Source organism: Bombus flavifrons, chromosome 11 (genome assembly GCF_040668555.2).
Source record: "Bombus flavifrons isolate JBK064 chromosome 11, iyBomFlav1_principal, whole genome shotgun sequence".
NCBI classification, from domain to species: Eukaryota; Metazoa; Arthropoda; class Insecta; order Hymenoptera; family Apidae; genus Bombus; species Bombus flavifrons.
The window spans coordinates 5,411,777-5,937,814 of NC_138452.1; the positions used below are offsets into that span (position 1 = coordinate 5,411,777).

The 526,038-nt window shown below is 37.3% G+C and overlaps 15 protein-coding genes, 1 long non-coding RNA gene and 2 other non-coding genes across 33 annotated transcripts; 9 read left to right on the forward strand and 9 right to left on the reverse strand.

Annotated features, from left to right (window-relative positions):
- Positions 1-231: 231 nt before the first annotated feature.
- Positions 232-99,024, reverse strand: LOC138185086 (von Hippel-Lindau disease tumor suppressor). Of its 3 annotated transcripts, none has more exons than XM_069123732.1 (4): positions 98,789-99,024; positions 79,161-79,248; positions 2,405-2,752; positions 232-1,590 (listed from the first exon to the last, which is right to left on the reverse strand). In XM_069123732.1, exons 3-4 carry the CDS (start codon positions 2,629-2,631, stop codon positions 1,293-1,295), a joined length of 525 nt encoding a protein of 174 aa, XP_068979833.1. In that variant the 5' UTR covers positions 2,632-2,752; positions 79,161-79,248; positions 98,789-99,024; the 3' UTR covers positions 232-1,292. The 3 variants fall into 3 exon arrangements, 2 of the variants coding, with proteins under 2 accessions (XP_068979833.1, XP_068979832.1); XR_011174522.1 differs by lacking the exons at positions 232-1,590; positions 98,789-99,024 and adding exons at positions 79,310-80,806; positions 80,855-81,647 and having other exon boundaries at positions 2,633-2,752; XM_069123731.1 differs by lacking the exon at positions 79,161-79,248 and having other exon boundaries at positions 98,789-99,023.
- On the reverse strand, positions 98,041-98,132 carry TRNAY-GUA (transfer RNA tyrosine (anticodon GUA)). Its single transcript is given in 2 exon segments — positions 98,041-98,076; positions 98,096-98,132. It is a non-coding gene; the product is annotated as a tRNA-Tyr (tRNA).
- Positions 99,025-99,801: 777 nt separating the features above from the next.
- On the forward strand, positions 99,802-109,207 carry LOC138185099 (uncharacterized). Of its 4 annotated transcripts, none has more exons than XR_011174529.1 (5): positions 99,802-100,341; positions 100,438-100,855; positions 100,932-101,015; positions 108,430-108,583; positions 108,627-109,207. It is a non-coding gene; the product is annotated as an uncharacterized LOC138185099 (long non-coding RNA). The 4 variants fall into 4 exon arrangements; XR_011174528.1 differs by having other exon boundaries at positions 100,438-100,569; positions 100,648-101,015; XR_011174527.1 differs by having other exon boundaries at positions 99,803-100,091; positions 100,179-100,341; positions 100,438-101,015.
- On the reverse strand, positions 101,701-103,041 carry LOC138185096 (pyrroline-5-carboxylate reductase 2-like). Its single transcript, XM_069123747.1, has 4 exons — positions 103,020-103,041; positions 102,658-102,870; positions 102,401-102,566; positions 101,701-102,300 (listed from the first exon to the last, which is right to left on the reverse strand). Exons 2-4 carry the CDS (start codon positions 102,835-102,837, stop codon positions 102,188-102,190), a joined length of 459 nt encoding a protein of 152 aa, XP_068979848.1. The 5' UTR covers positions 102,838-102,870; positions 103,020-103,041; the 3' UTR covers positions 101,701-102,187.
- Positions 109,208-109,422: 215 nt separating the features above from the next.
- On the reverse strand, positions 109,423-111,482 carry LOC138185087 (pyrroline-5-carboxylate reductase 2-like). The gene is made up of 6 exons (XM_069123733.1): positions 111,346-111,482; positions 111,156-111,226; positions 110,487-110,657; positions 110,125-110,337; positions 109,868-110,033; positions 109,423-109,767 (listed from the first exon to the last, which is right to left on the reverse strand). Exons 1-6 carry the CDS (start codon positions 111,413-111,415, stop codon positions 109,655-109,657), a joined length of 804 nt encoding a protein of 267 aa, XP_068979834.1. The 5' UTR covers positions 111,416-111,482; the 3' UTR covers positions 109,423-109,654.
- Positions 111,483-113,792: 2,310 nt separating this feature from the next.
- On the forward strand, positions 113,793-136,027 carry LOC138185082 (transmembrane protein 135-like). Its single transcript, XM_069123726.1, has 9 exons — positions 113,793-114,119; positions 114,391-114,517; positions 114,651-114,805; positions 114,879-115,146; positions 115,239-115,406; positions 115,484-115,624; positions 115,707-115,873; positions 115,957-116,242; positions 135,227-136,027. Exons 1-8 carry the CDS (start codon positions 114,001-114,003, stop codon positions 116,069-116,071), a joined length of 1,260 nt encoding a protein of 419 aa, XP_068979827.1. The 5' UTR covers positions 113,793-114,000; the 3' UTR covers positions 116,072-116,242; positions 135,227-136,027.
- Positions 124,318-130,029, reverse strand: LOC138185084 (pyrroline-5-carboxylate reductase 2-like). 3 transcript variants are annotated; one of them, XM_069123728.1, is made up of 8 exons: positions 129,889-130,029; positions 128,884-129,053; positions 126,821-126,958; positions 126,631-126,701; positions 125,752-125,922; positions 125,390-125,602; positions 125,133-125,298; positions 124,318-125,032 (listed from the first exon to the last, which is right to left on the reverse strand). In XM_069123728.1, the coding sequence occupies exons 2-8, from the start codon at positions 128,957-128,959 to the stop codon at positions 124,911-124,913; spliced, it is 957 nt and encodes a 318-aa protein (XP_068979829.1). In that variant the 5' UTR covers positions 128,960-129,053; positions 129,889-130,029; the 3' UTR covers positions 124,318-124,910. The 3 variants fall into 3 exon arrangements, with proteins under 3 accessions (XP_068979829.1, XP_068979830.1, XP_068979831.1); XM_069123729.1 differs by lacking the exons at positions 128,884-129,053; positions 129,889-130,029 and adding an exon at positions 127,227-127,309; XM_069123730.1 differs by lacking the exons at positions 128,884-129,053; positions 129,889-130,029 and adding an exon at positions 127,247-127,269.
- Positions 130,073-136,027, forward strand: LOC138185081 (transmembrane protein 135-like). Of its 4 annotated transcripts, XM_069123723.1 has the most exons (10): positions 132,413-132,550; positions 132,632-132,674; positions 132,973-133,103; positions 133,375-133,501; positions 133,635-133,789; positions 133,863-134,130; positions 134,223-134,390; positions 134,468-134,608; positions 134,691-134,857; positions 134,941-136,027. In XM_069123723.1, exons 3-10 carry the CDS (start codon positions 132,985-132,987, stop codon positions 135,053-135,055), a joined length of 1,260 nt encoding a protein of 419 aa, XP_068979824.1. In that variant the 5' UTR covers positions 132,413-132,550; positions 132,632-132,674; positions 132,973-132,984; the 3' UTR covers positions 135,056-136,027. The 4 variants fall into 4 exon arrangements, with proteins under 4 accessions (XP_068979826.1, XP_068979823.1, XP_068979824.1 ...); XM_069123725.1 differs by lacking the exons at positions 132,413-132,550; positions 132,632-132,674 and adding an exon at positions 130,073-130,200; XM_069123722.1 differs by lacking the exon at positions 132,632-132,674 and having other exon boundaries at positions 131,612-132,550.
- A 54-nt stretch (positions 136,028-136,081) lies between these two features.
- Positions 136,082-138,952, reverse strand: LOC138185075 (uncharacterized). 2 transcript variants are annotated; one of them, XR_011174521.1, is made up of 7 exons: positions 138,814-138,952; positions 138,649-138,741; positions 138,249-138,582; positions 137,993-138,180; positions 136,929-137,920; positions 136,492-136,855; positions 136,082-136,388 (listed from the first exon to the last, which is right to left on the reverse strand). XR_011174521.1 is itself a non-coding variant. In XM_069123705.1 (6 exons), the coding sequence occupies exons 1-6, from the start codon at positions 138,864-138,866 to the stop codon at positions 136,572-136,574; spliced, it is 1,944 nt and encodes a 647-aa protein (XP_068979806.1). In that variant the 5' UTR covers positions 138,867-138,952; the 3' UTR covers positions 136,082-136,571. The 2 variants fall into 2 exon arrangements, 1 of the variants encoding a protein (XP_068979806.1); XM_069123705.1 differs by having other exon boundaries at positions 136,082-136,855.
- Positions 138,953-138,961: 9 nt separating this feature from the next.
- On the forward strand, positions 138,962-140,457 carry LOC138185088 (haloacid dehalogenase-like hydrolase domain-containing protein 2). Its single transcript, XM_069123734.1, has 4 exons — positions 138,962-139,102; positions 139,358-139,657; positions 139,747-139,957; positions 140,028-140,457. The coding sequence occupies exons 1-4, from the start codon at positions 139,008-139,010 to the stop codon at positions 140,193-140,195; spliced, it is 774 nt and encodes a 257-aa protein (XP_068979835.1). The 5' UTR covers positions 138,962-139,007; the 3' UTR covers positions 140,196-140,457.
- Positions 140,458-142,252: 1,795 nt separating this feature from the next.
- LOC138185074 (WD repeat-containing protein 48) lies at positions 142,253-147,091 on the reverse strand. The gene is made up of 12 exons (XM_069123704.1): positions 146,475-147,091; positions 145,810-146,026; positions 145,489-145,701; positions 145,124-145,419; positions 144,846-145,034; positions 144,460-144,774; positions 144,275-144,377; positions 144,030-144,195; positions 143,746-143,937; positions 143,421-143,667; positions 143,216-143,340; positions 142,253-143,149 (listed from the first exon to the last, which is right to left on the reverse strand). Exons 1-11 carry the CDS (start codon positions 146,520-146,522, stop codon positions 143,278-143,280), a joined length of 2,049 nt encoding a protein of 682 aa, XP_068979805.1. The 5' UTR covers positions 146,523-147,091; the 3' UTR covers positions 142,253-143,149; positions 143,216-143,277.
- A 511-nt stretch (positions 147,092-147,602) lies between these two features.
- SF1 (splicing factor 1) lies at positions 147,603-154,446 on the forward strand. The gene is made up of 9 exons (XM_069123707.1): positions 147,603-147,981; positions 148,750-148,902; positions 149,507-149,582; positions 151,467-151,619; positions 151,702-151,808; positions 151,894-152,060; positions 152,133-152,291; positions 152,358-152,635; positions 152,730-154,446. The coding sequence occupies exons 1-9, from the start codon at positions 147,783-147,785 to the stop codon at positions 153,283-153,285; spliced, it is 1,848 nt and encodes a 615-aa protein (XP_068979808.1). The 5' UTR covers positions 147,603-147,782; the 3' UTR covers positions 153,286-154,446.
- A 267-nt stretch (positions 154,447-154,713) lies between these two features.
- Positions 154,714-158,000, forward strand: LOC138185083 (uncharacterized). The gene is made up of 6 exons (XM_069123727.1): positions 154,714-155,154; positions 155,323-155,615; positions 155,765-155,908; positions 155,974-156,085; positions 156,165-156,342; positions 156,406-158,000. Exons 1-6 carry the CDS (start codon positions 154,942-154,944, stop codon positions 156,579-156,581), a joined length of 1,116 nt encoding a protein of 371 aa, XP_068979828.1. The 5' UTR covers positions 154,714-154,941; the 3' UTR covers positions 156,582-158,000.
- A 1,193-nt stretch (positions 158,001-159,193) lies between these two features.
- Positions 159,194-260,620, reverse strand: nAChRa3 (nicotinic acetylcholine receptor alpha3 subunit). Of its 5 annotated transcripts, none has more exons than XM_069123717.1 (14): positions 260,266-260,620; positions 237,368-237,420; positions 184,533-184,650; positions 177,594-177,733; positions 176,996-177,040; positions 172,683-172,792; positions 171,822-172,002; positions 168,446-168,561; positions 167,986-168,154; positions 164,655-164,791; positions 164,241-164,360; positions 163,007-163,189; positions 162,540-162,753; positions 159,194-162,182 (listed from the first exon to the last, which is right to left on the reverse strand). In XM_069123717.1, the coding sequence occupies exons 3-14, from the start codon at positions 184,582-184,584 to the stop codon at positions 161,985-161,987; spliced, it is 1,665 nt and encodes a 554-aa protein (XP_068979818.1). In that variant the 5' UTR covers positions 184,585-184,650; positions 237,368-237,420; positions 260,266-260,620; the 3' UTR covers positions 159,194-161,984. The 5 variants fall into 5 exon arrangements, with proteins under 5 accessions (XP_068979818.1, XP_068979816.1, XP_068979819.1 ...); XM_069123715.1 differs by having other exon boundaries at positions 164,202-164,360; XM_069123718.1 differs by lacking the exon at positions 176,996-177,040 and having other exon boundaries at positions 164,202-164,360.
- Positions 215,300-215,373, forward strand: TRNAN-GUU (transfer RNA asparagine (anticodon GUU)). The gene has a single exon. It is a non-coding gene; the product is annotated as a tRNA-Asn (tRNA).
- A 2,831-nt stretch (positions 260,621-263,451) lies between the features above and the next one.
- Positions 263,452-265,968, forward strand: LOC138185285 (dynein regulatory complex protein 9). The gene is made up of 6 exons (XM_069124125.1): positions 263,452-263,666; positions 263,796-263,882; positions 264,195-264,435; positions 264,501-264,707; positions 264,905-265,036; positions 265,768-265,968. The coding sequence occupies exons 1-6, from the start codon at positions 263,494-263,496 to the stop codon at positions 265,966-265,968; spliced, it is 1,041 nt and encodes a 346-aa protein (XP_068980226.1). The 5' UTR covers positions 263,452-263,493.
- Positions 265,969-280,450: 14,482 nt separating this feature from the next.
- Positions 280,451-523,900, forward strand: LOC138184902 (alkaline phosphatase). The gene is made up of 9 exons (XM_069123343.1): positions 280,451-282,072; positions 309,071-309,321; positions 438,308-438,482; positions 447,652-447,830; positions 452,392-452,599; positions 453,372-453,512; positions 460,861-461,055; positions 512,806-512,927; positions 518,417-523,900. The coding sequence occupies exons 1-9, from the start codon at positions 281,982-281,984 to the stop codon at positions 518,807-518,809; spliced, it is 1,755 nt and encodes a 584-aa protein (XP_068979444.1). The 5' UTR covers positions 280,451-281,981; the 3' UTR covers positions 518,810-523,900.
- LOC138184906 (caspase) lies at positions 401,517-437,076 on the reverse strand. The gene is made up of 5 exons (XM_069123350.1): positions 436,927-437,076; positions 431,992-432,236; positions 417,042-417,217; positions 410,420-410,543; positions 401,517-402,778 (listed from the first exon to the last, which is right to left on the reverse strand). Exons 1-5 carry the CDS (start codon positions 437,028-437,030, stop codon positions 402,507-402,509), a joined length of 921 nt encoding a protein of 306 aa, XP_068979451.1. The 5' UTR covers positions 437,031-437,076; the 3' UTR covers positions 401,517-402,506.
- Positions 523,901-526,038: the final 2,138 nt, after the last annotated feature.

A 526,038-nucleotide genomic window follows, 5' to 3' on the forward strand; every position in this document is an offset into this window, starting at 1 on the left:
AAGCGTACAAAATACACAAAGAGTATATTCGCCGCAGTTCTTAACAGACGAAACAGATATCTGCCTAGGTCCTATACTTTGAATTATTTTCATAAAGTAAGAAATTTTGTCACGAAAATCCATAATCTATTTGAATGTTACAATTTTTTTTCCAAATATTAAGAGCTTTTTTGTTTGTCGAAACAAGAAACAAATAGATTCGGGAACCAGCCTGGTTAAAAATTGTTGAAACTGGTGGTTTTTTCGCGGAAGGCAGACAGGCTCTGGAGGAATTCGGCGCGCGCCGATAAGCTCAAAACGTTCAAGCGATAAAATACACACATATATTACACGTATGTACACATTGTACACGTATCGCGGTTTCGAGAGGGAAGCGACGTAACTCAGCAGACTATCGTGGCTTTTCGGTGAATCGAGGCAAACACGTGCCGATCGAGCCAAACGTTTGTTCCGCGAATTTGCGATATAGTTTTGTTGTAATCCAAACTTCCTCCTGGGGAACTTTCTTCCACGAATTTTTATGATTTTATACTAATAACATTTCTACAGATTTTTGTGTTCTTTTACTTCTGTTAAGTGTACTTGCATTACAATTTTAATATCTGCTCTTTTGGTCTTCCATGTAAAATCGAACTGCCACGTTTTCATCGTTCTCAAATCTTAACAATGTATCAAGATACTAGTATCTCGCTACAACGAATTCTAACGAAATTCTGAAACGTTTTGTATAACTCGCGTAATGTATCTATAAAAGATTCCCACATTATGGCGTTGAAATACTTAAGTTACCATACGACGCTTTCGGGTTTGTTATATCAACTCGCGTGTTCGTTACAGCACTAACGAAACTCCGAAATGTATAATTCCTATATGCTAAGTTTTCAAATACTTTCATGAGTCAGAATACGGCGCTATAAAGCGATCAACAGATATGTAGTCGCTCGCGCGGTTTCTAACATCGTTCGAAAATCCCTAGCTCGTTGCGTGCTGCCTAAAAACCAGCGGAGCCGCCAACGGATCCTCCAAAAACCGTCCTGAAATATCCCACCTTCCATTGAGAAGCCTCCAAGTCCAATTTCCTGAAGCTATGCCGCAGCAACCCCGAAAATCCAAAGTAAGTTCCTCTTCAAAGCCAATAGACCGGAAAACGCTTTCCCCGCGAAACCATCGGCAAACCAACCGCTATACTGGCAGAATCTTCCGATCGGAGTTACCTGAATATCACGATGGCGGAGATCCAGGGATCAGAAGAGACACCGGGCTGACACTCGCTAAGCCGTACGAATCGATCGCTACAAGTTTTGACCGTTATTTATTTCCTCGTTTTTCAGCAGCATGATCGCGAGCTCGTACTGAAGGCTCCTCGGAATGTCGAGCTGAAACGCCTGTTCATCGTGCGTCAAACAATGCTTGATGGCCCTCAGACACAGCTCGCGCAGGGTATAAACCGGTAGCGTGATGAAGACGTTGGTCCTTTCGTGTCTTTGACGGGGATACAAAGCTACCCAGATGGGATAGCGACGTTCCGGTCTCATTAAAAACAACGGACTCGGCTCCGGGAAGAACACCTCCTTCTGGTTCACTGTGTACCTAAAAACCCCCATCGTGCAGCCAGCTGCCCTCCACTCGCCTGATAATTATGGTCTAATCGTTGTTCATGAAGGAAATTCGGAGTTGCGTTGAACGAAGAAAGAGTTGCAGCGTTTTGAAGCTTTTCCTGAATGGGGAGGTGGTCTTTGAAGTGGTTTGTATCGGTTTTTGGAAGATGGAGGGAGAAGCGGTGATGTAGTTTAATTTTGGTAACGAGAAGACCGATGTTGGCTTCGATTGATGAAGTTGAATCTTGCATAGTTGTAGTGGCTATCGCGTTTCAAGTTCCAGTAGAGACATGTACAAGTACTTTCTTGTGTGGCGAACATGCAGTAACACGTTTCTTATTCGATCGTTATATCTGTCATATCCTGAATTCTGGAATTCTAGAATTTAAGAATTGTTGTAATACGTTTCTTCTTCACCGCGTTTCCTATTAGTTAAAAATCTAAACACGTAAAATCCTTGCTTAGATCTAAATGTACGTTTTTAAACCAACTCTTTCTTCGTTCAGCGTCCGGACAAAACGCACAGATCCCCACAGAACAAACTCTAACCGCATTAATGAAGATAGCATCGTCTGTTTCGATCGTTCGAAAGTTCCTTTACCATTCGACTACGCGAAACAGGAAAACGCGAAGGGAAGAAGCAACAGACCCTATGGTTCCTTTCAAATACGATCGACATAACAAAAGGAGAGAGAAAGTTAAGGTTCAAAAGTGCCTTTGGAAATTCAACGGACTTCGAGAGGATCCAATTTTTCGATTTCGAAGAATCTTCGAAGAATTTTTTAGGAATCTTCGAGGAATCCTACCTGTCTCTGGTTTCTTGGTCGACGAAGATCCACGGATGCGTAACGAACGTGTCGATGTCGAGGTAATCGCCAGGCGGCAATACACCGTAGCTGATAGCCCGACCTTGATAATCGATCCAGTAGAGAACGACGTTGCGCATCGTCTTGTTGATGAACCTAACGAGGGACACGTACTCGTTGTTGATCGAACGAAGCAGGGGCTGCTGTTGTTCCTGGCTCTCTCCCATTCTTCCGGCACCTTTCTTAGCTCACCCTTTGACCAACTGCGAAACTTCGCTGCGCTCAAAATATCGCTCTTTTTTCCGCCTTGCCACCTTCTCCTCCCCTCGAGTTACGATTTCGCGACGACTGAAAGCAGAAAATCAAACCGACCTGGATTAATCGAGGGCTGTCTGATTCACGTGCATCGAAGAAGATTTTGGTAAAGAAAAGCTTCACAGCATCTTCTTTCTGATGTTTGTGATTTTATTTAATATCAGCATACCTCATCGATTTTACTGTGAATAATTTCACTTGTACGTGTAACATCGCCTGTTTTGTCGACCGTTCGCGGAGAGACGCGACCTCAAGAAGCGCGTCAACGGGAGTCGTAAATTCCCGTTACGATATACAATCGACGCTACGAAACTGATCGGTCCCCTATTTCATTTAAGATAATAGAGGTAGTTGAAGTAATTATAACGCTGAGGTAACAGGTTATAATATGTTATGTATTTCCAACAACTTGTAGACAAGATGATTACGCATGTTGCGTATATATATATATATATATATATGTCGGAGATGAAAGAAAAGCCGAAGCCGTTCCTTGGAAATTCTGGGAACATCCTCTAGTACTCTAGCCTGGATTTTATCATAGCTGTAATTGTTCGAGATTTGTGATAGCGAGATTGGGTTCGAGGTGACAATTGGTCGCCGAACGTAGCCACGGTCACGGGATGGACGTTTTGCCTAACGGAGGTCTGGTGTGGTTGTATGGGTTTTCCGAGAAATGTGGTTGTGGCGGCATGCGGCCTCGGGAGCGGGCCTAGCCACGTGTGATGTTGCCTCAGAGGTGTTGATACAATGGGTCATACATTGTGTTACTAATCAAACTCCAGGCAGAAACTGCCTAACAACGGCGTTTGGAACTTCCTCGATGCTTCCAAACGAGTATAGAAAACAAATGCAAGCGTACAGCGAGGAAAATCTCCACGAGGCTGGCATTCTTGCGATTGCCTTGGAGAGTGACACGTCGAGTTTTCAACCATCGTATTTCTGTGCTTAAGATCAGTTTACGCTTAGTAAAGAGTTATAATTAGAAAAGAATTGGATTCGTTTGAACCCAAAAAAATATTGTTAATAGCGTTCATTAAACTTACTATTCGTTAAACTTATTATTCATTAGACTTATTATTTGTTAGACTTATTATTTGTTAGACTTATTATTCGTTCTACTTATTATTCACTAACTTTATTATTTGTTAAGCTTATTATTCACTAGACTTATTATTTGTTAATCTTTGTAGTAGACTTGTGTATACGTGTAAATATAATCTCGGCTGTGTAAAACAATGGTTAATTCACGTGAAGAGTTGTTACGCACCCAAAATTCCAACCCTAACCCGACATATATATATAAGTATATGTTAATTAGTTAATGAGTTATAAAAAGTAGATATAGTTAATAAATATATGTTGACTGAGTTAAAGTAGTGAACCCAGTGCAGAGATGTTGACTGATCTGTAGTCGTAGATCCAGTGAAGTTCGGTGACGATGTTATCGCAGAGGAAAACTCTTGCTCCACCACCGGTCTCTTACGGATGAAAATTCCGTGAAAAAATGGGAAAATCCACGTTTCCCCACTTTTTATCTGATGAAGCAATAACCATAAGGAACATTTTGATTCGAAGGTGGTTTATACCACTTAACATCCTTAACGGTCAGATCGAAATGCTTTGTTTTACGACAGCTCCTTATGATTATCACGGTCCAACTAATTATATTGACGTAGCGAGTGGCTGCCTCGACCGAGAGATAAATTCCGGGCTAAGCAAAGAGTCACCGGACGAAACATCGCCAATCTGGAGATTTTACATTTACAATATTGTAACTACAATTTTCCCAATTAATTCTGGTAATAACGTACCATAAAGTAGCATATAAATTATTAAAGTTAAAGCACTTTTGGAAAGGAAATTGATGAGATGTGGCCTTTTTGATGTAATTACCAAGTATAGGTATGTTTTACGCTTTCGAAATAAGAATATTTTACATCTTAGTGCGAATTGTATAAAAGTTTCGTTGTTAAAGATTAAATAAATCAAACATGAAAGTTTGGTAATTCATCGGAGACGTCCAACGGATGAACAGTATTTGTTTAAAAATTCGAACGCGATGAATATTTTCGTCAACCACCATCGACAAGGGAAGGAAAAAGAATACGAGTCGGAAAATCGATCGGGCATAAACTATTTTTCTGGCCAAACAGGCCGAACCAACCGGGTACGTTGGTCAACATATCATAAAAAACATTGGAATATTTGTCCGCCGATTTTTTCATCTCCTGGTCTGTGACCGTCTGTTCCGCGTGTTTGTTCATATCGACTCCATTTCTCAACCAAACAGGAAAATATTTAGGGGAAAGGGTACCGGCCGTGTGAAATCTAATGGATCTATACCGTGTGAAAAAAGAAAACGCAAATTGAATATATCATGTCTTGTCGCGAGGTCACCCTTTTCAGCGATATCCGATATGTTTTTCGAGGGAAAATACGGTGACTTGTGGTGTCCCTCAAAAGTGTATCATTTTAATAATAATAATAGTAAAGTGTATCATTTAATTAAGTGTATCCCTCATGAGTGTCGCGAAATGTGACGAGATTTAATTTACAGATAATTGAAAGGTTCGAATATGTAAAAATTTCGATATTAGAAAACCTGAGTATTCGAGAGTTTTATGGTCTGAAGATTTGTATGTTGGAAAATTTGGATGTTGGATAATTTGCAAGTTCGAAAATTTCGGAGCTTGGAAATTGAAAAATGCGAGAATTCGAGAATTTGGAAATCCGGGAGCTGTCTGAAAATTTAAATGCGAACAAACTTGGAAGTTGGAAAATTTAAATATTTGAAGATTACAAACAATTTGAAAGACTGGAATGTTTAATCGTTCGAAAGCTTGAGATTTGAAACAAAACGTCACCGAAGCATTGCAATTTTAAAGCGATTGACACGGTTCAATGCGAATAAATTGAGACGAGACACGGTCTAAATATAAATTGAGAAAGTTCAAGAACCGTCTGGCGAGCCAGGATCGCTAATAATTCATTTAAATAATATCTGACATTAACTCGACGCGAGACACGTTTATTTAACCAAGGCAATCAATCATGGGATGGTAATCAAATAGCTGTACATTCTCCGACGATCTCGTGCGTCAGTGAGAAATGTCGAGACGAATGAAGGCGTACCGGTATTCCTGTTCTATAAATATAAGTTGTACTTATCAACTAACCAATGATTGTTCGTGAAAAGTCTATTACTAAAATTAACACGTTTCTGAGAATACAGTTTCCTGCCGTGACAAATTAATTTATCTGCTGCTTCGTTTCAAGATCTAATTAAATTATTTCTCGACAGTTTATAATTTACCTACGACCACGTGAAATTGATTCATTCACTAGTTCAAATAAAAGATATTACGCAAGCATATCGTGACTTTTATTTCCTCTAAACAATCCCAGTCGTTTAACGCTAAAACAACTAGTCTCTGGTGTATAAGTAAATATAATGTATGTGATTAATTGTAATGAAAATGGTACGGTGAAAATGAAATATGTATTAGGTTGTCCGAAAAATGTCTTCCTTTCGCAAACGTGTTTTTTTTTATAACAGTGCACCTTTATACAAACGTGAAACCAAGTCTGTGAAATGTTACAGTGTTCGTCTCAACAGAACAAAATGGATCGTACGTAATTCGACAAAATTATATAAAACAAAAAACGTTGCGCGTCTATTATTTCCTCATAAAAGGAAAGAAACTTTTCGGACAACCTAATATAATTATGTTTCGATCTCAGGAAAGATCTACATAAATTTGACCAAGAGCTGTTGCATGATTTTGGCAATTTTAATTGAAAAAAGATTGAAACCAATGGTTTTTATGGATTTGATAATTCTAGTGTTAAAATCAACGGCTTGTTATTAGCAAAGAGATCTACATAATTCAAATCCTACAGCTTTTTAATTTACCTAATTCTAAAATACTTGTAATTTGTAAATATCTTCTTCTAAACGCGTTTTTATCATTAATGAAATATTAATTCCACTTGGAACGTTCGATTTCTCGGTTAAATGGTCACCAGAACCAAACGAAGAAATGGAATTAACGCGAAATCCTACTTTTCAATTAAATTTTCGCGTCAAAGGGGAGGCAGCGAAAAGCGCACAATCGATTGCTCGGATATGCGCGTATTATCAAACAGAAATGGGAAGCTCGCGAGTATCTAGCGTTTCCGGGATTTCACTTTTCCGGTGAAAAGCCGTAATGGAGTTTTGGCGTTCTCCGCCATTGTTTTGCTGTTTTATAAGCGGATGAGAGTACCGCCATCGTGATGAACGGCAGCAGAACAGAAACAACGATGATTTTACACGATGCACGCGTCGACATATCTGAAACGAATTTCTACAATTTTCCTCTTCTTGATATTTAAACGGCGTTTCTTCCCGATTATTCGTTTCACAAAAAGTTTCTAGTGAAACAATCGAAAACGATAGCGAAGTCAATCGTAAGTGGCAAAGAGGAAAATTGTCTTTCGGTGTAACAAAATTCGAAAAGCTTTTACAGATTTATCTTTTCTTCGATTTTTGCAAAAGCTTAATGTCATTTCTGAATGTCGAGAATTTAGAAGTTTAACTATCGCGCAAAAAGATTTTTATATATAACGAAAAATAAAAAACATTTTTATTTCGTTCTTCGTTAAAATCATGAAAAAGAAAAACGCTTTGATTGATATTCTTTGATCAAACGTGATAACTAAAGAACGTAACCGATGAAAGCCAGCAGAAATGATAGAGAATTTTTCAAAGAACGATATGAAATGAAAGTGGTACGTTATGAAGGATACGATAATTTGTCAAAAATCCGATCCCGTTACTCTTCGGACTGCGTGTACAAAGAAAGCGCTCAAGTACGAAACAAAATATAAACGGAATTACGTCGACCGATCAATTTACCAGGATCTCTCAAAGGTAACAGAGATTCCACAATTGCCAACTGAGGATCCGAAAAAAGCGAAGCCCCATCCCCTGCTCTAATAATCGATTTCCTTTCTCCGAGAGCTATACACGAACAGCATAATAATTCCTTCTTCAACAGGTCGTAAAGCATTTCATCGCGGCTATGAGGAATTTCACGCTCACCGTTTTCATTAAAACTTTTCCCTCTGTCGGCCATCAATGACCGATATAACCAACGAGCGAATATCGACGAACCCCACGGTTAGAATTAGCGATGACAAGGGCGGCAAGATTTACGTCGGTCGACCAAAGCCGCAATAAGAAGTTATTCTATATATCTTTCGCGATTTATCGCGACGCGAGTGCCGTTTTGCCCCGTGGGACTCCAAGTTTCCACGAAACTTCTGTTCGTTCGTGGATTCGAAGATTACAGTCTGGCGCGGATTACGCTAACAATATCGTTCGAAATGATTCTTCGTATTAATTTCCGACGTCTTCGACGGAATTTCAATCCGGATGCTGAGTGTTTTCACTTATTTCTTTCTATCTTATTTATTATTAGCACGTAGTAATTTATTTTACAAGTAAATTTTAATTTTACAAATCTAGAATATCTGCTAAAAATACAGCGACAATGTTGGTTGTAATTTCTCCTTAGTAATAACAATTATTATTATTGCTATATAGTATTACTTGTTATACTCCATTGTTTATTTCTATTTATAGTTGCGCCATTAAAAATACGGTAGCTCAACGCGAAGCGTTCGTATAAAATAAAAATATTACTTTAGCGTATCGGCTTTTCTTAAAAATATCGTATGCTTATTTTTGTGAAAAAATATCACACGATGATGTACAATGCCAGTTAGAGATTACAATTTGGAATTTCGAAATCGCGTGAAACATAACTATTTCCATTTATTTATTTTATTAATTTCCTTGTTAATTTTTTAATTCATAAAATATACACGTCAACTGTTTGTTTGCAGATCGTAGCAAGCTGTAAGAAACGATAACAAATTGTTGCCACAAATAACTTCTTCCGATAGAAAATAAAAAGCGATCTTCTTGCAGATGTTAAATAAATTAAATAGACTGTATCAATGGGCTTAGAAAATTTCTCGTGGGGCAAACGCAATGACGAGCGAAACAAGGAGAGGCGAATGAAGTTGATATGACATGCAGGAAGTGAAAAATGGTTGTTTCGTACTCGTTACATGTTCCTGGAAATGATTCTTTGCGGGGGAGTTATAATGGCGAACACAGAAGATAAATGAAGGAAGTTCATACACAGAAAATGAGAAATAATTGTGCTGTGTAATGCGACCGAACGAAAAGAAATTCAGTGGCCTTACGGTACTTTACTGTAAAACTAAACCCGAACATACATCGTTTCACTTTGGAGAAACACGTCGGATGAACGCTGCTTTCATCCTCGGTATAGTTCACAGATGAAACGTGTTTCTTCGAAGTGAAACAGCGTAGATTCGGCTCAACCTACTGTACGTTGAAAAAGAAAAAGAAAAATTTGATCATTGCGCGACTCGAACTTTTAATATTCAATGGAATAAATAAACACGATTAATACAATATTGGAAGAAATAAATAACAAACATGAATAAAACCAACACGAAATTCAAGATCGAATTGCCAATATTTGATAAAATAACAAACGAACATAAATCTATCGAAAAATATTATCAACGGTCAAAAGAGATCGACAAAAACGAAAGCTCTGTCTGATTGAAGAATTTTCTTCAAAACTAATCTACTGTTATTTAAACAAACAATCAATGCACGATTCAAATTTCCGATACTCGGTAAAATAAAAAACAAACATAAATTCAATCAATATAATACTCAATGAAACAAATAACGGAAATAAATACAAGCAAAGCAAGATTCAGTAGATGGAACTTTCGATATTCGATAAAATAACTAAACATAAATCAATGGAAAAAATATCATCGGCCAAGGCTCATCGAGAAGATCGATAAAGATGAGGACTCGGACTGATCGAAGAATTTTCTCATTTCGACATGGTGGAGACGCGTTATCGTTCATCATCCACTTTTCCCCCGGAACGACTTTTTCTCCGCTGACAGATTAGAGTCTGTTAAAAGTCGATGGCCGGTGATTCCGACGCCGGGATAGCGAGAAATTGTGCTTAAAAGCCACGACTCTATTGTTCCTTGTCTCGTTTCGTATCTCCTTCTTGTCGCTTGCATAACGCGAGTCGCAATTACATTCGAGGGAGTCGCGTATTCGTCATTGGGGGAGAAAATGGAAACGTCCAGGCTAAAATATCTCGCAATTGTCCTGCAAGATTGGGGGTCGATCAAGCCGCATCGCGGTCAGAGCTTTCGATTCTCTCGGCTGAGAGAATCGTATCGATTTACAGATCGAATGTGAAGAGAAACTTAAAATTTTAGAGCTGAAGGTTAATTGTTTATACTTCTACTTGCTGAATTATTTTTTTATAATTTGATTATTTTATCAAAGATAGCGTTTATCCAAGATGTTTGATTATTTCGTGCAAAGCTCAATTAAGTTTTCAAGTTCACGGAATAAGTAAGTTGTTGAAGCTACCTGATCCTATTTCTTCCTTTTTATGCTAATATGTACTAAGCGTGGCAAGCGTAAAGTTTCGTAGGAAGTTTCTTAGACTTGACTGTATATCGAAAGTTGTGCTTTTTACATGTTTATTAAGTCGACGATACGCTAATTTCTTCCATCGAACTTCATTTCACGTTGTTACTGGTTATACAAATTCTCAAGTATGTACATACTTCGGCTTACTACAATTTACATAGAATCTTAAACGTTTACAAATGTGTAGTATCAAATGTTAAAGCTGTACTAGAAATAAAAGATGGAAATTTCTAAGAGAAACATTAATACGAAACATACGTAACTAGATTAACCAAAAATTAACCTTTACAAAAATCAAATCTTTCGTCAAATTCAACTTCTTTAGAAGACCTTACAACCAACAGCACTTTACACTGACCTGTTGTAAGAACAATAACTTTAGTATCAAAGACAACATTAAGCAAATATAATTTATTTTCTCAATTTCTACAGATATTGTCCAAAAATCCTTTAAGTAAACAGCAAGTATGTGGAGGAACAAGAGAGCACGGTTAGATCGATGAGGTAAAGGTTACAGGGTTGGATTCAAGAGAGATAGTTGTCTGGCGATTTCGACTATCGTGCCGGTGAAATTACAGCTAGCGGAGGCGAGCAGAGCCGACGTTGTAATTTCCCTGGTAATTTGCAACTAACTCCGCGAAATGGCCGTCAGCAACGAGGCAAGGATCCCTTCAAATTGGAAATAATGAACCGTCGAACTTGGTCAGGCGATCTTTTCCGTGCCGGCAACGCAGCCCACGGTGAAACTTTCTTAACGAACGTGTAATTCGAAACGCACCGGTTGCTGAATTTTGCTTCAATTTTAACGAAGCCGAGCAAGAAGTACGCCCTGTTTACCGTGCGGATGGAACTTGGAATGATTTTTGATCAGTTATTTTGTCGATCGATACGCGAGGCATTCTCGAAACGCAAATTAATTGCGAAAATAGGAAACTTCGGCTCGTGTGGGTTCGCTGGTTTGTCTAATTATCGCAGAACGTTTAAGTGGCGGAATTGAGCGACTGGAAAAGCTGGAGAATCGCGAAGATAAAGGATTCGAGGAGCTAAGGATTCAGAAGTCTGGAAACATTGAGAACCGAAGCTTTGAAGAGTTTGCAGAATTATAGAATTTTAAGACTGAATTAACAAGAGATTAGAAGTTCGAGAAATTACAAAATTAGAGCGTTAGGAAATTGAAGGATTATAAAATTAAGGTTCAGAAAAAATTAAAAAATTGAAGGACAATCAAAGAATTAGAGAATTAGAAAATAGCTTTTAAGGTTAAGCATCGTTTCATTAAAAAACAAACAATTCCTACTAGATCGATGATACAAGAAAATTTGATCAAAAGTGAGAAATCGATCAATTAAGTAGTTACGTCCATCAGTCGAGGTAACAGTGCTAATTTAATACTTCTTTATTGGATAATACCTCGTCTTCTCGATCATTCTCAATGAATGTTCTTCGTCGTTGCGGTGGGAGATCCATCAGCTACTTTCTTGTATAAACAGACGCGAGAATGGATATCTTTACTTTGCTTAATAAAGATCTATTGTACTCTTTCACATCGTCATGAAAATCATGACAATACCTTTAATCGTTGCATCTAAGAGTCAGCAGTGAAAAGGTTAACGACTATATTCGCTAATTTATTACGTTGTCTCTTCTTGTACTTGGCTGAAGATATTCTGGCCAAAAATCCAACTTTCTCTGTACTCTATAACGAGTGAATCTTTACTTAACTTTCACTTTAACATCTTCCTTGTAGACACTACACTCGTCTGCAATACCAGATTTCAAAGGAAAAGACCGTTTCTCCGAGTTCGGACAATTTAATTAACAGCAGTAAGTTTTTAGTATGCTAATTGGAAACAAGAAAACTAGAAAGTAGAATTGTAATTTGATCAGTGGAGAACATGATCTTTCAATTTCTCTTCAATACATGAAACCATTACTGAATCTCGATTCAAGGAATAGATGAATTCTAATTAAAATGCTAAAAGCTAAAGACACAATTTAAACAGTCTCGATAATAAACGAGAATCCCCTCCCCCAAAAAAACCTAACCATAAATCCTATGAATCAAATTCCTATTCAAACTATATACTCACTTTTGATTTCCATTGTCTCTCACAGAAAATCAAAGTTTCACTTCTAATCCTGCTACCTAAACTTCGAATCTCATTCTGAATCAACAAACCAAAAATACGCTGCCCTGTTCCTCCCTTCCTCATCTCCGCGCGAACAAATAAACAAACAAACAAACAAACAGACAGACAAGCAAACACCCCCCGATGCCGATATTTCGTGTAGCAGCTGGTGTATCACCGGAACCATAAACGATCGCCGGAGTCGATCGAAGCGAGAGGCAAAAGCGCAATGTGCATCGACGCGGAGGAGAACCAGTATCCTGTTGAAGGTTCGGTAAACAGCGGAGCCTTAATTTGCTGCGAGATACATGCAGAACGACAGCGACAAGACGATGCAGCTGCGGCGGTGAGCAATCCGCAGGATCGGCAAGTATTTACTTAGGCCGAGCAGTCGCAGAAGGAGAGAAATTGCGGCTGCGAGCCGAGCATCGTACCGCTACCAGATGCACCGTCGCTTTATTACGTTTCCGGGTTGGCGTTTTCCCTCCTCTCGAACTCGCCACAGAAACGACAAATATCGGGCTACGATAACATCGACGACTAGAAATCCACCAAGAGGTAAGGAAAGGTCTTAAAAGACTTCCGATTTCGCGAAAATATACAAGCGATTTCGTTGAGATTTAGCGGATATATGTGGCTACTCTGTTGCTCACGTCGGTAGACTATTTCGAAATGTTGCGTGTCTAGAGCAATGAGTGAAACTGAACACACAGTCTTTAAAATACGAATAGTTTTCTTAAAATAGGACCAAACGAGTTGATTTTTTATTCAGATTTGTATAAGGTTCGGTTTACCAGATGAAGCGTGAAAATGTTTTCGAAAAAAATTCTAATTGCTCGGAATAGTATTGTTTAAATTTTCATTACAGGTCCGGCTAAAAATCTTATTTTGCAACATTTTTTACAAGTCATCTACTAAGCTAATCCTTCTAATTTCTATAAAAAAGAAAAAGAAACAAGTCGTTTGGTCTAATTTAAAAAGAAATTTGTTAAAGGGTACGTGTTCAGTTTTGTTCGTTACTGTAACATTGGAAATAACATAACGATAAGTGGACTGTGGATTGTTATGCATTTGTGAGAAATTTAAAAGCGCAAAAGTGAACAGAATGCATTTAATATGCAAAAATGAAAAAGTATTCAAAAATATTCTAGCAGACTTAGTGAAGTTTACAGAATGTTTTACGAGATAAAACTGGATTAAGAGATCAATTATTATCAAAGCTTCGTCAGCCAAAAGGTGTGGTATTAATTGGAATAGCCTATGTTGGTCGATAACGCGTTAATAACCAAAGGATTTAATACTAACATGCATCGGGTACGTATTTCTAAATTTCTCCTTCCTAACACACCTGAATACTTGGACAATTTTTGCATTTACATTTTATCCATTTAATTCTTGGACTTTTCAAATTCTTCCACAATTGTACGAAAGTAAAGTGATTTCTCGGTGGTAAAATAAATTATTTCAGTCATGGGAAGATTCGAATCGATGCAGGAACGTATTAGAGAGTCTGAACAGTAGTTATGACAAGTTACAAATCACACGTTCTAAACTGCATAGTGAAGATCTGAAGCAATTTAATGAAAACCTTGTCATATTTCACTAGGCACTCGCAACAATGCAAAATAGAATATACTGAACGTATTGAAATAGAAACTTTTCGTGCAAACAAGTGAAATTAATATTCCGATCCGATGAACAATTTACCAGTCAATGATAATCCATAGAAAAGAGATCAACTAGATTGAAATTAAAATTAATTACGCTTGATGAATCGCGATATTATAGCAGAAATCGCGAAATAATCTCATTGGAAGGTTTATTAGAAAATTCCAAAAGCCATATGAACCAATAAATCCAACAAATCGTTTGAGCTATGTAGCTCAAACAATTTAACTATCGAAAAGCTTATCAAAAGCTTCGATTAAACCACCGTCACGAGTATGAGATACCTCACAAGTTTCAGTACTGAGCTATTCTAGTCCAACGTTAAATAAGTGAAACCCCAAATGTTACGTTAAATGACTCAAGTGTTATCACAACACAACCTTGCGAATACATACGCAACGATACACTATTTTTAGAGAAAGACAGAACACAGTCAATGGAACCGATTTAGTGAAATTGCGAGTTAAAGCATTAAGTAGTTAGATCCATTCATGTGCAGCCGCACATATCGCATAGTGAATACAAAGTTGTTCATACAAAATCGCAATTATTATTGTATTTATATACTAGAATAATTAGATTATAAATTCTGCTTATAGATTATAATCTACATACCTTTAATTATTAATTTATAATCTATAAGCACGATTTATAATCTAATTATTCTAGTACATACCAATTTTTCTAACTATAGATTATAATCTATAAGCATAATTTATATGTGCATATATATGTAATCTACAATCTGTAATTTGGTTATAGATCATAAAGAATTAGATCCAACTACATAATAAGTTTCACATCATTTAGTAATGCTTTAGTGTTACTTAAAATTACTCTTTTTCAACCCTCAAAGCACAACTAATAACTTCAGTCTAATTCTACGATCTCGCTATCCTCTTTCATCGATTATTTTCTAAAAAATTCCTTCCGGAAGGAAGAAGAGTTGTTAACACGGAAGAGACAAGGATACAGAAAAAGAGGAAGAAGACGTAGAAGAAAGAACAAAGGTGTAGTACAACAGTTGGATACTGAAAATGATTAATGCTGGTACATACTCTGTTTCTATTTGCTCGTAGCCGGGCAACGGTTGTCCATGGGGTGATCTATGCTGCCGATTCCAGCACTGATTCCAGCCACGTAACCGTCTACTCTCCACGCGCTTTGTGGCCGACCATAGGTTGGCAAACAGACGAAAACGCCCATTGTATATCGATTGTGTTCGCGCTCGATCGCGAGAACAATGGAGATAATTGAGCGTACAAATTACGATAGCGAGAAATACACAGGCTGGCCCGGGCGTAGCCATACACATTCGCTTCGGACCTGGCAATTAGGTAACGCGGGACACTACCAGCAAGAAGAGAAGCTGCTGCTTGTTTGTAGTACTGAAAACACCATCGTTCCCTTTGACATCCACGAAAACGAGATGAGGAATTGGGTGTGTGACGTCGGGTCTGATCGGACTAAAATTTTTTACTACTCAAGCAAGAGCTGTGAATTTTGGGTTAACGTTGTTACGTTTAGAAAAGCCCTAAAAATTGTTTCCGTCTCTCAATTTATACTTTTTTCTGTCTGCATTTATTTTCGGCTGCAAAGTATCTGCTCTCGTGAAGAAGCATAGTGCGTTTATGCTGCACTCTTCATTCAGTTATTTTCGACCCGATTATGTTCTTCTAACGTTAGAAAACACAATATCTACAGTCTGGACTCTGAAGATGTAATTTCGTCTGAGGCGTCATCTGAAAACCTTACGAATTCTTCTGGTATGCTAAAATTAGTGTGAAATTGAAATATAAAAATTCGAGAATCGTACCAGGGTGAAAATAGGAAAACCCAGAAAATATGAGTTTGAAGGGAGGACATTTTGGAAACTGAGATAAGTGCGAATGATTAAGTGGTATCAACGATGTTTTTGTAGATATTTTAAGAATGTCAAATAGTATGATAAACTTAAAGTTGATAATTTAAAAGAACAATGTTTTGGTAATTGAAAGATTAATAGCTAGTGACTTGAAGATTCATGCTTTTCTATTCTTTGAATTGTAGGTTTTGATTAGTATCGTGTTAACCATCGAATAAACAAATTTTATTCCATTGTGGATAAAATTCATCGAACAGAGTACATAAACGGCTCCCCAACAAGAAATAACCCATCAATTTACTTCCCAACTTCTCTAACACCTTTCAACCAAGAAGAAGCCCATTAATTTTCGTCTCGAAACCAGCTCAATACAGGCCTCTTATCCAATCTATTCTTTTAATTTTCTTGTGGTTACAGAAAGAATTTTAGAACCAAGAAAAAGACCTTAATAGTATCATCTAGACGAATACAAACTACTAAATAAAAATGTAATCGAAAATAAATGAAACGTGAAAATAATCCAAAAAGTACGTGGATCGTTTATCCAAAAATTTTACTTACCTAATGCGTGCAGAGATATTTCTCTTTAAACAAAAAAAAAAGATGGAAAATTAGAAAAATTAAAAGGTAAGAAATGAATCAAACAATAAAATATTAGATACGAAAAATGTTTAATATTAGGTACGAAATATATATTAATTACATACCATAAAATTTTGCTAACAGAGCTTTATAATAAATAGATTTTAATGAATTTCTGCAACCAGATATCCCATGCTTTTGCTCGTGTCTTTCTGTTACGTGTTCTCCAAAAATAGCATCGCTTGGTTATAGATACATGACAGCCCTCGCTTGGATAAACTATGTATGCCAAGCGTTCGAAGAACGTCGCAGAGATCTCCAGAAAGAAGTACAACCGGTAGTAAAACCTTTTTCGTTCGTGACAGCTGCCAGTAAACTGGTTTGATGAATGTCGCGAAACGAAGTCGAAGGTATAAAGTTAGAAACCTTGCGAGTTAATCCTGGTAAGGCAGGAAAGGTTGATCATCGAGCTATCTTTAAATCAGAAAATGAGCATTTTTATTCGCGTAATGATTCAGCATGTCGTAACAATTAATTGCGAGCGTTCGTGTAATCGGGCCACATTTGTTACAATCTTGAAGAAATCTCGGTACTGGTAAATGTTTAAAGATGCTTTAGGTTCTTCTATGGTATAGAGAAGTTGCAAGTAGGTTACATTGTGAGCAAATAATCTTGAAAGAAAAGAATAATTAGTGATTGAGAAATATCTGGTATTAAAAAACAAATCTGATCTATCGAAATTAAGGCAGGAATCGTTGATTCGTCAGAAGAAAATTGTTAATTATTCAAACATTTAACCATAGAAAATTTTCAGTTTTTACGATTTAGCTAATAACCATCGAATTTTTACAGTCCCTACTGAAATATCTTACTGTTATGAAAACAAGAATTGAAAAACTTCCATTTTAAATTATATTATATTATATAATTGACAAATAACGTAATTCTGTTTAATAAAATTAACGACTCTCTTATCCTATGAAATACATCATTTTCATAATCCAAAATCGATGATTCCTTTTCTTTAAGACGCATCAATTTCCTATCGAACCAACGGTATGAAAATAAATTACAAAATCCTTAGATAGAATCTTTGAATATTTTCCACGAAGTGAATTACGTAATACGAAGCATAGAACAAATAACTACGTGGCTCTTTACGTCTCGTTGCTTCCTTTTCATTATCTTATGTAAGAGGATTAAGCGAAGAACCGAATGCTGCAACATAATGCTCACAACCGCGAGCCTTTCGCGGTATATAACATAAAACACCTTTGTAATCGGCTTTCCAGCGATAATGCGATTTGTATTCAGTGACAGTACTGCCAAGCCTCGAGCAACCACGCGGACAATACACCGTTTGACTCGTGATCGAGGCAAACGTTTCGGTAACTCGCGGTATCTTCACTGAGTCACGAAACGAACAAGCAAACCCGGAACCATAACTGATTGTTATTCATTAAGTAATATTTAATCGTTAATACGTAGTAATTCGTGATTATCACCGTAGAAACGTAATGCTTGGTACTGTAAGCCACTGTCGATGGGAAACTATATTATGTAAAGGAATGTAACGCTGTGCTATTCTAAAGTGCTATCAAAGGGGAATGTATCTATACAGTGGGAAGCACGTTGCATTCTTCTTTTAATTAGGCGGCTACTGTGTTACCGTAGCTTCCTCACTTAATTGTGTGATTGGTAGACTAAGACTGGATGTTTATAGAAATTCATATTTTTATAAACGCGATTAAGATTGAAATAATACATTTCTACAAATAAGATGGTAAATACAAATTCTACGGAAACAACTTTGTTTACTTGTGAGAGGAGAAATCACAGTTGATTACAGCTTCATCCCTCGGCTAATTGTATCATAAAAACTTATATCTCCAACATAGGATTTCAAAAGATATTTCTTATATTTATATTTTTCACGTGAGAAAAATATCGATATAATCAATTCTAATTTCCTCTAGATAAGTAAACAAAAGTCTGCTCGTAAAATGGTAATTGCTAATTAACAATTAACCGAGGAAACTGCAGTAATACCGATAGTCCTTGATTATAAAACAATGGATGCGACAAGCATAATATAATGGTACGCGATGAGAGATTCGAACTCGTTAGGGAAACATCTAGAAAATCCAAGATTGCATTTCTTGTAGAAACGCAAAGTCGAACCTGACTGTCAGGAAATTAAACGTAAAACGGAGATGATAGGCGAGAGATCTGCGCGGTGGAATGAACAGTGCGAGGGTTGAACGAGATAAGGAGTATAAGGGAAGTCTGTGAAACGAAGGAAACTTAATAAAACCAAGCGAAAATCCGGGGAAGCAGAATGGAAAGTTGAGATACCGCGTCACCTCGTTCCAACCCGTGTTTTCGATTTTAAGATGTTTCAGTTGCTGTTCCCCAAGTAAATAGAGTGGAAATTCAATATTTTAATTTCAGTTTGCTGTCTTTGTTCCCCGGCGCAACTAAACGGGAAATTTAATACGCCGATGTTAAGGTGCCATTTCTCGAATTAAAATGCAAAGTTACAATAATCTCCTGGCATCCAGAAATGAAAATATCAACGCTTTTTGTAATTGTTGACGTTCTGTTTCTTCAATAATTAAAGATCTCACGAGAAAAACATGATAAGTCATATTTGTTTCTTTTTTTATGAAAAGATAATTTTAAAATTCAATACGTATGTGTGTCAACCAATGTCACTTCGAAACTATGTTTTCATTTAATTTTAAGATTATATATGTGTTTTTATTACACACTGGAACATTGAAAAATATCACTTAATTATGTGGACTCTAATATCAACGAAATAACAAAATTAATGGCATTCGTTTCTTAGAAAGCTTGTTGGGCTTGTCACCTATTCTCAAGATGCTGGTATCTTTAAATACATCGGGTTAATTATTTCATTAAATTATTTCCTTTCTTAAATTATTTCAGAAATTATCATATCAACGTTTAACCGCTCACAATCCCAAATTCCTAAGCAAATCCGTTGTCCGATTAAAAAGCTCATTCGCGCGAAAGCCGAAATCGCAATGGTGCTAGCGATTAAAATTTAAATAAAACACATTTCAACTTTAGTATCAAACGATCGCGTGAAAAACAACCCCCTCGGTTCCCCTTGTTCTCCGTTCCAACAATGGAAGCTTTTAACGGAGCCAATTAGTGCCCTCTTTATTATTCACGCGACAGCGACCGAAACGCTCTCCCATTGATAAATAGCCGGTGTTCTCGCGTGCCGGTGTCGGCCTGCACGATTTTCCAAGTTTCCCGGAAACGGAGACGTTTAACACGCTGACTGTCACTCGAATTTTGTATATTTCGTGTGCTATTTAATTTTTCCAAAATATTATATCGCATTCGTCCACTTTTTTCTGGCGATGATATCCAATGACCGCGGTGACTTACGCGAGTTCACATTTTTATGAAGGCAAATAAAGCTAATAAAGCTAATAATTACTAAGTATTGTATGCTTTGTACACTTTTACATTTTGTTCGCATTATACGCATTTTTAAATTTAACAAAGCGTGTAAAAATTCGCAGCTTAGTTATCCAAATCGTTCACGTAGCTGGACAATTTTTACGCCGTTTTACCTTATCTTGATCGTCCTAACAAATTAAGTGAAACGTTCATCGATGACCATCGTGGTAATTAATTAAAGTGTTAAACGACTAACGCTAGAATGAACGAGGGGGTGGAAAGAAATGGTTGGGGATCAACGATGAACGATAATGAATAGAGGAATGTACGAGGATAGCACGATTACAGAATCACGCTAACGACGACGAGGATTTTGCGTTACACGCGCCAAGGTGAGAAGCAAAACCCTTTTCATCCCTTCTCTTCGCCTCGTGCTATTTCTCCGCCACCCTTTCCTCCCCCCGCTATTTTCCCCTATAGCTACCCTTATTTGTTCTGAGAGGGTCGCCACAAACAATGCCTGGATTACGGCCTCTTTACTATGAATTGAAATTCTTGTAAATTTCACGCTTTGTCCAGGGGTGGGCGATTCTGTTCCCATTCGTCGTAAGCATGATGCCTGAAGGATTTTCTTAGATTTGTTACACTATGAGTCTTGCAGAGAGATAAATCACTTGAATGTTTTCTTTGTCCTACTGTCTTTTTTTTTTTTATTAATGTAGATTTTTGTTACGGAGGAAGAGGTGAGAAGCATCTGTTTTTAGACAGAAGGGGATGAATAATATCTTTACATACGTAACACTGAAGTTTGCTTTTAGTTCCAGAATTAGTGTTTTTCAAGATCGTTCTACATGTATCTTCACCCTTTTGAACATCGCTGTACAAATTCTTAGAGAAAATGATCTTTCATCTCTCCTATCTAATAACAGAATTCATACGAATTTTTATATAATTCATCCTTAACTCTTTCATCTACCAATATCATTACGATATCCCTGTCTTAAGATCGTTCTCTCTCATCCTCTTCGAAATATTTGCGATATTAGATTATATACCGAATCCTATCTACACCTTCATCCTTTTCGGTGCTCACCTGTACCTAACCTTAAAATTTGAAACGTACGCTGAAACATCTCTACCAGCCTCGTAACACCAGGATAAAAAATGGCCTTGAAATCAACCCTTCGATCTATCAAACGCGCACGAAATTCCGGGAAAGTTGTGGGGGGTAGATTGAAAGCCGCAGACGGAGCGGTCGAGCCGATTAACAGCGAGACGTCGCCTTTGTTCCTCTTTAAGGATCGTGGCCCGCATCAAGAGGGCTGCGTGCTTCAGCCGGAAGATCACAGGTTGTAAATTACAAGCTGGAGTCAAGTGCACTCTCGCAACGGTCGCAAAGACATTGCGGTTCGACGAATCCACGATGTTCGATTCGATTCAAGGGCTGCTAATTCGCGAAATCACGCCCGCCACGGACGTCTAATTAACGCCACGTTTGATTATCCCTCATGCATCGGAGTCTCAGAGAGCTGACTTCCTCTTTGTCCCTTGTGAATGGCTCGCTTACTTCGCGATGATACTTGTGTCTCATGATACTGAGTTACGAGATCTTCAAACACTTTTGTCATACTACTCTATAGAATGATTATCTTTGCGTTATCGTAACAGACGATCGTACAGTTAGTTGGCAAAATGAGAGATATTTTAATATTCGAGGGTGAGTTCAAGGATAATCTGCGACTCATCAAGATCGGAAATAATGATTTTTGCTAAAAAGTGAGCTGCTATTAGAACTATGTATGTTGAGAATTGTGGATCTTAATTGCCGAAATAAAAGTAAAGGAATACTAAGGTTACACTTAGAATTCATATTAAAATAGTTTCAGATTTATTTAATAAATGATCTCCAGGATCTTTGTCCATACACACCTGCACGTGTCTCAGCACTTTCTTTGTCTCAGCATCTTCCATACCACACTGCCAACGGAACAGTTGCATTCGTTTGTTTTTCGAGACGTTGTGCACACACATACTTCCATACACTGATACTCACATACGTGTGTCACTACTACGCGGCTAATCTAGTCTAGCAAACAAAATTATACATATCTCAATAATGTAATTAATAATGACAGGTGTCTTAAGTTCAATGGTTGAACCGGGCAGCGATTTATGATTCATCGAGATTGAAAATGGATATTTTTGTTAATAAGTCAGTAGTTATTACTAATATTAGAGAATAATAGAACGAGTCAGAAAATGAAAGATATTTTCAACATCGAGGGTGAATCAGGAAATAATTTGTAATATATTTTTGCCATCGACGTTAAAAGATATTTTTCATGTTTAAGCGAATTTGAAACAATCCCTGAAAATTTTCCGGCAGGAAAAACAAGCAGACTGAAGCATCCATAGCATTTTACAGCCACGTACGAGCTCCGATATAAAATCTCAATGAGGGGGTGAAAAAAATCGAGTAGTATCGTGCTCTAAGGAAGCGTAATCGCGTCGAAGATTTACGTGCGCGCCTATAAAATTTTATCCGATTCTCTGTTCTGCTTTAAGAATCCTCCTGCGCACTGTATTCGTGCCTGTATTACGTTTGGTGGTGTATACTTGCGTTTTTATTGGGCAGTATAATCTATTCGTTATAAGGCGACTTAATCTGGTCAGATTAACGCGAAAAATACGTTTTACTGTTTATATAGGATTTCGGATTTAAAGTAAGCGTGGCAATACGATTTTTAGAAACGAGGATTAAGATTACCACTATTGCAGTCTTTAGGGATTATAATTGATATCAATTTTATATAGTTTTCATTTTACCAGTTTTAAGATCGAAATATTTATCGGCGCGGTACTTTTAGGAATTTGGCACCGGAATAGCCATTCATGGATTTACCATTACTTTTGTTATTGTATATGTTAGGGGCTTAAAGATTAGAATTATGCCAATTCTTTATGAACTCAGTTCTTAGGAATTAGAGATTACGATCGATGAAATTTTTAAAAAGCAACGATTAGAGTTAAAAAGGAAAAAATTCGAAAATACCAAAAGTTACAAAAATTCCACAAATCGTTTTCCTTCTTTGAACTTCATTTATTCGTCAAAACAAAATTGACACCCTCCGTATCGATATCAAAGGTCCCGAATAAAAGTCGTAGTAAAACCAAAAAATTTCGATTTCTATTAACTCGTTCGGAAATTCCACTTGTATCCACATCAAAGTTACGAACCGTCAAACAAGCATCAAGGGAATCGGATACGACTATTTGCGAATCGTTTTACAAGCAGAGGACCAACACAGCCTAGTCGAAACAACAGAATTCCCCAAAGATTTTCTCCTTTGAAAGCAGACGCTAATTCTCGTTGATTGCGCGACCTGTTCCGCATTTCCACCAAGGAAACACGATGAAAACAGAATCACCCCAATGATATTTGACGAGTGGGAAGATTACAAGCCGAAGACACGACAGCAAAGAGCGTTCCTGGAACCTCTGTGTCGGAATGTCGATGCAAGCTCGTACATAATTAGTACAAATTGCTCGACAGCTGCCATAGAGATGTCTCAACTTTGCTCTAATTACCGTTGTTGGAATGTTTATACTTGATTTCATAGGATCCTATGTCCTGCTGAATCATCTGGCATCGTTGATTAGGGGAAGGAATTTAGGAGAAGAATTCGACCAATGAAATTATGCAGTTTAATTGGAAATGGTATTTGGAATGGTGATTATTTTACCTCGTAAATGATATAGTAGTACGAAATTATAGTCGTACGAAAATATTATTAAAACTGATACGAAATTTAATTTACTTGGGCCTACTTAATTAGTATGTGAGCGATATATAGATACAATGGATTACAAATACTTTTTGTGGCCATTGTAACTTGAATCAGGTAGCTCTAGTTAAGTTTAAATTTGCCTGTAAAAGAAAAAATATAGAAAATATTCTGAAATATTGAATGTTTCAATTTTTCTGAGTTTACAAACTTTATCTTATCTTTTATACATTTTTCGAGATGCGATAGCGGATTAATTGACTGAATATCAGGTTACTCGTTAACGAATTTCGTAATTTTAGAAACGCGTATTATTTATCATACGATCAATAAATTAATTGAGAAACATGATAATACGCACTGTAATTCGTTTCGATAATTTCCAAACATCTCGTCAAACATCGTTACGATATATTTCAATGATAAAAGAATCGTTCATGCGAACGAGCGTCGTGCCGCGTCGTATTAATGAGAAATCGAATCGTCATCGATGCTAAAAACAAATATTTGTTTTACACTCCTACAAATCCCAATTTCTCATCCGTTGAGTGAACAAATAAAAACACTGAAAATCAAATAGAAAGGATTTTTATATCAATATTTATAAACTGCCACTTCAATTTAGAAAAACAAACTTATTCCCCAAAATTTGAAACTCCGCAACTTTTAATGTCATTATCAATTACATAATAAATTAATAAAAATTTCAACAAATCGATATACAAAATACTATTTTCCTCTAAAAAAAATTCTATAAATAATACTATGGATATATTATATACGCCATTTTCATTATCAACTGTAAACAATCAAATGTTAAAACACCATAACCATCGGTCTAACTATCCAGACTAATTATCAGTTGTAAACGATCAGACATTCGAATATTAAAAAAAAAAAAAAACTTGTAGAAGAGCACGGTTGTACAGAAGAAGCAATCACATATTCCTGAATTTTATTTCTAGACAATAAAAAAAACTGGAACAGCGAGTAAAAAATGATAGGTTTTCTCCGCGACAGGAACGATTCTACAAAAGAAGCAATCGAGCGGTTTACAAGGGCCGCGGAACAATCTGTTCTCCGAGCGAAACAGCCGGTCTGGAAGCGTGACGCGCCGGTAAATAAACGCGGCGCGTTCTATCGTAGCGCGAGTTCATCGATATATCGCGCCGAGCGATCCGAAAACTTGGAAAAAGCTCGTCGAACCCCGGCCAAGCTTCGTCCCGTGCAATTCTATCGTTCGACTGTCTCGTTTATCATTTTCTTCGACCTTCGACACGCGTCCTATCTCCGGCCTTTCTTGTCTCGTCTACGCCGTGACGTGAATCTTGATCCTCGTCGCTGACGCGTCACGAGAGTCGATTACCATTAATACATATGTATAGCGTAGTCAGTGGAAATTTTCGGCTACACAGTTTTCGATAGAAGCAACTTCCTTTTATTTTTGTCGATAACTCTATTAACGAGTAACTTTTTTAATTAAATTAATACGAAGACTGTAGATTTTTATGCATTTATGGGCGATTTGGAAATGCAAAAATGTACAGAATGCGCATAATATGCAAAGGTACATAAAATATTCGAGATACAATGGTTTTTATAATACTTCGTAAATAAAGCAATTTTTTATCCAAATTGCAGTTTCTTAATCGCGTTAGGTATAAATGTAAGAAGACTCAATATCACCGAACAAATTAAAAATCGTCGATCGTCTTTGTTCGCTGCGATTCAACACTTCTCATATAAACGTACTTTCTATAAAACCAATTTGATTTATACTCGAACAGAAAGCCTACAAAATTCCTTAATTAAAGAAGAACCTGACGAATATTCGACGAACACCTACAAGAACTGTCTTCGCTTCCATCTGGAAAATGGTCGATCGAGCAAGGTCGTCGCTACTTGAGCGCTTCTAGCCGGAAGAAAATTTATCCACAGAAAGTTCGTTCGACTGTGTTTCGTAAACTATATCTATACATATGTGATATCTCGTTACCGAATGAAAAGGGGCCCTTGGCAAATTGAATTTCTCATTCCCGGAACACGGATCCTTCAGCTCGTGCAACTTTCCTCTCGTCCCACCCCTATCGAGAATCTCCACGAGGTAGAGTTTCCGGTAGCAGTGTACAACTTGTAGGCTTTCGCGATTCATGATTGAAGAAAGTTGCTACTTTTGCCAGTTCTAGCGCGAAGTTTAGACGCTGAACCGCTCAAAAGTAAATTCAGACTGGATATGCTGCTCTTTCTTGTGTTCGTGCACGAGACCGTGCACGAAATCGTGCACGAAGTTGCCAACTTGGGTCTAAAGTACAGATTCTTTGAATGCTCCCCTCTTTTCGATCGTCCTATCATAGCGTTGAAAGAAGTTTATCAGTATCTAGCACGATAATTGACAACCATCTTGAAGAAGAAACCTATATATAAATAAATATAGATTGCTGTTTCTTCAAGTATTCTACATTTATGGAAACCTGAATAAGATCAATAAAGTCATTAAGAAAATATCGGAACCTTTAAGAATTATTATTTCATTTGGAACGTTGTAATACTATGAAGGTTGTAATATGATCGATATTATAATAATGATAATCCTATCAACTTGATATAAGAAAATTGTAAACACTTGATTCACGACTTTTCTATTTTAAATGAAATAGGATTGTTCGATGATTTGTAAATGGTAAAGTTTACTTTTGAAACTACATTTGTTTTTATTATTGAACTTTTTACTTTAGTGCAATTTGTAAAGCATAACTTGTAAAATTTCAATAATAGCATCACAGGAAAACTCCATTTATACGAACCTCTCAGGGGACAAACAAGCCATATAACAGAAGTTCACTGATTCTCTCCGTTAGCTATGATTCTTCGTTTACGCATTATAATGATAGGAGATAACGTTCGGATAAATGGATTCAATCGGTAGGAGTTCATTTATTCGAGTAATAACTAAAATTCCGTTCAAATAAATGGAGTCCATATAAACGGAATTCTACTGCAGTTCAATTGTGGAAGAGAATCTAAGTTACGATCTCTACATTTCTCTTGACAATCTACATATAAGCCACTCAGAAACCATAACTCACAGGCATCATTTGCACCTAATACATACATAGTATCGATATCTTTTTTTATTCCGTATAGAACGTGAAGGAATTTTCTGAATAAATCGTGTCGATAAATTCTACTTGCAAACAGATACAGATAAAATGTTGCACGAACGCAAATTGACGAATATTTTACTCAAACGATGGATGAAATATGCAATACCGAAGTATACTGTTAGAAATCTCCGCGAAAATATATAACAAAAATAAAGATATTTCCTTTCTACATTCGTCGATGATTAATTTTGCAAACACATTAACAGGATCCCGTTTACTTGGACAATTTTCAAAATAATGTTTGAAGTAATATGTTGAAGGTTAAAAGGAAGATGTAGTTCCTAGCGTATTATTTGAGCCACCTGTCTATACGCGGTTCGCTTTCACTTGTTCCGTTACAGTTTCGTTCCTTCTCATACTATCGATGCGCAGATCGATTCTCTTTATTGTAGTCCAATTTTTCCATACATAACATATTTTTAAAATGCTATTATTCGATTTACAGAAGAAAATTTTGAATAAAATAAAAACGGTTCAGCTGTATCAGGTATTTGCAGAAGTATTAATACAATTCTGCTTTAAGTAGTATAATCCTATGCTTTATCAGACTACAGCTGAAATTGCAATTCCAATATTAAATAATGAATGATTTATAGGAACAAAATATAAATACACATTTTATCAGGCTGTTATTCAATATTAGTTTTTCCATAAAGAAATAAAAAATGTATTTTAGAGACAGGAAAGAGAAAAATTTACCCTGAATTTCTTTTTCTAATAGAGTGTCGTTTATTCATTTAAAGACGCATATAAAAGTTAATTGTAGTAGTTGGAAAATTATTTATGCGCAAGTTAACGAATCGAAATTTTGTTACATTCGTTTACAGCTGAAATCCATGAAAGATTTAAATGTCTAACAACAAAAAAGGAAGGAGAAGAGGAAGAACGAAGAAACACACGTGGTTATGAAACATTGTATCAAAAAATACCTAACCACGAGAACCTACGATGAAATAAATCATAAAAATAAAAACAACACGTAAATCTACGTCCCGAGAATCGAACTACATTACCCGGTCCCGTAAAAAAAAAGATAAAAAGAAAAAATTGGAAGCCACGCGGATGCGATTCGTCTTCGATAAATAACTGACACGTCTGAGGTTCGCTTTGCAGGAAATCGAAATTCTCTAAATATCGCGTTGGATTTCCAGGCTGCAGGAGAGTCCCGTCGTTCGTTAAAGCTCACGATGCACCGTGAAAACCGAGCTTCTGCGCTGGCATCTAATAAAAGTTCGCGCGAAATCGCATTTGCAACATGCACACACGGCCCCCACCCTCCGAATCGATGCTCCGTGAAACATGGAAAAGCGTAATTCATGCATGATGCCATCGGTCGCCTCTTTCCCGACTCTCTCTCTCTCTCTCTCTCTCTCTCTCTCTCTCTCTCTCTCTCTCTCTCTTTCTCTCTTCCTCTCTCTCAATATATTGTGCAGTTGCTCGATTCGCTGAATCTCTGTAATTTATCGACGACGTCGAGCTACCACTGCCTCTGCCTCTCCCACCAAAGATGCCTAGAAACAAGCTCGAATTCTTTTCCCCCTATGCTTTTACCGTCTTTCACTGTCCCTCCAAGCGACCAAGCTCCCGAAGAAAACCGAGTAACCGTGAGAGCACGAAATTTTTCAGAGTTTCGCTGGTTCCGGTATATTCCGATGGCAAAGTGAATATGGAAAATATCGATCTTGAATAACGCACGACGATCTGGTAACAGCGTCGGGCGCTCGTATATAAATTTTGGGGATTTTCAGAGAGCTTGATTTTACTTTTGGATGAGAATGGAACTTTTTTGATGATAGGACTTTGGATTTACCGAGGTATAATAGTTAAGCATGTAAGAAGTTGGACTGATTATTTCCACTTTTTGTACGTTTCTTGATTTTTGTTTTCTTTTTTTTTCCTTTTGAGTTGGATTCATCATATAGGTACTACAAATATTCGATTCTCAAGAAACATGACTTGATTCTATGAATTCTCTTGTCCAAAGGAAATGACGTTGATAATAAGAAGTTGCAAGATAGATTTTCGAAAGTAATGTCCGTAATGCGATCACATTTCTCTGATTCCCAGTTCGTGGAGTAGATTAATGTGGCCTCTAAGCTGTTCATGTATAAATTCCGTGGATATAATCGAAATATTTTAGCCTACCTGAAATTGTAATCAACATGTGGTGATTATATCGTGACATTAATCTCCAACTTCGCGTACTTCATTAACGAGATCAAGCGACTGACAAAAGATAGAGTTGATGAGTTTAGCCACTGAATTATAACGAAATAAAGGAAAATATCCGTCACATCGAACTTTCACCCAAAACGTTCGAATTCCTTGAAATCGAACAGCGATAATTGTTAGCAGAGACAAGATCGCTAATTGTGTGTATTAAAACATCGAAGCTTATGAACATTGGAATCCACTGTGAAAACACGTACAATATGCAAATTATGATACGAAATAAAGCAAAATACACATTTCCAGAGTCAATCGCCGCGGGTAACCGGTGCTTGTTTAACTTTAACACCGTTAAATCGTAACAGACATCGAAATGAAGAGCACTGGCAAACAATTTCAGCGAAAATTTCAGCGGCATAACCCCGCATGATCCTCCGTTCCAGGTTCCTCATATTTGCAGTCGATTCGCGTCGATAAAAAGGTTATCAACCCGTCCCTAATTCGCTCGCCCGAATTTCAGCGCAACTGGGAAAGGAAAACCCTTTACGAGAATATAATCGAGTCGGTAAACACGTTTCAATTTGCACGATCACGGTGGTTAACTTTCCTTTGTTCAATTTTGCCCAATCTGCCATAAATATTTGTCGGATTCCTCTGTAGCTTCCCTTTAGCACGATTTCAAACATTTTCTGAATTTATACATGGTCAATATAATTTTGAATAATTTGTATAATGTCCCTATGAGTTATTTTGTTTCCCAATTTTAATTACTTTTTCAGATATCTTTGTGGACTGTGCTTTGAACAATTATGACTTACTTTTCTTCGTATAATTCTGGGTAATTATTTAGGTTCCCTATTCTTCCTGTAATATTACGTAACTTCCCTGTGATTATTTTCATTCAGTTATTTTCAGTATACTTTAAAAATACTTTATCGTAAGTATTCCCACTATTCTTCTTGATTATGAGTCTTCTTAAACTTTATACTTCGTGCATTTATCAGTATATTCAGATATTTTTTATTTTTATATTCAGATATTTGCGAGTCCTTCTCTGTTCGTTTCTGGCGAGTTTTAAAACCTGATAGATTATCAAGAAGAACTCTATATAGTTATATATAGTATAGCTGTATAACAGTATAACTAAAGGTGTATCTAGTACAGCTATTACAGTTACTGGACTAATCAATTGAACGTATAAAAGAAAATTAGACTTTCATATACAACAGAATTTCGACCGATAAATTCTCCTTGAAGCTTCTCTACAAGTCCTCTCAACATCTACCAAATCATTTGTCGTCTCCAATTTTCGAATGACTTTCCTGGCTTCCAAAGCAAAACCAGCACAAAAATTACTCTCTCAGGACTCTCGTAGTTCCTCGACGAACAATTCGCGAGCCATTATTCGATCAACGAAGCCAAATCCTTACATTCTCGTCGTAGTCGTTTTCGAACGTGATTACAGAAGCTCAACGAGCTCGTGCGTGTCGCGTTACCCGCGAAGAAACGAGGGTCGGATGCCCCATACTCCGTTCCGAGATCCCCACGAGGGGAGAAATGGAAGAAGAAAAGAGGACAGAGGGACGATGTAGCGACGATTCCAGGCAACCCTTCGTCCGATCTGGTCCCGTTTTTTTGCGTTTATCGTATTAACTTCTTTGTCGAGGGGACATGACGCGTAGCTTCCCCGCTTGGGTACTTGTCTCTTATTCAACAGCAAAAATACAGTCGATAAAGAAACTCTATAGGGACTTTTACACCATGACAAATGCTGCTGTATGTACGGTGCGCGTCGTTAAACGTATTCTTGAATACGTACGAGATAAAATACTCGAGCTGAGCGAATGAGTGAAGAGATTGAAGATAACGAGGAACAGGATTACAATCGATAAGTTTAGCGATATCGTAATAACGAATGATTGAAAATTGCTCGCGATATAGAGGAAGATTGGAAGTAAGCGAAGTAAAGGATGAATAGACGGTGTTGGAGAATGATAAGGATTATAAAACTTATTTTATGGAAATTGAGACTTTGAGTATTTGTGTGTTTGGAGATACTACATCGTGTTATATTGTATTGTATATTATTTAAATGTAGGATAAAAATTTCATATTAAACTACATAATACAAAATGTATACATGCAAAAATATACACACAAATGGAGTCTCGTGTAGCGAGGAAGAACGCGCCCAGAGCGCAATGGAAGGAAAAATCGCGAGAATCTCGTACCAAAGAAGAGAAAAGAAACGAGAAACCAAGTCAAATATGAAAGAGAATCCCAAGCCAAGTCAATTCCCAAGTTAAACATAAAATCTCGTCTGCACGTATCCGCTATTAATCAGTAGCCACATCGAAAGGAACTACATCGTATATTAATTTAGATTTGTTAACGCAAGAGGATTGACATAACAACTTTTTAAATACGTTCCAGGACGTCTCGTTTACAAGAAGCAGTCAAATGCAATGTCACTTGCTTTCGTTCTATTTGACTACTACACCTTTTTATATCATATTACGCGTTGTCAGTTGCAGAGCGGTCGACTAGTTTTGCATACAACAGTTATTTTTGTCGAACGAGATTTGAACGTGCGGCGATTTTTATAATGTAATTTTACGTCATAACAATGCACTGGCTCACGCCTCAATATCTGTTCGCAACTTTTAGCCAGAAATTCAACAAACCTTCAGGCACCGCACTCATCGATTAAAACAATCGCTGCGGGATACGTTGATTATATACATCGATTTCAATCGATTCAGGCGATAAAGCAAAATTCGCAGAAAATGTTTAACGCCACCGCAAAAACTGTGTCTTTTACATTGTGTTGAAGCATAGAAAATACATTGGCAAAAGTTTATTGTAAACAATGGAGTTGCTTCGAAGGTGAAAAAATAGAAATTGATGAACAGATGAATGGTATGTGCTTTATTTGCCACTCAAACCACTCAAACAGCTGTTAAAAAATCGTAATGCATGCAGTTAACCAACTTTATTCCGTAAAAAAAAAAAAAGAGAAGCAACGGTCCATCCGAATTGAAAAGTTTTACGAGCCACTATGTCGCGAAAAGGGAGAATCGGAAGTCAAACGAGAACAGTGACCGGAAGCCAATCGAGAACAACGTCCGGAAGTATCCCTCGAGATCGAGACGCGATTCGCGGATTTACGAGCTGTTTCAGCCGAGCGACAGTTATTCAGAGATTTTTAAGCCGTGCTCACGATTCGAGCACGTACGAGATCGAATCGAAACTCGTTGCTGTATCGCGAGACAACGATGTACGCCGATATAAAACGATGATCCTGCTCGCTACTACGTCGTTCCTACAACCTCGACACTTCTCCCATTTAAGCGATGTTTACGCGCAAATATTGAAAATGGAACACGAAGTCGAGTGGCGGAATTAAAACGAGTTTTCAACGTCGCCAAGCTCAAATATGTCTACGTGCCTGTGTATATGTTTGCTCGAGGGTGGTTGTGTACCGCACCCTGCGACTTCGTTCTGTACAGTTACAGGAAAACAACCATCGACCTGATAGAATCGATCTCGGGGGAAGCGCAATCGATTTCGTTGCTCAAAGAAAGGCTCGACGATCGGGAAAATAAAACTTGCGCGGAATAGAAATCTTGTTGAAGAAGGATAAGATAGGAGGCAAATGAAAAAGATGGTTTTTTTAAACGTTCAACTATCCTGCGTTAGTTTCCATAGGAGTTTCTCCAGCGTTAAAAAATTTCTTACGTCTAAGGAAAGACTCGTTAACCTGTTAAGCGGACGTGATTTAGATTGCTCACTTTTTAGATATATATATTTTTAGATATAATAATTTCTTCGTTTAAAGCGCCTTTTCATTTTAGTTCAAACAAAATTATATCATATTTACTCTTTTTAAGGAGTAAAAATTCTCTTCTAAAATCTCTAATGGAATCGTCCTAATGGAAATTGATTTTGACCGTATCGATTTTCATAGTAATTCCATGATTAGAGGAATTTTTCATTAAGGGATGGTCGATCAGTAGGATAAAGAAAAACTTTATGTTACTATAGCAACGCTCAAATACAATTGTACTCGTGCAGAAAGCTGAATAGGAGGATTTATCGTCACAATAAACTGAATTAGAACCGACCGCTATAACTTAACTGCTTCTCTTGCACGCGTGAGTATTACAATCTGACTAATCCGAAACATAAATGTAATTTCGAAAGCAAAGACATTAATCGCCTATAGTCTATCAAAATTCATAGTTTCAATATTCTATCGAAATCTCCCTGTTAAATGAAGTTTTTACGTCTCGTTTAAACAAAATATTATTAAAGAATATGAGAACGAAAATACTTTTAAAGACAGTTGAACTTGAAGTCTACAACTCTTCTATAAAAGTTGGAAATTAACGTTAACAGAAGCTGTTCCGTACTGAGACGGAAACATAATCACACAAAACTATCAGAGAACAATCGATGAAATCACTGAGCCTCGTCAGTTTGTATGTACATTTAGCTGACAACAATGGCCTTCCTTGCAAGAGGCATTGTGGCATAGTCTTCGGAACGTATTCTGCTGGCAACTAGGAGGTATTTAGTGGCGGATCCGAGGCAGATGGAACGCAATCAACGGAACGAGAACAGTCGGCTGAATTATTTTAAGTAGCGAAACGCTTATGACTCGAACGCGTTCATGCATATTCAGCTGTGCCGGAGAAGCCGGATTATGCGAAGACTATGCCGAGTCTTGCACTTCTGATTACTCAATACGAGCCAGGAAATTCAGTTTCGAAATCGAAACGGCGCAGTGCGAGATATCTTCCAATTGTACACGTTCGTTTCTCCGCCAGACTTCCGCATGATACAAGCATTGAATAATTTAAATAAGCATATTAACAGTATGCAGAATATAATAATTTTCATCTGCCTGTGTGTAAAAGTTTCGGTCTTCAAATGTTTGAAAAGTCGAATTTCTAAACTTTCGGATTTTGCTCTTAAAAATTGGGCAAATGGTATATTTCACCTCAAACACGGTAAAAAATCCTCTTACAAAAATATGTACAAAATCAAACATTCTTTTTGCAGATGGTTGGTCGATCACTTGGAGCATAATGTAATATGCTACTTTTTTTCACATTCGTTAATTTTTAAAATAGCTACATGGCCTTGAATAGGTCAACCTCACAAAATTCTCGAAAATTAAAATTATTGTTTGTTTGATGTAACTAAATTGCAATGTGATTAAAAGTGTACCAAACGCGTCTTCGAATCGTGTAAAATTTCATTTTGATATCTCTGATATTTCTGAAATTATATCTTATCGAACACTTTCCATTTTCAGTGTTCATTTAAAAATTTGTGCAATTAGGTGCAGTGTCTTTTCTTGTTGCATTGCAAAAGTAACCGCTTTACCTTCAACGAAAAAGAAAAATTAGCTGCTACTGGAGTAGTTAGAGGGATGAGAAGGGGTACAAAAGCGGCTTTTTCTTTGCGGAGACGATTTACGTGTACTTATGCATACTTTTCTCTTGCGACTTTATTTTTTATATGAGCTAAGACGAATTGATACAACTATATATAAGGGAGTACAAGTTAATAAGTTTGTAAAATAAAATGAAATAAAAAGATAAAGATGCCGTTGTTTAAATTGTTAAAATAGTTCAGAAGAATAAGCCGAAATAATTTAATATCTGTTACAATTAGCAAAAATAGATTTCTTAAATAGTTTTGAAATAACATAAATAAAGATTTTACAACTGCGTTAAACTTCATATGATATCAACTAGACGTTCGTACGATTTCCCTCTATTCTCCAATAACTTATTTATAAATATGGTTCAGAAATAAGTGTCTTTTTTACTATTCTGTATCAACAAGGCCACAAATATACGTCCGAAATCGAATGAGCTTGCGGTGTGCGGACGCGGTAACGAACACGCGACAACCGAATAACCAAGCGTAAAGTGGCCGACCTTTATATTTATTTTTATCGTGGATCCGATCTCTGGCTGTCCTCGTACAGGCTCCGTCCGCTCTGCATTACCTGAAATTATGGAGGACTAGGAATAGGAAAAAGAAATAACATCCTCGATACGAATTTATTCGTGAAACTCGTAACTCCGTGTGACGCTAATAAGAAAAATAAAGCAAGAATACAGAAGTAAAGAGAGAGATAGTTTCGGCTTAGATTGCGATTCAGAGGATTGTTCGTCCGTGGTTATCGCCTCACTCGCACATACACGCTCACTCGACGTCGCTTGTTACACCCTCGTCACGTTATCGTATGATCGGAGACTACAATATCTTACGAGTTTACTACATGAACTGGCGATTTCGGTTCGCGGTCAGTCGCTTCTTCGCTAACCGAGATTTACAACCGCTGGACGAAGCTCTACACTGTGTTACAGATTTCTATTATCTTATCCTATATATCCGTCACACATGCGCGAGACACGTACGAAACATGAGCGAACGTAACGGGTGACTCGTAAATTTGCGCTGCCAATCTTTTCTTGCCTACTTGCTTTGCTGAACTGCTTAACACGTTGACGCAGCCGTGCACCTCCGGTGGGTCACGCGTGTCTGTACCGTGAGGCGGCGAGCATTGTCGGTGGGTCACGCGAGTTTGTTCCGTGAGGCGACGTGCATTCGTGCGCCACCTCACAGAGAAAACCCTGAATATCGGCGCCGGCATCAACGTGTTAATCAACAACGCAAGCTCTTCGGAGGATCGCCATCTCCAAATGTTCCGGACTCGACACACAACAAAATTGCAGCATCCTTTGTCGCCGAGTCTGCATATTCTTAGATGAGCGCACCGAGGACGATGGGACGGACGATGGTCCGGACGTGGATGCTCATCGCATCCAGCCTATCGTCCATCGGGCTACTCGAGGCACACGTGCAAAACTGCGCTTGCACTGATTCTATCGAAGATGGGAAGTAAAAAGATGGCAAAGTAAAAGTTTGAGGGTGAAATACCCTATTGTACGCGGAACCGCCGCCAGGCTGAGGACAAGTTACAAAACGTGGAAGCCGGGTGGTCGAACGAAGCAGCATACATCGTCGAAAGTTTTGTTAATTTATCGTCGTCCAGAAAATCGTTCGATCGTGAGACCTTTCAAATCGTATTTGTCTTTTGACTAGGAAAGATAAATGGAATCGAAATAATATGGAATTTATTCGAATATTTGATACATACAATTGGACTTAAGCAATTAGTATGTATACGCGTAAGTACTGTAACGAATACAGTAGCATGTAAATACTTTCTGCAGCCACTATATATTCATAGAATTTCGAAGTAATATATATGAAAATATGAAATCTTCCTTCTCGGATACGTCTAAAAGGACGCTTAATAGCAGTTGAATCTGTCTGCCTAATAAGTAGACCAAACTAATCCAAGACCGCAGACGGAATTTCTAAATCACGTTGAAACAATGAAACCGTCGCGATGCCAAATATTTGCCCCTTGGCGGAGACTTTGGAATTCACAAGTCGAAGAAAAAAGGAAGAGAGAAAAAAGAAAGGAAGATTGGAAAGCAAGAGGAAAAGGATGGGAAATTAAACAGTAAATAATTCAAGAAGCTCTTAATGATTCTCTTTTTCGCTGGAGGGCGCAGTGAACTTCCACAGGGACAGGGAAAAGAGAAGAAAGAAAGAGTGCGACGGGGAGAAGACCGCAGAAACGGGTGGTAAGGGGAAGAGAATAAAATGTACTCGGTCCCAATGTGTCCTTTTATTTGAACTTGCTGGGAGATGGTAGCATGGAATAGTTGGGGAGGGGGTGTGTGTGTAGAGAAAGACAGCAGGGGCTTGGAACCACTGAAAATTCCGGAATAGACACTCAGTGAAGTACTTGACTCGATTATGAAAATGTACTTTGCCCGCTCTCTGCTCTCTTTCTCACGACCCTCTCTTCTCGTATTCCACAATTTCAACCTCTCTTTGATCGCCGCATAAATGTCGTGAATCCAACGCTGGATGCGCCCGCCCATACGATTAGTCGCCGTTGAATTAATTTACTTTTGCCTAGCGACGAATATATAATATTACGCGTGAATAGGTTGATCAATTTGGTTAATTAATTAAGAAAACGATGCGTGTGTCTTGCAGTGTAAAGTTCGGCGAAAGGGAGTTAAAGGGAGTTTTGTAGCATTAAAATACTCGAAGTTCCCGGAAAGGATGATTTCCGTGTTACCAAATATAGTAATGAACCTATTTAGTATATCCTTCGAAACTACTTAGATTATTTACTTAGATTATGATTTACATTAATAGAATTCAAATAACACACACACACACACACAATAAATTCCTTTAGTTTTGAATAAAAGATATACATAAGTATGTATGTCAAGTTATAAAAGAGCAATATTTCCCTTGGACTTTTAACAATATCAGACAACAGATTTGAACAGGAAATATCAAATAACGAAATTACAAGGTAGTATTATTAAATATCCGAGTGTCGCGGTGCACTTTAAGTTTCCCAAGCCAGACAAAAAAAAATTAATCCAGACTTCCAGCAGACCGCTACTCCACTTGGATCTACTCAAAACAAGTCGTCCAAAACTGCGGCGCAAAAAAAGGTCAATCGAATCACCATCAGCCTGCATAGTCACTCGAGAACTACTCAACGGAACAAAGAGCAAGCTGTCGAAGTAACTAAAGCAGGAGCATAGCGGAGGCAGAGCGCTGCCGTCGAAAATGCTTCGGGAAAGTTGCTCCGGCTGCTCACGTTACAGCTCGGCCTCGACATTATCATTTTCATTTACATCTCTGCCACCTTTTAGCTTTCCTCCGCTAGCCACCTTCGTTCTCTTTGCGTCTCCCCTATCTCTACACCGTTTCGTTCTTCCTCGTTGTTTTTCCCCCTCTTTTCCTGCCTTTTCCCTTTTTCCTTTTTTTTCGGTAGTGTAGCATCTCGATACAAGAAGCAAAAGCAATGTAAGAGAGAACGAGAAAGAGGAAGAGGTGGAAAAGAAGGGGAAGAGGGTTGGTTCTCCCAGGAGAGCAGCAGGAAATTGCACGAAGCACTCGAGCACTCGAGGCTGAGGCGAGAATCCAGCCGTACCCACGACGTCTTCGTCGTTTCACGTCGTTAGACGGTAAAAGTGCGACGAGAATCAGAAATGAGCAAGGGCACAAGCACGGCCCTCTTCACCGAACAAAATTATAACTGGTTTCGCTCGGGGATCTCTTGTTTAGCTTTTCTCGTCTGTTATCGATACCAGCCATCGGCCACTGCTCGATACTATCGAAGGAAACCCGTGTTTTGTATTCGCCGGACGGTGTTCCAACGAGGAAATTACGGTGTTAGCTGATGTAATGGAGGTTTTTGCAGTTTAGATGGAATTTATATGATCTACTCTTCCGACAGGGACACTGTTGTTCCAGAGGAGTGTAGGTACTTTAGTTGGATTGGATTGTTTATGTCTTATGTACTTATTCTTGCCAAGAGTTTAAGCAAATTACCTTGAAATTTTAATAATTCGTAATAGCGATTTCCATGGGCAAATATTATTATTTAACGTTGTCGACTATAATCTACAGTCAAACGTGTGTATAATCGAATGCAATATTCCTATTACGTAAAAATTTGGAGTTCGTGTATGAAACGTGTTTAATACTGAAGGTACGTAGGAAATTTAAATTTGAATAAGAAATTTGTTACACTGGTGGTTACGTCCACCGATAAATGTTACTGTTCGGTATTATTAACTATAAACTTTTTATTACACGCGATGACGCGGGTTATTACCGTTGTTTCCCGTGTGCATCTTTTTGATTTAAATACTATCGACGCTCTCGTGTTTTGTAGCTCGAGAGAGATAAATTTTGGATGGAACAATATCACAGAAATATCTTTTTAACTAGAATCTATAAACTTTTAATAACATAATTAAGCTTTGAAAATGCCTTTATCGTGTTATCTCTGTTAAAGTTTCGAAAACACGAAAGCTTCGATCGCAAATAAAAAAAAGAATCAGCACGCAAGATATCGTCGGTAAAAGAACGTTAGCCGCGTTATCACATTCAATAAAAAAAGCCATTTGTGTAAACAAATCACACTAGGTGTTGCGTTAAACGGCGTAAAGGCACGTTAGAAGAAAACTGGGCAAACGATCGGTTCGCGTGTCTGTATAAACTCGGCTCGAACTACTGAACTGAAGAACTACGGCGTGACTCTATATGGGTCATTCTTCTTCCGGGTCAGACATCGTGCATCTCGAGTTCCACTCGCTTCTTTCTTTTGCTAACGTATCTGGCAAACGAAACGGCGGTCCACTTTTTCTTCCAAGACAGAATTTCACGTAACAATTTGCTCCAGGCGAAACACTCGAACAGCTTAAAACGAAAAGAAACCACGGATGGTCTCTCTCGTTTGCCACGTAAAACAGTTTCTTTGCAATTAACTTGGTAAAAGGATACTTTGTTCTTGAAAAAGATACCTACTGCGACTGAGAACGTAACAGTGTATCGCGTTCAACGTTCTTCGTATGTTTAAGAGCGTCCTGGTTTTCGGACAGCTGTTTTTGTTGTTTGAGTTGAGCGAAGAGTTAATACTGCTACGATCATCGAATTTTTATACTTTAATTTCACCCTCAATAAATAAACAAGATTTGTAATGTTCTAAGCAAGCGTTTAACAGGAAGTTGAAACGCGAAATGATGCATAATAATAAGACATTGTTTTCATATTTCGCACAAAGTGAAGATTCTTTTAGCGTTGAAAGGATGTAACTGGATCGAAAATAAGGATAAGAACGAAACAAGCAATTAAAGGAAGGACAAGGTAGTAAAAATACATAACAGAAGATACTGAACCATAATTTTGACGATGAATGTAATAGTATGATGATGTGATATCGATTTACGACTGAAGATGTAACGTGACGTCAAGCTTTCATTAAATAAAAAAGTGTGATTAAAAAGTTGTCGTGTGCCAAACACGGGGGTACGATGATTAAAGTTGTCGAGTGTAGCGAGTGTTTCATTTAAAACTACAAACTACGACGATTAAAACTTGATGACTTCCATTAATGCGGCAAAACATTTGAAAGTAGGTGATCAATTTTTCGTGATAATAAAGCACACTACTACCTATGTATTTTAAAATTGCATTCATTCCGCTCACCAATGTTTTATTCGTTCATAAACACAGATCAATTAATGGTTAATGTCACCGTATAATCTGAACAAAAGTAATAACATAGAAGCGTAATACCATGTGACCCGCAACAAATTGGTATTTGATAAACCCGGAAGATCATAAAAGGCCAAACATATTGGCAATGAATCAAAACGAAAGGATACTGTATAAATTCCTCGTTACCTATACTCGACAGTAAACGCGGGGTATCAACGTGTTTCATAAATGTATAAACTTCCAAAGAATCCCAACATGTGATCGATAACCCCGAGGCCAGAGGCGTTACGAAGAGAACAGCTGGAACAACGAGGACGATATTCATGAATTCCTCGTGCATAAGAATGCAGTTCAGCGAAAACTTTCGAGGGCGTTGATGTTATTAATAGTCGAGAGTTAACGATGCCAACGTTGGATCGCTCTCCCTTAATCGTTCCATCCAGCTGAAACTTCCGTCATTTCCGCCACGACAATTTCAAACCGGAAGAAACTTTTCAGCGTAAGCTGTACGAGATACATATTTGAAATTTTATAAACGAACACGTGCTCGGTGACTAATACGTCAAGTAGCGCTCGAATATCACTGCAGAAGTAGGTTAAATGAGTGAAATCTGATGGAAACTTTTGATCATGAAAATAAAAAACAATAAATAAATAAATAAAATTGTTTGATAATAACGACTACGATGTGAACGATTCCGGTAACATTGTCGGTCATCGTCGTGCGCAAATACACTATAATATCTTGCAAAAATGAAACGTTATAGTGTAATATATCTCAATTGACTACGATTCCGGCGGAAAAATAATGTAAAATTCGCGTGACAATATCGCGTTAAGAGATAGAAATATTTTTCCAGGAAGAGTTGGCTACGGATATTATCGATCAGACAAATAACAAACTATCCTAAAGCAAAGGTTTCGGACGTAACAGAATATGTACAGAATGGCAGAGAATACAGAATGCAAACCGAATCAAGTAAGTAGACGTTTCCTGTAACGAGTCAGACCGAGGTCGGGTATTTCCTCGAAATTGGACGAAAGTCTGAGAAAATGTGAGATTGGGGAACGTAAGCTGAACGAAATGGCGTGTAGCGGATGTTTCTAGTGGTGAACTAAGGAAGACAAGATGCAAATACCTTTCGTGGCCACTGTGTATATTAGTAAATTGTTTGAATACATTTCTTGCTAAGAATATTGCTGGTGTGCGGATTCTTTAAAAAATAGAAATTTCTTTCCGAGAAGAGTTGGCTACGTACATTATCAATCACAAAAATAATAAATGGAAATACCTTTCGTGGCCACTGTGCATATTAGTAAATTATTTGAATATATTTCTTGCTAAGAATACTCTAAAGAATATTGTTGGTACGTAGATTCTTTAAAAAATAGAAATTTCTTTCCGAAAAGAGTTGGCTACGGACATTATAAATCACAAAAATAAGAGACTACTCCATAAGCGGAAGATTCGAACGTAAGAGGATAGTACAGAATACAGAGTGCAAAGAGAGTCGAGTAAGTAGATGTTCCCAGTAACGAGTCAGACCGAGATCAGGTATGTCCCTGAAATCGAACGAAAATCTGAAGAAAGTCTAAGATTGGAGCGCGTAAGCTCGACAAAATGTCGTATGGCGAACCTCTGTAAGGGTGAACCACCCGAGACAAGAGAATTCGACAGTATGTCACGTCTTGATCCATGCAAAAGGCATCACGCTAGAGAGCGTGGGGGTGTCTTCGCGGCAAACACGATGGAACTCGGCTGGAATTCGGCAATAAGGTCTATCCGATCCCGCTGTCGACAGCTGACACGCGTGGCGAGGTTCCGGGTGCAGAGTTGATGAAAAAAAAGCCCGGAGATTAGCTGGATTTACCGAGATCCTCCCCCCTCTTTCTCACTCTCTATTTTCCCCTCTTCATCGTACAAACTACGAGGGGGAAAAAAAGTTACTTCAATCCGCGCGAAAATCGATTCGTTCGACTGTATTTTTTTCGACTTCGAAAATTAGTTTCCCCTACAACAGTCGACTAGAAGCACGACCTCCGTGTCACCGGGGGTAAAAGCTGTTGGTTTTCAAATTAAATTCCACGGAAGCTGGTGATTATTAGCGACGAATCTGTTTTAAAGGTTGTCTATGGCAAATAAACTAGCATTATTTCGCTTTCCAACGATTTACGGCGCGTACTTAAATCAATAAAAATGCGAGCGACAATGTACAGAACGTGATCAACGATAAGTAAAGACAAATCGTCATGTAACAAGAGAGGATTTTACCGTTTTGAAAAACATATGAGTTTTCTGAGTTTAAGTATAATTGTATTAGAAACTCTAAGAGCCACGTCACCACTTAAGATATACTTCGTTTCGAAAAAGAAGAAAAAGTCATATAACATAAAGTTACTAGACTTTGTGATGTAAATTATTGTTTGTCTCTTTGTAAATTTATAATTTGTAATTTTCCAGTTGACATGAATATTTTACCATATTTTACATATCAAAATTTGTACTATTTTTTTAATTAGCTTCGCACTATCCATTTGGTCGAGAAGTTATTGCCAAGAGCAGTATCCTATCATTCCACAGACAAGATACACGGTATCTGTTGAAATCGAAGAAATCAATGAAGAATTCTAATTGACCATAAAATTATCTTAATACATTCACCGACTAAGCTTAGTATCACTGTTACTATTTTCGTGTCTTTAATTCCCAAAGAGGAAGTTTTTCAATCCGATGTAGTTCTTAGAACAAAACACAAGTAGTTAGAGATTAAAACAAGCCATCCTACGTGCAAATGTGTAAAGTTTGAAACTTCTCGAAGCAGTTCCAACAACTGCTAATAAAAATAATCATTTAAAGCAATATTCTTTAAAAAGTTAACAAAAACCAAACTTACGAATCGAGTATAAAGCAAATCCAGTTTCTTGTTTTTCTTTCGACACCAAGCAGCTATTTGGCAAACTGAATTATCCAATGTTTGTTCGAAACGCGCGGAGCTAAATTTATTTTAATGTAATCCCGCGTGAACAACGCTCCGTCGGCTGTTTGTCTACCCGGTGCTTTCAGCGACATCATCGCCCGCATATCCACTTCGATATATATGTACCTCATTTTCATATCTAAATAGCGTAGAAACGGCGCACGTGTAACTGCTGTTTGCCACCAGTTAATCTACATCTAATTCATTAAGTTAGTTTTGCGTCAATCAGTCGCGCGTGATTTTATTATTAATTCGACTACCCTCTCTACGTTTCTACTTTAAATTTCTACCAATTTCGACTAACTCTTCCAAGTATTCTGTGCAATATTTTCGTTTAAGTTTAGAGAAAATAAACAAGAATCAGTATCAATATACGCTCCTCTATTTTCTACAAATAACTACAATATATCTGTGCAAAGAATCCACAAGAACAATTCATACAATCGTAGCAAGAAGTTAGCAGGATGTTTGTAATTTTCCAATTAATTGCTTGGGCAATTACTCTATCCAATTTTATATTTAAATATTTACTGACGTAAATTGACTATTCATGTCGATGATCATATCATGTATTATTTTTCTCACGTTCAAGTCTAGTCAGCCATTGTATTTTCCGTGATTAAAGGCCAGTTCCACGGTTGTTACGAAAAATATTTACGCGTATCAGCATTATATTTATCATGGCATAAACATTAGGTCTATGCCAATAATTAGGTCCAAGTATATTGAATAGCACCTATTTCCAGGTGCTTACAAAAATTTGATATTATGAAAATAAAATGTACGTATATAGAATCCGATGAAAAAACGTTTCACTGAAAAGTAAACGTGCAAATACTTTTTACCATAAGATAAAATTTCAAAATTTAGAATTGTGTCTAAACATCGTTCGAATTATTTTTATACGAATTTCTGTCATCACTACGGTTTCTGAACTACGTTCCATGTATGACGTTCGTATTACATTTCCGTTATGCAAATTCGGCTGCGTTTGTCCAAACAGGTGAGCAGCGATTTTCGAGCGATTTTCAGTCGCGTAAACCGTGCGGTTACACGTAATTCGTATATTTAATTAGCCGCGTCGGGCAACGGGAAGAAAAACGGACCAACCAAATATTTGCCGAGAGCAATTAGCCTTGAAGCTGATGGTGGCGCTCGCAAACGCGCTTCCGTTGCTTTAAACGGCCGAACTCCTCCGATTTCCGCGCGCGCGTTCAGTCGCGCGCCGCTGGTTTCGCTCCGCTCGCGCGCTTCCGCCGGTCAAAGCAGAAGGCGATGAACAAACCGTTCTAGAGGGTTCTTCCTCTCAAAGGATAAACTCTGTGCCTAAACGTATGTTACTTTGAGTCAGGACGTTTAGGAAGATCCGAGACTTAACTTCGTTTGGGGAACTACGAAATTCGAGGAACTATGATCGAGTAGCGGTGGAAGAAATGATATGCGAATAATAATGTTGAAATTTGGTAAAGTTAGAGAAAAGATATATCTTTGTATGCGTTGAGCATTAAATAAATTTTCTAAACGCGGTTTTCTTATATTTCTAAATAATAAGGATTAAAATGAGTGGGATAAGCAAGTTATTTGAATTTCAGCCAAGTCGGTTTTACGGTCAATGAGGTTGAAGTAAATAAATAAATAAATAAAAAGAATAGATAGTAATTTAAGTGATTGTTTAAGTATTCGCCCTTTTATTTGTTATTAATTGTTGTTTATGTATTTCTCGCCATTAAATAACGATAGCAGTAGAAATAGAAAGAAACGAAATAACAGAAGAACAATAGTATTTTAACGCAGAATAGCCGAGAATTTATGTACCTATAGCACGGACCGAAGTTTGATACTTCAAGACCGTTATGATCTACCTGAATCACCAGTTATAACCTCTACTCCAGTGATTTTACGTACCCGGCACTTCTCACGCATAGTTTCAAAAAGAATGTATAATTTAAAATTGAATCCTTTCCCATTGGAAGACCCATTTCCAACTACTTCACGTCGCACGTATAAAACATGGAAAACGGTTCAACAGACATAAACCAAGATAGAGGAAAATACGTAGGTATTTGCACAATTTACTTCACTCATAAATGAGATAATAATTTCTACTGAAATTACTAAACTTGTCAAATTTATTGCGCGATACTAACGCAACTTTACACCAACTACGTCGGTATTAACTATTACTAACCACTTTCTTCAATTACTTATCGATTCTACCTTTTCGCTTCCTCAATATTCTAAGCTACTGAATTCTCCAGTGTAGAAAGAACCATATTTATTATTAACCATTGACCTAAAAGTTACCGTTGGAAAATAACCGATCGTCATAAGGTTGGAATGTTCTTTTTCAATTTACTCTACGACTCCAAGAAGCATAATTCTCGATCGAACGAAATCATCCACGATATCATTGAAAATTTCCTGAGACGCGATTCACGTGCGCAGCATCGTCCTCGTTTTCCGAGCGCGCGCCTTCGAAACGAGAGGAACGTTGTAAACGGTCGAGGGAGATTCTCGAAAGGCTTTGGAGCATCGTGATCGCGCGCAGCTGTTGCAAACTTAAGAGTTTATCTGTTGAAAAGCCACGAAAGGACAGTGTCGAGTCCGCCTCGAGTCGTGCAACTGTATCCTCTATGCTTGCAAGAGCCACTTAGCAAGCTTGGCTATACACCAGGACAATTTTATAAGCGATTAAACTTCGACTTATCGGATATTACGCCGGCTCTGGCCAGTCGTTAACGAAAGATGCACTCTGCATCCGAATATGCAACCGGTGAAACTAATGCGCCCCTTTGGACTATATGCTGGTTTTCGAAAACAAGAAACCTCGTTTGTTCGAGCAGATATCGCACAGGACAATTCTGGAGGATAATATTTTAATTAATACGTAGACAGTGTGAAGTAATCATTGCAGCTTTCGTGTTAGAGGAAAGTCTAATTTGCTTCTTAAATATTGAAAATACCTTTTCACAAGAAGGTATTTTCAGAATAATTGCCGAATATTAAGTTACGAATTAAATAAATTACAGGATGACGATTCTTAAGAAATTTTGTTAATTTTGTGCAAACGTTAGGAGATTCGGGAATTTCAAGTATTTAGAATGCAGATCTCTTACATTTTCTAATATCTCTTGGTGGAAGATTCTTCGAGGGTAACGAAATGGAAACAAGAGCGTAAGAAGGTTAGTCGACGTCCCTACCGCGGTAGAAACGCTAACTTCCACAATTTTACGTGGCCACTGCAGAGACGAAAGGAACACATAGACGGGAAGTTGTTGCATCTAAGTTAGAAAACTGACGACTCCAACTTCCAACGTGAACCGTCACCAAGGAACCAGCGAAAATACCAAACTCTTCTTCCGCTTCTAATTAAAACACACGCTTTTCTTCCCTCTGGTAAATGAGCGTTCGTAACGCGAACGTTGCGAACAATTAACAATAAATCCACGTAACGAACTCGGCCAAACGTTTAAGCAAACTTTTCCAATCGAGACCCAATTGTCGATAGAATTAAACGGGACTATTGATTACGTTTTCATTACGTATTGAACGTTAAACTATTGATTACGCAGAGCCGTGATATTATTATTTCAACGATCAATTACCATCGCGAATCGAAACGATCACTATTGACGGGAAATCGAGATAGAAAGTTCGTTGATTCGAACAACGAGTTCTATTTAAAATGAAACAAAATCTCAACCATTTAAGGGTCCGTTTAACGTAATTCAAGAATATAATGGCGCCGATTACACCTACGGGTCGGAGGTGGAGGGATGATTGGGGTGAGAATCCAGGATTATACAATGGTTTCGTAAAATCGCGCGCTTAATTAAATACAATTTCAATGTTTCAACGTGTGGCCCTTTCGCCTGGTCTAATGCAAAATATATCATTTCAATTTATATGCAAATTAACGCGTGTATTTTGATTATATCAGCCGGACGTTTATTACCGCGTCGCGCGACTGCAATTTGTACACCTTTTTCCCCTTTATTTTTCGTTCCCAAAATCATCCACCCTTCGCTGGACGGCTGTCTGTTTTTTCCCCTTCTTCCTTCCATTCCAACCGAGCTACCATCGATGCACCTCGTTCTCCCTGTCCGTTTAATAAATGTTAATTAGAGCGCTTTTTAATTACATTAATGGAGTCGACGATCCGAGAACCTCGCGGCGCGAGATCCAATCGCATGGACGAATTTTAATTTATACAATTATCAGCGAATTCCATCGATCGTGTCTGCTGCCTCCGATGGAACACAGATTTTCCTGTTTCTCTTTCAACTTTTTTCTTCTTTGCGTTTGTTATCTCCATATGGGGTAATCGTCAACTCGTCTGTATGCTTGTGTGTACGTTTGCATATGTTACTAAGTATATGTTATTATTCAAACGACTGAGCTGACAGTAATACGTAATTGAAAGTCAATGATGTTGTCAATAATACGTAGACTGGCAATACCTATACATTTACGGGAAATTGCAAAGTATCAAAGAATGTACTGAAATATATAAAAGATCGAAAATAAACTATTGTTGTAATCACTAATAAAACAATTCTCTATCAAAATTTCATTTTCTTTTAATTATATTCGTCAAAAAATGAATTTGCATAAATATATTTTTGCATAAATATGCTCAAACTCAAAATGTGAAATTAATTTATCGCACTATATCTGATAGCATTTCAACGATACACCGTGAAAGTGATATAAATAGGGCGATGTATTTAAAAAATTAAAGTTCTTGCAACTACAGCTACTAATATATCTTCGTGCATTCGTTCGAAGGCAATTTTAAACGTATAATTCGCTTGCTCGAATCCACGAATCCCACGCGTATTTCCCTTCCTTTTCTTTATTCCATTCCTACTTCCGCTGCTTCAGTCTCCTTCGCAATTTCCAAGAGGGAGAGAAAGCGAAAGAAGTTGAAAAGCAGAGGAAGAAAGAGAATAAAAAGTGTACACGATGATGGAAACCGGAGAGTCAGAGGCGACTGCGATTTTCCGCGAGACAGGCCAGCGCAGAGCGCAGACGAGGACCCTCGGCAACGCACGCAATTAAAAGCCGAGACAACGCTCGCTGCACACCCCGAGATGTTCATAAACACGCAGCACGCCGCTATTTGCGAAAGTTAATAAGCGTGTACAGGCATCGTAACGCGTGCTTACCGTTCCAAGCTATCTGGTTCCTGCGAGAACGGACACGACGCACGGTTTCGCCGCGCTTATTTCCCGCTTGCCCTTAGTCGACGCTCGGAATACAAATTTCAATATTGCAATAGACGTACGAGGCCTACGGAAGGATATTTGTGTCGAGCTAACAAGGAGATGGCAAAAACCGCGAAATCTCGCATGAGTTGTTTGTATGTGCTTTTGATGCTTTAGGCTGATGGTAAAAACAGTGAAATAAAGAATCGTTTCCGAGAGATTAATAAGTTTTTTCTATGTCTCTACATTTATAAATTCTTTTCATATTAATATTATGGCCTTTTTAATATTAAATTCCTCCGATTTATTGTGATAAATTTTCGACTGCTTTTATTTTCTACAGCACTTCTGTAATATTTTACAATTTTCCAAATGGTAATTGTTATAAAAACATTTAACATATGAGAAGTCACTGTACCACGAACATATTGGTTATCCGGAAAGTGTCTTTCTTTCGCAAACGTGTTTTTACAACAATGCACCTTCATACAAACGTGAAACCAAGTCTGTGAAATGTCGTGTTTATCTCAACAGAACAAAATGGATCGTACATAATTCGACAAAATAATATAAAACAAAAAACGTTATGCGTCTATTATTTCCTCATAAAACGAAAGAAACTTTTCGGATAACCTAATAATTTATCGATTAATTTCTCGATAACAGCATCTGCAGTCAACTCATCTGAAACTTCGCAGTTCCTGTCATCTCCTTGGAAGTAATTTGCTTGTAATTCGACAAGTTCGCTTACGAACAATTTTTAATATATATTTGGTAATATCTATTCGCGAAGGTTAGGTATTAGGTGGTTGAGTTGGTAATTTCTTCACGTGGATGACTCAACGGTGAGACAAGGGTGAAATCTGTGGTAAGAGGTGGACATTTACGGGTTCTGGGCGGTGAAACATGCTATAACGGTTTAAATTACTAGCTATGACTTCATTTAGGGGTTTGCCTGATAAATTTTGATAATAACAGGGTGACTTTTTAGGGAATGTATATTTAGGGTATAAAGATACTGTGATAATAAAAAATCTACCCTAAATGCTGGTGGTTACACGAATATTGCTGATCGTTAAAAGATTTTCGAAAAAAAAAAAATTGATACTCTTTCAACACCTTTCATATCTACCACGATTATCATTAAATTATTGCATAACGAATGTCATTTTATTCTGAAATGAACATTTTTAGAAGCAGGAATCGTGTAAATATCTTTTTAGCGATTGTATGTTGATCTCAGTTTTGTAAAAATTTGGCGATCTCATAGTTTCAAGGCAATTTCCTCGAGTTTCTATCGGCAAAAAGTGATGGTTGGAAAAGCACGATTTAGCATATTGCAGTTGGAAGAAAATAGCATTATTAAACCTTATTAAAGTTAATATCGATTCAATTATATTAAATTAAATTATTTAATTAAGTTGAAAATTAAAAACGGAAATTGAATTAGAAAACAGGTAGATTGAATTTTTTGAACGAAATAAATACAGAAATGAGCACAATCGTCGAATGTTTTATAATTTTAAAAGAATTGTTTTGTAATTTAAAAGAATTTAATTTTATTATTTTAATTAATAAAAAAAAATTACGACTACTTTAATTTCAACTTAAATCCTTCGATATTTCTACGGCTACCGGAACTAGTAGCGGTGGTCACGGGAGACCAGCCAGTTTATTCAAAGAATACAAAGAGAAAGTTAGCTATAAGTCGAACGTAAGTCAAGCAGAATTGTCCGTCCAGTCTCTTTCCACCATTTGCCGAGCGAACTTTCCTCTTTGCGAAAGGTCAAGAGAACCGAGCGTTCCGAAAATGGAAATGGCGCGGAAACGCGAGTCGAGCGTGGCTCTAACAGCACGAAAATAAAAGCGTCGTGCTTTCGTGTTTCCCGGGATCGAAAGGTGAATTTATCGGCAGGAGCACGCGAGCTATGTATGCTTCAAGATCAAAGGGCGGATACGACTTAAGTGCTTTTTATCAAGGAGCTAGAAGCACAGTGGTGACAGATCGCTGTGACACGAGCAACCACGACGTCGATGTTCGATTCGTACGTCGTTGATCTCCGATCGCCTTGAAATCACAGGTCGTGGAAAACCACTTCGAGCTGTCGAATCCTTTCGAACGTGGGTTTTCGCGGTAACAGACACCAGAGACAAATGCAACCCACAACGAAAATAAAAAATGTTGTAAAAGCTAATGAAAGCGGTAAACTACTCGGCTAAAAATAGAAATAAGTTTTGACATGTATTCAGATCGTTGTATGTAATTTTGTTATAATTTTTCTGTCTTCTTTGATGCAGATTTCCAGAAAATAATAAAGTAAAAATACTAAGAAATATAGGATAGGGAATAAATTGTAAGATCATGTGGCGGATCGGTATCAACAGGACGCCGACAGGTCGAGGCATCAACGCGGCGCAACACGTCCCGGGCGATCCGCGGGTACCAACCGTCAACACCAGAAGGCTACGACGACGACAGTCTGTCTATCTCGCTAGTGGTCGAAATACGGTGTCACGATACAAATACCGCACCTAGCGAGACTTCCTCTACGTCTAAGGCAGGGACTACCGGGCATAGCCTTACTGACGAGTCCACCGGTAGTCCCGGGACGAAACGCAAACTCTCTTTTCATCTGGCAGCGACAACGCTTCAGCCAAAATCGTATAATTCCTACGTGAAAACATATTAATTAAATACAGGGTGTTCGGGCGAATTAGCTCTCTTAGTAAATAAATTCTCTTCGTAAGCGGAAATGTTTGAGAAAAATAGAAAAGGACAAACGAACGAATAGATTTTTTAAAGCCACGGTTTCCACCTAATAGACAGATCACTTTAATGATAAATAATCATAACCTCTTACGTACTTTTTTCATAGAATTGCACAATTTCTAAATACAACACGAGATTACGAGATCATGAACTGAAAATCGAAAAACGACGTTATTTCCAAACATTTGCGCCACTTACCTCGTACCACATTCATAACTGGAACCCCGTTTCATACACTCTGCAACTACTCGGCAAACAGTAAGTCCAAGCTTCCTCAAGAGAACAAATACAAGAACAAACCCTTAACCAAGTTAAAACCAACGTTTCACTCTCGCAACTCGGCAATGCTTTTTGGCGGCAAATTCCTCGTAGGCGCTTTTTGTTTGCTTCAATCAACGGTTATACGCGCCTGGCGAAGTTTTGTCGCAACTTCTGACCAGTGTATGCGTCTGTGCGTGTATTTGCTTCTTGAGAATGCGACATCCGGTTGTGAAACGCACGCCCAGGAACGTGCAAACAGGCGTTGCCGGCATGAGGCGCGAGTTTGCGTGCTCCTGTACGCGTTTGATGTTCGTCGTGGCGAAGTGGTTAATGGTAGTTAGGCGAACGTGAAGCAAGTAAATATGTAGAGAGTAGCGATCGCGGCTCGTTTGTGGGAAACGCGGAGGTGATAAATCGAAGATGAAGTAAATCTGCGAGCTTCTGATTTGCTTCGGTCGACGAATGAACCGCGGATTTTTTTGATTAAAGGAAAGTTGATAGTTAGAATTACATTCCAAATGCACCTTTCGGATAATGATTCGGTAATGATTGTACGAAAGAATTAAGTTAATATGTCGTGATTTGTAGTCACAGGTGGTTAGTGTCGTATCCTAAATGTACCTGTTACGATTAAACACGCCAGCTACAATTGTTGATGTCCAATTTGATATGAAAAATTACATATGACATATATAGACGTGACAATATTTGGCTGTAGATGGTTTGAAAAATAATCTGAATTCTTCGACTCGACGCTGACGGAATTGCAAAGTTGAAGCGAGAAATAATGTAAGCCTTTAAAGCGAGAGGTTTTCAGTATGAATAAGAAATATTGGTTTAAAGCTACATTTAGAATGGAATACTTTTCCATCTATAAAAGCTATTTTTTTATTCTTCCGCTGTTTACACTATCTATATACCATTTAACTCGATCTGATAAAAAATTGCTTCTCTCAATTGAAAAATGCATAATTTTACATATAGTTACTGGTTAGGTTTTAAAACACGAGTTTCGAAAATTGCCAAGGAAAAACATCTCAGAATGAACAGGGACCATATGGAAATCGTAAATTACGAACTATAAATTAATAACTGCAAATAAAACTCCACGTTCGTGACGGATTAAACGCTAATCGTCGACTCTCTCAACTTCGCCCTCCCTTTTATCTCCCTTTCTTTCCAAAAATACTCATTGAATGGGTTCCCGGAAAAGCGAAGCGGCGATTAATAAAAAGCGGCCGCGTGGTATGCACGATTTCCATCATACGAGTAATCGCCTCGTCAAAAATCTGCGGATTTTTCCCCGGAAATTCTGCTTAATTGCCCGTGGAGTCTCGCTGCTCGTGCTTCTTCCTTCGTCGTTTTTCTTTCTTTCTTTTTTCCTCGTTTCCTCGGCAAGGCCAGCAACGGAGGTCTCGCGAGCCTTTTCGGTGCATCTTGCCTTCATTTAGAAGCGGAGTCCCTGCAGGCAGATAGGCAGGCCACGCACAAAGGCCGACGTCGTGTACACTCGACAGGCCGCTTTGGGGCGTCGAGTGTAATTGGCGAAATTAATTAACGGTCTATAAGCGAGTGGCCCGGCGTTATCTCGCCGGCACGTACACGTCGCGTCGTTGCCACCGGGGATCGAGGCCTAGATCCACGACGGGCCTAGATGATGTCCTTTCCCGGACGCATGCGGCAGGATCAGACGACGGGACGGTCTGTTGCTGAAAATTACGGCGATAGCTACGTCCACATACAGGAAATTCAGCTTCGTCCACCGTGTCATACGCTAATTTAAGCATGTATTATGACTCGGCCATTATGCCGGGCCACGAAGACGCTTAATCCTTCGGAGGATTTTAACTCGCACGATGTTTCCATGGGACACTTTGTACAAATGCGCTGATATGACTTTTGTAAATGGTGTTTTTCGTGGTAAATAAGGATGAATAATGCGGAAAATGAGTATAACTTGTTTGGTGGCTTTAACGCCAACTTCGAAATTTCAAAAGATGAAACTGGTAGCGAAACTTATCATTTTTCCACGCGCTATAAACATCTTTGGCCATTAACTGTTGCTGCGAAGTCTTAATTATGTTATTCTGAAGTTTCTATTAAATTTACGCTGGATAGAAGATAAATGTGAGCACCATTGTCTTTTCAGCTAAGACATCTGAAATCACCTTTACCTCGTCATTTATTCGGTGAATCCAAAACTATCGTTGCATCGCATATGGCGTAAGTCTCCCCTAAAACTCACCTCCTCGCCATCCAATTCTGCCAACATCTGCCTTTCAACCAGACAATCTCATTTAGTAGCTCGCCTCTTCGTTCGATCAGCCCATTTTTTGCTCTCGATCGAGAAAATCCAGGGACACAAAAGTGGCAGGAACAAATTTCCCATCATCCATCTATACGCTGTATTCTGCTCTGGCATTGGCTCTCCACCGACAAGGACGAAATTTGGATTTGATAATACAGGAACAATCGCAATTGCGATTTGCATAGAATTTAATGGCAATGATGTGGAAAGGAGAGCGCATCTCAATGATTTTATTGAACTCGTAATTTTCTAATGACCGAAATTTTCTCAATTATTACGAATAATAACTAGGCCGCGACTTTTACGCAGATTCATAATTTCATAAACCTATCTATAAACAGATAGAATCTAAGTGAATGCTTACTATCATCCACTGAATATTACGATAAATATTATAATTCCGATATTTTGTGTACTTCCTATATATTATGTGCGTTTGTGTGCAATAAAAAAGTGTCCTATTAACGCATAAAAATAACAATAACATATACCAGTAACATAATTAACCTCAATTCTGCGAAACACGTATTTCCACTAAACCAAACCGCTTCGTCGCAATCCACAGAAACTTCCGTCCAACTCCACTTCTCCGCAAACTGCCTTCACCGAGACTTTCCCCTATAACCGACCGATCAATCCGCTTCTATCCTTTCGGTTTTTGCCCCCTTCCCCTACAGTCCGTAAGAGAAACCCCTGGGGGATCGTCTAGCGTCCGCGAAAGACAAGCCCGACAAAATCGTTGTCGCGGGAGTCGCGTCGGCGTCGGAGCAAAGCTGGCAGAAGCCGCGGATATATCCGTGCGGTCGTTGGCCGGCCGCAAAACCGCGAACCGTAACTCAATTAATCCGGATTGATCCGTCGGTACACACGACCGGACGTTTCTGTGCGCCAGCATAAACAGCGTTGGCCGCGAGTCGTGCCGACACGTCCCTAGATCGATCAGAGAGCGTTCTCCTCGTCGACGACGATTATATCGCGGTCGTGATTATGTTCAAGACGGCCGCGTCACCAGAGAAATATCGTTGCCTAGGTAGTGACGAATGGAGAGCTAAGGGAACCCTCGAATTACGACAGGGCAAGGTGCTGCTGGTAGGGTTTATCGTGGCGATAGGTTTGATAAAGCGATCGATGAAAGAGTCGGATTAGGTAGATTAAATGGCATGAGGATATACAGGGGCTCGTGGAAGTGTTAGATCACTTGTAGACACTTTTTCAGGGTATATATATTTTTTTTCCATATATAATATATACACAATATATATATATATATATATATATATGTAATACATATAATGGTATGTGTTATAGGGTACATTTTGAAATTTCATCAGCATGATTGCGAAATTCGATTAACTTGATTATATTGGTAAGGTTCGAGGGAGATCTGAAAATGTCTGTAAAAGCTACGAGATATTTCGTGCAAGAATATATATGCAAATATCGAAAAAAGTAAATAATCCTAATTATCTATCATAGCGTATTTATGTATCTGTGTAGAGAGCACGTATTGACCAACTGAGGATCAGGCGACACAATTTCTTTAAATTCAGCAAAATTCTAAAATCTATTCTAAATTCTAAACGAAAAAGCTATTTCGCGAATCCTTGGAACTCTCTCTCATAATCGCAGTATTAAAGAATAAGATTAGCGTAAATTGATTGATAAGAATTGAAAATGAAACGCGATGTCATTGTTATATATAAAATATAACCAGCTATGCTTCGACTCGTTGTAGCAGTAAAAGTTATTACTTTTACTTATAATTATAGCAATAAAAATGAAACACGAATTACGCTGGTAATCCACGAAATTACCATTCCTTTTCTTAGGATAATTGACCGGAATAAAAATCGCCGTGTGGCATGCATGGTCGATCAGTAGTTCATATTAACTTCTCGATATTATTCCAACGTAGATGTATGTATTTAGCAGTTAGCTGTTTTTGACGAGTACTCTCGTCATGAAGAAATGGCAATATTTTCCATTCTGACGAGCCCTGTCAGTAATAAAATTCAAAAATAAAACAGTCATTTCAATCAAAACTTAATTACAACTTGATTCTATTATAACAGCCACACATACTCTATGCTTGACGAGTATACTCGTCGTCGCTTACTTCTTACGACACATTTTAAGTGCGCACTTTTCAAAGTTTTCAAAGAGGACGTAACAGCTAACTGGTTAAGAAAATAATATTTTCCGCGTAAAACGAACGTTCTCCGCGATTCACGAGAACCCTCGTGTCTACGTAACATAGGCATGCCACATGGTTCGATGCATGAAAACGTGACAAAAAGAAAAAAAAGAAAAAATGTTGGAAAAACGAACAAGCTGTGGTGGAAGAGGAGTGTATGGATTGCAGAAATTGTCGTGGCAGCTGATCGATAAAGAATAAAATAACGCGTGTGCGTCCAGAATGTACACCCGAGGAGTTCGCATGTGACGTGTAATAATTCTTCTCGGTCGACAAAATCACGGAGAGAGTGAGCGTGTTACGAGGAAATACCGCAAGAAATACCTTAGATAAGAAGGTTGAAAGTATGTTCTCATTCTCGTCGCGTTTTATTTCTGTCGTTTTAAATTCTTCCCTCCTTTTTTCCCTTAACACATTTACAGCCTCTAATTATAAGAAAGTTTCCACGATCGAGATAAAGATACAAATTTTAAAGTTTGCTTTTGAACATCGTGCTTTGTATCGCGTATTATTACGCTGCGAGTATTTATGCACTTTCATATTTTTCAGAAAATAATTGAAAAGATGGATAAACTGTTTTGTCTAACTAATATTATAGAGAATGCTATAGTTTTATAGTATTATAACTTTGTGCATCTTCGAATCTTTAACATTCTTATAAATTCATAAACATCTGCAATCTAACGAGTGATTAATAATTAACGATTAGTCTATTTGGCTATATTTTATTCATAATGAAGTATAATATGCTGGTAAACGACTGTTAACGTGCTAATATTGAAAATGTTATCAAAAAGATACGAAATGTTAATCGTTTAGAACGTAATACTCGTTTAAATCTAGTGACCATTGTTTGTGGATGATTGACCTATACTACTGTAGATCCACAAAAATTGAAGGTTTAATTTGTAAACGTATTTTTTATAACAGACGATGTTTGTAATCGATCACTGAAAATAAACAGTCAGTTATTAATTGAAGTACTAATTGAAATTTAAATAACTGAAAAAAGGGAACCGAAATACAGTTTCAATTACATGTTGTGATAGCTCTCGATTTCAATCAAACCGATTTCAACCAATATTATATCTACTCTCTATAACTTTTATATACCTTTCGTGGTTTCATTTTATATTTAACTATGTACTCTATTTTCAACTTTACGATGAAGTATAATGAAATATAGTAGAATAGAAACACGTGTGAGAAACGCTTCGAAATTTTGAAGCTTCACTATCGCAAATTACAAAAAAAAAGCTTCATAATATATGATAAGGAAAAAACATTTTGATATATTCTTTTTTAAATCACAAGAAAACATATTGATTTATTCTACCGATTAAAAATGATACATTAAGGCATCATGACAACTATAGAACGCATCTGACGAAAGCCATCCCAAGTTATCAGAAACAATGAAGAGATTTTCAGAGAGCGATATAAAAGTGATACGGAACTGTTGGAGACAATAAGCTCGTAATTCGATAAAAATACTTCGAAAAAATGTACGAAACAGAGAAGCAGCAACTGACGAGCCAGTACAAAGCTTGGAAAGCGATGAACCGTGTATCGATCGCTGCTAATTAAAGGCAGCTATTTATTGATAAGTTCGCCTAATGATTTATTTAATTCGAAAAGCATGCCACACGATCAAACGTTTACTGTAATCGAATAAAGCGAGATATCGCTGATATACCGGGTGTCCCAGGCAAACTAGCGATATCTTTAAAACGATCATAGATAGAAAGAAATATTATATGACAAAATTAGATGATTCAAACATACTGGTATTAAAATCTTGCGTATTCTTGTCCATCAGCCTGTTGGAAAAATACAACCCCGTCTTTCTCCTCCTTTTAAAATATTCTTTACGATAGAGTTATTTTTCTACATCAAATTATATAGCTTTGTACTTAAAAAGAAAAACTATGAATCCTTCAAAATCTATATAATAAAACAATACGCCTCATAATAACTTTTACTAGCTTTTACAACTTCCTGTGGCAGAACCAAAACCTAGTTTTCATGGTTCATAATAAATTTTTAAAAAAGTGATTAACAAATCTTTTTCAAACTTCAGCGTATTCCTATACAATGTTAGCTTAAAAGTTATTACAATTTGTTACTTATTAAGTTACATGGAATGTTTATATTATAGATTATAACTATACACGAGACACCCTGTACATAACGCAGTCGTTCGAATAAATCCAATATCGTTTGACGGCATAACGATACGTACTTGTGGCAACGAATAATATTAAGAAGCACTCTCTGTAAACCAACAATTCATCGGTATAAAACAAGAAAAATCAAGTGAGGTTTTTTCAATGGGCCGAATAGCGGACGAAGAGCAATCGAGGACCGAAAAACGGGCGGAAATCGATCGACGCTGAAGCGCAAAGAAAACGCGGGAAACGCGAAGTTCGATTGACAATCGGGATCGAGTGGGCTACGGAAAAACGAGGACTTTTCAAGTGGTGACCGTTCGACAATTGCGCACAGTCCATTTAAATGTAATTCAACCCTTCAATCGAACCGGAAGTAACGCCCCGACCGATTATTATTGTGCCAACTATTCCAGCTTACTGACGTAAATCACACCGCTCGTCCGAGGATAATCACGATTTGAATCTCGTTCAGATTAGTCGACGTGTGTGCAAAATATAACTCCGTCTTCTTTTCTGCTTGTAAAATACAAGGCTGTCTTTTGAAATTGTACTCCATGCAAAAAGCAATGAAATATTTACATCTATGTTTGTATTTAGTGGACCTGATTCGTGTAACTTGGTTTCGAGTCTACACTCGAACTAAAGTACTTAATATAAAATCAATCAGATAAATATACAGGGTGGTTGGTAACTAGTGGTACAAGCGGAAAGGGGGTGATTCTACGCGAAAAAAGAAGTCGAAAATATAGAATAAAAATTTTTTTTATTTTTTTTTTTAACTTTTCCATCGAGACAACGATCTATAGTGAGATCCGTTATAACAAGACGTGATAAAGTGCACGCGTACCGAGCGAAAATTCAAAGTAAATTTTCTCGAAAACAAAGCCTCAAACGAAAAATTTTTATTCTATATTTTCGACTTCTTTTTTCGCGTAGAATCACCCCCTTCCCGCTTATACCATCAGTTACCAACCACCCTGTATATCTCAGGGATTTGTTCAACAGTTTTATTCAAAAATTAGAAATAAGAAGAGTCAATTTAATGCATGTGGAATTTTATTCAAGAAGTTAGCCGCGGAAGGTAAACGAGAATATAAAGTAGAATATAAAGAAGAATTATAAAATTCATCTTTCAGTATGCTGAACGCAAACTTGGGAAAAAATTGAAATGGTCGGAGGAACCTATATTCGGCAACCATGAAATAACATTACGTTATCCGGTAACTTTATTAATTTAACCGACAGAAAGCGAAAATTCTTAGAGATACACGACGTTCGAAAGTTGTATTTATGAAAGGATGGCTGGGTACAATTTTGGTGAAAAAGAACAGGCGAGTCGAATGGCTGATAAGCCGGCTCGACTAGTCACGCTCGATCGAGCGTAAACGATAAATTACGACCCTGGTATTACACCGCAACAATTAATTCAATAATCGCGAGGTCGGTCAGCAGAGCTTCCATTTGTTAAGGCTGATTTGTACAACGGCCTCGATGCACCCTGGCCAGCATATTTTCGATCGAGTTCAACGATCGAAACTCGCGTGCGATTCCAGTCGAATCGATGCATTCTCTTTGCTAAGCTACATCGATGTTAATATTGCCGTTGGTTTGTTATTCTCGAAACGGTTCCAACGTGCTTTCCAATCGATGAATTTGGATATCTTCCAGTGGCAATCTTTCATTAACGATCTTTTAACAATTGCTCGTTAATTGTTTTCCATTCGTGTTACCATTACTTTTTTCAAATATTGTTTCCTATCCATCATATTTTATATAATTTCGAAATTATTAAAAAGTTTTATTATAAATAAATTACTTGCTTGCTGTTTCCAATTAGTTTCTAACATATTTTTCCATCCGCTATTCTGTTTCATATAATTGCGAGATTTATCTTCCTTCTGTCTACAAATATTAAAAAATGCTTTCATTGATAAATAAAGTTCAATAAATCTTAGGAAAGGAATTGAATTTTTTTAATGAATTCTTAAACAGAAGCCAAGTGATTCAACAACAGCCTCCATTTTCGACCTGACCTTCTCAGCGAGAGACGAAAACCAGAAAGATCATCGGGACGAGTAAAAAGACGGAATAAAGATCATGCGAACGGGACACGAGTTTTATCGTTGACTACGACCGGACAATTTCGTACGACGATATCAATTCGCGGCGGAAGATATACCTATTTCGGGGGAATAAATTCTTGAGAAATATTTGTCGAGTTTCTCACAGCCTTCGAGAAAAACAGATAATTCGATTCCGTGGAGAAACGTTTCGAATCTAGAAATCTCTATTTATACCGGCGAAGAAACACGTCCGGCTGAATTGAATTTCTCTTCGCGTCTCTGTTCCACCTATAATCGTCCTTTGCTCTAAATCCCACGTTTTCACATTCCGTTTTTCCCCTCACCAATACACCATGCCGATTTTAAAATAATACGATTTTTAAATAAACAGCCCTTTGGTTTAATAAATATCAAACAATCGTTTAATGCGAATTTTATATATTTTGTGCTTTGGGAGTTGCGATAAATTGAAGTATACTGTATACCGTAATATTTAATTTTTGCAAAATATTAATATCGCAATGGCGTACTTTTTCTCTGTCAATGTTATTTAAATCTTTCATACTGTTTGAAAATTTGCTAGTCCATGAAATTTATATTATTTTGATGATGCCATAAAATTTAGTAGCGTGAGTCACTCGAACAACTTTTTCGCAGTTTTCAGATTATTTCTCAGTTTGATTCTTAACAAATTCGTATAACAATTTGTAAATTACTTTGTTGCTTCCTCAAATAAGCGTCATTCAAAGATCCTAAGAAAATACAAAAATGGAGTTGCCCTATTCCAAGAGAATATAAGAATCTCCAATTAGCAAAAATCACGTGCACGTCGAACAGAAACTATAAATTTCGATCTCTCGTTTCATTGTTCGTCCATCGTGTATCATGTAAATCGCGGATTTTCAAATGAGAATTCAATCGTCCTTAACAGGAAGCACACAAAGTGAACAGACGTTTCGAGTCGCGGCTAATTAACTGCAATTTCACCGACGTATCGACGGTGTATCAGGGAAAACGCAACGTTGCTGTTACCCCTCCGTTGCCCCGATCAGAATGTTGATTGACCCTCGAACGCGCACGTTTAACCGTGCAAACTGCATTCAACGCGTCCTGATTCCGGAACGTCGGCGAATTTCCGATTTGCTTAGATCGTTATATGCACGAGCTTAGACGCACAGTCCGATTAATTCGGGGTTAAATCATCCCTTCACCCCCTCGAAGCTTCCGATTTGATTTCCACCATCGAGAATTCCGAAACGGAGACAAGGATGCAACTTACGGCTCGATACACGCACGAATCAAAGAGCAGATTGCTGATTGGAACAAGGTGACAATCGAATCGAGGATGATGCAACGATGAAAGTGTCCTGAAAACGGATCGATAACGGTGATAAGGTTAACTGCCTTCGATAGTTGGATTAATGAGACAAGATCTGTTTGCTCTGATTACGGATGGTAACAACATTGATGGTTGAACTAATCATTCATGCTTTGGATTTCTATGGAGTTATGGCTCTCTGAGTTTGTAGAGAGATTTAGGAATTTACGTGATTTCCCGATTTGGCATACAGTTCCGAACAATTTATTTCCTGTTGTGTTTTAATTTTTAGAGAATTTTTAATTAATGATATTATATATATATGCACAAATAGAAGTTTGAGACTTTAGAATTTTTAATTGCTGACAATTTCTTATTCGAATGGTGATTATTCCATTGATATAGTTCAACTAATTGTCCGTACCTTGGATTTCTAGGAATTTATGGCTTTCATACGAAGACGGCGAATCACTCTGGCAACATTCTATTCGAATTTTAATGGTCCCAAATTTCGTAAGAAACTGAACGTTTCAAAAAAATGTTTGAGTAAAAGTTGTTTGGTATAAAAGAGGACACCGTGTGATGTAAATTATTTTTTTACCAAGTCGAGTAGTGCGGAGAAATTTAAAAATCAAATTCATTTCTTTTAAATAGAACTTGTATATCTTTCTGTTTGCACAGTACAAAAGCGTTGCTGAGCCGAATTCGACGACCTGTGCATGAGGTCAGTCACTGTTGTAAAGTGTTAGAAATTTGTTGCTATTTTAATTTTTTTAAAAGAAAATACCCTCTTCTACTTCGTCTGATCGCTTCATCCCTTAAAGGTCTTGCAACTCCCAATCGACAATGCGACGCAACAAAAAAAAAAAAAAAAACAAAGACGCAGATGATTCGTTGAACTCGTCATCTAAACGCAAAAAAAAAACAGAACCTTTGTTAACGACCCATCGAACGCGAACAAAGGGACGACGAAAATTTGCGGCGAAATAAAGCGACGAAACGTCAGGTCAATCGATATTACACGTCATCGTTCGATCGTAACGCATCGCACAAAGCAAACGAACGAACAAAAAATTGACATCAAATGAAAATAGACAAAAGTACAAAAAAATAAAGAATAATATCCGTAGAGCATTTAAGAAGCTTCTGAAACAAGCTCGGAAGCCTATGCAACGTCGAAACTCGTGCAGTTGGGCGAATATCGCGAAAAGCTAGGTCTTTGACAAAGCTCGAATGTTTTCCGTCAAATGGCCACACCAGCTTTAATCCGATTTAAACGCGATCGCGATGGTCCATGTTGCCTGTAATCAGACCGGTTTATCGTCGATCGTTAGCTTTCCATTCGCCATGCTTAATTCTGCGGTAAATAGTATAACATTAGCGGTTTGATTTGCTGAGCTATCGAATTCTAGCTTATGACAACCTTTCTCTATAACGCTATGGTCCTGTTATCTCGAAATATAGTTGGTGGTGTTGTTTATGCAGCAATAAGAATCTACTTATCGTAATTGCTATATTATAAATCAGAAGCATTCAAAGTCCAAAAGACAAGTTCAAGATTGTACAATTTAAATAATTTCCCATTCTTATAGTTCGAAACGTTGCTTTGTTAGTTTCGACGTTCTTCTAACGCGAGACTGAATTATTTTAAGTTGCTACACTTTGGAAATACATGCGCAATATATACGAATGCCTATATAATGATATATATATAAATAGCAAAAAATGTTTACCTGCCACAAAAGTCATGAACATTCACTGACCTACCAATTCTAAACTTTCTCTCATCCATCGCTCTATCGTATATTTTTTACATATTTTATATAACGCATAATAATATCTAATGTATAACAATTATAATATATAACATGTACATAAAAATCCCGAAGTTCCCTGTATAGCTTCTTACAAAAGCGACATTATGATCTCGCAACGTCATCGCAAACAATCTAGTTACATATTTTTAACAACTCTTCTTCCCCCACTGACTCGCCTACCCTTCGTTTATGCCGTGTAACGCGTACCCTCTACCATAGAGAAAATAAATGTAACGTCGAATTGAACGTTAGTGCCCTCAATTTTAGCATGTTCGACAGCGACGAAGATTAATTCGATGGCTACGAGGAAACACGCAAGCAGATTCATGATTATTCGAAACCTCTAATTGGAGCCTCTGACGGATGAAAGTTGAAGGGGTTCGAAGGGTTGTTCAAAGTCTTTGAGTGGAGGTGTTGTTCAAGATAGTAAAGCGAAGAGTGGGCTTGGTTTAACATAATGGGGAAGGTATATGCGAAGTCAAGTCGATGAAGTATTTGCTCAGCTTTGGAAACGTAATTTCGAGATTTCACTTGGATAAATAATAATTTATATAACAAATGTATAAAATGATTTTGATTGAAACGTCGATCTTACGTTATGTGAAACTTCCTATCGTTGATGGAGGACGAGAAAGATAAAAAAGAAAATTTCAATAATATCGTGATCAAATGCATAAAATGCAATATTAAGTTGTTCAAGAGATTCAAAGCGAAATTTTAGCATTTCTTCTTTCGAAAAAGCTCGATGGTAATTGTTACGTCGGGCGACACTCTACCTAGACCAGGCCACACACCGCGGACAAGATGGTGACGAGATGTCCGCTCGCCCTTACTACGTATCCTCAATATTCTCAAGTACCCTCCATAAATCTCAGCAATTTCCTAGTCGAGGTCCTTCGAACCGAATTTCTCTGCATTGTTTCCTAAACTTTATTGTCCACCACGGGTTGACACGGGAAAGTTGCCTTTTTTCACCTATGCGGCCTCCCACTAGCGACTTTATCTCGAGGGCGGTTAGCATCCTTCCTCACCCACCGCCGTAGCAAATAACCAATTAACAACGAAGCCTATTTCCCTTACTCTCTTAGCCAAAATCGTCACCAACAAATCCGATGTTCCCGTGCGCTAGACACACCCATTCTTAGCTTTCCTCCGCCACAGCATCATCACCGAACTTCACTGATCTTCCATCTTTCAAGCAGTCAACATTCTTTGACCGGGTTTACACCCGTAGATCAGTCACTTACTTATCTTACACATACGCACCAGCGTAACTATCTTCTTCACAAATTGTTGGAATAAACTGTGATTTCTAACTTATTATATCAGTGTCATATTCAGTTAAACCACCTCTATTATCCTAATCGAAATAGGGGATCGATCATTTCGTGGCGTCGATTATCTAATCGTAACGGGAATTTACGAGTCCCGTTGGCGTGCTCCCTCGCGATCGCGTCTCTCCGCGAGTGATCGAACAGTAATAATTCTATTTTTATAGAATCAACATTTTATATGCATTACTCGTTTCGTTGGCTTTTTGCCATCTCTAGGGATAGCATAACTTTGAGGTGGATATTAAACGTGTTGGTTTGTTTATTAAAGAGACGAGTGATAAAATTATAATAGTCAATTATATTAAAATCACTTTAAGTACAGAGATAGTGTATGCCGATCATAATCGTCGCTCGCTCAATGCTACTGTTCGATTCTACGCTCGCTATTCGACTGTATGACTCACTATAATGACTCGTTATAATGACTGTCATAGAGAGCACGTTCGTCTATTTGTATCGACCGGTGTTATTATAAAAAGTAACTCCGGTTGACGATTACAAATAACAGCGATAATATTTTGTTCGGAGTTTGTTTACCTTTGAACCTAGCAAACCAAAACAACGTTGGTATTCCAAGCACAATAAGATGAGTCTCTCCCGATTCAAATCTTCCGTTGACTCATGTGCCGCTACAACTTTTTATCTTCCTCGCTACTGTGTTCGCTCAAGTACAATAGTTGCTGCATTTCTATTTAATTAATTCAATTAATTACGTTAAGAAAGGTTTCTTAAACAGCAGAACAAACGATAATCGAACACTACATATTTTCGAATATATTTTAATTTTCATCAGCACCTCGACGATATATCAAACCCAGCATTGTCTTATCAAATTTGACCAATTCCAAATACGTACATATTTCCCTTCGCATCCAATTCCATATTTCATTATTTAACACATAGCACTAAATAACCCTGTGTCAATTTCATGGGATGCGCAAGAAAACATACCTCGTCGACTACCGACTGGCCGAGAAACGTATCGAACTTTTCTATTTCCCTATCCGGCAATTCGTCCACTTTTCCCAGTTCTCATCAGCTTTCATCGGTGTTGCATGAACCGTACCGGATCTTCTCCCAAGCACGTTTCCACATCCGTTTCATTCGTCTCGCGAAAATACATTCCTCAAGAAAATACATCAAACAACAAAGTTCGCGCAGCCATTACCCTCGACGTAAAAACGGATAAACTCGGCTAACCTGCAGGTTAGCGCTTATTAAGGAGAGGACGAGAGAGTGAAATGGGGATTTCCACGGTAATCCAATAACCATCGGCCGGGAATCGATGCCTTTCCTCAATTAAGCGGCCTAAACCGGCGCTGCCTCGCCAAGATGAGAACACGCTTCGGATGCGATTATCGAAACTGTCCTGATACTCGTTTGCTTTTCATCGGATAAGGATCGTTAGCGACGAACTGGAACTATTTTCAAGGATACGGAAGATGTAAATATTAGTAGCAGCATACGAAGATAAAGAAATTGAAGCGTATTTCGGGAAGGTTGCGAATAGATGGTAAATTTTTATGTAAATTTATATTTTCGTGAAGGCAACTGATGAGATAGAATTTTAATAGAGAAAATTGTAATAAGCCTGTACCTACTTCGTTTCGAGTATTTTCTAAATTTTACAGATCATTTGTATTTTCCACTTTTCGCACGAGTAATAATTAAAACCACCATCCACGTTTCCATATAAAACGATAAGGTCGTAGGAAAATGTTTACGCAACGAGACGCTGCCTTTATCGAATTATCGTGCGGGAAAACCCTACTCTGTCTCTTCCATCGTAAATGCCACCATCCCAACGTGAATGATCCTATAAACGTTCGATCATCTTACCCCAGAGCCCGATATTTATGCGAGGAATAATTCAGCTGTGATTTCCGCAGGCGAGACCACGAAATGAAAGTATTTAAATCGTCGGACCAACAAAAGAGAAGAAATAAAAGAGGAGTCGGGGAAACGGTGCACAGAGGCACGACGAAAAAGTTACTGGTCCCATTTTATTATACGGTCCTGGCAGCGCCAAATCGACGACGACTTTTCACTGTCGCTGCAGAAAGCAATATCACGCGGCTGTCCTCCGTTTTTTAATTTCGTTTATAGAGAAACGACGAGAGAACGGAAGATATAAAAAAAAGAGGAGGGAAAAGAGTGTGGAAAAAGAGTGGAGGGGGTAAACCGCTACACGATATTCTAATAATTTCGCGATTGCCCTCGTCAACCGAGCTGTATGGAAGGTCGTTCGAGAGCACCCGGCCTCTCCCCGAGAAAATTACTTCTTCGCGCGTTTCCGCGTCGCCGATATGGAGATGAAATTGCAAATTCGCACAAAATTTCGCAAAAACACGCGTCGAGGTGCTGCTTGCGCACCTGCTTGTCTGCTTTATAGCCTCTGTGCGGTCGATGCTTCAATCTTGAGAGGGTAAATTCGAAGGGGTGACGGACCGTGATCGCGGATTATAGATCAAAGGTCGGGAATGCTTCGGCGAAAGCGTCGAATCGAAGGTTTGCACCGACTAATGGAGTCGAGATTTCAAAAATGCCCAGAACGAATTTTCTCTCGGATGGAAGTGCTTTTGATCAGCGTTTTTTAGAAATCTCCTTCATTCTGAAATATATAGTATTTATAACGTGTCGTGTGGTTTCGTATTATCCTGTGTATCGTTTAAATTAATTAATTCGCGTTAAACAGAATTAAAAGATAGAGATAAATGAAACAATTTCTGGCAAAAGATTCTCTATCCAGAGAAAAAAGTCAAAATTCACACGAAATTCGAACTAACGCCTCCTCTTTTTACGAACTCGTGAATTCAAACGAAACTGCACGTTCTGTATTCACGGGCAATCTCTGACATCCGATTCCTCTATCTCTTTCTCTCTCTCTTTCTCTCTCTTTTCTCTAATTCCCTTTGTAGCAAGATCCATCGAATCCCGAATGAAAATGAAAAGAAAACGCGACACGATAACGAGCCCTTTTCGTCAACGGCCAGCGCGTGTTTCTCTCACTCGCGTATTTCTCTCTTTTCCATCAGCCGCGCCAATCCTCCGGTAGCTTCTCTCGCGTCGACATCGGGAACCAAACTGCTTTTGAAGCCGGCCGTTGTGACACGCCGGTAATTTGGTGGTAACGAGTTTGCAAAATAAAAAGCCAGCCGTCGAGCGAACTTGCCAACCTAATGTTTCATGCTAGACACGGAAACGAACTGCACACCGTGAACACAAAGTGACAGAGGGATGAGGAGAGGTGAGCGAGCCCGATTTACGCTAGCTAATTTTCAGAAACGCGACTATGCTCACGACAAATACACGCCGCGAGTGCGAAGGAAAACTTTCCTGTCCATTCATCCTTACAATGGCTATGAAATATATTTATAAACTAATTATATACCATACAATTCTAATTATTATTATCATTCCTACGATGACTACGAAATATATTTCTATGCTAATTAGAATTACATAGTAATCCTAATTATTACCACGCATTGGTATAAGGCAATTACGAAATTGCACAAAAAGACTGTGCATACGCGATAGCTAAAAAAGTATCTGCACACCGTGGAATTTATTTTATTATTACGGCATTTATATATTAATTGATTAATTAGATCCAACTATATTACATTTCGTGTCATTTAGTAGTACTTACGATTACAGAAATTTGATACTATGGAAATGAAATTCGCAGAACTCGATAAATAAAGGTATGTGGAAATATAATACTTTTTGTAGCCATTTTAAATATAATGACGATATAAAAGGTACAACGACCGATTGAGAAAATATCGATACGAATATCACTGAGATACTTTGTCTCTACCGATCTTCAAGCTTATAAGCTCAAATAAAATTGAAAATTACAGAAGAAATATCACTCGAATGAATCGATTCTTCTTTGTTTCATAGTTTGTCACTTTTAACGCTACGTTTGGAAAAAGGTAACCATCCGATGTAACTAAGATTGATTTTAATAAAACTAACAGGAATTAACTATCGTAAATTATCGAAATTGCCATAGCAAGTGAACACCGGCTCGACTCGCAGTAAATAGCAGAAACAAGTTAGAGGCTTTGCCCGTTTCCGCAACAATGTTTCCGAACTCCATCAGCGGGAAACTTTGTATTTCAGCGCTAGTTGTCGAAACGCGTATATATACAATGAATGTGAATTTATATATAGGGTGTCTCCAATTTGCAAATGGATACGTCTCTGAGGGCGTGTATACATTTGAGAATAGAAAAAGGGGAGAGAAACGAAAAAAAAGAAAAAAAGAAAAGAAAGGAAAGAAATATTCAACATAGAGTCGGGAATGATGCTCGAGGATATTACAACGTCACAGAGGGTGGTAACGGTCAATGCGCGATGCGTTTTTGTTATATTTCTATTTTTATTTTTTTTTAATTAAAGTCTAGGTTCTTTCTGCTGGATTTTATAGGTGTGTTTCTCTGTTTCGACCATTTTAGGTATGCCCGTTGTTTCCACGAGACAAAAAATCCCTTGCTTCGAAAAGATAAATTATCATCAAGAGTAGACATTTTTAGAGACGTAATTTTTTTAATCTTTTTCATATTTTTCTTTCCCTTTTATTCTTGTAAAACATTACAAATATGTGCATCTTTCATTTCCTCGCGCGAGAAGAATTGTATATAACAATTTAAACGTTTTTACCAATAAGAAAAACGAAGCTTCGTAGATTTCCTATAACACGCACATAATTGATCTTTCCACAAGCAAAAATGCATAAAAAATTGCATTATACCTGGCTTCTACGAAAGAAATAGTTTTCGTAAAGTTAAAAGATCAGGTGGTATAAATACATCGCAATTCGCTGAACGTTCTTTTAGATAGACGTTTGGACAAACCTTCGATAGAAGAAAACGAAAAAGGCAACCGTTCAGAAAACTGCAGACGTCGCAACGTAAGCTGTTCTTTGCGTTTTCTAATTACACACAGCGGAACCGTAGATTGAAATGTTTTAAATTCACTTTTTTAATCCCTTGTAACGTCCACCTGGTCACAGTCGCGTTTGAGGTACAATTTAATTTCAATTTTAATTTTAATTTGCACAAGCCTTGTCGGAGGTGGATTCTATGTTGAAATGTTTACTCGCAGATATACGCGGACAGTAGAAAAATTGTGAAAATATGTTTTCAGTGTGGAAACAGTTTTTGATGTGCAACTAAAATCGCTTTAGCTAAAAGAATAACATTTAATTGCGAAAAATCGTATTTAAAATACTTTTCATGTCTGAATTCAAGTCTGCACGTGCTAACAAAGTAATTTATACTAGCATATAACACATTCATTTTATCATTAAAGAAACCATTATATTAATCTTGAATAACGAAATGAATTACGAATAACTAATTTGTTGCCCACAAAGTAGTTGACGTCCCGCAAAAATCACCCACCCTCGCAAATGTTGTTAAACTTATTATTATCAGATTTTTCCCATTTTCTTCCTATTGTATTACCAATATTTCCGACATTTTAAATTTCAACTACGAGTTAAGCGCCCATATCCTCAATAAGAAGCTTTAAATTGTTAAAATGGAGATTCATGAATGTAACTTTGATGATCTTTTAGAAGACATTCTTCTAAAGGAATCTATCAATGATTCAGAAAAATCATTCCACTCTAAGCCACCTGAAACTATGATAAAACAGCAACGAACATTCTTATCGAACAATATCATCTGCAATTATAACCAAAAATCAAAAGATCCGAAATAACATTTCGGATCAGAATCATCGAGTGAAAATGAATTTTTATTTCAATTGAAGCCAGTTATCAATAAGTCTAAGAGAAATTTCTCAAAAGATGAAATGATTGAAGAATATTAAAACTTGTAATCGTTCGAATTACGAATAACCACTACGAACGATTAAAATTTCTTCTGGCTACCAGCAGCTATTATCGATAACGGAAATTTAATTTTGCTTACCAGTAACCGATATAAATGGCCGGGATTTTATTTGGTCACCGGTAACCATTATCGATGATCCGAATTTTATTTAGTTATTCATAACGAAAATACAATTTTGATGACGCGCATTTGGCGATATCCCTCAAAAACTTCCCCCAAAATTCAATTCCACAATCTAATAAGAACTCGATGAACCGATATTTCAATTAGAAAATATATCAAACATGTTTCCTAAAACCTGCCATAAAACTACAAAACAAACAAGGCAGAAGAAACACCAAGTACCCATACTACACCCACCATGAACCGATCGTCATCCCATTTCTGCACCACAATCTTCGACTTACTTCTACGAACTCAGCTTCCTCCTCCACGAAGTATCATTAACATCGTTGCAACAATTAATGCCGTCAGGCATATGCGTACACGTCGTAGCGTCTTCATCTTTTGCATATATTACGCGGTGAACGCTCGTCGGTGTATTAAGTTCTCGTTGCAAGCTGGTATTAAATTCTCTGGTCGGAACACGAGACAGGGACCTGCGTTCGGATATCGAAGGCAGGATAGTGGTAGAGAGAGGTAGACAGAGTCTGGGCGAAATATCGAACGAGGGACAGAGTGAGAAGAAGTGAGAAACGTGTATACAGCACAGGAGATAATACAGAGGGAACAGGGGAAAACGCGAGGGAGATGAACGGTTGGCGTCGTCGTCGTCTGCCTAGGAGGCACAGCCGCGGGAGTTGATTTTCAATACAAAAGTCGACACCCGAACCCTCGATATCGATGCTGGATAAACAAAAACAGAACTCTGTTGGTTTACGGAAGAAGAGAGAGAGAGAGAGGTGAGGGTGGTTGGGGGTTGGTTATCGAGTCGAATTCTCGGGCACGAACGATGCCTGTAGGCGGAGCGACTCGTCGACGACGCAAGGATACAGGTATGCCGACCACGTTTCCTCCGAGCACCACTTCGATTAGACCTACCGGTTCTCGATAAACGTACTGGCTGTTTCGATTTTCCGCCCTTTATTCCTTCGAGTCTCGGCCACCGGTCTTTTTGTAATTCCAGGCGTATTATGTGTACGTAGTAATCGATTTGTAGTGGCTTGCCTGAGTATTACACGAGCTACCTGCCTCGTGATTATAACAACATCGTGATGTTTGATGAAAATAAGGATTTTCCTCGATACGAATGTTTCTTTCTGATTTGCGTCCATCGGATGATTTAGGGAGAATGGAAAGATGTTTGGTTGTAGGTAGTATCGTGACGTTTGAAGATCTTTTTGTGATAGATTAATGTAGTTTGAAATGGAATATTTGTAAATACCGTAATTGTTAAAAGATAAATTTAAAAAGTTATGGTATAGAAGTTGGTATCTTTAATTACAAAATTTTAGTTACCAATAACTATCGTAAATAACATAAATTTTTTGACGATGCAGATACAGTAGATACGTAGATCGTGTTACAAAGTTTTAATAACCTCTGGGCTCGAAATATTGTTATGGTATTAACTCCCGGACCAAATTTTGTGTTAATTTGTTTCATTGTTTCCAAACAGATTTCCTTCGCTAGTGAGATCTTTTAGCGTGGAAATTCGTCAGAACATACGATAATCTTGTATTAATGAAACTGGGAAAGATGTCAACGTAATAAAAACAACTTGTTAAATATCGATAAGTCCGTTGATCTCTAGAATTCTTGCGAATCGGTTGCAAATATGGCAACAGGAATAGAACGTATAATAAGGCACATACATAGCATGATCAAGAAATATAGGTAGAAACGTTCGCACACGGGTAATCCGTGAGTGAAAAGGACAAAAAGAAAAGGACGAGGGGATTGGAAATGAAGAGGAGGGAAAAGCAACGAGAGGCGAGAAAACAAGAACGCTTTTGATCCTGTTGCATATGCATACAAGCATTTCGTGTATGCAAATCTTCGGCACCGACAATATTGTTTTCGCGATCGACACTCTCTACAAAGCGGCGATGCCGCGAACCAACGCGCTCGCCAGAATTTTCCCGCAAAATCTTCAATTAACCAGGACTATTAAGCGCACGATATTTGAAGTATAGATGAAACTGTTTTACGAAACCCGAACCTTCTGTTATTCCACTGTCGAAGGATCGATATCGTATGGGGAAAAAAGACTGCAATGCTAAACGAGTCTATACCATTTGCATTTTCCATCCACATCTACACTTTTCTATCGTTTATTTTATAACAGGGAGAGATAACAAGGAGGGAACACAATTTTTTACATTGTCATTTTCTATCTAATGAATTCTATTACAGAAGAAATTTTATCGTTTATGTCGTGAAAGAGAAATATACTGGAAACACGATACAAAGTAATGCGAAACCTCGAAAGCTGACTTTAATTATATGTATGATATAACGCATTATCGATACATTATATGCAAATGTACGGATAATTTACATGATTTTGTGAATAGAATTTAAGCAAATCCTATTCAGGTTTACCTTGGAGATGACACAACACGAGCCTACAGGGAAGCGTTCGAAGCGGAAGCGGAATCCGCGCGCTGCTGCATAAAATTGCAATGAAATGCAAACGAATGGCGGAGAATGAAACGTATAAAGAAACCTCCGCTCCGGTCTGATTTTACGACGCGCCGCTATCGCATCGAGTATTCCCTTCCTAAATCAATCGTCTTCGTCTTCGTCTTCGCGACATCCTTAAACGAATACGTGAAAAACTTTCGCTTCGTTATATTTTTTCTTTCTCAGTTTATTCAATTTCTAGCTGTAAAACTGTAGCTACTCTATAGATAATAGACACAAACAGATAGTACACATATATTATATATTATAAATGTTTTAATTTCAAAGCAAAACGATCAACCTCATGGACATCAATCGTTTAAAGAATTAAACACCAATCGTAAAATTCAAGAAATTTTCAAGAACATGTAGTTGATCAAATTGCTTTCGATGAATCAATGTCCCAGTTAAATTATTGTCACTGCTATCGAAGATAAGGAAAGATGAATACGAATAGTCGATAAGCTTTTGAGACATGCATTTGATGATAATAAGGGAGACTTCTCTCGAGGAGATTATTCTAAGATAGTCGACATATTCTTGAATATCATAATCTGTAATATTTCTTATAACACGATATTGTAGTTGTACTGTATAATACGATAGCCTTGAAATCTAATCTATAGACTATAGATATTCAAGCCATCATCTATTCACGTTCATTTACTTAATTTAATAATTAATAAATAATATGTAGCACTCTGATTCTACCTCGAAATCATCAAATTTTCTATCGGAAGAATTTCCTGTTTTTAAGTGGAAGGAGCGAATATCAATCTTGAGAAATACGGGAAAATGACCCAGGTGAGCTTAAATGTCATGGATATCTAGTAATACAGACGATACGAAATTCATGAGACGCGATATATGTATGTATCTAGACAAGCTGAGATCCCTACAACCTGACGCTTACCGTCTCAGACCTATGGGAACTGCATGTAGATGACGTTGATTCAGTAGAACTTGATATATAGATGGACCTAAACTCGTGAGATCGATACAGATGAGTTTGGACACGTGATATTGAATGTGGATAATCCATAAAGCTAGAAGTCTCCAAGAAGTCTAAAAATTCAACAGGATCAACTGTAACCACGTACTTCGGTAAATAAAACCAGAGCAATTTAAAGTTTTAAATGGAATAAGTCAATTGGAGGAAAGATGTCTAAGGTTTATTAAATTTATAAAAAATTTAATACATAAGTTTCTATCAAAGCGACAAACTTTACTTGTTATTTAAATGATACGCTATGAAAGAATATTACTAAATTAATAGAAACTAAATAACCCTAATTAGCCCATAAAAACAGCAATTCTTCTCATACACTACACATACACTACACATTGGTCTTTCTTCTCTAATACCAAAAACTAGAAATAGAGATAAGTAAAGTACTTAAATTCTAAAAACTTCAAGACCACGCGCAAAATTTCCAGATTCTTGAGATTTCAAAAACTTTTAAACCCTCTAGAATCTTCAGAAATTATAGAGAACTCTTAACTCCTTTATATCGAACTCGAAGAATCCAGAAACGTTCGCAAGGAATTTCCCGAGTCTATTTTCCACCATTTTCGCCTTATCATTCCTAATGGAAAGTTTTGCGTCCTGTTGGTTCGCCGTGCAGTGCAAACGAACTTCAAAAGACAAACCGCCATATTAATCAAGGAGGTGCGTTCATCAACCATCGCGTCTCTATCCACAACAAATCGAGCCCCATCCCTTGAAACGCGGCAACTTAACCACACGAGCAAACTCGTCTTCGCCGTGCAACCGGTGGCCAACCGCGACAAACACTGGTCACACACATTTGTATCTTGCATTGTCGCGAGACATACGTACGCTCTGTTCGGAATTTGGAATTCTTCCCATGGAACGATGTTCATTCAACGAGTTTCGATTCTGGTGCCAGCAAATGTGGTCCACCAAAGGAGGATCGCTGTTGCGTTCACGTATCGAGATCCATAAATTTACCAATTTCATTCTCGAAGTCGCAAGACAAAAATTAACGCCAAAACTACCCGTCTGTTATATGGAGCTAAATATTCTGTACAGGAATCTATGATATTCTATATTAAATGGAAAATATATTATCACATTATTTGTATTTGCCAATTTCGAATCACGAAAGGGATCCTTTTTGAAATGGAACGTGATCTGCGCTGAATATAGAAGTTTCGTATATATAATAATTGTATGCATATGATAATTAATATCCATTTGCTAATTAAAGCGGTAATTAACACGAATCAATTCGACGATACGTTTCTAAAAATAGCAGGCGAAACAATGGTATAATTGTCCGTGCGACAATTATGCAGAACCATCTGTTTCACTTAATGTAAAACAGATTTAGAATACAATAATCGGAAAACGAAAATGAGCTGAAAGAAATCAATTCGTATCAAATGTCACATATCGTCTACATACAGTTGCATTAGTTCAAATATTATTTCTATATCAATACCGTTTGTAACTCTGCTAATTGTCAGATATTAGTTTCAACGAGTTACTCTTTGTTTTACCTTAGAAATTTGATATTTGCAAAATAGGAAACGAAATTATTTATGGAATAAACAAAACATACTCGAGAAAGCAAACGAGAAATCCAATCAAATGTACGTAAAATACGTTGACGCGGAGCGATTTAAATAAACGAGACAAATCTTCTGTATACCTAAACTCTATCACTAACGACAAGTGACCGGCAGTGGAGAAATACTGGAGCGTCTCCGACGGAACAGGAGAAATAAAAATCGAACGGTAGTTTGGCGGTGAACGTGACAAAGTTGTTTTTCCTATAGATAGAGAAAATTTCTATTCCCTCTTTTCGAGTGGAATTTCCCCGGGCGCTGGCTGGCAGCCGGTTCGCGTAAGAAAATGAACCGAGTCGAACCAATTGTCGTCCGTCTTCCGCAGCGGAATTGCCAGTCGTCCGAAAACCCGTGAAAACTTTGCAATTCAATATGGCCATTCGACTTTTCTCGGCCAAACGGACGTCCGACCGTGACGAATGTATCCCGACGTCTCTTTCTTCGAGAAAATCCGCGTAATTTCTTCACGAATAATATGGAGGACGTATAGGCGGGCGGAAAACTTCGCCGCCGGTTGAAATAGTCGGTTAGAACTGATAAATCCTGTCCAGACTATGCTTGGAAGAACTTCCAGGCAAAGTTCAGGTCGGTCTGGTTCTTCTTACAAGAAATTCGGGAAGATTTAGGTTTATTTAGAGCTGATAAATCCTCGCCCAGCTTCGGTTAAAAGAACTCGAAATGTCGAGAATGGAGAGAAATGATAACGTTGTTACGATTTCTTTTATAGTCGATCGTGTCCCTTTTTATTTGCAATTGTATTTGTATTTAAATACGTATGTAGGTATGTTAAATGAATCGATTGTTCGGGCGAGACTGAAACCATTGACAGTGTCACGTAAAATAAAAAGAAATTTAAGAAAAAAAGAAACTTTATTTCTTTCTGGTTTACAATACACTTCCGAGCTCTAGGCGTGACTGTTCAAGACTGCCTTGGATGATTTTAGGGGGAGTATTTAAATTCTTTTATTCGTGGGAGTGGGAAAAGGCTTCGATCATATATTTCTGAGAACGGATAGAGTGACCGGATGTTATCCCGATGGTCACTCATGCTAAGTCGCTTGCAATTTCGCTATCTTATCGCTTTGTTTAATCGGATTTCATCTGAGACAGTGACCTGGTCTCTGATGTGAATTGGCGTTACATATCCCCCTCCTTAGATTGATTTTGGTCCTCCGAAATCTTAGTTTTTCTTCAAGATTGTTTTATGGACGCTAATTGGTTAAAAGTGTACTTTTCTTCTTTGTCTTGATCCTTTATGAGAAAAAAAATTTTCATCGGGTTCTTGAAAAAATTCCTCGCGCACATACACGCATACATACACATACAAATTCCGTTCTCTCTGGTATGTACAACTAGAAAATACATAACACAGCTACTTATATGCGTACAAGTAACCAATTTTACAGGAAATATACAGGAGGTGAACGGTGATATTTCACGCTTACGTTCCTTTTAGGGCTTAAGTGTACATAATGCCTGGTTCTATACTCGTTGGAAGGTGTCTTTTTAATACATTACTGAATTGATATACTTTAGATAGAATAATAAACTCAATCTACAAAAGTACTAGAGAAACTGTGATCATTACAAAATTATAAACAAATTTATAAGAGTTGAAACATGCACGTAGAAATTGATAGAAACCCGTAGTAAATGAAAAAAAGAAGTCGTACGTTCTGTTTTCTCTTTTCTATCAACGTGAATTTAAGGCAACTAACTAAAAGTATTAGTACTAGTGCTAGGGTCAGCATTATCCTGAAAAAAGTACGTTTTCAATCGGTTACCATGTATCTTTTTCTTAGCATTGTCGATAGAAATAATGTAATAAGGAGTTTTCACATCGTTGATTCTGTAGGATCCTAACCATTCAATGTCCAACTTATCTCTTTTATGGTCGTTATGAATTAGAACAAAGTCTCCTTTCCTAAACACGGTCTGAGTTTTAACAATCTTTCTCTTCTGGTCTCGCTTGTATCGTTGCTTATTCTAAATGAGTGTTTTGTGAGCTGTTTCCCAATATTTATTCAACTGTTTTTGCCAAAGTGAGTACATATCATCATAGGTAAGTGTGGGGAATTTGGATATTGCGGAAGGTAAGTTAGCTTTTCGCCCAAAGGTTAATTCAAAGAGAGAGAATCCTGTTCATGTTTCGCGGTGTTGTATCCTAAACAAATGAAATTAAATACTTCGTCCCATTCTTTGTCAATGTCGTGCAATGTAGTACGAATTAAATCTTTAATTCAGGCATGCGTTCTTTCGAGAGATCCGTTACTCTGTGGGTGAAATGAAATTGTTTTGATGTGTTTGATTTTAAAGGCTTCTTCAAATTTCGTCATTAAATCGCTAACAAAATTTTGTCCCTGGTCTGTTAGGATCGTCTTTGGTGCCGAAAATATGTAAATATATTGTTCAATGAGCGCGTTAATTATGGATTCAGTTCATTACGTTTTAAGGGGGACTAATATCAGATATTTCGTAAGTTCATCGTGAATTAAAAGGATGTATTGATTTCCGCCTTTGGTTTTTGTCATCGGTCCTATGATGTCCATAGCGATTTTGTCGTTAGGGTTAAGTGGCGTGTCTGAGATTTGTGGGGATAACTACATGGCCTAAGTATTGTAGTTCGGGTTTTACGAATTCACATTTGTCCGGTTGCAATTTAAGTCCTAAATCTCTGAGTCTCTGAAATACTATCGCGAGGTTTTCGTTATGTTCTTGAATCGTTTTTCCGAATATCACTATGTCGTCCAAATAAACAAAGCAATATTTTCCTACAAGCTCAGTTAAGGCTCTGTCCATTAATCTTTGAAAAGTAGCGGGTGCGTTTTTAAGTCCGAATGGCATTCGATTGAATTGAAAGTGTCCTTGCGGTGTCGAAAATGCGGTATATTTCTTAAATTTCTCGTTCATTGGAATTTGGTGGAATCCTGAGGATAAATCAAGTGCGGAAAAGAATTTTGCGTTTCCTAGTTGTGTTAAAATGTCGTCTATATCAGGTAAAGGGTAAGCGTCTTGTTCTGTGAGTTCATTTAGTTTCCTAAAATCAACGACTATCCTCCATTTCTGTTTTCCTGAGGCGTCTAATTTTTTCGGAACTACCCATACCGGAGAGTTATAAGGGGATTTGGATTCTTCTATAATATTTTTCTTCAACATGTCTCCTATTTGTCGAGAAATCTCGTCTCGATGACATTCCGGTGGTCTATACGATCGTGTGTTAATAATTTTGTCTTTGGTTAACGAAATTGTGTGCTGAGTTAAATTAGTACAGGGCAAAAGGTTGGTTTCTAAATTAAAGATATCAATATAGTGGAGAATAATCTTTTCGATGGATTCACGGATTGGTTTTTCAATGTGATCTGTTCTCACTAGGCTTTTTAGTTTTGATACGTTGGAAGCATCACGAAAATTTTGAATATTGTTAGAAATTTCAATGTTTTGTTCGCCAGTGTTGATAAAACATACTTTAGTTGGTTTGTCTTCCAGATAGATTGTTTGAACTCTGTTTTCTCCAGGAGTTAAATGTATTGGTTTCTGAAATAAAATGGTTTTGTCGTTTAGTCGGATTTTGTCATTGGATATTGAATAGTTATACTTTTCTAAACATGGTAGCCCAATGATTCCGTCTTCGATAATAGGGAAGTTGTTCGGTACTATGTGAAAAATGTAATTTTGTCCAAAAATTCGTTTCGTTACGTATTCGTTCGTTTCGTATACGTTCCGTCCCATGGAAAATTTTTGTTTCGGTTCTCTTTGTATCGCGTTGACAGTTTTGTTACGATTCACCAAGTTTATCCCTGCTCCTGTGTCGACCAGAAATACTCGCTTTGCGGTTCGGGTTGACAAAGGTATTGTGAGTAGTTTGCCTGTGTGGTGTTAACTCTCGGAATTTTTCTCGGTCTTCCGTCGTTTCGTCGTAAGTTTCTGTTTCTATGTTGCGCGTCTCGAGATTGTCGTGGTCTCGGATGTTGGCTGGGTGTTTAAAAATGTCTACATTGACTGGAGACATGTCCGATTTGGTTGCATTTGAAACATTTCAGTTGAGTTCTTTGGGTAAGTGGCGTTCGTTCAGCTTGCTGGAAGTTTCTTGGCATTGGTTTAGGTGTTCCTTGGAATCGGGTTTTGGCTCACTTAATTGGTTGGTTCATTGTTCTTCCTATTTTTTTGTTGCGTTCGATTTCCCCTATAACTAACTCTGCCTTGAAAGCTGCATCTTGTGCTTCTTGGAAATTCTTTGGTTTTGTAACCGATGTGCGTATTTCTATTTTGGGTTTTAAATTTAGGGCAAAAACTTTGGTCGCTCGTTCAGTTTCAAGATCTATGGCGACTGCTCGACGTACTGGATCGCGAATTTCGTGTTGAAGCGCGTATATCAGCTCGTTAAGGTTGTGTCGGAACCTCTTCACATAACTGTGTACCGATTCCTTAACATTTTGTCGCGTACGTTGCAACTTATCACGAGCTCCATTAGATATAATACTCACGGATACAAATTTTCTGAGGTTTTCAAACAGGTCCTCGTAATTTTCGATTTCAGTGTGGCGGATACTGCGTTCCGGTTCTCCGATGATTCTTTGCGTTAGAATTAGTCGTAATAATGTGCGTTTTTCTCGACATTCGGCTCGAGTTTCTCTTACCCGTTTAATAAATCCTTCTACTCCTATATCGTCTTGTCCATTGAGTATAGGGATAAAGTCTAGGCAGGTTTTTGCATTGTACGTGGGGTTGTCACAACTTACTGCTTCTTCTTCACTGTCCATATCGTCCGTTTCGTTAGGTTTTACAGGTGGTCGTTTTCTCTGAACATTACTGGTATTAGATTCGTCCATGGTAACGAAGGAGCCTAATTCAGTAGTAGCATCATGTTCTAAATTTATTTTAGAGATATGTTTTCCTAATAGTTCTATCTCTGCTGCACGTCTTTTGTTTTCACTATCGGCTATTCGTTGCGTTTCTTCTATACGTCGCGCAAGAAGTTCGATTTGCTCGAGTATGGCACGAAACAACTTATCCATAGCTCCGGTTATAGAAGCAATATCAATAGTTTCGATTTTGTCTTTTCGTGATGTGGACATGATTCTAATCGAGCTTACTGAGTCTGAACTATCGTTACTATTTGAAGTCGAAACGCTTGAGAAACTTGATTTTCTCACACGGTAACGTAAAAATGAATCCAGATTTCCAGCTTACCGTAGTAGCTGTGGCCGTTGGATGTTTTTGGGATGTTTCCTCTCTGGTTGGTTCTAGATTCCGAATCTTATTCGTAGGCTTGCTCTGCGCTGACCGTAGTCCTCTCGTCTAGTTTCACCGTAATGGAACGTTGAAAGTTGCTGCAGGGCTTCGTAGTAGCAAAGATTCGCAGTGGTCCGCTGATCCTTCAATCTTCAATGATGCGCGTACGCCGAAATCGTGATTTCGTTTACACTGAAGTGAATGGATCCTGGCACGGATCGCCAAAAATGTCACGTAAAATAAAAAGAAATTTAAGAAAAAAAAAGAAACTTTATTTTTCTTCTGGTTTACAATACACTTCCGAGCTCTAGGCGTAACTGTTCAAAACTGCCTTGGATGATTTTAGGGGGAGTATTTAAATTCTTTTATTCGTGGGAGTGGCAAAAGGCTTCGATCATATATTTCTGAGAACGGATAGAGTGACCGGATGTTATCCCGATGGTCACTCATGCTAAGGCGCTTGGAATTTCGCTATCTTATCGCTTTGTTTAGTCGGATTTCATCTGTGACAGTGGCTTGGTCTCTGATGTGAATTGACGTTACGACAGCCTCGTTGTTTTTAACAAATATTTTGTGTTGAGGTTGACTGATAGAGGAACCAGTGGATGAATTTGTAATAGAAAAATATATTGAAATAAGTATAACTATGCGTATAAATACAGGTATATGCTGATCCAGATCCTCACTCTTACAGTGTTACAATACAATAAAAGAAGCTATGACAGGGAGCACGTTCATATATTTATAGCAAAGGACATTACCAAAAAGTAAACCTTGTAGCTCTAGCTAAAGGTTACAAGAAACAGCAATATAAATCTACTTATAGTCCTTTTGTTTCTAGACCTTGTAACCCAAAACAAAATTTATATTCAAGAGCAAAGACCTCTCCTTATTTCGAATTTTCTGTTTTACTAAAAAAAATGGTCTCCAGGTCACGGATATACAAAAGAGAAGGTGTAGAATTTTTCTTGAAGTAATTACTTTGTAGCAGCACTCGACCACGGAAATTTCCAACGGCTTCGCGACACAAAGCGCTATACCTTCAAAGCGTAAGGCCGACAGGCCTAATGTACCATCGATATCCCTACGGTTCTTTCACCGAATATTCGGTAGAGTGCATACGCAGCAACCGTCGCGGACTTCTAATAAACGCGCGCGTAGTGGGGATATCGAGGGGCAACAAAGGAAAAAATCTGTTTGGTTTTGAACCAAAAGACTCATTGTGCCCCGTGCTGCAAAGTGCGAAAGGTTAAGCGAAGCCAACACAATTAGAGAAACGGGTTATTGTCTCTTGAGAGTTCGGTGTTAATCGTTACTTGTTATTAATCGTTGTTAAACGTTAACCGTTGTTAATCGTTAATCGTGGTTAATCGTTATTTGTTGTTAATTGTTAAGAGTTTAATAAACGTTATTGTTGAAAATCAAGAGTATTTTTTGTGGGCACCTTCACCGACGATCACCTCAACTTCAACATTTTGGATGTCGATAAAGACTGACTGTCCTTATGATCGTGATTGCTAAATATCCGTAACAATATGATGATTCGTCTTAGGTGAAATTTTGAGAAAGGTTCGCGTTTATACGAATTTATTTCTGTTTGTATGGAAATCGTATATTTTGTAGAGATTTTGGGAATCTTTTGACGCTAGAACCTTCAATGTACATTAATATATATTATTCTGTGTGGATAGTTATAATCAAAGAGATATGCCGATCATATTTTTATCCCAATAAAATTAAAGCTAATTTTTAATATGTTATAAAATTGTAAAAGTAAAAATCCTAAAATCCATTATTTTAATGACCTTGACTATTCTAGTGTTAAATATTAGGACGCAGAACGACACGTGTTTCTTAATTTGAAATGATACTTATCGCATTGAATGATACCTACAGAAACTGATAAATTACAGCAAACAAGCATGGCATCGTAAATAACTTTTTAATCATACAATCCAGTATCGTGACAACGAATAAACAACCGGGCGTAAATTTTAATCTTCAGCTAGCAAAATAATTTTTTCCCGCGTGACCATTTCGCAGAAGATTAATCAAAGTCTCAGGATGAATTGTAGAGACTCGGTCAACAGATAACAGAGATATCTGGATGTGTATCATTCGCGATAGTAAAAGAAAAAAAAATCGCTACGGCTGGCAATATTTCAGTCACCTAATATTTTTTGTTTAATTCCTATCTACCATTTTTATTTTTATATTTTTTATAACTGTGTTGTCTCGTTGAGCCATTAGCTTGCAAAACAACTGAAGCAGGTTCGATGGGAAAAAGCTGTCCAAGAACGTAATATTACGACGGTTCTTATGAACACGATCAATTTCTTTTATTTTTTCTTTCTTAGTTCATCCTCTTTTGCATTTTTCAGCATACTTTTTTTTGGACCGTGTTGATCTACCACGCTACAAATATTCGATTATTCGTATCGCTAAGATCCGATACACAACATAAATCATTTCCTCGATCGAAACGAAGAAATACTGATGTTCTCTGCAGTGTTTCATCGCAAACAGAGTTTTATAACATGAAATACATCCACGTCGCGAAGCTAAGCAATCGAAGGTGAAATATATTTTTAAGTTCGTTCCATCGTGATAACCTGTTAATAGATTACACAAATCAATGTGGAAGGCATTTAAATCATTGGAATGCCTCTCTTAAATCAATTAAACTAATATACTACTACGTACGGCTATGTGAGTGATATTTTATAACCGGAAAACGAAAGAGAAAAATATTCACGATACTATTAAAACCAGCAGAAAAAAGAATCATAGTTGCGGTAAAAAATACAACTTACAAAAATCAGCTCCTCTATCAAAATTAGTAGCGACGTTTAAAATTCACCTTGAAAATTCTATGTCACCGCTATGGGAAATATGATAAATATTTATTGCTTCGACCATTGGACCGTGTAGTATCCGAATCCTACATTATTTCCGATTATCAACATATGCCGCGCGAAAAGAAAAACGAGATCGAAGAAACCCATCAAGAGCAGCAGCTAACAAGAACGCTATTTGCCAGGGTGAGAAGCGTTCGCGCGACTAAAATGGATGATGGTGGTATCGAAGGAAAAACAACGGAACAGCCGGAAGGACGATTCGAGCCGAATCGAATAAAAGAAAATTGGCTGCTAGGCCAAACGAAGTGAATATTCAACGGAGGAAAAAGAGGCAATCTGAAATCTAGAAATGCGGAACGAGCCAGGCCAAAGGAAGAAAAACAATGAGAGTGGGAGAATATTAGAATAGGCGAATAGGCAAGAGAGGATTTATCGGGGCCTGGTTTATTAGCCATTAAGGAAGAACCTTCTCCTCGAATATTGTCCCGAGTAGATTCCAACGCGTCTGACTGTCGATCGCACACAAACACAGGCATACACACACGTGCGTCGATGTACGTGGAAAGCAATGATCGGACTCTGTGTAAGCTGCAAGCTGCAGTCTGCATTCGAAGGGTGGAAAATTGAAATTGAGCCTTCGACGTTCAGATATAGCCCGATGTCAGCACGGATTCCTCCGCTCTCCTATCCACCCTTATGTACCGCACGGTATACTACTTTACCTCTTGTAATTTCCGATGGTTTTGCACCCCATGCTATAACCCTCAGCTTTAGTCGAACTCCATGGGAGGTAGACACGCTGCGAAGACGATAATTAGCATTCCGGGCGGACAAAAGCATCGTCTAACTCGCGCTTTTGGAGTTTCGACACAAAGAATGAGGAGAATCACGTTCGCGAAACGATTCCGTGTATTAATACGATTCATTGTATTGCACGGAAATTACAAGTATGCGTGAAAGGTTGAATCTTTGATTCTTTACAGAGGAGGAGATTGTTAAACGATCTGATGTATTCTCTGCTATGTGTGTGTATCGCTTAATATATGATTATAATATAATATAACAGAAGCTAACGGAGGTATACTGGTAGATATTAGTAAATCACGTTATAGTCTTATTTTGTTAGTGAGATAAGAAATATCTTTTATATTAACGTCAATATTTCAATGTTGTTAGTTTTTGTTTTCTCAGCAAAGTAGGTTAAAGGTTAAAGTTACGAAGCTTTTAAGAGCGTCATGAGATGTAAGTACATTACGATCACGGTCATGTTTTTCACGCTTTTCAGCAGAGAAGGTTTCAAATTCTATATAGGTACTCTCGCGAGTTCTTGGCTCATCCATCAGTTCCAATTTCTAGTGTAATAGTAAATGTTCAGTGACTGCAATGGGGATTGCCAGTTACTGTTGAAGTAAAAGTTGCAAAGAACATGAAGAGGAAAGGAACGAGAAGCGAAGAAATGCATCTTGAGTCTATAAGTGAACCCGTCACCGACACAGTCTAACAGATTCTACTTTACACAGAGACACTTCAATGTTGGAAGTTTATTCGCTGAAACGATAGCTCGCTGTTCATTTACACACGCAATATATTACTAGTAAGTAATCGATTTTCACGTGAAATTCAAAAATCAATTATTATGCTTCTCTTTTCACCGCTCCAATCCCTTTTCGGTCTTCTTACTTTGTTTCTTTCACACGTACATTTAATTGTAAGCCAGCAGAGTTTTTAATTCTTCGTGTTAATTCTTTTAATCTTTGGCATTCTTTCTTTCGTATTTTTACTTCCAGCGATCCAATTTTTTAGCTACCTTCCTACTTTTCATTCGCAACCTGTAGCTACCTTCGAATCTCATTCCAATTTTCTCCGAAATACGAATAGGTACGTCGCAACGAATTAGGAAGATATTATTTGCTCGAAGGGATTCGAGCAAGGCCCGATCCTTGACGACGTGAATTATGGAAGCTTCTGACTGCTTGCACAAATCCCCAATTCCCCATCGGGGAGGTTCCCGTGTCCAGCAGACTCGCGAGTTGTGTTATTAGTTCTGGTCGTTGAATGGTCTGCGTGCCTTGCTAGGCCGATTGTCGCACGCATTGTCTCGCTCACGCCCGTATTTCAGTCTCCTCTTGATAGGCTGGTCTCCTTTTACGGTACAGTATACTCCTAATAAAAGAAGTTAACCGTCCTTGTTTCATACAAACTCGATACTGGTGGAAATCAACGGAATTATCGACGTCTTCGACAAAGAACGATTAAAAGAAGGTGAAATTATTAAAATTATATGAAAACGTCGCACGACGTTGATTTATACACAATACTACAATTCTCCCCTTACGCTTTGCAACGAATCGATTTTCCAATTAATTTCTTAAGAGCAATTTTCCTACGCGATGTATTAACCACCAGGTCGATGTTAATTAAACTGTGATGTAACAGGGGATTAACTAGGTAATTAAACAGATTCTTAGAAGAACTTATCCACGGATTACATCAGGTTAAGTACCTTATTACTATGTTTAACGCAGGCACGCAACCGTATGTCCCAAGACGAACATGAAACGGAAGCGGGACGCATCTATAGATACGGCGACCTATGACCTACCAGGGAATTGTCCCATTTGTTCTTAGAATCTAACTCGATGCATCTCGTGCGTACCACCCGTATCTTATCCTAATTATTCGGTAATTTCGGCTAATTATTAGAGAAACGTGTAATTACTTGCAACGAAACCGAACAATTGATCTAAGAGAATCGAAGATTCAGTTATTATAGAAAAGTTACATAATTACAGATACAATTTTACATATGTAGCATACAACAAAATAACCAGAATAAAAGTAAGGCGAACTCTAGCGCTTCTTTACAAACGCGACTAAAAAGAGTATGACTTAAAAAAAGAAGTTGTTTTACTAACCAAATATTACGAGTACTATATTTTGGATAATTTACATAGTTTTGCATATTACGTGTATTCTATGAATTTCCTATGAACACGTAAAAATCAGCATACTAGTTACTAGGATCAACTTTTGGAAAGAGACGAATTTCATTTTCGTTTAGGAAAATTCGCACGAATATAGCGAAAAGAATCCGTGGTATCGATCTAAAGCAAGAACGCGACGAATCCGGAATGCGCTACTCGTAAAACTGCTATTACTTTTTACCGATTCCACGATGGTAAACGGATCACGTACAGGGTCGCGGTAAAAGATTGAGAAACAGACGAAGAATCTTTATTTCCAACGGCCCGCTCTGAATACAGCTGTCCGGACAGCACTTCCTTTCTCACTTAACGTTTTCACCTACACTGGATCTTTAAATATTGCCGGCAGACTCGAAAAATTACGATCGAGACTCTTCCTCACTTAGATTCTTTAAACATGGGATCGAATAAATATCGTACTAGCAGAAGTGCAACGTTCAGGAATAAAGTTAAGGACTTTGGGTTCATAAGGTGAGATTAAAAAAACTTCGTAGTCGTAATAAGAGTATTAAATACTTCGAAAAAAAGAGCGCCAAGCTTTAAAGATGAACGCAAAACGAGAAAAGTAATATTTCTCAGTGGGAACAGGAATGAAATTAAAAAACGCTGAACTTCCGGGTGAAAGAATTTAATCTGTCTCTGCGGTGGAACGCGTCCAATTCGAATCCGCGCGAATTTCAGACGCACCACCACCTTTATTGCTCGCTGAGTCGGAGATCATCTTTTCTCTGCCAACCGCCCCGTCCTGATCGCCAACGATAGTCGCGTGACCGTCGATCGGTATTCTAAGGTTTACGCGTTCATTGAATCTCCAACTATATACTTTGCATTCTATTCGAAGTCATAGTGGAAACTACGTGCGAGTATTCTTCGACTCTTCGTAATGGCTGATTCTTTGACTCTGAACGTGACGTAATTCGGATATGAAATAAATCTACTTCGAACACGCAATGGCTACACGAAAAGTATTTGTAAATATCCTTATTCTTCGGTAAAGCGTTCTCTCAGGAGGTCCTACATTTCATTTTCACAGCGTACAATCGTTTGTAGCGACACGAAGGTACTACTAAACGACACGAGATTTAATCTTGCTTTACCTAACTAATTAGTTTACCTAATGAATTACAATGAGGTACAAATACTTGTCGTAGCCAGTCTAGATATTTTCCAAGAGGCGTTTGCTGAAAACAGCGATAAGTAAAGATTTCAGTTGTTCGAAGATAGTTTTAATTGATTCAAAGAAGAATTTTATTTTCATCGACAGCGTATCTACGACATACCGGAAATATTCGATGAATAAAAATTATAATAGTGGAATAAGATCGATAAAAATTAGCAGAGGAAAGAAATGCACGATGATTGGCCACACAAAGTATCGAATAACTTCCGATACGGCAGAATTAGATATCGGCGACGTTCGAGTCGTAAAGGTAGATAGTCTGCGTTTCCGAAAAGGAGAAAAACGATCCTGAACGCAATCGAAACGAAACGAGAGATTTGGGACTTGCAAGATACGTGAATCTATATCAGTGACTTTCCGCATTGCAAGAATCCATATCGTCGAATCCTAGGTAAAATTCGAGATACAGAGCAATTTTGCTTCCTGAAATTACTAGCACAACGTATAGAAACTCAAAGATAGAACCAATTGACGATGTTTTCGAATAATTTGAAGAGAAAGTTATCGTCATACTTGGCTCCTGATAATTTATAGCGAAAAAGTTATTCTGAAGCTTTTGCAAACTTTTGCACTGTGATAATTTCAATGAAATATTAATTAGTTCGTCTGTGCAATGAAACGAAAAAGAATGAAAGTCGCTGTTCCAAGCGATAAGTGACAGTACGAGAAATAACGTATTCCTGACTTGTCAGTGTTTTGTCAAAGTAATTTTACGTCTCCAACGGTGTCTACACTGGCAACATCGTAACACCGAGTTAAAGTGATTTCGCATTCCCCTCGAAATCGTAATAAAGCCCGGTGTCACCGTTACGACCGACACGAAGGAAATAGTCTGCCTAACGGCCTCATTGGCTTGAGAATCGCGATGCCACGTCAAGATACGGTTCTTCCCGGTGACTACATCGGTCACGATGAGTCAAAAACCACTCGCTGGATATATTTGCCGAATAAGTATATACGTACTCAATATGCTTGTACATATGACAGATATGCAGAATCACTTGGTACCTTTGATCGCCGAATCGATTAGACGGCATACCATTTGAATGATCTCGAAATAAATCACGAAATAAATCTGGAAATAAATCTCGCAATATCAACGTTCACGTAATACCGCATCGAAAATCGCTTTCACGATGTCAAAGTCCTGACTTGTCTGATAAATCTTGATTTTTTCCAGACTCTCCATGTCAATCCTACTCTTAAATTCAACGAAAGAATCTTCTCGTCGACCATCTGTCTCGAATCTTACACAACGTTATGTTTAAATTGAAATATCCATTGGAAAATTTCCTTGATTATAGCAATATTCGAAACACGATCCAAGCAGTGTCACATTTAACCCATAATTCATACGACCGTCGTTTTACCATGTAAATATAAATATAAATATTCAGGAGTTTACAAAAGATATCGCGGAGCTCCTCAGCACCTCGCAAAAGGATACTTTCCAAAGTAGCAGGAGAATAAAAATTGCCAACCTGTCCCAAGTTTCGCAATTCAATGGAAATTTTCGAAAATTTACCGAACTAATAACATTCGATGTTATTTAGATTACACAATAGATTACAGAATAAAATTTTCAGAAATTCTCCAAGTCGACCACGGTCGAAGACACCTAAATTGCGTTAAATTTGAAACAAGTTGAATCGAAATTCTCAAGAATTCTCCAAGCCAGCGACACTCGGAATTACTCAAACTGCGTCAAATTTGGGACACGTCCGATCGACATCCTCGAAAATTTCCAACACCAACAACGCTTGAAATTACGCAAATTGCGTGAAATTTAAAACGCGTTCGATAGAGACTCTCGACGATCGTGTAGACCAGCGATACTCCAGATTACCCAAGTCGCATGAAGCTTACAAATGCGATTCGTAAATTTCCTGGATTGCTATAAATTACAACGTTAAGTAGCCTCTGAAAATATTCCACGCCCACGGTTATTATATTCGTTACGTCTCTCGATTATTAACTTACACGAGCGTCGAGATCCTCCTACGAAATTAGCAAAATCCACTATCCATCCTGGCAAAGACAGAACAGTGTAACAAGACGGAAAGACGACGACGTCGAGACCAGTCTGGAAAGAAGATGTACGCTCTGTTACGTGATCGTGACGCAATTCCCTGCGCTGTATCGTTCGTCGAGAGAGCACGCCGGAAGTAGGTTCGCGGTTAATGAAATTGCCTAAGTAACGATCACGTGTTACGTGTCCCCGTGCATAAGGGGGAAATCCCGGGGATCTTTACTGTTATGCAAATCGAGAACGACGAGCCGAAACGATTGTCGAAAGCGTAACACGGCGGTTCCGGCAAAACCTCCTAATTTTAATTAAGATCCCTATCAATTGCTCCCTTCCACCCTACGCTGTTTCGCCAGGGCTTCAGTTTTTTTCCAGCAAACGAATCTACCACGTTCGATTCCGTCCACCGGTTTGATTTATCTTCACCAGAGACCTTGGGGTAAAACGAGTTTCCAGGTGGCTCGTTTTTTCGTATTAGTTGGCGACGATAAATGCTGAGGATATTTGATGGTTGGCACTTTTATCGATTATTAGGGCTGTTCGGGGTTTCTTTTATGGCGACGAATAACGGGGTTTGAAGTGAGAATTATTGGTTTACAATGATTCATGTTTGGATTTTTCATCTTGAACCAGGTTAACATTACGTACCCTTTCTTCTCTTTGGTACCAGAGTATCAGTGTTTATGGAGATTCAGCAACGTTGATCTTTGACTGATATGCACAACAGTCAGAACGAAGCTAGTTTCAATTTGAGAATATCTCGCTTGAATTCCTACGTAGTAAAGTATTGTATATTACAGTATTACGCAGAGTATAGGATACACGAATTAATATTAGTATTGGAAAAATTAAACGAAATTAAATCCGATCTAAACTGCTATGGTTATGCACGATTCGAATAGAGCATTTTTGTGATTCTTTTATCGCGAATAAAAATCGCTAAGAAAACGCTACATCTAATATCGTAAGTTCAATATTATATTCTTATATTCTAAGAAGATGAAACTTTGCAGCAAAATGTAAGAGCAGGAAAGATATGTACATTAAAGGAACTAAATATGAATTTTGTCAGAAAAATTCAATTCTATGCCCGAAATAAACGATATTCCTTAAAATTTATCGATCCGCCATCAAGAATTTCTTACACTTTCATAGTCATTTTTCTTTCTGCTCTTTTCCATCGATTCCACGAGGTCCAAGAGAAGATCTAGCTCGTTCATAACTCGTGCAACGTCGCGTTTTTAGAAAGTCCCGGGTCTACCAGGGTTAGTTTACAGTCGCCATTAATTTTTATTATTCATCGGCATTTTTCTGCCATTATATCGCGTTACAGCTATAAATTTTCATGAATATTTCGGAATCTGTTGGCATAATGTCCACCCGAATTATTAATATATGGAAAATCGCTGCTGTTAAATATTTATCGTCGTATTTTTACGATGAGAAAGAGCGTGCATTGGATTCTTCCTTCAATTGCAACGAAAAACAATTTAGACGGCAACCGTAACAACTCTAGATCAATTCCGTTTCGATTTAAATAACTTTGCATTCGCTTAACGTTGCAATGGAATAATAAACTCGATTTTCGTATCGTTGTTTCGTTCGTAAGCAACGGATAATTTAATATGTCTATTATATACTTGTCATTTCCTATTGAAATATCAAGCGAATGCTAATTATCGTCAAATTGTCATTCTATAAACGTCAATATAAAAGAATCTTAGAAAAAATGCACACTTTTATAGAAAATTACTCAAAAGATACTCACATCAAGTTATTTAATCTTACACGTCATCGTCAAGTAATATCAACCTTAACAGATCTAAAAGCGAAGCTTGTGTTGCGAGAAGCGTCTAAAAGAAATATTCTTTGCCAAACAACCCTTCCCAAATCTTATTATATTCATTTTCATATGTAAATATCATTTCTATATTCATTTATATATATATTTAATAGCAAAGCTTTGCTTACTCGAAGCATTTAAAAAGGATACTCGTTACCGAACAATCCTTCCTACCGTGACAACACCGATCTATTTCTGAAACAAGTTCCGATTATGCAACGAAAAAAAAAAAAAAGAAAAAGAAAGAAAAGGAGAGGGACAAGAAAATCGACTCTCTGAGTGCACCTGTTCCCTAAGAAAGCGTAGCATCCACCGTTCCAGGATCTGGTTCGAGATCTTTCACGGTAGAACGGTGGACGTTTTTCGATTTAATGAAAGAGTTCCATCTCGAATCGAACCAACTTCGGTGTCGGCCGCGTGCAATCCGCTTCGTCCCAAACAAATACCGGTCCCGGCCAATATTGATCCTCGTAGTAGTTTCTCCTTTCGCGTCTTCCGCTACTGGTCATCCGTCGAACAATGACCCCGTCGAGCATGCCCGGCTAATGAAACGCTTTTAACAGTATCGTTTCAATGCTACTGCCCGATGGCGCGCCAACTCGACTGTCTCAAGTCCCAGAGACGTCCTCGATCCTCCGAGAATTGTCCTCCACGTTTGCTCTCTGAATACTACCGGTCGTTCTTTCAACGAGAGCGATTTGCTGGTTGAAACTTGAGTAGATGCCTGTGATCGCTGGACCACGTTCAAGAAGTGAATTTTATCGTACGCTCATGGCCAACTAAGCGATGACGATTGTTTTCGGAATTTCAACGTTCGGTTATTTTCTATATTACCACGAAAATAAAAGTCGCTAATATTAATGTTACGTGGCATTTACCGAACCAGTAACATTCGAAATTATTTGGATCGCGTAAATTGTATTAGATTCATATTCGATTCATACTTCTCTTCAAATTCTTCGAGCTTCGAATAGAAATGGTAACTTTCTGCAAATTATCAATATATTTAGTGTTTTTTTTCTTTCTTGTAGGAAAATTCCCAAGTTCTACTCTCGATTAGAATATCGAAGAATTTAACAAACGCCAATTATCAGTTAAATCTTCATTGGAACAATTTATATTTTATATACTCATGTACAATTTTCCTATTCGTCAAGATCATTAAATCCAGCCAGCTTTTTACTTCTTTTAGATCTTTAAACTGGTAATATTCGTAATAATAAAAATATAGTTGTAGTTTTAGAATAAATTTGTCACTTTCATTCGCGAGGAGAAATTCCTGAAATCTACATGATGCGATCTACATGAAATTCACACACTATATCCTGGACAATCAGCCGCTTCCATCTGCACCCTGAAAACCAGCGAAAAAAGGAGAAGTTTCACCCTCCATCGGGCACAGCCACGCGCGTTCGAACGATACGATTGCGACTCATACGGGCTATCTGCCAATGGCAACGTTTTATCTTGCTCGAATCGCGACCGACCATTTATCAAAATCGTCCTCCCTCGATGGCGCCGATTCTCATGAATCGTTCTATCCGCGTGAATCAGGTTTAACGCGCGAATAATTAATAATTCAAAAGAAAACACGTCGCGTGTTACATCGAATTCATTCTTCGAAATGATCAGAACGTTGCCAATAATTACATTTTCGTCAAGTTTCACGGACATTTAATAGTTTATCGCGAATAATAGTCTGTATCAGAATATCTGGTTACTTATATTTTAGAATTTTTCCTCAATGACGTTGTCGGATTAACACGTTGAGTGCCCTGAGAACCGTTGAATAATAACGTTTAATTTTTGCAAGATATTACTATGTTGTATCTGGGCACATTTTCTCTGATAACATTGTCTAAATTGTTCACGTTACCGATAATTTGTTACGAAATTTTATTTTATATTCTATTTGTTTATGAAATTGATCTTATTTTAGTCATTCTAGCAAATTTAGAAACGTGGGTCACCGATGGCCACTGTTACAGTCAATATGTTAAGCGATTGAATTTAGAATCCAACGATCACCAGCATAGTGAAAATTAGCAAATCCGCTCACTAAACATCTGTTTTATTTGCCAGAATTTTTTACTTGCGCGCTGTTTAATCAGTGCCAGACAAAGTTACGCATACATGACACCCGCTGTAAAATTGTTAATGATACAGACATTTTTACGCATTAAGAATTCGTTCGCTTTCTCTAATTACAAATAGAAATCGCGCAACCTGCCGACAGACGATCGTTTCACCGCGAAATTACGCATAACCGGGCCACACGATTAAAGTTATGCGAACGACGAAAAGCTACGCCATTGATAGTTGGCAGATTGGCTAACATCGAAATTCCGGAAGCAAATATTTGACCGGATGAATCGGTTGGCCAGTTGCGGAACAATCTGATGATTCGCTGTAGCAAACTAACGTGAGGCAAGGTTTATCGTCATTAGTGTAAATGTATTTCACGTGTGTTTCTCTATATTATATGCATTATATTATTTTTAGTTCAGAAACCAGTCAAAACGACTCATTTATTAGTGTTTAGAGCCATAAAAGATTACTAGTAGGTATCACATCTACATATATTACCTATAAGTATGTTAAAATTGAATGAAGAAATATTTATTTGCAATTAATGGAATTTTGTATAAATATTTATAATGAATAATCGAGTATCGAATATTAAGTACACGCGGTGAGACTTGCCTCGCCGCATGCAGAAAACACGAATGTATCTATCACCGTGTGTATCTGATTAAATGTACTGAGATCCTAATACTTCGATATGAGGTGGATATTTATACGTGTCGGTTTATTAAAGAGACGAGTGATAAAATTGTAATAATCAATGAATATTAAAATCACTTTAAGTACTAGTACAGAGATAGTGCATACCGGTCGTAATTGCTCCATACTACAATTCAACTGTACGCTCGCTGTTCGACTATATGACTCGCTATAATGCTCCGGTTGACGATTACAAATAACAGCGATAATATTTTGTCCGGAGTTCGTTTACCTTTGAACCTAACAAACCAAAACAATGTTCACACTCCAAGGTACAACGATACGAGTCTCTCCCGATTCGAATCTTTCGTTGACTCATGTGCAGCTACAGATATGCGCTTTAACGTTTAAAATTAAACAACGTGAACGCTATTTCATATTGAAGCAGTATCAAATGTGAGTATTGATTTCATGTAATATGATATCTGTGATCGTCTCACGCGAGGCATTCTCGAGTCACAGCTCGAGATCAGTTTCACCAAGTGTAAACATTTTAAAACATACGGTCTCACAAAGTCATTTGTATGTGCAATACATATAATTTTATTTATATGCTATGTTAAAACTGACTTACAATTAAAACTAGACAGGAATTATACATAAATATATTAGATAATTTGTTCGACCTTTCGCGGAGAGACGCGATCGCGGAGGAGGCGCGTCAACGGGAGTCGTAAATTCCCGTTACAATTAGATTATCGACGCCACGAACTGATCGACCTTCTATTTCAGTTAGGATAATAAAGGTGGTTGAATTAGTATAACACTGAGTTTCACAGGTTATAATATACACTTTAATCCAACAACTAGTTTCGCGGAGTATACAAATGTTCGGGGAGACACGCGGGTTAAGTTACGATGTCGAATTGTAATGTCGTTTACAATAAGATTAGAAGTGTTCGACTCGAATAGTTATTAGCAAGACCACGATGTTAATCGTAGTAGGAACAACTTGCAAGTAGTGAGTTACGGTATCGCGAGAAGTATAAATCGCAAGTAAGATAGAACCGAGAGATGGGTTCAGCGATTAAGCGACTTGGCCACTAGTAGAGAGATGTTGACTGATCTAAGAATGTAAAACCAGTCAAAAGATGTTGACTGTTCTAAAGATGGAAAATTAGTAAAGTTCGGAGACGATGCCGTGGCGGAGGAAAGCTAGTGATGGGTGTGTCAAGCGCACGGGACCATCGGATTTGTTGATGACAATTTTAGCTAGGAAAGTGAGGGCAATAGTCATTGCTTCTGATTGGATAAGAAGAAGGTTGGTGGACAAGGAAGGGTCCTAGCCGCCCACGAGAAAAAGTTGCTAGCGGGAGATACCGAACATGAGAAAAACCAAATTTCCCCGATCTTCCCGTAGTAGACAATAAATTTAAGGAGCACTTGAAATAAAAGATATTTGTTTAGTCTGAAGGACCTTAACTATAAAAATGCCAAGATTTATGGTGGGTCCTTATGACTATTGAGGGTGCGCAGTAAGAGTGTGTAGACATCTGACTGCCATCTTGTCTGCGATGTGGGGCCTGGCTTATGTAGAGAGTCATTGGACGTAACATAATTATATATTAGATAATATAAGAAAACTGAATCATTCTCCTAATTCCAAGATAACCTGACTTTCCAATTGAAAAAGAATTCAATCGTTTTTAAAATTCAAATGTAAATTCAAAGTTAGCATCATATCGTTCCAACGATCCCCTAATGCAGAGGAGAATTCCCGCGATTGATGTACGAGAGGGCGCGCAAAGCTCTGGGACATAAAGTACCATATCAAATCATGTTCGGCCACAATTGCGATCTATCGGGTGCGCGTCAGGTATCACACCTTAGCCAGCGAATAATTTATCGCGATCCCACGAGCAGGCAACAATATAAGCAATTTCGCGTGCACAATACACTAGGCCTGCCATCCCTCCAATAAATATGAACAGAGTAGTAATAAATTACGAAGGACGATTAGAGCGGACTGGCGATAAATTAACGTGAACGCGCGCGCCCCCCTGGTGTATCAGCGTTGCATCTCGCGAGTGATCCGCTCGATCGGTTACACAGATTAATCCTTTTTTACTTTCGCAACACGCTTGAATGACCTACACATTTTTTTATTAACACTTATCAGTAGATAATAATAGATTCTTAGTAGATATACATGTATATTAGTATAATATATTTACTATACACTATACAGGGTGGTTGGTAACTAGTATTACAAGCGGAAAGGAGGTGATTCTACGCGAAAAAAGAAGTCGAAAATATAGAATAAAAATTTTTTTTTTTTAATTTTTCCATCGAGACAACGATCTACAGTGAGATCCGTTATAACGAGACGTGATAAAGTGCACGCGTACCGAGCGAAAATTCTAAGTCGATTTTCTCGAAAACGAAGCCTCAAACGAAAAATTTTTATTCTATATTTTCGACTTCTTTTTTCGCGTAGAATCACCCCCTTTCCGCTTGTACCACCAGTTACCAACCACCCTGTATATTTAATAGCAGTTGCGGATTAAGGGGCGGAGATTACTAAAAGCCTCTAGCTTAGTCGTCCCAGAGCCCATACTACTTTAAGAAAAATACATTTTATTTTACGAGTAGAAGGAGTAAATTGTCTTATAAAAAATATTTAAAAAACTGTATTTTAAGAATGCATATTAAAAAAACATTAAATATAACTCATTACGAAAGAAATTTTATTTCATATTTACATTAACTTATTTCATTTTAATGCTCTTCTCCTATCCCCCATTTTTCTATGAAAACAGCCTTCGCTGAATCAATAGTCTCTGATCTCAAAAACTTTAATTCTGCTCTCATAGCAATTGATCTAAATTTCGAAATAATTCGTAGCTTCTCGATAATGTAAAAGATCGATCGGCTCGAATATTATTCAGCAGTTAAATCCTTTGAAAGTCTCAATCAATGTTGAATATTGAATTTATACAAGTTCTAAGTCTTTAAATTTTCGACAAGTCTTGAAAGTCCCAGAAGTTCGTTGAATGTCCAATATGCATTTTCTATGAGATATTGTATATTATATGGAAAGATTGAAGATTTTTATTGTATAATTTGAAAATAAAATACACGTGTAACTAATGCGCCACGTTACTGTACTGAAAAAGTATAAACTGCATTACCGCCAAGGACATGATCTGTGATATGCAACTGCGCTTGCAGAGGGCAGCAAGTATTTGGTATACAAAATAAAACAATTATAATAGTTACACTGCATCAATTAACAAATACTAACAGCGTATCCGAAGAATAGAAAAGCTTCATTTAATACCGCAGAAATATGAATTGATTATTTTTCCGTCTCTTCACATTATATCGTTAAATAAATTTTATGTTACTTTTTATAATATAAAAATAACAAAAATACGGACGAAAATGAGAATCAAGATTTTAAGAATTAAAAAAATTTTTCCTTCGAGCCGGATTCGAACCAGCGACCTATGGATATCTCCGAGAACCAACCAACTACAGTCCACCGCTCTACCAACTGAGCTATCGAAGGATTTACAAAAATGATGTGTTTTAACGTAAATAACTCGCTATACAGCATTCAAGGTTATTTGATCATAATACACATATGAATGTATACAATATACACGTATAATACTAATTGCTACATTTTTACCGATATATGAATATTTGAAAAAAATAAAAGAACTTTCCGTACTTTGGAATTAATCGTAACAAGCAAAAAAAGAATATTAAATACAATACACATAATTCTATGGAACATAATTATTATAATATGGAATATATGATTATAAAAACAAATACCACGCTAAATTTTTTTCAACTTTGTAAGTCTTTAAAGAATGAAGTGATTGTGTATAAGTAGATCACAGATAAACAAAGTTATCAAAAGAAAAGATAAATATCGATGATGTCAGGGAAGTTACAAAGAAAACGAGACGTTTATACACTTCGTTCTCTCTCAAGGTTCACGAGTGCTACATGTGTCAATAAAGTTAGATGACAATTAAAAAGTAAATGGCTGACAAAAGAATGTGTCGCGATTTCTAAATTATGAAGTAATTCCTGACAGAAAATCGAGAGAACGAAATAGTTTTACGATCACGAGAAGCTATATGAAATGTGTAGACGATTAATATAAATTAAATCATTGTTCGCAAATCAATGGGTAACCTAAAAGACACTCACCGACAATGCACGTTGGAATTCCTTTTCGACCGGATGGTAACCAAAATACTCCTCGACACCAACGTCCACAGAATCGTTTGACGAAGTTAACATTTATCGCAGGCTGGCGTCAGGTTTGCCAAACATTTCGCAGAACTTCAATGTACTTTTGTTTACACGCACCACACATCACACTTTTAATACCGAACGCCATTTGTCGAACGTTTCCGAACAAATTTTCACGACTGTCAAACGCGCCTCTAATTGCGTCGCGTGCTGCCATCTATACGACCTCTACGAGAATTTTGGATTTGAATATATTTTTCAATTATCGCGTTAAAAGAAATTAACCACGGAATATTTTAAACATCCTTCGTTCTGTTAAATTTTGATACGTTATTGAAGGTTGAACGTTATTATTAAAAATTAATTATATTCTTAACTATTAAAAATAGAAATCAGCGAAATTGAAAAATACAAATTATATACTAATATTATTAAAAATTAAATTTTATGCTTTAAAATATTAAATTACAGTAATATTTATCATTAATTCGTCTATTATTATATTGTATGCACACAGAACTTACAAATATGATTGAAAAAACGCAAAACTTTGTATAAACTGATACTTTATTAGCTTCGGAGAAGATATAGGTTAATGCAGATATGTATAAATTTTCAACGAAGATCTGTTAACAAACTGCAAAGAACTTTCGTGTTCTGAAACGTTTTTCGACAGAATGTTTATATCTTACGTACCATTTTTTAAGATATATGTACGAAGAAGACGCAGAAGCTTGTGATCAGATTCGATGACCGAATTCAAACTGTTAAATAATGGCTGAAAAGCATTTTGGCGCGATATATCGCCATCTTTAGTCAAATCATGACATTAAAATTAAAAAGTTTTTTAAAATATTTGGATTATGTTTACATCTTTTTCCGATCTTTTTCCTTAAATAACTTCAAAAATCAGCTTCTATTCAAAATCGGATTCTGTTACTGTAATATAATAAATTTTTGTTATTAATCATATTTTACGCTTACTATTATAAATGACATTATACTTTAATTTTAAAAATTTTTGTTCCAATTTAATTTAATGTAAATGATACAATTTTTATGATTAGATTTAAATCATTTTCTATTTTGATCTATCATGTATTACTTATCCTTATTATCAATGTTATTTTATCAAGTAACTTTAAAAGAAGGGAATGAAACATAACCTAGAAAGTATTACATAAATATGAAATAGAAAGTATAATACGCTATATCTATGATGTTCTTCACTTTCTTATCTAAGACATGATAAAATGAGGTATAAAAACATGAAATGAATTGTTAAAAATTCATGTATAAGTAGTGGAAATAATTAGATGAATTTCCAAATATCAAATGTAATTAGAAAGATAATAAAATGGAGCAAAATGTGATGATAATAAATCCTGAAAATGGACAAATAAGAAGAAAAGGAGTAAAACCTTGGTTCAATGAACAAAACATATACATAAATCAAGGTTTACCATTATCCCATCAGTTATCTTATAACAAATATCAAAACAACATAGGTAACAACATAAACAACGTAAACAACATAGGTAGATAAACTTTGCATTATATAAACTAATTTTAGTTTATTTTATTCAAGATTTTTATTATTGCAGGTCTAGAAAATTTTTTAGATAATACATCTACAAATATTCAGTAGTGAAAGGATATATCTATTATGGGTTTAATTCCAATACCTGTTTATCAACATGATGCACTACCTTAAACGAATAACTCATTCAGAAGTAGTAAATAGCAATATTTATTGTGCATATCATTTTCTTATGCAATGACTTTATGAACTCCTACTTCTGTTACCCTATTAGCTCCACCACTAAACTTTGAATTATTCAACTCATTACGATAAACAGAATTAGATGTAGAGGTGTATGTACTGTCTAAAGAGGTGAAACAATCAAAAACTGTAAAAGAATATAAGAAAACCTTTAAGACGTACAAAACATTCTGAGCTATGGAAAGTGAATATAAAAAAAAATGCTAGACTAAGAAGCCAAGAATATATTGGAGTTGGAGGTAAACCAACTCAATTCTAGAGAGGCTTTAAGCATAAAGAAAGATGAAATTCATATCAAAAGCCTGTAATTCACAGGGAAAATAGTACCAGCAAAAACCATGGCACCTCCTTGAAAATGCTGCATGTGTTATGCTGACAAAATAAACGAAGCTGCTCGAAGTTATAGCAGAAGTTATAGTTAATAACAACAACAAAGTCGAAATATACTTATACAATATAACGGATGCCTAGTGGAGTTATGGAACCAGACCAAAGAGGACAGCTTACATCAAAAACGAAAGAAAGTAAAAATATTAAGGACAGGGTATGCAAATATATCAAATCGTCTCCGAGAGAAAAATCAACAGGTCCGATGGATAACACAGGAAAGAAATATCTAGATCTAAGCTAAGTATAGCTGCTATGCATAAACTTTATGTACTAAAGTGAAAAGAAGATAGCATTCCAGAAAGCGACAAAAACAAGTTTGTTTTAAACAAGTGAAGTCTAAAGTGAACGTTTAACTACCAAATATTATTAACCACTAAATTAGAATTAGAATAAGTAATTAATTTCTATACTTATCTGTACAGAATCAAATTTTGAGATTATTTTTAAATATTCATAAATATTTTATATTTTAGGATTAGTAGCGTGCCCTTTTAATATTATTAGTACAAAGAATGACATATTTTATATAAATATATTAAAGAATATTAAAAACTGCTAACAATAATGTTTAAAATTTTTATGTTTATTTTAGCATCTCAATATCTACAATAATATTTACTATGTTATTTTTAAAATAATGTATAAAATGATATGATTTAATAATTTGTACTATAATGTCAAAGATTATAAAAATTATATTTTGTATCATACTTTCTGTAGTATTCATAACACATGTCACTACGAAATTTCGTTCAAGCAGAAAACGTTTGCATTCTTATTTCATTTATGGTAAAAGGATAAGCGTAAAAATGTTATTAAATACAAGACATATTTATATACATTTTTATACACTTCCATTACAAAATATGCTACTATGAAAAAATAACAGATCTTATCTGCTTATCTTATTTAAATATACAACAATAATTTTAACATTTACCAATTTAAAAGAATTATGTACAATATATACAAAGTACTTTTTAAGAATTACGTTACATATTTCTTATAAAACGTGATGACGAGGAAACTACAAATGAAAATGTACTTACTAGATGCAAAATATCATTACTATGATTTACTTTCTTTTCTACGACATTAAGGATTACTACAATACTTTCCTTGTTTTTTAGTTTCTTCATCCACTACATCTATTTCTTCACCGTTCAACCAATCTAATGTGTCTATGAAAGTGAACTAACTTCTTTACATCTCTTCGTTGCTGCTTCAACTGCTCCAATTAGAGCTGATCTCAATCCATGTTGTTCTAAATAATGTATTGCAGTTATGGTAGATCCTAATTAAAATGCAAACAAACAATTAGTAAATAAGAAATGCACAAAGCCTATTAGAAAATACATTATATAATATTAAACATATGCATGATTTCTCCAAACCTGCTGGTGACGCTACATCATCTTTAAGTTGTCCTGGATGTATTTTCGTATCTCGAACCATAATACCAGCACCAAGAACTGTTTGTGCAACTAGCTTATACGCGGTAGGTCTCATAAGACCCATTTTTACGCCTCCATCGGCTAAAGCTTCTATCATCATATATACCTACATTTATAAAAAATATATTTCTGTATTCGTCTTCTATTATAAACATTAATATAAATGTATGGAAATATATCAAGATTTTGATACATACATAAGCAGGTCCTGAACCCGTTAAACCTGTAACGGGATCAATTAAATTTTCAGATACTTCTTCGCATAAACCCACAGAGGAAAATAATTTTTCTGCTATTTTGGCTTCTTTATCGCCGGCATGTTTTCCACGAGCGTATACCGTAGCACCGCAACCTACAATGGCTGGTGTATTGGGCATTACTCTGATTACCGGTGTTCCGTTTGGCACAGCCTAGCATTAAAATTAAAGTTGCAAATTAAAAATTTTTAAATAATAAAATGAGCAAGATCAAACTAAAAGAATGAAAAAAATAAAAATTGATTTTTATTCAACTTATTAATATTATTAAAAGTTTGGCAATCAGAAAGATTAAACTTTACATTTTCTAACGACGCTAATGGAATACATAGCCATGGAAAATAATGTAGCAATGACATTAAATTGCATATACATACATGTATAATAATTGATAATAATAATATATGTAGCTACATGTATATAAACGCGATTTGTCAAACTGAGTTATCGTGAATTATCATTTTTAATGAGTTTAAGGCCGTTGCGTCGAGGGTACGTTGTTTGTCTTGTGCTCTGGATCGCCGTGGTCCTCAGCATTGCCTAGATATTTGCCGTTGATCGTGAAGTTCACGAAAACCAGGAAGTGTCGTGAAACAGCTCGGCCCATGAAGTATCGTGGAACACCTCGGCCCAGGAGGTGTCGTTGTACATCTCGTCGATTTCACAAAGGCAAGTGAAATTCACATGTAGATGCGTTGTGGAGGCGTGAAGGAGGTCTATGGTTGATTGGGGGATAGGGCTCCCCCCCGCTGACCCATCCATATCGCGCCTTCTTGATGATGCTTGATGATGATGGTTGTACCGGCGTGGTCCAACCATCAGCGAAGGACAAAATCAGAGACTTGTCCGATGTGGTGATCTGTGGACTTAGTGGGCAAGTGTTGAGATCCGAGAGGGTGTTCTGAAAACTATCGATATCAATTAAGTGATTAGTCACGGTGGCAATAACAAAGATATTATTTCGATTCGGGTCACTCGCAGGTGTGGCCCCTCTCGGCCATGGAGAAGGAGGAGTCTTCCCGTAGTGTCCCGAAGAATGAATGAGAATGTCTGATACGATGTTTATGTCAGGTGTTACAGGTGACGTGATGCAGAACAGGTTATTAACCGTTGAAGTGTTGATCGAGGAAGGCCTGTTCCTGGATAATTCGATCATCGTGGATTTCGGAGAGTCTGCCGTAGGTTTCGATTTTAGTTTGACTTCGGTGTCATTGATGGGATTTAACGCGTTATTCTCTTCGTTGTGAATTACAATTACAGGGTATCGCACATCCTGTAGCGGATTCGGAAAGATCAATGTCTGCGATGGCTTGTTGCCTGGTGAGGTTTGCTCTCTCTGCCGGTCCAGAGAATCGTGAGGGGTTGTCTTTAAGTCGCGTATAGGTGAGGAGTTGCGAATGTTAAAAGTTTTCTGATTTAAAGCGTTTGGTCGCATTGAATCAGATTGTTGAGACAATGAGAACACGAATTTGGTGCGTGTAGGTGACGAGCTACGGGTATCATGCAATGATTTTAGCTAGTTTTTGGCTACTTTTTCGCATATGTTCCTTGTATTTGTTTTTGGATGTAATCCTCTGATTACTGCTTTATAACTTTTATCAGCTTTGAGCTGGTAAGTGTGATAGCCGGCGTTTTTTTCCTTTAGTGCTTTTGTCACTTTTCTGAAAATTTCTGGGGTGTTCGTTTTTACTTTTACCTGGTCTTGTTTTAGTTGTTTTATACTGTAATTTTCTTTTCCTGCCGTGTTGTTAAGTAGTTCAATGAAGGTGTCAATTATTTGGGCTTCGATGTAAATTAGCTGTGGTTTGGCGATGTTGATTATTGGTTTTTCGGCTGGGTCTGTTTCTTTCTGCTCTGGCAGTGCGCTGAAGGAATTTCGGAGTGTGATTTCTTGTAGCCATTGTTGTTTTTCTGCTTTTATAGCTTTCCTAACGTTTGTGTTTGGTGTAATTTTTCGTTTTTTGTTACAACTTGCCACCTTCCAGCTTTCATCCTGGTAGGTTAGTTCGTTACTGGTTTTATTCTCTTCATTGTTTTGTATTGGTTCCATTTCAACTTCGTTTGTAGCTGAGCATTTCTGTTCTTCGTTTATTGATTGGCTTGGTTTTGAAATGTTTGTTGTTTTGTTTATGTAGTATGTTTCGTCTTTATTAATTATTTTTATCGGTGGGATGTGATTTTGCATTTTAGATTTGATAATAGTCTTCTTAGTAGAAGACACGGATTTCCACCATTTGGCTATGGGCGTTGACGTTCGTAACTTTCTTTTCCCCACTTGCCGCACTTTCTCTGAAGCACTGTTTTACACATCCGTTTAGCTCGGCCGCTCGGGCAGAACTCCGTAAAAATATGTTGATATATTCAGTGGTCAGTTCTGCCCGAGCAGTCGAGCTATGCGGACGTGTGAATCAGTGCTTCCGTAAGTGCGACAAGTGGGGAAAACAAAGTGACTCAAGACAGAGCCAATCGCTAAATAATGGAAAATATGCAACAAATACCACCAATAAAAATATTAAACAAAGGCGAAACACATTTTATAAACAGAGCTGTAAATATAACAAATTCAAATCAATCAACAAACGAAGATCATGATTGCTCAGTTATAAAGGAAACAAATGGAAACTACACAAAAGAATGACGAGAAAAATGACATCAACAACGATCTATCACACCAGAATGAAAGCTGGAAGGTTGTAACTCCCAGCAAAAAACAAAAAATAATATCAAATACAAATGTTAGGAGGGCTGTAGAAACAGAAAGGCATCAATGGCTTCAAGAAATTCCTCTCCAAAACTCCTTCAGTGTACTGCCACAAGAGAAGGAATCAGACCCAGCTGAAAATTTGCCACCACCAATCTACATAGATGCCCAAATAATAGACCCCCTCATTGAACTGCTTAAACATCACGGCAGGTAAAGAAAATTACAGCATCAAGCAACTAAAACCGGACCAGGTAAAAGTGCAAACTAACACCCCAGAACCTTATAGAAAAGTGGTAAAAGTGCTAAAAGAGAAAAACGCCGGGCATCATACTTAGCAGCTTAAAACTGATAAAAGTTACAAAGCAGTAATCAGAGGATTACACCCAAAGACAAATACAAGGAACATATGCGAAGAACTAGCCAAAATCGGACACCAGGTAAGGGCAATAAACAACATAACCAGGTACGACACTAAACAACCATTTCTGCTATTCTTAATAGAACTCGAACCTAAAAACAATAACAAAGAAATTTTTGAAATAAAAAAGATTCTAAACACAATAGTAACGGTGGAGCCACCTAGACATAAAAAAGACATACCGCAATGCACACGGTGTCAGCAATATGGACGCACAAAAAATTTCTGCGACAGAATCCCGGCGTGTGTGAAATGCGCAGAAAAGCACCTAAGAACAAAATGTTCATACATGGGAAAAACAAGCGATGTAAAATGTTACAATTGCAGTGGAAACCACCCAGCTAGCTACAAAGGCTGTGTAGTCAGAAAGCAACTGCAACGTAAACTGTTTCCGCCGCTTCAAAACAGGACACACAACAACTATCACACGCAACAGGATAGCACAGAAACTGTGACAACACCAAATCTACAGTACATAATGAACAAAAACAACAGTAACACCAACACCGTTGGTAGCCGAAGCTACGCGCAAGTAGTCAACCAGTCGCCACCTTTAGACAATCAAAATCAGAACAATAACAGCAACGACACTACAGAAATCAAGGAACTGCTCAAACAATCCATCAAAAACACCGAAATGCTAACAAAAATCGTAAGCGAACAAAACGCAGTTCTCAGACAGCAAACGTAACAAATCACAGTCATGTTACAACTACTTACAAACATGTTAAGCGAAAAATAAAAATGGACATGCTTAAAATAGCAGCGTGGAACTCTAACGGCCTACAACAAAGGACCCTAGAAACTAAAACATTCCTGTATAACAATAATATCGACATACTACTCGTATCAGAAACACACTTCACTACAAAAAGTTACACAAAAATACCGTACTGCACCATATATGATACCAAGCATCCCTCAGGAAAAGCACACGGAGGGACCGCAGTAATAATAAGAAACGACATTAAACACCACTTACACAGCCAAGTTAGTAAGGAATATATACAAGCAACCACCGTTACTGTACAAACTAGCAGCAACCATTTACAGTTGTCAGCAGTATATGTACCACCGCGACACAAAATTACGTCACAAGTGTGGGAAGAGTACTTTCAACAATTAGGTGACAAGTATATCGCAGCGGGAGACTACAACTCAAAGCACACACTATGGGGATCAAGAATCACTACACATCGAGGTAGAACCTTGGAAAGCTACAATAGAAACAATAACCTTAACATATTAACCACGGGAAGACCGACATACTGGCTGACAGACCTGAGCAAAATACCTGACCTACTTGATTTTGCAGTTACAAAGGGACTAAACGCAAATAAACTAAAAACAACACCCAGAAACTACATCCAGAAACAAACCAATATTTTACAGCAATCCAGAGATATTATGCAACAAAACCACAAATGGCAAACTTTTAAAGAAATAATCGAAATCAAAACCAACTGCAACATCCCATTGAAAACACCCGAACACATCGAACAGGCAGTAACAGCACTGTCAGAAACTATCCAAGAAGCAGCATGGGCAACCACTATACCCGAACCAATCAACAGACAAACAAAAATTATTCCACCAGACATACTTGAAAAAATTAGAGAAAAAAGAAAAGCGAAAGCAAAATGGCAAAAACATAGAACACGAGAAAACAAAAAATACCTAAACAAACTTGCAAAGAAAATAAAAAACAAAATAAAAGAACACAACGACAACGAATTCACAAAATTCATAGAGTCACTATCTGCACACGAGAACTACAACTACTTCCTGTGGAAAGGCACGAAAAAAATAAAGAAGACACTAAAACTAGTCCCAGCAATCAGAAAAGCAAATAACACTTGGGCAAGAAGCAAGGAAGAGCAAGCGGAAGAATTTTCCAACCACCTATGCTACTCATTTATACCACATAATATCAATAACAGCAACCACAATAGTCATATGAACGAAGATGCGCTAACCACTTGTACATCAACTGACAAACACTACACCATACCCAAAACAACAGCACAAGAAATTAGAAACATAATCGGGAAAACAAAAAATAATAAAGCACCAGGAATCGACCCAATCAATGGTAAAATCTTGAAAATCTTTCCGCCAAAAGCGATAAGACTAACTACAATAATATTCAATCTATTAATATACATCTATTATGTGTTTAGTTCTAATACCTGTTTATCAACATGATGCAATACCTTCAACGATAATAACTCATTCAGAAGTAGTAAATAGCAATATTTATTGAGCATATCATTTTCTTATGCAATGACTTTATGAACTCCTACTTATGTTACCCTATTATATCTACCACTAAACATTGAAGTATCCAACTCATTACGACAAACAGAATTAGATGTAGAGGTGTATGTACTGTCTCAAGAGGTGAAACAATCAAAAACTGTAAAAGAATATAAGAAAACCTTTAAAACGTACAAAACATCCTGAGCTATGGAAAGTGAATATAAAAAAAAATGCTAGACTAAGAAGCCAAGAATATATTGGAGTTGGAGGTAAACCAACTCAATTCTAGAGAGGCTTTAAGCATAAAGAAAGATGAAATTCGTATTAAAAGCCTGTAAATAATGTTATAGTTAATAACAACAACAAAGTCGAAGTCAATAACAACAAAGTCGAAATATACTTATATAATATAACGGAAGCCTAGTGGAGTTATTGGACCAGACCAAAGAGGACAGCTTACATCAAAAACGAAAAAAAGTGAAAATGTTAAGAACAGGGAACGCAAATATATCAAATCGTCTCCGATAGAAAAATCAACAGGTCCGATGGATAATACAGGAAAGAAATATCTAGATTTTAAGCTAAGTATACCTGCTATGCATAAACTTTATGTACTAAAGTGAAAAGAAGATAGTATTCCAGAAAGCGACATAGTTAAAAAAAGCTATTAAAGAGAAATATTTAAGTCGGAATTTAATCTTGGTTTTAAACAAGTGAAGTCTAAAGTGAACGTTTGACTACCAAATATTATTAACCACTAAATTAGAATTAGAATAAGTAATTAATTTCTATACTTATCTGTACAGAATCAAATTTTGAGATTATTTTTGAATATTCATAAATATTTTATATTTTAGGATTAGTAGTGTGCCCTTTTAATATTATTAGTACAAAGAATGACATATTTCATATAAATATATTAAAGAATATTAAAAACTGTTAACAATAATGTTTAAAATTTTTATGTTTATTTTAGCATCTCAATATTTACAATAATATTTACTATGTTATTTTTAAAATAATATATAAAATGATATAATTTTATAATTTATATTATAATATCAAAAATTATATTTTGTATCATACTTTGTGTAGTATTCATAACACATGTCACTACGAAATTTCATTCAAGCAGTAAACGTTTGCATTCTTATTTCATTTATGCTAAAAGGATAAGTTTAAAAATGTTATTAAATACAAGACATATTTATATACATTTTTATACACTTCCATTACAAAATAGGCTACTATGAAAAAATAACAGATCTTATCTGTTTATCTTATTTAAATATACAACAATAATTTTAACATTTACCAATTTAAAAGAATTATGTACAATATATACAAAGTACTTTTTAAGAATTACGTTACATATTTCTTATAAAACGTGATGACGAGGAAACTACAAATGAAAATGTACTTACTAGATGCAAAATATCATTACTATGATTTACTTTCTTTTCTACGACATTGAGGATTACTACAATACTTTCCTTGTTTCTTAGTTTCTTCATGGACTACATCTATTTTTTTACCGTTCAACCAATCTAATGTTTCTATGAAAGTGAACTAACTTCTTTACATCTCTTCGTTGCTGCTTCAACTGCTCCAATTAGAGCTGATCTCAATCCTTGTTGTTCTAAATAATGTATTGCAGTTATGGTAGATCCTAATTAAAATGCAAACAAATAATTAGTAAATAAGAAAAGCACGAATCCTATTAGAAAATACATTATATAATATTAAACATATGCATGATTTCTCCAAACCTGCTGGTGACGCTACATCATCTTTAAGTTGTCCTGGATGTATTTTTGTATCTCGAACCATAATACCAGCACCAAGAACTGTTTGTGCAGCTAGCTTATACGCGGTAGGTCTCATAAGACCCATTTTTACGCCTCCATCGGCCAAAGCTTCTATTATCATATATACCTACATTTATAAAAAATATATTTCTGTATTCGTCTTCTATTATAAACATTAATATAAATGTTTGGAAATATATCAAGATTTTGTTACATACATAAGCAGGACCTGAACCCGCTAAACCTGTAACGGGATCAATTAAATTTTCAGGTACTTCTTCGCATAAACCCACGGAGGAAAATAATTTTTCTGCTATTTTGGCTTCTTTATCGCCGGCATGTTTTCCACGAGCGTATACCGTAGCACCGCAACCTACAATGGCTGGTGTATTGGGCATTACTCTGATTACCGGTGTTCCGTTTGGCACAGCCTAGCATTAAAATTAAAGTTGCAAATTAAAAATTTTTAAATAATAAAATGAGCAAGATCAAACTAAAAGAATGAAAAAAATAAAAATTGACTTTTATTCAACTTATTAATATTATTAAAAGTTTGGCAATGAGAAAGATTAAACTTTACCTTTTCTAACGACGCTAATGGAATACCCATAGCAATAGAAAGTAGAAGTTTTCTGTAATTTTTTAAATCCGGGAGAACCATCGGAACAACTTGTGGTTTTACTGCTAAAATCAAAACGTCCCCATAATCAACAACAGGTGCATTTGAAAATACAGTATTTGATCCAATTTCCTGGAATCGCAAATTAATTAAGCTATTAATAATGTAAAATGCAAATCAAAATGCTTTAAATAACTAATGATATTTAATACCAACACATCGATAAATGCGAAAGATTAGAGATAAACTAAACTGTATGGTCATAATATAATTTATAACATTATCGCAAAGCAAAGATAAAACAGTAAAATATTGGAAATTTTCCTACACGCGATGATTATTGAGAGATAACAATGAACCGGACGCCCATAGACAATTAGCGTTGGAGCTCAAAATTTTGTGACATAAATTTTACACCTCTTCACTTATACATTATCAAACAAACATAACTTAGTAAATAAGCTATTGAATATTAAGATTGACTATCTTTGAATTGCAAATTGTAATATCACCAATATTGTAATCGAAAATGAATCAACAACTGAAACAATAACGAAATCGAATCATTATCGATATATATTAGAATGCAATGATAATAAACTGCTGCGATAAAAAAATTATTATTTTCACCTTAAACGCATCTATACTGCCCACGTCATTCGGGAGACAACTGGCCAGCATCATTTCACCTTTGCTCAACCCTAAAATATACACAAATGATTATATAAGATTACATCTGAGGTCATTTTAATATTTAGATATTATTATGTAACATGTAAATTATTCTATATACAAGAACTTATATAAATAATTTCCTTACCAGCTCGAATGAAACCTTTGGCCAAAGCCTGAGCCATCTTACCGCCTCCTATGAATCCAATTTTCAACATTTTTGTGTTGATATTCAATGCGATCTTTTTTCCTTCTCCTCACCGTCTGCAAGAAGATGATCACTCACTGCACAGAACAAAATCTTTCAGTAGTAAAACGCAATGTTGTGAAAATACGTTACAATTTACAATTAATAAGTAAAATAAGTAGACACTGAAAGTACATTAATTGATACATTAAAAAGTAAATTAATCTCAAAATATGTTAACTGATGGAATTATGAATCGAATATTAACATTAGGTAATGCAAAATGATATAGCAATGTCATCCTATATTTATTGAGTAACTACTGAAATGATTTAAACGAATGACATTTAAATTAATTTATGAACTTCGATATTCGAGATTTGTCACATTAGACACATATAGCATATTAAATTACAGAATTATTTCATCTAGCGATGTTAGTAATTTTATCAGCAATAATAATCATAAATGACGACAATAATGATCGAATAAGTTTAAAGAAATTTTATATAAAATTTATAATTTTTAAGTTAGAAAATATCTTTGAGCAAAAAGTATAACTTGCTAAATCATTCTTTGCTTTAAGCAATATGATTATACTTTCTTTAGATTTCTGGTTAAATTTCTGGACTATAGTCGAGTGCCGTTACGTGCACGCACATTACGTAATTTAACTTGATTTCATATATGTATGTATTTTTAAAATTCGTTGTTTCAATTGTTTACGTTACTTCTTTATGCTAAATGAATTTACAAAAGTTGTTTATTCTTTGAGAATTGAATATTAATTGTACATCTAAATAAGAAATTCATGAAATGTGGAGTTAATCAGTTTCGTTTCTGAAAAATTCACAACCGCTAACAAAACATTCACAGTTCGAAGATATATTTAAATCTCTCTCTCGCTCTCTCTCTCTTCCTTCCACCAAACTATTGTTTAATTTTTTTGCTTAGAACAAACATAATTAATTAAATAGATAATAGCCAAAGTACTTATAATTTGATCTTCTATAAAATTTAAACTTGTATATACAGCATACTAAAATGTTAAAATCACCTAATCATAAGGTTTTAACATTTTACAGAATGATCAAACAACTGATGAAAACATTTTTCCAACTATTTTGTGCGGTTTATTTTCGCTCATATTTCAGTTTAAGTTCAACCACGTCGCATTCGTACTGCATGCGAACGTGACGACCATATGATACAAATAATATCACGTGTGGAAAGATTTAGCGATTGATTAAACGAACTCACTTTTCGCATTGTTATCGCGGATCGTTTGATAATATTGCAATCTAAATTGGATGGAAATAATATGAGTGTCTCGGTTACTCACCGTTTCGGGCGATCAGGCGTCGTCGAACTCGTCGTCCTAATCTTAGAAGCTCCGTTGTTTTAAATCCGGTAGTCACTGCCCTTCTATTCGATCCTTTTTTTCACTGATGAGCTTAGAAAGTAATTACTAGATGCTAGATGTCGTTGAAATTAAATGTATGGCGCCACGATAAACTGCGAGCAAACATAATTGTTGATAAACCTCAAATTTTTGTTTACATCAGAAATTTCTCGAATGCAATACATTACCTACACATTACCTAAAGCATTTATTATAATATTTAAAAGATGAAAGAAATATCTATTTAAGTTCTACTTCTTTAGTTGTAATTGTAAAAATCTGCACAAATATCTGCAATCTAATGATAATTAGTAATAAAACTTTCAAACAAATAAAACACGAATATACTATGAAAATTAAGCATTTTTTTTACATTTAATCAGTTTAAAGCAATTTAAATTTTAAGCTAATTAATACATTCTAAGGTAATTGCTTTTTTGATGCATAACATACGATTAAATTAGCAACTCTAATAAAATATAATAATCTATTTCGTGAACATGCAAGTGTAACTATGCATGAAAATATCTGAATGGGTGCAAATATAAATTCTTAAATAATTATCGTATCAAGTGTATAAAACATTTATGACGATTCCAAAAATAAATGATACCATATTAAACAAGTATTAACATACAATGAAATATAACGTTACTATATAAAAAAAAGCCAAAAATCGTGTACGTGCGAAGAGACACGTAACGCGTGCAACTACGCGAAGGATTAAGTGTATCTATTCCTATTCAGGAAATAATTGTAATATTCAATTAATTTTTATAACTTTCTTTAAAAACATAATTGTTAAAGTTATTTAAATTATTTTATATGTTATATAAAAAGATACTTAACTGATTTACATTCTGTAGAAAATGCTCCGTTACAATCTTCTAATGTAATGATATCTTACTGTAACCGGCGATGTGATTGTCCTGTTTGTAGTTGTGTACAATGTTTAATATAGATCCTGTCTCTTCCGTGACTTATATACCAGCATGGAACATCGTGAGAAACTGAAATGCGATTAACGATTATTGTTCATCAACTGATAAATGATTGTCAAATTTCTACACTACGCAATTTTCTCTTTGCATTTAAAAAGATCCTTTGTAACTAATATTTGTATATTAATTATCCTAATTGAAGGAACAAAATTATGAGAATCATCGACATTCAATCTCTACCGTGGTCGATATATTTTTTAGGCTGCACTTTTAATGAAAGGAAAGATACCATCTAAAGAAGATATTAAAAAAACGATCTTGGGTCTTTTACAATCAACAGCTTTCCTCTCATGGAGCGGTTTCTCGTATTCCGCATTTATTTGCATTTTAAGGTTTGAATAAATTAATTTCCTAATTTATAATTCATATTATATACATAAAAACGAACTTTGTACATGCTGAGGAAGAATGTTATATAAGAAAGGGACTTTGTTAAGTTTTAAAAATGAATAAATTGCAAGTAAAATTTGTCTAGTTGGTTTTATATAATTTGTTACTTTTTAGATTACTACTATAATTAATTTAATTGGCATTAATTTAATTTAGCAATGCTTCTTAATTATGTAGCACATATTGTACTTATTTAAAAACTGTACATTTCAGACGAATACTTGGAAACTTCAATTTTCTGACTGTATCATTTCTTCCATCCTTCTTATCTAGTCTAACAGCTATTGTTATTGAGAGACCATCAAGACGTCCTTTATTAAGTTTATATGTAGCTAATCTTGTGAGTGAATTAATTCTATGTTTCATCTTGTCAAGATAATATTATGTTTTTATAATGATTTATACAAATCTATAAAAATCATAATTTTTAAACATAATTTTTATATATAATTAATTACAAAATCCTTTACTAGGCAACAGAAACGTTATTTAGAATGGGCATAGCAAGGGGTCATTATACTCCTATCCCTCAAGGTGGAACTTATATTTTTGCTACAAGCATAACATTATTACTTTATTTTTATCGTTCTAGACCAAATAAAGAACCTTCCATGTATAGAATATTTAGGTATTTATTTATTCAGTACTTTTACTCGTGACAATTGCAAACAATTTTTACTTAACTAAGAAATTTTTATTAGAATTCTTGTTGGAAAATATGAAGAGTGTGGTTACCTTGTAGAAAAAAACAATTTGCATTGTGATACACAAATACGCTCTGCTGATGAAGGTAGTGCTAGTGGAAGTTCAATAGAAAAGCATGGTGTAAATAAAAAATCTCATAAAAAAAATCTTAATATATTTATGAAATCCCTTAAAATATATAGGAAAATTATAGAAAGATTAAAACTTCAAGGAAAACATAGTTCCTGCCCACATCCTTTTAGTTGTGCTCATTATATACTAAAGGTATATACATCCATTTGTATATAATGAATAAATATAAAAGATTAAATAAACATTGTGAAATATATAGTACTGATTGCCATTTTCATTTATAGGGTGGCATGGAAGTATTTAGTTATGCTCTAAGTGCTCAATTAGTGATTAACTTGTTCTTTGGCATGAAGAAATTACTTACGAAACCATCTTTGATAAAATCAATAATTTTCAAAAAGAACAATCTAAATTTGCCTATATTTTTAGGTGGTTTTGCAGGTCTTTATAGGGTATTATTACATTTTTATTATAAATAGTCATTCTAGTTTTATGTGCACCTTCATAACAATTTTCAAAACTATTTTAGCTAGTATCCTGTTTGTTGAGAAGATTCTTAGAAAAAGATTCTCCTTACCACGCAATTCCTGCTGGATTTATTGGTGGTTTAACATTTATGTTTTATAGTAATAATACAGTAGCTCTATATTTTATGTGGAAAGCATTGCAGGTATTTTTGTAAATATTTTCCTGATTTTACAATTTAGTATTTTTACTATATATTAAAATTTATACTTGCCTTTTTCATTTAGTTGTTATGGAATGATCTTGCGGAAAAAAATGTAGTACCTGAAATAAAGTGGTTTGTAATCTTTTTATATTGCTTTTGTACAGCAATACTCTTCCATGCAGCAATCCTTGAGCCACAGCTCTTGAGGTCTTCTTATTGGAAATTTTTATATGCTGTATCTGGTGGAAGGTACTAAATATTATAATCTTTTTACCAATTCAAATTTTTAACATATATTGTGTTATACCTTTTTCTCTTCTGTGTAATTTCAGAATAGCAGTAATGTCTCGAGTATCATTAGACGCATTTGGTTTGGAATCAACTAAACATCTTGCAGATGTACTCAGAAAAACTAGTACTACTGATAAGAAAACTTTTGCTTTTTAATTGAAAAAAAACAGAATGGGAAAAGAAGGAACTATATCGATCGTTGTTATTATTTAAGTAAAGTATCGGGGAACTAACGAGAGAATTCAAAATATTTGTTTCTGCATAAAAAAATATAAAAGAAGTTGCAAAAGTATGCACGCTGTTAAGTACACGTGCACTCAAGTAAAGGTCGTGGCACCCCCACGGTGTGCCGCGGTATCGCTCACCGTGAGGGACGGCTCGGTTCACGTACAGGGATGCGATGTCGGTGGTGAAGAGGGAAGTCAGGCCCTCCGAACTCGACATCACGGAGCTAAGACCGAGGAGGGCGATCACGGGGGCGTTGTTGTTCGAGATCTCAGGCCAGGACGCTGGGAGCAAAGCATCGCGACTAGCCGAGCGGATGGCGGCCACGCTGAAGGACTTGCCCGCCAAGGTAACCGTGCCGCGAAGGACGGCCGAGCTAAGAGTGACCGGACTGGAGGACTCAGTTACCCCGGAGGAGGTGGTAGCCGCCGTTGCTGAGGCCGGGGGCTGCCACGCCGACGAGGTCAACGTGGGAGTCATACTCTCCTCTCCTCGGGGCGTCGGGTCGATGTGACTACGCTGCCCGCTGACAGTGGCCAGGAAAATCAGCAGAGGAGGAGAAGTAGGATTAACATAGATTGGTCAGCGGCGAGGGTTTCCCCTCTCCCGGCGCGCCAACTCCAATGCTTCGGGTGCATGAAGTCGGGTCACGTGCGCCGGGACTGCACATCGACAGCCGACCGGTCGGAGCGCTGCTACCGGTGCGAGGCGGAAGGACATCGCGCTAGGGACTGCTCGGCGCGAGTACCTAAGTGTCCGGTGTGTGCGGATCTGGCACTGCCCGCGTCGCACCGTATGGGGTCACCGGCATGCAAACCGCCTACTCGTAAGAAGAGGGCCGAACAGAAAGCAAGGACCGTTCCAGGCGACGGCGGGGACGCGGCGACGAGGAAGGATGCCGCCGTCAACTTTCCCCACGAAGGCCAAAAGAGAGGACAGAGAAGTCGGACACACCGACTGCGAGGGGAACGGCCCGGAGGAGGCTATAGAGACGGAGCCTTCCCCGACGTGAGCGGAAGAAGAGGAGGAGAACAACTGCTCCTGCAGTGCAATCTTAACCGCTCCCGCCGGGCTCAGGACTTAATGTTCCAGAGCCTGGCGGAGCGGCGGATCGGCCTGGCAGCGGTGGCCGAGCCGTACAGCATTCCCGACGCGTCACGGGGCGCAGAGGATCTGATCGGCTCGGTCGCCATATTCTGGACCGGGATCGCGGGAAGTCCCTCCTGCTCGGTGATCGAGCGGGGACGGGGCTTCGTGGCCGTGAAATGGAGCGACCTGGCCGTGGTGGCCGTTGGGAGGTGTCCCCGGAGGAGACCCTCTCGGACCACCTCTACATCTTGAGGGAGGTGGCGGTTGGCGGCGCGATGGGCGACCGTTCGTTGAGTGTGCGCGGGCCCATCGGCCCACCGGGAAGGAGAAAAAGATTTCCGCGGTGGGCGGTGACCCGCCGCGACAAGGACTTTATGGCGGCGGCCGCTATAGCCGTCGCTTGGTTGGAAGGATCCCCGACCGACGAGGACGCGGAAGCGGGAGCGACCCGGCTGAGGCGCGACATGCACGCGATCTGCGATTCGTGTATGCCGCGGTCCGGAGCCCCGCGCCGCGCCGGCGCGGTGTACTGGTGGTCCGAGGAGATTGCTCGTCTCCGCGAGGCATGCATCTGCGCTCGGCGCCGGTATACCAGATCCCGCCGTAGGCGGCGGGTGGACGAAGCCACGGTGGCTCGTCTGTACGAGGCCTACCGCGAAGCGCGGAGGCCCCTGCAACGAGCCATCAAGCAGACGAAGAGGCGGACCTGGGACAAGCTTCTGACCAGCCTCGACACCGATCCCTGGGGGCGCCCTTACAAAATGGTGTTGGACAAACTCCGTCCATGGGCGCCTCCCGTAACGGAGAGCATGGACCCTCGGTTCCTGGAGGAGGTCATCGGCACCCTGTTCCCGGGAGCGGTGAACGAGGAAGATGGCAGCTTTACCGAAGAGGAGGAGCAGGAGCCTCAACTGCCGGAAGAAGAACCACGTGTCACCGCGGGAAGTTGGAGCCCGGAATCGGAGCGCGGAAGGACGTCGCCGGAGTCTTGGCCCCGAGACTAAGGCGTCTGTTCGACGGATGCCTGTCTCTGGGTGAATTCCCCGCTTCGTGGAAGGAGAGGCGGATGGTCCTGCTGCCGAAGCCGGGGCGCTCTCCGGACTCGCCTTCCGCCTTCCGGCCGGTGTGCCTTTAAGACGAGGCTGGTGTAGCGTAAAAATTAAGATAAAACAAGAAACTTGTTCCGAACAGGAGATCGAGTTCTTTTATTTTTACTCAATTTGTACAGTATTATTTTCGGTTCGCGATGATACACTTTTGATACTTGGGCCAGTTGAGAAATTTTTCAGACTGACTGGATGATTATGAAGGGAGCATTTATATTCTTTTATTCGTTGGAGTGGGAGAAGGCATTGATCGTACTTATCATATATTTCGGAGAACGGCTAGAGTGACCGAATGCTACCCAGGCGGCTGAGAACGGATGCTGACCGGACGGTCACACGTGATAAAGCGCTCGGAATTTTGGTTTATCATATGGCTGCTCGAATTTCACCTGTGACACTGACAAGCTGCTGGAGAGAGTGGTGGCGCCGGCCTGGAGTCGCATTTATCCCGGAGTGTTCCCGAACTGCACAACGGCCAGTTCGGCTTCCGGAGAGGGCGGTCTACGACCGACGCTGTCGCCCGTGTCCGCTCCCTTGTCGAGGGGGCCGAGCGGCGTGGTTACGTGGCGTTGGCCGTGTTGCTGGACGTGGTCAACGCCTTCAACAGCATCCCCTAGGACAGGATATGCCGGGCTCTCGAATTTCATCGGGTGCCCGCATAGCTGCGGGGTGTGGTCCGGGCGTTCCTCCGAGACCGGCGTATCGTCTACACCGTCCGGGGCGGAGGGATGACTGGGAGGGCTGTACATCGCGGGGTCCCGCAAGGTTCGGTGTTGGGTCCGTTGCTGAGGAACATCGCGTACGTCGCGGTGCTTCGAACGCCGATGCCTCCGAACTCGGCACTGGCGTGTTACGCCGACGACACGTTGGTGCTAGTCTAGGGCACGACATGGGGTAGAACCGTCCGCCTGGCGGAGCTGGCAGTGGCCTGCGTGATCGTCGAGATCAAGGGATTGGGATTGAGGGTGTCCCCCGAGAAGACCAAGGCAATGTGGTTTTGCCGCAGGGCCGATCACGGGACGCCTCCAGCGGGTTATCGCCTGAGGTTGGAGGGGGCTGAGATCGGGGTCGGAACCAGCATGAAGTATGTGGGCCTGATCCTCGACAGCCACTGGACCTTCGGCGCTCACTTCGAGCACCTGGCACCGTCTGTCGAGGCGACGGCGATCGCCTTAGGACGTTTGCTGCCTCGGCTGGGCGGGCCCGACGTCGGAGTGCGTCGGCTGTACGCCGGCGTGGTGCGATCGAGGCTCCTCTACAGAGCTCCGATCTGGGCGGAGGACCTGATGACCAACCGTTGCAGTTTCCTAGCGGTCAGGAGGCTGCACAGGACGGTGGCCATCAGGGTAGTGAGGGGCTTCCGCTCCATTTTGGCGGCACCAGCGGCGGTGCTCGCCGGGTTTCCTCCGTTCGAGTTGCAGGCCCTGAGGTATCGCGAGATTTATCTCCACACTCGGCGTCTGTCGGGCGGGGTCGGCCCGGTGGGCGCCAACGTTAGTGTTCGGGCTCGGCGGGCTTTGCTCGACAAATGGCGCGCCAACCTCGACACGAGAGTGGGTGCGCCGGGGCTAAGGGTCCTCGGGGCCGTCCTTGCAAACTGGGACGTTTGGTTGGACGGCGGCGGGCCTCCCCTGATCTATTGGATGACGCAGGTGCTCACCGGACACTGTTGCTTCGGTGAGTATCTGCACCGAATCAGGAAAGAGGCGACCGCGCGCGTTGCCACCACTGCGATGCGAGCGTGGATTCGGCGCAGCACACGCTGCGTGGGCGCGGTCGCGCCGCGACTCATCGTGGAAATCGGATGGGACCTCTCGCCGCAACTCATCGTGGAAATCAGATGAGACCTCTAGCCGCCGACGATCCTCGAGGCATTGCTGGTAAGCGAGAGAAGAAAGAGGGCCGTGACTTCCTTCTGTTAGCAGGTAATGCCTCGGAAAGAGGCCACGGAGAGGTGAGGGTGCGGTACTCTCACCCCGAGAGGATTGACTGGCGAGGGCGCGGCAGAGGCCGTGGACGCGCTTCGGTGAGACGCGCCAGGTCCGCCGCGACCCCCGGTGGGGTTCAAACTTAGGCGCTGGCAGCTCAGCGCCTCGGGGCCGCAAAGCAGTCCGGTAGGAGAACCGGACTGCCTGGCACGGCGGTTTCGGTGACGAGGCGCGGTGTGACGTGACAGCACATCGCTCCATTAGGGGACATACTGTGCGCGGAGATCGTGGGAGGACTGTGGAGGACGGTCATCGTGGAGGCTTTAATCGGTTGGAGTCCGGCACTACCACGCCGCTTTTCCCCAGAAGCGGCCTGGTGTCCGTGGATTTCCTCTACGTTAATAAAAAAAAACCTCGATCTGCGATGCTCGTTGCCGCATGAATTGTGGTTGTCTGGATGAGGCCTTCGTCGCCAGGGTGAATTCGATGATACGGCCGAAAGGCCGTTGCGTTGAGGGTACGTTGTCTGTCTTGTGCTTTGGATCACCGTGGTCCTCGGCATTGCCTAAATATCTGCCGTTGAAGTTCACGAACCAGGAAGTGTCGTGAAACAGCTCGGCCCATGAAGTATCGTGGAACACCTCGGCCCAGGAGGTGTCGTTGTACATCTCGTCGATTTCACAAAGGCAAGTGAAATTCACATGTAGATGCGTTGTGGAGGCGTGAAGGAGGTCTATGGTTGATTGGGGGATAGGGCTTCCCCCCGCTGACCCATCCATATCGCGCCTTCTTGATGATGCTTGATGATGATGGTTGTACCGGCGTGGTCCAACCATCAGCGAAGGACAAAATCAGAGACTTGTCCGATGTGGTGATCTGTGGACTTAGTGGGCAAGTGTTGAGATCCGAAGGGGTGTTCTGAAAACTATCGATATCAATTAAGTGATTAGTCAATGTGGCAATAACATAGATATTATTTCGATTCGGGTCACTCGCAGGTGTGGCCCCTCTCGGCCATGGAGAAGGAGGAGTCTTCCCGTAGTGTCCCGAAGAATGAATGAGAATGTCTGATACGATGTTTATGTCAGGTGTTACAGGTGACGTGATGCAGAACAGGTTATTAACCGTTGAAGTGTTGATCGAGGAAGGCCTGTTCCTGGATAATTCGATCATCGTGGATTTCGGAGAGTCTGCCGTAGGTTTCGATTTTAGTTTGACTTCGGTGTCATTGATGGGATTTAACGCATTATTCTCTTCGTTGTGAATTACAATTACAGGGTATCGCACATCCTGTAACGGATTCGGAAAGATCAATGTCTGCGATGGCTTGTCGCCTGATGAGGTTTTCTCTCTCTGCCGGTCCAGAGAATCGTGAGGGGTTGTCTTCAAGTCGCGTATAGGTGAGGGGTTGCGAATGTTAAAAGTTTTCTGATTAAAGGCGTTTGGTCGCGTTGAATCAGATTGTTGAGACAATGAGAACACGAATTTGGTGCGTGTAGGTGACGAGCTACGGGTATCATGTAATGAGCCACTCGTGTCATGCAACGAAATCCGCGTATCATACAACGGGATCGGCGTTCGATTCGATGCTTGTCATCGTGTAAGCGTGTTAGATGACAGCGTATTCGCATCGCTAACTTATCACATTGTTCGGATATTTAGAGTCCGAGCGTATGTTCTTCTTCGTCTAACTGTTCCAGTTCGAGTTGGATAGTTTCGAATTTCGTCCAAATGTCATTTAGCTATTCCTCCCAATATCTTAGATCAGACTCCTTCTGAGAGTTGGATTCTTCGTACTCGTCTAATTGTTTCGCTATGAGTGTGATTCGACTGCGATAATAGTCTGCCCGTTGTGGTCCAAAATAAACCACGAAAGCCTACTACAAACAATCAGGAAACAATTCCCGGAGCAAATATACCAATTAATAAAATCTTACTTAAGCAGCAGAACCTTCGTAATAAAAATCAAGGACACATACTATACACACTATACACGGCCAACATACCAACAACTACCAATAGCAAAATACTGACATTCGCGGACGACACAGCTGTACTAGTCAGGCACACTAACCCTGTAACAGCAGTCACATTACTACAAGAACATATCACAAAAATAGAAAAGTGGCTACAAGATAAACAAATAAAAGCAAACCCGATAAATTCAACCACATTACATTCACACTGCGAAAACAGACACCACCAAACATCCTACTTAACGGCACGCACATATCGCAAAGAAGGCAAGTCAAATACCTAGGACTCCACCTAGAAACACAACTCACATGGAAACAGCATACTAAATCAATAATAGACAAAATACAGACAACAAGGAGACAAATGCATTGGATGACAAGTCGAAAATCCAAATTAAGCATAGAAAATAATTTAAAAATATACAAAACGATCACAAAACCAATCTGGACGTACGGAATACCACTATGGGGGACAGCGGCAATGAGCCATATAAACAAAATAGAGACAGTACAAGCTAAAATTCTTAGAACAATAGTAAATGCCCCGTGGTACGTTAGAAACGAGGATGTGCGGAAGGACCTGGGAATACCAACAGTCAAGGAAGAGATTAGCAGATGTGCAAGAAGGTACGGAGAAAGAATAGCAACGCTAACGAACCGGCTGGCAGCGGAAACGATCAACACATCAAGCATAGAAAGAGGACTAAAAAGAAAACACCCAACAGATCTCATAAAGGATATAACCTAACAAACACGAAGATGGTACCTGATGGTGACTGGGGGTAGCCACCCACATGATAATCAAACAGCCAAAAAATTCTACCGAATGTCCAAATTGGACAAATTGTGAATGTGAAATATTAAATAAAAAAAAATAAAAAAAAATATTCAGTGGTGAAAGGATACATCTATTATGTGTTTAGTTCCAATACCTGTTTATCAACATGATGCAATACCTTTAATGATAATAACTCATTCAGAAGTAGTAAATAGCAATATTTATTGAGCATATCATTTTCTTATGCAATGACTTTATGAACTCCTACTTCTGTTACCCTATTAGATCTACCACTAAACATTGAAGTATTCAACTCATTACGACAAACAGAATTAGATGTAGAGGTGTATGTACTGTATAAAGAGGTGAAACAATCAAAAACTGTAAAAGAATATAAGAAAACCTTTAAAACGTACAAAACATCCTGAGCTATGGAAAGTGAATATAAAAAAAATGCTAGACTAAGAAGCCAAGAATATATTGGAGTTGGAGGTAAACCAACTCAATTCTAGAGAGGCTTTAAGCATACAGAAAGATGAAATTTGTATTAAAAGCCTGTAATTCACAGGGAAAATAGTACCAGCAAAAACCATGGGACTTCCTTGAAAATGCTGCATGTGTTGTGCTAACAAAATAAACGAAGCTGCTCGGAGTTATAGCAGAAGTTATAGTTAATAACAACAACAAAGTCGAAGTCAATAACAATAAAGTCGAAGTCAATAACAACAAAGTCGAAATATACTTATATAATATAACGGAAGCCTAGTGGAGTTATGGAACCAGACCAAAGAGGACAGCTTATATCAAAAACGAAAAAAAGTGAAAATATTAAGGACAGGGTACGCAAATATATCAAATCATCTCCCATAGAAAAATCAACAGGTCCAATGGATTATACAGGAAAGAAATATCTAGATTCAAAGCTAAGTATAGCTGCTATGTATAAACTTTATGTACTAAAGTGAAAAGAAGATAGTATTCCAGAAAGTGACATAGTTAAAAAAAGCTATTATAGAAAAATGTTTAAGTCGGAATTTAATCTTGGTTTTAAACAAGTGAAGTCTAAAGTGAACGTTTGACTACCAAATATTATTAACCACTAAATTAGAATTAGAATAAGTAATTAATTTCTATACTTATCTATACAGAATCAAATTTAGAGATTATTTTTAAATATTCATAAATATTTTATATTTTAGGATTAGTAGCGTGCCCTTTTAATATTATTAGTACAAAGATTGACTTATTTTATATAAATATATTAAAGAATATTACAAACTGTTAATAATAATGTTTAACATTTTTATGTTTATTTTAGCACCTCAATATCTACAATAATATTTAATATGTTATTTTTAAAATAATGTATAAAATGATATGATTTAATAATTTGTACTATAATGTCAAAGATTATATTTTGTATCATACTTTCTGTAGTATTCATAACATATGTCACTACGAAATTTCGTTCAAGCAGAAAACGTTTGCATTCTTATTCCATTTATGCAAAAGGATAAGCGCAAAAATGTTATTAAATACAAGACATATTTATATACATTTTTATACACTTCCATTACAAAATATACTATTATGAAAAAATAACAGATCTATTACTTTCAAGCGCTTGGCTTTAAATATACAACAATAATTTTCACATTTACCAATTTAAAAGAATTATGTACAAAATATACAAAGTATTTTTTAAAAATTACGTTAAATATTTCTTATAAAACGCAATGACGATGAAACTACAAATGAATATGTACTTACTAAATGCAAAATATCATTACTATGATTTACTTTCTTTTCTATGACGTTAAGAATTACTACAATACTTTCCTTGTTTCTTAGTTTCTTCGTCAACTACATCTATTTCTTTAGCGTTGAACCAATCTAATCTTTCTCTGAAAGTGAACTAACTTCTTTACATCTCTTCGTTGCTGCTTCAACTGCTCCAATTACAGCTGATCTCAATCCATGTTGTTCTAAATAATGTATTCCAGTTATGGTAGATCCTAATTAAAATGCAAACAAATAATTAGTAAATAAGAAATGCACAAAGCCTATTAGAAAATACATTATATAATATTAAACATATGCATGATTTCTCCAAACCTGCTGGTGACGCTACATCATCTTTAAGTTGTCCTGGATGTATTTTCGTATCTCGAACCATAATACCAGCACCAAGAACTGTTTGTGCAGCTAGCTTATACGCGATTGGTCTCATAAGACCCATTTTTACGCCTCCATCGGCCAAAGCTTCTATCATCATATATACCTACATTTATAAAAAATATATTTCTGTATTCGTCTTCTATTATAAACATTAATATAAATGTTTGAAAATATATCAAGATTTTGTTACATACATAAGCAGGTCCTGAACCCGCTAAAGCTGTAACGGGATCAATTAAATTTTCAGATACTTCTTCGCATAAACCCACGGAGGAAAATAATTTTTCTGCTATTTCGGCTTCTTTATCGCCGGCATGTTTTCCACGAGCGTATACCGTAGCACCGCAACCTACAATGGCTGGTGTATTGGGCATTACTCTGATTACCGGTGTTCCGTTTGGCACAGCCTAGCATTAAAATTAAAGTTGCAAATTAAAAATTTGTAAATAATAAAATAAGCAAGATCAAACTAAAAGAATGAAAAAAATAAAAATTGATTTTTATTCAATTTATTAATATTATTAAAAGTTTGGCAATGAGAAAGATTAAACTTTACCTTTTCTAACGACGCTAATGGAATACCCATAGCAATAGAAAGTAGAAGTTTTCTGTAATTTTTTAAATCCGGGAGGACCAACGGAACAACTTGTGGTTTTACTGATAAAATCAAAACGTCCCCATAATCAACAACAGGTGCATTTGAAAATACAGTATTTGATCCAATTTCCTGGAATCGCAAATAAATTAAGCTATTAATAATGTAGAATGCAAATCAAAATGCATTAAATAACTAATGATATTTAATACCAACACATCGATAAATGCGAAAGATTAGAGATAAACTCAACTGTATGGTCATAATATAATTTATGACATTATCGCAAAGCAAAGATAAAACAGTACAATATCGGAAATTTTCCTACACGCGATGATTATTGAGAGATAACAATGAACCGGACGTCCAAAGACAATTAGCGTTGGAGCTTAAAATTTTGTGACATAAATTTTACACTTCTTCACTTATACATTAACAAACATAACTTAGTAAATAAGCTATTGAATATTAAGATAGACTATCTTTGAATTGCAAATTGTAATATCACCAACGTTGTAATCGAAACTGGTAACCAACTGAATATCTTACTTCATCTGATCATAATTACTAATCAAGTTCTAAATGCTAATCGTCGATAGAATTTTAATAAACTTGACAACAACATACTCTCAAAAACATTATTACGTTATTGCGTGTAGGTAATTCGCAAACAGATTTACGTTTCCTTTATCTATTTATCGAGCAAATAAAAAATATTTGATATTTTTTCCATCAAACTGATAAAGCTAATAATCAGATAATTATCTTTTATCATCATTATCTATATATCTTAGAATGCAATGATAATAAACTGCTGCGATAAAAAATTATTATTTTCACCTTAAACGCATCTATACTGCCCACGTCATTCGGGAGACAACTGGCCAGCATCATTTCACCTTTGCTCAACCCTAAAATTTACACAAATGATTATATAAGATTATATCTGAGGTCATTTTAATATTTAGATATTATTATGTAACATGTAAATTATTCTATATACAAGAACTTATATAAATAGTTTCCTTACCAGCTCGAATGAAACCTTTGGCCAAAGCCTGAGCCATCTTACCGCCTCCTATGAATCCAATCTTCAACATTTTTGTGTCGATATTCAATGCGATCTTTTTTTCCTTTTCCTCACCGTCGGCAAGAAGATGATCACTCACTGCACAGAACAAAATCTTTCAGTAGTAAAACGCAATGTTGTGAAAATACGTTACAATTCACATTCATAATTTTCGTTTACACGCTCATATAAAAAAATCAATTAGAATATTAAGGTTCAAAATGGAAACTTTTGTTTGATCAAAAAGGCTGTCTTTTTTATTCAAAGAAAACTACGATAGATCCATATCTAATAATTAAAACTACGAATTGAAAAGTGTCGCATCTGAAGTCGAAGTTTCTAATTTGCGCAATACAAAGATTAATACCGTCCGATCGCGATATTTACAAGCAAATCGGTACGCTTCTGATTCTCGTTTCTCGCCCCATCTTTCTCAGTACATAGATGATTTCAGTAGTTTTTTTTTCTATGTAATCATGAACGAGATAAGGTCCTGTGTACGCAATACATTTACGTTCATTACTCATATGCGACGAACGTAACGTGGGTAATAAACTTCTTGAAATGCTTCTAAAATGTGGTTTCACTGGTAAATTGTTGGATATTTCCATTCATCTTTCACAGAAAAATTACAAAATGCTATAATTTGTCCTTCTATTGCGATTTAGGACAGCTAAAGGTTTCCTATAAATCTCTCTTACGTTTTGGTAAACGAGCAACGTATTACATAAATGCCACACAAATTATTTTCAATGAGATGCATTTCAATGTAAATAAAACGGTACAAGTCATATTTCATTTTGCACCAGCGACATTGATTATTTAATAAGTAAAATAAGTAGACACTGAAAGTACATTAACTGATACATTAAAAATTAAATTAATCTCAAAATATGTTAACTGATGGAATTATGAATCGAATATTAACATTAGGTAATGCAAAATGATATAGCAATATCATCCTATATTTATTGAGTACCTACTGAAATGATTTAAACGAATGACATTTAAATTAATTTATGAACTTCGATATTTGAGATTTGTTACATTAGACACATATAGCATATTAAATTACAGAATTATTTCATCTAGCGATGTTAGTAATTTTATCAGCAATAATAATCATAAATGACGATAATAATGATCGAATAAGTTTAAAGAAATTTTATGTAAAATTTATAATTTTTAAGTTACAAAATATCTTTGAGCAAAAAGGATAACTTGCTAAATCATTCTTTGCTTTAAGCAATATGATTATACTTTCTTTAGATTTCTGGTTAAATTTCTGGACTATAGTCGAGTGCCGTTACGTGCACGCACATTACGTAATTTAACTTGATTTCATATATGTATGCATTTTTAAAATTCGTTGTTTCAATTGTTTACATTACTTCTATATGCTAAATGAATTTACAAAAGTTGTTTATTCTTTGACAATTGAATATTAATCGTACATCTGAATAAGAAATTCATGAAATGTGGAGTTAATCAGTTTCGTTTTTGAAAAATTCACAACCGCTAACAAAACATTCACAGTTCCAATATATTTAAATCCCTCTCTCTCTCTCTCTCGCTCTCTCTCTCTCTCTCTCTCTCTCTTGCTTCCTCCAAACTATCGTTTAATTTTTTTGCTTAGAACAAATATAATTAATTAAATGGATAATAGCCAAAGTACTTATAATTTGATCTTCTATAAAATTTAAACTTGTATATACAGCATACTAAAATGTTAAAATCACCTAATCATAAGGTTTTAACATTTTACAGAATGATCAAACAACTGATGAAAACATTTCTCCGACTATTTTGAGCGGTTTATTTTCGCTCATATTTCAGTTTAAGTTCAACCACGTCGCATTCGTACTGCATGCGAACGTGACGATCATATGATACAAACAATATCACGTGCGGAAGGATTTAGCCATTGATTAAGCGAACTCACGTTTCGCATTGTTATCGCGGATCGTTTGATAATATTGCAATCTAAATTGGATGGAAATAATATGAGTGTCTCGGTTACTCACCATTTCGGGCGTTCAGGCGTCGACGAACTCGTCGTCCTAATCTTAGAAGCTCCGTTGTTTTCAATCCGGTAGTCATTTCCCTTATTTTCTTTCCTTTTTTTCACTGATGTGCTTAGAAAGTAATTACTAGATGCTAGATGTTGAAATTAAATGTATGGCGCCACGATAAGCTGCAAGCAAACATAATTGTTGATAAACCTCAAATTTTTGTTTACATCAGAAATTTCTCGAATGCAATACGCATAAATATGTGTTTTATGACTTGGAAGTACGTAATTAGTAGACTAGGCGAATATTTCTTTGTTTACAGAAAATTTCAATGTATGCATATAACATGTAGGAATATACACATTACCTAAAGCATTTATTATAATATTTAAAAGATGAAAGAAATATCTATTTAAGTTCTACTTCTTTAGTTGTAATTGTAAAAATCTGCACAAATATCTGCAATCTAATGATAATTAATAATAAAACTTTCAAACAAATAAAACACGAATATACTATGAAAATTAAGCATTTTTTTTACATTTAATCAGTTTAAAGCAATTTAAATTTTAAGCTAATTAATACATTCTAAGGTATTTGCTTTTTTGATGCATAACATACGATTAAATTAGCAACTCTAATAAAATATAATAATCTATTTCGTGAACATGCAAGTGTAACTATGCATGAAAATATCTGAATGGGTGCAAATATAAATTCTTAAATAATTATCGTATCAAGTGTATAAAACATTTATGACGATTCCAAAAATAAATGATACCATATTAAACAAGTATTAACATACAATGAAATATAACGTTGCTATATAAAAAAAAGCCAAAAATCGTGTACGTGCGAAGAGACACGTAACGCGTGCAACTACGCGAAGGATTAAGTGTATCTATTCCTATTCAGGAACTAATTGTAATATTCAATTAATTTTTATAACTTTCTTTAAAAACATAATTGTTAGAGTTATTTAAATTATTTTATATGTTATATAAAAAGATACTTAACTGATTTACATTCTGTAGAAAATGCTCCGTTACAATCTTCTAATGTAATGATATCTTACTGTAACCGGCGATGTGATTGTCCTGTTTGTAGTCGTGTACAATGTTTAATATAGATCCTGTCTCTTCCGTAACTTATATACCAGCATGGAACATCGTAAGAAACTGAAATGCGACTAACGATTATTGTTCATCAGACACGGAAAACTACCTATTCGGTCGTGGCCAATCAGAATCTAAATATAATTGTGTCACCCCTTATCTGACAGTGTCTTTCCAACTCAAATGGATAGAACCTCGAATTATCTACAGTCAGGTATGGCGCCATCCTCATGTCAAAATTTGCTAAGAAATCTCTAGATTAACGAAATTTTTCTCCTAATGAATCTTGCTGGCGTCAATTTCTGTATAAATCTTGTATTGAGATTTATTTTCAAATAATGTAGCAATGACAGTAAAATGCATATACATACATGTATAATAATTGATAATAATAATATATGTAGCTACATGTATATAAACGCGATTTGTCAAATTGAGTTATCGCGAATTATCATTTTTAATGAGTCTAACAAAACCTAATTAATTAACGACGAGCTATCTTTTAGATTCCTTAAGTGCTATAAATATTGACGAAGCAAATATGTACTTACGTGTATTGTACAAGTGTGATTTACAAGTTAGAAAATCCTCTAAGCAGACATTCCACTGATGGCACATAGATGTCAGTGGCAACACGAATGCAATTTCGCGATCATGCGTGAATAGTCATGTCATAACGCAAAATCGATTTATTATATAAAATAGACAAATATATGTGTTTAGAACACATTTTCTTGCCTAAACAGTAGTGTACAAGTAATTAGTAAAGTTTAATACTCTGTCGGTCACTTGTAATTGTCTGAAACTTCATCAACAATCTTGTGTTTATTTTGCACTGTAACATTTTGTGGTTATGTTTGTATTTTTTGTATGAAATTATCTATTATTTATCGAAATTTGACGTTAATCATTAGTAACCGACAGGGCAATCTTATAAGCAGGTATAAAACATTCGAATCGAAAGGGGAACTTTCTTTAGTAAATTTTAAATGCAATACTACCTTGATGACTGGAATTCTGCCTTACTCACTGACCACCACTATCCCCACAATTATTTTTTATATTTCTCCGTGAAAGAAACTGGCATATATTTTTTCCATTTTTTTTATACCAGATTTTGACATTCAATAGTTTTTATAAATTATCGATTTTAGATTCTTAGCCGCCGAATATTATTCTCTCGCTCTGTCTCTCTATTCATCTCATGTAAAGGAAAAATTTTTGATACAAACTCTTCCTTAATAATTGCCTAAAAATTGCAACTGACAGACAGCTAACAATACCACATTGTACTTGTTCTAGTTTAAAGTGAATCGTTTCATAACAACTAAATTTATAGTCCGATATTCTTTTTGTTTTTCATCAATTGTTTAAAAATTGTAGAGCAGAATAGTTCTTATAACCCTAATCTTATAGTCCTATATTTTAAACAAAAAAATACCAAAATTTTCAAGATTTCAGACGATAAAATCTGCATATACCGATAGATATGTCATATTGAAATGTATCTTGTTTTTAAGCAAAGTTGCAATATTTTCTGTAAGAAATTGTAAAAGTTATGCCTACTGATTTTTCCACAAAATTATTTCTTTGCATCGTGGCCTTGTACCATTCTACATTAAGTAGGTTTATGATAACTGTGAGCCGAAACTGTAGTTTAGAAAGTCATCGTACATTATGCTGTAACATAGTTTATTTTCAAAGTATGAATCTTAAAAAGTTATATTACAATTATCTTTTAAATTCCTCATATTAAATCAATTTTTATTATGTAAATTTTTTAAAGTCCTAATACCACTCAATAATGTATTTACCTCACATAGCTATAATGATCTGTACAACTTTTTATACGAAATCCTTGCATTAACGATTATGTAACTGATCAACAAAAAATCATAAGTAGTTTTTTTCAATCAACATTTATAATTCAGTAAATAATTAGTTGACTCACAGTGACAGGTATAACCATTTAAAATCGATCGCAGAGCGAGTTTCGACTTTACATTTTACACCATCGCAGTCTTCCGGCTCAGTAGCTGACGAGCGGTCAATGAGTCCGCGCGCATTGAGTATTTCAGTGAGCGTTTCTCTTTGATCTACAAGACACACGAGTATTACTCTGTCTCTACGCTCGAAAACACATTTATCTAATCATCATTAAATATCTTTAACGGATAAATAGATGTCCTTCGCCAATTCGTAATTTGATCAACTTCTTTTCACGTTGCGTAATTATCATATCGTATAAAACCCAAAAGAATGAATTCATCAAAGTGTTTGACGATATCAAAATAGTTATTGTTGTACTGTGTGACAGAAGAAGTGTCATCTATAGCTTTCCTTTATGCGACGTATCTTGTTCAAATCTTCGTTTTTTAACCAATAATTGGATTTAGTGCGAAATTGTTAGTTATCAAAAAATGCCAGCACAACTGAGCAAGTTCATCGACGTACAGTGTAAGGAATACTCGCATCACTGGACTAATTCCTGCGTGGCTGCAGCAGCCGGTCTTGGCATAGATGCTATCCCACAATGTCTAAAGTTATATGCTACCGTTTATATAGTATGTTTATCTATTCTTTTTTTTCATTTTTTCTAAATTGTTTGTTCCTTATCTTCGATATACTGATTACCCTTTATCTAGATATAAGACAGTTCTATCGTTACTTTTTTTGTGAAAAATAACGGTAAGTGTTATTTTAAAAAACACGTGCGTATGCTTACTGTAGCAGAGCAATTAGTCAAATCGTAATCCATGATAAAGAGTAATAAATAGAATTTCACTCTGCCTCTTATAAGATTTATTGACATATTTGCTTCGTCAACTGATAAATGATTGTCAAATTTCTACACTACGCAATTTTCTCTTTGCATTTAAAAAGATCCTTTGTAACTAATATTTGTATATTAATTATCCTAATTGAAGGAACAAAATTATGAGAATCATCGACATTCAATCTCTACCGTGGTCGATATATTTTTTAGGCTGCACTTTTAATGAAAGGAAAGATACCATCTAAAGAAGATATTAAAAAAACGATCTTGGGTCTTTTACAATCAACAGCTTTCCTCTCATGGAGCGGTTTCTCGTATTCCGCATTTATTTGCATTTTAAGGTTTGAATAAATTAATTTCCTAATTTATAATTCATATTATATACATAAAAACGAACTTTGTACATGCTGAGGAAGAATGTTATATAAGAAAGGGACTTTGTTAAGTTTTAAAAATGAATAAATTGCAAGTAAAATTTGTCTAGTTGGTTTTATATAATTTGTTACTTTTTAAATTACTACTATAATTAATTTAATTGGCATTAATTTAATTTAACAATGCTTCTTAATTATGTAGCACATATTGTACTTATTTAAAAACTGTACATTTCAGACGAATACTTGGAAACTTCAATTTTCTGACTGTATCATTTCTTCCATCCTTCTTATCTAGTCTAACAGCTATTGTTATTGAGAGACCATCAAGACGTCCTTTATTAAGTTTATATGTAGCTAATCTTGTGAGTGAATTAATTCTATGTTTCATCTTGTCAAGATAATATTATGTTTTTATAATGATTTATACAAATCTATAAAAATCATAATTTTTAAACATAATTTTTATATATAATTAATTACAAAATCCTTTACTAGGCAACAGAAACGTTATTTAGAATGGGCATAGCAAGGGGTCATTATACTCCTATCCCTCAAGGTGGAACTTATATTTTTGCTACAAGCATAACATTATTACTTTATTTTTATCGTTCTAGACCAAATAAAGAACCTTCCATGTATAGAATATTTAGGTATTTATTTATTCAGTACTTTTACTCGTGACAATTGCAAACAATTTTTACTTAACTAAGAAATTTTTATTAGAATTCTTGTTGGAAAATATGAGGAGTGTGGTTACCTTGTAGAAAAAAACAATTTGCATTGTGATACACAAATACGCTCTGCTGATGAAGGTAGTGCTAGTGGAAGTTCAATAGAAAAGCATGGTGTAAATAAAAAATCTCATAAAAAAAATCTTAATATATTTATGAAATCCCTTAAAATATATAGGAAAATTATAGAAAGATTAAAACTTCAAGGAAAACATAGTTCCTGCCCACATCCTTTTAGTTGTGCTCATTATATACTAAAGGTATATACATCCATTTGTATATAATGAATAAATATAAAAGATTAAATAAACATTGTGAAATATATAGTACTGATTGCCATTTTCATTTATAGGGTGGCATGGAAGTATTTAGTTATGCTCTAAGTGCTCAATTAGTGATTAACTTGTTCTTTGGCATGAAGAAATTACTTACGAAACCATCTTTGATAAAATCAATAATTTTCAAAAAGAACAATCTAAATTTGCCTATATTTTTAGGTGGTTTTGCAGGTCTTTATAGGGTATTATTACATTTTTATTATAAATAGTCATTCTAGTTTTATGTGCACCTTCATAACAATTTTCAAAACTATTTTAGCTAGTATCCTGTTTGTTGAGAAGATTCTTAGAAAAGGATTCTCCTTACCACGCAATTCCTGCTGGATTTATTGGTGGTTTAACATTTATGTTTTATAGTAATAATACAGTAGCTCTATATTTTATGTGGAAAGCATTGCAGGTATTTTTGTAAATATTTTCCTGATTTTACAATTTAGTATTTTTACTATATATTAAAATTTATACTTGCCTTTTTCATTTAGTTGTCATGGAATGATCTTGCGGAAAAAAATGTAGTACCTGAAATAAAGTGGTTTGTAATCTTTTTATATTGCTTTTGTACAGCAATACTCTTCCATGCAGCAATCCTTGAGCCACAGCTCTTGAGGTCTTCTTATTGGAAATTTTTATATGCTGTATCTGGTGGAAGGTACTAAATATTATAATCTTTTTACCAATTCAAATTTTTAACATATATTGTGTTATACCTTTTTTTCTTCTGTGTAATTTCAGAATAGCAGTAATGTCTCGAGTATCATTAGACGCATTTGGTTTGGAATCAACTAAACATCTTGCAGATGTACTCAGAAAAACTAGTACTACTGATAAGAAAACTTTTGCTTTTTAATTGAAAAAAAACAGAATGGGAAAAGAAGGAACTATATCGATCGTTGTTATTATTTAAGTAAAGTATCGGGGAACTAACGAGAGAATTCAAAATGTTTGGTTCTGCATAAAAAAATATAAAAGAAGTTGCAAAAGTATGCACGCTGTTGAGTACGCGTGCACTCAAGTAAAGGTCGTGGACACCCGAGCCCAAGAGACACCATGAAGTAAGGGAAATGCTTCTTACCTAAAAAAAGGGGGAACGGGGAACGTATACTGTGCGTCAGTACTATTTGGATTGTTCAGTAGTTTGTAGAGATCTTTCTCCACTTCATTTTTGTATCGTTATGTGAAATTTCAGTTGACATCACATTATACACAAAATGTATATGTTAGTAAATATGATTCCGTTCCGTGAAAATATGTTGATATTTTTTTTATATTATCAACGCGTACAAGAGGACAAAGTCTCGTGCAAGAGGCTTCATCCATGAACTGTATTGCCGTAGGCGGAGTCAATTCTATTCCCCTTCCCTCATGGTACCCCTTAAATGCTAGAAATGATACTTTGGTATACGTGTACTTAATAAATATTCGTATCGACTTCTTTAAAACAGGAAACAGTAAAATGCTTTTATGCGAATACGTAACAGATATAATAGGCAATGATTTCATAAAAAAACGTGTTCCAAAAGTTAAGATTGAATATTTATTAGGTACGTTTGCACTTGTTTAGTCCAAGGCAATATAGGAGTACCGTGAGGCAAGGGGAATGTCTTGACTCCGCCTACAGTGCACATATTTTCTCATCGATATGGAATGGGAAACGCTCCCCTGACCCCATAATACACCGAGAATATCCATCACTGTGCTCGAGTGCACGCGTACCGAACGAACGCACATCCGATCTATATTTTGATATGACATTACTGTCATTACCCGTTTCACATGTACGATTAATTTCAAGACATTTTGCATACCTCAAAAGTATGAATTGATGAAAAAATATATATTAATAAAATAGTTACCAAAGAAACAAACATACATATATAATAAACTTTTGTATTGCTAAAATTTTACAATATTCATGTACAATTCTAGAATTAGACTCACTAAATTATATTTAAAATGATTATTCGGTAATGTTATAAAAATTTAATATATCATAGATATTTGTTCATTCTTGTTCAATACATCTGTGATGTTAATATAGTTCGTTTAATTTAAAAATTTTGTACATTTATATAATATATGTCTATGTGTATAGGAAATGTGAAATTATTATTTTATGAATAAGCTATTACAAAATAATGTAGATATTCTTCTAAGAATGTACAGAGATCTTTTTCATATACCTAAAATTACATACAACGTTTGTGATATCGAAATTTTACAAATAATAAAAAAATTTTATATTAATCACTTTGATAGAAATGGGTAATTTATTTATTAACTTACAAAACAACATTGTTGAATTTCTTTCTTGCGAACATGCCAATATTGAATAAAATATTTGAAATATACAAGACTGCAATGTACTATTTTCGTTTTTTAACAGTTTCCAGTGCTTTATTCATTATAATATCTGCATTTCTTCGTTCCTGTTTTCGTTTTAAACGTTTCTTTTGTCTCAAAACATTATTCCAATTAATTTGACCTTGCATTCTTAAGTTTTTCCTATCTATATTTCCAGGAACAATTTCAGATTCTAAAACTGAAACATCATATTTCTGTACTACGATATTGGGTGGGTTTATAAATTCCAGTGTATCATTTTGCCATGGAAGCAAACCAATTGGACATTCTGCCCAATTATAGGTCGCTGAAAGAAATTTTGGAGTTATTTTGTTAACGTTTTGGAAAATGAAAATAGATACTTAACTTCATATACTTACCAACTGCAAAGTTCCAATTATTTCGAATTTCTTGACCAGCTAAAAATCGAGGTATTTTATCTACCACCTTATTTTGTTCTTTATTTATGTCTAGTAGACATTCACTATCTTTAAGATCATTTACAGTAAAAATTTGTTCACATTCAGGAAAATTTGTATCATTCTTATCAAGTGGTACCATTGCATAAACATTCATTAAATTCAACAGTAACTGTTTGCTTTCATTATCTATTTTTGGATGTATTAATTCTAAGATAGGTACAATGAATTTAAGTGAAAATTCATTTATGTTTAATATAAGCTTTGAAATAAATTTCATATCAGTTAAGCATGGCAGTACTGTATCTGATAAATTAAACCATAATACGCATTTCAAGTGTGGATAAATACGATCTGTCTCTTCTTTGACTTTAAGTTCAAAAACTTTTGGTGGTAAATTTTTTTGTATCTTTTCTAACTGATATTCTAAAACTCGAGATATGTCATGCGCGTTATCTAATTTCAAAAAACTATATGATATAGAACTTATCCATAAAGAAGCTAACAATTTCCTTTCTTTATTTACTTCTTCATTTTTTATTAATTCGAGTAATTTTATAATTAACACTTCCATTAGATCTTTTTCACACAATAGAAATATTATATCTTTCCAAAACTTTAACATGTCTAATGGCAAAACATCTTTCTCCAATTTATTTTCAATACTCTCACTTTGAGTAAAAATTGATAACATGTTTTTGCTTGGTAAAAATACTTCTGAACTGAGCAATGTATTGCAAACTATATCCTTTTTATCCGGTATAGACTTTTTACTAAGATACCTAGATATTTCAGATAAAAGAACAATTCTTGCAGTTTCTAATGTATACTTTTTATCACTTTTTATATCATCACTGGTGGCCTCTATGTAGTTATCTTTATTATTTTCCATATTTCCACTATTTTTTTGTAATAAAGAGATAGCATATGAACGCAGATCTTGTAATGTTTCCCTACCAATAAAATCAATTTATTGATATAAATTCTGTATTATTGTAATCAAAATGATTAAAGGTTATACATACTTCAATTGAGGGTCTGGAACATTTGATACTAGATGATAGCCAACATGAATATACAAACTTACAGAAGTCCAGAGTTCAATTAAATCATCAAAATCCTGTACTTCTTCAGTCTTTTGGACTTCTTTCATAGATTCTTCGGTAATCAAACATTCTTCCATTCTTTTAGCTTCAGCTGCCCAATATTCTTCCTTCAAATATATCATGTAAGAAACATCTTTTTCCTTTAATATTGTAGTTGATATAGAAATATACATACATGTAACCATGCTAGTAATATATTTACAGCTATTCTCAATACACCAATGGATGGAACTTCATAACCATGAGCAGTATCATGTCTTAAATTCACTATCCACTCTGGAATATTAAGGTGCTTTGCTATTTGAAATAAGGATGTTTGTTTCGTGTGTCCTATGTTAGATATATGATTTAAAATTCTCATTATTGTAGTTGAATACATCAGACATAAATCATTTTCATAGGTAATTGGCAACTCGCCATTGTTAATTTTAGGAGTCCATTCACGGTCTCTAACACACACTTGCATAATTGAAAGAGTACAATCAATGCCTATTGGCAATTTTGGTATCCTAAAATACTATTAATTAATACCACTTATATCATAATATTTTATTAAACGTTCGATATTTGATTACCTTGCTTGCCATGCAAGTAGCATTTCATAACCTTCGGTCTGTTCATTGATATCATTGGAATATATTTGCTTGTGCACATGGTGCCATTCTGCGCTGTAGAATGTAAATGTAATCTTTAATCAAATATCTTAGGATATAAAACTCCTCAGTAATTCTAATACTTACAGAGAAAACCATGGTACTTGTTTTATATCTTCCTGTCTCATGGAGAGCGCCATAGCTGACCACGTGTGATGCCAAACTTTAAGTCGTTATCATAAAGACGAATGAACGTGCTTTAACATGTGTATATATGTTTGTGTGTATTATACTTGTAGCTGTGAGTAAACGTCGGATAAGTCATTGAAATTTTATAAAATATGGCGAAACAAATAAAAATGGTACTAATAGATCTTAGTGGAACACTGCATATCGATAATTCAGCGATTCCAGGTGCCGTGGAAGCTCTAAACAGGTGGTTTTTTATTGAATTTATGACAATTATTCATGATTATTAGTAAATATTATGGCGTACCTTACGTCTTATGTTGCATCGATTTTACTTACTGTCGTCTTTTAAATTGAATATATTGACTTTACTACTAATACCAAATAATATTTTAACAAATAAAGTACAATTTAATGAAAATTATACTTTGTAATTTTCGGTCTTTTATTTCATAATCTTTTTTAGAATGTTAAATAAATTATTTTATTGCTTTCAATATAGACTTCGAAACGCAGGTATACCGCTTAAATTCGTCACAAATACAACGAAAGAATCCGGCAATTTTTTATATGGTCGATTGACAAAACTCGGTTTTGATATTAAGAAGGAAGAAATTTTCAGTTCTTTAGCTGCAGCGAGAAAATTGATTATTTCGCGGAAATTAAATCCAATGTTATTTATTGATCCTGCTGCTAATGAAGATTTCGATGATTTAATAAGAAATGACGATAAAAAAGATGCTGTAGTAATAGGATTGGCTCCAGATAAGTTCAATTATGAAAAATTGACCAAAGCATTCAGGTATACCTTGACTATTTTACACGATGAAAATTCATGTATAAAACTTTTATTTTTGTTTGTTATTGGGAACAAATTGTTCATAATTTCAGATTACTATTAGATGGCGCATCGCTCATAGCCATTCATAAAGGGCGGTATTATAAAAGGCCAGATGGTTTAGCTCTGGGACCAGGCGCGTTTATCGCTGGTTTAGAATATTCCGCTGATATCAAGGCAGAAATTATCGGAAAACCAGCTGCAGAATTCTTCAAAGCTGCTTTGGGAGATATACCTCCAGAAGAAGCGATTATGATTGGCGATGTAAAACTATTTTACATAATGTTTAATTACTGCTTTAATTTTCAGTTTTTTATTTTTTAATTCTTTTCAGGACGTTAAAGATGACGTAGCTGGTGCACAAGCTATCGGTATCAGAGGACTTTTGGTACAAACTGGAAAGTATCGAGATGGAGATGAAAATACAATTACACCACCGCCTACAAAAGTATGCAGCTCTTTTGTCCAAGCTGTAGAATTTATTCTTAAAAAAGAAATTTAAGTAGTATGATTTTGCAACAGTAAAAGAATATTATGTATATGTATATTTATATATGTTATTCTGTATTAAATTAGATATTTTATTTCAATATTAATAATTCCGTAATGGGATGTGTACATAATCTAGATTAGATTCACAATATAGTTTCAAAATATAAAGAGACTATAATTATAAAGAAACCGACATAGTACTTTCTGTGATGTGAAATATTACATTACCAAATTTTCTTTGTTCTAACAGTAATAAAAAGTATTACAGATTTCTTTCGACGTATCCATCGATTAATAGTTGAGAATAGATAACTTTATAAATATTGAACGAATATCGCCTCATCGCGCAGTAGAATGTAGAAAATTGTAGAAAATTTCATCTGCTATCATATATTAATAAATTCTGTTTATAAATTAGGATGAATCAACATTTCTTTCAAATTTGATCATAGAATTTTCTAGATGCGAGACGATATTTCTTAGGTTCTTATATCGTTCTAAAAACGAGAGAAATAATCGTTGTAATTATGAGTTTTCACGAATATACATAATCTTAGATAATAAATATTAGAACTATCGTACTTAATAAGTTATTGTTAAAAGCAGTTGTACAGAAAAAATCTTAGTCATTTTTAAAAGAAATGGATGCACTGCAAGAGGTTTTGTTTAGTATAAAATTTGGCACCATTTCATAATCCTTTTCCTTTTTTCTACTTGCTCTCTTTTCTTAAATATGAGAATTAATCAACATCTTATTTTGAGAACATCCTTTTGTCCCTTACTAAGAAGATAGGGAGTATAATTAGTTTTGATTTGAAGATGTCACGTTTCAAAAGTGTAATTACAAGCGCACTTTTAATACATTAGTACTTCCATTAATGAACAATGTTATTTCTTTAGTGAGGAAGGCTCAGTTATAACTTTTACGAATACTGTATGAAATGCACGTCTTGTGTCTAAAACTAATTTAATATTACCTACAAGTGAAACTGTTAAACGATATAGAAAATCTCTACGAATTTGCAATTAAGCAATTAACATAAAAATTTAATTATAAAACAAAAAGAAAAAAGCATATAAGAGCTGTTTTTGCAATAAAGTAAAATAATAAATTATCAGAAAATTTCATTCAATTGTTAATGCTTAAAACACAATAATTGATCAACAATTGCATCTTGCACCTAGTATTATATAAATAAACTTACGAGCAAAATGCTTACAAATATACAACTAAATACTAGATTTTAACAGAATATTTTCTATTATTATGCACCGCAACAGTATTAACTTACAATCCATATTATTTTCAGAAGATTAATAGATCGCTTCATCATTTAAATGCCCTCTACAACTTATAATCTAGGATCAGGCACGTGTTGATTTCCTGTTGTAGTAATGAGGGTCATTTTACGAAAATACATTTCATTTGAAAAATGAATAAGATAATTAAATATGACATGATTGATACTAGGTCTTTGCAAAATATACATATAATGCCAATATACAAACATAAAAATGAATCAAACTTAACTGCAAATATACAATATTTTTGGTAGCCATCATGTTAATCAACGTCCTTAGCTCAAGAAACATTTATCACAGAGCTCTAAACATTCCTAATAAGAAGAATATAACTAAGTAATAGTAATTAACTTCTTTACATTTTTAAATATGTGTAACAAAAGCTTAGCAAATAAATACTTATACAATATTAAAATGTAACAACGAAATAATCTCTAGATTTATTAAAAAATTGCTTCTATGTCATTTTGATAACACAAGAATTACAACATTTAGGGCCATATTAATAAAGAACAGTGTTTTCTTTCTTTCTTTCTCTTTCTGTCACTCCCTCCCTCTATATGTCACTCAATTTCGTTTTCTTTTTTAAAGTCAAGCATTTATCCCAATTTCATAAAATTGGTGCAAAGGCTTCGGTTTTGATACATTTGCTTCGATTTTATGTATACAGCCCATCACCATGATTAAGGGACGTTACTTACAATCGTATTTGTATGTACAATTTGTAGGATTCTAGTAGAGTAAATATTCTAACGTATGATTAACTTTTTATCTATTGTAGTTGTCTCCTAAGATCAAATTCTGCCAATATAGTCATATTTGTTTAATCAAAAACTGTAATGTATTCATACTTTTCTTCTCTCGTATAATATGTAATAAAAGTTTAATTACTGGAAGTTCCATTAGAGACAGAATTTGACCTTATTATACTGAAGACATACACTGTTATTTCCTATGTTATTAATAGGAAATATTGAACTGTTAATTTGGCTGCTGAATTTTAATTTGATTAATAGTAAATTGACATTTTTCTCTTCCTTTTATAGTTTGCTTTTTTTACAATAACAAGGCAGGTGTGTGGAGTATTGCTGACACATGTCTTTCGTTTGTTTGAGTATATGTTTTGTTCAAATAAAATAATGCTACTTACAAATCAACAAAAAGGAAAAAAAATTAATTATATAGTATAAATAAAGGAATAATTGAGAAGCATATGAAAATATAATATTTAAAGACAGTTTAATTTCCTGGGCCATCCAAGGTTTATCCCTTATTTTTTGTACTTAACTTTACTTGTTGATATTTTTGAAGTGGGAAGACTATAAATGGCTGACAGTAAACATTTAATACTTTGCATTAAATGAAATGCATTAAAAACAAAAAACATGTTTTTAGTAGCAAACTAACTGAAATTATTGTTGTATTATTAAATTTGGCCTCAGGATATAAATATACAAATATGAGCAATTTATACTGATACTTCCACACATTATTGCCTTTCAACTCATTTAATTTTAAATACTCTATATATAACCTGACTTTTACTCATCTTCACTTGCAGCATCTAACGAAACATCCATCGAAATTCGATTGAACATTTCAGAAAGTGAAGGTAATGTGAAATGCCACACTCTACAACTAGACCACATGTCTTCCGTTATTCTGCAATATATTCGTTTCATATAATCATTTTTAGTAAATAAAGAATAAGTAAAAACATTTACTTACTTTATGACAGTAAAAAACCATGGACACTTTGGAGATCTCTGTTCTGACGAATTTAGCTCTAACTATTTTACTGGCCGATAATGAATTATTAAGTCTGCTGAACTTTTCCAAATAAAATGTCTGACCTAAAGCATGATAAAATAAAGGTAATGTAAAAATACCATTGTATTAAACGAATATAGTTAGATACAGTATAAAAACATACAGTTCTTAAATCCATAGAAGGATCTAAAACTTGATCGTTACATAACAATTCTACTTTTTCCTCGATCAGTGAAGAACTATCAGCGTTTGAATCTGTATTTGTCCTATCTCCAGGTGGAGATCCTCCAGAAACTGTATTTCCAATACCTGATACCGATCCGGAGTCACTTCCGGCACCAAGTACTCTATCGCAAACATGTTCTGCTATCTTACGAATTTGTATAAAATCGTTTGCAATTAAGCGATCCCTTAAAAAATATATATTAACCCGATATTATAAAAATTTTATTTTGTAATATTTAAAAAATTATTCATTTTTTACATACCTTTTTAAACTTTTTACACCAGATGTTGCATGTGGAAGAAGATAAAATGATATTTTAATGAACTGTGGGAGATTTTTATCCACAACAATATTAACTACCCATGCCGGAACAGTTTCATTTAATAGCACCCCTTCCATTTCTCCTGCAGCATCTCTAACTAATAATCTATATAAAGGTCTGCCTCCTACTTCACTAAAACATAATTGTATTTTTATTGTTATAATCAAAAATAGTTAAGCAAATATTTTTTTCATTTAAGGGAAATACTTAGAACTTTTTTATACCTGAATATAACAGGTGTATGGGTTGGTACTGAGAAATATAAATTTCCTCCTCTAGTATGAATAGAGCTATTGCCGTCATTACTATTGCCTTCATTTTCATCATCAACATGTAATGGCCTCCACCAATGTTCCAATAAAGCTTGTAGCAAAAGATTTCCATAATTCACTGAAGGAAAAAAAAGAAGGAGCAATATAGTATTGTAAGAACAATAAACAATGATAGATGTATAAAAAATAAATATTACCTTTTTGATCTACCGCATCATTTTCTGCAAGACCAGTTTCTTTTGCAGAAACCCATGCAGAAAAACAGTCATTTTCATCTTGACCTAAATGGATGGTCAACATCTATAAAAATATATCAAAAGTTATTTTTAATCTCATATGTATTAAAATTACAATTTCGTTAACGAATCATAGAATTACATACCCCAGTTTTCAGATCTACACTAAACCAGTTTGGAACATACACCATTTTATTTCTTTTTTTTATTTCCTGTTCAAAATCTACTTTTCCTAAATCTTCAACTTTACGCGCTTTTAATACATCGTATAAAGCTACATTTTCTTCCGTATCTTTCGTTAAAACATGTCTTCGATCATTTAAGACGTGACAATGCCGTATTGCCGAGCCACCCAATATTTTTTGTGCAGGCTCTGTATTTCTTACATTCTGTGTTACCCCACTAGCGGAGTCACAATAGTCTTCAATTCCTAATTCTTGCCAATCCTTTTGACTTATAGACTACAACAATTTTCAAAATGTTATTTATTTTATTAACGAGTTTTTTTGTGCATAATAAAATATAACAATACCCAATTATTTATAGTAGATTCACTAGTTGCTACCCAAATGCTGGATTGATCAGGTGTCATAACCATTTTTAGTACAGGTGCTTTTTCTTCACAAATAACTGTATACCTTTCAGGATAACATGATAATTCAGTCATTACAACTCTTCTGTCTCTACCTCCTGATATTACATGACTAAAGGTATCTGTTGCCTAAAGATGATTGTTCTAATTTAATATAGTTATCTGTATTATTTATTACTTTAGTAAGATGTTGAGATAGGGGAAAAAATTGTAATTACCAATAATGCCCAAACACCTTCTTTATGTACTCTAAAGGTTTGGATACATCTTTGTTGCCCCAGTGACCAAAGTTTAATTGTTCCATCAGAACTGGCTGACAAACACTGAGTACCATCTCTATTTAATACTAAGGCTTTAATATTATCCATATGACCACGAAGTTTCATTAACTTAGTACAATTTCTTGGATCCCATACTCTTAAAACTTTTTCTGTACTACCACTCACTATAATTGTTCCAATCTGATTCATGGCAAGACTATATATAGAGTCTTTATTTCCACTAAGAGATGATGCTGCAAATTATCCATGTGTTATTTAAATAATTATAAATTGTTTATTCATATTACAGACTGAATTGTTACTTGTTACTGTATTGTTGCTTGCTGTGAGAGCAGTTAACGTATTGACATCCCATAGAAAGATTAATTTATCTAAACCAGCACTAGCAACTTGTTCTTTATCTTTTGCATATGCTAGAGCCTTTACATAATCTTTATGTGTCCTTAACGTAGACATGCAGAAACCTTTGTGTGCATTCCATACTTTTACTGTTGTATCAGAACTGGCTGATATCACTGTAAAACAATATTTTCTTTTCTCATTACATAAAAATATAATATATTGTGTCTTTAGATACAATACATGTTAAACATTAACTTAGAAATTTAACAAAAGATACATACAATTTTTGCCACCACAGCACAATACTATATCATTGACCCAGTCCGTGTGATGCTCCATTGACTGAATATATGGATCTTTCATATTTTTGCAATTCCATATCCTTATAATACTATCTCTACCTGCGGAGTAAAGCCTATGCAAAGCTGGATCATATTGTAATGAATTGACTCCAGCTCTATGTTTCTTTTCCATTTCATCTCTTATAACCATGGATACCTTCATCAAATACGCAAAATAACAAAATAATTACCATTCATATAATAATCATTCTAAATAAATCTTTTTGTGAGTTTCATTAATAAATTTTATTCGATAAGATCGAAAGTATAGAAACATAAAAATTCATTTACGATATTATTCATGACACACCACACGTTAGTAATTACGTGATTTATAGTCACCAAAGATTTTATAAGAATCTTACGAAATTGATCAATAATTGCATATAGCATCAAGCAATACATATCAAAAATATCATAGATCAATTGCGATTCTATTATTTCATACATCGTCATGTGGATTTTATAACGGGCGAAATAGCAACGTCAATTAGTACACAGCAATTCTGTTTTTGCGAAAACATTTCATTCAATTTAAAAGAAATTATGCTTCGAAAAGCAATGACGTATATTTCAACAGGGGAAAAAATATCACAGACAAGTACCTGTACTTTCTTTCGACCACTTTGCCCGCCTGTCTTATGAGCTGCCATTATACCGCAAACTGTTCTGTAACTTTGCACTTAGAGGTAATAGAGGAAAACATTCAAAATGTACTAGAATTATGCTGTTGCACTTTTACGTTCCGATGCGTTGAAACCACGCAGTAGTTTCATCGTTGATTACATCGGAAGCCTTACATGACCAGAAGATACATCGATGCTTGTACAAAACGATACAGTGCACATCACGCCGAAGTTCAAACAGCTGTCAGCCGACCAAGTATAAACAGTGTTCATGACGATTAGATGTAGAAACTGACAATGTTCCGACGCCGGTATCAGTACGTTCCGACGTTATACACATTACGTTACATCACGTTTCAGAGCGTCTGATAACGTTTCGTCTCCATTGTTGTGATTGAATAAAGCCGGATATATTGTTAGATATGTTTCATATTTTAGCAAAATATTCAACTGATTCAAGTTATACGAAACTTGTCGAATGAAACAGATCATAATACGAGTTTCTACATACGATGAGCCGCTATAACATAAGATGAAATTAAATTTGGGTTTGGAAAATTAGTATTTCTACAATGATATATCGGTACTTTTATGACCAATAGTTGTACACGATGCAACTGTGAATATAGATCATCTTTATTTACCAACCAATGAAAAATAATAAATGCGTTGCGTTCAGATGCATTCACGTATACATAGTTTCCAGAAAATGTCCCAATTGGTAATTTATTAACCGTATACTAATCAAAAAATTTCAATTAATCGTTGAAAACTGACTTCAGATACAATAAACTGTAGATCCTTATAACCATCCTACAATATATTGAGTAAGAAATAAACACGCTCCACACGTTACTTCGTGTTTCAACAAGTTTAAGAACGCATAGAATTTTTACAAAACATTGTCTTTAAATCTCCTTGTTCAATTAAAGGAATAAACAAATATATGTATTTTTATTTTAAAAAATTTATGTAACAATTTGAGATGTTTTCTGTCTCTTTTTACATTTTATTTTATTTGAAACTCGAAGGTGTTCTGAAACTCATCAAAGTGCCACCTAGCGACAATATTCTTTATTAATTCTATCCGGAAAGACAGCATCCGTCTCCGGTACGCCGTACGCCCATGAAAGAGGTAAAGGTGTCCGTCAGTCAGTTGAACGCCGCCATTTTCTTGGTGTGTAAACGTTCCGTTGATTTTAGCTAAACTGTTGTATACCGTACGCTACACATCATAGGACGTATAACCATTCTGACGTTTTACGCGTCCTCGGTTAGATTTACATCATGAATCAGTCACGAAATTTCACATCGTTATTGAATCCAAGTTATTTGCAAAACGCCCAACAAAATGCTGCGACTGCGAACGCGGCTGCTGCAGCCGCAGCAGCAGCTGCCGCGGTGAGTGCCGCGATTGCTAATGGAACGCAGTTGAACTCCAATTCTAATTCCACGACAAATAACACGAGAAAACGTGAAGCAGAAAGTACGTCTGAAATTATCCTTGTTACGCCAAGCTCGATTTTCTTCTAATATCGTATTGCGCGACCTGATTTCTTATATGATTATTATCATATTATAATTATAATAATATTTATTTATATAATTATAATTATTATACTATATTATAAATATAGTATAATTATTATTTTCTTATAATGTAGGATTTCTTATAAGTAGGCTGTGGATTTTTTGCATTTATACCAAATTTAAAATTGTAATACTGCACAAAATGCACATAATATGCAAAAGTATACAAAATACCCAAAGTAGTTATTACAGTATTCAGTGGATGAAATAAATTTGTACTTGGATTTTACTTTGTCTAATTAGGTTTACAAAAAAGCAAATCTGCATATAAATTTTCAATCTACTTGTACAAAAGTATGCAACTGAGAATCATTTACAAACATGCTCTTCCCTTGTGTTGGTACGCAATATAAGAAATAAATGGGTACAAACATTGTATATAGCTGAAATTAGTGAATGCCAAAATAGGTACTTAGAGAAAATCATCAGCCATATGATTTTGCATAGCTGTATATATAGCCAAATAGCTTTCAATCCTTGGCTTTTTTATGTAATATATCTATAGAAGTTGCATAACATGGTCCTTTTGATTCTTTTGCATATTTATGTAAATATTTGTTACGAGAAAAACTAAAATCTACTTATAATTGATAATTGAAAAGAATAGAGCATATAAAGTTCTTGAATAAATTAGACACATTAGGTGATGATAAATACCTTCTAGGTGATGGTAAACAGGAAAAAGAGACGAAAGAGGAACGTAGGAAGAGGAAGAAAACTAGATGGAGCGGTAGTGAACATGACAAAACTTTTATACCAGGCATGCCTACGGTTCTACCAACAAACCTGACTCCTGAACAGGAGAAGGCTTACCTCTGTAAGTTTATTTTCTGTAATTCCTTCAGCTATCATTTCTATTTAATTATGTATTATACACACACATATATGTATACATATATGGACAGGATATGATTTAAGAATCATGCTTCTGCGTATAAATTTCTAAAATTTAATTTTGTAGTACTATAAAAGATGTAAGTATGTATGTATTGTTAAAAAGTTTATAGTTACCAGAGGTAATTGCCATTTCAAGTACTTTCAACAAGCGAGTTTGGCAATAGGAATTGCCAATTTTGCTGAATAATGAATATCGAGTTATCAAACTTCTTAGATTGCCTAAAACTACATTGAAGTTCCTACTAATTTTTTTCTTACATGTTTCTATAAAGGGCTTCTTTTTTTTTTAATCTCATTTATATATAATAAATCATACAAAAAACTATGATATATTTTTCTAATTGATTAAGAAAAAAGTAACAATTTACTAAAGAGAAAATTTTAAAAAAATTACAAAATACTAGACTTAGGTGAATATTCTACACTTTTGAGACATGCTTACATTATAGAATGTATATGGTTATGGCAAATTGGCAATATCTAACTGTTGGGGTTTCCGCCCCCTCTAACCCGTTGGTTTACAGTTCAGCTGCAGATTGAGGAAATCAGCAGGAAGCTACGCACTGGAGACCTTGGAATTCCACTTAACCCAGAGGAAAGGTTTGAACGAAACTTACATACCAAAAATGACCATAACATATCTACAATACCTATCTACTGACCATTCAGCAGCCCATAAATACAGGGGCCTTATGATATGGCTCCAGTACAGTTAGTGTGGGATACTGATGTCTGTTTGAAAAGATTGGGCTTGATTAAAGCCACCACGCAGCACAGAAGATGAATTTTGATAATATTGGTTTGCCCTAAACAATTTCTTTTACTAATTCATTTTTTATTAAACACTGCTACAAAAGTCTAGTTAATAAATATAAATTTGGGGCAATAACTAAAGTGGTAGTATATTAGTATGAATACTTAAATATAAATAATATACGTATTTTTCCTGAACATATTTCTTCTGTTTTAAAAATAACTTTTTATATATATATATATATATACATATATACATTGCTTATATATAAATAATACATGTTTATAATATTTGATACAATTAAATGCAAAAAACAGATAATGATCATAGTAGCAGTGTTTAACACACAGTGGGTATTCTAGTCCATATATCTTTTTAAATAGTTATACTTTTGCACATGTAGGGATATTCAGAGGTGTTCCTATGCAGACTGGTTTATTCAAGTTAATAGGCTGTATTTCATTATTGTACGCACAATTGCGATTTATTCGATATCGATCGTCTTAATAGAATAATGAAAATTTTGCGCATAGGGCACCTTAATAGAGACTTCTATTAGGCTGCCGTGATCTGCACGGCATTTTATATCTGTTTAATATCATAATGCCACAGGAACATTTATCGTTAATTAACTAAAATAGATTTTTATTCTTAATTACAACTTAATGAGAGATTTCAGGCAAATAATGAAATTCGTAAAATTATAATTGCTAATATAAGCATAATACTGTAAAGATCAATATTACGTTACTTTCAGGTACAACTTAAATAAATACACGTTAATTTTTCTAATAAATTAATTTACTCCAATAGGTTTAACTTTTCTGATTTTAGCTGGAACCATTATTTTATATTATTGTGTTTCATTAGTATTATACAATATAGTAAGATATACAAACTATTAACTAACCCAAAGAAATTATTTCCTAATAATCACAGGATCTATCTTAGCAGCTGACATCATACCGATTTCTGCCGTGCACAAACGCGCAGTCTTCCAGTGGTTACCTATTGAATAGACTAATAGCAATGTTATATTTAACAGTACTTAATTTTTTACTCTTTATTTTAACATCTTGACACTGTTGGAAAACTCTGAAAATTAGTATTTTCTAAGTCTATAGAATATTTTATAATCAATTCACAATTTCATTAATAGAAATCTTTGTATCTATTTTATACCTTTACCGAATTTGGTTAAAAATTAGTAGATATATTTCTTAGATATAAATAGCAGTTGTTAACTCTATTAGAATTTTATACTATTTTCTTTAATACATTACCACATCTTTGTGTTTTAATTATTTTAATTAATTTAATTATTTTAAAATGTTACATATGTAATATATATAGGAATGTACTTAATAAATCATTTAATTTTTATTTTAGTTTTCTAATACAAAAATTTAAATTTAATGTACTCAGTGAAATTTGTTTTGCAACATATATTCTATTAATATCTTCTACAAATTTTCCAACATAGTCGGAATCTACTTTATTTGTTAAAAAGAAAAGGAAAGAATATATGTTTTAAGAAAAATTTATGACCAAAGCCTAATAACTTTGAAGATCAATTAAAGTGTTATCTCAGTTTCCAACTTTCTGCTAATAATCAGCAGTTTTTCTCTCACTTAATCACACAATCATAGTAGGATCAGGTTGCTTGTATGCTAGTACCATCTTAATTCAAACTTTGTTTCTTGACAAAATTTTATTTTTTTATTTTGCAGATCTCCTTCTCCAGAACCCATATATAGTAGTGATGGTAAACGGTTGAATACAAGAGAATATCGTACTAGACGTAAATTGGAGGAGGAACGTCACAATCTTATTCAGAAGATTCTCAAAATTAATCCAGAATTTAAACCACCACCAGATTATAAGTAATTACAAATATTTTTTTTATTTATATTTAAAATATTGGCGTTTTATTTACGTACCGCATTTAAAATTAAATATTTTTAGACCACCAATAATACGAGTGCATGATAAAGTAATGATTCCTCAAGAGGAACATCCAGATATTAACTTTGTTGGCCTTTTGATTGGACCACGTGGAAATACATTGAAATGTAAGTTAAAATAATTTAGGATATTCATAAGATACATAAAGTTTATACAGATTGTGTGTTAATGTTTCCTTTTTAAATACCATAGCAATGGAGAAGGAAACTGGAGCAAAGATAATAATTCGTGGTAAAGGTTCTGTAAAAGAAGGAAAAGTTGGAAGGAAAGATGGACAGCCTTTACCTGGTGAAGATGAACCATTGCATGCATACATTACTGCTAATAATTTAGATGCCGTAAAGAAGGCTGTTGAAAGAGTATGAAGCGTCTTTACAAATTAACATGTTTATAGCGTATATGCATATTATTAAAATATGTTTTTTCAATAGATTCACGAAATTATACGTCAAGGTGTGGAAGTACCTGAGGGGCAAAATGATTTACGACGTAATCAACTTAGAGAATTGGCTTTATTGAATGGAACATTGCGTGAAAATGATGGACCACGTTGTACTAATTGTGGTGCATCTGATCATAAATCATGGCTGGTTAGTATACTGATATTTAAATCTTAATGTTTGCAAATAGATTAATACTTATTTCAATTATTACAGTGTCCAGATAAACCCAACGTAACAAATAATATAGTATGTTCGAGTTGTGGTGGAGCAGGTCATATTGCACGTGATTGTAGATCTAAGAGACCCGGTCAGGGTGGACCAGCTGCTGCGGGTATGGGTGGAATGGGACCAGGTGGAGATAAAGCTAAAATAGACGAGGAATATATGTCTCTTATGGCAGAATTGGGTGAAGGTCCACCACCTGATCGATCTAAAACCGGACAGCCTCGTCAACCAAATCCAAATCCCAATTATCCTGGTCTCTTTGATAGGTAGGTTTCATTTTTCTTTTGCTTCTTATAGGTTGTTGCAAATTTTTATAGAAGATATATATACATATAATAATCATCTTGCAATTCTTTTTAGACAACAAGCACCTCGTGCTTTAATGGCTGCACCAGCACATCCACCGCCACAAATGATGCAAGGTGGTCCAATGATGCCTCCACCAGGAATGGCTCCGCCACCTTGGAGTCAAGGAGAAGTGAATAATATGAATGGTATGAACATGCAATGGCAACCTCCTGTTAGTATGCCTCCGCCACCTGGAGTGATGCAACCACCTCCACCACCGCCTGGTTCTACATCTCAACCAAATATCCCACCATTGATGCCTTGGATGGCTGGAAACAATCAACCACCGCCACCAGGGCAAATGCCACCGACACAAATTCCACCACCTGGGATGGGTATACCACCATGGCAGCAAGGACAACAGGGGCCGATGCGCCCACCTCCACCTGGAACTGCTCCCCCTCCAGGTTTTCCAGGATGGCAACCGCAACAGATGGGTGGATGGCCACCAGCAGCTCCAGTTCCTCCTCCACCTCAACAACAAACACCAGCTCCCCCTGGCATTGATCTCAACACTTTACCTACGTTATTGGCACAACCACCTCCGCCACCTCCACCAACTAGTTAGTGTAAAGAACCATCAAATTGTCTCATCAAATCTTTATTCGTACAATAGAGGGATATTATCGGTCATGTCAATGAATAGATTATAATATTGGACTGAAGGCAGTTAATAATTATTAATTAGCTGGAATGATTCGCGACTTTAATTAGTATATTCATCATACATGGCTATGTTCTTTTCTAAAAAAAAAAAAAAAAAAAAACTGGAAAAGTGTATAGTTAGATAAATATTTTCCAATTCTCCTCAATGGCTATACAATGTTTATAAGAAATTATCTTAGGTTTGCAACATATTTTTGAAATTTCGAGAACATATCGTACTTTATGAATAAAAAATGTTTAAGTTTTGGTTACCATTACTTTTGAACTTATTACATGTACCTAAAGCTTTCTTACAAGTGTAAATGTAAGTGATATGCCAAACACATTTTTATAATGTTACTTCAAGCACTTCACAATTTTTACTTATATATTTCTGTAAACATAACATCATATATTACAAACAGAAATATAACTTACTTGTTTGTAGGTAGTATGCATAATACATACATATTATGCACACTGTAGTAATGCATTTGTTGCTCTGTAAAAGTGTTATAATCAACGTTTGCTTCATTATATTACCTAATGTTGAGATAAATATTATGCAATAAATGTTGAAAAATTAAGAATGTTTTCTATGAGATTGTGCATGTAAGTTCCTTCGTGTTACTAACATATTGCGACTTCTATGATCTTATACTACTTTATACTACTTCATTAATTCCGATGAATGGAGCCTATTATGGAATATTAGGTTATATAATGAAGCACCAGAACTGTTGCTTGTATGAGTAATGATTTGTCAATTCTAAATGTGTTATATATATGTTAATTATAATTTCTGTAAAGAAATGTCTTTATTTGACTTTATCAAAAACATACTTACGATTTATCGGACATCGAAACGTAATATTGTAAACGTCCAAGCGCAATAATTTCGTATCACTGATTTACTAGTAAGAAATAAATTTGTTTTAAATTATATGAAAATTCTGCTTATATATAAAAAAAAAACATTAGTATTGTGTGTTATGGTTAGGATATAAAATGATAGTTTGTGAAACTTCATGATAGCTTAATGTGTATATTAACTACACAATAAAAATACATCATGTATTAAAAATATATGTATATTATATATTTTCTAAACCTATTTTCGAAGTGTACATTTTTGTTTAAAAAAATTTTAAAACAATTATAAGGAAAATATTTTATTTTCTTTAACATCACAATGTTGAATATTTTATAATATTTTTAAATTAAAAATGATGCTGGAATTTAAACAGTAACATTATATATTCAAAATATTGATATATAAATAAGATCTCAAAAAATACATATCAGTATATACGTATTTGCGGACATCTGGTGGTGGCTGAAAGTTTGAAAGTGACGAGTGACCTGCTTTTGCGGTTATAGTTGCATTCTGTAGAGTGTAGTGTTCATCCAAATACGGCACGAGAGACCGAAGTTTCAAATATATTTTCGATTGGCATTTAATATTACCTTTGTCACTACATAATTTTATACCCATATGATCTTTTACAACATTTGATTATAAAATTTCATACATTGAGAAATTTATATGAAAATAAAAGCGTAGTTTGAAAGACGTAAAATGTTGGAAAAAATAGCAAATTCTTGGACGATCGGTCTGTATTCGCTTGTTGAGAATTCTCGATTTACTCCGAAGGTTTCGAATTTATGGGATAGAGAATCATTCACCGTGCAGCCTATAAATGACACGAAGATAACAAGACCCGACATATTGCTCGGATATTTAATTATATTTTGGATTGTTTTATATTTTATGTATGAGAAGTGCGTTAATGTAAGTTTCAAAAATTTATTTTACACTTTTATACGTTATGTGTTACCATGTTAATTAATGAATTTGTCAATTATTTTTTTTTTGGAGTGGGTTATTTGCAAAGAGTGCAGATAAAGGATAACAAAGCATATTGACAGTATATTTGATAATTTTCGTTTATTAACACAGTCGTTACTTCGACGTATGCGCATTCCATTGATGCAAAGAAATAGAATAATCAAAGCTGTATGGGAATGTGGATTTTGCTTTGGCAGCATTTGTTATCTAAAATCATCCACTATTAAAACGTTAAGCCTCTTCTTTGGAGAGCAGGAGGTGACACACGAGGAAATGGGTGTCATTCTACATAAAAGCTTTTACTTTCATTGGGCAGGAATAGAGATCTTATGCCATGGAGCTTGGGCGAAAGGCTGGGCCAATTTTTTATTTGCGTCTTTCATCATAAACCCATACCAAGAAAAGTAAAGCAACTCTTATTTTAACACTTAGCACATGCTTGATTCTTTGTATTATTTTATATCTTTAAACATATAATGTTGAAACTTAGTTACTAAGTAATTTAAATAATGCAAGTTGTATTTTACATGATCTTTTACAATTTTCTTCACAGATGGTGTACAGTGGTGAGCACTTTTCTATTTTTTAAGGCAATCGATACAATTATAATAAATATTTGCCGAATCTTATTATGTGTATCTCACTTTATTGGAAGAAAGTTACCCAAATTATTCTTCTGCCTTCATTGTCTTAGTTGGTTAGTACATTAAAAATTTGATGTATTTTTGATCATAATATTTTTATGACAAATACCTATTTCAGGATATACTTATATGTACTATTTGTACCAAAATTTTTATGGACAGAAAATGTGGAATACACAAGAGCACAGATAGGTTTACAGCTGTGGTTCATAGCAGAGTGTTTAGATTCTGTAATATATCATAAAATAATTTATTTAGAAACTTATCTCATTATAGCAAGTTTTCTTTACTAAAAAATATATTTTTTAGGTGTGGTTTAGATTTTTAGCATATGCAAAAGCTACACACTGGCTAGAAACATGCTTATTTCCTTTGCCAACGCAAGAAACAATTGAACTGGCAGGGATACAAAAGCGACATAGAGATTCCTTAAAAAAATTAGTGAACAGAACATCAAAAAGGGCAGAACTTTGGCAAACCCTGTTCTGTAAGTATATTCAAATAAAACATTTACACATTGATATTAATTGTGACTTTTTAATAAAATTAGGTGCTGTGGCTATTAAGAAAAAAATCAAAAGAATTAGGCAAGCAAAGCAAAGTGATTCCATATTAATGGATAATTTTACAGAAGAGAAATTAATTGCAACAGAGGAAATAAAAGAAATAAATAAAGAGCAGAAAGATGAGATTATAAAACAATATAGTCAAATTGGAAATGAGTAAATTGTTTAGGTTATTCATAGATCATAAATTACTAGCTTTAATTATAACAAATTTTTAATTGAAAGTATTAAAAAGACCAAAGAAACAAAAGCTTGCACTAAATCTCATAGCTTTTTAGTATAAAAATCAAGTTTATTTAAGAATTCTATAGATATATACCTATTTATGTAGAAAATTCTATTATTTACATACAGATTAAGGATGCATTTTGCAAGTAACGTTACCTTTCTTAAGGTCTGCGCGATTAATAAAATACTTCAATAATGTTACAGACGAGTTTACTATGTATGTACTTACACAAGGATGTGTGCTTAAAAACTGTATGTGATTATCTTAATTATGAATTTAAATTCAAGCCTTTAATAGTCATTATCAATTAACTGTTTAATGTAAATTTGTTCGTCGAATATTTATTTAAGAAACTATTTTTGCGAACGTAGGATAAAAGCACCATATGTATATTACTCTTACAATTTTATCATTTGTTTTTTAAATATAAAGCTCCAGGCACGATACGTAGATCTACATGACGACTTAATAACGATAGTGTTTATATTTGCTAAAATAATATTGCCTTCGTTTATATGGAACCGACGTTGCGAGGTTTATAGATGGTAATAGAGCGTGATGTGATAAAAAATATCTTATTTGTAATAGAGTGACAGTAATTAGAAACTGAAGATGTAACACAGAGCAATACATCTTGGAAACAATAAAATTGTTGTTTATGAAACAACTGAAATTCTAAGATTAGTTTTAACTCAAGTTAAGTTGTATTTTAAACGATATTCAATCCTTGAGCTTTTTTGATTTAAAATATAAAGAAACAGATATACATACATGGATTGCAGGATATATAGAATTGGTCCAGGAATGTAAAAAGATCATTTTCAATTTAACGTTCGTCTAAATTTTGTTCATTAATTACAACTCCTTTAATTAAAGTACAAAAAAGAATAATAATAGTCTTTCAAATCACTTTACTGGTAAATAATTAATGTTATTTATATAGAAAGTTAAAGAAAGAAGTTACTATGTATGTACATATATAAAATAGACTGTGTGTGTGCAAAGAGTTGAAGTTTGAACATGTAAACTTAAATATTTCTAAAAAAATTGGATCATGTTTTTCTTGTGCGTATTTTACTACAAAGAAAAGCTATTTAAGTGACACGTTGTTCCTAGATATATAAAGTTTTATTTCCGATCATTTTGGACTGTGTCAATAAAATATAGTACATGTATTTAGGCTGAATTGTTCCACGATGTTATACAGTTCAATGAAAAATATTATAAGTGAATGTTTGAATAAAATTGTATTCAATATATCGGCAGCGTCGTATGCCTCGATAATATCGCACTTCTAAAAACTGTTAAAACATTTGATTTAGAAACTTATAAATAAAACGTTGTATTATACAGATGCGTAATACATTTTCTTTTCAACTTCACAACAATTAATAAAATTATTCAAGCGACTGTATCTTTATATCAATATCTGAAGGGAGATGTCATAGGGAGTTCCTATGTTTTGCAAATATGTAAATACATGTTTGTTTCTTCTTTAATATAATAAAGAATTATGGTTTCTTTGTTTGTAAATGGGTATTGGATAGGATAACGCAAATTAAGTGTCATATGTTCATATGAAATAGCTGTTAAATATAACAGAGCTTCTTATTTAAAATCTTTTTATTTAAGATCATTAAAAAAAACAAAATAATATATTATTGAGTTAATACAAAATGATTGAACAATCTAAAGTCACAGAAAAGTAGGAGTTCCAAGAAGTAAGGTGTTAATACTTTATTTACAGGACATTTTCAAAGTTACATCTCAGTTTCTTAAACATAGTTATTTTTTTTACACCTTAGATTGCTTGGAAGTCACTTTCTGTATTTTATTGAATCTGATCTTTTAATCCTTTAAAAAAGATATATATAGAAAACTAAGTCTCCTTATTTTTTTTTTTATAAATAACTATCTCATTTGACACTTATTTTGAAATATCTTATACAAGCCCAATACCTTACAGTAATATCTTAAGCAAGAAATATTTTTTTTTTAAAAGAATTACTTATTCTTAAATACAGTAACGTATTTAAGTAATTTCCCTGGCTAAAAATTAAGTTCGTCGCAATTATGAATTATGATGGATACATTACTTCATATTAAGAAATGAATATCATGTATAAAGTGAAAGTATATAATCGATGGCAAAACATTTAATCATGGATTGACAGATTATGCGCTACGCACAATCCGACGAGTAAAACTACATTTAATATAGCAACACTTCTCTCCCTGAATGCGTTGTGAGTCCGAGTGTTGAATATAAGGCCATTTCATGTGAATGACGACCGTTAAAAGTTCAACACACCATTTATAAAATCTCTTCCTTTATGGGAACAACATCTTCAATTTCGTGAATGAAGACAAACTGTCTGCTTAATTTACGTAGGTTTTATAATCGAGCTTATAGACACACTCACAAAATATCTTGCCATATTACTTTTATCGTGTGTGGTAATGGTTATTTATAATATTTATATATTTATATATATATATATATATATGTATATATATATGTATATATATATATGTATATATATATACATATATATCGTTAAATTGTTTTGTAACTTACGTTGAGTAACTATCACTGCGCTTACTTCCTCATAATAATGTATAATCAATTTTTCTTCTTTTTTCTACTTTTTGTTTTTTTTGTTTCATTAATACTCTTCACACATTCACGCGGATGACTCACGCTCTCTCTCCCCCCCTCTCTCTCTCTCTCTCTATCACACTCTCTCTTAAACGATAAACAATTAAAATAAAAAAATATTAAGAAACACAGGGTCCACATGTAAAATCCATATCTATGCGATGACCGGGCCAACCACAAGCTAATTTTTGTTTCTTTCGTTCTCTCGAAATTTTTTTCCTAATTTTATCGTTTCCAAAAGAAACTCCCGTGTATTACAAACGATAATAATAATAAAATTCGCTAGAAGAATTTGTATCGTCGAGTAATTCTCATTAATTAGTTTTTTCGGAGTAGTGCATACAAAATTGTCAAAATGTTCTTCTTTGTCGGTATGTTTGTTGACTACTGGTGGCAGGCATTTATGGTTCGTCACACTACGAGCCGAGGTTTTTCAAAGTAGTAGGACTGGTTGGAAAGTCTACGATCAGCGGCCAAAAAGAGTCTCGTCGAAAGGATTTTTAAGCAGCGGATCGTTGCTTCGTTTTTTTTTTAAGACGTAAAATTCTGGCTATTCATATATACTTAACTAGTAACTTTACCAATTACTCGGCTCTACTTATTTTCATTTTTTTTTATTATTTTTTTCTTTTCGTTTATTTTTCGCATCTGTATTAAGAGGGAACAACAGTGAACCGGAAACACGCGACTGCTGTCCATCAAAAGTAAGTCGTTAATTTTCGTAGCTTAGGAAGACAGTAAATTATTCTGAACGCGATTGCAATAATAAACAGTTGCAATTGTTTTCATATTACTTCGTTTTTTTCGTGCGTTTCATCTTGTTTTCTTGTCTTTTCATGTACGTGATGTTAATATGTCTAATAAATTTTTCACGGTTCGTCGGTGATACTGGAACGAACGTAATTACGAAAGTGTATCTTATTACGAACATATTACGTATTATGAGCAATAAAAGTTGAGTCGGTGAAACTTTCTTAGGCCTAACGCTTCTTCTTCTTCTCTTATGTCAATTTGCTTGTCGTACGTGGATTCAGATTTTTAGAATTTGCAGCTTCACAACTAGAGACACACGCGACTTTGTTCTCTATTCTTTTCTTTTCTTTTTATTCTGTGAAAATATGGCCCCATTGTTACAGGCTCAATGTAAACTTCGGAAACCGTTTAATATCTTCTTCCTTTCATTCTTTTCCTTTTTTCCTGAGTCTGCAACAGGCTTTGTCAAATCCCATGCCATCTACATCAATTATTGTGATCCTTTTTTCATTACTTTAACAATTGCTTTGGTACGTCGTTGATCGTTCTCCGTTTTAAAACTCGTTTCGATTCGAAACTATGTTGTGTCTAAAATATTACACTTCGGTCCCACATTTTTTCTTCGCTGTGTGTAACGAGACACGAGAACACTTTAATGCGATTCAATGGCAAAATTGCGTTCTTTGAGGCGTTCTTCAAGGGTGACGGAACATCAGTGATTCCTTAAACACTTAAATAACAAATTAATATTTATATTGTATGTTTAACTTTTTTTTATGACTATTGTTCACGATCGTTCCTAGAAATGACCTCGAATGTAATTCGTTTGTTAATTTTATACCGTTAAAGAATCACAATTGTACTGTGAATGTAACTGGCATAAACTCGAACTCTTCTTAGGTCTCTCCACATTAATTCTACGTTGTGTACATGTATCAACAACCTGATTTCCCTACATGTCTTTCGTTCGTTTGTAATATTAACAATAAAACCACGAGTCAAAAATCATTTGCCTTCAACGTTCATGCAAAAACATATTTCTTGTCCTTCGCAAGTATTTTAATCTTTTACATGAGAACTGAATAAACATAATATTATCATTTAGAAATATGACTTTCAACGGTGCAATCAAGGTCAAGAAATATGTTCAATTACATTTATTTCATTTCCATTTTATCTAATTGTCGTCCATTTTCGTTAGTGTTATTTCTACGTTCTGATCGCTGATGTGCGTATGATTTGAGAATCCTCGCCTTGAGCAGGGGAATAGCAGTTAATTGGCCGTTAGTCGTATAATTCGCGTGAAAAATCGAAGACTCCCTTTCTCTCATCGAGGCTTCAGTCTTTCAGTCGTTTACACCAGGGACGAGAAACCTCTGTTTTTTCAATCGTGTTCGCAAATGTATCGGAATCTCTTAAATTCGAATAAAATCAATGAATACTTGGATACATTTACCAATGTCTATTCAAACGTATATTTATCGTTCTCGTATTACAAACCAATAAATCTGTAAATGAATAATTTCAAATGAAAAATTGCAAACGCTTGCGAGAATTAAAGAACTTACACCGATGATATAATTAATCCAGAATTCAAGCGATAGAAGTGGAAGTATTATAATGATAGGACTATATAGAAATATTTGAACGATATCAACCCCTTCGGATCTAGCAAAATGGCGGCCGAAGGTTATCAATGTTGATTAACGCTAACAGACTTTCCGTACAACCTATATGTACCATCGAAATGATTGACAGCACGTGGGTATTCTTTGCAAAAGAGTCCCTGGTCAACGTGAACGCATTTTCATAATTTGTTCTTACGTTGTTACGTAATACATTGTATATGTATGTACGTGTGTAACGCATGTGTATGCGAGCATGCGTCGTACGTGAAGGTAACGAAATTGAACAATTGTCTCTCAGAGGCTTGTGACGATGTGTGGCTTGGCAGTGGTGGAAGCGATCTCGGACAGTCGCACGTCAATGGGGATGCGATCGTCATAGAGCGTTGGTGCCTGAAGGATGATACCTGCCGTGCCGACGACTACGGCTAGTGTAAAAATCCACAGGAATAACCTGTCAAGCACCATCGCGACGTATTTCCAATCTTCTTTGACCTAAACAATTAACAATGATTAAATCGACTAGCTAACTAATTGCATGGTAGTAGATTATTTATTTCAGCTTTCGACGAGGAATGAACTAGGTTTTTACAACTATGTAATTACTTAATTTAGTGAATTACGTAGATACCAACGATATTCGCAAAAAGCTCTAATTGAAAATTTAATGAAATTTTATTCAGGAAAAATACTCATAACGTCGACCTTGACAATATATTTCAGGTTCATCGAAATCAGCGTGGTGTTTCCTATTCTGCATAACTATCACAATTTATTTTAAACATTCTATCGTTTATTTTATTCTCATCGTCTATTTTGTTATTATAAAGCGGGAAGTAAAGGTTTGCATACTCTGGTAGAGTCCTCTTCTCTTTTCGTATGGTCAGCAATGAAACGAATGCCTTCAATAGCCTTATATAGTTCTGGGCAGTGATGCCAATGATGAAGAGTGTTACAGAGAGCGTCCACGCTCTCCTCGGTCGGCAGTTGCGGTGGAGGAGCAGCCGTGGTTGCTGGTGAACCGTGAATGCGACACGCACTTCCTAAATTCACAGCTTCCAATTCCCTAATAATTACATATTTATTTTTTTTTTTTTGAATAAATAAATGTCACAATCTCCTTATTTATTTTACTTAAAACAAAGTTTTAAGAAGTACCCCTTATTATTCTTGTTACTTATAAAAGTATGATTGTCTTTCTTGTAAAATTAACAATAATTTTTAAAGATGAGACGATAAAATCATGTAATAAAATGTCACTTCTGTGAGCCATTTTAAATATACATTTGAAGCATTTGCTAATAATGAACTTTACATACCGAGGGTGTAATTCGTCCCGCGAATCGAGACTCGGGAACAAAACGGAGGACTCAACCAGCTCCGAGGCCGAAGTCTCTACGAAGAGAGATGGGTCTCGTAATTCGAGACCATTGCACGTTCTGACCATCACGCGTTGGCCGTGATGGGCACCCATGGTACGTTTGTCTATCTGGTACTGCGGCCTGTTAAAAAATATAATCACTATCAACGAGAGCACAAACGATATTAAATAAGATATTTGAATATTTTAATCTTCATATTTAATTTCTAATTTTTTTACATCAATAAGATCAACAAGCAGTCACCATAAAAATGTTAAAAACTAATTGTAAGGAATTGCATACATATTTCTGGTGTCTGAATATATTTACACTTTAGTAATGTCGACAAGCTTTTCTTTCTGAAATCTCTTTATACTCTCTAACAATAGACATTAATTTTATAAGCTTGTGGAACTACGCTCTATACTATTACAATTACTGGAATGGTATTTCGTTTGTACAGGCGATATGATTATCGTAAGGCGATGGTATCAAGCATGTCGGTGGGCGTAGTGACGATTTATTATAATCGATGTGTAATCAATTATTGGAAACATTACGTTGCAAGTAGTGTGTAGAAGATTCCAACAAGGTGCTACACGACGTGTAGTGCTGAATTGTGCATAACGTTGTATGGAACTGTCGAGCTACCGTGTTAGCATTTACAGTGACTAATGTGCAGGATTCCAGATCGTTTGAACGAGATAAATGGATCTGCGAATTTTCAGTCCCTGCCCTTATGCAAATTTCTTCATCTTCTTAACAACTAGGATCTCGGCTCTCAAGTTTCCATATAATATTCTCGATATATTAACAAATCTCCAACAAAGATCCAATATCTTTCATTTCTTTAAATTTTTTCCTCTTTCTTCGCATATTTTACAAACGAATTTCGATACTTTACTATGTTTGTTTGCATCTCGGCCGAAACTACAGATACAAATGTAAATGCAAATTCAATTCCAGTTTGGTGGACAGAGGAAGAGACAGAAAAAGAGAAGGGAGAGAAGTAGAGAGAGAATGGTGGATTGTGCTAATGGTTGTAGACACGACGTGGCGCTAACGTCACGTGCGAGGCCACTAATGAACGTTCTAATGCTGCTTGGCATAGGCCCAACGGTTGGTCCAAATGCTCGGTAAAATCATATCTTGCCTGGAATCGTAATCGGATCTCTTCGAAGACGTATTATACCTGCGCATCACCAGTAGTCTTGGCAGAACATGGATAAAAACACGACGGACCCATGGTGCCATCACGTGCGTCTGTGGCGACCGGAAGTGAACATTAAGGACTACCACGGTTACGCATATACTGAAAATAGACGTTATATTAAATTATACTGTCACATATAATTTACTTATTATAAAAACTTACAACTCAAATTAAAATCGAACTTAGAGAGTCAAACCGTAATTTAGAAATTTTACCATAGAATCATTAGCTCGAACAGAATTAATCATACGTTACTAATACTCAAGGTCAAACGAAGATTCCAATCCTCCGCTATACAACAGTTTATTTGTATAATAAATTAGTTATAATGCTTTAGTATGAATCTCGTAAGAAGCAGGTTTTAGAAATTTAAATATTTGTCGATCGTTATACCTGAAGGTGTCTAGGATCATGGTGAAGAGGACGAATTTACCGAGAAGCGGTACCACGAGCGACGTGGGCGGGATAATTTCGGCCAGCAGGAGGAAGAACACAGTCAGCGACAGTAAAATCGAAATTGATAGGCTGACCTGCAATTAAACGATTAATCATGTCAGATACATCGCAACGATACTTTTTCTCATTTTTCTTTTTTTTTTTTTTGAAAAGAAACGGTACCTATCAAGAAACAAAAAGGTAAACGAAAAGAGAGAAAGATACAGGAGGAATACAGAAGGAGAAGTGGAAACAATCGAAGAGAAAGTTCTGATACGATTCAGAATGTAGAGGGCACGCTCGAGCAAAGTGACTCCGCTACAAAGAGACAAAGAGGTAGCCCTCGAGGTTAAGTGTGAAGAACAAAACGTTCCTTTCATTCGTTCATGACACAGTATTGTATTTCGAAACGTGCTAAGGTCGTGTCATTATTTGTGATACTAATTACATAGCGATTAGAAAGAAAACGAACTCGACGAGGAAGAAGCTCTTGTCCATTAAAAAAATGTCCTTTTGTAATAGAAAATCAACGCCGCCTTAAATTACTTTCTTTCAAATATCATTCCACGAATTTGCTGAACCTCCAAGGCGGATTTCTTTTCAAAGTAAACCAGAACTTTTCAAACAGAAGACGGTGTAGAACTGTATACAGCCGCCCACAGAGAACACGCGAAGATAAATATGACTCGGATATTTCGCGATAGATTGGTGTAGGTTTCAAATCAGTAGGCAAACCAGAAACGAAGAACAAAGCCCGATTCGAGAGAGCATTGTTTCACCGGGCTGGCAGCATTCGCCTAAAGTAGCTAGTAGATTTGCAGTTCAAGCCGAATTCATGCTCTTCGTCGCGATTGTCCTTTTCAAACGGGATTCACCGCGAGACTTTTGTGTTTGAAAGTTGTTTGGAGTCGATCATACGCGATATCAAGAAGAATACTTCTGAAGAAGGATGAATTGATATGGAAAAGGAAGTTGCTTTAAGCATAGTAGTACTGGGCGATTGAAAGTATAATAAGTTACAGAATGGTCGCGGATTTGAAGAAGCGGTTTTGTATTCGTTTCTATTAAATGTTCTTTAACGCATTGAATGCCGCATGGGTCATCGGTGGTGCACGTTGGACTTTCTATTTAGTGCTTTGTAGTTATTCCGCGTGAGACAAATCTTGATAATGATTCGAAATATAATCATAGGCGATGCATAATTATCACGTACAATACGATTATAGTACCGTGGCCACCGATGGCCCATGTGGTTTGAACGAAAAGTCACGTGAAAATGATTCGACATTCATACTTATTGCTAGTACTGCGCGTTATTTGAACACGAATCGAGGAAATCTGTCATGAAATTGGAAGCATCTGTTTTATCTATTTTATCGTATTTTTTTTAAATATCAAGAGATGCGATCAGTCATGACGCGTAGAAGACTGAATACTCGAGCGTTGTGAAGATCTGACGAAGAAAACGAGTAAGAGGAAATTCGTCCCCGTATCATTTTGTTTAGAAATAAAAGAAAAGTTGTATCGCGAAAACCGCGGAATAGACACAAGAAGGAAGAGATCTTGGGACGGTGTCTTTTTCGCAACGAATCGAAGTGTCGGTAAGCGGCTGCGGATGGCACGCTGACATCTGACCTTCTCTCCTTTTTTTTCACCACCCCCGCCGTCCTCGACGTTTCCTCCTTTACCCTTTCGCCGGCTGTTTCAAGCCAGAACAATACGACTGAATTATAGAGGCGCACACGGCGTCAAGTGGGTATCGGCTCGAGGTCAAGAGTCTACGAGGAATGGAGGCCGAACGGCATTTAGAGGTTTGCATTCCGAAGATGGATTTTGATATTTGACCCTCTCCACCCGGAATTCTGATCGAACGAGTCGACTTCACCCACGAAATCACCCTCTGCGCGACACACTACAAATATTTTCAACTTCCTTTTGCTGGACATGTTCATACACCGAAGCGCTTAAAAAATTGAACGTTTCATGGTGTTTACCTTTCTTAAAGGTTCTCTCCAATTCACACTTGCTTCTAAAGAATCCAATCTTTTTCTGTTAGTCAAAGACTTTCCGTTTCAGAAGAATATTATAATATTATAAAATATAATTTGAAAGTGCTTTCCACGTTTCCAAATCTAATTTTGTTAATACCTTAACTACTGCGGCGGTTACTGGGGCTCTGCGATACCACAGTTAATTAAAATATTCAAATTAAACGAACAGTCATAATTGTACAATACCTGGTATTTTTAATATTATCATAGTAGCATAAAGTATGTACCAAATGCTTCACAAGTCGCTTAATTTTAGTTTTAGTAAAATTTAAGATTTCAACACACACATTATATTGTACAACGCGTGAAATAAACTACGATAAAGACATACAATTTGATGAGCAATCGTGTTAAAACGTTCCATTTAACGGGCCTTTGTACATCAAAATTCGTACCCTCGTTATTTACCAACGAAAGCCTAGGAAATGCACAATAAAGCTATAAAGCGTTAATATACCTTTCAAGAAGCAAAGGATTTAAACAATTCGAAGGAAGCCTTTTCATCTAGAAATGAGAAGAATAGAGGGGCTTCTTGTTTCACCTCGTCACGTGGAACGGAACACGGCGACGAATTTAATATCCTTTATTGGCTTTACTTTTCTCTCGAATCGTGCGCGCACCAACGAAATTTATCGATACACTTTCACGAGACCCTCAGTTCGTGGTTCTTATATTAAACTCGCGGAAACTCGGACGAACTTTTCCCGCTAGTAAATCGCGGTGAACGATGGATCATGCATCACTGTGAAATTTAAGATCAACGTTCCTACATCAATTCGTTTTGCGTTCAGATTGCACATTCTGATGAACTTGTATCTACGATTTACAATTACTGTAAACTTCTGGCTCGTAAATATTATTCTACTAACTGTGGGTCAACTGTGTAACTGATGTACGACTGCGGCATTTTATACAAATTCTATTATGAGATATTATGTTTGAGGATATAATTAAAAACCTGGAATCTCGGTGGAAAATTGTTTTTCCCATCAAAGTGTTACAGAAAGCACTTTGGACATTCTATATATTTCTTTATATCTCCAGCGTATTCTGCGCAATTTTATTTTCAGATTCTACTATAAATGCATAAAAATCCGCAGTCTAATCATCGCTCCTTCGTACTCCCACCTTCCTCTCTACGATTAAACCAGCGAGTGGAACACGTGAAAATAATTAAATACCTTGAACAACCAGGAAAGAAAACAAGGAAACAGGGTTAAACAATAAACACTGCTCACCTTCTCGCCACTGTCGCTTGGCAGATAGAAGACCAACACCGTGAGAAACGAGATGCCCATACACGGTATTATAAGGTTGACAGTGTAAAACAGAGTCTTCCGTCTCATGGTGATGTTGAACGTGATGTCGAGGTAAGGCTCGTCGCAGCACGTGTAAAATTTTTCATTTCTGCAAATGAAACGCTGGATGTAACCGTGTTTCTAAAGATACCTCTGGTTACCTCGCGACGAATTGTTATCTTGAAATTGTTCTCTCAACATGTACGCCATTTTGTTCTGCTACGAACGACTGGATACGTCCGTAGAAATTTTCTCAGCCTGATTATACTTTCGTTTCGATTGGTGTTTCGTCAGAGGACTGCCAGTTTCTCGAGAATTGGCTCGAATTGGAGGAGTACTTGGAAAAGAGGTCTTGGGGGCTTAGGGGAGCGTTTAGGACGATTCCTAGGGGATGTCTTACCTCACGGCTGGGACTTCGAGGATATCCCACTCGACGGAAGTGTAAAACTCCGACAGATCGACACCGATATCTACGATGTTGCTGCCACGGATCTCGTCGATGTGCCGTAGATCGACCTGCAAAAGTTTCGATAAAACGTGTGTACTTGGGGGAAATTATTTATTGATGTTAGAGAGCGATGAAGTGCTAGAAAAGGAGCTATCGTATTTGACTATTGTACTACTGTAAACTTCATTAAGGAACCAACATCGCATTTTTAAAGCAATATTTCATTTCTGAAATTCTGATTCTTTTTTAGTTAAGCAATAACTTGTTTACATGCACTTTATTGAATAACTCACACGAATGATACATTTTAATTAATAATTTTACTGAATAACTTTGCCGATTATTTTACCGTTTGGTTCTTAATGATTAATTAATTGTTGATTAATTCTCTTTGTAAGTACAAGAATTTTCTCATTTGTATGAATCAGGATGATGTTAAATAAAATAATATTTATCGGTAATCGAAGTAAGTTATAGAAGAACTTTGATACAAAATCTTAACGCGAAAAGTTTTATTGAATATTCGACGAATGTGGAACGAGGTATTTATACAATTTTGCTATTAATTTTATTTAAAATATATTCTTCCGTCTTTTAATCCGATCGTTGTTTCATAGAAGATTTATCAGTAAAACGATATAATTCCGTGAAAACAGAACGTATCAGTCAGGTTAATAGAGGAAACGCGAGGCATTACGGTAGATAGGTTTGATCCACTTGAGGGATGGAATGCCATTCGATGTTCCTGATATTTACGTCCATTTCTGCCCGTTAAGTTGGAGTTAACGAGATTCCCCGGCGCAACCGCGCCGGAATTCTCGATTATTACTTCGAGACAACGATTCGAGGTGAAACATTGGGACACTGCACGATATGATGCTTTAAAATCGCCACTCGACACAGAAACTTCAGCCAAAGTGTCCGTGTGTGTGTGTGTCCTTTAAAAGAATATACAATACCAATCTCTCGTAAAGAAATTAGCAAACCTTTTAAAAAAGGGTCACGCGAAATATCAGTTAAAAATTCCTTTCCATCTGTTTAGCGATCGTCGACCGTCCTCAACGCTTTTTAAAGCGATTCTTCTAAAAAAATAATTTCTATTTTTTTCATATCTTTTATAATCATCCTAACAATAGTAGGATATCATAAATTGTATTTTGTTAACAATTCTTTCATCTAATTTTTCAACATGCACTGCTTGGGAAACATTTCAATATTAATCGTTGGTAAATCCCTAATTGGATACGGCAAAGATTTTCAAATTCTTTTCCCTAAAAAATTAAATTCTGTCCATCTCAGATTCTTTAGGATCTTCGTAATGATAGTAGAAACGTTGACATATCTGTTTTATAATTGTTATCGTAATATTGCTTGACAGGTTTCCGAATATTAATTACTGGAAAATCTCCTATTGAATCGAATGAAAATAGCGACCAGCTATAAACGCTAATAGAAGGAAACATCTTGTTCGTCGACAGAAATTGACGATCCCAGAATTCACATACGATGCGGCGGATCGTTAAAAGCATCTCACGTAATCACCCCTTACGGAATGTCCATTTCGTATACCGTATATAAAGCTGATCGATCGGGGTATGTGTTTCTTATTAAATGAACCTGATGGATATCCCGTCGTCGCGTCTGATGACGCATGGACAACGTATCACACACATATGTATATGTATACACGATATGCATTATTCATCGACCGGTATAGATACTTTACGCGATACTACTCGTGCTGCATGCACGACAATCGTCTGAGAATAATGACGCGAAACGATTTCGTCCTGCCCACTTGTAGCTTCGTTATATGTAAATTCTTCTTTCGTTCGACGATCCTGTAATTCTTTATAACGTCGTGAATATCGGTCAAAATTTTTCCCTCTTCTTTTGTTCTTTTTTTTTTTTTGTTGATATGGAAGGAAAATTTTGCAGGATAATGAAGGTCTATCAATACTAAAATTATCAGAACGATCAAATGGACGTATTCATGATTTTTATACAAATTTTATAGGTTCATAACGATGCGCCTTTGGGATTTGCTTCTTCCTACACTTAGTACTTCCTCTTGATTCTTCACTTCTCCTTTCATCTTAATTTTCTTGCTGCAAATTTTACACCCTAGTCGTCGGTAATTTTATTCGCTAATTATTCTTTCATCAAGTAACTTTATTATAATATTTTGAGAAAGACTTTAGTGTAGGATTGAAACAAAAATCGGTAATAGTTTGGTATCTTTTGGTAACAGGAGAAAGATGATTCAGAATTTCGCTAAAAAGTTTATCCTTTAAAATTTTGCTTCTTCCAAAATTTTAATACCGCACTGTCACGTCGTTTGTTTCGCTGATATCGATTAGGTGAAGAGAAATAGAGGAATCCGACGGATCAAGGAAGTAATCGACGTGACCGGAAAAAGTGTGGCGGTACCGGGGTGTAATAAACAACTCCGTGTATCGCGTAGACGAGATATTAATCGTTGGAAATTTATGTACGTTTCATTCGGCGTACATCCGCGATGATGGCGTACCGTCCTCATGCATAGTGATAAGTTGGACCAAGCTGTTCGCACGAGGCGCGCAATAACATGCAAATAAATAAATTCGCAGCGTCGCTCTGTGCAACTGACTCACGCGCCGCGTTAATTACACTTTCTTAATCTAATTTCCGGTTACGCACCGTTCTCAGCTACGCCGATGCGTTCTGGTCGCTTCTACGAGCGAATCACGTCACGTTTCACGGTTGTTAAACCTTTCTTCGCCTGCTTTTTCTTTTCTTTCTCTTTTCTAATTTAAAATTCTATAACAAGGGTGGTTAGCATAAAATAGTGTTCTTGCGAGTGAATTGAATGTTCTCGAAAATTATACAAGATTAACGCAATAGCGTCGTGCAAGATGTCAAATTTTATTGAACACGGTTGTTTCTCAAAATTGAAACAAGAAGGACTTTGAATAAACTAAACGGAGATCTGTCGTCGAATCTTCGTTACGATATGTGGTAACGTTAATACATTCTTAGCCTGTAGAATGAATTTATAATTGTACAATTTTTGTACAGTATCAATTGTTTCTTTGAACCAATAATACTCTTTTAGTCCTTTGAGATATAATTACAATTTGTTCAAATATAAGATGTACTAAAACAATTTTTTAAAATCGACTGGGAAATTTCATCGCTCGTAATTGCAATTCTTAGCATAATTTTATCACAAGTTTCCCTCTTATCTTTCTTGAAAATTTCTAACACCCTTTTGAACACGTCTTGAATGAAGATGACCTGTTCTTGATAATGAGTAAAATGCGATGAGAAAGTTGAAGACGATCGTTACCTGGAAGCCATCGTAAGTCCACGAGCCGAACTTCATGACGCACGTCTGCTCGTCGAACGGGAAGTATTCTACGTCGATCTCGCAGGAAGACTTGTATATGGCCGGTGGCTTCCATTCGACCCTCCCTGTATAATTTAACGTCGCCTTCGTTGCCAGCGTCACCTCGAAATTACCGTCGGCACTGTTCAAATCAAATAGATCAACCATTATAATTAATTGTAAATCGATAAAACTGTCCTTTGATTTTCAAGAAGATTTTCAAAGATAATACTTTTGTCGATTGTTTGGAAGTTAAGTGGGGTTTAATTAATAACGGAATTTTTAATTAATATACGTAGAATAGTTTTATTTGTCCAGTTGTATTTTTTTAACGTTAAAAGAAAAGTATATATATATATTATATTGTTAATGAAAGTTTCAACTAACAATGGAATTTTTACTTAATTTCTGACGACGAGGAACTTTTATTCTCATATTGTACGAAATCTTATTTTTTTATTTTCAACTTGTCAAATACGAGAAATTTTATTTCTTATCTTTAAATTATTAAATTTGCCAAATTTTTGTTTATTCTTGAATCGTGGTATATTAGTGAAATTTTATGTTATATTATTTAATATCGGACGTTTGTTGAATATTAGCCAATGAAGTAGCAAGAAATACGAGTAGAATTTCATAGGGCAGAGGATAAATCGAGTTTGCTCCGTTATGAAAATTCCAAAACTAGGAGATTACTCGTGGCAGTTCGCCAAGTAATTCTAGACGGTCTTTTATGTCTTATGCCCTCTACAAAGTTAGATCCATTAAGGAGTAGCACTAGATATTAACGTAATTTGCTTGGTGACGAAAAGAAGGCCTTACTTGTTATACAAAACTATATCGGGCCTCCATATATGATCGGATGGCACGTGCAACATCTCCACCCCACCATATTCCTTTGGATCCCACTTTAACTTGTAATCGTACCATGACTGCAACAAGACACATTTCAATGATTTTATAAAAACAATGTACATACTTTCAGGGGAAGTATGTTTGAAATAATTATTAAAGAAATCTAATAAAAAATCCTAAAGTACTCGTCAAAGGAAATACTAAGTATATTTAATTTATATAAATTTACAAATCAATACTTTTCATGTAATATATCATTTCGTATTCCTTTTGATAACAATGAAAACAATGAAACAAATCAACCCATTGAAGAATTTCAGAATACATATTAACGTAGCAAATGGAAAACATCTTCTAACGCTTCAGCTTTTGTAAAATACGAAATAGAGCTTTCTGCCTTACTATGATTTCTCATTGACAATGATCCCTCGATGCGAAACGACATTTTTTCTTACTTTTTTTAATCGACATATACATACGTATTTATTTACGTATATACGTATATACATATGTATTTACAAATGACGTTCTTTATTTATCATTTAACATATTATCACGATGTACACTCTTATCAATCACGCCTAAAAAAAGACTACTCCGACACGATTAATAATTATAAGTTTCATGTAAATACATTGATCGATCGTAAAGTCACGAGCCTTTCTTTCTCCTCTCGATGAATACCATGTACCATTAGTGTTGGATTATTATTTTGTAACACCCGGCATATGTATAGAGCTGAATAAAATTCAACGAGAAAGAAAAGAAAGAAAAAAGAAGAAGAAAAAGGAAAAGAAAGGAAGCCCTGATGAAATTAAGCGCAACGCCGGGCTAAAAATATTCGAGGGGCAAATTATGAAGCAGGGGGTGGAAGCATGCCCCAGAATTGTATTTCTCGTATCGTTCGTGTGTGCGATTATCGTGCGGCCGTTTGTTCTTTTCAGCCTTTTCCACGACGGATTGTTTCCGTGAAACTCGGCCTGCCACGAGCAGCAGGCTTACTTTGTTCGCGACGTTGAACAGTTTTGACGTCTGTCAGCCTCTCCGTCGGATCAGATCCCGGGTGAAATTAATTAAAACGAAAGGAACGATGAAACACGCCGCTGATGGGATATATGCCGGGCAAAGTGCCCAGGATTACACGTGTATGCCTTGTGTATACCACTGTTTTGGATATCTCGGGGAGAACGTGACAGAATAAAAAGAATAGTGGTATGCAAAGCTTAAAAAACGAACGACAAACGAATATCAAAATGATAAATATCAAAGTTATAAATGTTATTGTAAGTGATCGAGGGATTGAAAGGAAAAAGGATACGAACGATGAAATCTTTAATGTTGTCACTTTCCGTCTAATTGTATTTTTCTAAAGTCAAGAAATATCTCAAGTTCGAACAAAATGTAAAAAGATATAGTTATTAATACGTATAATTTTTTATTTCAATTTTGTCTTCAGCATATTCTTATGAAACTCTTTTCGTTCGATAAAATGAAAGAAAGATTAAAATAGAAAAATTTGAATTTTAGAGAAATTGAACTGTTATAAAGGAACGTGTATGCCGAGGAACTTTAAAACACATCACTAGACACTGGTGGGCTTTTACGTACTTACGAGAAAGTTAAGTGCGTCAAAATGCGCATAATACGCAAAGATATTAAAAGTATCCGAAGTATAGCACTTATTGTAACATCCTGCGGCTGGAACAAATTCCTTTAATTGTGTTTATAAAATTAAAAATTTGCATAAATATCCTCAGTCTACATATTAGTAAACGCACTTATGAAAATTCCAGAGATTTCTCCACCGAATTCCCCGAGTATAACAAATGAAATCCTTTTTCCATCCATCGACACGAATAACGTTATACGACTCGACTTACTTTTCGCAGGTGGAAATGTTTTCAACGTTTGAAACGTCTCGCATATTTTTGCGTTGGAGAGAAAAAATATAATGAGAGAACGATAGGAAAGCAAAAAGTGATTGTATAGAACTGTACGTCAGGCTAATTGACAGAGGGGATCGCAGAGAGCATGCGACAGAATGTTAATTAACGCGAAGCAAGGGAAGTCTTTTCTGGATATCTCATTTATGAGAGAAAAACAGTGGGAAAAGGAAAAACAAAGCGAACCGATGAAAAATAGCAGGTAGTTCATTCACCGATGAATTTGGAAAAGTATTCGACAAAGTTATTCTACTTTATACAATCTTCCAATTTTTTCAAATAATTAAACGATTGAATAATGAAACAGATAAATGATCGTGTGATTTCTCGATAGAAAAGAAATCCAATAAAATTAGCGAAGAATGGCGGCAGAGAACGAAACTGTGTTTAACCAATGTCTGATCAGTGATCACTGAACTATATGTCTGACCTATATTATTTGATACCACTTAATTCCTCAAGGATACCACTTAATTCCTCAAGCTACACATTCTACAACGTTTCCTAGACAGAACGTTAAATCTTTTCAGCTTGTCTATTCTCCGTAAATTACATAAGCCTCTAAATGCTTGTGTCGTATGGGGAAACATCATATGTATAGACATTATCGACAGATAAATACTCCATTCTATCCCAGTGCTACTTCTCTTGATACGTATCACTTCTTGGCCATTTAATGACGATTCATAAGCTGTTAAAGTAGATACAGTCGATTTTTGACGCTGGAGATTACGATCTAACAAAAAATGATCATACCTTTTGTCGTTGATGAATGCACACAATACGCAAAAATATAGAAAATACCCAAAGTACATTACCCTTTACGATACTTCACAGGTAAAACAATTTTCTACCTAAGTTTCAATTTGTACATTATATTTAAAAATATTCAGATTTGTGTAAATATCAGTCAAGTAGTAAATATAGAATCTCATAGTGACTAGTATCATGAAAGATTTGGTAAAGACAAAGTGTAGGAAGATGCAAGCCGTCGAGTATAAATTTCACGGACGTAATTCCTATGGTAATACTCGAGGTACCTTTACGCTAGAATTTCAAGCTCTTACCGATTAAATCGATGGTGGAAACAGCGGTTCGAAGGTCAACTGATAGGCAAACAAACGAAATTCGACGGAAGCCGCCCCCTTTTCGTTCGAGCGTTTGTTACACGTGGCCGAAGCTCCATTAATATATGCGGGAGCACAGAGTCCCAGCGAACCATCAATATTTGATCTGATTATATATCGGTTCTCGTCTTTATGTACTTACGGTCGTTACCTGGTGACGCTGTCTAACAGATTAATGGCCCGCAAGTACCGCGTATCCCATCAGCTGCGATCGAATACGATTCATCGAGACGATCGCGGATCCAATTAAGAGAAATTGAGCGTCAAAAATGGACGAGCATGAAAGCCAAGGCAAACACCATGGATCGATTTCATGTTTTGTATTATAAAATTACCGATCATAACATTTGTCTTCTGATTACTTTTGTTATTTTCAATATTTTCCACGTTTCATCGTCAGTATTTTGTGGCTTGATTAAACTACATAACGCTCATGTTCGTGTGAGACACGGATACAGCTAACTCATCTTTTCTACTAACACATCTTTAACACGTCTGTTTAATGAAAGATCATATTTTCATATTGATGAAGGAACTTGGTTTCTTTTACTTTCTATCTCGTGTTTCGTATTTTATTGTACTGAAAACATAAAATACAGTGTTAGAATTACAAAATAAAAAACATACATTATTATATAGCTAAGAAACAACTGCAAGAACAATACGACAATTTCTAGAAATTTAATTACTTTATAGTAACCAAGTAATCAATATAAAACGGACCACCTTCTACAAATTATTCTTTTTAATCATCTAAATTCTTCTTTTCAATCGTCTGTAACAATTATCTTTTCGCTGTTCGCTTGTAACTTCTCTGCTATCGCTAATTTCGTGTAAGATAACGATAAAAAAAGGGAGAAGAGGGAGGAGGGATGAAATGGATGCACGGAAACGGATGCGAATCTGTCTTACGTAATCTACCGTTTGAAAGTGGGTTGCACGGTTCACCGGACTTATTTTGCGACTCTCGAGTGGAAGCTTCTGTCTGATTTTCGTTTTACCGACTATCCGCACATATTCGTGTGCCCGTTTATATATTCGCGCAAAACAATGCCCGGTGCTGCGACTGGAAATGAAACTTATGCAACCGGAACCAAGTACACTCTACGTTTTTTTAGACAGAATTTAGTTAAAGGCAAAACACATTATAAGATACACCAAGTATAAAAGATTATTTCCTCTCTCTCATGCATGTAATGTGTACACGTACCTGTTCCACCCAGAGGTTCGTCGTCATGATTTGATTTTTGAGATTCTGCAAAGGAGCAAGAAGAATGATCCTCTTTTTTTGTTTCAAGTTTTTAAGTAGTATTTCTTGAAAAATAATAATATCATTCGATAACAGCAATGTCTAATGACAACGATACACGAGCAACGTTTAAGAAGCACAAGGAATAATTCTCTTTTTCTCAAGTTTCTATCAGTTTTCGAGAAATGGAAATAGTATTTGATAAGAGTGATGTTTAATATAAACCGTAAAACATTTAAGACACACAAAGAATAACACCCTTCTTTTCTTTCAAAGTCGTTTAGGGTTTTTTGAAAAATAATGTTATCTGACAACAGTAATGTTTAATGAAAACAGTGTAATATCTAAATAAAAATGTAATATCTCGGAAACGATAATATTTCCCGTTCATCTTTATAATGAAATATATATTTTTATAAGTATAAATCGCTTATTTCTAACATGCTTATGTCTTTGAACCTAATTTAATGTTTCCTATTTCTCAACTATGTGCAAGGTGGACTTATCGCGTTTACTTCGTGTTACCTTCGTTTGCCAATTAATTTAAAGTGAAACTTACAACATCGATCAACTGCGAGAGTTTGAGCTTGATTTTAACGGTGAGGGCGTCTGTGACGTTGACCACTGGACGAACCAGCTTGTTGTAATTCGACAGGAGGTCGTCGTACAATCGTTTCGCATCTGGATTTCCTGAGCATCCTGAAACAAAATCGAGAAAAGGAATAAAAAATGACAGACAAATTGCAGACCAACCTGATCGATATATTGGAAAATCATTGGCAACTCGAGTTTCAAACGATTTTCGATAAAAGGCTAGGGGTGGTTTAACGCTTTTTTGTAGAGAATGGCCGATTTATCTCACACGCAGAAAGGCAAACAGACTACAATTTGGCTTTCGAACGGGCTGATACGAACAGTTCGATCGAGCAGTGGAAAGGGGATGAACAATTTTGACCGCTTAATACGCGAAAGCCACGCAATTCTACTGGATGTTCCTGTTATTTTCGCGTCTTTCGAGGCTGTGATTTAAAACGTTTCGGTATTTAATCGTGGAGAATCGTAGCGTCGAATTTTATATCGATGCCGAAATCTCTGTTTAGGTAATTTGCATTCGCAATGCAAGTACCGATAATCAACCTTCACAATACTATTCTGATTTCTTTATTGTAATAAAGAAGCTTTTAATGAAGTAGTCATTTCTTTATTGTGCACTTATTTTTGTACGATAATTACGGAAAAATTTGAAAAAATGTTCCCGATATCGGCATTATTTATTAAAACGTCATCGTCTGTGATAAGACAAAGAAATAAATATTCAAGATATTTCTACTGACCCAGGCAATACGAAGTATACCGACAAACATTTGATAAACAGACTCTTTACTCACGTTGGATCTTCCCATATCAAGTTTTGGGAAAACTGCATGTTACATGTATTTGTTGATATTTGTTCCGAATCCACATTCAAACGCCGCATTGTGCAATGTAATTAATATTCGAACACAACGATGGCGTCGAGGATACAGAAGATTCTGTAGGATCATGTATTTATTCCATACGTTAAACGCGATCCCTGCAACTGATTATAATTACGACCGATTAAGCCACAGGATAAAACAGACGCCAGCGGCGATTTCGTTAGCGATCTTTGTTCAATGATACCATTAATTTTGTAATAGATTTCGTTGGCAGGTTTCTCTCCCTCTCCACCGTACATATTATTTATCGTTTCCGAACATAATATTACCGATGTTTTACGAGTTCCCTGGAGCGATACCAGGATAGTTCATAATACGCGTCAACTGTATACGAACCAACGCTGGCTACAATTTTGGTTTTGAAGCGGTGCCAGAATATTTACGGTACACCTTGCACACGGTTGACGATCTTTGTGACTCGTGATGCATTGTTTTACAATATTCCACGAACCGGTGTTCCACCGACAAGACGTTGCTTTTTCGTTTTATTTTAAAACGCGATAAAATTTCGTTTTGGACTTTTAATCCCTTAAGGTCCAAGTTTGCAATATTAGCAGATTAATCCGTGATATTAGTAGCTGGGTTTTATGAGTTTAACCATTAAATATAGACGCCCGTATCTTTGCTATTATCACAGAGATATAGTCTTTCAGGTTATTTAATAATTTCATTTATTAAATCGCTGTATTATATAAGGCTAAAATTCTTTAGGAAATTGCGAATAACAAAATAAAAATGTAACTTTCATTTTAGAAAAGATTTTCCGATAAAATTTTATGGATAAAGGATTAAACAAAGGCGAGTTTTCCTATAATTTAGCTCTTAAGGGGCTCAAGATAAAAAAATATGAAATTTCTTCGAAAATATCGTACATATATATATATATACTACATTTCAAGACGAGCGGAAGATTGAACTGGTTTGCAGAGAGAAACTCGCTCGTGATATGTATAAGCGTATTCGTGGAAATATCTCTGATAAGCGAGAAATGTGTTGCGAAATCTGAAAGATGCCTGGAAGGAATCGCGAACAGGTTGGAAGGAAATGTGAGAGAAGTTGATACGATATCTCGAAGGAATCGATCAGAAATCATCTACGCAACATCGCACAGCACAACGAAATAAATTCGAACGATTAATCTGTGTCACATACGTAACAGATATCGCGCGTCGTTCGTATAAATGACTATTTTATTTTCAGCAATTATTTTTTACACAAACCGATAATCCTCTTCCCCGAGTAATATAAAATCGAAGAATTTCGCGTCTTTTTGATAAGTTTTTTGGCGAATTCGACGTTTAGTAGGGATTATAGATAAAATTTTATCCTACGCGAATTTTATTCATATTATTTTTCAATATTGCGCTACTATATATAATACTATCGCAATATTATTTGCAACCACTGCAGACAACGGCTTTTCATTTAATATCGGATAGTAATAATCTAGCCCAATCTAAAGTAACAGTAAACGTTTAATTGCATTTGTCTGATTTTATCGATTTTCTAAATATAATACCAAATATACTGAGGTGAAATTTCAGCCATGATACAATGATTAACGTGATAACGTGATTAATCAACAGCTTTTAAGGGCTGAAATAGCATTGCAAACTCGGCGAAGTCGTGTACGGTGTATTCGTAAATAATATATTCACGATGACGTTTCCATTTGAACGAAATCACGAGTTTCGACCGTCACGTAATACGTTGGATCAGAGATGTAATGATAACCTGTAGCATGAACAGATGGCCATCGATTCGATCGCAATCTTTCGTGAGTAATCGGTTAACTAGCCGGAAATTACGTGCGCCTCGAACGTGCCCGACTTGGTTTTCGAGGAAGCAGATGCAAGCTGCATGAATCGCGGGCCTGCGTTGGACTTACACGAATGAATTCAACGTTTCAATCGTCCGTCTGTTTTAAAAGCTCGGGGCAAATAAAACTACTCCAACATCGAAATATTCTTACCACTCTTTACCTACGATTAAACGTAGTAAAAGAAATCTCCATTTTTGTTACTCGAAAAATAATTAAAATTGTAATATGATAGTAATTAAATATCTAGCAATTTAAATATCGAAGACTCTGACGCCAGACACTGTTTTGCCTATTTTTAAAGCATCCTGGTATAATTAAATAATAATTTCAACGTCGAAAACTTTAACGTTAGATAATACTTTCGTTAGTTTTAAAGCTTCATCGATAGCGGGACGAGTGAAATCTGCCTTTTTACAATCTGTTCGATGAGTCTTTCGGACATGAACAACGTGGAAACGGAACGAAGAAGCATTCGTTATCGACATCGCGACGATTAATAAAAATTTGTTCTGTCCCTTTAGAGATAGATTTTGACTATGGTTTAAACGTTAATGGAATCAAACGGACACAGTAGTTTTTCTCATCTCCGACGATCACAGCGGAGACAGAAGAGTAGCTGGAACACTGCTGGGGATTTTGACTGGAAGCACAAAGCCTTTGGTGGTTGGCCAATTGGAAGAGAGACTGTGTCAGTCGTGACCGATTACTCTTATCTCTCTGCTGGTTTCTGTTTCTCGTTGAAGGTTTTTTAAAAGCCTGTTCGATAACCGTATCCTAAAACGGTGTTTTAGCTTGTCAATTATTGCGATTCGAAGCTTGATCTTTGCCAAAGTAAATATATAGATACCGATGTTTAATGTACAGAAAGACGTAAGTTTATGTGTTGAACCTTTTCTAAGAAGATATACCTGCATACTAATTTAATGTATCATGCGACAACTACTCTCTGTTGGCAAGGAAATCAATCGCGACTATAACATTTACACAATATATAATTGACTATAATTTAGAAACATGTAAAACGTCCATACGCGAGGTACGATTAAAAGTCTCTTCATCCTTTCTTTTTTCCTTTTTATTTCTTACTGTACTTTTATAGTTTACTTTCCATCTCTCTGCTACCTCCTTCTTCCCATCTTTCCCTCCTTTTTCTTTCTCTTCCCTTCTTCCCCACTCTCCACTTCGTTGTAATCGTCTCCTCTCTGTTCCTTTCTCCAATCCCAAGTGATCATCAGATACTCTATTCATCTTGAAACAACCTTCAGCGGTTTAGCGGATGAAGTTTCGTTAGCAGACTATCCCAAAGACCATCGAGAGATTTAGGTCGCAGTCCGGAACCAACCAGAAGTTGGGTATTTGTGATCGAACATCTTCCGAAAGCTCTCCGGCAGCCTGCACGATTATCCACAATGGAGTTGCACGTTCGTTCAACTCCGATGCCGGGGATCGAGTTTAATCGTCGCAATCGTCGAGCAGAGCGGACGAAGCTAAAAAGGAAACGAAACGAAAGAAAGTACCGGTATCGGACGTCGAATCAACATCCGTGAAATTGTTGCTGCCTAGACGACGAGCAATAAGAACTAGCACTGTATTACCGACGCGATATTGCGTTTCGCGCGAGACGGAATTGCTCGATAGGCCGGATGTATCGAGAAATATAGAGGCCTGCGCGAGGTGGATGTTTAAAAGATACTCCGGCCGCGGCTCGAGTACCCACTTATCCGGCTGTTTATTTCCTGGGGAAAAAAACGCCGGCAACTTTCCCAGCCGAGATTTTCAACGAGAGAACGCCGCAGTTCCTGGTCGACGATTAGATCGATACAAGACAAAGGAGAACGAGCCGAGTTACCGATACGCTACGGTGAAGTGGGTTTCTCTACGTTTCGTATTCTTGTTCGATAAAATTCCCATATTATCGTGTGTTTTTTTCTGTCTCGTGCTTTGTCTTTTTCTATTTCGATCATCCATTGGCGATCTTATCGAACCGAACTTGACATCTCGTTCCGTATCCGCTTTCAACAATCGAACGAAGAAAAAAAGCACGTTTATCTAACGTTTATTTATCGATGAATATTCAACTCGAAAACATTCGTCATACGTGGAACAATATTTGCGAAAGGACTCGACTTGTGCATCTTTACGCGGAATAAAAAGGGCTGTTGACAGAAATGGTAGTAACGGAGAAAGCAGTAAAATGTTCTTACCAGAAGCGTAAAAATCGATTAGCGGGAGAATTCTTAGTAGGAATTCAGCTAGTTTGATATAATGGGTTCTTCAGAAATTAATGCATGGCAAATGTAGGTTTATTTGAAAACAGTTCAAATACTAGAAGTCATCTAGAGTTGCCAGTTAAATCCGGGGAAATAAGAATAGGCACTTAGCCGCGCGAGTATTAGGAAACCTATCTAGTTCAATAAGTAGTACAAGTCAACGCATGGTCAGACAAACGGTATATAAGTTCCAAGTAAACCGACTAAGTAGAATGGGATAGTGTTTGCTCAGGCAGCCCGTGCTTACACAGTTAAGTGGAATGAGTATGTGATTGTTCAGACAGATAGAGCAAGATTAGTTTCTTCAATGACAAGGGTAAATATAATTTAATCGCCAACTAAACGGGCAGAGATAATACTTTACATATAGCTTGCCAAGATACCGAGGATTTAATAGAATTTAACTCGATACGCATTCTCGATTTTCAGTATTCCAAGGACGTTCAACATTCTCCAGTATCTTCTATAGCGAAAACAATAGATTCTACGTTTCGTTTGTTTCTTATCGAATTAATTACGCGAAATCTGTGTCGACGATCATGAACAGGACATCAATTCCCACAAACGGAACATCGGTCGAACACCTGTATCACCGCCGCATTACAATACTGGTTCAACACGAACCGCATATTAAGCGCCTGTATCAGGATCTATACGGGTACGATGTTACGCACCTGTGTACATGCGCACCACGCCTCACAAGCGTCGCGGAAACTTCGAACCGGCCGTAACTGCCGCGCTTAATTCGCCTCGTAACTTTTTCTTCTCGTGTCTAGCATCGTTCCCAAGTTATAGCTTGTTCCAGTTTCCCGTTAGATGCTCTCTATTTCTAACGCAGACGCGAAGGAACAATCGACCCTAGAAACGTATCCTGACGAGCCGAATAGTTTAACAGACATGAATATAAATTTCGTTCACATACAGCAGATTCGAACAATCTGAAACGGCATAAAACCAGACACGGCGTTAACATTGAAGTGCCGCGTGGAAAACACGATGAAATTTTTCAAGGACCTACACTACGACTCGTTTACACAAAAATTCAATTGTTTTTCATGAAATTCAATTATCTACTAGATAACTGAAAGGACTTAAATTTTGCGTAAGACGAGCGTGACACCAGAAATTTCGTAGATCTTTTTCGAGAAATATAATGAACATTCGCGTGCTTTTTCGCAAAGCGGTCAAAACGTTCGTTAACTATCGCTGGAAAAATGACTGGACGTTGATAGTTGCCATTGTTAGCGCGTCGTAAAGCATTTACATGCGAATAGGAGCCAAGTGAGTAAGGTTGATGCATATGCAGCAGACGTCGTATCTTATTCCTACGATAGTTATTCGTCGCCGGTTATATTTGGCGGTTTATTGTCTAGAGATGATAGGCTTCGCGCCTCGCAGGGTCCGGACTTCACAATGGAATAACGTGGCCCGGTTCGACGAATTCTATGGCCGATCCGTAGCCTTATCAGATCGAATACAGTAGATTTGAATTTTGAATTATGCTATTTCGATCTTGAACGTTTGAACGTGAAGTTATTAGCCTTGAAATTGAAACTTGGAACTTGAAATTAAAAATTTCCAATATCTGAAGTCGAAACTGTTTCAATGTTCGAATTCTTTGAAGCTTGTAATTTTTGATATCTGAAATTTACAGTTTGGTATGTATAAGTTTCGATTGTTCGATAAAATCTGAAATTTTCAGTTGATGACGCACGCTTTCCACAAACAACGCGCCCCCTCGTATTTTAATAGAGAAACGGTGTACCTCGAGACACTGAATTATTTATGTCTGCCGTATTTCTACAATTCGATGGGGCCCATAAACTGCGGCTGAACGTCAACGTCCATTTCGACTTTGTCCGCTAACATAATAGCCGCGAACGGCGAAACGCGAGTACCTTATTGTTGGGTAGATTTATTGAACTTACCTGATATGAGCACCAACACTATCCACATGATCCCCACCAGGCTCTTCATCATGTCATTGTGTCACGTCCAACTCATTTCTTCTCGCCTTCGTGCTCTCCGGACCCTTCAGTTCTAGCACTGAAACAGGGAGAACGTTGTTCGATTGAGTGCAACCATGTGCCTTGAATAAGCATTTGCAATTAGCGCTAGAACACGTTCTCTCTCGATTTATGACCACAATTCACAAATCAATACGTCACTATCAATTTTCTTGCCCGATAATTTGTTTATCCTTTTAACGGTTTTCTTCCCTACGAATCACATTTTACGCTTAATCTCTAGACAAATTGAAATTTCGAAGCGAGGTACAAGTAACAAGTGCGATTCTACTGCTAAATTTGAAAGCTTAAAAGAGATACATTATTCGCGTGTGTTATCAAAAAACTTTCGGTAGAAATTTGAAGTTTCAAGTCATGTTACTTTACTATATTTGTATAATTATTTTCAAGCGATACAATTTTCTTTCCCGGCGGTTTAATTCTCCTTAGCGGACAAGTATTACAGCATATTTTCTTTTTTACAAAAACGTTTCTTAACGAACGAAAAGATATCCTCTATAATCGTTCTGTGTAATAATGTAATTGTCCTTCCGTGTCTTTTTAAATTAAAAAAGCAGAGAACATGATTGAATTCTGGGTTATTTAATACCTTGTGGAAATAATTTATTTATCCATAAATCTCTCTACAACACGTCGCAACACCTCTATTAAAAGTATATTACGCCATACTGAATCAAAATTAAATAACTCGTCTTTATCAATCATTTATACTACGACGAATTCCAATTAAGGAAAGAAACAAGTTAGCTGACAGGTTGAGCCGATGTTTTTAGCAAGTACGTTTATTCCAATTTTCCTTGCAGGAATTTACGCCGGTCATAAGGCTGGTGATTACGTGATTTCGGATTCCTAGCTGAAATTTTCGCGTCGGATCTCGTAAATCTCTCTTAGTTAGGCGAGCGGAAACGCGATGGCGTATCTCTTGAAATATCGTTGAATCTGCAACTCGGATACATAAGCAGCTTCTCTCCTCCCCCAGGGCTGCCAACCGTTGTACATTCCCGTCGAAACTTTAAAACTGAACTGGAAATCTCGAGACCCGGATTTTTGTGGATTTTTCTCGATCGAATGTGCATGCTAGGAAGGAAGCAAGCAAGAAAGAAGGAAAGGAAGAATGCAAAAGTGATGTATCCGGTTGAAACGTTGAAGAAAGGCCAGCTCGTATCTATGCGGGAACGCGAGAGCGCGATCGAAGAATTCAAGTCGATCGTAAAATGAAAAATGATTTTATACCGCTGAAAGATAGAGATTGAAATTGTCTTTCGAGTGTTCATCCACGTTGTTCGCTGTTGCGGATCGTATTAGAATATTTATTAGGTGGAGGGAATAAAAGCCACGTAAAACATGGAGTAAACGGGAGTTTTCTTTGCGGAAAATGTTCATCGTTCGCGTAATGTATACTGTGTAACGAATGGTTTTTATAATTAGGAATTTCGTAAATACTGTAAACCGTTAAACTATTAACACGTTACAGGTAAAAGACAAGATTGCACAGTGACGAGCATATACATGTGTATGTGTAATTGGGAAATGCTTATCAAGTTATTTGATAATTCCATCATGGAAAACATTATTTTTATTTTTTCTGATAATGTAGGATTTAAAAATACATTTGCAATTTGAAACACTGTAAACGTAGAACGACTATCAAGTTCTTATTTCCAATAATGATTACTATGATCACACTGAACTAGATACGACTCAGTTATATTAAATTAAGTTGAATTTGATACAAAGATTATCTTTATTTATATGATCGTCGCTTTAAACTTTGATTTGTCGATTAAAAATATTAGAACATTTTTAGAACATCCAGTACAAATTGTACGTTTCCCGTCGCTCCTATTCTTTAATTATTTCATCATAAATTTGTTATTTCACCGGTTCAATATTGGACCTATAATATAAATAAAATAATATACAAAATCAAATAAAATAATTTTTAAAATGAAACTCCGAATATCCCAATAAATATAACGAACGCGTATGCAAATACGCATAGCCAGCTGAATATACGTGCTGATAAAATCTACCCCAAACATATAACTCTCGCTTCTGATAATATAATAATTTATAAGATAATATAATACAGTATCGTATCGGTAATTCCCAATTCGCGTAAATATACAAAAATATATAGCATAGACGAACTGCTTCTAGGTCAGTCATCTTCGAGATATCTCCAATTTCTACATCACGAATTTCGTTCGAAAAATGAAAGAGGAAAGAATAGTAATCGATTTCCAGTGGCGGTAAAATTCGCGAACGAACGGGCACGTAATCGGTAATCGGTTCGCCCGATCCGTTCCAAGCTGCCGCATCGTTCCGCGCCACGTGGACCGCAGAACTGCGGCTGCAGCTCGGTGCGTTCTGCACGGCCGCAGACTGCTATAGCGCTAATACGGTACAAGGTGAATCGCAGAGTCCTGCTACTGAATTTGTTGCCCACCGAGCCTACACATTTTTTCCCGCTTGTATTCACTTACGTAACATTGCATTTCCAGATCGTATTGTTGCACCTTGGTAATTATTAATCCTTTCGGTAGAGTTGGCTGATACCGTAGCACGTACGACTGAATAGTTTTTTCACTTTTCTTTCATTTCTTGGTAAACGTGTGTGACGATAATGATCGATTCTTATTTATATAGATATCGACGCTTTTTAAAAAATACAATTTATCGATACAGATGGATATAAATTTGATAGTATATTTTCTCGATTAGGTGGCTATGCAAGTAATAAAGTACACTTTTTATCTTTTGTTGGTAGTTGTTAATAATGATCGAATCTTATAGGGGATGTGATTGATTTCGACCTAGGATCGAATAGTACCTTATTTTTAGTAGGTTTGTGCAAAAATAATAATTGCCCTATATTGAAGATGTTCCTTTTTTGGTTAAGTAGACTTTCTTACGATGTAATCTTCCTTGTTTAAATGTTTAAATACTGTAAACATTATAAGAGTTTTAACCGATCGCTGCAGTGTCCTGCTATAACAAGAACTGGCCATATCAAAGAACATCATAGTGGAAGAAATTGTACCAATGGAACGAGATAAGAAAATGAAATACTTCTTAAGGCTGTGAATAAGATTTGGACCTCGTCTTTTTAAAAACCTATCGAATCTTTCGTTCCCACGTCTTTCTATTTATTTTCCTCCATCGTTACGTTCTCCCTGGAAACGAAAGACAGAAAGGGATCTGCATAGCAAAGATTTTCGTTGGAATCAGAACGAAACATGGACGATTCGTTCGCGTATGTTAAAAAGCAGGATAGATTTCATCTTCGCGTGCACGTAATCGTCTTCTTTGATCTTCTTTCGCGCGATAAACGCGAACGGCCGCGTTTCTCCGTCCGAGAAACGTTTCTTTAATGCAGATATTGCGACCTTAATTTCTGGATAGTTTCTCCCGGACTGCATATTATTTCTACTCGACGTTTTGTACGGATTCGGACTTTTAATACTAGAGGGTAATCTAGCACGGCGAAGAAAAACAACAGCGGAATATGAGGCTTGTGCGCGTGGATCTGCTCGTTCCGTTTAATCCTTTCGTTATGGGAGGCGATTATGGTTACGAGCTGTTAAGCTTGTGTTCGCTTTATGTTGAAAACCGCTGGGAATTCTCTGTTTGTCCGACGAAAGCCGTTGATGGTAATTGTTCGTTGCGAAATGATCCCCATAAAGTAACTAAAAGTGGCTAGTTGCAGAGGACACGTAGCACTATCGTTAACGGTTGTAATCTTTACCTGTGAGTGGTTTCTCTGCTGTGGCAAAAGTTTACAGCTTCTGTCTATTAAGACCGCTACCATCAAACAAAGGATTTATTTATTTTATAACAGGATGCTCGTAATACGTACCACGTTAAAAACTTCCTTTCCCGTTACTATTATTCTGATAAATATACAGTGACGAGTATATGAATAAAGTTGTCATATCGAATCTAACTTAATTTAGTTTGCAATTTTTTCTCGAAATAAAACTTTCCAAGTAATTTCAGATTTATAGTGCTTCGAAAGAAGATGTCCATTTGAGAGTAAAACTATCTCTCGCGAATGGATACTGCACTGAGAGATAGCCGAGAGCGACTATCCAAGCCGCTATCGGATCGGATCGGATCGGATAGTCACTTTCAAGGCAGTGTCCACTTGCGAGAAATATTATCGAGAGCAACTTGCGATGGAGACCTAGCTTAAAGGACAAACGTGCTTTTTTAAATCCTATATCTATGATAGAACACAGAGATAGAAATGCAATTACGCGTAAAATTCCCTTTATTTGAATTTGTTGGAAGACAGGCAGTTTATGCAATTCAAAGTTCACATAATAGGAATTCATTGATTTTCTCCATTATCTATTGTTTGTCGTTCGGACACAATAGGACGTGATAGCTCACACTCGGGTAAATGTATTTAATCAGCAAATATTCATTAACATCGTCATTAACTAAAATTTCGTTACAATAAATGGAGTTCCACTGCGATTGAATTTTTTCAACCTTCTTTCGTCCCTCGTTGCATATATTTTTCTATAATCCTTCCTACACCAGCCCAAAAGTTTTTACTCGCAGCACTCTTGTACCACCCAGTATGTCTGCTGGTGAAATACCTCCGATTTCGAATGATTTAACGCGAGATTCCCCAGACATTCGGAAGAGTAAGAATTGCCAAGAAATTAGCAGGTAGCGTCGGCAGAGCATTCGGCTGGTGGGAGTGGTCGGCGCGTAATTTCGCGCGAGCAGCTTACCTGGTTAAAGGGTTGAGGCTCTCGTCACGCGTGGCTGACGAGACTGGAGCGAACGTAGCCAGATAATTAGCCAGTCTCAAGGTACGAGCGAGAACCACCCCGACAGAGACGAGTTCGATCGATCGTACTTCGTAGAACTAACTTTCGGCCTGGAAATAAAAGCCGAACAGTAGAAGTCTCGTCGAGTGGATTCGTCGTCTCGACGCGATTCGCTCGAGCGAACGATGACACGGCCGCGTTGCGACACGATTAACCCCTCGAATCGACGTTTCCAAGCAAAGGTATTCGAGGAGAAACAATGGTCGATGAATTTTAGGGAAATTATTCTGGAAAATCTCCGTTTTCTCTTCTTGTTGATTATGCGTTGTTTTTGTGTTTTGTGATTTCGAAGAGAACGAGGCATCTAGCTGTGGTGTCTAGCTGCAGTCTAGCTGCAGTCTAGCTGTTTTCTCCTTTATTCTGTTTTACTATTGCATTTGTACTATACAGGATGTTTATAGTAATTGGCAGTTTCTGTTAGTTTTATTAAAACGGGTAATCTTAATTAAGCCTGGTCTAATTTGTTAGAAACAAATGGAAAGCTAGCTATAGTCTCTTTGCTTTCTGTCTTCTACCGAGCTATCTAGAAATACTGTTCTCGCATAGTGTTCTGGTAATTCCTTGGTAGAAGTGTATGGAAGTGTACCGTGAAATTTATTTGCAATAAAAATATTCAGTTTTAACGCAGGTACGTTCGTATTAAAACGACGGAAATTTTCACGATGACCTGCTAATAATAAAAGCTATTTAATTCTTCTTGTCTTCGTTCTCTTTATTTCAATTTTTATTTATTTTTTAATCAGTCTATCAGTAACAACGAATCATTTTGAAAACCAGAAGAAATATCCAACTTCTAAAAGAAATTCACGATACAATGATTAAAGAGAACCTATCAATTTTTTCAGCAAATCACAGTTTCCCTTAATGATCGTTTAAAGATCGTACAAACGAAATCCTGGAATTAGAACGATTAACCTTCACAAATTCTCTGATAATTAATTTATCCCCAATCAGAAGGTTCCTCCTTAATTTCCTAGTTATAAGCGAGTTGTTGGAACGGCACTCATGCTAAACCGCGGCTACGTCGATCTCGAATATTCGAGATCCATTCAGTTAAAAGCGTTTCCTGTCCGCGCTATTAACTCGTTCACACAACGATTCACAGATCCGATTCAACGGCGTCGTTGCACCTTTGTATCTCGTGGCGATGAATGTGTTTCGACGCTGAGAATCGCGGGCAACTTGTTGCTGAATAAATTCACCGGCTTGCTTCATTAATTTTAATACGCTGTTTGCGGGTCAGATTACCTTTTTTATACGCCTCTGCTCATTTTCATCGCTCGGATATCCATTCATTGCGCGGCGACAATGTTCGAAACTCTGGAAACTTTAACTTTTCCACCTTGATTCTTCCCCTTGGCTCCTCAAGGAAGATCTCGTAACCGGAATTACAACAACTTTAACCGAACGAGACGAAATCATAGTTTACTTGACAAATCAGTAAATGAAACCTGTCTGTGCAATTAATTTCTCTCTCTCCTTTTTTCTCTCTAAATTAAAATCTATCAAAAGAGCTATTTTACTTTCGTAAAAAAAAAACGATCATTTTCAAACAATATTAACCAATCGATAAGATAGGCTGAAATTCAAACACGAGTCTGCTATATAAACTCGTGGAAACGGCTCGAAATCTCATTAGTCAGCGATGAAATAAGATTTATGAATTTAATAATGGCCACGCATCGTCACCGGGGAACAATTAAACGCGGCACAATTGTGCAGCCGCATTACGGTTAAATGTTACGATTATTCTACGCTGAGATCGAACGATAGAAAAAGAAAAAGATATAAAAAAGAAGAGAGAGAAAACGTGTGGAAGGTAGTTAAATTCATAGACTGAACGAGTTACCACGTGTTACCCTTGTTAAAACGTGAATTTCGCGGAGCTGCCGACTTTTCGTGTCAGACACTTCGATGAAATTTCCGCGAGCCAAGCGAATTTTAATACCTTCGATTTCTATCGAACTTCCGCTTCCTGGTTTCATTGATAACATCAGAGAAGCTGAGCTTCGCGAGTCTGGTGAATCGTTGACCAAAAGTTAGATCATTTTCAACGGGTTAAATCTACAGTCGTGGAACGAATCGATAAATCGCAATGTTTGAGAGCCTAGTGGCTTTATCGGAGATCTCGGTATATATTAAAATTAGCAACCTTACTGTTTAACTTGCACTGTGCTACTCGTTTCCTAGGTATAGCTTTAATTAAAAAAAAAAAAAATAAAAATAGAAATTACAAAAGATGAGATATTATCGTAGAAATGTTTTACTATTCACAATCGATTCCTCTTGCACGATTAAAATAATATATAATATTATAAATATTATTATGAGATAAATTAATATCACATAATAATAGATACTCCGATATAGCACAAATTATCAACATTAACAAATTCTATTTCACACAAAGACAAGCCTAACAACGATAACAATTGAAACTCGCCAACTCAAAAATACTAACATTTTAATCGCTGTTCGTGTTTTCACCGCGAAATCTCATAATATCGTTGTTATGGCATCCTAAATGACGATCGATAACACGTTTTTCGTCCGACGTGTTTCCAACGAGATTCGAGAGAACGTAACGCCGCGCCAGAGCTGAAAAGCATGGCTCGCTCGGCGAGCAGCTTGTAATCACGACTAAACTGAGTATCGACAAGTTGCGGTCGATAACCCTTTTTTCTCTCTCTTTCCTCCTCTCTCTTTTTGTTCCCTTGGACACTGATGGATGAAGGGCTTAGGACCTGGGCAATAAATCATCGCGGATCGGCCGATGAATCGACCATCTCGATGATAAGACGATCGGTCGATCCGCGTTTTCCTCGATTGTCATACAAATTGAGCTTCGTGTATACGGCATAGCAATCGAGGGATTATATTTGAAATACGGGCAGGATTTTATGTTTCTTTTATATTAGGTCGCTGTATAAGTTCAGTCTGTCAGAGTACATCTACAAATTTGATATATAGATCGCGGAATTTTATGCGTTTACGAAAAATTGAAAGATGTAAAAATGCATAGAATGCATGGAACATGCAGGAACAAAGTATAGTTACGATGTTTATAATATTTAGTGAGCGAAACAATTCTCAGCGCTGGTTCTATTCGTTTAGTAGATATTTGTAAAAATTTAAATTATAAGATTGCCATTCTGCTTATACGAAGGAAGAAGCGGACAGAACTTACGCAGTTGGTATTTTCTTCGGCTAAACTATAGCGTAGACGAAGATCGGTGATTTTGACGGATATTGTTTTAACGTGCGATTACAAATTCTTCGCGATTCGAGAAATACGCGAATTATGCGAACCAGTAAAAGGGAAGAATAGTGATCAATCTTGATTGGATAAGTTTCTTCATTAAGGATACTGGTTTTTGAAACAGTAGATTCGAAGAAAAGTTAAGTGATCGATCGTCGATTTGTCGATACTCGATTAGTTTTCACGTTCTTCACGGACGGATAATTAAATGGCAATGTGATTAAACTGCAGAATCTTAATTAAATAGCAGTATTATTGGAAAATGGAAAAGAATGTATGTAATTCGTGACAAAGATCTGCCAATATGTTATCGACAATTATTTTTCACAGAAAAATTTCGACGAATACTATCGCTTTATTCATTGCATTTACAGATATTCGGTTTATTCGGTTTATTCTATTTGTTCCTTTACATTTCCTGTTTGCTTATTCATATTCTCGATTTCCTGTTTACTTCACCACTTTGTTGTTCAACTTATTTCTAATTTTAGATTTCCCAGAATATCTCTCCGTAGGAACCGTCCTAATTCTTTTCTGCGCGCCGATATTTCCTTCGTCCCCTCGCCAAAAAAGTAAAACCTTTCTTCAAAGCATCATTCCGCAACACGTCCGCGAACTGCAACAGCCACTTCGCCGAGCCTCGTTGAATTTATAACATATCACCGCGCCAATTCCTCCTCTCACAGATTTTAAGCCGCGCGGTTTACCTTTCTCCCCAATGGAAAATCCAATTTTACGAAAACAAGTGGAAGATAAGTGGTGGGTAAGGCCACTCCGTCAGCGACAAAAACGCATCGAGTCGAAAGACGAAATTCAACGGGAGGAGATAAAACCTAAATTGTAAGAAGAAGAAGAAGAGTGAGAAAGTGTTAGAGGGGAAGAATGTTTACGCTGGAGCGAGAACTGGCAGAAATTTCAGATTCAAGAGGACACGAGTGCCAGTGGAACGGATGATAATTAATTTTCCATGAGGTAAATGGATGCGGTACGTGTTCCTATGCCGTCTGCCTCCGGCCATGATGGATATCTGCATACTGCATGAACCAGCTTTTCTCGAACGTGGTAAGCTGTTTACAGAGGCTGTGGCTTGTAGGCTGCAAGCTCGCCTGTTAAATACGGTTAACCGAATGCAACCGAAGAAAGAAATATTTCGAGATATTCTGCTCGTAATATTTTGGATAACTGACGATTATATTGCGATTAGAAGTCGAAACGTGATCCTCAAATTTACGAAACTCCAGAATCTCGAAGAAGCGTTTAATTTTTCCTCTTTTGCTCTAAGGAGTATCTACTTTGTTCGGAAATGTTAACCGATCTTTTTCAGTAGGTTAAATGATTTTTCCTCGACCGATGAATGAACCTAAAGTCTAAACGCAAAACCAGTTCGATTTTTTTATTTGAAAGTTTTCGAGCTTCCATGGGTTTCAAGGTTTCGAGGTTTCGATTGCTTCATTCCTTGTTACGATGCATTACGGAGGCAAACACGTAATCGTTTTCTATAAAATCAAAATTCTGCTGGAAATTTCGGGAGATAAGTGGTGGAAGTTGCGAGAATTTGAGGACTTTTATAAGGAATGTATTTGAAGGCAGAGAAAATTGGAGTCGTTGCGAGATATTTTGTTTCGCGACGTGAGCGCTAACAGAGGCAGATAAACCAAATGAATTTACGAGACTCGGTGTCGTAATTCCAACACAGCATAGGAAAATATGAACGATAAATTTTTATTTAGCAAGCGTTTTTTTTTTTTTAGGTTGCTAAAGGTTACGTGTTTTACGGGATGATGTTTTCGTTAAACGAGTTTAATTCTATGTTCGTAGGAAACAAAAATTGGAAAAAGCGGACATGAAAATAGGGTAAATAGAATTAAGCGGGATATTGTGCTGTAATTTTAGTCTTCGTTTTCTCAGATGCGCTGAGAACGCGAATAAAAGTTCATTATTCTATATCTATATCTATTCTCTATTAATTTTAATCTCGACATATTTTATCACGCGAACTTTCTATCTCACAAATTCTTAAATACCAACAACTTCACTGATTTGTTAGTTTTTATCTTACTAATAAAATTACATCGATAAAAATTACATCGATAAAATTATAGAATTCAGACTCAAGATCGAACAACATCCAGCGTTTCTGCAAAAATCAGTTGACGAGAGGAACGAAGAGATGGAAGGAGGGAAGGAAGAATAAGAAAAAACGGAACTTAAAGCAAGTAGAAGACATCGCGATTGTGAAAATTGTTCGAAACGGGGACAAAACCAGTGGATTCCGCCGCGAGTCTACTTTATTCACAGATAATTGAATATCAGTAGGGGTGGAGGCGTAAGAGGGTGAAATTCTGTGGGAATCCCAACGTAGCGGCCTATACAGGCAACCGATCGAGACCGATTCCACGAGAGAAAGTTCTTCTCGGTGGAATCAATTCAACTGCCAGCTGGTTCGGCTCATGGAAAATTAAATATCAACGTTCGGGTGTCTCGACCCTTTCGCAACCCTCGCAAATTTCTTCGATTCCAGTCCACCGATAACGTCGACGGCTACCCTGAAGCGCTTTGAACCCTTCGTTTCTCGACTCGACTTTACCGGATGGATTTTTGGCGAAGATAATAGTACAAAGGGATTGAAGAAGAAAGAAAGAAAGAAAGAAAGAAAGAGTGTGATATCGTAGATTGATTGCTGTTTTTTCTTGTTCGATGGTAAAAAGGTATCCCTAATGAATTTAGATGATATTTCTTCCCTACAGTTTGATGGATTCACGGCGGAAACTTGCTTCGTCTTTGTAAATCTGAAGTTTCGTTTTGGTAAATTGATCGAGTGGTAAAATGTTACATCTAATTGATCATGGACAATGTTTTATTATTATTATCATGTTGCGGATTAGTGTTTGTTTTTGCAGATCGATCGAGTGGTGAAATGTTATTTATGATGGTTGTGGACAATCTGTTATTATTAACCCTTGGGTTTGATGAATTTGTTTATCTATATCGATCGAGTGGTAAAATGTTATCTATGATGATTATGGACAATTTATTATTACCATTGTCTGTTGGTTTGATGGATTCAGTTTCGTGAATGTAAGATTTAATTGTGCGTGGAAGAAGGACTTCTACATAATTTCAATTTCTCAGTTTCTCGATTTCGAACGAGAATAGTACTGAAAGTGCCCGATGGAATTATCGTGGATGATTCAATCCCTCGTTTGTAGTCTATTGAATCTTCTCGAGTTCCGCGAAGTTTCTTTGGTTTCTTGGAAGAAGCGTGTTTTTCTTCAACAATGCCGCGCCTGATTTTCAACAAAGATAACATCTAGAGTAATTATCGATATCCTCGAACTTCTACGAAAGAAGTTTCCTTATTTTTCCTTTTTTTATGCGTCTTCAAACTCTCGAATTTTCTCGACTGATCGTCAAACCCGTTACAGACCATACTGTGATAGATCATAGATCATAGCACGCCTGAATAACAGAACTGATACATTTGCATGAAAATTGAGCTCCGTTATTAAGGGTCGTTATCGTCAACCCATCAGTTTGTTTCTGCTTCTTCGTGCTAAAAGACTGAATGCTTCTTGTGATTTCAAATGGAACAAGAGTTGATGGAAGATTACCTTCATTTACGACGAGGAAACTTTCCTAAATGATTAGTGGATTCTTCCTCGGCTGATCATTAATATAATTTGCTCAATGAACGAATCTCAGGCGTTTTTGTCGGTGAAATATAAATCATTAATAGAAATTCAGAAAATTGTAGATACAAATCAAGGAAAATATCTCTAAAAGTTTTACTCTACAGATTTTACGCGAGGTTCGATGATTTTACAGTCGACTATGGTTACGGTGGCTTATCAGGAAATTTAAAAGAGTAAGCAAGCAGTAAAGTAGTTTTTTCTTAGATGCAATAGGATAAAAATATCTTCCTAACATTGCAGTTGAGAAGTTTAATCTCAAAGGTGTTAAGGAATTCGCAAATTTTAATGCATTGCTATATATATCCCGAATGGAAGACCATAAAAGAAAATACGTACATAATAACATTGATCTCTTTGCATCTTTCCATTAGAAATTTAAATAACTTATTACGAAACTCGACATGTATGTCAATGTATGTACTTGACTGTACATTTCATTTAGAAAAATAAAACCGACATCTTCGGATATCCTTTACATCTCTATCTGTCGTCATCACGTTCTGTCTCTTCCAAAACCATTCAACCTCTGTAAATGTTTCTTTCTGCTTGCTATTTGAATAATGTTTCTGAATAAAAAAGATCACGACGTAGCTATGCGATTTATCCATCAAAATTTGATCAATGTAATAAACCGACCGATAAAATATTCGACATTATCAAAGCCGATAAATCTCTATAAGGATTGAAATTAAAGTTTCACGATTAAAGATCCGGTCATAAATATGTAATGCATCGGTAACCAATTCACCAATGTGAGAGAAAGCTAAATCAATTATGAAAGCCCTGGTGATAGAGTCAAAGACAGAGAATCGGATGATAAACATTCCGGATGAATTCAGCACAGTTAAAAGTTCAAGTTCGACAAGTTTTCACCATCCAGGATGAGTAGTTGCATGACTTGTGATCAAGTCTAGTAGTCCTTCGACAATTTCATCCTCATTGGAAACGTCAGTATACACATTCTACTTGAAAGACGTGGCACGCGTGTTCCAAGATGTTCGAGGAGACGGATACGGTGGCAAACTTCCAAGGAAAACGCGTCCTGGTCGTATGTGTGTCACGCAGAATGCAAAAGGATCGGCCGACTGCATCAAAATGCTACTATCCAGTGGCGCAGAAACCTGTTCAACCATAGCGGATGCGATAACGACGATTCGGTGATACAAGAAAATCCAGTTTTGCAATTCGCAGATCAAGTTCGTTCGACGAGCGGGATGAAATGCTGTTCAGAGTAGCAGTGGAGAGTATGTTCTTTTCGAATAGCGGCTAGAAATCGATGTTTTGACATCGTTTTATAGTATAGAAAGCAGATACAGCGAGTAGTATTCAAGCAATTTTTAGAAATATTTATTGTAAAAGATACTTAGAAGATTTTTTAATGATCCTTGTACGTACGTGTTATATGAAAAAGGTATATGATATTTGTTTCTACGGAAAAATGTGCAAAAATATGAATAATATACAAAGTGAACCAATTGATACAATATTAAACGTCACAAATAAGAGAACTAACTAATTTTCTTAGATTCACCCAAAGTTTGCATCCAGATCCCTTAACTGTTATTTAGTATTCAAACAGAGATAGAAGATAAATTTTCCTTTTTATTATCAGACTATTTCTGTTACGATTAACCACGTTCTTCGATCAGACTAGATTATCCGAAAATGATCAAATTACAAAAAGTTACCAGATTACCATTTTTAATTCGTTCCTGTTACTAAATTATTCGAAAGAACTTTGCGATCAAATAGCATCTTTAAAAACAATCAAAGGAAGAATAAAAACTACTGAGCTAACGCTATCAAGATATTATCCCAAAAATACCCATAAATCAAAATCAGTATCGATTTCCCCAAATGGCACAATTTCCAAGGAAATAACTGTTGGATACTCATAATCATTTCAGCTTACGTTAATCGTCTCTCGCGCTATCTCTTTGATTTCTTTTTCAACTTCTTTTTTCATTTCTCGAAGAGCTTGGAGTAGTCAGTGAAAAATGAATTTCATTCAAGCGGTTGTCCATCCATTTATTTGTCCATTAGACGCAGCAGCGAAAATGCCTGGAAGTCACTCCCCCCACTTTCAGGATTTACGATTTTCCGTAAATTGAGTTTCGAGCCGGTGGACGGCAGCGCGACAGATCGTCCGGATGGAAATGGAAACGTCGATGAAAAATATTCGCGGAACGCCTCAAACGAGAAACAAACGCTGCACCCTCTATGCTTCGACATCGGATTATAAGCGATTTATCACGCATGCATCGTAAAATAGCAACGCCTGTGTTCTCATTTATGGAAAAGTATCGATTTTCACAACGATCTTTATTTATTTACTTTTTCTTGTTTTCTTTTCTTCTTTCTGTTCCTTTTATTCGATGGCTTAGTGCTTCAATTCAATGATTGTAAACTGTGATTTATCACGCGTGCATCGTAAAATGGTAATATGCGCGTGATCTCGTTTATCGAAGATTCTCATCGATTCTTCCAACAATGTTTCTTTCATTTGTTTTGGCAATTTACCGTTTGAGAAAAAAGTTTCAGCGATGTGTAATTTATTAGAATAATTTGCATCATCTTTTCTGATAGAAATCGACGCGAGAGTCCGATTTGATCCGAGGCAAGTTAGGTCGATGACTGAAATCGATCTTCCGAGCTAATTTTAGTTTATTGGTGATGTTGAACACGGTTGCTCGCGATTGACACTTTGCTATATTTACAAGCTGGTTTTGTGTTTATCATGGGAGAAAAACAAACACGAAGATTAGTTCGCGTAATTATAAATTAGGAATTGGAACTCCGAAATTCGTACTTTCTAAGACGATTCTTAAGAAATTGTCTAAAAACGCTCGAAAACCTTCGCTCTTGTACGGAAATTTAATTTTAAAGTGAATCAAAATCGTATAAATCCCATCGTATAATCGAAAAAGTAAAACTATAAGTGCAGATATTGTCGGTGAAATCGCGATTAGATGATATGCAGAGAGAAAAGGTGTCGCTAAGGAGGAGGAGGAGGCAAAAACACGGCGGTTCGAAGGAAGGAAGAAGGGAAAAGGTAAGGCAGAAACGGTCGGTCGGTCGGTTTGCAAGTAGGTCGCATCTCACGGCTCAATATCACCGAATACTCTTTTGTGTCCTCTTCTAAATTGGGTTACGAGGGTGCCGCAACCGTTAGCTGCTGGCTGCGGCTTCTTCTTGCACCGAGCCATGGCTCCTCAGAATTTCAATATGCCAATTTTTTCTCTTAGACTACCCTCGCCCTTGTGTACATTGTCCTTTTCTCCCGCAGCCTTAGCGAATTTCCATTTCCCAACGAATCCCTGATCGAACCTGATCGAACAATTGCTTTCTTTCTAATATCGTCGTGTAATATGTAAACATCATTGGTTCGAACGTTCAGGATTATTTAGACTTTCTTTTGGCCCGATCTTTCTTTCAAATGACTATAATAACATAATAATATGGACTACGACACGCACAAATTTCTTGCAATTTTATTTATTACGAGATTCTCTGCTCCGGTAGGCTTCAGTAATAGCAGAAGAATTATAAAAATGTTTTTCTAAAAGTTACCTTGACACGTATTGGACCTATTAAACCATGAGGACCAGCACGGAGAAGAAATTGTTTCCACTAACAACGATACGATTAAAATATGTCCTTTACACGTATTTATCTATAATTTGAATTCTGTGTCGGTTTCACTAAAGCTCAGCCGACACATTTTTTTACGAAATATGACCCCTGGACGATATTGCGTTCGTTTCTCCTACTTAAATGTTTACATTTGCATACATTTTTTCCAGCAGCATTAACGCAAACCGCTTTCGTAACTAGAAAGTTTACACTGGAATTACCAACAATTAAAACACGGAACTTGTACTACAGAGATCAAAATAAACGGTACGCAGGAGGAAAAGTTTCTCTCCAAGTATTTAGCAAAAAATCTCCAAAAGTTCATCGTTATAAATTAACAAAATTCCTACGACGAATAATTCCAACCAACGTTTTCGCCTTAGCTTTAGAAAACCCTCCCCATCCGATATTATTATTATCCCCTAAAATCCAATTATTTCCGCCAGTAGAAACGGCCCGTGCAAAGACCGCGAAACATTTAGCGAATGACGCACGAATACGAAGGGGCCGTTTCATTTTGCAACGAGCGTCGGGGTATTGCTAAAAAGCCAGGATACGAATGATCCCGGAGACACCCTCATCAAAGATTCAGGGGATTCGTGGCCCCGGGTACAGCGGGCTCTCTTTATTTCGGGATGCGGTATTTCGATCGCGGCGCGACTCATTAAAATAAGATTCTATTTGGCGGCCGATGCCGGTAGCTTGGTGGATGGGTGGATCGTCGGGCGAGCAGCGTCAGGCCCCAGCGAAATTGAATTTGACGACGCGTCATGCTCGTGGAATTTCCGTGAGCGGGAATTAATTGGACGCTCGGAAACGAATCGATCTGATCCGATGCCGACGTTTCTCCCGTCTCCATATTTGCAAGTTAAACTTCGCGCGACTAATTGTACATCGACGCTATCCCATCCACTACGCCCCTCCCCATGACGTCCGATTCGCGATTCGAAAACCGAGTTTTCCATCGATCGAATTTCCCGGCTTGTTTCGATCACCTCGGTTTGGGCTAGGTCCGTGTCGTCCATAAAGTTTCAGGTTCGAGTTTCTGACCGGAGTGAATCGACGTTCGGCGAAAATTTCAACCGAATCCGATTCGTTTCTAGTCGTAGCGATCGAGTTGATCGCTTGATTATCGAATTTGTTCTTGGTTATTAAATTTGTCCGTTTTCTTTCTGGATCTGTTTCAATATTTTTGTTACAGTTACCCGAACACATTGGAAGATATAATTGTTGGCTCTCTTTGTTGCATCGTTTATTAATAAAAATTGTAACTCTCTTGTGCGATGTTTGCCATATTTTAGGACTTTTGTCATAACTACGATACTACGAATAATCGTATATTTCAAGATACAATTATTTATAAGATTACATAGCACGATTCACGGTACATTAAGGTATTAAATACTTAAAGTATTGAACAGAAATATGTGTACTTTCATCGACGATCTATTGTAACTCGATGCTCGTTGTCTTTATTTTTCTATGAAGTATTACGTATTAAAGAACTTCAACCCGTGAACAAATAAATAAATATTTGGATTAGTTAGTCGATGAAGGATCATCTTTCTATATCGTCTATGCAGACATAGATTTACACGATCTGAAAGACTTGATTTCAATAATTTTGTTTAATACAATACCATTCGAAAGATCAATACACGATATCTATTAAGTTGTCCGAGAAGTGTCTTTCTTTCGCAAACGTGCTTTTTACAACAGTGCACCTTCATACAAACGTGAAACCAAGTCTGTGAAATGTCGCGGTGTTTATCTAAACAGAACAAAATGGATACGTAATTCTATTATTATATAACGTGCTTCTATTATTTCCTCATAAAACGAAAGAAACTTTTCGGATAACCTAATACATAGAAACTACCAGATTCTTGACAACAGTACACGAAATCTTTCCTTCTTCATACTTGGAGCGGACAACTCATCTTCTTTGTGTCTCGTGAACTATCCATCATTCGCAGCGACCCTTCTCAGACAGCGTTTGTCCTTCGGTTTTTCCAACGTTTTATATTTTATCCAAACCGCGTCTTTTCTCTATATCGCGTTATTTATTCACAAATTGTGGAAGAATTTAAAACGACTGTGAGTACAACAGCCTTTTCAACAACTTCGTGTATATACCACTTGCTTCCTGTTTCTCTTCCAGCTAAATAGATTCAAAGGATAGCCGGCTACATACGAAGAAACTGAAATCCATAGAATGTACGGAGACGAGGGCGGCGCGGCGGCAAATGAAGAAACGGAGATCCATACGAAGTACAAAGGACGTCGCTGAGGGGTTAAAGAAGGAAAGAAAGAAGATAAAAGGTATTTCAAATGAAAGGATGAAAAATGCATCTTGTAAAACACGCGGCCTTACGTTTTTCAGTGTCATACAGGGTAATATCATTTATGGTTTCTTTGAACTAAGATTTAATTCGACGTTCATATTTTCTCAATGACGCAGGATATCGAATAGAATGAAATACGCGCTATTATCGATGAATATGGTAATACTTACGGTAATTATAATATTTATTGGCAAGATTTATCCTTTCATATTCTGCACACAGCGTGCAAATTTTTATTCGAAAAATATATCATAAATAATTTCATACACCCGCGATAATTAACTTGCAATGTGAAACTTTCGGTTTAACGAAATTTGGCTATACAAGCACGTTGAAATTGCTGATGGATCATATTAGAAAAATTGCCCAAAGGATTAATTTTCATTTTACGATATAGTAGAACGACTAATTCGTGTCCTGAATACATACATATCGAAAAATTACGAAGGAAGTGCGAATCTAGCAGAATCTGGAAAGAAGATAAGAGGATGATAACCATACGGGAGAAATTTTTACTAGTAGAAGAGACGGAAAACCGAGGAATATCGTCGAAGAGTCGAGGTGAGAGGAAGTTGGGCTTGTGGAACATGCTGCGAGGCATGCACGAGAAGAAAAACGAGTTTTTCGCCGTCCCGGCCGAGCACTTTTCTCGTTTATAACAATAAGAGAGGCGTTAGGGTGCTCGAAAGTTGTGACTCGCTCGCGAGCAGAAAATCTGCCGTGCCTTTGTCACCGTATCGCGATGCACTCTCAACGATGCTAAACCCGACGACACGTACAAGAATACGCTTCTCTTTTCTTTCCTTTATTTCGTTTACATTCTTTACACTCTTGCAGAAATACATTCTTCCACGGAACTTTTGCCAGTTTTAGAAAATTCGAGAGATTCTTTCGGAAGAACCTTTTATTGCAAAGTGTTTTATACCACAGATATTTACTGATTGTGAGAGTAGACGTTGTTAATGACATTTCTTGAACGAGATTTTTTATACAATGCCATTAATAAAAATTTCGGATTAAGTTTCTTACAAACAAAAGAATACTATTTATTATTTGACTACGGGTTTATAAACATTTGTAGGAAATTTGGAAATGCAAAATTGCACGGAATGCACGTAACACGGAAAAAATATTCAAAGTATAACGCTTTCTGTATAACAGCTGAAAGTAAGATAATTTTCTACCTAGTATTTTCTTAATTATATTTTCAAAAGTACGAATTTGTTTAATATCATCGTCGGGATCGCGTTTATCGTTAGCCGAGAAAGATAGGCTCGAACAGAGATATTTCTCATTAATAAATTCACCAAATTCTAAATTTAATTAAATGGTGTATACCAATGGCGGTACTTATTGCAAATCCTTTATCAAATACAAGGTGATCTGCAAGAGCTGATGCAGTAAATGCCACAAAAGAGAATTGTGTTAACATTCAAACAGCATTAAACAAATTATCCGTAAACGAAACTGAAAGGCCAATTGTTCGAGTAGAAGCGGTTACTCGATGAATTCGTATTTGTTTCATTAACATGTATTTGGGAAACAATTTTCGATAGAATAAATGCTGTTAGCAAATCGTTGTAATCATCCGCAGCTTCGATATTTACAGTGGTATCATTATACGATGGCATAAGCAATTTTATTAAAACTATGCGTAAAAATTGCAAGGAGTTTGAAGATGAAACTGAAAATGTTATTCCAATGAAATATAGAAAACAATGACGAATTACAAATAAAATATTTTTCGATAATAACAATGAGAATAATGTACAGTTGGAAGGAGTTTGTGTGTTAAATTTACGTACCTGTATACGATTATAACGAGGAAGCATTTATATATTGTAAAACTTATATTACAGAAATTCATATTACTTCTATTATATATATTATTTTACACTATTATATATACCAATTTATATTACACCATTAAAGTTGTAAAATAAAATGTTGGTGAGTTAAAAGTGGAAATTGAACAGTTTGATATATTAAGTAAGACTGAGAATGTATTCATGAATGTATTCATTGCTTCTGAAAAGTTGAATTTTATAATAGAAAACAAAATTATATCCACATTTCTTGGTACTGAAACTGGTAAAAGATTATTTACGCGCTACTTTTTTGCAACATAATACACTGGCATGACTGTACATAGAAATGAATTTTAAAAACACTTTGTTACGAGGATATTATTGATAAGTTCAGAGATGAGAAAATTAGAAAATAAAAATGTTTAATTCCTTAAAATAATTTAGTAACGATTTTTTATTTACATTTTATATTCCTTAAGTCTGAGACAAATATGCCTAGGGTCCGAAAAGCTTCAGACGTTGCCGTGATCATCGTTGTCACGTTCATATAAGAGATAGGATTAAAGGCAGCAGAAATGAAGAAAAGAAAGAGCAATTTCAAACGAAGGGTCAAGTTTCCAAAGGTTCAAACGAAATTCCGTGGCGCGTAACGAGTGTTAACTCCTCGATCGACCAGATCCAAATTCCTCATTCCCTCCGAAACTACCCTGTGAAAGAAGTTCTCTACGCCGGTTGAACTAGAAGTCGAGTCAAACTACCCTCTGGCGATCATTGAACGGGTCTTTGTCCCGAATCTAATACGACGAAGTCAGACGAGGAATAAAACGAATCTCGGAACAAAAGACTAAAGGCCAAGAACAAATTTCTTATTTTAATCGATATTTTATCGATATTCAATCAATATTAACAGACGTTCACGAACCCTTTCTTATCTGTGCACAAAATATCTCGTTTCGTGTCGTTTACACGATATTTCGAAGATAGATATATATTTCGCCGGTTTTTCCCAATAAGACGCGAGATTTCACATGTTTTGCAATAAAAATATCAAGGGTTAATCAAAGAGCTTCCAAATGCCCTGAAAATATTAATTTTCCTCCTGTATTATATTGCATTTATTGCATGCGACAACGAGCGTATAAATAAGGAAATGCTTGCTCTATAATAAAGAATTTAAAAGCAAGTTTCTTACATATTTTGAAACACCATAAATATACGACGACTTCTAAATTTTTATTCGTGGTAACGAATACGAGTTAAATTAAGATGAATCTAACGCAATAATTTTTCCCTATTTATATCCTCGCCACTGCACGTATGTTATCACTTTACGGATGTTTATACATTCATAGATGCAGAAATGCACAGGATGCGAATATAATATGCAAAAGTATCTAAACTATTGAAGGTACAGTACTCATAATATTTAACAGGTGAAGCAAATTCCTCTTCGCCTATGTTTCTAAACATATGAAAATACATAAACAACCGCTGTATGATTATCACGTTTGCACAGATTTTTTCAATCTTCGAAATTTCTTGACGTAATGTCTATTCCTTTATATTCGAATGCCATCGGAATAAAATAGCGTCGCTAAAAAATTCATCTTGGTGTGTAAGCTCGACGCAAACGGGATGGACTGTATTAAGAAGCAACCTTTACCGGTTCCAGTGTCTCGAGACGCGGAAATAAAGGTGAAAGGTTAACGAGCAACCTGTCGTTCGCCAAGTCGCTGCGTTTCGAGACCTGCAATATCCAAAGTTCACAGAAGGCCCTCGTCCCTCCGCGAAAGAGCGCACGCCCATATTTCCCTGGATTTTGCATTATTTCTTCGTCACGGCAAATGGATTTTCGTCTTTTACCGGGGATAAGGATTTCATATCAAATATTTATAGCGGGACGATGAGGCGACGAAGTTCGTCGTCGTGTGAGCGCGTCACGTTCAGCTGACAAGAGGACGGGAAGCTTAAACTTTCAACCGTGTAACGACTGCAATACCAGCGAAACTTGCTGTCTTCCCGGTTTCTAGGGGCCGACTTTTGACGCTCTTTCATCCCTATCTTCGCGAGAGAATAACAGAGGGGAAGAAAAGAGAAAGAGTAAGGCGTGGCAGATAAGAATTTGTAAGGAACAGTCGTCGTTCCTTAGGTCTTGGAGGGATCATACTGCTAAATAAAGTAAAACTGATGTAACGGGAGAATTGACTTGTCTTATTTTATGGGGCAGTTTTCCAGATTCGAGGTACAAGGGGCTAAAATGTATGCTTTTACGGTACACACGGAGAAAGTTCGATAGATTCTTCGACAACATGGAAATGTGTTTTGACAACTATTTATAAAACTTTTTATAATTTGTTATAAAAGCAACGTGTTTACTTCCACGTGAATTTATGATATGTATACACTTTGCCCTGGCAGTCGCAACAAATTGAAATATACCATATTTGTCGTAATGTTTAATTTTTGCAAACTATCATATTGTGTTTGCCAATTTTTTCTGACCATGTCATTTGAATCATTCACACTATTGATCATTTTTTAGCCCATGAAATTTATCTTACTGCGATCATTCTAAACGATCTAGTAACATCAGCCAACTATGACAGCCAACACGTTGAACGATCTTTGGATGATATTTGGTTACAAAATGTCGTAATTTGAAAACTCTATATTTCTTGAATTAAACGATCTTCTTAACAAGCAAAAATTCCAATTATGAACGTTCAACGTAAGGATATTTTATTACAGGAACTCTCTTATATCGTCAGAAATGTCCACCCATTATGTTTTCGATTTGTATAACCTAATTAGCAGTGTAACATCTCTTGTTAATTAAACGTTGGCTTCTATTGATCATAAAACGCGATAAGAGTAAAGGAACGTTAATTTCCCAAGGCAAATATCAATTATCAAAACCAACTACCCCTCCGAATTCAATTTTCAAACTAGAAACCAATTCTAAAACTCGCTATGTACATATAGTACCACGAAGAAGTGTAATCGAGACTCGTCTATCTTCCCTGAAGCAGCAAAACGAGAAAAGAAAAAGAAGGAACACAATAATGAATCCACGCGTGCTCGAGAATAATCCAGGAATGCCTACGATTCGCATAATCGCGATGAACCGTGCAACGAGTACCGTGAAGTCGCGCCGCCGAGGAAAAGGTCATTCATTCAGCGAGGATTACTTCATTCCTCGACTTTCGAGGCGCACACGAATTCCACGACGTTCCGTGTCCGTTCAATTGAAAATCCCAATAGGTTCGAAGGTCCTCCCCGCTAACCTATTCCTCGCCCTGTCCCCACGACCATGATTCCGCCCTGGAATTCGAAGGCCATTCTGAACATGCACACACGTGCATCTATGCCTCGATCCAATAAGCGAGCGCCCAGTCAATTGTGTATGTTAAAATATTCCGCGTGCCCGGCTTTCATCGAAACGGGTGGTCAGGGGATAAAAGACGAAAGAGAACAGACAGTTTGACTGACGTACAGCGGGTGGAAAAATTTCGGATTTCGTGTTTCACTACGTTTTCATGCGAATGTTGAGAAAGATGTAAATTTTGATGGGAATTTCCAAAGGAAGTTGCAGGAAATTTATTTGGGTAGATAGTAAAAGAGAATATGTCTTTGTTACATTGACTTGATAAAAAAAAAAAAAAAAAAAAAGAAAATACATTGGGCGAAGTTATACTGTGATACGTTTATAGCATATTACAGAAATATTTCACAAGTATTTTTTACAATTGGCAATTGTTCGTAGTAAAGGGGTGAAAATAGTTGTGAAGTTCGAGAAGGAACTATACCTTTAGACACGAAGAAACAAGTTTTTAAAATTGCGTTATTGAATTGGGAATGCGGTTATATAATTTAGGATAATTTTTTCCGGTAACTTTTCCTACTAAATGTTAATTCAGCTTCACGTAAGTTTGTACGTGCGATGGATTAAGTATAGGTAGATTAAGTATAAGAGTAAAAGGATTATACATTCTGTTAGATGTTTGCACATTTGACAAGCGCATGCATCAAGCATTGTTAGCAACAAGAGATTTTCCGGAGTACGTTTCCTAAGTTTCGATTCTATATCGAAAGATAAATCACGTAAATGGATAATTTTATACATCACGTACATAGATAATTTTGCATTCGCGTTATACAAAAACGTGGTGACAAGTTTCTGATTGTGTTAAATAAGTACCGCGTAATATTACTATATATGTGTGTAAACTCACCTAATTCCCATCAACTTCGTCCACTCTGGAGGACACTTTCGAACAGTTCTACAAATGTTCGCCCAAACTTTCATCGCTCTACACCATCTCTATCGACTCAGAGCAACACACCACCAACTGCCACAACTGTCCACAAATTTCACAACAGAGACAATAATTCACTCGACTCCCGACACGTGATCCCACGGCTCGCCCTCCAAACACGTGTTACATTGTACATCGAATTCGAGCGTTGGTAGCACAATGCCAGCGGTATAAAGGTAGGATTAGTTCTCAATTGACGCGGTTCGTTCGTTCGTCGGTTGATCGACGAGCGCGAATTGCCCCGTGGACAACGTTCGTGACGTAGCCAGGAAATTTGCCGAATGGTTTGGAGAATCGGCAGGCATCGACGAGAGAAAGTGACGAGTGCCGGGCAAACGACGATGCCAGGGACGTTTAATTGGACGATATTTGCCGAACGCGTGTAATCACCTGTTGCACTGGCAGGAGAGGCGCGCTGATAGCGGCTAGACGAAATAAATTCTTGTCAAATGGCCTCCAGGCGATGTTTGCTTTCAGGGACAAGTTCTAAATTCGTCGTTAGGAACGATCAACGCGACGGTTTCGGTTTGAGGGGCGCGGATTAACTGACTTCGGTTTGACATTGCGAGGACTCGATAGTGGATCTAGTTCGGTCGAAATTTGGTGGGGATTCCCCGTCCGACCGAATAGGCTAATGCAGGTAGCTGGAACGGTGGAAGGGGAAACGGTGGATCTAGCAATTTTCATTTACATTTACGTAGAGGGGCGATTTTTAAGCTTTTTCATCCCATGGCGCACATGAATTAATAACTACAATTCTGCGACGCATTAAAACATATGTTAGACATACGTATATATAGATTTGGTCCAAGACAGGGTATTCATTCACACCGGATGGATATCCTTGTCTTTATTTGGCGACCTAAGGAAAAAACATGTTTTAAAACATTCTATCAAATAAATATCGCCAATCTGTTCTTATGCTCTATGGAATGACAACCAATACGTTGTTGTTTCGAATCCGCGTCAGAAACACCCCGTATAAAATTTTTTATACATACAAATATATATATATATATATATTAACTTTAACGATTGTACGATTATAATTTTGAGACATATAGGAAATATATAAGCAAAGATTACAATCAAACATCGCTATGTATTGAAAAGTAGTGATAAAATTATTTGTCTCTTCGCTTCCAACTCCATTGAAACAACAACGTACATAGTATCCCCAGTATTTTATATTTATAACTTTACCCAAAATCTGCTAAAAGAATCGTACCCATTAATTTTACTTTGTACCATCAACCTTTTAACCACACCACCTGTTGACCAGATTCTCCGATGTATCGTACTAAAGAGTAAACCTTGGAAATCGGTCTTTCCATACAAAGCGATCCGCAATTCCCATTGAAATAACGATGAGATTAGAAACAGGCGTGGTGGACAAGGATGAAACACGTGGGGTGATTGGCTGAAGTACGTCTCCGTGTTGCTAGAGTAGACATTAAGGAGAGTATTTCTTAATTAGCGGCTCGCCTCGAAAAACGAGGTGATTCGAGCCAAGTCAGCCGCTCCCTCGATGTGCCAAGCCCTGTTACCAGCTCCTCGTAGATCACGATTTGCTTTAAGTATCTTAAGTTCTTTAAGGTTGATGGAAAGGAAGAGAAAACAGGGAGCTCGTTTGCAATTCGTTGTCACGAGTACGTCGGATATTAATCGCGCGATGTAGACGTTGATGAAAATACAGAAAGCCGGTAAACAAATTGTGGTGTTCGTAAATAACGCGACAAGATAGAGTAACGAAGGGAAAATAGTGTCTGCTGATGAATGGAAATACGTCGACGAAAAGCATAAAGAATTAAGTTGAGAATTCTTTGTGAAACGTGATAGAATTTTTCATTTACTTTTCCCTTACGTATACTTTTATTGGATAGCTGAAGTTTATTCAAATATCTTTAATGGGGTTGAATATAAAAATGTTGAATTATTAAAGCAATCGTTGTTTCATCTTCGGAGATTGTTCTGCATTAAAGATAACAATTTCATATGAAAAATTAATTTAATAAACAGTAACAAAAAGCGAATCGATCTTCTACTCTTCTTAATACAATTTTTTATTTTTCGATAAACTGATTGATACAGAAATCGTTTAGAAAATTATATTTATTCGAGATACAGTGAATTTCCGATTATCGATAACGTAGCAATTATTTAAGTAATTATATAATTTCAGAAAGATGTTATCGTGAATTTAACAGAGCTCAGGTACAAATGGCCTGATCAAGATTCCCGTATCGAGTAAACGAATCGAATACCACGGTAAATGTAGCAAGATAGTAGTTCGCTAAGTAAACGGAGATATACTTGATGGTCATCAGGAAATAAATAGCCCGGGTTACGGAAATTACGAGATCTCCGGCAGGAATTCGACGTAACCCGTATATTAACCAGGGAAAATCTACCGGTAAACGGAGATATTTCTTGGTAAAATGTATCTGTTTCGCGTGCAAAACATCAGCATGATAGTTTTATCAGGAAATTGTGGTACTAAACTTGATTTCTAATAATATCGTTGATCTTGACAGGAAGCTAAAAAATTCGGGTGACTGAAAATTGAGACGCGGAGAATATATATAGAATTAACAGTCTTCGAAATTTTTAATTAATATTATTTTGCTAAAAAATATGGATAAAATGAAATCATTTATTTATAAGAATATATCGTATATGTATATATGTATATTTGACAGATAGATATCGTAACATAATTGATTAAAATTCAAATTAATATTTTTTCGTATAATCGGTAAGAAATTTCAACAAACTGTAATACGTCACTTTGTTGTTCTGCTTTGCTTCAGGAATAACGAAAAGAAAAGACTTCAGCCAGGTACAAAATTCGGAAAAAAAGCTGAACTTAATATCGAAATCGCGAGAAGGGGAATCTATTTCAACGATTGAAATCGAGAATCGATGAGGCGAGGGGGTTAAAGGGGGCGCGATAATGAAAATCCATCCTTTCAATATCTCTCCGATAGATATCGACGGAGAGAAAGTACAGAGGAGTGGCAAAAAAAAACTGCCCGGAACGAGAAACGACGAGTCGTGTCGAAGCGGAAAATGGAATGCAGCAGCTTTGTATTCAATTGTTTCGCCTAAATTTGTTTCCAACAAAAAAGAAGTTACTTCACCTAAGCTCGTTGAAAAAGCAAAAACTAAAAAAGAGAACACACACAAAAAAAAAGGAAAAAAAGGGAAGGTAGGAAAAAGGGCGAAACCGGTAACGCCTAGCAAACTCATCGATCTGCATTAAACTTTTGCTTTATAATATCAAGATACACTTGTGACCAACTATACATATATATGGCCGAATCAACTCTCCACTCTAATTTTGAATTACGTTTCAGTTCATAAAATCGAAGATTTATATGAAGACATATTTCAAAAGCTAATATGTAGTTACTTTTAGATTTTAAGCTTTTACGATGATTAGACATGTTTGTGGTTTTTCAGCTTTTGATCGTTTTTTTTCGGGTCTGCTTTGATAAAGTGAACTTGTATGTTCACGAGACATTGGAAAAAAGTGTACTAATAAATACGATCGAAACTCGAAAAACCATAAATATGTCAACAAATAATTAGATTTAACAAGTATAGCCATAAAATGTATACATAAACCAAAGTGTTAACTTTTCAAAAATGGGAAGAAGAAAACGAAAAAAAAAGAGAACAAAGTAGAAACAAGAGCAAAAATAAAATGTACAAGTAAGTAGATGAAAAAAGCGCAGATGAAGAATATCAAATCGAGACACATGGAATAATTATGGCAGTTAGTAACTTCCGTTTGACGTATGTACGCTATTGGTTTCCAACTTTGTTTTCGAATCTCGTTTACTTTTTTTTATCTTTCTTTTTTTGGTCTCATGGGTCGTCGATTGCAGGACAATTTTGCATATCGAACGCCGCGGGCTATTATTTGAGCGTCGACACCGAAAAGCTCGTTTTTCCAGACTCTCAATGATGGACAATCGATCAATCGCGGCGCACCATCGATGTGACGAACCATAAAACTTCCTTTCATAAACACTCGTTATTTTTCCCGTTTTTCTCGTTAGACGAAATAGGATTCGTCTCTCTTTCTCTCCTTTTTGTTTTAAATACCTATACCTTTTCTCTGAATTTTTTCGAGCGCCGATTTACATGAACTCCTTAACTACTGCCATTTTTATTCAACGATCCAATGAATCCCAGTTTTTTTTTTTTGTAGGAGATAGGTACGACTCAAAGGAGAAGCAAATTTCGACTGTATTTTTACTTTATGAGATAAAAGTTTCATAAGAAAGATTTTAGATAAAAGAAAATTGTTCATTTTATAGAAAATATTCATAACATAGCATGTATAACATTTTTAAAAGTAGAAGTAGAATCGTTGGTCCTCATAAAAGATTCTTTGTACAAACTGTCGAATATTTTCACTCCTCAAGAATAAAATTATAAAATATTATAAGAATATTAATTTTTCCATTTTCTTTTTCCCTAAAAATCTGTCCTTTAATAAAAAATTGTTATAGCTAATATCACTACAATGCAACAACAATTAGCTTTCTATAGCAAATTAAATTATTATACCAAATATATTTACAATAATTAAATGTTACATGTTGAAATAAACAATCGCAATCAATTCTGATATTTTCTTGCCGTGAGCACATAAAAGTTCGAAGTTAAAGAATAAAAAGAGTAAAAAAAAATATCAATTTTATTATATATCGAAATATCGGAATATCATAAGTTCCATGGATAAGGGACAGAAATAACGATAAGCATCTGCAAAGAGGGCTCCTTCGAGAGGATTTATAGAGAGGAATAGAAGAGGAAAAAGGTACGCGATGCCGGTGTGCATTTTTTTCAGTCGAATACTCGGAGTTAACGATAAGGTCGTGCTGACGTCGAGATAAGGAGGCCCCGATTGGGTAGAGATCGCGTGCTCGACAGAATACGGGCCACGAAACGTAATGTTATCAGGGGCCGTACAACAGCTGCACTAAATTTTTTTTCGCCGACAGTTCTACTTTTCGAACGATAACTTCGTAGCCCTCGCACTTACCTCGTGACCAACCTGCTGCCCTTATTAAACAATATATCACGGTTGTGTAACAATCTCAATATTACAAAATATTTCACGCACCAAGTGTATAAGGAGAAAATGTGAAAAAATATCGTTTAAAAATTTCCCGAATTTTTTGTTACAAGGATAAGAGAGCAACAGAATTCTTAACATTTTACAATGTTTTTGAAAATCATCTTAACACGTCTACGTTCTAAATTTTGTTTTACATGTTTATCAACATATTATTCTACTTTATTGTATTAGTTATGTGTCCATTTATACAGCAACTATTACTTTCAGGATTCTATATTAAGAAAATTGAAAAAAACTTGAAAAAGGGAAGAAATTGTTCCTAAAAAAAAGAAGACAAGAAAATAAAGGGATTATTATGTACGAGGTTTACAGAGTAAATATCATTCTGTAGATATGAATATTCTCTGTTCACAACGGCTTTCAGTTCCACGTTTTACGACTGTTTTATATTTCTTATTAACATCGTGGATATGTTAATATCTCTAGTAAAAGCGTGGGTTAAAGTTTGCACAGTCGACCGGTACCGAACTGTAATTCTCTGCTCCTAATATAACCACTTCCTGATTGGTAAATGTGTTATTAGTGAATTTATTAAGGTTATTGAACTAACCGTGGAATTTATGCACATACCAATTGATTTCACCGTATAATCAAATCTGTGCATTTATTAATGTACGTATGTCTCTATTAACGTGACCTATCAAATACTTCCATTTAGTCTTCCGCATATTCCGACAATATTACCTATCAGATTGAATAAAAGGATAATTTATGTATAAATATGCCCTACTTTTTATACGCGTAAATACGCTTAAAATAAAAATGTACAGATTATAAGAAGTTTAAGAATAATTATAATAATCGAATAGGGAAGCTATATTTACTATATTTTGAATGTTTTTACTTAAAAATTTAGCAAAGGTAAAGAAGAGCGAATTACAGAGGGAGATGAGGATGTTGGTTCGCTACAGGAGAGAAAAGAAATTGCCCAGAAGCAATCTCTTGATGGATTTTCTGATTAAATGTCCCTGTCCCACGCAGAAAAGCACTCGCGGTGATGCATATTTTTATCGCGTAATATTCGATAATTCCGGCCAACAATTTCCTTCCGGCCGTCTTTTGTGCATCCTCTCGCATTAGAAGACGTTTCCGCTTATTTCATTTCGAGAGGGATAAGTAATATAGGAAAGATAAAAATATGTAAAGCACATAATTGGCCATTTTATGCTAATAATTTTCCTCTAACAATGACGGTTGGTCATTAGATACAACAAAAGGGAGACAAGGATACAGATAATTCCAAAAGGGAACTTTAAGTTTATATCATAATTCCTACGACGTTGTCCATACTTCTCCGATATTCCTCCTTTTTTTCATTCAAAACCCTTATCTACATTAAATCCTTATTTGTAGAAAATTGTACAAGTGTATGAAACAAAACACAAAAGCCAATTTGATGATACAGTCAAAATATATCGGAGAACATTAATGAAACGTTTACAAGGTAAGTTATAAACGTAAAACGTAGAATGTGATATTACTACGTGATCAGAATTTCATTGAATGAAGATACTATTGTATAAATAAATTATATGACTTTTATATGAATATCGATTAAAAGTTAGAATCAAAAGATGCTTACGGCTTATCCTACTACATCGTAGTCCAGAACTCCAACGGCCTCCGTGGCGCAATCGGCTAGCGCGTTCGGCTGTTAACCGAAAGGTTGGTGGTTCGAGCCCACCCGGGGGCGGGTTTATTTTGTTATTTTTTTATTCATGAATAAATTAACTAATCATAATTCTTTTTTTGTTATGTATTCTATAATATTTATTTTAACTTGTTGCAAATATGTCATATAGTTTTAAATAATTCTTAGATGGAGATGTGTGCAGATGTGAACGTTTCATTATTGTATTATGTAAGTATATTCTACAAAAAAGAAAAGAAAAGAAAAGAAATTGTTATGAAAAATTCCTTTTTCTTTTCGGCTATGTGCAAAGATTTTATACTATATGATATCTATCAGAATATTTAAAGGATACTACGATAAACGATCATATCATTAATGTATTACGATCATTGTATTCAAGAAATTAAAGTATATAGGTTTACCAAAATAAATAATTCGTTATAACTTATAAATAATTAAGCTTTGAAAAAGATATTGATAAACACCGATATTTAGAAAACTACTATGTAGGTACTAATAAAAATGTGGAAAAAAGATGTGAAATATTTTTATTTATAAACTATTGAAAAATAAAATTATTTAATTATTTGTGGATGTTTATCTCTAGTATTAGTTTGTAACTAATAAATGCGAAATTTTAAAGATATTGATACTTGTGTTGAGTAATTCTCCTAGCATCCACTAGATGTCTATGCGGAGTTACGAGTTCTCGCACTTAAAGTTAGTCGGTCGAGGTAATATCTTGAAGCAGAGAACGGGCATCGTCAGTCAGCCAGTAGGTGTACTACTGATCGATTTAGCAGATGATGATTGCTGGAGATGATCCGTGATTAAACTCCACCCCTGACTTCCATCACTCGCAACGACGGTGGTCAGTGGAATTCTGATGCTAACTGACTATTTTTTTTTTTTTTCTAGTAATGCGTAAAAATAATATGTTATATAGTTGTACAAAAGACATTAATGAAAACTTATAATAAAGTGAGTAATTATGGACTGAGTCTTTTTGGGCTTTCAATTATATTTTACTTTCATTTAACTTTAAAAATAAATTCTCTGTTCTAGTTAAATTCGCAATTAGAAAATAAAAATTTGAAAGTAAGAATTGGAATTTGGAGTTATTTAGTTATTTTGAATTTTTCACAAATTTCCATATATAAAAGAAATAATATAATAAAGAAATGAGTGTTTTCTGTATGTTACGAGCGTGTATATATATAAATATATATAACTGTGCTTCAATTAAAAATTCCCAAAAACTCAGTTCCATACATTTACAGCTTTATTTACTCGTCCTAGATCAACAAATCCCTTCACATCTCCATGAAGCATTACACACAAGCTTTCAAAAAGAGTGAATCGCAAGAAGCTTTTCTTTGGAACTTTAGTCACGACAAACTGTAGCGTGTATCAAGCAAGTCGTAACTGATCAATGGTGGTTTAGTAATAAAGAGGAGAAGGTTGAGACGATGCAAAGCGACTCGAGAATTTCGAGCATCACGGAGTAATGTGTCAGATTCGTCAGTCCACGAATTCGTTGCCACAGTATTACAGGTTATATGGCTACACGTTCCCGACCTCATTTAACTTTGAACTGCGTCTAGAACGACGTCTGTACAAGCGCAAACATCTGCCGCTGGCGCTTGTTGGAACTCTGTTTTATCCGTAGCCCCACCATTCGCTCCGCCGCTAAAATCCCTACTTCTAGTAGTTTGTTTCCCCACTCTAGCGTCACTGTGTCTCAGTGATAACCCGTAGATCGCGAGAACACGCGCGTATCCCATTCGTGGCTGCAGTGAAATCCGCGATACGCGAAATCAAGCGCGGATTAAGGGGGAGGGGTCTAGTGAAGGTTATAGCCTCGGGTCTAGCTATAAAAAGAACAAGAAAAAATGCATCTTATTTTACGAGCATAACGTAGCGAATTATTCTAACACATAGACGTCGCACCAGAGCGCGCGTTTAGTGACGGATGAAAGATTTAAAACCGATACTTACGACTTATACTAAAAATTGTTCACCAATTTGGCAACAGTCGTATGTTCTATGGTATAAGTTATATCAATTGCTTGCTTTTATTCAATATATACTTATTTTGTAAAATTATTCCATTTCATAAACTTTTTTCCATCCGCCACTGTATGTGCCGAAACGCACAGCTACGTGCGCTCAAAGTATACAAACATGATAAAATTAGTAAAATTCTGTAAATTCGCCGCGAAAAATAAAAAAAGGATATCTGTATTTTAAAAATGCATTATACAGATCTTTTAACATAACTTACTAGAAAGTAAATTTTATCTCACATTTGTGTAAATTTATTTCATTTTATTTCTCTTCTCCTACTTTTCTGTAAAGGGGACCTCCGCTGGCTTAATAGTCTCGGGTCTCAGAAACTGTAACGCGATCTTGTGCGAAACCGGGAACACGATGAAAAAAAAAGGAACACAGATTAGAGTCTGTGTCGTCGGTAGAGCGTTAAGTGAAAGCGTACACGTTTCGAAAATGCGAATGGAGACACGATTATCCGGGATTCGAGGGCGGATTTTCAGCTATAGATTAGGAAATTGGTTCGAGACTGAGATGAGAAGATATGATGGAGATTGGGCGAGCGAGTCGGAGCTTAGGCGACCGCCATATTAGAATATTAGGCTTAGAGGGTCTACGAGGAATACGAATAGTTCGATTGGCGGAGCTGTTCGTCTGCAGAACCAGAGTATTCTACGATCTCCTGCAATTCGATCGGCTTTCGCGAATTCTTTCTTCTTATTATGGGGATAAGAAAGGATATCCTTTATGCGATAGTTTTTAAATGGAATCAGTGGAAAGTGAGGAATTGAGATTAGAAAGAGGGAAATTTAAAATTGATCCATTGAAAATACACCTTGGGGGATAATAATGAGAGTCGAGAGGCTGATGCAAAAAGCGGATAACAATAAAAGCTACAGCCTACGACGAGCATCAAAATTGCAGGAATAAAATGGAAACCTTTAAATATTTATAAAAAATTCAGAAGTATTGTCATTCACGAAAGCCTGTAATATGGTGTATAGAAGAATAATATTCAGTATCGCACTTATATTTAGTATTTAACGTTACTCGTTGCACCACATTTCGCCAATTATTTCCCGGTTTCTGTAATCGCCATTTTCCAAAAATATATTCAGCGCTACATCATCATACATAGCAAGATATAAAAATAACCAAAACGAGCGATACGTGAAAAATATATCCAACAAGATCTCTTATTAATATTCTATTTAATATTCTTTGCGCGACAAATCAAAAAATAAAGTAAAAGTATTTACAAAGTATCACATATTCAAAGTATCCACGGACCACATTGATTAGCAAAAATCCATTAACAGCCTCGACCTTTACAACATGGCAACGATCGATACTAATTAACACTTTAACCCGATAAGGGTGAATTTTTCGGTGAAGATGATAAAGAGGCGGCGCGGCGGGTCGATGCTCGAAGAAAGAGATACGCGAAGTGGAAAGTCATTATCGTGACAAAGAAGATCGAGGCAATCGCGGCGAGTTCGAGAAGCCTATCAGTTTTCCACAGGCGGAATCGAGGAAGCCCCCCCCTGGCCGTTTCGTGGTACAGCCACCAAAGTACAGAGACGACTCTCTGCCACGTTTACACCTTTTGTCCGTTCTCACGAGAAAGCTCGCCCAGGCCGTGTGGCTGGCCGAGGTAATTCTCTGGAACGTTGATTCCACGTTGTTCGACCGTGAGTTCGATCAACTTACCACCCACTTTGCTCGTATTCCTTCGAACCCTTTCCATTTGAGGGAAAAAGTCGAGCTCAAAGTGGTCGATTTTTACGGTTTCAGACTAGGATCGTTAATCGACTTGCAGGTTTGGGGAGTACAGAACGTATCAAGATTAATAGGATTTCAGTCTCGAGATTTTTATTTCGATGGCATTGTGATAAAAGTTGATTATACGTATTTTATTCTATTTTTCAATTACGTGTTAAGAAGAATATACGTTTTATATAATTTCTATTAATTCTAATATATTTCTCTATCAAAGTTGAATAAAATAAATCGAAGAAAAAATATCGTAGTTTCATACTAATTCGTCGTACATTTCAAACGCTGTTTCATTTTTTCATTTGTTCGATCCTCCAATCTATGTGGACGCCGTTATTGGAACGAAATGTCAATTGTTTGCCGGATCTCTGCGGATCGAATACATTCATTCAAACGCGAATTTCTATTATGTGAACGAAAAATAATAGTAGCGGAAAAAATTGTTAAACTACTATTAGATATATGAATTCCAGTTATATGAATTATTTGTCCGTCGACGAGTTTAGATAAATGGAATTCCATTGTACTTACACGTTAAACGCAAAATGTAGAACAATGGGAATAATAGTCCAATAACTAACAGGGAATTAGTTCTAACTTCTATAATATTAGAGAAACCTATACAGTTGTCAACGTGTATAATTAAAAACCACGATAAATAGACTTTAAAATGTCTATGAAAACAATGCAATTAGAATAAAAAAGAAGAAAGGAGAATAGATTGTATCAAAGTGTACAACTACGATATCTTTCAAATCTCGCGGTCGTCTCAGGAAGTTCACAGTCCTAGCGAATTTTTTTCGTTTGGACTCGCGAGAAATTTCACGCTCGATCGGTTCGCGATCGATGAACCGAGTTCCCTCTCTTTTTTTTTTTGCCGTTGCCTTGGATCCCTGCCGGGCTAATTTGCACTTCGAAAGATATTCAAGATCGGGAAAAGAGATCAGGACCGCGAGATGAACAACGAGATTATCGACGATCGGCTCGTTTGCCGCTCGAGCGGCTCGATAATGCGATCATCTCGGCCGTGGAGCCTCGAAGATGCAGATTTTCCGCAGATTCGAGTCCTTTCTCCGCGACTCACGAGCAAAACGTCAGGAAATGAAAGGGAAAAGATCTTTCTGTTTACGATTCTGATCGTGAAAAGGTGCAAGATCATCTGAGATTATACTAATTGCAGAAATTATTGAAAGAAATTGATATCGAGCGTGTAAACGTAAGTACGTATTTGCTTTTTACATATCTTTTGTATATTTTTTAATTGTTTGCTGCAATCCATGATATAGAATTATTTTACTCTTTAATAAGATTTCTGCGTACTTTTATTTTATATATTTTAATACTCTTCAGAGTGTTTATGAGCTTAATATTAATTTTCCAATATCTTGTCTTTTATCGTACATATTCGTGATATAATTCAAAGAATGATTGTGGATACAATCTGCAATAAGCTACGTTAAACTCGAATAGGATATTATAAACATTCGATTGCGCATTATGAAAATTTAGAAATTTACAACGAAGTCTTCTCCCCTAGGAGACAAATATGAAAATTCACCGTGTCTTTCCCGCTACTTATCCTCGTTTCTAAAAGAAATTTAATTAAATCCGTAGACACAATCTACAATAATTACTACAATAATTATTCATATGTTGGAACGTACGATAATCAATCGACAGGATCCTCCCCTTTGCAACGAGTTAAGAGTGTCCTTATACTACAAACAGTATAAGGACACTTATATTACAAACAGTATAAGGACACTTATATTACAAACAGTATAAGGACACTTATATTACAAACAGTATAAGGACACTTATACTACAAACAGTATAAGGACACTTAACTCGTTGCAAAAAAATTCTATCGCTCCCGCGATGACGGTAATCGAATAAGACTATCTTAAATTTCAACGTTTACCAGCAAAACATTCCACGAACGTTTCGAACCTTAATAGACACATTCCCAACAAACGACGGACAAATTAGCACAAAGAGACGCGACTCGTCCCAAGAGAAATAATTCCGATTTCAGTCGTTCCAGGTCGTAACTGTGTTTTTAGTCGGCCGTAAAACGGGGGAAACAATAATTCTCCCCGGCACGGCGTTTTCTCCAAGGTGGTCGTGGAAATGACTTTAATCGCGTCTCGGATCCCGCGGGCTGCTTTAGTAGCCCTCGGGATACCATTATCGTAAATTAGCTCGCTTCAAAGTTGCTTCAAACACCGAGTGGGCTTATTGTTGGACCGGCCCATCCCGGGGTCGTTGTCTTAATTTCGTTCTAGTTTCTTTGTGCACATGCAGGAACTAATTATCGATACTTGGCGAGTTTCCAAACTTTCCACAATACTTCGTTGCTTATATTTCTATAAATTTATTGGAGGCAGAGGGAAGGAAAAAGAAGATGCTCGAATTTTTCCAATGATTGTTCAAAGAAAGGCTCGAACGAGGAAGGCAAACAACAAAGTACGTGATCGAGTTTCGAGATTTCATTTGGTAAATCGACCTGTCTATTAATGCGGTTCGTCATGGCTGCTTGTACCATAAAAAGTATCGCTTCGTTCCTTTTCATCGTAAAATATACGTGTTAGGAAAAAAGAACGAATGAAACTCTTCAGTTTCTTAAAACGAGGATGTCTACCACGTCATATCGCATGGGATATTAAAGTGAATTAAACAAAATAAAGCAACTTCTGATTAAATTGCCAACAGTTGGAGAGTCACACGGGATTCTCGGATTTTTCATCGTGCGACAGTGAAACTAACACCCTGTATCCCCCGTTAAAATTATCTGCAATTCCCAGATCAAATCTCTTCAAGCTGGGATGGGAGAAAACGATATGAAAAAAAGTATTAACTTTTAATATTCAACTTATTATCCTTTGCGTCTCTCTGCGAGTAGAAAGGAAACTCTCGGCAGACTCGATTTAACCGTATACTCGCTCCACGACACCTTGCACATAAACTTCCAACTCGATTACACCCGTTTCTCCATTTCCAGCAGCTTGCAACTATAAAAATTACCACGTCCGCGAGTAGAAATAAGAACTGCCGTTACCAACGCGCGAAGGCGAAATTCTTCAACCGCGTTACCGAGACGTCGCAAGCTCGACGGGTCTTTGCCACGTGTACGGTTCAGTTCAGATAAGAAGGTAACGGGTAAAAAAAGAAGAAAAAAAATAAGGAGCGAGATAGAATGAAAAAGAGAAGAAAAGGAAGAAGGAAGGAAAACGATGGCAGTTTGCTCGGTGGCTTGAAAGGCTATTGGCTTGGTCCAGTAAGGAATCCAGAAGGTGCAACTTTGCCAACAAATTGAGTTTGGACCCTGCGAGCATTTCCCTCAATCCCCCTCTACACACGTCTACGATGGATTTTTCCGGAGGGTCAATGGAAATACTCGAAGTCGATCCCCTTCGGACGCGATAAACGTCCCCGTGTGGCCAAGTTCCTTCATGCCGTAGGAAAAATGAAGTTGATGGCCTCTTTCCACGATATCGGCACACCGACACGCTTCTCCACTCGGTCTTATGTAATCCTTCCAACGTTGTAAGATCGTATTAAATGAAGGAAAGGTGTTTTGGAATTGGATGTCGTGTCGGAACCTCCGGGGAATGTCCCCTTACGTTTAGTTGCGTTTTTGGTCAGCGTTGGTTCATGGGATGCACTGATACGGATTATGGAGTTGTATGTCTTGGAACGATACATTAGACTGAACATGTTCTCGCACACTGGTGTTTCTGGCATTTACATATCAATCTATCATCACATTTATCTACATGCTGATTAATGAGACCCGACATTTATTAAATTTTGTATCGTTTAAGTATTACTTTCGTATAGTATTAAGTTGTCCGAAATGTTTCTTTCGTTTTATAAGGAAATAATAGACGCACAATGTTTTTTGTTTTATATTAGTTTATTGAATTATGCACGAATATAATAATAGAAATACAACGAAATGGATCATACCTATTTCAATAAAATATAGAACAGAAATTGTTGTTCATCTATTATCACCTTACGAAACGAAAGAAACTTTTCGGACAACCTAATATTATAAGTAGCCTGCAGAACGAAGAAGACTACACAAAGTTGATATCTTAATCTTAGAACGTGGAATCTGAGCAGAAAAAGTGATTCATTGCAAAGTAAGAGTATATTAATAAACGTCTTCTTTTCATACTCAGATCGTGTGAGAGAATTCCACGGATGCGCTTAATATTTTACGTTCGACCGTGAAAATAATCGATGTAACGTCAATATCCTGAAACTCTTGTAAACTTGTGCTAGCGTGCCATCAAGAATTTAGACGCGGGTTGCACGTAGTTAAGGAGTTTCACTTAGCGTACATCTTAGTTTGAAGCAAGCAACTTATCCTAAAGGAACCTCTTTATCCAGGAAGACCCACGTGAACGCCACGTCAAGGGCGTACCGAGTTCGCCTGTTCTGTAGATAACGAGATGAACTTTCGGCTACTCTGCAGGTAGTCTAAGTGATACATGGATCATTAGGGAAACTAGTCTTACGGTTATCATCCGTTCAGCCTGATAATCCTGCTTGCACTCGATTAACCTCGTTCTCTATCAACATCAAGCTTGGGTATTATTCAAATGGAATATTTGAAAAATGATTATTTGAACAAGAATACATTATTTTATTTGACCGGAATGAGGGTAACGGCGGATGTAAACGAAGAATGGGAATGAAAAGACTGGACTGAGAATATAGAGAAAATAAAAGGAAAAGATGTTAGAGTTGGCAAGTGTGAATGGATAAGAAAATGTATGGAGAAGTGAAATGAAAGTTTGGGTGAAAGAGAAGTGAGAAAGATAAGAGGGTGAAATATGGGGAAAGAATTGAGTGAGAACGGAGAATAAGGTAGAGAGAATGGTTAAATGAAGGCAGAAAGAGAGCTCTGCTCCGTACGTAGAGTAACGCACAAAAGGAGACGCAAACTTTCGACCAAAAGAGAAAATAATCGAAGAATACTGAACGAAAGAAAAGATTGTGTTTCGATGGATAAATGGGGAAGTTTTTGGAAAAGATAGCGAAAATTTGGAGAAGAAGAGGAAAGTGAACAAAAGGTTGATATGTACAATGAGAAAACTGACAATGTGGGATGAATAAGGTAGGGAATAGTTAGATGAGCTAAATGGGAACAGAAAGATCTCTATTTCGTAAATGGTAATACGAAGAACAAAAGATCGTGTTTCAGGAACGGAGTGGAAAAGTAAATTAGGCAGCTGCTTCAGGATGAGAAATCGTAGGTTGGATTCCAGTTACCTCAAGACAGCTCATTTTTCTTTAAGGGCCAAGAGGAGCCTTTGGAGGTATAAAACTTTAAGCGAAAAGAAATAAAAGACAATTTAATAAGAATTTAAAGAGTAAACTAGATACGATAGAAGCGCGCAATGAAAGCACAACAAAAAGAAAAAAAAAGAGAAAGAAGAAAAAAGGCGGGACTAAAAATGTAACAAAGACGGTAGAAAGGATGTAATAAAAATAAGGTAAAAGACAGAATCACCACGAAGGGGAAAGGGCTTTGCGAAAAGGCTTTGAAGGTATAAAAACACCGATAACAAAAGGCGGATTTAAAAAAGCAAATAAAAGCAGGACATATAAAAAAAAATCACACATAGTGAAAGAAAAACAGGTTCTACATAAGTGAAAGAAAAACGGATTCTACACAAGGGGCGAAAGGCGGGAAAATAGAATACCGTTTAAGAGAAAATGAAATGAAAACAAGTGAAAAAGAAAGTGAGATAATCGTGCAAAAGAACTAGACAGAGGAGGATTAACCGCGTAATTGCGCACAGTTATTCGAGCGTCCGTCGTGTAATTAACGCACCCTATTAACACCTACGTACACAGTCTCATGCTACAATTAACTCCGAACGGTTTAGAACTAACGCACAAACACCAGAGAAGCTTCGTTGCAAAACTACTTCATCACATCGTGAGACACACGTCCGCTATATCCTTAAAATAATTTCTATAGAAATCACGAAGAAACAATTACTTAAAAGTATCGTTATTATTAAAAAAAGCCTCATTATTGGTCAGAAATCTGTCAACAATATGTACGTGGTTATTAACTATAGAAATAATAAATGCCTCGAAATTGACAGATTTCAATATTTGTATTTTTGCTGTTACACATTAAAACCATGCAAAGTACTTGCCGTTATAATGTTTTCTTTTCATTACACCGCTTCAATCGTTTATCGTACGAGTTTTTCCATGAGCAAAGGAGCCTTTGAACGCTGTATGTAATTACTGCTTTAACGCTATGTCCGAACCAAAATGTTAAAATATCGAACAAGGTTCGTATTCAGTAATTATGTAATTTAGAATTAAAGTCAGATTTAACTATTCAATATTATTTAATCCTTAACGCTAAATAAAGTGATGGCTTAATTATGATCATTTATATGTAGCGTACATATTTAAATATACATTAAAAATTGCTAGTTCAAATATTAATAATAATCAAAGAGAAATAAATGGAATCAGTTTCTCACTGTTATTCCTCCAGCACTCGTCAATTACGAAGTTTCCGATAAAAGGAAACGAAATAATTGTTGTTATAGGTCGATAGCTCGTCGCTCTGCCCGGTAATTTTAGCGCCGACTGGCCGAGAACTCGAGCCAGCCTCGTTCTAATTTCAATTCCGTTGTTTCTTCCGATACGAGGCGACGTGGTCGGACAAAAAGGGAAACTATCTCAAGAAAGACGGTTCGAGCGCGAATATTCACTCGAAACGAGACTTCTTCCTCTTCTGTGGACTTCCGGTTCCCGCGACGTTTCATGGAAATTCAGATTATTTCAGTCGACTCGTAAAACTAGGTTCAAAGATTCTATCGGGTGTTTTCAGATAATTCTTTGGGTTGGAAAAAAGAAAAAAGAAATAGAGAACGATGGGCGAAAAAAGATACCTCCTTATACACTGTCTCGTTATTTTTCATTTTAAAGAAGGAAAGGGAAGATAATTCACGAGCAATGTGAGATATTAGGGCGATTTAGGATTTTCTGATGGGATGCTCAGTTATCTCGGTCACCGGTTTTGTTCAAACTTCGAACACTGGTAAATTTCGTTACTCTGTGTATGAAATTAAATATTTAATACCTTTTGAGCAGATACTCATGATCAAAGTTTCATCGCGTCAAAGTATTATAAGTGGTAACTTGTCCAACTTATCGATTCAACCGTCAACTAACCCAGCAACGAAACTTTGATCTCGAACAGACCGTGGATATTTATGCAAATTCATACTTTTACAAATATAATTTGAAAAAATGGAACTATATAGAACTCGTACGTTGTAGTATGTAGAATTATACTATGTAGAATCTTGTACATTTTTTCGAATTTTCCATAAATTCATAGAAAATATCACGGTCTAATCACGAATATCCCGAAAGTACTCAACATCCGATTCTATAATGGATTATTTTTAAACAGAATGAAATTTTCTAGCATCCAATGTTTCGATGAAATCGATAAGCCGAAGGTTGTACACCCTCCCTGTTGGGATATTAGAGGCAATGAGCGTCTCATTCAACATATTCTAATTTTGATAAATCGATTCTGGAGTAATTTCCATGTTTCTTCGAGATCCCTGAGAAACTGATCCTTCGTAAGATTCCCTCGCGAATATCTAGAAAAACGAAATCTTTGAAGGAAAAGTAATCTAAGAAGGACCGTACTTTAGACAGCCATGAAATAATTATGACCTACTCAACCTTCGCCATCCCGAATTCATGCGACCTCGAATGGCTTCCTCCTGCGTTAAAAGGATCCCGACTTCGACTTTTAAATCACAATCCCCGCCATTCTTCTGTTCGACAAATCGCTCCACGATTTCCCTACGACGAGCAAGCGTTCCCCTCGCGTTATCCATTCACCATGACCCAGACAGACAACGAGGATAAAGAAGGAACTAGTTTTCATCCCCCTAGGTGGATATCAGTCGCGACTCAATATCGATCCCCGGCGTCATAATTTCGCAAATTATTCGCGCCTTGATGCACGCGATCGAACGACGTGCAAATTATTTCCGTTCCAGGCCTCGATTTAAACCACGCCACGAAATTTTCAGCCACCCCTTTTGTTCCTTTTCCGATGGCCTTTAAAGCGGAGTTTCGGCGAATAAAACACATGGGACAGGGCCGGGCCAATTATTCTCGCGAGTCACGAAAAAATGGGATCCACGAGAACTCTGCGTCTGACAAGTGATTAATTCTTTCAGCCGGCAAGAAGCGTCCCCGTGACAGAGAATCCCTGAGAGCCCCGAACGATCCGGGATATTCCTGGTCTCGTCGTCTAACTCCCCCAGCTCGCCGATTTATGAAACTTTATCCTACAATTTTCCACCTTGTTCTTCCTGCTTGCAATTGAAACGATTTCTTTATCTTCTGTCTCTTCTATTTTTTATTATATCTCCGTTTTCGTTTCTAAATTATCATTCACGATTATTCGTTTCAATCGCCTGCTGTGGTTATTCGAAGATAAAACAGATCATCGGACGTGTTGTTTAACAAACTGGAAAATTCCCTGTCAATTTCTTACAATCATTTGCTTTCCGTTTATCGAGTAAAACTTCTCGGATGTAATATTTCGTACTGTATTTTAAGAACTCGTACGTTTCACTTACCAAAGATAACCGTAACAGCCGTAATTACATAGAGATAATTTCAAGCAGAAGGTAATTATCGAAGTTTAACCTTAACTTCACCCTCTTACGACGAAACTTTGATTACATAATCTGAAAGGAACATACACCGTTCTGCTGAAGAATCAACTTCGGAATCTCCTTAGAAAGACGCAACCGATATTAAAAATCGTAACTCTGACGAACGATCAAGTTTTTTCCATTATTTTCATTCTCTTCCATTAATTTTCATCGTTCCAGACGGAGGGGAAGAAAAGAAATAAGAGGAAGGGATGAAAAATTTCTGACAGAAGGAATCGTCGAAAATTCACACGTAATACACTGTCTGTTTTCGGTATATATCATTTCTCGCCGCAGAAAGAGAAACGAAGAGCCATTTTTCGCCCCGTTACGCCATTCCTTGCCATTTTGAACAACGATAGATCAGACAACCGACCGTCTACGTTGACGTGAACGAATGAAGGCCAATCCTGAAGATCTGCACGCGTGCAGCACTCGTTCGCACATCGAACTGTCTGCCTCCTTATTTTCCATTTCACCACCAGATTTCTCTTACTAATAAAATTCAATCGTTTTCACCGAACGATAAGCGTTGGTGCTCTTTATCGAACGACGTATGTTTCAGCTACGGGGATGATAACTTTACAACCGTCGTATCCACGGAAAGATAACTATTTTCATGGGAAAACGGCGTTCGTAAGGAGTACGCGAGGAGATAAGTTCGCGCTGTTCTCACGGTAAAATTGCGTTTTCGCAAATAAAGATACCTCGGAATATCGTATTTCGCGTCACGTTGCGATAACAGTTTGTAAATATCGACGTAGACATTGAAAAATTATTATCTTCTTTCTTGAATTTAAGAAATTAAAGCCGCGCGAACTATAAACTGATAAAAATATGTAGATACAAAACGAATTTGCACCTATAATTATAATATATCGTTCGTACGATTTACATTTTTAATCCCTTTGTATCTCCGTGCACGAGATATTTTATGTCGTACATTTTTCAATATTTCTGTATATCAACTGTATTGAAAATAATAGGAAGATGACGTGACAAGTCCATTTTTGGTGACTTTTATATTTTAATCGACAATGTACGGAAATTTTTCATTCTTTCTCTGTGAAGAAGGGGAATATTGTAAGACAATATAAAAAGTTTATGTAAAAGATAATGTAAAGTCACCTAACTCTTTATGAGAAGTATTTTCGTGCTGGATGAATAAAAAAGGAAGTATTTGCAATATCGATGATGTATCGACACGGAGGCAAAGGATGATCGTCGAAAGGTTTGCGAATTGGCAAATTCGTTTGTTCCTTTAAAGCAAATAGCCTTTATGGGAGTTAAAACATAGGTTCGTTTTAACGCGTGTAACGATGTCTGGTCATTACGCGGCTTCGCCCCGGGGAGACTCGGTAACAGAATGGCGAGCCGAACGACTCGATTCAACGACGAAGACAAAATATTCACCCCTGAACCACAGTTGTCGTTACAAACGAGCCACCCTTTCAACCCAGCTGCGAAAACATTGCTCGGAACTCGTGTCTGTTATGTCGTTGCGGTTGAACGAGTTTCGAGGAAAAATTGAGTAGAGATGGAGCGAAAAAAGAGATTGAAGGTGAATGGTAAGAGATTAAAAAAAAGTCACTGAATATGCGAGCGATTTATTATAATTTAAATTCAGAGGATCTATCATCGTCTGTGATATTCCTTTAATTATTTTAGAGTGATACTAAAAGTACGAAGAGTGATCGAAATGATCATAGATCATTATTTTATACGCTAGTTTATACAATTTAATTTCTCTTGCGTTACTTTTTTGATATTGCAATTTTTTCTGCCATTCTATATTTTGTTAGTCGGTTGTTGTAACGCTAAAAGAGACTCTAAGTATGGAGAGTATAGTGACAGTAGAGTAGTATAAGATTTATAATGTAGCAGAATAATGTAGATTTTCAAATAATCAAATTGCAAGTATCGTACAAAAGATAAATTTTGTCCAGTTTCAACGCCAACAAAATACAGATTTAGAGAAAGGTTTATGAATAATTTTAATCAACTTTTCCACGTATAGCATAATCGTTGCAGCATAGTTATGGTATACTAGAAACTCCAGCCCTTGTGTATCTAATAATATCTTAATAATGAATAATATTGACGAATTATCAAGTTACAAATTATAACAGAATTTTACAATTTCATGTAAAATGATCAAATGATTCGTAGTTTGTAAAATTGTATTTACATCTATTATTGCTGATCTTATTACTGCTATGCACGAAATTTTATTGCCACTAATAACTCGTAAGATTTCACTGATAATATTAGTTGCATTGTACAAGAAGGCATCTCAAAGTAAAAGATAGAATGAAATAGCAAAATGAAAGTCGCCAAAGGATGAATAAATCGTACTCGAATGCTTGCTGTTGTCCTTATTTACCTAATTTCTGCCGCGGTGGCAGCGGGTGCAAGTGCACCGCCCCCTTTCTGATATTGCATTTTGGAGGATGTCGTTCAAGTGGATGCAATTTGCCATAACGACCACTCACGATTTTTGCCACGGACCGAACACTTCGAAATCCCAGCGCGCGCGATTCTTACATTAGATGAGAGCATTCAGTTCAGCGAGATTGAACTTACACCTTTAATACCCGCCCCTTTCATTAGGTTTCATTAAATTTCTCAACGCGATCAGCTGAACCCGGTACCACCTTCCGTGCTCTAATACGTTCGAAAGAATGGCAAACGGAATGTTCTGTTCTTCTCACTATCGATCTTTTCTGTTCTGATAGAAAGGCTTAAAAAGTAGCTGGGGAAAATGCCTGAACTGAAAATTTACGTCGATCATGATGAAAACTTGATCGTTTATTGATGTGTGAGCTATAAATTTGTACGCGAATACATACTTTTGTGAGCATAAAAATAGAGGTTAGATATTATAAGGTGTACTTTACTGTGGATACTCTGAGTTCTGCCCAAATTTTAAATAAACATAAAATACCTCACAAAGATTTACTAACATTTTACCACTATCATCTTTCAGTAAATACTATTGTATATCCTTTTTATAAAGTTATTTCTTTTTTTGCAATAGATTCGCTTGTTAATCCAACGTGAGGTTCATCCTTCGGACCTAAATCTCCCTTCTTAACTCTTTGAACTTCAGACAGATTCTTATGGAACATACGACATAAATAAGCGGCTACAACCATAATGTTCCTTTGTATAGAAGTGATCCCAAGCTTTCCCAACTCCACTATATATTTATATCATTAAATTTCTAACAACGCTGGTAAATCTCTTTTAAAGGCATACAATTTTTCTTCCAAACATCTGAATACCAGAATACGACGTAACAGAAATCAGTTTACCAAAGTTCCAGTATTTACCAATTTCGCTCCTAAATCTGTATCTAACATCCCTAGATCCAGACATAACCGTTAAATATTAACTTTCAGTATTAATGATACTCAGACTGATTGAACGTTACTTAGAAAAACGCGAGACCACAGATGAGGAAGATATCGCAAACATTCAACCACGAGAGGAGCATCATCCCCAAACACAGACAAACATGGAATCAAAACTCAATCAAGACGGGGTTTATTTTTCCATCCGTGGGTCAGAGTATCCAGATAACGTTCCGTACAAACGGACAATCGATCTTTCATCGATGGCCAGAGAGTCAGTGGCAATTATTCCCAACGAAGTAGCACGTTTCCGGCAATTTTCGTGGACTGGTACGCCGTCTCGAATCGAGCAGCGTGGCCTGATGACTCGTACATCTTTCTGTCTCTCTCTCTCTCTCCCCCTCCCCTCTGCCTCCCTTTGTATATCACCTATATACGGGTATATGCAGGTGTTTGACTCTATGTCACTGTACGTGTGTGTGTGTGTGTATGTGTGTGTGTGTGGAGCGACCCGATGAGGGTGGAGGGTCGTCGGTGTAAAAGCAACGACCGGAGCTGACCTGAATCCACGGCCGGGGCGATGAAAAGGGAGCAACAAAAGCTGCGCGCGGGACGAGGACGAGAGTGAAAATACGGAAAATAGGCCGTTGTGCAGGGCCACCTTGTGGAACTATTTTGCGGAACGTCGATTCCTGAGCCCTACCTGCCGAGCAAACCGAGGAAAATCTGTAACCTGTAGCCGGACAGTTTAGAAGCTAACCAGCCGCCTTTTTTACTCCCCAGTCCTGTCGATAACGATGCCCTCGTGATTCCTTCTTTGGCTAGATAAATGGGACTGCAGTCTCCCGCCGCTTTTTATCTACTTTTTTATCTTGTTTTTCGCAAAGAATATCTGTAGATGCTGTAGATATACGTAGAGGATGTTGCTTTTAAGAATGTTCTACTTTTGGATGGTTTTAGGTTGCGGTTAATCGGACAGAATCGATAACAAGAGATTCGTTAAAATTTGTTTTAATCACTGTTTAATTATATTCCAGAAATTGATTTCTAATTTTTACTATCTGGAGATAGGATACACACGAGAAGAATAAAACCTTCGAATTTTCAACGTCACGAATCACACGGAATCATCTGCAGCCAGCTCAAAAATTCGAAGGAGATTAAAAGAAGCTACAACGAAAGTTCAATAAAAGCACACGTGTTTAGGTTGAGTAATAAGTTTCATCGCTTTTTCTTAAAACAACACATCACGTATTCTATCTAATCGTGGAGTAATTTATTTATCCCATTTCTCTATAAATATATATATCTTTTATCAAATAATTAGATACCTATACATTCATTAAGCAATTCTTCAAAATATTTTTAAATAAACTACGCTGGCGAAAAATGAGCGAGCTCACCGACTTAATAATTTGCATACGTTCCAATTATTAATTTCCAAAAGTTCGAGTCTCTCGAAACAGTCCGAAAAGTTCGGTATGTTTTCGAGTGGCTAAAATTAAACTCGAAAGATCCACGAGAAACCGGAAACAAACGATGGCTCTTGGGACAAACGGAAGCCTAGAGTCCGTTGTAGGACAGCGATATAATCCTCCGTTGGAAATTGCGTAATTAATATGTGCTCCAATTAAGTGCACGACTCTGCTCGAGAGTTTCCATACTCGATGAACCATTTGTCCATTTCGACACGACCCGTGGATAATTATTTCCAGCCGAGAATCATCGTTATCGTGGCTGCGTCGTTATCGTCCCCTTCCATCGTCATCACTCGATATATATCTCGCACGGAATAATCATTCTCTACCAGACAGCAAGATCAAATCAACTCATTCGCGTCTAAATTAATGTACCGTGGTACCGCGTAATCATACTTTAAATGCTCTTCGAACGTCGCCTCGCGTTATTTAAATCGACGTTTGAACAAGAAACAACGAAAGTTTAAACGAGAGGAAAAGAGAGAAGTTGGAAATCTGTCAGGAAACTTGCTACTTAACAGTTACCAACGAACGATGGTTTTCATGCACCGTGGAATGAAAGACGCTGGATGAAACGAGGAGCTGTGTGGGAAAGTGGTACAAGTGCAGTTTTTTTTACTAAAACGAGATAAGTACAGGGAAGGATACAGAATACAGGTACCGTGCAAAGGTCTCAAGGTGCTTTTACGATAGTGAATTATAACAGCAACTAATTATATTTATTTTTAGAAAATATTTACACGTAGCGTTAAGCGGGAAGAAATTTTAGAAAATTTTCTTTATGGTACCATCCTTGTTTCCAGTTTCTCTTAGTTTGAAATTTTTAGAAGTGTGTATTACCTACGTTTTACAACGGCAACTAATTTTATTTTATTTTTTTTTTGGAAAATATTAACAGGTGATGTTATACAAAAAGAAATTTTTTTAATTTTCCTTGTGCTCGTTCGTATCCTCCTCTCGGTTAATAAAGATTTTTTATTAGATGAAATCAAAGATTTTTTCATTCAACCCCTTTTTACCTAAACATTTCAAATGCTTATTGGAAAATATATTCTTGCCTTTTTCCTTCTTTTGTTTGTTTTATGCTTTACTCTTTTTTTTGTGAGTGTTTTGTGAGTGTTTTGAATGAAGAATTTGAAGCGAATGTTGACAAGAATCTTTTTATTGTTTTATTGGTGACAGTTTCAGTTGGTAAGTTTAAAATGGATGTAAAAAAGGAAGAGATCAAGTGTGTGAGAGATTATGTGCGAAAATAGTAGAAGGCAAAGTAAAGTAGATTTTTTATATCAAAATTATAAGTTAAGTATATGCGTATTTAAGGTATTTACATAACTGGAAGAAACTTGAAATCATATTTGCTTATGTTCAAGTATTTTCGTGAAACATAAATTGCTGAATAATAATATGTTTAATTATTTTACATCCTTAAAGGAAACGTCTCCCTTCTTGAAATAGAAGCTCGTTAATGAAATCGTTACGTAGCTTCTTAGAATTATCCTAGAGCGATTATTTGACGGGTCTTGAAAATAGTTGAAGATGAATCAAATTAGAATGACGTTTGCAAGTTTAACGTATCATGAGAATCGTCCAAGGACCCAAAATTATAATAGTTATAATTTTCGTTAAAGATAAAATAATCGAGAATAAAACATTATCAGTTCCCTATATAGTTAAGAGACGTTCAACCTTTACCGTTAGATTGCTAAAACATGACCTATGACCTAATATCGGAAATCAACTATTTCGGAATACTAAATGTAACTTTAAATACTGAAACGATATGAGTATTAAACCAATCAAGAACAAACAAAGATGAAAGAAAGTTTAACAAAAATAAGTCCAATAAATGTGACAAACTCTTCTCAAGAATTTATTTTATTATTTTATTATTCCAATAAAGTGAAACGGATAAAGCAAGAATAAAAGAAAATTAAGTTCTTGAGAAGACTGTGCCAATTCTTGGCTTTATCTCAAAAACACTAAAAGTTTACAGTTAACGATAAAACTGTATCACATTAATTTAAAAGTTAAAAGGCTACGGTTACGGGCATATTCTGTTTATACCACAGAATACGAAAGGCTTCAGGGAATGTGCAAAGAATTCTATTCACGTTTCGATTGATTTATCGTAGAACTAGTTTGGATTAATATTCAATGCTGTTATGCTTAATGCCATATTTCATTTAATTGACGATGCTATAATGCTACAGTAATGTAACATAATTTTGGGCAAAATGATTCAGCAATTATCAACATTAAAGATTGACAGATGATTAATTACCTACAGCACCATTATCTAACAATATATCATCATTGATAACTCACTAAAAAATTTTAAAAATTTAAACTTTCAAGCCTAGCAACCCTACAAAAATCGAACAATTGAAAAATTAAGGCTCCCCAAATCTAACAACCCTCTATAATTATCTAAAAAATTGAAAGATTAAATCTACCAAACGTAAGCCTAAATCATTACAGCGAAAAGAAAAAAACTTTTCCCAACTAAAATTCTCTCATATTCTGAAAGCTGTGTGCATTTTCACCCTCAAACCCGGTAACTCGGAGTCATTGCAACGACCAAGCAGCTCGCCATCGGAAGTACAAAAAACAAAGAGGCGCTGCTTCCGTGTTGACCAATCCACTTTCCGCCAGCCGTACTTGTGTCTCGTTTAACCACAGCTTGTGTACCAAACGAATAAGCATCATCAACGTAGTCCAGTCGCTGCGTAAAGTGGTAATCGATGTTGAACCCACGGTTGTTTGCTAACGTCTCCGCTACACACAACCATACGACACACATTAGACACACACATGGGCACACATGCTCTAATACAAAGATGGGCGCGTTTGGTTTTCTTGGACACTGGTCTGACTGCAAAAAGCTCACGATCATTAACCAACCGATTGGTAATTTAATAAAACGCGCTTGTTCGTCGAGCTGAGCTCGTTTCTTCGCAACTTCGCCATGAATTTCCAATTTGGATAAAATATTGTTGAAAAGGGAACATTGAAGTTCGAAACGAAAAGTGTACGGTACAGATGCGAATGTATGAAGATACCTGATCCTTCTAATAGGCGCATTGATATCAATTTTCTCAAGAATCTTTGAACAATGTACGAGTAATAGAAATAAGTCATGGACAGCGACCCTTTTTTGTACATTTAAATTTCTTGTAAATTTATACTCATTGTAATATTTTTGATTATAACAAAACGATTTTGATTATAATAAAATGATTACAACAGAGATACGTGTTTCAGTATTTACTTATTTAATGTTATTGCATCACCATGAAATTTATTTGTATGAAAAGTGCACCTAATATCGAGATATTCGCGAAACGTCGGAACAAAAGCGCAATGTATCATACTGTGAAAAACACGATCGAAAGCCGAAGAACTACAAGACAGCTACATTTATGACACGATTTTGGAAGTAGGGCAACCTTCTACTCGACGGTCAAATGAAACTATCATAAAAAAGGTGTCGAAAAGGTGAATCTTACGCTGATTGAGAATCGAAAGGGGGCAAATTGAAGTTTCGAGGTGAAGCAGCGATCTGCCTTCTAAAGCACTTTGAAAGTATAATTCTGAGGGTCCGTAAAATCGAGCCCGGCTCGTTCAGTCTAATGGAGGCGTCCACGCTTTTCAATTTGTTCGAGCAATTTCCTTTCCCCCTGTCGAGCATCCACCCTTATTCGGATAGGTTCACCTACAAAACGAGTTACTCGCGTTAAGACCAATTCCTCGATTCTTGCTACCTTTGTAGACGATTAGCAATTCCGTTTCAAGCTCTATCAGCTGAATTTATGAATTTACTTAGGTATCATTGAAGCAATGAATATCGGTAGGTACAAACGATTTTCGCGATTTTCATTTTCTTATTATGGTTAAAGGGCAAGCAATTTTTGGACTCGATAGTTAGGTAACTTCGTATTAAATAATTTTGCTAGATATTTAGAAGGTTTGTTAGGTACTCGAAAAGTTTTCTGCTGGTTATTTAACTCTGCTACGGTTTTCAAATTTTTACGATCCAACCTTCCGATAAACAAAGAAACTTTCGAAAACTTTGTTTTGCATGGAGTTCAGATGAGAAATCGCGCACATTGACGATGATTCTTTTATAGTTTTTGGAAGCTTAAGACATATTGTAAGGCTAGGAAAACGTCTTAGTCTTAGAATACAGAACATAGAATATAGAATATAAAATATAGTATAAAATAAAGTCGATGAAACTATTATTTAGACTAATTATTATCCTTTCAATTTCTCAAATTCTATTTCTTTATTTAAGCTTCTTTTCGAATAGCAGCGATTCCTGTCCTTTATTTAATTTTAAAACCGAAACTACTTGTTTTATTTCAAAGGCACTAATAAAAAAAATACAATAAAATAAGTGATAAGTGAAAAATTATTTGATAAATTACTCACGGCAATAGAAAAAAGATCAAGATTCTAAAGTTTGCGTATTTGAATCACGAACACGCAACAAATGTGTGTTCAAACTTTTTGACGCGATTCAACCATAAATGTAGCTGTTCGCGTAGAATAACTGAGGCTATGTATATGAAGTCACTTTTATTACTATCAGACAAACTTTACGATTATGCTTTACGCATAAAGGGATCTTTTAAATAACTGTATCACGAAAGGCTGGCATTCTTACCGTAGGCTGTGTCGACGTGTGAACGCCTGAAAGCACCGCTATTGGACGGCTACCTATAACAGAAAAACGATAAACATTTATGGAGACAAATAGCATCGTTTAATATCAAAATTCTGAGCCACGTATTTAATCATAGAATTACTACAGAAGTATAGAAAATTAAAGAATGATCTTTAAAAATGTAAGTAAAATGAAAGATGGATCTCTATTAAAAAAGTGCAAACTTGGGAAAATTCTTATATCCATGTGAATCCCTTTGGTAATCATTTTTTATTACAACATAAAACTAAACAAAAATTAAACGTTATGGTATGGTATATTGTGATCGCCAGGGTAAAACATATAAGACTGTAATGGTATTCAACGTGTTAGGAAAATTTCTTAAATAATACGTTTCATCATTCTACTCTTTCTTTATTCTCATAAGAATCAGTAAATCACAAATCTCTTTAATTCCATTTTACTTCGTCCCATTCTATTCGATCATCTTTTTAGTTCCATTTTATTTCAAGCCCATTCTATTCTTTTTCGTTTTGCAATTCCATCACACTCATCTATTACTTTCCCAATTTCTAATCTTAAAGCGATTCTATTCTATTACATTCTACCTTAATCGGTTCTACCACGATCAGCGTAATTCAGATTCTGAAATTTTCTCCATAATCGACCGCGTGCTGCATTCATTCCGACGTGTGCTGCGTTACGCGCACCATCAACGCGCGATTCTCGAAGAGGGATCGCGATTTCATGTCCACGAATTCACGGGATTGTGGGCTAAAAGTGTCGGGGAAAATGAAAACTTCCAAGGAAATCCATAACGACGGGAAAGATTACTCCGGCTAAAAGTTTCTTTACCAGCCGTACGTATTTCTCTATCATCCTTAATAAACCACTAGTATATCACGAAGGATGCATTACACAAGGGAGGGAGGTGAGGGGTTAATGGCCGGTGAAATTGCGATCGTAACACGACATGAACATCGTCGTTGCACGGTCTATGTTCCCGTTGCCCCTTCGTCGACGAGCAAACATAAATCATGACGGCGGACCATTCTTACTCGGCTTTGTCGCCATTCTTCCATCGAAAGAAACAGATGCTCAGTTCGAGAGATTTCAATCGACGAATTTCCGAAATCGAGCAAGAAGAAGTAGATTCTACAACGGAGGAAATGGTAAATTACCATGTACAGACGATTTATATATATATATGATTGTAATAAATTAGAGATAATAGTTATTCGACATTGAATATGGACATTGTTTGATCAATAGGTTCTTCAATTTTTCTCCGCGTTTCTTCTTATTGGTGAATTCGCACATTCACCGACGATCTGCTTTTTATTGCCTACAAAGTTGACAAATAATCCTCGTACAGTAGCCGTCTCTATATTGTGTAAGGTGTATGTGATATGAATCGTAGTGAAATGTTTGCTCTTGATATTATGTCTTTTAGTCGGCGAAAATATAAAATATTTTAGTATCACATATCGTATAGCTTACGAAATTTGTTCTTTCTCGATAACAGACATTTTAGTAATGATACATCCGGTATTGGTTCATCTAACTTTCAGCTAATAAAGAAATACGTTTTTATAAATTGATAAACGTTCTAACGAATTATCGAAGATTATAATAAAAATTACAAAATTACTCTGTTATTCCTTCTACTGTGATTTTATCACGCTAAAACTCCTCGATGTACGCTTCAGAGTATCCGAACGATATTAATTTCCTGGATAAAAATGATCCTGTTTATCCAGGATCGTTCTTTCACAGCACGGCGATCGACATTTAACCAAGAACCGATCTCGTTTCGTGCTACGAAACCGTGGGGGATAATCGAATTAGCCTCGACCGACAAATTCATTTACCTTTCGAATGATTTCGAGCCGCGCGTATAAACGTAGGCGGAAGTAATTAAAAATGAAACAGGATATCGACGCGTCTCGCGTATTTGCAGGTTCACTTGATACTTTAATAATGTATCCGGGCACAAGCGCGTGGACGCCGTTTCTCTCGCCCAGCTACATATTTATCAGTCGAAAAAGGGTATGAAAGTTTCATGAGTATTCCCGAGGATCGAATCGAGCGATATTTATTTTTTTCTGTAGCAAATAACACCGGCTAAGCTACTGATGGATGTTAAAGTTTAATTTCTATCGCGAGAGAATTCTAAACAATTTCATTTTGTATTTCTAAAAGAGCAGAAAGTTACGGATTCGTGATTCGATGAAAATATGCGATGAATAAATGCATTGCTGTTTCATTTCAAAAGAATGACAAGGGTTGTCGTGTCTACGTAAAACTGATCGGATCAATTTTTACGAACGTTTTAAATATAGTTTATTTATTCTACAGTTCTAAAATTTCTTATCTCTCCGTGATTCAATAAAAGGATTAGGATAAATTAATTCGTGTTCTATTTTAACGAAAGGATAAAGGCTATCGCGATATAAAATCTATTTAACCAGCCTTTTACAAATATTTTAAATACTTTACTTATTCCATCGTTCTACACCTTCTTATGCTTTCGACTAAAAATTTGTACATCTGTGTCTTTAACAGTCTTGATCGTGTTATATGGCAAAACGGATTGACAATAAAATATTAGAGAAGGAAGATTTATAGGACTAATAAAAATTTCTGTTAGACAAATATTGGTCATTGTAGTTCAACCGCTGCGATGAGTAGAAGAAAAAGTAACTACCTCTAATTTCCTCTTTTCCCTTCATTTCTCCAGCATCACTATCTATTCTCCTTTTCCTTTCTGTCCTCCACCTTTTCTTTTCTTCTCCTTCTTTTGTTCTCCCTTTCTCTCTTCTTTTCCCTCCTACCAATAAAAAAAATAGAAGGGAAAAGGTATTTTAATGAAAATATTTTCCACCGCTTTGGCAAATGCTACAAAATATTACAAATTCCGGTCCTAAAACTCCCCTAGTCCCCTAAAGCATTCTAAAATCCGTGCGCTTCGAATCCGACTCGCGATACATCCTCATCCCCGATAAACGGGAAGTAAGCCTATATTTATTCTACGAACAAAAGAGAGAGAGAGAGAGAGAAAGAGAGAGAGAGAGAGAGAGAAATAGAGAAAAGGATACTACGATTCAAATCGAACCACTCCCGATGCTGAGTTTATATTCAAGAACATGCATGCGCAATTCTACTGGCCTCGGTACACCGTGTGCCATACTGCGTTGTGGATAATGCGTATCCTCGGCTACCGATCGATATTTTTCATTTTCTTTTACATCTCCCTCGAAAATGTGCTTTTAGAAAGGGCCGAGACCCGAACATTCTTTACCAGATGCCAGACACTCGCCCTTGAATATGGGGATTCCATCATACGGAAGATACGGCACCACAAGTTTTATGTGAATGTTAATGCGTAGAGGTTGATCCTTTTCTTCGATTCCTATACGTAGAATATGAATCTTGTGGGAAATATAGAATTGTTATATCTGAAGGGTAAGATATAAAAATATGAAGAATTGTGGTTCACTCTATGTGTATCCTATGACGGAATTTTATGTCAATATTTTTCAAGATACGTCATAACTATGTATAACATACGTAATCTATAACATTATTATATATTTCTTGTATTTATATTTATGAGAAGTCCTATTATATTCATTACATCATGTAAAATCTTGATCACAGTGAAGATGATTGGTAAATATGCTAAAATATATGATAGAATATTTAGTAGAATATTCAAGTAAAAGTTGTCTAATTTACTATGACAGAATAATGAATTTAATTGTCTCTAGTAATTATTTTATCGTCTCTGGCAACCATTATCATCATACTTACGTGTTAGTAATTTCAGTAGCATATATCGTTACGTGGTGTCCTCGAGCATCTGTGACATTTAGTAACATATCAATCCCTACTCGTTACATTTATTAAGACAGTGGTAACTAAAACAGTATGCAACTTTAAAAAATGGAATTTTCACCCCTTTTCGCTTAAAGAAGCCTAAAATATTACTTTAAAAAAAAGCTCTTCTCAATTAAAAGAAAATCTTAAGAAAGGCGCTCGAAAAAAGGGGTCTCCCAATTAAAGAATATAAAACTCGCACTAAAAAGACCTTATTCCTCCAATTAAAAAACCTAAAAAGACACACCGTTCAACTGACAAAGATGTAAAAAAAAAACCACTTCGACAAATATCCCGCTGGTTATGAAACTTTATAAAAAAAAAAATGTCTGAAGACCGTAACCACAACTTTTAAAGTTCGCTGCTACACTAAATATCGATCGCTTTCAACAGGACAAAAATCTTGTCTTCAAGAGACGCATAATCCTTCAGAGTGATTCGCGATTCTACCTCTTTCAATCGTTCGCCAAAGGACCAAGTAAAGGGCAGCATAAAAATTGTGCTTCAATAATTTGAGGTCCCTGGACGCTTTGAGGTCGAAGGCGGTCAATACGCTTTGAATCCTGTCTCCTTAATCTCCAGAACGACGTTATTTCGAGGTCAAAGTCCAACTGGATCGACACAATATTCCAACTTTCTCGAAGTTGCAGTTTCCGTCACCCTATCATCCTTCGCTATAAAATCTAAAGTCTACAGCTCGAAAGATCGATGGCGAATTAGACGCTGAAATTCGACACTTCTGAGCAACTGTTCTAAATTCCCGCGAGATCGCTCCGTATAGATTTGCAGTCGCTATATCGTTCCGATAAATCTTCCCGGTAGAGAATTTTATAACGCTCAATGACGACAGAAATATGTATTTGGTCCGTCTATAAGCTTAGAGATGTTTGTACAAGTCACGCCAACTTAATGCTTCGAGAAATAGAAAGATTTGTTGAATAGATTGATAGATTGATATGCGACGAGATGGAAGTTCTACCGAACAGTTATTTCAAAAGTGGAGGAACTTAGAGAGAATGGAGTATTTTGTTAATATTTTATGTAAAAGGATAGATTTCTCTAAATTTGTGATCCAAAAATATAAAATTCCTCCATTTACACTATCGACCATTTCCTCTAGTCATAATAATTCCTCAGATAGTCTATAAACACGTCCACTGTGAGAGCAATTTTAAGGAGAATTCTCATCTCTTCCATATGGACACTGATAAGAGAAAACACGTGTCGAACATTCTTTTAAGAACTACCGTATATCAAAGTTTGTTTCTTTAGAATAAAATCATATATTTCAAGAGATGAACGAAAAATGTGTATCTTGTACTTAAAATACCTTTATCGTAACTTTTACCTTTCTATTTGCTAAGGTATTCCAGTGACGCATGACCAACTTAGACCTTTCAATGAAATAATATAGGCCATTTATAGAGTAACCATTCTCGTTAAATCGAATCGAAAAACTCATACACACCTTGAGAAAGAAAACAGTGCACGTATATTCAACGTTTCTCATCAGTGAACACTTTACATTGATTCAACGAAGAATAGGGCGTCGACTAATGGCTGCTCTCAGGTGTTAAGAGGCAAGCGATCGAGGTAACGGTTTTACAATATATTTGCTCGCGACGGGGCCTCTGCTGATTCTGTTGACTGAACGAGGAGGATTTTAATGCCTTTTCAGAGAAGCCAGCAGCTGCTTTGCTTTACACGTGATTATGCACGCGTTGAAACGGTTTGCTGCTATCGCTCCTCCTTTTGCTCTTACCGCTTCGATTAATATCATCAGAAGGGAACATATCATAAGACTGAACGTAAACGTAAAAGAAACGAAAAAAAAATCGAGCCAGAACGATCGGTTTAAAAATAAACAAGAGCGCAAGACCCGGTAAGAGGAGGAGACCTCTCTTTGCTGAAATTAAAGTGTTCTCGTTCGCCAGGAGGAAGAAGTAAAAATATTCCACCACGAAGAATGTTAAATAGAACAACGAGTGTAGGTATGAAACGCTCGCGAAACATTTGCATTTCGAACGGCTGCAAATGTCCGACATTTCGCGTTTCGAGAACGACTCGACGTTATTGAAAGTGAGTAAATAAAACAAGTAGAGTAGTAACTGGCCGGGAGAAAAGGATACGTCTGATATAAAGATCTTTCTCGTTACGTGACAAAGTAGCCATAAGCTTTCTGTGTTTTTGTTTCTTGCGAAATTTTCTCATTTCTGTGCATTTTTTGCATTTTATTTATTTAATTTTCTTTGAAATTAAACGTAGCGGAAACATTAGTATGCAGCGAAACGGCAGGGGTCTGTATGGCTTAAAACAGATGAATATTTCGTGTTTAAAAAAACTATTTTAATCCTCTAGGACGAACGGCCAAATGCGGTGTTCCACGGGAAAAATGAGAACTCGCTGAGTTTGGAAAAAATGAAGCTGTTGAAGGTATGGAATAACGAAAACTGGTAAAACGTAAGCCAGATTCGTTGGAGTTTAGGCTGAATCGCGTGGCACATTAATGTAAATGAGAATCTATCCTTACATCTCGTTGTATGTATATAATTCGAGCTGTTTGATAAACTATCAACATATTTCATTTTTTTGTTATATTATTTTATCTATTTATCCATTTTCCATCACATAAGGATATACACTGCTTGCCATAAGTATGTAGATATTTTTATTAACACCTAACTGTTACTAAGGATATCTCAATTAATAGCAAACTATCAATCAGTAGTATATGGTATTACATTAAAATGAAATACATGATTCGCAAAAATATCAAAGAGTTGAGATATTGTTGGAATCAATTACAGTCGTCTTTCGATCAATCTGTAAGATCATTTCTACGTTATCTATAGCTTCACAACCATATGATCTGAGTATAATAAACTTCTTAAATAAAAAAGCTGCTTCACGATGCAACTGCTTGACGCTTATGTATGCCAATATTGTGATTGCATATTAATTGTTAAAATTAACTTTTATCGTGTTCCATTATTTTATGATACTTTGTGATTTTCTATGTGTAATTTTATGACTAATCTATACATATGTATGTACTGGCAAAAATAAGCAGGTGTCCATATACTTCTGGGCGAAGGCGTACATTTTCACGAAGAGAAACTTTATCGCAGAATTGAAGTAACGATACATGTATTTCAGTTGTTCCTGTTTTCATAGTCTTTCCTGATATGTCCGATCAATAAAGGCCCCATTCTCCTAGAAAATCTAGCGAGCATCGAAGACATTAGGCGAACCAACGTGAAATACGTGGAGGAAACGCGACACTCCGGACACTCTAATAAAATATTCGATACTTTGCATAGTGAAAACTTCTATCCGAACTGTCGTTCCGAATTTCTCTCCCGAGTGAAACTAACTAGAGCACTCGGAAACAGGCTCACCGTCGAAGAGACGACTCGTCGAGACACACAGCCAATGATCGTTTGTGAGTAGAAAAAAACTCTCTCTCACAATCTCCAATTTGCAATTAAAACGATAACACCAGGAATCAAGTGGATAAACTATCTGAAAACTGCGTACGTCAAACGTTATTTTGACTATTAACTTTCTTCAAAATCATCTCTTTTTTCTTTTGTTATTTCAATGATATTTTCCTCGAAATCATATTAATTTCCCCTTGTTAATCGTAGGAAAGCTACTTCGTTTCCTTCGTTCCCCTTCCTGCAAAAATATTACAATGGAAACTCACCCTGTTGCACCATGATTCACTCACCACGTTGATGTACATTTCCAGGATTATGTCCTTCTATTTCGATCATACTTCTCTCGAAATCATTTCACTTTGTTACACTTCCCTACAGATCGTTCTACTGTACGCTCACAGTCCTATTTTTTTTAAACTAAATTCTTTTACCAAAGAGCACTCACAATGTTCTATCGTGACTCGTTAAAACGTCTGACCGTTCAAGAGTCAACAAACGCGCTCGTGCTTCTTCCCCGAAGTAGAAGCTCGCCCTGCCGCCTCATAATTAACCAAACTTGTTGATGCCACGAGAAGAAAAGCGCGACTCTCCTCAGTTTTAAGGAACGAGTCAACGAGCCGTCTTGGATGTGTTGCTGGCAATTAATAGCGGAAGGGAAAGCGGCGTGCAGCCAGAGGCTCTCGAATGAACGTCGGTTCTCTTTCCTTTTCTCTACACGATGGTGGTTTCAGTAAACTCGACGAGAATCCGACGCTCGAATCGTCGCGGTTGAAGCCTTTGGACGTTCTAGCGTCGACGAATGACGAGGCTCGCGTGAAGTAGACGACGTTTGTTAGAAGAGCGTTCTCATGGAAGGGGATTCGATGTTTTATGCATGGCTCGTGTATACGGCGCGGATGGAAAATTGAAATTTGATCACGATAGCGTTTATTCTATTTCGTCCTTTACCTCGTGCTTATGAGAGAATTTGATTTAACATGTAGTACAGCGAGGCTGGATTTTATGAACTTTGGTGGATCATAGAACAGAGAGTAAGGGTAAAAATTTGAGTGACAATATGTAATTGTTGGCAATTCAATAAAATCGTGAATGTAAAAGATGGTTGTTTAAAGAGTGAAGAATTTTGCCTGTAGAAATCTCGGCTCTTTCTTTCCTTTGTATTTTTATCGTTATACGGATTTTCTGTGATATTGGGATCGTCGTATATCTGCCAATTTCATTAATTTTTGCAATAACAATTATTAGTCCAATTCCCTGTACGTTATCTGTATTAACTTAGTATTATAACATATAAGTGCATCGTAATAATTGATTACAAAGCGCCGACCCTTAAATCATTCAATGGCATTAATGGAAAATTGATGAGGATGCATCGTGCGTGAAACTCATATTTCGTAAATGTATTAATATTTTTTCAAAAGATTAATAAATATCCAAGTGTAAGTACGTACCTGGACAAGTTTTACGTCTCTATATTGTCTCTAAATCGAACTAAAAATAGTACGGGATAACATTCTTTTTCGAAAATAAGGCGATGTATGTATTACTCTCTTTTGAATTAATTTACATTAATTCTAATAGGAAAATCATACGTAGCTACCTAAAAAGTAACGTAGAATTAAGCGACTGACCACAACTGCATGCAGACTACTGGCTGTCACACTGCAGGTGATGCCTGACCACAACCGGTCAAAACTACCGGATCCGTACCACAATATATCGGGTTAAACGTCCATCCAAACGACACTTATTCTATTTATTATAATTCTAGTATCGACAAAATTGTTATATATTCTATAATATTATCATACTATTATGAGATAATTATGACATTTCGTTTCACTAATGAACAAAAGATAAGCGAAAATATACTTTTATCGTGAAATTTATTTCTATGATATATCGTGTTACAAATAGATTTTCCTAATAAATAATTCAATAGTAATAACGCAAAAGATTTTTATATCAAGGTCCTCTTGATTTAGTTTGTGTAATTATTACATGGGATAACAATTTGAAAGTCATTCTGTACTTGCAATGCTTCAAAGAACAAGAAACGTATTTTTAAATTCTATGTTATAAAACGGAGAAATAAAGATTAAATCTCTCGAAATAGAAATGGTTAAATTCAAGAATAAACGCATGTTTTCTTATTTATAAACGAATGTTTTAAGGGCGCAGCGCTACAAATTCTTAAAATTCGATTACAGTGAATTAACGGTATCAAATGGAACGTTGTCCCTCCGAGCTGAAGCGAATCGAAACACAAACGAATGGACCATCTACCGCGAAGGAAACAAAACTCTGTGTGGAATGCAGCTCATTATAAAATACGTTGCATGGTCAGCGAGGAAAACGGAGAAACAGTTCGCAGAAAAAGAAATTGTAGCATAATTTAATTAAACCGTTGTAACTCGGTTTTCCGGCGAGTTTCAGACACGCGAAAACTCATAGAATTCAGGATGAAACTGTGCGACGAGGGATTCCAGTCTACGGCAAGGCCTTCGCAATTATTCTTGTCAGGCCGTTTCTCCAAAACTTGCCACTTCTTCTTCGAGCACGAGCGCGCAAAATGTAGTAAAAAATGAAGAAGCGATAGAGATTGCTGAAGACAAGGGAGAAAGGAGGAAGAAAAGAAAGAAGAGTTAAGAAGGAGCACGAGAAAAAAGAAGTTAGGGAATGTTAAAAAGAGTTAGCCTCAACTTCACCGCAATCGAATTTCTCGCCATTAAACTTGTAAAATGTTGTTCAACCTTCGAGTCTCCGATACCATCGAAGTATCCTTCCCCCGCCCCTCTTCCATCGAGTGAATATTGCAATTCACCTGCGCTTGCGACGGCTAGGATCCGCTTTCTCTGTTGGACTAAACCGTGGAATTGGCTCCCGCCTTGCAAACTGTCCAATCAGATTTATGCAGATTCGTGGATCAATTTGAACAGGGTGTAGCGACATTATTCCAAATGGAATATGATTCTATATCGAGGTCTTAGAATTTAGATTAGTGTCGTCTAGTAAAGCCTTATTACTGCGATATTTTACTGGTATTCAGAAAAGTAAAAAGAAAAGATTTGGACAATAGGGATGTTAATCGCGCGTACAGTGACAGCGAGCTTGATTGTAATTTGAGAATTAATAATTGTTTAGAACGAAAATTTCTGTTCTTGAAAGTGAAAAGGGATGAGAAAGAAGATAATCGAAAGAAAACAGATAGTTAAGGTAAAAAAATGGAAGAGTAATGAAACGTAGAAGAGCCAACTTAACGATCCAATCAGAAATAATTGAATCATGTGATTATAATAAAATGGTTTAATGCATGTTTCTAAAGAATTTTAATCTTAGAAAAGAAATAATAATAAAACACAGCAAATGTTGATATAGGTTCAAGAATAAAGAAAAAAAGCGGCGAACTCGCAAATAAAATGCAGGAAAGTTTAAGACCAATATACATAGGTTCAGGTTTGATACCCGCGCGTATTTTTATGACACATACTATGCGCTATCGTGATAGCTTCCTAGTGCACAACAACCGTCGTGAATTCATTTTTATATTTTTTTTACGAGACTCGTTAAACTGTTAATTTCATATGTTCCCGATTACAATGTTGCGGAAGTTTGATTACTGTGCAAAGAATCAGCAGGAATTGGCGCTAATTGGAAGAAAGATCTCGTGGCAACTTAATCGAGTCATTTCTCTGATCGAGTGATGTCGCTTCTAATTAAAATCTCGTCCGAGCTTTCTATGATCATAGACCATGAGAATGTGAATTATTGGAACAGAAGAATGTTTATTCGATTGCATAGCACAAAAGGAAACACTGAAAAGTGCTCTTTCTTTCATCGAGAATTGCTTCAAATATTCTTTGTTCGGGTTAAAAAGAGTCAAATTCTGCTCGTTTTCAAGGATTTCATACTTGTAAAATATTTAAATTATAATTGAAAACTTTAGCCATTCCTAAACACTTCTGCAACTTTTCGATTTCATCCCTACACTTCACAAGAGAAAAAAAAGATAGACGAATAATGCGGGCTCATAGTTATATATAGGACAAAAAGTTTCCGTCCCAGAACACGATGCTTCTCATCAAGAATTTGTCAAACTATATTAGTCCTAGAACACTGAACAATTTTCCACGCTTTCTGTCAAAAAGCTACTATCATTTTCGACAGCAAATCCCGCCTAATCATTCACAAATTTCCACAGGAGAGCTACTCCTCAATTTCCAACGTTGCATCATTCTCTTTGCATTCAGCGATTCGCTAGCACTATAACATCAATCGAATTACTATAACAGGGAGAATAGACGAAAATTCCAAGATACAGCGGCGAGAAAGCGACGAGAGACTGCTTCAGATGCATTCACACTCGCAGGCCGCGAGCTACTTCGTTGCTTTTACGCGACCCTCTGTGTATTCGGAACATTTGTAGCAGATAAACTGCAGACAAGAGTTGACAAGAGAGACAAGAGGCTACGCTAGACTTTCTCCCGAAAGCTTTGAGCTCGACTAATGCCGTATCCTCTCCTCCTGTCTTTCTCTCTCTTTCTTTGTCGTTCTCTGTTAGAGCTACGCTTTTGAGGTGTTCATTGTCACCAGTTGAATTTCTTCCTCGACACCAGTTTGCTTGGAACTGAATTATCCGGACTAATGGTGGAATTAACCCCGAGATGTACTCGAGATACATTCGACATGTGTGCGATATACCTAAGATATTCTTTCTTTTAAACTTGAGATATCTATGCAACATGATATAATATGATAGAATGAATGTAACTGGTTGTAAAATCTTGTTCGTCATAGTATCTGGTCGACTCAACGTATATACATATATTGAAATATGATAATAATAGTAATAACATACAAACAAATATATAACAGTAATATACAATGGACGTAAAAATTAATTTAACAATTTATAAAATTCTGCTTCATCGGCTAGGTTCCATAAATCAAGTTTGTATATGTAAGCCAGTCTTTTTTTAAAACTTCTCTTACTCTTGGTGAAAAAAGAAGCTGCTTAAGATACTTTGGAAGTAACATCATGATTCGATATAAACTTTTGTGACCTTCAGTTGCAGTTTAATTGGAGATCAGGTTAAAATGAGTTATTAACCTCGAGCAAATGAATGAATCTGCAAGAAGCATGTTGAAGAAAAATAAAAAAATAAAAAGAAAAGAAAGAAACAGCCTGGTAGAAGTTTGCGACTACGTCGGCCTGTTACATCCCCTCCGTACAATCGGTTTACTCTCGTAAAAATTCATGAACATTGTGGTGCGCCAGTTGGTACTAACATCGTCGTTGGAAAGTTGTCCCTCTCATTATCAACACTCCTGGGATTTTTATCTTCGTAAATGTATTCAACATTCCCCCTTATACAAGCAAGTACATGTTTGTAGTAAAATAAAAACAAAGAGAAAATACCTTGTACAAACATTAGCATAAAATTGTTAAGCATTTTAAAACCTTGCAACGTGTATCTTGCAAAAATCTCAGCCAGAAACTATTTAAATTTTATGCAAATGTCCATCTAAAATTCCATGGAAACATTACCATTCGCAATCTAACTAAATTAAAAATTCAATCAAATTTCCAATTTTTATCAAAATCTGTTAACGTTTATTCCCTTCAAATATTCAAATTTCGTATCCACGTGATCATAAAAAATTGCCTTTTCACATCACTATTCAAAAACTACATTCATAGAATAGTATCTAACTTTTCTTGAAGTTCATAAAGAAGATAGCCATTTTAGATTTGAAATTTGCGCGACGATTATTAGGTGGCATATTTTTGCGGTTCTTCAAGTTGTCAACATGTTTTGCTTCGACATTTTGCAAACATCCCAATCACAAACATGCTATTAAAAACACAATTAAAACCCGAAGAACCACGAATGTGTAATCAATTATCTTGATTGAGAATTTCTAGAAAGAAAAAAATATAAAAAGAAATACATATTAAAAACTAAAGTAGAGCATTACGAACGTTGATTTTATACCAAGTTTTCAGCTAAGAAATTATTTAAATACAGCGGGTAGCTGTTCGTTGGAAATTGCGAAGACACCGTAGCGGCACTGAACGTTGTCGAAACGCAATTAAGATTGTTAAAAACGGGTTACATGGGGTAAATCGAGTCAAAAATCCCGGGACGGAGGATCGTGGAAGACATCGCAGGCCGTACAACGGGGAAGAGGAATTTTATTGCGCCGTTGTGTCTCGCTTTATGCAATTACGAGTCGTTGCTGGGCCATCGTGAAAACACGTCGTTCATCTTGTCGTGCCCGCGCATACTCTCCCTCCTCGATGCTCTCGTATAAACCGAGAGTTGTTTTTGTACACATTTTAGACGTTAGAGAACCGCCAGAGAAAATTGAGATCCTGTTTGATCGTCGTTATTAATATTTTCTTTATTAACGAAAAAAGAAAGCGCAGCTTCATAAGAGAATGAGCAGATCTCGTTGATATTTTTGTCAAATAAAGTAAATACAACAGTACTACGATTGCCTTAGTTTCTGCTGTGTTACGTATAATCAGACACTATGACTCGATATGATTGCCAAAAGATTAAAAAGAATGGATATTGAATAAAAAAAGAAAAGAAAAAAAGAAAAATACAAATAAATTGTAGAAAGTGGTTTGTACAAAACAGAATCGAATTGTTGTAATTATGAAGAGCCAAGTCAATCTATATCCAGATGTGGATCTCGCAAATCTCATACAAAACTCATGGAATCAAAGAACAAATTCGACTGTTCCTATGGTGAAAAAGGGAAGGGGGCGGGCTTGATTAAATTTCTAACTACAGAGCATTCGAATTTCGATTGCCACGATATCCAGTTCATCGGCCAGCTATTTCCGAGCGAGGGTCAAACGTTGGAGAACGACCAGCAGCCGAACGATTTAAGGCCGCGAAATGAATTTACCTCGCCGATCGACGATTCTGCGGCGATCGTTTGTTTTCTCTAATTTACAAAGCGACCAGTCGATTTCCAGTCGACGATAACCCGTTTCGTTGGTCGGCTTTCAGCGTCGGTCTAGAATAATGAAAGGAAACAATAGCGAGTGCGTGGTGGACAAAAGGAAGAGGAAAAAAAAGGAGGGGGAACAAAAGAAGAGGAAAACCAAGAACGAAAGAAGACCGCGGAATAAAAGGGGGAAACGAAAGCTAGAAGGTAAATGCGGATAAATATGGACGAAAAGGAGGAAACGAGAGCGTGCGGGCCGAATGGAACCGACAGAAAGAAGCTGATCAAGCTGCAGCGTATAATTTAGCTCTTTCAGAAAGCTCGTTAACACTAGAAGCTTCCCGTTTGCTCCTGTTAGGCGTGTCTTTTTATACCTTTCAAAGAATCGTTGGAGATCTGTTTTCCGTTGCGTGGGATGAGATGGAAAAATATTTGATGAAGCAAAATGAAAAAAATTGCAGATGATAATATTTGTTTGAAAAAGATGGTCTAATGGATCATTTCGATTTTGGTAGCGTTTTTAACAATAGTAGGTTAGTCATAGATACTGATCTTATATTTAGGTATGTTATAATATTAGATGGAAAATAATCAATCACAGTGATTGATCATATTATACGTTAAATAAAAATTTACGTATACCATACGTTTGTATATAATTGTAGGTATTTATTTGTACTTGTATCGCATTTGAAACTCTAACGCAGATATATGTGCAGATTACGAACGAAGAATCGCTATTGTACTTGATTTGACAAGATCTTTATAATTTCTGATAATTTCACTCACTGATCACCTATTCCCTATGATTACCTCGCGTGCAAGATCGTTTAGGCTTGACAAAACTGTGAATGGCATACAGGTTACTTGGTGGCCAAGCAACACCATCTGTTTACGCGAGTAAATCCCCCTGTACACGATACAATGTCCCATCTCTGCCTACTAGGATGAGGAATTATGCGTCAAGGAGGTTTCACGCTTGTCCATTATCCACGTGATTACCATGGACTTAATTCCATGCCTTCACTCGCGGACAGGAAAATTTCCACGGAGCTTAGAGAACACGAGCCGTCGGCATATTAGATCATACTTAATATGTTAAGCGGATTCTGTGAAAGAAAATGTCCTCTTAGAAATATTTCACTTAAAACTTGAAACGGCTCTTAAAATGTACATAGATGTTACAAGATATTTATTGAAAGCATACATTTCGCAAAGACCACCGAAGTATTTATTTCATCGGTCAATTATTAATAACTATATTAATAAGCCACAACAACTGGAAAGTAGTTTTAGCACCAATTATATATTAGTGTTGGGTATTCATTTTTCACCAAGAGCATCTATGCTTGCAATGAAACGTTTTACAACCACTATATACATTTTCGCATTAGTTTCAAATTGTATTGTTGCAATAACGATACTCGTATCTCATTACACTGCTAACGAAATTTCAGAAAGTTTCATGTGATGTACATAACATATTCATAGAAATTTGCTGTATTAAGTGTTCAGATAGCCTTTCGCGAGCCTCCGCATATATCAATCTAATATTTTTCATGCAATAGCCATCTACCAAACAACGAAAGCTACGAGAAAGAAGAAAAGAAAAAAAGATTGCTTCGTATGATCCATGTCCAAGAAGCACCAAACAAAGTGATTCACGACACCACGATAAATAATACCCTCAGCTTGAAAAGGAACTCTTTCGTTTGACCAACAACCAAAGTGTGGCCTAACCTTTCCAAAAGAAAATTAATGGTTTCTCGCGGCGAAACACACGGGTATCTTCACCGAGAGAAATCTAAAGCTGTCTCTTATGGAGAAAGAGAGAGAAAGAATCGTGAAGACAGCTCCTTTATGCGTTGATCGAGTTTCTGTGAAATCGGAAGAGCTTCAATGGGTATTATTACGGCGTAAGAGGAACGTAGACCGTAACGACGGTAATTCTAGCGGTCGATAAGCGATTGTGGCGACCTTAAAGAAAGGAAGATAAGCAACACGTGAAAAATCTTTTCGCGTTCACGTGCCGTGAGACGCGCCCACTCTTATCGCGGAAACTTTCGAAGAAGAATCAACCGAAACCCGTGGTTCTTATCGCCGGTTAGGCCAAGCGAAACGATGGAGAAATTGAAGGTTTCTGTTCGAGTTCCAAATACAGACTTGGATTTATTCCCTGGTGTTTTTAAACGGGTGTTATGCTTGGTAGAAGTATTCTTATACAAGTATTAGCTTGTAAGTATTTTTACATATTTTTATATATATAATTATAGAATATAGGAAGAATAACTTTAGCTCTTTGACTGCGATAAGCTCACACACGTTTTTTAATATATACGAAAGGTGCATACATAATATACGCCTGCTAAATCTGACTTGACTAAACACGTAATATTCTTCCAATTTAATGAGTTGCAAAAATTTCGTATGATTCGAATGAATCGGTACTGTGTAAAAGGATTTTCTATTTAAATAAATGTGTACCTTACTAATATTCGAGAATCCGATGCAGAATCTCCGTCGAATATGTGACAAGTTAGACTTCGACTATTTATTTTCGGTTCCTTTGTGCTGCAAAATTGGTCGACATTCTTTAGAAGTTTTTCACGTTCGCGCGCTACACACATTTTGTTTGAACGTAATCTGAAATATCCTTCCCCTATACTAAGTCCCTCGAGTGTCTTTCAATCTACTTGAACGAAAAAAAATATTCCACAGAATTTTCTTTCGCCAGTTGCACGCGCTAAACGTTCTTTTCGTTTTGTCTTTTTCCGTCCCTATTTTTCATTTACTTTTTGCATTTCAAAAACTAACGTTCTCACAGTGGTGTTTCCTCTGTTAAATCGTACCGATACGCGCGAGTACTGTGATTCTTTTAGTTAACAATCAACGGATCGACTGTACCATGAAATTCGAAAAATCTAGATAAAAGTTGTAATTATTTCTTTCGTTAGAGAACTATCGAGCAACTATCCATCTAGTCCGCGATTCCCGGTTCGTTTTGAAGCAACGATTTTTACCGATACGGAACTTTTTACAAAAAAAAAAGTTCTGCGTGCACATAGCGTATGTAAATCGAAATGGAATTTGTTTAGAATGCGAATAAAAACGTAGAACAATGGAATACTAATGTAGAGAATATTATATGCCTCAAGTGATGGGATATTAAAAGCGAAACGCACGCTGAAATGTAATAGAATTATACGGAAATATAAATAACCAAGAAGCTCTTTGGAATATTTAGATATTAATTCTCTATGAATTCTCATGACTTGGAGACCACAAACTTCGCTCTTCCGCCTTTTAAATTTTCTTTTACCTGCTTTTTGCTAGATTGGGGGCCTTTTATGCATTTATAGGAAATTTAAAATTGCATTTAAAATTTTAAAAGTATACGTGACAAAATATGAAAAGTGTAGTACTTATGATATTCAATGAATGAAATGAGTTTCCACTTAGATTCCATTTATTTAATTAGGTTTATAAGAATGCAAATTTGCATAAAAATTCGCAGTCTACTTATTACAAATTATAATTTTATACCTATTATCAATATTTTATTATACTGACAGCAAATGATCCACCTATAACAATTATTATTTTCTAAGCTTCAAATGGAATTTAAGAAAAATAGAAGGTCTATGATCAATTGCAACTCTTTCCTGTGATACACGAGCAAAATTCTAATAACAGAGTACTTAAAAAGGATCTATATCGGAAGATTTAAATCATCCCATATTATATTCTAAGTTGTAACTTATAAATGACGAGGACGAACAGTATGGAGTGCAAGGTGGAACCCCGATACATCCAGGAAATCAGTACGCAACTGCACTTCCGATTTCGCGGAGTTTCTGCTTCCGAATCCCGGAAATCGCAACCACGCCACCTCTTCCGGCCCGTTCGTTAACAGCGAATCTTCTGGTGGTGCAGGCTCGCGTGAAACCGTTCGTGCAGCCTTCCCGATACGCTGCCGGAATTGGTAAGTAGGCTGTTAGCGCAATACGAAAATATATGCGACGGTTTGCAGAGGTCGGGCAGAATCCATTGCGACACCAGTCGGTCGAAAAAAGAAAAAAAGCCTTAATTATAGCGATTTATAAGTCCGTCTGGAAACTACGACCAACTTTCTTCCCCATTCGGAATTCAGCTAATATTGGATTGTTGTGTGGACCAAGGTCCGCTTTAAACTACTCAACAGAGTTGCTTTGAAAAATTATTCGACTTCGTCCAACGTCCTTAGATACTTGCGAAAGAGCAAACATACAAACACTTAGAGTTTGGGACTGACGACTAGTTGATATGTTTTTGGATAGACGATTCGTTGATAGACGATGTTTCCATTCACGAAAATTTATGAAGAAAGTTGAAATGTTTTTATTCGGTAGACGATACAAGATAATTGGGCTCGCGTAAGTCTATAAAAGTCAATTAAAGAAGTTATGCATCATTTAGAGGTCAGAAAGGTTTTAGAGTGCGAGCTAACGGAACTTAAGGCCACATGTAAATTTTTTATTTCGGCTCCGTTTGTCCAGGACGTGTATTATATCTTTATTTGTAAATTTCTCGTCAACTATTATCTAACAACTTCTAAGAAAAACATATACGTCACTATTTGAAGTTTAGAATCATCTGATCTTACATTTAAAAATATTAGAAGCATTCTAACTATGATACGTAAAGAATAATTCATAACGTTATACATTTTTTTCTCGACATTTTCTCAAAAAGTGCAACGCTGTTTAGGCATTCAATTGGTATTCCGTTTGTGCGTGGCATTTTCTATGCTGCCTGGAAATACGTTCGAACGAAAATTTGAATTCCAAAGACGAATATTAAAATGGTATGAGGTGTATCCGCGTGACGAACCCATCACTCCAACGACAACGATGTTTTCCCTCCTTTTTGACGAAAGATATCTAGTTCAAAAATCGATGATACTACTATCGAGCTCGAAATTTATACAGAATTTGCCATAGTAGAATTTAAAAAATGCTAAAATAGTAGAAATCACTGAAAAATATACGCTATTCAAAAGTTTGGAAATCAACACAAATTAGTAATCAAATCTTTTGATTCTAGGTTATATATTAATGTTTCGTTAAAATATGTGTCCCCGAAACATTAATTTATTTTCAATTTTATTTTCTATTCGAGTTTCTCATATAAAATTACATACTTTTAATTGTACCATCTTATAGAATCAACAATTTTTCAGAGAAACAAACAGTACTAATCCAATATTCTTGAGTACTCCTTTTAGTATTCTAGTACCTTTGAATCTATTTAGACACAAGCTTTATTTTCCAGTATCTTGAAAACATTCTAGCCTAAGAACTTATTGGATAATGAAATGAAGATGTCAGTAAATAAGTCTGAATTTTTTTCAGAATTTTCGAAAGCCTATAATATGAAGAAAAATTTGAAGTAGACAAAATGATAACTCAAATTTACTAAGATGTTGGGGAGGGGGGGGGGAAATGGGGTTCTACGGAGGGTTAAAAAAGTTGATGGGCCAAAGAAGTTAATTGCGCATGACATAAATTGTGTTTAGAGGAAAAAAGAGGAATTAAAAGGCTTTCGCCTAAATAGGTTGTCGGATGAAATGAAAAAAAAAGGAGTGCACCAGGAACGGATAAAAGGAACTGGGTTAGATTAGGTCAGTCGTAACGAGCGGTAAAACAATGCTACGAGACCAGAGCTTGGACGGAACCCTTTGATTGTGCGTAGAAAATGTCGTCGATTCGGTTGCGCCTTTATCGATCAAATTTCTCTCGAGCGAGCCCCCAAGCATCGGAGGCCAAAGCGTTCGTACAACGTTCCTCCTCCTTCACCACCTCCAACCTCCTCCTCCACCTACTCCACCTTCTCGACTAGTCGTGCTTGTTTTCCTTTCACCGAGCGTATTTCAAACAGTACATAAAACCGTTATCAGAAACGTTTCTGCCACGTTTATGCTTGCGTTTCTCTCGTGAACTGATAAAAGACAAGTCTCGAAAAGCGTACCGTGCCGTTCTCACGTATTGTTGCTAGGATTTACGGCCGCATAATTGCACGACAATCTCTTGATTAACTCTTTAGAATTGCGAAGTGAAATTGGCACGGAAAATTGGCTCGATCCTGAGGATAGAAATGTTTGAAAATCGATTCCAGGCAAAATAATGATATTTCACAATCGTTCTTCATAATTTTGAAAATTTATAAACAAATAAATATTGCCTGGTTTTATCTCTTATAGAAAAGCTCTTATCTTTTATAGAAAAGAAAAAAGATTATTAAAACAATTAAGGAGTGTCATTAAATGAGCGACGACCGCACCGATAAATCACCACCATAACCAAGCGAAATCGGTGCTGTTGTTTCAATGGGACGACCATAAATAACTGAAAATGATATCACACCATTCGAGTCAGTAGTAATTCTAGCAATAAATCCGACAATGTCGCTTAACCAATCATCGTAAGCGTCGCCTAGGGAATTGAGGATTACGGTTAACGGCACGTGAGCAGCCAGCCAATCACGCGCGCCTAATATTTACCACGTACGCCGAACAGAACGATTAAGAAACTTACGTTCGAACGGGGTTGTTGAGCCTTCCCTTTATTAGGCGACAGAATATTTCATCGTCTCCGTGAAATTCCCCCGGATTCTCCAGTTCCGTCACAATCAACAAGGCCGATCTCCATAAACTCGAAACGCTACGCTAAGATTCGAGCAATTACGAAATTCCGCGGGCAAAATGAAGCCCAATTCGACGAGCGAGAATTGCAAGCGTTGCGAATACGGCTTAAATTCGTGCGCACTACAAACCGCCATCGCATTTCACCGTGTTTTAGTGAATCGCATTTATCTTATATGTTACATCGTTGTCTCGTTTGAAATTTGATTTTACGACAGAAACGGTTTTTAAAAAGTAAAAAATGCCACAGTACAGTATAAAGTAAGAAACCTCGTTTATCCTTTAATCCCACGCTGTATATCATGGTTTTACGCATTTTGTGTACCGATAATCTGGTTTTCCAATAAATTTATGTTTTTACCACGCAAGAGAGAAATTTGTTAGTATGTAATAGCTTGTGAATATGAAAAAGCGTAATTTTAGGAGTCTCGTAATGTTTAAATAAGCGAGAAAGCGATACAGAGGGAAAAAGTAATTTGAACCGCGTAAAATAATCCTTTCAAGTTGGCCATGTTACACGTTTAATAATGGCGCACTTAATACGCGGCAATGGCCGTACCTGACGCGTGTATAAACTAACCACTCCGTTACGAGCGCGTCGTTAATTAGAAACTTGGTGAAAAAGAGAATACTTCCCAGGCAAAACTCGTGTGATCGGTAAACCAAACAGGACAAACGGGCGCTTTTATGGGATAAATTCAAGGATGCTAAATAGTTCGCTCACATTCCACTCCTATTCTATTCTAGGGAATTATCGAAATGCTCTTACAAACTTCCCAATACATATATATATATATATATATATATATATATATATATATATGTTAAGTTTTATATATTAAAAATCAATTTTATTCAATATTCAAATAATTTTATATGAAATAACGGACGATAAAAAAAAGAATGTCCCTTCCTATCGACAAAAAATATCGATTCCTCGCGTTTCTTTCATCTGGAGTATACTCGAAGATTAACAACCTCATTAATGTCGTTAATTAATTTGAAGCATTGATGTCGTGTATCGAGAAGTATCTAAAAAAAAAAAAAAAAAAAAAAAGAGGAAATGCAAAATCCAGGCACGATATACCAGCACGATATATGCACGGTATAAACAGAATACAACTGTATTTCTTAAAAACTTTCGAACGCTCGTTCTTTTCGCGGTATAAACACAAGGGCGTACCAAAGATTCCGTAACTAGGTTAACCCTGACAGAATTAAAGACGCTGGCACAACCAACACCACACAGATTCGCAAAGCCGCGTAAGAAATGACTTAAGCTCCCGTATTTACCCGCGAAACCGCTAGCGGGAGCAGAAAACGCAATACGAATATTTACGTAATTCGCCCTTTATACCCGTCCACGCTGAGAGAACTTGGCGAGGACTGTTATCCTCGGTTGCTAAATTAGGTAGATTTAAGCGTTGCACAAGAGACTGCAAAACGAGACTACTTAACACGGAACGAAAAGTCTATCTTGAAACTGTTTTCGTTTTTTCCTACGTTGCACAAACATCAAAATCGGTCATATGCAACGCATATCTCATTTTTATGCAAGGACGGTTCGAAAATTCGTAACTAGGTTAATCTTGATAGGTATGGAATTCCCCTTGGGATTCCTACATCGGTAAAGCTAAGAGAACACCGATAGATCGATAATTTCACTCATCCGCATCGACCGAGTTATATTCACATCAAATTATGAACAGAATTTAATTAAACAGATGATCGTATAGTTAAAAACACAAGGCAATCGTTCCAATCCACTTTGCTCTCGCCCGGCATTTCAAACGTGTCGCATTTTCGCGGCATAAACACGAGGGCGTTCCAAAAGCAACGCAACTAGGTTAACTCTACCATTCACAGCGATACGAACAGTCTCGAGCAAACACGAACGAAATTCACATAGAAAGAAAACAGAAATGTCGTCTACTCACCCGCGAAGCAGCTGATTGAGATTGACGACGACGACGTCGGCGGCGCCGATGACGATGGCGACGATGACAGGTTATAATCTTTGATTCCACCGTGATCGAGGATCCCTCTCGACAGATCGACAGCTCGAAATATCATACGCGACTGTGAAGAATCCTATAAAAAGAGGCGAGGACGCGATCCGTACCGCGTATCGACTCGATGACTAGGGAAATACCACTCACTGCACCGTTCGCCACGAGTGTGTACGATGAAACGAGAGACGGCTGTACGATGACAACGACGATGACGACAACGACGACGACGAGCAAAGGGTAGAAAACGTTTCCCTGCTTCCACCACCGACACCGCCCTCGCGCCTCGCCACACTGACCGCAGTATTGCGCAAACGCGACGCCGCCTCGATTCTGCGCATGCGCACGCATCCCATCCCGCACCTGTTTCCAAGCTTTCGCAGCAAGACACGGAATTCATGAAACTTTCGGAAGCACATTACATTCCAGTTACAATGTTTCCAACGTGTTTCTGTCACTTTTACCAAACTCCTCTATGCTGTCAGACATCGAGCTTAAGGCATTATCGTTTGCGTGGCTTCATGTTCCAGCGGTCGATTAATTACAGTTAAATCGTACGATTTCGAGAGCGTACGACGTTTACGCCTTCAATTTTGTTGCATGAAATTTTTGTATTTTTCCGCTTCTTATTGTTTCCTTTAATTACGATGCACGTAGTTTCTGTTCAAAGATTGGCAGATTATCCTTAATTAAATCTGACGAGAATTTTAAAAAGTGACGTTTTTCTTTTCTAGTTCTTAGACTCGATAGCCACGAGAATGCAAATTAGGTGTAATTTGAAGTTAGCGCGCGCAATAGCGGAGCGCGTCGATTGTGTGTGGTGTGTTACGATAGTATTTTATGTTTTTTGCATACATTACTTGTAGCGAAAAATAAATATTTATTCCTGCTATTTTTTTTTATATCTCTCGCTTATATTTGGATATTTTCACTATTCTGATTTTATTTATCCACGTATCAGTACCAAATAAATATTTAAAATACACATTGCGCCTTCTCTATAGCTTACCCTCCCTGAATAAAAACGTGACTTTTTAGAAAGTTAAAATTGTATTTATTTTACATTCTCTCATGTTGCTAATGTGTCAGGAGATTAGCATAGGCTTTTCAAAAAACAAAATATACGTAAATGGAAATAAAATTTGCAAAACTTCAAGACGAATATTTAAATGAAGGAAATATTTAATAAATGTTTCAGTTAAAATTTAAACAGTAATCTAATTTTCTTCCAACAAAGTATACTCTCTATGACATATTTTTTTACAATAATGATCTTATAATAAATAAAAAATATATAAAAATTTCAATAAAAAATGGGAGTCGTTATGGCATAAGTCTTACGATAATGCAGATTCGGTAAAAGTTCAAGGTACGAAAAAGTTTTCCAATCAGAATGGAACGTATTTGGATGAACCTTTCTTTCCTCGGCAGCCAACCAGCCAGAATGAAACAATCGGAGGAACGGAGGAAGAAAGTTGTCGAGTGTCCACAAGATACCTTTCCCAATGAATTCTTCAATCGAGCTTTAACATGGAAGACTATCTATAACGCCTACCGACTGCTTAACAGTTCTTGACTCGACCTTCTGCCGCAGTCTTTCTTCTCGGCACTTGAAACTTCTAGCGAAGGAAATAAACCACCTATGGCTGCAATTAATAATGGTTCTCGAATACAGAGAATACCCTCCTACATTTATGCACATTTCTTACAATATTGGGTCATTTTGAAAGTTTCCACAATTTTAAATCGTTTACTTTGAAGAGATATGACTTCACAGAAAGTCGAGGGTACTTACTCTACGTGAACAAAGATTCAGATTTTTTAAAGCCAAAAAGGAGTTGGAAGATACTTTGGACAATTTCCTGTTTCCAGGAATGGTAGTCAATTGGGATTCATCATAAGACGGAAGCAGGATCATTAAGGATACTTTGGTGGTCAGTCAAAGAAATTTCAACATCCTTCCAGTCATTAAATGTTTTCTAGTCATCTAAAATTTCGAATTTACGTCATTTTGAAGAGGTCTAAGTTTATCTGGAAATGATTCCTACGTCATCTTAAAGTATAATTTCAACTTCACCTTTTCGTCATTTGAGATCATTTCATTATTACTCATTGACACTATAAAATTATAGTACAATCATCGAATCATGCGTTAATCCTTATGGTATGAAAAGATTGTAGTCATGTTTTTCTATAACAGTATAAGTATACAAAGACGAAGTATTGCTAAAAGAGGAATAAAAATTATTAAATATTTAAAGATTCTGGCATTATAATGAGTGTTACAAGTACAGTCGCGTCTCAAGGTGTCATAACGTTCGTTTCCAGGGGCAACCTGCACCGATGGATCAAACCGTATCACGTGCTTTAAAGCTCCGCGAACCAACTTTATCGAGCAGCATTTAGTTCCGTCAAAAGTACGGCGTATCATGATTAGTCTTATAGCCATGTGTTCAACGTTCCTTTTATGAATTTTGATTAACTGGACATCGGATCTATAGTTTTCTTCACCGACGACGTTCGCAACTTTAATTTAGGTGAAAGCCGAGAAGTAAGTAAACCGCAACGTGTTCCGTTAAAAAAAAGACGATGGAAAGAAAAAGATGAAAGAAAGGAAGGAAAAGAAACGATACGATAATTGCGATTTTTATCTTACAATTTACCCCAAAGAATAAGCAGTTGACTTGCATGGCGCGATTTGCATTTAAATGAAATTTGAGTTGTTTCTAAACGCTGTAAAAACATTTCGCCTATGATTAAATGCGGTCATCAAAGGCAAGGGTGTAACTATTGTTCCTCGATGAACTAGATAACTCGATTGATAAATGAAAATACAGCGGAAGAAGGGGCGAAAGGTTGGAGATAAAATCGTGGCCACGGCATGTCGTAAATAGGCAATTTCATCTTTTACCTATAATTTATAAAATAATTTAAACCGAGTTAAACTTGAAATATCTTCTTAACTTTAATTTTCTCTCTGGAAATAATTGTTCAGGGCTCGAGGATTACCAATTTTAGCTCGGTTTAAGAAGTTTTTGTAAATTAATTCATCGTGAATGTTAAAAGGAATATACGACAAAATTCAATGTGCGAAGATAAAAAGCGAGCAAAGGAGGCGCAAGAGAACTACGACGAGGTAAAAAACACGGACACTCAATGGCTACGCTCGCGGCAAATGGTTCTTCACAGTTCTCCCCAGCGGAACGGCCAGCAATTTTAGCGGCGCTCGAGGAGTTCACGAACGCGCTGGCCATTTACCACAGTACACTGAGAAAGCCCGCGGAACATGATAACGATATTCTCGGCGAGTGTTTACCCCTCGATACAGAGTACGTTATGTAATGATATGTCGAGCTAAATTGTAATAAGAATCCTAAATTAAAAAACGCGGCTAAAAGATAGAATACTCACCTGAAAGAATCGAACGTTCACATTATTCCTTTGTATGTCTGTTGCAGAGATTTAAAAGTATTGAATCCCGAGGAGATTATAAAGATTCAAGATGTGAAAGAACGAGCCATCTCCAAGAAAATTTACGAAAACAGGTTGAAGCCATGTTATAACGATGGTCGTTGCGATGAATTTTTAATTATGAAATTCTATTAGAAATTAATGTCTCGCGTTTGTCATATTTCTTCTATCAAGATCAGATGTTCGCTGATAGAAAGATTTTATTTCGATCATTATATATCATGTCATCGATGTAGTTAACATGTCTCGAAGACCATCTATTTTTAATGTCTTGAACGACTTTAACATTTAGCGCTTAATGCCACTTATTTTTCAAAATTAATGATAATCATCACCATTTCTAACGAAATATGTTGTAATAGACGATGACTAATAATTTTGCGCAGTTTATACATGAGAAAAATCATGGAGATGCTGAAGGAAGAGATTCGTGAACAGGGAACGTTCGAGGTATTGACTAAAGAGATCGAAGAAATCATGGTACGCCAGAAAGAAGAGGAGACTCTGCTCGAGGAGCAAGAAAGACTAAGAAAAACCGCGGCAGAATTGCAAAAGACAATGACTGAGAAGAAATTAGCCAATGAACAGGAGAAAAGGCGAATACTGAATGAGCTCGCGGAAGAACAGGTACTGATGCCATGTTTTTCACCGAAGACGCATTGAAATTTTTAATGTTGTATTTTAAACAACAGCGTAACGTAGAAAAACTGAAATTAATCGCGGACGCGAAGTTGAAGTATATTACGGAATGGGGGGAAGCGAGATGCGAGCAGAATTCATTACGTTGCGACATGGAAATAGAAAAATTGGAGAAGATATTAAACAACTGGCGCATACGTGAAAAAAATAAACAGCGTGTTCATGCTGAGTTGACGAAATTTCTGACACAGGACATAGGGGTAAGTATCATATTATTTATGTTATTCAACGTATTATTGCATTATTCTATTAATGTATTATTTAATTACGCATCGCTATCTTCCATATCGAATAATTTTCCTTTTATTTGAACGTTCGTATTTTCCAAAAATGTTACTTGCCGCTCATATAAGGAAAGGAAATGTTAGAAAAAGGAGCTTATTTTTTAAATCAACAGTCGCTAGAGAAAAAGACCAACGAGTGGGAGGAACGGTACGCTCGAGAAAAAGAGACATACGAGAAGGAAATCCGGCAGCTACATATTGAGATAGAAACACGTCGAAAGGAGTTGGACGAACTTAAAGAAGAGGTAGCTCGGCTTTCATTTCAAACAATAGAATTTTACATTTGTTTTCCCCGAGACAAATTCCAAATTAATCAGATCTATCAGAGTTATTGATTTTTTTCAAACTGTTCGATATATACTGTGTGCAAACTTACGATTTTCTGTTCTGTTTTTCCTTCGATAAAGATTTGTACAAAGGAAAACAGTAGTCCGACGTAAATCTTGCAGCTTTTTTTTTATTCGTGGAAATTTATTTGACAGAGAGCGAAACGCATTGGGAGAGAAATATTATAAATGCAGCGAATGCAAACAGATAGAAATGCAAATGCAGTGTCACGGCTTATTAAATATTCTGTGTGACTGATTCACTGCATCACGATCACGTTAATACTATTGGAAATCAAGACTCATCGAGTCTTGCTTCTACAAGCGTAGAATCGATGTGCAATGCGAAAATTCTACTGGGGAATCGATAACCCATATCAAGAACCTATTTGTGGCTATTTTAAATCATGTGATATCTCATCGATGCAAAGAGAAAGGAAAATTCATTGGTCCCGACAGTTTTAACGCTTTCAAAAAATCACTTGCAGCTATTAAAAAATTAATCTTTCAGTTAACGTGGTTTCTTCGCGTTGCCTTAAGCTAATTAATTCCCTTTTCATTTTTGTTTCATTTTCCCCTACGATCTGATCACCGAAGCAATTGCCACTTCACCTGCCTGTGTTTAAAATACAATCGTAACGATGTTGCAGTATCGTCATAATCAGGAATTCATAGACACGTATCTTGCGAAAAAGGAAACACTGCAAAGAGAGAAAGAACGACAGGAGCTCATGCAAAAAGGCGCAATCAAGATTCAAGCTTGGTGGCGAGGTGTTATGGTACGCCGGAAGTTGGGGCCGTATCGACCTGTGGAGAAAAAGAAAAAGCGACAAGCTAAGACAAAGAAATAACTCCCCTTCTGTTTGACCCACCCCTTAATCCCAGCCCGTACAAATACATGTTCCACTCCTTTTGGAACAATACTCGGCTGAAAACAATATTTATTCTTCCTCTGCCGTAAAGTCCACTTTTGCCTCGTCTACGCCCCGTCTCTTACCGTCTTACCGCATCCATTATAGATACGTTGATTGACTTATACGTCATCTTGAGCGTATAAGTATATCGCGCAATTTGTAAAAGACGAACAAGAATAACAGTTTCAAAACATACGACTGAAGAAATATCTTACGAGAGATTCGAATTCAATCAACTATGAGAGTAGAAGAGAAGAAGAATCGTAATGCTCTAGACATAAATCCTTATTGCGTAAAGATGGAAATTCTAGATGTCGTTTCAAAGGCAACTTCATCTGCAAGTATTTGAATTCAATTCATTGGTCAAATTAGTTTCTAACACGAATAGACAAAAGAGAAAAAGAAAGAAACTTGTAACGAATGATCCACATGAAATCGCGATTTTACTCTCTGCTTACGTAATATAAAGCTAAAGAATGGCCACAGCGGAGTATTGTTCATGCAAGAACCTCATTTCCTACACACTACTAACTTAGATTCTGCAATGTTCAAGAACACTGCATGGTACACCATAATAAGCCTCTACTACACGTAACACGGAATTTCTACACTTCATTCTTCTTGCAGTTTCATGAAATTTATGAACATAATCTTATATAAATATGAATACACAAATGATAAAATGTAGGCGTATTAAACATATAAGCAATATAACCCAAGGAATTTATGTAAATTTCTCATTTATTGAATCATTAATCAGAATTCAGAAATTCTGTTACCTTTATCTGAAACTAAATTTTTAATTCTTAAGGAGCATCCTACTTTAACCATCGAATAAATAAATTGTTCAAAGTGGAGAATTTTAAAATATTTTAATATCGAAAAGTAGCAAGGTTATCCCCAAAACGTAGTTAATATTTCCAATTCTTTAATTCCCTTTGATCCTCACAAATTCAATTATTCCAGTTCAATAATCGTTCCAGACTAATCTGTAAAATGAAAACGAAATAATCTGTCGTAAATGCATCCATATCCATGCAAGTGACACCGTTGTTCAAGGCAAATGCATGTTCGCTAGTCGCACGATAGAATTTAATTCCAATGTAGTCGAAGTGCTTGAACGTGGAACATGTGACTATAGTAAACGACTAAAAATTCTGCCCGAAGTTCCTTTTTTTTTTTTAGCTGTAGGGATAAAGGCATGTAGAACTTGCACGACGAGGCGGCCGTTTCGAAAGTATTTGGTTATTTTGTTAGACTTTTATAGTGTGCAGGCAATTGTTGTTCCTTTTGGTGCGCGTTAATCCTCTTTGGATTCCTTTGAATCTTGATAAATGATATTACAGTTGCTTTATTATTTTATGCATTCCTTTGTTCTCCTTTAACCCCATATAATACATAATACATTAACAATATATAATACATTTATGTATTCCTTTAATCCTGCCGCGATTCTCAAGTTTTTCTATTTCAATCTTGCTCCCATTTTAGCAACATCCTTGCTATGATCCTCGAGTTTTTATATTTCAATCTTCTTCCATTTTAAGAAATAAAATGGATTTGTAATGCTTTAAAAAAACGCTTAGCATAATAAAATCGGAAGGAAAATTCATAAGTAAGACTTTGTTCAGACCCTGAAGTTGTTTTTTAATGCTAGAGGAACATAATTGAGTCGAAAGTGACCGAAAGAAAGTTGTAGGGTTTAGCCCTTCAAAAAAGTTGGCTTGCTGAATACATAACCTCGATACGGAAGTTTCCAGTAACATTGAATGGCTCCTCAAAGTGGAAATAGTGTCATTTAGCTTCACCAAGCTCGGAAACACCATGACGACACCCGTCACTTTTTCGTGGTAGAGCAAGTTTCTGAGTCGACAACGAGCAGCCGCGCATTTTCCTTCATGAGAAATTCACGAACTCCGTAACCTACTCTGTTTGAAGGCATGCAAGCTTACCGCCGTGACCGTGCGGCCAACCACCTCCTTAGATTACGATATAAGGAATGGTTTAACGCGATGTGGCGGTGCACGCACCCGATAGCGCAGTCTGCATATACATGCTGTATGTATGCAACGATTTCTGACCTACCTTTCATATAGGTTGCATCATAATTCATGTCATAAGCGAACGGGCAGATAACGTTCCACAGCGAAATAAATCTAAAATAGAGAAATTCATTTGTTCTTAGAGTTTCGACTCTTGGAGGACAGATAAGTAATTAGAGGGAATTTGATTATTTTAATTTTGTAGTTCTTTAAACGAATATATATCTAGTTATAATGTAATATGATGTAATATAATATAATATAATATCTAATTGTCGGTAACTTAAAGAGGAATTTAAAATGGTTAATTTTGTTGTAATGATTCGGTTGTCTAACTGGCCGTGGGTCAGAATCTTATGTAGCAAAATCGAGAGAGACATATTTCTGGAAATTCAGTAATATGTATTTCTGTCTTTTGAGTACCACTGAAATATGGTTACCTGACACATTTGATTATTTTAAATATGTATGAACATGTATAGTACCAGAAGATTATTTGATAAAGTCTGCTCATTGTCTAAATACAGAATAGACCTGACATTTCGTGGGACTTCGTGTCTTATGATCTGAAATATAGTATAAGGAAATAACAATTGTATCTCACATAACACAAAACAAATACATAGCACATAACACATATAAAGATTCTCAAGTCTGCCATAATGTGCCATTAAAGAGTCAAAGTATAAATAAAGAAAAATAGAATGTTCCAAAATACCGACCTCGAGAAAACTCAGTGTTTTTTACGACTTTTACGATTTGCTACGGCGAATATAGCAATTATAATTATTCAATTGAAATTATTTTATCTTATGTCCATTCGTAGCAGAGACGAAATCTCTGTTTTTTCTCTGTTCGTAATTACATTTTGCCTATTTGACATCTGACCATATAATAGGGATTACAATCATTGAATAGGTGGCACTACCATTGACTAACTGTACTTTGTCGGTGGTGTCGCATGTGTTTCACACGTTCTATATTACCGACTATTCAGAGGTTTTATATATTACGTCATCTACAATGAACAGGGTACAATCATAGTTATGCTTAATTAACGATCACTGGTCATTTTCATATTTGATTATACCTACAGACGAGATACAGACTAGACATGACATGCAACGCTTTTTTCTGTCCTACGTTTTGGGGATCGTTTAAAGGCTGATTCCGTTACTAGTTTACCACACGTAACGTTATCGACTCAGTATACGTAAAGTATGCAGTATAATACTTGTTTGAATTGAAGCTGCATAATAATGAAATTATAAATAAAATATAAAACAAGATATCTCATAATCAGAGAATATATCTCACAATTGTAACGAAGTATAGAGTTCTATATTTCTACAATATTTCAAAAAGTATTGCACATTATCAAAATAATAAATTACTGAAATAATAAATTTCCTCCACGTTAAACAGTGTGTCTTTGTACGAAAACTGTGCGCAATGGTCTAGCGCATAAGTAAAGATTGTAGCGCCAACGAAACGGCGAAGTATGCAATTATATCTCGCGAGATTCAATCATAATCGATATAAATAATTTCTCGCAATCGATCTATCATATTGGGATGTAAAAAAGTCAGTTTTAGAGCAGAAAGCACAGCAAGAAGAAGCGTCTATTGGTAGCTCCTATTATGAACTTTCAAAAGAGTATTAGATCTTGATTATTCTTTTGTTCCTGTATAATTTATTCCTTTTACACATTTATTTGAGAATATTGTTTTTCTTTTTAACAGATGGTTGATTCTGAGAGAAGCTTCAAGATATTCGGAGAACGCTATGAAGTTCAAACGGACGCCATAAAATTCAAAAAGCTGCCATGATGATTCACGACAAAACCGTTAACTTCTCACTAAAATATGGTAAGATCTAATTTATTCTAATTATCTAACTATTTAAATGCATAAATATGTTTGTTTTGTCTTTTTAATCGGTAATATTTAATCAGTATTCAATAGTATTTAAAACGAAAGCGTTAATAATTCTTTATTTCTTTTATAGATCTTTTTTTTTAATTTCCTTTCAATTTCAAACTTCTTAAGTAATAATATCCTATAAGAATAATATCCTACATTTTATTCAAGATTGTTCGTAGTCTCTATTTTGAATCTCTTAAAATTTCGCACTTTGCAAATTGTACCTCATTTAATTCTATAATTAATTTATAATATATTCTATCTATTTTTTATATTCTATTGTTACTATATAGCATTTATAATGTTAATCCTTTTATATTTCATTTTAACTATCATTAATTAGGAAATAAAATTTATATTAAAAATACCATTATACTTTTGAGATTAAATTATGTCTCATTCTTTGTTGCAGATTTTCTGTATCTCGTAATTCCTTTACAGGGTTCGATGATTCCTTCCTGATAACTAGCTTGCCGATAACTTTGAACTACTGCAGTATCAATTGCAGCGTTACCGCATCTTATGGTAAATCACATACCTGTATGTTCCTCTGGTCATCCAGTCATGTCATAAGACAAAATGTGCGAATCGGCACGGATGGCTAGTTGTATTATGTAGAACTTTCTACAAGCACAGTGATCCTGTTTATTATATCCGTGAATAATAATGTGCCCTTTTCATGTGACTTATTTATTAGTTCAGGATTTATATGAATGGCATGACTTTGACGTCATAGTATTATAGTTTAGTAATACTTTATAGTATTATATTAATAACATCAATATCATGTTGATAATTGAGATAAATCACATACGACTGACAATTAATCTGAGTACATACTTATGATTGAAGATATTATTGTATGTTTACCATAATAAATTATAAAGGCTGCAAATATTTTGTTTTTCTCGAGGTCGGTATTTCAGTACGTAAGACACGGAGCTCCATTCTAAGTGCGCATGGAATCAGGAAAGGTATGAAACGTTTATTGTCCTTAAAAGAAGTAAAATATCCCATATGATATTGGGTCCATTTTGTATCTTTTCATCATTGACGAAGTATAGAATTTCTATATCATGTTTGTGCATATTTAACCAATGGTATAGGAGAGAGCTGGTGGTAGCTGGTAAAGTAGGGAGTATAACCAATTTGAAACTTGATAAATGCACATACATATGTATTAATACATTACCCGATGTTAACTTTTATTATAGTATGAATAATTTGTTAAAATCGATCGCTTCAATGTGCATATAATATTTATTTAGTAACTAGTACGTATGTATTTATAATACTTTGATGTAGTAATCATGTTTTATCTATACATACAGATAGCGCTAATATCTTAAAAGGTTCATAAAATAGATAGTTAAAAAAATAAATTAACGAAACGATCTATTTATTTCAATATAATACAAAGTCTTATTAAATGTTATTTTTTTATCAAATATCTGCATTATACCTTATTTGATATAAAAACTCGTAAATGAAAATTTTTTATGTAATATCTTATTACACGATTTAACATATCTCAAAATTTTGCATTAATTCATTTAAGTGAAATTTTCTTTTATATAAGTCTTTATGAAAAACGTATCTTATTGATAATTTTTATTCGACGTATTATAACGCGGAATAAAAATCTTAATAATTTCTGTTTTTGATTATTTCGTGTTATTAACGAGTTTCTAAATCAGGGCAATAAAATATTTTTGCGTGTTGACGTTGGGTAGGTGGTACCAGCTGCAACGTATTCTACGTACAATATTAGGAGCATGGGACACTAGCATATAGAGAGAAATGCTATACAATAATTAGTAAAGACTGCTGCATCGTGTTTTGAGTTTCTCGCAATTAGAAGTGCAACTTGGTAATGTTACTTCCTTAATATTTGACCGTATATTTCTTGACATTATCGCTGAAAGTACGACACTGGTGGTTATATTATTCGAGATATTAGTTCAAAACTTCTTAATGTGACATTTGGACAATCATTTAAAATTTAATACACAAACACACATATGAAAGCAAAGTGCAACCAGAAGAAAAATGCACTAATGACACATTTCATTCAATCAAATTTATTTCAACATATAATGTTGCAACAAATGTAGAAACACTTCATTACGTAAGTCTTGCATACTTAAGTTTTTGAAATGAACATTTCCGAATTAATTTAAAACTTCGGTATGTTAATAACTTCAATTTGTTCTCTTTTTACAGAAAATCCTTATTGGTTTCTCGTTGAATTTACAAAGGGTTGGATATTTTGACAACATTTAGAGGCGTTGATTTTGCGGGTGAAATCTTTCAACCGAGATGGAAAATTGCGAGCCGTCTTTCGTGATGCATGCAAGGGTGGCCGGTCGGACTTTCTCAGTTGCGGCGTTGTTAGAGTAACGTTTCATTCATCATTCTGGGCAGCGTGCAGTTTGCGGATTCTGCATTCGTTTCCGGGTGGCGAACAGCGGCACTTCATTCTTACGGGTTACACCGAATGTGTTGAGAGACAGGTCAAACCAGACGCTGAAGCATTCGAAGCGTGCCAGCTTCTCCAGTGTTCTCTAGTGTTCTCTATTTGTATTTGTTTGAATTTCATGGCCCCGATTTTCCTCGTTAGTCGAGATTCTCAGCTTCCTTCTTTTCCTGTCAGCTCGTCCACGGCAATGAAAAAGGAAATACATCTCGCGCCTCTTGCTTTCTGTGGTATTCGTCGTGTAACGAAGCACCCTGCATAGGCTTTCATAACGCCACTTTCGTACGGAATACAGAGCTTTTCGTAGATCAACTCGTAAATCTTACGTCACGTCGTGGAACTAGCTAGAGCCAAACAATCAAGAATATATTCGTCGAGTATGACTTGCCAAATGTCTCTTTCTCGTTGGTTAGTTGCTTTATATTCGTGGTTCGCGCGAGAAACAGTACATTGCATTTCCGAAGGAATAAACAAAGTTTTAAAGTCAGTAATGAATAATTAAAGTTTTCCTGTATAAGGAAACTTTTCTATATTGTGTATTCCCGTAAGATATTGTCTTTTCTCCTCTCTTAACTCATAATTCTTTTCTATCTAAGAAATCTTCCGCAGCTGTCTTATATATAAATAGGAGAAACGTACGATTTTGATCGAAAGTTTAAAATCGTGTAAGAGAAAGGAAAAATGAAAACAATAGTTTCCTCATTCTTTCGCTAATTAGTGAGATTCGAAAATCTAATTTGATTAATATTGCTACCCTGCAAATTGAACGAATGGGAAAAAGTCGATCCATTGTACAATATTTCGACGTTATTTAACCGACCATTGTGACTCTGTTCATTCAGTTTCCACGTTTCATTACAAAGGAGAACAACGTGATAGACCGTTGTCATCAATCAGATTCCCGTGTCGATGTGCTATCACTCGTTGACGAATTACAAGGAGAATCTTGTTGCAATGCTGGGATGTAGCTCTATTCGATATGACTGTCGAAGCCGCGACAGGAAGTTGCTTCGCATCTGCAAAATTTAAAAGTACCGCCACCCGTTGTCCAGGATAATTAAATGTCTATTGGAAATTCGTCGGGGATGGCGGCCTTGTCTATCCGCCGACAGTTGATTGAATACCTCGGCGTGATCTCGTTCACTATCTTGAATTACAGGTCTGCTACCGGCAGATCCATTTTATCATCACAATGAACTACTTTCCAGTAGGTTGGCAGACTTATCGTCGCGTACTTAATTAATCAACCGGTATCACTGCCTACTATACCTATGCAGAGATGTTTTTACGACCAAGGTCTTGCGGAACGTGAATCTGCTTCTGACATTTTGTCATTTTGATTGGTTTAGGTATTTGCTTGCTGTCATGAATATTAGACGAAACTTTTGTCAGAGGATTTTCTGAATAGTTCTCAGACTCGCGTTTGGCTTATCTGCTTCTAACACCGTAGTTGGTGGTTTTTAGGATTTATCGTAGAATTTGACGGCTAATTCATGATTTCACGATTTATGAATTGCAGTTGATAGCTCGACGATTCGAAAATAAGCCACTTTCGTAAAGCGAACGTAGGTTCGTTCAACAGGACGATGCAGGACCCTGAAACTTGGCAAAATTTACCCATCAAGATTATTCCTTTCTAAGAACTTTTTTCCCGAAATACGCCATTCGTTTTGGATAGAATGCGTCTGTCGCAACAATATCTTTCAATGATGTATTTCTATGTTACTGTGGTAATAACTCGTTTCGTTTTCCCTTGTCATAGTCGATATATTATGTATCTTTGTTCGCATAAGATATCTCGCATGAACTGGAGCTATTTCCACAGCTACTTAAGGGTATTGTTCCATACAGTTTACACATATTGCAACTATGAATAGCGCAACTTTGCCAGCAAGGACGCAAAGCTGCTTTCCAGGGAAAATATTTATTGTTAAGCAACAGCAGACGTGCGACGTACGGTATCGAGAGGATTTCCTCGCTGTAGTCGCTTTTTGGATTACTTCGACGTAGAGAGAAATCAGAAGAAGCGTGTTTCTATCAATCGTTCGACATTTCAGTACTTCGTTTGTCCAGGTTTCTCGACGCTTCTCGGAAAAATCGTTGCGCTTTATGGGGCTACGACGAAACGATCAAATTTTTACAAAATTACGCGTACAATGGATCGATTCGCTTTATGATCGACGTGTCCGTCATACATCCTGACGGGTAGCTGACAGGAAAATCGTAAAATGCCTAGGTAAGGGTTACACGTAAAGCCCGACCACCGTCGGCATTGATGAATTGTTAAAAGCTTCTCTGAATATTCGATGGCAGAATGGAGAATACATGTTTTGTTCTGGATGTGCAGCTGTACCTGTCGAAAACGTGCTATGACAGCTGATTCTGACTGGCTCTTGCCGCGATTTAAAATTACGGTTACCTAGTTGCAAGCTAATTTCAAAATCCAAGACTGTATACGTTTTCGTATTGATATACATATTTACGTCATACATAGTCGGTGAGAACCATATAGCAATGTTGTCAATTATAATGAAGCGCGCTAACACAGATTAGAAGTTGTAAGCCTGTTGAAACATTTAAACATCAGGCAGCAAAATTTCTATATGATACGTATCGATCGTGTAAAAGATAGAAAATTACGTACATTTAGAATTTGCTTCAAGCACTGTTTTATTCGATTATCAGAACAAACTCGAGTGTCAGCGGCGTCTATTTTTGTTGCACTTACATTTTAAAGTGCTGTTTCGGAACTCAAAGCATATAAATTTAAACACCTGACCGCTTTTATCGCCTCGTTGTATCTCTTTCACCGACTGTACGCGTTGATCTGTTTTTGCCAAGTCCCAAGATATTTGCTTATCAATGCAGAAAGTTTCGCTATTCATCGTGGCAAAAATTATATTACTTCGATAAGCAACGCTCGAACGCAATTCACCGATTTGCTCTGCTTTGGATTGAATTGGATCGTATCTATATAGAGTATCCAGTTTTATTAAGTATTGAGTTTTATCTTGATAGCGTTGCAGTCAGGGGGATCAACAATAATTTCGCTGTTCTTGATAGCTATATCCCAACTTGTTATAAACTCGTTCGTTCGTGTTTATTGTTTTAAAACAGGAATCAGTTACATAGCAATTTCTACTTCTCATTTATTTGTCTTCAACTTTACCGCTTCTTGAAATTACGAAGATCTAACGACTGCTTGAGAATTCAGTTCGTTACGATCGCTGGAAGATAACGAGCGTCTATGAATAGCGTCTATTATGATCAACTTTTGGAAACAAAGTGTCGTCGCTTTTGTACGAACGTCTAATTCTGAAACTTTAATCAGCTGTTTCTTTTAAATCTATAAGCTTAGCAATCTATAGAATCGATTTGAAGCGTACAGTTAATTTCCATGTTTGTTTCTTCGTGGTATCGATAAATTTGGATGACTAGGATCGTGGATGAAGCAGCTACATATGTATCAATAGGTCAGTCTGAAAAGTTTCCACTCGTCAAGGTCTGACACTGATTTGGCCATAAAATCTCGTGGAACAAAACGCGAAAATATTCAGTCTCTCCGCGGCTTTACATGGTTTCGTGCACGCAAAATGGTCTGGTGTGCCGAGGTGTACGATGATTTCTGGAACGAAAAAAAAAAAAAAAAAAATGAAGAGAAGGGGGAGGCGGATCGATCTCTCGACGTTAAAAAAGAGGCGTAGCCGGAACAGAGACGAAATTGTTGAAAATTCCAATTTCATTTGAAGTACGCCGATGACCGTAAGGGAACAGTGGTCGCAAAATGATTGACTCTAGTCCTTTTCTTTTTCGAATTCACTCAACGTGACGCAGTAAAACGATGGACTCGAGCTTCATTGTTCAGCCGAGTTCTTGATGTCATATAAACTCCAACATGCATTCATAAGTTAATCTTCGTTCTTAATCTCGTATAAGCATATTCGTATTTATGGTATATGAACGCGAGTACATAATTCTGCGAGAAAATTTGCAAAATTCGCCGGTATGTTTGTACGGAATATTATTTCAAGATTTAAATGTTATTAACAACATAATCCTCATTTGGAAGATCGATCGATATATACAAATAAGAATCAGGCGTATTTCAATGATTTAACTTGTGTTAAGTTATATTCGTTATTAACTATTTAAATGTATCAGGCTTGAAGTCTGTCCTTCCGTTTCGTGCAATCCCATAGAATGAGATTTAAAGGGGATAGATCAGATGACTGTGAGACAGAGATCATCCAGTTCTTTCTATCCATTGACCAACGATCCTAAATTTTATTTAACAATTCTATTGCATCCTAAGGTCTTGCATAGGGATGCCATCGACTAAATTAATTTATACTTTTTAATACTTTTCGATTATTATAAAGTATAACAACTATAGAGAGAAGGAGATCGCCTCCAACAAAATGAGAATATAATCGCCTAAATAGCCATCGTAACAGAGTTAAATCGACTTATTTTTATGTAATCCTTTTTGTTTAGAAAGATGTCTCAAACATACCGGGAAAGTTTGTCGGGTTTCTCTCGTTAAAACAGTACCATTGAAACATAGTATGTACGGGAATATTCGTGGATACGAGTACCTATAGGATAACTGTCGGGTCTTTTACTTTTTAACGTTCTACCAGAATTGCATACTAGCAGTGGATTCATCGGTTAGACAATTTTGACCTAGACCTTTTAAACGTAATAAAAGCTCGGTTATATCGATATTGAAATTCGTGTAGATTCGTTTGCTTTTGTTTTTCAAGATTCACGTTAAACATTTATATCGCTTTTCTCCTTATCTCGATTATATGTGAAAATTTATTGTTTGATAAAATAACATACAAACATAAAGATAAAATCACGAAACACGCTATTAACTGTTTGTAAAAGCAAAAACAGAAGAAAACAAGTGGGAAGAACAAGCGAAAGCGAAAAAATGTGTAGATGGTAGACCATTAAGTATGCATCCGAGCAAAAACAAATTTCCTCCGTAATGTTCCGTGCAGCATAAGAGGCAAAATTAATTTCTTGAGGTGGATCTAGTCTTTAGACAGGAATTTTTGTTGCAAGACACATGGAATAATAAATTTTACGAATGCGAGGTACAATTTGATAGTGGCTAATACCATAATGCATGTTAAATAGGTGAGACAAGTAACACGTTACAGATAAATATTATACGTTCGAAATTGGAATTTATTATCAGTGAATTACGCGTATTGTTAGGGAATCGGATATCTAAATCAAAGTTTGTTAATTTTAATTTATAATTAAATTCTACACAATGCGAACGAATATATATGTGAAAGATACACCGAATTTCTGTTTTTGAACTTACACGAATAGGAAATTATTATGTTAAGAACGAGTAAATCTTTGCAAAACTTTGATTATTGCGTTGGGTTATTTCGATCTTCCGAGTTTATATTCACGTTTAGAGGCAGACTGCGAAATGCTTCAGAGTGAATATCACCATGTCAAACTGCAGGAAGTGCCTACTGCTTTAACGCGACCAAATTGCATCCGGTGTGCGACACACGCCTCTTTCTTTTTCAATTTATAAATATCGCAGCACCGCTGCGTGCTCTGCCAAATATTTGGATCATAACCAACTGCAGTTCATTCACAAATATCAAAAGCTCCTATATCTAGGAAATATCGGAGCTATATAAATACAGATTACGACAAACATCTTCGGCTTAAATCCGACATCAACGAAATGAGAATATGTAAAACCTATCAAAGATCTATTTAGAAGAATTCTAATTATACCTATTATTTTTATTACGCGAATATTTCAGACATATCGCTATCATATAGCACGAGAAACGTTAAATGTTTTATTCATACTGTAAAAATTCAATTTATACGTCCTGTCTTTTGTAACCATGCAATTTTTTCATCCTGAACACTGTTGCTCCCGAGCATATTAAATTCAGATCAGTTTCAGCGCGACGATGTTTCATATTCTGCCTGTAATATGTCTTCCTAAGTATTGGTACGGCATTTTTAACGCGTGGAAAAATCATTGTAAATTCATGGACTTTGTGAAACCCATGGAAATTAAATAGAATGAAAAAAGAAAAAGGGAAAAGAAGAAAGGAAGGAGAAAACTGTGATTCGAGCAAAAGTGACATGTTTACGCGCATAGGATTGTAATAGCGTTACTATATAACATAGAATTTCCGGGATAGCGTATCGTTGATATTTTATTGGATTAATTCTGTGCCGGGTCCATGCATCATAACGCCGGCTATCTGTATGTATCGTGCACTCTGTATCAGACTGTAATTTTGTCGCATAAATTTTATGTCAAATTTACGATACGCTGTCCACGGCGAGGAGAACTAAATCGTCTAATGACAAACTGCGTCCGTTATCGGCGCGACTTTGCTCAATTATTTGTTGGCGATGTTCACACGTGTATTATCGAAAGCTGCACGGATTTATTCTTACGCGATCGCCTTTATGCCGTATTTCATCGATACCACTTCGATTTTTCTGGTTCAATTAGTTTAATGTCGAATCTTCCAGTCTAGTTCGCAGTCGTGGAATACGAAATTAATTTTGAATAATAATTTATAAGAAACGATATCTGAAACTCAACGGGAATTCGGTTTTACTGTGAAATTTATTCGAAATCGATTGCAGTTATTTTGACAACGCGTAGGTGTACGTTAGCGAAAAATATACATTTGCAAAATGATAACGACAAAACGATGGGTTTGTTTTCAATACCTTACAATTAGTTACAGGCTTTTGCACTAAACGGAAATGTTTTCGAAATGTTCGGTTTTTCACACAGCTACAGTTTTACACAAATGTTTGAAAATTAAACAGATCGTTAAAAAATTAATGACACGAATACCACGCGTGGTTTTATTCCTAAAGTTGGTCGTGGTGACCCAGTTTAATCCATTTTAAACGAAAATAAATCATCGATATTGGTAAATTGGATAATTAAGCCCAGAGGTCAGCTGTAACTGCGATTGTTCCTTTTTGTTGCCAAATATGGCACAACGTACACGACGATGTAACGTAAAACGAAGAATTGAAAAAGATAAAACATCGAAATTCGTTTCGATGTTCGGGCCGACAGAATCGTAACTGTTATAAAACAGCTTGCAGTACAAGAGCGCAGCGAAACGGATAGGTTGTAAATTAAAGTGAATTAGTTAAAAAGAGCGTTAAATCGGCCAACACAGCCAGCTATGTTGTTACTTTATGGTTTTCGGCTTGTATCCATGATCACGCGTTCGGTTCATTGCATCTGGCAATAACAGCTGCTGGAGCATAGCGATCACACGTAGTTTCACACTTCGGTTTAATACTGGTACAACAGGCTTATAACGAGAGCAGTCCGAGTTGTATTACGTTCGCATCTAGTACCTGCTTGTTTCAGGCTCGTTTTGATTTACGACGCTCGTTGCTTTACGGATTCGTCGTTATGAGGCTATGAGAACGCAAAGAATCCCAGCTGTTGCTCACACCGTCAGCGTTCCTTCATCGAACTCTTTCATTTTCATGCCTTTTTCAATTTGGATTCCTTACTACGATACATCCATCGTTATCGGTCGTTCTCAGCGTTTTAACTTATCATCTCATTGCCTCGGTTTAATCGACTACGCAAAGAACAAATGTCACGACCCACTTGTGCCTCATCCCAGAAAATATCGTGAAACTCGATTTTGAATTGAGAAGAAGCGCGAGTCACATGCAACGATTCACCCTCGTTTCACCTGATTTTTCATAAGTTTTGAGCAACGTGCGATATATTGTGATCAGGGCGAACGGATGGGATGAACCGTTGTGAAACAGTAATAAGTAAAATAAGAAGATAGCGCATGTATCTGGAGCAATAGGTGTGTAAGGGTGGGAGGTGGCGGTGCTATCAGTGTGCCACGGCGCAACCGGACAGGCGTTTCACGATGGGGGTGGCTGGATAGAGGCGCCTAACAGTAGCTGAGTCGCATGATCCCTTCACTCGGGTCCGCACGGCTACCGTCGTCTCTGCTCGGCTCTCCGATCGGATCTCCGTGTTTCGAAGAAGCGCTTGGCGAGTTTACCGAACCGTTCGTGCCACTGCGCTCGCATTCGGTTGCGCGAACTCTTCTCGTTTTCGCGCGTGCAACTATCTCCTCTTTCCTCGCTTGTCACTCGCTCGTCTCTTTGTTACATCGTTTACCGCGCTCCGTTCCGGTCGTTTTTATCCGCCACGCGGCGAAGATGATGACGTTCGCCAGCGATCTCATGGATTCGTGACGATCATCGCGTATCGTTTGCACAAGGCGACTATATCCTTGCACGCATGTACTTTTGTTCGTTCAGTATAATCGAACGAGGGACATAAAATTATTAACAAGTGTATGTAGTGTTTCTGTCGATATTCTGAAAAGAAAAGTGTATTGCTGTTGCGTCACATGTTGATCTTCGTGATCTTGCGACGAATTTTCGAACGAGCTCCTCCTCGTGTTAAGAGTATTCGATTAATTCGATTCTCTGGAATGAATGTATTGTGAAATATTGGAGAGAAGAAAGAACATAGTGTATCGCAGTTTATTCACGGCTCTGGGTGCCTCGTCTGCCTTCGTTGGTTTTCCCGCGATTTTCGCAGCCACCATCAAGGATGCGAGTCTCGTACATTTTCGAGGAGCATAAGCTTCTAGTGAAACTTGGTAATCGTTAAAACAGGACCTCCAGGCTGATCGTTAAATTTTAGATGAATAAGGAATCTGATTGCTTCTAACGAAAGAGAAGTGGAGCTTCGATTCTACGATCGTAAACCGCTGCCGAGTTACCATAGATGATGTATATCGGAAAGGAACTTGAGCGTGAACACGATGTCGTTTCTTTCGAATTGGTCATGATAAACCAACGAACAAAAAGTTAATTTTTCGCTAAACGGTAAACGAATCGTGAACTAATCGCGAGTGAATAACATAGACGTTACCTACACGAACCAATATTTGATTTCGATGATTCAAGTGGTAATACGTTTGTTCAAACCACATCTGTACCTGTTAACGTCGTAACTGAACATTTTCCGTAAAGAAGATTTTTGAGACGCAAGTAATCATCGAATGGAAAATACAACGAATCGTAATAATTAAAATAAAAAATACTTTTAAATATCGCGGCAAGCGTTCAAGATGTTCGATTCATTAGGACCGACTGGTTCACTGATTAGACGAAGCTGTAGTAGCGACTTAAAGCTAAAGAAGAGTATAAAATCCCTTTGCTGAGCGAAATTGGCTAATTAAAGCAGTTCATTTAGCATTCCATCGTGAGATCGGTTAATGTCGCCACGGTGGAGGGATCGAAGTAGCTACGGTTATCCGTCTGAGTGGTGTTTGCGTCGGGATATACGGCTACAGATCTGACGAACAGCTGGGAATCGATGAATCGTTTTTTCCCTGGCTAACGTTTCCTTGGCACAGGGATATTCGTTGAAAGGGGGAATGAAGGGCCATCCGGACAGCACGTAGGGACTGGCCCTTCTCGTTTTCGGAGATGTGGCGCTATCTACAGTACACTATCTTCGGGCTTACCGTCATCCTGCTGACGATTCATGAGATAGTCCTCGTGCGAGCTGGCGAACAAGGTAATGACAGTACATGCGTTTTATCTTTCGTTACAAGGACACCTAATTTTTCGGAGAAGGAAAGGACAATTCTTAAAATATATTTTTGGAAATGTCAATATTCCTCTTGCATAGTTTTTAATGGTAACGACATGTAATAATTTAGCGTAATATTAGAGAATCAGAAATGTCACGCGATTACTTTTTTATTGATTTCTTTTGAACGAGAATATAACATTTTGAACTTTTCTATAGATCAGTAAAAAATGAGATATTGAAGTTGCAAATTTTCATCAATCAAAAATTCGTGTTTGGTCCGTTAAAACGTAATCAAAGTAATTTACTTAAATATATTTGACGCAATTACTTTACTCGTAAGAACGAACAGCATACACGAGTAAGAAGAAATTAAGAAATAATTGTAAAAGAGAAAAGAAAAATAGATTGGCCGAAATTTAGCGAAGTGAAAACAGTCAGGCTACGAATACTTATTTTACTTCATTGGTCAATAATTGAACGTGTACCGAGGGCTGTACGTTTGTTTTTCGACGAAATGAGCAACGCCTATACGTCCGTATACGCTTTCAATTACTTCCAATCAAATAATTCTATAGCGAACATTTCTGCTCTGAAAATTTTTTTTATTGTCACTACGCGATTTTAATTCCATAATGTGCAAAGCTGTCTGCGGAAAAAGCGGCACTGTGATTGAAAGGTACGAAATTCGAATATTAATCTGTCCATTATAAAATTTATCGTAAAACAGTGAAATCAGGAAAGAAGTATGTATAGAGTCGATATTTATGTTAAGGAAATTTTAGCGAACTACGTACAATCAGGACAGATGTATTTGATATAAAACGTAGAATTCGCTACAGAAAAGATATATTTCGAGAAATTTCAAATAAACTTTGAATTCGCCGTAATTAATTAGCAATTAATAAGTTTGTAGCTAATAAAAATGCCTTAGGCATTGCAATTATCAAAAATAATGATTTATTTTCTTCTCTGTCTTCGTACAATCCTCGCGTTTTTAAATATTTCTTTCTCGTGTGTTCAGTTTTATTCAGATATTTTATAATAATACATCTTCCGAGAACTACGTCAACGGATGAGAATGTACTAATTAAAGCTTCCGCGTAACAATTTTATAAAAGTTGTCAAACGCCACCGAGAAAAGTAATTTATACGCCTATATAAAATATATTTTTACGTGACCTGATTATGCGACGCGAAATGTATCACGAGTAAACTTTACCATTAGTCTTTTTAACTTCCTTTCCAATCGTGGATTATTTTAATTTGCTTTTCATCCTCTTTAATTATTATTACTAATTCTGATGACATGAACTGTTAATCGATAAACTTGAATTAGTTCTTGTAATTGTTGTGAAACTTCCGTCGGTTGATCGAACGATTTCCAATATTTCACGGTCTGCGTTTCGCATGTATAGTTATCGCGAAGTGTGTAAGACATCGACGGTAATGCAATTTCCTTCTGTCCTGAATGCTATTTATCAGAAATTTCTTTTTCATGCTATAAATACGCGCTACCAATCCTCCCTTCTTGACACAATAGATGAGTATTGTATCGTTGATTTATTTCTTTTGTGTTGCTAAGTGGAACAGTTTTTACCGAAACAATATTTTCCGTAGATGATGCTTCTATATAAAATTAAATTTTTGATTGTTCGCCGTGTTTTCGTTTTTCCTCGCGTTGCTTTCTAGTTTAGATCTTCCAAACTTTCCATTAACAGAAACGAAGTTCTTTTAAGCATCGCAATTATCTCCAAGAATCGAGAAAGAATAAACCGAGAAATTTGATTAAGAATGTTCACTTCCCACCAGTTTTCCTCAGATCTTCGCTCTATGATTCTGCCTGGTCAGCGTTGCAATTTCACTAACAGAATTAGCTGTAAATCCCTTTAATATTTGAACTTGCTAGTTAGCAGTAGATGGGTATGTTTGGTTTTGATCAGCCACAATGCGTGAACGAGAGTATGCACAGTTTCGCATATGCGCATATATACCACATATTGACGCGTTTTAGTAGCGCAATGCAAATTGTAATGGCTTTACAGTTTCATAACAAAGTTACATATATGTACAATCTATTCAACTTTATGAATTATAAGTGTTCGCCTGGCGTGTGCAGCGAAGCTGAAATCAATGTTTCCTTTTATCAATTTCGCTAGAGATTTCCAATTCATTTCTGTGTTATTCACTCTCCTCGTATTCCGTTCCCTTTTTTCTTTCCTCGTTTTTCACTGAATAAGAAAGACGAGTAACGAAGCAAAATTTTATACCGAACGTTGAAACATCGGTTTTGTGTAAAACGCATTCGCATATAACCGTAATTTTTTTTATAACTATTTTGTATTTCTAGCAGAAACCATTTGTTTGTTACATTTACTTGTTCAAGAGGATTCTACTATTATCGTAGCAAAGAAATTTATCTTTCGTACTGCCTTTTAAATTTTCGCCAGTTTCAAATAGGCACAACCAAATGTGAAGTATCCATCGTGGAGGCGTTGAGAAACTTTTTTCAAGTTCTCTTTAGCTCTGTTAGAATTCGCCGGTGAGCATTCTCAACTCAATTTGTCGTAACGAATACCGTTCGTAACAATTCTTTCCGTGTAGTAGAGTTAAGCGAGCAGGATCGTGTTAAGCTGGTGAGTTTCACGAATCGATCAAATCTGCGATACGTTCGCCATCGTTTTGTTCGTTTATCGATACAATCGAATCCTATTGTGAAGCTGTGACCGCAACATCACACTCGGTTGCTAGAAGATATATATATTAATCTGTCGTTTATTTCCATTGTTTTCCAGCAGAATGATCTTTGACGTTCATTATCGTTAATCTCTTATCTACTCCTGTTTGCGATTGTAACACGCGAGTCAATGTTGCAGATACGATCGATGATCCCGAAAAACTCGTAAATTTAATACTCAGCAAGCCAGCCATGTTCTATTTTCGTTCTGAAAGAACGAGTATTGTTTTGGCCAAAGAATATTTCCGAGACCAAAACTGTGAGTCCAATGCGATGATTAGCATATCTGGGAATGATCACACTAAATTGCCTAACTCGCATAAGATCTCATAACTTGTATTTCAGATATATGTATAGAAAATAACGTAGTGGTGGAAAGCTTTGCAAACAGAATACGAGTAACGTATTGTAGAATAAAAATTGTATTTCACAAAAGAGTTTGTCCTACATACTCTGCGCAGTATCATTATATCGCATGTACCACGTGACAGTTTATGTTATTGACCTTGTAATGGTGAAATAACCATATTTTTGGCAGATGTTTTTACACGTTGGTACATGGAAATTACAATGTTGTTTGTTTATGATTTTTCACGACTCGTAAATGTTTTGGTACTGTTGAAACAAATACGAATGAATAAGATTGGGAAGATTGGCCTTTTGAAATATTACAAACAGAAAATGGTAGAAAATGAGTTTACTGGAATATTTATTCGATCGTGTTGTTCTGTAAAGCTGCTGTCGATTTTGTTATTTAAAATGTTATTATTAAACGGATATCGACGAAAGGATCGATGTAAATTTTGATTTACTTTCGATTTCACCTATTCACGTGGATTCGTTAGTAAGGCTAATTTAATATTCATATCGAACTGGATTATTCAAATTAAACATTACGTGCACTCTATTAAACATAATTGTCGCGTTAAAATGTTAATCTCGATACATGTAACGTGTAAAGTGCATCGATAGCCATGGTGAGGCGAAAAAGGGAGAAAGTCATCGGCCAAGCTGAAATTTCACCATCGTTCATGGCTCTTGGACAATTAATTTCCCTCCATTACACGAGCCGTGCGGAAGATTAATAAACTTCATCTCGTCACGCTCGTAACGCGGTGTGCCAGCTTAGTTTACCTTGGAGTTTATCTACCAACGAGCATAAATGCTCGCAATTTGTTCACGCTTGTACCAGATAGTGAGGTAATAGAAACTTCATCGTGCATCTGACGCCGTTGCCATTGTTTGTGGCTTAAAACTAGCCCTCGTAGCTTTCCTCTAATCACTCGATTAGTTGTAATATCGTGGAGTAAACCAGTTAAACACAACGAATTCATCACGCTACTTACATGTATACAACGTGAAGCTGACTTTGAAAAAATTTTCCTCGTGATACCGTCTTATCTGCGAAAATTAAGCCGAGTTCGAGTACGGTGGCGAGGAAGGGGCTGCATTACGTCAAATGAAAAAAGTTTTATTCCGGGAACTTTGGATAGGAAACTTTCTAAGGAACACATTTGATTATATGTCACGGTATCTCTTTTCCCTTCCTCTGTCACGCAGATATCTCGCTCGTGAGTTTGCAACTTCTCTTTTCCACAGTTTTGAGAACAAGTCTCGCGTGTCAGGAGCTTCTCTTTTCGTTCGATCGGAAAAAAAATCGACAAATATTTTTTCCACGACAGGCTAAAATCGTTCTACTCGCGAACGATGTTGGAGACTGTCCGACAAGATTGTCAGCAGTATCTGAACAGTTCCCGAGATTCACGTTCACGAGAACGTAATGTTCCAAGAGATCTCAAGCAGATAACGTGTATCCAATTGTTTGAAGTAACTGACGAGAATCCTGGGTACAGAGCCCGGGTATTAGACACTGGACACTTAACCATCGCGGAGAACGTATTTCCGTGTACTTTATCGCAATCGAAACAGATTGCGGGGTAATTGAATTGGATAACGATAAGATGAAAGTAATATTTTACAATAATTGGACAGAATAACATACAGTGTGTTATAGCAACGGAGAATAAAGCTGCGCTCTTGAGTTTTTCAGTTTCAATTTTAATTACTTACCATTTGTTTCTAGGATGGTTAATAGAGTAACGATGAAAGTTATGTTTTATTCTTAGCGCATTCTAAGCGATTCCAAATTGTTTCTATTTGCCAATTTCTAATATGAAATAATGTTAAGAGTCAAATGTACGTCGTAATTTATCGGGTGTAAGCAACTAAAAATTTAGTGGGTAGATGTTATTCATTTCGTTACATTTTTTTTTATTTTGGAAATTACCTACCTCTTACAAAATGCATTGGTACTGAATAGTTCGTCACGAAATTTGCATTCGGAACACGTTCGTTGTGGAAATGAAAGTACGGCTTCTACGCTTGTTCGTTATCTATCAAGTGTCTGTCTTTATTCCTTTAATTTGCCATCGTCCCCTCCGGGACGAATGTCTCGGTATTACATTCGATGCGAGAAAAGAAGGGGAGTAAAACATTCGTTTCGTAGGAATTGGATATCCAGTTTAACCAAATTTGTTCCAAAGAAATCAGTTTTAAGGCAATTTTATTTCATTCTTTCCACCGTCAGTCGATCCTTCCGTTTCAGTGTTGGTAGAAATCAAATTAATCTTTTATGGGTTAATCGATGGAAGGGAACAGTTTACGTGTACATTTTAAACAAATCGTAGCAATAGAAATTTTCTTATATTCAACTGCTTGCTAGTGTTATCTTTTATCTTGCATTTAACGTTCTTTTAAGTAAACGATTGATGAAGTAAATGAAACAAATTCAGCATACTTTTGTGTGCAAATTTATGAAATCTTGTAGAAATGTAAGGTGAAAAAATCTGTTAGTCTGCAATCTGTACTGATGCTTCGCTATTTATACTCGTGACTTGTATATATTTGAAAAAATTGCGAGATAATTTTCTGCAGTCTTTTCTTAAGCGTGTTTTCCAGAGATGGCCTACGAGAAAGTAGCTTATTAGCAAGGTTGGTAACTCGTTTAACTTTTTCTACGCAATGATATCGTCGAGACGACTTCGCCAGGACGTTCTTGAAACGCGCGCCTACAAATAATCCCATATAATCTAACCTTGTCGGCCGATTTTCTTCCAAGGGATTTTGTACTTCCTCTTTGCGCTAGAAGTTCCCGTATATCGATAACGCTTAACAAGCTGTGTCGTAAAAGCGACTTTGCGTCTCCTCTGCCTTTCATTTATCTTTATTCCGTAGTAACATAGCAAACGGTGGCTCGTCGAACGAAATTCGTCGGATAACGAGGATTTATGCTGGTAATTTCCGTGGCCGACTCGTTAATTCAATTTCTACTGACAATAGTACAGCTCTATCCAAATTTTTTCCGGCTCCGTTTCAATAGGTACGGCTCGAGCACGATCGCGCGGTCGAATTTAATGGAGAAAGATAACCGCCGGTCTACTCATGACGTTACCATATTTTTCCTAGTAATTGTACATAATGAAACGTGCGGGCTCGCGCAACTATACTCGTGCGTCAGAGATAAGGGGTGGATCTGGTGGATTCGCTCCATCTTGCTAGATCCTTGGGTGATTAGAGGGCTACACACGACTGTATGAAATCTGGATCGTACATCGTTCGTAGTACGTAATCTGGCCGTAATCTCCTCGTAATCTACGGCAATTTCGAGAAGGCGGCCTGCTACTTGTACTTAACACACGTCCGTGGCATAAGAATCGTTAATTACGGTAGCAGATGAGAATCGGTTTATAATTATGAGCTTTCAGTACGAGGCGTTTAATGGTTAGCAGCGTGGTACAATTAGAAGCTTCGGTACAATCTATCGCATCCGTGATTACAATCTGACCGTTGTACCAGCGATAATGAATATACGTGTACGAGTGGTACGTTTATGGTTTGCGGCTATGTGGCTTTTAACGCTTGCGTTAGGGTCAGATCGCAAGGCATTAAGTTTTCCAATTATATGGAGTTTTGGTTTGTTAAAATTTTCGATTTATTTCCCAGTTGGTCTGATAACTTTTGTAATTTCTGGTTCTAAATCGTGACAGTAGGTGGTGGAGTTGTTGCGAATGAAATTTTTAAGGTGCTAACTATCCTAGCTTTATCGAATAGAAGGTAATTCAAGTTTGCAACAATGGTCATATTCTGTGAATGAACATGCACGTTTCAATCCAATTTCTCATATATGATAAGGTATAACAGGATGTACGAAAATTTCCTTTGTTGCAGGTTACGTATTTCTGGTGATACAAGTTTTATGAGAAATACATATGATACTTTTACGCCATTGAAATGTATATTCACATTTTATCGGAGAAACTGTTGATATAAATCCTTCGCGATGGGTTTGATAGTGCATGATTTTATGTATTTTTCATACTTGAGCATTCAAATGTATTTTACTCGGAACGATTATCAATTTCCCGAGATAATACTTAGAAGTTGGCAATAATATAGATGCATTCTCGAAAATCGAAGAACTTCGATAAACGCGATGTTAGTGCATTAAGAAAATCCATCCTGTATTTTTCTCGTTATTTTCACGATGCAACGAAGTTCTTCCTTTAATGTATAAATAGCACGATTTACATGTCGCATCGTAGCTCGAATATGCCAGGCAAATTTCCTCTATTTTACTTCTTTTCCATCTTAACTTCTTATTCCGCTCCCGTACCTAGTCACACATTCGCTTTGAACGTATTCAATTTTGAGTTATACGCATTTATCGATAATTATTTTGCCTTTGATGCTCGATAACGTTAAAGATTCAGCCCGATGTATAAGCCGTTCCTTTTGCTTTCCGTTTAATCTCCATTAGCAATAATGATCGCAGCTAGTCCATTACAGTAGAGTGGATGCAACGCGCCACATAATTTTCATTTTGTTTGGCTTTTTCTTTTTCTTATACCGAAGCTTGTGTTCTTTTTCCTTTCTTCTCCTTGTGTTCGTTTTGAGGACGTAGGTGGTCGTAACCGAGGCAAAAAGATCGTTACGGGTAATGGGGTTGGGCTTAGCTTTTATCTCTTTTACCTTCTTCATCCTGATATAACCCGATTTAGCTGTCTAAGTCACGAGTAGTCACGGGATCTTCTCGAATACACCCTTTCGTGACGTTTACTCGAGATAATTATACAGGTATTACGCTTCTAACCGATCCAATCCGGACCGTGTCGTTTGGTTTTGTAATATACCATGAAATGAAAGGAACCCGCGGACTATTCCATCTTGATTCGTGTTTATTCGGCTGAACATATTTCGTAGCGGATACGTTACCACGGTTGCGGAGATAAATTACTCGATGAGAGAAATCGGCTTGATACATCCTCCGAATATATGATTATTTTGAATGGAATGTAATACCATGATATTAATTCCTGCCCATTGGTGTGCATATTGGTTGTATTATTTTCATTCGCGTTTTCCCACCGTTTCTGATGATCTCACCAAATCAGCTTCAAATTCGAACCAATAGATTCCACGAATTACTGCATACGTGTTTGATTTCAATTTATGAAATTTTCGAACTATCAACTTGTCATTTCCAACGTGTAGAAAACATAGTTTACGAGAATCTGTCAAAGTTAGAATAATTACAAAGATATCGTATGGTTTCCTTGCGTATGCCAGAGTCGAGGCGTGTTAACGTGAATACGTCCGTGACGAATGACACAAATTATGTTACGTGCCTATTAGAACACGTAAGTACATTCAACCAGATTTACGTTAAATGCCAGATTACCCTCAATTATCTTAGCAATGTAACGTCACTCAATTCGCGTTGAAACAGTTCATAATTAGTTAATTAAAATTGTCTAAGGAAAGATTTAAATAACGAGAGAATTGTTTAATTAACTGTGCGATAGCGTAATAAAGTAGTTGGAAGATTTACTCGTGACTTTGAATGGGAGGGGTGGGATTTTCATCTTTTATGCATTCCGAGTTCTCGAGAAGTTCCAATATGACGAGGCTATTGAGCGTCTTGAGTTTCTTCGCGATACATCGCTTTCATTCTCCTCGTTTCTCCTTCTTTTCAAAGTTGCAGTGTTTTATTCGCGCTCGTAATGTCATCCGTACTTCTTCTTCTCCTAATCTTTCGCAAGAAACTCGGTTACTTGTTATGAAGTTGACCGTCGATTGTGATACTTCTTCCTTTCTGGAACGCTTGTAACTTCTACAACAGACCGTTGTTACCAATTTTCCCTCTGCTTCCCGTGCGTTCCCTTACTGTTTAAGGGAACTGAAAGAAGGCACGAAACTTTCCTCCGACGTTGTATAACGTACCTACCTACGAGCGTTTACCTAGTGAAAAAATTATACACGATATTTTCATCCTTCTTCCTATAGTATATACCTTGACCAGACGACGCGAAAAAGAAGGAGACGCAAGAATAAGAAAGATACGCGAAATGTATAAAGATACAGGATTTTAAGGCGAGAGTTTTCCAAGTCAAAGGGAAATCTCGCTCTAGTTGGTTCGGCAGAAAATGTACCGAAACATTTCATACTTCGGTTGTTTTAGGTTACAGGTTGCGTTTACTTGTACGTATTTTCTTTCTTCTAAATCGCGTTAGAGCAACAAAAAAAATTCATTTAAAAATCATGCAACATTATATTTATTCAAGGATTTTAAATAAGTACAGGCATTCTTATTCGAAATAGATGCTGTGTTTTCGATCATATTTATGCTTTCTTCCGTTTTCGCAAAACAATTTTGATCCGCATTTGGTATTTTTGAATAAATAAATTCCTCGCATTCTTTTCGACTAGTTCATAATCCTCGAAGCTGAACAAGAGAGCGATCGATATGTTCCGTAATTTCTGATTTTCCATTATTTTATATCTCGATTTCGTACTATTTCGCAACTACTTGTCAATATCACGGAAAAATGCGAAATGTGAATATGACAGGTGAATTTCGAAGAGTCGGAATACCTACTAGATCCATTCATGCGAGTAGTTACTTTTCGTCGTCATGTAAAAATCGTTCTCCATTCGCCGCTGTTTTCGCGTAGTAACCTTCTTCAAACAATCGTACCTTTCTCTTCTCTTCTACTAAACTTCTCGATCAGCCGCTCGAATTAAAAGCTTCTTCTTTCTCTGGTAACTTTGCTTCTTCACTGTGAAACGTTTCAAGTTTTGAACAATATTTAGATGTTATTCGTTCAATTTTCCTTTAATAATTCACCGATTGAGTTAGTAAAGGGATTAAAATATCCGATAAAGGAAAGCTTTCGTCGTAAATAATGAAGCGTTAGGTGCCTCAGATTGGTAGCTAATTACCTTGGGTTTCTTGCAAAAGACCGGCAAGCTTCTTCACGTTCCCTTTGCGTGACGTAATTACTCACCGTCCTAATCCAGCTCTGTAAATATTTGCGCTATCGCGAAAGCGAATCGCTTCTATGACTCCGACTTCCTTATTTCAGCCAACCTCTGCTTCTAGTGCCGTTGAATTCCTAGATTTCGTGATTACACGTCAGTCAGGATTAATTGGACACGCGTATTATGTTCTCCAAGGATGAGTACGAAATAAAACGTAAGAATGTTGCATGAATACAGAGTCGTATTAAGGTCATATTGTAGCAAATTTAGCTGATACGAATATTTCAATTGTACAGAAAATGCTATTATATACAAATGCCTGCGAGAAGATGGCTGTGGATCCTGCGTAAACTCGTTGAAGTTAGTTTTGTTTAACAAAAGATACAAGGAAGTTTTAATATTGCATATCGTGCGCATCCAACAAACGTACGATATATTTAGGATTAATCGATCGTATCATGGGATTTGATTTCGCGAATGATCCTGTCTCTTTGTGACTAAACGATCCTAATATCGATGGTCTCTGGACTTGTGAGACACGGCATTGTCAATTTTAGTCTCGTGAGATAAAGTGGTTTAGACGCGCATGGACCTGGGAGTCACGATGACGATGATCTCTGATTTGTGAATTCAGCGTATATATACATTTTTATTACTATTATGGATATACAGGGTGGTTGGTAACTGGTGGTACAAGTGGAAAGGGGGTGATCCTACGCGAAAAAAGAAGTCGAAAATATGGAATAAAAATTTTTCGTTTGAGGCTCTGTTTTCGAGAAAATCGACTTTGAATTATAATATCGTTATAACGGATCTCACTGTAGATCGTTGCTCGATGGAAAAATTAAAAAAAAAGAAAAAATTAAAAAAAAATTTTTATTCTATATTTTCGACTTTTTTTTCGCGTAGAATCACCCCCTTTCCGTTTGTGCCACCAGTTACCAACCACCCTGTATATTTGGATATACCAACCCAATATACCAATATTGTAGGATTTTATTTCTTAATTTATTTAGAATGGATTAAATAGGAAACGATGGTTATTTAACGTGAACTAAATACAATAATGTGCTATAACTAAGACAACTAAATAGTTAATTTACAACTCTCGTCGCCACGGTTCCAACGCTCTCTCTCACGCGGACCACACTCTCTCGACAGCGCTGACAACACTCTGGCTTCTCAATTCACTTTCTGACTTTTCAACTCGCACTGGCTGTTAATTCGTCTTTCTCCCTTAGCATCCCTTTGTCTTTTCTCATAGGCTCATCATGTACGTGTTCGTCACCAGGGTCACGTAGGCCTTTTTTCCGCGTAACTATTCGATTGAAGGACCGACGATACATTGATGGGCCTGTCGGTACTTGGCTTTCTCGTGACATTGTTTATGGTTCACCCAATATTTCTTAGGCCATTCGTCCACGATACTATAATATACAGGGTGGTTGGTAACTGGTGGTATAAGCGGAAAGGGGGTGATTCTACGCGAAAAAAGAAGTCGAAAATATAGAATAAAAATTAAAAAAAAATTTTTTTTTTTTAATTTTTCCATCGAGACAACGATCTACAGTGAGATCCGTTATAACGTTCCGCACGCGTACCGAGCGAAAATTCAAAGTCGATTTTCTCGAAAACAAAGCCTCAAACGAAAAATTTTTATTCTATATTTTCGACTTCTTTTTTCGCGTAGAATCACCCCCTTTCCGCTTGTACTACCAGTTACCAACCACCCTGTATATACCAACCCAATTACGTGGTTGGTTCAAGCGATCTTGAATATCGTCAGTGCAACTCGTGCAATATAACTTGGCTCGATGTAAGAGATCAAACAGAAATGGAGAAGCTAAAGCGTCTTGTGGGTTGTAGAAATTTCATTTCTATAGGAACCAATGATCAGCGACATCGGGTAATGAGAATGAATCTGTTGAAATCTTCGCGGTACTGTATCGATAATTTAAATTTGTTTCTGGATATCAGAGAGTCGACAACTCTAAAAACTTCAAAAATCATAAATCTAAATCTCCAGAGTTATTTATAAGACAATTGTCCATTTATCGTAGAAAACATTACTGTACTCTGATTGTATCGCGTTCTTTTTCATTGCTTTAGATATATTCTCCGTCCAAATTGTTAGCGAGGAATGAGAAATATTCGATGTAGAAATTGTCACAGCAATGTAAACAGACCTTAAGATGGTAAGGTGTGTCTCAAACTCAGGATCAATGCCATTAGGATGTTTTAACTGTCTGGTCGTGTAGGTCAACAGTAGAGACGTTGTATGTGTGTATATCGTTTCCAAGATTTACGGCCCATTTGCGTATGCCATTTATCATTGTGGTTAGCATTTATGTGTCGTTTCGACATCTGAATTTTTATCTGTACCTCAAACGGAAACAAATATATACGTATCCGATAGATCAAAGAGTAACGTAGCTTCGTATGTATTTTTTTTTGTTTTCGTACTATTGGTGCGCGCAGTATATCACACGATCGGAGTGCACGGTACTTCGTAATCAATGGTGACAAAGTTGAATTTATTATTTCGCGATATTGCGTGACAGTTATTTTAAGATTCGCGTAAATTTATTGTTGCGACGCGCTCCAACGCCACAGATTGATAACCAGACTTTTTCTTTCGCATTTGTTCTTTCTGTACGAACGAAGTTTTCAATTGATGGAAACTTAAATCGCTTTCTTTATGTGCGCGCGTTTCTTCGTTGAAAAATTACAACCCGGGGTATGTTTCACTTTAGCAATTGGATAAAATTATCTAACATTATTACATTACATTATTGTTAGAACATACATTCTAATTAGTAACACGTGACGCAAATTCCGGTATCTGATTTCTCTAGTACAGAAAGATTCATGTACATATATATATACAAACACACATAAAAGGTGCAAACGAAGAGCAAGTATGCCAGAAAAGTAAAAGTGGCAAGTAGTCGCCTGTAAGTACGTCACCACCAGGGAATATGTAGCGAGGAAGAAAAGAAGAAGAAAATCACGTTAAAGACCAAAACGTAAAAAAGAGTCAAATTTTGTTCCAGTATTTTTGTTCAAAAATATCAGGAGCGTGATCAAGTAATATTATAAGCCGAAAGCGTGCCAAATTTATGTACAACAAATTTTCTGTAAGAAATTCTCGACAAAAAGGCAACGTTATTTTGTACCTTCTGCCGTACCTTCAGCAACGAGAAAAGTTATATAGATCTCGAGGCTTCTATCCATTCTTGCATTGGGTAAAACGAGTTTAATTTTTCCAGCGAGAAAGACGGGTTGCACGACGATAAAGAAGCGGTCGAAATATCGAGCGAGAATTTATTCGATGCAAGTTCTTGTTGCTTTCGTTGGGAAAGAAAGTTTCTTCTCGGATATTTTCAGCACGGTATGGCCAGGGTGCTTTTTAATTCCCTGTGTCACGCGAAAAGTGTTTCCGACTTTGGCACACGCTACGGATAATCATTATCTTGCTTTGGAATTATTTGACACGCGCCTCGGTTAACGAGCGCGATTTTAAATTCACGAAGCTTAATTAACGTGCATCAGGATTTGCGTAGTGCAAGCTGGCTGCCAGTTCGATATAAACTGGCTCCGAAACATGTAAATGCCCGCTCATCCCGAAGAGTTTACCCCGTTCCAGATAATATTAGTTCGGTCCTCTCGGCTCGACGCTTATGTCACTGATATACGATGCAAGCGGGAAGCGCCTATTCGCATTAACCCCCGGCTCGACACAATCCGCCATTTCCACGTTCTGATATCGCGCGTCTCGCATTGCCGCGACAACTTCAACATTCCGATTAAAGTTTAGATTTATAATATTTAGTATCGTTATGCGAATTATGGTCTGCCTGCCGTGGCAACCAGCGTCATTATTGTTGTCGTCCTCCATACGACAGTTGTCCTTGTTTACTTTTCATTTGTGATTTGTCTCGCTCGAGGCACGGGCGTGTAATTTAAAGCGAGAGATTGTTATTAAAAGCGTCGTTTTCTTTGCAGAGACGCAAGCATCCTTTCTTCGTAGGATTATTGCATTCCAGCGTGGATTTTTTTTGGATGAAATGAAAGAAAAATTTTATACGATATTTGTAGGAGCGTTATATTACGATACATCCGCTATACTTTTTTAGAGTAAGCTTTATATACAGATATGACGTTTTACAATTAATCGGTAAAAACGAACGTTTCGTCATTTCTGGTTTTCATAGACGATTTTTAATATCTTTCTTTTACTCGAGTTTACAGGGGAAAAATAACGAACTAGTCACGAAAAATGCCCGAGACATCTTCGGATGAAAATATCTGTTCCTTATGCTAGCGTCGTGACATTTAATAGCTGCAACTCGTAAATATCTCGCAAGTGGTGTTTCCACAGCAACAGACACAGTCACGTACTCGATTTACGATTGGACATTCTGCTCTAGTGGATTTTCCATCGCTGTTAGACTTAGCCAGCTTAGACAATCCACACATTCGTATAGTAAATTGCAGCGGTATATGTCGTCTTAGAAGCTTAAAAGAGAAGTTAATAAAAATTATCTCGTAATTGCAGTCTGGTCTGAAAATGCCGGTATAATAATAATACGTGAGAAGGATTACGCGTTGATATTAACTTGCTTTCGTGGGATGAACTTTAGGCGTTACGTTTGTGATTGTCGGCTGTATTGATCGTATTAAGAGCTTTGTATGTCTCTTGAAACGTAATGTGAATTGAAAAGTAGAAATGAGAATTACATACTTAAATCACGCTATATAAACGGATTCTTATTTGATCGCATTATATTTGAAATAATCTAAAACAACAAGCAAGTGCTTTATAAAATTATCTATCGTAGCGGAGGTATGAGGGAAAAAGAATGTTTAAAAATTCATGTACGGGTATTTGGAAAAAATACATGTATACTATATTTCAAAGAACATCAAAAATTCATGTATATAGCTTTTTGTAGAACACGCATAACGCATACTCCATTCAACAGGTTTGCAAGCGTAAACACTGAAGCAATGAAAGAGTTAAATAAAAGGATTCGTGAAATTGATGAAAACTTGGCATATCGTTATTGAAATTATTCTATACTCGCGTAAATGTTCTGTTACCGTCAATTTGAAATTACGCATTGCGCATTAACCATGAATTTTGTTTCGAGGGATAAAATTGTTTTTAAGGTTTAATCGATTCGTTTACTTGATATGCTTGACAATGTAATTACTTCGGTTCTGTTTAATCCTATCATGCAAACACGAGATCAGAGTATACGTATATAGAAATAATTATTATGAATCGCGATGAATAATCTCACTGTGTGTGCAGCATTCTTCTAAGTATGTGTAACAACAATATGGTTTACTTCTATCCGCAAAAACGACCCAGGGATTGAAAACAACTTAAATAAAGAAAGTTACGTAAACTAAACGAAACTTTCTTGGGTTGGACGGTGCAGTCGGTCACGTTCTCAACTTTTCCGTTGATTTTCCGGGCATTCCGTGGCTTATCAGGCCGTCTAGCTTACGCGCTTTTATTGGTAGCCGGTACAAAAGGAAGTGGCGCTGCGTAAATCATTCGATCGAAAGGAAGTTAAGTCCACTCGTCTTGGTGTTGAAGTTTTCTTTAGAGAGAGAAACGGAGGTAAAGAGGAAAAGAGAACAAAGAGATAGAGCTGCTTCCTCGCACCATCCACGCCAGCTATTGAAATTCGACGTTGGCCGAGTAGGATTCGATACAGCGAACCAACGTCTTTTTCCGGCTTTGTATCCCTTTTATTTCACTCGAACGAACCATGTCCGTGAGATTGTCCGGGTCTAGGTCACGTTTCTGGTTTATGGATCGACCACACGCCACGTTTCCTGTAACAATTTATCAACGGCCACGAGAATGAAAAAAAAAAAGAGCTCGTAACAGCGGGCTGGAAAATAATAAGAGATAATTATCCGAAGCGAACGGGCAAATGCGAGGGACGATTTTCCTCTCATTTCTCGTTTCACTATTTCCACCCTTTTCTTTCGAACGTTCTACACGTATTTACTATGGATCGTCTCTCTCTTTCTCTCTTTCCCTCCCCCTTTCCCACTCTTCTTCTTTCGAGCGTGGGCAACAGATTAAAACGAGGTAGATTCGAAACGCTGGCGCGCCGCACGAAGAAAATTATCGCGTTAAACGGACCGAGGATTTTCCCAGGCATCGATTTGCATACAAATGATCCCCGCGTCTGAAGTAACGCGATAATAACATCATTCTCGCAGAGAGATTTCGAGGACAGGTATGCCGGCATTCTCGTAGCCGACAGTAATGCTGAAACGGGAACATATGTAACTTGTAATCGGGTCGCGTAAATTAATATCTCAACGGGACCTTCGCGGCAGTCACTGAACGCTGTTACACGTATCTACGTTTCTAGTGTGAATATTACGGCACTCTCTGAGTCTACATACGTCTAACTTTCGAGAGTAGACGCGACGTGTTTCGATATTAAGTTATAACACGGAAACACGTGCAGTTTCCATTTCTTGAGATCGATATCCTGTAATTATACTTGTGATTGTATGAGTCCAGCAACTTGTTTAATGGATAACAGTGCTACAAATGATCCACTTTTCTTCTATAGAGTGGTTCATCTAACTCGTGCACCACGAGTAGTTCGTAAATTATGTTGTTCACGTGCCTCTAAATTTTGTTTGCTTTTTAGAAGAATGATCACAATTGATTATGTTTCCTCGCATGAGCATGTAACTGCTAAGCTATGTAATATTATAGAAAATTAGAATTCATATGTAGAGAAACGATATAAATATGGTATTTGTTCGTAAATGAGAGAAAAAGTGTGTGCAGTGCCAGAAAAATGAAATGATAGTTATGTGAAACTAGGAGACAAGAAATTATTATCGACTGACAATCGAATGCAACGTGAAGTACTCGTAAAAACATAGATGTCAAGACAGATGGATAAAAAACGTTTGCGGCGGATCACTAAATCTTGAATAAAGCAATTTAATTAAATCACTACTGCCTATGCGCCTACGATTTTCACAACATCCATATTAATACCGCAGATCGACTTTGTCGAGGTGACGGGAGCTCGACGGATGCTGCACCATATTTTATCCTGGATAAATTGACACGTGACACTCTGTTAAATTGAACGTACGCCAACTGAGATACACCGAATTTCGGCAATCTGTGTTGCAGTAGCCGTATCACGACGATTCGTATCGACAGCTAGAGGAAAGCTCGCGTACCGTTTAAGTGGAAAATAGGAATACCGAAGCAGAGAGACGCGTAGTTTTCGTTTGCAAGCATAAGTCTCCATTGTAAATCCACTTCTCCAATTATCGAACGGAGACGACGTACAGTGCGGCATTTCGAGCGAGGATTTGGCACAAAAATTAAATTCGCCGGCCACATTCGTATTTCTATGAAAAAATTAAGAACAGCCGCAGAACAATCAAAATTACAGGATGGTTCCAACCGTTTTTTTTTTTTTTTTTTTTTTACTAATCCTCTATCTATTTTTGAGGAAATTATTCTTTGCATTTATATTACTTATAGACTGATAATATCATCGAATAAGATGAAAGCCGAACAATGATGATTATTCCGTGTATTACGTGTATGCCGTGCGTTGTGCCTCGCTCGATTTTAAGGAAATTCGCGCGTTTTCGCGTTGATATTTATTTCTCGTTTTACGCGAATTAGAATCCGTACTGGATAGCGTCGTAATTTCTCAAAAGGAGAGCTACGGAATTTTACACTTATGGTACAAGATAAAATATCGAGGTAGATAGAACCAAGAGTTAAAAGTAATGGCAACTAGGGTTTTAACGTTAACTGGTGACAATAAGGCTACTCGATGCGAACTATCTCTGAATTTTCGCTGTATCTCGTTAACCAAGAAAGTATATCCGCTGAAATTAATAGGTACGTTTACTGGCGTCCTGTTATGTGTAATGTATAGCAAGTATAGCTTGAAAATTGCGTTAATTTCAATATATATTTACAGCTTCGTGTTCGCGTTTTTAACGCGAATTAACGAATTAAAAATGTGGAGAATTGTGGATTTCAATCGCCGAAATAAAAGTAAAGGAACACTAAGGTTACACTTAGAATTCATATTAAAATAGTTTTAGATTTATTTAATAAATGATTTCCAGGATCTTCGTCGATATACATTTGCACGCGTCTCAGCATTCTCTTTGTCTCACCATCTTCCATATCACACTGCCAATGGAACAGTTACATTCATCTGTTTTTCGAGACGCTGTGCACACACATACTTCCATACACTCATATTCACATACGTGTGTCACTACTACGCGGCTAATCTAGTCTAGCACATAAAATTATACATATCTCAATAAAGAAGAATAAAGAAGGAAGATAAAGAACAACGAAACGCGAATAGAAGAGCCTGATTAATTCGATGTAAATCGGAAATTTTAAAACCTACTCACATTCTCGAGACTATTCCAGCGGGTAATATCGAAGACGACGAATCGAAGATCGACATTTTTCATTTTCTTTGTGGGACGTTGGAATGTATATTTGTTACATTTTTCAAGGCGCATATTCTTTTACGTTTCGTTCTCGAGAGCAGGTAATTTGATGATTCGGTGCAAGCTCTTCCACTAATATTTGCTCCTTTTTATCGGCCCGCTACGTATCCTTACCGAAATATTGAAAGTCAGAACGGGTGAGATGCGGGTTAGCGATACCCGTGCAAGGTTTATTCGTAGATGTATTCTTACATTCGTATGCTGAATGGCGCATAAGTCTCGCGGTTGAAATTCCCCGTGGGATGCCTTCGGGATATTTTACCGATTCCCTAAATATCTTGCGAGAATATATTTCGCGCCGAGTCGAAAGTAGGTGCGTTTAAGAGTTACGGCACGTTGTTGTTACGGCACCAAGAAATTCCAATCTGAAGATCTAGGAATCTCCACCCGTCTCGGAATTCGAATTTCAAATTTTACGATTTCGCAATCCTTGTACGGTTATCGCATCGAATCGGCGCATATTTAGCTTTCGTCTAAGAAGATCGGATTTTGTTGAAGTCTCTACTAGAAAGTCGAATTCATTCTTAACCAGCTCTTTGAATTTCCACATAAATTCCTTTCGATCGTCACTTCGTTTCTCATTTCGGTAAATTATTTTCGCGATATGCCGTGATCCTCGATGATCATGGCTCTAACAACTCCGTTGAGAAAAAGATAGAACCAGGAAACTGAGGCAAACTGTTGGCACTGGAGGATTAAATTTACCGATTGGGTTCTTCCTCGAGCCGAGAGTGGTTGCTCCGGCTAGGCGAAATACGAGCTAAAAAGGAACTGGGAACATAATTGAGCATGGACCAACGCGGCGGAAAGTTAATTTGGAAAAGTAACCGCGCGCGGTATAATAAAGTTGACGGTGCAATAAAACTGTTGCGTGCAACCAATCTCGGTTTTGTTCTATGTAGTTCCCAACGATAACGCGACGACAGTAAATAAACGGCGGCGGAATCCGTGATCGTTTCGGAGCCGTCGAATTCAGATACTATCACGGTCTATAAATTCTTTTTTTCCTGTTGTCTCGACCAATAGGATTCATGCCAGACAAAACTTTGCACGACAGGAAATAGGAACGGGCCAGAATATCGGTTTCGGCAATCATTACTATCATCGATCGTTGGATATTTTACGTGCTCGTCGGGGAAATGTAGTTGCATGCAACTCTTTCGATGCCATCAATGGCAGGATGCGCACGAGGAGAAAGAATTAGATTCACCTAAGGATTTACGATACTATCCGACGGTATTGTTTCCTATCGATTTCAAATGGTCTGATTACGCAACTATTCGCATACTGCATGATATAGCCTATTTAGCTGATACCGCAAAGTTTTCCAGGAATCTCCTAGGAACGAAACAGGTTCGTGTCAGAGCAAACTTGGAAGCAAGTTGGCGCAACTTGATCCCGTTGGCGAATATTCATTAGGACCGTATTAATTATGGCCGGCAAAGTGTTTAACTAATTAGCCTGTGTTCACGACTGTGAAGCTCAAAAGGCGGGATTGTTCAGGGCCTTCGCTCATACCAATTACCTAACGGGAGACAGAATTCTTGATAAGACCATTAGCACGAGAAAGGTTTCTTGTAACGCGAGTCACGGAGGCTTGGTTCAAATTGGAGCCTTTGGAATAGCGCGGTGCCAATGTAGAAAATACGATGCTCCAATTTGAAGTATTAATTTAACCTAGTGGAATTCCAATTTGCACGTAACTTGAGATTAGATATCGTATCAAAAATTGACGGAGAAATACACGAATGCATACCAACGTTCGTTATGTGGGCATCAACCTAGTTCCATATAACATTTTATTTATAATCCTTTACTCTCCCTATTACTGTCCTTTACTCTCCTTATTAACTCGCTGTAATAACGAACCAAATGCCTGCCATAAAAATCAGTCACCGGCTTCGAAAATTCAGGAAGTACTAAGGACGATAATAACGAAAGAAGCACGTAAATTCAGATTAATAATCCCAATCGATCGGCTTTTTTTTACTAACTTCCGGATGAAACTGTTGGGCTCATCCCGTTAAACCGATTTCGCTTGAAGCAATAGTAACAAGAGGCAGTAAGCTCGGATTGATCGCGTAATTAAAATGGCAGGTAACCCGGTATCAGTCGTAAAAGGCGGTGAAAGAAGGCTGGACGTGATAACGATATTCGCATCCGGTTTCGTTTCTCTCAAAGAAAGTAGGTTGCACCTGCGGGTAAGCATCGACAAGAATACAGTGGCTACTATCTCCACCATAAACTACGGCTGCTTGTCGCAAGCTGCTTGCGTTGCAACAACGTGTGGCTATAATAAGCCAGGATGTAACTCATGCCAGCCAGCCAAGGATCTCGGCAATCAACCACAAAGTGGATTTCTTCGGCGTTAATCTTCCAAGGAAATTTCCGGGCCGCGATGATCGTGCCGAGATCCACGGAGCCGGAAATTGTTGTTTGGTCGCGAGTTTTTCCACGAAGCTCCTCAAAGAACGAAGATAACATCGTTGCGCCAAGTTTTTCCCGCGCTTTCAACGCATTATCGCCCGAGCTCATTTCTTTTTTTTTCTTTTTTTTTTTTTTGGTCGTGCCGATGTGCTTTCACAAGTGCAATCACATTAAGGTCGCAAAAAACGATATAGCTTGGCCGGGTATTGGATTAAGTATCGTTGGTTGTTCCTTTTGTCACGTACTTTCTACGTGACCGCTTGAGAAATATATGTACGTAGATGTGTGAGAAAGGTACGAGAACGATGGTAGGTGTAAAACTGTATAGGAGCTGGAGTCGTCGAAGGGGATAGCAGGAAACGTACGAGACGTAGCAGTTGAAAGTGTCGAAGTTAAAATACTACGAATTTGTAGCTTTTGAACGTTTGAGAGGTACGCGATGAAGTTAGTGGATGTCTGGCCACGCGATTAAGAAATTTTTATAGAGGAAGGAACTCTCTCGATGTAATTTTAAGTTTAAACGAAAGGTCGAACGTTCGGTTTTCGAGCTGGCCGAAGCTTTCAATCTACTCTTGGTTCGACGTTACGAATCAAATTACGGAGCAAGTTTTAGAGGTTATATAAATTTGAATTGTTTCATAAGCTACGTTCGATGCTTGTTAAGAGGTAAAAGAGAGGAATAAGTTTAATCTTTGATAAGTCGCTTTTAGCGGGCAATCTTTTCAAAAATTCATTTCTTTCTTCGTCTCTGTCGTTATCGTCTATTTTACCTCGTATTAGGCCTTTATTTCAAAGAAACGTGTTAACCCAGGGGATCATTCTATTAAAACCATTTATCTGCTCTCTTAGAAATTCTCTTGGGACAAGTATTGTACTTTTCCAAAGTTATCTCAAGTTCCCAGCGGAGTCTTTCGACGATCTCTTTTCATCTTTCTCTCATTTTTCAATAGCTCTTATCAGTATTAAGTCGTGTTACTAATATTCCAAGGTTTCCGCCATTATACTTATACAGTTACCGTTTGTATCTTTTTCGCAAGTGAAATACTCTCTCTACACGAATATGCATATTTTAGTACTTTTTATCATATCGTGCCTTTTACCAAGAATTTTTAACGATATTCAACGTCTGGTCGATTCGTTCTGTTAATTTAACTCCCATAATTTTTTACAACTTATACTCTCGTTACAATCTTTTTCTTTTACTAACTAGTTCTTAAGCATGCGATATTTTAGAATTCAAGATAAAGCGTATGTTAATCGTACCACGTGTAGAAAACGTAAAATTAGGTCCCCGCAAACTTTCTATCGATTTCCGTAACTCCTGCTTGAAACAACTTTCAAGATGGTATCGAACGAGTATTGAAACGTATAGAATGATGTAATGTCTATTACATTGGATGCAACCTGTGTCTGACCACAGACGGACCTATATCACGCGAACCATCTGTCCTCTGCTTTCGCATGTCTTCGATCTTTCTTTCAGCTATAAATCACGTGTTCCTAGATCTTACCATACGATTTTTCTTCCAGACACGTTATCTCGAAACTTTCATCTATGAAAGTTTACAAACTCACAACTGCATTCGTCTCTTCGTTTCTATGGTTTTCTTATCGTTTCATGGACGATCAACGATTCCTGTTTTCTGCGGCTTAAACAATTTCATGTTATCAAAATCATGCTTTGTTGTAATTAGAAACATGAAAGCTTCGAAATTGCCTGAAACGATCTACGTTATAACACTCGAGTGTTGCGTATCATCCGGGAAACTACAGCTGCAGATCACTAACCTGACCGCGCACGCGAAGTCTTGGTAATTAAATTTCGATTATACCGATGTAGCTGCAAACTAGCAAACGCACGTGCGCCTACACCTGTGTGACAGCGCCAGTTTCGTCGATCATTGACAGGTGTATTTATTTATGAATATCTAGTCGATGTCTGGGTACGATTCGTGCATCCTGAATAGATTCAAACAAACCGTACTGCTATGAATCTGCGCGCTCGCAAATATTTATCAGGAACTCGTAGGAAAATAAATTTCAGTCCGACTCGTGCGTTTCATTGATTCCTGACTATCATAAATCTCTGCCTCTGCTCTGAAAGCATCAAACCTCCGCGATGCTTGGGTTTAACGTTCGAGAAGAATAGCTGGAAGTGCGAATCGACAGCTAAAATATTTGACACGAATTGCGTTGAGGTCTCCGCTTTCATCGAATCGATCTCGCCAACGTTTGATATTTCACCGATAGAGTTTGCAATTTTTTCCTCCCCAACACGTGAATATGCCACTGTATCTGTGTAATTCACGAACGTTCAATCAATTTGAACTGCTGCGTAGACATTGTGTTTCTACTACAATGCCGATTACAAATTCAACGAGCTATCGAATATTGTTTGACAACGATATACGAGAAAATTAATTGCAATGATAAAAGGTATTTCGAATGGAGAACATGGATGAGATTCGTTGGCAATTATATTGCAATGAAAGGGTAGGGAGCCGCGCGTAACCGTGAAAAAAGAGCTCGAAAGCGACGATTAGAATCGGTGGCTAAGCGTTAATATTTAAAATTGCAATGATATTTACGAAACATAAATTTGGTTACCTCGTTTTTCGACGGATTAATCGAAACGAGTTGGCATTGTACACGGGTAAAACCGCTTTTGCCGTTTCAACTGTACGCGGATCCGCAGATTTACAAAATTCATATCTCCTACAATGCCCGAGATTCTATTTGCGCCTCGTGTCCTAAAATAGAAATTAAACTTCGTTACCTGAAATTTCATTCGTTTTAATACGACGTTATATTAAATTTAAATTAATCATCCCCGCACGAATGTGTTTATCAAAAATTTTCACCTCAACTGATATGTATTTGACAATGTTATAATCTATACAGATAGTACAGGTACCTTTAGACTTTGCGTCACCGTGATTTTGTACGAAATATTTTGCAGTCCTTTTGGTTGGAAGAAAAATTGCATGGTTTTACCCCCACTCTTCTTTTTTTACATTTCTTATCCAATATAATAAATATATATATATACAGGGTGCTTGGTAGCTGGTGGTACAAGCGAAAAGGGGGTGATTCTACGCGAAAAAAGAAGTCGAAAATATAGAATAAAAATTTTTCGTTTGAGGCTTTGTTTTCGAGAAAATCGACTTTGAATTTTCGCTCGGTACGCGTGCACTTTATCACTTTTCTTTATAACGGTTTTCACTGTAGATCGTTGTCTCGATGGAAAAATTAAAAAAAAAAATTAAAAAAAAATTTTTATTCTATATTTTCGACTTCTTTTTTCCTGCTTTTGACCAGCTACCAACCACCCTGTATATATATGCCACTGGACTGGTCAAATAATATTTTCGTTCCTCATTCATTGTGGTATTTGCCTTGCGATATTACTGCAAAGTTTTACAAAAAAGGAAAATGGGTTATATAATAAAGGGCCAATAGAGATCGTTGCGTTAAATCATTAGATCGTTCCAAAAGTTCCTTTCGTTTTATAACGAAATAATAAATGCACATCTTTTGTTTTATATTATTTCCAATAGAATAAAGTGGATCGTGCATAATTCGATAAAATAATGTAAAACAAAAAATGTTGTGCATCTATTATTTCCTTATAAAACGGAGGAAACCTTTGGGACAATCTAATAATTGTACACACGTGATAAGTAAAATTTCAATATAAAACGGTGCTTCGAAACGAAATCATTTACGCTAATCATTAAAACAGCGTTAACATAGGTAACGTTGAGGCGGATTTCCATGAAATTAGTTCTTTCTTTGACACAGCTTCACAGTAGATACCTGTCTCCAAAGGGAGATACGGATTTAACTTCGTCACTATGACCTGTATCGGATCCTGCTTTTATGGAAATACGGGTTCGGCCAATATCGCGACACGATATGGCAGTTTACTAGCTACGGCACAGTTTAAACTTACCCATTAGCGGCTACTAGTCGGCGATGTGTTTCTAGGCAAACCGTAACGGCAGGATCTTCGACTAGTGCAGTTTGTAGGAAACAGTCGTTCATCGTAACGCGCTTCCGGCAATGCAACCACCAGACACCGAATGAAATCGTCGTGGATACAAATTTACCAAACTTGCTCTGTCAACCAAACTTCGTATTGCCAGTTCGAACTTCTCTAAACACGACGTTTTAACGATTTCGTCAGGAGCATTTCATTTGACGGTATCTGTAACGTTTAAATATCTGTCCAAAATATTTCGTAGTAGGTATATAGCAATTTTAAATAAAAAATAATATTAGCATGTAAAAAATAATACACAGACTCACCCGAAAATAATCGACCTTCATGAGACTAGAAAAAGTCAGTGGCGATGTCAATTATGGCGAATTAAAATGTTGCACCACCAGATTTAACATCATGCAATTACTTTCTGTCTCCGCAAATGCTTCAAATAACAACGAAGACGGACGTTACGACGATATTCAAGATATCCAGGCATTCTCAAAGAAATTCCACAAGATGACTCGTAACAATTATCAGACGCATTAATTAATAGGTGCAATGTGTTTTGAATAAAATAGAACATTTTCCTCCAAACGATTCCTCTGATTTCTTATTGTCAAAAAGTTCGGCTATTTTTGGCACAGTCTGTGTATTATTCGAGGTATACTTAGAAAGCGCCACACATTTGGAACGCGTGAAAGCCTTTTAGCTGGATCTAGAAATGGCATTTCAAGTAAGCAGCAATCTTTGTTGGTCCTCTAGATTCGGTAGATTAGATGGAAATTCAAGATGTCCGTTTTATAATCCTCATAAATATTTATGGATCTTAGTAATAAATGAAAGAAATTTTCAATTAAAAAGGGATAGGACAGAGAGAAAGAGGGAGAGAGAGGAGGAAGACACAGTTTTACAAATTCAACGAGTTTTCTCACTTGTTCTCAAGAATAGTTATTTTCTAATTAGCATCGACATTTTTATTCTTTCGAACTCAAAGTAAAATAACTCAAAGTCGAAGTAAAGTATTCGTATCGAAATTTGTGGCTCGCACGAGATCGTTTGCGTGGTCTCGGTACGCTTCTCGTTTTCGCTGTGCGACGATCTTTTTTGCGAGAGTAACTGCAGTAAATGACTTCCTAGGAAACAGTTGGACTCGTCCCGTTTTACCAACAGATTCAATTAAGATATCCGGTCCCTTCGGCAACATTCGAACAGCAACCGTCGTTGTCCCAGGGAAACGCGGTCTCAATCTGCAACATGACAATTTCAACGAAACCGAGCTTCCTTCCGGCAAGGAACGAGATACTTAGAGATTAGCATCATCGTGACTGGTGGTATGCCTCTGGAGTGTTGGCAAATCCACCTCGGAATATAATAATTACCGAGCCACATTTCAGTTTGCGTTATCGAGTAGCTTTGTTAAATACGTAGTTGCAAGAGGAAAACGTACGTAGTTAGAATCGTGTATGGGAAATGTGCTTCAAATATTTGCAAGAGAATATGAATTTTCGTATTAACGAGTCCCAAAATAGCTCTAGTGTACTCTGATATTTCAATTTGAGGAAAATCGGTGAAACTATGTTAGTCTCGTCGCTGATCTGTTTTACGAAGATGAAACCGTACGTCGTTTCGCGTTCATTGAGCGATTATCGTTGTCGAATAGTTGCCCAGGTTTATTGGCCATCGGTAAAAAGGAAAGGGCGCATGGCTGAGCGCAACAATTCACTTCGAAACCTTTCACGTAACGTTATATCCCGCTACAAAAGAGTTCTCCTACACTGCCGGCCGCTCAAACATCTCCCTGTACACGCGACAACAAAGAACGATAACCGAACAATACTTACGGCAAATGCCGACAATAATGGTCGATTTTCTCGGGAACGCTTCGAGACTATAGATTCAATTAAGATAGGTGTCAGGCTGGCTCCCGTAGCGGTTACTCAAGCGAGAAAAATTTCTCTTCGCAGAGAGGGAGATCTGGTATGAGGCAGCGACACGCGCGATCGAAGCTCGTATTCGCGCGTCGGCGGCAAGTTCGAGCGTCAGCGGGACGACGCCACCGGGTGGTGTGGCGCGGGGCGTCGTTCTCTTCGTTGGCGACGGGATGGGGATGAGCACTCTTACGGCTGCGAGGATCCTCTCGGGTCAACGTCATGGAAACACGGGCGAGGAAGCGCAACTCGCATGGGACAGCTTTCCAGCCGTCGCTCTGGCAAGGGTGAGTTCTCTTTTTCTATCTTTTTATACCTCTCTTTCTTTCATTGCGTCTTCCGTTCATCGCCGTAGTCGTTTTACCTTCCGTGTTTCCCTTCTTCCGTTCCCTACTTGAGGAACCTACCTCTTTTCGTTTATTTCCCCTATGCCTCTCTTGCTCTCAATCCCGAACGAAGAATGCAGAACGCCGAGAAAATGTTTCTCTCTGGAGAGTTCCTAGTTCTATCACCGAGGCAAGAGTTCGAGAGAACGTCCCTGATTCCAGATTTGCTTATTATGTAACCCACTGACTCGATTTCCCGGCATTCTGTATCATTCTGCAATTCGTTCAGCTTCTCGCGATCACAGAGAAATGAATCACCAGCTCGCCCATGCTGTTCTTAGCGGAGAAGGATATTTCGTGGTGCACGTGTTACCTTGCTACCTATATTACCACGCAGTTGATGTATTTTATTTTTGTTGAAATTTTCAATCTTCCGACGAAACGTTTCTCGTGAAAAATCTTTCCGCGTTAAACATCTTTTAATTCCCGCTACGGAAATTGTTCGATCATATTTGTTGCGAAGCATATTTCGAAGACAATGTTTAGTATTGTCGATACATTGAATCACCAACGTACGAAGTTTATTTGTCTCGACAGCAGTTTATCCAACAAGATTTAACCTTTTGAAGCTGCAAATGCATCTATAATACGCACTGCAGCATTTCCCACCATCGTATTATTAACGTGTATTATTCTATGATAAATTACCGTCCTTTGTTTTCACGAGAGAAGGATTTATATGCCGCTGTAACGTGTAGTTCGGAGAATTTTTTTTCCTATTTAATTTTTTACCTATTTTTGCACCAGTTATCTTCTAATTAAATGCGATGGAATCCCTGAATCGAAATTTATTCGATACCCGTCGAAATATTTTACGCGAAATGTAATTGAAATATAGCATCGATTTCTATCAAAGCGCGGTAAAACATGCAGGCAAACTTCCATTCAACGCGGCATTTATCAAAGGGATGAGTAAACGTATTTCAGTAGTATATTCAGATTCGTTTCACTTTCTCCGTTATTCATTTGCTTTTATTAGCTTTCCTTCCGTATAGTAACCTTGATAACAGTAGCATTGGAAACGGAATTTTTCACAGTCGTGTTTTCCAAAAGATTCAGAGCTTCCACAGGTTATCCTTGAGAATCACGAAGCTTCGCTCTTCCATTCTTTACCCGGCACGGCTTTGTCTTTCTCTCAACGAATCATCAAGTAGCATCAAGAACTCGTTAAATCGTGAGGGGTTCGTGGAATTTTAAGGAAAAGAACGCGTGAGCCGGTCTCATTTAATTCGCTCGTTCCATAATGCTACGCGTAACGAAGTACTAAATATCAACTTAATCGTTTAATCTCAGCTCTTCCTTTCCGCTGTGTTTTTCACGAGGGGCCACTTTCGCCCTTTCGTTTTTTATTTTCCTTCTTTCTCTTATTCATCGTATATTCACTCGTTGCACGAAATAAGTGTCAAAGACGCAAATTTCTGAGAGAAATTTCTCTAACAGCGTTCCTTGTGGAATCTCGAGAGGCTTCAACGGTGCATTCAAGCGTGTCTTATTGCCGCTTCGATGTAAACAGGCATCTTGTAGTCGAGGAGATCGGACGGAAGTACCAATATCCACATCTGCCGACGCCGCTGGCTTATCAACGTTATTTCATGTAGTTTCCTTCTTTTTCCGATTGTACTCTCATTCCGTTGAGTTCACCTGCTCGACGCCTTTCATCGAATCGCCGTGCACCGTCCTCCGCCTCATAGACCGGCAATAATATTACGACCAGAATCTGTTTGTTCGTTTAGAAACAGAAAGCATCCTGTTAGCTCATCGCGTTACTTCGAATATTTCCAGATCTAGAAATTCTATAGGTTGCGTTTGTATTAGTTTGCCGCGTGTTGCGACCATTTATTACGAATTTGAACGCCAGTGCAAAGGGTGACCGGTCGAAGTTTAGTTCGACTGGAACTAATTACAAGGAATACGAACAAGAGGAACTATTTGAATATTCGAGTAGAACCAGAGGGTAACGGTACGACTGTTTGAGAACGAGATCGGCCAAGAGTTGGTCAATTTAGAATCGTCCGGATTGCATGGACAAGTAACAAATTGTAGGTGTACAGGTGATCTCGGCTTGTTTCACTTCATAATTACTCGGATGCAATTTCAAACAACCGTCCCGGAAATGAGAAACGTAGAAGGCACGATGGCTGAAGAGGAGTGAGATAAATCGAGCCGGGATAATAATTAAGAAGGGCAGCTCGAAATCTGTTTGTCCATGACGCTATGAAATTATCGAACCTTTATGAACGTTCCCTTTAATTACGTTTATCACTATTGCGTTCTAAAATGCAGCGTCTGCGACGACAGTAATTAGCTGGCAAACTTTGCAGCTCCCTTCCTGTCTCGCCAAAGGCGATTCTTGCGTTATTGCGTGTTACGTAAGCGTGATTAGGAGTTGCATTTCATCTCGAACATTCTTCAAATTCGCGTTTATAAAATGTTCATAATTAAAATTCTTTCAGTGTCCCGGTACTAGCGTTACGTTGTGTAACGCAGACTCTTTTCTCGCGTCGCTCTTTATTTTCAAATTTATTTCCTTTTTATTCCCATTATCTTTCTTATCTCTCGGCTGTTACTTTCCATTTACGAGCGGCGAAATTTAAATAGCGCCCCTTTAAGTAAAATAGTTTCTTCGTAACGAGAAACAGCTACAAATTATTTCTATCTTAGATTATACCCTAACAAGTAGTTTTGTGTAGTTCTATTTATATCATGCGAAATTTCGTTTACGTATTTAGGATTTGAATTTTCATTCGTTTCGCGCGATCTGCTGATTGCAAATTCTTTTGTGAACCAGCATGCACGGACACAAATAATTCGTAGTAAAAGTCGAGCACGACGGGAGCATAATACACGTTCCGTCGCACTAAATTCTCCTGTTCGACATGTATTCGCACGTCGTTGCATTTATTTCGCCTCGCATAATCCAATTTGCATTCGGTTCTCCCTTTACGCGTACGTCTACTTTCCACTACGCGTTCCATCCAAAATGCGCGTTCTCGCTGGCGAGACCGAGTTGGCTCGATGAAACTTCCCAACAAACTCTATCGGGATTTCCAGCTTTCTCCCAACATCGGTTACAGACTTCCATATTATCTGGGCGACGTAATCGAGCTTCCTACGCGTGGACAAACTCCACAGTGAATCCGTGGTTCGCCTTGCCGGGGTAGACTAGCTTAGAAAATTTGCATAACAATACACCGTGGTCTAATTCGAATATTCCTAATATTCTGATCCCGGTTTAATTAGCGAAGCTAGTTAGTCGCGTTTAGTATCTGTGTAGAACATTCATTAGGGCGTCTAAGAGGTCGACGCTGTCAAAAATCTCTTACATATATTTACGTTTATTTACGTACATATGCTAATATCGCTCGTAAATATTTGCACTCGAATCTATACGAATTACTTGTCAATTTTCAATTGCAAAGTGTATTTACTAGTTTCTCATGGAATTAGTAAATTATAAATTTACGTCATCTATTAAAAGATTTGCCACACCGGTATTCTACGTAAACTATATAAATACCAGATGTAGACGTTTTCATAATTAACTTAGTAATTTAGAAATTAAATCTGTATGCGTATTTATCTAGTTCGAGCAAAGAGTAAGAAGTAAGTCGCGGTGTATGTAAAGGCAAAGATACATATATATCTATATATACATCTTCGTATGTATATACATTTAGACATAATATGTGATCATTCCTTTTGTCCCCTCCTTATCCTCTTGTGTTTTACGACTGGAATCCTTCTTTTACTGATACTTTTTCCTAGTCCTTGGGGCCCTCTACCATTCTCTCTAGATCAGCAGTTCTCAGGCTTTTACCTCGGTAAAGTCTTTCGTACGATGTGGACGACATTGGACGGTGAATCGATCAACCTACCGATCAAAGTATCCTTTTTCTTTCTGTTTTTGCGAAAATCCCTCAGGATGTTTTTACGAGCGTCCACTCCGAGTCCTTTGCACGTGACACACGCGAGATCGTCGCGGGTTCCCTTCCCGTTTTAAATTAACAGCTGATTTCTAAGCATCGTTCGTCGAGAGCCATTCAACGGCTGAAATCGAGTCGAGATCCATTGTTTTCAATTGCATGGCCAATAGGATGCTTGCCTTATAAACGCTTGACGAGAAGCTTGATTTTTCCACTTCGATACGAACAAAAGAAAAAACAGCTCCGCATTTTAAGAAGCTAAAAGATATTATCGACGATTAAACCTCTTTCTGGAAAGGGAGGAGAGAAGGCGCAGTAAATATCTTACATTCTATTAATTTTAGATTGGTTTCCATCGTATTCTGTTGAATCTCGAAGCCCATGCCCTGCGAATCTTTACGTACAGATATTGATATTTTTCATATACATACGAGAAACACGGAAAATCGTGCCGATCAATCCCATCAAGTTTGCTTGTTTCTGAGAAATCAAACGTTATTTTAAAAATTATGAGACACGTGGTATTTCCTGATATTGGCTTCCCGATGTACGGGATGTCGTTCGGTCTTTCAGGAAATCCTCTTCTATTTCCTCGACGATGTACATAGAACTTAGTTAAACTTTCAATGGCAGTCCTGCTCGTTTTCGGAAACCGCTACTGCCGCAGTTGAAGAGTTGTTTATTATCCTGTTGATGTAACCAAGTTCCGTGTGTTTCAGAAGGAAACGCTACTCAATCGATCTCGAGCTTTTCACGCAACAGTTTCCAACAACCGACTAAACTACATTTCCCTATGTTTTGGCAAATTTATTAATATCACCACTGTCGAACGTTCCTCCAACACTCATAACGCGATTTCCCTTCATCGAATAATTGAAAAGTTTCACCAAAATGGAAACGCGTAGTACGTTTATGCCTAATCTATTTCGTTAAGTGTCGTTCGCGAGGGAACGTAGAAAGTTAAAGAATCTTTTTGTATTATGAAAATCTTAAAAGATCGACTGAGAAAGCTACAGAAGTACGTGCGTTTTTCTTTTGTTTGAGAAAAGGATTTATCGGAATAACACCCCTGCAAGGTCTCCTGCGACTCCCTTTTGCATCTTTTCTCTCCTTCTCTGCCCTTTCTTTTTCTTTTTATTTCGTTTTGTAATTTTACATTGCTTTTTCCTCTTCAAAGCTTTGGATTTTGTTGCCCCTTGTCCTTTTAGTACGTAAATAAACAGGATCGGAAAAAGTTCTCGTGCAATCCTTCAGGACTCGAAAACTTCAATATTGCCCATAGAGTTGCTTATTATTCTTCGTGAATAATCCGAGCTTTTTTGATTCAGGTAGTGTGCTATAAAAAACCAATTTCTTTATATCTATAGCTCGCAACAAAACATCTTTAACTGTATTTTTAATGTATTCGTATGAAAATGTTCTTTTAATACGACAATTTGGTTTCGATGTTACGTGTTAAATATTTTCTCGATATAGAAAGCGAATGTAACAGAAAGAGGTAGAATCCGAAACAGTTTTACGGTGTTCCAAGTTTTCTGCTTATTAGTAGATGTAACCTATCTTTCCATTTCTCGAAAGAGCAACTTTTTCTCTTTCGTACCTACTCTTCCTCTGTCCCGTCTTCCTCTGTCTGTAGTAACATTCATTTGTCCTGCTTAAACTTTCCGGCTAGGTCCTTCGGGATTTCAAGCACTTTCCAACGCCGGCCGAAAGTCGGTCTTATTATCGTATGAATGTAAGTCTTTCTCGCAATAGGAAAGGTGAATCGAATTCGATAATGTTTCTAGAAACAGTTTCTAGAAAATCCTCTTTTCGTATGATTTACGTATCCGTTCTCTATAAAAGCTACAAACTAAAACTTTATTCCAGTTTTAGAATATAGAATATAGAATTGCATTGCCCATTTCAAAATTATTTGTGTAAGAAACGCTTTCACTTTTGATTTATCTAATCCTATTTTAGGGGATCGTTCAAGTAGAAATTGAAACTAAAAGAGAATGATCGAGACGTGAAAAAGTACTCAAGGAGCTACCATACTCCTTACTCGAAGGTAAAGTAAAAGGGATGGTGATAAGAGAATTAGCTCAGCTATTTTATGGGGAAATGCATGAGGCATTAAAAGTTTTTCTCAAACACGTTCCCGAGCACAAGCGTAACCAACACCGAAGAAAGGATAATAACGTACGAATATAATTTGTTAATTACTCGACGAATGTAGGTTATTCCTAATCAAGGAACACTTTGTATCGCGTATGTCTCTTTCCCAAAATACCAATTGAATCATGCAATCGACGTTCATACAAACTGAGATTGGATTTACCGTTTAGTCGATTCTATATCGTTTACAGTGTATTTTATTTGAATTATTACCGCAAATTGGACAACAACTGATGCACGGAGGAACAAGCTTAAAATGTATCACGCGGCGTTGATTTTTGCGTAATTTTCGTTGTTATCTCTATCATAATCTATGTTTATACTGTTTATCTGGTAGCGTAACGCGATATAGTAACGTAATTTAATCCAGAACTTTCATTCGAAATTCCATCTTAAAAATTTAGGCTAACAGACCCTAACGATAAAATATTTTCTAAGGCTTTTTTTCACTTTCTAATAAAAAAATTGATTCTTTACTCAGAATTTACCAAGGATATTTAATTTCAAGCTCTTTGGATAGAATTTCAGCAAGAACTTGTGATACGTAATCACGTCGGACATATTTCACAAAAAAGGGAGGATTTCATGAGAAATCCTCCTTATCAGAGACGTGACCGCTTAATTTGTGCCTGTCATGGCTAATCCCAAATGTGCGGAAAGTCTGTGGCAGTCCGTATTACACGAGATCGCATGATTTTCGTTGGAAGCGACAGCACGTCACATTACGCTCTCCCTGCGCGTCACTTTGTCTTGAAACAAAATACTTTTCATTCTGTTCTGAACACGCAAAGATGATTCAGGGCTTTTCCAAGTAATTAAGCATCCTCGTTAAGTGACGAATTATATCTTCGATGACGAAGTATGCCTTGTATTTTCAATTCCATTCATAATTATTCGAACGACTACGGACGAATAAAAGAGAAAGTACAGTATAAATTCTGTAAATCGGATCTGTAAATAATTACGAGCGGCATTGTTATACTCGATAAATTTCGCTTTGTAATCGAATCCATTCATCGCTTGTCTTGAAAAACGGATCACGAAATTTGCTTTCTCGCTCTATTGGTCTTGTTTTCACCTTTACACCTCGGAGCTTACATTTCGCATGGTTTACGTTTGAAAACTACGGTCTCGATGCACTCGTGTTTCAAAGTTTGCTCGATCTTTACGCTGGAAAATTCGGCCCATCGAAGTTCGCCCATCAATATTCATGCAGCGAGGTTCGCAATCCATAACGTTAGCTGGAAACGTCCGTACCGACCGTTTCGCATCTCTTGGAGTGCCCGTTCCAAAACCGTTCAAAAGCGTTAGCCAGTTAAAACTCGTTGTACAGGCTCGAATAAAATCCGCTGTTTTACACGAGAAAATCCTAGGGTTTGCATTAACGTCTCGCGTTATTTTGTATTAAATCCAGCATTAGCGCGGTAACGACGATCGACCGTTTGCATACGGTTTATCGCGCGCGCGTTCCAACGCCCGATTATTCCCATTATCGCCGAAAAAAAGTGTTTCTCCCAGTTAATTACCTTGTGTGGCGATGTACGTGCGATCAATTGCACGTTTCATCGGTTACGTGCATCACTGGAATAACGATTTATCGGGGCAACGCACGTTGCGTGACGTTTATCAGGATAATAATTAATCGAACGTTGCTGGAGCAAATGAATAATGAGTGGTCGGAATTAAAATTACATCAACTGACCGAGATCGCTTCTTTCAGCCCTGTCCTCGTGTTGCTTGTGCGCTGGTAATTACATTTGTTTTGTTGTTTCGTGTGGAACTATGTGTTTGCGATACGCAGGATCTTTGCATGATTTATCATTCTTAATGATACCCGTGATAGGCGATTCGTTTTAGTATAGGGTCGAGAAGATTAAGGGTAGATCGTTTTATCCATGAAGGTAATTAATATAAAGTTTAGGCGAAACATTTATCTTGTCGAATTATAGGATTCGAAGTTAATTCAATGCGTATCTGAAGACGTTTTAAGGTTGATTAGAAGGAGCCTGGATTATATAGTTAACCCGGCTACTTCTATAAGTATTTTTAATTTTAATCTCTCGTATGATTAATAGAAGAGGATTGTTAAACTTTTGTCGGTGAATGAGATTCTGTAAGTCACACTTGAGAATATTTAATTAATATTTATGGGATTCAGGGGAGATTTTCTTCGCAGATGACGGTACGTATCAAGAGCGAAATTGATGACAAGTTAACAGGAATCGAATTAGCAACATATCTTATCTTCCGAATTTCTCTCCTTGTTTACATATGTCCCGTTTAATTCAATTTCCTCGAAAGAACGACACGGTCTTTACGGGAGAATTACGTAAAAACTTAACCCCTTTACGCAAGAACGAACTCAGATCGCGACATGTCACACGTGCTTTCCTGTGAATCTTCCTTGTTTTTCGCCCTAATTCGACGACAAGTAAAAACACCATAAATCAGTACAGTTGATATATTCGGCGTGAGAAACGTGCCGTGCATATTGCGGAGATTTTGTTTTTCTACTGTACGATGTACGCGTGGCACGTCGTGTGCATATTTCAATCGTACGGGCTCCACTTGTGCGCAACAAAGTCACGCTCTCTGACCGGTCGCGTTTACGAAAAACAAAAACAGGTCGGATTGTAACAAACGATTCACTTCCATTGTGAACGGCTCGAGCCTCGTCGACGAACGAAGAAAGGAGGAAAGAGAATTAATAAACCTCGGAATAGGTTACGTGCTGTGAACCGAACGATAGTTTCGCGACACGATTTCCCTAATAAGTTTACACAGTCGTCCTAGCACGAGCCCCTGAAGAACGAGCTCGTGATATTGCGCGCGATGCTTTTAATCTGAGAGTCGATTTAAATTAAACTACTCCTATGAATCAGCAGCGATAGAACCCATGATTTCTAAAACTACGTGAATCTCGTCTGCAACTAATTTCTCGTGCAACGACAAAAAGATTACAAAGCGAATACCGAGCGACATTTATCACGAAATTGTTTAACTTTCAAATTATCGGTATAATTCTTTTAAACGAGTACTTTCTATACTGATAGGTAGATTACCGTGATTAATTCGAGCAACGATATGTAAAATTGACAGGTATATCCGCGAAACGTGCATTTAATCGTAATATGCTGTTAGTGAAAATTTCTAATTATTTCACAGAAGATAAATAGGAGAATTGATAACGCAGATGGAAAATAATTTTCAACGCGGTTAATATATTAGAAGCTTGAAAATCTCGATTTGGTAAGGACGACGCAATAAATTACTCGCGCTTCGGTCGAGACTAGCACGTGCTGGAAAAAATAAGAAAGAAATGTACGAACGTTGGAATTAATAAAACGTGGCAAATCGGTCACGCGCTGGTAGCATATACCCGATTCATCGAATAAGGAGTTTTGTACTTCTGTAATGAATTAGGAGCAAGGAAAATAAATTTACGATAGCTGTCGTTTACAGTCTGTTGCCCTCGTTTAATAATTTTATGATTAATGCACCCACTAGAAAGCGGTACAGGTAATTTATATATGTAGAAACATCGTCGTCGTCTATATCGCACGTGTTACTATTCTTTACTTTTATTTGCTTATTAAAACCATTTTTCTCTAATTTATGAGTACATTTAATCTAGCTTGTATTAACAATCAAGTTGTACATTTCTAGGTTATGCAAATAGGTATTCAAAACTCCGTGACTGATGGTTGATTATAATTGCATTTACATCATACACTCGAAATTGTATTATTTAAGCTTCCTTTCCTATTCAGTTTCCCTATATTGGCCGGGTAATTCGAATTAATATCCTCGAAATTATATATTATTTCGAGAATAATGGAAAAGGACGCTGTGCGCGAATATGAATGCGGGATTTGAGCCATGCGCAATACGTTATGGCAAAACATTTTGTGAATTATTGGCAAAGGAACCTTCAGCGACGATATTCTTTAAAATGCTTCTATATCATTGGAGCAAATTAGCAAAATGAAGCGAGGTATTTCATCGTGCTTTAGGGGTTCATTATCGTATCAAACCATTCGTATTCGTTTTAAAGATAAATTATACAGTTCCTTTCATTAAGTACATTTATTCGTTACACGAAAAGTTTGCATGGATTATTATATGATTGATACTTCATGTGGAAAGAAGAATTTAATTTATCGTTTAAAATAAATTGGTCGTTCATCAGTGCAATGAAAATCTTTGATTAATGTAATAAAATAATAACTGACAGAGCAAGTTAGTTAATTAATAACTTAGTAAAGTTATATATAGTTATATTTACAAGGATATCGGTTCGTTCATACACAACATAGAATTATTTTATCGATCGCGCTTTGGATAATATTCCGTAGGCTATGTACATAATTTGTAGTAATTAAATTCATTGTATAGATAGTATTTGTTATCGGTATAGACAACGGATACATAATTATATCGACATAATTACCTTAAAAGGAGTAAATATTATTTGAAGAGATGCTTCATCCGAGGTTTTATAATATCTATTAAATATAAATTTAGATCCGATTGTAACATTTTTTTTATAATTAAATGGGTTCGAAATACCGAGAAGAAGTACAAAATGATATTTACGTTATAGAAACACGAAAACCTCCGTAAAATCTAATGGTTGCTTTTTTGAATAAAAGTATCTTTCTTATTGCCGATGAAAAACAATCTTCCTCATGGCTGTCTTATTGTGAAAAATTCATCGAGTTAAATGATTACGAGTCTTCGAGCGTATAGATTTGCCATCTCAGATTTGCCAGATTATTCGTCAGATTCGTCTATTTTACTTAAAGATCTAATTAAGCTCAGTAAACATCCTCTTCTATGTTCGTTGACTCGAGTAGCATTATGCAATCGAAAAAATATAAAAGGGTATTCCTCGCTGAATTTAATAATATGCGAGTATCTTGAATACTTAAACTTTAAAACAAGTTCTTATAAATATATATATATAGAGTTTTCTGCTCCTTTGTGTAGCCATGTATTCGATTTATCATGCGAAATGTATTAACTTCCTATCCTCTTGCTTCTAAGTTCCTCTTCTTTGGAAAATGTATTCATATGTAAGTGAATTACGTTATGAAAGGAAGGATGAACGAGAAAATTCAATATAAATGTAGCGACTATTATACTTTGTGTATTATATTTCATTCGTAAAATTTCTTGCATTGGAAGAACAATTATTACTCGTTTGGCACATGAACACGACTTTTAACAGAGCTCGTGATGCAATTATTCTTCCACGAGGAGATCGAGGTTCCTGCGGCTCCACAGGGTTTTCAGACAATTAAATCGCACTAAAAAGTATATCGAGGTAAAGATGCCTATTATTTTATTATTAATTGCAGCTAGCCGAGCCGCAGGTTGCACCTTTAAAGAAGACTTTCCTCAAAGCGTAATTTTTCCTCGTACTGCACCCGGCCAAGTAAACAGATCGCGTTCCGAGGAAAACCGCGTTCCGTTTCTAGAAACCGCCGGCGGATTTCCAAAGTAAAGGTACACTTCGCATTAATTACTCGGCTCATTCTAATTATTCATGCTACACTCTCGACGAGATGAACGAATTGCGTACTAGTCGTCGGCGTATTCGATAAATTCCTTTAATTCTGTTGGTCTCGCACGAGTGCAGCGAGGCAAATATTCATTTTCCGCGAATAAACATTTATTTGTCCATATATTACGCTAACGCAGACGCTGGTATATCGTAAAAGATAGCGCGACTATATTGAATTGTTACGTTGGAATTGTATTTGAAGAATTTTCTCACGGATCACTCTTTACGGCTCTTTCATAGAGTTTCTTTATCGCGCAAACGCGCAGGTAGAATTCGTTTTTCGACGATGTAGCCTCAACTTAATTATTCAAAAGTTTCATATAATTTAACTACGGAAAGGTAAGCATAGCGTAATCTTATTGACACGCTTCTCCTCTCAGTCCCTGTACTAGCCTCGTTGCCGTGTTGCATTTTCAGAGAACCAGATTCAGTGTTTCTTACTAATGACGTATTAGCATAGTGTTTGCTCTGAAAATCTTTAATTCGATACAATTTCTCTTATGCCCTTCTTTTCTCATGTTCATTTGCCTTCGTAAATCATTTTTCTGCTCTTTTTTTTTCTTGCTCCAGCCATCTGCTTTTTCTGCTAATTTCATTCGGTATTTCTTACCGACCTCTTTCCTTTCTTACTGTGCATTTTCCTTTACTTTCTTTTTGTCTCGATTTTTTCTTCTCTCATCCCCCGTTCCTTTAGTCTTATTTCTCAGCGTTATATTTTTAGCCTTATCTTTCCCCTACCTGTAATTTTTCATTATTCCGTTTACTTTCCTCTATCCCCATCTCCCGACTCGTTTATTCTTTCGTCTTTTTTTCTTGCTTTCTAGTATTTTTTACACGAATTCCGACACAACTAGTTCATACATTCCGGTTCCGTTGTCCTTTCGGCTGGTAGACGTAAAATGTAAAGCCCAGTTGCCGAGTCACTTAAGCGTGCGATTTGTCGCACAACTAATCCGCACTCTCGGGATTAAAATCATTGCGGCAAGAAACGCGTTAACAATTTCACAGGTCTCTGTACGCGTATCGCACATTAGCGCGACCGACGTTTATAATTAATGATGAGAAAATTATATCGCGAATCACCGACGAGCGCGGCTGTGTTGTTGCATCGAGCCAACAACCGAGGTTGGTTATTGTGCAATTAGTGGCCGTAATATTCGTCGACTGGCGCGGAGAAAACGATCTATTGGTCTAAGGAATGTAATTAAAATTTGCCAGATATTTCCACCGCGAGCCCAATTGTCCTCGTTATTCTCCCGAGAAACTGATACCAGTTGCAGCTCCCTCGACAATTTTCCTGAAGTTAGCTGAAATTTTGGTAGATCGCGGTCGTCCGATAAAAAGAGAATAGGTTCGGTTACTGACCGATTCCACCGACTGGGATATTAATTACTGTTTGCAGATTTTAGATATCGCTTGCATATTCTACGCCATTATGAAGTAAAAGCTTGCTCAGGCAGTTTATGGATTCAACTTGCGAGAATATTGATAATGTACAATACTTAATTATACATTTCTGTAAAGAATACTACAAAATAATTGCCATTATTTACAACTTTCATTATTTCAAATTAATGCCTTTAACAACAAAATTTACATTTTTAAAAGATACTTGAACATCGAAAGGTAGAAACTTTAACAGCACAGCGAACAATACAGAGCAATAATTACGAAAATATTTCGTGCTCGCTGATGAGCTTGTTATCGCTGAATATGTTTTACTTTTGAGAGACCACTAATGCCCAGATTTTCTCGTTGCGGAGTTCCTTTTTTACGAAATTACCATGTGCACATAGAATTCGTCGAATAAATGTACGTACAGCCGCTTCCTCTTTTGGAACGCGCTCCCATATGTGGAATAGTCGGGTAATGAAGCTTGCTATCGTCTATGCCTTTATTTGCCTTCCCCTTCTTCGTATCCGTTCGTTGGAATATACTAATTCCCATGTTGTACTAATTTCATAATATTTTTTGAACACACAAAGAGGTGTTTGCTTTCTGGTTAAATTACTATATTATCGATTTAACTGAAAACAAATTGCCACGATTAATTGTCGCGTTGTTCCAAATTCGTATCATGTGACTGTAGGTGTAAGCAACGAGTTGCTTCAAGAGGAAATTACCACCGCGTTTCATAGAATCGAACGAAAGGGTTCACGTTCGGTCAAGGGATTGAAACAATCGTGTTCGCTCTTGCGATGTGCGATTGAAGAAGATAAATTGATTACTATTGATTGCGATTTTTCAATGTATTTACGCCCAGTTTGTATGTGCATGTGCATGGGTGTGCGCAGAGACAGCAATGTTGTCACGATACTTAAAATTGCTTTCGCCACGTGTCAGCTGATTTACAGAGAGATAACTGGTTTTTACTGAGGAATAATTGAAATTCCGCTGAAAACGTGTTGTTTCGGTATCTTTCCTTCCATTACACGTTTTAATAACAATGTTATGGCAGTCCTATGGCGAACGTACAGGCCTGTGAGATATTTGAGAGAGTCCGAGCTGTGTCGCGGGAATCGTTAGGTTGGTCGTTAGAAACTCCAAGATTTATGACAGTGTTTCGACTGTTAAGCTGTGGGCAGAGTGCGGCGATAAAGTTAAAAGTACATGATATTTGCAAATTCGTTAAATTACACGCATGCCGTTTGAGTGTCAGAACGCAGATTGTCGTGAAATTTGATTTCTCAAAAATAGAGATCGTTCTTGACCGTTGTATGTACCTGGCCTAACGAAATCCTCGGTACATCGTGTTATAACACTCAACACGTTTCTTCAGAGATATGATATATATCTTACACGATACCTGATACTGCAGAGAATACTGTATTACATACACACTCGGTATAATAAATTTCAAACAACGTATCGAGATACGGTACGATATACGACGTATATGGATATGATTTCAGGTTGAAGAGACTCGGCAGACGATCTAACAGAAGCGAGATACATTGTTCTATCCTCGTTGTCAGATTAGTAAACGTTGCATGTAGACGATCTGAGACCCGTGGGATCTGAGGAAATGACTTTAAACGGTTTCGGAATACCACTGGTGCCATAGATTCATGTGGTCTCAGGAATCTCGGCGTTTCAGGGATATCAGGTGTTTTAGGAGTCTCCGAGTGTCCAGGATCGCCGCAGACTTTCGTGGATCTTGATGGTCTCAGCGGTGTCTGAGGTTTCACAGCTGTTTCATCAACACTTCGTCCTATTCCTCTGAGATTCGCGAGTTAACATCAAGCGTCGAACGTTTGAAATCGCCGATATTGATTTACGATTAGCGGCACGTCGTCCTTTTATTAGCATATTTACGCAGGTCTCGCTATATATCTGTACAATATGCGCACAGTAAATTTTACGATCAATATCGAATGTCATAGGTCTTTGGACACTGAGCCAGGTTCCACGTATTCAATACCACCGATGTCAGATTCCACAATGATATAGTTTCCCTTCTCTTACTATTCATAGTCGCATTAAGTTCGTTCAAGAGCAGAGGGTATCTATTAGATTTCACGAACCGTTTATGCACTTTAAAGGAGATAGCACGAAAGCTCCACAGCTGGTTAAGGCCTAAGGAAGGCTGTTAAGGTTAGAAAACGCGTTAGTTCGTATTTGATGAGAGAAGATAGGATAAATATCAGCGAGAGAATGTAAAATTACGAAGTGGCTACGCAGTCGAGGTTAACTACCTTTTACGCTCTCGGCGACGTTAACGTTTATTCGAGACTATGCGACGGTTTCGCCGTTGGTATAAAGAAACGGGATGATCGTTTAACCGGGGAACATCAGTTTTAAGTCTGGCGTATTACATAATAAAGTCTGTCGTCGCTATTCGTTGGTACGCCGCTGGCAGACGGCAGTTATAAAATTGAATGGGCCAACTGCTTTATATTCATGAATTCGTCACCTTGCCGGGATATTTGGCATAGCCGAACTTCCACGGTCTTCGTTTTGGACATTAAAATGATAACGAGTCGGATAATACGGGAATAGGAAAATTTACGGTTCGCCATTTTCGTTTTTGGCTTGGCCCCGGCGGTTTCGCGCTTAACGAACGAGTGTAAAACGTTTAACACCGTCACGCGTGTCGGCGGTCGACACTCCACTTCCCCCTGTTCAACGTGCTGTCGTCACGTAAATCAGAGCCGGTGGTAACTGAACCACCGACCGGATACGGGTCCATCGATATGATACTTCGGTGTTAATGCTGCGGCAAGCGTTTCGCCGCCGATGCCACTGGATTAGGGAAGAGGATTTCGGTTTCGGCGTTGTTTACCGTTCACCGTTCACCGATGCGGCTCCTGGCGACTAGAAATGGCCTGGAACTGCCACCGATAGTCGAAGGCGCAGTTAACTTTATTTATTTGGCCGTTACGCAGTCTACCTTGCCTTCCGGTAACGGAATTGTAGAAACGTTCCCATGCTTCCTTTTATTCGTCGTTTCGGATGCTCCCCTTTCCGTGCGTCGCTTATTTACTCCACTCACCCGATTCCAATCCTATATGTTCCGCATCCCTTTGCTCGTGTACGACGTTCCTAAAGAATGACCGGCCGTGTACTGAACGAGATGCGCTCGAATTGGACGTGTTTCAGGCAAACCGATTACAGAGTAAACTCGGTATTTTTATCGCCTTTCAACGGTTGGGCGTGGAATCAAGAGAGTTTGCTGCTTCTCAAAAGTAATTTCGCAGAGCCATGGTTGGTAAAGTAAATTTCAAAGCATAACCAGGTATCTGAAAGATGCCTTTCGTTATTTAACGAGTTGAAAATTATAGCGACGCAAGTCGAAATTTTAAGAAGTTGAATGTAATTACGATGGTATAAAAGTATATATCGGCGAATGCAATCTCGAAGTTATCCATTTTTTTTCTGTTTTCTTTTTAAATATGATTTTCCGCCCTGTGTAATACGGAGCAGAGACGCAATGATCTCTCCGTGTAGTAAAATTGTAAGAACCGTATGAAATATGGTTTCTTACGGAAAAATGTGTATTACATTAAGAATGTAATCGAGGTTGATGCCTTTTGATTTATGACACTTCCATATGATGTATGATTATGACTCTGCCAAGTTATTTATTCCAGAATATAGTACGACCTGCGTTCGTAATAAATCTGAACCTCAGTTTTATGGTGTTGTACATCAAACATCGACGTTTCATGCATTGGGTGTGATAACGATATATCAGATCGTTTATGCCAAGTTATTATACAGTTTCCCCTTGATAATCTTGCAGTATCGTTACGTTCTTATTAGAAATTTGTTAGTCGTATGAAAATAACACCGAGTGTAGAAGTAACATAAAACAGATGATGAATTATTTTGGAACGATTTGAATTTTCAATTGGAGAAAGTATTCAAGAGAGAGAGAGAGAGAGAGAGAGAGAGAGAGAGAGAGCGAAATTGTTCTTCTAACTGGGAGAAAGATTTCCACGGATATTCCTTTATTAATTTCTAAGAGAAATTCCGTATTTATTGTTGCCTGAAGATTGCGTTAGGAAAGAGACGTTCGGGTTTTAAAGTAGGTGAGAGGCTTTATTACAGCGACTCGTTCAGGTCAATCTTGGTAACCCTCTGCTCGAGTATTCATTATAAATTTTCCGATAGTTCTTCAAGTTCCGATAAGATGAAGTGGGGCCGAGTATCGGAATATTTATAATGCAACGGACGCCTTTCACTTGAATCACGAGCGATCCTTATCGATTGTAAACGTGTAACGTTGGATGAGACCAACTTTCAATACGTTCCATCAATCGCGAATCTATCAAATTCCCCCCCCCCATTTTTCTAATTAAAAATTTCCAAGTATGAATGATCAGAATCCAAACGAAATAGAACGATAACACTCGTTATTCATGAAATGATACTCATTACGAGGTAAAAAAATTCTTTCTCTCGCAATTAAAAGTTTTTCATCGCTAGAATCAAGAAAGATATGTAATACCTAAATAATAAATAATTTCTAAGGCAGCCACTAATTTTACACGGTGTTATTTCCATGTAGACTAAGGTTAATCGAAGCTATTAAAGGAATGCAATTTTGTTAGCGCGATCTGAGAATTACATTCGAGCTATTGAACGCTGTTATTAACCATAGCAGTAAGGAACGTTGGAGAAAAAATCTTGTCGTTGAACGTCAACGGGAATTTTGTCGGCGCTACAACAAGACAGAAGCGTTTGCTTCGACTTTATTAACTACTGTTTGCTTCTTCTATAACGATCCAACAACTTTCTTCTCTGCCTGAAACAAGCAGAGATGCTCAAGAGATTAAGGTCAACCACCGAGCATCCATCACACCGTGGTTCCTGGCAAAATATCTCCTATAAATCTTTCGCTACTCCTAACAATGCATAAGAATACCAATATTTGGAAACGTATAGCGATTCGTGGCAAAATAGTGTTTACTCGTTTCTTATATGTCTGTATAAAATTGGATTTTTCTATTTGGCGACTTTTTCTTATGTATTCAGTTTATCGAGTCATAATACACACACGTTTATTTTTTCCGGTTTTGCTGGAAGAGATAGGATGAGTAATCTTCCGAATAAATAAGATATAAATATGTTGAGTGGCCATGCATCCTTTTTTCACACCCTAATTTCTCTTTATTCTTAGTCACTGGAAATAAATTTTCACATAAAAAATCCCGTCCCCCAAATATTTTGACGATTCAACACTCTGCTCGCTTCATTTCAGAGCATTCCAATGTAATCTGCCATGGGAAATTTTATCGAGACAGTGACACGAAAATTTATCGATTATCCAGTATTCGAGTGCGTATGGCCTTTTTGCTAGACTTTGCGTAAATACGTAAATAACTCCGGCTTGTTTACTGCGACTCTATACACTATACATTATGGTTAAATGCCAATGAAGTTAATCGATAGCGGAAGCTGTGTAGAATTTAGGCATTAAGATAACACATTGCGCTCGATAGCCGTTTGAAAATCAATCGTCCATTTAACTTAACTAACAAAGGTCGGAAACAGAGCGATGCCGTTCATTGTTATAATCTCGTTGCGGATTTTCGAAAATCCGTCCGTCCACCGTTTTACGAGTATCTACAGTTTAGTTTGTCAACATAAATTCCTTATTAAAGTTCCATCGAACGTTGAAACGAATCCTCTGTTCGGTTGCTCCTTTTTCCTCGAGTATCTTCGATTCGAACCGTCGCGTCTACAGTCGCCACGAGTCTCCGACTCTTCAACTTTTTAAATCACCCCCACTTCGACTCGTTGCCGGTTGGAAATTAATGTTACGATCTATCGACTGCTGCACAGCGCATCGCTCACCGTCTGCTAGTAATGGATGTGTCGCGATTTTTATTAATGATCCAACAATGAGTATGGACTTTGACAGGTTCGCGAAAGTTGTTGAACGCTGAATACTTCGTGGAATAAATATCGCGTCGAACGTTCACGACTATAGCGCTGGATTTACGCGTTACATTTTGGTCAAAATCGTAAGATCGAAGATTATTAAGAAAAAGGACTGTAATATCGTAAGTAGGAAAAAATGAAACGTAGACGCAAGGATTGCAACGACGTCGACGTAGAACAATTTCTGTTCTTTGCAACTTTGATACCATTTCGAGCTTAATGTATTTGGTCGGTTTTGCAAATCTCGATGCACGAATCGCAGCTTTAGGATTTGATACAGATAACTTTTGCAAGTTGATAGTCACTTCGTACAGGTGTGTAACATTATTTTGAAGAATGTGTTTGTATTTCGTGTGAAATATGGAAAACGGATATCCTTCCAATCATACTGGGAGATAAGCTGGAGATGGTCTCTCATCTATCAAAGCAGATTTTGGTGAGAACGAAACCGTTGGCAGGTATAAAAATTAAGAAATCGAAATTGTCGATGACACGCTGACCATCCGCGCGGAAGAGGAACATCCCGACGGTAATTTCTTTGTACTTGAAAATCATCTGTACGAGAAATGGAAATCTTATTTCGTTCATTCGTTCATGTTTTATGCATAAGCCGTTTTTCTGGCTTTTCTCCTTCGTTTCAATTTGCGTTAACAAATCCGACGATCTTTCTTCCTGGCCTTAATTGAATTTTGCTGTGCAGCTGTAAGAAGCGAGCCTGTTCGTTTAATCAGTTCTTCTTATTCATTTGATCGAATTTTTCACGACGCTTCGTTAGTCTAATATCGTCCAAGTGTTTCTCGCGTTTAATCCCTTACGGGACCGTGCATCGTTTTCAAACGAAAAGTATATGGAAAAGAGGAAGATTGGACGTAAGTGACCAATGAAAAGTTTTTGAACACCGCTATTTTTCAAAAGCTTTAACATTCCTTTGTTGGACTATAAATTACCAGACGATATTTAATTTCACAATTCGAAGAATTAGAGCTCGTTATCCATCATTAAAAGTTCGAATCCCGGCAACGACGATATTCGCAGAATGAATATGAAAAGTTGGAACGGTGCGGTAATATTTTATACCCTTCGAACAACTTCGCTAGAATCAATCATTTAAGCCAAGCACATACTTATCAATAATGAATTCTCGGAGCTTGCGCGTCGATCTCGGTTAATAGCCTTACAAAACTTGATCTTAATTACTGGTGTCGCAGAAGCTGTATTAAATTAATTTCAAATTAATTAGATCACGCTGCCCGTTTTGGCTCAAAATCATTCATTACCCGTCCGTGTTCTACATCGTTCAAGTCATGAAATTTTAATTAATAACAAGCGAGAAATCAATTTATCACGGACAATTTTTACGAGGCCTGCTCAAAGTGTCAACTGGTAATGATCATTCGAGGCACTTTCACGGAAGGCAGTTAATTTCTACTCGATGCGCTCTTATGAAGAAACTCTGATATTTTTTATGGAAAAAGTTTCGCACGAAGCTATTTTTTATATACGATAATGATACCTCCCTCTTTCACATTTTATTTTGTTATATATATTTTACGGATGGATATAATCTACGTAACTTATTCATGACAAGGAAGATGAAAATACGAAGAATGAATCAAACGGAGTTTCCCTCGCGCTATGTCGTATAATAAGTAGATGAAGGAATTCATAAGATGTAACTTTCATGTAATCTTTTCGCGTAATTTTTCACGTATTTTTTCAATAACGCAAAGAAGAAGCTACTCTGCAAAATTGTAACTAGTGAAATAAAACGATACTCTCCTGAAATTTCTAAGTAAGTCTCCGCGTTGAACCGAAATGTCTGACAAAGATGGAACACACGTAATATTTTAATTTTTCGAAGCCAGAACTTCGTAAAAAGGATCCACGTTTCTTCTCCTCGATCTTCTTTTGGCCGTTTATTCATTGACAGCTTTTTAATTTTTATTCATTTTCGTAATAATTTATTCTCCCATTTTAGATATATTCGTTTTCGCACAATACGTTATGCACAGTTAATGGAATGGACAAGTTTCAGACCTTTCAGATCCATAAAGCTGTTACATGCGAAAGCTCGTACAACGTCTATCGGACTAATTAGAGAATAATTAGTTAATTATAGAATGTGTAATACGTACACACGTATGGATGAATTTTGTTTTCTTCTGAAACAATAATTTGTATGAAGTGTAATTAACGAAACTTCTATCGCGAGCATTCGTATGGTAAAACCTCGTAATTAATTTAAATAACAAATTGAAAATGTTTCTTACGCTGTTGAATGTCATTTTATTGGCAAATAACAACGTTGTAAATTATTTTGCTCGTTTTACTTTTATATCTAGGGGAAAATATATTCCCTTTTTAAGCCAGCGTATTTTTCGTAATTAAGTACATAAACATGTAGATTCCTAAAAGCGAAGTTGTTTATCGCGTTGTGTCAACAGTGTACTAAATGAGTAATCGCAGCGGTAATTAATTTTATATTTCAACGAGACTTCTGTCAATATTCGAAGTTAAAGCAGCGAACGTTGTTTAATTAAACATAACTCGACTTCCCACGTTATTAACAAACTTCATGAAATATACGATATTGAAAATTCTTTAGATATGCTAAATTTTTTCATACATTACGTAATATCGTCTATACATATATCTTATCGTTACTTTACATCCAAATACAGTTCACTTTCGATTACGCTTTATACCTGTCTCTAATATAGTCAATCTTCACAACCAAACTCTTTTACGAAGGTTCTTTCAACAAACTATACAGTGGACTAAAAATATTATGTTTTCATCACTCTATTACATCGTAATGCCCGTTAAACAAGTATTTTCCCGGCGAATTACATAATTAATACCGCATAGGCTCTACCCTGAAGAAAATAGCCTCAAGATCCCCAGAACGAAATCGCGAAATGGAGCTATATTTTTCCTTACTTTTTCACCTTGCTACTGGGGGAGAATGGTTGCCTTAAGTCGCGGCTGACTAGTCCAACGAGCTCCTAATTAGATTTTACATCATTGACTATGTACGCTCGTGGTTGTTATTAAATGGAGCGTGTTACGCGGCCTGCCAGTGGTTAGTTTTTTTTTTCATTTCCAAGAAGATACGACAAACCTTCAGGTTAATGACCTCCGCTTTTCTTTTTATCGTACTAGGTGAAAACCGTTTAAGCGGACCAAAGAAGATTGTGGACACGGTTTATGGCTAGCCATATCCGTTAACCTTCCGGATGGCTCTTTTTTTGTCTAATTAAATGTCACATATTACCACGAACTGACCTGCCTGTTACATAGATCCGCCATTTTATAGAAGTTACTTACCTAATATTGACCCTTGGATAATAGATAGCAGTTCGATAAGTATACCTAAATGGGGCAATGAAATCGCAGTCTTGATTAAAACGATCTTACTTTTCCATACGTTATCATCGCTTTATTACGATATCCATAAAGTTTGATAGAAGCAGATAGTAACCGACATGGAAAAAGTTCAACGTTGGCGTTACACCATTTACGACTCGGTGATTTACGTTTCGACTGTTCCAGTAGTGTAGTAAAAACCGTCAAATAAAATCTTTGGTAAATTTCTTTGCCTTTATCGGCGCGTAAACGTCGACCAGCGTGAATAACGATTATTGCGTGTACGCAGATACTCTATCCACCGTTTAACCAGTGCAGGAGTTGCATAGCGATCGCGCCGGTGTAATTGCTTCTTGTCAACGCTTTCAACGACCGATAAATTTCCGTAGATCTGCAGATTATAAAGCCTTCTTCGAGTACCTGTGCCGAGTACGAATCTTAAGCTTTCGTGGTCGTATACGGAAGTTACTGCGCACGATTTGCATTTGCATACGAGATAGGTGAATCGATTATGAAATAGACGCATAAAAATTTGGCTTTGAAATAAATTCCGTCAGTGTATATAAATGCAAAAATTTTACTTCTTTAATTCTAACGAAATAAATTTTAATTTGCGTTTCTTTGAATAAAAATATCGTTATTTCCACTTTGTCTCTATTTCGTTCGTGAGAGGAGTGATACGAAACGGAATGATTTTCGTTCTCTGTTGGTCGTACAATTACGCGACAGTATCGTATTCAATTTAAAGCGTGAAACCGCTTGACATTTAAAGATACTGGGAAATTTGTAGGAATTAATGTTAACCTTATTGACTGAGGGCAGAGCGTACAGAAACGGGAGGACTCGTTGAACAAATAGGTGGCACTTGACAATTTACTTGACAAGTTACGGTGCGGCGTCGAGAGAATCGACGGTACAAATAATTTCTTAATGATCGAAGTACTCTGTGTAAAAGCTGAGACGGTTTCACTTACGAATTCAGTGACCGTGTAATCCGTGCTTTAGAACAAGGAGACTGATGAGAATGGCTCCCTGGAGATACGAATGAAGTACGATAGGATTGGTAGAAGTAGCAGGGTAGGACACAGAGAAATCTCTCTAATGACTAATCGATCTTTGACCACGATTCCTCCTCTTTCTATGCAGCGCCCGAAAACTGTTTTCGTATTCGAATCGCCACTATGTTAAGGATTACACTGATAAACATTATTCAAGCCATCTACTTTGCGCTCCAGTTCATTTCGATTCACAAGGAGGACGTCTCTACCGTGTTCTATGAGCTATCGACTATTTATCGAGCGTTCCACTTAAGCGTGCACGACCAGATACGTCAAGGCAGCTCGCCCATTCTGTCGAACGCGAATTTCCGATTCTAGCGGTATCGGGGGCATTGTTGCAGTATTCGCATTTTACCAGCAATTGTTGGTACATAAAAATACCAAAGTATACTGGAAGTTACTATATCGTCGAAGCTTTGTTTTGGAGAATTCATCGATAGCATCCTGTTTTAAGCTTTTGTTAATTTCGATTAAAAATTAGTCGTCATTCGTCGAAAGGGGTGGGGGTATTTCCTTTTTATCAATCCGAATCTATAGTTCTTTATCGTTTGTTTATTACTTTTATAACTATCTCTGTATACTCTTTTAATTCACCCAGCGATGAGATACCGTGTATTTCTATATTCCGCAATTTTAATATGCTTCCGCTATTATCTCTGCGTGTGTCTGGAACGTCTCGTGTATATGCGAGTACGAATGGTAGAAGTAGTTGTAACGGATCGCATGAATCAGCCAAGAGAGCTGTACATCAGGCCTGGCAGCCGGCAAGCCAAGTAGCAGTGGAAGGAGACTGTATGGATCAGCCATTTCTCACTGTACGTCACCACTACGACCACTGTATCTACGGCAAGTAGTACGGGAACGTAAGGAGTCAGACGTGAGATCTAATCTAGGCAATTTCCTAGAACTGCAGTTAGAAATTTACTTATTAACAGTATTAATAGTAGCTATTTACGGAAGTAACAATACTGCAAGCTCGTTATCTTGCTAAACTCGTGCGATTTTATTGAATTAAAATAATTTTTGCAATTCTGTTAGTTTCGATAAAGAGTTTTAACGAAAGTGTAGTTTAGATTAATTAAAATATAATATCAGATAAAACAATCAAACAAAAAATAAACAATTTTTCTTCATTTTATTTTTTTCCAAATAAACATTCACTATTTTTTTCTTCTGTAAATAATAATGGAATGCATCTGACTTTTTTCCTCCGTTTGGCTGCAATTTGTGTCAATTCTGTACAGAATTTTCAATAGCCGCGATAGGATTTCTCTCGAATTAGCCGAAACATACATCTGTAATCCTTCTCTTGATACGGTGGGATATCGACACCAAACGAATTGGAGTTGTATTATCGTCGGAGGCGTTAGAATCGCGGGAAATTTGACGTAAATATCGATGCACCAGGTATCAAGCGATAGCTCTCGAGAGTGCATTTCTAAAATTCTAGAAATTAGTTTCAGCTTTTTTCTAGCGAACATTTTCGTTACTTTCAATACGTAGAGAAATGTTCTGTCGCGCGATTCTCCTACATTTTATTATGGCTCCTTCTTTAAACGTCACGTCTTCGCTATTTTACGCTTCTCCTACTTTTTATTAGCGTGATAAAGTTATCCCAGAAGTTTTATCAGTTTAAAACTTTAGGGTCGGTCAAATGTCGGAAGTCCGACGCTTGAAATACTAAAACAGCAAAGGGAAAAGAGGAAGGATGGTAAAAGCGCGGCGTTCTTTTCGAAGAATCGTGGACTGGACCGATGAAAAATATAAGCGACTTGATTGCCTTGCCGCAACTCTATCGAAAAACAAATATCCCCCCGGAAAATTGAGTTCTTCTCGCTTTCTCGCCTTTTTCCGCGATATAAATCTTGAAAGAAACCTTTCTGCGCCATCTTCGTATCGTTTGACTTAAAAAATACATCGACCACGCCTTTTGTCTAGTCTCTCCACCATCGTACGTGGAGTCTACCATTTCACGGAGCTATATCAGATTTCGTTTTGATAAAATTTCATTTCGCCTAGGGACAAAGATTTACTGGTCGTGACTGTTAGTGTTTGAATCATTCTAACACGTCACTGTAACACAGCACAACATAAATTTTGTTGTAAAGAGTTGCAATAGATTCACGTTCGCGAACCAGCAGGCCACAAAACACTCGGAGTTATTACGCGAAGAAACTCTTCCGTTCGTTTTGTCCTGGTTCCCATTCCACGCGCCTAAATACGGTCGCTGAAATTGTAATTAATAGAGGGGACCAAGGAACGTAAATAACCATGACGATATACAAAACGGTCGGTCTTCGTAGGCCCACACGCGATAGAACGGCTGGCAGAGGTCCAGAATAATGTTCGATACGAATTTCAGCTACAGTGGTTCATCATGCCACATTGTGAAATCGATGTATTGGTAAAAAATGAGTCAACGGGCTGAGAAATAAATATTTCCGGGCGAGAGATTCCTTTGGGTCGAATAGGTACGAAAGAAGAGAGAAAAATAGAAGAGAGAATAGGAAGAAACAAGAACTGAAAAGGAAGAAAAATACAATAGAAAGAATCGACGAAAATTGGCGACAAACAAATCCATCGATGCAAACAAAGGAGAAATAATGTGATAAAATTATTATTCACCGGACAAAGCAGAAGTTATGGAAGAAAAGTGCATTCCTAGGACGCACCGGGCTTTTATTATCTCCATTTAGGTCGCTAAACATATGCGGAAATATCGATGCGTTTATGTGAAAAAGTGAAATGCATTTGGCTTGGGTTATTTATTGCGTGGATGCGCATTGTGCGCGCCGGGAATATTGTCATAAATAATATTATAAGTGGTTGTAGTGATTCATATACCCTCGTACGCATTCAAACACCAACGGTTTATTACGCAAACGTCTAAATATTACTGCCAGTATACTAGAAACGAAAGACGTATGGTTCTGTCGTAGAAATATACTTCAAAAATTATCACACGCTGATTCATCAAGTGCCAAACAGTAAGACAGAAATGAGGTATATTGCTATAAAATGCAGCGTTGGTAAGAAAAAAGTGAGCAGATGCTAGAGATTGTCTGTTGTAACGACACCGTAATTGCAGAAGATAGAACGAGATAACGTAAATCGGCTGGCTCGGCTAACTTCAACTTTAGTTTGCCCTTAATGGGTTAACAGTTTTTCTCCTGTTTCCGCTGGTCCTCTGTTTTAAAGCGGAACCGTTCGAAATCGTGACGAGCGAATCGATCGAGTGAAACCGCGCTTCTGGGTATGCGGAGCGCATTCATGGGGTCGTGATAATCGTGAAAGAAGGTCAGGAGGTAGCGAGCTTGCCAACGAACCTCCGCCACCACGGTTTCTCCGTGAAACGTTCCGTTCCGTTCCACGGTATTTCCGCAAGTTCCGATCTTCTCTCCCGCGGATTAATCCTTTAATTTCTTTGATTTTTAAACTTGTGCCGCGCACGAAGATTACATCCAAAGCCGAATGGAGTTTCGAGTTTCGTTCGAGCCGTTCAGAAGATAAACTCGGTGGCGGAAGTTGCAAACGCGCTCTTTGTGCGAGGAAATAATTGTTCGGTCGAAATCAGCGGGGCAGACTAACCGCAATACGAAGTGGGACACGAGCATTTTAAAGTCCTCGTTAATGGTTTTCGGGACTCGGTAACAGAATAGCTCCATTATTTAGGAAGAAAAACGCTTTTTTAAACGCGTGTCTAATCGACTGACTGCCAGTTATGAGGGATTTTTCTGGGCGAGAGAAAGCACGATAGTAGCCAAATCTGATATTTTTCAAACTTTCACGAATGAAACTGAAGGATATGCGGCCTGGAGACTGAATAGTTTTCAAATTCAGATCCCTCCGCTTTGCACGACGGGACGAAAGAGGGAATAATAATTTACGTAAATAGAAAGCTATTTCATTTTTTTTTTATTTATTTCTACATCGTAAATTCTAAACTAAATCTATTGTTTTTTCTATAATAATTACAATACTTTTTAGAGAACTGAAAACGTACCGATTAATTTATGTAACGATCGATCTTATTCCCATTATTATTCGGTGCATTTTAATTACCCCTATGATTAAATTCGTTGTTAATCATACCTGCTATTATTCACCGTTACTTTTGGATATTTACGATACGAATTTCATGTAAACCCATGCTTCGTAACAAAATGATTTCACTAATGAATTTCGTATGTATCCTGTTAAAGATATTAAAATCACAAATTGAAATTGAACACGCAATATTTCATTCATGAAAGCTAGCATAACTCGCCGCGTATAATTTAATCTCTTCCAGAAAGAATTCGTTACAGCCAGAAAAATATTATGTGTATCTCCTATCTGTCAAATAAAATTAATCCACGTAATTCTGACAGAGTTCGTCTTTCCATATATCTCGAGATCGACCATTTTTTTAATGTACCATTTTTTCAGGAAGCTTTCTCGATTCTAACGACTATGTCGATAATAATTTATATGGCCTAGGCGACCATTGAATTAGACATTCAATACCAAGAATTTCCGATCTTCCAGTTTACGAAGCGGAATCTCGTTGCGCTTGTGCAAATTTCCAAACGGCTCTGTCCCGATCGGGGATAAAGGGATCAAACCTGTTAAGGCAACAATGACACACGCTCTGCCGAGCCACAATAGGAGGTTTACTTTCCCATCGAAGCTCGCCGGGGATTCGCGAGAGAAAAACTGCGAGACACGTATCGAGGAGAGCTTACAGGATTGAAGGTATTCCGTGGCTCCCAAGCGGGGACTCGTTCGACCGAAAAGAAACGTTCCGTAGTACATAGTGCAAACACGTGCAACTGCTTGCTAACGCCTTTTCTCGCCCATTGAAGGCGTCGAAACGGCACAGAACCGCGGTGCCTGAGAAATAAATGCCCACGATTTTCTTTTTTACCAACCCTTACCTGACGTGATTCACGTGCGAATCGAATATACTCGTTTGATATTTCGTAAATTTTTAATTAAATAATTGGGGAAATTACGGAACCCGTGCTACTAACGTTGGATTTATTTTCAACGAAAATCGAAGAATTTTCTGATACGCAGGTGGCAAAAAAGAAAACCAGATTTTAAGAACTGTTATAAAAAAGATTCGAGCAGATGTAGGTTATAATATTGAAAATGCTATTCGTTCTACTTAAGTATGTAATATGTCGTTTTTTATGGACCTTGTATTAAAAGCAATTATGCAAAATGAATTTTTGATTGCTTTGAGCGCGGAGAAATGTTTACATTTCTTTGAAATCTAAAAATTTCTTCGCGTTCAAAGCAATCAAAAATTTATTTTGCATAATTGCTTTCGATTATCAGTGAATAATTAAGTAACTATTAATGAATTAATAATACTCAATTAACGAGTTAAACAAAAGAAAGGAACTATTTTGTAATACATTTTGTTGATGCTCATACGGATTGATGAAAAATATGGTAGGTATTTTGATGATATAACGATTTCGATATGATTTATGTATAGTACAGTATATCTGGAGGTGCGTAATAATTCGTATTTGGAATATGACTGAGACTGCGTGATTGCTTGATTTATGGCATCACTACGTGCAACGCGTATGATCGTGCATTTGTTATTTTGACAAATGGGCTACATTTACTGCAGCAATGTATTTTATATACGGTTTAAAATATTCCGTTAAAATTTTTGTCGACAGCTCATTGAAACGTAGCCTCAGTTGTAAAAATTCAAGAAATTGCGTATTTTAAGTGAAATATGATAAATTAATAGGGAATATATTCGACAGAATCATATACGAAGGTGCGCAATTGCGAGAATATTTGAAAATGTTAATGTCGAACGTGAAAATATCGATGAACCGAAATTATAAATAGGTCCTGAAAAATACGACGAACGTATTTACACGCGATAATCTCTACTTTATGTCGTGAATCTAAATTTCACAGCAAACAACAAATGGGATTGTGTTTTACATGTATGTAAATATCCCATAATAAACATTGTCAAACTCATACGTCAATTCACGTCAATCTCAGGTGTATTCGAAATTACTGCAGCAAACTGCTCCGCGCGCCTCTAAAATTTAGTATTCTCAATACGGTACCAATATATTCCTGTAATACGTCTATTAAAAAGTTCTCGAGAACTGAAATCCAAATACCTGATAAAAAATAAAATTTGAATAAACGAAAAGTGTAGGCGTGATTTAAAGTCCTCCTCGTTATATTGTCCAATAAAAAAAAAAGATAGAAGAAAAAGAAAGAATAATGATATTCGTGCTCGACCTTTATTGTCACTTTTTCCCCTTATATTTAGGATAAAATACAACGGACAAATTTTTATGATAGCTCTTATCAATAAAGGAAAAAAAATGAGAATAATTTATTTCTTCGCATTTCAAATGTTCTTCTACTTTGTTGACCGAACATAATCGATTCTAACCTAACTAACCCTTCACATATTTCAGTCAGTTTCTTTCATATCGCCCAGCAGCGTAACGTAAGGAAATTTGTCGCTATTTCTTCGGTAGTCCTCGTCCCATATTCAGAAATCCACTTTGGATCGAAAAGTTCCGACAATTGCAGATTTCTCTCCTTTTCTTTCGTCATTGAGATTCATAGCTAAAGGATATATGCTATGATACGTTATACGTACCTCTATACCGATTCCGATACAATAATTTCCGATCGCGTTTTAGATGCATACAAACTCGGTAACATAATAGCCATAGATTGGAATACTGTAGAAGTGCAGTGGAATTTAATACCACGGTATTATTGCTACACTTGCTCTCAATTAGTCACTGATCCACAAGTTCCGGAATTTATGCTAGGTACCAAGGGCTTCCAACTATTCTCACGCTCAAGTAATTCACCAATTGGATGAATGAATTTCTCTAATTAATGGACTATGATACAGAGAAGAAATATATAATTTTAATATCCCTATGTAATATCATATTACTTGGCAAATAATGTTCCTGCGAGCTGACCTAGTTAAATATTTGATGTAGAATCGCAGTAGTTGATTTTAGAATATTTGACATTTTACTTTTTGGTCTCCATCGAATCATTTTAATTAGAAAATAGAGAAAGATATGTTTCCCTCTATTTCTATATCTTTTAATTGAAGCAGTAGAAAGTTTAATCGCTAAATTATTAGAAAACACGGAATATTTTACATGTTATAAACCTCTTTTATGGTGATGTATTCCTCGTTCGTTCGAAGGAAATTGTAAACTTCTCGGAAGTTTAAATTCTCCTTAAAGAGTAATCCTAGATTACTATACTTCGAGATTGATGAAAGGAGATACAGAAAAGAAACCGTGCGGATTAAATTGTCTGTAACAATAGACAACTACAGTGTCTACGTACACATACGAAACACGTCAGGCTTTCCGTGTCCCAGATTTCATTTGAAATTCCTTATGCATATAGATATATATACATGTACATATTACAAGTTCGTATTTTTCATATCATTTTATTATGTTCAGCTCGTCGTATCTTCGAAACGTGTTTGTCGAGCCAAGTTAAAAGCCGACTTTTACCATATTAAATATTTTTCAATACTTTTTGTGCATATCACGAATGAAAGACTAGTGACAAGAATATTATAATTTGCGACGCGATGCGAAATATACAAAATTTCCATCGAAACAACAAAATAAATTTTTACACAATTTTCTTTGAATTCCGGATTCTGAAACGCGGAATGCAGAACAATGTCTCCTTCTCTGTTCTCATTGCACGACTACTTGGATCTTATCTTGTTTGCATTCACGGGAAAATCCGTGTGGCTGCAAGATGAAACAGTGTTGTTGCACACATCGTTTTGTTACTCCTGTTTGTTTATCCGGAGCCACGTTATTTGTAGACATTCGTAATACGAGATTGTTACTTTCTTCCCAACTTTCTATCTAAACAAAGCTGATGTCTGACCGCAGTGATATTTATGGGGGTGCACCTTTTATTGAAATCTTCTGTGGTGTAAACTCTGCTGGACGCTTGCATATTCATTCGGATACGCTATTGTTCTTATTTGTTCGCTCTTTATGTGTAAACTGTGATACATAGATTATTCTTTATCGTTTAGCCACCCTAAGTATTTATATCATTGGGGAGTGATACGTTGCACGAAATATGAAGAATATATTAGATCCTTGCTCCACTGTATAATTACATGCGATAGTTAAATATTTTTATTTTGAAAGATAGTGGCGATTCATACAACGGTGTACTAATAATGCACTACCACCAAAATCAAGCTGAAAAAGATGGAACGATACAATCTAAGAATAGGAATCTAAATAAATTTAAGAATATTATTATAACATTATGGACACCGTTTTGTAAATCATAACACTTAACTTATTAATTACTACGTTCTCCTATAACTCGTTTTATGATTAGGTTACATCATGATTTAATTAATGCTAGTTTATAATGAGCTTTATTACACAAACAGAAGATTATTTCAAACTAAGACTAAATTTCAACAACATATTCTGTTTATACTCTACGAATTGTACCGGTAATTAATTAAAAGTATATTTTAATGTAATAGAGGTATATATTCCAACCATGTTGCTTGATTACTGTAGCGCATACTATTGTCGGGATATTTCGTATCTTTATTTATTCTATATCATCGTCGTAGAATAATTTGCACCACCAAAAATGGTATTTAAAAATTATAGAATTCTTCTCCGCTAATTTCGGTAATAATCCGCAATTGAATACTAGATTTAACATCGCTCAAGTTGTCTAATGAAATCAAATATAATTATATAGCAATTTTCATGGCAGCAGTTAGTCATAGAACTACTTTCATTGCTGCGATTCATCGTGCTCATTATTCTGTGGTTACTGTATAGAAACTCGAGCCATCTCCCTCCCTATCCCAGGCTCTATCTCTATTTTATTTGAGCACAAAAGTTCTCCATTTAATTATACTCCCAGGGAAAGCGGCTTTGTAGGGACGCACAACTTCGTTAAAAATAAATTCTTCCTCGTTCGTTTTTCGATCGACGAACGTTTCACGGCTTGGCAGGACCCTGACACGGAACCCAGATTAACGATTAAATAAAGCACGCGCTGGGGATTGTAATTTTCGTCGTTGTTCTGATAAAACCGTTAATGCATATATTACGATAAAGCTGTTCGTGGTTGTTCGTTGAGCTTACTTAAGCTTGTCCGACAACAATTTCCAAGCGTCACGCACCGCTGTATGAAAATTCCGGTTACCAATGTTTTCTGGTACATTTATCTATCGACCAGAATCTGATTAAACTCACGACTCCTGTTGATAGCGATACACGAACGAGAAAATTTAATACTTTGAGTGGATAATTGAAGTATTACGAAACTGTTGCTCGCAGGAGGTAGCAATATTCGAAGCAGAGATACTTTAAAGGCGAAATTGCGTGTGTGTCTTTAAGTAGATTAACGATCGTTGTTATTAAACGAAACTTGCGAAATATTACTGTACTTACGAAACTACGAAATATTTTAACAGGCATGTTTTCAGGTGTTGCAAGTGCTGCATATCAAACTCTGAAGCAAGTATATTGCGTGCTTTGGTATATTTTTACACCATATTTTGCGCTTTCCACTGGAAAAGAATTAATCGATATCTGTTTGTTTGTTTTACACACACCCGCCTTCTTTATGTAAAGAATATACCGAAATTCTCGAAGATATAAATCAAGCGGAATTAACGTGGAATATATCGTCGCTTCAAGATCGTTCTATACAATTCTATTTATATCAAACGATAAATTTAGTTTTCGTTCGTTGCTCTAGCCGAAAGAATAACAGCACACGATTCCAAGCTTTAGTATCTCGATCTATATTTTTAATTTTTACTATCGACCATCTTCCAGTAGCAATGGACAACTTTCATCAATAGTTTATGCATTCAGTTTATTATAGATAGTTACTTTAACGCGAAACTTACTTCGCTATGAAACACGGATCAATGGACTTTAACGCACGGCGTATTAGAGTAGCTTCCCGGCCGCCAGGCTGATTATGTTTGCAGAAGCATAAGGACAGAGCGCTATTAACACCTTAGAATCCCATTACAGTGATGCACTGTATCAAGGGAGCAATCAAACTGATTTAAACAGTTCAGGCCTGACTGTTTACCGATGAAATTACACCTGACATATTAAGTACACCGCTGAACAATGTGCGCGGCTCCATCGAAATTGCCTCCTGAAAACACTCAGCTAATTATCATACTGAAATATTACGTTTAGGATGTCTTTAATAGTATAATTTCATTATTTCTCTATTATATGCTCATATATGTGTGTATATATATATATATATATATATATATATATATATATATATATATATTACATACTTTGGCGAAGAAGGCAGAAAGCTTCACGAGCTTTTCGTATCTTTCGTTTGGACGAAGGAAAAATATTCTTCTGCGATAATTTCGAGTTTTAAATTTGAAGGTAATCAACCGCATCGTTCTCTGTTAGAGCAATAGAAGTATTTACCTTTATGACTGAGAATGGAATTAAATTGAAGAGAATAATAAAGGAAGAAAAGCCAAGGATTTTAGAAGAGTTTCATTCAACAGACCATTGCGCTGCTTCGAGCTGCATAAAAGATGAGCGTCTGTTCAATTCCAGATAAAGATGTTAAAAAATTGTCTTAATCCAGCGGGATACTACCGTATTTGACACGCTTAAACTCTTATTTATTTTTAAACAAATGCAACGTTCGTTGCATTTAACTTAACTACTCTTTTCACCTTTCAAGCGTCGCGACGCGATGGAGAATGTTTTCTCTGTATAATCTTATAGACTAAAGGTTTTAAGACTTCTTATCTCGCCGTTTATTCTTATAGGCTTCTGAACGCGCAAATACGAAAAATATATAGAGAGGATAAATTATTTCAAATCGAGCATCTACTGTGTTAGGAAAATTTATCGATATTTGGATTAGAAATATTTTTTTTTTATTATATCTGAATTCCCGATATCTATTTAAAAAAATTAACGAAGCACTGTCGTATATGTATATCGAGTACCTGGGCTTAGAGAAGAAAAGAGGCAGAGACCTCGGCCACGGTCGCCTAATATGTGTTACCTCGGCGATGGTTCAGTAGGTATCGGTAAACGTGGAACGTTGCACGCAGCGGCGAGTGTCGTTGCATTAATCGATCTCGCTCTGATGCTTTAATTTAAGGCCTCGTTATACCGTGAAAGCTACGATATATTTCATGCGGCTCCAACTAAGGTCTCGTGCATTTATTTTCTCAAGTTTCTGTCAATTCGCTAGCCAAGGCGGTCGAACATTTTGACACTCGACCGATTTTACGAACTCGCTATATCGCCGAGGCATACATCATCGTCAACGAGGCAACGTTGCCAGAGACCTCGTTGTGGATGTAAACTACATCGGTCGGCAGGATATTTTATGCGGAAAGGTAGAAGCTAGCGTACCGTCGTCTCTTGCCTTCTTTTGCGGTACTGATAAAATTGTATTTCAGCGGCGGATACCGCCTCAAATCCTTCTTGCGCGTACATCACGATGCACAAAAGTATAATTAACATGACGAGCTTAATGTATAATTAACTTGCCACCGCGTTTTTGTTTCGCTTTCGAGCGAAATCCTTCTATCGTAAAATGTCACGCAACGTATTTTACTCTCGCTGTTTTACCAAAGGGCAGGATGAAACTATGCATACGCAGTATTTGTGACGTCCATCGTTCGCATTATTAACCGCGACATTGTCACGCGAACCATACTAATTTTTGATTACGAAAGTACGCCGCGAATCGTCGGTATTCGAAACTTTTATCTTTTTCGACTACAATGCAATTTTTACTTGCCGATTTTTTTTTCGTTTTATCCCATTGTCATGGTAGCAAACATCGTACAATCGCATCTCGTATCTGCATGGCTGCGCGAGATGAAAATCGCGCTCGTGAATTCAGGGAAGGGTTGTAAGAAATGAAATCAGCGATGGTAAAAGAAGTTGCCAGTGTTTTACGAATTTACTTTTTACGCGTTCGCGACGTCTATTTTGATATGGAAATTCACGAGCCGATAAATTATCTTTCCTAGCAAGTAGCGAAACACAACGGGTTATCTTCTCGCTCTAAATCCACGAGAACTTTGACGAACATTTCCTGGACACAATTTAATGATACTCGTGTTACATGCAGCATAATTGCCGCATCTCTTTACGTGGAATAATCACGCGAAATATCGTTTAGTAAATTTCAACGTGAGAAAGACACGGTCGAGGCACTTGCTGTTTGGATTTCTAGGGTCAAAATTGGTAGAAGCTTTCTGGGTGTAAAACGTATCCTTTTGGGAAGTAATTCGGGCATGTTGCCTACATTGCAAGTGGCTTGGTGAAAGGTCCGTGGTTTAAATTGGGATCAGTGTGTCGTCGCATCTCTGACGGGGTAGCTGTAAGGTTGGTAAAGCGTTGGAATAATTTTCCATAAGGATACAACCAAAAGCCTGAATTTTCTAATTATTTTAAGTGCGAATTGGAGTATTCTCACACAACGCGAAATGAAACTAGAATTTAAGACCAGCTCTACCCAAAACAAGTAGATTTATCGTTTATTACATTAACAAGTTGTTAAAGTATAATGTCGCGTATACGAAACACCGTATATGATTCGCGCTGCATTTATTATCAGTAGCGAAAACAGAGTAGAAAATAGTTGCTATCAGTTTCCACGAATATTATTTTTCGATCATCATCACAATTATGTCGTTCGTAACGAATGAACGAAAAATGAAAAAAGAAGAAGTCGCCGTATCAAAGAAAGTCTGAAAGAGACTTGGTAACCTATCTATTAACATACTCTCCTAAAGAAATGAAATTCCATCTGGCCTACGGTCTCGGCGCAAAGGAAAACCCGATTACTTTCAATTCAGCTAAAAGTCTAATTAACCTACCTCCCTCCTGCTCGGCTATTTATCTATTCCCAACTTCACCGCAAGCTATTAGTCGTAGCGACGTCATTTTCTCCTTCTTCGTATTCCGTCCGCTAGGAATCGTTCCTTTCTTCTCGAAAAGAGGAACAATTTCCGATACCGCGTACTTTTACAAGGCGGAGCGAGATCTGCCTTGCCCGATGTCCGTAGCCACTTACAACGACCTAACCCAGATTTTCACAATGCGCGTCGATCCGATTCAAACAGAGGTAGAGATACAGAAAGAAAAAGAACGATTCTCGATGTTACGACAAGAGACCTAAGGACGGATTTCGTCTAAGATGGATCTACTTTGCCATGTTTCTACTTCCGCGGCCACCAACTCTATAAATTCTCAAGCACGTAATAAGGATGTGCATCTCTCATGCATCGTAGCGGGGACAAGGAGGCAGCGGCGCGTATGAAGTCCGATGCCTACGATATCCTCTGCTGCTGCTGCTGCTGCTAGGGATCGTAAATCCGGTTGACCTCGTCGACGGCTAAAAATTGTGGCCGCGTTTCGTGAAACCACGATGTCTTGCCTCGTGTTCGCGACCAACATTGGGCCTTCCGCTACGCTACCCCGTAACCACCTTCCGTTTCGGTGAAAATCAGATGCACCGTCTTACCGTGTACACCGTAGTCGGTGGCGGTCTCGGTCTCGGAAATGCATGGGGTATCACGCGTAAATTATTTCGGGCTGATAGGTTCTCTAGGCGTCACGATCGCCTTCATCTACACTCCTGTAGGCTGAAAAATGCTCCCACGGACAGCGGACATTATTCACGGCTTTTGCATATCGCCCGGTGAAATATCGAGCACCACACGAAATTTATTGTTTCGCCCGGTCGTCGTGGCACAGATTTGCGGCCTCTTTCACGACGCTTCGCCGTTCTCTCGCTGAAATTCAGTCTCACCTTCTCTCTTTTTTCCTTTTTTCACATCTTCTTTCTCTTTCTTTCCTTCCTTCGTCTCGTTCTATCCGTTCCAATCGTCGACGCGAGTTGACACACTTTTATTATCCACAGCCGATGATTTCATCGGAATCGAGGGCTCCGCGCAGGGGGTAAGTTGACGATTCCGGCCCTTCCTTTATTCGTTTTATCCCCGGGTGTTGTTAAATACCCCGCCGCCGGTTGATGAGACGCACTCGAAAGGGAACTCCAGCCTTCGGCACCGGTATTTGGAAAATATCTGAATGCGAGGCAAAGAGAATGGGAAAGCTGTTTGGTTGCACGAGTTTACCGCCTGCGCTCTTCATTATAACGATCTTTAGGATCCTTCGAATCACTTGAATCGCCGAGGTTTCCCGCTTTTGTCTACGGAACTTCGACTTTTAGGAAATAATTCACCCTTCTTTTCGTTCCGATATCCTCGAGTTCCTAAGATTTATATATATATAAATATAAAATATAATAAATCAGTATATTTTGAAGCGAAGGAAATGCAATCGATTCGATTTCAAGATATACAAATTTTTATATTCCACGAAATATTTGAAGTTACTTTTAGTTTGTTAAATACGTCGCTGGAGTTATGTACACCGCGCATTTAGTATAAAAAAGTCGAAAGACCCGCAAATTTATTTAAACGGTCGTCGGAGAATGCGTTTGCGAGTTTGCGAGGGTCAAACAAAACAACTTGAAGAACGTGCACAAATGTTTCAGCAGTTTTGGAGGGTTTTCTCAGAAATCCGACGGTTTCAGAGGAGGGAAGAGTGAAAAGAAGGGATAGAATGTGAGCAGAATTTTTTCTCGATCCTGATGAAACAACGCGCGGGCTGTGCTCGCTGAACTGACCCGTTCCAAGAACTCAAAATAGAGTTTCTGAACCGGTGATGTATGCACAGCCGTGTTTTCATACGCGTCCGTTTCGCATCGTTCCGGAATTTTATATTCAACCCTGTAGTGCGGTTGCTCGGCAGCCGCGTTGTTTCTGCGGTTAGAAAACTTTCCTCCTTATGAGGCGTGAATACGGCCATAAAGTAGCGAGTCACTCCTCTCGCCCGCTTTTCCCATCGTATTTTCGTTTCTGACAGTCGTTACTTCATGCAATCGTATCGCCTCGTACCAGTACAGCGTATTTCTGCGAAAAAATTTTATTTTCACCGTGTTTGCAATGTCGTTGCGCTCTTGGAATTGGAGATCCTTTTTAAGCGAACGAATAGTATTTTTTATAAATGTAAATATGACAAGTGTACCGATTCCTACCTACGTTTCCAGTTACGTACATTTCTGGTCAATATATCGTAGAAATATTTTAGCAACATCGTGAATATAAATTGTATTCGGGCGCCAGTATAGGGTTTAGCGAAAAGAAATTAGGAATACTGTTGATGTAGATTTTATCTTCCATGCGAAATAAAATTTGGTATTATTTAGTATTATATATTATATATTATATATATTTAGGTGAATAGGTCGTGGCGATTCACAGAAGAATTGAAGTCCATAAAAACGTTTCATGTTATTTTCTGTACGTTATAAAGGAAAGGTCCAATTCTCATTAAAGACGAGTGTCTTTCTGTCATCGTTGAATTACTGTTACTATACGGCAATTTTCAACTTGTTATTTTGTCTGTAATTCTGTTCTTTGCCCTGTAATCTTTCTTTTTTATCTTTTATTTCATCCCTCCTGCGGCTTTCAGAGTTTTTTCATCTCGATCCTACCATTCTTTCTTTAAGGAGTCGACTAATTTTAGGGGCAAACGATTAGACTTTAAATATAAGCTTGAAATAAAGAGATAACATACACGAACAACTTCTCTGTGTATTCACAATTATAAATGTTGTTAACGAATCAAAAGAGAATCACTTTCGAGAACCAATTGTTTTCTATGGTAATTATACGAGATATTTCACGCTAGTCGATCGTGCGATTTAATAAGAAACCACGTAATATTACACAGAAAGTAAATGTCGATCGTCGAGCAACTTCGCTTTCTTGTTGCGGTAACCATTCAGAAACTCGTTAAGTCGCGAAGAAAGATCGTCATACTGATGGCCTGGTTGCTCGTGGTATACACGCGCGATTATGCGTCGAGTAGATACTTCTCGATGTTAGCGGATGATCAGGCAGCAAATAGACGCCTATCTGATTACATCTAAAAGCAGGTAACTCAATGCCTAGCCGGTAGTCGAGAGCATGGCTTCTACTGATAGTGAGAAGGTATTGCCGGTATCCGGCACAGCCACTGGAAAATGGTTAGACGGTATTAGATGGTGTGGAAACTTCGATTAACTCTGACCTTCGAGAACGTAACCGCGTCCGTTCTCTCTGGGGTAGACGGTGCAGTAAATACACCGGCCGATACGAGCCAGAGGTGTCTTATGGGTGGAGAAGTTAATCCGGCATGTTCCTGTGTATATACACGGTTTGCTGTCTTCTTATCTGATGTTACGTACGTTTACAATGTTCACCTGGTTATCTTTCGTCTACCGGTGCGATAGAAATTGGACTGGGTAGACCTCGGTTTTTCATCGCTGTTAATTAACGGGCTACGTTAGAACGCGTGTGACGGCTGTTCTTATCGTACGAGATGCAATTTGTCCTTTCTATTTTTTCAGACACCAGATACGAAACATAGAAAAAGGATATTATTCTTACGGGTAGTATAAAAGTTACAGGGGAAAAACAACGATATAAAACGAGTTTCCAGAAGAATTTCCAGCGAGTCATTTTTATAACGCATTTTCGCGTGACGTTATTACGTTACGGTTTATTGTTTCAATTTTAAAAGCCATATCAAAAGTCTGCAAGCGTTTCAATCGAGCAAAATATATAGATTTGTATTATTCGTTCGCTCGATGCTCCGAAGGGTAATAGAAAATGTAATAGTTGCAGATAGTTTACCGAAATAACTAGTTCCCACTATAAGCTAAACTGTGGGTTACACAGATTAATCATTTATAACGGAATACTAAGCAATTTTGTGGCTGTAACGCGTGTCGTTCTATATTATACCATCCCTTTGGAGCAACTGGTCGACCGCGATTGAATGTTGTATTTATAGTCTGATGAATGATGAATTCATGACCGTGTTTTAGGCGTCGTATCGAGGTCAGTCAATTGGCGAAGCTATTCATTATTACTTTGAAAATGTTATCTTTCAAAATATAAAATTTTAATATTTAATTAAAATATTAATATTTGCTCGAGTCCCTTCATTCAAAGATTATTTAGAAATATTGGACCAAGTTTTGCGGTTTCCTATAAAAGATAACGTACAAATAATTAGACGTTAATGATGATTATTCGTAAAGAAATTTTATAATAGTGCAAAATCAATCACGTTTTTGATGTGACAAATTGAACAGTGGAAGCAACATTATATCTCAAATATCTTTCAACATATTTCCGTTGCTTAATATTATCATATTAGCAATCGTTTCATTTGTCGCAGAGAATTTGTCAAATATTACGTGTTTCTTCCGGTAGTGGGTGCATTTTATGAGCCATATCGCCTTCTGACCGCTTAATGACTTTCAAGAATTTCAATACGCGCTACGCATTTGAACGACCTCGTTGTTCTTCGAGAAACCGCGACGTATTAACTATTCTCCCAAATTCTCCCATACTTTCAATGATTTAATGTCCATTAAATTAAATATAGTACCACTGAAAGGGATGAAATTCCTCCGTTTCACAAATTGCTGGCAATACCATTGCCTTTCCTGAATTGTCCAGATAAACAGAGACGTATGGTGGTTGTTAACGTTTAGCTCGCAATTCAAACAATTAACGTTCCTGTTAATTTTTCATCGTGTTTATTTCAACCACGTTGGGAACAATCTTTGCGATGACCGGGTTCAGCGTTTGAGATATTTAGAACGCAGGGCGAGTTTTAATTTACTCTTCCAGTTATTTAGTTAGATACCTTTACATTTCTGAACATTTCTGTCGGTTCCTATGGATTCCACTATATTCTCCACGTGATAGAATGACCGCCATAACAGTTACAAGCTAAACAACTTGTATGGTTTGCATGGAAACAAACGTTCGATTAAATTTTATTTAAACACATGTTACTAATAAATTCAATTAATTTTCTCGTAATATGTCTAAATAAAAAAAGAGATTATGAATAAAATGTGAATAAAATGGTAACGTTGTATCATTTGAATTTTTCTTTGAAGATAGTCGAATTAAAATATATCGAGGTACAGCGAAGCGCATTCCAATATAATGAATGTTTAATTGTCCAAAATTATATATATTTGTTAGTCGATATGACATACGTAGAGACAACGACAATAGGAAATAAAACTCGAAAGTTGAAAAATGTAGCGACAAAAGATATTTGAACGAGAAGAATTTCATGTACGTTTGTCCATTTCGATCAGTGACGCAATTTACTCAGTTTCATTTAATGGTTCCCTTTTAATAACCTTTTTCAATTCTTTAATAAGTAAGTATATTTAAATTGCGTTTCGTATTCTTATGTATTTATATTTTACATACACGTTAATATATTATTTACTGTTAGTAGCGTCTACTAAAATATTTTTTAAATATATTTTTTCGTTTATTCACAGGTTTAGTTGCTATAGAATAAATAAAAATATTGTTGGCTACATTTCACTGTCACTCTGTTATTTCGATAAAACGAAACTTGCAGAAAGACAAATCGAGATTTTACAGGGAATTTTTACATCGATTTAAATCAAAATTGTTTTTTTTTTTACATACTTTTTTTTTACGTTAGAATTAACTTTCATCGACCGCGAGATTCAACGAAGTTCGGTAACTTTGGAAGTTCATTTCCTAGTAGGAATATTCTAGGAGCATTTATGAAAAAATTTTAATTAGTTTCTACGATAAGAATGTTCTTAGAGTTTAGTAATTTTAGCAAGGCGAACTCATGCAATTTTGTCACATCGCGATGCAACAATACGCTTATGTCATAATAAACTTTGATTCGCTTGTCTCGGCTGGGAAATTGCTCAATTTTGAAACGCATTAGCTATTACAAGCTGTTACTTCTATAGTATACTGCACGCGCGAAAATAAGTGAATCTATTGCGAGATTAATAATAACTCGTCTCCATTATTGATTAACGAAAATTCCCTGAAATGTTATAATTATTTAGCAAGGAATATAATGAACATTCGCGTCATAAGATTAGTTTGCAATTTTTCTTCGTATTATTCTATTGCCTATGGATCTGAATCACGGAGAAAAAGGAAAAGTCCATTGTCTTAAAGAAATCTGCGAGGAGTTGTTCCTGAAATTCTCATTGAAATAACACACAGTCCCTTAATACGATTATCTCCATTTCCCAATAATCCCAATTAGCTCTTTATAAATCTTTCATAAAAGACGATTCAGATCATAGATTTTCAATTGAATCTAAGTCAATTATCGTTTCTATTTTAAATCTTCAACACCGTAGTTGATCAATCCTTCGAATAACGAACCAGTTCCTCACGAATTTCCCACAAGGATCAGATTAATATCTGACACACATTCATTCGAATAATTTGAAATTGTCTCTTATTCTTTTTTAAAAAGATATGGAAGATGGCTGACTAATACGACCACGTTTTCTCGTCGAGTCATCCCAATTTTATCAAGGAACTCGATTTTCTTCCAACGACTTAGAAAGTAATTTAGGCGAAGGTTGTCGTACAACGAGCCAAGTCTTTTTGAGTTTCCGGCTACTGTTAGCTCGTCGAGTAAAATGCAAAGAGTTAGAAACGACATTGATAAGGCCTCGAAGCGCTAGCAAGCACGCACACGGTTCCTGGCAGTACGGATGGTATTTATGATTCATAAACGTACGTAGCCTACATTTGCAAAGCCGCAGGCACTTTGCCCTCGAACGTTGTACGCGTACGTTTCTCTCTAATTCGTCGCTGAGAGATTTTAACAGTCCCAAGAGGTCTACACTCCCGACGCATTTTAAATTATTCTCACCGATGGTCGCTATCCGCGAAATCGAGTTGCATCGTCTCGAGCATCCAAGGGAAAAGTTGTACAACAGCTTTTAGCAAGGAATCTTTTTTAAAGACATCTCGCGCTGCTTTAATGACGCTCGAGGAACGTTCGAGGAATTCTCGAATCTTAAAAAGATGCCAGCGATCTTACTATGCAAAGGTGACAATGACGTTAGCCGATTGAGAAGTTGGAAGACGGTCTGGTAAATGAGTAAACGGAAGATACGAATGCAGTTTCCCGTTAGCTCTGTTTCTCTTAGTATCTCCTCCTCGTCTCTCCTTTCTCATGTATATTCGAAACGGGACATATTCAACACGGATGCAACACGATCATCGATCGATGTTGGAAACGGGGAAAAATGGGGTACACAAAGGAGGAATGTATGAATTATCGATTCGATAAAGGTAAACTTTCGGGTAGCGCTCGATCGTCTTGTTTGCACGGTCGGCGAAATCAATCACGTCGGATTATCCGCTTTCGATGGAAGCTGTCCTGGCGTTTAAGAAATGAATTGTGAACCGGACCATGTCAAAGTGATTTACACGTTGCAAAACATTTGCCGCATACCCGCCGTTCTCTACGCGACATTGTCGTGATTTACTTTACAACGTGATGCGAAATTTGTTCTTCCCGAAATATAATAGAAAAGCTACATTTATCAACAGAAAATGCCTTTTCCCTGTTGACCAAGTTCTATCCAGGTTTTGCGCACACCTGCTGGAGGACTGCTGCGTTTGAAAAACGCGATAGTCGTTACTGAAAATACAGCAACTCGTATATCGTATGCTTAAACGCGCGACATGGTGGTATTGCTACGTTGCTCGTACGTTAAGGAAATATATGTATTTCTTGGTCGCAATTCATTCCTTCCAGCGTCCTCGGCGTTAATCAAATTTTCATCAACGTGGGAATAAGGTCATAGATCAACTTTCACGTTTCTAAGTCTACTCTGTCCTCCTTCTCTCTTGAATATACTCATTTTCTGCTAATAATGAAATGTACATCGGAAGCGAACTTGAACCAGAGTATAAAATCAGACCATAATGTAAACCTAGTGTGTAAAGTCAACTAAGGGTTGGTCAACTTTAGTGTAACTGGTGATTTAATAAATCAGTAGCTATCTGAAGATTGCTATTATTCCGTGTTTCCACCTCATCAAAAATCGAAACTTCACTCTGTAGTATTTTATAAAAAATTGTATGAGAAATAGTTTATAGAAGTTTATTATTTTCTTTCTACGTTATAGCGTTGTATGAAGCGTGACTCGTCGCCTGAGAATCCTCAGGAATTTCAAAATAATTTAAACGCGTGGTCACGTAATCGATCGGAAAGATTACGGCATTCTACGTGTACCGTAATACGATTGATTGTATTGCGAATTGATAAATAAATTCACGACATGATAACATGCAATTTTATCTATATCGAATACAACGTACATCTGATGAACCATCGCATTGGTAGGTAATTTCCCACTGTTCCATCAGGGTGAATTATCCGTATACAGCATAAACCGATCTAGCAAATCGTTGTTCCGAGATTAAACGTTGAATTGAGCTTAAATTTGTGCTCTATTCTGCGGGTTTATAGTCGGCTTCTGCGTTAACAATGCTTGGAAGCTGACACACCGTTTTGCACTGTCCTTGGTACTGTCCAATCTATATCCTCGCTTTGTTGATGCTACACGATTACGCATTGTCATTGTTTCTCGGTAGTGCATAATTAAATTCTCAGTAAGCAGTCATACCAAAATTATATTTCCTTACGTATATTGTTCCTTAACGAATATCTTAATTGTTTAAAAGTATATCGTTCGCGTAGTACATAGCAAACGAAGAAATAACGTTTCACATATTTAGTTTTATACAATTTTAGTTTCAGTTATTTTAATTTTAATTTTTTTGAAAATTTACTGGATCTCGTTATTAGAAGCTGTAAAATTAATTTACGATCTTTTTCTACAAGACACATTGTAAATGTAAGATTGAGATTATCGATATTTATAGTACCATGATAATATTCATTTTTGTTAATTATGCAACGAATTTTCGTTTTATATTTTCCCTTTACATTAAGGTATTATGTTAATAATATTTAGACTTTAACTTTATAATTTTCCTTGCTAGATATACTCCAGTAATTTTTTACTAATGTATTGACGTGAAATTTGGTAGATAGTTGAACATACTAGATTAGAAAAAGGCTTTCAGTGCACTATCCTCTGGTACGATGGGCGTAGTTAGTTTCTAAAAGCTGTTGTTTAGTTTCATGGGAATATGTGTACGCATTTCGAAAACGAAGCATCCCGAAACAAGCAGAAGCATTTTGTGAGAAGTTACTTATGAGTCCGGCGAAAGAGAATTTTACTATGAAATATAACTTTGCGCTTGCAATCCCATAGCTAAAATTAATTGAAACGACTTTGGTGTGCTATAACTTTTAATAGAAGCATAATTATGGCTGATAACATGCATGAAATAGTATAATATGGTACAAAATGATACAATATGTGAAATCGCGAAATGATTAATTATTAATTAAATAATTTTAATATGGAATTTTCATTTCAAGCCTTCGCGCGTAAAATCATTCTGAGTTTGAGCATGTTTCGTATGCATATGGCCAAAATGTTAATTCAACTAGAAAATACCATTCTAAAATGAATATTTCGTTGAATTTTGCATTTCGTACGAAGCTAGAATCCACTTGGATGAACTTCGCAAATCGTCGATGGTAATGATATCGCTATTGTTCCTCGTCCACATCCTCTATATTCCGCCCCTTGTTAATGTACTTCTTATCCTTCTTGATCTTCTTCTCTTTCCATCAGCTTCTTCTCGGGTCGCTTTATTTCCCTTCTCTTTCTTCCTCGTTAGCGTGGCTGTAGCATTTTCCACGTGCAACACATAACACTTGGAGTTAACGAGTCTTCCGTACCGTAGCGTAGCGCGGCGTGGCCGCCATGAATCAACTGAAGAACTTTTGTTGACTCTATGCAGTTCAGGTCGATTCTAAACAAGCTTCTCGGTATGGACGTTCTCTCTAAAGGGTTGGGGGATTGGCCTAAACAATAACGCGAAGAATGCTTATTCGATGGAAATGTTTTGTGACAAAGTTCATTCGCATATTTGTTTGCCACGACAAACGGAAATATCGTGTCTGCAAGGAATACTAATTTCTGGCAGCGAAAATTCAGATATAAAAGAATCTTTGTTCTATGCTTTTGATAAGCACGAAATTTTAACGGATTTAATTATTTCGTTGAAAATCGGGGTCAATTATCTTTAGACGTTGCACAAATCCAAGTATCCTAACACTCATACACGATGTTTAACATTCGTGTCATATATTTCCAATTTTCTTTCGTTCTTCGTTCACGCGGAACCGTCGCATTTTTCCTCGGATGTCGTCGTTTTCCAGTAAACCGAGATAATATTTGTGCCTGTCGCGGCGGTTCGCTCTTTTCTACAGAGGAAACATCCTGCGCAACCTTCTGTATTATACACGCCGCTTTTATTGGAGTATGCTGTGCCCGCGACCGCGAATGCCAGAGCGTAATCTTCTTACTGGACTTTTTCCCATTGTTCTGGCTACGTGAAATTTTAATATCGCGTTTACCCGCTTTAATGAACGATGCATCTGTGCAGCATCGACGCCCGCGCCAGATTTATCGAAGTTTTCTCATGTTCTCGCATTAAAAACCGGTTAACACCGTTTCGTTCGAAAATATCGAACATTCCGTGCCAAGACGATTTTACGATTCTCTTTGTGCAAGGAATTCTTCATATATTCCTCTGTTGGGAAGTAAGTTCTTCGAGGACCGTACTTAGTCCCAGAATCCATCTATATTTTCGTCGGCATTGTTCGTTAAGGGGCACGAGGATGGATTCAACAAATGGTTATAACTGACAATAGATCCATAATAGAGGCAGCTGGAATCTCCGGGGCGGACGATATTCAGTGTTCCTCTGTTTGTGTCGTTGGTCCACAGTGCATACTTGCGGAGCATTTTGAGCACCTAGGAAGAGCTTCGTTGCAATCAATACGATGCGTTGTATTTGGTAAACGGATTGTAGGCTTGTCTATATATTTTCCTAAACAGCGGGAATGAGGTATGTTGGAATATAAACAATGCTATGTAAAATATAGGACACTACGATAATAATCCGAGCATATTTCCAACAAAATTTTTTTCATAAAACGTATTATCCATAACAATTTATCCTTGCATCCGTACTTTCTTTCCTGTTCTCTTCTTTTGTTTCTCTTTCACTTTTACTCGATGCAGACATTCCTAGAAGATATTCAGCCACGTTCACTCCAAGCTTCGCATATTCACGGCTCTTCGGTCATGCTATAATCTCAGGCATTCAGTCCAAACATTCTTCTCCTTCACCTTTAATGCTCTAAACTACCAATAAGCAGATTCTTGAAACATAACTATCCATGTAATAATTTGAGAAAAAAATCGCGAACAATTCTAAAATCTTCGGGGCAATGGATCGCGCGTATTCTTTTCTTTTCCGTGGTCTTCATTTCTTCTTCATTTTTAAAGATCATAGACGAATTTGTAGGATACGTTGTAACACAAAGTAGATTTTTATTTCGCGGTAAACCGTACGGCTGTGCTAATGCCGAATATTCCGGCTGACGCTTGACACACTTCCGGACACACAACTATAAAAATGTATATCGTACACTGTGCTTATTGTTGAACAGGGGGTGCTGATTGCTTTTTTCTGAGCTGAACAAATTACTAGCGGAGTTTCGAACTCAAGCGATCAAACTGTCTACCGAAGTTCCACCTCTGTTAGCGGAAGCTTGGAGACACATGAATGCAATTTAAAATAGAACAGTATGCCGTGCGCACTAAAAAATATGCTGAAAAATTTAATTTATTCAACTTAGAATGTTTTTATGCATTTTATAATTATTTTTAACCAGGTTTTCTTTTAATTTTATGTATCAATATCGTTATCCCTGTAGAACGTATCTGCTATCAAACAAAAACCTAGTAATTTAATGTACAATGTTTTTATGTATTTTATAATCAATTTTAAATACGTCTCTTTGTAGTTTCGTGCACGTTACCTTTGTTTAATATTCTTTTTATTTTTATTTTATTTTCTTCTTCTACAGAGTTTTTGGCATCGAATTCTATGCTAGCGGTACGCACTTTTAAAGTAGGATGTTATAAAATTCCATTATTATTTATCAAAAAGTGATTCCATCCTTTGCTTATAGAATTCCATAGCCATGTACCGGCAAAAAATCTGATATGCGCATACGCTGTGTACGCCTTTAAATTTTCAACTCAATAAACCAACCGGTGCATTCATAATTTACGCACGAGAAATTGTGTTTTCTCCTTTAATTCTCGATTCATCGATCGGAAAAAGTGGTTCTTGATAAAACAGTCCATGAATAGGTATGTTTTTCCCAAGCATCGATGGAGACAGATAAAGCTCGAATACGAACCTGTAACTTAACGCGGCCTGTTGGCCATCAATACCCTTCGCGTGAATGGGCCCTCTGTGGAACAGCATCGACATTATTAGCCATCAACCTACGAAATATTGCTTCGTGGTTCGTGTTTTTTTCCCTTTTTTCCCCTCTATTCTACGTAATTACGCAATAAACAAAGGTCAAGCGTTACCCTCTAACAGCAAAATACGCTCCCGCAAAAGATTATGAATTATTTGAAAAGGTATTCTATACAATCGCGCGTTTTTTCGTGTTATCTTTGTACATGTAGACGAGTACGCTCTTTATTCATAGTAGTTCTGCTCGTGTACGTGACACGCTACGAGTTTATTGGCTACAAAATGGCACCAAATGCAATGAATTGAACAGCGAATGTAATAGATGGATGCGTTACGCTTTGACAAATAAAAGTTCATATATCTTTTATACGTATACGCACTATCGCTTATAATTATCCAAGGACTGGCCGATTTATTTTTTCTCAATTATTTTGTCAATTAATTTTTATTGCTACATGTGTATCGATGGAATTTATTACGGATGACCATTTTATACTACGGAGTATAATACAGCAGAGTACAGAATTCGTTTTGCGAAGGCTAAAAATAAAGACAGATGGAAAAATTGAAGGGGAATAACTGCATTTTAAATACGCGATACGACGCGACGGTATAAAATTTGTTACGATAAATATCGAGTTATTGCTTTGTCAACAGCTATCGTGTTTTTCCAGCTTCCATTGTATCGTGCGTCGTTTCAAGGAATCAATTCGATGACGTTCGCACAGCCGCTTCGAACACACCTAAAACATGTTAAACTGTCATTCGAAACTTTCCCTTTTCCTTTTTTTTTTTTTTTTTTTTTAAAGTAAAATCTAATTGTGTATCTCGAACGCGATTCACTGCAAGTTTAACTTGCTAATCGATTTTTGTAATCATTTTTCGAAACACATATTTCGCTGATTTTTACTATTATCAAAATGTCAGCGTATCTTCGGAATTTTTCTCGCAGAACGACCAGAAGTATTGAATTCTATTCACCACATAACTTCATCCGTAAGTTTACTGGCAAATCCTCACGAGGTCCTCACTAGTGTAAGAACTTTTATGAATAGAGGGGATGTAGGTTTGTTAAATCCGAACTTCCGTTCGAAACTAAAGTTTGTGGCGAATGATTAAAGCAGAAGAATAATTCACCGGAGTAATGATACTAATAAAACAATTGTACGAATTTTTGAATGTTTAAATGTACTGCCACATAACATTTATCACGGTTTAATTTAAATCTTGAAGAGTTTTAAAGAGTTAAAAGGCGAGTTTTAACTGTGATAATGAAAGAGTGAATGAATTTTTTTGTTAAGCATTGTTTGTCTTGCAGTTCTTTTTTTATTATATTTCTTCTTTTATTTAATTTAATTACAAGAAAAACCTTTCTTTTGCAAATTTCCTTCTTTTTCTTTTAGCATAGCAATTACAAGTAAAATATATTGTTTGGGTTAACCACACAGGTAATATTGCTTTTTAGAGGTGCAAATTAAATTTCGAGGTATTTAAAAACGTTTGCTTCTCTGTACTCATCTTTCTTGTTAAAAATCTTGATTAAATAAGAGGATTGGACTTTATTGTGCTTAAACTACATAGAATTTAAATACAGCATTTGATTCGTAAAAATGATAAAATAAACAATTTATTTAACGTGTATTATTATATGATACTTACCTATTAATTAGGATAATATATTGGTTCATACAAAAACTTCTGTGTTCCCTGCATTTTCGTATCACTCTACCATCGACAAATATAGTTTGATATTTGAAGTTTTAAAATTGTGTAGTCATTAAATAACAGAAAGCGGATACTTTAAGGATACCATTCCCAATAATTATAATTATTATTCCTGCCTAGTTTCTTTACATAGCGAATGAAACGCATGTACACGAATTCCGTGAAATTTTCAACGTTTAAAAAAACACTTTTATCGAAACAATTTTTCTTTATCGCTCTTACTTATTTTTATGGTTGTACACTTATTGGTATGCTCACTGGTATTTCCCACGAAACAGCACAGGAGAAACGGCACACGTACAATGTTATTAACATTAACGGTGCGATATCGTAATAGCGTCGAATATCGAAAACTCATGGCCGTTGTTTCAAACTGTAGTTCGTGAATTTCTCGAAAACGAGATGTCCCAGTGAAACCAGACTGGTTTCCGACTGCACAATCGATCGTATTTACGAGGATGCAGCAACTTCGCCAATTGCTGATACGAGGTACGACGACTAATGAAATTTATGCGACTGGATATTACTCAAATTAGGAGTGTTCGCGAATTTTGCTTATCGCAAATTGAAAGTAAATTGGAGAATCTAACGAATAAATTTGCACATATATGTACCTATGTGTAATTTATCGAGACATATTTTCCTTATACTATCTCGTTCGTCGCGAACCACAGCGTTTTAAATTAATATTCAGAACTCCATCGAATGGAAATTTCTAATAGGATCTCAAGGAAGTTTCTAGCATATATTAGGTTGTCCAAAAAGTTTCTTTCGTTTTATAAGATGATAATAGATAAACAACAATTTCTGTTTTATATTATTTTTTTAATTAGGTATGACTTATTTCGTTATATTTCTATTATTATGTTCGTGCATAATTCAATAAACTAATATAAAACAAAAAACATTGTGCGTCTATTATTTCCTTATAAAACGAAAGAAACTTTCCGGACAACCTAATACATTCATTGTAGAACGAAACAGATAATCTAACGAATGAAATCTTATTATTTATCCGTATCAAAAGAACACCTACGCCGGTATTTTAAAAATACTTTATCAAGTGAGATTCGAAGACAAGCAGCGGAGGATTAGTGATTTCTATAGGCTTCTAAAAGTGATCAATCCGTTTAAATACCGCGTCGATTAAGCGTACTCGTTGACAAGGAGCAGCCGTGCCTCCAGCTAACTTCGATCAAGTGCACTCATTGCTGAAACGAACAGTCGACTGAAATCGGAGATGTAAAGCGTTCCAGGATAATTGTCGCCGGAAGGAGGCGAGCTTGTATCGGTGTGAAATTGAATCACGATATTGGGTAGCGGCTCGAATTCTTTGCTTCGTTAAATCATGACCAAGGTATGAATTAGAATAGTATGTAAATCACCGACAAGATGAAAAGTCGAATCGAATTCTTGCGATTTTTATGTCGTTGATAACCAGATCAATTATCCGCTTACTGTCGCGCTTTTCGTAGATTTCTAACGAAGACTCGAGGTTGCTACGATGTTACTTATTTATCCTCAATTCAATTAACTTATATATCTTAGTTTTTATCCTTTTTAATGGTGCAAGGAGTGCAATGGATAGTTCAAGATTGTTTAAAGAATTATTGAAATTTATAATTTCCATTTCTAAGCAAACTAATGCTTTATTAGGATACTGGTATTTTAAATTAAATATTGTTTCGTAACGAAGTTCCAATATCTTCTCGACAGAGAATTTCTTACAACTTTCTTACAAGTTAGTTCAAATTTGAAGTTAGAAGAGTTATTGGAGTTTGTAAGTTCATTGATAAAATACTTCTTATACATTCATGCATCATTGGAACTTCAATATGAAGAATTTAATATGATTTATTAACCCCCCTTTCCTAGTACTACGACATACTAAATCTAATTTATTTATTATTATTTCACTCGACAAATGTTTCTCAAACATAATGTTTTTTATTTACCAATAACTGTATATAGTCGTTCCATACGCATAACTAAAAATAGTAAAAATGATTTCCGACAAGGATCACTAATAACAGATCGATTTGTATTCAGCTGACAAGTACACGGTCCAAATAGAGTTGTAAAAGTGTCGCAACCCCTGTAGTTGCAAAAACTGTCAACCCTTTCGATATTTTCCCCGCGATCGTTGGAAGGAAGAGAGCGTCGCGAGGGTGCCGAACAGGCAACCAGTTTGCAGCTGCGAGAATCGAATATTTATCGATAAACGAGGCCCGTCGATGCGGAAGATGAAAGTGTCAGCGAAACTGTTTACGCGGGAACGCTGTAAAAAATGCTCGAACAGGGAGAGACGAGACCCGGCGAGATATTGATTTATAGATAAAACGCGAAACGAGGACACATGGTTTATATTCGTGTAAAGATAAAAACCTTTGCCGGAATTCGTAGTGAAATCGTCGTCGAGAAATCGTGTGAATGATCATGCTTTGACTACCCAATACACAACTACATCTACCGATTTTTCGAGCTTTCGTTTTATTGTACAAAAACTCTTGCGGATCTTTACCATCTTTACGTGTTACCAATAAAATCACGCGTTTATAACAATTTTTCCTGTGTTAGAATTGTGTTAGAATTGTGTCCGAGAGGAAGTCTCGACTGTATTAATCGACATAATCATCGTAGATATCACCGTAACGCAGATTTCTTTTCGCTTTGTTCGATCACGGTCGATTCCCAAGAATCAAGGTCAGGTATCGCAAAATGTAATTTCTATAGGGTTTCAGAGAATTTCGCTGTTTGGCGATTATTGGTAATATCTCAATCATTTAATATCTCGATTACATATACGATTATGATTACTTGCATCTTTTGAGTGGCTGATAATATTCACGTAATTCTAATTTATTCTAATTTATTTAGTTTGTATATCTTTAAATGCAGAAGAGCTTAATGGTTTGTATAATATGGACTTATTGGAATGCTATGTAGTATAACAATATATTTTCCCAAGTTTGTCTTTAGCACGTCGATACCCATTGGTATCGATTTATTTTATACGTTTCGAATTATCTACACTTAATCCAACTGAAGCAGATTTATTTGGCCATTTTAATTGTCTCGTTTGGTACAGTGATAAATTGCAATTTTTATAAACTGGCTGGCGATTTCATACCGCTATAAAAATTACCGGATTAACGAATGTTTCGAATAAAACAGATTCATTGGAGATTAATAGCGATTATATGTTATTATTGTATATTATTATACAGTATTCCTTTCCTCGTGACAAGGTTTAATCGAAATATAAATCAGCAAATACTTATAACGTTCTGATATGAACCGGCAAAATTTCTTACCTCTTTTTATTTTGATTTCGCTAATCTCCGTTATTCGCGATATTAAATTAAAATATTTTATATATATGTATTATTTATTAAATAAGAATGTAACTATTAAATAACCGACGACGTCATATTGAGGAAAGCTGTACGTCGTAAGTGCAGGCAACGATACAAATCGTGACCTGAGTCTTTTAAGATTGCACGAACATTCGGTAGGAAAGTAGAACGAATGGCGTTTAAACAGCCGCGCTTCCAGATTTTCAAGTTGCCTTAGTCGAGAGTTTCAAGAGAACAAGAGTTTCCCGGCTACGGTGCTTCATTTCCAGCTGAGTTAAATATACAGCATTGGAAGCGCTGTTACTTCGCCGGCCAGTCTTCTTCGCTACGACTAGATAATTACTTGTACGGGCAATGATAATTTAAACGGCCCTACTCAAAGCAAAGCGCGGAAGTCGACAACGAACGGTTACGCGAATTCACGCTGCCCCGGTATTTACATCTCGAGGAACGGTTATACAAGAAATTATCGTACGCCCTGCAACCAGACGGACATGCACATTCGAACAAAGTAAAGCTTGCAAATGAAATCTCCCTGATGTTAGCAACCGTGTGCTGACTTAGCAAGTGTGTATTGCATCAGCGGCCTCACAGAGATAATTCGCAACGGGTTGCCAACTACTTTGGCAACAAGTCGGCGAAATCGAATTGTAAGTCGGTGTTAATGTTAATTTTCATCTAAATTCGTTACCATCCTCCTGACATTCCTCTTCGCGTTCGAAATCATTTTACGGAATATTTGATCGCTCTTCGTATTAACAGCAACTATTTAACTTTATTATAGAAACAATTCGATTTCTTGATACTCTCGCGATTCTCCTACGTTAAATCCATCAGGTGGTTAATAAATAATAAATAAATGATCTGATATTATTTTTTCAGTTTTAAACAAGGAAGCAACTGAGAGATATTCTGATCGCACAGGTATTTGTATCGATAGATTTGTAAAACGTTTTAACCGATCCATTGAGAGAGATGCATTGATTTAATAGACATGCAATCTGTATCGAAAAATCGCGAATGTCGAGCGACACGGCACAATATTCACTCAATAAAAATTCCTACGTAAAAAGATTCTTCGATCCTATTTAATTTTTATTTTATTTTAGAACCTCGTTAGGTCACGAATTCTTTATTAAAAATTTTCCTGCCGAACTCTTTACAGAAAATTATTAATTACTCTTCAAGGTATTCTTTACATTGGCTCGCGAGCATTAACTGACCTCCTTTTAAAGGCTGTCATGAAATAATCACGTTAGTGCGGCTTGATTAAGCCCGTTTTTTGCCTTCGAGCCGAGTGTTCCTCTCGCAGAGGACGACATCTAACCATTTACTGATGACAGAGTCGGGGTAACGAACCCTTATCTTTTTTATATCCTGCCTTTAACGTTGTCCTCCCTTTCCGATAATCTTAGTTAGTAAAAGTGACTAAGGTTTCCTAGCAACCAGGAGAAAACTTTGCATTTCAAATGTAATATCGACTATAGTCAATGTATAGAAAAAAGCAATAACGTACTAAGCGGTGATCGAATCGATTTTTCATTTTCTTCTGAAAATACACTCTTAAGCAGATACTTATCGTTACGTGACTTATAAATATTCCTAGGTTGAACGTTTTCTAGCAAGATACCCTTAAAAGTCATTAATAATTTTACCAACAGTATCGTTTTCGCAAGATTCTTCATCATTTTTAGTGCAGAGATTCATTAAATTTTATCACGCATTTCACGAGCTTCAAGACGGTTATCCTAGCGAATTTTTTAAACGGATACTACGAATTTTAATTTAATGTCTGGAGATGAAAATTTATCGTGGAGGGAAACTACATTCGAATTCGTGTTCTATCAACTTGTGCTCCGCTTTGATACTTTCAGAGAGTAAAATAATTATTTGACGCGCGTTTCCACGAGAGCGAGTTGCCAGATTAATTAATCGTTGTTACATTACATCGAGAATAGTTTTCCCCTTTTTTCTCTTGGTTTTCATTTTCGAAAATCTACGACTTGACATAATTCTTTTCCCTGTTCAAGATATACAGCGGGCAAAAGGAACGAAACAGGGGAAAAAAGGAAAAGAAACTCCTGCAAACAGTTTGCTCCGTATTTAAGTGTCTTTGACCGGTTTCTCGCGTGTTTTTATTGGGCGCACATTGGTAAACAGCGCAAAAGAATATCACAAAGCCGAGATTCGACCGAGTGATCTTGATGGCGTGTGTCTGGAAATGGCAAGGCGTTCTTTCGCTTTTTACTTTTGATGCTCCGCTGCTATTTCGTCCTCGTGTCGTTCGACACTATACGCTATGCCGTTTCAAAGGCACCAGGCATTTCCCATGGCTTAGATAGTCGCCCGTTGCTTTGCCTAGTTTCCAATATCGTGAGTCTTGTGATTAACTTTACATCTGTCTATGAACCGGCGACCGAGAGAAAGTTATCATTCATCATTTCTTGCCGATATCGCAACGCATGACTAGCCACAGTTCAAGTTTCGTCTCCTTTCGTAGATTCTCCCTTCTTCGTGGACTACAGTTCGAAGACTTTGTTTTATCGAAAAGACGCGGAAGAATGCTCCGCAAAGCGAAGAAGCGAAAATTAACCTCTTCTTAGCGTTAATTTTACCGTATTAATAGAGAGAAATGTAGAAGATACGATCGAATAGTTTTCCTCTTGATATTATTTGCAGAAGTATACTACTTGCGTTATATACAAATTTTGTTGCTATTTGTAATGGCTTTTGAGAGAAGTGTTTTTGAAACTTTGTGCGGGTTACTTTGCTGCGAAAAGTTTTTCACAGACGTACTTCTTTTCAAACTTCTCCGTATGAAGAGTCTTTCACATCACATAGAAAGAAAACTTTGAAACCCGTTTTAATAAAGCAAATGATGACATAATTTAAAAGCCCTTAGCGAAAGCCCTCTTAAATTTCTATCTCCTCTCGAAGATAATTCAGTTAATTAACCACGCTTCTATTTGATACCAGTTTAACTTGGTAGAACGTGACGTCTTTTTTTCTATACAAAGGCAACCGAGTCCCAGACGATACACGATCGTCAATCGAATCGAGCTCGCCAAAACAAATATCAATCTTAGAAATTTCTTTTATCGTTTGACCACGGCGTTCGATTTCCTCTCTCTAGAAAGATAGACAGAATCGGACGAAGCATCTAACAGTTTCCGTTTCTGTGCAGCTAGTTCTTTCCATCAATTTCACAGCGAATTTACTCGCATAATGCGAGTTAATGCTCTGGTCGACTGTCGCGTACGACAAAGGCGTAGGAACTGCATAAATTTCTATTCGCCAAGTTAATTTCCCGTCTGGTTTCGGGCCAGCGGCGACATTTAGTCAGCCGTTGGTTTTCGACTGGCCGAGACTCGAGAGAACGGAACGCGTAAACTCGAAACCCGGTGTCGTTTACCCGGCGCACCAGCACGTCTGGAACCGGCAGTTGCTCCGTTTTCAACGCTTGTCTCGTACTTCATCCTTCTGGTTTGCCAGCGACACGCCACTCTGCTTTCGGACTCGCGAAGTTTCACCGCGATATCGAAACGACTTCTTAACGCTTCGACGACTACCACCCCGTTTTTCAACTTGCCGCATCCCCGTCCTATCGTTCGTTCCTCCCTCTGCTCTTTCATCCGCCACAGACGTCGCTATTTTGCTCTACGACCGGGAACGTTGAGCAGAGAAACGCCGCGCACTCCCGGAACATCGAACGCTTCCATCGTTTGCTACGGCGACGGCGGCGGCGGCGGCGGTGGCGCGACGTCCACTTAATCCCAGGGTCGAGACCGAGACACAAGAACGAGAGGAAGTTTCACGGTTGTTCGAACTCGTGCCTCCGTTTCTTCTTCGTTTCGCTGTTCCGGCTGCTGTTCGTGTTCGTGGCACTCAACTAGGGATATTAGAAAGTTTGCAGGCGCGTTACGCTCACCGGGTAGCTAACGGTGCCGCAGGAGAGCAGCTCGGATGGAAATTATATTCAACGTTTCTCATCGATCCCAGTGATTTCGTGACGCTGGATCGTGCGAGGATCCGACGAGCATAGAAACCTGGATTGTCGAGTCTGGCTTGATAATCAGGATTATGCGGGACGGCTCGTGGCAACTCAGCCGGAATTTTTGGCGTCCCTTTGCCCCAGTTCCCACCTGATTTATGGAGTTACGATGAGCAAGTGACGAGTACGAAAGCTCGATCGCGTAAGATCATCGCGGCTGCGCGAAAACGTTCGATCGTTACGGCGATTGTCAATCAGGAAGGTGTGTACGCCGTTTATTCGTTAGTACAGGTTAGGTTGTTCAAGCGATTACAGAGATGAATGACTCGTTGGAAATGCAGCCCGAATGACAAAATTATTAATTTGTGGATACAGCATGCTTCGAGGCGCTACTTGTAAACTATTATCACTACATAATTAGTAAATGTATATCTATTTTTTTTTACACGTGTTATAATCGTTTGAATGAAAAACACGAAGATGAGAAAATATATGTAATATTAATACTAGGATTATATATTCGAACGACAATGATGTTTTGAAGGATTCATTAAGATACTATATTGACATTTTACCGATAGTTTATTTGTATTATTTATGAGAAACATGCTGCAAGATAATGAGAGTTTTGAAACTTAATAAAACGTATAGAAATCTTAGCTCTACCCTCATGAACGTAATACCGAGAGAAAGTCTGGAAGGTGTGTCTCGAGCGAATGTTGGTTGCGCGGACGTACATTTGCCTGGGTCAGATTACTACTGCAATTGAGCTCAACATATATTCAAGAATATCCATTTTGTCCTGAAATGGTATGGAAGGTTTACAATGGAAGGAGTACAATGAAAAATCTAGTTTTATAAATGCTTTAACTATACTATAAAGCGAATTATTTTGTGACCTAGTTTTTGGTGCATTTAAAAGGAGCAAGAGACACGTACGTGGTGCATTTAGAAATGGTTTGAGTAATCCTATTTTTTAAAGTTGTTGTTCTTCAATATCGAGAAATATCGGATCGATCGCCGCGATAGAATCAACTTGCAGTGTTTAATTTAGCGTCCAATTAGAGATTTAATCGTGTTAAGTTTTCATTCTAGCCAGCCAGTACCTATACAGATACGTAATTGGCCGACGCTCGAAAGCATAGTTAAGGGATCAACACGCGTACGAACTAATCTCTTTGATGAGTAGCATTGTGCAATAGATAAACAACGCTCTAACTTGTCGTACTTAAATGGAATATGTCCTATGAACTGAGATCAACTGAATTCTAAATACTTGTTATATAATGCGATATTATATAAGATCCTTATTTATGAAGAAGAATTTTCTCAGATTTAAGATATTGCCATTTCCTCCCTCTGAATCCCTTGCTTTTACTAGAAAGCACTCGAAATATTTCACTTTTCAACAACGGCAGTCGAAAATCGTAGTGTTTAAGCTAAAAAATTGGTGAACATGTATTCCATTGGAAACATTCGTGTTTCCAAAACTTTCCACCCTGTACATTTACGAGGCTACGAGCACTTTAACCCACCGCTTGGAGTTTGGTCGCCGAAGCGGTACCGAGGGGACTGGAAACTGCGGTACGACGCATTTCTCAAGCGTCAGGGAAATTAATGCCGAGGTATTGCTGCCTCCTTTTGATCCGATAGGTACCGTGGGTACTCGAAACGCGAGCAAATGGTAGGAAACAAGACCAACTCTGTGCACTGCCGCCGGTAAAATGTCGAGGATTTAAAAGTTCTTCGAGAGGCCGAGTAGCGCGCGTCACTTTCGGTGGGAAAAGGTTCGTTCCACAGCTAAACAACGGGAAATGTACCGTCCATTCTTTTCTTCCTTTCTTCTTTATTCTCCTACTCCCTCTGTTCCGTCTGTTTTCGTGCACACGGACTTTCCAGCTTCTTTCTCACCCAACTACCGATGCAATGCTGGCGAAGGTTGGGAACGAATCGCAAATAGTTCGATTTTCGACCAGACGGCCGAGACAAAAGGAAACTTCGCGAGAACGCGGTTGTTGACAGACTCGAGTGGAAAGAGAAATCCATACACATCGATATCGATCGATTCTTCGACCGTAGTGCTCCTTTTCGCCTTTCTCGCCGATTGGTTTCCACCAGGAGGAGACGAATCTTTCCAAACGATATTCGAATATCGCTCTACTTTACGTTCACTTTGTAATTTCTTTAGTCGATGCCTATGCTGACGTGAATGCGGCTCGTGGGTTTCTTTTTGCACGGCAAGGAATTTAATGAAAACTGGCGTGCAAAATCTGTGAATGGATCACAAGCGTACAATCTGCAAGTCACGAGTTCATATTTCTACCGCTATTGATTTCCTTTGAATAATGAATTTCGCTATTAAAGAGCATTTTACCGCGTAGAATTTAAAGTGAAATGTTCTGTTGTTTGTTTCCTGAACCACCTCCAGCGAAGAATGTTTCTGATAATTGATATCGAAATAATATCGAAATGGCGTTCAATCGGTCGTAATAGACTGAGAATAATTCTACCTGTAAATGGAGATGTGAATATGGATGAGCCCTCGATTGGATTGTAGCAATTTTTATAGACTGCTCCATGTTCCAGCAATAAGTGAAATATTTTTAAGTATCGCTCGTTCTCATCTTTCGCTAATTTCACGTTAAATAATTCGACATATGACAAGTAAAATTTTTATCAAAGGTATCTCCATCGTCTCGTCAGGAAACAGCGATGAATTTTTCATACAATAAAATTCATTCGCAGTAGATCGTTAATTAAATCGCCAATGTTTGTCCAATGTACGATATTATCGCTTTGAAACTCCAAAACCCCACTCGTGGAAACCTTTCAAATTCCGTGCTTATAATAAATCACCGGTTTCGATCGATCGATCGGCGAGGTAGCGTGGTGCATTAAAATCAGTCGTCGAACGTCGAACGACGAATCTCGCGCTTTGAGAGATTAGACTTCTACGAACGATCGCGTAGCGAGCTGTTTCGCGCAGATGACTTCTTCCTTCCTGCGCCGTATTCGCGGATGCGGAAGTAAATTCAAAGTTGGTGAACTTCGGATATGAGGTATGCAGGCAAAATGATTCCGAGGGAAACTGTGTCGCCGGATCCGAGCGCACATGCTGTGGAGAACTTTCGATATAGGGTGCATTGTAAACGATAGCGGAAGGATTCCGTGCCAGAAGCGTCGCAGTCCAAGAGCATGCGAAATTCGATGAACGTGCACGTTACCCGACCACGAGAAAAGTCGGACTCCAGATAAGTGTGCGACCGAATATATTCCATGTCCCGGTCCTAGCTTGTACGTTCAATTATTTCTTTGGCTACGTGAGATAATAACGAGGATGGCGATGACTTTTGTTTCGAGAAATTGCTTGGAAATTGGATATTTTGGAAAGATAGTTGCGATATTTGTGGTTAGACGTTACGGCGATAGAATTTGTCGAATAGCTTGGCTGTAGTTGTGAATGTGCGAATGAAGAGTATTTGGTATAGATCGATAGAGGTATAAACGTAGAGCGTTTGGAACGAATATTTGAGATTGTGATGCGAGCATGCAAGTTTTGTGACAGATGTGATCGAATATTTTCTGGACGCGAAAGCATCGGATACGATAAAAGAAATAGCAGAGTAAAAAGAGCGAAAGATATATTCGCGGCTTGCTCGAAGATCATCGTTTAATTTACAAAAAATGTTTCAAAATACGTGAAAGAAGGAACGTGTTCCAAAAGGGGCATAGTTTTATTCGAAGAAACGAGAATATTGCCGGAACCTTCATAACCAACGATCTGAAAAGAAATTATACTCTAAGATTGCACATGCTCCTTTGGCCGTATTATATTATATGTATTCTCGAGCGTCATTCAGAGTCTAAAAAGATTTTATCTTGCTTCATGCAGAAAGGAAGCGCCAGGAGTATATACACAGGTTTTTCACATACAAGAAGGACAGGAAGAAAATTCTTCCATAAGGAATGCGTTATAACGTGAGCAGATATGAGATTATGAAGACGAACACTGATTAACGTAGGAAGTTAGCGTAGGAAGGAAAACCGCGGTAATGTGTATGTGAAAGATGATTAGAAAACGTATATTAAGTAGGATAACGATGGACTTGATTAAAAAAAGGCAGGAAGAACGGTGATTGATGGAGAGCGGGAAAAAATGGATACCAGTGAGAGGAAGCTGCGTTCTCCATAATTACTTGGAAACTTGATTTGATGAGAAACGTGTATGTCGATATTCGATCTTGAAGTATTATTTACAGCGATGGAACTTCACGATTCTCGTCTTTCACAAAGTATCGTTTATTTCAGGATACTCCGCACTACGTATTCTATCTTCTATTATAATTACTATACGGTATCCCGAAATTTTGAAATTTCTCTCTCGTATCACTTTCAATGGTTAAACAGGCAAAACAATCAGCGTTCCAATTCACTTGCAACTGTTCACGGCAATCAAGCAAAATTGTCGATCTCACGGCGAAACGAAGAAGCGGGCCATAAATCGCATCCCTCGCGCCCAACCCTCCGATACACTAGGGTGTTAATCGCAAGCTCACCTACTGACCGAGATGTTAAACATTTCCGCGCTGCGTGCATTCTAAACTGTTAATCACGCGTCCAGCCCAAAAGCACAATGTGAATTACACGTACCAGTATCTGACTCTCGTGTGCACCCCGTAGCCGTACTGTTATCCCATGCATGCGCTAGCTGCCCCGAAATTATAGTCGGTAATTTTCCCTGGTAACGGCCACCGAACGCGCTGCAACGCGCGCATCAAAAAGTGCTCGGCAATTTGCGACTTTCCGAGCACTCGCTCGAACAATTTACCGCCTGTGGGAATTTTTATTTCCGACGACACCCCTGGGCCACTTTTAAACGCGTTTCCACCTGCTCGATATAGAAAATTACCTCACATTTTCCTCGTTCGGCCCTACCAGCCTAAACTATCACTTCACCCAGGCTGATTAAACAACAGGAAATTAACGCCAATCATTCTCCATCATTCCAGCTAATTATTCGCGAGTTATGAGTTCACTTTGATTAATCTCGAATAATTTGTTCATCAGTGGTTATTTCGCAGTCGTGTAACGTTATAAAGTCTTTTTTTCAAATCTATGCTTCTTTTCACTATAGATGCAGATATACTTATAATTTAAGTATAGTTGTGCAATGAAATATTTGTAGATAGAACAAGTCAGGGGGCAGTGGTGAACTGCTGAGAGGAATGCGTGTTTCACTGGTACTGGACAAGTGTCTGCAGTAAAACTGTGAGCGTAGTAATTACAAAAGTACAGCGCAGTAGATAGTAACAAGATAAAAGGCACAGGATATACGAAAAAATAAAAAGTTTGTATAGCTCCAAATACCAATAGTAACTGTACATATACTTTGAGGTTGATGTGTCCCGTTAGTAGTCTAAGGGTTAAATACCTCGAAATGGCTCGTGATCAGTCTTATTTAATCGTACGGTTTTATCTTTCGGCTCCTTCACCAGCTCGAAATCGCAGGATTCATCGACCCCTCTTGGCGTTTCCGAAGCCACGCGCTTCACGTCCATCCGTTTAAACCCTTTTACACCCCCGAAGTTTTAGCGTGTAATCCGGCTACGTTATCAGCGACACGCCGCTGCCAACTTGCACGAAACATCGTGTTAACTCTACGTAGCACGATAAATTTTTCCTGTTTCGTGCGGCCCGAACCGAGCGTATTCGGGTATATAACACACGCTGTGGTGAACCTGGCCGCGGCCGGGCGATAACTGTATTTTAAAGTTACGAAAATATCACGAGGTTCGGACGTCTTTATTGGTTGGAAATAAATTTCGGAAAGTTCCCGAGGCTCGATATGGGAAAATATATACGTAATATAGTACACAAATATAATAGATTTTACAGCGCGGAATGGAAAGGATTAGGTATTAACTTACGCGAGATACCCATTGGAGCGTGAAATTTGTTGCAAATGCTGCGACTTCATTGTTGGAGGACGTTATTCTGCGTGAAATATTTTCTTTCGTGGAAAGTTGCTCTCCTCTAAAATATTTAATTCGTTCCATTGTGTGACTCTGAATAAACGACGGGAGAATAGTCGTTGATGGCGCTTGAAAAAATTGTTCAAAAATTTGTTAAACGTAATTCCTCGGCGTTTTCCGTTACCTGCACGACAGAATTTTATAGCTACAGTACAGAATATTAAATCCACAGTATCCAGGAAATCTTTTTTATCTGGTTACGTAAAAAATAGATTTAACGGAGAAGATTTTAAGCGTAACGAAAGGAGTCTATCCCTCTGTTAGCTCCAAAATACGTTAGCGAATTCGTTTAATTATATGGAAAAACGTGAAATGAATATGCATCTGGGAGATAGAGATCGTTAGAAGCGAGTAATGAGGGAAGTTTTGGACACTTGAGTTGGAAAATATGGGACGGTAAATTACGGAGACAGGGCAGTTGCGATATTTTCCAAATTTATTTTTATGAATTAAATATCCACGTGTCTTATTATTTTTCCGTATTAGATAAATACATCAAAGTGCTTGCCTATCACGACATGACAGACAGCGCTATCACTATTTTCACGAGCTTTCAGTTCTCTCGGAGCGTTCCATAAAGCCAGAAACAAAATATCCGGAAGCTCAAGTTTCCAGACAGCTCGACACTTGATGTCTCGTCATATTGAAAAGTGTCGAACCGCACATACGCGAAAATAATCGCGTTTCACCGGTAAAAAAAAAACCTCTCGTAGTATCAACCGGAAATTCAGCGCCGTGACAATCGAGCAACGATGCGCTCGTAAAACCGAACGTCCGTATTCCCATCCGAATTATTAACCACGAATTCATCTGTACGGGCACGAGCTGCGTGTACACACGTTCTGTAACGCGTACACACACGCGTGCAGATATTATCTGGCTTATTGCACAGATGGACGAATACGTTTGTTTTCAAATCGATCTGTTAATTACGCGTTTATCTTCTCGTATTTTATCCGACAGAGAATCGTGACACGACTGCGTTTCGACACGATGCAACCGTGATTGCCTAGCTACGGCAACCTGTTACTATTCGGGCGAATTTTACGGCTTTTAGCCCCGCTAAGTTTCAAGGGGGAGACCTCTTTCGTGTCCGCTAGACCATCGAGTGACGGGCCCTTGTTCGTCATGGGAAATTACGTTCGCCTGTCACTCCATGTTCTCATAACGTTTAGCTTGGAGAAAAGGAGGATGTAACAGGGAATCATGCTATACAGGGTGGCAGACAGGAGAGGGAGGTATATTCTCGACCATAGTTTTGAGGGAATGATGCGAGGAAGAGTGGTCGTGCACTTGTCAGCCGCAGTCGGGACGCGAGTGACGCGTTTTATTACGGATGAATGACATTTGAATTGTTGCTAGAAAGATTTGTTTTCTCTTGTTTATTTGCGGAACCAATAGATTTACTTAGAAATTGAGAGCATCGTTGTACGGTGATTTATTGGTATATTCTTGTCTGGAATATATGTGCAATGATCGAGTATCAGAATATTTGTACTCTACATGTTTATACCTCCTGTATGAAAATCTGTCGAACAAATGTTCTCTGATTATTTAATTACGTGACGATTACATAAAATATATAAGTATATTTTACACGTCATTAATGTGATCAATCAGAGGAAATGAATATTCATGAGAACGTAGATATTTAAGCGAAGTTGCTTTGCATCCTATAATAATATAATATAATTTATTTAATAGCTTTTACATATCCATATGCATAGAATGATTTTTAGTGTTTTAATAAATTATACAGTTAACAATGTTTTAATGTACTTGTATGTGTCGTTTGTATAGATCGGTTGCGGATTTGCTCGGGCGTTCTAAAAAATATTCGACTGTACGCGATGGCTGGTATAGTTTAGAGAGGTTAAAGAGTTTTTAGAGAGTACAAAGTGAAACATGCATTTTGTCAATTTAGGATAGGCTCTATCATTGTAATCTCCACAGAGAAATATCTTTCGTTTTATTTGTTTGATTCGATACCCTGTATTAAATTCTATCAAACGCTACTCACCCAGCTTCGAAATTATTTACAGTCGAAGCTTTACGCTTTCACAGAATGGCCGAAGTTTTTAATAACTGTGTACCAATTCTCTCACATTTTTTTTTCGGGGTGAAAAAAATCTCATTTTTTGTTGTTAAATCCGTACATTTAGGCATTAGTTCTCCATAGAATTAATCTTTTATCTTGCAGCATAGTTAGAAGGGTACATTGAAATTGCTCATAAATTAATGGAAAAGGTAAGACAATTAATTTTCTACGATATGCGTTCGTACAATTTTTAGTTTAGTTAGTTTAGTTTTATTCTTCCATTTTCCGGGAACGTCTCGAACGAGATTGGCTCACTGATTATACGTGCTTCCGCGTCGTTGCAATTATCTTAATTCGTGAAACGACTCACGCTTCTCTAGTCTCGCGTTACGATCGGTTAATACATATTTCGCTGTCCTTGTCCTATATACCTGATCACCCGTGTTATTATTAGTAAGATGCACTCGCGTTATGTCTTCATTGATATTGTTATCTCTGGTACGCGATTCACGCTTAACGGCATCTCTACTTCCAAAGTTTCAATTCCTCGTGTCTAACCGGCCAAGGACAGTTAAAGATTCGCTCGTGAAACGATGCTGTTGTCTGACAACTTTTATTGCTGCTGCCAGGCGACGTTCGAGTTTTCGTTATGCTTTGACAATAAAGTTTCATATCATGTCCCGTATCTTTCTCAAACGTCCCATTTCTCAAAACGAGCTATCTTTGATTTTTATTCCCCAAAATTTATTAAGTCCTATTTCGATGAATTATCGTTCAAATATATTTATATCCTGATATTGTAATATCTCTCTTCAAGAATTTCTTCCATTTATTTAAATGTCAATATTTTACTGTATCTTTTGGTCTATTAAGAAACTTGAATTCAGCGTAAAATTTGTATAACGATATTATCCACGATGATGCAAATAACATTAAATTTGAATTCAGCGTTTAAAAAGGGAAAATCCAATCGTAGGCGTCTACAAAAAAAAAGAAGAAAAAATAAAGACGAAAGGAGCATGAAAAGAAAAAGAAGAGAAGCCATCAATCAGATTCGGAGAATTTATTGAACGATGTGTCCCCATTTTCTAATGTCACGGTTTCGGATTGCAAGTTGAAGTTAATGAGTTAATTCAACCTTTACCAGGAAGGATCAATCGGTAGATACTCGTTTGAAGTCACCTTCGGTAAAGGGATTATAGCGCACAGAGAATGAATTCCACGGGAGTATCTGACAAAGAACGAGAGTTACAAAGTGGAATTTTCCGGGGAAGAACAAAGGCCATGGGTATATGAAAAGTACGCGCGGTCGAAAGAACCAGGAACGGATGCGAAGTTTTCAGCGTAAAGTAACGAAACGAATATGTACATCTTTGAAAACGTGTTCTGTTCCGTCTAAACGCGGAGTTGTTTCAAAATGCTGTTGTATCGGGAGAAACGGGTATTGCTTTGTGACTCGCTTGTAACCAGGAACAGATATGAATCTGCCATACTTTTACCTGTAATGGAACGAAGAATCTACAGTTTGTGTCGAAACTGTGGGTAGGAAATCATTCCGAGGAATGTACCCTATGTATGAATATTTGAAAAATATTGAATATCCGAAGAAAATATGTAATGACGATAATATAATAGCAGAGATCTTAAAGTATAGCTCCATCGGCTTTATTTCATATCAATTGGTAACTTTTGCTATGGAAAGCTCGAATTTCTCTATTAAAAGACTGATTGATATATTATTTTCATAATGTATTACGCTCTTGTGGATTATCTATGCACTGCACATACAGTTTGTTCCGATGTATGAGCTATAATTATAGAAATCCAAAATGTTTTTAATTTGGGGACAGCTTGTGAATACAAAGGCACAACAGAATAGGATAAGAACGTCTATTAAAATAAATTGAAAAAGACATTGAAATACGTCAAAAAGACATTGAAATACGTCAAAAAAGACGTTGAATCAAAGTTGAATTTTAGCATCGAACTGAATATTACACTATCCAATTTTTGTCTTGTGAGTGTTTCACGTTTGTTCAAATATTCCATTTCAATTATAAATCCTTTAACATTTGTAAAATTAGTTTTGAAAGCCTGAATAACGAGGCTAATGTGAATACGTCGAAGGTATTATTGGCAAGTGATTTTTTGGCACAGTTCGCCAGAGGAGATGTGACAAAATTAGATTTTTCCATTTCAGATGCATTCCAGGTCGAATATACCTTTCCACGTCGAAAACGTAAGCAAGCATCTATCGACTTTTGCTCCTTGCCAAACCACAAATTCGCGTTTCGTGTACTGTGTTCGTTCCAATCGAGATCGTCCTAATCCTAAACCAACAGCTGTGGTTGCTACTGAAATCGAACACTCAAAGAAACGAACGTGTTATCTCGTGTTCTCTGCTGAAAATATTGGTGCATCAACGATAATTTCATAACTGTGAATCGGCTGGATTTCCTTCTGATTCTCTCAATCTTATTCCAAGTTCAGTTTTCTTTCATACACTTCTGTTGTTTGTCCACTTTATATATTTGTTCCTTTTCTGGACTCTAACATAACAGATGTTCTTCTTTTCTGATAAACTGAGACTATTCTTGGACAAAGTTCTCATTTCGAAAGGATTTTTACACTTTCAGGTCTAATAAAAGCGTAGCCTTCAAAATTGTGCATATAAAAATTAAATGTTATTCTATCAGACGTTCGATTTCATATCATTAAAATTTGTCATCTATTGTTTGAACTATTTATCTTTGAAGACTGTACAGTTTGTAACGAGCATCTATTCGCGTGAAAAAATAATTTCTCCGTTACGGAGCTACTTCTCACGAAATGTGTTCGAATCCTATCGATTGATTCAAGCGAACAACTCCAAAAGTTCCGTAAGAATGTTCAATGTTGCGTGAAATATGCAGATCGTGAAATTCATGGTGTCTACGTAGAAAAATCGAGTGAAGAAACGCGGCGATAAAGGAATAAGAGTTAGATGACAAATATCCATTTCATTGGCCGCATCGTCCGGGCTATTTCCGCTCCCATCATGTCGTTTTACCAATGTTATCACTGGCTCTGGTATTTCTATTACCAAAGAGAAACATCGGAGGATCTTTGACGCCGTTCGTTCCTTTAATGACGTTCTTTAAATTCTTTCGTTTGTACGGCTTTTCAATTTTCTACTGACGCCAACATGGAAGCGCCGCCTCGAGTTTATTATGAAAGAGAAAAATTCGACCGATTTCATTGCACAAGAGTGCACGCGGAAATTGATAAACTATTTTTGTATCGTAAATGCTTCTTTCGAGCATGTCAAGCGAAAACTTGTCACGATCTTCGAAAGCGAATTTCTATGAATTCGAAAGGAAAAAGAAATCGAGAAACTGTCATTCTATCTATACGATTATAGATTTAAGATATCCTCAGAACGTTGAGTCTATAGTTTGTTCTTACTTAATTCTAAATTGAAAAAAAGAGAACACTGAGTGAACTGTTCATTTTCCCAAATTCATCGGTTTCGAAACGGACCTTATTCATTCGAAAATATTTTATATCTATCGTGATTCTTTCTTATAGTATAACGAAGTAATAGTATAAGAAATAATTAAATAACGTTTAATGAAATAGGTATGTTTGAATTTCACAGTGTTCGTTTTAAATATTACTAAATATCCTTAATTTTTCCTTCCGACTAAGTAGTCTCTTTCGTTCTTTTAATCAAAATGTCCTTTTCGTTTTACCCAGAGCCATCCTGCGAATTAAACTTCTGCAGCAAGGTAATAAATACGCTTACACGTCACGTAGTTACCTCTACAAAAGATTTGCTTCCTCTGCTCGCGAATGCTTCGTACCGCTGTTAACACGACACACCGCCACACCTTATCCCCCCCTCTCTACCCTCGAGCCATTTGCTCGATCTCTAGCGTAGTCAAATTTTTCTTCGCCACTTTTCACACGCTACTACTTTTCTCTGCAACTATTTTTCTTCTTATCTGCTCCGCAATTCCACTTGTCAAACTTTATCGCCAGCTCGTGTTTGACTATTGCGTTGCTCAATCGAATTACCACTTCATTCGATTCTTAAGGCGGTAGATTGCCCCGTTATTCCTTTTGTTTGCCATCTTCTTTTTTTTTGCCGATGGCTTGATGTTTTTCAGCTTGTGGGTTTTCCCACAACCACTTCTCGTCCCTTTGTCGATTCTCTGTGCCCGGGGGAATACTCTTCCCTCGATATCTTTGTTTGATGTACGTCTGCTTAATTGACGTGGTTTGTCTATCGGCTATTGCTTTCGCATCTTTTTCTTTTTCTTTTTTGTCCCTTAGCTAACTTCCGATGGTTGAGTAAACTAACTTTTCAGAGTATTCGGCAAAGGACAGCTTTTACGACATCTCCTTTTTATCTCTCGTGCTACCTTTGAAGTTCCGAATCAATAATTTCAAAGTTACTATTTTTCAGATGGATAAGTTGTTATAAAAATCAATTATTTTCGAGTTTAACTTATGGAAGGATAGAAGAGAGCGCGAGCATTGTATTTCGAGTTATATTGAAATTACAGATGTTAGGATTTTCTCGTAGGTGATTCTTGACACGTCCACGCGGAGGAATTCATCGCGCTATCTAAATCTGCTTCTGATTCTTCGCTAAATTTCTCTCAATTCTTCGTTCCGAAAATATTTCCTTGAAGTAGCAGTAATTATAGCGATAATAATGACGAAAACATTTTTGCAGTTGTATTTACCCTTTGGTATGTCTGTTTCCCCAACTTTCACGAGTTTGTCAGTTTAGGCGAACTTAGCAAACATCCCCAGGAAAAACTCACTGACAGCCGTCCAAAATCGTGGCAAACCGTGCTCTCTACTTTCGCACTCTAATCTCGTGCACACGGTCCACATACTCTTCTCCCGTGTCTCCGATGCTCGAAACTTTGTCACCCGCTATAGACGTTCGCACGAAATTCCCATTCTCAAGAGACGCCAAACTAATTCGGCTAATTCACATTCTTATTTATCTTAATTTATGTAGTTATAATAACTTTTGCACGTGTGCACGTTAGCAAATTAAAACAAACTTAGGAATATTACCAAACTTCGAGTAATATTCTCAACGATTAAGGAAGATCGTAAATTATCTGACCGCAAACTTTATATCCTCAAGATTTGTCCACAAATGAAACCCGTAACCACGTCAGATTCGAGAAACGGCTTCTTTCACCCTTGTCATTTGTTCTGTTGTCGTCTGATGGTCCTCTTCAGCTGGACGGTTTTCGTGCAGCGTTTCGAGCCTCCCATCCGTTCTTGTTCCAGACTAGTCTGGTCGAGCCGCTGCTAGACACCCTCGCGTGTCTGCACTCAAATTAGAATCTCGAGGGTGTTCCTTCTGCTTGCATTGTGATATCAGCTAAACAAAGATAACGGTCGGATGATACGGCTACGAGAGGGAATCTCCTTGTTACCTGTCGTTTCTGTTTTCGCGAGCTCTTCCAACTTTTTGCTCTCCTGTTTTATTCGCGCTAGTAGCGCTGCATTATTAACAAAAAGAAAGCTAGAGCGAAGAAAAAGAAGGAGGATCCCTCGCTCCTTTCAATTCTGCGCGCCTAAGGGACGCGTTATCTTTCATATTTCTTTCATCTTTCCTTGGAAAATCGCGGATAAAAGGTATGGCGGTAACTTGTTCCTTTTTTAACCGCGGCAGGATGTTGGTGTTTTCGTCGTGGGTTGCGGAATTGCAGCTAGTCATTAGAGAATTATTCCATTTCACGTACATCGTACGATTGTATCCACGCTGGTTTTGTTTATACATAATTAGGGAGTTTCTGTCGCAGTTTACCTGTAACTAAGCGTATGAACGTGTTTAGCTGAGAATGCAGCTGTGTTTTGACCTTGCTCAACAGACGTACGTGTACGCTTATGTAATTTGATCACATGCATGCCATTGTCATTTAATTCTCTTTTATAAAGCAACCTATATAGTTATGCTTTCTACTTACATTCGTGAAGATATTATTTATTCATTGATTTTATAATGAAAATTACTCTTCTGTTATCCTGTCTTATCCTGTTTTAGCTACGCGTTTTAACCATTACGTTTCAATATCCTACTGCTTTCACTACTTTTCGGATATTCTAACGCGAATTCGATATCGATTAATCCAAAACGTATTGGGAACGAAAGGTGATCTCCTCGAACGGACTAGTTTTATCAATGCCGGGAGGAAGTGCCAGCGGACGAAGAAAATAAAATTTTATTTTCTGCCAGGACGTGGTCGATCCCCGAATAAAGACGCAAACTACAAATGTGGTTGATATTCGTGCTCGTAGAATTTTCATCGAACGCAAATGTCCCGTAAAAGATCCAAGAATGATTCCTTTGCGCGCGCCAACAACGTCCCCGTTTCGAATGGAATTCCAGCTTGAACATAGTTTCGCCTACGGATCAAATTTCTCAAATGTTTCCGACAAGATGTGAGAAAAGGGACACTCGTTTGACAGATCCTGATACTTTCACCGTCAAATCGTGCTTTTCACCCGTCAAAACGTTCTCAGTTCTCTGGATTTATCGATCAGTTGCGTTGCTCTGGAAGCTCTCGATTTAGAAACAAAGCTGGGGATTTTTCAGGCTATTTCTAGATACATCGTACTACGTTATTTGATTCATGTAGATTCCGAATTTCGTTTGTAGATTACATTTTATTGTATCGTGTGCAAATAAACGTGTCGATTATTGACTCGACCATGAAAAAGCTCGGTTCTATGAACGCGAACGAAAAATCATACGTACGATCAAACGATGCTTCGCTCTCGCTACTCCCATTGCTTCCTAAACTATATCAGTTCCCAATCCCCAGTCATTTGCTACACCCATTCACCCGAATGCCAACTAATCGAAAGGTTTTCAAGTTTCGCGCAATTCCAGAAATGTTCCGTGTCGGCCATGTTTGAAGCGTAACGAAGTCCCTCGAGCATTTCAGTTTTGAAATTTCCGATGCTACGAGCGAACTTGAAATCCGCGAATTTTATGCTTATTACACCGTTCGCGATCTTTTCCACGCGTCTGCGAATTTAATCACGCGGCTACACGGTTACACGTCGCACGTCTGTCCTGAAGAAACACGTTGTCGGTTCGTCTCTGATCCATCGGGGAATCTCGAGATTGCGGTGAGGATGTCGATTCCATCGACGTTAGCGACACACGAGAGAGAAGGAGGAGGGGGTGGTTGGTTGGTTGCCGAGCGATTTAAGGGTGTGCAAGTTGATGAGAAACTTCCTTTAGCAACCCTTACTCAACGATGTATGGCGTCCATTCCCCGAGGTATATTTAATCTTTCGTTTAATTTCGATAAAAGCCGCGCCACTGGCGAACCAGCCGACCAACGATATCGTGGCACGCGATGTTTGTTTGCTAATGTGCATCGAGCATTAATGAATCTCGACGAAACGAGGCGAGATGTACCTGGATCGAAGCAGATGGATTCCTCTCTCTCTCTCTCTTTTTCTCGCTCTTTACACTACCTTCTCAGGGATTAGGGACGATGCACTTTGCAACCGATATTGAGGAAACTGGTGGCCGGTTTCCTTCGAAGGAGCCGTTGAACGTGATCCAGATGAGGGCCGGTGTCTTACCTTGTGTCAATGTTTCGTGAATTTTAAATTAATAACGCTGTAAGCGCTATGACACTAATACACGTGCTGATACTTCGATACTGATACTTCATATAATGTAATATATTAATAAAATGCTAGGATACAGCAAAAGCATGCATCTTGCGTCCAATTTTTTACAAAGTGAAAGAAGTTACACGGTACGGATACAAAAATCGTGTTGTAAGATACTCGGCTATAAATTTAGTGCAGAGAGTTAAGCTCAATTAGCCAATGTTCAAACGTAATAAATATCGCTGTTATCCAAGTCACTTGTGCGCAACGTACGAAACATGGTAAAGTTCATTAAAATGATATTGCGGATGACACACGGTGCGTAATCTCGGACAATTGTGATTTGTACATTCAATTTTTCGAGACTCGTGTCTCGGCCGGTTCGTTGGTCTCGTTACTCGTCGCGCAACTTGCCCGTTGCGTTCGATTTGATATTTTATGACTACGATACGCGTCGATTGAATTAAAATCTTGTTTCACGGAGAAAAGGATGCACGGCTGGATCGCGCCGCGGAATAGTCGATTTGGAATATCGTCGTTTGGTTTATCGACGAGCTCTCCAGCGTTCGAGGTTCGTGTCTCCGGGTACAAAGTGTGAACCTGCATAAACGAATCGAATTATTAAGGGAAAAATCTCTTATCGTGACGTTCGAAATAACCGATAATTTACCGTGCTGGAATAGTCGAATGCGAACTACGAGATGGGCGAACAAAATGATAGCGTGAAAAAGAATAACAAATTGTTGAACTATTACACGCGATATCTATTTTGTTCGGATATATTTTCCATTTAGTTCGCGATGAAAGTTCTTTGTTCGCCGTGTCATAAACGTGCCGCAAACCAGCGGACGCATGGAATTGCAACAAAACACGCGTTGCTCGCGGAAAAATTGAATGCTTTAACCATCGAACGTTCTCATCAATTCCATACGGTAAAGCGTTTTTTATTTAACCACGAGTTTCAAATGACAAAAGATTTGTACACTGTTCTCGTTGGAATTTTCAAAATTGAAGTCACCAACGAGCCGATAAGTTAACCGATATCATCGACTTAAAAAGGAAGAAAAAAAAAGAACAACGGTAGGAAATAAACGATAAAACGGTGGAATTTATACGCTTACGAGGAGCGTTCGGTGTGAGTTGAAATCGATGTAGGTACGTCGTTGAGATAAGATCGACATGGAGGTATAGATAAAAGCGTCAAATAAAGCGTTCTATCGCTGATGGTCTGGTATTTAATTCGTAATCTCGGCGTTCAATTTTCTGTCTGTTCCTGATAAAAAAAATTTTCCATGAATACAATTCTCTCTATACGGAAATATGAAAACATTTTTGTGGAATTTCTAACGATGCGACGAGTTCTTTATAATATCGTATGTTCTTTAAATTTTAAAGGCCGAAAGGCTCGATAGTATGGTCACGTTACATAAAGAATTGCTTTGAACGATTGAATAAACAACAACCATTGTTGAACTTTGAAATAAAAGCAACGGCAACGTGTTTTACGATTTTGTTTCGAAGAAAATGAAAATATTTTATTAGCGTATTTTACGGTCAGGGAAATTTGTATTTCGTCTTTTACGTTTAAATTACAGGAGAAACGAGAGAACACGTGACCTGTCTTTTTTATCATTAAGACAGAATACGACTAGTCATTTTGAAATTCGCAAAACGAAATCGATGAAAAAGAGCAAAGAGAAAACGGCCTGCACGTGCTATGAAAGGAAAGAAATTACTCTAAAAGGAGTTACCGGAGAAGAGAAAAGAGATCCATTTAATTCGATATAATTATGTATTTCTTTATACTCCTGGTTAATATTCAATGTTTGAATTATAAATTGAAACGACTGAAATGTCTGAGTGACAAAATTATTTGAAAATGGATAACCTTCTAGGAACATTTATCAATCGATATGATAATTTCTAGAAATCCCAAAATATTTGAATAACGCGCTTCCAAAAGTTTGGTACACATTTTCCTTCTATATTTACTTTGAAAGAACTGGCTCGATAAAGGGTAATATATTTGTTTTGCGTTATGAACGTAACAAGGCGCCGGAGCATTTCGAAAGCGATTAAACACACAGGAAATATTTACGAGCAAACAAACGAAATAAATTCGCATGACGTTCGTCTGTAAACAGCACGTTAACGAAACATTTCCCCTGTACGTACACGAAAATTTACGTTCATCAGCGAGTTCTGATTTTCCATTTTTGGGACGAGCCGCAAAAATCAAGATACACGTCCTTCCAGGCAATTAAAAAAAAAGACATACAAATTCACGGCTATATTTACCGCTTAATCGGATTAGGTTCGATCGAAGTGGCATTTTAATTTTCGTTTTCATTGGATCTTTAATTCAAAATAAGTCAAATTCAAGAATCGTATTCCTTTGTAAAGATATAACAGAAAGGAGATTATATTCGCAATTTTCTTACGATCAAACAAACGTGGAATAAAAATCAGTCTGCGTTGAATTTTACTTCCTAGTTAAAATGGAAGAGATCCTAGATAAAAGGAAGACGCCATCGAGACGAATCGGTCGATGGGGGCAAGTTGTCGTGACGCACGACGATGGATGCTTCTGCAAGAACTTACGCATGTCTTTTTGTGGTAATCGGAACCGGGAAAAATATATCCAACGGAATTATCAAAGTCGATGTGCTGGCAAGGAGATTATCTCCGTGGGATGGGAAAATACTGACCGTGACGCGATAGTTCCGGAAAATCGTGGCTTTCCAACTGGTTGAAACTTTTTTATATTATAGATTCGTCGACTGACTGATCCGCGTCATCGCTATGTCCCGAAGGATATTCAGGGATCAAAACGGATTATATTCGAGAATAGAGGGTGGTAGAGCCACGTTTCGTACAGTCCGATGAAATTTGCACCGTCAAAGTATAGGTTGATGCGAGAGTGACGGTATCGGAAACCCGATTCAAATATTTCCTGCACTGAGTTCGTTGACAATACGCATCCTGGACTGAAGAATATCCTTTGAGGACGATGAGGATGAAATTCTAATTTAACGATCCTTACAATAGTTTGAACTTTCTTTAACATTATCAAGCGGGTAAATTTGTAAATTGTAAAGCTTTCCGTGTTTGTAGCAGAGACTCCAAAGCGTTTCAAAATTACAGAATTTCGTTTCAAATTGTTTTCCTACACACAGCTTCCTCATATACAACTTGCCTTTGAGATTTAGTTACTCGTTGTTAAAATCTACTTGACCTTGTTGGTTGTAAATGTTTCAATAAACCGATATATCAACCGGTATATCAGATATGGTTCGTATTTTTCGTTATAGGATTTCCATATCCAAAAATCGTATAACGTTCTTATTTTGATGGTTTCGTACGCGTGTCATACGCGTCTCTCGTGCATAAAGCGATTTGACTTCAAGTCAAGGCATAGAAAAGACATTCGTTTTATAGGCATCGCATAAAAATTTATTAAGACACATAAAATTCACGCGAGAAAAATCATTCTTATAACCATACCAATTGCACGCAAACGCGCGAATGTATAAATCTCTTTCTCGTTTCCAGAATTTAGCGAAGACTAATCGATCATCTCGGCATTGATAAAACCATTTTTATTAAAAATAATATTATATTAACAAACGTTGACATCGATATTTCCTTTGGCAAACATAAGATTTCCTGTACAAACTTTTACGAACGATCGTTAATAGCATTTCAGATTTCGTGAACTGTGATTTATCCTCAGAGTGAAATAAAGACGGAAAAGGAGGTAGAAAACAAAAGAGAAAGAAAACTCTTGGCCAGATCAGCTTCGATAAAACAACAAGATGTAGTTGAATTAAATTTTTTAGCGAAAAGTTTGGAAACTTGCGCTTAAGACAAGCCACGCAACTTCGTAGTTAAATATCTTGGTTAAAAAGTTTTTGCCTGCTTATCCCTCATCCCCACCATTTCCGTAGAGATTAGGACAGATTAAAAAAATTCAATTACTTAATGGGGGAAGAAATTGGACCGCGAGAGTTAAGGAAACATGTTGCCAACGCGTTCCATATTTCACCTTTTTAAAGGGTTCAAAGTGGAACGGGATATCAGGTCGAACAGTCATGTGAGAGATACAATCTTTTCCTACATCAGAAACAAATATCTGGTTCTTTCTGTGGGTCGCTCGATGTTCCACGATTCATCTTTTCTTTCTACTCTCGGTCGGGATGACTTTAAAGGATGATGCTGCTTGTAGGAAATCTTAAACCAAGCTTTGTTTCTCCTTTTTGCTGCTTCCGTTTACCATAGCCTGCATAGTTTGCCGTCATTTTCACGGTAATGCATGGATTTAACGCGTCGAGTTTGTTTGCCTTCTGCCACAATTTTCTTTTTCATTCTTTTTCCTTTTTATTACCCGCTAGTCCCGAAGAATTGCACGTGAAAAATGATGCCTCGGTTAATTTTCGAGACTCTGATCGATATTATCTTGGTCCCTCAGTTTCTTGCGTCCGTTCCTCTCTGTTTATCGCGCAACAAATCTGCTGTTATTAGTTACGATTCGTTGGAATAGACGATTTACGAATATCGTCGAGAAATAAGCAGTTTCGTGATAGTATCTAGAAACTTGATCGATGTTACGATCTTTAATACGGAGGATGGAGGAAAAGTTACTTCGGAAAGCTTTGAAAAATTTGTCCCTTGTTTTACGGTAGCATGTTAACGCGGTTTGTCATGAACTTACAAACTAACATAATAATAAATTAATAGTGGCCTAGGTACTTTGAAAATTAGAAATTTTCTTCGATATTCGCCACCGAGACATTACGTCGATCCCCAGTTGCTTATTTGCATACTTTGTATGAGAGAGTTTCGCGAGGAATGCAAGTTTGTATGCAAAGTTTCGGGGACCGTGCAAAATTCATATCTACGTCATCGATTTCGCCGGCCTCAAGCTCCCGACCGTGTTCTCTTTTGCAGAAAGAATCGTCCGTGGCTCAGCTTCTGAGATCAGTTTCTTAAAATGCGCCTTAAAGAAAGGCAAACCACAGTTTCAAGAAGCTTCATCTGAATTTCCAAGTAACCGTCGACTTTTTCGTTGCTAATTTTATAGACCTTCCCACATTAAACGGTTCGATAAATTTCTCTAAAAAGTCAAAAAAATATTGCCTAAGACAGTTCTTAACAATACTTTATATTTCCACATATAAATTATTGTCAAGGGATAAACGTGTCGCTTGTTCGCTCTAGACGAGATTCGAATGCTATTCAAAGTAAACTTCCATGCAAATAAACGTAGCGGAAAGTTCGCCAGCACTTTCTGCCCGTCTTAGTTACAGTATTTACTTGTCTCAAGCTCGAGAAAAGACGCCTGTCTTCTTGTCGTGGATTGCAGAAATAGATTTTTGTAAGTCTTAAAATTATGTTACTTGTTCAAACCGTCTAGCGATTTGTCAGGGAGAAATATTACGCCGGTCTTACATAATTCATAGAAAAATACGTAACGTATCTGACTAATTTAAGCTCCAGCTACTGTTTCTATTATCTCTACAGTAGAATTCGAGAAGGATTCTATACTCCAAATTTACGGATCGAAGCGAAATATAATACACCAGTCCTAGGTCGATTAATAAAGATGGCTAATCACTCGATCGATATAATTAGAATTACTATCGGACGAACATATTTGCATCGGAACATAAAACAAACTCACGGGGAGTCATTGCCGATCTGGGATACGATGTCGTGACACGGAAAAAGGCTGCTTTCAAGCAAACCGATGTAAATGTACGTGACGTCTATATCCTGGCTTCCCCATCCAATGCCATTTCTGTCGCAGCACTTTCCTCCTGCACCACCGTTCATCCGCGTGTTAGCCTCTCTCTCTTTCTCTCGCTCTCTATATGTGTGTATGTGTGTCTGTGTCTCTGTCTGTCTGTCTCTCTCTCTCTCTCTTTCTCTCTAGGATGCGCGCTCGCATACGTCTCCAAGTTCTGGAATAGTAAAAATACGATTTGTCAGGGCGACAGTACGGTAAACGTGCAATGAAATCTGAATTCGCTGCCCTCCGGTGACGGTGCACTGAAGATTTTGATAGCGGAATAAATTTCGTCTCTCGCATGTCGAGGGAACGATTTCCGCGTCCGTTCGGACCCCGTTTATCAGAATCAACTCTACGAGTAATTTCCCTGTGTTCTTATATTTCAATAGCGAGCATTGTTCAGTTTTACAAATTAGAAATTTCCTTACATACGTCGTTAAACCACAGGCATTTTCCAAGCGTTTAATTTAATTTCCATTGGAAAATGTTCGTGTGTCCATCGTTAGCATTTTTTACTTTTCCAGTTTCGATGTGTCGCTGCCCATAAGTATCTACAGTTTCGTCAATTTTCTTAATCGATCGATGGATAAATATCCATCGATACTCGTTCTTTCCATAAAACTACGTATAAATGACAACAATTTATCGACTTAAAAATTTCATTCTGACATTCTACTATGCGTACTTATTATAATAGAGACACAGAAACAAATCGTGCTTAACGTTCGAATTAATAGACATCCCGCCGCAGACAAACAATCGTCCGAATGTTTTCGAACGCGTCGTATATGATTGACCGACAAATTGACCGGGATATCGAAGTTAGAAATTCGTTGGACAGCAGACAGAGGAAACGTTTCACGTCAGTTTCAATATTGCCGCGGAAAGACAATATCCGGTAGGTGAAATTAGAAGAAGCAGAGAAAACGACCTGTTAAAGGTCTCGAGGATGAAACGAATTTTATTATTTCCCGTCCGCGTAGAGCTTCTTAATTTCTTTCTTATACAACGCGTCTTGTTTCCGTCATGATCAAAAGTTCGCAATTCGTTGAAAAATAGAAAGGAATGTTTCTCATCTTCCTGATTCTCTTTTCTTTGCCTTGTTTTATCTCTTCTTCTAGTGATTTGTTCTTCGATAATAAATATTGTTATTCGGCATAATAACCGGTACAATTAGGGAAATGGAGAAGAATCTGGTATCGAAAGTATATGCGGGCGGAATCGTTTTGGGAAAATTTGAAAGTGCATGGTCACGGACTCGAGCGCGAACACGAACACGAAACTGGTTCCTCCCATACTCCCGACGAATCACATTTCATTATAGCCCCGATTCGATTATGCAGATGCGAATTTACCGTTCCTAATTTGCCATTATTCGCGACAATCCGCGGACGACGACGAATAGAGTAGCTACAAGTATAATTACATTTCTTTTGTCGCGTGAGTCTTCTCTGCTTGTATTCTCGTCAACCAATCCCGCTCGAAATTCACGGTTCAAAGCGGGCCCACCCTTATTTCTCACCCTTCTGCATTATTTTTTTTTTCCTCTTTCCTCGCCACTGCGCGAGTATACTCGTCGAGTACGAGGTTTAATAGAATTTTACGAGTATACAAAGTTAAGTAGGGTGGAAGTGGAGTTTTATTGATCGGCTAGAAGCGAAGCCGTTCCGCGTATTCCTTCTTCGGCGTGCTCGCAATCGTGACCGATTCCATTATGCCTTATCGTGCAATTATTTCTGCAGGGAATTTCACCGACAGTTAGTGTTCCATGTAACTTCATACTTATTTCTATCGCGTACAGAATATTTTTTTATTATACAGAGTGCTCTGTGTAACGAGAAACATAACCGACTATAAAGTGATTCTACCTGTAAAATGGAATCGAAAGTGTAGAACGGACTTTTTTTTTTGGTAAGCAGAACTTTTTTTTTTTAAAAGCATAGAGTGTATATCGTAGTGAAACATAAGTTCATTATTTAGAATTTTCAGTGTCTCGTTTTTCTCGACCTCGATAGCGCACGAAGAGCTATGCCAACATTAAAATGTTTTATCGATACTTCAACAAGGAATGCTCTTTTATCCTGAGAAACAAAGCATCATCTTTCACGAGGAGGATTGCTCATCCGTTCATCGCGTTAACGTTTTCAATTTGCTTTCAATTTATTTGCTCATCCCCTTATAAACCCGATTAATCGTTCAATTTGCAATCGAATGCGCAGTTATCTGACCTTAACTGTCGAAAGAAATGGAGAAAACAAGCGAGGGTGTGATACTCGAGGAATTAAAGTTCTGAATAAATAACCGGATTTCCTTCACTCTCCGACCCTCGTTCATCCTTCTCTCGGTTGGTCTTTCCGCAACGTTAAATATTTTCATATCTCCCCAGCCTTTCAAAGAACATCCTTATACAATGAACTCGCCCACTAAAATTTCTTGACCTGTTCACCGTCTATCGCTCGAATACTTTATCTCCCTGTGAAACGAATCGTCAAACGTTTTCCAGTAAAATACATCTGCCATGAGGGAACATTGTAACGATCGTTGCAGTAAATACGTTGTAAAAGCGGAGAAAATGAAATGCATCGCGATGCCAGGCTTCATTTCATTGAAAGCTTCTGTTGGATTAAGAATCTGTCGACGAATAAAATTTCCAACGTTCTTGAACGCGACGCACGGATTTCGAATAGACGGTGGCGACGCGCATCGTGGCGGGCTATTTATCATCGATCCACGGAAAATGGGTCCTCGCATCTTCGTCAAATCTTTATTTTATTATTCACGCGATCCTCATTGGCGATATTGCAGGGACACTTTTCCGCTCGATATCAATATTAGACCATCTGGCATTCCATTAAAATTCGCATCACCAAGAGCACTCACACCGTGAATCTATTCCATATTTTCGCGTTATCGATAGACGACGATTCCCGGGTGGTCGACCGGAGCCAACTTCCACGCTGTAAGACGTTGCAACCGTTCCGTGTACCTACGCCAAAACACTTCTGCCAGATTCCAAAGCTTGTTCGTGATAAGTTATATCGACAATGCGTCGCGACGGATGATTACCGACAGCGTAGTCGGCGTTAGGCGATAATGAAAATTCAATTGCATATGTAAAATAATGCGACGTAAACACGGTACGAGCTTTACAATTGAAATTTTATGAAATACAAGTGCAACGGGGAAATGAAATTAGCAACATTTAATATTTACTGCGTCGTTCGTATTCGCATGACGATCTTCATTGAAATTATATTCGATATTAATGGATATTTTTGGTCAGCGCAGAGCTGACTCCGCAAATAAAAGATATTATTCTCGATAAACAACGTGCGATCGAAGTGAAACAATTCTGTGGTGCTTAGTTAACGACTCGACCATTTACATACTAGTGCCGTTTGTTATTTCTGTTTGAAACTTTTACATCGTCAAATTAAGTACATTGGTTGGTTTCGAAATTACTCGTACGTTCTTCATTACTTTTATTTCTATTTTCTATTAGTCGTTTACTCGCTTTTAAGAGGCAGCGAGGAGAATCGATGCATTTGTGGGATTTCTTCGACGAAGTTATTATTTCGGCTATTCTCCAAGTGAATTTAAATTAGATGGAAGAAGTTGAGGAAGTATATAAAGTAGAAGTTTCGGAAAGATAAGTAAAAAAACAGATTTTTAAATAGGCATAGTGACGGAAGAGTAAGTGTAACAAAGTTTTAAAGCTCAAAGTAATGCGCCGCTCTCCCCTTAAAAGTTCCTTCAGACTTCACGCGTTACAGTGGTTAACAGTAATAGTCTGTAGAGTTTATACGTAATAAAACTAAAAATTACCTCGCTATTAAATATAAAAACGATATTAATAGAAAGCTACGTATTTGAAACGATCGATGCGTTATTTTAAAAATTACTGTTCCAATTTAACGCAGATTGCCGTCGAAAGAACGATGTCGCATCTGACGCAAATATTGTTCGTCTTTTCTCAATTAATTTTGTTCTTAGAATTTATACGCTCGATCATCCTCTTTATAATATGGGTGGTATCGAGTGCATAAATAGTTTACGAGCTGCTCGTAAGTTTTTTTTACTGCATCGCTTGTTGTTTCTTTCACAATTTAGCGTAATTGTATGAAAGCTGCATAACCGTACGAACGCTTATGCTTTAAAAATCGATCTATCGGCATGTTTGGGAATTCGTGGTTATTCACCGCTATTATAATATATTAATTATCGATGCTTTCATCCTGTCTCATAGTTGTGCATCTTTTACGACCAATGCTATTGAATAAACATATCCATAAAATATCGTATTGTAATTTGCTTTAACGCATACCTATTTACTAACTAGACCCGAACGATGTTAACGAAAGAGCTGTTTCTCCTGCGATTAAAGAAATAAACCTATTTCATTTTTCCTGTCGTAGTTGTTAATTCTTCTCGTTAACGTACACGTTTAAACAACTATTTTGAGATACTTCTTTAAACTTCTATTTCCTTCATCGACATCACTCTTCTTTCCAACGTCCTTCTGCAACATTTTCTTTTCACCATCGCCATAAAGTACCTTTGAAACTGCTTTTAAACGGCATGTTTTTATACCCTCGCTCGTCCAAGAACACGTTGGCATAACTCGGTTGTTCCATTCGCAGAACGAAAGCTCTCGGTATACCGTGTGTCTGCTACTGAAGCACAACCGTGTGATCTTCTTGTCCGGGTAATTCGGCGAACGAAAGCTCGACGCTGTACAGGCACGAGAAGCTTTCTCTGTGGATCCAATCGAAACGCGTTCGAGTCAACGTAACACCAGTTACAGTAAAAGGATTCGTGATATATCTACTACCTCTTCAGGCTTCTGCACAGCTACCAAGTTTGTGCGTGCTTGTTACGCTTTCTCCAGATAAATTACTATCGAAAAAACATGTTCCCACGTATGAACCAACGAATAGAATTTCGAACGATATTTTAGTTGATAAATCGTCAAAGGAGATGATAGTTTTATGGATCGTTGTACGCTGTATAATACACAATACGCGTAGTTACGTTTGGTCGACGAAGACAGATTAAGTTCCACGAGTTTCTAACAGCAAGAACCAGAGGTATAAACCTGCGAACATGATTTAACTTAGTTCTGAGGTAGGTTAATATAATACGACAAAGTTAATAATATGTCGTCAAAGTTGTGCGAAGATACAACTGATCTCTCTTCTGCGTTGCATATATTTTACTTTCGATCAAAGTTCGTTTAAGTACGAATCGTTTATGAAAATATTCAAAATCAACTTAGTTCGAATAGATTCGTTTTCGTGAACAACTTAACGAATTTTCTCTACCAGACACGTTTGTTTTGCATCTTCGCAATGATCACAGAGGAAACAAAAGTCGACGTGCAAGCGCGAAACGATAAGATCTAAACCACGTACAATACCTGTATCTCATTGTTGGCATAGTTAAATTACTGGAGAACTTTCACCTTATCTGTTCTTACAGTTCCATTACGGGACAAACGGCGTGCTCTTTTAAATTTATGTTGCTTGTGATTCCATTGTTGCGAACAAAATAATTCTCCCACATAAAGTACAATCTTGCAGCTAGCTGTTTTCGTTCCGTCGCGTCGCTTCGTCAGCATACATTATCCATGAGTGACCCCAGCGAAAATGAAACAATACGTCGCAAAAGCCGATGTGCGCGGTTCTTGTTTGACGGTCGAATATAAATAATACCCTTCTAACATATGCGCAAGTCGAATCGTCTGTTTCTTGACCAGAGAAGCCGGGCATGGAAAAAAAAGAAGAAGGAAAAGGGAAAGAAACGAAAGGAAGAAAATAAGTGGGGAAACGGACGAGAGGCAGGTCGCGGATATTTTTCAAACGGGCATCATCTACCACTTTGCGGCTCGTATCTTTTTCATACGTTCATTTGTAAACATATATGTACGTACATACATCCATAATGACGAACAGCGCGTACAATCTGTACACATACATATGCAAATAGAGATTGTTCATCCGGGTGCCCGCGCGGCCGTACGCGCTCGTACGCCCCATCCATATGGAAAAACATTGCAAGTTTAGATTGATGAGTATCTCGTTCGTTTGTCAGTCGAGTATCGAAGCTCGCATAGATTGTGTTACAAATAGATATAGTTCAAGAGGGAAGAAACGAAAGTTGTAACATATATGTACTTATAAGTGCAATATCAAAAAAAGGGGGTATACGAGTGGTCTATTATACATTTATATTATAAATATCATATATTTAAATTCGAGTTTTCTTGGGATAGTATAAGTTGTAAATTTAAGGTATAAACTAAGAACCGTAAGAGTGCTGGGGAAGAGAGAAAGAGAGAGAGAATATAAGCAAGAGCGTATGCCTTGGTGACGTCAAAGCTAAATGAGTAAAGGAGTGGGAGAAGGGTGCGAGGGTTGAGAGTTAGCATTTTTTGACCTGACAAGACAGACGTTGCGAGCCGAGTGTTAGAATAAGACGTTAGCGGAGTGTGAGAATAAGACGTACGAAAATATTGTAGTCAGTTATTGCATTGGGTATTGCTTGTTAAAATAAAACTAAACTTCTCTTCAAATAGAACATCTTCTCTTGTCCTTACTCTAGACTATTAAGATACTACATAAGTTATAAAATCTCGCTAACGAGGATGGTCCAGCGTGCGCGATCCAGCGTGAGAGATCTCTGGCCTTGAAATAGATATTTAGAAATATCTAAATATCGTGAACGTTGGGAAAACAGGATCAACGAAGGATACGAAACAAATCTGACGTTTGGTTAATTTACGGTGTATGGCGTATGCACGAACTCCGTTTGGTAGGTGAGTCGAAATAAAGGATAACTCGAACGTTATAGATCAGGAACAGATTTGTATCGTTCAGGAAACTAAATGGAACTAAGTGGCTGCGTTTGACAATCCTACGATCGTTGTTAACAGGCAAAAGTGCTTGCGACTGTTGATTTAGTTGACAAACTTTATGCGATGTTGCTCGATACGAATGTAGGATAGAGGAGAAGTGAAAGCGCATTGAAGTTTCTGGCAAAGTTTAACTTATAGCAGAGTCGCGAAGTTCGTAGAGTTGATTGCATAGCATGTAGCTACGTTAAGACGAATTACATGGCAATCTTGTTATATTAAAATTCCAGAAATTACGTTTCGCTTAGAAACGAGTTATTTTGGTAGTATTGTAAACAACGCAATATAGATCGACATTTTTCATAGAAAGTTCTGTAGGATTGGTTGGAATTCGGATATTTTCCGTGAAAGCCGCTTCCACCATATACAGACCGATGGTTTTTCTCTTTTTCTTTTTTTCTCTTTTCGAGAAAAATAGAAGTTTGCGTGATACCAGTGTAAAAGGCGCAAGAATTAAAAATCGTAATGCAATCTACTGGAAACATCAACTGGCACGAGTTCTCTCTTTTTCCTTTTCGAAGCTATGGCAGTTATGCCGCGAACAAAGATCGACGAAATTTTATTTCAAAACCCCGTGTTGTTTGTACTGTTCTCCATATTCATTCGGCATTTTGACAACTCGATCAAACTTTATGTTTACAGTTAATTTATGTATTGATATTCGTATTTAATGACCAAGTTCTTGTATATTGTTGGAATTCGAATCGCTGTATTTATTTCGCTCACTTTTCCAGGAAAATTCCTTGCTCCGAAACTTGGTTGATTGCGTAAAACATCGTGTAACGTGTAACTGCAAATAATACTCTACCATTTCATGGCCGAAAACCGGGCAAAACTGATTCTCGCTTGTAAGTTACATTTCGATATCGTTAACATCGTCAAATTTCCATTATTCCCTGGTTAATTCGCGTTCTGAGCGAAAACATCGGTTCACTTATACTGAGCAAACATGTTCGCTGTATATTCACAGAATACTTTAGACTACGTTTAAGAAAGTAACTAACAAGTATAGTTGCTTAATCGTTTCTATGATGATAGAATAAATATTCGTAACAGAGAGACAGTGACTGGATATATTCGTGCAATTGTCTTCAAATCACAACTTAGGAACAGTTTCCGATACTGGTGCTTTTGAATATCATAATGGAAATTATATTGCTTGTTTTCCAAGCAATCAATCAAAACTGTCTTCCCTTTGCCTTGTTAGGTGCGTTGCATATAGCCTATAAGAACTACTGTTCTTCATCAATCAAGCTTGTATTTGTCCCAATTAATCATACCAAAATACAACAACTTAATCCTCAATTTATTAACGGTAATAATCCCAAAGCTGAAATTCTGTCGCACTAATTACCATCGAACGCAAATCATAGCAACTCCAACTACGTTATTACTTTTTATATCAAGTATGCCAAATTTCGTACATTTTATGGGATTAACGAAACTGTACTGAAACTGCTAATTCTTTGAGTATAACGACTCATACGAGATATAGCAAAGCTGCGCTTGGATATTTTTAGAATCGCTAACCGATAATTTCAGTGCAGATCGGCCGATGAACGATGCGGTTATCGTAACTGGCAGTCCTCAAACACACGGTTTCTCTAAGTACCTCTTACCTAGATCTTCGTCCGATCGAGCGTTGATCGATGAAGGGACAGAAGCACTTGCATCCTTTGACGAAGCGAATCAGTGATCCGCTTAGTCTCAAGTAGTTCATCTTCGAGAACATACTTGCTCGACGGCTACAGGGACCGAATGGTTCGACTTGTTGCCAGTTCACCAGATGAATTATTGAATTGAAAATTTTGCTGACCGGTGATCAAAGGGTTTTCACTCGTATTCGATAGAAAGGATCGATAGTATGCGAGTTAGAAAATCCTCGATTGTTTACCGACGCGAGTTTCGTTTTCTTTACGATGAAACATTTTATCATCGCGACAGGATCGGCGTATTGTTGTTGGTGCGAGTGGTACAGCGTATAGCAAACGACATAGCTTAATTCCATTGAAAAGTATATCCATGTTCACCACACCGTATAGAATATTGAAAAGTTAGATATGCGAAAAGAGAGAGAGAGAAAACAGAATGGATGAACAAAATTACGATGTTGTCACACGCTCAGAAACAGTAATAAAGTAGACAAAACATCCTGCATGCCACAGCTATCGAAATAATAACAAAACAGTAACTGAATAGCCGTCTCTGATATACATCCGACGATACCCCCTCCAAAGGGACTAAAACCTCAATATAAAAACCCTCCTAAATTAGCGCTCAATACCCTATTCTGTTGTAAGACCTTAAACCGCCACTCTGTTGGATTTATATAATAAAATTTCCATCATCTTATACGAAGTTCAATTTCTTCACCTTATTCGTGAAACGTTCGAACTGCGACGCGAGGAGATCACCGGCGATCTATCGGTTTCGTGATTTCTTGTGTTTCCGACGTGACAATGTCGATGTTAATCCAGATTCCTTAATACATTCGTAGTAGGTAGCCCGCCTCGGCGCAAATAATATGGAAAGTTACCAGGATAATACATATTCATGTATTAGAATAACAAAGTAAGACAAAGGAATATTACGCGACAGAGCTCATGTAAATACTCGTGTGAATTAACAAAAATCGTGTGAAAAAACAAAACTGCATCGTGATATATTGCTGAAAGTAACGTAACAGGCTTTCCAAACAAAACGAGCTATTTTACAAAAATAAGTGGCTAAATTTAAACGAAATCTTCTTGTTAAATAATAACTTTTCGCCGGTTTAAGAGCTACAGAAATTATTGCTTCTAAATTTAGCTGAATTTAAGCGATTAATTTTTCAAAATTGCGGATCGTAGCCGGAGTCATAATTTTCAAAGTATACGCTTCCACTGTATGAAAGGAGAAAAAAATTCCCAACATCCGTGAATGAAATTTTGCTAAAACAACGTCGATGTCGCCTTGATACGCTTTGTCTATTGTGTTCCTTTGCTACTCTGAAGCAGCAAGCCGAGAATTGTAACCCGCATAACGAAACCCTTTAACCCAGCCTCAAACGAGCCGTAGATCTATCGTGCTCCGTTTGCCTGCAGGATCCACTTAGCACAGTGGAAGACGGGGGTGAAGTGAATGAAATCGAATTGTCATTGCACGGTCAAACAGACGTCTGCATCTATCCTGCATGAAGGACTTCGTTTCCCTTTGATAGGAAAGTAGTTCAAGAACCGTACGGATCAGTCTTTCAGCGACCAAGGATTTCTGAATCTCCTGAACTAGTTTGTGAGCGGTAGGCAAATACGTCTGATTAACTTAAAAATGGTCTATTAGATTTGTATATAAAAAAACAAATCAACTTATTACGGTATCTCGTTTTCTATAATTAATAAGAAAATTATATAACTTACTAATCCTTTAGGATCTGTTAGCGAAATACGATATTTCATGGATGTGTTCCATGGATGCAAAGCAAATGCGTTAAATACGATTAAATTGATCTTTATTTTATTAATTTACACGTAACGTTTGCGGAAATAGTAAAGCCAGTTTTATTTGTGTTACGAAACTAATACTTGATACATATATTTATTGAAATTTACGTATATAATAACCGGATATATATAGCCAACGATCGGAATCGAAAGTGGCCATATGTTCGCAGAGATGATTTTCCAGAAATTGGATCAAATTATCCCACTCGTACTCTCTCTCTCTCTCCCTCTCTATGATGTTTTATCGTACGAGGGAGACAGAATATGTAGAGTGTAATAAGATACCGTAGAATTGGGTCATCTCTCTCTCTTTTTTTTATCTCACTCCTAATCATGTATTAGATCAGATAATCAAATATATTTATGTTTGGTATTACTTTGATCGTACGAATCTCAATGATTCGACTAAGGCAATCTCGTACCTATAATACGCAATAAAGAAATTATATTTCTTTTATTCTAATACCGGGTAGAATTAAATGGATGCGGATCGTAGATGACGCCGAGACCTGTCTCAAGTTGCAGGAATTGATGTGGATAACTCCTGGCCATATATCCGGATGCTACATCATTTATGAAGATTCTCGGTCGATCAGTGTATGACTCGAAGTCACGTAGAAATTTTATTTCTATCAATGCTTTTGGATTTATCTACGTGATTTTTCTGTATTTTCCGAGAAAATATTCCTTTATCGTGGCTATCAGTTTACTTTGATCCAATAACATCTTGCGTTCCGTAGTCTCCTGATGTTTTGCCACGACTGATTGTACAGGGTCTAGTCCAACATGTCTCTTATATTCCTCTGGTCGTTTGTTTCTTCCATTTCTTCCAGCTTCCTCGATATATGTGCTGTATATGTATTTCTCGCCGATGGTTTGGAAAGTATATAACCATACCATGCTTCAGCGGGAAGGTATATATTTATGAGGGTGTTTTAACGGTGCGTGAACTGCAATTTGGTAGACAGGGTGCAAAAAAAGAGCAGACCTCGTAAATGTGTAACTCGATTCGAAAAATGTTCGTATGTTTTAAAAGATTGCGAGAGCAAACGAAAAAAGAATAGAAGTAAGGGAAGAAAAACAAACAAACACGAGTGGGACAAAGGTGATAAGGATTTTTCAACTGTTTTACTCTGTCATTAAGTCTAATTAAAGATATTCTGCTAGATTCTCGATTTTACATGTTATAACAGTTTGCTATCTGGTTGTTAATAATGTAGTAATCGATACTCTATGGCTTTATGCAAATTGCGTCAAAGTTGTGATATAATAATTACGTTGGTAATTACAGTACTAATTACAGTGTTGGCTTAACGACTACGATAGAAATAAGATATATAGGAAACAAGTGGCGTTAATTGTAATTTAATCTGATAACGTATTAATATAGGGATCTACATGGAAATTATATCCAAATCGTGCAATTTAAGAAAATTGAACTGCCACCATCTGATTTACAGTAACCAGTGCAGCAATCGATATTTACTTGATAACGGATGATATGGTTGTCGATTGATACAGTACGTGTAATATCTCACTTTACTTTGAACATGCTCTGACGTCGATATTAATATAATAATATATATTGGTACTGCGTCGATATCGGGAATATTGATTCCAACACGAAATGTTTCTCCAAGATTTATTAACGACTTAGTATAACTGTTTATTATACTTCATAGAATATGGTAGTTTTTTTTCTTTTTGAGGTTCAATGAAACAAATTTCTTATATTTCCAAAAAGATTCTACGATGCGTAAAATTTATATTATTTTTACACTACATTTATTTCAAAATTACGTTTTAAAAATTTTAATTAACTCAAGTAATGTTTGTCTGAAAGTATCCTCGGCGTAATTCATATAGCAAAAGCCACGGACAGACGGTAGATCTTGTCACGCTGCTTGCAAAACACGTCTGACAATAAACTGCTGTTTCCGCCTGTTTTCTTACGTCTTCGTCCCTCCCATGTTTCTCAACCGTTCGTACGATCCAATTATACTTTTTTCCCCGAGTATCTTCTAACGTATGCTCGGATTAATATTACAAAACTTTTCAGTAGTTCCATTAAATCTGTTTAAAATCGTTGGTCGACGTTCCCTCTATTACGAGACGAATGAAAACTTTCTTCTTAATACAAGGCAATGATATGGTAATGTAATTACATTTCAAAAAGTGTAGCTTTCAATTACATCGATACACATCTGGAAAGTCCTTAGAATGCAGTGAAATAAAACTTCACTCTCGTCAATTCTGTTATATCATTGTGACAGAGGTAATTTATTATCAATTACAAAAACATACATATTTTAATTATAAATGATCATTATTTGTACTTTTACATAATTTATCGAAAGCAGTAACTAACCGTAAGATATTAAACGGATTGCGTACAAATTTTAATTACGTGTACAATGCATCGATATTCTTCGTAATTCATATGTAAATTATGCTCGGCTGAACGATGATGGCAAGAAATTAATAGAAAGATAAAGACGTTTTCGCGTTAAATTTTGGAATGTACGTGCTCCGGAAATGTTTGCCTACGCTTCCTCACGTTCATAAAGGAATTTAATTTTTATCGCCAACATCCTCGTAGAGGTGTTCATCTTTATATAGCGCAAATGGTTGTTTACGACAAAACGCACGTCAGCATAAAACACCGAAGAACGAGTACACGCGGTAAAATAATAAAAATATATCGCCACGCATTCGTTCGCGACGTAAAACGCGCTTGTTTAAACGCCGACCGTAAAGTGACTTTTAATTTGTTTAAAAACGGAACGAATTTCTACGGGTCGTATCTCAGAAAGCGAGTTATTTACTGCATTCATTAAACTCCGTGAACAGCTGCAAATGAAGTAATGCGCGCACTTCGTTATCCGCCCCTTATATATCGGTCTAAGGACCGAGGTCTTCTTTAAACTTGTACAACGAAAATCTACGGCCGACGCTAATTAAAATTATACCCTCGATATTCCCTTGCGAGATTGAATTTACATTTTCACGCGGTTCGTTGCTCAATCACGCCAACTTTCCGCCACGATCTTTTCATAAAAATTCGACGTACTAAGGAAATAGCTACGGAAAGTTTAATCGGCTTAACGTCCAGCAACCAAGAATCGAGTAAAATATCTACAAAATACTCTACACACGATTTGTTACATACGTGTGCGTGCATAAACATATAAATCTGTGAATTTACGCCTCGCTTCAACTGAATCGCTCAATAGCCAAATTGCTATTTTCCGCTTGTATCTTTCGCTTGGTATTCGAGTGGTATATTGTCAAAGAATAGCAACCTCGTCAACATAGAAACGAGGGATGGTACCTGCTTCTTCTGGTGGAAGGATTTCTCCTCCGGATTGAACGATTGATACTCGATCGAAACACGTCGGATTACGGCAGTCATCATCCTTAATAGATCATGGGTTCTCCAGTTTTTATTCAGCTCTTGACAGAGAGCCTGTATGAACCAGGAACCATTTTCCGGATTTCGCCACGAGTAAAAACCTGAAATTCATAGAAGAACAGTTTTCTGATGAGAAACTCGCTCTAACTCGTTTCGCTTCTCTCTCTCTCTCTCTCTCTCTCTCTCTCTCTCTCTCTCTCTCTGTACGTATATTGTACATATGTGCATGTTATAGGCAGATGCAAGTATTAGGAACGATCGCTTTGCGCGTTTCCAGCAAAATCATAGAGTTTGTCATAAGTGAAACGTTTCCATCAGAGCTATCTCTCCGTAAAGAGACGCTGTGGGTTGGAGAAGTGACTTGCAAGAAATAGCGTTTCAATTCGAGTATACTATTAGATTTGCTCGAGGAGAGCATTTATGCGGAATGTAGGATTCGGTGTTGTTGTATATATTCGCGAATTGACTATAGTCTTTCGAATTACTTCTGCTAAACCGACCAACCATTAAGGCCGATCTTTAGCCACTGGTTACGCGGACGTGGTTTATGAAACCAACTAATGACCTCATCAAGGACCGTCCATCACCTAAGAATACGGCATCTTTATAAACGCAATCAGGCAACAAAAATAAGAGAGAGGACCGAGTAACTGACTGCTGCTCCTACAAACTCGTTTAGAACTGTTTAATCCAGGAGTTTCGTTCATGGCTTTTTCGATTTCTTGCGCGTTCACGACTTGCTAAGAAGATAGTAGTAGCATCGGAACGAGAGCGAATTATCGTTAGTAGCAGAAAGGAATATATGGAGTGTCGCAAATGTATGCAGCTATTTAAATGGTCGAATACGAGGCTGATAATATATGAGAGTGATATAGCATCGTGCAACGTAGAGCATTTAAACGGCTAAAGATAATGATGTTTCATCTTATATCATATATAATGTTATTTGCATTGTCGAAGTTTATGTTTATAAAATTTTTATAAAGATTCACGAACAAGTAACGTCAGAAAGCAGTTTCTTCCAACTAACCCAGTGGATAGCATCCTTTTTCGTATACAAGCTCTAGCAAACGATCTCTTAGAAGAAATATTCTACCAAAAAATTTGGAGAAAAAAGATTTCCACCGCAACGCCTCCGTCCTATTAAATTCTTCCATTGCGTTCACTTGGAACGTACACGGAAGCCATTACGGCGGCAGCGTCAATTATGATGAACGAAGACTGAAAACGTTAGAGGCACGCGAAAGTTTCATCTTGCAGCTTATGATGGATCGAGCGTTAGATGAAAATATATTTTCCGCGGGGGCTCAAGTCGCAGCAGCAGGAAAATAATTGCGGTCTAACAATAGGCGGAAGCGGCAGAGACAAAGGGAAGGAAGGCGTTACCATCAGAACGCTAATGCAACGCGGAGAAGACGAGTACTGGTACCATTGTCGCGTTCCATAATCGTCATCGTTCGCAAGAAACATTTTCGTTATGAACGTGCCGAGACACTAGCCATTCGCGTTTCAATGTATAACTGATGTACTCTAGAACCTACGCTTGCCGTACATTGTTACCATATTGTTTAAGTGACAGTCGCACCGAGGATAGGAGCCACCGACGCTTTAAAGCAGATCTTTTCACGAGCAACGTGTTATTCGATGCTCGCCATGTCTGGAGAGTTGAAATGGTAAATGATGTAAATGCATAAAGAGAAGAAATAAAACGATTTTGTTAGTGGAGTGTATTATAGATTCTACGTGAAATATGACAAAAAGGATAGAAGTTTAACTTTCACGTATTATTTTATCCCAATATTCGAAATAACAACCTCTTAGATATTTCGGCGACCGTAAGCCTAACTTTCGAACGATCAGTTCGGCCGTAGAAATCGATTTCAGCGAAGATAATCTGCGATAAATCCAATACCATTAGAGCGTATCGCTTCTAAATCGCTAATCGCTAATAAATCGGCAATAAATCACTTGCAGACAAATCAATTTCTTAAAACGATCCTTCTCGAGACACGGAAGAATCGCAGCTGCAGGTCCAGTCGTGTCTCTTTACCATTCGACGAGAGAAGAAAAGAAAAAGTTCACGCGATGAGCTGAAGTGGAGAACATTCTTTAAAAGCAGCAGTCCTTCTCGAAGTTTTTTCGTCGCCACGACGAATCGTCTCATCGCTATTCGTGGTACTTTTCGTTCGAGCATCCCGCCTCTCTGGCAGCCACTTTCTTCCTCGATATCGATCACGATAGGCGAGGAACGAAGCGAATATTCTCTTAACGCAGCTGTTAGGCATGTGTACACGGCCTGACCATCACGCAAATCACGATAAAATAAACGAAGGCTTGCAAAAATCCGATAAGCGAGTGAACGTGCATGCCTCTCCATATATTGCATAGCGTTCGAGATATATCAGATAGGTTAAAATAAAAATGGTTTAAAATAGTCTGAAACGATGAAATAAATCATTGTTCTGAATAAAAAGATAAAAAATAAATTTTTAACAGAATGTACCTCTAATTGGCGATAAGGTTTATAATGCTTGCAAAGAATTTTTCTAAAGAATTCTAAAAGTATGTCCGAAGAACTCGCTTGTTGTTTTTCATACGATTGGAAAAAATGTCAAAAAGTTTGACTTTCACAGGTGACAATACAGTTTTAGTTTGATGAAAAAGAGGATCGTACTTCTGCAGTTACCAGTCGTGTTTATGAAATATTCATTTAATAAAGTCTTGTTTAAAATAAAAAATAAATATTGACTTAAAAATGTGCGATACACCTCTCTATAATTCAGTCACCTATTTCAAGAACGCTTTGCGCAACGTATCGAAAATTTTGAAGCATACAATCTGCACGAAATCGTATATTTATCAAATTTTATCAGTATAGTACTATTAAATGACTGCATAATTGGTTTCGTTGGACGTGTTATTTTTTCAGGAAGCTTTCGCTTCAGTACTTCGATCGTAGAAGTTCTTAAAGCAATTATTATATTTGAAAAGGATCTCATTGCACCGTTAATATGGAAATCTTGGTAATCCTTTTATAACTACATATCAATTGGCAGATTTTCAACGTGACGTCATCGAAAAAGATATTTCACTGATAATTGTTTCGTTTCAGTAAATGTAAATTTAATTTTGCAATGTTCGATCGTGCTTCAGTCACGATTGTAGGAATCCGAGATCCAACCACTCGCATGGATACGATATTCCCTGTGCTATTGAACCGGACTTATATTACATGGAATACGATCGGTTGTAACGATGTAATTATGAAGCACGGTGGAGTCACCATTTATTATTTGATATTGCGGCCGATATCGGTGCCGGTCGATTCACGAATAAACGCGCAACGCCGTTCGTGTAGCTCCACTTGTCCCGCAACGAAATCTGTAACGATTCCTGTTGTCGTCGGAATATATATATAACAATGATTTACCACGCACCGAGCTATTTCAAAAGCAGCTGGACGCTTCTGTGCGAGAACATTTCCACGCGAACGTGCTGACACCGGCGTAAAATACATACAAAGCTGGAAAATGTTATACGCCAACAACGAGCCGCTCGTTGCTCCGTGCTATGTGGCCACGCGTTTTCACCTCATTCAATATACACGGAACAATCACGGTTCTTTGTCACCAGAAACCATGAGAATGTTATCAAATAATTTTGTTAACAATCTGATTGGCCGTTATCCTGTTTGCAGCTCGAGAACATGCGTATTTAGTACCCGTATACATATAAATGGGTTCCTATGCAGGGACTCAGATTATTATTATTAAGAGACGTTGTTTTAACTCGTGCGATATTCCCAGTGCCGTGTATTATTTTCACGAATATTTTATAGGACGGGTTGGCGTGCATATCGAATCGGTGAATATAGATCTCTTTGGTACATTTTTGAATTATTTGTTCGGAAGAATTTTTTATCAGCATGGAACATTCTACTTTCCAAAAATATGTGATAAATCCATAACGTCTGATTTTAAAGGTAGAAACGCCAGGACATAATTAACGTTGCGATGATCAAACGTTGAACGTGTTTAACGTACAAAGACCAAATACACTAATTTTCGATCTGTTATCCACGCGACTGTAGAAGGTTGTACTACACAATGCTTTGTGACTAATTTTGACCATATCGTTGTCCGTTTCCCGTCAATAGGATCCGTTTATTTAACACGTGACGCAAATCAACCGCGGTTAACGATCCAAAATGACGCGCAACTCAATATTTTACTCTGTCAATTCGATGACGCGGTCGAGGAGATCGATGTTCGGCCGGTGACGCGAGTCAATGATATCTGCGCCAGCCTGGTCGGAACAATAAATCTGTCGTATCGCTGCCGTCCACGAACAATCGCGACAATATCGCTTCTGTTATGGATCGTTGCCTCTCTCCTCCTTTATCGAAGAAACTGTCTGAACTATAACGGAACATCGTGACGTAAAGTTCCCGACTTTCGCCGGGGGACAAAATTTTAATCGCGCCGTCTATTCAATTACACACTCCCATAGCGATAATTAGCCGACATTGTCGAACGTCGAGCTTTCAATTAAATTCCACGCAACAAATTTTCCGGTTTAATTAAATTATGTTCTCCGCACCTAGTTATCCACCGCTATTCGCTCGCTTTTTTCGACCATTAATTAAAGGTCCCTTACGATTCGGTCTTTTGAACGAAAACGTTCTGCCGATCGAACCATTTCAAATGCGTCGCTTAAGTCAAGCGGTTGGTTATTCCACCGCGTAAGAGGTTGAGTATTTATTTAATGTATTTGCGACTATAATAGCGACGTTAAGCTTTAGTATACTCGTAGCTATTGTTGGAAATAGTGAAGCAATCTCGTCGTCTTTGTTTCGGCATTTTAGGATTCTTTGGAATCTTACTTTGAGGAGAAGCGCTTCAATATCCTGATTCTCTCAAAAGGATATTCCATTACTTTTAAGAAGAGATATGTGCGATAAGAGCGTCTGCTTTCGATATTTTTCATTAAAAATTGGGAAATTTAACCACTTCCTTTCTTATACTACTATATTAATTCTGTACCATTGTGTCGATTTAATTAATTTCATTAAACGTAGGTCATCGTATTCTTCTCAATACAAAGCATAACTCTGTTAATTATGAAGTTCATTCTGTACTACTTCTTCCGTTGAAAATAATTTTTCGTAATTTCACCCGCGGAGGAAATGTTTCAGCTTGTGTATTGTACTCGAGCGATGATATAGTCTGGGTAGGTTTCACCGTGGCTGAACTATGCGTTCGTTGGATCACAAATGAAAACGCCAGCGACCATTGTATTACTTTAGTAATATTTAGCAGAGACCAGTTAGGTAATTGTTCTACGGATGGACATTTTCACTGATGGGAAAAATCCACCTGGTGGTAGGTCAAGAAAGGTCAAGCCAGGCTTGGCAACGGTCTCGGCTCGTTGTCAACGAAAACCAGCATTTTTAAATCCTCCTTCTTCGTTCGCTTGAAAATGTGCCGTAGAAAGTAAGCGGATTAAAGAAGGACGAAGCATAAATGAAAATTATTTATGCGACATCCTGGTGGGTAAACGGCAAACAAAGACGCTTTGTAGCGACGAAATATCGTGCTTATACGTATTTATGTGTAACCAGCTCAAAGCAGGTTACACGCGATTAACGTAATAATTCGTGCATGCAATTTGAGTTCGGGTGCTTATTACGTTTTCCCCGATAAATTAGCACGAACGAAGAACATTGGTCCGGACAGCGGCGTGAAATATTCCTTTTGTTCTTTGTTACCAAATATCCACGAGGTATTAGCAACTGCGGTTGCATGTCCATTTGCCGAATGATTAGGTATTATTCAATTTGTGCAAGATTTCGGATAAAATTCGCGTCTCGTAATAGCATACAGATAGAGGAATACTTGAATTAACGTATGGACAGAAATATGTGTACGGCATCTGGTGGTAAATTAATTTTATACTTCATCTATAACACGCATTTTTGTTCAGAGAAAATGAGGATTACGAATGATAGAAGTTTTCACTTACGAATCGTCACATTCAGGCGAACAATTACATCGTAGAAAATGTTCAAAGCGACTTCCACTGTCCCGAAGAGGGAAAGTATCATTTGATTGATTTTCTGGATCAGTTTTCAAAGCCGGATCTTTCGTTTGTCAGACGATTGCCCTAACCAATTGAGCTATTCGGAACGTCGATAGATCGCTGTTCTCTAAGCTTAATATTCCAAATGACTGGCTGCCTACGATTGTAGGTCACCCACGCGCTGCTACGACCTATCGTTTAAATCTACATAAGCTAAATCGGATAAACTGATATTACCGGTTACGTGTATCCGGCCAGGTTACGCGAGACGAAGATATCCGAAATTATTGCTAATGCCTTTGCGCATTGATTTCAGATTCTGCGGTAATTTAGAGGTTGCCACGAGTGTCGTTTCGCGTTACAGCTTGAACGCTCTGAGCGTTTGAACGAAAGTCCGGTTTGCCTTTTTTCTCAAAATCGACGTCTATTCTGTAGATCGTGTACGATATTTTAGTAAAAGAGTTAATCGATAATTTTTCCATATAAAGTTAAATTTATCTCGTTATGTCAAGTTTCCTTTTAACTGTATAAAAGCCTTTCCCATAAGTTCGTATTATTGCATGGGAAAGGTAATAAATGAATGAGGAAAGTAATATCTCTTATGCAAAGTTGACACAATATTGTAGTCCCTTCTGAGAGACCTCTTTAATAGCATTTGCACGAATTGCTCAAAGAAATTCTTTGGAATAAAGAATTTTTTGACATCACCTTTATTGTTCATTTGTTCTTCGTCTTCGTTTAAACTATCTTTACCGAGTTAATTTAAAAGATAATTATTTATAACATAATTTCATTCTAATTGTTCTGATAAGAATGTTTCTACGAAATAAGTATAACTAATCTACATATTTTGTCACGATAAGTTAGTAGTAAAGAGTTGTAAAACGTTATTGAAGTTAGGAGAATTTTGTTTTTTTTTTTTTTTTGCCTTTCTTACAGTAAACTGACCAATTATTTTCTTGTTTGTAAGGATTATTTTACGGTTCTATACTCATGTACTGTTTCCGGTTTGTTGCATATATGGTCGATTTAATGGGATATCGCTCTGACAGACCTGATCACACCGGCTGCTTATTCATATTTGATTAAACCAGGTGCGACTAACCACCTAGATTTGTACATCTGATGTTCCTAAAAATCAACGAAATTTACATGCTTTTAATTATGAAGTTCAAAAGGTACGTTTCATCCGCTAAATTGCTAAATCATGTAATATGTTTGCATCGACTCGCCACATTGCGTACAAACATCCGCGAACATGACAAGGAAAGCCAGCATAGAAATTTATACTCCTTCTATTCTTTCCGGCTATTGACTTGCAAATGAAGAGCCGACAAGAGCGTACAGGAGCGTGAACAGAAGCACACGCACGTTGTCGCGCACATTGAGGAGCCAAACATCCATTGAAACGCGAATTCGAGAAGACAATCTCTCTCGTGCTACCGAGAACAGGAACGTACTTTGCCCTCGTCGAGCACGTACCTGGCTCGAGCATTGTTGTACGTGTCGGCTCGTGAAATAAGGAGTTCGTTCACGCACTCGCCAATAGAACATCCACGCAATGCGTTCGTCAATCATTGTATACGTATGCATACCTATGCGTGTGTACGTGTAGGTATGTCGAAAGTATAGGTAAAAAATGTAGAATACATGCATCTACCTACCATCATAAGTGGAGTACGCGACCATAATATCCGCATAGGCAGGGAGGCTGTAGGTAGTAGCGGGCGTGGAATCCGTCTCATGAATAATTTCCACCCCATTGTCCAGCTTCGTTCCACGGCAAGACTGTGAAAAAGAAGACGCATACGTGAGTGACCGAGTAACTTACGACGTTTCTTTTTGTGCGCTCGTTTAAACGAAACACGATATTTTCCTTCAAAATGCTAATATCCGAAGTTGAACAAAAGGAATCTGTTAATGATAGTCGGCGTTTTGAATTGCGTTACGTTCGTGATTAATATTGTTGTTGGTATTTGTTAAGGTTTATCGATAGAAGTTGATATAAAGGCAATCGATAAAAAAGTTCGGTTTAATATGCCTATAGCACTTGGTATAGAAAAGAACCTCGTTACAGATCTTCCAGTCGAACTGGTTACTAGCTATTCCGCTATAAATCACGTTTTACTTAACTGCGGAAATAGCACAATTGGCGTGCAGGTTCTGCCCTCGCTCGCCATAAAGCGGAATTGGCAACCGGATGTCATAAATGCTCTTTCCAAATTTACGACGGACGTTAGCCAGTTGCTACAATGTCGAGGCGTGACTTTTTATAGAAATTTGTGACTTCCGACAATATGTGGCATGTATACATAAGATTTAATCGACTAATCGTTAAATTTAATAGACCTACTTTACTCGGTAAGGTAAATTAAAGTAAAGTGAAGTAAAGTAAAGTTGTCCTTTTGATCTTTACGTTACTGCGCCGTATACATTTTTCATCTAACTCAACAGAATTTTACGAAAATAATTTTCTTCGAATTAAGGGGTAAATGAATCTTCAAGCTGTACAGATCTTTCAGCTGTATAACTAAACGATATGGCAAGCACGGGAAAGAATTTAAATCAATCAAAAGTTATAACTGCTTTATTACGCATCCGATTATGTAAAAATCTTCCCCAGCTTCGTTGAATACAATGATTACAAATCCCTACACCACAAGTACATCATTCTACTACTCATCCCAAAGTAATATCCCCCAAAACCAATTCTCCTTAGCAATCAGTACTCTCTCTGAAACCTGTTCACCCACTGGTTCTGTAAATTTATATTATTTTCCACAATTCCGTCCAATCTCTTCTTGTTTCTTCGTTTATTTGTTCTCACTTCTCAATTTTTCAATTGGCGTTCTCTCGGAAGAGGAAATATGCGTCACGAGCGCGTCGTTGTTTCTTCTATGCATCATGGGCATGTCTTCTATGCAATGTTCTATACGCGAAAGGGACAACATTATCATGCGAATTTCTGTCACAGGATTCGCGCGGATCGCTCTCAGGATGACAAAAATTGCGAAGCTGGACGATATGTGACAGCGGTCGACTGAACACGAATTTGACGAGATACAAATAACGATCTCAGAACGTTTTACGGGGCGAGACGCGCAAACAAAGCGGTAAAATTTACAGATTTTCCGCGGTCGTTAGTCGATAAAACGTGCCCCGCCCGTTTGATTTATGCGGCTCTAGCACGAGCAACGCCGGATTAAAACGCACGCTGAATTATTACGAAACAGGACCTTAAATAAATGCGCTATCTGTGATATCGCAGAACACGTCGCGCGAAAGACTCATAAATATTAGGTTTCTCCGTCTGAGATATGGTTTTCTCAAATGAAGCTTTAATCGAAACGCATAACTTGTTTCGAATGTCACCATGTATATTTATATTTGTGTATCTTTATACACATCTTCGAGCATAACTATTAGGTTGTCCTTAAAGTTTTTTTCGTTGCATAAGTGAAATAATAGATGCACAACATTTTTTGTTCTATATTATTTTATTGAATTACGTTTGATTCATTTTATTCTATTATTACAAAATGGATCATACATGAATCCGTAAAATAATATAAAATAAAAAATGTTGTGCATCTATTATTTCACTTATGAAAGGAAAGAAATTTTTCGGACAACCTGATTTATGCATAGCACTACTGATATTTTTGGCATTGTCGAACTTTCAGAAAATAACGCGATGAAATTAATTGTACGATGCGAAAATATATGTAATATCCAATCTAATTTAATATATATCTAATAATAGATTTCAAGTGAAAATCATTGAAATGGTCTATGCATATGTCAAGATATAACCGGAAACTGTTTTATCATCAGAGCGGAACAGTCACGGCTTCTACACTTTGTACTTATTTTAAGCGTTTCTTTTGTGAAGCGTTTAATGAGCACAACGCTCTAAAAAGACTAAGGTGCAACTTAGCATATAAAGAACAAAAATTAGGAATTCGTGAAATCGCACGTAAGTTCGGACGATCTCATAAAGTTGTATTAAATTTTTCACGCGATCCTACTAGGAATGGGAAAAATAAGAATGGTGGACTTAAACAGAAGTTACCTTCTCATATTGAAAGATAAATTGTTAAAGTTACCAACGATACATTAAGAAGTTATGCAGAAATTGCGAAGGAATACGATCTCAACTTTTTTGGTTGGTCCGTTCAGTGTGCCCTTAAATGTAATTCGAACATTGCAAAGCAAAAAGTAATGTCCGCACGTATACCTTTAAAACGCCACAAACTAGCCGCGTTTGAATATGCTGGTGCAAAGATGAATAGGAGTTGGAATAACAGAATAAGTTAATTTTGAACATTCATAAATCGTGAGGTAGTTTTATGTTTAATATTCTCTATTTAATTCAGATTATTTTCTCTGATGAGAAAAAATTCAGTTTGGATGGTCCAGATGAATTTTAATTCGTATCGCAGAGATATTCGTAAACGTAAAAAATACTTCTCTAAGCTATTATTTTTAAATAAATTCAAATTTTATGCAAATGCTTTTTGAAATTTTCGTACGATATTGGTCATATTTAGGAATCACTGCTTGCAACTTCAAAATACTTGAAAATTACAGTGGTGTTATTGTTACGTTTCGAAAGAAATTACGAAAGAGCAGATGAGGAAGGTAGAAACAACAAAATAAAAGAGCGTAGCGACTGGGTAGTTGTCACAGCTTCGATTTTCAAACTGTTCGTTTATTCTGCACGGTTCTTTGCTCCACCGAATTCACGTCGATCCTCCTCCTTGTCCTCACACATTTATTCCAAACGTAATCACGTCTGCACACGAGTTTCCGCGACTTAATGTCATGCGTGGTACGTCCACAACGTGGTACGTATTCAAGAGCTCGTTAAACGAGTTGTGAAGTAACCTCGTCAACTATAAAACTCTTTCATGTTCCTTTGAAACGTCGTACGGATAATTAACTATGTCGTCTTTTCCACTTCCGTTAGCGCGCGCGCCGCTCTCCACTTGTCGCGAAGAACCGGAAAACCCAAGCGTTAGTGCCTCTTCCCGCTAGCGAGAACGAGCTTGTTCCCTCAATCCTTATGTGTCCCCTATCGTCGAACTCTTAACTCTTTGTGGCCGGGATTAATTTCTTGTAACGAGAAAGTTTCTCTCCGAGCAAAAGGTAGAGAAATGTAAAAAGTAGAAGTTAATGAACGCGTGTTCTCGGATCTGACTTCGAATTTCCTGGCGACTACGTTGCTTCGAATAACGATGGAAACCAGAAAAGGATTAAATTCGAGCAATGGAAAATTCAACGGTAGGGAAAATGTGTGTTAATTTATTTCAGGAATCAGGAAGCGTAAATTTTCAGTGTTTTACGTTAATGGCGTTTGCAGAATTTTTGATATTTTTGAACCGTCAGCTGCTCCACCTTTAGATCTCCTATTTTTATTATGACTATGAAATATTTTCAAACACCCCATTGCGATCCATCACTTGTAACAAGTACAAGTAACTTGTGCACCGGAATACCTCCTAAATTATGCACTGGTTGAAAAATTGTTCTATACAAAAGTTTCATCATATAACGTATGTGCTTTCTTCGTAAATGGGTGCATTTCAGAAGATCGACCGTTTTCAGCTTTTTCTATACGGGGTATTATAGTTTTTACGACTCTGATCGAAAGAATGTAAAATTCTGGCCAATCCTTTTGTGTTTTGTTATAAATTCGATAACTAATGAGGTATCTCGTATCGCTTATCGAAAACCTTATCAAAAGACTCGCGTATACGTGTCGATCTAAAGAAACAAAATTCCTACAGAAAAACTAACTTCTCTGATTAGAACACAGTATCCATTTCAACGATGACGTACTAATGTCTTTTTCATTCCCCCTGTTTCTATTAATTGCTCTCGCGTGAACTCAGACGAGCAATATTTATAATTCTACACATCGTCGACGAGTTCATCGCGTCAAATTTGTTTTGCGATTTTAATTTGCCCGCGAAATATACGTCGCTGGCCGTACTGTTTATAGAAGCCGATCGTTGAGTGTTTCTCCATATTACCAGTTTATTCTGTAAATTCCGTGGTTGGTACAAAAATGGCTCCGCATTTCCAATAACCGATTGGAACACTGTTAACACGAATGAGCATTTTCGCAAATCTAATTGTGGGTAGCACACTGTACCGGAAACACAGCAAAACGTTACGTTGCAACAAATTGATTTATGCCCAAACAGCTTGTTTTCCAAGTTTCATTATATCGCACAAAACATGATTTTGTAGCCGCGGATTCCAACAGATGAAAACTATTTGAATATATGGCTTTCAGTTAAACGGAAAGCGCAAAAGGAAGTAGTTTCGACGACCGTATGAAAACTTATCGGAAAAAGAAAGGACGGAAGAATGGCGAAGATCGTAAAACAATAACGAAATGGAAGCACAATTTTCTCCTGAATAAACAAACTTCTTTCTTCGCGGTTATCGCTTTGTCCCTTTTGCATGGAAGTAGTAATAATTATTCAGCGCATTATGCGATTCTTTCGACAGAGTTCCATTATCTTGTGGGATATATAAGCTGTTTGCTTCGACTGGAAATGATAAAACGTTCCAAACAATGGCCAAACAATGTCCTTACAAAAATATAATGCTTCGCTGTTGCTGATTTTCAATGGTCTCGGGCATAGTGTTTATCAAAAATGTATAACTATTCAAGAAAGAATAGAATTGTTTCCTGTACGTGGCCGTGGATAATTATCGTGTACCTTTGAAAGGAGATTTGCAAACAACAGGACGGAGAAATAAAAAAAAAAACTGTTAAAAATTATTATTTAAAAGTACTTGGAAGATTCAAAAAATTTTACGATCTCCCATAAAACGGAATAATTTATTATTGCGTCTCGCTGGATTTGTCTTTACAAACGTTATCGTATCATGAATAGGAAATATGGTATTCCGTTTAAAAGAAATTTACGCGAATTTGAAACCTTCTTCGCTGCTCCACACACGAGAAGCTATATATTCTAATATATATTACATACGATATATTATACTTCTTTGACATGTTCACGTTTTTCCGAGATATGTGTTTCGCAGTTTCCAGTTAAAAGAGGCACTATGTATATAAGTGTTTTACGGAACCATGAAAGAGCTAGGAAACAACGTTTCCACGGTAATGCGCTTCGCGTTGCAAATCCTCAAAAGATCATCCCGAAGCAGATAAATGGAAAGAGAGCCAACCTGGATTACATCGCGAACGAAATCAAGATTTACGTTATCGTCGTGTGAAATATTTGCGTTATCCTATTGCCTCGTCGTCGCTTTATAGCTCGAGCTTTTCCCGTTTCCGTTTTGAAGATCAAATAATTTTTTAATAATTCCGCGATCGTATTGCAGGCATTCAGATACACACGAGAATCGTGCACGTCCTTTTTATTTATAAAGCTACCGTCGTATGTGCTGTTAGTTGCGCAGCCGCTTCAATTGCCAGCAAAATTACTCGGCACTGCTGCTGCAAAAAGTCCTAATGAACGAAGTATCATGAGAGTTGAAGAACCGAAACATTCATGCGAAGAATTTAGTTAGGTATACATGCAAACCATAAATACAAGTTTCTCGTTGCTTTTGCTACCATCTATCGTATTTACCTTCTGTAAATATTATGTCTCCGTGAATCTCAAACGAACGTCGAAACGCGAAAAATTGATATTTTTTATAGAAAGTTATTCGATTACTCGGATATTGCGAAAATTCATATATATATATATGTGTGTGTGTGTGTGTGTGTTTTCGTGTTATTACAATTTCTACAATTTACTTAGTCGTATTTTTCTAACGGCTAATAAATTCAGTATGGACTGTTGTTGAATTTTCTTCTATAATAATAACATCTCTTTTACGACGTGGTGCGTATAATTTAAATATCGATTACCCAGCGACTGGATATTTGTTAAGGTCTAAATTTCATGCTCGTCATGGGACTTCTCGCAAACAGCAAATAGTTTTCACGGATAAATATTGAATCGTGTGCGGTTCAGGATATCTATTAGCAATAAGCGAAGCACGTTCATTAGCAAGGTTTAAATTGAATATTTGTCATTGACAGAATGCCGATACTACGTTCTAAACGCTTAATCAAATAATCGTGTATCATTATAGAACTGTAACGTATCATTGTTTTGCACGTGTGTCAGCTTATGCAAAACGGATAAAAGATCACCAATATAGTACATCGATATTAATAGATATTCGATCTAAAGCTCATTAACGACAACATACGATCACGTTGAAAGCTACAATTGATAAAAGACAGCTGACCTGAATGAAAAATAATTTCGGTTTGCCCACTAAGCTGGGGCATCGATGGCCAAGGAAAGGGGTCCAAAGCATTTCCACTGGATACACATTGTCGGCTGCATACAGGACACCCGATTCTCCGTGCGACATAGCAGCTACGACCAGACAGTCGGCATCCGTGTGGTCTTCCGCAGCAGCTTTAATGAAAGGATTAATTAATTCGGTGGTGCCTGTGATAACGGCCTCGGACTGTTTGCCGGAGTAGCTGATACAGGGAACAATATTGGGAAAGCGAAGCTCAATGCGACATTTCGATGTTCACTCTCGAAAATCACGTAGTCTTTGGCAAGCTTACTATTTCTATGGATTTAGATTATCCTACGTCTTGATACTATCGCGATACGTGTATCAGATTCGCTGACGATTACTGTCATAGACATAGCGGGCAAGTAAGCTCTACAGGTGTTTGGAACTTGGAGACGTTCGAGGTATTAAGGTAACCGTGGTTGTCGGATGTTGTTTAAGGCTTAAGCTTGCTCGTTTTTCATCGATTCAAATCAGCATAGTCGATAACGTGCAAGACTTTTCATTTTGGGATTCAGTGTAAGTTGTTTCCTTTAATAGAACAAAATTATACTTTTCCATTACAGTTAGTTATTTCCACATTCGTACATGTTGACTTAAACTATTCTACTGGCTTATTCGTATCGTTTGATATTATCTTGTTCAAGTACATCAATTAATAATATTACTACGGGCCGTGGTATGGTATCTATGATTAAAACTACAGAAATAAAAGTCCTCGTGTTAAATTTGGAAACCGCACGGAACAAGTGTGCGTCGCGTTATAGATTGGAGCGGTGTGCGAGTTTCCGCACTAGATTTAATAAAAGGATTAATTAATTCAGTGTGGTCCACAATAGCGATGACCGAGCTGTTTACCGTAATGGTTCATACGCAAGCAAATCAAGAGGTTAACGACGACACGTATTGTTCGTTTAACCTCTCACCCTTTCCGATTTGACTGTTGTGTTACCATAGCAAACACCGTCAGACTTGAAAATCACTTTTGCAAACAATTCGAACGCGTTCATCGAATCGTTCACCAAACGAACTTTCCAAACCTTTCGATTTGCTCTTTGAATTTCAAAGCAATTCAACTCAAGCCATTTTCGAGTCATTTCTTCCTTTACGTTTCTCTTGATTATTTCAGATTGGTATTTCTTCTTCTTTGGTTTCAAGTAAAATATGTGCGATCTTTGTAATTCGATTTTCTCAGAACCATGCGTTACAAGAATTACATTTTTGCTTCTTTTTTGTAATCGATAGCCATTTCGGATATGAAATTTACGAACATACGAAGTGGTAACTTAAACAGTTTAACCATTTAACGAGCCGATTCTTTTCTTTTTCTCTTTACATTTTCAATTCTATGGCGTACAAACGTTTCATTCTGTTTAACGATGTAACAATTAGTCCGAATCATCGAGTAAAACTAAGCGGATTTCATTTTTCTTCCCGAGCAATACTGCTCTCCTCTTTGTGAATTAACTTTATCGACTCTTCGCGAACTTTTTAGCTCTTTATATAGCGATGCAATGAATGTTACGTATGATTCGTTGCAAGATTCTACAATATTGCAGAAATGTACCTTCTTATACGTATTAATTTTATTACGTATTATTTTTAATATCTACTGTATTATTGTGCTTTCACTAAAACTTTATTATCGATGTATTCTATTATTGTTAAATCCGTAAATCATCTTAGAATCAAGTAATCTACTTAAATCCGATGTACTCGAACCAATTTGAATTCTTTTTCTCTCGTAGTAACGTAAAATACCGATACTGTTAGATAATAATTAAATTACTTAACAATTAAATTAATTATATCTAACGAGATCAATTATCAACGTCACATGGCTCACTCACTAAATCTTTACGAGTAAAAGTACTTTGTCTCGAATTGTAATATATAACTTTTCATTTTATATTTCATAGCCTATATTTTCTTCTAAATATATAAACATCCGCAGTCAAATTGTATCTATGCAAACTTTTGTTCTGCCTGCAAAACTTATTTATAAGGATTATAAATATCGTACTTGTATATTCACCTCCATGAATATTCCTCGCAACTCTCGCACGCGAAACCTACTTTTTAATTTTGCTAGTATATACCGCGTGATAACGTGACTCTGAAATACACATAAAAGCCTGCAAAACTATTCAGGTAATTAACTTTTTAGCCGAGATTTAGAAAGAGATGGTTGAAATGAATTTTAGATAATACGGGATTAAAATATAATGGGAAGAAAAGACGAAAGTGCAATCGTGCCACATTTTACTACTATCTACTTTAAATACGTCTAAAAAATATTATCCAAAAATATTTGCATCCCATTCGAATTTTATCCGTTAATTACTTTAATAGCTAATCACGTTATATTTCTCTTACCAGTTTTTGTAATTTTTCATCGTTATAGAGACCAAAGTGTGTGAAATTACCGCCTTTTCTCCTTCTTTCGCGTGATGCGGTTAGAAAACTAATTTTCATCGTGGTCTCCGTGTATGATAATTCGTTTGTGTCTGGAAAACAGGCTTGAAACGACTAAAAGATGTAGCTGACACGTTTTAGCAATGTCCATCAGGACTACGGGCAAGCAAGAAAAGTTCCAGAGAAGTTGAAACGTTCTTTCGCACAATACTGTTCCCTTTCCTCGGTACAGTTGTTTGGAATGCTACCGTTGGAAAAGGTACTTCGCGAACTGAGGACAAACGTATAAACACGTCCTCCACTCGTTTCCTGTATACAATTTACCGCTACTTGCAGCGCCAAAATGTTTGCCGTGGGAAATTGTGAAATACCATAGGCGTCAAGCGATATTGTCGTACGTATTAACTCTTTACAATATTATATTCTTACATACATTTTTCGTGTGTTTAGATTTATTAAGAACGTAGTCTTTGAGGAAAATGTTTAATTCTATCCTTACACGTTTTATATCTTCTTAAACGAGTTTTCAAGTTTTTAAACCTTCACGTTATTCAATTCTCAAATTTTCATTCAAATTTCCAAACGCTCGAATTGGCGAGTTCGAAGTCTCATATTTCCGATATATCATATTTTTGAAAAGCGGCTGAGCGTACCGAAAACAAGAACAAAATAATTCCATTACGAAATGGCTCGCGAAGTTAGCAATTTTCTCGGCTGCCTGCCAGGTTAAACAAATAAGCGCCGGGAGCGGAGAAGAATTAGCGCGGGGAGGCGGAGAAAAATCTCCGTATAATTCATTCTCGAACAGCAGCGGGGCGATTTCACGCGCTATTTGCTTCGGTACGATCCTCCGGTCCGTGTATAAGCGCAGAGGACGTAGCAGCCGGTGAACCGTTCGCGTTCGAAAGAACTTGCTTTCGACGATTATACGCGTCATTGTAACCGAAGTTTGCTCGTTACTTCGTCGCTTGCTCCGTCACGATCCATCCAGACACGTTAATTAATTCGAACGAATTAGTTCAGTCCGAATTAATTATGGAATCGGACGCGGTCGCTCGTCAAAGTATTCCACGAGGAAACCAACTAGAACGATCTTGAGTAGACAAAAGGATGCGCAAACGTACGAAATAGGATGTGCTTCGAGGTAATTGGTTCGCAGCGAGGGTAAACGCGAGACTGTTCCTCCCTACCGCATCTAATAACCCGATACCAGAGCTCTCTTACTAACAATATCCGCTAGCAACATCCACTTCCGCTAGGAGGAAACCGGTATGCCCTTTCCACTGATCAATACGCCGTACTATGCTACAAATTCAGAAGTTTATTACCGGTGTCAGTTGATGCTTTCTCGGCGAATGCAAATCTAGTACTCTGTTGGAGGCGTGAACGGATATGTATGTGCATGCGGGCTTATTTATAGAGGGCGTTGCGTGATTTGTAGGAATGGCTTATGATCGATACGTGTCCAATGGAACGGAATAGGAACGTATACTTGGTCTCACCGGCATCGAAACGTGTTCTTCGTCTATTAAAAACCAAGAAGTTGTGCAAATATACGTAAAGTAATTTACATATTGCTTTGTCGAAATACGAAATGTATATTCAAATAATTGATATTTTATAGAAAGCTATTGCACAAATCGGATGCATACAAAAAAGATTTAGATAATTTGAAAAGTGTGTATGTGTGTTTATCGTACTAAAAATAAAATTGACGGATATCGGTGAAAGGAGAAATATTAAACAAACCACGGAATTTCTCAATTCAGGAGTTAGTACGATATTTGAACGTGTCTCTTTGAGACAACCGGTATAGCTGTGGTCATTCGCGGATGCATACATTTCAGCAAGCTTGACGTTAAAGGCAACCGCTGAAACAGGGCTCTTGGTACGAGCAAACGAGCCACTCTTCAGACAGAGAACGGGATATAGGGTGACAGGAGCACACCATGCCGAAGAGGAGCGTCAGTTATAGGAAAAGGAATGCAAATAATTATCCGGCCGGTGCCGGTCACGTTTTTCCACGTGCACAGTTTACGTAATTTCTCGCTGTCCGTTCCGATAAACGTTCAAACGTGATGGGGGTTACATGGTTCCTGTGAAATTCCTGTAATTATATTGCCACCAACGAGGATCATTAATAGCTCGTTTCGTGTACGCTTTCCGTTCGCGTGCTGTTTGCTATTTTTCGTTATCAACTCGATCAAATGGGAAACGAGGCTCTCTTGGCGCGGAATTATTACGTTGTTTTACTCGTCGTTTCGCTTGAGAACGATACATATGTATTTCCACGTTTCATTGTAAAGTGATACGTTAAAAAGAAGAGGACGATACGAAACATTTTTTATGGTATATATGACGTTGTGCCGAGTAAAATGGTCGAGTGTTGAGTTTGATAAATTTCTTGCAGCTTGCGAATGTATGAATTCGCAGTACTTTCTACGAACGAATATCTCGAATGAGTATTTCAAACGAGGATCAAACGGATACTTGGTGGATTTTAGAAATGAATTTCGAAATCACACTCGAATCAAAATACCAACACATTTGAGTTTAAGTAAAGTCAGACATTGGAATCAAACAATGGAATGTGCAAAGGAATTCGATCGAGTTTGAGAGTCAGAGAATCAAAGGATGGGAAAGCTTCGTGGAATGGTATAGCGAGTTCATCTAATCGTGAATTTGAACAGTTAGGGAATTCAGGTGCATATAGATATACTATTTAGTAGACTATATGGAAGTTAAAAAGTTTAGTGAAATGCAAGTGCTGGTTTCCAACGTGTTTAAAGCGAAAGCGCGTAGAATCAAACAGTTGAAATTTACAAAGTAACAGAAGACCAATTTCGCGAACTTCTTAAACATAAAGCAGGTGAAAAACACGGAACAGTCATACTATTGATTCTTTCAGCTAAAAATTTAATCCAAACTAAAGCACAAGAAATTTCATATGTTTGTATAGAAGAGTCTTCACTAAAGTGAATAAAATGGAATTAAAATTTAAAAGGATACATAGAGTACGAATATTATAACAAAAAGAAAGAATAAACTGATTTCATTGCAATACGTAAAGGATTTCGTTTGAGTTTCTCGCGTATTCGTTGAACCGATTTCACCTAACAATTCCACTATTCTTGCAGCAGGAAATTGAAACATTTATCACACTTCACATCCACAGTCACGCCTTAAATCGAACTCTTTCATTGGAAAAATTCTACGTTTACGTAACTCACGATTGAGTGAAAATTATAAGTTGTGTCGAACATACAATTACACAATCGTTTCAAAGGAAAGAAGCGAATGATCTTTTGGTATCTAGCGAAAAACGAGAACTTCGGCAACTGAAAAATTCTAGCGGCGGGTCTTTCCGCATCTTTGAATGAGAACCCAGCACGCGAGATAGGCATCGAACGGATGCGCACCCGATGCTTCATTTTCAGTCGTCTGGAAATCGTCTGAACGCATGGCAAGCGTTTGAATTGAAAAAAAAAAAAAAAAAAAACGGAAACGATATGTCGAATCGTACAACCTCGATGGACGTAAATGATTAAATTTTTCAACGTCTTCCGTGATCTGATCAACGTGTGCCCAAACACACTCTAATACTAACTTAATATTTCGACCATGAATTCTGCACATAAAAACAATAAAAATGGCTCGTAAATATATACTCTGTTTGATCTTGTTTTCGAGTCACGTATAGCGAGTTTTTTATTTAAGAAACTGCATCTGCATATCTTCATCAGAGATGTTCAAAGTGAACAAAATTCTTTGCTCGCGAATACAAGACTGGATACGTTTTATCACTGACTGTCCTACTCTCTCCATTTCTCCAGGTATTATTCGGATTTTCTTTTGTTTGTAGATAAATAGGTAAAAGAAATTAATTCAAGTACTTCCATTTTCCCATAGTATTATTGCAACATAAAATTCCGTTTATATGAAGTTTTTATCGTCGTCCTTTGCAGAATCCACTGTCGAAGCGATTTCTCGATGCTGCACCCCGAATACACGTCGAAACTTCTCTTTTGCTACTTCCGATAATCTCGTGAAGGACAACTTCGAAGAGATACTTGAAAAGTGCTTTCCAATTTTTTCGTTTCTACTTGCAGAGTAAAGTTTATCCGAGCTTGGACAGTAAAAATTATGCCCGATCGTCGGAAATTGTGGCATGACCGCCGTGTTAGATCCACAAGAGAAGAATGAAACTGCAGAGAAGCTACGTTTCTCGTGCGCTTTGGTAGCTCGATAACTATCTTCAAAGCCAACGAATAAGACTGAACGGATTTGTCTCTAATTTTGAATTAATTACTCTATTTCCTTTCCCTTCACATTTAGATAGAAATACGTTCCTTTGCCTATGATATTTGACATTATTTGGTCCTTTTGATCGTCTTACACCGGTAAAGCATGACTTATCAATTATAATTGTAGAGGCTCAGCATCGATATGTAATTATGTACGTTCATGAAACTTTCAACAATTACGGTAATGGTTAAACAAACCAACGTGTGTTAGTGTTTGAGTAACACACATCGATGTACCCATTCAATTGTCTCATTGTTTCTTCATCAATATTATTCAAATCGTTAAAATTTGCGGTTTCAAATTATAACCGTCAGAAGAGAAAATTGTAATTGTTCACTGCATTATTTAGTACATTGTTCTATAGTTCGTTTGGTTTATGTTACGTATTATCATCGGTACATTAATTATTCGATTATCGGTGTTTCTAGCTAATACGATTATCAAGCGGTGATAACTGCTCGTGTTTGTGAGATATAACATTGACTGATAATAATAGAAATATTCCGAAATCGAAGGCTTAATATATCGTTGAGAGATATTGAAAGAGAGAGAAAGAGAGAGAGAGAGTAGTATTCTCTTTTCAATTCAAACTTCATTCAAATTATTATTATTGAAAGCATTAGAATACTATTTTTCTAATGATGTTTATCGTTGCTTCTTAAATTATTTATAAAAATGATCGTACGTAATATAAACAACTATTACAAATGGAGTCTCAGCTAGTAGTATCGTTTTGTCATAAGCAACTTTAAGCCAAATTTCCATTAGGTTATTTTAATTCTTATTTAATAAATCTTTATTTCGTAAACTATAAGTGCAAACTAAAACGGAATACTTTGAAACTAAATCGAAACTGTCCTGGTTTACCTATAACTCAATCAAAAATCAAAGCAGAACCGATACATCATAACCCTTACTTCGCTAACAGCGTTTGATACTAACCATCCATAACTTGAAGTATCAGATTTCCTACACCTCTGTTAAACATCCATTGGCACGTGGCCAATATGGACAAGCCTTAACGCGTGCCGAGCTATGAAACAGCTAGTCGGCCGTGAACTGAATTATTAAATCGCGTCCGATATTGTTATGCGCGCTACGAGCAATTGCTTCGAACGTTTTCACCTCGTTCACAACGTCGATTCACGTGCGATTATCCTTAGCTTTTAAACTGTGTGATTTTAAACTGCGCATCCTGTATACTACGGAGGCGGCACGTCGATCACGAGGCTGTTCTAATCAGGTTCGAGGCGTAACTTTCTTCTTCTCTGTCGCGGATTAAAAACCACCCTGGGCAAATTTCAACGAGGATATTTAACTATTTACCAAGCCTGTTTTCACCCTTTCAGCCGGCGCTGTCCGACGAAGAGCGCCGGAACTGCTATTTGCTCAGCAAATAGAAGTCGCGTATACGCTTGTTTTTTGCTTCCGATATCGAATCCAAACGCGACGATACGAGCGCATCGCACCGACTAAACGGCTGAAAAAAGATGAAACTGTTTATTTATTCCGAGTTTTATTTACGAACGAGAGCAGATGAAAAGAAAAATAACAGATTCACTCGAGTATTCTTGTCGACTCGTTTTGAAGAAAGAAGAGATGACGAAATTATTAAATTCACGAATTGGTGCAATATCTTGAAATATTTTGTGCGTCTAAGATTTCTCCATTGCATTTTTGTTTTATTTCAAACTATCTTGCAGCTCCACCTTGACGTTAATGCTTTTGTTCACATTCCGTTTCTTCTTAATCTATTCCTTTGAAAGTAATGTTGTAACTACGTATTTTGTCAAATTTTAGAACACTTCACTGATATGAAACAAGAACATCTAGTAATATAAAAGTGGAAAATTAAATCGTCATTTGAGCGTATGTAGGTACATACACCTGCAATATAGGTATCTATTCATTGCGTTAAGCTCTAAATTTGTTTTTATTTGACTTTTGTACTAGTCGAACAAAACTCTGTTTGCGTGGCTTCAATGGGGGCAGAGTATACTTGAGAAAATTGGTGTTCTTAAAATATTCATGAAACTGTGAAGCATTTTACTGTTTGTTCATCCTTCCCTTCTCGTAGCTCTATTAGATTTCGATACACAAAGATCTATGTTTAATACTGAATTTTACAAAATGTACAATGTATATTTATCCTATCTCGAACCACTAGAATATGAGAACAGTGCCACAAATGGAAGCATTTGCCACTTAAACATTTTATTCACAGTTCGATCAACATTTTACAATAACTATCTATATTAACGGAACGTACCACGATCATAATGAGATACGGTCTACCGTGCGATACTCGCTTTATTATTGATATCTCCATCGTACAAACAGCCGATTGAGAAGCAAAAATTTCAACGTCGTCGAGTGGGTAGATGGGAAAAGTTTCTGAACTCTTCAGAGTCCAATCGAATTCACAGAATAGAAGCTGAGCTAACATGGCACAGTGCCAGAAATTGAAGCATTAAAAATAGCGACAGCAACTTTTATAAAATATATAATCGAGCAGCTTACGCAGCTACGCGTTCAAAACAGTTTCTCGCAACCCCGTTGCCGATCGTATCGTTGATACGTGCTACTGCTTCCGTACTACTGCACGATATATAAAAATTAAATCGGTATATCCGATTCGACCGAGTTAGCTCGTTATACGTAGATATTTCTGTCGACGTTCTGAAATATGTGTCTTATACTGTATCAAAAAATTTCCATTTTTAAAATCACGATCTCACGAAAAAAATTGAGATCCTGGATACCGCGTTCACATCGTTGATTTCCTGAACTCAATTGAAACGTGTTCCGCATATACGTACATTTTACACGCTGGTTACCTTTTGTACGCTCAATTGGGAAATTGTTTTACTGCTCAATTATGGAAAAAATGCAATAATTTCAAAACTGAGTAAAACGAGATCCTTTGTAGCTTTCAACAGTTATAATTCGCTAACATTTATATTCGCTTAAATTTAATCTAACGAAACAGTAAAATATAATATTCTACTCGATGTGCCAGTAATGTATTTTATTGTCATTAGGCAAAACACAATCAACATAGCAAATTGCAAGAAACAGCTCATCGCCCATTTGGAACTAACAGTGGACGTATTTGCGTAATGTTCTGATAATGTTCCGTTGGCGACGGTATTATCTGGCGACATCGTATGAATAGTGCAATGGCAATTTTTCATTCGCACAGTCGTGGCCAACGTGTGCGCGGTGGAATAAAACAGCGATCATTAAACCTGTTTAATTACACGCCGTTTACAAAACACCTGTCGACTGGCCAAAAAATTTCCCGATAACTGTAACGACACGGAATAATTGAAAGTCCCGTTCTGCCGGTTGAAATGGAACTTTTAGTCGCTGATGAAATCGTGCAAAAAAATGTCTGCGAACGGCAGCAACATTCATCGAGGGAGATCGCAATTTTTTTTTTTTTTTTTTTTTGGCTTGTCATCCAATACTTCTCTACATATTTCTATCATTTTTATATGTATTTCGAATTTATTACTTTCATTGTATGTTTCAGAAGTAAAAAATCAAATATTGACTCAAGCCATCGGCTTTTAATAATCCATGTAAATTTTACATGTGTTGGTAAATTAAGCTGAAATCAAGTAAAATCGAATAAAATCGAGAAACGAAGTACGTAACGTGATCCGCGTTTTCGAAACGCCCGTAACTCTAAATACAAATTTTTCGTTGCAAATATTTCCGTGTTTACAGGCTACGCTCATTTTTTATTAACCCCAGAATTTCAAACATGTAGAGTGCATAAAATATCTAGTAGAATTTAACTCTCGTCCTTCGCCTTCAAAATTGACAAAAAAGAAAAAGGAAATCGTACGAAAATGAACGACGTGGAAAGCAAGGCGGATAAGAGGAGAAAAAAGAAAAAAGAAAAATCTAGCTATAAACGGTACATGAAATACAGTCGGTGACAAAAGTAAGCAGACAGATAGTGTAAGTACTAGCACTTGTATTAGTCGTATACACACATTTACTATACGTCTAGTTCTAACTGAAGTTTCATTTACTATACGTCTTTATAGTACATAGATTGTTCAGTACATAACTGAAATTAATATTTACATTTTTCTGTAAACGAGACGTATTTAAACGAAATCTCATTCATACCTATTTCCACTGTCTGTCCAGTTACTTTTGTCTTCGACTGTCTCTTGACGCATCCCAGGCCGACGGAGTATGAAAAGTTTCCTCGCTTATTATAAAGTTCCGCGATCATCCGACTTTCTGCTCCACTACGCGCATACGCCCATATATTTTGCGTGATTGTCTCTACTAGTTATACCTTGGTGGAAACCGGTTACCTGGCTGGCAGAAGGAAGCTTAATGAGCTCGTTTCATTGTAAGATGTTTGTGCAACTTCTCGTAACGTTCATTCATCGACGTCATCATTATCCATGATGGGACAATCATGTTCAAGAGACGACAGACCCCGTTATCCTTCCTTCTTTTTCCTCGCCAAACTTTCGACAAAGACTTTCATGAGAATCATTGATAGACCACTGTCGCTATTTAATCCTTTTTATATAAAAATTTTTCGAACAAAAAAACGCGAAACCCTGTTCGAGGTTGATCAACAGTCTCTGTCAATTTATCCTCGATCGATTCAGGGTGGGTTTACTATCGGGATGAAAGGGAACGGTGGGTTGGTCGATGAATGAAGTTTGAATGCAGTTGTAGATTTTAGGAATGTTCATAGACCGTCCGCGTTCTTCTTTGTTTGCGTCACTAGCCTTTTTAATCTCGTGTAGTAAAAAAATGCACTTCAACCTAATCCATCGTAATTTATTTTCTTCTTTGGAGGAAAAATTTAAGAGAGAATAATCGCGATTGAGTCGATCCACAGGTTAAGTATTCTTCGGATATTTGCGAACGAGATAGCGATCTGTCGAGTAAACGCTGAAAATATTTTACAGCGGAGCATTAAATCTGTTTGAAAGTAAGAAATTCGGAAAATAATAAATAGATTTCATTTAAACTTACAGCTTTTCACTAACAGCAACTATGTACATATCGGAGAAACGTTTAGAGAATGCAAATTTTATTCGAAATTTGTGAGTTTCAATAGGAGGAAAAATTGAGGGCAGAGATACTTTTTATGCATCAAACATGCAAATGGGAATGTCTTGTAAGGGAGGTTTGAGGACTGGAAAACGACGAGAAAATCGCGTGTAAACACTCGAGTCTATTTCAGCATTCCCTTTGCGTGTGACACGAATTTTATCTGACATTTGTGCGTCATAAGGAGACAAAAATTTGAGATCTTTTATGTTAAAAATTCAGTTTAAGGAATAAAACTGATCTTAAATATCTTAGCTTTTCGCTATTTTATTATTACACCGATAAATATTTTCATCAATAATTTAAATATTACTCTATGCTCGCAAATATATTATTCGTGAAACCAAGTCAAACAAACATGGGAAAATGCTAGAATCATCGTTAAATGATCATCGTTAAATATTTAATTCATCATTTCCATTATTAACGCTATTGTTTTCCCATCACCGTTTCAACGATATTCCCGTTTATATTACGAAATTCCATCGACCCTACTTCCAGAGATTGATCCTACGATACAATTATGCGATACAAAAATGCGACAGAGAATTCAAAACACCTGACAAATTTTCATAGGCCAGTTATACATCAATATTTTTGCGACGAATAAATTTAATTCCATTTCCGAACAGCACTTCAATAACAAATTTTCACGATACGTTTTTTCACAATCATTTAACCAATTAACACGAATATTTCACTTAAAAAAAGGTATTTAAATATTTATCGAAGAAATAGGCTTGATTTTGAATTGTTCGTTAGTGGGACTCGCAACGTTGTCGATATCACTACAAACTTTCAGGTATCGTTAATGGTCTTAGCTACACGTAATCAAATATAACTTTATCGAAATCAGGTGCTACAGACCTAATCACGGTTAAGTGATTAAAATGGCAAGAAATTGAGTGCATGAATCATCTTCCGTTATAGGTTACTGTACTCTTTTCAAGAATTTTTATCATGTCGAATATTTTATCCTTCTTGGGAAGATTACAAGCATTATTTGAACATCGCGTTCTCATTGATCATTCAGACAACAGCTTCTACAATAGTACATGGAGTCTCGTACAATTCATAAATATTGTCTTTCTTTTTTAAATCATATCGTTCTATATACATTTAATATTATATATTATACCTGCTTAGAGTAAAGAAAATATTTAGTAGACGATTTATCGTTTTCCCATCGACCCAACGAAAGGAGCGATACAGATATCATAAAACGCGGACTGCAACCAAGCCGTTCATTGAAATTCATCGTTCGGATAATCCTACCATGGAAAGGCGTTTTAAATGAAACCCTTCAGAACGTTTGTTGCGATCTATGGATGATTCAGGAGCGCACGATTTACGAGCTTCACGCTTGCCCGACAATGTAAGAACATCTTTGTTCGACGTCGACAAAAGCGTTTGATAAATGTATGTCGAACACGGTGGTGACGCCTATTGTGTCAATATTTGAATGGATCAACGATAAATAGAAGAAAGAGGAAAGGAAAAGAATGAATCGAACGAGAACGGTTCCTGGTGACTTTTCATGGACAGTTACGCTTCCGCTTTTATCCTCTTTTCAAACGGTTTACCGACGATTTGTTGAGCAAAGGTTCCAACGTTCGCCAAGCCACGCGAATTTTATGGCCACGTTACGGCTCCCCGCACGCTAAGCGAATTTAGGAACATCGGTTTGCCGAGTTCGCGACGAATATGTTTCGAATGTGCTCACTGGAAAACAGTGTTCCACGCCTGTGTCACGGCCCCTGTTTAAATCTGCTGAGGATTTCGTATAAATTCACACGGCGTGTGCCGCTACATGGAATTTGAAGATCACAATGAAATTGAAGAATACAATGGAATTTGAAATTGAATTGTTCCGTGAATTATACATGTAGTATTCCCCATAAAGAATCTTTCCTTAAATTAGTCTTAGCCTCATGAGTAAAAAATATTATACGTATTTGTTATTTATGTTCACCAAGATAGTCAATAAATTATTGTTCAAATATAGCCTTCATACGAAATAAGTAGTGAATCAATAATATTCGTTCCATTTGAAAAAAGACACTAATATTAAAATTACCGATAGATAACAATTTGAAAAAGATAACGATTTAATCAGACGATACTCGTACGAATATTCTTTTTGTATTTTTAATAAATAATTCGAGAGGAAATGCATATATATAATACTATTGTATACGTTTAAACTTTAAATGTTTTATACGCGTGTATAATCAGTCAGCAGGACACATTTATAATTACACGTAATCGAACGGTTGAAACCGATGATTCTTTTCGTTTGAGGTAATTCAGCGGGTTTGAAAACATTTCGATTTAGAAGGCAATCGCAGCAGAATCAGGTTTTCAGTCGAAACGGACTATGGCGGACTACATCAAAGTGACGTTACCCAAATAATGGATACGCGATTCGTTACCCAGTCACGGTCAAAATGAATTATTTCACGTATTATCCGTCTCCGCTTGCCATCACGGATTGCACGCTGTTTAACGAGCAGCGCAGAAAAATGATTAAAACCTGTCCCCGGCTACGAATAAAACGTGGTTTGCGCCCCAAATCGCGTTATCCCCAGCACGCTCACATCGCAGTCTGCTACTTCGAATAAAAAATTTCAAAGCGGAAACGATCCACCGAAATTTATCGTAATTTCGCGAATGATTTTCATGCAATTTCACGCGGCAGCATCGAGGGACCAATTGCAAATTGCTGGACCGGTTTTATTTTTGTTTTCAATTCTGTCACGCGTTCGTTGTTTCAATGAGCAGAGGAAATTTGCAAGTTTATTGTTTCAAGACAAAATTATTTTCGTGTCTTATCGAATGGATCGCGTCAGATTTTGTACGTAATGTCGTTATTCTAACGGAAATAATTTATAAAATGATTGAAATCGTAATAAATCATTTTCAAATATTGATTCAAGATAAATTAATGATCTATGTGGAATTTCATTTATAACGCCGTTCGCTCATTTTTCATCACTTCAAAATGACTTACGGTGTCAAGCAAAGAACCAGTTCAAAGAAGCTTCTTTCAAGACTTTGGAAAATGTGTGCTTACCGTTTTGCACCGTCGACAATATCGTTTTAACATTCGAGTCGTCGTAAACTCGAACGTCAAAGCCAAGGTACTTTAATGTTTGCTCCAGTTCCTGCGAATCTTTTTCCCCACCAACTCGTTTATCCAGTTTCTTGAAATTGACGTGACTGAAGATTAACGCGATACCTCTTCGTTTGTGATTCATGTTATATACTTCCGAATGTGGGTCCAGATTAATTGTGCAACTCGGTCTGACAGACTCAACCCTAAAAAAAAGAAAAAGAAAAACAATATATGTAAATTAAAGAATTACTATTTTTCTTAATTTCGTAACGAATGAGCAAATACGTGGACGCAAATGTACTCCAAGAAGAACATAGTTCAAATATACATAGAAAATTGCAGAAAATTTTAATGAAAAAATTGACAAAATAGTATCGCGAACTAACCTCCCATAGCTTATTTTCAACATATCGAAATCATATCGTTTGGGAGTTATCCTATTTCTCTACGAACCCTGTTTCAAACTTCCTCCCAACGGATATACACATTCAATATCCCAGAGGCAGTTTACGCAATTCGTATTCCGCGTGGAAACAATTTATTCGTTCGATTATGGCGTCGACACGGCGGCGTTACGCGAGCGAACGGTATTTAATTAGGAGATTCATATTCCAATGTAAATTCGATGCCGTAATTCGTTCTTTCCACTCAATTCTAGTCCGTCTAATATAGGACCTGTTAAGCGGCGAATTACACAGCTCGAAAACCCTTCTCATTCTGTTTTACGATCGTTGTACATGTTCGCACCCGGGCTCGCGGATTCGCAATAACTAGCGCGCGTATATTTTTGCCCGTCGAAAAATTTCTCTGTTTCCGAATTTTGTCGATCGATACGGCGCGATGGTAGGAAGCCGGTAAAAAAAAAGAAAAAAAAAAACAGAAAAGAGAAGGAAAAAGAAGAAAAAAGAATGAAACCGAAACGCCGCAACGAAGCGCGTATCCGCAATTTCGGTGTCGACGTTGCACGTTGACGGTTTTTATGCTGCTCGTAAAATTTTGGACCTGGAGAAGAGAGTTGGCGAGCTCGTTTGCCAGGACAACGGTCCACAGACGCGCGACAAATAACGTCTCTAGGAGGCGAAGGTCGACGCTAAGCACAATTCTGCAAGAAACTTTTCGACGTTTATGCGGCCGTGAATCCAACGAATAAACATTGTCTCGGTGTTTGTGTATCGCAGTTTATCTCTAAATAAAATATAAGTTTCTTCCCGAATGGTATTTAATAGTATCATCTAAATTAGTACATTTGCTCGATAGTAGCAATACATTGATTTATCCAATAGAAATTTCGACTGCAATGGACTTTGGAATCTTTCAACTCTGCACTTCTCCAACACAATACTTCCAACGTTCTACCTATACTTGCGCCAACTTTCCAAAATCCAACGCAACCAATCGAGAACTGTACAAGCTCGAGTTCTCCGTAAACGTTTAGGAAACAGCTGTGGGAGTACACTTATAGAGATCTAAACGAAAGCATCGGAACTTGTATTTCTTGGGCACCGTGGCAACTTCCGGCGCGCGAATTCGGAAGGTTTGCCTCTGCTGGAAAGGCGCGAAAGCGTATAATCTGTCGCGAGAGCCTCGCCCTCGTTCCAAAGTGTATTAGGCTGTTTCGTACTTTCCGCTCACGTACGAAAGGTGCACGCTACGAACGGAAAATCTTGCTCGCTGGTGGAGAGAGCGTCTGCAATCTACGTTCGCAGAGAAGTGCACATGAGCGTGCACGAGTCCGCCGTATCATCCGACGGTCGATTTAATTTTAACTTAGATCGCAATCCCAGGCTAAAGAACTTCCAAGTAATGGCTCGACCGTTTTATCGTACAACTATGCTGTCCTCCCACCTCCTTGTAAACGTGTGTACGTGGCTGATCGAACCAGTCGCGTGTTCGGTGGAGTTAGTAAGCGCGATTACCACCATTTTCACACGATGAACACCAAGTAACATGTCGTGATACTACGAAGAATCGGATATAGAGATCGGTATTGTCGGGGAATCGAGTGAGACTTTTTCGATTTCTTGATTATTATTTAATTATTTAAAAGACGAAACGCTGGTTTGATAATGGTACTTTGCTATTCGAGCTTGCTTTATGATTGCTTTAATCAATGATGAAAGAAAATTAAAAATTGGTATTTGCGTGTTTTGCTAAACAGAACTTTCTATGTTTGAAATAAAATAAACGTAGTGACGATAACAAATGTCGTGTAGGCGATTGAAATTGATTCTGCAATCGATACTCCCACGAGAGAATCGAGATCGAGCGCACCGCGCTATTTCTACAATGAACACTTTTCGTGAAAGCGATTGTATCGTTATTTTTTAATTGTCGTACTGCTAAATGGCGCGTTTTACAACTGCAGGTGACACGACGTTCCTAAACAGGTGGCAATTACTATCGCATTTACAATGCGCGTTCGTGTTGTAGTAGAAATGTACTCTCAGAGAGAAGTATGGTTGTTGTGTTTGGAACTTAGAACTCTATGAATGCGTGCGTCAAAGGCTATATACTTGGTTGAATTGCGTGCATCTATGTGCGAACGTCTGTGTAGGATTGAATCCTCTTACGGAAGAACAGCGTGTACTTGAAACGAAGTTCCAGTAGGCATAACCAACAATTCCAACGTGCTTTCAGAATTTAGAGACTTCTCTCTGTGAAGAAACAATAGTATAATTTTTATATATGCAGATATATTCTGCGTCTTGCGTATACTGTGTTTAGTACGTTGTTGTGAAATTCTGTCGAATTTTTTCAATTTTGTGTTAGAAATTATAATTACTCTGCCGCGTGTAGTGCTAAGAGACCAATTTTCCGACTATAAAAAATTCAGAGACATCTAATTTCCATATTTAACACATACATATACCGTATATCGTTCTCGATTTCTATCGATGTTATCGCGACACAATGTGCAAGTTGATATTACTAGTTTAGATTGGGATTACGTTTTATGTATTTACATGCATTTACATCTATTCTATTGCTTATGCCATGTTTACTATCTCTGGTACACGATCGTAGCAAAGGTACTGTTTACGTTTAGCTATAAACATTATTACGTCAGAGTCCATTCGTTACACCGTACTCAAATAAATTATACCTTTAGGTACTTAACATCGCTCTCGAAGCTCAGCTTGTGAACAAACAAATGCATAACATTATGCATCGCTGTTTAAACCTTCTACCTCTCTCATAACATCGAACAAAATCGAAGAGGAATGAAAATATTATTTTCTTCAGTTAAATAAACATTATTAAAAAGGAAATAAAAATCCATGCAATTTATTGACGATTTTACGCGTCGATTGTAACTGAATCGTTTCAAAACCGTAAAAACCACCTGCGCATCGCTCGAAACACGTAGCAAAGCGAACGAAAAAGAGAGGTGGCGGAACATGAAAAACAAAAGAACGAACGAAAGAGGGACACAAAACGTCAGCCAACGATGCTGGATAGGGCTTTTTAAACGGCTGGAGATAGCAGGTTGCCAGTTGAAAGACTCTTCCCTAGGTGAATGTAGAGACACGCTTTCATGGGCGCGCAGCCGGGCAAATTCGTGCACGCGGACGCGAATAACGGGGTCTTGCTTGACAAAGCCCGCTGCAAAGTGCTTACAAACTAGTCATAAATGCGCGCGGACCTACCGCCCATTACCAAACAAACGTTCATTGGGAAAGAGAAACGAGTTACCGGTATTATAGCAGTTCGTCGCGTTTCCTTTGAACTCGAAAACATTTTGTACCGACCACTAATCCCAACCCCTGTTCCCTCTGTCTCGACGTCGGGAATATAAATCCCCGAGCAACGATTATAACGATCCAGTCCAATTGAGGGAAGAAGACCGTCGGCTACGAAATTGCGGCTGGGAATGAGGGACTGTCAATTTTGTTTTTAGCGAGTTCGAATCTTTTCCTCCTCCTCCACGATTAATACGAAGATATGATAAACTGGTTAATGTAACTGGACGGTCATTTGGTTCGGAGATCTTATGTTTCTTTTCGCGAAGGACAGGGCGAGTCGCGAATTTTCTGCAAATTTTCCTTAAAATACGCATGTAAATTGGAAGAGGGTGAAGTTCGACGATTTAGAAAAGAGGCTGAGTGTTTTGTTTTACTATAACTGTTCTTATCATTTGCTATATTCTCGATGAGAAACGAAGTCGGGGGAAATTGTCGAAGAGAAAAATTCCGATAAGCTTTACCCCTCTATGGTGCGAATTTAATAATGTGGTTGTAAACTGTTACTGGTCTTTCCTTTCTTAGTGAAGGATTCGAAACATATACATATATATACATCTCTCGTTAGCTCAATACTCGAGAAGCGAAATTATACTCCGTTTAACTTCTCCAAATCATAGCCGCGCGGTAACACGGTCCTCCTTAATATTTCAGAGTGCAATAAGCAGACACCTCGCGCGACGTACAGCCATAAACTGGCACGTAAAATTAATTTCAGCATAGAAATGTTAATTCTCAGCCGGTAAATATGCATATATCATGTGCTGACCGTGCTCCCTGCACTTTCATACACGTTGGTAATATACAACCGTTCTAGATCACGCGAAGCGGTTCCTACGTTTATTGCGCCGTTGACGCTTCACACGTAGCCTAACGTAAGTCACGTTTATCAAAGATTTGATATCTGAACACGTATATGTTACTGTCTCCGTTGGCGTGTCCGCTCGAAGAAAAAATATACCGCTTTCTCGTATTTTCTGAAACCTCCGTATTTTCGAGGACACCTCCCCGCTGACAAATAAAATCGATCATTTTCGCTGAAGACCGACCGTTACGGTCCTAGTTCTTTGTTTTCTGTTCAATGTTGTCGTGTCATCAAAGAATATTCATTTAGGTATAAACCGATCTCTCAAGGAAATGTTAAAGCACTCACTTTGGTTTTGTAGACATCCGACTATCCACTTCGGAGTGTGAGTTTCCATTTTCTTCAAAAAACTTTTGACGTAGTAATTTGTTGCGCTCTCGTAATGATTCCATCGTGAATATTGCTATAGTTGTCGGTTATTATAAGGATATATTTATCCTTGAATAATGTTGCCGTTCGTAATCACTGTTACAGAAGACCAATAAGGAAGAGATGACGTCCAGTTTTATAGGTAGTTCCTTATCTTATCGAAGTACTGATATCGTATTCGTTATTGATATCGATCTCTATTACTGGATTCATTTGTGATTCGCAAAGCAAGAGAGGGAATCAAAGTACCGTATATTAACAGCGCTTTTCTAGCCTTTTGATCGCGTTATCAGAACCGGAAACTCGCACCTTTCCAGACATCTGGGTTATAACAGTGCCGTATTATTACTTAAATCGTACGGCGATCGACTGGTTCGTACAATTTTCGAATAATAAGAAAACTGTCGGATGTCAGCACTATTTTACTCAAGGTCGGCCTTCTACGGATAATACCATCAAGATTTATGTACACCAAGGTTCCGTTCTCTCTATTCCACTATGTGGTCTCTGACCTCCCAACTTCCCGCAACGTGGTCGCTAAAGAAAGGCCGATTATCATAACGCACAATGCGCTCGACGAACGTCCGAAATAATTTATGAGGCAACCCATGGAGAGCTCGTGTCGCGTCACTTGTGAAATGTTTGCTTTACTTTTGATAAGAGTAGCATTCCTTTTATCGTGATAGATGAAAAGACACAAATGGATTAGCAATGATCTTTTCTTTTTCGGAAGGATTTTTCGGTGAATACGAAATTATTTCTACTTCCTTGAATAATTCTCCATCCTTTTCTTTATTTCTAATTGCAGATATTTATACGTATGATGTTAAGGATCTTTAATATATTTTAATATCTAACTTTTATTATTTAATATTTAATATCTCTACTGATTCGATATCGAATAAAGAATCAATACAACATCGCACGAGATGTTGAGAGCATTGTTTGGTCGATGCTGTAGCCATCGTATGTATTACTATCGCTAATATATTTCTTATCGCTTCCATATTGATCGTGCTAGAGGTTACTGTGACTCATTGCTTCGAATACAATAGATCTAGAATATATATCGTTTTGAAATGTGACTCATATTAATAGAATTACACGACTGAAAGTATGTGATTCATTAATAAAAAATTGTGTCATTGTCATTTACAATTATATGTACGCGTTCGAGTGTTACCGAATCGAATGTTCTTCCTGGTTGCGAGTGTTTTACGGAGAATAATCTTCTTTCCCATAATATAGCGGATATTTAAAACTGATTTAAAACTGATCTACCATCACTGTTGGTTTTTAGACGTATAACATGGACGCCCAAGTCGGAGAATCGTCGGCATGCGCGACGGCATTACTCTGCGGAGTTAAAGCCAATTACGAGACTGTTGGCCTGGACTCCTCTGCACGCTTTGAGAACTGTTATTCCAGTTTTGATGCCCGTGTACCGTCCCTTATCAATTGGGCGCAGGAACAGGGTGAGTAAATACACGAACGTCAACAACTAATGCAAAGGATTATGTGCAATCGCATCCCATTCGCTCCGATCAATTGCAACTTAATTGGTAGCATCGTTTACCCTGACAATTGATGTTTTCTCAAATGTTTCCTTTTGTTTCTCTTGTTTTATGAAATCCTGCACTTTACCCGTTTAAAAATGTCAGACTTTATCATGAAATGAGAATCGCTATGAATAATAATTCCTATTTAAATTGTTCTTTGCGAAAAGTAAATATTTATATCCCTTTATCTTAAACAAATTATGTTTTATCTTAAACAAACGATGACATTTATCATTAAATCTAATTCGAACATGATTCACATCAACAGATGCCAATTGATACTTGTTTCAGTTACTATCAACAGATGCCAATTAATACTCGTTTCAGTTACTACTTACAATTCTCTTATCTGATAAACACGTTTGAGATTGATTGATTAACTATGTTCGATAAACGATAAAAGTCGTTTATAAGTTTATCTACAAATTTACAGCCAAGTTTAACGAAAGCCTTGAATAACCAAGAACACGATCAGAAACACTGTTTATATGACATACTTAGCATTAATTTGCATGGGCGAAGTTGCGTAATCAAACGACGCAATTCGGTTGATGAATTCTGGTTAAGATGTCCTGTTGAGTTATTACGCCGTCGATGAAGCAATGTCATAGACTTCACTTCATGTTGCCAACCTGTGATATTATTTCTGTGTGGCCATGGTCCGCGAAGCGAGGTACGGTCGGAAACAGAGCGAGAAAAGGCGAAAGAACAATGGTGAGCATCCAGCGGCATGATCGATGATTCTATGCGCGGAATTATGAAATGTTTGGACGCTTACCTGGACAGGAATGTACCTGAATATCCACGTGCTTCGAATCTTTTATATTTCTCTGAGCTGAAAAAATTGTTGCGTCCGGAATTCATAGAAATCAAAGGTTTAAGACTATCTACAAACACTTTGATGTTGTAATTATCGTTTATGATACGATTGCAAAATTCTTGCGTTATTTTACAATTGCAAAGTTTTCGCTTTTCCTATGCTTTCTGTAGTTGGTTCTACGCTAAACGTATAAAATTAAACAGTTAATATAAATCCGAGCAACGTTATCACGACAGTAGCGAGATCATAAGATTCGAGTGTTATTTTTTCACGTGCCATTCTGTGCCAAATATCCCCGGGACGAAAAGCGAATTTTCGAGCATAAATTCTGGCCATGTGCAATTCGGACCGCTCGTAGAATAGAGTTCAGGTAACAATGAAACGAGCTCGAATTTGAACGTTACAAGCACCGGCTGTTTTAAATGAAAAAAAAACCCGGAATGTTTCTACAATTCGTTGTATGAGTCTGAAATCACGAATAAAATACCAGGCACATTTATTAATGAAATAACGAACGCTCGATCGCAAGTATAGCGAGAATGTCTAGGTGAAAAATTCGAATATCGTATTTTTCCGAATTTCTTATGAATTAAAAGCCTCTGCGGGCAGAATATAATTTTTCTAAATGGCCAAACCGACGAAGATTGTTCTAATTTCGAGGCTGGACGAAATCGAACTTTTGTACGAATTCGAAGTCCCCATTTCCACGTTTTCGCCAAAATTCGCTCGGTTTTAGGTCGATGGTACAGAGTGCAGCCTTCGACTGCGATATCTATCGAAATCATCGGGTATCGGCGTAAGCTACGATGCCCATTGGATTGTCTGGTTATAACCTGGCCTCATTAGAATGGTATCGAGCAATTAACAGAATTTCTCTGGCGCGCATGCACTAATATTAAGAGGTGCTAGGGGATGTTACCGCGATCATCATATTGCGCCACGATCGAACCTCATTGTCACCGATATAGAACAGCTTTTTTATCCAAACATGATTTTCTAATTTACCTTCGTCAGATATTGTTGTTTAAATTTGTAATTTTATAGTACAATTGTGAAGAATATCTTTATTTTATATGGAGCAAATATCTACGGCTTTAATGAAAGTCTCGCTGATTCGTTAAAATTGGAAGATCGGTAGGTTTATTAGATGCATTTTGTACTTGCCGCATGCCAAGAATACACCTGGAACTGATCGATGATTTTAATTTCTAATAGGGACATGTTCGGTTTCATCATAGTCCTTTGACTAATCCTGTGGTGAATAGCAACTGCGTTGTCGACATGTTTTTAATATTGTAGTACTCTGTGGATCGATTCTCTCTTAGTTATATAATTTCAAACTTTCCTGCAGCATTCAAGCATTTTTCAAAACTAGGACGAAATGAAAGTAGGAGTCGTAGAAGCGTGCAAATTTCAATATTTATGACTTTGTTATGTTTCATGTGTCATACGTCATGTTTCATAAATATGATAAATCACGTAAATATATTTTAAAGTTTGCTCACGTATATGAAATTTTATAATTTTGACCTTCGTCTGCAAATTGAATATCATACCTAATTGCTCACTCTCGAACGCCTATTGTCGCTAGAATAATGATTTCACATTTTTTGATAACCTAAAAGTGTCGTCGGGAAATAACTTGGTGGTTGTTTTATAATTAACGAGCTATTATCTGCAGAGTTATCGCGTATAATTTAAAATAATTAATTTTGAAGGAGCAGATAAATAGAGGACGTAAATATTAAATGAAATTTCACGAATAAAATAACACTCTCAGAGTGAGTAACGTAATTAACAGATGCGTATAAATAATCACTTATCCGATTTGGGTTAACATCATACGATTGTGTAGTATACCACTTCATGCAATGACATTAATGAAAATAATTTTACGGCGATAACTGATAACACGAAACCTGTACGAATAGAGAACATTAGGCAAATTTAATGCATTAAAATATGCGTACAACTATACACGGAACATAGGTATAACAATGTAATACAATAGGTGTAATATAATAATGCAAGAAATAAATTTATAGTTCCCTTTAATATAAATTTACACAACTGTTGTACATCGTTAATATGCAATATTCAAAATCAACTTCACAATACACATTTTCACATATATACATATAACACATATTGAATCCCAAAGAGCAACCAACAACTATGATACTATGAAACCATAAAAAACAATTTCTTTCATATTTTGCAATACCGAATATACCTTTTTCGACTTTTATAGGACCTTGACGGAATATACATATATGTTTACATTTTTTATAAATAAAAATCTCCAAAGCAAATCTCTATTACTATAAAAAATTCAAATAAATCACACGATAAAATATTTGTACGTTAATTCTAACTGCAGACACAATAATACCCGGTGTTGCATAATAAATGTATTTTGGCAACGGTTTGTTAAAATTATTTTAAAATCATAAAACATTCAACGACCATTTTCGTTTATATGTTGTTTTGTTTAAAAGCCATTATACTCTTCGACGGTTTGATCCTTCTCTAAAATAACGTTTTGCCTTCTTAAAAGCGCCATGTACAGTGGCGTACCTAAAGGAACGGATAGTTTGTCTTTAAAAACCTTCTATCTCGAAAACGGTATTTATTATAAAATCAGGTAATAGCGATGGTTCAAGTAGCTTCTGCACGATGCTTTCATGAAAGAGAGGTAAAGTGACAACAACCGATTAAGCTAGTTTTAGCAAGTGAACCATCCTGACTCCGTCGGAGCAGTTTCTCCGCGGCTAAACCAGCCGCCGCGAAAACAATGGGCTTATGTACCATGTAACAAGGCTGCACACGGTCATGTACATCGAGAGCAGTAATAAACACGTCGCATATAGCCGAGCTGGTACGTCTGACTGCGCCTACGTTACGAGCATGAAAGCGCAAGCTGCCTTAGCTCGATCATTAAGATGAATTGCCTCGTTGATTAATCGCGTGCCGTTTGCCGTTGACACGCTTCCCCGCCTTGCTAGCACAACACGGTCTCGCTTTCTGGCCCCTTTACCGCCGCAATTTGTCAATTTACAATTATTGTTTGCACATTCGATCGCATCTAACGCATACGCGATATCGCCGGCACTATACAAACAGACGAAGACGAGCCAGCCAAGCTTTTATGCTCTATCTACTATTTAGAGTTTAGAGAGCCGATCGAGAACTTGGAGAACCAGAAAACGAGATTATTACGAGATCGCTACCGATAAATCTTTGACGATCTTTACACTGTCGAGGATAACAGACAGGTAGATTTAACGGTTTAAGAAATTAATCAAAGAATATTCATTTCTTTCCCTAAGATATGCTTTGAATGATAGGTAATGTACGAGAATCTCGGACTTAACATAGCTCTGATTTAATATCGTTACCTAAACCGTGCTCATGAAAACCTAACAATCAATCTTCCTTACCTTTTTCCGGTCTAACTTTACTCGAGTTTCACTCTCACTGATTCTGAATTGATACCGATATATTATGCATGCTCGTAGAATTTGAGCGAAAGACACATGATGAGAAGTTTACTAAAGGAACGACAAACTATGGGAAACTTTAGAGGTGAAGTGTTTTACAAAGTTTCAGTGATTCGTTATTCATGCTATTATATTTAGGTGAATTATGGGAATTTGATGTATCTTCGAAGAAAAAGCCGCGCGCCAAAAAGACACAACAACGTAAATCGGGACTTAAAGAATTAAAATAGGATATATATCAATCTTCCTATAAACTATACCATCAAATCGAATTATCTTTCAATCGCAATTATTGTACTCTTCGTTTTGCCAATTGCATCGAATCGAAAGTCTATTTCGGCGGCAATTTTCACGCGTGAACATCGCGCATACCGTCCAACAAGATTCTCGCTTGGCAAAAAAAAAAATGGAATTTCCGGTGACATCGATATCTCGTTAATTAACCCGCATTCGGGCACCGCGGCGAGAACGAATTGCAAGGGAAAATAGCTTTATTGACGGATCCAAGAGCGGGCCGAAGTCACGACAAATAATTAGCACGAAATTAATTGAATCGATTATGCATTCGTTAAATGGAATATCGATTTTAGTAGCGGGCACTTTTATTCGTAACGCGAACAAACGAACAGGGGTGAAATTTTGCGGCAGAAGTTCCACGGCATTCAAACGGAGGTTCTCCTAGGCCGAAATTTGCAAATTCATCCGACGAGTTTCCGGTGATGAGAGCCAATCGTCGAATGAACTTTATCTAATGGCGACTGGCTAACTCCTGCGTCCTCTCTGTTCAATAATTCATTCTATTATCGCACATCGACATTGAACGAACAACGCCTCGCCGGTCGAGCGACGTATTTGATTTCGAGGATATCGAGACAAATTTTATCACCTGGAAAGAGTGCTGATCTTCCTTCGACCACGAACTTTAGTCTATCGCGAACGTCTCGACGTTTCTGTTCTTCGTGGTTTATTCGTGTCGTTTCAGGTTTCTCGAAGAAGTCTCGACAGAAGACTCTCCCTGCCTTCTTTCCTCGCGTGGCTTTTCATCTTCTCAACGGGTTTTCTTGCGACATTATCTTTCGAGGTGAAAGTGTGCCGCTCCATCTGTGAAATTGTTCTTTATGGGTGCCGAATAAAAGGGAGGTTGAAGAAGAGGTCGTGAAACGGTAAAAACATCGAGCGAAAGGGGCCTTAATGGAAAGTCTCGATACGTCATGTGATTCTAAATGAGATTGTGCTAGGAATCGCCGCGAGAAATTCGTCGTTCGTTTTTTAGAGCCGCAATATTTTTTAATCAAAACGTATCGACGCAGAGAAAATAAAATCGTGAGTAATTACCACTTAAGCGTGTATATATACATTCTTTCTTCGAGTATTTATAATGATAAAACATCATCAAGGATGAAACTATTATTTGTTTAAATGAATTTTGATAAATTATATAAATTAAAATTTAACGACAAGCGCAACATTACCTCACAAGTACAATCGTTGTTTCATCAAGTTTAATATCGTATGAAGGGCAGAATTATCGTCTTTAAAATATTTTTTGTTTTATGCCCATACAGCTTTTGCCTTCTGAGATATCGTCTCTTGAAGAAAGGCGTACTTTTGTACTATTGTACATACTTTATTACGTCTCTCCTTCTTGCAGCAATGGATTTCTACATCTACATACTCTCTACCTACTCTACGTGCCAGTCAGCAACAGACGCTAAATCTACGTCTTCTTTTCGCTAGTGCTATTTACGCGTATCAGGAAAATATAGGTCACGAAAAATCTCTCCCTTCACGTTTTAACATCACATTTTAATATGCAATCTTGAGAACATGTCGAGACGTCGACTTGAAAGAAGTCTGATATATTGATATAGATAAATTGATATAAATTCGCACTATACTCCGTTAATATTGTTTGCGAAATTTTTATCGGCAAATATTCTGTATGTTTTCATTTTATTTCTGTTGTATTTTCACTCGCATTTGTTACGATATATTTTTCAGTACGCAACTTTCTCAAGAGATCTGTTGTAATGCAGAAAATTCAAGATATGTTTCCGGAGCGAAATACAGAGAGAGGCAACTCATTTCTGGTAGTCGAAGTATGTTCGACAAAGCTGTTTCCCTGGTTATACCGCTTTCGTTCTTAGTCGACCGCCTAGCAAATCCTTGAAATCCCTATTATTTCAAATATTCGAAAACGCTTTCGTATTGTGAAATTGTTTCTTACCAACCGGCCTAGCGTGAAATACAAGATTTGCTTTAGAAGGAAAGTGAAACCTATATTCGACAGTGTATCCCACTCGTACACGGGAATTTCCACCTGAAGGAATCTCATCGTTGCTTTATTTTAATTTGCATACAAACGTTCCTCTGCCAGTGTTTATATGTAAATTACGCTTTATCTTATCGCCATCGCGTCGCTGATACCCGCCTCGAAAGCGCTCTGCATTTGATACTTCCTCCTCCTTTTCCAGCAACCAGAGTAACACGTTCGACGTAGGAGAAATGACGCTTGTATCGCTGCTTGGATGCCTTTTTTCCTCCGTTGAATCGTATCTTTCCCTTTGGGATTGTAGATTCCAAAGAGATAAAGGGAACATAACAATGAAAAAGAGGACAGTTGCTGAGATGGAATTACATATATGCTTTCAAGGGATTAAGGAAATAATTTAATTAACAATAATAATTTAGGAAATTCTATTTTCTCCTTGGGAAATTTCTGTATACAATTGCGATTCGTGATATTCTCTTGAATTCGTAATTTTTGACAATCAATGCACTATCGAAATTCGTAGAAGAAATACAGAGAATTTGTTATTTTGAAACGAGCCTCGCTCGATATTTTCATTTTTTGGGTGATTTAGTAGGAAATGTTGGCGAGGTAAAAACGTTCATTACCAACGGCGTTAATTACAGCAAGAGCTGGGAAAGGTGTACGGTTTTAACAGTTTCTTTCGAGTAGCGCCGTCGTGCCATTAATTGCAAGAGATAAGCAGACAAAACGTTCCTTTTAAACGATCCGCGCTCCACGTTTCATTTCCTGATAATTGTTGTACGGCGACTTGAACGATTAAGAACGGGTCAGCCTCAAAATACGAAGATACCTCCAGAATTCCTCTGGTTTCGTACATTTTTCCACTGGCTTGGCCAACGTCACGCCAGTTCACGGTAATGGAATGAGAGGCAAGCGGAAATTGCTTAGGCGAAAGAAACGAATGTAGCGTTTTGGAAAAGTTCAAATTACAAGGGAAAAAAAATAGGACGAAAAACAAGAACCGAAAGTACCGTCCGGGTCGAACAAATTAAGTTGCCAGCGTTCGCCGGTCACAAACAATCTCCGAACTTAATATCCTACCACGCGTTTAAACTTCCTTCCCTCGATTTTCTCTGAACAGGGAACGCGGTCTCGAAAAAAAAAGAATATTTCTCCGTTTAGTGCGAAACGAGAAGCCTTTAAAAATGAATCAGGCCAAGATTGCGGAGGAACTTCGTGGTTTCTCTCGAACGAACATTCTTGCACAAGAAATTATCGAGGAACCACCGACAATTTGCATAGACTTTGGAAAATTCTACTCGGTCGATTGACCGAGATTAAATCGGATATGCTGTCTGAAAACTTTCCTTCGTTTACTGTGGATACTGCAACTATCGGCTACCAGAAGTAATCGTTCCATTCATTATGCTAAATCATAATTGAAGACACAGATGCCAAGATCAAAGGATCAAGAGCGAAGCTTTGACGAAGGGCCGTGTATCGACGTACTCGGGCCGAATTAACATTCGATCCGTTCCAACGTCAGCCCACTTAACGTAATTGCTAATCCCGCGAGAAACATAGATCTCCGCGTGCCAACTTAATCCGTTAACCCATCCTATGAGTACGCAGGGGCACGAGATGGAAGCAAATGCCAGAGACTTTCGTTGAGTTCGCTAAGAAGATCCTGCGAATATCCGCTTAATTAAAATACGATCCAGAGCGGCTCACGACAATGCTACTGCAGTGACGAATCGTTGGAATTCATTTGCAACCACATTTTCCTGAATCGACGAAAAAGTCGTCGGCCCCAATGTCTTTTGCTAGCTGTTTCTTCCCTATTCCCTAATCGAAACGTTACCTTGCTTATATTTTTCTTCCCCGTAACAAAGGGAAATTTTAATTACTAGAGGAAGCTTGTTCAATGAATTCTTTTAGTGCTTGCGTATCGTGGAAATGGGAATAGCAAACGTTTACGGCAAGTGTTACTAATTGCCAAGTACCTGTAACACTCGAGAACTCAACTACCTGTACCAGACATTCACACCAAATTCTCTTTCTCACAAAGACATACAAAAGCGCCTGAATATACAACACCATAAATTATTAGAACGTAATACTTAAAGAAGCCTTGAAAGCCGCGAATCCCACGTTACACAAACTTCCTCGTACAAACAATCGTTGTTGCGTCAAACTTATTCGATCCCTGTTAAACCCGATCCCATGCAAATACACTTACATCAACGAGAACTATCCGCTTCACCGCTATGGAAACTTGCTTTGACGTCACAAGGTGCAATATTACGAGCGTTAATTGTTTCTCACTAGCTCTCGTCAGGAATTTGCCACAGCGGAACGAACGGGAGCGTGTGTAGATGCGACGCCATCAAGTCGACCGCGGCATTTTGCAAACGAGCCGTAGCGTGGCGATACAATTCCGTGGTGACGATTTGCACGAAACGAGTAACACATGGCAAGATTTCTCTTTAACGGTGTTTTCTATGCTTCTAGGTAAATCGACGGGACTGGTTACGACCACGAGGGTGACACACGCTACACCAGCGGCCCTTTACGCTCACGCAGCCAGCCGTTACTGGGAGGACGATGGCAAGGTGCCACCTGCTGCACGGACCTCTTGCAAGGACATCGCGCGTCAGCTGCTCGAGGACGAACCCGGTCGTAACATCAATGTACGAAATTATATATTTTGACTTAAACCTGGAAAGTTTCTTCGGGCTTGGTTCGTTGATTCATCCGGATTCGACATTTCTTCTTCTATGGTCTCTGTCGTAGTTCGTGGTCGAATACGTGCGAAGATTTCCCGATGGAACCGCTGGTCGCGTGGAATCCATCTTGCTATCGTGATTCGACGTGATTCGACAGATCGAATCAGTTCGGATTCGAAGAAACGCTTCTCTGGAAATTTCTATCGTGCGCTTTCTCTCTCTCTCATTTTCTCTCTTTCTCTCTCTCTCTCTCCCTTCTTTTATAGAAAGAGTCTAGGTAGGGATGATGGGACGAGCGTGACGTGTAATCGTTCCCAACTTGCACGGCGCTCCGGGATCTTTTCACCGATAAGGATTAAACTCGGAGTACTTTTGGAAAGATTTCGATTTGTTTCGAAGAGCGCTGCGTGATTTTTAGCGTTTTCGTGATTACTTTTTCGAAACCACTCAAATTATGCTTTTCAATAGTACTGATATCATAAAAAATAGAGAAGATACTTAAATGTTCGGATACTCGGTATCTTGATCGGTTGTTGAACTCGTTTAACTTCGATTACCATTTAATCGTAATTTAATAATTAACGAACAGTAAACAGTGTGAAATTGAAAGTTTCGCGAGGTAGGTATTTAAATGTACGCGGTGAATTATTCAAAGCACTCGTGTACGTACCGAACATGGTATTTAACAAATTTCCGTTAAGTAAAAGTCTCTCTATATCGATAAAAATGTAATCAGATTAAACGTTTCTCTTAATTTAACTTACAAATTACATGCTCGTTATAACATACTAACACAATTCGAACATTTAAATCATCGAAATAATGGAACGAATTTTACTTTCCTATATTCCCTGATATTAACACGATATTTTTAATTTGATTTTTTGCAAATTTTTTGCACATGGATGCGGAATTGAAAGGAATTAATTCATTAACGTAATGCTTGCTGTCGAAATACGAGGGCTCCATTTTACGGACAAAAATCCTGATTATCCTTATTGAAAGCAGGCGCGGCACGCGAATCAGTAACCTGAAAATTTTTAATATCTTGCATTATATCGGTTTAGAATGCGCCGGCTGGAAATATATGTCGGCAAACAATTTCCTGTATTCGCCTGTCGGTGCACGAACTACTCTGCGCTTCGAAATATTCGACAGAGGGAAGAAACGCTAAAAATCCCAGATTAAAGCGGCTATCGTTGCGGGAAAAGAGATTTCGAAACCGACAACGCGGACTTTCCATCCCGCGATTTATCGACGACGCTTTACACGACGCGTCCTTCCGATGTAACATCCCTGTGGAAAAAAAGAGTAAAACTTATCGAATCGCACAAGTGCACCTAGCCAATCCAGAAACTGATTTCTAGGCAGCAGAATAACTCGGCCACAGTGACAAATTCTCCCACCGCTCGAACCATAATATACAAGTTCGCGTCGTTTGATTTCGAGAAGCAAACATTTTTCAGAAGTTAACGCTGCGTTTCATTCGTGACGCTAATTCTTTTCAAATAAGAATCAGAGGTTCGACGAAGATTTCTAACGGACTTTTCAGAACAATTTTATCTACCTAAAAATATTTTGTAAAGTTAACAGATAATTTTTAAACAGCAACAATTTGCGTGTTGTACGATAACTTTGAATTCCCTTTGAAAATTGAATTCCCTCAAATTTTGCATATCTTCGAATTCATGTACACTTGCACGAGTAATACCGAGAATGAGATTATCACGTGCGAGTTACTCCTTTGTTAGAAACTTGACGTAGAAACTGAAAATGTGATTAGAAGAGGAGAACATAACTTAACTCGATGAGCAGTCAAAGTACAATAAAACTATTTTATTTAGCAAGTACAACAATATACCTATACGAGCGACGCAGCTTCTAACAAGATTCCGTTGAATTATGAAAATATATTTCGTAAAATAAAACACCACGTAACGTGCAGAATAATTAAAGAACGATAAACGTGTTTTAGTTCGAAAGGTGTTCGCTTAATTCTAGCAGCTTCTCGTTTCATCCAGTGCTGGAAATTTTGATCGAATAGTGAAAAGTTCACGGCGTTGCAACGATCGATGTAACGAGCGAGTCTCATCGCGATACTCTCGCAGAAGGTCGCGAATCGCGCTGGTTCAATCAGCGGAAGTTGGAAATTTCGGCAGGTCAATCGGTCCAGGAGGAGCCCGAATGACGTTTCCGTGGCGGCGTAACCGAGGAAAAAAAGGTTCGTTCGAGAGATCGGCCAACGCTTTTATGCAGAACTTGTATGCAAAACTTCCTGCTCGTTAAAGTCTGCTTAGTCGGAGTTCTCGAGAGAGTTCGCCGGATAGATAGAAGAGGAATTAAAGGTCCGCAGGGATGACTTCCCCGGTGAATTCGCGTTTCTGGATTCTTCGATCGGATAGCAGAGAACAGAGTGAAATGTATTTCGTAAAATCCTTGGTCGTGCGAAGTATGCAAACAAATTTTATTTCTATTTTCTCTTCAATATTAACTTATTAATCGCTTGCCTCCTCCAATCTTTTATAATCTTTTATAATCGCGAAATTTGTACGGTAGGTAAAATAATTGTTTATTTTAACGTTCAGTTAGTTTTATTTAGGTTAACGTTTGGCGTTTTTAGTAAACGCATTTAAATAAATCCAATAAATTAGTTTTACATTCGAAATATTTACGAGTATTTTATTTCGGATGTTTCGTATATTTTTGCATATTATGTATGTCCAACATATTTGCGCGTATTTAAATTTTTCACAAATGTATAAACATCCGCAGAATCTATAGTTGATTATTATTGACGAATTATTATTGATGAAGGAATGTAAAAATCTTTTGAATCATTTTCATGCAAAGTCGACAGCTTCTGAAAATTCAATACTTTATTACGTCAACATCCCGGAATACTTGCGTTTCCTAATGGTACGCTACGCTGAATTTTGTGCCTCGTATGTTTCAAGCTCATTAGCATACATGTTTTTTAATTACTTGCCTCAGGGAAGGAAATTCGGACGTGCTTGATGGCTTTAGCCTTCCATTCCTTGAAATAATAAAATCGTATAGATAATTATCGTTTTAAAATTTGTTATAAAAGATTGGAAGGTATTATTCATCGGATAATAAGCAATACGTAGGTATATTTATAAGAGAAAATTTTGTTTTAGTTGCATTTGAATTTAATATATTCCATGTGTTAACATAGCTCGTTCACTTTTATGTAGACTTGAATTTTTTTATTTTTTTCAGCTTGAAAACATGTAGACGAACATTAGCATGGATTATGGTAAATTAGAGTACTGCAACTCTTTTAAATAGCGAAGGAAAGAAAAATTGCGCTGGAATGAAAAAATATCTCATTTCGAATGAAACATAAGAGGACCATTCATTTAAAAAGAGAAAAATATAATCCTCATTCAATTGCTATGCATCAAATGTGTCCTCATTAATATGAAAAATATGGTAAACAATCCGTTCCAAAGTAAAGTAACGTTTTGAAAAAATATTTCGAAATGTATTGTACGCGCTTCTCATTGATAATGTTAAAACATAAAAACGTGTAACGTAGGTCGGGTACTCGTAATCCTTTTTATATGCGACTTTCTGTTTCGGGTTGTCTGGAAAAAAAAACAGAAGCTGCAATCACCGAAATGGAAAATCTCACGGATGAACGAAAGAACATTTCTCTTCGGTTGACTTTGAAATTCTACAAAATTGCTTTTGGGATCGCGTTCTCTGATAGAACACAAACACGCGCGTCAGAAGAACATTCGAAAATAGAAGGTCCGAAAATGAAAAGCGTGGAACGAAATTTTGTCACGAACGATAAACTTGCTGAATTTAAATCTAAATCCGATTGTTGGAACAAAATTCAGTATGTTACAAGGATAAGCGACGATAATTCTAAATAAGTCCAAGCCTTCGCTTTTACTTTAATACGCGTATGTATGTGAAGTAATAATTAATTTAACGTAGATGATATTAAAAATCCTTTGCTCTCTACCCTTTTAAAACTATAATTAATTACAGGATTTTTATTAAGTTCATAATGAGAATAATGAGTCTTTGCATTTAATGCTATAACCAAAAAACGAATGAAACGCATCGTACAAGATAGGAAGCAAACTTCAGATAGCAGCAAACTAAGCAAAATCCAATTATTAAAAAAAAAAAAAAAAAATTGAAATGATTCGAATCAAATTAAATAATCGATTTGATATTATCCAAACTAAAAAATTGTAAATGAAATACTTAGAAACATAAGAATTTGCATGAGTGATTTTTCATACACAAAATCAATCGTGGGAAATCATTCTCAGGACTCGGAGAAGAATCACCGTTCCGTAGATCAAGTCGTTCAATTGATATCCTTAACTGTACTTTTCGTAAAGTCGAAGGTTAATTCCGTGGAACCGAGTTATCCGCGAACCCAGCCATTCGAACGCTTGACAAATGTTCGAGTTTATTACTTCGAAATCCGGTTTCATCCGTCTCTCGATAAAATACGCGGCAATGAAATCACGATCGATCGTAGGTGGTGCTCGGCGGAGGTAGGCGTCATTTCGTGCCGAAAGTGATCCAGGATCCGGAAGAGCCGGATAAGGAAGGCAGGCGATTGGACGGAAGAAATCTGATCGAGGAGTGGTCGAGGAACCATCGGCTGCGGAACGCAGCCGCGAAATACGTTGCTAACAAGGAGCAGTTCGAGAACGTCGATCCACGGAAAGTGAACCATCTGCTAGGTAACGAACAGAAACACGTTTCTACATTTATACATACGTATAGCGCAGAAAAGAGGAATTTATTAGCGATGAATTTGAACGGAACTCGTGACATTCGCGAAAACGTACGTGATGCAAGTATACGCCACCGCACGAAAGTATTTGCTTATATTATAATCCTCACCTTTTGTTATTAATCAATTTATAATACGAAATAAGTTGAGGAAAATTCTTGATCAACTCGTTTCATTTTTCTTTGAATATTATCGTGTTTTATGTTATTCATACACAATGAGAAACGGGAAAAATTGTACAATAAAAACCTGTACGATTCAGTTATGAATGTAGATGTACGCAAAATATGAAAAAATAATGTAAGTCGCTGAAGAATAATGCAGATTGAATAATATGGATTATATATTATGCCTTCTGGTAATCATCGATCTTGCACGATTGCGTTAATCCTTCAATACAGTTAGCCCTTAGTTAGTCTGCCCTAATTATGATGGGCGTAACGTTTGAATTTGAGATTACACTCGGTCTATCGATCAGAGCTGTTGATTGCCTTCGATGTTGTATAATAAGCAACGTTATTAACCAACGATAAATTGAAATGTTTCTCTTACATTTTAAACACGTTTCTTAGATTTCTACAATCTCCATTGTAAATACGTTTTGATTGTTTTACAATTATAATATAATGAAGTTCGATCACAGAGAGAAACGAACTGATAGAAGCTGTCCTCCTAGAAGTTCGGTGGCTCACTCTGTTTCATACTTTTCATCATTTCAGGGCTATTTTCCTATTCCCATATGGACTTCGACGTTGACCGAAACACGAATGGAAGTGGTGACCCGTCGCTGGCAGAAATGACGATAAAGGCGCTTCGTGTTTTGACGAAAAATCCCGAAGGATATTTCCTTTTCGTTGAAGGTACGTATGTAGGACTTATGCGCCTCCAACTTCTCGAGGATGCATTACCACAATGTTTTATCGAATAGTTTCGTCGTTACTATCGGGCGTTTAAAGATAAGTGGATGGAGAAACGAAATTCGGATACGTGGAACTATGAAAGATATATGCGCTTAAAGTAACTATAACGAACCTTGAAAAGAATTTCTCGAATCCGAGCAAGCTTCCTGTTTCATCGTTTCGGACTTATCTCTCACCACCTTCGTGTGAATTTTATAATCGACGCGCATGTGGCTACGTAATTGAAATCCTTCGACGACAGAATACGATTGAGCTAATACTCTCGAGAGTGTTCCTCTTTCGAGAATAGGGAAACACGAGTTTCCTGCGCGAAGATTGCGTCAGCGTTCTGTACTTTATCGAGTTTATAGCTTTCCACCTCCCGGTAACCGGTATGTACATCTCACGTTCTTTCGTCGTTGGGAAAAACGTTTTCTCGACTTGTACGAAAATACACTTCTTTTTTGTCTTCCCCTTTCTCGCCCAGAAGAGACCGCTGAACCAGCCATTTTCCTGGCCATGGAATCTTTTCTCGTGTATTTTATCGTTCGTAGACGGAATAATAATTGCTGCTTTATGTGTATATACATACATACACACACACACACACACACACACACACACACACACATACATATATATATATATATATATATATATATATATATATATATATATATATATATATATATACAACCGCTGGCATTTTCTCTGGTTCGTTAGCTCCTTATTAAAATAAAAATATATATAAAGTAGAAGAAGAAAAATTTGTAGACTTGCTATCTTAAGGTTTGAACATGAATATGTATTATTTCAATAACTTGAAATTTCTGAGAATTGCGAAAAATATTCATGCGTCGCTGGAGAAACCAAACGATTTTATATACAAAATTTCAAATGTTGCAATTCTTTATTGTCTTCCATTTTTTTATCTTCCCTTTGTTTCCTGTTCTTTCATCCGATTGAATTCTGAGTATGACATCGCACGCTATAACTTGCACCCATTGTAAACCAATCGGCTTTGTACACGCAAAACTTTGATTAATTCCCTTGTGACAACCGATTTCACTTGGTAAATCGTATCTGATTCTCGGTTTGTTGTTTTTCAATGGTATTATATTGCTGAATGTCGATGCATTTCGCAACATTGATGTCATAACTTGTGCAAGATCCAGTGGCATTGTGAAATGGATACTGTGAATCAGTATTTCTTCGAGAAAATATTACCACTTATTGTTAAATTTTTCACGTCATTTTCTGCCGTCTCACCTTCGTATAATATTATCTTTCGAATAACATTCAGAGCATCAAGTGATATTAATTTCTTGCACAATGCATAGCTGGCATCTCGTTGTACGTCTCGAATGTGTTAATTCTCTCCAACAACAGGTTCACCTTGAATATACTACACGAACAACGTTATCGGTTCAATGAGCATCATATAGAGGTACGCGTCGAACTAACGTGAGAGAAAATCGCGTGCTTCCAAGATAACGGAATACGCGTCGTTGGCATAATCAGATCCGGCACGGCGCGTCGTTCCATTATCGGGCGATAGTATAACGTCGCTGGTCGATTATACTTCGAACTTCACCCGAAGATCGTTTTCGTTCGTCGAGCACAGACGTGGCTGCTTTGTAAACGATACCGAAATCCGGATCCAAAGTTTCCTACAGCACGACAACTGTTGCTCCCCCGCCACCAGCTGGAGAACTCGTACCTCCACGGATAAATTTTGGCAAGATATCCCTGGCTCGGTTGAACGCATCGAATACACCATCCTCTCGCCTGCGAGTCTGCTAAGATTTCGGTTATAGAATCAGTTGACTCCACAGTTTGCCGAACTTCTAATGTATTCCACGAACCAAGTTTCATTTCACATTGTTGATCTGTAATCCGAGATATCGCTTGATTTGTAATATTCTGATTCAATCTAGCGTGCAAGATATCATTATTGCGATAGTTTCATGCAACCTGTGTGATAATGGACTAATCGAAGATATTTATTTAATTGAATGAGGGAAAAGTGGTCTTTTTTCTGGAAGAACCCTTATCACGCCATGCTAAGATCCCAGCTTACTCGCGATTAGCGTCACATCAGCCAAAAAGATCAGTTTCCTGATAGCTGATCTAAGCATTAATGTAAAAAGATGTATCTCGATACTATTTGGCGTAATAGGTTCGATAATATCTTTAATATTAAACATTGAGCGTTCATAACGAAAATGTGAAATTTTCCAAGCTATTTGGGAATAACGATTACTAACGCGGAGAAGGGAGAGTCATGGTCGTTTATCAAAAAGCCGCTTGGTAGCATTTGTCGACTCATTGATCTTTGGACATTCGAAACGAATGATGTGGCTATTTATATTAAAGTCATCTCCTGTGAGCTTTCGTAATTCTAATAATAATTACTACGATATTTAACCAAATATATTTGCCATGATTAAATTTGTAAATTCATCGTAACATAAGATACTATTTGGAATTTACAAGAAACAACAATTTCAATAAAACTTGTTTGGCCCGATAATAATCGCGATCTGGACACGTAGCGTAAAATATATTCCGTGTTATTCGGTTCACCGGGTAACTGTTCTCGATGAAACATTTCAGTTTTTCGTTAGAAAATAGCGTTCCACCAGATTTTTACAATTTTCTCTTTCCCTCCATTTTATTTGTCAAAATCATTCCCATCGAGCGCTAAAAGCTGAAACTTTTATTTCGCGATTACGTTAAACTCCACATGAAAATTCTGAACAATCTGTACAAATGAGGAAAAGGGGATTTAGGTTTTTCTCGTCGGGAATTTATCTAATTTTATGCTAAATAAAAATAAGCATCTCCGGTAAAACCGTGCCAGCTGGGACGAGCTGCGTTTAAGAGATCACATGGTGCAACCCGTGAAAAACAACCGAATGCTTTTTCCTCTGCCCACCCGTGGGATGTCTTATCCGTGTTCTTGTTGCGTCGAGAGGCTTCGTCAACATGTTTAAAGCCATCAAGAGAAAAAAGATGCACGTGTGAAAAACCATGAAAGCAGAGGAATTAGTGGGGCAGATTTAAAAAACTAATGTCATGCATTTATTTTCGGCTGTATGGTTTTAATTTGATCCTGAATTTATGTGCATACATAGTCGAGTAGAATCAAGCGATTGCTTGGAATTTTTACAGTGATTTGCGCAGGTATTTGAATAATTACTACAGAAAACTCGTTACAGTGCAAATAAAATTCCAAAATGATTCGCGCAATACACGTAATATATTCATAAAAGATTTATTCCTATCGTTAGTCGATACCTATCAAATATTTTTACGTGTCAGTTTGTACGCAGCTGAAATATGAAAATATCTTGTAAAAGGTTGACGAGTAGCTAAGCAGATGCGCGGAATCGTCGCGTCGCTGCAAATCGACGCTTTAATGCAAGTTATTTGTCGCACTGGTCCTGAGTTATTCAGATGAAAATCTGAAATTTGAATCGGATAGAAGGAACTGCGAAGTTGGCGCGTCGAATAAGCGTTCATTACGAGGCTTCCTGCGAATCTCTCCTATAGATCTTAATTTTACGGGAGTTCTTAAACGACGCTGTAATTTGGTTTGAGTAGATATTAGATGGTTCCTTGATTTTTTTCCCAATTGTAGGATAAAATGATATTTTTCGAAAATATCAATTATGTAAAATGTGGTATCTTTTATTCGACAGATACCGATATTGTATCCAAAATAAATTCGATGAATGTCTGATCGTCGTTGCTTATAAACCTTTATGTAACTTTACTTTTATATGATTGCAATGTTTTTTCTGATAAATTTTGTTTGTGAAAAGTTTGATTTTACTTTTATGACAAAGCACGTATTTTCAAAAAATTAAATTTGCTGCTAGGTAAACTACTTGGAAAAGGTATGGAAGCGATTGTAGTACAATAGCTTTTTCAACGAAATCTTTGTCCTATGATTCAATGGCAATAGCGCTGACCCATGCTGAAACTTCACGTCACTGTTGTGCATCAAATGCCAGGAAAAATCAATTAAAGCTATTGCATCTCTATTTCCAAACGAAAAGCGGAACGATGATATTTTTTGTAAGAAGAATTCATTCCATACAAGCTTTATGAAAATAACTAAAAAGCTTTGGTGAACACAGTGCAAATTGTACAAAACGAAATAGATACAGAAAGTGAAGCAATACTGCTTCATATAGCTCGCCTACGTTGAAACGCAAATTTTCATTTTTCCAGTTATTGCAACAACGAATTTCCCTTCTGCGAATGCACGCTACACACAATGCATATAGTATCATTTAATTTCATTATGCGCGTATTAAAACTTATACTTTTCATCACGCTCTGTGCACGTGTAATCGATGAAATGGAATTCACTCGGCTGAATGAAATGAAAAATACTTTTTCACGCTTTAATCTCTCGAAATAATTTTTGGCAATACTGTTGGATATTAATACTAGTTTCAATCCCAGAAGGATCGTTGCACGTAATATTTTCAATATCAGTTTTTCTCGGTCCATTAATTTTTTCGTTCCAAATCAAATTTACTCTTCGCCGTATGGGCATTCAGCTCTGAACTACCTTTGGTTGACAGCAACGAGAAACGTTCACCAAACCACACAGTGTTCGTTACACAAATTCATCATTCGCCAACGTGCATGCTAGTGGCACACATATCTACTCTTCTAATACATAAATATTATGCTCTCGAATGCGTGTTCCCATCGAGTGCAGAAGTGTTGTATGATTTTATAAAATATTTGTTCACCATCTCGTAGCGATAAACAAGAAACTATATTGTTTTGTTGTCGATGAATCATTTTCACTTTTAAAGCAATTCGTTTGATACATTTCTCAATCTTAGACTGCAATGGATACGATATTTATTTACTGACATATTCAAGCAGAAATATCGTCCCACTTAGTGGGTTATTCGTAGACGTACTCATTCGTGTTTTATCGCGATTGTTGATTTATTGGAACAACGTTTGCTATGGTAAACAGAGGCAAAAATATTCCACGGTATGTACTATTACCAATCAGCGTGGTTATATCATTATTCATCGATACGAATCTAATTAAAGCTGAATTTCAACTTTCGCAAATAAACCATTTGTTATATTTTTAGTAGAATTTTCTCTGTATAGCAGGATCCACTACCATTTCGACTAATGTAATTATATTCGTAATTAACTCCGACCCCTATAATCATTTCTAGTAACAAGGGGAGAAGCTGAGTCACAATGCATACTATACAGTGAAACGGGGCAATGCGAATAATTATATTGAAATTCTCTGATTCTATTATTACGCATGGATTCGTGAATTTGATACGTTTTCGATAACAATGTGCATCTATAACAATGTCATATTGAAATATTGCTGCATTTGACGAAGAAGTTCTTGACGTGATTAGCAATTATAAATTGCAAATTTATTCGTGATATATAAAAATAGCTTCTACTCGTTTGATTCAAAAATTACCTGTTTGTATAGGAGGAAGTCTACTGTATTCATCCGTTTCGATAGTTATAACAAAATCCTTTAGATAAATACGTATCTTATCGTTTTCTCTATTAGTTTCGTTTCTAGAAAAAATTCATGTGTACCACAATTCCATTTAACCCGTCGATTGATCACGGTTTACGCAAATTCCTGACATCGAACGCAATACACGCCATCGAAGCATCGATTCTCCTCGCTTGTATCGTTCACACCATCTTCCCTATCCCATTCAATCCTCTCCGTCGTCGTAAATACTGGTCATCGCAAATACGATACGGCGTATTCATTCACAAGTTTGGCGTAACGTGGTCGGGACAAAATTAATGCTCACCAGTAAAATCGGATCGTTGCAGTTAGCCATGGCGCCGCTTAGTCGAGCCAAGCGATACGGCATACCATTGGGTCTTTTAACGCGATAGCCTAAGATCGAACTGCAGAATGTCTCGTTTCATCCCTGATTGCTTCGATCCACCCTGCAACCGAATTCGATTCCACACTCTCGATTCAATTCTCGCTCCCTTGAACGCGTGCACACTTCCGATTCTACGTAATATCGATCCTGCCATTCTCGATCGTTTCTAAGTGGCGTACTGGTGAACTTTAAGTCGAACTTTCAGTAATCCATTCCGGAGGCAACGTCGTTTGCTCGCTCGATAATTGAATCCGGAATTCTTGCGGATCGTTCTGAATAATTAGCGTTAACTGCCAATGACCATGGTACTTTCACAGACGCGAGTTCGACGGTAATGCTGATGACGCTCGTTTCCCCTGCGTTGGATCTCTAATTTCGTCTGTAGTTTTGTTCCTTCTTTTATCTGATTTTCGCCATCCCTTTACAGTGACAGGAAAAAGGATAAGGCCTTTTCCACACGGCAATACGTCTGTCACGATACGCCTGTGTTGGATACCGATGTTACGTTATTCATTATGGAAGGGTTAATACGATGATTCTATAATGAACAATGTACAATCGGTATTCGTGATAGGCTTATCGCATAAGTGTGTCGTCATCGCAAGAAGGCTAGAAGACATGCGAATTATTAATAATATTTTCGTAACGAAGAATAAATAGCTATTTTTCTACGAAAGTATATTCTTTCATAAACAGCGACGTTAAATAAAATGTCACGAATATAGTTTGGCTAGCGTATCAAAGGGTTAATTCTTAAATTCGCTTTTCGTGAAATCTGTAACGTCGTCGTTGTGTCGAGTCAATTGAGTGTAAAGCGTTTGACGTCAGAAATGTGCATTTGTTCTTTTGTTTATACTATACTTTATAGCTTTTAGGAAGTTAGAAAAGTTCGTACTTCACTTTTCTTTTAACTTTAAAGATATTAAAGTCGTTGACAGGATTATAGGTAGCTTTCTGTAACGTGACAATATTGATTTTAAAGTTACTCGCGTCTGGAGTTTTTCATAGTACACGTAAAGTTGATTCTAAATTGAATAGAACTTGTTGGTCGGTTAGCTCTGTCAAAGGATATTTCGTGCCATGTAGTTCGTTGTGCCAACTTTCGATCAAATTGAATTATCGCGTCAAATTATCGCTATTTATGTTAATAGCTAAAGCTTAATAGCTAACAAAATTCAACTGATGCCAGATAATTTTATGTTCAACTTCAGCTTTCAAATCGTACTTTATTTAAAATTATTTCTGACAGTGACTATTTTTCTTAATAATTTATAGTAAATTTTTCGTAGATTATTCGCTTGTATCCTCATACCATGACCGTTCGCTATACTAACTGCATTTACCTAGACATCTAATTCAACACGAAAGGTCTATTTGCTTGTCTCCAGGTGGCAGAATCGATCACGCGCATCACTATAACAATGCCTATCGAGCATTAGACGAAACACTGGCGCTGGAGGAAGCCGTGAGAGCGGTGATGAAGGAAGTGGACTTGTCAGAGACGCTTCTCGTCGTAACAGCGGATCACTCGCACGTACTTACGCTTGGTGGCCTAGCGACGCATCGTGGTAATCCTATATTTGGTAAGTGAAGCGATAAATCAATATTCGATAGTTCCATAATCTGTACTGGCAACCGAAACGATTCACTGTGTACCGATAACTATCGATATATATTGAAAACTTGCAACAAACTCCCAGAAATTATTTCTCGTAGCACGTAAACTTATGTTTATATGCTGCGATAATTCGTGCAATTGTTTAAAATTCTGCGCAATAATCTTTAACAATAAGAGGATCTTGAAGCCCCCTGTGGTGATATATCTAACCTGCAGCTCGTTTATAATTTTACCAACACCGATTTCCACAATCGCAAACGCCTCGAAATTTATACACTTGCTAACCTTTAAGTTTGCCCAAGTTTCCCCAAGAACGGCTACAGCAATGGAAGATTTAAGTTTTACCAACACGATTAAAACTTGTACATATCTTTTAATTCAGCTCGTCGTTACATTTCATTTCTCTACTATAACAACAAGTTTCACAATATGAGTGCGGCTAAGTGCGCACATTATTTTCGCGCAACAACGCGAGCTTTCGTGCATAAGAGTGGCCTATCACATTCAGATAATACAGATTTTCAGGAAAACGAGTTTACTTTAATCTAGTTTAACTTAATATATTAATCCTTGTACAAGGTATAGATGCAAGCAATCATACAGTCGTAAAGCAGTCCAACAAAAGAAAGCAAACGACACAAAATTATTTAGTGAACCAATAAAAAAGAAAAAAAAAGAGATAGAAGAAATAATGCAATTTCCATGAACAGTTCCGTAGGTCGAAGCGTAGGTTTCGAAATCTAATCTGGATGAAACGTAAGGATCGTGCCTAGCACAAATAACTCTGCTATTATCTTCCTTCCGATATTTCGCGGATCCATTATTAACATCGTTATTTCTTTAACATCGTTTTACAGAATACATAGAAAGAGAAAAAGAGAGAGAGAGAGAGAGAAAGAGAGAGAGAAAAAGAGATGAAAACAAAACGCGTTCCCGATCGTGCTAGTCGGAGACAGTACGTTAGCGTATCTTCCGATCAAAAATCGTCAATGTAATTAAAATCTCGCCGTTGAACAGAAGCAACGAAGCTTCCGTTCTCGATATTAAATTCGCAAGAAGTATGGATTAAATTAAATTCCTGAACATCATTCACAATAATCCATGCGACTAAAAGACCATGGTTTTGTTAAAAATTAATTAAAAAAGAAAATTGATTACGTTAAAAGTCGTCTCGCTGCATTTCACTTCTTTATCCAGATAAAAAATTGCATCAGTTGGTGGAAAATATGGGTCTCCGTACGATTATCACGACACATTTACCATTTTTCGAAGGGAATCTCAATTAATTTATTTCCGTTCGCAACGAAACTCGTTACATTCGTAAAATGTGTAGAAGCGTCGTAAGATCATGACCGATAGTAAGAGAATACCGAGCATCAGGATCGTTGATTAGCATGAAGAACGAGCTGAATAAAATTCAATTTTACTGGAGGATTCCGCAATGAAGAATATAGACGTTCGATCCGTGATTAAATTAAATCGCGAAAGAATGCAAAGCGCATTCTTCGATGCTGAATCTCTTACCAGAGTCGATCAACCTCATTCACGGATGGTCTTACGATCTAAAACCGAATCAAACGAAGAAATTAATATCGGTGACCCTGCTGACAATTTAATTTTCTTTCCAAGCTAGTTCTCTGATTCGTGACTGGCCTAATTTTGTTTCACGCTCGCCTTCCGTCTATTCTTATTGGTCTTTCATTTGTCCTTGTTTCATTGAATCGACTAACTTCTCGACGAGAAACGATCCTGTATAACAAAAGATCTGAAACAATGTTATCGTTATTGAAACGCGACATAAAACGCCACGTTTGAAACAGAACGACGCCGAGAATGTCAATGGAATATACATAATACCGAGGACGTTGACGATATACATCTGCATTGATCATTTTACGGTCCGTTTTTCGACTATTGATCGTCCGAAACTTTTCGATGCGACACGCCAGTAAAGCAGCAAAAGTAGCGAAACAAGAGACCGTCGTCCATCAACGTCCTCGCTGAATGCATAATGCGCTGCAGGATTTGCAACGTTCGATTTCGAATGGGCCACGGTTGGTCGCAAAGGGAAAAAGCGTATTTAACAGTGAGTGACGAGTCTGTTTCGGCCGGTTGGTTCGATGAAATTCGAGCATGATTCTGTATTCAAGCCGCGAAAAGGAGAAAAGATCGGGGACCCCGCCAATAATTTATCCGGTTTGGCTTCGTCTCTGTCGGGTTTGCCTCGTCTCGTCGAATGACCGGAAAGGGTCGCATGGCAATCCAATACCAGGTAAGTGATTCGGTACACCATTTTATATACCCTCCAGTCACTTCTTCATCGCGTCTGGAAGGGCGGGACGTCCCTCCAATTCCAAGGTCCCCAGCTTCAATGCGATCCAATCTTCTTGGACAAGCCTGTGCGAACGGAATCGGAACGTTTGTCCGTGCTTAAATCGAATCGCGGCGAGAAATGCAAAGGATAGTTTTTGTGGCTGGTGCGTGAATCGTCTGGCTCGTTCGAATCCCTCGATCTCATTTTCTACGGTGTCTGGACCGCCTCTCTCGTTCGTTCGCTTCCACAGTTGTAGCCACGGCGATGGTTCGATAGGCAAAAGGAAGGTTGTTGTTCTAAATAACGCGAAACGATTTTGACCCTTTTCGGAAATTCGTCGGATGGAGATTCGGGATTCTATAGCTCTACGGGGTGCTATTTCGCCAGAAGTTGCCAAGGAACAGTTTCGTTTTCGTTCCGTTGAAAGGCCAAGGGCGTGCAGAAATATGGGGAAACCGTAAATCGCTACTATAATAGTTTTTGGCTTTCTGTTTCTTCTTTATTATTTCTACTCTCGGTCGTAGAAAAATTCGAAAAATCGAAAGGCAAAACCAGAGACGAGAGCATGCTCTACTCGTGCCAGTTTCACCATCGATTTTTCAAATTAAATTTCCAGAAACAGGTTGATCACTCGAAAACGCGCCTACCCGATCAAAGACTGCGCCAACCTGCCCGGCCCTACCTACTTATAATTAACAGACATACCAGAAAGTATACACCTATCCTACCTAACGCTATATTTAAAAAATGGCAAAACAGGCACACCAACACACTCGTTCCACGGTTCTCACACAAACGCTCGGGCGCAAAGGTCCTACACTAGAGAGGACGTCCCGGGACGCCTCCGACACTCGAGCTTAACATACAACATGCACACTAATTTACGTACCATTTTCCTGAAATCAATTGACGAAGGCTAGTGACCATTGCGTAAAACGTGATAAAACACGTCTGAGAAAATTATATCGTTAAAGTAAATGTAAATAAACTTGAAATTATAATTGCAATTGATAGCAATATCAAGAGTGTGAGTACACTTAATCGTGTGGATGATCAGAAATTGTGATTGTATCGAGACATAAATTGAATCGATATATGTCTCGACATTTTTAGTATTTGAAGTTGTAACGAATGAGAAAAAGCGACGCAATTCCAAGGCCTAATCACACACACACAATGTGGAAAATACGTCATGCACGATATACTAACACATCGTCAGTCGCTGAGAAATTATTACATTAAATATGATCATCGTGCCCAATGTCTTTCTCCCATTCACGTAATACCTGGGCACGTGAACGAGATTCTGACAATGGGCACGGAAAGGGTTAAACCTGAAAATCCTGATCTATAAAGATGATTAGTTTGTCTAATTTGTATTTAACAGACCAACATTCTTTGATTTTATATTTTATTACTTCATTTCAGATTATAATAACTCTACTTTATTAATTTAATAAATCAGTGAAATTTTAATATTACCAAACAGGTAGCATTAGTTGAGAAAAGACTAAGACTCGATGAAATGGAATAATTGACTCTAAATGTAATTAAGATAGAAATGATCTCAGGCAATATCTTCATCAAAGCACATTTTCGAAAATGTAGAAGCAGTGTTCAAAATTATTTGAGTCTACTTGCACGTTATCTCAATGAAAAAAAAATATAAGCTATCGGTACGAAATCAGATGACTGAATGACTCCTCGCCCTTAGTTTCGTATCGCAATTTCCGAAGTGGTGTAGGCTCACACGAGCCAGTGGCACAAGCAGGTACGAAAAGTTAAACGATGTACACAAAAACAAACGTATACGTCTACAAAAACATTTATCTTCCACGCAGCGTGTACATAATTCTTTCCAAATTCAAAACAAAGCATACACAAGCAATAACTATGTATATTCCGCATAATGATTACATCGGTCTTTATAAACATCATATAATTTTTTTAGCTTAGAACGAAAGAAAGAAAATGAAGCTACTGACACTGTATGTATATACAGTTTCGATTCTTGCAAAAGGGACATACGATTCGTTGTACTAAACTATTTAACGTTCTATTTTCGCGACACTAAACTTTTAACAATATCGAAAAATTATAAACTCTGAGATTTCTGAACTAAATTTCCCTTAAAAGTAGGGAGAAGCCAAAGAGAAACAGCAACCAATCAGAGAATAAATTCAGAATTGCGGCGCGTACGAACGAGTTTGCGATTTTTCGAAAGGATTAGTGGACTCGCGCGACGTACTCCCGTACACAAAATAATAGATAATAGAAAAGGGAAAAATAATAGAAAGAAGAACAGATCTTTGTATTTTGTTCCAAGTCACATAAGTAACATTATACACAATGGACCGAGAATGGACTTGACATAGTCAAGACATATCACACGGTGTCCTACTGTGTCCAACGGCGTCCAACGTTGTCACACGGTGTCCAATGTTGTCCCACGGTGTCCAACGTTGTCCAACGATGTCCCACGGTGTAGCCCAGTGTAGATCATCCAAAATACTTTTCCCAGCATTTGGTGATCCACACTGGACCGACGATGTCCCACGTTGCAGTCCAGTGTAGGTCATCCAAAATTCTCTTAGGGGCTTTTGGTGATATAAACTGGACTGTTGCGTAGTACTTGGCTTGGTATCGTTTTCCAAAGATTAATCTACTGATTAATTTTTGGGAAACGATGCCAATTACCAGGTCTCACCACGAGGAGGTGACTACGCACGAGACCCGCCCATGGGTTATTTAACACTACACATCGATCTCGACATTCAACCTATTGGCAGAATGTCCAGTTTTGACTCTACTTGACCATGGGCCTGCGTAAAGAAATAGTTGCTTCGTAGTCTAACTGCGAAACACATATCTCCAACGCAGCGCTTACATGAATCTTTACAAACGTAGAACAAGGCATACGTCACGCAACATCTATCTCCCTCACAACGATTACATCGATCAGTACAAATATTATACAATAATTCGCATGCCTACTGGCAGCATTCGGTATCAAAGACACATTTATCTAACTTGGAATGAAAAGAAGAAAATGAAGCTACTGACACTGTATGTACCATTTCGTGTCTTGTAGAAGGGACATACGAGTCGCTGTACTAAACTGTTTAACGCTCTACTTTTGCGACACTATAAGATAATGAAGATATTGAAAAGTTATAAACTCTAACGTGATTTCAATAACTTTCCCTTAAAAATGGGGAAACAAGAAGATGCCCGATGAATCAGACGATGAAAGAAAAACCGCGGAGCGCCCGAAACGAACGAGATCGCGATCTCTCGAAAGAACTAACAAACCTACGCGACGTACTCCCGTGTACCAGATAACTCTAAGGTTCAGCGGAAAGCCCAAACATTGACCTTCTCTCGATACCTGTCAAGTAGTCTGGATCTTATCACGGTCGATGGCAAAGACCGATGATACTAGTGACCCAGCAAACAGGCCTGCAATTTAACACACTCCAACTGAAACAAGTGAGTACCCGGGGAGGGACCGCTGAACAGGATTACGAAGGCAAGAGGCCTCAACTGCACAGTGGGGTCCACTCACGAGGATGGACCGCTGAACAGGATTACGAAGGCATTACCCCAACTGAACAGTGGGGTCCCCCCGCCCGCGAGTTTTTCACTTAAACAGGATTACGGAGGACGTGAAATGCAGGTCTCTGCCCGAGTACCGAAGTACCAATCGGACAGTATTGCGGATCGCAGGTATCACCAGTGCGATGACAACTCCCGTGATTCGAGGCAAACGACGGGCAGTTTTCGAGCAGTTACTAACCACAGAGGTGTGCCTGGGGCGACTTACGAATCCAAAGATTTGTCCAGTACACGTTGACCCGCACGTACCCGGAATACGCGCGAACGAGTACGTCACGCTACGGTTTGAAAGAACTGAGCGACCGTGAACCGATATATCGAGGGAACAATTTTTCCAGTGTGGTAAGCGAGGGGATCAAGAGAGACGAGATCTTTATTTTTCGTTCCAAGATAGATAAGTATCTTTGTACAGAATGAGCTTACAATGCACATAACATAGGTATCTATCTTATGATTAATTAAGGCTAAAACGCTCGCATCCCACGGTGTCCTGCGATGTCCCACGATGTCCCACGGTGCCCCCGCGGGGGGTTATTAGTCCAGTCTAGATCACCAAAACTATTTTGGATGATCAAGACCAGACTATACTCATGTAGTTTTTAGCTTGATATCGTTTTCAAATAATAATACTAATATTCAAAATAGTACTTGGTGTATTATTATTTGGAAAACGATACCAATTACCGGGACCCACCACGAGGAGGTAACTACTTTCGGGTCCCATTTACATAAAGAGTTTCTAAGCATTGGAAGCAGAGATGTAAAATTATTTTATAATAAAGAAGTGGCGTGTATTGAAATTTATTAATTGGATGTAGAGTTACAAATTAATGGCTTAAGTGTTATAAATTAATAGCTTAGATGTTGTAAATTAATGGGTTAAATGTTATAAATTAATAGTGTTGTCCAGTGTGGATCATCCATAATGCTTTTAGAGGCTTTTGATGATCCAAACTGGACTGTTGCGTAGTTCTTGGCTTGGTATCGTTTTCCTAAGATTAATCGACTGATTAATTTTTGGAAAACGATGCCAATTACCAGGTCTCACCACGAGGAGGTGACTACGCACGAGACCCGCCCATGGGTTATTTAACACTACACATCGATCTCGACATTCAACCTATTGGCAGAATGTCCAGTTTTGACTCTACTTGACCATGGGCCTGCGTAAAGAAATAGTTGCTTCGTAGTCTAACTGCGAAACACATATCTCCAACGCAGCGCTTACATGAATCTTTACAAACGTAGAACAAGGCATACGTCACGCAACATCTATCTCCCTCACAACGATTACATCGATCAGTACAAATATTATACAATAATTCGCATGCCTACTGGCAGCATTCGGTATCGAAGACACATTTATCTAACTTGGAACGAAAAGAAGAAAATGAAGCTACTGACACTGTATATAACATTTCGTGTCTTGCAGAAGGGACATACGAGTCGCTGTACTAATCTGTTTAACGTTCTTCTTTTGCGACGCTATAAGATATTGAAGATATTGAAAAGTTATATAACGTGATTTCAATAAGTTTCCCTTAAAAATGGGAAAACAAGAAGATGTCCGATGTATCAGATGATAAAGGAAAAAATCGCGACGCGACCGAAACGAACGAGATCGCGATCTCTCGAAAGAACTAACAAACCTACGCGACATACTCCCGTGTACCAGATAACTCTAAGGTTCAGCGGAAAGCCCAAGCATTGACCTTCTCTCGATACCTGTCAAGTAGTCTGGATCTTATCACGGTCGATGGCAAAGACCGATGATACTAGTGACCCAGCAAACAGGCCTGCAATTTAACACACTCCAACTGAAACAAGTGAGTACCCGGGGAGGGACCGCTGAACAGGATTACGAAGGCAAGAGGCCTCAACTGCACAGTGGGGTCCACTCACGAGGATGGACCGCTGAACAGGATTACGAAGGCATTACCCCAACTGAACAGTGGGGTCCCCCCGCCCGCGAGTTTTTCACTTAAACAGGATTACGGAGGACGTGAAATGCAGGTCTCTGCCCGAGTACCGAAGTACCAATCGGACAGTATTGCGGATCGCAGGTATCACCAGTGCGATGACAACTCCCGTGATTCGAGGCAAACGACGGGCAGTTTTCGAGCAGTTACTAACCACAGAGGTGTGCCTGGGGCGACTTACGAATCCAAAGATTTGTCCAGTACACGTTGACCCGCACGTACCCGGAATACGCGCGAACGAGTACGTCACGCTACGGTTTGAAAGAACTGAGCGACCGTGAACCGATATATCGTGGGAACAATTTTTCCAGTGTGGTAAGCGAGGGGATCAAGAGAGACGAGATCTTTATTTTTCGTTCCAAGATAGATAAGTATCTTTGTACAGAATGAGCTTACAATGCACATAACATAGGTATCTATCTTATGATTAATTAAGGCTAAAACGCTCGCATCCCACGGTGTCCTGCGATGTCCCACGATGTCCCACGGTGCCCCCGCGGGGGGTTATTAGTCCAGTCTAGATCACCAAAATTCTTTTAGAGGCTTTTGGTGATCCAAACTGGACTGTTGCGTAGTTCTTGGCTTGGTATCGTTTTCCAAAGATTAATCGACTGATTAATTTTTGAGAAACGATGCCAATTACCAGGTCTCACCACGAGGAGGTGACTACGCACGAGACCCGCCCATGGCTTATTTAACACTACACATCGATCTCGACATTCAACCTATTGGCAGAATGTCCAGTTTTGACTCTACTTGACCATGGGCCTGCGTAAAGAAATAGTTGCTTCGTAGTCTAACTGCGAAACACATATCTCCAACGCAGCGCTTACATGAATCTTTACAAACGTAGAACAAGGCATACGTCACGCAACATCTATCTCCCTCACAACGATTACATCGATCAGTACAAATATTATACAATAATTCGCATGCCTACTGGCAGCATTCGGTATCAAAGACACATTTATCTAACTTGGAATGAAAAGAAGAAAATGAAGCTACTGACACTGTATGTACCATTTCGTGTCTTGTAGAAGGGACATACGAGTCGCTGTACTAAACTGTTTAACGCTCTACTTTTGCGACACTATAAGATAATGAAGATATTGAAAAGTTATAAACTCTAACGTGATTTCAATAACTTTCCCTTAAAAATGGGGAAACAAGAAGATGCCCGATGAATCAGACGATGAAAGAAAAACCGCGGAGCGCCCGAAACGAACGAGATCGCGATCTCTCGAAAGAACTAACAAACCTACGCGACGTACTCCCGTGTACCAGATAACTCTAAGGTTCAGCGGAAAGCCCAAACATTGACCTTCTCTCGATACCTGTCAAGTAGTCTGGATCTTATCACGGTCGATGGCAAAGACCGATGATACTAGTGACCCAGCAAACAGGCCTGCAATTTAACACACTCCAACTGAAACAAGTGAGTACCCGGGGAGGGACCGCTGAACAGGATTACGAAGGCAAGAGGCCTCAACTGCACAGTGGGGTCCACTCACGAGGATGGACCGCTGAACAGGATTACGAAGGCATTACCCCAACTGAACAGTGGGGTCCCCCCGCCCGCGAGTTTTTCACTTAAACAGGATTACGGAGGACGTGAAATGCAGGTCTCTGCCCGAGTACCGAAGTACCAATCGGACAGTATTGCGGATCGCAGGTATCACCAGTGCGATGACAACTCCCGTGATTCGAGGCAAACGACGGGCAGTTTTCGAGCAGTTACTAACCACAGAGGTGTGCCTGGGGCGACTTACGAATCCAAAGATTTGTCCAGTACACGTTGACCCGCACGTACCCGGAATACGCGCGAACGAGTACGTCACGCTACGGTTTGAAAGAACTGAGCGACCGTGAACCGATATATCGAGGGAACAATTTTTCCAGTGTGGTAAGCGAGGGGATCAAGAGAGACGAGATCTTTATTTTTCGTTCCAAGATAGATAAGTATCTTTGTACAGAATGAGCTTACAATGCACATAACATAGGTATCTATCTTATGATTAATTAAGGCTAAAACGCTCGCATCCCACGGTGTCCTGCGATGTCCCACGATGTCCCACGGTGCCCCCGCGGGGGGTTATTAGTCCAGTCTAGATCACCAAAACTATTTTGGATGATCAAGACCAGACTATACTCATGTAGTTTTTAGCTTGATATCGTTTTCAAATAATAATACTAATATTCAAAATAGTACTTGGTGTATTATTATTTGGAAAACGATACCAATTACCGGGACCCACCACGAGGAGGTAACTACTTTCGGGTCCCATTTACATAAAGAGTTTCTAAGCATTGGAAGCAGAGATGTAAAATTATTTTATAATAAAGAAGTGGCGTGTATTGAAATTTATTAATTGGATGTAGAGTTACAAATTAATGGCTTAAGTGTTATAAATTAATAGCTTAGATGTTGTAAATTAATGGGTTAAATGTTATAAATTAATAGTGTTGTCCAGTGTGGATCATCCATAATGCTTTTAGAGGCTTTTGATGATCCAAACTGGACTGTTGCGTAGTTCTTGGCTTGGTATCGTTTTCCTAAGATTAATCGACTGATTAATTTTTGGAAAACGATGCCAATTACCAGGTCTCACCACGAGGAGGTGACTACGCACGAGACCCGCCCATGGGTTATTTAACACTACACATCGATCTCGACATTCAACCTATTGGCAGAATGTCCAGTTTTGACTCTACTTGACCATGGGCCTGCGTAAAGAAATAGTTGCTTCGTAGTCTAACTGCGAAACACATATCTCCAACGCAGCGCTTACATGAATCTTTACAAACGTAGAACAAGGCATACGTCACGCAACATCTATCTCCCTCACAACGATTACATCGATCAGTACAAATATTATACAATAATTCGCATGCCTACTGGCAGCATTCGGTATCGAAGACACATTTATCTAACTTGGAACGAAAAGAAGAAAATGAAGCTACTGACACTGTATATAACATTTCGTGTCTTGCAGAAGGGACATACGAGTCGCTGTACTAATCTGTTTAACGTTCTTCTTTTGCGACGCTATAAGATATTGAAGATATTGAAAAGTTATATAACGTGATTTCAATAAGTTTCCCTTAAAAATGGGAAAACAAGAAGATGTCCGATGTATCAGATGATAAAGGAAAAAATCGCGACGCGACCGAAACGAACGAGATCGCGATCTCTCGAAAGAACTAACAAACCTACGCGACATACTCCCGTGTACCAGATAACTCTAAGGTTCAGCGGAAAGCCCAAGCATTGACCTTCTCTCGATACCTGTCAAGTAGTCTGGATCTTATCACGGTCGATGGCAAAGACCGATGATACTAGTGACCCAGCAAACAGGCCTGCAATTTAACACACTCCAACTGAAACAAGTGAGTACCCGGGGAGGGACCGCTGAACAGGATTACGAAGGCAAGAGGCCTCAACTGCACAGTGGGGTCCACTCACGAGGATGGACCGCTGAACAGGATTACGAAGGCATTACCCCAACTGAACAGTGGGGTCCCCCCGCCCGCGAGTTTTTCACTTAAACAGGATTACGGAGGACGTGAAATGCAGGTCTCTGCCCGAGTACCGAAGTACCAATCGGACAGTATTGCGGATCGCAGGTATCACCAGTGCGATGACAACTCCCGTGATTCGAGGCAAACGACGGGCAGTTTTCGAGCAGTTACTAACCACAGAGGTGTGCCTGGGGCGACTTACGAATCCAAAGATTTGTCCAGTACACGTTGACCCGCACGTACCCGGAATACGCGCGAACGAGTACGTCACGCTACGGTTTGAAAGAACTGAGCGACCGTGAACCGATATATCGTGGGAACAATTTTTCCAGTGTGGTAAGCGAGGGGATCAAGAGAGACGAGATCTTTATTTTTCGTTCCAAGATAGATAAGTATCTTTGTACAGAATGAGCTTACAATGCACATAACATAGGTATCTATCTTATGATTAATTAAGGCTAAAACGCTCGCATCCCACGGTGTCCTGCGATGTCCCACGATGTCCCACGGTGCCCCCGCGGGGGGTTATTAGTCCAGTCTAGATCACCAAAATTCTTTTAGAGGCTTTTGGTGATCCAAACTGGACTGTTGCGTAGTTCTTGGCTTGGTATCGTTTTCCAAAGATTAATCGACTGATTAATTTTTGAGAAACGATGCCAATTACCAGGTCTCACCACGAGGAGGTGACTACGCACGAGACCCGCCCATGGCTTATTTAACACTACACATCGATCTCGACATTCAACCTATTGGCAGAATGTCCAGTTTTGACTCTACTTGACCATGGGCCTGCGTAAAGAAATAGTTGTTTCGTAGTCTAACTGCGAAACACATATCTCCAACGCAGCGCTTACATGAATCTTTACAAACGTAGAACAAAGCATACGTAACGCAACATCTATCTCCCACACAACGGTTACATCGACCAGTACAAATATTATACAATAATTCGCATCCCTACTGCCAGCATTCGGTATCAAAGACACATTTATCTAACTTGGAACGAAAGGAATAAAGTGAAGCTACTGACACTGTATATACCATTTCGTGTCTTGCAGAAGGGACATACGAGTCGCTGTACTAAACTGTTTAACGTTCTACTTTTGCGACACTATAAGATAATGAAGATATTGAAAAGTTATAAACTCTAACGTGATTTCAATAAGTTTCCCTTAAAAATGGGAAAACAAGAAGATGCCCGATGAATCAGACGATGAAAGAAAAACCGCGGCGCGCCCGAAACGAACGAGATCACGATCTCTCGAAAGAACTAACAAACCTACGCGACGTACTCCCGTGTACCAGATAACTCTAAGGTTCAGCGGAAAGCCCAAGCATTGACCTTCTCTCGATACCTGTCAAGTAGTCTGGATCTTATCACGGTCGATGGCAAAGACCGATGATACTAGTGACCCAGCAAACAGGCCTGCAATTTAACACACTCCAACTGAAACAAGTGAGTACCCGGGGAGGGACCGCTGAACAGGATTACGAAGGCAAGAGGCCTCAACTGCACAGTGGGGTCCACTCACGAGGATGGACCGCTGAACAGGATTACGAAGGCATTACCCCAACTGAACAGTGGGGTCCCCCCGCCCGCGAGTTTTTCACTTAAACAGGATTACGGAGGACGTGAAATGCAGGTCTCTGCGCGAGTACCGAAGTACCAATCGGACAGTATTGCGGATAACAGGTATCACCAGTGCGATGACAACTCCCGTGATTCGAGGCAAACGACGGGCAGTTTTCGAGCAGTTACTAACCACAGAGGTGTGCTTGGGGCGACTTACGAATCCAAAGATTTGTCCAGTGCACGTTGACCCGCACGTACCCGGAATACGCGCGAACGAGTACGTCACGCTACGGTTTGAAAGAACTGAGCGACCGTGAACCGATATATCGAGGGAACAATTTTTCCAGTGTGGTAAGCGAGGGGATCAAGAGAGACGAGATCTTTATTTTTCGCTCCAAGATAGATAAGTATCTTTGTACAGAATGAGCTTACAATGCACTTAACATATGTATCTACCTTACGATTAATTAAGACTAAAACGTACGCATCCTACGATATCCCACGGTGTCCCACGGTGTCCAACGGTGTCCAACGGCGTCCAACGGCGTCCAACGGTGTCCAACGGTGTCCAACGGTGTCCAACGGTGTCCAACGGCGTCCCACGTTGCAGTCCAGTTTAGATTATCCAAAATTCTCTTCGTGGCTTTTCGTAATCCAAACTGGACTGTATTAGCGTGGTTCTTAGCTTGGTATCGAATTATTGTGCAATGTTTTTATTTATCGATGTAGTGGTTTTCCTAAAATTAATCAACTGATTAATTTGCGAAAACGATTACATCGATCGGTACAAACATTGTGCAATAATTCGCAACCGTACTGGCAACATTCGGTATCAAAGACACATTTATCTAACTTGGAACGAAAGAATGAAAATGAAACTATTGACACTGCATATACAATTTAGAGTCTTGCAAAAGAGACATACGACTCGTTGTACTAAACTTATGAAGATATCGAGAAGTTATATAATCCAAAGTGATCGCAATATGCTTCTTTTAAATATGGGGAAACGGGAAGAATCCTGAACAATCAGACAATGAAAGAAAAATCATTTGAGTATCTAGTATACGTATTTAATATGCTATGAAATGTTCGTATATGTAACTGAAATGTAATTTCTGTAAATTGATAAATCTGGAACAAACTCATTTTCTGGTTTCTATATGAAAGAAACAGGCATCTTTAAAACGAGAACAATTTAAAAAATGAAAAATAATCTACTAATAATGGTCAATTATAGATCAAATTACTATTGATTAAATTTTAGCAAATATAGAGAATCATTTGTATCTTTTTAATCGAAACTAGGGTTACGTTGAAAACAAGAATTTTATGTAATTGAATTTAAACTGAATTAAAAATTGAAAAGTTCATTTGGAATAACTAAGATGGGGGAAACCCCGATTATTATAAAATCACCTGCTTTGTCTTTTAACTTTTAACTTTTAAGAATATGTCTTATAGCAGTATTTTCAGTAATAAACGTAGTAATAAGGGGCGCATTAATAAGGGGCGCTGAAAAGGAAACAAAGCAGTAGCCAGAAGGGCTACTAAAATTCAATCGTCTTCCACTCTATATAAACCCGATCAACACGCCGAGAGTGGAACTGAATATTTTTGTTCCGCAACACTAATTTACTACTAATATTTATGAAGCAGAAAATTCTCAAAATCAAACGCGACGAGTGCTTTGTTATATCTGCAATATCAATTAATCTACCATTAAAAAAAAAAAGAAAAGTTTGAAAATTCCCGATATTTGATACGCAACACTAATAAGTATAAATCTACGCACTCGTATTTAAGCAATACGCAACACTAATAGCGAGAGATCGAAGTGCAACCATTTAAGAGGTTGCTGATGAACGATCACACTTGCACAGTTCTTGCAGCTGTATGTGTGATACAGGAACAGTGTCCGACAATTGCAGTCGGAGGGTTTGGGCAGTTTATGAACGCAACTCTACTCAACAAAACGCGATCATTCATTATCGCAACGCTAACAGGAAAAATTAGCAGAACTCGCGATGGAATAATATCGCAACGCTAACTCTTATAGTGAATTTAATAAAAATTACTATTTACTATATAAATAAGGTACTTTAAATATTCTGGTATTGCTACTTGCAATACTATAAAATTAATTAAAAACTAACATTTTTATAATCTAATCTTAAACAATAGAAAACAGAATAAATTCTGATACGTATTGTCCTATAAGAAATTCTAAAAATTCATAATAAAATTTGCAAAAGACAATCGCGATATCGTAATTCGCAACTCTAAAGCAAACGCGATTATTTTATTTCGTTACTTCGCAACTCTAATACAACCCGTAATTAATTTGTCGCAACACTAATAAGAAAAATCGCGATTTGCCCAATGGGACGATGGACCGATTATATACATCGGCCAAAAAAGTAAACTACTACTACTACTACTACTACTACTACTACTACTACTACTACTACTACTACAAATACTAAAATCGAGCATAGTGACAAAGTAGTAACAATAATGACTTCCCATGCTCTGGATGACCCAGAGGATGGGTAGCCATTAGTAGTTGCCCTCTTGAGTGGCAGTTTGCCGGGCCTCTTCGGCTTATAGCCTCTTCTTTCTTCGGGCGCAATGCCCGCTGAAACTTAAATCTAAGCTCGAGACTTCTAAATCGCAAACAAAAAAAAAAACTTGAAAATAAAAATATAAACCGCGGAAGCTGATTGAAGTGCACATGGACTGACCAACGATCATTGCTGTGATCGTTGCTCACTCGCATGTGCGTGCTCGAGCAATAAACGTTCGTTTCGAGCCCATTCGCGACCGCGACCGCGAAATTCAAAAAATCGAAAGGCAAAACCAGAGACGAGTGCATGCTCTACTCGGGCTAGTTTCACCGTCGATTTTTCAAATTAGATTTCCAGAAACAGGTTGGTCACACGAAAATGCGCCTACCCGACCAGAGACTGTGCCAACCTGCCCGGCCCTACCTACTTATAATTAACAGACATACCAGAAAGTATACTACCTATCCTACCTAGCGCTATATTTAAAAATGGCAAAACAGGCACACCAACACACTCGCTCCACGGTTCTCACACAAACGCTCGGGCGCAAAGGTCCTACACTAGAGAGGACGTCCCGGGACGCCTCCGACACCCGAGCTTAACACACACCATGCACACTCTAAGGTACGTACCGTTTTCCTGAAATCGACTGACGAAGGCTAGTGACCATTGCGTAAAACGTGATAAAACACGTCTGAGGAAATGATATCGTTAAAATAAATGTAAGTAAACTTGGAATTATGATTGTAATTTACGGCAATATTTAAAGCGTGGTTACACTTAATCGCGTGGACGATATTATCACAAATTGCGATTCTTTCGAGACGTAAATTGAATCGATATATGTCTCGACATTTTTGATATTTGAAGTTTTAACGAATGAGAAAAAGCGACGTAATTCCACGGCCTAACAACACACACACATAATGTGGAAAATACGTCGTGCACGATACACTAACACATCGTCAGTCGCTGATCAATTATTACATTACTTAATTCTAGATCATCGTGCCCAATGTCTCTCTCCTATTCAAGTAGCACCTGGGCACGTGAATGAGATCCTGACAATGGGCACGGAAAGGGTTAAACCTGAAAATCCTGATCTAAAAAGATGATTAGTTTGTGTAATTTTTATTTAACGGACTAACGTTCTTTGATTTTATGTTTTACTACTTCGTTTCTGATTAAATCAACTTTATTAATTTAATAGTAACTAAGTAACTCTACTTTATTAATTTAATAAATTAGAACAAAACTTTAATATTGCAAAAAGGTAGCGTTAATTGAAAAAGACTGAGACTCGATCAAATGGAATAGTTGACTCTAAATATATTACTAAGAAAGAAATAATCTCAGGCGATCTCTTTATCAAAGCATATACTCGAAAGTGCAGAAGCAGTGTTCAAAATTATTGCTTTGATTCAAAAATCTGCCTGTCGCGAAGTGTTTTCTTGCACGTAAAATTTCACACATTCTTGTACGGGAAAAAATGAATTTTAACTCATATTTTAAATTCTAGCCAAAGCGAAATAAACGAACGTGACTTAATATTGTCACGATTAATTCATTGCTTAAGATCAAGTATATTTGTGTCAAACAGATATATTCGTGTAGATATTTGCCATTTGCAAATATTCATACGGAATATTAACATGCATATTTATAAATAACACGAATATATTCTCAAGTGTATATGTTTAAACTAATTATTATAATCGCGCTGTGCAAGAAGACCTATCCTAAACTAATAAATTTAAAAAAAGAATGTTACTACTCACGGGTATAAAAAATACCCGCGGTCACTATGCTCGCAAAAAATTCTACGTAATACAACCAGTCTCCCGTGCCGATTCGGACCTTTCATCCTACGACATGATTGGGTGACCGGAGGAACAGAAATGCATGCGACTCACCGTTCGAAGCGGAGAAACAGAGGACGTACCATGGATGCTGCGCCATCCCAGCGAATATCATCAGAGAGACTAACATCAGGCAGGAACCGTGTAAAGTCCAGTGGTGGAAATGGTGGTTGTTTAAGGGCGGGTGGGAGGGGGGGTGAAGAAGAAGCGAAACGTCGTTTCGACAATTTTCTTCTTTTTCCTATCGAACGTTTATTTAGAAAATGCTGCTATTTTTTCACACTTAAAAATTATTATTGAGTAATTGGAACAAGTTTGAAAAATATTATTTAGTTGAAAATTGTGAGATATTTCTCGATAGCGAACAAATGCTTACGAATACCGTGAATGCAATGCAATCGTTTGTAAGAATTATACTGTTCGCAATTAGAATATATACTCTGAATTTTCGTTATTAGAATACGAAATATACATTCCACTAATACATTATAGTCGCGTGTTATAAATATTGGAAAATATTTGCAAGAATTCAAAAGTTCGCCACTTAAATATACATAAAGAATACTGCACAAACACGCGCGAAACCTTGTTTCGAGGTATTTGAATCTAACTGTTACTAAGTTGCAAGTTTATGACGTTATAACTCAATTTGAAACAATAAGATAATACGTTAAAAATTCATTTGAAATAAGAGAATAATTTCATACATCGGGATCTTTCAAAAGAATCGATGGACTCACGTGACGCACTCATGTGCACAAAATAACTGCAAGATTCAGTGGAAAAGTGGAAAATTCTCGTTCCAAGTGAGATAAGTATCATTGTACAGAATGGGCTCAGAATGGATCCGACATAGTCAAGACATATCCCACGGTGTCCAACGGTGTCCAACGGTGCAGTCCAGTCTAGATCATCCAAAATTCTCTTAGAGGCTTTTGGTGATCCAAACTGGACTGTTGCGTAGTTCTTGGCTTGGTATCGTTTTCCAAAGATTAATCGACTGATTAATTTTTGAGAAACGATGCCAATTACCAGGTCTCACCACGAGGAGGTGACTACGCACGAGACCCGCCCATGGGTTATTTAACACTACACATCGATCTCGACATTCAACCTATTGGCAGAATGTCCAGTTTTGACTCTACTTGACCATGGGCCTGCGTAAAGAAATAGTTGTTTCGTAGTCTAACTGCGAAACACATATCTCCAACGCAGCGCTTACATGAATCTTTACAAACGTAGAACAAAGCATACGTAACGCAACATCTATCTCCCACACAACGGTTACATCGACCAGTACAAATATTATACAATAATTCGCATCCCTACTGCCAGCATTCGGTATCAAAGACACATTTATCTAACTTGAAACGAAAGGAATAAAGTGAAGCTACTGACACTGTATATACCATTTCGTGTCTTGCAGAAGGGACATACGAGTCGCTGTATTAAACTGTTTAACGTTCTACTTTTGCGACACTATAAGATAATGAAGATATTGAAAAGTTATAAACTCTAACGTGATTTCAATAAGTTTCCCTTAAAAATGGGAAAACAAGAAGATGCCCGATGAATCAGACGATGAAAGAAAAACCGCGGCGCGCCCGAAACGAACGAGATCGCGATCTCTCGAAAGAACTAACAAACCTACGCGACGTACTCCCGTGTACCAGATAACTCTAAGGTTCAGCGGAAAGCCCAAGCATTGACCTTCTCTCGATACCTGTCAAGTAGTCTGGATCTTATCACGGTCGATGGCAAAGACCGATGATACTAGTGACTCAGCAAACAGGCCTGCAATTTAACACACTCCAACTGAAACAAGTGAGTACCCGGGGAGGGACCGCTGAACAGGATTACGAAGGCAAGAGGCCTCAACTGCACAGTGGGGTCCACTCACGAGGATGGACCGCTGAACAGGATTACGAAGGCATTACCCCAACTGAACAGTGGGGTCCCCCCGCCCGCGAGTTTTTCACTTAAACAGGATTACGGAGGACGTGAAATGCAGGTCTCTGCCCGAGTACCGAAGTACCAATCGGACAGTATTGCGGATCGCAGGTATCACCAGTGCGATGACAACTCCCGTGATTCGAGGCAAACGACGGGCAGTTTTCGAGCAGTTACTAACCACAGAGGTGTGCCTGGGGCGACTTACGAATCCAAAGATTTGTCCAGTGCACGTTGACCCGCACGCACCCGGAATACGCGCGAGCGAGTACGTCACGCTACGGTTTGAAAGAACTGAGCGACCGTGAACCGATATATCGCGGGAACAATTTTTTCAGTGTGGTAAGCGAGGGGATCAAGAGAGACCAGATCTTTATTTTTCGTTCCAAGATAGATAAGTATCTTTGTACAGAATGAGCTTACAATGCACATAACATAGGTATCTATCTTATGATTAATTAAGGCTAAAACGCTCGCATCCCACGGTGTCCCACGATGTCCCACGATGTCCCACGATGTCCCACGGTGCCCCCGCGGGGGGTTATTAGTCCAGTCTAGATCACCAAAATTCTTTTAGAGGCTTTTGGTGATCTAAACTGGACTGGTGCGTAGTTCTTGGCTTGGTATCGTTTTCCAAAGATTAATCGACTGATTAATTTTTGAAAATCGATGCCAATTACCAGGTCTCACCACGAGGAGGTGACTACGCACGAGACCCGCCCATGGGTTATTTAAAAACTACACATCGATCTCGACATTCAACCTATTGGCAGAATGTCCAGTTTTGACTCTACTTGACCATGGGCCTGCGTAAAGAAATAGTTGTTTCGTAGTCTAACTGCGAAACACATATCTCCAACGCAGCGCTTACATGAATCTTTACAAACGTAGAACAAAGCATACGTAACGCAACATCTATCTCCCACACAACGATTACATCGATCAGTACAAATATTATACAATAATTCGCATCCCTACTGGCAGCATTCGGTATCAAAGACAGAGTTATCTAATTTGGAACGAAAGGAAGAAAGTGAAGCTACTGACACTGTATATACCATTTCGTGTCTTGCAGAAGGGACATACGAGTCGCTGTACTAAACTGTTTAACGTTCTACTTTTGCGACACTATAAGATATTGAAGATATTGAAAAGTTATATAACGTGATTTCAATAAGTTTCCCTTAAAAATGGGAAAACAAGAAGATGCCCGATGAATCAGACGATAAAGGAAAAACCGCGGCGCGCCCGAAACGAACGAGATCGCGATCTCTCGAAAGAACTAACAAACCTACGCGACGTACTCCCGTGCACCAGATAACTCTAAGGTTCAGCGGAAAGCCCAAGCATTGACCTTCTCTCGATACCTGTCAAGTAGTCTGGATCTTATCACGGTCGATGGCAAAGACCGATGATACTAGTGACTCAGCAAACAGGCCTGCAATTTAACACACTCCAACTGAAACAAGTGAGTACCCGGGGAGGGACCGCTGAACAGGATTACGAAGGCAAGAGGCCTCAACTGCACAGTGGGGTCCACTCACGAGGATGGACCGCTGAACAGGATTACGAAGGCATTACCCCAACTGAACAGTGGGGTCCCCCCGCCCGCGAGTTTTTCACTTAAACAGGATTACGGAGGACGTGAAATGCAGGTCTCTGCCCGAGTACCGAAGTACCAATCGGACAGTATTGCGGATCGCAGGTATCACCAGTGCGATGACAACTCCCGTGATTCGAGGCAAACGACGGGCAGTTTTCGAGCAGTTACTAACCACAGAGGTGTGCCTGGGGCGACTTACGAATCCAAAGATTTGTCCAGTGCACGTTGACCCGCACGCACCCGGAATACGCGCGAGCGAGTACGTCACACTACGGTTTGAAAGAACTGAGCGACCGTGAACCGATATATCGCGGGAACAATTTTTTCAGTGTGGTAAGCGAGGGGATCAAGAGAGACCAGATCTTTATTTTTCGTTCCAAGATAGATAAGTATCTTTGTACAGAATGAGCTTACAATGCACATAACATAGATATCTATCTTATGATTAATTAAGGCTAAAACGCTCGCATCCCACGGTGTCTTGCGATGTCCCACGATGTCCCACGGTGCCCCCGCGGGGGGTTATTAGTCCAGTCTAGATCACCAAAACTATTTTGGATGATCAAGACCAGACTATACTCATGTAGTTTTTAGCTTGATATCGTTTTCAAATAATAATACTAATATTCAAAATAGTACTTGGTGTATTATTATTTGGAAAACGATACCAATTACCGGGACCCACCACGAGGAGGTAACTACTTTCGGGTCCCATTTACATAAAGAGTTTCTAAGCATTGGAAGCAGAGATGTAAAATTATTTTATAATAAAGAAGTGGCGTGTATTGAAATTTATTAATTGGAATAGCTGTAGTACGTGGATCCGCATAATCGTACTTGAATTTTGAACTTATCATCGAAGAAACGAAACTATGCGAGGTACCAATTGTAGCGCGTATGGACATATGATAAGATGTCGTTGCCTTCGGTTAAATTGCACTTGTTTCCTTGATTCCATGAATATGGTGTTGTGTCCTTGGTTTTGTGCAGAAATGGAAAATTACAACTTAAAATTACACTCTGTGTTACCACAAGTTTTATACGAAATAATGAAATGAGAGATTAAATACTGTATTTAAAATTAAAAGATAATACTATATAGAAATAAAATAGCACTTCAAAGACTTGATGGATTCCGTTAATAAAATAAAACAAAATAAATCATTAATTCACACACTACGAATTGGTGGTATTGATTTAAATCAATGAATGGTGAGTTACTTCCGAGTAACGGTACTTCTGTTATAAATTAAGAACATAATTACTTTGAATTAATGGGAGAATGTGGTTATAAATTATTGGTATAACTGTTAAGAATTAATGGAGTAATTGTTTTAGATTAATGGCTTAAATGTTATAAATTAATGGCTTAGATGTTATAAATTAATAGTTTAAATGTTATAAATTAATGGCTTAAATGTATAAAATAGCAGTTTAAATGTTGTAAATAAATGGCTTAGATGTTGTAAATTAATAGCTTAAATGTTATAAATTAATAGCTTAAATGTATAAAATAACACTTTAAATGTTGTAAATTAATGGCTTAGATGTTGTAAATTAATAGCTTAAATTTTATAAATTAATGGCTTAAATGTTATAAATTAATAGTTTAAATGTTAAAAATTAATAGTTTAAATGTTATAAATTAATGGCTTAAATGTATAAAATAACAGTTTAAATGTTGTAAATTAATGGCTTAGATGTTGTAAATTAATGGCTTAGATGTTATAAATTAATAGCATAAATGTTATAAATTAATTGTTTAGACGTTATAAATTAATTCCTTTAATGTTATAAATTAATGGCTTGAATGTTATAAATTAATAGCTTAAGTGTTGTAAATTAATGGTTTAGACGTTATAAATTACTAGTTACAATGTTGTTGTTTGATATTTTTTCTTATTTACCTTATATTTATGTTCTTCTTCGATGTTCACTCTCCGGAATTTCAGGCACAAAAGAGCTCGCGCGCGACTTCCGTGTTCCTTATATAACTTGACAAGGTGTCGGTTTGTTAATCAAACGGTAACGATTTTTTGACATAGCAGGAGGCGGTTTTTCCATTGTAACAAAATCGAATTGAACGATTTCTTATTTTTTATCGCAAATTGACGTCTTTAACGATTTAATACGATATCCTTTTTTATCATTTTAATAGTGTCTGCAAGCTAAGACTAAATTCACACTTCTTTAATACTAGTTTTTGACTATCAATTAGTTTGAACGAAAAGGGGAAAAAAAGCCTAACGGCAGTCGATAACGTTACTGTGAAATTAATTAAGGTATTAAATAATCAGACAGATAACATTCATATTAAGCGTTATATTATATTATCGATATTCGTTCATTTACTCGTGCTAATTAAAAAATAAAATGTTCTTTTTTCTTGAGTAACACCTACATCACTGTTTGCGATATTTAAGATTCTTATTTAATGCTTATTTAGAAGTCAGGTACCTTTTTAATTCTTCTCAAGTTAAACGAGTAAATTTACTCGTTATAGTTGTAACATAAAATGGCTTTATTTCTTCAATACCGCCTGCATCGCTGTACGTGATAAAGTTATTAATTATGTAGCAAATAATATGATCTAATTGGCTGTAATCGCGGTTAGGTATTTCTTCGTTAAATCTATCGATGTATTGGGCTATTAGCGGGAGACTTACTGATTCCTCGAGGAATGGTTTGATTCTTATAAATTAATGTTTTAAATGTTGTCAATTAATGTTTCAATTGTTATAAATTAATAGTTTATTCGTTGTTAATTATTTGCTTAAATGTTATAAATTAATAGCTTAAGTGTTATAAATTAATAGTTTGAGTGTTAGGAATAAATGGTTTAAATGTAAAAATTAATAGCTTAAATGTTATGAATTAGTGGCTTAGATGTTGTAAATTCATGACTTAAATGTTGTAAATTAATTGCTTAAATGTTATAAATTAATAGTGCAGTCCAGTCTAGATCATCCAAAATTCTTTTAGAGGCTTTTGGTGATCCAAACTGGACTGTTGCGTAGTTCTTGGCTTGGTATCGTTTTCCAAAGATTAATCAACTGATTAATTTTATAATTTAATTTTTATTATAATTTAATATTTTATTATAATTTAATTTTAAACAATAGAAAATAGGATAAATTCTGAGACGTACAATTTTCTAAAAAGTTCTAAAAATTCATCATAAAAATAGCAAAAGACAATCGCGCTATCGTAATTCGCAACTCTAAAGCAAACGCGATTATCATTTTATCGCAACTCTAATTCAAATCGTAATCATTCTTTCGCAACACTAATAAAAAGCCGCGATGTTATTTCGCTACTCTAATTCAACCCGTAATTAATCTGTCGCGACACTAATAAGAAAAGTCGCGAGTGGTGGGCAGACATATCGCAGTGCAACCATTTAGGAGGTTGCCGATGAACGATCACACTCGCACAGCACTTGTAGCTGTATCGTATGATCCAGGAACAATGTCCGACAAATGCAGTCGGAGGGTTTGGGCATTTTGTAAACGCAACTCTACTTAATAAAACGCGATCATTCATTATCGCAACGCTAAAGGGAAAAATTAATAGAACTCGCGATGGAATAATATCGCAACGCTAACTCTTAAAGTGAATTCAATGAAAATTACTATTTACTATATGAAAAAACTATTTCAAATATTCTAGAATCGCTACTTACAATACTATAACATTAATTGAAAACTAACATTTTTATAACTTAATTTTAAACAATAGATAATAGGATACGTCTGAGACGTACAATTTTCTAAAAAGTTCTAAAAATTCATCATAAAAATCGCAAAAGACAATCGCGCTATCGTAATTCGCAACTCTAAAGCAAACGCGATTATCATTTTATCGCAACTCTAATTCAACCCGTAATCATTCTTTCGCGACACTAATAAAAAGCCGCGATGTTATTTCGCTACTCTAATTCAACCCGTAATTAATCTGTCGTGACACTAATAGGAAAATTCGCGATTTTCCCAATAGGACGATGGACCGAAATAACATCGGCCAAAGAAGCAAAGACTACTACTACTGCTACTACTACTACTACTACTACTAAAAATACTAAAAGCGAGCATAGTGACAAAGTAGTAACAATAATGACTTCCCATGCTCTGGATAACCCAGAGGATGGGGAGCCATTAGTAGTTGCCCTCTTGAGTGGCAGTTTGCCGGGCCTCTTCGGCTTATAGCCTCTTCTTTCTTCGGGCGCAATGCCCGCTGAAACTTAAATCTAAGCTCGAGACTTCTAAATCGCAAATCAAAAAAAAAAAACTTATAAAGGTAAAATAAAAATATAAACCGCGGAAGCTAATTGAAGTGCACATGGACTGACCAACGATCACAGTAGTGATCGTTGCCCACTCGCATGTGCGTGCTCGAGCAATAAACGTTCGTTTCGAGCCTACTCGCGACCGCGACCGCGAAATTCGAAAAATCGATAGGCAAAACCAGAGACGAGAGCATGCTCTACTCGTGCCAGTTTCACCGTCGATTTTTCAAATCAGATTTCCAGAAACAGGTTGGTCACACGAAAACGCGCCTACCCGACCAGAGACTGTGCCAACCTGCCCGGCCCTACCTACTTATAATTAACAGACACACCAGAAAGTATACTACCTATTCTACCTAGCGCTATATTTAAAAAATGGCAAAACAGGCACACCAACACACTCGCTCCACGGTTCTCACACAAACGCTCGGGCGCAAAGGTCCTACACTAGAGAGGACGTCCCGGGACGCCTCCGACACCCGAGCTTAACACACAACATGTACGCTCTAAGGTACGTACCGTTTTCCTGAAATCGACTGACGACGGCTAGTGACCATTGCGTAAATCGCGATAAAACACGTTTGAGGAAATGATATCGTCAAAATAAATGTAAGTAAACTTGGATTTATAATTGTAATTGACGGCAATATTAAAAGCGTGGTTACACTTAATCGTGCGGATGATATTATCAGAAATTGTGATTCTATCGAGACGTAAATTGAATCGATATATGTCTCGACATTTTTAATATTTGAAGTTATAACGAATGAGAAAAAGCGACGCAATTCCACGGCCTATCAACACGCACACACACAATGTGGAAAATACGTCGTGCACGATTCACTAACACATCGTCAGTCGCTGATAAATTATTACATTAAATATGATCATCGTGTCCAATGTCTTTCTCCCATTCAAGTAACACCTGGGCACGTGAATGAGATCCTGACAATGGGCACGGAAGGGGTTAAATCTGAAAATCCTGTTCTAAAAAGATGATTAGTTTGTCTAATTTGTATTTAACGGACTAACATTCTTTGATTTTATGTTTTACTACTTCGTTTCTAATTAACTCTACTTTATTAATTTAGTGATAACTAAATATCTCTACTTTATTAATTTAATAAATCAGAACAAAATTTTAATATTGAAAGAGGAGTAGCGTTAATTGAAAAAGACTGATACTCAATCTAATGGAATATATTACTGGACTCTAAATATATTACTAAGAAAGAAATAATCTCAGGCGATCTCTTTATCAAAGCACATACTCGAAAATGCAGAAGCAGTGTTCAAAATTATTGCTTTGATTAAAAAATCTACCCGTCGCGAAGTGTCTTCTTGCACGTAAAATTTCACACATTCTTGTACGGGAAAAAATGAATTTTAACTCATATTTTAAATTCTAGCCAAAGTGAAATAAACGAACGTGACTTAATATTGTCACGATTAATTCATTGCTTAAGATCAAGTATATTTGTGTCAAACAGATATATTCGTGTAGATATTTGCCATTTGCAAATATTCATACGAAATATTAACATGCATATTTATAAATAACACGAATATATTCTCAAGTGTATATGTTTAAACTAATTATTATAATCGCGCTGTGCAAGAAGACCTATCCTAAACTAATAAATTTAAAAAAGAGTGTTACTACTCACGGGTATAAAGAATACCCGCGGTTACTATGCTCGCAAAAAATTCTACGTAATACAACCAGTCACCCGTGCCGATTCGGACCTTTCATCCTACGACATGATTGAGTGACCGGAGGTACAGAAATGCATGCGACTCACCGTTCGAAGCGGAGAAACAGCGGACAAACATGGATGCTCTGCTACCCCAGCGAATATCATCAGGGAGACTAACATCAGGCAGGAACCGTTAGAAGGTCAATGGTAGAGATGGAGGTTGCGAAAAATCTGTTACAAAACAAAACACGATGAGTGATTGCTGACTATTTGAAAAGTTGGAGATAATGAAATTTATTTATTAACTTTAGTAACTTTAGTAATAATAAAGATTAAAATTCTAATAAACTTTGATAAGTATATGTAAAAATTTAAAATCTAAAAATTAAGAATCTAATGATTTCTGAAAGTCGTTAGTCATTTGTTTCATAATTATTTTATTTTAATAAAAGAATAACCTCAGAAGATTCTACACTCCCAAATTTTTAAACATTGTTAATTAATAACATAAATGTTATAAAGTAATAGTTTAAATGTTATAGATTGATAGTTTAAATGTTATAAATTAATGGCTTAAATATTATAAATTATTAGTTTAAATGTTATAAAGTAATAGTTTAAGTGTTGTAAATTAATGGTTTAAATGTTATGAATTAATAGCTTAAATGTAAGAAAATAATGGTTTAAATATTATAAATGAATAGCTTAAATGTTATAAAGTAATAGCTTAAATGTTGTGAATTAACAGTTTAAATGTAATAAATTAATGGTTTAAATGTTATAAATTAATGGCTTAAATATTATTAATTAATAGTTTAAATGTAAGAAAATAATGGTTTAAATGTTATGAATTAATAGCTTAAATGTGATAAATTAGTGGCTTAAATATTATAAAGTAATAGCTTAAATGTTATAAATGAATTGTTTAGACGTTGTAAAGCAATACCTTAATTGCTATAAACTGATAATTTACCTCGCAACTGTTCTTCTTCGATCTTCACGTTACGTGAGTTCACACACGAAAGAACTCGCGCGCGTGTCGCGTTGTGTTTATATACCTGATGGGATATATTTGAGAAGGTGAAGAAAGGTGAAACTAAATTCAAACTTCTGTGATACTGGTTTTTGATTTAGAACTGTGTTAATTTCTTTTGAATGTCAAATTATGATGAAAATAATTTTACAATATATCAAATACTAATAAACTAATAATAATATATCAAACGGCGTAACTATTATAAATTAAGAACATAATTATTTTTAATTAATGGGAGCGTATTCTTATAAATTAAAAGTATAATTGCTAAAAATTAATGGTGTAATTGGTTTAGATTAATAATAATTTGTTGTAAATAAGTAGCGTATTTATTATAAATTATTAGCTTAATTGTTATAAGTTAAACGTTTGGGAGCGAGGAATTAATAGATCAAATGTTGTAAATTAATAGTTTAAATGATATAAATTAATGGCTTAAATGTTATAAATTAATGGCTTAGATGTTATAAATTGATATTTAAAAATTTGTAGATTAATAGCGCAAATGTAATAAATTGATAATTTAATTAATTAAAGTTGGGAAAGTCTACTTCAAGTTTTTCGGTAAATGTTCAATTTTCAACAGTTCCTATAAAATGTCAAGTTAATATTTTATATTATTCAACGAATATTGTCACAATGTTTGCTTTAAAATTAATAGTAAATGCGATAATTGTGCTTCTTTTCTATATTAGAGTTTTCTTATATTAGAGCATTCTTTTCCTAGTCTTTTTTCCACGCTTAAAACACGTTACGATCATAAAAACTGATGGCAATATTTTGTTATTGTTTTATTGACTATTATTTAAGGCTTGAAGGAACAATACATTTACGAAATCCATCTGCTAAATAGAAAGTCCACTTTTCCAATGACCATCAGGTAAATATGAAATATGAATAAATCTCCTGCTATGTGAAGTTTCAAGATTGTACAAATTAGGTTCGCGCTTTTTTTAAACACATCTGATGCTCAGTCTGTTCACTTTCACAATACCATATCCTTGCTATCAAAAGGAATTTCTCAAATATTATGTCTTTTACTGAATAATTTTGAATTATACAAAGAAGTGAAATCATTGGTAAAGAGTATCGTAAATTTTTCTCCCGGAATGAATTCTCCATCACTTTCATTGCCATGTTTTAGACATTTTGAAGCAAGAGGCCGGAATAGTTTTGGAAGAACTACTTTTTTCATGTTTCACACTTATCCGTAAAATATAAAATTTAATTTCATTGTTACATTTTTCCCTACATACTACCAATTATCGTAAAACTAGAAGCGACCCATTCGAGTCGTGCATAAAATACAAAACTCCCAAAAATTTAGCAAAGTAACGCTGCGAGATATGTACGCAGTCGTTAAGGAAGTTTATTGGCCGTCGTAAGGTGGTGCATGTAATTGACAGATGAATTAAAGCCGCTGGAAACATTCCAGGAGAACGCTGGAGGTTTTCCAGGTTCGTACGAAAAAATGTGCTAAAACGGCCGTCTCGTGTATTGCTAGTGTAGAAATGTAGTGTAGAAATGAATTGCAAGCAGTCTTTGACCCAAAAATATAAAATATAACAAGAACTTTATTTAAATGATGATAATGTTTCTCACTTAATGCGAACCGATTCCCTAAAACCCTGAACTCTGTTTCTCGCTCGCAACTCTTTCGTGGTCCATAAGTAAGTTTCAGCTTCTCAATTACATCTCATATTTTTGCTGCATATAGATAAATGTCCACGTGGTACCATGCATACCGAATCTCCACGTGCATTCTACGAGTTTCTTCTCATTCGTTATTGCTCGTTCGTTACTCTACCATAAACATTCTTGATAAATTCGAGTCTACAAGTACCTCGAAATCTACATTTTCATATTGGTGTACTCGACGTGGAAAAATGATACCGAATATTCCATCGAGCGTTAACGTTCGTTAATTTCATAGATCTAGATGCCTTTCTTTCTTTTTTTCTCGTGATCGATTTAAATATTGTTTCTTCTTACAGGACCAATCGCGCGTAAGAACGTTACGTTCCCTGTTAACGAAGCGTCTCCATTAATTATTAATGTCACGTGTCGCGACAATTCGAACGTCGCCGACGACTGAGATAAATCAAAAATGTCGGAGAATTCGCGTATCCGGGGCTCTTAGCGCAAGAATCGATGGATATTCAGGCGGTCTAGGCTGCGTGGAACGTGCTAGGAATGCTTGATAGAACCTCGCGGCAGAATTTTGCATTTAACAGTCACGATAGCGCGGTTAAATATAAAAGTGGAGAATTCGCCGCACGCTGCCGGATAAATTCATGTAAACTCGTGATTTTTCGCCGTGTTCCATATTTTAGGCGGTCCCTTGACTCGCTAAGTAGCCGTTATCGGCTCCTTCGAATCGCAATCGCGATTCTTTCTTCTCGCGGAGCTCGAAACAACGACGGTAAGAACAGAATTTTTCGCCAATGACCGAGAAACGCCTGAGATTCACGGCGCGTTCCCTGCTCGCTTCCAACAGGGTAAAATTCCAACGGGATAGTTAACATCAAGGGTTGCGCGGAATGTAGGTACAGCAGGGTGAAAAGGGTGTGCGATATTTTGTCGCGAATTTGTGGCGGAGATATGGCGCATAGCTTTTTGTGCGTTACCGTTGTTGGTATAATTTTGGTTTGTATATTCTACATGGGGTAGAAATGCGTTTGTGTTTTGGAAATATTTTGGTCATTCGCTTCGTCGCAAAGAACGTTACGGATGGTAGTATTTTTTTTAGCTCGCACTCGATGTTTGTCGTAGGAATAGTTTGTGTAGTTACAAAAATTCAACAAATATTAATAAATTGCTTGCAAAAATAATGTATTAAACACGATAATAACGAACGCAAAATTATAAGTTACCGTGATAGAATTTCATTTAATTCATCCATCATAGTACGGGAAATTTATGAACCGGTAGTCACTGTTTGTGACTATGTGTATAACTCAATATGAAAATGAAAAATGGAAATAATAAGAATGGAATTACTTTCTGTCATTTATATAGGCTATAAAGATGAATGTTACACTGCTATCTCGGTAGCTGTCTCGAATATTTTACGAATCACCCTTGTTGATCATTCGTGTCTATGCATAAGAAATTTCTGACACGACATGATTCAAGTATCTTGATAACTTTCAACGACTTCATAAATTGAGCCGTATACCGAGCAGCTGGTTTAATCTATATATTTTTCAACGGTTCGAAAACCGCTAATATTCGCCATTTTTATTGGTTGCCACCACAGCGATTTCGACATTTGTCGACCGAGTTTCAGTTCATCGAAAGTTAAATTGGTTAGGATCGGGAACGAAATGGTTCTCTTTATTTTTTGTTTTTTGTTTTTTTTTTCTTCTACGAGATCGACGTTTTTTTTATTACAAAACGTTATTTTTGGTTGAAACTTGAAACGAATATGGAATTCTGCGACAGAGGCCGTTATTTTGTCAATTCTGTCATCCAGTGTGCTATGCTATCGATGTAGTACCATATGTTTCATGTACATATTTAAACGACGAAACTATTGAAGCGTTTAAAACGAGTGTTTGAAGAAACCTACGAGTTCGATATATCCGTGAAAGTCAAATTCTCGTGTATTTTGTCGTTCGAAGTTAAAAATGAAAAATTATCAGGCATTTCTAATTGATGACATCCCAGTGATCCACATACAGCCTCGTAAAACACTTGATATACGTGTTATTAACGCAATACATTTCGTATTCACGCAAATAACACTACACCGGCGTTCTTCTATGTTCCATTAACTATCGCTCGTTCAGAAATCCGCAAGTAGATTTTAAGTACCTTGCAGCAAGAAAGAATCATTGTTCCGTCGTTTGTCACGAGAAGAAACCTTCATCAAAGAAACGGCGAATCCCATTTACATCTGAACCAGCGGTCGCGGTAGCGAATCCATTAAGCCGCCACTCTATCCCGGAAACCCTATCGCGACGCTCGCTACATTTCTCCCAACGCGACGCGCGCCGCGACGTGCCGTCGTCGCGTTTTATTCCTGCGACCAGGGCGTTACGTCGATACGTGTGTAACTAACATGTGACGATATTTCATCGTCGAGATTCTCTGACCAGGCCACGAGATCGTTGTCGGCTCGAATTCCATGTCCGGCCGTGTCGCGACAAAAACCCACCAGTTTCCCTGATGGATATTGCTTTGTTTTCACATCGATGTATCGTGACGAAGTGACCAAAGAAAAGCAGAGTTACGTGATCCTCATCCATAATAACGGTAATGGATATAACGCGTTACATTACATGGTGGATAGCTTCCCAGAGAGATGTTCGTTTGAATCACCAAGATCTGATAAATCGAGATGCATTTTTCCCTTACTCTGTCTGTCTGTCCGTCTCTCTCTTTCTCTCTTTTTCTGTCCCTCTTTCTCTCTTATGTTTCTCGGTTGCCTTACTATAACGATCGTTTGAATATGGAGGCTTGCCATTTGTGCGATACAACGGCGAGAAATGACGTTAAAAGGGATACGCGTGGAATCTCGTTAACGTTCGACGCGATGTCAGAAAATATGAAACGCACAGAGGAAAAATGAAAGTCGATGCTCGGTGGGACGAACGAATTTCCTCGTGTCTCGTGTATATTCACGCAGGAAACGATGGCAACCCATAAAGCAGGTCGATCGTCGATAATGTAACGTGGAAACAACGAAGATTGGTGAGCCAACCCTTCGAGGAAATTATTCACGAAATTGATTAAGATTATAGTGGTGAGGAAGGGAAGGGTGATTTCTTTTTTGTTAGAGAAATGGTGTTAGTGGAGGTATCCATTAACAAAAGCAGCATATACTTTATGCTATAAATTAACTTTAAACAGCGTCATTTTTTAAAAAAGATTTCGCTATGTTACTTTTACCTCTAGATAACATTTTTTACATATACCTTAAAATAGCGGAATTATCGATAATTTCAATCGTACGTTATTGGTGAAAAGAGCCAAGAAAAAATTTAGATTCATTCGTTTTACCAATCACTGCATAGACAAGTGATACGTAATCACGGAAATTGATCGCGGTCCGATAAGAATGGGTGGACTTCTCATTAGCATCATCGTACTAACAAGTGCGAGTTCGCTTATTGGAATTTAGCCGTGGTGCTTCGGACGGAACGCCAAACGCGCTTCGATCCCTTGAAATTCACTAGTAGAAAGATGATACGTTAGACGCAAGAGAATTTGGTTAGCCAGCCGGGTTTCAAATTGTTTCTACTCCAGTGCAGTCGTAAATGGTAGCAAATCCCTACACGAAACATTAGTTACATACGGAATTTCCATTAAATTCTTAGAATTATGCAGTACTAAACTTTAATTCGTGGCTACAGTGCTATTGTATGAAATTTCAAATTTTGCATCGCGATCGAGCAAGGAGGAAAATAATATAATTTGCACAAAATGTACTCTGTTCCATTGTAATATCGCAATAAATAAATTTTTCAACAGTCGCTAGACACTATTAAAAATGATTTCAAGCAATCCATTGCACACGTCAGTTGTGGTTTTCTTTGATTTTATTATTTCGTGTTGCGACGAAAACAATCGGTACGACGTGCGCAGCATGCGAAACCCGAGCCGCTGAAACTCTTTTAAAGCTCGAAACTAGTTTCTTCCGCCAATCATCCGGTCAGCAAACAGCTGAACTTCCGCTTGTTCCGAAGAAACTACTTATGATCGTGGTACGCCTTCGAACCGAGCTTCCGCTAATCTTTCGGTACAGTTTGGGAAAACCAGGAAAAGAGAAATTATTTTCACTTATCACAATCCGTTAATCCCATTTATCTTACACTTGGTAATAGAAACACAATTTACGGAAGCACATTGAATTAGATATTTTTATGTACGTTTAATCATTAGATTGTCGCTCGTGTCAAGAGAAAATTTCTCCCGCTTTGAAGGAATTTTCATTTCTCGGGAACAGGTAAAAATCGTTTTTCATGTTTTATAAGATTTAAAGGTTCCCCAAGAGACCGGATAAAATTCCGTAAAAGGATTAGATGTCTAGTACTATCCTTACGGTCCCACGAGTAAGCAACTTGTCAGCAGGAATTCTACGTAATTGATCTTCCCTGACAACAGTATAAATTAATGACACTCGAACAACCAACGATTCTTTTCCAGAAATCACGAAATTCGACTTGCTATCATTGGACAACGTTACAATTCCAAACGATTAATCGTGATTCGATCGTTTGTAAATATGCAGGTAATTGGGAAAATAATTAGGTTCTAGAAGTTTTTAGAATGATTTTAAAATGGGAAGAAAATTGGTAGGAAGGGCGGCTTTGAAACTATTATGTTTTGCTATTAATATAAGAGAATGTGTTAAACACAAGGCTTATTAATTATTTGCGTATACGCTATTTTCCTACTTACACGAAGTTCTCTTTTACTTAATAAAATAAGGACCAAAGCTGTCGTAGTGTAGAACAGGTCGATTTATGGCGTAGCTCGTAGAATATGACGCTTACAGGCGAGTAAGATAGAACCGTGCATGGTAAAGTAAGTAGAAGAAGAGGATTTACGATAAAATACGTATAATAGAGGGTTTTTAGTACATGGAATATGATGGCGCGTGATCATAGTTTCCATGGGGACTTCCAGTAAATATTCTGTGATCTTTCCTAGTTTTGTAAATAAATTAATTTCGCGCACAATCTGACTACTAAATGGACGGTTGCAACGTACATTTGCTTCGATAACTTCGATGTCTCCGTTCGATTATTATCTAACCGTCAATGCTCAAACGTAAGAGTTATCGTTAAATAGATATACGCGTTCAAAAAATTACAGAATGATTGGAAAGAGAAAAAATAAAACACAGCCGAACAAACGAAATAATGTGTCGTCTGAAATTTAAATATAATCAGGTAAACGTAAGAATAAAATCGTTCATCTGGAAAACGAATTCGCGCATAAAGAAACATCGTTCTACATTTTCAATTCGCTTTTAGACGAGGAATCAACCGATGGGTGACTGTATCAAGCTCTATTACCGCTACCGCGTTACCGCAGGCTCTATGTTTATTTTACGACTTTCTCTGCGAGAATGTTCACTAGCCTTCCAAAGGAGCGAATGCCATCAGTAACATCCGCCTCCTTTTCGCGTCCCAGCCAGAAGCGGATTTTCAAAGGAATTGGAACAGGCTGGCAAGCGAGGAAGCGAACGCCTTTTTACCAAGCCCGCTAATAAGATTCAAAGGTTCGACGTGAATTCAGTCGGGTAACAACAGCTTCTGGCTGCGTATTGTTTCTATCGGTGTTAGCCCAGTTACACAGCGAAACAATTTTTTCCCGGTCGAGTTCACGGTAACTTTAATAAACTTTTGAACGAGTTGTACTCGAGAACTTTACGCCGTGTTTCCGCTAAACCCGCGATACGAGCGTCTTAACGACATCTCCTTCGTTTATAATTGCACCATCCGATTCTCCAGACTCTTCCTCGAAATAAATTCGTCGCGGTGACAGTTAAACAGAAGAAAGAAAGACGAAACGAGCAAAAGAAAAGAAGACAGATAGACAGGAGGCAAAAAGGAAGGGAAGAAAATAAAGAAGAAGGAATCGCTTGTTTCTCACCGCCGCTACGTCCTCGAGAAAGAAAATAGTATCGGCATTCACGAGGCTGAAGTAACGAAATCGGGAAGCTACAGATGGTCTACTTGAACGAGACGGAAATGTTTTTACCGCTGGTCGTTCATTAAATCGGATTACTTTGCATCGGTCGGTATAATTGTGTTAAGTTACGCGGACGACGGTATACGCTTGGAAACGCTGAAAACGGTGCGGTCAGGGGATAGAAAATAGTGGGCTGTAAGAGAATCGAAGCGAGAAAAATCGCGTCGCCTAACCGTTTAAGAGTTCGATTGAGATTCATGATGCATCGATTTCCCAGAATCGATACGATCGGATTAAGCTATCTAATCAGCCGATTGAACACAGCCGTATCAATTTTCCAGCTGTGTAGTTCGCCACGAATTATGCAACAGATTTAATCGCTCGGTACAGCCCGATGCACTTTTATAGAATCGATTAATTATACGTGTGTCTGAATGAAAAATCTCCAAATGCTCACCAACGTCAATCTTATTCCACGATCATTGCTCGTATGCGTACATTTAATAGTCATAATATAAAATTATTTCAAAGAAGAGATAATCGCGGAATAACGAAGAGAACATCAGTGCTAGTGGGACCACGCTTGATCAGATGACTCGAACGTAGTAATACGAGTAAAGTATGAGTCTCTTGGGAAAGTACTATAGTACCAAAAGATCAGGGGATTGCTTTTTTGTCCACACATGCGCTTTAAATGCCCTAACGGTGGATTTATGGAGGGTTTATATAGCCTTCTTAACCCTAACTCGAGTCTAAGCTCGGCAGGCCGTGGTACCGTCGGATTAAGGTTAAGCTCCGAGTCGTTACCTCAGCTAAAATCCTTGACTAACTGTTCGTTGTTTCTGTGAAAAAGCTTTCATATCGAACAAGGGAACGATAACCCGAGAATCTTCGGGTAAATCATTTTTGCGTAATATTTGCAAGCTCGCGTTAGTAGACTGATTATTGGTTTCTGAAACGAAGTTACAAATATATAGAGATGAAAGATATGAAAGAAAATATTTCTCTTTCCTCTGTGAATTCCGTAAATTATACGTAATTACTTCGAACAGCCTTAATCACAATTTGATTACTTTTGCTCAAAGGAACGTTGAATATGAAACATTTTTGTGAAAGTGAAGTTCTTTGCCGAGTTCTCATTCGATTTCACGATGAAATATTACGTTGCAGGGTTTTAATTCCATTTAATTATCCTTTCGTGATAATACTATTCAAAATTTACATAAAAGATAGCGAGATTAGTTAAAAAGAAACGAAGAAAATATTGCATGTCTAGATATATATTTGTCCAACAATAAGAAACGAGATTGCGAAAAATACGAAAATCCTGTTCGTTTATTTCTGATACTTAAATTTACTTGTACATCGAATGATTTCTCTTTCACCGAAGAATCTGCACCCTTTCATCACATCCACTCTGCTCTCATTTCATCTCTGCTCGAACGATTCTGTAATGACCGAAGCAAACGATAACTAGGTGTGAAATAATCCGACTAATACGATTGGATTAAAGTTCTACGATCCGAATTTGAGATTTTCTCCAACTTTTAATGGCCGAGATCCTTTCAATCTATAGCGATCGTTTCTTCTTAACTACAACTTTGGTTTTTCCGAGTCCGCGCCGCACCTATCCCTAACCTATTATTCCCGCACTGTTTCGAGGAAACAATACAACCTCGCAATTGTCAATTCCAGTTGTTTCTTTGGTAACACGTCGAATACATCTTCGAGCCGCTTCGAGTATAAGGTTCCTTATTGTTCCGCCACTCGACGAAGTTCGAAATGAACGATTTCAGCAGAAATTCATCAAACGCAGTGAGAAACTTTCTCTTGGCGGATTTTCCAGGCGTGTATAGTTGGTTCCCCATAATAGCTTCTGTACGCTCGAATCTACGCTTTTGTAATTAATAATACGAAGATTCGACGAAAAATATCGTTCAGAAAGTTTGGCTAACTTTGATTAGTTTTCCCAATTAGTTAGTGAAATAAAAACCGCAACCTTATCGAATCGGATTTATTTTCGGTTGGTAAAATCGCGAAACATATTAATTTTTAAACAACTATGGAAGAGCGATTTCTTTTATCAAAAGCATTCTTATCCATTAGGTTCGATCGTTGAACGCTCTCGCGCTAATCGCTGAAGTGTAGACAACTTGAGAACTTTGCTCGAATTTCCCTCCTACTTCAAACAAACCAACAAAAAAGTAGTTCAACGTGATTGCGTAATTGCTGATCGAAAAGCGGTGGCTTTTTAACCAAGTGTATTAGTTCTGTTTAACCGCGTTATTTCGGAGTGAAAAACTTTCGATGAATTCTTAACAATACACTAAATTCTTTTTTGAAACGTGATCCGAAAAAGTTCTTGCAAGTGGAATTGGAATTTAGTCTTAGAGCAGACCAAACCGTGGAATAAATTTTCCACCGCATTCTCCAACAAGCGAGATCGAAAACAAGGGCAAAGAAAAAGCAGTAAGAAACCAAGATAAGCTGTAGTGTCGTAAAATAAAGCAACAAAACTATGCTGAAAATGAAAACTATGTATTCGGTCCGAGTATTTCTTTCTCACCCTTCTGTCATTCTATGCTAACAAGTAACTTTCATTCGAACGTCTATCGTTCTAGTGGAAACGTTCGCTCTTCAGAATTTCGCACAGATGCAAGAAACACCACGAGCAAAGAGAAAAGTGCAAAGTATAAGAGCATCGATGCATCGAACGATCCTGGTTCAATGTAGTAGTCTGTCAAAAGCTATTTCTCCGCTGAAAAGGCTTCGACAGGTTCCCGGAATCGAGTCGATTTTTCGTCTGTTTTCGAAGTATCAGCAACTTTTCAACGAAATCGGCCTTCTCCTCGCATCTATGCATCCGGCCCCTCTGCATCCAATTGGATTCCTCGTTGATCCGATCCGATTCGTTGTACGGTATACTATATAACCAATTCATTTCCATGCCTCCCAATTTCTTTTCGAATGGAATTACCTAGCCTGTCATGGGACCGTTGCTCGGCCAGCTTAATTCCGGAAAGAGAAGAATGCTCTTTACATCCGAATTACCTGGATAGAAAATCGAATCGTGGCCCAGAAATGCGATCCCGATGAGATACGAAGATTACAAATGAAATGTAGCCGCGTACGCCCGTGACCTAGATCTCGCGCTTCCGTGTCCATAAAATCCGGCCATTATGTATCCGTCTAGTTCGTGTTACCATCGCTCTTTTACGAATATTCTCGATAACTTGTAAAGTAGACGGGTATATCGGATGATTCGATCTTCCTAATGGCTATAATGTTACAGTATTTCAGCTAGTATTTGGAAGCTTTGTGCGCGGTGCTCGAGTTACATAGAGGCAATATTATAACTACCCTTGGTCGAGCTTAACGATTGATATCGCAAAAGCATCCAATAATATCGCATAACTAGTTCGCCGCATCATATCACGTCGCGTCGTTATATTATAATCAACAGTCGAGAAGACGTTTAATTCATTGAATTTCTATAGCAAATTCGCGAATAGACCTGTCGCATTGCTTATGTTATAATAGGAAATGACGCGGCATTTATGAATGTATCGTGAACGTAATCGATTTGTATATGGAAAATATTTCGTCTATATTAGTTTTGTAGGTTATTGGGTTGTGTTCGAACGTTATAGAAAAATCGATTCGATGTTATCCTGATAGAATGTAAACAAGTTTTCGATGTTACCACGACGGAGCATTTTCCACGGATATCAGACTTTCAGCGCGAAGATTCGTGACTGCATAGAAATCCTTGATAATGGCCGAAATTTAGGAAAAATATATCACAGAGCTATCGAAAACGTTGTAAGCGGAAGGGTTCGTCTATGGCGAAACATACGGCGCAATAAGTGTCAAATATGGATTTATTTCGGAAAAAGTTCGCGAATAAATCTGCCAGAAGAAAGTTTCCCAACGACTATTCTTGTGAAAAAATACACGGTGGATCTTTTCTGGTGACGAATGAATGGAACATTTCGCCAGTGTCCGTTGTTATTTACAGCGACGCTATTCTATACGTTATCGTGGTCTATCGAATTTATTTATTATTTATTTATCGACAAAAGTAATCGATAGGGTTCCAATGTGCAGAAACTCTCTAGGATTTTACCAATTTCTCTCAGAACAAAAATTTGTTCTTTACTATTTTCGAACTTCTTATCGTGGAATAAGTTCTATCGTAAATTAAGGTCAGTGACATGATCTTTTTTCCTTTTGATGAGTCTCAAAAAAAATATATTTTATTATTGATTATCAATCAAATGGATTATTTGATCAACCGAAATGGATCTTGAGATTGAAAGTGAAATACAGAAATACAATTCTGTTACCAATCATGAAATTAAATAAAAACGTCTCGTCAACTATATAATTGGAGAATGTGAAAGAAATGCATCATACGTATGCATGTTCTCATCATTCGCTGAATCGGGATGTTTCGTGATCTACAGGATAAAAGGAAATAATTATCCCGTGATATTCAGAGCATCTGGCACAGAGAGAGAGAGAGAGAGAGAGAGAGAGGGAGCGAGAGAGAGAGAGTTGATGTATGTAAAAAAGGTAATCTGAAAGAAAGAAAAGAGCACCGCGAGCACGCGCACGTGGAATAAGAAGCATTCGATTCTTACGCAAAGATTCTTTCTTTTCTCCTACATTCTATAATCATGTGATCGTAAATGCAGTTTGTTGGAAAAAATTTATCAATTCACAAAGGAAAGAAAGCCATGGAATAACTTCGACAACGTAAGGAGCTTAAACTTCATCGAACATTATAAGAATACAGACTATATAGATACTGTAGATATCATGTAAGAGCAGTAAGAGAGTACGCTTTCTTAAAAGTAATATGTTTCAGCGACAGAAGTTTTCATGTGTCTTTAATTGACTTTATTTAATCGCACTGGAATATTGAAACGTGAGAAATTGGAAATAATCGATTCATTTGTTCCCTTCTCTCTTTACACACTGTGCTATAAATTGCTCGTATCGAATAATAAATCAAAGGACCTGGAGAGATCGTGGAATAGATCTTCGTAGAGTTCATCATATTTGGACAACGGGCTTTCAGCGATCGAAAAGGAGCTTTAGAAACTCTTGGGAAGTTCCGGAGGTTCGAGAATTCAACGAATATCTGTACTCGACGGGACTTTCAGAGACGGAAGACCTCACGAATCACTAGGATCTGGACGATCCATCGAATTCCCATAGGTTTCCCTTAGATAATGTGTATGCTGGAAAATATAGAAAAATTCTAGGTTGTAGAAACTAAGAGTTCATAAAACGCTGATGAAAAATAAAAGAGTGAAAGGTAAAAACATTCCAAAATTTCGGAAAGATCCGATGGCATCGAAAGTTCGTAAGGAAGCAAAAAGTTTAAAGGATCGTTTTATCTTAGCGAACTAGAGTGATTTAAAACTTTTTCAGCTCTCATAGGTACTATAAAATATGCAGTTTAACTGTTCCGTCTTCGAAACTGATGGCATAAAATCTAACGGTTATCGAGGTTATCGGTCTCGGAATTGTCGAAATTATGTTCTACAACATTATGGTCATCTTTCACTCTGAACGCAAAGTTTCAAACGTCTGCCGCTTACAAATTACCATAAGAACTTGTGAACAAATGGGGTCGTTGATTTCACGTTCCGTAAATTCAGAGACCTTAGTTAGAAGTCTTTGTACGCTCGAAATTATCCGAACTATGTTCCACAGTATCATCCTTCATCTTTTCGTTCAGTATCAAAATTGATAAAACAGCATAGATAATGAAATAGAATAAAATGGATGGCGCGTTAAAAGATGATACGATCATAATGTATCACTTGCTTTCTCTTCGATTTACTAAAGATTGATATGCATTGGCATCCCCGTTATAAAATCTTAATCAATTTTCATGTAAATCCAATATTCCACTACGTTCGATCCCCTCGATACGTCAAGATGGAAGGAAAAGCGGTTCACGCTACAGCGATACCGGAGGCAAGAACCAAATTTAATTATGTTACCAACATGCCAAAAGGGATGCTCCTTTGCTGCTGACACGGTTTACATAGAATACGAGTTGCTTTTCGTGTGAGCCTCTTCTATAGTTTGAAGGCGCAGGTCGATCTCGACGTTCGACGAATTCGTTCTGCTCGTGAAATAGAAAGTAATATTAGGGACGTATGGTGGATGGTGGTAGACAGTATCGCGAATACTATCGATATCGATGCAAAAGGGAGGAACTGAAAACAACTTGAGTCTTGATAAGCGAATAATTTATTATATTACACAATTGTATCATTGGATCACGACCAACCACAACAATTTGAATTAAATCATAACGTTTAGTAAATCGAAATATCTTTGTTTCACTTTCAATATTCATATCCTAAAGTAATAGAGAATTCATTTTCCACTGTCTGAATTGAAGCAAATATTCTCTAGAATTCATCCGCTTTGATTCTCAAAAGTACGTACGTATTTTTTATAATAATTCCATTCCACAAATTTTCAACAAATCTTGGTCCTTTGACATGGCTGAATACCGCGTCGCTCAAGAATTTCTCATTTATTTTCAGTGTTAATTGTATGACAAGGATTCATTCAATTTCTGAAGAGCGTCAGGAAATTAAACGCGATTGCCATTTATTTCCGAGTACTTTAACAGATGCGAGGAACGTTTCCGACATAAAGGAAAGTTTTGTCCATTACAATGAAATTATGACGAGCTGTGAAGTTATAAATCAGCGGTTTCACATACCCACGCGACCATGTAATTCGATTATGACATTTAACGCGAAACTGTATTACAGCGAACGTATTATCTTGATGAACCACGTGCTCATTATTTGGTCATTCGGTTACTGAAACACACCATCATTTGAACACAGTCACCCCACGTGTAAATTTCTATTAATCGAACGTTTATTAATTGAAATTTTGCTTACCAGGTAAGTAACCGTGAATATATCGTATTACGAGTATGGTTGCGCGTAATTGCGTAAATCGTTATATGTATACGGATTTCCTTTGATTTCCTTTGATGCAACACGCGTACAGCGAATTGTGATTTATTCGTAAATGTTCTCAGGCAGCTCGCTTTTAAAACTCGCGGATAAAATTAACTTGTAATTATCAAGATTCATATTATCGAAAGCATTGTACTTAAATAGGCGACTTCTCGAAAATCCGAATGATTCCTAAAGGATCTTCTACATCTAAGAAATTAATTCTACACTCTGCACGGAGAGTTTAAAATTCGAAATATTTAATCCATAATGGGAGAAATGAATTTGAAATATTAAATGATATTTTTGCCAAATATTAAATTACACGTTCCAACAACACGATATTTGATGCAGGAACCGGAAACGCAGTGTCTAGAAGCATTCGAGCATAGGTGAATGAGTTAGAACTGCACTTTCCAAACGCGAATACACATTACGGAAATGCGAAAAGTTACAAGCGTAATTCGAGCAAGGAAATAAACGCGAGTTTGTTCAAATATGCGAAAGTACGTAGAAGAGAAACTATCGACGATTATAAACTTGGACGATACGATACAACCGTTCGTGTCTATTCTACGTCATGCTGACGGAAACTGAGACTCGAATGTTTGCCACTTATTCCTGAAACATCCATCATTTGTTCCGCGTTCCAAACGTCTGCGCACGTTTTCACGTGCTGGCCACAACGCGGTTGTTATACTGCGGTCTCCCGTAACGGAAGTTCGCCAATATTTTCGAACGGGGACTGGATCTAGGTCGTTGAAGACCGGCCACGAATGGATTGTAAACAATTCTAAGCGGCAGCCGCCGAAAGGAATTTAGCACCAGCTGTGCAAACGGAAATGGGAACTAATAATCGGAGAAAAAGCTTCAACATTATTTGTATTATTTGATGATAATGTCTTCGATGTCTTCGGTTAAAAGTTTCAGAAGCAGATATTAATATAATGGCATAATTACGTATGTCATTTTAGCATACACCTTATAGATTAGAATATATCTATTCGCATAGCTGAAAAATATTTCTACCCATACTTATCGATATTTATAATAGTCCGTACCAAGTGCTTCCTAGTAATTTGAAAAGCTACAATAATGGAATATTTCTTAGATATATCACGCTCTTATCTTCTTCACAAGTATCTAACAAGTCTCTCCATCTGGAATTAAACCGCTCGAACAAAGTACCAGCTCGTGGCCAGCTAGTTTCCTTCTGAGACATCTGCTTGTTTCCCTCGTTGGTCTTCTATCAAAATCCGACGTGGCCAGCTCTTGGCGTTCATACGGAGAATAGGAAAAATGAGAGCGAGTATTCGGGGATCCCTAGAAACATCTTGTTATCTCGGTGTCAGGGTAATGGCCAGGATTTTTGTCTGTTGTCTGTGCGGTCGACGTTCCTTTTGAAAACGTGTAATCCGCAACTCGGGATTCACACTATGCCATCGTGTTTCACCATGATTCGGAAACTTGGTAAATGGCTGCCGTTCGCACGGTTGTTATCCGTCGCGGTAATAAACATGCCAGTACCGCGACATGGCAGCTTTATGACAGCGGGAAACATCGGTCTTCCTTTGTGTCCGCCCGTAGGTGACAATATCGAGCGACACCACCCGTTCTACGATAGCCCGATTAAACTTTCAAGCGAGCGCCATGCTGTCATTGATTCCTGTCTACGGTCGACGAGCCGTCTCACGGGAACGAATGGCAGAGATTCGGTTGTTTGACGTCCGGCTGCGTTTGGCCCAACTTCCAGCCGTTTCGTCCGAATCGAATCCTGGAGCTCGGGCTTCTCGGATAACTCGGCCTCGGCGTCGTCGTTTCGGCGGGCTTTGATTCCGCGCTTGGAATCGGAACGAATGGACGAGTGTCCTCTCTCGTTGACGCAGTGGTTCCAAAAGGCCACGATTCAACCCGTTGCCACGTGTTTGCCCTGGAAATTGATTTGCTGTCGCGTGTGTAAATGGTGGAAATGCTGGGATTTACTATCAGATCTGTCTGATAATGGTCGAGTTAATTCGACGATTGGTTCTCTGAGGTTTTAACGCTTTAATAGAACCGCGTTCATCAGCTTGAAATATAGGGCGTCTTAAAATATAGTATGAGAAATATTCTTTCAAACGCAAAACGATGATATCCCAGAAATAAAGATAGACCAAGGAAAGTGTGTAACATATTTGAAGGGACCAGCTCCTGTTCGCAAAAGAGGGATAAGGGCATGGAAGGAATCCCCAACGATTCAATTACTCGATCGCTTACAGCTCGTCAACTGGCACGAAAATAGGGAAGAAAAGTGGAACACGGCAGATGATATCGAGTAATCCGTGTCCCGGCATAAAAGCAGGCGCCCTTCTCTCTCGTTCAGCCTCGTTCTCTAATTTAACTTCTAAGGAGGCGGCGAAGGGGGTGGCGACCCCGGGAATAGATATCCACTTTCGTGAGCCTCTGGCATCGCATAACTTTCGTGGTGCGGCGCGGCGTGGCGATGCGCTTTCGTGATCTTATATAGTCGCTGGATAATGGGCCCAAGCTGAACGAGCATGCAACCAGGACGAGGGCGAACGTCTTTGAGCGGCCCGTGATAGAACACCGACTGATTTATATCGATCTAAGAGCGAAGGATGGTTACTGCTAGTATGCAGAGTGCTTAGTTCGCGGTATTCTAGAAACTTCTGTTCGCTAGTGAACTTCCGTGGTACCACACTCTGTCGGATCATGAGATGCGGTCACAACCAGCAGCTCATCGCAGCTTGCATTGTAACTGATGTTTATTGTAGCGATCGATCAATTAACGACAACAGATCGACATTCATCGATGAATCTCTTAAATAACGTAGAGAGAAACGTTACGTAAAATATACGTAAATGATGTTTACAGAGATGGCTTTATATTGATCGTTGCACAAAAGTATACAAAAAACAAAGCCCAAAGTCTGCGACATTACGTTGCATGTACGAACATGTCGCGTCAGTGTACGATAGGCGTCATGACAAATGGAGATCGAGACGATAGCGTGATAACACTTCGTGGACAGACGTCCACTGTTTTACATTGGTCGCAGCATAGAAGCGAGATACAGCGAGCGATATATCTCTGACGCGACGCATCGTGGACAGAAGGCCTAAGGATTCAAACAGGTGACGAGCGATTAAGAACAGAGCAAATGTTTATGCAAACCGCGGAGCTCATCCTTATTACTCGCTCGAGGGATCTCGAGATCTACGATTACCGTATTGTGGGACCAACACCGAATTACCTCTATGACGTTTAACGTCCCTATAAACCTAGAACCACGTTTAAATCCACAACCACGGAGTCACGGATCTCATCTCGTATTATTACTTCGCTAAGCGATCTCCAAAATCCACAACTACGTGATCGTGGAGCACGCCCTAAATTATTACTGAGGCGTGAACCAATGAATTTCGCCATCGCAGCTCTGTAGAACCCAATGCAAATCGTATCGTAGAACCTGAAGTTCTAAATCTCGGTCTCCGAACTCGGAATATAAAAAACAGGATGAACTTGGCTGCCTAAGGTTCGAGATCCCTACTTTCTAGACTCGGATCCTGTATCTGCAATTCAAGATGGGATATTATTCCAGTGTTCGCAATTAATGGATACGAAGTATAATGCAGCGTATAAGGTAGATCTCACGAGTTTGTAACCGTGTTTCAAGTTTTCATGATTTCAAACTCATTCGCGAGTGATTGATACCACTGGCAAGTATTTTATTTTCGTTGACTAATAATCGTTATCCCCATCAACTTTTGTGATTGATTTCATGGAACGAATTTCCGATAATCGCCTATGTAAAATGAACGACTGTGCTGAATACTTGTATTTTACCGTCATAAGATTATCTCATAATTTATGGAGAAAAAAACTACTCCAGATTTCCCAGAAATATATTCGATAATCTTACTTTCGATAACTTATCTTAATGTACCTTAATTTTGTTAAAGTGCGTTATTCAATGAGATAATTGATCAAATCGACATACCGCATCATGGATATTATCACGAATACTAACAGTCGAGGTTCGTTAACCTTTGAACGCTTTTATGACCGATGATCAAAGCTGGAGTAGGAGCAATTTTAAATATAGGTTAATGAAATCAGTGACCGCGACGTCTTGTTATTCGCTATTAATCTAATTAATTGTGAACTTGTACGCGATGCGGTATTAACCTGCGTTTCTAGCGTATTTGCTTTGACACACAGGTTCTTTGCACAGGCTTCCGGCTCGATGTCCCCGGTATTCACGGGAAAGTCCGCGAAAGAGAATTTCTAAAGAGTGCAATTTATTTGAAGCTGTCATTTGCGAAGACGAGAGAAAGTCGTAAAAACCGCGTACTCGCTCCTACTTCAGCTTGAAAGCAGCTTTATGACTCTTTGCTTTTCTGTTCTTTTCGATGCCGTTGAATTGACGAGTGTCGCTGTAAATTCACGATCCATCGATTCGTAGGCATCTTCTTCTCCACTCGCTGTTTACCTCGGATCTTCTAATCGTCCGATCTCGTTTCTTGAAAGAAAGAAGTTTGCCGACGACTTGACCCGAATTATCTAGAATACACGTATCGAAAATTGAAATTAGAGCACATGTTCGATAAAAATCTCGTGCTTTGGAAAGAAAAGTTATTTCTAGAAATATCTTGACAGAAAAGAATAAAGATTAAGATGTAAATAGGATTCCAAGTATAATTCGCCGTGATTGAATTTACTTTTCGAACGTTTCATCGATTTCCCATATCACGACGATTGCCTGGCCCGTTCATATGATAAATAATTGCAGGCTCGAGTAGCGACGATTCTTCGAATTCTCATTACCGATTCTTTTGTAAAGTCGCGTAATTCTTTCGAAATGGTAGACGCGAAACGAGTTCTTTTGTTGGGGCAGCAGCAGCTGCGCTTCTATTATCGATCTGTCGTATCGTTATGCGTGTATATGTGCACCACGCGTGTGACTGTAGCTTTCCGGATTGCTCTACCACTCTCTCTCTCTCTCTCTCTCTCTCTCTCTCTCTCTTTCCCACTGTTTCATTTCGTGATGTGTACGATGTTTCAACGTGGTAATTAACATTTATAATAAATGACAGAATGCTGCCGCATAATCGGCTCAACTACATTACATAAAGCATTACGGTGGTGTCGACTACGGGCTGGCACAAACCACGCTATTCAGCGTTGTTCTACCGTGTAACGAAAATAATACCGGACGTTTCTTTAATGCAGAAAAAGCATGCCTGCCAAGGCTATACGTTCTATCGACAACTTCTAAAGCTCTTTACCTATTAATTTCTCACCGCTGATACCGCGCACTCTTATGTGATTTGACAGCTATCGAACGGTAGAACTCTCTGTAAGGATAGAACGTTTTAAATTGATGCGTTGGAAAAAGGGATGAAATTTTAGAATGAAAGTGTCTTTAAACGTTCGAACTACTTTCTAAATTATTCGCCAATTTTTTCTCCGAGTTTAATACTCGAGTTGGAAATATTGGGAATATAGAAATTCTAGAAGTATCCCGTTAAACTTTAAATCGCTAACGTTAAGAGTTAAGCAGTTTCTAAGTGCATGAAGTAAAAATTAATCGTATCGTTCTCCAGAAGCGATGCGTTTAAGCGGAATATGTTAAAGTTGAAAGATACTTTGGTTTCTACTAAACTTTCCGATAATGCTAACTCTAATGCTAAATTTCGCAATTTATACGAGATTTTTTATCGATATATAAAGTTATCTAATGTCAAACGAAATTATCGATCATATTCGCGAAACGCAAGCACCACGATTAACCGAAAGTAGCTACGTCGAGAATTCATTATCGCGAAATGGCAATCTTTTCAATTAATTCCATATAAGGAGAATAAAGCTGCACTGTTCATTCTTGACGGCATTCACGATGAAATTGTATTTTCATTCATGAAAGAATACCTAAATCGGAAGAGACGAGTCCAATCATCCAGGATAGGCTCTTCAATTTACAAGACGTCGACGTTGTGGAAGATACTTCCGTGTACCCTTGAGTTGACGTGGCATCGAGAACGGCGTAGAGGCTCTTAACTCTGAAAACGATTCTACCGTTTAATTTGCTCGACTGCGATTCGAGCTGCAGATTATGAGCTGCGAACGTTTCTACCCTATTTAGACGTGGCTTCAAAACGAGAAACACGGAAACCATTCTTTTCGATGATTCGATTTTCTTTATAAACAAAATGTTTCGTTTATGATTTTAACGACACATTGTGGACGTATTTATTAAACGAAATATTATTTAATTATTCATTAATTAAAAATAATTATTATGTAATAAAAAGCAGCAACGTTTCTTTGTAGTTTGTTTCCTGAATAATTTATATCGTTTAAATATTTATACAATTTTAGCCTTCACCGTTTCATAGCATAAAGCGCCAGGTTGTATTAAAAGGTTCGATAAATTGAAAAATAATTTGTTGAAAATTGTATTATATCGCTAGACGTGATTGATTTTCAATATTTCATTACCGTAGAAAGCGTCGTTGTTTATCAAAATATTTAAATGTAAATAGAGGGCGAGAAAGTTTGATGGTTGTCATCGTTTCATCGGTGTCACGTATACTTTGTAATTGCGATGCATTTTTCTATGTGCGAGAGATATAGATGTGATACAGATATGTACATATAACGACACGGCATTAACACATCAATACCTTTTGTAGTAGGTTGCATTTACAACGATGGAGCGCGAAGTAATGCTTTTTCAATACTCAACGAACGAGCCATTACACGCGGTAGAGAGAAAGGAACATGGAGTTCAAAGAGAAACACCTGAAGCGTTTTAAACTCAATTTTATTTCGACTGAATGGCACGAGTAAACGGACTAATTGCGCATAATTAAATAACAAGCAGCTAAAACTAACCACGGCCCATTTAGCCGGGAAGGATAAAGAAGAAGTCTCGAACAGATTGTTTCGAAGCTTTTTACGCTTTATCCCGTGACCGCATTCCTTTCGAACAATTAGCCTCGAACGGTAGTATTTAAAGGATCGATTAATAAAGATTACCGCGTATGAAACGAACGTGTGCGTAATGTGTGTTATCTACCATAATTCTGATCTGCTTTTCCACCAATCATCCTTTCCATCATATCGAATAAACAATTCTACGCTCAAAATTGGATTATTTTTCTTCCGGAGTCATGTAGAACGAAAGCGGTATAAACGTATCGAATGTTTTATAATGACCGATTTGAATCTGACGGTACGCGTATGAAGAATTGAAAATATCTACTTGAGACTCAAAAAAAAAGCGACGAATATCATTTGTAAAAGATCGGGCCACGAAACAAAACTAAAGTGAATTCCGAAGAGCTACGAGAAACAATACAACCCTTACTCCAAAATGTTAGAATAGCGAAACGTATACCTGAGTAATATTTCTTTTGCATAAATGATTCCTATTAAATACAAAGTGAAAAAAAACTGGCTCTCCGGAAAGATATCACGGTAATTTCGAGAGTACTCTGGGAACAAGTAACAAACGATTGCGAGAATCGGTGATAAAATTTGTATAAATACCCTTGAAATTTGTTCTCTTTACCGAGTACCATTAGCCGGCTAAACCTGTGTTTATAATGCCACATGTATAATGCTTTGTGTGCGGACAGTTGAACGCAGAGGTGGGCGTTGTTCGCACGATCTTTAAAGGAAAGCGGTTAATGCGTTTAATTTACACGGCTATATTTACACGGCGAATAAACGGCAAAATTATACATTGTTAAACGACGGATAGCGTGAAACGGCAATGGTACCATCTATTATTTTTTCCAAGATTCCTGCTCAAGTAGCAGAAAGAGGGCGATGAAGAACACTTTTGAATAAAACATATTCACCAGCGGCTATGGACCTGAAGTCTATTCTTCCGGTTCTCCTGCTCGCTACGTCTTCTTCCTCTCTAACTCCTTGCCTTTCGTATTTTCTTCTTTTTGTCCCGTTTGTTCGAAACTGAACCACTTATTCATGAAACGTCGGTCTCGGTTCTTTCCAACAATTAATGTGTTTTGCGGTGGCCAGGCTAGTTTCGCGAAGATAGCAGTTTAAACAGCCTTTAATTCCTGACGTGATCGCGCCTGCAGAATTCCCGATGGAATTCTTTTCATCGTTCGCCGCGGTTCACGGCGGATGATTAAAGTGTTTGATGCGGAGATCGGCTGTTGTTCAAGAGGATTCGACGCCGGGAACGTTCGGAATGTTTTAACATAGCTTCGACTAAACTCCATGTGGCGTTCTATCGGTGTTCTTCGATCTCTTCCCTTCTCCGCCACTGTGTCGGCTTTGTGCAGAACCATAATACCGTCTCCTTTTGTTCCACGATTTTGTAAAATCAAGAAACATCCTGTTCTTCCACTCATTTCTTGTCTATTGTCATATTACAGCTAACACGGTTATGAATAAATTTCCAGCGAATATTAATAATTACCAACTACATTAAATTAAGTTAACTGACAAACAGGCCCTGGAGAAAGAGCTCGAGCCCAAAGTATTTGCAGAATCTCGCTTTGTGAATTTGCGACTGAAAATGTTTGGGATGTTTTATCGTGTACTTCTACTTGTTTTACAGAGTGCCGTGCTCACGATCCTGGATTAAAATTGTTATCGAGTTTGAAAGAGCTAAGAAGATTAGTAGAAATATTGATCAAAGTAAAACGAAATGAAATTCTATACTTTAACAATAGAAAGTTATCGAAGTTGATACTCATTTACCTTGACGAGTAAGTTCGCATTTTCTATATGCCTGATGGATTTCGGCTAGGTTTGCTTTCAGCATTCATCATTCGTGAAACTAAATTGCAACTATCCATCACTCGGGCAAACAACGTCGTTAAAAGTGATCGAGTTCTCTGGCGCGAATAAAAAGCCAGGATATCTCATTGTTCTCGCTAATCCTTAACTAGGAACGTTGATTTTCCGTGAAATAACGACTTAATGATACCCAACCGGGTACTTCTTTTAATCGGTCGGTGCTCGATGTACAACGCTCGGTTTCTATACGTAGCTTTGATTGATGAGTCGATCGCATGTCCTTTTTTGCTTCAGGTTCTGACAGCAAGGTGTCGGATCTTGATGGACAACCGTATACAACGTTATTGTACAGCAACGGACCTGGGTACACGCAGCCGAGGAATATTTTACGAGAAGCTGGCAAGGATTCCATTCAGGTAAAAACGGCCGGCTCATGTTCTCGCAAAGATATCGCGTCTGTTTATTGGATCGGAAAATGATCGCGCTGAAATATCGAGGGCACGTTTAAAAATCCATCACGCTTTGTCGAGGGGTTCATTCGCGAAATATTCGATGGAACTCTTTCGAACTTCATATATTCCGTCCACCATCGTCCTCGTTCCCACTTTCATCCTCTCATTCACATTTCCGTTTTCCAGACTCAATGGTCACCGACGATCGGTTGGTTTTCCGACCTGATAACTTTTAATCTAACCACGAGTCGGTGATCTCTTTTACTTAAATATTCTTGAAATGTGTATAGTCGGTACGTATTGTAAATTCGAGTCTTTTGTTATCGAAGAGTGATTTAAAGCGAGAAACTTCTCGCGAGTGCAAAGGAACTTACGGAACTTACTTTTGTAGCAGATCTTAATTAAAGATAGAGTAAAAGGACGAAGTTTGAGACAGTCTGAAAAGAAGGTTTTTGTTTATCGCGTTGTAGTACGATATTCATAGGAAAGTACAGCACGGTATAGTACTCTACAGTGAAATATGGTATTGAAAGCTTTATCATGCGTAACGTTCGCGTTGTAAATCAACCAGTAGACGGCTTCAATCCCAGATAATAAATTCTATTTAAAAAAGCAATTCTATTTCGTTCGACGTATTCGTGAAAGCATCCCAGTTTCGCGATATTAAACGCATACCCGACGCTCTCCAGCATCGGCTGTTGGTTTAATTCTTTGGATATGTCACACGGACTAACTAGAATGATCGTTACAAAGCGGAGAAAATTGGAAATATTAAAATCGCGCGAACAGGCCACAGCATCGTTCTATTCTCTCGTAACGTTCGTTAACATTTGCACATCAGCCAGCTGTAAGTTTCGTGTTCGAATTTGCTACTCGTAACGGTGGCTGGGTGTTTCCAGCGTCGATTGATCGAACACGAAAAGAAATGTCACGTAGAGTCGTGCAATTATACGTTAATTAGTGTGGAAACATTCCGTTCTTCAAACGAAAACGTTCTCGAGTTTCCCTTTGCCTGTTTCTGGTTGTGGCAAAAAAAAAAAAAAAAAAAAAAAGAAAAAAGGAAAGAAAATAAATGCGATTCAGTCTTAATAAAATAAATGGTAACCCAGTTTCACAAAAATAAAGCGCGTTTTCATAAGACTTATGCAAAAGAGGAGGAAGAAAAATTGGAACGAGTGGCGAATACATGGCAAGGAGAGGCGGAGAGAAAATGAATAGAACTATAAGAGTTTTACGTTCATTAAAGTGACCGTTCCCTCCGTAATATATTTGTTCTTTTTTTTTCTGAACCACTTTAAATATACGTGAATTTTATTAAAAATACAATGACGACGAACATGTTATTTTATTATTGCTCATTTTGTTTCCAGTTTGCTTGTCTTTCGCAATTGCATAAGCAAAAGCTTCGTTGATATCGTTTGAAATATTTTATAATTAATTGGTCGAAATTAAACCGTTCATTTAGATATATCGCAGGTTATTATCAGAGGAATATCGTCTTTCCGCGTATCATATCATGAACGCGATAAGCAATAATCGTTGCCATCGCAACCGACCCGCAATCGGAATTTGTAGCACGTACTATAAACTTTCTTCCCGTGTCTCGGGATGGAAAATCAATTTTTACGAGTCTCGTCCTTGAGGCTTCTATGACGGGCATGTACGTTGCGTATAGAAGTTGAAAGTGATTGGAAAATTGACTCGCTAAATAACTCTTGCTAACTTGATTATTATACATTATTATGATTATTATACATTATTATATATATATTAAAATACGCAATGTTTTGGATGAATTATCGACCCGATGAAAATTTTAAAATATTCAGAAATGCTGTGTTGTTTTGAATTCAAAAATGCATATTTTACTGTTATTTTACATATTTGTTGTTTATTTACTTTACTCTTATTTTACTTCGAAGCTGCATCGAATTTTGTTTTTCTTCCTGCACTGATTCTATCAACATTTTATACGATTATTTCCTCGTATTTACATTTTAAATTAAATAACGAAAGTTACATATTTTGTTCAAATATGTACGCAGTAATCCTGGCAGAGACAAATGGAAAATTTCACTCCTTTGTCGTTTAATCAAAAAATCCCGAGAGATGTAGGTCATCAATTCAGAAAATCTGTTCCTTCCTTTACATCTCTTTTCTCGTTCGAATCTCTTACGTCCCATTCACATTCACCTTCCACTAAAAATCCACTACGAGCATTTCTATTTACGCCCCCAATTCCTACACGCATAGATACAGCTAACCGTAAAAATCGTTGCAAAAGTAGCGTTACCGCGGGATCGATGAACGAAATCGCTGGTTAAGATCCAATCATCTGCCACTCGAGTATTTCCTTTACGATCTTTTCAACTGAGATAAGAAATCCAATTTTATTCCGGCCCGTTCGTTTCGGCAAGACGAAACGGAATAATCAAATGAGTATTTTTTATTCTTTTAAAGGAGATAATACGTTTAACCGATCGGGTCCGATTGGCTAATTTGGTCGAGCGGCTGTTCCGTGTCACGATAACTCTGTTTACTTCGCGTGGAATATCACTTCCGTTCATCGACGAAGATCGACGGTTTTAGACGATGGAGTGCTTGGAGAATCGTTCGACTCGAATGGTCCGATGATGGATGGCAACTGCATAGCTGTGCGATATTTAAGCTTGCCTCCCGGGCGGACAATAATTCCATGAGATATCGTACTCCGCCGCGCCGCGTAGATTTCGGCCACTATTGCGGAACGATCGTAAGAGAGCTAGTTCTCCCAAGGGATCGCCATCCCGTTTACTTCGATTCGACGCTTTACGACGGCTTTTTAACCTTCTCTTCTCTGACCTATAGCGTCGCAGTGCACTGGTAGCTGGTGGCTCTGTATAATTCAGCGAAGAGTTTCCCGAATCATGGGGCGAGCTGACGTATTCATTTGTTATTTATTCCACTATCGTAAAACCCGGAAGATTTATTTTTTAAACGTACAGGAGCTTAATTTTTCGGCGGACGATTTGATTTTCTCACTCTCTTGTTACCAATTTAAACAATACTTTGGCAATCAGCGACTGGTATTTTACGCTTGTAACGATGTTGGAAAATACAATATTTGTCAAAAAAACGAAAGATATACCGATGAAGTGGATTTTTAAATAACGCTACATGTACAATTGGCAAATATATTTTGCCTAGTGTTGCGCATACGAGCTATCCTATTGGTGTCGTACTTTTAATTAAATACTGTATTTGACCGGTGCCTGAATTTATTGGCAAATTCGGTTCATGAAACGCTAAAGCCGATGAATTTACTTGTTTATACGGTTCTTCATTATAAACGATCGATTCTGAATAAATAATCCAACAAATTAGATAACTTATTAATCAATTAATCAATGATAATTATCCGATTCGATTCTAGAATTGGCACTACAGATATGAAAAATTGACTTTCGATCGATTTTCTCTTTTCTGTTACTTTTCTCCTGTACGTATCGCGTTACGCTGTCTAAATAATGTTTACTGTAATACATCATAACCCAACGATAATGCTGTCGGTAAATTGCACGTTTCCGTCTTGTAATCCTTGACTCATCGCTGGATGCGGCGGTCAGTAGAAACCAATGACACGGATAATAAAGCAAAGCTGTTACACGAGAAATTTCGTGAGCAACGGGAGCAAAATAGGTCGAGGTGTTCGAGTTCCTTCGGTTCGATCCCTTCCGGAACGCCAGAAGCTTCGGGAAAATCTTAGGGAATTCTTAGACAAGAACCTTCTACGAGAGTAACGTCGTCCACACGGGTAACCTGTCATAAATTACGCAAGTGTTCCGTGCAAAGAACTATAGGAGGAAATGGACTTAAAACGATTCCAGCGGTCTCGATGCATTCGTCTTGAACAGCTCTGTAGAATTCGAGATATTATTGGAATAAATGGAGAAGTTTCAACCTGAGTCAAAGAAAAATTACCTATAATTCTATGATTAGTATCTGATAAATCAATGAAATAACGAAGTAAAACTGTAGCTTACACGAGTGCCATAAAAACAACACGGTTAAGAAATTACCAGGGAGAACGAAGAATTTCCAAACTGGTTCTTTAATTTCTTAAAACACATAAAAACATCGTTACACAGTGTAAATACTTGTTCCAACTTTTTCCAAGACAAAGCTCCGTATCATCGTGTCTAGATGATCTTTACGAGCGGGCAAGATCTCCCTTTATACGATCCATCTTTACCGCAAGATTCTCCGCAGCTTACACGAGAAAGAACACGGAACATTAATCCGTCCCACGCGTTCCCCTACGGTCAAATCACCCTTCTTACCCCTTACTCACATCCACGCTGTATATCTACTCGATAGCAAAGTTCCAACTCCATAAAAGGCGAACTAAGTAGCGTTTCGTGATCGCCCGCGGATCCTTCGATGGACGATCGGAAGAAAACTGTGTCGACGTATCTTTACTTTCTACGAAAGTTTCGCGCGTGCCGATTTCAATTCCCGACGAGACGTAATGCTGCCGGGCCTTTCCAGCTCGATGAAAGTTTTATACGCCGTATGCTCGATAGAAGTACCAGCTAGCGGCGTTGCTCGTTTTCTACACGGGCGAAGATTTCCACCCGTCGCGCACCACGTTCTAGGATGCACCCTTTCATTCGATCGCGGGGGTTGAACGTGTTAAAGGGGTTCGTCGACCATTTCGACCGTATTCGCGAAAGTACCCTCGTGAAGCACATTTTTTTCTTCTTTTCCTTTTGCCTTCCTTTTACCTACATTTCTTTCGTTTCTCTTGGGGGTTGTAAACAAGGAGGAACCAGAGGGCGGGACGGATCGAAGAAGCATAGCCTGAAGCTTCGGAAACGTCGTAATGTCGGTTTCTATCGGTGTTGCGGAGAATATCAGTTGCTCGTGCATCATAATTACAAGCTTGAAATTGTAGGCTTGGTTTCGGTAACGAGGCCGCCGGCTGGAATTTCGTTCACGCCGGGAAATCGCGGTACCGGCTCGAAATTTATGGCGTGATTTATCGCCGCTGTTCCGCGATTATCCTTTCGACGCGGATTACGAACGGGTTCATCTCAGCAATAAGGAATCGACACTCACGTCGTATGTGGTACCTCAATTGCATGCGAAATTTTCCGACTATGCGATTTTATACTGAAGCGCCTGATATTCAAGTCAATAAGTAAGAAATATTACGGTGTATAAATAAATTTGCTATCGACATAAATTATTTCGCTTGGCAAATGGCCATTAAAATGAAAAAGGGCAGCCCTGTAAGTTGTAAAATTTCACGACTATTAGTCGAGGCAAATAAATCATTGCATTTCTTAAATTTACAAATACCCACATTTTGTGTGAAAAAATTCTTACTGCAAAGCGCATATATAAATATATACGTAATTAACGCAGAAGCTGATCCATGCAATTAACGCTGGAACGTTGGTTTTGGATTGCAGACGGCTGGAGTACCGCGTGCCTGGGCGACACACGGCGGCGAGGACGTGCCAGTGTTCGCCATCGGTCCTCTAGCGAATGTCTTGTTCTCCGGTAGCGTCGACCAGAGCTATATACCTCATGCGATCTCGTACGCCTCCTGTCTGGGTCACCACGCGAGCCGCTGCTCCCGAGATTCCATATCCAGCAACGACACAATGAGCGCCCCGATAAGCTGTCCCTCGGCGGAGCCGAACAGCGCCGCGATATCCAGCGATGTGATGAATGACCAGGCCAGAAATCCACCCACGAAATCCGGCGCGTCTCTCGAACCGGCTGGCTTCCATTCGCTAACCAGTGTTCTGCTGCCCCTTATCCTTGCCATTCCACCATGCCTGCTCGAGGGAACGAGTTAATGCCCGTTAGAGCCTCTTCCGGTGAATAGTTCTCAGTTACGTTCGACCTGAACCACCCCAAGGAAGCTTTCGGATAATCTGTCAGGATGAAGACAACAGGTGATCTTAATGACCTCTCGAGCTCGTCTCGTATTTCGGGATTAAAAAGTTCGAACATCGAAAAACCATTCGAGCGGAAGGAACAGCAAAAGAAGATTCTTCTGGTTTGGGTTTTGAATCGTAACTCGATCGAATCAACCGGATGAGGGTAAACCGAAGGTCTATTAATTCTTTCCTTCGTCTTGGTGGGAATGATCGCGGAAGCCGCGTATAAAACGAGAGAATAAGTGGCTTGTGAAGGAGGATACGGAAAACGAGTACCAGGGACTATGTATATTCGAATTTCCGAGCGCACGGATACGAGCGAATAATTTATCAACTTGGCTCTCGATACGTCGAGCCCTCGATCGAGTGTAACGCCTATTCTCCGGTGGAAGCTGTTCACAAAATCCAGGGTATAGATTAAACGGATGGCTAATGTACGACGAGGGGCTGTCTCTTATCTTGTACTGGTTGTTACGTCACCTCGAGGGGAACGGGATTAATCCCAGCCCCGGGAGTCTGCTTCTTCCTAGAAACAGCCTTCCATAAAACGTGTATACCCATGTGGATCGAAGGGGGCCTTCGGTTAATCAGCGTCAAGAGTCAATAGACGATCTCGCATACTACGCGATCCTGAAGACGTTCCAAAACGGTCGAACGATCGACTGGAAGATTATGGGCCAACCGTTCGAGTAGCGGGCGTGTCACACGTTTCACGTCGAGCGTTTTGCAAACGGGGACACACGATGGAACGTGGAGTGGTAATTTGTCGTGGAGCGGAGGTGTGTCCAAAAGGTTTTCAGACTCTATGGAACGACGTGCGAAAGCTTTCCGCCTATCTCTCCCTCTCTCTCTCTCTCTCTCTCTCTCTATCTGTCTCTCTCTCTCCTTCTCTCTCTTTCTCTCTACCTCCCTTCCTCTCCCTGTCGCGGTTCTGCTCACTTCGGCGAACAGTTAATGACGGTTCTTGCCTAATTTCGCAAAGAATTTAGTGCTACCCGGTGAGAGGGTGGGAATCCAAAGCAGTTCAGAGGACAATTTGCGACGATAATGACTATCCCAAGGCAGCTCGGTGAACTTCGCCGACTTTCAAAGCTTTCACAGAATCTAAATGGGGTTTACAAGTGCTACGTGACGAGGATACTTCATCCGAGATCGGCGAAGAGTTCCCCGATAGACTCGACTCGGTTCGATTAAAGGGGTGTCAAGCGTGTAGATCCGGACGCGATCGCCGAATGAAAGTGTCGAGGAAGTTGCTCGAAATTCGTGAAAGTAATTCTTACAAGAGTGATGTTACGTTACGTTGCGTTACGATGTTTTTTCTCGGTTTGAAAAGTGGTTTTGAAGTGTGGTGTGTTATAAGGTAAGAGGTTGTCCGGTTAGAGGTACATTGAATATTATTCATATATATATAAACTTACAGATATCGCAAAAGATACATCGATCGGTTGGTCGTGCCAATCGTTTCATTGAATATTTTCGTTCTATGAAAATTTTAGTTTGTCGATTTTAATTCTGTAACGATGAAAATGAAAAGAATGGAGGGTCGATAAAATGGATATTTCCATGGGGAAATACATTCTTTTTTCTTTTTTGACTATTTTTATTTTTTAGTTCCATCGAAGTTGAAAATACAATCCATCTCAATTGGTCGAACAATTTGCACGAGTGGGAATAGATTGTAAATTTGTCTGATAGAATGAAATTATATAATCAACAACATTTCAAGATAATTCTACTAATATCGTGTTTCGAAAGTACTTGATACGTAGAAACGTGTCCAATTAGTTTGTTCAATTTGTTGAAATTGTTCCACAGTTATACGTTACGTAAAAGTCGAAAGATCGATTTAACTATCTTTGATCGAATAAATTGACTTTCCAGATAAATTTTTGGGAAAACATACATTATAACAGTAAAGTTATGCCGCAAACAGATGAAATGCAAATAATATCGGAACTGTTATAACGGGCCCCCTCATTAGCATTTGAATGGAAATTTTGAGATTCGAAAACGAGCGACAGTCGCTGGGACTCTCAAGAAAAGCGCGTTTAATTCAAATGTATGATAATTCGCTCTGTGATATCGAGTTTAATAGCAATCTCTCGTCATCTGGAATTTTCAGGAAACATTAAAACTTCGTCTCTTTTTTTTTTGATCGAATTTCGATCAAAGCAGTGATTAGATCGATCGTGTTCTCCATAGAAATGCAAAAAACCAGAAGGATTGAGGGGAAAATAATCGCGATCGATCAGATCTGACACAAACGACCATTTGCAAAATCAGATTCACTTTGATCCTGGATTACTATCCACGTCGAAAAGAAGATTCTCGAGGCATTGAACCATCGAGATTTCAAAATGAAGTCCTTTAATACACAGTCGTCATTCGAATTTAGGTAGGACAATGCGTCGTTATTATGAACTGCAAATTTTAATTTCAAATATCTGAAATGATTTTAATATTTTAAACGATCAAAGAGATACACAGTAATTTGATTTTGCATAAATTCGAAATATATCAGACGTTCTCACGCGACGATCTCAATTTTTCTTTACTTTTATTATACTTTTACATCTATATCAGTACCTGGTGTTCGATCTATAATCAGCATATCAGAGAGATTTATTTGAATATGATGTTTTTCCATAAGCTCTGTATCATTGCGAAATAAAATCACCGAGATTGTGCGCAGACCGAATCGTAGATTTTTCAAAAATAAGATCATCGTGTTTCTACATTGCGAATCACTCTGTTGAAAATTTCATAATGTATAAAGCGCGGGAGTCGATATTTTCGTCGCGCGTGTTCATTCAAACGTTCTATTTTCAACGACTGCAGAGATCAGCTACAAATTCTTCGATACACGTACTCCTCGGAAATTTCATTTCGACTTTGGATATTTTCAACTTTGTTGTCAGCTTTCCATTAGACCTGGTATCAGAATCGTTACCGTTGGCAAGAAACAAGTTTATCTAAGCGTAAATTGTTGCTTGCGAGAGAAGAACGTTAGAACAAGGGAAATTCGTTTTCAAGATATCGCGAAGGGTAAGGTATTTCGTAGAGGCGAAGCTCGTCTCGTTTAATTCGTCGTAAAAGAATTTCTCGTGCGATGATGAAATACATGAATAATACTTTAAACGCAAATGATACTTTAAGATAACGCTATAAAACCAAATATATATGTCGTTAGGAGGACGATTGTTGGATCGAATCGAAACGCTCATAAGCGTTTCTTCTTTATTTTTTATTATATTTGGAAATACAATTTCTGTTATTCTGTATTTTAATTGCCCAGCTTCAAATACTTTGTTTTAACCCTCTATAATTGGATTCTGTTTGCTTATGTGAAAAACGAATTAAAATTGATTACATTTTCTTATTTTTATTTCCAAATTACAAACGAATAATTGGTACGAATAAATTATTTCGTACAATTTCAATTTTCAAGTCAAAGTGCAATCCTCATTACGGAGGATTAATTTTGCAAGAAATTGTTCGCTCTGAACTTCTGACATATCGCTAGCGCTTCTACCTCTATTCATTTGCCTTGTTAACGTTTGTCCTTCCTTGTACGTAGATTCCACGAATCATGTTTTTGCATGCTTACATGGCACAAGTGCAACGTGCATGGACGAAACTAATCAATTTTCAATTAGTAACACTGCAGTCGCGATAAAAAGTCGAGTGAACGTTTCTTTGTGACGTGTATGTATTAGATACATATACGAAGACATCTGGTAACCAGACGACGTAAATTGCTGTTACAAACTTTCTCCAGCTGAATTACTCGCGAATGCATTTATTATTATTATCGTTATCTAATTAGAGATTATCGTTAAACCCGATTGAGAGTTATTATTGCCTGGAGATTCTTATTAATATTATCGCAAATTTCAAAATTATATTCGTTGCCTATTATTATACGAGACTATATGATAAAATCGCTATAATTTATAAAATACTCGGTGAAATAAAGATTTTCTTTTTAGAGGATTCTTTGTTGTCTTTAGGTCGTTATCGCAAAACGAAGTTTTTGGTCGAAAAACTAGGGTAGAGTTTATGCAAACGTCAAACGCTAAGATTTATGCACAGCTGCACCAGCAGACAATGATGAAACAATAGACAGGCATTCAGGGAAAAACAAACTTGGTCGTGAAGTTTCGAGAAAGATTTCACGAAGTTAACAACGAAGCTTTAAGCAGGGGGAAAAAAAGGAGATTTGTCGAGCGTAACTGTGAACTTTGAAAAACGACTGTTTCAGCTCGCTACCGAACTTTTGAAGAGGGGCCAAACTCCTTCATCCAGTGCTTTTTTGCTTTGACATCCTCTTAAAAATTGTCGTTCTCCGTGTTTCTTCGTTCATAATAAGCGTCGTTGGTGTCATCCTAACGCCCAAGCTAATCCTTTTTCTGTTCATATATCAACATTGTATATAAGCGGTGTATCTGCAGACGTGAAAACTGAAAGAATAAAAAGCATACGGTCTATCGATTCAGCTGTGGCATTAGTCTCGATAGTCACATACGATGTAACGTAAAGCATACGGTATTTGTATTGTTGTTTATCCCAATATGGTATTATTTATAAATATCACTACGTTCGAACGCTTATCGATATTCTATACTTTATTAAATTCAATATTTAGAAAATCGTGAGTCTAAATAACGTTTCAATAATTCTGTACGAGTTTATATTTCCTGTACTTTAAAGAGAATGTTGTACGAGAACGGTGTGTTACGTATGTAACCCAGAAATACAAAAATGGAAAGTAAGAAGATAATGTAGGATTTTCTACGGGACGAAATAAGCTCGAGCTTTGAACTTTAACGTAGATCATCGAATACTTTTTCCTCTTTCTGTAGAGTCTACATCGTCATAGCCATGTATTTCCATGACAAAAGAGGAGCAAACCAACGTTATTGTTAAAAGATGGATATTAGAAACTAGAATTAAAAGACAATATCATAGAATTTGAAAAATCAAACACTAACAAATACATATAAAATCGAAGAGATTTTAAATAATCAACATCCAGGTTAAAAACCCGAAATGAACCAAAATTGAATTAGAAAACTGAATACATTCGTTGTAATAAATCTCGGAATTAGAAAGTTGGTTGACGTTAGAGGAAATGGGAAGAGCAAATATTCTTTCTTCTTAAACTCACGTACACGGCGAAATATCACTAAGTACGCAGCTCAGCATCCAAACACGACGTAAATTTTGCACATTCGCCAAACATACATGTGTTCGCAGGTTATCCTTCTTTAAACATGACTAACCAAACTCTAACAACAAGCGAACAGTTAGCCAATTTCGACAAACAATAGTTAGAAAACTATCAGCGTAGTATACACATGGATCACCGATACGGGTTAACAATCGAGAACGATGGAGAATGTTTATTCGTGCAAAATAATTCGAAAATCGAGAACACCGAGCATTCGTTTCAGTAGCTTTTTAAAAGTCTTTCGATCTTTATTCACTATAGGTACAACCCTATAGTCGACAGGGGCGGAATTCACTGATGAAACTCATCCGTTACCACGAGGTATCAAGGGAATTGCAGGCGAACAGCCAGCCTAGAGCTCCTTTTACCCTTCGAACCTCTATATCGTTCGTTATCCGAGTGGAAGATAACGTTTTCAACTATCTTTCGTCGTGGAAATACCTTATGCTGCATCGATGTATAAACCATTCGAGCGAAGAAAAATCCCTATGGTGATTCTACGTTTGCAATGACACGAGTGTAGGATGAAAAAGGAGAAGGCTTAAGTACAAGTATGGCATTCGCTGTTGGATTGAAACTCTGAAAACTGAGAACTTCTTTTGATAACTCATCTCCTGTAACTCTTTCCATTGCTACGTTTCGTTTGCACGCGTCGTTTAGCAGCTTTCCTATTGACATCTTGAAGATGTTCCTTTTAAACGCTCTTTTCATGCGATTCTCTTTTATTTTTAATTTTCGGCTGTGTCGTAGGATTGAACGATAAATTATTGGATACTTATCGAATCGAGAACGAACGCCTTTCTGAAAAATTGGTCGCTAAACGTATTTGAGAAATTTTATTTTCGAGGAAAATAAGAATGCGTCGGGGAAACTGATCGATAAATTTACTCCAAGGACTTTTCTGTCGAAAATACAGAATTTGGATAGACTAGGCGTAGAAAATATTAAAACGGAATATTAGTTTGCAATTGGGGTGGAACTATTCCAGCGATATAGAAGGAAGTTCTAAAAAATCTCATCAAAAGAAAACGTATTACGTTTTTCCTATGCTGTCGCTAAAAGCAACCATGTGGAACCAATACCTTTAAAGCGATAAAAAACGCTCAAACGAAAGGACCGTTCGGCAGCTCCGCGCAGATCCACGCAATTTGTCGCACGATCTTCGCAGCGGCCACACGCTATAAAAGCGTTCCTTTCAGCACAAGAGTGAACCAGCGTGCACTAGTTCGGAAAGACAACGAATATTCTTGCGTTTCTTCTGTGATCGTCCAAAGACAACGCGCGATCAGGATACAGATACTTTGCAAGTATCGCCGGGTTCTTTTGTTACGATCTGTTTTACAGCCACCATGTTCTTACGATCTGCTCATTGATTCGATAAGAGGACGGTATTGAACGCTAATAAAAGTATGTAATAAACGTATCCCTCTTCTTCTTGTTGGAGAACGCGCCGTAAATATAGCGCAAACAATTTTTGTGATCGATGTAAAACGATCGTGTGTATCTTAAACCGTATGGGATCTTAAACAGATGTCGCTTGCGAAAGGTAATGAAATTTTGGTGACTCGTCGATCCATTGAGTTATAACGATAACAGATAACCGCAACTTATATTTGTTCTTTCGATCGAATACATGAGACGTATTTTAAGACTATCTGGGAAGGTTTAAAAAAACTCTTTCTGTCTTAGAAGCCTTCTTGAAAGAGGTTAAATATCTCTGTGATGAATTCTTCTGTCTCCGTGACACATGCTCGTACAAATATCATGCCGATAGCAAGGACCAAATGAATTTAAACGATTCGAATAATTTTTTGTTCAACAAAGATCGGCAAAAAATGGATTTTTGTGGCCTAACTCGGAAATTGATCTGGTCCGGTAAACGTGAAATAGAAAAAACTCGGAAATTAATCTGGTC

Coding starts and splice junctions, on each gene's coding strand:
- LOC138185086 (XM_069123732.1), bottom strand. CDS start 2,631: ATGGGAGAGAGCCAGGAACAACAGCAGCCCCTGCTTCGTTCGATCAAC. Junction 1,591..2,404: donor GACCAAGAAACCAGAGACAG/GTAGGATTCCTC, acceptor GGGGGTTTTTAG/GTACACAGTGAACCAGAAGG.
- LOC138185096 (XM_069123747.1), bottom strand. CDS start 102,837: ATGCCCAATACACCAGCCATTGTAGGTTGCGGTGCTACGGTATACGCT. Junction 102,567..102,657: donor CGGGTTCAGGACCTGCTTAT/GTATGTATCAAA, acceptor TTATAAATGTAG/GTATATATGATGATAGAAGC. Junction 102,301..102,400: donor TGATGTAGCGTCACCAGCAG/GTTTGGAGAAAT, acceptor CATTTTAATTAG/GATCTACCATAACTGCAATA.
- LOC138185087 (XM_069123733.1), bottom strand. CDS start 111,415: ATGTTGAAAATTGGATTCATAGGAGGCGGTAAGATGGCTCAGGCTTTG. Junction 110,034..110,124: donor CGGGTTCAGGTCCTGCTTAT/GTATGTAACAAA, acceptor TTATAAATGTAG/GTATATATGATAATAGAAGC. Junction 109,768..109,867: donor TGATGTAGCGTCACCAGCAG/GTTTGGAGAAAT, acceptor CATTTTAATTAG/GATCTACCATAACTGCAATA.
- LOC138185082 (XM_069123726.1), top strand. CDS start 114,001: ATGAAAGGAAAGATACCATCTAAAGAAGATATTAAAAAAACGATCTTG. Junction 114,120..114,390: donor GCATTTATTTGCATTTTAAG/GTTTGAATAAAT, acceptor TGTACATTTCAG/ACGAATACTTGGAAACTTCA. Junction 114,806..114,878: donor TCCATGTATAGAATATTTAG/GTATTTATTTAT, acceptor AATTTTTATTAG/AATTCTTGTTGGAAAATATG.
- LOC138185084 (XM_069123728.1), bottom strand. CDS start 128,959: ATGACTACCGGATTGAAAACAACGGAGCTTCTAAGATTAGGACGACGA. Junction 125,603..125,751: donor CATTAGCGTCGTTAGAAAAG/GTAAAGTTTAAT, acceptor TTTTAATGCTAG/GCTGTGCCAAACGGAACACC. Junction 125,033..125,132: donor TGATGTAGCGTCACCAGCAG/GTTTGGAGAAAT, acceptor CATTTTAATTAG/GATCTACCATAACTGGAATA.
- LOC138185081 (XM_069123722.1), top strand. CDS start 132,407: ATGCCAGCACAACTGAGCAAGTTCATCGACGTACAGTGTAAGGAATAC. Junction 133,502..133,634: donor GTTTATATGTAGCTAATCTT/GTGAGTGAATTA, acceptor ATCCTTTACTAG/GCAACAGAAACGTTATTTAG. Junction 134,131..134,222: donor GTGCTCATTATATACTAAAG/GTATATACATCC, acceptor TTTCATTTATAG/GGTGGCATGGAAGTATTTAG.
- LOC138185075 (XM_069123705.1), bottom strand. CDS start 138,866: ATGGCGCTCTCCATGAGACAGGAAGATATAAAACAAGTACCATGGTTT. Junction 138,583..138,648: donor CTACTTGCATGGCAAGCAAG/GTAATCAAATAT, acceptor ATAGTATTTTAG/GATACCAAAATTGCCAATAG. Junction 138,181..138,248: donor TATTACTAGCATGGTTACAT/GTATGTATATTT, acceptor ATATATTTGAAG/GAAGAATATTGGGCAGCTGA.
- LOC138185088 (XM_069123734.1), top strand. CDS start 139,008: ATGGCGAAACAAATAAAAATGGTACTAATAGATCTTAGTGGAACACTG. Junction 139,103..139,357: donor GCCGTGGAAGCTCTAAACAG/GTGGTTTTTTAT, acceptor CTTTCAATATAG/ACTTCGAAACGCAGGTATAC. Junction 139,958..140,027: donor AAGCGATTATGATTGGCGAT/GTAAAACTATTT, acceptor AATTCTTTTCAG/GACGTTAAAGATGACGTAGC.
- LOC138185074 (XM_069123704.1), bottom strand. CDS start 146,522: ATGGCAGCTCATAAGACAGGCGGGCAAAGTGGTCGAAAGAAAGTACAG. Junction 144,378..144,459: donor GTGTAGATCTGAAAACTGGG/GTATGTAATTCT, acceptor ATATTTTTATAG/ATGTTGACCATCCATTTAGG. Junction 143,938..144,029: donor CATACACCTGTTATATTCAG/GTATAAAAAAGT, acceptor ATTATGTTTTAG/TGAAGTAGGAGGCAGACCTT.
- SF1 (XM_069123707.1), top strand. CDS start 147,783: ATGAATCAGTCACGAAATTTCACATCGTTATTGAATCCAAGTTATTTG. Junction 149,583..151,466: donor CCACTTAACCCAGAGGAAAG/GTTTGAACGAAA, acceptor TTTATTTTGCAG/ATCTCCTTCTCCAGAACCCA. Junction 152,636..152,729: donor TATCCTGGTCTCTTTGATAG/GTAGGTTTCATT, acceptor AATTCTTTTTAG/ACAACAAGCACCTCGTGCTT.
- LOC138185083 (XM_069123727.1), top strand. CDS start 154,942: ATGTTGGAAAAAATAGCAAATTCTTGGACGATCGGTCTGTATTCGCTT. Junction 155,155..155,322: donor TGTATGAGAAGTGCGTTAAT/GTAAGTTTCAAA, acceptor TTATTAACACAG/TCGTTACTTCGACGTATGCG. Junction 156,086..156,164: donor TAGCAGAGTGTTTAGATTCT/GTAATATATCAT, acceptor TATATTTTTTAG/GTGTGGTTTAGATTTTTAGC.
- nAChRa3 (XM_069123715.1), bottom strand. CDS start 184,584: ATGATGAAGAGCCTGGTGGGGATCATGTGGATAGTGTTGGTGCTCATA. Junction 172,003..172,682: donor GATATAGTTTTGTATAACAA/GTAAGGCCTTCT, acceptor TGATTTGAACAG/TGCCGACGGTAATTTCGAGG. Junction 168,562..171,821: donor GGACTTACGATGGCTTCCAG/GTAACGATCGTC, acceptor AAACTTTTGCAG/GTCGATCTACGGCACATCGA.
- LOC138185285 (XM_069124125.1), top strand. CDS start 263,494: ATGGCTACGCTCGCGGCAAATGGTTCTTCACAGTTCTCCCCAGCGGAA. Junction 264,436..264,500: donor ATGAGCTCGCGGAAGAACAG/GTACTGATGCCA, acceptor TTTAAACAACAG/CGTAACGTAGAAAAACTGAA. Junction 264,708..264,904: donor TTCTGACACAGGACATAGGG/GTAAGTATCATA, acceptor TTAAATCAACAG/TCGCTAGAGAAAAAGACCAA.
- LOC138184902 (XM_069123343.1), top strand. CDS start 281,982: ATGTGGCGCTATCTACAGTACACTATCTTCGGGCTTACCGTCATCCTG. Junction 309,322..438,307: donor CAGCCGTCGCTCTGGCAAGG/GTGAGTTCTCTT, acceptor GTTGGTTTTTAG/ACGTATAACATGGACGCCCA. Junction 447,831..452,391: donor AACCCGGTCGTAACATCAAT/GTACGAAATTAT, acceptor GATCGATCGTAG/GTGGTGCTCGGCGGAGGTAG.
- LOC138184906 (XM_069123350.1), bottom strand. CDS start 437,030: ATGGAATCATTACGAGAGCGCAACAAATTACTACGTCAAAAGTTTTTT. Junction 432,237..436,926: donor CGGATGTCTACAAAACCAAA/GTGAGTGCTTTA, acceptor TCTTTTTTTTAG/GGTTGAGTCTGTCAGACCGA. Junction 417,218..431,991: donor ATTGTCGACGGTGCAAAACG/GTAAGCACACAT, acceptor CTTTCATTAAAG/CTGCTGCGGAAGACCACACG.